Source organism: Drosophila busckii, chromosome 3L (assembly GCF_011750605.1).
Source record: "Drosophila busckii strain San Diego stock center, stock number 13000-0081.31 chromosome 3L, ASM1175060v1, whole genome shotgun sequence".
NCBI lineage: Eukaryota > Metazoa > Arthropoda > Insecta > Diptera > Drosophilidae > Drosophila > Drosophila busckii.
In genome coordinates, this window is record NC_046606.1 from 3,393,045 (window position 1) to 3,943,296 (window position 550,252).

General features: G+C 39.7%; 84 protein-coding genes, 1 long non-coding RNA gene and 1 other non-coding gene across 124 annotated transcripts in view; 40 read left to right on the forward strand and 46 right to left on the reverse strand.

The window, feature by feature from the left end:
• The window catches only part of LOC108599938 (Ig-like and fibronectin type-III domain-containing protein 2), a 41,523-nt gene extending 12,108 nt beyond the window's left edge, over nt 1-29,415 (forward strand). The window contains exons 3-18 of the mRNA XM_017987159.1: nt 17,013-17,106; nt 17,251-17,421; nt 17,480-17,617; nt 17,674-18,793; nt 20,133-20,346; nt 20,415-20,688; nt 21,220-21,447; nt 21,695-22,023; nt 25,716-25,863; nt 25,933-26,068; nt 26,127-26,319; nt 26,386-26,632; nt 26,688-27,357; nt 27,818-28,137; nt 28,221-28,465; nt 28,675-29,415. Of these exons, the coding sequence (XP_017842648.1) occupies nt 17,028-17,106; nt 17,251-17,421; nt 17,480-17,617; nt 17,674-18,793; nt 20,133-20,346; nt 20,415-20,688; nt 21,220-21,447; nt 21,695-22,023; nt 25,716-25,863; nt 25,933-26,068; nt 26,127-26,319; nt 26,386-26,632; nt 26,688-27,357; nt 27,818-28,137; nt 28,221-28,465; nt 28,675-29,046 (4,884 nt within the window). The 5' untranslated portion in view covers nt 17,013-17,027 and the 3' untranslated portion in view covers nt 29,047-29,415. The remainder of the gene's footprint in view (nt 1-17,012; nt 17,107-17,250; nt 17,422-17,479; nt 17,618-17,673; nt 18,794-20,132; nt 20,347-20,414; nt 20,689-21,219; nt 21,448-21,694; nt 22,024-25,715; nt 25,864-25,932; nt 26,069-26,126; nt 26,320-26,385; nt 26,633-26,687; nt 27,358-27,817; nt 28,138-28,220; nt 28,466-28,674) is intronic.
• Nucleotides 29,416-40,161: 10,746 nt separating this feature from the next.
• LOC108599406 lies at nt 40,162-40,794 on the reverse strand. The gene is made up of 3 exons (XM_017986216.1): nt 40,529-40,794; nt 40,285-40,478; nt 40,162-40,228 (listed from the first exon to the last, which is right to left on the reverse strand). Exons 1-2 carry the CDS (start codon nt 40,753-40,755, stop codon nt 40,298-40,300), a joined length of 408 nt encoding a protein of 135 aa, XP_017841705.1. The 5' UTR covers nt 40,756-40,794; the 3' UTR covers nt 40,162-40,228; nt 40,285-40,297.
• A 7,320-nt stretch (nt 40,795-48,114) lies between these two features.
• On the forward strand, nt 48,115-78,069 carry LOC108601098 (echinoderm microtubule-associated protein-like CG42247). The gene is made up of 11 exons (XM_017989013.2): nt 48,115-49,063; nt 67,569-67,763; nt 74,334-74,450; nt 74,587-74,975; nt 75,034-75,183; nt 75,238-75,409; nt 75,479-75,574; nt 75,639-76,037; nt 76,090-76,510; nt 76,580-76,976; nt 77,032-78,069. Exons 1-11 carry the CDS (start codon nt 48,212-48,214, stop codon nt 77,183-77,185), a joined length of 3,342 nt encoding a protein of 1,113 aa, XP_017844502.1. The 5' UTR covers nt 48,115-48,211; the 3' UTR covers nt 77,186-78,069.
• Nucleotides 78,070-80,127: 2,058 nt separating this feature from the next.
• LOC108598085 (BobA) lies at nt 80,128-80,352 on the reverse strand. Its single transcript, XM_017984698.1, has one exon. It carries the CDS (start codon nt 80,350-80,352, stop codon nt 80,128-80,130), a length of 225 nt encoding a protein of 74 aa, XP_017840187.1.
• A 14,968-nt stretch (nt 80,353-95,320) lies between these two features.
• On the forward strand, nt 95,321-96,092 carry LOC108599317 (enhancer of split malpha protein). The gene has a single exon (XM_017986120.1). The coding sequence runs from the start codon at nt 95,408-95,410 to the stop codon at nt 95,903-95,905; it is 498 nt and encodes a 165-aa protein (XP_017841609.1). The 5' UTR covers nt 95,321-95,407; the 3' UTR covers nt 95,906-96,092.
• A 3,947-nt stretch (nt 96,093-100,039) lies between these two features.
• On the forward strand, nt 100,040-100,819 carry LOC108599356 (enhancer of split malpha protein). Its single transcript, XM_017986159.1, has one exon. The coding sequence runs from the start codon at nt 100,108-100,110 to the stop codon at nt 100,579-100,581; it is 474 nt and encodes a 157-aa protein (XP_017841648.1). The 5' UTR covers nt 100,040-100,107; the 3' UTR covers nt 100,582-100,819.
• Nucleotides 100,820-103,416: 2,597 nt separating this feature from the next.
• LOC108598860 (angio-associated migratory cell protein) lies at nt 103,417-104,955 on the forward strand. The gene is made up of 3 exons (XM_017985618.1): nt 103,417-104,328; nt 104,388-104,595; nt 104,653-104,955. The coding sequence occupies exons 1-3, from the start codon at nt 103,473-103,475 to the stop codon at nt 104,864-104,866; spliced, it is 1,278 nt and encodes a 425-aa protein (XP_017841107.1). The 5' UTR covers nt 103,417-103,472; the 3' UTR covers nt 104,867-104,955.
• Nucleotides 104,956-105,384: 429 nt separating this feature from the next.
• LOC108598472 (Y+L amino acid transporter 2) lies at nt 105,385-110,968 on the forward strand. Of its 2 annotated transcripts, XM_017985120.2 has the most exons (5): nt 105,385-105,426; nt 107,731-108,355; nt 109,231-109,449; nt 109,507-110,102; nt 110,165-110,968. In XM_017985120.2, the coding sequence occupies exons 2-5, from the start codon at nt 108,049-108,051 to the stop codon at nt 110,549-110,551; spliced, it is 1,509 nt and encodes a 502-aa protein (XP_017840609.1). In that variant the 5' UTR covers nt 105,385-105,426; nt 107,731-108,048; the 3' UTR covers nt 110,552-110,968. The 2 variants fall into 2 exon arrangements, with proteins under 2 accessions (XP_017840609.1, XP_017840608.1); XM_017985119.2 differs by lacking the exon at nt 105,385-105,426 and having other exon boundaries at nt 107,372-108,355.
• A 219-nt stretch (nt 110,969-111,187) lies between these two features.
• LOC108600737 (zinc transporter ZIP10) lies at nt 111,188-117,020 on the forward strand. The gene is made up of 5 exons (XM_017988482.2): nt 111,188-111,536; nt 113,712-113,991; nt 115,184-115,483; nt 115,542-115,580; nt 115,635-117,020. Exons 1-5 carry the CDS (start codon nt 111,399-111,401, stop codon nt 116,573-116,575), a joined length of 1,698 nt encoding a protein of 565 aa, XP_017843971.1. The 5' UTR covers nt 111,188-111,398; the 3' UTR covers nt 116,576-117,020.
• Nucleotides 116,585-118,425, reverse strand: LOC108600738 (39S ribosomal protein L39, mitochondrial). The gene is made up of 5 exons (XM_017988483.1): nt 118,293-118,425; nt 117,840-118,161; nt 117,674-117,774; nt 117,171-117,613; nt 116,585-117,107 (listed from the first exon to the last, which is right to left on the reverse strand). The coding sequence occupies exons 1-5, from the start codon at nt 118,363-118,365 to the stop codon at nt 117,042-117,044; spliced, it is 1,005 nt and encodes a 334-aa protein (XP_017843972.1). The 5' UTR covers nt 118,366-118,425; the 3' UTR covers nt 116,585-117,041.
• A 3,523-nt stretch (nt 118,426-121,948) lies between these two features.
• LOC108601003 (tribbles) lies at nt 121,949-126,877 on the forward strand. Its single transcript, XM_017988868.2, has 2 exons — nt 121,949-123,288; nt 125,676-126,877. The coding sequence occupies exons 1-2, from the start codon at nt 122,393-122,395 to the stop codon at nt 126,313-126,315; spliced, it is 1,536 nt and encodes a 511-aa protein (XP_017844357.1). The 5' UTR covers nt 121,949-122,392; the 3' UTR covers nt 126,316-126,877.
• Nucleotides 126,878-128,614: 1,737 nt separating this feature from the next.
• On the forward strand, nt 128,615-130,212 carry LOC108599973 (F-box/WD repeat-containing protein 4). The gene is made up of 4 exons (XM_017987242.1): nt 128,615-128,673; nt 128,792-129,005; nt 129,058-129,639; nt 129,702-130,212. Exons 2-4 carry the CDS (start codon nt 128,812-128,814, stop codon nt 130,159-130,161), a joined length of 1,236 nt encoding a protein of 411 aa, XP_017842731.1. The 5' UTR covers nt 128,615-128,673; nt 128,792-128,811; the 3' UTR covers nt 130,162-130,212.
• Nucleotides 130,213-130,233: 21 nt separating this feature from the next.
• Nucleotides 130,234-136,181, reverse strand: LOC108599971 (pantothenate kinase 3). Of its 5 annotated transcripts, none has more exons than XM_017987238.1 (7): nt 135,901-136,181; nt 133,174-133,352; nt 131,969-132,261; nt 131,769-131,894; nt 131,538-131,714; nt 131,342-131,477; nt 130,234-131,283 (listed from the first exon to the last, which is right to left on the reverse strand). In XM_017987238.1, the coding sequence occupies exons 1-7, from the start codon at nt 135,947-135,949 to the stop codon at nt 131,005-131,007; spliced, it is 1,239 nt and encodes a 412-aa protein (XP_017842727.1). In that variant the 5' UTR covers nt 135,950-136,181; the 3' UTR covers nt 130,234-131,004. The 5 variants fall into 5 exon arrangements, with proteins under 5 accessions (XP_017842727.1, XP_017842724.1, XP_017842726.1 ...); XM_017987235.1 differs by lacking the exon at nt 135,901-136,181 and adding an exon at nt 134,904-135,489; XM_017987237.1 differs by lacking the exon at nt 135,901-136,181 and adding an exon at nt 133,765-133,938.
• Nucleotides 136,182-136,356: 175 nt separating this feature from the next.
• LOC108599972 (charged multivesicular body protein 7) lies at nt 136,357-138,191 on the forward strand. The gene is made up of 3 exons (XM_017987241.1): nt 136,357-137,133; nt 137,194-137,620; nt 137,679-138,191. Exons 1-3 carry the CDS (start codon nt 136,666-136,668, stop codon nt 138,119-138,121), a joined length of 1,338 nt encoding a protein of 445 aa, XP_017842730.1. The 5' UTR covers nt 136,357-136,665; the 3' UTR covers nt 138,122-138,191.
• Nucleotides 138,190-143,424, reverse strand: LOC108599969 (rho-related BTB domain-containing protein 1). Of its 3 annotated transcripts, none has more exons than XM_017987234.1 (13): nt 143,199-143,424; nt 141,744-141,972; nt 141,583-141,686; nt 141,325-141,522; nt 140,722-141,255; nt 140,411-140,639; nt 140,234-140,347; nt 140,093-140,179; nt 139,951-140,034; nt 139,639-139,881; nt 139,296-139,566; nt 138,813-139,002; nt 138,190-138,752 (listed from the first exon to the last, which is right to left on the reverse strand). In XM_017987234.1, exons 2-12 carry the CDS (start codon nt 141,930-141,932, stop codon nt 138,836-138,838), a joined length of 2,220 nt encoding a protein of 739 aa, XP_017842723.1. In that variant the 5' UTR covers nt 141,933-141,972; nt 143,199-143,424; the 3' UTR covers nt 138,190-138,752; nt 138,813-138,835. The 3 variants fall into 3 exon arrangements, with proteins under 3 accessions (XP_017842723.1, XP_017842722.1, XP_017842721.1); XM_017987233.1 differs by having other exon boundaries at nt 138,813-138,981; nt 140,411-140,669; XM_017987232.1 differs by having other exon boundaries at nt 140,411-140,669.
• Nucleotides 143,425-143,921: 497 nt separating this feature from the next.
• LOC108600774 (insulin-degrading enzyme) lies at nt 143,922-147,984 on the forward strand. 2 transcript variants are annotated; one of them, XM_017988541.2, is made up of 13 exons: nt 143,922-144,076; nt 144,140-144,268; nt 144,329-144,463; nt 144,553-144,823; nt 144,882-145,110; nt 145,167-145,369; nt 145,428-145,513; nt 145,575-146,034; nt 146,098-146,448; nt 146,504-146,735; nt 146,795-147,294; nt 147,357-147,566; nt 147,630-147,984. In XM_017988541.2, exons 1-13 carry the CDS (start codon nt 143,994-143,996, stop codon nt 147,861-147,863), a joined length of 3,123 nt encoding a protein of 1,040 aa, XP_017844030.1. In that variant the 5' UTR covers nt 143,922-143,993; the 3' UTR covers nt 147,864-147,984. The 2 variants fall into 2 exon arrangements, with proteins under 2 accessions (XP_017844030.1, XP_017844031.1); XM_017988542.1 differs by lacking the exon at nt 143,922-144,076 and having other exon boundaries at nt 144,122-144,268.
• On the reverse strand, nt 147,944-149,316 carry LOC108600775. Of its 2 annotated transcripts, XM_017988544.1 has the most exons (4): nt 149,286-149,316; nt 148,869-149,048; nt 148,357-148,803; nt 147,944-148,293 (listed from the first exon to the last, which is right to left on the reverse strand). In XM_017988544.1, exons 1-4 carry the CDS (start codon nt 149,302-149,304, stop codon nt 147,956-147,958), a joined length of 984 nt encoding a protein of 327 aa, XP_017844033.1. In that variant the 5' UTR covers nt 149,305-149,316; the 3' UTR covers nt 147,944-147,955. The 2 variants fall into 2 exon arrangements, with proteins under 2 accessions (XP_017844033.1, XP_017844032.1); XM_017988543.1 differs by lacking the exon at nt 149,286-149,316 and having other exon boundaries at nt 148,869-149,252.
• Nucleotides 149,317-149,508: 192 nt separating this feature from the next.
• Nucleotides 149,509-152,413, reverse strand: LOC108601063 (protein inturned). The gene has a single exon (XM_017988955.1). It carries the CDS (start codon nt 152,170-152,172, stop codon nt 149,578-149,580), a length of 2,595 nt encoding a protein of 864 aa, XP_017844444.1. The 5' UTR covers nt 152,173-152,413; the 3' UTR covers nt 149,509-149,577.
• Nucleotides 152,414-152,503: 90 nt separating this feature from the next.
• Nucleotides 152,504-153,647, reverse strand: LOC108601064 (protein FRG1 homolog). The gene is made up of 5 exons (XM_017988956.1): nt 153,560-153,647; nt 153,298-153,492; nt 153,040-153,238; nt 152,780-152,979; nt 152,504-152,724 (listed from the first exon to the last, which is right to left on the reverse strand). The coding sequence occupies exons 1-5, from the start codon at nt 153,616-153,618 to the stop codon at nt 152,577-152,579; spliced, it is 801 nt and encodes a 266-aa protein (XP_017844445.1). The 5' UTR covers nt 153,619-153,647; the 3' UTR covers nt 152,504-152,576.
• Nucleotides 153,648-159,407: 5,760 nt separating this feature from the next.
• Nucleotides 159,408-163,951, reverse strand: LOC108600873 (tectonin beta-propeller repeat-containing protein). Its single transcript, XM_017988685.2, has 5 exons — nt 162,817-163,951; nt 161,359-162,761; nt 161,039-161,302; nt 159,699-160,977; nt 159,408-159,636 (listed from the first exon to the last, which is right to left on the reverse strand). Exons 1-5 carry the CDS (start codon nt 163,900-163,902, stop codon nt 159,598-159,600), a joined length of 4,071 nt encoding a protein of 1,356 aa, XP_017844174.1. The 5' UTR covers nt 163,903-163,951; the 3' UTR covers nt 159,408-159,597.
• A 416-nt stretch (nt 163,952-164,367) lies between these two features.
• Nucleotides 164,368-165,088, forward strand: LOC108598921 (glutaredoxin-C4). The gene is made up of 3 exons (XM_017985685.1): nt 164,368-164,669; nt 164,725-164,829; nt 164,892-165,088. Exons 1-3 carry the CDS (start codon nt 164,457-164,459, stop codon nt 164,985-164,987), a joined length of 414 nt encoding a protein of 137 aa, XP_017841174.1. The 5' UTR covers nt 164,368-164,456; the 3' UTR covers nt 164,988-165,088.
• A 21-nt stretch (nt 165,089-165,109) lies between these two features.
• On the forward strand, nt 165,110-165,765 carry LOC108598920 (biogenesis of lysosome-related organelles complex 1 subunit 3). Its single transcript, XM_017985684.2, has 3 exons — nt 165,110-165,274; nt 165,328-165,457; nt 165,519-165,765. The coding sequence occupies exons 1-3, from the start codon at nt 165,206-165,208 to the stop codon at nt 165,758-165,760; spliced, it is 441 nt and encodes a 146-aa protein (XP_017841173.1). The 5' UTR covers nt 165,110-165,205; the 3' UTR covers nt 165,761-165,765.
• Nucleotides 165,766-165,938: 173 nt separating this feature from the next.
• Nucleotides 165,939-171,081, forward strand: LOC108599880 (UDP-glucose:glycoprotein glucosyltransferase). Its single transcript, XM_017987058.2, has 2 exons — nt 165,939-166,362; nt 166,427-171,081. Exons 1-2 carry the CDS (start codon nt 166,140-166,142, stop codon nt 170,854-170,856), a joined length of 4,653 nt encoding a protein of 1,550 aa, XP_017842547.1. The 5' UTR covers nt 165,939-166,139; the 3' UTR covers nt 170,857-171,081.
• Nucleotides 171,082-171,085: 4 nt separating this feature from the next.
• Nucleotides 171,086-182,200, reverse strand: LOC108599881 (long-chain-fatty-acid--CoA ligase 5). 3 transcript variants are annotated; one of them, XM_017987059.1, is made up of 8 exons: nt 181,942-182,200; nt 180,110-180,347; nt 179,889-180,043; nt 174,334-174,507; nt 173,102-174,279; nt 172,813-173,041; nt 172,579-172,752; nt 171,086-172,521 (listed from the first exon to the last, which is right to left on the reverse strand). In XM_017987059.1, exons 2-8 carry the CDS (start codon nt 180,174-180,176, stop codon nt 172,384-172,386), a joined length of 2,115 nt encoding a protein of 704 aa, XP_017842548.1. In that variant the 5' UTR covers nt 180,177-180,347; nt 181,942-182,200; the 3' UTR covers nt 171,086-172,383. The 3 variants fall into 3 exon arrangements, with proteins under 3 accessions (XP_017842548.1, XP_017842549.1, XP_017842550.1); XM_017987060.1 differs by lacking the exons at nt 179,889-180,043; nt 180,110-180,347; nt 181,942-182,200 and adding exons at nt 175,774-175,809; nt 176,011-176,212; nt 177,835-177,915; XM_017987061.2 differs by lacking the exons at nt 179,889-180,043; nt 180,110-180,347; nt 181,942-182,200 and adding exons at nt 176,011-176,212; nt 177,835-177,914.
• A 1,297-nt stretch (nt 182,201-183,497) lies between these two features.
• Nucleotides 183,498-184,448, forward strand: LOC108598086 (ninjurin-2). Its single transcript, XM_017984699.1, has 3 exons — nt 183,498-183,714; nt 183,775-183,929; nt 184,305-184,448. The coding sequence occupies exons 1-3, from the start codon at nt 183,498-183,500 to the stop codon at nt 184,434-184,436; spliced, it is 504 nt and encodes a 167-aa protein (XP_017840188.1). The 3' UTR covers nt 184,437-184,448.
• A 45-nt stretch (nt 184,449-184,493) lies between these two features.
• On the reverse strand, nt 184,494-188,393 carry LOC108598439 (short/branched chain specific acyl-CoA dehydrogenase, mitochondrial). The gene is made up of 4 exons (XM_017985071.2): nt 188,213-188,393; nt 188,018-188,123; nt 185,313-185,791; nt 184,494-185,253 (listed from the first exon to the last, which is right to left on the reverse strand). Exons 1-4 carry the CDS (start codon nt 188,243-188,245, stop codon nt 184,630-184,632), a joined length of 1,242 nt encoding a protein of 413 aa, XP_017840560.1. The 5' UTR covers nt 188,246-188,393; the 3' UTR covers nt 184,494-184,629.
• Nucleotides 188,394-188,622: 229 nt separating this feature from the next.
• Nucleotides 188,623-191,849, reverse strand: LOC108600221 (pre-mRNA-processing factor 6). The gene is made up of 4 exons (XM_017987644.1): nt 191,696-191,849; nt 190,119-191,637; nt 189,107-190,060; nt 188,623-189,048 (listed from the first exon to the last, which is right to left on the reverse strand). The coding sequence occupies exons 1-4, from the start codon at nt 191,791-191,793 to the stop codon at nt 188,824-188,826; spliced, it is 2,796 nt and encodes a 931-aa protein (XP_017843133.1). The 5' UTR covers nt 191,794-191,849; the 3' UTR covers nt 188,623-188,823.
• Nucleotides 191,850-191,965: 116 nt separating this feature from the next.
• Nucleotides 191,966-193,746, forward strand: LOC108600222 (COP9 signalosome complex subunit 1b). The gene is made up of 2 exons (XM_017987645.1): nt 191,966-192,080; nt 192,136-193,746. Exons 1-2 carry the CDS (start codon nt 192,048-192,050, stop codon nt 193,654-193,656), a joined length of 1,554 nt encoding a protein of 517 aa, XP_017843134.1. The 5' UTR covers nt 191,966-192,047; the 3' UTR covers nt 193,657-193,746.
• LOC108600223 (corepressor interacting with RBPJ 1) lies at nt 193,735-195,143 on the reverse strand. The gene is made up of 2 exons (XM_017987646.2): nt 194,892-195,143; nt 193,735-194,831 (listed from the first exon to the last, which is right to left on the reverse strand). Exons 1-2 carry the CDS (start codon nt 194,961-194,963, stop codon nt 193,809-193,811), a joined length of 1,095 nt encoding a protein of 364 aa, XP_017843135.1. The 5' UTR covers nt 194,964-195,143; the 3' UTR covers nt 193,735-193,808.
• Nucleotides 195,144-195,246: 103 nt separating this feature from the next.
• On the forward strand, nt 195,247-196,238 carry LOC108600224 (gametocyte-specific factor 1 homolog). The gene is made up of 2 exons (XM_017987647.1): nt 195,247-195,485; nt 195,546-196,238. Exons 1-2 carry the CDS (start codon nt 195,321-195,323, stop codon nt 195,903-195,905), a joined length of 525 nt encoding a protein of 174 aa, XP_017843136.1. The 5' UTR covers nt 195,247-195,320; the 3' UTR covers nt 195,906-196,238.
• On the reverse strand, nt 196,183-197,104 carry LOC108600225 (60S ribosomal protein L26). The gene is made up of 2 exons (XM_017987648.1): nt 197,015-197,104; nt 196,183-196,767 (listed from the first exon to the last, which is right to left on the reverse strand). Exon 2 carries the CDS (start codon nt 196,747-196,749, stop codon nt 196,300-196,302), a length of 450 nt encoding a protein of 149 aa, XP_017843137.1. The 5' UTR covers nt 196,750-196,767; nt 197,015-197,104; the 3' UTR covers nt 196,183-196,299.
• Nucleotides 197,105-197,578: 474 nt separating this feature from the next.
• Nucleotides 197,579-198,793, forward strand: LOC108599031 (vacuole membrane protein 1). The gene has a single exon (XM_017985812.1). The coding sequence runs from the start codon at nt 197,651-197,653 to the stop codon at nt 198,767-198,769; it is 1,119 nt and encodes a 372-aa protein (XP_017841301.1). The 5' UTR covers nt 197,579-197,650; the 3' UTR covers nt 198,770-198,793.
• A 2,119-nt stretch (nt 198,794-200,912) lies between these two features.
• Nucleotides 200,913-224,760, reverse strand: LOC108600979. Its single transcript, XM_017988841.1, has 8 exons — nt 224,580-224,760; nt 218,196-218,595; nt 206,538-206,761; nt 203,055-203,199; nt 202,854-202,976; nt 202,627-202,785; nt 202,083-202,568; nt 200,913-202,023 (listed from the first exon to the last, which is right to left on the reverse strand). Exons 2-7 carry the CDS (start codon nt 218,431-218,433, stop codon nt 202,324-202,326), a joined length of 1,134 nt encoding a protein of 377 aa, XP_017844330.1. The 5' UTR covers nt 218,434-218,595; nt 224,580-224,760; the 3' UTR covers nt 200,913-202,023; nt 202,083-202,323.
• On the forward strand, nt 221,895-223,045 carry LOC108600980 (guanine nucleotide-binding protein subunit beta-like protein). Its single transcript, XM_017988842.2, has one exon. It carries the CDS (start codon nt 221,954-221,956, stop codon nt 222,905-222,907), a length of 954 nt encoding a protein of 317 aa, XP_017844331.1. The 5' UTR covers nt 221,895-221,953; the 3' UTR covers nt 222,908-223,045.
• A 1,016-nt stretch (nt 224,761-225,776) lies between the features above and the next one.
• Nucleotides 225,777-229,692, reverse strand: LOC108600865 (probable GPI-anchored adhesin-like protein PGA55). 2 transcript variants are annotated; one of them, XM_017988671.2, is made up of 3 exons: nt 229,677-229,692; nt 228,607-229,622; nt 225,777-228,435 (listed from the first exon to the last, which is right to left on the reverse strand). In XM_017988671.2, the coding sequence occupies exons 1-3, from the start codon at nt 229,684-229,686 to the stop codon at nt 225,994-225,996; spliced, it is 3,468 nt and encodes a 1,155-aa protein (XP_017844160.2). In that variant the 5' UTR covers nt 229,687-229,692; the 3' UTR covers nt 225,777-225,993. The 2 variants fall into 2 exon arrangements, with proteins under 2 accessions (XP_017844160.2, XP_017844159.2); XM_017988670.2 differs by having other exon boundaries at nt 225,777-229,622.
• A 2,010-nt stretch (nt 229,693-231,702) lies between these two features.
• On the reverse strand, nt 231,703-232,130 carry LOC108599341 (mitochondrial import inner membrane translocase subunit Tim13). The gene has a single exon (XM_017986144.1). It carries the CDS (start codon nt 232,037-232,039, stop codon nt 231,761-231,763), a length of 279 nt encoding a protein of 92 aa, XP_017841633.1. The 5' UTR covers nt 232,040-232,130; the 3' UTR covers nt 231,703-231,760.
• A 131-nt stretch (nt 232,131-232,261) lies between these two features.
• LOC108599829 (phosphatidylinositol 4-phosphate 3-kinase C2 domain-containing subunit beta) lies at nt 232,262-246,339 on the reverse strand. 3 transcript variants are annotated; one of them, XM_017986936.1, is made up of 15 exons: nt 246,254-246,339; nt 244,282-245,267; nt 244,170-244,222; nt 241,967-242,692; nt 241,175-241,906; nt 240,152-240,722; nt 239,458-240,097; nt 239,160-239,405; nt 238,667-239,103; nt 238,214-238,606; nt 237,951-238,151; nt 233,790-233,986; nt 233,647-233,738; nt 233,430-233,579; nt 232,262-233,365 (listed from the first exon to the last, which is right to left on the reverse strand). In XM_017986936.1, the coding sequence occupies exons 2-15, from the start codon at nt 245,214-245,216 to the stop codon at nt 233,186-233,188; spliced, it is 5,553 nt and encodes a 1,850-aa protein (XP_017842425.1). In that variant the 5' UTR covers nt 245,217-245,267; nt 246,254-246,339; the 3' UTR covers nt 232,262-233,185. The 3 variants fall into 3 exon arrangements, with proteins under 3 accessions (XP_017842425.1, XP_017842427.1, XP_017842426.1); XM_017986938.1 differs by lacking the exon at nt 246,254-246,339 and adding an exon at nt 245,583-245,644; XM_017986937.1 differs by lacking the exon at nt 246,254-246,339 and having other exon boundaries at nt 244,282-245,336.
• LOC108599831 lies at nt 234,177-237,573 on the forward strand. The gene is made up of 4 exons (XM_017986940.1): nt 234,177-234,544; nt 234,606-234,799; nt 235,497-235,575; nt 235,629-237,573. Exons 1-4 carry the CDS (start codon nt 234,517-234,519, stop codon nt 237,317-237,319), a joined length of 1,992 nt encoding a protein of 663 aa, XP_017842429.1. The 5' UTR covers nt 234,177-234,516; the 3' UTR covers nt 237,320-237,573.
• A 404-nt stretch (nt 246,340-246,743) lies between the features above and the next one.
• LOC108599830 (fas-binding factor 1) lies at nt 246,744-249,635 on the reverse strand. The gene is made up of 2 exons (XM_017986939.1): nt 248,279-249,635; nt 246,744-248,224 (listed from the first exon to the last, which is right to left on the reverse strand). Exons 1-2 carry the CDS (start codon nt 249,577-249,579, stop codon nt 246,766-246,768), a joined length of 2,760 nt encoding a protein of 919 aa, XP_017842428.1. The 5' UTR covers nt 249,580-249,635; the 3' UTR covers nt 246,744-246,765.
• A 173-nt stretch (nt 249,636-249,808) lies between these two features.
• Nucleotides 249,809-251,612, reverse strand: LOC108601147. The gene has a single exon (XM_017989076.1). It carries the CDS (start codon nt 251,595-251,597, stop codon nt 249,831-249,833), a length of 1,767 nt encoding a protein of 588 aa, XP_017844565.1. The 5' UTR covers nt 251,598-251,612; the 3' UTR covers nt 249,809-249,830.
• Nucleotides 251,613-251,746: 134 nt separating this feature from the next.
• Nucleotides 251,747-253,425, forward strand: LOC108601148 (spliceosome-associated protein CWC27 homolog). The gene is made up of 4 exons (XM_017989077.1): nt 251,747-252,339; nt 252,397-252,777; nt 252,836-253,045; nt 253,100-253,425. The coding sequence occupies exons 1-4, from the start codon at nt 251,750-251,752 to the stop codon at nt 253,419-253,421; spliced, it is 1,503 nt and encodes a 500-aa protein (XP_017844566.1). The 5' UTR covers nt 251,747-251,749; the 3' UTR covers nt 253,422-253,425.
• Nucleotides 253,426-253,588: 163 nt separating this feature from the next.
• On the forward strand, nt 253,589-256,700 carry LOC108600203 (kinesin-like protein Klp68D). The gene is made up of 3 exons (XM_017987619.1): nt 253,589-253,672; nt 253,840-254,605; nt 254,666-256,700. The coding sequence occupies exons 2-3, from the start codon at nt 253,941-253,943 to the stop codon at nt 256,347-256,349; spliced, it is 2,349 nt and encodes a 782-aa protein (XP_017843108.1). The 5' UTR covers nt 253,589-253,672; nt 253,840-253,940; the 3' UTR covers nt 256,350-256,700.
• Nucleotides 256,701-256,787: 87 nt separating this feature from the next.
• On the reverse strand, nt 256,788-258,433 carry LOC108600204 (2-amino-3-ketobutyrate coenzyme A ligase, mitochondrial). Its single transcript, XM_017987620.1, has 4 exons — nt 258,304-258,433; nt 258,039-258,241; nt 257,116-257,977; nt 256,788-257,058 (listed from the first exon to the last, which is right to left on the reverse strand). Exons 1-4 carry the CDS (start codon nt 258,335-258,337, stop codon nt 256,901-256,903), a joined length of 1,257 nt encoding a protein of 418 aa, XP_017843109.1. The 5' UTR covers nt 258,338-258,433; the 3' UTR covers nt 256,788-256,900.
• Nucleotides 258,434-259,253: 820 nt separating this feature from the next.
• Trnaq-uug lies at nt 259,254-259,325 on the reverse strand. Its single transcript has one exon. It is a non-coding gene; the product is annotated as a tRNA-Gln (tRNA).
• A 478-nt stretch (nt 259,326-259,803) lies between these two features.
• Nucleotides 259,804-272,524, forward strand: LOC108598087 (cubilin homolog). Its single transcript, XM_017984701.2, has 18 exons — nt 259,804-260,526; nt 260,960-261,066; nt 261,122-261,426; nt 261,488-263,074; nt 263,134-263,345; nt 263,434-263,764; nt 264,021-264,201; nt 264,258-265,560; nt 265,613-266,480; nt 266,539-266,696; nt 266,829-268,621; nt 268,680-268,724; nt 268,815-271,065; nt 271,121-271,297; nt 271,357-271,489; nt 271,539-271,699; nt 271,762-272,056; nt 272,116-272,524. The coding sequence occupies exons 1-18, from the start codon at nt 259,969-259,971 to the stop codon at nt 272,328-272,330; spliced, it is 10,680 nt and encodes a 3,559-aa protein (XP_017840190.1). The 5' UTR covers nt 259,804-259,968; the 3' UTR covers nt 272,331-272,524.
• Nucleotides 272,525-272,531: 7 nt separating this feature from the next.
• Nucleotides 272,532-273,059, reverse strand: LOC108600206. Its single transcript, XR_001915182.2, has 3 exons — nt 272,974-273,059; nt 272,803-272,919; nt 272,532-272,733 (listed from the first exon to the last, which is right to left on the reverse strand). It is a non-coding gene; the product is annotated as an uncharacterized LOC108600206 (long non-coding RNA).
• Nucleotides 273,060-273,361: 302 nt separating this feature from the next.
• On the forward strand, nt 273,362-274,592 carry LOC108600205 (cubilin homolog). Its single transcript, XM_017987621.1, has 2 exons — nt 273,362-274,213; nt 274,388-274,592. The coding sequence occupies exons 1-2, from the start codon at nt 273,821-273,823 to the stop codon at nt 274,433-274,435; spliced, it is 441 nt and encodes a 146-aa protein (XP_017843110.1). The 5' UTR covers nt 273,362-273,820; the 3' UTR covers nt 274,436-274,592.
• Nucleotides 274,593-281,113: 6,521 nt separating this feature from the next.
• On the reverse strand, nt 281,114-285,721 carry LOC108599621. The gene is made up of 5 exons (XM_017986580.1): nt 284,772-285,721; nt 283,257-284,104; nt 282,980-283,198; nt 282,133-282,918; nt 281,114-282,069 (listed from the first exon to the last, which is right to left on the reverse strand). Exons 1-5 carry the CDS (start codon nt 284,929-284,931, stop codon nt 281,434-281,436), a joined length of 2,649 nt encoding a protein of 882 aa, XP_017842069.1. The 5' UTR covers nt 284,932-285,721; the 3' UTR covers nt 281,114-281,433.
• Nucleotides 285,722-285,804: 83 nt separating this feature from the next.
• Nucleotides 285,805-303,951, forward strand: LOC108599622 (kelch-like protein diablo). Of its 3 annotated transcripts, XR_001915157.1 has the most exons (7): nt 285,805-286,133; nt 286,469-287,290; nt 287,359-288,050; nt 288,113-288,302; nt 288,366-288,812; nt 290,956-290,958; nt 303,941-303,951. XR_001915157.1 is itself a non-coding variant. In XM_017986582.1 (6 exons), the coding sequence occupies exons 2-6, from the start codon at nt 286,523-286,525 to the stop codon at nt 288,689-288,691; spliced, it is 1,863 nt and encodes a 620-aa protein (XP_017842071.1). In that variant the 5' UTR covers nt 285,806-286,133; nt 286,469-286,522; the 3' UTR covers nt 288,692-289,593. The 3 variants fall into 3 exon arrangements, 2 of the variants coding, with proteins under 2 accessions (XP_017842070.1, XP_017842071.1); XM_017986582.1 differs by lacking the exons at nt 290,956-290,958; nt 303,941-303,951 and having other exon boundaries at nt 285,806-286,133; nt 288,366-288,553; nt 288,667-289,593; XM_017986581.1 differs by lacking the exons at nt 290,956-290,958; nt 303,941-303,951 and having other exon boundaries at nt 288,366-289,593.
• Nucleotides 290,418-291,263, forward strand: LOC108598088 (gastrula zinc finger protein XlCGF7.1-like). Its single transcript, XM_017984702.1, has one exon. The coding sequence runs from the start codon at nt 290,418-290,420 to the stop codon at nt 291,261-291,263; it is 846 nt and encodes a 281-aa protein (XP_017840191.1).
• Nucleotides 291,449-293,378, reverse strand: LOC108598089 (probable ATP-dependent RNA helicase DDX52). Its single transcript, XM_017984703.1, has 3 exons — nt 293,291-293,378; nt 291,858-293,236; nt 291,449-291,797 (listed from the first exon to the last, which is right to left on the reverse strand). Exons 1-3 carry the CDS (start codon nt 293,351-293,353, stop codon nt 291,449-291,451), a joined length of 1,791 nt encoding a protein of 596 aa, XP_017840192.1. The 5' UTR covers nt 293,354-293,378.
• On the reverse strand, nt 293,434-295,004 carry LOC108599626. Its single transcript, XM_017986588.1, has 2 exons — nt 294,493-295,004; nt 293,434-294,440 (listed from the first exon to the last, which is right to left on the reverse strand). The coding sequence occupies exons 1-2, from the start codon at nt 294,844-294,846 to the stop codon at nt 293,550-293,552; spliced, it is 1,245 nt and encodes a 414-aa protein (XP_017842077.1). The 5' UTR covers nt 294,847-295,004; the 3' UTR covers nt 293,434-293,549.
• LOC108599624 (arylsulfatase B) lies at nt 295,047-297,427 on the reverse strand. Of its 2 annotated transcripts, none has more exons than XM_017986583.1 (5): nt 297,258-297,427; nt 297,045-297,204; nt 296,192-296,677; nt 295,237-296,133; nt 295,047-295,176 (listed from the first exon to the last, which is right to left on the reverse strand). In XM_017986583.1, exons 1-5 carry the CDS (start codon nt 297,378-297,380, stop codon nt 295,115-295,117), a joined length of 1,728 nt encoding a protein of 575 aa, XP_017842072.1. In that variant the 5' UTR covers nt 297,381-297,427; the 3' UTR covers nt 295,047-295,114. The 2 variants fall into 2 exon arrangements, with proteins under 2 accessions (XP_017842072.1, XP_017842073.1); XM_017986584.1 differs by having other exon boundaries at nt 297,045-297,187; nt 297,258-297,280.
• Nucleotides 298,269-299,218, forward strand: LOC108599627 (ubiquitin thioesterase otubain-like). Its single transcript, XM_017986589.1, has 3 exons — nt 298,269-298,373; nt 298,432-298,731; nt 298,786-299,218. The coding sequence occupies exons 1-3, from the start codon at nt 298,299-298,301 to the stop codon at nt 299,194-299,196; spliced, it is 786 nt and encodes a 261-aa protein (XP_017842078.1). The 5' UTR covers nt 298,269-298,298; the 3' UTR covers nt 299,197-299,218.
• Nucleotides 299,448-302,985, reverse strand: LOC108599625 (battenin). Of its 2 annotated transcripts, none has more exons than XM_017986586.1 (6): nt 302,970-302,985; nt 300,771-300,997; nt 300,580-300,710; nt 300,356-300,514; nt 299,964-300,297; nt 299,448-299,903 (listed from the first exon to the last, which is right to left on the reverse strand). In XM_017986586.1, exons 2-6 carry the CDS (start codon nt 300,981-300,983, stop codon nt 299,469-299,471), a joined length of 1,272 nt encoding a protein of 423 aa, XP_017842075.1. In that variant the 5' UTR covers nt 300,984-300,997; nt 302,970-302,985; the 3' UTR covers nt 299,448-299,468. The 2 variants fall into 2 exon arrangements, with proteins under 2 accessions (XP_017842075.1, XP_017842074.1); XM_017986585.1 differs by having other exon boundaries at nt 302,821-302,981.
• A 1,713-nt stretch (nt 303,952-305,664) lies between the features above and the next one.
• Nucleotides 305,665-307,952, reverse strand: LOC108598090 (ionotropic receptor 75a). The gene is made up of 5 exons (XM_017984704.1): nt 307,865-307,952; nt 307,612-307,802; nt 306,450-307,544; nt 306,001-306,281; nt 305,665-305,939 (listed from the first exon to the last, which is right to left on the reverse strand). Exons 1-5 carry the CDS (start codon nt 307,950-307,952, stop codon nt 305,726-305,728), a joined length of 1,869 nt encoding a protein of 622 aa, XP_017840193.1. The 3' UTR covers nt 305,665-305,725.
• LOC108598091 (Ir75b) lies at nt 307,721-312,366 on the reverse strand. Its single transcript, XM_017984705.2, has 11 exons — nt 312,199-312,366; nt 311,889-312,025; nt 311,232-311,838; nt 310,711-311,179; nt 310,195-310,358; nt 309,801-310,142; nt 309,607-309,743; nt 308,703-309,315; nt 308,341-308,624; nt 308,071-308,285; nt 307,721-307,802 (listed from the first exon to the last, which is right to left on the reverse strand). Exons 1-10 carry the CDS (start codon nt 312,364-312,366, stop codon nt 308,072-308,074), a joined length of 3,135 nt encoding a protein of 1,044 aa, XP_017840194.2. The 3' UTR covers nt 307,721-307,802; nt 308,071.
• An 889-nt stretch (nt 312,367-313,255) lies between these two features.
• LOC108600809 (ionotropic receptor 75a) lies at nt 313,256-315,585 on the reverse strand. The gene is made up of 6 exons (XM_017988594.1): nt 315,492-315,585; nt 315,133-315,311; nt 314,731-315,078; nt 314,539-314,675; nt 313,882-314,488; nt 313,256-313,832 (listed from the first exon to the last, which is right to left on the reverse strand). The coding sequence occupies exons 1-6, from the start codon at nt 315,583-315,585 to the stop codon at nt 313,329-313,331; spliced, it is 1,869 nt and encodes a 622-aa protein (XP_017844083.1). The 3' UTR covers nt 313,256-313,328.
• Nucleotides 315,586-320,763: 5,178 nt separating this feature from the next.
• Nucleotides 320,764-326,889, forward strand: LOC108600810 (gamma-aminobutyric acid receptor alpha-like). The gene is made up of 5 exons (XM_017988595.1): nt 320,764-321,405; nt 323,035-323,102; nt 323,225-323,528; nt 325,121-325,498; nt 325,563-326,889. Exons 1-5 carry the CDS (start codon nt 320,937-320,939, stop codon nt 326,507-326,509), a joined length of 2,166 nt encoding a protein of 721 aa, XP_017844084.1. The 5' UTR covers nt 320,764-320,936; the 3' UTR covers nt 326,510-326,889.
• A 456-nt stretch (nt 326,890-327,345) lies between these two features.
• LOC108599159 (glycerol-3-phosphate phosphatase) lies at nt 327,346-328,682 on the reverse strand. The gene is made up of 3 exons (XM_017985946.1): nt 328,537-328,682; nt 327,726-328,410; nt 327,346-327,668 (listed from the first exon to the last, which is right to left on the reverse strand). The coding sequence occupies exons 1-3, from the start codon at nt 328,631-328,633 to the stop codon at nt 327,515-327,517; spliced, it is 936 nt and encodes a 311-aa protein (XP_017841435.1). The 5' UTR covers nt 328,634-328,682; the 3' UTR covers nt 327,346-327,514.
• A 143-nt stretch (nt 328,683-328,825) lies between these two features.
• Nucleotides 328,826-330,456, reverse strand: LOC108598856 (glycerol-3-phosphate phosphatase). Its single transcript, XM_017985614.1, has 2 exons — nt 330,199-330,456; nt 328,826-329,827 (listed from the first exon to the last, which is right to left on the reverse strand). Exons 1-2 carry the CDS (start codon nt 330,362-330,364, stop codon nt 328,974-328,976), a joined length of 1,020 nt encoding a protein of 339 aa, XP_017841103.1. The 5' UTR covers nt 330,365-330,456; the 3' UTR covers nt 328,826-328,973.
• A 558-nt stretch (nt 330,457-331,014) lies between these two features.
• Nucleotides 331,015-332,908, reverse strand: LOC108598752 (mediator of RNA polymerase II transcription subunit 19). The gene is made up of 3 exons (XM_017985488.1): nt 332,181-332,908; nt 331,998-332,115; nt 331,015-331,940 (listed from the first exon to the last, which is right to left on the reverse strand). Exons 1-3 carry the CDS (start codon nt 332,616-332,618, stop codon nt 331,534-331,536), a joined length of 963 nt encoding a protein of 320 aa, XP_017840977.1. The 5' UTR covers nt 332,619-332,908; the 3' UTR covers nt 331,015-331,533.
• Nucleotides 332,909-333,271: 363 nt separating this feature from the next.
• On the forward strand, nt 333,272-335,471 carry LOC108601040 (dihydrolipoyl dehydrogenase, mitochondrial). Its single transcript, XM_017988926.1, has 4 exons — nt 333,272-333,438; nt 333,719-334,246; nt 334,304-335,182; nt 335,245-335,471. The coding sequence occupies exons 1-4, from the start codon at nt 333,397-333,399 to the stop codon at nt 335,308-335,310; spliced, it is 1,515 nt and encodes a 504-aa protein (XP_017844415.1). The 5' UTR covers nt 333,272-333,396; the 3' UTR covers nt 335,311-335,471.
• Nucleotides 335,472-335,704: 233 nt separating this feature from the next.
• Nucleotides 335,705-336,483, reverse strand: LOC108598092 (mitochondrial cardiolipin hydrolase). Its single transcript, XM_017984706.1, has one exon. It carries the CDS (start codon nt 336,481-336,483, stop codon nt 335,728-335,730), a length of 756 nt encoding a protein of 251 aa, XP_017840195.1. The 3' UTR covers nt 335,705-335,727.
• A 208-nt stretch (nt 336,484-336,691) lies between these two features.
• LOC108598425 lies at nt 336,692-339,004 on the forward strand. The gene is made up of 3 exons (XM_017985051.1): nt 336,692-337,032; nt 337,097-337,524; nt 337,587-339,004. Exons 1-3 carry the CDS (start codon nt 336,811-336,813, stop codon nt 338,938-338,940), a joined length of 2,004 nt encoding a protein of 667 aa, XP_017840540.1. The 5' UTR covers nt 336,692-336,810; the 3' UTR covers nt 338,941-339,004.
• Nucleotides 339,005-339,273: 269 nt separating this feature from the next.
• Nucleotides 339,274-379,564, forward strand: LOC108599968 (rab11 family-interacting protein 4B). 12 transcript variants are annotated; one of them, XM_017987220.2, is made up of 12 exons: nt 339,274-339,859; nt 351,315-351,467; nt 351,536-351,842; nt 351,907-351,975; nt 353,116-353,160; nt 362,776-362,814; nt 363,502-363,616; nt 377,829-377,963; nt 378,024-378,480; nt 378,543-378,691; nt 378,946-378,984; nt 379,305-379,564. In XM_017987220.2, exons 2-12 carry the CDS (start codon nt 351,329-351,331, stop codon nt 379,431-379,433), a joined length of 1,623 nt encoding a protein of 540 aa, XP_017842709.1. In that variant the 5' UTR covers nt 339,274-339,859; nt 351,315-351,328; the 3' UTR covers nt 379,434-379,564. The 12 variants fall into 12 exon arrangements, with proteins under 12 accessions (XP_017842709.1, XP_017842711.1, XP_017842710.1 ...); XM_017987222.2 differs by having other exon boundaries at nt 351,539-351,842; XM_017987221.2 differs by having other exon boundaries at nt 339,274-339,715.
• A 1,206-nt stretch (nt 379,565-380,770) lies between these two features.
• On the forward strand, nt 380,771-381,844 carry LOC108599056. The gene is made up of 2 exons (XM_017985836.1): nt 380,771-380,847; nt 380,898-381,844. The coding sequence occupies exons 1-2, from the start codon at nt 380,817-380,819 to the stop codon at nt 381,716-381,718; spliced, it is 852 nt and encodes a 283-aa protein (XP_017841325.1). The 5' UTR covers nt 380,771-380,816; the 3' UTR covers nt 381,719-381,844.
• A 4,162-nt stretch (nt 381,845-386,006) lies between these two features.
• LOC108599411 (hrp65 protein) lies at nt 386,007-386,798 on the forward strand. The gene is made up of 2 exons (XM_017986222.2): nt 386,007-386,406; nt 386,468-386,798. Exons 1-2 carry the CDS (start codon nt 386,030-386,032, stop codon nt 386,523-386,525), a joined length of 435 nt encoding a protein of 144 aa, XP_017841711.2. The 5' UTR covers nt 386,007-386,029; the 3' UTR covers nt 386,526-386,798.
• Nucleotides 386,799-387,110: 312 nt separating this feature from the next.
• On the forward strand, nt 387,111-392,212 carry LOC108598482 (calcium channel flower). Of its 2 annotated transcripts, none has more exons than XM_017985137.1 (5): nt 387,111-387,218; nt 387,448-387,571; nt 389,135-389,342; nt 389,404-389,511; nt 389,743-390,001. In XM_017985137.1, the coding sequence occupies exons 1-5, from the start codon at nt 387,216-387,218 to the stop codon at nt 389,876-389,878; spliced, it is 579 nt and encodes a 192-aa protein (XP_017840626.1). In that variant the 5' UTR covers nt 387,111-387,215; the 3' UTR covers nt 389,879-390,001. The 2 variants fall into 2 exon arrangements, with proteins under 2 accessions (XP_017840626.1, XP_017840625.1); XM_017985136.1 differs by lacking the exon at nt 389,743-390,001 and adding an exon at nt 391,565-392,212 and having other exon boundaries at nt 387,112-387,218.
• A 1,014-nt stretch (nt 392,213-393,226) lies between these two features.
• Nucleotides 393,227-393,681, reverse strand: LOC108599222 (transcription elongation factor 1 homolog). The gene is made up of 2 exons (XM_017986017.1): nt 393,433-393,681; nt 393,227-393,378 (listed from the first exon to the last, which is right to left on the reverse strand). Exons 1-2 carry the CDS (start codon nt 393,546-393,548, stop codon nt 393,243-393,245), a joined length of 252 nt encoding a protein of 83 aa, XP_017841506.1. The 5' UTR covers nt 393,549-393,681; the 3' UTR covers nt 393,227-393,242.
• A 2,248-nt stretch (nt 393,682-395,929) lies between these two features.
• LOC108600779 (mediator of RNA polymerase II transcription subunit 15) lies at nt 395,930-414,355 on the reverse strand. The gene is made up of 7 exons (XM_017988548.1): nt 413,961-414,355; nt 411,181-411,426; nt 406,229-406,400; nt 405,921-406,052; nt 397,245-400,723; nt 396,447-397,002; nt 395,930-396,383 (listed from the first exon to the last, which is right to left on the reverse strand). The coding sequence occupies exons 2-7, from the start codon at nt 411,256-411,258 to the stop codon at nt 396,310-396,312; spliced, it is 4,491 nt and encodes a 1,496-aa protein (XP_017844037.1). The 5' UTR covers nt 411,259-411,426; nt 413,961-414,355; the 3' UTR covers nt 395,930-396,309.
• An 11,982-nt stretch (nt 414,356-426,337) lies between these two features.
• LOC108601025 (isocitrate dehydrogenase [NADP] cytoplasmic) lies at nt 426,338-429,829 on the forward strand. Of its 2 annotated transcripts, none has more exons than XM_017988902.2 (2): nt 426,338-426,424; nt 428,334-429,829. In XM_017988902.2, the coding sequence occupies exon 2, from the start codon at nt 428,334-428,336 to the stop codon at nt 429,570-429,572; it is 1,239 nt and encodes a 412-aa protein (XP_017844391.1). In that variant the 5' UTR covers nt 426,338-426,424; the 3' UTR covers nt 429,573-429,829. The 2 variants fall into 2 exon arrangements, with proteins under 2 accessions (XP_017844391.1, XP_017844390.1); XM_017988901.2 differs by lacking the exon at nt 426,338-426,424 and adding an exon at nt 427,894-428,104.
• A 196-nt stretch (nt 429,830-430,025) lies between these two features.
• On the forward strand, nt 430,026-433,523 carry LOC108600267. Of its 2 annotated transcripts, none has more exons than XM_017987723.1 (6): nt 430,026-430,276; nt 430,333-430,663; nt 430,721-431,125; nt 431,448-431,816; nt 431,872-432,522; nt 432,591-433,523. In XM_017987723.1, the coding sequence occupies exons 1-6, from the start codon at nt 430,079-430,081 to the stop codon at nt 433,382-433,384; spliced, it is 2,748 nt and encodes a 915-aa protein (XP_017843212.1). In that variant the 5' UTR covers nt 430,026-430,078; the 3' UTR covers nt 433,385-433,523. The 2 variants fall into 2 exon arrangements, with proteins under 2 accessions (XP_017843212.1, XP_017843213.1); XM_017987724.1 differs by having other exon boundaries at nt 432,577-432,904.
• Nucleotides 433,524-433,575: 52 nt separating this feature from the next.
• Nucleotides 433,576-439,297, reverse strand: LOC108600266 (rab GTPase-activating protein 1-like). Its single transcript, XM_017987722.1, has 8 exons — nt 438,495-439,297; nt 437,793-438,092; nt 437,557-437,740; nt 437,293-437,480; nt 435,960-437,230; nt 435,189-435,908; nt 434,701-435,132; nt 433,576-434,352 (listed from the first exon to the last, which is right to left on the reverse strand). Exons 1-8 carry the CDS (start codon nt 438,757-438,759, stop codon nt 434,179-434,181), a joined length of 3,534 nt encoding a protein of 1,177 aa, XP_017843211.1. The 5' UTR covers nt 438,760-439,297; the 3' UTR covers nt 433,576-434,178.
• A 110-nt stretch (nt 439,298-439,407) lies between these two features.
• On the forward strand, nt 439,408-441,148 carry LOC108600584 (heat shock 70 kDa protein 14-B). Its single transcript, XM_017988258.1, has one exon. It carries the CDS (start codon nt 439,522-439,524, stop codon nt 441,058-441,060), a length of 1,539 nt encoding a protein of 512 aa, XP_017843747.1. The 5' UTR covers nt 439,408-439,521; the 3' UTR covers nt 441,061-441,148.
• A 14-nt stretch (nt 441,149-441,162) lies between these two features.
• On the reverse strand, nt 441,163-445,139 carry LOC108600585 (DNA primase small subunit). Of its 2 annotated transcripts, none has more exons than XM_017988259.1 (3): nt 444,975-445,139; nt 442,380-442,552; nt 441,163-442,322 (listed from the first exon to the last, which is right to left on the reverse strand). In XM_017988259.1, the coding sequence occupies exons 2-3, from the start codon at nt 442,528-442,530 to the stop codon at nt 441,178-441,180; spliced, it is 1,296 nt and encodes a 431-aa protein (XP_017843748.1). In that variant the 5' UTR covers nt 442,531-442,552; nt 444,975-445,139; the 3' UTR covers nt 441,163-441,177. The 2 variants fall into 2 exon arrangements, with proteins under 2 accessions (XP_017843748.1, XP_017843749.1); XM_017988260.1 differs by lacking the exon at nt 444,975-445,139 and adding an exon at nt 442,608-442,628.
• LOC108600587 (UPF0183 protein CG7083) lies at nt 442,779-444,599 on the reverse strand. Of its 2 annotated transcripts, none has more exons than XM_017988261.2 (2): nt 444,438-444,599; nt 442,779-444,369 (listed from the first exon to the last, which is right to left on the reverse strand). In XM_017988261.2, exon 2 carries the CDS (start codon nt 444,362-444,364, stop codon nt 443,072-443,074), a length of 1,293 nt encoding a protein of 430 aa, XP_017843750.1. In that variant the 5' UTR covers nt 444,365-444,369; nt 444,438-444,599; the 3' UTR covers nt 442,779-443,071. The 2 variants fall into 2 exon arrangements, with proteins under 2 accessions (XP_017843750.1, XP_017843751.1); XM_017988262.2 differs by having other exon boundaries at nt 442,779-444,385.
• A 179-nt stretch (nt 445,140-445,318) lies between the features above and the next one.
• Nucleotides 445,319-446,566, reverse strand: LOC108599150 (peroxisome biogenesis factor 2). The gene is made up of 3 exons (XM_017985938.1): nt 446,426-446,566; nt 446,296-446,373; nt 445,319-446,235 (listed from the first exon to the last, which is right to left on the reverse strand). The coding sequence occupies exons 1-3, from the start codon at nt 446,462-446,464 to the stop codon at nt 445,495-445,497; spliced, it is 858 nt and encodes a 285-aa protein (XP_017841427.1). The 5' UTR covers nt 446,465-446,566; the 3' UTR covers nt 445,319-445,494.
• Nucleotides 446,567-447,044: 478 nt separating this feature from the next.
• Nucleotides 447,045-448,684, reverse strand: LOC108599068 (cuticle protein 7). 2 transcript variants are annotated; one of them, XM_017985849.1, is made up of 3 exons: nt 448,584-448,684; nt 447,787-448,026; nt 447,045-447,725 (listed from the first exon to the last, which is right to left on the reverse strand). In XM_017985849.1, exons 1-3 carry the CDS (start codon nt 448,593-448,595, stop codon nt 447,480-447,482), a joined length of 498 nt encoding a protein of 165 aa, XP_017841338.1. In that variant the 5' UTR covers nt 448,596-448,684; the 3' UTR covers nt 447,045-447,479. The 2 variants fall into 2 exon arrangements, with proteins under 2 accessions (XP_017841338.1, XP_017841339.1); XM_017985850.1 differs by lacking the exon at nt 448,584-448,684 and having other exon boundaries at nt 447,787-448,038.
• A 6,505-nt stretch (nt 448,685-455,189) lies between these two features.
• On the reverse strand, nt 455,190-457,304 carry LOC108599028. Its single transcript, XM_017985808.1, has 3 exons — nt 457,183-457,304; nt 456,273-456,414; nt 455,190-456,220 (listed from the first exon to the last, which is right to left on the reverse strand). The coding sequence occupies exons 1-3, from the start codon at nt 457,219-457,221 to the stop codon at nt 455,505-455,507; spliced, it is 897 nt and encodes a 298-aa protein (XP_017841297.1). The 5' UTR covers nt 457,222-457,304; the 3' UTR covers nt 455,190-455,504.
• A 238-nt stretch (nt 457,305-457,542) lies between these two features.
• Nucleotides 457,543-459,703, reverse strand: LOC108598563 (cuticle protein 8). Its single transcript, XM_017985247.1, has 3 exons — nt 459,557-459,703; nt 459,239-459,467; nt 457,543-458,823 (listed from the first exon to the last, which is right to left on the reverse strand). The coding sequence occupies exons 1-3, from the start codon at nt 459,560-459,562 to the stop codon at nt 458,651-458,653; spliced, it is 408 nt and encodes a 135-aa protein (XP_017840736.1). The 5' UTR covers nt 459,563-459,703; the 3' UTR covers nt 457,543-458,650.
• A 3,214-nt stretch (nt 459,704-462,917) lies between these two features.
• LOC108599275 lies at nt 462,918-463,808 on the reverse strand. Its single transcript, XM_017986071.1, has 2 exons — nt 463,367-463,808; nt 462,918-463,292 (listed from the first exon to the last, which is right to left on the reverse strand). Exons 1-2 carry the CDS (start codon nt 463,672-463,674, stop codon nt 462,920-462,922), a joined length of 681 nt encoding a protein of 226 aa, XP_017841560.1. The 5' UTR covers nt 463,675-463,808; the 3' UTR covers nt 462,918-462,919.
• Nucleotides 463,809-469,022: 5,214 nt separating this feature from the next.
• LOC108598802 lies at nt 469,023-471,197 on the forward strand. The gene is made up of 3 exons (XM_017985545.1): nt 469,023-469,532; nt 469,590-470,249; nt 470,307-471,197. The coding sequence occupies exons 1-3, from the start codon at nt 469,107-469,109 to the stop codon at nt 471,099-471,101; spliced, it is 1,881 nt and encodes a 626-aa protein (XP_017841034.1). The 5' UTR covers nt 469,023-469,106; the 3' UTR covers nt 471,102-471,197.
• A 550-nt stretch (nt 471,198-471,747) lies between these two features.
• On the forward strand, nt 471,748-506,579 carry LOC108600769 (probable serine/threonine-protein kinase nek3). The gene is made up of 7 exons (XM_033293624.1): nt 471,748-472,012; nt 482,812-483,213; nt 500,783-500,866; nt 500,928-501,126; nt 502,043-503,112; nt 503,609-504,338; nt 504,373-506,579. The coding sequence occupies exons 1-7, from the start codon at nt 471,992-471,994 to the stop codon at nt 504,882-504,884; spliced, it is 3,018 nt and encodes a 1,005-aa protein (XP_033149515.1). The 5' UTR covers nt 471,748-471,991; the 3' UTR covers nt 504,885-506,579.
• Nucleotides 506,580-506,755: 176 nt separating this feature from the next.
• LOC108598812 (20-hydroxyecdysone protein) lies at nt 506,756-508,433 on the reverse strand. The gene has a single exon (XM_017985557.1). It carries the CDS (start codon nt 508,311-508,313, stop codon nt 506,934-506,936), a length of 1,380 nt encoding a protein of 459 aa, XP_017841046.1. The 5' UTR covers nt 508,314-508,433; the 3' UTR covers nt 506,756-506,933.
• A 3,703-nt stretch (nt 508,434-512,136) lies between these two features.
• LOC108599605 (cyclin-dependent kinase 14) overlaps nt 512,137-550,252 on the forward strand; it is a 101,131-nt gene continuing 63,015 nt past the window's right edge. Inside the window, exon 1 of one of the 4 annotated variants that reach the window (XM_033293413.1) lies at nt 512,137-512,594. In XM_033293413.1, the coding sequence (XP_033149304.1) occupies nt 512,507-512,594 (88 nt within the window). In that variant the 5' untranslated portion in view covers nt 512,137-512,506. Of the gene's footprint in view, nt 512,595-548,472; nt 548,642-550,252 lie in introns of those variants that run through there. The other 3 variants (XM_033293414.1, XM_017986561.2, XM_033293416.1) reach the window with 3 other exon arrangements.

The following is a 550,252-nucleotide window of genomic DNA, read 5'->3' on the forward strand; positions in this document are numbered from 1 at the left end:
GTCGTTAAACTTGGCAACCCAAGTCGTCGCAAGGCTGCAACAAAATTGCAACGCTCTAAACTGTTTTATAGTAGCCACGTTGGCATACTGTACGTATACGTATTCTCCCCCAGTGGGCAGCAAAAGGAAATTACGGATTCAAATTAGCGGCACTCAATCTCAATTTAACTTGCGCCTCGGCACTCAACCGCCTGCTAATGCAACAGCCACGCCCACACGCCGCCCACTTTAACAGTTTTATGCAATTTAATCAACTCAACGCATATAAAAACGCACAAAACTTTTGCAGCCCCGCACACACTTGAATAAAAATCAATGATTTTTCAATTTTCATTTGCCCAACGATTGACTCTGCCTGCCTATTTAGAGCTAATTAAGCTTTATTAAACACAGCCCCGGCCCGAGCCACGCTACAGCAAAAGGCAATTCAACATTTCTGTTCGAGAATTGGCAACAAAATGTTGGCATTACGATTCACAACAACAGCTGCTGCTGCTTATAACTGATTTGCAGTGTGTAAACTTAAACGCAGTTAGTACGTTTGGACCGGTTTTGAGTCAAGGTTGCTGCAGCATTTCTTTCAAGTACGATTTTCAGTTTTCACCCTTTGCTGCGCCAACTGCGCCGAGCATGGAATTCAAACAAGTTTTTTGAAAAACTGGCTAAACGGCCACTTGAGGTAGCACGTTGGCGATTAAAATGATTGAAGTCGAACACACAAAGCTGGAAACAGCTGCTGCTGCTACTGCTGCTGCATTGCTTGGGCCATAATGTTTCACACCTCAGCGAAAATTAGCCCTGAGTTGTCATAAGCTACAGTGGAGCTTACTAATTGTTTGCTGTATCTCGTCAAGCTGCGGCTGCGGCTGCGGCTTTGCACGTGATGTAGAATTCGAAATAGATACAAGGTCAAGCGCATGCAGCAAACCTGTTTGTTGAATGAGACGCACCAAGTTGAGTCGAGTCGAGTCACACACACACACACACACACACACATGCAAGCGTGTGTAAACACTCAATAATTCACTGGTATTGCTTGCGAAACCAAACAAAATGCAAACAGCTGTTTGCCATAGACAAATAGTTCAGTTGAAAAGCTATAAGCTGTAAAATTAAACTAAAAACCATTAAAAGATAAACAAAATTTAATTAGTACAATATTTTAATTTCCTTTTGTTACAGTTTAATAAATTTTTGATTTAATTATAGCCAAGTAAAGTGTATGCGACTAGATAAGGCATGACAACTGTTTCAGCACCTCGAACTCAATTTACATGCACACACAAGCGTAGAGCACACACACACACATGCTTGTGCATGTGTATTTGTGTACACATGTAAACATGGCTGCGCAAATGTTTGTATGTGCGGCAAACAGTGCGTATTAGCAATTTATATGCTTACTTCGTGTCTCCGTTGCCAGTGTCATGCATTTAGCCCAAAGCTGTTTATCTCCAAATGACAGTTTAGCTTCATTTTGCAGGACCAAACAGCGTCTGCACTCAAAGTTGTTGTCGCTGTCGCTGTGTGTGTGTGTGTGCTTGTGTGTGTGTGTGTTTGTCGAGTTGTCTGTGGCTCTGTGGCTTGTTGTGAAACGTTTTAATTCATGCGGGAATTATTTAAATTCCTCATCTTTAATGCTGTTAATAGCTTGCAATCAAGCAATTATTTGTTCGCTCTGGCTGTCCTGCAATGTTAATGCAATTTGTAAGCTACAGCAATGTGAAGTTGAAGCGCTGGGCTGTGCATTTGACAATTGTTGTTGTTGTTGCTTTGGCATAAAATATTTATTAGGCGAATTAGATATGCGTTAGTGTGTGTGTGTAAGTGCTTGTGGTTACGGTTCACAAAGGATAAGCGCACTTTCGATTAGCTGCGCTGTATATAAAACAAGCATACGCCAAGTAAACCTAAAATTTTCAATCAAATGCAATTGCTTGACAGCTTGAGCATAATTTTAATAGCAAGTACACTCAGCAACTAAGTCGTTGCTTCAAGCTGCGCTGTATATAAAACAAGCATGCGCCAAGTAAACCAAAATTTTGATAGAACTGCAATTGTTTGACAGCTTTAGCATAGATTTGATTTGAAGCACACTCAGCATTAAGTTCTAACCAAGTCGTAGCTTCAGCTGCGCTAATTGTTTGCTCATTAATGTGGCAAGTTCTCGCTGGCACTCTAATTGCAGCTACGTTGGCAATTATATGTTTGTTTGATCGCCCAATTGTTGCAAACGAAACCGGTTTTAAATACGTTGCGCTAACCTGTCCACATGACGTATACGCAGCTTGAACTCTTCTTTATATTATTCACAATGTGCGCTTTGTGTTAATTATTTGTGTGACTGTGACTGGCTTTAGTGTCGTCGTGTATTTATTAATAAATATTTTACTTTGAACATTTAATACACTTAGTGGGCAGCAGCTATGCGGCTATGCATATAATTTAAATTCAAGGCTGCATAAAGTATTTCATTTATTTACTTGACAAAAAAAAAAAAGGGTTTGAAGTACAAACTTATTGCTTTGCGTTGCCCGCGTTACGACTTTGATATGCGCTATAAGTGGGTGAGTGTGTGTGTGTGCGTCTGGTGTAAAGTTCAAGGCACATAAATAACTTTTTATTATCAAAAACAGTTACCAAAACTACTTACAATCTAACTTGCCTACATACACACACACACACACACATATGTATTGTATATGTATACGATTATTTTCGTTTAGTTGTTCTAGTTCGGGCGCATAACTTTTCGGCATGCGGAACGCCTAGCAAAGCGAAATGAGAGCACAAAGACGCCCGCCCACAATTCTAACGAAACTGTGGCTACTGCTGCTGCTGGGGTTGCGTATTTGTGGGTGGTGCTGACTGCTTGACTGTACATTTTAACGCCAATGTTAACCACATGTCTGTTTGGCCTGCTGGCATCGAAGTTGGGCATAATCAGTATTTAGGCTTGGGCCGCCGCTCTGGTTTATGTTTCGCTTTATGTTTTTGCTTATGTAAATGCGGCTGTCAGTCTAAGGCTTACTGTATCCTTTATTATTATTTCGACTGACTTGAATTTTTTCAATTATACATAAAAGCACATGTAACAATGAAGTTTTTGGACAGGTTGAAGCAGAGCGTAACTGACGTAGCCAATTTAACTGCTGCTTGCTTCAATTTTGCCACTTGCAAAGCAAATAAAAGTCAGTCTGCTCACTGTTGTGCTTAAACAGCAACATATGTATACACACACACACACACACACACACAGACACGCTTGGCGCCATTGTCTGTGTCGTCCATTGCTCACCTAAGCCAGCAGCGCTGCGGCTATTCGCAGCAGCAGCATCATCAGCTGCGGCTCTGTGTGCTCATTACGGCAACTTGACGTTAATACTTTGGCGCCCCCTAGCGGCAACAACAACAATCATTTACTTATGTGCATGTGCGCGTATTCTGGTATAAACATAATTTTAGCTAATTATGCTCCTCAGCCAAAAACAAATACACACATTTTCAATTTCGGCATTTTCATTTTCCATTTTCCATTTTTTTTTTGAACAACCCTAATTTGTGTAGCTAATTTTTAAAGCTCTACACTGAATTATGCGCGCATCAGCGCTAATTTGAATTAATCATTGTTGTTATTGCAGCCAAGGCGCATAAAAATAAAGCAGCGCATTAATATTAAAATAAACTTTTGATTCGCTAATTAATTCATAGCTCTAATAGTAATAATAATGAATTTTAATACTTTCAAACTGAACTATGAGCATTAAGCTGTTTACTTACAAAATGAATATAAAGCTTATAGCTGCATGAGCAAATTTATTATAATTAAATATCAAAAGCTTATTTATTTAATACGAGGCTGGGGTGGTCGAGACCCTTAAAGTTTTCACTTTAGCTGCAGCATACAAAAGTTATGAGTAGGGTATTCAAATTCAGCAAACAAATATAACAGTAAATATATATATATACCCAACACTAGTTAAGTCCTCACATTCCTAGCCAAAAGCCCCAGTAGCTAAGGCTGCTTCCCCTGAAGCGTAAGTTTTAAATTAAAGCCAACAGTTATATAAATAAATATAACAGTTTATGAGTTTGCTATACAGTCATTAAGTTGATGCTATCAATGTGACTTAAATTAGAAAAACTGTTTATTTATTTATTTATTTAATATCAACTATGATCAGTCGACAATGAAGAAAAAGATTACAAAAAATATTTAAAACAAGCAAACAAGTAGACAAATTAAAGTTGGGCGCCACCAACTTTTAGATACACTTTGACAGCATCGCAGCAAACACACGCATGCACTCATGAACACATACACACAATATTGAAAATTGAAATGTTAATAATTCCTAAATATTTATTATATAATATAAGGCCTTTAACATCTATTTAGTTATTTATACGATCGTTCTGAAATTTTTGCAATCGGTCACTTTGACAGGCAATTTTGTGATTTATTCAGATTTTTAAAAGATTTTTGTACTGCCTTATATATAGTTTTTTTCGATTTGCTGGGAAGGGGGGAGGAAATAAAAAAAAATAAAATAAAAGCGAGTGTGCTGGATATAGGAGCCCAAATTTGTTTCTCGGAGCGTTGTAGTGCTGATCAAGAATATATATGCTTTATGGGGTCTGCCACGCCACCTTCTTACTGTTACATAAATTTGCACAACTTCATGATACCCTTTTTCCATTTTTTACAAAAATGTTAAAGTGTATAATTATATTTAACTTTTAAATTTAAATTTTAAAATTTTTGAGCTCTTAGAGATTTTATGAAGTGACTCTAAATATTTAAAGCTCATCATAGTTATAGCTAATGCTTGTGCAAAAAAATAATCTTTTATATTTAATTGATTTCTCTTTCTTGTTGTTTGTTATTAGAAAAGTTTTGTTTGTGCAAAAATCAATACAAAAGTTTCATAATGCGTGTATGTTGGCCAAGTTATTTGACGGCCAGGCCAACGCAAGGATTCATATAACTGCCTGTCAAAGACGCCAGAGTCACTTAATTTAACACGCACAAACGCGTGAGCGAGCGTTGAATCATGGAGTTCATATAATGCCAGGCGGATGTTGACAATTGCACTGCAAATGAAAGGACATTAATGAAAGAAATTTATAATTGTTTATTTACGGCAGTCAAATAAATTGCACAGGCTGTCAAAAGAGACTTTTGCTTTAAGTGCTTAAGTGTTAAATTTGTGTTAAATGAAACATTTTGAAGTTGCTGCTGGCTGGACTTGAGACTTGTACACGTGTTTGTCTGTTTTATTGTTGCGCAACAAAAAGTGGCATAAAAAGAAAATCAAATAAGCTGCACCGCAACGCGCAAAGTTTTCTAGAGAAAAAGTTAATGTTAAGCAAAGCAGCAGCCAAGCCGCCAAATAAACGTACAAACTGCAAGCCATCAAAAGCCGGAAACTAAAATTTTGTGGCAGAAGTTAAGCCAACGCGCCGACTTTGTCGATTGTGCGTTGCCAGCAGCAGCAGCAACTTTTTTATTTTCTATTTCTTAGCGTGGCTTGGCTTGGCTGCTGCTTTGAATCTGCAGCTGATTTGACTGAGGAGCGCATTGGCACAGTCTAGAAGCCAAAAAGGTAGCAACAGCGCCATGATGTTTGCGCTTTTTCAAATCAGTTGCTTGCTTGTCACTGCTACACTGCGCAAAAAATTATAACAAGCTGTTGTTGAGCACACAAAATGCTGACAAGCAAAGTTGCTGCTGTTTATTTCTCAGTGCATTGCCACGTCGATTGCTTTATTTACACTTTTGTATTTGGCTGTCTTATTATTTAGCTTTCAATGCTGTTTTTTGCTTGTTTTGCCTGCCAGCTTATGCTTATTTAAGCTGCAGCACCATTGTATGTGGCAGCAGCTGTTGGTTAGTCGCGCTGACCAACACTTTTGACTTACGTTGCATGTTTCTTAGAACTTTGTGCTGCACTGCATAAGTTTGTTTATAAATCAACTTTTTTTAAGCAAATAAACTTTACTTTGCTCGCTCTCTATTTGTGCTGCATACAGCGCGTATGCGTAATTTCAGTTGCTTGTACTGCGTGCGTCTGGGATTTGAAGCTTGCAAATTATTGAGCCAAACAAATTGTGAGCTGTCAGTTTGCCACAAATATAAATCTGCATAAATTTGAGTAAACTATTTTGACTAACTATCTATGCTGACGCCTCAAGTCTCAAGTCGGCAGCACATGCCATTGCCTTGGGCGCACTTAAGCCTAACTCGAGTTTTCAGTTTGCTTCCTAGTCTTTGTTTTTGCTGATTAATCATTTTGCAATTATAATTTTGACTCGAGCTGCTGATGAGTTGTGCGTTCTATGCCTATGCGAACAAGTTAAACGAGTTTTTATTAAACATATGTGTGCGTGTGTGTGTGTGTGTATTGTAAAATTGCAGCACATTTATTGTTGACAGTAAATTAATTGCTTTCACTCGTTGCGTATTGCTTTAATGACATTTGCATTAATTTTCGCTTTGTATGCCCTGGGAAAATGAAAACTTTTTTAATTAATAAAAACCCCAAAAGTCGTAAGCGCTTAAAGTATGCCACATATAGCACTGATATGTGTTTGTTTGCGCACAGACATAAGTTAATTAGTATTGCTGATAGGTTTTTGTTTGCGATTTAACATATAAGATAAATTTAAGTTTCAATTGAAATGACCGCAGACCAAATCTGTTGCCAAACAATCAGCAATTTTAATTATTATTGCTGCATGCTCTGATTTCAAAAAACAAATAAAAATTACGCGTTTGTCGTTTGTTTGCTAATTGTGTAATTGCTTAATGTTTAATCTTACACTGCACAACACAACAACAACAACAAAAATAACAATTTAATCTGCTTTAATTAGCATACATTTGTTTTTATGCTTATGGCGTGTTATTTAAACAAATATGAAATGCGCGCGTGTTGCACAGTGTTAATAATACAAAAATTGAAATGGCACAGAGTTTATGTGGCCAAAGGCTTAAAAACGCATTACCAAATGGCATTGCCATATTTTAATAGGTTTTATTACCTGGAAACAAAGCAGCTTTAATTGTATGCTGTTCAAATTACACATGTTGCCTTCTTATTAAAAACAAAATTGCAACATTTATATTTTGTTAATTTAAAATTTAATTTAAACATATAGTGCGCACGCTGTTCATTGATTGATTGATCAGCAGACAGTCATGCCAAAAGGCTAAAAGCGCTCGAATTTCAATATCGACACACACACATAGACACTGTAAACGCTGTAAAACATGGCAAAAGTCAAGTCTGACAATACTGCCATCAAAATCAACAGCGCACTGATAACTGATAACTCTTCATTTTTACCTTTTAATTGATGCGCGCATCAAAATGGCCGCTGAACAAGTCAGCGCACGACAAAAGGCTGCACGACTCATAAACTGAATACACTTTGATGCGCATAACAAATATAAAAGAGTAGCAACAAGTTGAAAGTAAAGTATAAACAAAATTTATGCTGTTATCAACACAGAGGCCTCTGATTTTATGACTAAAAGATTTATTTACTATTAATAATTAACACTAACCCAGACCTGATTGGGTTTTTAGGTTTTTCCCAATCCTTGCAACGAATGTTCCCAATCTATAAGTTTATCAAATATAAAAACAAAAACATAATTTTAAATATTTTTAAATTTAATTTTAAATTTTTTTTGTAATCTTTTTATATTTTATTTAAATAAATAAATAAACAGCAAGACAAGTCAATTGCCCATAGACTTTAAGTGCTAGAAACAAATTGTATAAGCAAGTTGGCTACAGCTAACTTTAGCATGTTTGTATAAAAAATGCCAAAGTGTAGATGCAAGTCAGCTGCAGACAAGTCAAGTTTAGTTCGCAGACACTTTAAGTGCTAGCAACTAAGTGTATAAAAAAGTTGGCTGCAACCAACTTTTGCATATTTGTATAAAATATATAAACGCTAGCTTCAAGTTGTGTTTAATTCTTAAGCAGCAAGACAACTGAACTACTCTGCGACTTTTAGTTCCAAAGACAAAGTGTATAAAAAAGTTGGCTGCATGCAACTTTAGCATGTTGCAAAAGTGTAGCTGCAAGTTGTGCCTAATTTCTAAGCAAACAAGTCAGGCGTAAGTGCTCAGAAACTTTAAGTGCTAGCAACAAAGTGTATAAGCAAGTTGGCTGCTGCCAACTTTCGCTGCTATTTGTATTTGCTTTCATATAGTTGGCATAGTTACTGCTATGAGGCACTGTATGTTGCAATGAGTCGACAGAGTGGGTGCTGGCAGCTTGATAGATTGGCAGTGCCGCCAAAAAGCGTTGAACAGTCGCAATCAGAAAATGCAACTGACAGACAGACAGACAGACGGACGGACGGACAGACAAACAGCGTTGACGCCAACGTTATGAGTGCCAAAAATTGATGCTGGTGGGTGGGTGGCGACTGCAAAGGGCTGTAGTCAGAATCTAACTCTCATATTCACATGCAGTCAGTCACAATTCCATTTATAGTTAGACTAGAGCTGATGTAACGTTTGCCACCTACAAAAATCGTTGACATGTGAAATTTTAATTAAAACATAAATGAAAATAATGCAACAACGCCTTGCTAAGCTTGCCAAAAGTGCAGTCAACCCAACAGCAGCAGCAGCAGCAGCAGCAGCAGCAACATCAACAAAAATGTCAAACGAACACGTCAAAAATATCAAGCGCATAAACGCGCGGGCCGCTGCCATTTGCGCGTCGGAAGTTTGCCAGCGCATGTTAGTTTGTGTGCGTGCGTGTGTGTGTGTGTGTGTGTGCCACAAAGCTTTTAAGTGCTGCGAGCGCCCAACAAGAACAACAGCAATGCTTGTAACAGGCGCTGCTCATTCTCCAGCTACGTCCACTTGCCCATGTGACAGCAACTTTTGCCTGCAACTGCAGCTCATTAGCACCTCCGCATGATGCGCACACACACAAACACACACACACACCTAGAACACGCGGCCTTGTGTGTGTGCTTAGCTGCGTTGCGGTTGACTTGTCTCAATGCTTTCACGCCCACGTACACGCCCCATGCCCTTGCCCCCTTGCGCATTGGTGCGAAAATTTGTTGAAATTAAGTTTAATGATAAGTGCAGCAGCTGCAACTGCCGCGTTGCATGCTACTCAGCATACTCAAGCATCATCAGCAGCTGCAGCTAATAAATGCAAGCAGTTCGATTGCAATTGAAGCCAAAGCAGCTAATTAAAATTTGCTATGAAATTAAGTAAAGCTTCCATTATATTATATATATATTATATTATAGTGCGTTCGTTCATTGTCTTGTGGCCAAAAGTTGCGCAAAGTTAACACCTTAGTCAACCGCTTTGAACTTTGATCTGTGCCACAAATGTTTGCACTCAAAATTTTGTAACTTTGCTAGCCCCAAAAACTTGTATCACTTTTACCACCCACACACACACTCACACACACGTACGTAGACAAAATATTTTCAAGTGATTAAATTGTTAGAGCGGCAGGCGCATTTTCCTAGCAGCAATGTTGATTTTTGATTACTCTCTGCTTGGGCCAACTAATGGCGCAGCTTGTGCTACTAACGTCAACTATTCAAGTAGAACCTAAAAAGTCAACAGTCTCCGGCGTAAATTTAATAGCACTACAGGGTGGCATACCAAGTGGCTAACAGCATTTGTTTTACTTTTGCAAAAGTTACTAAAAAACTTTTTTTCGTTACCTTGCTGGGGTCTTTGGATCTGGCCATTTACGTTGCGTTTGTTTTCGCTTGTCGGGAGACTAGTAAATCTAATTTCTAGCCACACACAAACACACAGAAGCACACACGCATACTGTGGGCATGTAACTGCAACTGCCAGTGGCAACAGCAACTTGCAACTTGAGCGAACTTCGTCAGTGCTGCGTCGACTGCAGACAAACCCCCAACACGTTGCACGTCAGTTGGCTGCCATTTTTGAGCTTACCGACTTTTAAGTTGTTGCCTTGCGCACGAAACTACTGTTAACACATACTATAAGCCGTTAGTCATTTTAGTTCTTCGCGTGTTTGTCTTTGAGTGCTCTCTGGCTATATGTTTTAGCCTGCTTATAAGTTTCGCATGGCACTCGCTCTATCTGAGCTGCGGGTACATTAGTTCCATGGCTGAAGTAGTTGGAAAGCTAAGCTAAGGCCTGTAGTTCATATAAATTTGTTGAGCTGCAAGTTAAATTAGATTTAAAGCAAAGAAAATGTTTAATACAGCAACAACAAATAGCAAAAAGGCAGACAATAAATTAATTTATAATAATATTTTATAGTATTTAATACTTATATGCATATTTGTTTATTAAGCAGCCGCAATGAAGCAACATTAATATCAAAATGTAATTTAATAGCACGTTGTTGTTTTTAAAATTATTTTTATTTTTATTTGCGTTGTAAAATATTCAATTAGTCGCAAAATTCGCAAGCAAGTTTAAAGTTGCATTCTTAATATATAACAATACTTATGCATTTATTTTAGCAGCGTCGTTAGAGCAACATTATTATCAAAATTGCAATTTTATAGCTCGTTAAATATATTTGTTTATTAAGCAGCAGCAAATGTAATTTAATAGCTCGTTGTTGTTTATAAAATATTTTCATTTGCATTGCAGCATTATGAAATATTCAATTAGTAGCAATATTCGCAATCTTTTTTGTATAGAATTTTATGCTGTTGGGATAAGTTAAAATACTCAATGTATAACAAAAATTAAAAGCAATACTCATATGCATATTTATTTATTAAGCAGCAGCAACATTAATATCAAATTGCAGTTTTGTAGCTCGTTAAAATATTTTTATATGCATATTTGTCTATTTAGCTGCAGTATTTGTTTAAGCAGCGTCATTAGCGCAACTTTAATAACAAAAACTATATTTTTATTTCATTGATGTTTTCATTTGCATTGCAGTGTAAACAAATATTCGGTTAGACGCACAAGTGTCTAGCAAGTTATAAGTTTCGCTTTTTTTTTTTTTTGTTGTATAGAATTTTAAGGCTGCTGTGCCCAAACAGTTATACATATAAGTATACAGCCGCTCTAGCGAATGTCTGTACATATGTTTTGCATGAATATGATGCGAAAAATGCTGCTGCTGCCACTCCAAGTGTTCTTGGCAGCGCTAACAATGCAGCCAGCGTCGGAAGTTAGCAAGCAAAGCGGCGGAAATGTAAAGTCAATGCTATTGTTGTTGTTGTTGATATTGTTGTTACTGTTGACATCGCCGACATACACAGTATGTACTACTATGTGTGTGTATTGTGCATAAATTTATTTTTATTTTTTTGCTTTGCACACATTCATTGCACATTGAACATTTTTGTGTGTGAGGCATTGTTGTCACAGTTGTTGGTCCTGTGTGTCTTCTGCTCGCATTTTATCGTTTGTCGGATTTCGTGCATCCTTGTGTTTACATTATTTTGCAGTTGTTGCTGTTGTTGTTGTTATTATTATTATGATTGTGTGTTGGTATTATTGTGCACTTGTGCTTGAAGCGAATTATGAAAAATGCATCAAAGTTTTTACTGCTTTGCCTAGCGAAAAGAGCACAAGCAAAATAAACAAGCAAACAAACACCCACACATGAGCACACCCACGCACACACACATACTAATGCCAAGACATATGCACATGCACTTGCAATTACGTCTGCTGCTCCATTCAGTGAGCAGTGAGCAGTGAGCATTGAGTCTACCTCGCATTTGCAGCCACTGCATTAACTTCGTAGCATAGCTCAGCTTGTTTTGTTTATTATTTTATGTTTTTAATATCAATTTTTATATTGTTGCTTCTTACAGTTGTCTGCATTTGGCAAATATTTGTATTTATTTTAATTTTATTAGTCCACAGGGCGTATACGTTATGCTTTGACTTATTTGTTGCTCAATTTTGTGCTAAGTAAACAAAAATAGCAACAAAAAATATGCAAAGTGCTGCAAAATTATTAAATATTAATTTATAAGTGAAAATTTTAGCATTAGCTGCAAGTTTTTTAATGCAAAGTGCTGCAAAATTATTAAATATTAATTTATAAGTGTAAATTTTCGCATTAGCTGCAAGTTTTTTAATGCAAAGTGCTAGAAAATTATTAAATATTAATTTATAAGTGTAAATTTTCGCATTAGATTAGGCCTTGGACTAGGCTTTTAATTATGATATAATTTTGAGCATTCATTTTGGCTTCAGCACGACCTAAACGCCTAATGGAAGTAACATAAAATAGAAAAAATATATTTAAATGGTCACAGTCATGGCCACTAGGGACTAGTGACCAGGTATTAGTCAACAGAACCGTAGGGAGCAATCAATCGCCTAGAGCTAAAATATAATCTTGGAGTTGACTTGTTGTATACACTTTGACATACTATTGCTAAATTAGTGAGAGCAACTGCAGTGAGAGCGAAAAAATCTCTAAAAGTGCTGTCTACAATTTCATGGAATTGATTAGTTTTAATAAGTGAGCAGCTAAAATTGTTAGGCAATTTGTTAGCCTTGCTAAAAGTTTATTGCTGCCGTTTGCAAAAATGCATAATTATGCGTTTGCAATTGTTTGCAGCATAGAAATTACTATAAATTTATGAAACGTAAACAAACAGCCAGAGCAGCAAAAACTATGTGCGACGACGAGTCCAGCACTGACTGCTGATAAAAAGTTGTAAGGGTTCAAACAGCAGCAACTTTCATCTGGATAAGTTTGGCAGAGACTACACTGGCTTTTAGGCTAAGCAGGCTTCCGGCTGTTGCCTGCTTATCGTCAGCCGCAAAAGTTTCACATCAGCCACACAACTTGTCGCTGTGTGTGTGTGTGTGTTTGGGTTGACCAAAGTTGTCACACAGCATGTGAACAATTTTTTATCATTAGATTTGGCTTGCACACAAGCTAAAGCCGTCAGACAATTTATGGCTGGGGCAAGTTCAAGTGAAATGTGCATAGCGTATATGTGTGTGTGTGTGACATATATAATTATGTTATGTATGTGTGCACACCTTTGAGTTGTTGTTGTTATTTATTTTGCAGCGACTGTTGCTTAAAATTTGCGTGCGCTGTCGTTTTGTTGTTTACTTGCCTACGCTGCTAAGTATGCAATACTTTTACTTTTTAGTGAAAAAATAAGCCGCACCGTCGACCCCAGTGGACCGAGCCAGAGCAGCAAAGCTGCTTAACAACACAAACAACAACATTGGCAGCAAAAGCGTAAAATGTTTGTAGCCTGTGCTATGTCAAAAATATACATTTTACACCTTTACACTGGAGCACAATCTACGGCTGTTCTTAACTACCGCACTGTTGTGCCACAGTCCTTATCTGCTGCTGCTGCAAAGTCAAAACACAAGCAACAACAAGGTAAACATTTTGGGGTAATTAAGAAAAATTACCTTTTTCAAAAACACAAAACAACGAGAGAGAAAAAAATGGTAGCATAGCAAAACAAAAAAAAATATGACAACAAGGACAAGCAGCGTTGGCCATAAAGCAGCCTTACCCAAACACACAAACACACGCACACGCAGACACATACAGATATGGGCAAAGGACAGCCACACAGAGAGTGAGAGAGCGAGAGAGTGAGAGCGAGAGCGAGACGGCGGCTGTCAAGCGGCTGCCATGGCGTGTCGTGCTCGTTGCCATGACTGGGCATCTTTTAGTATTTCAGCATTTTACCACTTAACCATTTTCTTGTGGCTGTGAGTTTTTGGTGTTAACTTTAAATTAGCAGTAAAGTGGAAAGTGTTGTCGGTTGGCTTTTAAAATGTTTTGCGGTGTATTTTATTTATCAGTCAGCCATATCTTCCACTCGCTCGCTCTCGCTCTCGCTCTAAACAAAGACAAACACCTTGGCGTAACTGTCATTTGGCTAACTTGGCAGTTAATGCTTTGTTTTTGCTGCGTTAAGATAATAAAATACATTTCAATTTATGTGAATTTTTGCTAATTAGCAAAACTATTGCTAGTTATGGCAATTAAAATGATTAGACAGCTAATTGAACTAAACGCAAAATTAACTTGCGCAACTAACAATGTTAACTGCATTTGCCTTGAGCAAAGTTCAAGCGTGTGCTGCACCCCAAGGAGACAAGCGGCTGTCTCAACTCAGAGATTCAAGAAAATTTAACGCTCTTTTGGCAGCTGCCTGCACAAGTTGCGCATGTGTCTGTGTGTGTGTGTGTGTGTGGCTAATAAAATCAAATCTGATTACCACAGCTGCGTCTTCAGCTGGATGAAACATAAAGTGGCAGCGCAGCATCGAAGCATGCATATCATATTACTCATACGCCACGTTATACAATTTACTTACAACGTCAACGAGCATAACGTCAGCTACAGCTCTCTATGCTGCTGCTGCTGCTGCGCTCAAATGAAGACAAATAGATGACAGCGACACTAAGGCACGTCTGTGTGAGTGATGGCTTGATGGTGTGCGTGTGCACTCTGGCAGCCAAATGGTAACGGCAACGGTAACAAAGGCAACAGCAACAGCAACAGCAACGGCAAAAACAATTAATTGAGTAGATTCTCTCGCTCGCTTGTCGCGTCGTTCGTACGTGTGCAACATGCGCCAACGTAAGATAAAATGCTTTGCAATGGGCGCTATAATTTAATCAAATTTGTCACTCTTGCAATTGAGCGAGTTACCTCCACTCCACTCCACACCACACCGCAGAGCTCTGGCATGTGTAGAGCGCGTTTGCAATTCTATTGTTTGTCGTGCCGCTTACGCTTGAGGAATTTATGAATGGCTGCGCCAACTGAATTGTCAAGTCTATGGGGAACGCGTTCGCACTTTGCAAATTCAATTTCAAATGCGTTTAGCGCATGGCGATGGCGTCAACCTTTACTGGGCATGCTTTGTTTTCAGCCCTGGCGCTTGCCATTGGACATTGGTCATGACGCTTGTGCAAATAGCAAGTAGCAAGCCTTTGATGCCCTACAAGTGCCCACATTTCCATGACCCACGCACAAACAAGCAGCGTATAGAGTAAACAAATGAATGGGTGGGTGGGTGGTTGGTTTGGGTGCTGCAGGTAACAAACAATTTAGTTTAGCCCAAGCTAATGCGAGCTCAAGGGCATTGCAACCAGCAGTCAAATAAGCTTTGATAGACTCTAACTAAATGTTAGTCAAAATGAATTTAATATTTTGGCAGCGCTATTTTGACATTTTGTTATGACACTTGCATACACACACACACACACATAGCGAACGTGTCAGTGTCAAGCGACTGTTTGCAATGTTAAACATTTTAACAAGGCAAAACACAAGGAAAAAGCAAAACACTTAAAAAAGAGAAACAACTGCGCTGCATATGAGCGGAAAGGTATCAAAATCTATATATAGCAGCTGCATATATATACTATATATATATCTGGGTATGCCTACTAGCTAGCCATGGGGTTGGTTGTGTGCGCCCACATGGCGTATACAATATTTTATTTTCGGAATAACATTGACGTCAACGCGCTGCCACTCAACAGCGCCAGCGTTACCTTGTGCTGTGCTGTGTGTGTGTGTGTGTGTGAGGCCAGGACGCTTCTTTCAAGTGCTTGCTGCGTTACGTCGTCCTGCTGGCTGTTTGCAATGCTTGTTGGCAGTTGGCAGGTGCATCCGGATCCGGAAGCGTGTCAGTCTGTTTGGGCCAAAGGTTTCTGACCGGCAATGATTGCAAAGCGCCCCCCTCCCTGCCGCTCTACCCTACCCCTTTGAGCATTTATGCCATTGCAACATAATCATAACGAAAAGTGCGCTTGTTTGTTGTTGCAGCAGCAACGATTGCAAAATATTGATTGTGTGCGCAAATGCTAGAGAAATTCACTCGTGAAATTTTTCAAAGACTTTTAAGTTTTGTTGACATTTCAATAAATAAAAGTGCTTGTTGACAGGGATTACGAATTGCTGCATAGTTTAATAATAAGCAATTCAAATATCGATAGCTGCACATCACGCTTTAAATCGATCGTAGTTCGATAACAACAACCACAGCTGCTGCATAAATTAAAGGCACTTAAAGCACAATTCAAATATCGATAGCTGCACACTTGGCACGCTTAAGATCGATAATTATACGTTCGATAACAACATCAACAGCTGTTCAATTAGCAACAATTAGAAACAATTCAGTCAAGTTTTGGCAACTTTTGAGCATGAAAAAAAGCTGTTTTTGACTTGGAGGAAAGCTTGAAAAAACGGAATCTTAGTCGAAAAAGGTTAAAAAAAAAGTTAATGGTAAATCAACTTTGCCAAAATAAAAAAATCCAGAATTTTCGCTTTATTCACACATTTTACCCGCAGTTGCACTTCGAAAACAGCCAGATTTGACGGGAAAATAACGAAATTGGCAACAGTTATAGAGTGTGATCGGATCTTAATTATGATGTGAACAGTGTTCACTGAGCACCATCAACGGCGTTACTTCGCACTATTATTTGGGTGTCCACTTGGACCGTAAACTGGTATGGATATCCCACTGTGGGATGGCCCTCATCACAGCAGTAAAGACCAAGTGCCTTGCAAAGCTAAAGAATCTCGACTGGCTCCTTGCTTCAAACAAGCTGCAGATGAACACAAAAGCAATAATAACGCAGACTTGGACCATCCAAGTTTGCGGTACAGCCTCAAAGCAAGAGCTTAACAGACTGTGTCTGGTTCAGTATCAGTTTTGAGTTATCGATCAGAGATCAGGTCAACAGCCAGAGCAGCCAATATGCGAATTAGCTTAAACTGCTCAAACTGCTACAAAATACGAAGACTGCAAAGAATCCACACATTTGATCTACCTGAAAGAAAGATTAAACACACCAATAATGGTTAACCTTCTAGGCTCAAACGTGCCATTCATATCTTTCCATATAGAGTAGCGATCAATATACAACAGAATGAATAATAATGCACACAAAAAATGTTTTAATAAAAGCAACATGAATTTCGCACTAAGAATTGTTTGCTGCTGTTGTTACTTTACAAACTTTATTTATTTGTTATTATTGCAGGCAATACAAGGAATAATGCTTAAGCGGCTCGTGCTTCAAATAGTAACAATATGTTTATTATTATTAACAAGTGTTAATGCCGGTGTGCCAATTGGTAAGTGTAAAGAATTTCAATTGTTTATGCATACTGAGCTTAATAATTTATAGCGCTTAATAATAATAAACTTTAACACGTTTAAATGCACAGCTAGCTCAAAGTGCTTTTTATTTATAAACTGAATTTACTAACTTAATTTAGGAACTGGCGGCCCTTCGCTGATATTTGAGCACAAGGATGCGCTGCTCACATGCGTTGTCTCCGAGAATGCGGCAAACAATACGGTAATATGGAAAAAGGGTGACGAGATACTCACCGCGGGCACAGTGCGCGTCACCAAGGACAATCGCGTGCGTGTGCTGCATGATGAAAGTGAGTACAGCTTGCTGCAGTTGATAAGTAAATGGCTACAAGTTAATACTTCAAACAGATCCGAAGGGACGCAATTTGGAAACGGGCGGCGAAGTGTGGGTGCTGCTAATAAAATCGCTTCGGACTAACGATTCAGGTGCCTATATATGCGAGCTGAACACGGAGCCAGTGCTGCGCAGCATTCACATACTCACAGGTAAGCAGCTCCAAACTAAGCTAGAGCTACACTCACAAATGTCCTTGTGCCTGCAGTCAAGGAGCTGCCGGCGAGCAATGCGGCCGATGCAATTCCTGCCGAGTCGAGCGATGTTTTTCTGCTGCCGCCGCCGCTGAACGCGCAGGACAATCGCAGCTTTTGGCGCACCAGTCAGAGTCCGCCGCTGCTTACGCATGACTTTACCGAGTGCTGTGAGCGCGCCAATGTGAGCAGCCAATGCATGGGCTTTTGCAATGTGCACAACATTTTGGACGGCACTACGGGCGTCGATCCTGAGGCCTGCGAGAAGGACTTTCCCAGCATTGTGCGCTGCATGGCCGATGGACGCAATCATGTGCCCTGCTGTGTAGAGAAGCAAATACCCGATTTGTGCCAGGACATGTGCCGTGGCGAGTACACACCCTTCACCGATAAGCTAAAGACGCGCGTCTCCTGCGTGCAGCATACGCTGAGTGGCCTGCAGTGCATACTCAAGGGCGTGCAGTTGATTCCCAGCATGCCGACGCTTGTGACGAGCGACAATGTGCGCGAGACCAGCGCCAACATTAGCTGGTCGCCACCGCAGCGTCTCGCCGAGCGCGTTACTCACTACACGCTGAACCTAAGCACACTGCATAGCTTCGATGAGGACGAGCTTAGCGGCGAGCTGCAGTCCAAGACAGCCGCCGATGTGCCCGCTGCAGCGCAGGACAAGCTCACGCTCTACACAGTGCCGGCTAATCAAACAAGTTTGCTGCTCGATTCGCTGACGCCGCTCACCATGTACGCCGTACTGGTGACCGCGGTCAATGAATACGGCGCCAGTTTGCCCAGCGAGCGTGTGCGCTTCTTTACGCACACCAGCGCTTCGGTTGCCGAATCCCAGGCGGGCAGCACGGACAAGCAGCTGATGCCGGCGCTGCCCGATATACGCAGCTGCTGTGAATCGAACGGCATGACGCATCGCCTGTGTCTGGACAAGATGTGTGATCCACAGAAAGCCGATCTGGCCACTCTGCCCGACTTTATGGTGTGCGCGCCCTGGTCGAACATCACCTTCACCTGCTTGGCCAACAATATCGATCATACGAGCTGTTGTCGTGCGCGTGGCATACCCTCGGCTTGCTTTCCACTCTGCGCTGGGAAGCTCACCTCACTGGACTTTAGTTTGTTCAAGTAAGTTCGATAAAAGAAACGCACACAGCATGAAAAATTGTTTAAAGTTAATAACACACTCTAAGCTTATTTTATAGCAAGCATTTGTTGTACAAGTTAACACTAGACAAGCGACTATTTTATTAACTAACTTATATAGTGAAGCAATGTCAGATCGATTGGAGTTCGTAGCTGCTACTCATGTTGATAGAGTACGACCACTGGACTTGCCTTTTAGAGATCCAGGCTAAGACATTCCAACCACTGCCCCTTTTTCCTAAATGTAATGTGAATCGTCAAAAATAAAATATATCTCCTAGGCTAAGTTATAACAGAAAATTTAATGATTGTCCCTTAGGGGACAGATTTACTACTAATACTAATACCGTAGGTAGAATGGGAGTAATAAGAAGAAGTAATAAGCAGAAAGCTTAAGCCTGGACTTAGGTTAGTCTAAGTCAGTCGCAGATGTGTAGCCGATTCATGTGCGGGCTTCACTTCTAAGCGCTTCATCGAGCTTTAGCTAGAGACAGCTGCAAGCCTTTGCCGCACATTTTAGTATTGTTTTTATTTATTTATTTTAATTGTAGCCTAGAATTAAATTCTATGGTATAACCAGAGCAACAAAGGCCTTCAGGCTGAATATTGTTTTTAATTTATATAAAATATTTAATGTTGATTAGCCCTTGTCCATTGAGTTTTATTATAAACTTTCAACATATGCATAACTTAATGTATGTATTGGTAAAAGTCCAATATGTTATACTAACTAGTATTTGTAGCTAGTGTAATGTTTATTAAGCTCTAAGTTCAATTGAGCAATTGAGTTTGAACTTTTTTGTTTTTCCTTTAAATTTTACTATGCATTGCTCAAAGTTTAGTAAAATTAGTAAAATTCTAAGCCTGCTTGTTAATTTCATTTTGTATTTGTAGCTAGTGTAATGTGCTTTAAACTCTTTAGTAAAATTCTGAGTTCAATTAGCGACTGAGATTGAAACTTTCAATTGTGCATTGATCAAAGTATTAGTAAAAGTCAAACTTTATTATTAATTTCAAACTTTATACGATAAACGTGAGATATATATGTAGTCGTGAGTTTTAGTGAGTTTTTTATAAAATTATAAAGCTCCAATTTATTCAGATGTGTATTTTGCTGTTAAATTAGTTTTATATTACCCATGTGGCAACTTTACCTAATTATATTTTACTAAATTATACTAAACTATACTATAATACTATAATAGGATATTAGAATAACTAGGTTATAAGCCTAGTTGACAAGTCTTGGGAGTGTTGCCTCTTAAGTCTTCTTCGATAAGTAAAATGCTAAATTTGAACTTTTTTCTTTGTTTCTTTGCAGATGTTTGCGCTTTATGTCCGAATACAGCAGCTGCCTGTTCCAGGCATATGGCGTGTTGGCCGATCCTCCCTCCAAGTTGCGCACTGTGGCCAAAACGAACAGTTTTGTAATTTTGGATTGGAACAAGCCAAAGCGTTTGGCCGACACTGTGACCACATATCACATCAAGTTTCGGCGTCTTGGCGTTGGCGATGACTATTTAACTGTGGAAAAGGTAAGTGGCGCAGGGGGGAGGGGCCAGCTGGCCAGCTGGCTATATGGCTAATTTAATTAACTTTGCAGCGTCAGCCGCCGCTCATACTTGAGGGTCTGGATGCGGACATTTACTACGAGTTCTATGTGGTATCAATTAATGCGTACGGAAAAAGCGAAGCCTCGCCACGTCTCATTACCCGCACACAGCCCGCTGAGCCAACCATAATTACGCCTCCCAAATACAACATGTCCTCGTGTTGCCAGGCATCTGGTTTGCTGCCACAATGCGCGCCACTCTGCTCCTACAACATTCGCCTGTCGGACATCGAGCAGCTCGGCCCAGCATGCCGCGCTCAAATGCGTGAGTAGCACCCACCCACCAACCCCTAGCCACGCCACTAATGACACGCATAGTAAACAGTGACTAATTAGTGTCAGTCTATGTCAGTTCAGCAGCAGCAGCAACTTGTGCTGAATATTTGTTCATTGGCTTTGGCATGCCCATGCCCATGCCCATTCGCTTTTTGTATTGCTCATGTAAATAATTGTAAAGAATTCAGCCAAGTCTTGCCTAGTTGAACAAATTGTATACATAGCATGGATATGGCTATCTGCTGACTTGCGACAAATTGTTGGGAATTACTCAGCACAGCGGATCTGTTGTCATTTCCTTAGCAGATTGGCTACGTCATGGCCCAATGTCAAATTAAAAGCGAGCAATCCAGGACTGCGTATCCATTAGTAAACAAATTATGCGCAGACTGAGACTGAAAATTGATGAGCTTGGCGCACCAATTGAATTGTCAAGCATAAATCAAGGCGCTTTACATTTTCTACGCTTTCCATGCAAATCGCGCGCCTAACAATGCATTTTGCTTTATATTTTTTACAGCGATATTGGCGCGATGTGCGGCCGGCGGACGTGACCACAGCCCCTGCTGTAGCAGACGCGGCGTTATTAACGCCTGCATGCCGCTCTGTCGTGGCGTCATGCCGTTCGCATTGACCACCAAAACGGGCGCAGCAGCAGCGGCGACAGCATCATCATCAACAGTTTTGCCCAGCAATGTGTCGGACTGTTTATCATACGCTGGCAACATACTCCAATGCTTTGAGGAAGGTAACCATGCCAACAATGTTTGTGTGTGTGTGTGTGTGTGTGTCTGCTAATTCAGTTTGCTTAATGGCGTGTCTGTGCGTTGCGTTAAGCATAAGCGTTTGTGTTGCACACAAATGTGCTCTAAATTATTTGGTCAACGATTCGGCTTAGCCCACAAAATGTCAGACAAAACCAATATTGGCCAATTAAACTTGCATTGCAATCGTCTCACTCGCTCTCACTCTCTCTCTCTCTCTCTCTCTGTCAGGCACAACTGACATACCGGGTCCGCCAGAGGATGTGCACGCCACTTCGGTGTCCAGCAGCAGCATCAGCCTTGCCTGGACCTCGCCGCTGAGCATGGAAAGCCATTCGGCTGCCACATCAACCGTAGCCACTGACATGATAACTGGCGATGAACTGGCTGCAGCAGCGGGCATTGTTGCCGGCGATGTTGCAACAGCAACAGCAGCAGCAATCGATGCGCCAACAGCAGCAACACAAGCAGCAAACCCCGATGATGATATTGATTTCATTGTGCAGTATGGCAAAGTCAATAACATGACCATGTACGAGACTGTTGCCAAATTGGAAAATGTGAGTACGACGTTAAAAGAATTATGTCTTGAGAATTCAATATTGAATTATTGCGCCATGGAGAGCTACAAAATTTATTATGCATATGCAAAAAAAAAAAAACATTGCTTAAAAATGTTTTAACATTGGCTAACTTAAGCTGTAAAGCTTTATATTTGTATAAATTTTTAAACAATGAGCAAAGTAAATAATAGAGACAGCAGCTAGTCGAATATCTGTTTCAACTTTATAACAATTAAAATGCTTTACCTAAAGTTGAGCAAAAGTTTTCAATAGACAGCAGCTATTAGTATTGGAATCTATCTACTTAAATAATTTAGAGACTGCTATTGTTATATATATATATGTTATATTAATGATTAGCTAATTATTTGAATTCAGCTTTTATAACAATTAAAATGCTTAACTTAAAGTTGTGCAAGCTTATTTAGGACAGCAGCAAGCAGCTTTTAGTATTAGCAGCTATAAATTTTTAAACAAATTTGAGATATATGTTATATAACTGTTTAGCTAGGTCGTAATATAAAATTCACAACTTAAAGCTGTGCAAAGTTTTGCATAATAGACAAGCAACTATATCAAACTTTTTAATCAGCTGCACAAATTAAGTCGATTGCACTTCGATTTATATTCAAACTGCTTGAGCTGCATGCAAATTTGCTGCAGCTTGCTAACTGAACAATCAGCTGTCTATTTTGCTAGCCAAATTAATAACTGAAAATAAGCAATGAGCTTATTATTTTGCAGTCTTAACTGTTTGCCTGCCAGCTTAACAGCTCAATTAAATTGCAACAATTGCTGTTGCCACCCACACACACGCGTATTGTTAGTTTTTAGTTGGCTAAATATGCATACTTGTTGTTTGGCTGGGCTGGCTGCAGCTTTGTTGCATTTATTGACTCGCTGTTGTCATAGATCAAAGCGCTGCAGCAGCAGCAAGCGGCACCACCTGCGTCGGCTATGTGCACAATGCTAACATCAGCCATCAGCCATGGCCATCAGCGCAGTTATTGGCCTCAAAAAAATTCGCAAATGCTAAAAATCGCTGCGAAAAATACATAACTGCCAAGTGTTTTGTCGCGTGTTGAAGCGCGCAATGTTTTTTTTTTTTCATTTTCAACTGTTTGTTTTGTTTTGTTTTATTTTGCTGCGTTGCATTGCGCCTATGATGCCGCGCACTAGACATCGACACCCATGGAATCGATATTGAAGCGGCCGACACCAGAGCTTTGCTTTTTGTCGACAGCCGCTTCTCTCTTTTTTTTTTCTTTTAACAATTTTTTTGTTTTGCTTAAATACTTGGCGCTCTATGTTTTTTCTCTCTCTCTGTATTTTCCCATGCGCTGGCAGCGAATTGGTTTAAATGCATTGCGCTGCATTGGTTCTGACTTTTCCGCTTCACTCTCTCGCTCTCTCTTTCTCACTCTCACTCTGCTGTATTTACCCATGTAGAAACAATTTGCAATATGTGCAAAATATCTGCAGCTATTTGTGGGTCACGTGAATCCATCGCGGCCTTTTATACATAATTTAAATGTTTTTCCTGAAGTTCGCCATACATATGTGAAAATCTCTATAGGTATTTTATAAGCATTTTCGCTAGCAGAGTGCAACATGCTGTGTTTTTAGACCCGGCACATAGCAAAGGACAAAGCGTCTTTCAAGTTAGTAAAGCGAAATTTAATCTTTATCAGTCTGACGAGCTGAGCTGATAAAGCGACATATATTTTTGACTGTATGAGCGCCTATATTGCAGCAACTGTAAGAGCTAGCGCCACTAAACTTGTTATAATGTATAAACTAGACGAGGAGCTTATTTTAGAAGTTTTTTTTTAGAAGTTTGGCTCACAAATCAAGCAAAACTAAAGCTGCGTTTTTATAAAATTGCTAATAATTATATTTGTTTGTCTCGATAGCATAAAAACACAGAAGCTGCTATAAATTGTTTACAGTATGCACCAAGTCTCATTATAACGACTGTGTCCGTTTTTGAGTATCAAACATTTACTTTAAAATGCAAGCCTATATTCGATTTTGAGCATTTAAATCTTTTAGTTGCACATGTGTGTGTGTGTGTGTGTGTTGTTTTGCAATAAACAAAAGTTTAGTAACAAAAAGTTTCTCAAGAAATTTAAATTGCGTCTGCATAGGCAACATTTTAAAAAAGGCCAAAGATTCTTGGTAATAAATTGTAATTTGGTCAATATCAATAGCACTAAAGCGGATCATTTGGATTCACAGGAATTCATTTGTATATAGTATACACTAAAGGCTGCCAAGCAAGCGAGTTAAATGACTAAAGACTGACACCCAACTGGGTAAGCGATGAGCCTTGGCTATCGACGCGCCTGATTGAATCAGTGCCAATAATTTGGCAATTTCTATGCGACGGCAATTCGCGCAGGCAGGCAGGATGTCTCTAGAAAAGGATGCTGCAGCAGCTTTGTTTTTTAATGGGCGTAATGCTTTGACTCTGACTTTTGCTGGTGGCTTGTAACTTGTTTTTTGGATGATTTTTAGTTGACAACAACATGTGAGTTTTATTTCAGTTTGTTGTCGAAATGTTGGTCATAAAAACTTTTTAATATGCTTGGCTGGCAACAAAATAAAATAAAATAAAAGAAAACAAACAAAAGGGTGGACGCCAGTGTAGCAATTAGTAGAGCGGGCGGACGAGTCATTGAGACTTTAAAGGCGCATCGCATCGCATCGCACGTAGCTGGCAAATGAGCAGCTGGGGAGACCTTGTTTTTATGGCTTAAAATAGACGTAGATGTGACAGTTGCGCTTGTGGGACAGAAATCGACGCAGCGCTATGCTCTTTGAATATTTATTTGTCTAAGCGATTGCAATCATAAGTATCTGGCAGCTCGACCCGTAGCAATGTTGCACGTGTTTGTGGTTCTATTAATTATTCATTGGGGCAAGCTGTGCGTCCCAGCCCTTATCATGTTGATGACTGTGGCACATTTGTGCGCTCGGCTAACGTAATTATTGGTCAAAAGGGCTGCGCAGCAAAGTGAAAAGCTTTGGGCAACGAAAATTTGAGTTAAGTTGTTAATTTTTGAGCATAATAGTAAATTGATTTGATTTGCTGCATTAGTTAAGATTAATTAGTCGCAAGCTCAACAAGTGGCAACAACGTTGAGCAAATTAATAGCTGCCAACATCAACTGCTGCTGATAAATTTTTGCACACACACATGACATTGACTTACATACGAAAATGTCAATGTTGCCGCACACGCTTGACTGGCGAGCTGAGCGGGGCATGCTGCAGTTGAGGCGTGCCACAGAGACAGACAAAAGCTGGCAGCTAGTTTATTACCACAAGATGAGCTCAAATATTTGAGTTTACTAAACCAAAATTGTTGCTCATGCTTAGCCAAAAAGGTCAAACTGCAGTGTTGTTATAATTTAAGCAACTTTATGCTGCTGTCGACTCAATTTGCAATTTACTAGCTCAGTTTACATTAACGAGTTTTAATGTGCATGCAGCTAATGCAATTGCTGGACTGTTCAACAATTTTGGCAATGACCAGCGACTGTTCGTCTGTCTGTCTGTTCGCTGGTGTCATTTTGCGGCTAAATACCACAAATTGCGCTGTGTCCGCAGCAATTACAAAAAGTACTAATCATGTCTCTAACTTTTTGCTTTTAACTTTATTTTTATTTTTGCAATTATACACTTAGGAATTGACCACCAATGAGACCAGCATCGATTTAACAAACTTGGAGTCGAACGCCTTATATCGCATTATGGTTGTGGCGCGTGGAAAATTTGGTACATCGCTGCCGGCGTCGATGCTGCTGCTAAATACAACAGATGCTGCCACAAAAGGTAAACGCGCCATTTGGGGCATTCAATGTCGACTGTTGCTCATGTTGTCATTTTCATTTTCGATTGCAGCGTCACACGCAAGCGACACCTGGGGCGCGCCCTCGCCGCCGCATTCGCTGACTGTGCTCATACATAGCGCCACCTGGATGCAGCTGACCTGGCAGCCGCCGGAGTATGCGCATCCACACGAGCGCATCACATACAGGTGAGTTGCAGTTTCATACACAGTGAATAACCCACCCAAACTATCAAATGCTTTGCAGAGTTTATCACAAGGCAATGAAGGCCAGCGAGTTTACCAAAATCGAAACGAAGCTCGCCTGGCTGCGCATGACGAATCTCAAGCCCAGTTCACAGCATGTGCTCTATGTGGAGGCGGTGGGCGAGCGCGCCAGCTCGCTGCCCTCCGAGACGCTGGTGGCGTGGACAGATCCAGCGCTGCCTGCGTTTGTTGATGTGCGTAGTCTTGGCCAATTGCTAAGCGTAACTGTTTAAGCTGCTGCTTCTTTTATGTATTGACAGCCACCCACTGTGCATCCGGCGGACAATATACCCGAGGGCGGCTCCATGACTATACTCTGCCTCGCTTTGGGCAATCCGGCGCCAACTATATCGCTCTATATTGGCGGCCATTTGGTGCGCCAGGACACTTCGCGACATATGGTTACCGTTATACACAATGTCTCCGCGGATATGGAGCATGTGTCCTGCTATGCAGACAATGGCTACGGCATGCCCATGCAAGCAACGCGGCGCGTCAACATTTGCTGTAAGCTACAAGTTTGCATAGCTGGGCACACTTAACTCTCAAATTTCGCCAACAGATGCGCCCAAGATACAAGCAGCGGGCATTACCGTCGCCTCGCTGGGCGATGAGGTGGAGCTGCGTTGCACTGTGGACTCCAAGCCGGCGCCTAAGACCATTTTCTGGCGCGATCACGATGGCCGCGTGCCTGTGCCCCAGGGCGGCAACTACTATGTGAGCATGTCGAACGTATCCTCGGTGTACACTATGAAGCTGCGCATAAGCAAACTGCTGGCCAACGATGTGGGCGACTATTTTTGCCATGCAGAGAATCCCTTTGGCTCTTCCACTACGCCTGTATCAGTGCGTATACGTAATACGCCCGCGCTCAATCGCAATATAACGCAATGCTGTGCGGCTCAGAACGTTTCGCTGGCCTGTCGCGATGCCTGCAGCTATTACGTGGACTTTGATGCCATTGCCAATCGACCCGAGTGCATTGTGGACTTTGATAAGCTGATGCGTTGCGCTGCCGACGGCTCGGATCATCGCTCGTGCTGCGCGGATGAGCAGGTGCCGCGCAAGTGCCTCAATTGGTGTCGCGGCGAGACTGTGCGCTCCAAGGAGATTTGCAGCCTGCAATATGCGCGCACCATTGTCGGCTGCTTTGAGAAGAATCGTGATCGATTGCCCGGGCCGCCCGAGAATATTGTGGTCAATGTGCTGTCCGACAACGAGGTGAACGTTAAGTAAGTGTGTGCGCCCATCAAATTTAATCTCTTTAACTCGAGAGCCGGAGCCCTAAACACTTTTTCATTGCCTGCGCGCCGGATGTGAACTCATCCATTTTGCCCAACCCCAGAGCCAAACCAAACGAATCCAATACATTCATTATCCCAGCTCAGGCGAACACACACACACACACACACACACACACACACACATGTGTGTGCTCTATCTTTCTCTGTTGCTCTTTGTGCACACTAATAGACCGCAAAATCCATTAAAGCTGAGATTTTTATCTCACTTTAATACACTTAGTCAACGTCAAAGGTTTCGCACACCGAACGTGGCTGTAGTGGAGTCAAGTCGAGTGGGCAGCGCTTCGCATTAAATTTATTAAAATTCCAGACAAGTTTTGCGCCTGCAACAATATTACTACTCATAATATGGCGCCATGCACACGCTCTGAAAACTATTTCATTACAGATGGGATGCTCCAACAAAGAATCCAAATGCTGTCGACGGTTATAGAATATATTACCATGAGGCCGCCGTGCTGCCGCCAACTTCAACGTCAGCCGCCTCCTCAGCCGCCTCTGCAAGTTCGTCGCAAGCAGCCGAAGCTGCTTTGGAGCATAGCCTGGACGCACAGAGTGCGGCGAGCATGAATAATGCAACAAGTAACAATGTGCCGGTTGGCACGCTGGAGATTCAACGCATCGATGTAAAGGACACAACAATAAGCATTAATGGGCTTAAGAAGGACGTGCTGTATGAGCTGGTGGTAAAGGCTGGCAATAGCTACGGTGCGTATACTCAATCGATGCCAGTCGAGTGCTTCATTTGTAGCCCCCCTCTCTCTATCTCTTTCACTCGCTTGTTGTTGCAGGTGCCAGTGTGCTCACCATGCCGATTAGATTCACGCTGGGCGAGCATCATGTTACCTCCGCCACCAGCAGCTACTCGAGCGCCGTTGGCACAATCAGCGGCATTGTGGCCAGTCTGTTGGCCATTCTATTAGCGATAGCAGCTATTGTCTTTTACCGTCGTCATCGCTCCCAGCACGGCAAGGCGCTCAATGGCAATGTGGCCTTTGAGAATCCCACGTATACGCGTGGACTCGAGCAGGTGCAGGTGAGTGTGCGCCCCTAAATATGCTACAAAGCGTGCGTAAGCCAATCTTAAGCACATACACATATGCATATAGTAAGCTATGTCTGTGTGTGTGTAAAGCTGTGTTATGCTTTTGTAATAACTGCAATGTGTTTTTCTTTTTCGCCCCCCCCCCACACGCCCTCTATGGTTGTTTACATAAACTCGTAAATACACACACACGCACACAGCTGCCGACTGTGACATCGGCCATCACAACACAAAATGGCAACAATAACCGGCAGCATGACAGTGGCACAGACGGCGGCCAGAGTCACAGTCAGCGCCAGAGCCACAATCACAATCACAATGGCAATGCAGCCACAATGACGACATCTACGTCGACGACAGCAGCAGCAGCAGCGGCGCCTGACACGGGGACCACAGCAAATGGCAGCAGGCAGCAGCAGCAGCAGCGAAATGGTCGCCGCGTTGTGGCAGATACGTCGCATCATTTTCACAACCCGCTTAGTAATACGCAGTGCAATGAAGTAAATCCCTCAATTTATGAAGAGCTCAAACTTGGCCAAGAAGGTGCTGGATTTAAGAAACTTGTGCCATAAATGACAAACGCCAAACACTAACAACAACAGCCTAGCTAGCAAACACACGTATACAAATGTACATACACACATACACACACATGCATATATACATATATAGTATATATAAAGTATAAACGCTAATGTAGACATGTAATATGTAAACAGCGCGTAGCGCACAACAACAACAACACACACACACACACACACACATACACAAAAGTATACATTTGAAAAAAAAGTTGTCAACTTCACACACTGCAAGCAAATCATTTGTAGTTAAATTGCAATTTGTATTTTGGGTAGCGTAATGAATTAATAAATCTGTAGTATGTAACTGTGATTCAACAATTATGTAAAATAAACTTAATTATTAACAACAATGCTCGCTCGTTGTTTCGCTCAGTGTACCACACACATTACAATATATTAAAGCAGCTGTCAGTCTGTTTGCTGTTTGCTGCTTTGCTGCTTGCGCTCCCCGATTAGCAACCGCCTGTGCGTAATATATGTAGACACTTAACCGTTACAGTCTCTCGGCATTATAATCTACAAGTCTAGGCGTGTGTCTCCGCTGCGCATGCAAATGCCGCTTTTATTAGAATCTATCTCAAAGCAAGTTGCTAGACACGATAAGCTCTAATCCATTATAAACTGATGCTGATACGCCCAGACCAGCTACAGTCTGTGGTAAGTATAACGCTCGAGCAGACTGTGTGGCGCAGATTATTATAATTTACTTATGCAAGTATCTGTGTGTGTGTGTGTGTGTGCTTGTTTGGCTTTTCCAACCTCAATATAAACAACGTGCGCTGCTGCCTCTCATAATTTAAATGAAGATTTCAAGCTTCACTCTATCCATACCAAATGCACCTTGCAGCATTTTTCCTTCTTTCTATGTTGCCAGCGCTTTGGCCTTAATATGCAAGTGAGCAGAGCTCAGGGCAAGCAGCTTTTGGTCTCGCTCATCAAAGTGTGCTTTCCGCTTGGCTGTGCGCTTTTACACTTCCGTTTCCGTTTTCCCAGCTTGCTTGCATAGTGCAATGGATCTGAATAAACGCTGCTTGAATTATGCAATGCGCTTAAGTGGCAGTCCCAGATTTCTTTACATCACCCAACCCACCTCTTTATCATTTTGTGCCCCTTGGCTTTGTTTCGACTTCATACAACATTTTTGTATGTTTACCTCGGTAAAATGCTATTGAAAGCGCCTAGATACGAGCAGTCAACAGATCTTAAGTTTCATGTAAATTATATGAAGCTGCAGCGCCATCTCCTTGCCCCGCATCATCAATCAGTCAGCAGCGTTAAGTCTTTAAGCTACGATATTACGTATACGCACTTCGAATTGTAAGTTAAGCGCAGCTAACGAGTTGTAATTCAAAACTAAGGGAGTTAAATTTAAAATAAAAGACAGTAAGCTTCAAAATCAGTTACATTACATTACATAATTTTTAAATTTAAATTTATATTACATAATTTAAACATAGTTTAATTAATAAATGCAATTCGAAGTTTTGTGTTATAAAATTGTGAAAGCAAAATTTTATTTAAGCAGTTTTTAAAAACGTAGTACTCTAACTAATTCTCTGCATATCTAATATTTAGTTTAGTTGTCAATCGAATCTAATTTGCGAGCTTCCGCTTTAACTTGAATGTTTGTTTATATATTTTAGACCAAACGACATTCGAAGAACAATCAATAGACTTTGAAAACAATAACAGTCATGCTCTGGTTTTTTTTTATTGCCACTAACATAAAATTACCATCGGTGGAACTTGTTTTTTTCTTTCATATTTTATTGCATTTTTGTGCTAAAGCAAAAATGAGTGAACACAAATCAATAAAGAAGTGGGAGAAATATTTTTGGAATTCAATCAGTAAAGTTATGCGTCTGACCCAACTTCTCGGTAAGACAAATATAAAAATCAGAGCGAGGCAGCAGCTCCCATGGGAATGATAAGTCAACCACAAGTATTTTTATTAAATCATTATTACATATGATGATTTCTATATGCCACAAGTTGGCAGCAGTAAAGTTAGTTAGGGATTATAGATACGCAGTAAGCTTAGATATTTAACACAAATACATGCGCACATTCAATCAAATCAATGCACTTGGCAAGTATTTTCCACTTAGCGCGCTCACTAAAAATGTTTGTATGAAAAAATTGAAGTGCACTCAAAAATGTTGAATAAAATATTTGCAATGTGCCCATGTGATTTATGAGAAACTTCATTTATACATATGTGTGTATAAGTGGAATTGCAGCTTTTATTTATCGCCCAAACTAATAAATCTTGTCGCATTGAAATATTGTTTACGTCCTCTTTAGGCTAGAATAAAGCATAAAAAATGCAAATAAAAACAGCAAGTACCCACAAAAATATATATTTATATGTATGTATATGGTGCGCATATAAAATTCATATTAAAATTTTTATACTTCTATTTATTTGTTTCCGCCGGCCAACCAATTAACTTCAATGAACTGCAAATGGCCGAACAATAAAAAATGGAATAATAAATTATAAAACAATAGAGACGCTGCGTGTCAAGGTTCAGTGGGTGAGTGCAGAGCTGAGAGAGAGAGTCAACTTTATTTATATGGCGTTATAAATTTTGCCGCTAGCTAGCGTCGGAATTAATTAATAAACGAATTAGCTCGTTGCGCTTGGCCGCTATTTGTGCTTTATGCGTAGCTTTAGTGAAATTTTTTATCAATTTTTCATCATTCACAACATTAACACACAAAAATCTTTTACTGCCGCGCGCGCTCGCTTTTATGTCTTTTTGTTGGCCATTTCCGGACAACAACTCCACATCGTAATCTACAGGCCTACGAGTTTTAATTTTCGACGCAGGCACAGCCTATTTGTCGCCTATGGCCAAGCCAACGCCAACACCATGCAGCCTCAGCTAGGCACAGCTGAGGCCTTGGCCGCCAGCCAAGTGGAGCAGCAATGGCAGCACAAAGTCTGGGTATAGAAAGCGGACCGCTCAGAGCTAACGGCATTGCGTGAGTTTTGCGTATTACGCACACACACACACACATAGGACTCACACACACACAGCAATATTAATGTAGACACATTTTTGACATGTTATCGTTCGCATAATAACAATTAGCCTCTTACGATGTACTCTATGTAAAACAGACTTTTATATGTCGCATTCGTGTGCGTAATGCGAATATCAATAAATGTTTCATACTGGGCCATATATTTACTCTATTTTGGGTATGTGCTTATCAATTAAATGAAAGCGGAACATGCAGAGCTGGTCAGCATTACGTCGATTTGTGTGGCATACATGGCGTATGAGTTGTCAACAAAACAAAGCTAAAAACAGTTCATTATACTTTCTAATTTCTCTTTTTTCTGCCACATGCATATAACGACAGCTAACGGAAGCAGCTCAGCTCCTTTTTTGCTTTCTCACACATACAGACACACGAATGGACACACACATAGCGAGCGTGAGCGGCATTAATGTGCTTTAATTACATAGAAATGTTAAATTTAGTTAAGCTGGTTAAGAAGTTATGATGCGCACTGTTCGTAGCTGGAGCAGCTGATGATTGTGGGCATGAGCTTAACGCATTTGAGCAGCACAAGGACAACAAGCGGGTCGCAGGCTCGCAAAATATGACACCCGACTTCCGTTTTCCGCACACTGACAATAATGGCTGACAATATGGCGCGGCTTACGCTTAAAAGTGATTGCTATTGCCGTCGGCGCCGCACAGCGACAGCCACGCCCATTACCACACACACAGGCACACACACAGGCAAACACGCACACTTACACATGCTTACACGCATGTAAGTTTGTCTGTGCATGTGCAAAAAAGTTAAGCGAGGCACAAGCTTATAAGACTGGATTTCTGTAATTTAAGGGGACGACTTTTCTTTTTTCTTTTTATTAATTTCCACAAGCCGCTTCTGACCCGCATTGGCGCATTGGCTTTAGGCCCCGAACTATGGCCCCGGCGCTTAAGAGCGTACAAGTTTTTAATTAATATTCATTAAAAGCGTCGCACATACACAAAATTGTTTTAAAGCGATTAAAGCGTTGGTCATGCCGCATTATGCGTCGCCGCTGGTTAATGTCCCGACCCTGTTTAATGCCGACCGCGTCCCTTAACAGCTCTGATAGCAGCTTAATCCGTTAAGTATGTAAGCTTATTAGATGTTGCCAAGCACATGTACGCATATGAATGAATGAACTTGGCCATCGAATTATGCGCCAACAGAATTTCTCACCGCTGCTCTCTTAAAATCTTAATTGAAGCAACTATTTACTACTATGACATAATTAGAGCAAGCGAAAGCTAATGGTGTTTAATTAGTTGAACATTTAAATAAATATTTAAATTGATATAGGAATTATATAATTATTTCACAATTTACATTCCTTAATTAATTCTGAGAATAATTGACTTATAAGAATAAGCGCATACGCTTTAGCATTAAGCAATACATTAAGAATTTATCATTTGGAACATTTTTACATATAAGCAAGCCATGTATATAAACTTAAAAATAATGGTGAGTAGCTTGATTGAATTAATCTTCAGAAAAATGCTCTAAAAATGTGCTAACCAGCCGTGTTCAGAAATCAAATTACAAATTTTCAATTAAAAACTGCAACAGATCACAGTTTGCCCTGGGCATGTGCTCGATTCTACACTTCACAAGGACATAAATTTTCACACTATGGAAGAACAGGGCACTTGTTGTTGTTGTTGTTTGTGTGTTTGGCTTACCTCGACAAAAGCCAAAGCGCCTGGTTTCTCTAAACAACAAGATCGAAACGCTCTCCAAGCAATGGCAGCGACGCAGGCTCCAAGCAGAGCTAACGCGCTCTCTAAGTGACAAGAACGAAGCGCTCTCCAAGCAAAGGCAGCGCTGCGCTCTCCAAGCAAGAAGAACGCAGGCTCCAAGCAGAGGTTGCGCACTCTCTACGTAAGAAGAGCGAAACGCTCTCCAAGCAATGGCAGCGACGCAGGCTCCAAGCAGAGCTAACGCGCTTCTCGAAGTGACAAGAACGGAGAGGCGCTCTCCAGCAAGGCTGCGGACGCAGTCTCTAGCAATAAGAACGAAGGCGCTCTCTAAGCAAAGCCGGCGACGTGCTCTCAGTCAAGAATAACGACGCCTCTAACGAGGCAGCGACGCAGGCTCAAGGAAGAGGCTGACGCGCTCTCTAAGTGAACAATGAACGAAGGTCTCTAAGCAAAGCCGGCGCGTGCTCTCTAAGCAGAAAGAACGAAACGGCAGGCTCCAAGCGAGGTAGCGCGCCTCTCTAAGTGACAAGAACGAAGCGCTCTCCAAGCAAAGGCAGCGCTGCGCTCTCCAAGCAAAGGCAGCGCTGCGCTCTCCAAGCAAAGGCAGCGCTGCGCTCTCCAAGCAATGATCGAATGCGAGGCTCCAATTGCGTAAGAGCGAGAGAGCATGCAGGCTCTTACTCAGCTGAGGCAAATATTAAAAGACTTGACTAAGAACAAGCAATATAAAATAAAATAAAATAAATTTTATAATATTAATTAACAGTATGCTCATACTAAACAGTCTGGCTGTGATTTATTTAGTTAGGCGGTTTAGTGCTAGCAAAGTCCATGACCAACAACAAGTGCGCAATGAATAAAATAAAGTTTGTATGTGTGACTTAGTTGAATTGTTAAATACAAATTGAGAAATATTTGACTCGCTTATATATATATTTTTTATGGAATAAAAAAATGCAGGCTTTGGGTATGGAGCAAAATGCTATCAATTTTATAATTCCTTAAGACAGTTAAAGCCGACTGACCAATCTACTGCCTGTTGGCTATGTACATAATCTCTGCAGTGGTAATAAGATATGCGCAGAGCCTTGACCTTGGCCATAACCGATACGAGCTTGAGAGCTGCTGCGCATATTGCAGCTAACAGTGTTGCAAGCTATTTGGTGCTAGTATAAGCAAAATTGTATTAATATCATTCATTACACAAAAGCTCTTGCTAATTAGGTATAGGTAGGATAAGCTATAATATTGTTGGGGATTTTTGGCAGCGCGGCTCGTTAAATTTCATTTAATTATACTCTACTACTTTATTGAGGATTTGCCTAATTACTAAATATCTTGAGTCTACACTGTTGCCCAGTAAGAATCAAATTTAAGTAGCTATGTATTCTATATACTGTCTCAAGCTCATTAGTTTGTTTAAGTTTAATTACTTTAAACCAACAACTAGCCAACTGCAATCTGCAATCATTGCCGACATTGTCATTTCCTGGAACGGACTTCAGATGCAGTCGCTCTATTGCATTTCAGTTCGTTCTGGTGCGTCGCAAATTATGCTAATCAAAGCGATATTCAGCATGGCTGAGATAATCGGCAAATATGAATATTTCGTGCTCGGTGAAACGAGATTTATTTAATATATAGTATAAACACACTATAATAGCATATTTTATAATGAGGCATGAATGATAATATTTCCCATCGGTTGGGAGCCAGCGCTCATTAGCATGCAATAGTCGCTGTGAAGGACGGCGGCAAATAATTAGTGTTAATTACTGAGTTAATGCAGTCAGCATTGTAATTTAATATGATGGTAAAAGTTGCACTGTGCACAGTGCATTTTGCGTGTTTGTCATCATCAGTGCATGTCAGTGAAGTGAAGTGAAGTGAAGGCATTTTTAATTTTGTAATTTATTTAAATGCACGCAAATATGTTTTAATTATGCCTTTAAGTGATTCCACATTGTTATGCAAACAAGTGTCATACAAACATAATGAATGCCCACATGAAATTCTCTCTAACACTTTTATCTGACAGCTTAATTAAGCAATCAGGCTAGGCTCAGTTCGAGCGACTAAAATATGATGCGAAGCGATAAATTAGCAGCATTAATAGCCAATCACTTGACCTAATAATTCGAAAACAGCACAGACAATGAACATAAAACTAATGATGTTATTATTGCATAAGTTTTCAATAAGCACAGACTCTCGACAATATATTGAATAAAGTGCAGGATAAGCAGCTGTAGCTTAAATTGCAATATTGAAACATTTAACAGATGATGAGCTGGACTAGAGCTAATGCGGAAATTACTAAGCAGTAAATTAAGCAAGCCTGACTCGAAGAAAACCCCTAAACAAGGCAACGACAACAACAACAACAACAACAATTACTATGACAACACACAGAGTAGATTTAATGCTCTAAGTAAATAGCAACTTTAGGCAACTTTAGATGCTTATAAATTAAAAATACGTTTCGTTACAACTTCCAATTTAAGTAGCTGAACAACATTGATCTGGGCTTAATTAGCTTAGAAGTAGAAAATAACTTTTTGACGAGCAAAGTGAAAGTGGCAGAGCTTAAAATTGAATCAATAATTATAAAGCAGCTGCTGTCGTGGGAAATTCTATTAGAGCTTGTAACACATTAAATGAAATGAAGCTCACTCTGCACAAAAGTTACGCACAGGCGAATAAAAATATTAATTAGTCAATTAGACCAAAAAATATGTGTACCAAGTTATGAAGTTAACCTCATTATAAGTAACAACATTATCTGAAGCATACACCCAACTTCAGGCACAACTTGGGCACTATCTGCTGCACAGCTCACATCCATACGTGTGGGTGTGTGTGTGTGCAGCCTTTCAACTTTATTTATTAAAAGTGCTTATTACTTTAACACTTGAGCGCGATTTAACACGATTTTCTCAAGTATTTTCGTACGAAATTCCTCGTGCGCTAGCGCCAGTGTCAAGATCCTGTGTGTGTGTGTGTGCCCTGCGCTCTGTTTCTGTCTATGCAGGTGGATGCGAGTGTCTGTCTGTGTGTGTTTGAAATAGCTCACAACTACTTACTACGACTACTACTAATACTTCTACTACTTAAGTTGAAGCGTCGCAATCGTGACCTGCCCGGCACCCAACCTCACCTCGGGCTGCACTTGTAAGCATTTAGCTCACCCACACCACACCCCACTCCCCCCCCTTACCAAAGCAGTGAGCGAACGAGCAAGTTACACAAACACACACCTAAAGCAGTTTCATCTTTTTCATGTGCACTGAAGCTCGAGCTGCTTCATCATTTTTACTCTTTTGGCGCACACAGTTGTAGCGACGACTGATGCTGCTGCTGCGGCTTATAAGCTGCCGTTAGCTGATGCTGTTGATGCTGTTGCTCGCTTACTCCTCAGTTGCTGCTGCTTGCTTGTAGTTCCGTCTGACTGCTTGGCTCACATTTGTGGGGGCTGAGGCAAGTTTTGGCTTCGGTTTGTCTCTCTGGCCATAATGCTTGTGCAGCCTTGACTGTTGTCAACATGCTCAACCTATTTGTTGGCATTTGCTGGTGTTGTTGACTTTAAGTGTGTTGATTTCATACAATTAACTTTTTGTCTGTTTGAATTGTACAGCGAAAGAGCGAGACAAAGGCCGTCTGTCTGTCTGTCTGTCTGTGCGTGTGTTTCACTTGGCTACGCCATAATTTCCGGCTCGCCTGCCAAACTGTTAGACAATTCTGCGGCGGCGTTTGGCTGCGACCAAGCTCTGTGACATCATTTGACAGTTGTTAGCACAACGTGAGCTTCAAAAATAGCCCGCCCTTATATATCAGCGTTATATATAATCCATGGACGCGCTTACACAAGAGTTCAGTGCATAACAATGCTGCGACTGCGATATCATTTTGCTGTGACTTATGCGCATTAAGCTTTATTTGCTGTGCCTGTGCGCGCCAAGTTGTAATTGAATTTGTATTTTTATTTTCAAGCCAAGCGACACACACATACGCAATACATTAAAAAAGTACACGTAATTCCTGAGTTTTTTCACTCCTGCTGCGTTATGCTGAGAGCAACGCCATTTGTTTTAATTTGCTCGATACATTGGTATGTGTGTGTGTGTGTGTGTGTACAGCGGATTTGTTTAATTTATGTTGAACTTGTATACATTTGGATTTAAACTTTCATGCATGTGCTTGTATGAGCTTAATAAATTTATGCGTATGCGTAATAAAAATTTAACACTAATAAATCAATATTAGATATTGCACTAAATTTATTAATATTAATATTAAACTTGAAGTATCAATTGGCTGGCTATACAATATTAATAGTTGCAGTTTTATTTTAGCTTTACTCAGGCAAAGCCAAGCGATAATGGATAGCGCCATTAGACTTTGCGACTTTGCTGTCATTTGATACAAGTTCCCTTTGAGTTAGCTCGCATGTGCTTTGGCTGCTTAATAAATGTGTTATGGGTGCGCTTAAGTGCTCATTAATTTGAAATGTCAAACTATGTATTCGGTAAATAAGCAGACGGAAGTTGAATGTCTGCGTGGAACGTTTTAACGAAGACAAGCACTAATATAAATGATGACGAGTAGTTGTCGTTACCGTTGCCGTCGCTATGAATCTCTGTGAGATGCCACTGCAGGACCAACAGCAGCAGCAAAAACAGGCTTAAATATTCGGCATGCACAAAACGATGCCAGACAGTCACACACACACACACACACACACACACACATGCATACAATTTATTGTGCACACACACACACACATAGAAAGTCAGCCACTGATATAGAGCAGGTATTTCAATTGAGATGTTTGTGCCTCTCCCAGTTTTCGACTGACGTGCAGAGAAGTTGGAAAATGTTTGCGAAAAGTGATTTAGCTAGCTGATTTTCAGCTTTCGTGGTAACATGTGCTCGAACAGGATACGCCCCAGCTACGCACATTGCTTGGCAGTCAAACAGCAAACAGCAAACAGCAGTTGCTTAACTAAATTTTCAAAATAAAACGAAACGAAAGCCAAAGCCGAAGCCAAAAGATAAACCGCAACAAAGATTTGCGATTTGAGCCGAATAGCAATTTCTGTAAAGCATCAGCAGCTAATTATTTGCATGCCAAGCTTTAGTTTGTGTGTGTGTGTGTGTGTGTGTGTGTGTGTGTGTGTAAGTGGCAGATCAAAGGTTGCCCAAACTAAGACTCAATCGATTGAATCACTTGCGGGCCAATCAAACGTAACGACTTTGCTTTAATTTGTTGCGCTCAAGCAGCAGAGCGAATGTTAACACAAGTGCCTTTAAATTTGCATAGCAGAGCAGAGCAGAGCAAATGGGGGAGACGACATCAGCGGCGACATCAATAGCTTCGCATTGTGGCTGTCACTCTTAAATTTGGACGCTTAAGTAGCTGCTCACAACGCTTTTCAATTTGATTGCCTCGCTCCCTCTGCTTGTTGCATCCTTTAAGCATTTTTCCTTTAATTAAAATTTCAACAAGCTACACACACACAGACACACACGCGCATACACAGTTAGTTGCAAGTAGACAAAGTTAGCGCTTCTCACCCGCATAAATTAACTTTGCGTAGGTGACAACCCATTCCCGGGTTGCCTGGATGCCGGTGTAAACGTAGCTGTAAGTACCTTATCTTAATGCGCAGCATATCTACTACCCTAATGCATATAATAGGCCAGGCCGCTATTTAAAGTCTAACAACCCTTTTTATATGCAAATTGTTGCGCCACGCGTACACGCCCCAACGCCCCCGAGTCTGGCTAGAGAGAGAGAGAGAGACACCGAGTCCTCTGACTGCTGACTGCTGAATGAATACCTGGCCCACGACCCCGACCCCCGCCGTTCCAGCCTGGCTGTCAAGCAGTCAACGTGAGCGCACGACTTGACATTCTCATGTATATGACACACACACATATGCAGGCAGACATAGCTTTGGTGCGCTCTTTTTTAATTTCCCTCATTTAAACATTTTGTGAAAAGGAAAAGCCATGAACGGATATGTATATATATGCGTGTATGTGTATGCGTGTGTGTGTGTGTTAGTTTTCCTTAGGATTTTCCCAACGCTGCGGTTGCTGGCAAACGTGAACTACGAGCATGTTTCAATGCTTTACATGACAGCTACGCTTCACTCTATGCATGTGTGTGTGCGCCTCTTTGTCTGTGTGAAAAATGTTAAAATAATTTGCAATTTAAATAGTTTTAATTAACTTTTACTAATTTGTCGTCGCTCAACTTGCGCAACTTGGCAAACTAATTTTAAAGTGATTTATTATTTAAACGGCTTCATGATTGACAGACACAGCGGCGCCCAAAAGGGGGGTAAGCGCGCGCTAAAGCGCCGCCGGCCCAATTAGCAAGCCCTGGACCGCCTTTGTGCAAGTGCAAAAGCTGTGTAAACGTTCCAAGGACTACGCTTTATACTCGAAGCAATTCAACATAAATACTTTATTGTGCAGCTTATGCTTGGATCGGGCAATCCTTAAAGGGATACAAAATGGAGGAGACACAGCCGCCCGAGCCATAGGCGAACGAATGATTGTAGCGTCGCACCAGAAAGAAACCCACGGCCAGCAGCAGTGCCAATAGACCAAGAAAAAGGCCAAGCAGCACATTCTCACAGCTCCAGTGGCCAAACAAACTGTAAGCAAGTAATGCAGCTAATGACAAATGCGCATTACACATACGCACCGTTGTGTCTTGTTTAGCAAATTGCATTGAGCGGGTTCATTGCAGCACATGTGCGACTGGGGCTGGAGCTGGGGCTTGCACTGCTGCAGCGACTGCGTTGATTCGCGATATATCTTGCGTCGATATCGGCGTATTAAATCGCTTACGTTGCCACACGTGTTGTCCACCAGCGTCTGCAGCGGCGAAGGCTTTACAGAGCAGCCATATCCTTTGCTAGTGCTTGCCATTTTCAACAATTGTTAATGCTTAAAATATGATTATTTACGCCTGGCAGCAAACACTTTAGAGTTTAGAGTATAAAAAGTTTACGCAAACTTGAGGCTAATTTCAAACAAAATGGCTGCTGTCAGCACAATAAACCGCGAGCATTAATTTTCAATAAAAAGCGAATGCGCGCCGCCGAAAGTAATTAACAACAAATTAGAAGAAGGAGCAGCCGATACACTTACAGCTAATTACATTTGTGCTGCTGTGTGGCATTCAAAATGATGGCCAGCCATAAAAATCAACAAACACAAAGACAGAGCCAGAGCCACAGCGCGCGTTGTGTTTACAGCAAAAAAAAGTTGTAAGTTTTTTTCCATTAATGAGCGCGCAGTGGCAGCAAAAAGAAATAAATAAATAACAGTGTGCGGTCTCTCAATTAAATAAATCAAATAAATTAAAAGTGACCAAACATAGTACGGCTGAAAGCCATTTAATTGATTTGCCAATAAATTTCTCCAAGTTTGTGCCAAATGAAAAGTTGACCATACCACAAGGGGCGCCTTCAAAATTACACAGAGAGTCTGTAATTTGTAATTGCCCAATTGCAGTCAGCGAAATAATTGACGCCACAGCAAAGCGTACACACACACACACACACATGCACAATCAATGGCGCTTTGCGTTTTGCAAAGTAGAAGAAGCAGCAAAGTCGAACCACACAATTTTGGGCAAGTGATGCGAGGCTAATGCGCACTAAAGTAGACTATGAAAAAAATACAGCAGGCATTTGGCAGCAGCTGTTGCTGTTGTTGTAGACACTTTTATACCAAAAAAAAAAGTTGGCCGAATGAGCAAACTTTTTGGCTTACAGCAGCAGCAGCAGCAGCAGCTTGGCCCCGCAGCATGTGAGCGGCAATTGCAATCATATTAAAAGCAGTCGCTGAATAAAAGAATTAAAAAAGACAAACGCAAACAATTTATTGCGTTGGTCGAGAGATGCAAATGAATGTGGCGCGAAAAGCCTTTCAAAATGGCAACTGTTTGCCGCTGCAAAACCAAAACACATCATCAGCTCCCCAACTGCTGCTCAGCTGCTGCTGCTGCTGCTATAGAAAAAGCTCAAAACCGTAACACTTTAGCGGCTTTGGCTTTCAACTTCAGCTGAGGCTGACAGCCGAGGACGAGGACGAGGACGAGCACTGGTTAATGGAAAGGGGGCTTGGGGCGTATTTTGTATTTAAAGCGACAGCATGCGGTTGCGTTGAGGCGGCAGGCGGCAGGCGGCACAACCAAATGTTAATTTGGACGCTAAAAACTTTTGGCCATTTGCTTTCTTAGCGAAATGGGTAGCTGGCAGAATCAGCGAGCGAGAACAGTTAAAAGCGAAACTTGAATGCGTTCTAGCTGAAGATATGGCAGAGTGCATTTAAGTTCATTATGCAGCCAGTGCTCGTGTGCTTAATGGCAAAAGTTCTGCTTCATTTATACTTTTGTTTAATTTCCGCTGTTGATCATAATAAAAGAACTCCGAGCATGAATCATCATCAGCATTTGGCCATAATAATTAATGGCGCACACATGCAACAGGGAGCGAGTGAGCAAGAGATGAAGAGCGATAGGAAAACTTAAACAATTCCATTCACACATCCTACTCTACGTTCGGGCAGAGACAATTGAAACTTCTGGCAGCCCAACCGGCGACAAGTCGGTCTCACTCGCATCCGAGGACAACTTTTACTCTGACATGACAACGACCAAATTATCGTTGAGATGTGTGTGTTGGCATGTCCACGAACGAACTCAGCTGAGCACAAGGGCTCACATATCATTCAGGCGAGCGAATGTGGCGCAAGCCTTGAACTGTCGCATGATATAAGCAGTTGGACCAGCTTCGACTGTGGGTGTGGTTTGCTTGCGGTCTTACTTCATTGCCCACCCCACACACACACACACACAGACAGAACGTACGTGTATGCATTCGATCCATTCATTTTGCCACGAGTCGCATTCATTTCGATAAAGCAGCTGGCCCAGTCCCAGCTTCAGCTTAAATGTCCTACAGCTGATGGCAAATGCAACAGCTTCGGTAATTTCTGCGAAAGTGTAACACAGACACTCTGACGCTCTGACTCTGAGTCTGACTGGTTGTTATTGTTGTACAAGTGTTCCAATAGTTGGCCTTTGTTGCGGTCCATTCGCTTGTTTGCAGTCCCACATTGCAGCAATGCTCGTATCATCGTCACAGTTGTCGGGCCAACGGCAGCGCCAACGCCAACGCCATTGCCTTTGCCATTCTTCGATGCTTCTTTCAGCTGCGCCATGGGACTTTGTATTGAAAAGTTTGCTTTTATTCCTGCTGTCTGTGGCATTAACAGTCCATGAGCCAGCAGCAAGGATCCCACATGCTGCTGCTCTGCTTGTGGATACTGCAGGCAAAAACAATGCACTGGCCAAAATCAAAAGCCAATCTTGCACGCTTCATATCAAAATAGTTGTGGGTATATGTTGCCTACGTATACGTAATGTTGCTGCTGCTGCTGCCAAAAACTAAAATGAAATTTTTGTTTTACTTTTTGTAATTGTTACTTGGGCAAACGTCAGGCATTCCATTCAAGCGAGCGAGCGAGCGAACGAGCGAGCGTCTACTGCTGCAGTATTCCTGTTGCGGCCCCGCTTTGTGCGCAGCCATTGTCCTCATTGCCATTGTTTAATGGTCACATCAAAAATGCTTCATTGTTGTCCTTGTGGTTGTAGTTGTCGTTGTCGTTGTCGTTGTCGCTGTCGTTGCAGTCGTTTGGCCACACCCATTGCAGCATATTTTCTATTGCATTTATTTGCCATATCTCAGGCAAGGACACAGTCGCTGCCCACAGAAGTATGCTATGGAAAAATGTAGGCTCGCGGCATTGGACGCTTTAGTGGTTTTTTTTTTTGGTGCTGCACTCATGTTGACTTCTGTGCGCGCACAATGCGCTTCGTCTTTTTTTATATTTAACTGAGCCCAGTACATTAGCTCAAGTAAAAGCAGACAGACCAAGTCAGACACACACACACACATGCATGCATTCAGAGCTTTAGTAGTTGGCACATATATGTATGAGCTCAAAGGATGCTCTGTGTAAATACAATGGTGAGTGGCACAAAGGTGCTGCTGATGCTGCTTTACGGTAGCAGCAAAGTGCATTGAGAGCCCTTATTACGTGCCCAGCCAAGTAAGACGGGTCTGTGTCAAAGATTTCGAACATAAATTCCTGACGCGCATCGTCGTCTTTGTCGTCAGCTTGCAGCTGCTGCTGCCCTTAAATTGCTTACAAGCTTAGGCTGCTGCCTCTTATATTGGCATATCTTTCATTACAATAGTCAACAATGAGCTTTTGTTATTATAAATGCAGCAGCACAGCAGTAGTTAAATATAAAACAAAGAAAAGGGCTTAACACAGTTTTAAATTAGCTAATTTAATTTAAATGAAAGCATAAATAACTTGCAAGCTAACATAGTAAACAATGCAAACGAATTTTTGGAAATATCTAATTTTAAAGGGCTCAGATTTAACTGTTCTATGTCATCAAAGTAATTTGAACAAAAGAATAAACAAACAAAACAATTTTCTGAGAAATAACAATCTTTGTTAAGCTGTAATTCAGCGAATGCAACTGAATTAAACTCTCATTGGCTGATCTAAGCTTAAATTCAAATGCGGAACAATAAATAACACAGCTCCCAAAATATGCTCAACCAAAATTTCCCAAGCTGTCTGCTCACTGAAATAACAGAAAAATATTTAACAGACTCGCTCACTCTCTGAACAGAACACTTCTAAATTGTTTCGCTCTTATTTTCTGTTTATGCTGATCGGTAAGAGAACACACGAAACGCTCTAGTGGCAACAGTTTGAATGGGATATTTTTGCTCGGCGCTCCTTAACTGAGCCTCGGCAACTGAGCAAAACGATTTGCGACAAGAAACTCTCACTGATTGAGCAAAGAGCACGCTGAGTTAAAATCAGGGTTGAAGTGTCTTTTTGATCCCGTTTTCAATTCAATTCAATTTCAATTCAATTTTTGGGACTTTTTGCAAAAAGGCAGCACTTCTTGCGAGCTCTGGTTCTATAACATCAAAGTAATTTCTATACAAATTAATGAGCGATGCTACGAACAAAAGAATAAACAAACAAAACAATTTTCTGAGAATTAACAATCTTTGATACGTACGTAGAATGCAACTGAATTAAACTCTGTTAAATTCAAATGTGTAGCACTAAATACAAATTTTTATATTGTTCAAGTTCGTTGCTTAGATCTTTTTTGCGTTTACATATTTTAAGGCAAATACAAAATACTTGTGCTTGTTATAACTTTTATTGTTGTAAGCTCACTTTTTATTGTTTAAACTTTAAAGTGTCTGCTACGTTCTTTCATTTTTTTCACAAGTAATACTTGGGCCATTGAACCAATTCCATGTTGTAGCTGTTGAGTGCTTAATAGACTGTAAGCAACTGTAAATGTCGAGTTGAGTTATTTAGTTAATGTTTGGGAACAGGACGACAGCAATTAGTTTGTGTAGGGGAATTTAGTTGTTGAAACTTTTTGTAATGGAAACTTTCAATCTTCTATGATGTTTTAATTGTGCCTAGAGCGTGCTATGTATATAAATCACGCACTTGCCGGAAATGACATTAAAATAATACATTAAGTTCACCAAACGTTGCGCCGCGCCCACGCCACGAGTGAGCACGGAAAATGTGATTAATAAAAAAGGTTAGAACATATGGGGCAAAGGCGAAAGCAAATGGCAAAAGAGTTCAGCAGTCGCCGCCACTCGCAATTCAAATCACGTACTTATAATATGATGTAATAAAAACAAATTTCCACAAACGTTTGCCCTAATTGTGCGACGAAAAATAAGCAACCAAGTGTCCCAAGGTGGTGCGGACAGCAGCGCCCAGCGTGACACAGAGCCGAAAATTGTAACTGGAGGTGTGTGGTGCACTCTTTTGGACTAGAAGAAGCAGAAGTTGCATGTATGTGGGAAATACACAAAGCCCTAGGGCCGTGTGGCACGACATGGCAAAAGCTGTTGGTGTCGACTCCCACAATGGCAAAAACAACAAGTACACGATAAGCTAAGCACGGCGACCTTTGTTGCTCGCCTTTTTGTATATTTTTGTCGCAAGTCAACAGTTTAATAATTGCAAATTGGCTGAATATTTAAATATATTTATGCTGATTTAAAATATGATTGAGTTTATAAACGACTCGAATGAACTTTAGCATTATATGCTAAAATATAAGTAAAGTAGAATGAACTAACGTGTTCGTGCTTCTAATGTCGCCAAGTGGGTGGAGCACGGCTGGGGGCAAAGGGCGCGGAGAATGTGGCATGCTGCCAGTTGCTGTTTGGCTGTTGGCGCAATTAGGCAAACGGGTGTGCGGGCGGGCGGGCGGTCGGGCGGCTGTTCGGTGTTAGAGAGAGAGAGAGTTGGCAAAGTTGGCGAGTTGGCCGCCCAAGGAGTCGCGTGGCAGCATTAGCCCATAAGTCAGGCACTTGCAACCAAACCAACACACAATAACAACAATAGCAACGACAAAGCGTAATTCAATGCGCGCCACGACTTGGGCTACTCCCAACGATGACTGGGGAAGTTAACGCCACGAGGCGCGCAGCCCGATTCGGTCGGTCTCTAAGAAAATTGGCTACGCGGACGACTTTAGAGTGGACAGGCACATGAAACACAATTCAAAAACACTTTGACCGGCAAAGTTGCCAGACGGAATTTCTTCAGCATTGTGTGGCGCGCTCTCCGGCCAAAGCACAGCCAAAGTAGCACCAGACGACAGGAGTCCAAAGCGCTGCGTACTTTTGTTTTGCCAACTTTCTTGCGAGATATTTTAATAAACTTTTCGCCGAGTTCATTAAATTCGATTCAAGTAAATGTGTAGCCGCCCGCCAAGCTGCCCAACTTTTGCGTAAAACAATTGCAACTGATTGATAGGCAATTAGTGCAAGTGCCGGACTGGACCGGACCGGAGCTGCAACAAGCAAGAGCAACAACTGTTTGCTGCATTAATAATCCGCATCTCTCTCTCAACGAGCGTAGCCCAGTGCCCAGTGCCCAAAGTGTCATTAACCTAATTGGCGCAAACAAGTGCTGAGGAGCACCGACAACGGACCAAAGCCATAAATACTTACGACGGACACAAGTGGCAGCCCAAGAAGTGCAACGTGTTGCAATAAAAACAATTTACATAAAGCAGGTAAACCAACAAAAAAAAATAGAAACTCCAAAAAAAAGTAGCCAAAGACTTTACTGCGACTAGCGGCCCCACAACTCAACGGACATAACATTCAACATTACGCTAGCGCTAGATTCCAATGCAGTGCAAATAGTTGCATATATATGCTGTATATATATATATATATAGTGTGTGTGTGTGTGTGTGTGCAGGCGGAATGTAGAATAAGCGAGAAGCAGCAACGTCACTTAAAGCTGAGAGCTCAGTGCCTGCAACGGGATTCGGGCAATGCCTTTAGTTTATGTGCATGTGTGTGTGTGTGTGTGTGTGTGTTTGTGCAACATGCAACATATATACTACAAAGCTGGCCACAGGCCGTTTGCCAATGCGCCCGTAGTTTTGGTCAAAGTAAAGTAGAGTAGCCACTTCTAGAGCTGTGCCCCACACACAGCTCACACACACACACACACACACACATACACACATAACAGGGAGCTCTGGCGTATATTTGAAGTGAGCGAGGCAAATAGTACGCGATATTTCGACTCAAGTGGCAACGCTAGAGCATTGAGTTGGGCACTACGCTACAAGATTGGGGCACACAATTCTGTGCTGTGTGGGTGGTAGTGAAACACAAGTGTACTTCTTACAATGTTTCAGTGTTTACGAACAAAGGAACTGCAGACAGCCCATTGAGCTGCGTCTGGAGTGCAGCTGAAGTGCAATCGGTAGTGGACATGACAGGGACATGCCAACACATTGACTGTTGCATCGAGAGCTCCAGTCTCTCTATCTTGCATGTAACATGTGCTTCTTCTTCTTGCAGGCAGCCGTGCTGTGTGAACAGGTGTAACAAAAAATGTAATTTGCTGCCGCCAACCACAGCACAGCACACGATACTGGGAACGACTACGAGCAAGCAAGCCAAAGCGCTAAGTCAAGAGCCGTCGACTTGAGCCGTCGAACCACACCGCTGCCCTAGTGACTTTTGACCACAACAAACGAGACACGCAAGGCGTGTGCCACACACAAGACGCGGCAAGTGGTTTGGGTAGAGTGCAGAGTGTTAAGCTAAGAGAGCGCGCAAGGACAATGTCCAACGAAGAGAACGATTCTTTGGACGACTTGGGCGCTGTTGCGGGCCACGCTGCTGCTGCTGCTGCTGCTGTTACTTCGACTGCTGACGCTGATGTCGACGTAGCTGCTAGTCGAGAGCCACTGCCAGTGCTCGGCGGACAAACAATGGCACAAATTAGTTCGAACTCGCAACTCGAGGGAAACGTTTCACCGACACCAACGCAAACGACGACCCACTTTGATGATAACGATAACCATAGCCAGCAACTGAGCAACGCTATCATCAACGGCAACCACAATCCAGGCCACAGCAGCCCCACCAAGAGTCTCTCGGCACGTGGCAGCCGCAACAACAACTCATCAAGCTTTCAGATTCAATCGCATAATGCACGCTACGATGACGACAACGACGATGATGATGACCTAGCAGCTGCTGAACAACAAGCTAATCAGGTTGCTGCTGCTGCTGCTGCTGCTGCTGCTGGAGGGACTGCTAACGGAGCTGGTGTTGCTGCCAGCCGTGGCGCTGGCAACGTACCCGACTATTGGCAACAGCGCAACGGAGCTGGGTCCGCAGGTGCGGCAGCAGTTGGTGCGGGTGCGGGTGCGGGTGCGGGAGCTCAAAGCGGCCATCAGAGTCGCGCACTCAGTCCCAGCTACTTGGATAACATGAGCGAAAACTCGGAGCAGCCGCCAGTGGTGCCGCTAGTACGTTCCAAGTCGCGTCCGGAGATCTCCAGTGCAGCTGCCTCCAGATATTCGCATCTGTCCTATTGGAAGGCACGTCGTGTGGTCTTCTATCGCAATGGCGATCCGTTCTTTCCGGGCGTGGAGCTGCGCTATCGTCCCGGCCGCGATGTCACCTCGCTGGACAATCTGCTGGACAAGATATCGCCCAAAATGGATTTGCCACGCGGCGCACGCTATGTGTTCTCCATGGACGGCGATCGCAAGTATCATTTGGATGAGCTGGAAGATGGCGCCTTCTATGTGGTCTCCTCGTTCAAGGCCTTCAAGGTGAGTGCCCATAGCCCGATGCGTGCTTAATTGTAATACTTAATTTTAATTTTTTACCACGTTGCATTTTAGAGCACTAAGTGTTGCTTTTCACGTCAACTTTACTGCAAAATCAATAGAAATTTGAATATTTTGGTATAATTCCACAAACATATACAACATAAGTGTGTGTGTGTGTGTGTATACAACTATTTACGCTGCTGTTGGGTTTTTGCGGTCAGCGTTCTACTTTGGCCTGCCAACACCAACTTCCAACTCCTACTCGGGGCTCACTTGGCCTAAAAACTAAAGAAATGTTCACTTTTGTTTTTGTTTTGCTCCGTTTTCTTTTACTCGCAAGCACATTTTTGCATGCGAGGCACTTTCGCTCACTCTCGCGCATGTGTGTGTGTGTGATTTGTTTAACATTCGTGGGAGTTTACAAGTGTTTGCGATTAGCAGCGATTTAACAGCCAGAGCGTGGCTAAAGAGAGTGGCGCTTGGCTTTTTAAGAGCGCGCTAAGCTGTTGCTAATGACAACGATAACAAAGTAATCGATAGAAACGTTACAATTGTTGCGCTTGCAGCAATTCAAGTGCAAGGACGCGTTCATTATGCAGCAGCTAAGACAATAGACAAGACAAACTTGAAAATTGAAATTGAAATTGAATCCAATTGGCTTGAGATGTGCGCGTAGCTGAAATTCTAGCTGAGTACACACACCCGCACACCCCCTCCAGCAGTTCCCAGCATGTCCCAGCGCAACTATTGAAAAAGTTTGCATTTCCCCCTAGATAGGGCGGGGGCGGGGCGCGCTGCTACGCATTGGGAAGTCATGCATCCATAATCGAAAACGACAAAAGCCATGCTCTAACTGGTCCTTGCATGCAGGATATGCCTTTGCTTGTTGGCGCACTTTAATGCACTCTCGAGCCGCGCTGCATTCCAAGACAAAGGCAACGCAAAATCAGCCAAAAGCCACTGCTCGCTACAAACATACATATGTATATGTGTATGTGTGTGTGTGTATTTGTGTGTGTGTGTGTGCTTTGGTGAGGCAGCTGCACACGCCTTTGCCCCGTGGCTGGTAAACAAAAGCGCAGCAAGAGACTCGCAATGAAATCAAAACTTATGACGAAGGCGCCGGCCACGCAGCCAACAGCCGCAGGCGCTGTGCGCTGTGCGCTGTGTGGAGTGCGGAGCGTGAAGCATGCAGCGTGGGCTAACAAAAGGCAACAATGAACAATGCAGGCACAAGCCAGGGCTGGCATAGAAAAAAGCATAGGCAACGCCCTCTTTAGTTCGGTTGCCCAAATAGCGTCAATTTAAAAACTTGTAGCGCTTTACTTAGGCAAATTAAAACGGGAGTGGAATGGGAGTGGGTGGCGCACTGAGCAGCGCTAATAATATAAATTAATCGAGCGCCATTTTTAGTTGGAGCAGCAGGCGCGGCACGCAAACTTTGGATAGCGAGAACTGTTTGCCAAATCATTTATGATAATTTATTCGTCATGTGCAGTGTGCGTGACCGGGAAGCGCGCGCAGCTCGCAGCTCGATTTTGGGTGCAGCAAATTGCAGTCACCTTGTTAGCCCCCAGGAGGAGGGCACAAGGTCAGGGCAAGCAATCTCAATAATTGTTAGCATACATTCGAGCGCTGAATGAAGCCACTAAGCTAAATTCAATCACAGCTGCGCATTTAAAACGAAATAAGGCCAAGACAATTGAGAACGCTGCCATAAATATGCCAAACAGGTGCAGCAAGCCAATTATGAATGACAGCGAGCCAGCCAGATCGCATGTGTAAGCCAAACTGCAGTGCGCTTGGGGTGGGGGGTTATTTAAGGTGTGCGTGTGCAAGACTTGGCGCTGCACCCTAAATAAGAATAGAGAGCGAAAATGGCCAGGCCACAAGAAATTAAGATTTTTGGCGCAGACGTGCGCCGCATGCCAAAAGCGAAACCTCTGCAACGAGCGCGCGAGTGCAGCACGCAAGGTCAGCAGTCGTGCCCAAGAGTTGGGGCAGCAGCAGCAGCGCTGTAATTAACTGCAAACAAGCCCGCACGAGCGGCCTGGGCTGTAGCGTGGCGGGGCTTACGAGATTTGACGTCAATTATATTTTCTTCGTTGTGGCCAAAACAAAAAGCCACAAGAATTATGGCCATCATGCTGCAGTGACATATGAGCGAGATTACAACAACAAACACCAAAGGCGAAGCATCTGCCGCTGCTGCTGCTGTTGATTGCCACGCCCCCAGCCCAACAGAGACGCCGTTTGATGAATTTCGCAGCCATTTACGTGATCCATGCGCCTTTCGTTGCTTCTGCTATGGACGCAAATTGCGCATTCGCCCGCCCAGAATCTCAAACGCGCTACGTTATTAATGTCATAATATGCGTATGACGTCACCTGCATACGTGTAGCAACTATATAATGCATGTGGGCGTGTGGGTGTGTGGGCGTGTAATTTGGCAGACTCCTGCTAATGATTTTGGCATTGTGGCCACCACAATGAAAATGCCATGCGAAGTAAATCAGATTCAATTAGAAATTGTTGCACGTATCTGCTGCAGTGCGATAAATACATAGACATAGAAATTTATATGCTTAACCTACTATAAATTGCGCTTAGACTTGCATTGCAATGAAAATATTTAGCACATAAGCTGCGTGGCTTAATAAGAAATGCTGCAGGTTTGATATTGAAATTCTACAAAAGTAGCCTTAACTATTTCTAAACAACTGCAATGCTGTTCATCAAGTCGCTATAGCAGCCATTGATGCAGCTTTATGACTAAAACTCAATTCGTATTTCAGCAACAAGCAAATCAGCTTGCAATTTATTTTTGCTTATAAAACTTTTTAGTCTCTATCGTAGTCAAAGCTGCACGCCCTTAACGAAAGTTGAACAAACTGTTAGGACAAATTGTCGTTCAGCTTGTCACAGATTAGTGAATGCTGCTTGGCCTGCATTGTTATTGCTGTTGACTTAGATTATGTCGCTCTTGCTGGATGGGACATGTTAATCCAGGCATATAATTGCCAAAGACTGGCCAACATTTAATTAATTTACAGTATCTCAAAATACAGCAAACGAGAATAAGTGTGGAACACAGACTGTTAATGTGTGTATGTGAATGTGACAATATGCATATGAGGCTATGTCTGTGTGCGTGTGTTTCAAGGGCCTTAAGGCGTTCGCAATTATGGGCAAACATAGCAGCATAGACTCAATTTGCCTACGTAGTCAGTAGCTAAGCGCCTATCAATATTACGCATACGCCACATAGCCGGGCGCATTGACTTGGAAATTGTGACCCACATGCAGCTGCTGCTACTGCTGATGCAACAATTAGGGCCATGCCTAGATTTTGACAAGGCATTAATAAATTACTCGCCTGTCACTTATGAGCTCATTTCTTGCTATCGCAAATAGTTGCACATTCTATTGCTTGTGGTGTATGCACAGCCAAACCGCTGACAAAATAACAAAATTATCACCCTTTGTGAAAATATGTTGTAGGTGTTGGAAAAACACATGTGCAACAGCAGCCAGCTAAACGGACAATAGGACACGCGGCGAGCCGCCGACAGCAACCAATAATAACAATTATTAAAAGCAATGGAACACAAATTAAAAATAATAAAACCCACAGCAGCAATCAACAACAAAAGCGTAATAATAACAATTCGTATGCGCACAGTGGGCAACAGTTTCAACTGCTGTGGGAATAAATGTTCAAATATTTATATTTATTATAGGGATTATGTGACTCAACTGAGAGTTAATGCTGCGGCAATTCATATAGCTTTTAATAATCTTAAAATATTTTAAAATGAAACTTCAGTCTAACTCTAAGAATTTCAGAAGCAAAACAATTTTATTTTTTATTTATTTTTATAACTGTAGGCTTAAAGTTAAAACAAGCTTCAGTGGAGGCAGCCTTAGCTACTTATTTATTTATTTATTTTCTTTATTTATTGTGTGTTGCATATGAGAAAATAACTAAATAAATAATTTTAACAACACTTAAATTATTACATAACTTGAGTAAAGATACTTCGCAACTGTCTACTGCCCACACTGGCTGTGTATTCAGTATTCAGCATAATGCGCATTCCAAAATTTATATTTGCTACTTATGTCTGTTGTGGATTCTATCCGATTACAGTCGGTTTTGCGCCCATTGTGGCAGAATCAAAGGGCAACCGCCATACAACATACAACATACATTTAATCGCATACATATATATATATAGATAGATATAAACAGCATAATGGAACTCACCGTGTTCGGTGGGGCAAAAGCACTCTGCGCACCGAAGGCGACAGAGCTGCCGGACATTGCTGTATAAACATGACAATTTAAAACGCATTACAGTGTGGCAATTAATTAAACTGTCATTGGTTGCAAGATTCAGAATTGCTCGCGTGCAAAGAGTCAAAATAAATTGTAAACGCGCAACAGCAACAACAACAATAACAAAACCAACAACCACAAAAACTGTGCGCGTTGCATTAAAAGCGTAGAACAGGATCGAACGGTTCAGTGGCCAGTGGGTGATGCTGTTGGCTGGCAGGCAGCATAAAGCATTGTGTAAATTTATTGAATTGTAAAAAGAACATATATCAGCAATTTTAATTGCAGCAGCGCAACATCAACAGCAACACGGTGAAGAGCGGCGACAACAACAACGAGACGCAGATGCGTTGAATAAATATCAACGGACAATTTAAAACTGCTGCGGATGCAGCTATAAAACTTTATTGACTCGCCGATTGCCCTACATAAAAGCCAACACGGCTTATTGGCGCACACACACACACACACATACACGAGACAGGCAGAGTGATCATTAGCCTGTTAATAAATACACGTTATAAAGACGTTGCCAAGAAATGAAAGCCCCACACATATATAAATGTTGTCTAAACACAAAACAGAGCCAATTTTTACGCGTTGAGGCGAAATATAAAACCAACTTGGCAAACGTTGCAAACTTTGTCCTTTGCAGTTTATGGCAAGCCGCAGAGACCAGAAGCGGCAGTTGCCCATAATAACAGCAAGCACAATGAATGAAAAGAAAAACTTAAACCAGCGCCAAACGACAGTAATTAGAAATTGTCTTTCTTTTTGTCGACGTGCTGCTGATTCTGTTTTGTTTGCCAAGTGAGTGGCCAAAATGGCAACGGCAATGGCAACAGCAACTGAAATAAATGATCACAAATTTTATACAGCGACAAAAGCCAAAAGCACCTAAACTGTTTATCCAATTTAAGCAGCAAAGCGAAATTTGCACAATAAATAAATTATGCACAGGCGCTGCTTCAACCCACTCCCAATGACTACAGCCGACTTGACTCCAGCCCCCATCAGAGTTCAGCACAAGCGGCTGGTGGAACTAAACTGCAGTGCCAACGATGGCACCAACGTCAATGTGCCCAACTTGGCATCATAATTTCATAACTGTAAGCCTGACGTCAGGGGATTTGTTTAAACTATGCAAAACAACTCAATTCAACGGGCGCGGGCGCTGAAAAGTAGGCAAGCATTTTCTTGCCGCCCCAAAGCGCAGAGCAATAAAACACAGACAAAACGCCAAACGGTGTCGCCTCCAGTGGGGGGGAATAGTAGCAGCAAAAGGGGGTAACGGGGGTAAACGTCTTCAGCTTGAATTGATGGCGCTGACTACAAATTCGACTTGTGTGTTGTGTTTCATTGTGCGCTAATGGTGAAAGTTGTCAAGCGGCGGCCCACATTGAGGGCGGGCGCTGGGGTACACTTCCGTTGTTGTTGTTTTTTTTTGCTTTCGTTATTTTTCTACTCAAACAACTTTCGCTCTAAAATGCGAGCCAAAGACAAGGGAACAATTCAGCAGTTTGCAAGCCACTTCAAAGCCATTGTCTACTCCTTAAAAGCCACACAAACACAGCTACGTAGCGTGTTCTAAAATTGGCTGCCAATATATAGATTTTTGTATTGATTTTTTCAAACAGAGCAGGGAATTAAAATATTGCAGATGTGAAGTTTGCTACAAAGTTTTAGTGATATACGACGCTTGCTTATATTTTTTATAACTATCACAAAATCCGTTGCTGTTTAGCCTGTTTGGCCCACAGTGCGACGACGTCCGACAGCCGACATATTGAAAAGTTTTAGAATTTGCAAACAGTTGTGCCGCGCTGTCAACCACAAGCCCCAAGATCGTGAGCTGCCCAAGCTAAGCTAAGCCGAGGCGGCGCAAGTTGGTCACGTTGTGTCGTCAGCGCCATTCCAAGTGTTTGTCGCGTCGCGTCGCGTCGCTTCGTCTAAAACTTATGAGTTTTGAAATGAAAACTAGTACAAACGGAAATGCAATTGAAACGCCGCCATTGTTGGCTGTACGTACGTGTGTGTGTGTGTGTGACAACCGTTGTTGATGGTTAACGTGTCACCATCACCGTCAGCGTCATAGTCAGCGTTAGCGTTAGCGTCTCCTTCAGCCTTAGCCGTGTGTTATGTGTGGTTGGGAGGGGGGGGACTGCGGCTGCGGCTTTCATATAAAGTTTCATTCCAAGCTATTTGAAAATGCCATTAGACCATGTAGCACAAACAGGCGCACTGCTTGTCACTGCCACGCCCCCTAGAAAGCCACTGTGTGTGTGTGTGCATGTGTGTGTGTGTTTGTGGCTGCTACTCCTTTGGCTTGCTTGTTTGTTTGCTTATGTTTATGTATGCGCTGCAATATTTTGCGCCATATTGTCGCGCTGTGGTCGAAAGAGCTCAAAACTTTTCAGCGGACATGGACATAGGCGCCGAGCATGTAGAAAAGGCTAAAACAGTCTAAACTGTGTGACTGTTTGAAGTGCGCGGCGTTCGTTGGTTACGCTTAGCAGATTACGTATACGCATGATACGTGCTACGCTTTCTTCTTGTGCTATTCGCTGCTGTGTTCAAATCTAATTTCCTAGGCACGTGATTTAAGTGCCTGCAAATGATTTTCTCAAGGCGTTGCCCCCTGACCATATGATTTACGAGTGTACTTACGACGCATTGCAAGTGTAGTAGTGTGTGGCAGTGACATTAATTGTATTAGCTGTGATAAATGCTTTTTTATGCGCTCCATATGCTGTCGTGGCGCAATTTATTCAAATTATTAAGCCAACGGCCAAGCAAAACCTTGACGCATAAATCAGTGGCGCCTCGCATTGTCACGTGCTCTAAATTCATTTATATTTGTAGCACTCGAATTGTGCCAAAAATAAGTCAAAAATTTAGGCTAAGTAGCCAAAGCAGCGCATAAAATAATTGCCCAGGCACATGTACGCCGAGTCCAGCACAACGGAGATGACCACTTACCCAGCGAGTCGTGAGCCGCCACCCGAGAAGGCCACATTGCGTGATTTTTGGGCCAAAAAGTCGGCTGTTAACGCCTTTCTGCAAACATCACATGTAAATATGAACAAATTTGTTTCATGCACCCACCAATCGATTGACCTTCAGCTGTTTCAATTGAATTATTATGGGGTCAACGCCAACGCATACATTGCCAAGCTACTGCTACTGCTACTGCTACTGCTACTGAATTTTAATTGCACTGATTAAATGCATAAATGATTCGAGACTTTGCCAACTGCAGCCATAAATTGGCAATGCTTGACTTTTTTGCTTCAGCAGCCTGCAACCAACATTTGAAACTCACACAAACTTCTGGAGCAATAATTTAAACATTTGATATGCAGGCGTAGGTTTTCAAGCAAACATATGTATGTTTATGCTTTGCATATGTGTGCGTATCCTAGAATCGGAATAACATGCAGGGCATATAGAAAATGAGTTGTAGCATTGAATTTGAGCAATCAAAGCGTTTAGCTTGGATTAAGTTGTAAACTTTCTGAGTTATAATTTTTAAGAAATATTTCTTTGCTTTGATTCATATATTTAAGCATAGTACGAAATTGAATTAATATTTTTGTATTTTAATTAAATTTTTTAACTAATTAATATATGCAAAATTAATTAGTTGACGCTACTCAAACATTCTCACTTCATTTCTAAGTATTAATGAATTTTTTTTTAACAGTTGTACAAAATTTAGCACTGAATATAAAGCTGAACTTTTCATATAACTGCGATAAGCAGTACTTATGCGTAATAATTTTAAACTGACTAACTGAGCTTGACTTAACAGCATTGAATTTGAGCAATCAATAAACCTAAAAACTTTCTGAGCTTTCATTTTTAAGATACATTATAATTGTTTGTTTTTGGTTCTTATATTTTAGCATAGTATGAAATATAATTAGTATTAATATATGCAAAATAAATCTCGAACATTCTCACCTTATTTTTAAGTATGAATGCATTTTTGTTGAACAGTTGGCTATTGTACAAAATTTAGCATTGAATATAAAGATGAACTGAGTGCGATAAGCATAACTTTAAATTATTGATAACAAGGCGTACTAATTTTAAATTGACTAATTATTATTTTAAACTGATTTAAATTATTGATAATAATGCGTAATAATTTGAAACTGACTAACTGAGCTTGACATAATATTCAAACTAACTTGCCTAATCATTTTGTATGCCCAAGAACATTTTATTGTATTTAAATTTGAATGGAAAAACTTTGCTGAATCGCAAGTAGCAGCTGCTGTGCTGTTTTATAAATTTCTACTGCTTATATTTTAAAAACTTAGTTTTTTAAACATATTTTATTTGAATATTCTTGGCAGTTATGGACATTTGCATTTCTTGATCAGATTATGTAGAACAAGGACATTTGCACTTTGTTAAACATTGTTGAGCCACATTATGCATGCATACAAAAGTTTTGTGTGTGTGTGTGTGTGGCTAATAAAAATTACAAATTCATCTTGCGGCACAACAAGTCAAAGCTGCAACAGCAGCATATGCAAGCAGGTTGCATGCTGGACGGAAACGGAAGTCAAATAATTCCGACACGTATGTCCACGCCACTTTGCAATGAAACGCACACAAAACGCAGAAAGAAATATGGCTTCGTACTGGAATATTTATGTGGGCATAAGAGCACACGCACACACACACAAACACACACACACATGTACGCAAATATGTGTGCTGTACAATGCAGGGCTGGCAAGCAAAATATTCGAAACTTTGCATACGTATTAAGATTCAGCAGCGTCTAGGGTGAGGATACATCGTTGACTTTAGAGTGTAGTGTGTGGCACATTACGTTTGTAAAATCTGGCACACGAATGCAATAAATCAAGACACACAGCACACACACACATACACAGCACACACACACTCACACTCTCACTCTCTCTCTCAGTCAAATGCAGACATAATTATGTTTATTAGTAATGCAAGCGCATTGCCAACTAAGAACTATGAAAATTATTAGGGTCACAGCTGTAAAATGATATTTCCTTATTAAACCAAGCACCACTACATGCATATGTCCTTGTGTGTGGGCCGCGGCAAGTCACAAATTATTAGTGTTGTCAAATAATGAGGCAAAGAATATCAAATTTGCATGCAGAGTGTGTGGCAAAGACTTTTAGTTATTGCCAAGGGATAACAATGCATAAATTTAATCGCAGTGCCAGCAAAAGGATACTCAATCCTTTACTCTAGGCACACACACACACATATGGAAAGAAAGTAAACTCATAAAACTGTGCTACAGTTTGGTTGGGGGTGCAAATATTTTTGTTGCAAAATGCTGATGATGCACAGCTGAAGCCTCCAAGGAAAGCTACACTGAGCTGCAAGCTTCGCTATTTGTCTGCCCAAGTGCTGCAGCTTAGAAGGCGTGGGCGTGTGCGTGGGCGTAACTCCTACCGCACTATTACAATGGCATAATATATTGGTGTCTAAGCCAGCAAGGACAGTCGCTACAGTTACATACGTGTTTGTATGTGTGTGTTGCCCCTTGTTGTTGCCACTTGCATGTTGACGCGTCGTCTGTCAGACATGATGAAAATAATGGAGCAGAAAACGTCACACTGACTATGCTAAAGACATGCTTATGTATGTAGCGTGTGTGTGTGTGTTAACATGGCCGAAACGTCAACTTGCCATGCCTCAAATGATTTACTAAAGTTGGCATTCCTACGCGTCCTGCAGCACTCATTAACGTGCCAGGAGACGTAGCCTGGGGACACGATATGCAATTAGGCGTAGCCGACCACTCCCACCCAACAACCGCAGTGGGCTACACAAAAATATTTAACACATTCATCAACAATTTGTCAGCATTATGAAAAGAAAGCACAAAACACAGTCTGGCGCTTTTCGTATTGTAGTCTAGGCAATTTGCATAACGTTTATGGCACAAAAGCTTCAATGTCAACGCCGTGAAGAAAAAAGAAGAAGAAGAAAAAAATATAAATATGGCGCCTGTAATTAAATTCAAATCAGTTTGTAAATTTTCGTTACAGTATTTTTTGCATTAATGCCAGCAGATTGTTTTCTTACCCCCAAACAACTCGCAACTCTGAGCTGAGCTGAGCTGCGCTGAGGTGTCAACAAGGCAAAGCAGCCAGCGGCAGTTGTCAATACACAGAAATTTAAGCGGCATTGTTTAAATTTTAATTAAGTTTTCTCTCAGTGTACGCATATTTCAATTATGCAGCTTTGGCATGTGTGCCGTGAATTTTGACAGCCCCCATTTCATTCGTTTAATTGATGTGCTGATGATTAAGTCCTGCAAACGGATTTGTCAATGCCATGAGTCAGCCAACTGTAGTTGATCTCATTTAGTAACAGCAAGTGGTTTCAGCCAAGTTAATATTAATTTGTCACATGCGATTTAAACAACGACTAACGACTGCGCTGACCTCTGGCAGCAGCAACTTAAAATAATAAAAGGGCCACCATTAGCACAAGGCGCTCATGCAGGAAATAATTAAAAATATAAGCCACGCTCTCATTTTATAAATCATAAAAAATTATGCTTTATATGCGTGAGGCAAAGAATCTACAAAAATCATAACCACAAACCAAAGCAAAGCGCTACACAAAGCGTAAGCGGGGGGGGGCAAACATTTCTTAGGTCATAAGAGCACCATAACCACTAAAGGGGTGCCCCAGTCCTGTGGCCGGCGGCAAGTTTCATGCATTCGAATAATTACGAGAAAGCCATAAACCTCGACCTCTTTCTTTTGAGCTGTTGAGTGAGTCGTGGCTACAACCAGCAGCAGCAGCACGACTTTTTATACTGTGCGTTTGTTTTTTTTGTTGGTCAAGTTGTGAGCTTGAAATATTTACACCTAAAACAAATAATAAATGCTGAAATTATTTATACACGCACGCACACACGCACACGAGGCTGTTGCTGACATCGATGTGCCGATGCCCGATGGCCAATGGCCGACGAAATGGCGGCGATAAGTCAACAGCGATGGCTGCCGCTTCCGCACGAATGTTGCATGGATATAAAAATGTATATAGTATATATATGAGGCCTGTGAGCAATAAAGTAGAGAAATGTGAGATTGGCATAACTTGAAATAATAAAAACTATGGCACACACACACACACGCAAACAGGTTATGAATTTACTTGGCCGAATAAAAGCTTTAAAAGCCAAATAATGGCAATAATGGTTAGCATCATACAGCCAGCCAACCCCCACTCGCTTCCTCTCCCTCTCTTCCACTCGCTTTACGCAGTTGTAGCCAAAGAGTTTTTGCTCTTGTTGTATGCAAAACGTGGGCAGTGGCAAAGGAAATTGCGAGTATTATTATGACTTTTATTAATTTTGCCTTGCCTTTTGCCCCTCCCCCCTCCCCACTCTTGACTCTATTGTGCTTTTGTTTCAGCTCCACTTCGTATAAATTTTTTGCGCGCTCAGTACGAGTAGCGTTCGCCGGCTAAACGGCAACGTCTGTGTGTCCAGTTCAAGTTTTTCACTAAACAACTTTGCACGCACCCAGCAGCAGCAACTGAAACTGAAGGCGCAGCAGTCTCTACTTGGCTTGCGTTGTGGCTTTAGATGTTTGATTTATGTGCAAGGAAAAAACTTTAAATTGTGTGCTTTGCAGTAATCATTTTGCCACGGCATAAAATCGGTAAAGTTTTATTAACAAGTTATGGCAGCGTCGTTCGCTCTAAGCTACAAAGGCAAAAGTGTATATCTGTGTGTGTGTGTGACAATAGAAATTGAAAATATGTGCACCAGCCTTGTCTGAGTGTATGTGTGTGTGTGTGTGTCGCTAAGCTGACCAGCTTCATAGTTTTTGTGAGTTATTTGGTCGAGTCTGTGTTGCTTTTATGAGAATATTTTGAATTCCATAAGCGCCAAATATAAAATAGCCACAGCCACGCATACATGCATACAGAGCTATATCTATGTGTGTGTGGCAGCATCATTGCAATCGTTAGGATTTCCAACGTCTGACCATTGTTCAGTTGTTCTTGTTGTTTCATTTTCACTCGTTGATCACTGACATGCTTATTGTTATTGTTATGTTTGTTTATACACATAGAATGCACATCAAATGTATCTGCACCCACACGCACACACACAGACATTACATCAACACATGCATACACTTGCAAAAAACTGAACTACAGTTGCAGTTTTTCAATTGATTTGCATTCTCTTTTGCAATTGCATTTTCATTACTGCGCATTGCCCTTTGCTCATTAATTAAAACATTTTCTTGTGCGCGCATTTATGAAAGAGAAAGAGAATTTTAATTATGATATCAATATCAGATTATTATTTGCAGCTCCGTCTTGATTTCACATAATTAAAACGAAGTCAGTCAAGCGTTTGCATCAGCTGAATAAAAATAAGCCCAAATAAACTAGCCACGCCTTAAAAAAAATATATATATATATATGAAAAATATATTATTTGTAGTTTTGCAAGCTTTATTTGCTTTTGATTTCATTATAAATATATTTACATGCATATGCATAAAGTTTACAAACTAATCGAGTTGCTCGCTAAGCATTTTAAACTTATAAAATATTTAAAGCTCTGAAATATGAAAAATCTAATCACACTGCTCAACACTATTGTGTGGCATTGACTTCATATTTCTCTCAGTGTAGCTGCATATTCCATTGCATACTTGTGTGCTTGTTTATTGTTGTTGTTGTTGTTGTGTTGCTTGGTCGTCGTATTTATTGTCATACGGTTTACAGTCCGGTCGTGTTAGTGACACAATTGATTGGAAAAACATTAACATTGCTCTCATGTTTATGTGTGTGCATGTGTGTGCGTGCGTGTGCGTGTGTTGAAACGTGCACAAAGTTAAGTTGATTGTCATGTCAAATGGACGACAAGTGTTGCCAACTGAATATTAGAAAATGTTATATAAATACAAGTGTGTGCATGTGTTAGGGGATGTCTATGCGTGTGTGTGTTTATCATGAATTCAGTTTGCATTTCAACACGCTTTTCCACAAATGACTTGGAAATCGAACGAACAAAATTGATGACTTTTCAGGTAGCGCACAGCAAATGCCAACAAAATCAATTTCATTCAATTAAAGTCAACGCCAGCAGCTAAGACAATTTATATTCGCCACAGCAGCAAAAGAAACAGGGCAAAAAAAAAGAAAAGCACACACAAAGTACCGCAGGCACTGACAGCTCAATAAATTTCGATTATAAGCACACGAAGCTTGCCAATTTAAAATCTGTGAAGTGAAGTTCAAACCAAAGACTCAATACAAGTCAAGCCAATTAACACACTACGAGCAATTAGGCAATGCGTATGAATAGGCCTAAAAGCATTGAGCTAATTATGCAGCATTAATATTTACTAAGCAATCAAATTGACGCATCAATGCATAATGCAGCGTAGAAATTGCAACAAGCAACAGCTAATTAATAACTATGCACAAGTTGATACAACAAAGAGACTACCCAAGCAATTTCATTCATTCATGAGGGCAGCAACAAAAGAGAATCGAATGTGCTAAAGTACGAGCAAAGGCCATTGGCGTAGGCAGCGATATCAACTAACAAATACTACATGTGTGTCTTAGCTTGTGTGTGTGTGTGTGAATACAAAACACAGTCGACATGGTAATAAATATCCATATAAGCCACTTCAAAGTAAAAAGCAATAAGCTAAACTAGCGCTCAACAACTTACAGCAAAGCACAAGAGCAGCACAGCGGAGTGCCAGAGACCATTCGTTCTGGCCGGTAAATACTTACACACACACACACACACACACACACATACAAGAGTGAGCAACATATTCAGGGCAAAATTGTTTGGTATGCATACCAATACCAATGCGAATAGCAATTCCAAGCCAATATCAATACCAATGCAAAAGCCAAAGGCAAAGAGCGAAAGTGCCAAAGTCGCTGTAACTGTGTTGGTGTGTGTGTGTGCGTGTGGGGAAAACCCAAAAGCACTTTTATACACACATACAAACATAAGTCGCAGCTCGTAAACATAGCCGAAGTGTCGAAACTCTTGGCACAAGTGAAAGTTGTACACAGTTAAGTTTTTAATTGCAATATATGATCGATATACAGCTGGATTAAGTTTATTTTAAGCAGCACAATGGCTGCGCTAAAGCGCCACTTAGCGGCGAGTAGCGGCACTACTGCAGCTAATTACCAACACTAGCGTAAGTTCGACTCGAGCTCGTGTGCGCGGCTTGAGCGTTGGTTTGTGCTGATATCTAAACAATAAATACAGTTACACACACACACATATATGTGTGTAGCAATTTGAATATGCTTTATGTGTGTGTGTGTACGTTTCACGCCATGAGCGTGTATAAATATTAAAGTTTGCTTGTTTGTGCCTGGTCAGTTCACGTTGAATAGCGTAACGTAACGTAACGGCAACGCTACGTAAACTTAAGTCGTGTGTGTGTTTGTGTGTGTGGCATGACAAACGGAATGTGTAGCTTTGGATTTTTGAGTTTCAGCCACTTTGCTGCAGTCGCTAAATGAACGTCAAGGAAACCGAAGCTAAATGCGAGTTAAGCGTCTGCCGGTTACACTAAGCACATGCATTACAGCTATATACGCGTGTGTGTGTGTGTGTGTGTTGCAGTTGCATAAGTGCGCCGAGTCCTAACTGCGCGCGCCAGTCGAGAGCTGGGCAAGCAATCAACTAATTTAAAGTGCTATTAAATTTAAATGCTTTCAATTAACTCACTTGAAAAACGCAGGCAACCGGCAGTCAACGCTTAAACGATATAGAGCGGGCGAGAAAACTACGTTTATTTATTATTAACTTAATGCCTGAGCACTGCTCCTTCAGGCGTTTGCTCTCTCTTTCTAACGTATTGTGCTTGTTGTTGTTGTTGCTGTTGTTATTGTGAAGAAAAACTGCAACTGAATTAAAAGCAAAAGCAAAAAGCCAAGCTGAAGTGCGCAAACAGCCGCACCTTGTACTACCCCCCAACCCCCCTCCCCACTTCAGCAACTCATCAGAGGCTAAAGCCAAACTTTCGCTTAAATGTACATCGACGAGGATAGCGAGGAAAGTTCGCCCTTTGTGATGCTCACATCGCCGACCAAGTCTTGGGTCAGTGTAAACAATGAAACCGCCGCCACTTGCCACACACACACACACACATACATCCATCTATACACCCACACACATCTCTTAATTTCACATTTCTCGTTCTTTTTTTTTTATTCCTTTTCTCATTTGACGTACACACAGTGCAGCAGAAAAAATAAGTTGGCAAAAAGTTTAAATGACTTTTGTTGTTTTTCTAAGTGTTTTTTAATGGTCTACGTGTGCAGGCTGTGCAGCCACTGAGCCACTGAGCCACTGCTGCTGCTCAACGTGACGTATGTGCAATTTTTTGCCGCAATATGTTGCTGGCCCCGCGCCGACTGTCGCACAAGTATTTTGATATTTAATTCAAATTGATCGGCAAATTAAGACAGCTGCTCGCAGTGAGCGAAATAATTTGTTTAAATTTACTGCCGCTCTTTAATACGCAGGCAGTTAAAATTGTAAAATATGCACAACAAAATCTCGTTTTGTTTACAAAACATTTACTTTGCCCCCAACTATGGCGTATTTATTTGTTTACGGCAATATAAAATTTATGGCCATCGGCAATAATAATCACCACGATTACGGTTAGTGCCAGCGTCGTCGTCGACTCATCTTAAATATGCGTAAAATGGCAACGCTTGAGCCTTGACTTGGGCGGGGGTTGGACTCACGTTATGGCTTCAATGAGTTTTCTGCGAGGCTGCACGTCAAACGACGAGCGACTTTGAAGTTACGCCTATGTGCTCTCTGTCCAGGCTAAAAAGCTAAAGCTGACTCCACCAAGTTGCTCAAAGTTTAATTGAGCGCGTAATTTAAGCTTTGGCTAAACGACTAGTTGCTAAGTACCTAGACCCCTTGAGTGCGCCCAGTCAAAGCAGCGCATTTAATACATCGACATGCTTGACATGAGCACACAAAATACATGCAAAACAATTTTTAGGCAAAGGAGTGGCCACTTGGGTTAAATTTTAATCTCGGACAGCTGCAATTTCAAAAGAATTGTCTATTAACAGCTAAACACATCCATGTACTTTATAAATACATAAATCTAGGCTCAGCTTAGGGCTTTCAATCAATGCTCCAAACTTAGCGCCATCCGTCTTGTAATTCAAATGACGAGACAGGCGGTAATTTTGCTGGAACAAGTGCACCCAAGGGCCAACCAAAAATATTAGAGGTTGGGCGCACAAAATTAGCTCATCCATCATTCAAATGTCTTAGTAAAGCAAAAAAAAAAAAATCGATTTTAGGCGCCCCACACTAAGCGCTGGCCTAACAGATTTTTATGCTCTCAAGTAAATAAAATATATAAAATATGTTTAATGAGCTACGCAAATGCAAAATTCTTAGAAATTGTAATTCGATTTATTACACTATTTACAACTGATACAAGTGCAGTGCGCTTCAAAAAATACGTATACGCAATAAATTTGAAGCATTCACTACATACACTAAATAAACAAATTAACACTGTAAATTAATTTAATATAATATGAAAATCAATACTTGCATATTTTTTATTTTTATTTTTAAAATTCTTAGAATTTGTAATTGGATTTATTTCACTACAAGCAACGTTTGCTTCAAAAAATACGTATACGCAATAAATTTGAATCATTTATTTTAATGTGCGTAGTCAACACTAAACAAATAAATTAACACTGTAAAATAAATTAATATAAATTTTTAAAATTCTTAGAAATTGTAATTGGATTTATTTAAAAAATTACGTATACGCAATAAGTGTGAAGCATTTTGTCAGCACTAGTCAGCACTAAATAAATAAATAAACACTGTTGCTCATATTTAATTAAATAATTTAATTATTAAATATGCAACGCAATACTTGCATATTTTTTATTTTAAATAAAGCCAGCGAGCAAAATGAAAACTTAACTTCATTACACGCTGTTGTTACACGAAATTTAACACACACACACATACACACATTCATGTGAGCGTGTGTACATGTGTTTACATGAACGAAAGCCGCCCAAAAACAAAAAAAAAAGGAAACCAAATTAGGTCGCTTTTATTTATCATTATGTGCTCACGGAATTTTTAATTGATTTCATAGTGCATATAATATCGCTGCAAGCACCAAAGGCTATTATGTACACATGTTGTACCACACACACACACAGACACACACACATAGACACGCTGTTTTTTGTGGCAACTGACATAGCAACCAGTGTCAAGCCAATAGAGCAGCCTCATGCCAACTCCTAGTACGAGCCTTTTAGTATTTTGTTGAATTTCAATTAAAAACCTTGATTTTGATTGTAGCCATGTGCACAAAACATTCACACGTACTACATATAAATGTAAATGTAAATGTAGCTGTAGTTCATACTTTTTTGTATTTTGAAATTTACTTTTTGGCTTGGCTGGCAGTTTACAAAACTTGTTTTGCTGAATTGAGTTAAAAGTAAATTTGCATTAATTTTTGCTTGAGTGTTGTTGTTGTTGTTTTTTTAGTCTCAGTGGCACATTGTCGTTGCTTATTTCTCTTCTTTTTTATCATTTGTTTTAAATTATTGTGTATGCGCTTGTGGCCTGCAATCGTAGCGGAAAATTAAATGGAATTGAAAAGCAATTGCTGGCAAACAGAAATTTAAATTTAATTTTCACCTGCAATTCCCAGAGAGCAAACAATTGAGTTAAGTCTTACGCTGGTCAATTCAAATATTGTAAGCAATTTACGTTCATATTTCAACTTTTAACTGCAAGAGAAATTCAATACTTGAGCCACTGCCACAATCGTGTGTCTGTCTGTCTGTGTCTGTGTGTGTGTGGGTCTTGAATATTTGCTGACGATTGTTATCATTTTTGGTGCGTGCTGGAAAGCCATTTAATTAATTCCAGATTTGCGCGAAATTTTCACGAAATTCCTTTCTCTCTCTCCTCACTCATGTAAATATCGTAGCAGCAGCAACGGTTTCGATAGTCAGGTTTCCGCTTTTTATATGTATATAAAAAAAATATATATAAATTACGTATAATACTTTTAACGTTTTTTGTTTGTTTCTTTTCGCGCGTTGCACAGCCCGCCAGCTACGGTAAAAAAAACGGCATGTGGTACGCCTCGCCGGGAAATCAGGGCTGGGGCTCCAAGCCTGCCAGTCGCAAGCCTTCAATAATGGAAGCGGATTTGGGCACATTATCGACCACATCGGGCTCGATAAAACGCAGTGCCGGCCGTGTGATACGCATCATCAATAATTTGGATCATTCGGTGCAGGTAAGTGCAAGAGGCAACCACAGAGCTGCTGCTGCTGCTCCACATGCTCCACATGTGCATAGGTGAATGCATTCGTATGTGCTATATGCTGATATTTATTCTTTTGTATATCTCTCGACCAAAGCGCATCCATCAGCACGAATGGAAAATTGAAAAAACAAACAGTTTGCCAGCTCTGACCAAAGAAACCAACTTTTCAATACACTTAGAGTAGGATACAGCAAAAAAACACAAACATGCACTCAAATAAGCAAACACAGTAGCAAGCTAAAGTTACTAAAGTTTTTTAGCCGATTTGCGCAACGATGAGAAATCTGTTGAAATCTTTATGCGACTTGCAGAGAGAGAGAAAAGGATATTCAAATATTTTGTGTTCTTAGCTCGTACAATATGTGAGATTTTAATAATCTTACAAACAGTTATATTGAAATAATAAATAGACATTTATTCATGATAATCAAATATAAATTTCACAATTTTTCAATATAAATAATATCAAAGTGTATAACAAGCGAAGCTACAAATCAGAATTCATATCTTAATATTTCATAACTATAATATAATGATCATAAATACAGACGAGAAGGACATTTCACAAATCTGACATACCTTCTTGCATTTATTATATCAAAGTGTATAACAAGGGAATCTTCAATTCAGATTTCTTTATATTGATGATCATAATGACAGACGAGAAGGACAGACAGACGCATAATGTACAATCGGCTTTTACAATTCTGACATACCCTCTTGCATTCATTATAAATAATAACAAAGTGTATAACAAGCGAATCTGCAGTTGACGGCATTGCTGAATTATTCGCCTTTCAATTCGTGCTTTGCGCTAATTGCAAATGATTTATCAAATACGTATAGCATTTATGTAATTGGGTTTGACTAATCACCTGGTTATAACCGATTGAGCTCCCTATGCTTTCATCTCTCGATTGGGTCAGTGTATTAACAAAACAATTTATTGCACAGAAAACAAACAGTGCATATGAATTTACAAATACAAATACAGCAACACGCACTCATACATATGCGTCGCCATAATATCGTAAATCGGTCGAATGGCACTGATATTTGAATAAAAGCCAATGCTTTATAAAATTCAGTGGCAGATGTGGCATATGCATAAATGAAATCGTTGAGCAAACAGCACTTTGGCTATTTGGCGTAAGGTTTTTCCGAAAATGTTTTGAATATTTAACAGCTGAAAGTTCAGGTAAACCACCAGCTGCATTTTTCAGCAAGCGCCATATTTATTGTTTTTTATATACGCTTGACTCTTTTTCAATATTTTATTGTCCAGCAGCGAGCCGTTTACATATTTATTTAATTTTGACTGGCATCCGTGCATTGGTGTTGATCTAGGTATTTTTCATTTTCATTTTCATGTGTTCATGTTGCTTTTGTCGTTTTTGTTTACAGCATTTCCATAAAAAATGATTTCAACACATTTAAAGCTTCAGTGAGTGGCAGATTAGTTGAACTTAACTGACTTTGCTGTCATTAAAAGATTTACACATAAATAATTCGCAAATGTAATATAAATTATATGACATAATTTTAATGCGCAAGAGGGTGGAAAGTGAACTTCGATTTATTATTTACAATCAACAACAATCGAAATTAAATTAGTAATCAAGTATTAATATCTCAAAGAATTGTTAACTTTAATCAACTATAATTGAATTTTAACTATTCGATCTTATATTAATTGTTAAGCAAGAGCGCAAGCTTTAGTTTATCAACAAGTCTGAACAATAGAATTGAAAAAGTGCTAAATCAATGATTAAACAGCTGCAAAGTTTAATTGAATTTAATAGGATTTTAATTAAGCTGCTGGCAGCCCTCGCAATCGCAGCTTAATCAACTGCACCAGATCTACTGGGATATACTATGCTATGCACATTAGTATATGTGCACACATATATGTATACAGCGCATCATTAGTGTAGTGGTTGGAATTTTTCAATTTACGGCACTTTTGTTTATGGCTGCTGTGGATTTTTTGATAGCCATTTCGGTTTTTACGCCATGATGAATTTTATTTTAATGGCCACACAATTATTTAAAAACCATAAAAAACTATGAATTACCCAAAGGACATTTATGCAATTATAAATGACATATGAGTAATTTAGACAGTCATTATTTATATAATACGCGGAGTAAAGTGCTTAAACAAAAACAGCAATCAATGCATTCACATTTGACATTCAGAAAGGCTGAGTGGGCGTTGAAGAAGAAGCAGCAGCAACAGTGCAATTAACCTTTGCCTACTTTTTGGGGCCAAAAAGTATTGCCAGGCAATCATATGCAAAATCAATTGTCTGCAATTTGTATTTTATTGTGTGCATGCGATGCCGACACCGACTGAAAAATTGAAGCCACGGCCAATTTGCTGATTTCCGCTGACATACAAAAAAAGGCAAAAAGCACAAGCAAATAGCTCCGCGGGCAAGTGCAAATAGTTCTTGCAAAATCTTTGCGCTTGCCATCTCTTTCGCACTTAGAGTAAAACTAAAAGGCAGCGCAACATTTGCAACTTCTACTATTAGCAATATACGCCCGAAAAAAAAAATATGAATTGGCGTGTAACTTTCACTTTGCTGCAAATATTCGTTGTACGTTGCACGCTTCGACGCCATTGGCAAAGTATTGCTGTTGTTGTTGCAGCAGCAGCAACAGTAACATTTTATGGTAATTTCGCTAAGTGCAACTCAATTTTTTAGCACACTTTGGTGTATACGAGAGAGAGGCACGTGATGTTTTATGAATAAAACTACGTTACATTGTGGGCGACGAACAAAGCTAAAGCTCTTTGCATATGCCATGAGCTAAATTACACTGTAGTGTAGCAGTTGTAGATCTTTCGGCACACACGTGTAAGCTCAGCTTGAGGCTAAGGCCGAGGTCAGCTAGCCGCAGTACACGTGCATTTAATTAGATTGCATTTAATTCATTGAGTGCCAGAACTGGCTTCAATATTCGATTAGTTCGTGTGCTCGATTTGGCGATCGATCAATGGGTCAGCTCGCTGGCTGGCGCTTTGCTATGCAAATTCAAGCAATTTAAGCCAAAGGAAATTGCTGTGCTCGGCTAATAGAGTTGAAGGGCCAGTCAAGGCCAAGGACGACAGCAAAGTTTGCCAAAAACTGCAATTTCATGCGCCCAAAACCAACGTCACAACTTTAGTCTCTGCACTGCGGCTGTTGTTGTTGTCCCTGTTGCTGCTGCTGCTAATGCAAATGGAAGCCACAAGAAATGGCTGTGCATAATGGCAAGCTACTTAGTAGTCGTCCTGGCTGTCTGTGCGCTCTGCTGCTAAATAATATTCGACAAACTAAAGTGCATTGCTGAACATGCAAAGTGCTGATGCACATGCCACATGTGTCAACGATTGACTTTATCGATATGGCAAATAAACAAGTGCACAAGGCATTGAGCAGTCAACAATGACAGGCAGCAGCAGCAACACAATACACACAACACAAGGCACAGTGGAGCTTAAATGAAGGCAAACATAAAAATTGCTGTGCGCTTTGGCAAAAGCTCAACGTCAAACAGGCGGCACCTTGAGTCAGTTTAGCTTGAGTTGAGCGACATTTGTTGGCTGCGTTTGGGGGCAACTCTGTCTGTAGTGAGCAGGACACACACACACATATACACAGCATACCTTGGAGTCTGTGCCGCAACTGAGCTGCGGCCGTTTGTGGCCCTGTGGACAACAGCTGCAGGTCCTTTGTTTCATGCAAGCTGCTCTCATATTTAAGTATTTTATTGGAATTCCTCAGTGCAGTGTGCGCGTGGCCAAAAAGCAGATACACTGACGCAAATATTTTTGGGCTGCAGTTAAGAATGCAATAAGTGCACATGGACATGTCACTCACATAAGCGCGTTAAGTGCTTTAAAAATACTAAAAAAATATAGCACAGATCTTAGCGCAGCAGCTAAAAACAAAAGCACAATTAGTTACTTAATTCGATGGCCTTGCATAAATCACGAAAATATATTTCGGCACAAAATATACAGCACTTTAAAAAAATATACAAGCTGCATATATAAATATTACGTATACGCCATATGTGCACTGCTTGCTTTTGGCAGCTGCTGCTGCTGCAGCACACAAAATTGCACGTAATTGGCTTAACAAATGCCATTTGTTTGGGGTCACGTGATTGGAGCTCGGGCAAACGTAATGTAATTATTTGCGTACATAATTATATTTGTTTTTACTGTAGACGTCAGCAGCCATCTTGAGCGCAGCTGCACACAGCTATCAGTGTGTGCGTGTGTACACAAATTGAAAGCTTACACATACGCAAACACACATGTGCAGTAAGTGGAATTGAGGCATACATAAATTAAGCCAAGTTTGCATAACGATGAGCAGCCAACATGTTTGCCTTGCATATTGTTTGGGCCCAAAACACTGACAAATGCTGTTAAAGTGCACTTGGCATTGCGTTGGCCTGTCAATTAGCCAAAGTTCGTGCCGCACAGCCACAGCCAAAGTAAAGCAATTGGCTTTAGTCAAACGCTCAGGTGTTTGCCATTTGATAAACAATCAGTAAATTGTGATTAATAGCAGCGTGGCCAGCGTCCAGTCTAGCGTCCAGTCCAGCGTTGGGCCCATTAAGTCCAGCTGGCCAAACGTATCTAAATCAAATTGATGACCATAAAATTTGAGAACACAACAGTCGCCAACGCTCTTTGCATATGGCAGTTAGGCTGGGGCAAGTTTCGTGCCTTGGGGCAACAATTTAAAAACCTTTTCCAGATAGCCCCAAATATAAGCATATACGTTACTATTATTTATAGCTAGCCACGCCCACTTACGCTTTCCCTTAGCCCAAGACCTTCGCACAAAGTTAAACAAATTTTCATAACTAATGGCCGCAAGTTATCAAAAAAAAATATAAATCTTGCTCCACTTGAATTCTCAAGCATTGCCAAATATATAGAAAATATATTATTAAAACTTTTTATATGCTGCAAACGCACTTGGCTATTTTCTTAAAAGTTAATATTCAAATTCTTGCTTTTATTTGTGCTGTTTGAATTACACTTGACTTGCAGTTATACCCTGTAGAAATAGTTAAGCGGGTAAATTGATTTTAGTTGAGTGAAAAGTTACTTAAGACATTTGCTGCTAAACTATATTAAATTCATATATATTTCTAAATAATAAAATGCACAAAAAATTTAAAAATTATTTTAAATTAATCAATTTTATAAATAATAAAATGCACAAAAAATGTCAATATTATTTTTAACATAAAATGTAAAAATTATTTTTAACATTTTTACATTTTTTGTGCATCTTATTATTTGTAAAATTTATTTGAGCATTTTCTGCTTTCACTGCTGTAAATAAATAATCAATTTTGTTGTACACTATGCTAAAAATATATAAGCACCCCCTTTTGTATTTCATATAGAGCATAAATTAGTTGCTTGCCCAGCTCAGCCTTAGCCACAAAAACATTTGAAGAGCTCTGAAATTAAAATTGCAAAACTATGTGGGGAAAATAAAAATGCAGTTTTTCAATAAACTTGCGACCAAATTAAATATTAGACTGCAGACGAACAGACAGACAGACAGGCATACATAGAAAGGACTAGGACTAGGAGCAACGCCTTTGCAGCAGGACAAACTAAATACATAAATTAAGCGTTATTCATGCAGACGGCTAAAGTTTTGTGCTGTCCGCAATTGTCGCAAGGATTAAACCAGATAAACTTTATGCCAGCTGCTTTAAGTTGAGAGTGGTGGGCAGGCAGGATGCGTGGCAGGATACGCGTGAATAGCACGCGCTTACGCCCAGAGCTTCAAGGTCGTTAGACGCGCAGCAGCTCAGCAGCTCGAGTGGCGCACTCAAGGGCGCAAAGCTAAAGCGCGTCAGGCAGACAGACAGTCAGACTGGTCAACAAATGCAACAATGCGAATCAAACAGCACGCTGGGAGTGGGTGGGTGGTGAGTGGGGGGAGTACATCCAATTATGAGGGCGCAAATGCTTAAGTGCAACAACAACAACAATAACAAAAATGAAGTATGGCAAGCACAAGTAGCTGGCAAACAATGCTGGCAAAAAGCAGCAGCACCACCCAACCCACCAACTAAGCCAAGCAAAGCCACTAGCTCTAACCTCTGCCGCTGGCAGCAAATAATAATATTAAGCGCTGAAATAAAACGCAAAGTGGGTCACAGCCTCGGCGCATAAAAACTTCTATATGCTTATGTACTACTTATATATTTGATATACACACACACACACACACACGCAACGGTGAGCGTATAATTATAAATATTTGTTGCTCCACTGCTGAAGAGTCATGGCCAAAAGTAACGGAAGTTGCGTGCCACAACTAAATTTTTGTCGCTGCCACAAAATGTTGAAAAGTCAACGCGTCCAACCATTGACTAACAAATGTGTGCGTGTGTGTGTGTGCGATAATAATTCGCGCACTAATTGCTGAGTACATACAAAATGTAGTTACGCGTCATGTGTTTTTTCACCACTCACTTTTACTCACTGAAATGTTCGCTACTTTGCAGTGTCGCGTTCTGCTGAACCTACGCACGTCGCAGCCGTTTGAGGAAGTGCTCGAGGATTTGGGTCAAGTGTTGAAAATTAATGGCGCCAAGAAAATGTACACGGGCACCGGCCAGGAGGTAAAGTGGACCACCCCCCCACCCCCCAATGCCTTTGCAAAATAACTCAATTAATAAAAGACGCACATAAATCAATTGGCAGCTAAGCAAGCAAGGCATTAACATTTATTTTGCCACTTTCTTTTGCATTTGGCAGGTGCGCAGTTTTTCACAGCTGCGCAACGAGTTTGCCGACGTGGACACTTTCTACCTGGCCACGGGCACAGCTTTGATTGCCGGCTCACCCATACGGCGCTCACGCTCGCGCCCCTCGGTGGTGGCAGCCGCGCCCATACTGCCCACGGAGGAGCTGCCGAAGGTGCCGCTGCGTGGCACACGGCCGCGCAGCAAGAGTCGTCCACGAATTCTGTACGCGCCGGAGAGCGAAATACTGCGCCCCAATGGCGAGTACACCATGCTGGACATTATGAAGGAGGAGCCCACTAAGGTTACCATACGTGGACTGCGTCGCACCTTCTATCCGCCAGTGCATCATGCGCCGGCGGACAACTCACCGCCAGACAAAAAGCTGCAGCTCCAATGGGTGTAAGTAGCAGCTCCCCAGCTCCATCAACATCAGCTCTGCTCATCATTTGTTTTGCAGTCACGGCTATCGCGGCATCGATGCTCGTCGCAATCTTTGGGTGCTGCCAACGGGTGAGCTGCTCTACTATGTGGCCGCAGTGGCTGTGCTGTTCGATCGCGATGAGGACGCGCAGCGTCACTACATAGGCCACACCGAGGACATTATGTGGTAAGTTCTATGCCCAAAGCTTGAGTTAGCTTCGCTTAATTATTTCATACACAGCATGGATGTGCATCCGTCACGTGAGCTGGTGGCTTCGGGTCAGAAGGCTGGACGTGATCGCAAGTCGCAGGCGCATGTGCGCATCTGGAGCACCGAATCGCTGCAGACGCTCTACGTGTTTGGCATGGGCGAGCTGGACACGGGCGTTACCGCCGTCGCATTCTCGCAGCTGGTAGAACAAACTCCCTAATGCGCGCGCTCACTTGCACTCACTCACTCTCTCTTTCACTCTCTCTTACAGAATGGCGGCAGTTACATTTTGGCCGTCGACAGCGGACGCGAGAGCATCTTGTCTGTCTGGCAATGGCAGTGGGGTCATCTGCTGGGCAAAGTGGCCGTAAGCATTTAAATACGCATTAAATTTAATTGCACATTGTTTATGTTATACGCTTGGCTTGCAGACACTGCAGGAGGGACTGTCCGGCGCAGCGTTTCATCCGCTGGACGATAATTTAATTATTACGCATGGACGCGGGCATTTGGCCTTCTGGCATCGCCGCAAGGATGGCTTCTTTGAGCGCACGGACATTGTGAAGCAGCCGTCGCGCTCGCATGTGACCAGCGTGCAGTTCGAGCCGGACGGCGATGTCATCACTGCCGACTCGGATGGCTTCATTACCATCTATTCGGTCGATTCGGATGGCGCGTACTTTGTGCGCACGGAGTTCGAGGCGCACAACAAGGGCATTGGCTGCCTCATTATGTTGGGCGAGGGCACGTTGCTCTCTGGCGGCGAGAAGGATCGCAAGATTGCCGCTTGGGATTCGCTGCAGAACTACAAGAAGATTGCGGATACAAAGGTAATGAGGCCACTAGCACTAGAGCTGGAGCTAATCAAATATTGCATTGCAGTTACCGGAAGCTGCTGGCGGCGTTAGAACAATTTATCCGCAGCGACCTGGTCGCAACGATGGCAACATCTATGTGGGCACAACGCGCAACAACATCTTGGAGGGCTCGCTGCAGCGTCGCTTTACACAAGTGGTGTTCGGCCATGGGCGGCAGTTGTGGGGTCTGGCAGCGCATCCGGAGGATGAGCTCTATGCCACGGCTGGGCATGACAAGCATGTGGCGCTCTGGCGCAAAAACAAACTCATTTGGACCATACAGACGGGCTACGAGTGCGTGGCGCTGGCCTTTCATCCGTTTGGCACGGCTCTGGCTGCTGGCAGCACTGAGGGCCACTTGCTGGTCATCAACTGTGACAACGGAGCGGTGATGTTGACGCTGCGCGTCTGCGGCTCACCCCTCAACTGTGTGTCCTACAATCAGGGTAAGTAGTCAGTTAGCCTTGGCCTGTGCCGCTCACGCTCACTCACGTGTTCATCTCTCTTTCGCTCAGTGGGCGACATGATTGCCATGGGCTCGCAGAACGGCAGCATCTATTTGTTCCGCGTATCACGCGATGGCTTCTCCTATAAGAAAGTGAACAAGATACGCGGCTCGCAGCCGCTCACCCATTTGGATTGGAGCATGGACGGCAACTTTGTGCAGACCGTGACCATTGACTTTGATTTGCTATTCTGGGATGCCAAGTCCTTGTCGCCCGAGCGCAGTCCCATTGCCATGAAGGATGTCAAGTGGCTGAGCAACAATTGCACTGTGGGCTTCCTGGTCGCCGGCCAGTGGAGCAATCGCTACTACACCAGCAACAACACCATCGTTGCCACCTGCAGTCGCTCCGCCGCTCATGATATGCTTGCCTCCGGTGATGCCGAAGGCTACTTGCGTTTGTTTAGGTAAGCGCCAGCCACAAATTCAACTAGTCAAAGTACTCATTTAATTCCCCTGCAGATATCCTTGCATCTCGCCGCGCGCCGAGTTCCATGAGAGCAAAGTGTACTCGGGCATGCTCGCCTGCGCGCGCTTCTTGTGCGGAGATCACACACTCATCACCGTGGGCGGCACAGACGCTTCGCTTATGGTGTGGGACATTGTTGAGGAATAGCTGAAATGGCCACCGTGGCGCCCCGCGGCTGCTGCACACAACGAATCGAGCTACGCGGACTATTGGCATCGACGCTTCTCGCAGGTGTCCTCAACGGTGCTGGACAGCGACTCCGTCGACTATCAGTAAACTATCAGTTGAGCAGTCCCGTGTATTGATTGCATTTGAAGTGTGTGCGGCGGCTACGCTTGCAAAATTTTTGGAGCACCATTACAATTGGCCAGCATTCCATTGGTTTTTTATAACAAATTAGATAATTGCACAATTTATAAATCTAAACAAATTTAAGCTAAACAAACGATAACGATAACGACAATTTGATATTGAAATCGCAATTGAAATTTTTTACACACTTGAAGTGAAGTTTAGCAAGAGAAATTCGCAAGCTAGAACCAAGTACAAGTACATAACATAAATAAATTATCCTTTGTCCGCCTATGCGATTTGCATTGCACCAAATTTTGGCTTCCACAAGATGAATCTTCCGTTTGCATTGCGATTCGCATTTGCATTTTGTATTTTGGTTGATAGATACTTCCAGATTTTGTTGAAAACTAACAGACAGACTTAAATGCCACTGGTGGATAACTGTAACCATTTTGTAAACAATATGCATTCAAATCCTCACTACTTTCCATGAAATATACATACATACAAATCTACATAAAATGATTACGAACAAACAAAACAAAACGAAACAAACCAAACATCTTCCAATTACGAGTGCGCTGATCTTTTTCAACTACTGCGGTTAGACACAAAGTAACCGAGACACCCACAGGACACATGAATTACGAAGAAACTAAGTGCACTTATACCCTATACTCATTTACAAAGCGAGTATATAAACAAATTACTTATACATACATACATAAATTACATATATCCAATATGTATTGTTAATGCAATTTTTAATATGTAAGCGTTGAAATAAATAACCCGTTTTAACAAGCCCAACACAATGGCTTTTATTTAAATGAAGCTTTATATTTATAATCATGCTACTCTACAGTCCTCAGTGCTCTTTATGTTTAAATAGAAGTTATTTATTGAAATTACCTATTATTACTCTGACAAGCATCGCTTGCTGCCTTCCTCGCCTTACTCCCATGTAAGTTGCCTGCGCTCTGCTTCGCTCATATGCAAGTTCGCTCTTTGAGTCTTTTGTTTGTATGCGCTCGATCGCTCTGCTCGCTGTGCTGCTACGATGCCACATTAAGCGACAACTAAACAAGAAAGCGCCGATGCTCTCGTTCTGTCGGAGCAGCATAGAGAGCAGAGCGATCGCGCGCATGCAATCAAATGACTGAGAGAGCGAACTTGCAAATGAGCGAAGAGCACGAGCGACTTATATGTGTTGGAGTAAGGCATTTAAGGCGGCAAGCGAGGCCACGTCAGTCGTGAATGGGCGCCAAATAAACAAGAAAGCGGCGACGCTCTCGCTTAGCCAGAGCAGCACAGTGAGCAGAGCGATCGGGCGATTAGTCACAAAGAAAGAAACAGGGAGCGAACTTGCAAATAAGCGAAGAGCAGCAGAGCGCAAGAGACTTACATCTGGGGAGTAAAGCGTACAAGACCACAAGCGAAGCCATGATACAATAATTATATATATATAATAATATATATAATATTATTGTATCATGAACGAAGCTACGTCAGTCGTGCCAAGGCTGTTGGCGGGTAAACAAGCTGCCAGAGTAATTATAGGTAAAACTCAATGAGCGAACTTGCATATGAGCGACTATCATGAGAGCACAAGCAATTGCATTGTGTGGGAGTAAGGCGGCAACAAACGAGGTCACGTCTGTAGTGCATGGGCTGTTGAATAATACGTAAGTCCAATAAATTTACTTATTTACTTCAATATCAAGTTTAATCAATTTAGTCTATAATAACTAAACTAAAAGGCAAAGCGGCTGGCCTTTTTCAAATAGTCCTTTATGGCGCCAAACCCAAACTCGTGTTTTAACATATCGATAACATACAGCATAAGCAACAATGTAGCCATTTTAAAGTGGCAGCACTGCTGACAAATTTCGAAGCGGTTAGCAGCTCCACAAAAAGTAGCGCGGCTTTTAAAAATTGTTTAACATGTTAATGTTATATGCTGTATCATTTAACATTCTTTTTATTTTATAAGTTCAGTATATAAATAATTTCAATGTGTTTATTTTAGTTTTGCTTGCGTAAAAAAAATGTTACTGCATAAATTTAATACTCATATACGTAAATCAATTAAAATCAATTATATAATAAGAGTTGTGCAAGATACTTTATATAGTTTTGGAAATTATTGTTTCCTTAAACTAAAACGTAATTAAAGCTTCATGCAAATCCTTTAATCACAGCTGTTAGCTGTTACTTATTGGTGTATGAAATAAAAACGGTTTAAAGTTATTTGCGTTAAGAAACTGTATATCAATTTAATAATTTTGTATATTTATTATTAGCGTTTGCATTTTGGCATCACCACAATTTATTATTTAACATTAGCATGTACCAAAAATAGGCAGCCAATTGCTCTAATTATGTTACTGAACTATTATTAAAAATAAATAGTTACACTCTTTGAGCAACAATTCCTTATTGCATATCAGATATGTTGCTGAAATTCAAATATAAATAACAAAGCTGAATGTTCTTTTTTTTTGTTTTATCCGTTAGGATATTTTTATATTTAGACAAACAAGCATGGAAGACAATGATTAAACCTAAGTTGTGCTTAAACTAATGGAAGACAATGATTATGTACTTAATAATAAATTGCAAGAGCCACTCTTTACAGTGCTTCGATGTTAAAAGTGCTGTCAGTCTTGTGTTCTCGCCATCACAGATATTAATTAAAGCCGGATAACTGCTTTATCGACCGTGCAATCTGCCGCAGTCACATCACAGTATATTGAAAGCGTTGTTGGGAAACCATCAGTGTGGGAGCTGTGGGCTTACTTGCCCTCCACTTGCTCGTTCAGCCAATTCTGGTATTCCTCCTCCGTCATGCAAGAGTGAGTGGCAGTGATCTCATTGCTCGGATTGTTGCTGGCCTTGGTGTGCTTGAAGATGGCCTTAACCGTTTTCAGCAATTTTCGGAGATTTACAACTGCACCCGTGAACGAAGTCTTTTCGCTCAAAACGACGGCGTTGGTATTGTAAGTGTTTTCGACAACCATTTTGGTTTTTTAAATGTTGAGAATAGTTCTGATCGACTTGAGAACTGAAGATAGAATGATGCCTCTGTGCTGGAATTGCTGCTTTTTATACCATTCCGAGTCGTCCATGTTGCAACCACCCTGCTGCGAGAGAATGTTGCAATCTCTATTGTCTCCTTCGAGCAGGTAAAACCATTTACCTGCCAGTTAGGGGTGGGTTTCGATGCACCCCGAATACATAAGCAAGTAACCGTTGATGGACAGGTCCTGGACAAACAGTTTGGGATTAAGTAATTGACGCATTGCAAACATAATAATTGCATGCAAGGAATATATAGAAAATCCTTTTGCTGCACACTTTTTAAATATAGAAATTATACAAGTATTAAGCTAATATCCTAACAAGTGTAATATTTTTAGGCCATCATAATTAATAAAATTTTAAAATTATACTTGCTAGTGTATTAACTAAACTTAGCAGTGCTCGACATATGTTGTATAAGGAAATAGTTATAAAATATTATATTAAAAAACTAGCTACAATTCTATCGAGATTGTGGGCAGTAGATTAGAAAGTATAAAATTAAAACATTCTTTTATAAGTACATAGCTCATCCTTATACAAAGAATTATATAATATATGCATAATTAGTTTTGTTATTTTTTCGCCAACTATTAATAATTATTCCGTTTCAAAAAACGAGCATGTTAATTTTATATACGCTATCGTTATTCATAATTTAATATGCACAACAAAACACAAAATAAGACAATGTCTAATTTTTATAGACTTTATAGTATGCAGACTATATAAAGCGTTGATTCTATAAGTAAACATATAAATGGTCAACTCATTAATCATATTGTATGATTGAAACAAATTTTCTAATAAAGAATGGTAGATGATTATCGTTTACATTTAAATTATTTTACAATTCAAAATATAATAAAATAATGTTAATAAATAAAAACAGTATTAAATTAGTATATATGCTTCATATACTAAAGATTTTATTTATATAAAGTAATAATTTAATGCAATAATATTTCCCACAGAAATTGTATAATATGTAGCATTGCTCCTTATTGATATTTTTAAGCTAACGAACTGAAGTATGCTTGAAACCTTTTGTTATTGAATTGCACACACTTATTCGTAAGATTATATTATATGTATTTGTCAACGTGCCTTGAATAGTCTTCAAATTAAGCAATTGTGGGTGAAGGCAAATTAGAATTATCGTGAAAATTGCAATTTCGCGGTGTCTTACTGAATGAGTTCTGATTTCCCATGAAATACGCGTAACCAACTCTCAAGTCGTCTTTAAAGGCAAAAACTAAAAGTAATATGAGCGTAAAATGCGAAATAGTTTGTGTAGAGCAGCTGAAACGAAACGACTCTGTATACAATTCAATATCAACGATTTGGAACCAATTGACTCAACGGACATTTATTTCTAAGAAATAAAACTCATACATAATTGTCAAAGAAACACACACAGACAAAAGTCGCAAGGACGGAGTAGGCATCGCCCACGCTAAAAAGAAGAATGCCCAAAGTGTGGACCTCCTTTCTACTTAGGCTACCATTGTGCACGGTTTGAGAGCAGAGAGAGCGTCGCCTTTGTCGACGGGTACGAGCTCGGCCAACTACCAACTGGCTCATATTGTTTCATGTTCCAATTTGCAACGCATGAGCCTACATATTCTTAATTATTGTACAAAGATCACGTATCGATGCTACGCTATGTGTCTGCTGGCGACTTTGTCGCCTGACAAACATAATCAATTTGTTCCAACTGGGTGGCGATGTATTGCTTCCAGTTTTCTATGCCACATTGTTAACGTTTGCCTTTTGCGGTGTCATGTAGCAAAGAAACCAAAGCAAAACTGTACACAGCACAAATCGTAAGGTATTCAAGTTAGAAAACGAAGTTTACGCACTCGTGCCAACTGTGCAAATCGTAATTTAAACGCCTATCTAAATTTGTCCACAAATTCAGCGATTACTATATCATATAGCAAAGATTAGCTGCGCATAATAAAACTAATTAATGTGTAATAAAAATTGAAGATCATAGGATTGTAAAAATTCTAATACACCTAAAAATACGCCCCTTGAAGTTATAGCTAAGGAAAATGTGAGGCGTATATAAATGTTATCAGCGTATTCATTTTTAATAGCAATGAACTATGGTGCATTCAATTTTTTATTATCTGTTGCTAATAAGGCATTAAACGAAATATAAACTGTATTTAGTAGTTGAAGAATTTAAAAAAAATATATAAAAGAAGCCAGTTATAGATTTTTTGGAAGCTGAACAATCAAACTAACATAAATGTTAACAAAAAATGCAAGGCCAACTTAACAAATTTGTAATAAAAATTGATAAGCGTGAAAAGCGTGAAGCTGCGCTGATTAAGCAGCTTCGATCCTAAGTAGGCGACAGCAGTTGAGTTCTGTTGACAGATCAGAGCTGCTGTTAGTAATATCGCCTGATCGCTAACTGCCGTCTATATTCTTTGTCTGCTGCGCTATGCCTTGAAATGTAAGTTTCAGCACTAAGCATACAACAGCTTAGTGGTTTCAGCAAAGCTAAAAACTATGCTATGATATTCAACTTCCTCTTTAATTTTCTCACCCATAAGCGCTTGTTCATAACTGTTTTCATTTGCTTTTGAATAAGTATAAATATGCTAGCACTAAATTTGCCAATGTGATTAAAAAGCGAAATAATTCATAAGTATAACATTTAAATTTCAATAGCCATGCAGATATGTTAATTAAACAAGGTGTGATATATTTAAATTTATAATTAAAGTGTGAATAATCTGTCATGCTAAAGCGATATCAATAGGCTCAATGAAAGCTGTATTCATGTACGTTATAGTATGTTATAAATATAGAAATTCCTTTTGCTGCATTTAATATTTAAATGAAATTCAGAAAAATATATATACAAAAATGTAAATTATTATTGTTAAGACTATGACATATTAAAATTTTTTTATATTATTATTATTTATATTACTAATTTCAGCTACCTAATGATAGTTCACTTGTTTCGATCAATTAATTGATCACTTATTGAATAAATTGAAGCGACTATAATATCAGCGGAAAAATTGAAATTTCTTGCTCAAACACCTGGAACATTGGCAAAACCAAACAAACGACAAAGAACAGAGCAACGAAGTCGACGCATGTGCAACGTGCTGAACTCATAATTGAATTGCAACCAAGTGCAACGAATCAATTTTCTAGCAAAACGCACACCACATAGATCCTATTAGAAAGCCAATCAACCGTTTCAAATGGGATACAGCCGTACACACACACGCACACATACATGCAGACACCCGCACACGGATAGAGTTTAGGGATAGAAAATCCGAGATGCGTGAATAATCGTGTAGATCTAGATGATTTTTAAAATGTAATAAATAATTTGGGAGCATATTTTTGTAAGCACATATGGTGCAGCCAATTAACAAGTAAGTAGCTGTGGTTAGATACCGCCCAGTGCTCGATCATTTTGCTTCGATCTAAGTAAAATCAAAGACTATAGTCATTGGTGAAAGTTAACTAACTTTGTAGGCAGGTTTTAGGGCCAGCGTAGACTTTGCCGGTGGTCCTAGCTGACGGCATTTTAAAAGCAAATCAAAGAGCGTCTAACAGTTGTTTAGCCCATCGCAAGCGGAGGTGCAACACGTAGCCTTAAACTAACGCACAGCCCAAATCACAAAGGTAGGCCAAACTGCTACTTTTCTCACAATGCGCATAGTACGAAAAGAGACACCTCAAAACTATTCTCTTGTCACTTCGGGTACGCCGCCCCGGTACTCTCCTCTGTCGAGCCGACGCATCCGTCACCTGGTGTGATTAGCAACTACAATTTGGGTCGTCGATACGGCAGGATCAAAGCGGAAAATTCATTTGGCTTGGTGGTCTTCGCTTTGGTTCCTTTGATCTCTGCTCACAATTATTGTTTTCATCTATTTTTTGTCCATGCACCAGCACGAAAAGCAACAAATTCAGCAACATTCCATTTAATTTGTAATTGGTATCAGGCTACAAACGAGATGGCCAGATGTGGATAGCGTTGAAGGCGCCTACTTAAACTAAGTATTTGGATAACAAAGTAGTTAGGTGTAAAATTTCATAAACAGTAACTATATCTTTAGAATCGTTATAATTAATGCTTGCAATTATTTTTGAATAACACAGGCATTTTCTTATTCGTTTCCGCTTTGCTAATTATAAAGCATGCACAACATAATAATAAGATAATTATTTAGGGATTGTCCAAATTGCCATAGCTTTAATTTTCGCTAGACAGATCACTAGATATACGTTTATATTCGTATAAGTTATATACGATATATGTATATGTTAAATACATTTAGACTGTAATTCATTGCTTTAACAATAAAACGCTGCAATATCATTTTATTTTGTTAATTTACAAATTATAGTAAAATAGAAATTAAAACTAACTAATAGCCTCCAATAGCCAATAACTAGCAGTAATATAATTATTAAAACAATTTTAACTCAGAATGAGTTAACATTAAGTAAATAAATAAATAGTTAACCAAGCTATCTGTCTGTCTATATACATATCTATAAAACAATAATCTAGCATTTCAATTGTAGAGTAGAGCTGACTGGTAACTATGACGCCAATAACTATAGGGAGTATAAATAAGCATAGAGTGAATAAATAAAATATTTTCCAGACATTGATACAACATTTTTGCAAAATCTCAATTTCTTAAAAACAATCAGTAGAAAATAGGTAACTTGAACAGTAATTACATTTAACAAAACACAACACAAACCATTTGCAATCGTATAGCTGTATCTATAATTAGTACATTCATAGCTGCATGTTCGTTGATAAGATTTTCCACGATTGCAGACGATAGGAGAACAAAGTTCACATATGTGACACATGTGATGGCAGATAAATTCATCTGGTTAACCAATTGGGTTAGAGAATTGTGAACTGTGACATTGGCCCTATCGTGATCAGATACTAACAGTTATTTAAGTGGGATGCCTAATCGCTGCTGCTATCTCTTAGATAAGTGTGGCCAGCAGCAGCCGCGACGCCATGCTAAGCTACTGATGCCCATAGCCTTATCTGAAGTGCAATCTGAATATTAGCTGCTGAGACTGACGGCTTCTCGTCCCTTTGTCACAACTTGTCGCATGGATTAGGCTGAGCGCGATAATGATCAGCGACCAACTTGGATTAATACTTTGTTGTCGACATTCTGCACAAATATTTATAGAGTTTTTGTCTGCTGCTTTGTTTGCTCTACAAGATTCCTGGCTGCTGATAAGGTAAACAGTAGACCTGAGCTCAAATTACAAGCAAATGCTGGCATTTTATTTCAAAAGAAATGCTGACCATTAGCAGTCTCGACATTTGGCAAAGATAAACCCCAGCATTAACGATGCAACTAAAAATATGTAACATGGCGATCTTGCAATTCTTATATACAGTTTTATATGCTGACTGTACTTCGGTTTCCGGTGCGTTGTTTGTTTTAGCCTGCACAATTTCGCACAGCAATTGGTCAAGGCTATTGACAAAATATCACGCTAACTGCTTAGTTCGATTTCGAGTTTGTCTATTGTGATTGAAGCATTTACTCACTCACTTCCTTTCGAGATATTGAATTGGCATGTAAAATGCAACGTATTTGTTAGAAGTCCAGCGGAGCTATGCAAGAGTGCTCATCAATAGTTTAAATGGCCAGATTTCCTTTTGCCCCGGCCACCGCTGGCAGTCACACTCATCTGAAGAGTGTTAGGCCATTGTCGCTGGAGTAGGCATTCCCATTCACTCTGCGGCACAATAGAATTTTGTCTGCACATGCGCAACGAATGTCCATTTTGAGTACATTCAATGACATTCATTCTCAATGCGTTGGTAGTAAAGTTTTGTGTTTTTCTTTCTTTCTGATTTTTGCAACGCTTCTGCTTTAACTACTATTGTCATTGGTCTGCTCTTCGACAATGAGACTTCCCGCATATGGAAACTAACTATAGCCTTCCTCTTTCTAACATTCCATAAATTGTATTACACGCATATGCCCTGCACATGAAGCACACATTACAATCACACATCCGGGGACATTGTTGTTACTTAAAAAAAGCCATTAACTAAATATTTCATATATCCAACATACAAAGCTGCGTATGATGCTCAATAAAACTGCTTGAGACAAAAGTAGTGCCCTCTCATAATTCACTATAAAACTGATAAAAGTCATATGTACACATACATATGTAGATATAAGCGGCTTATCATTTAAATGATAAATAATTTTAATTAAAATTGTCATTATGTAATCAATCATCAAAATAAGTTTAAACATAAAGTAAAACAAATTTTAAGGCTTTAAGTCAGATACTTAGAGTCAAACCGTGGAGGCTGCAATTATATAATTAATAATATTAATAATTGTGCTTAGCCAATTAAATAGGTGTTTTTAATTTAGAAATAGAAACTAACAAGAAAAGCGCTTTAGAATCGACTGTTATTCAGTGAAAGTTAAACATATAAATAGAATACAAATGTTATCCAATTTTATTATTTATTGCATATAATTAATATTTAATTTCTATTAGCCACTATCTAAGCAAATTATAATAATGACGTACAATTTCGTGCCTTAACAACTGTTTTTACTGGCAAATATTCAAAATTGAACATTGTTTATTGGACGCTCCCTTATAAGCGAATGATGCCCACGTTAAGCACACAAATCAAGTATACGCAAATGTGATATACATATGAATGCATTTATATAAATTTTTTTTAATGCCTTTTAAGTGTATCACAGCCATGTGTTATCTCTATAGATGAATTCTCTTAATTCATTCAAATATTTATATATTTAAATATATATTTATAAATATGTATTTAAAGTGAAGACTCCAAAAGATGTTTTAATGCTTACTAGCAATTTACAATGCATTTTTATTTCATATATGCGGATAATAAAAAATGTTCTCAGATTTATAACCCATACCTTTATTAATGCGCACTCTTATTAACAATGCTTAGAAATTAGAAACACGTTAACAATAGTAAACCAACTTATTGACTTTAATTCAACCAAACAAGTCAGACAGTTTGCTTTGAAAATATACAGATGTGATTATTTATAAAAGAAATAGTGTTATTATTTATAAACTCTATACTAATATTAGTATTTACAAATATTCCAATACACACATGGCTGCAATTGAATTCATGCATTTAAAAAATAAATAAATAAAAGCAACCGGCAAATGAGCTCATAGGGATTTTACTTACCTAAGCATATACTCATAGATGACACAGCACCCGAATACACTTACACTCACACAAATCTGCCCTCAGTGGTAAGCCGAGCTAGTGGTAGACCAGGAATATTGTAAGATCCTTCGTGTTGGTTGTTCATGTGTGTTTGTATTGTAGTGAGTTTCTTTATTGTTCCGTTCCAAGGAAGGGGAAGCAAATTCTTACAATAACATATAAGGACCTTTAAGTAACCTTTACATATGAAATTTGTTATCAATGGCACACATCTATCAAGTATTGTGTTCAAACAAAAGTTTCGAAAATTGCTTGCGTTGTTTTTCTTGCTGCCGCCTTAACTCAAAAACGGCATAAATCCGCCTTTGATTTTGCTTAAATATCAAAGCAGCTCACAAAACTGCTTATAATAGATCAATTCGTATGCGTGGATGACTAGAAGAAAAACAAATCCCTAGACTTATTTGCTCATATGTTAATGATCATTATGCTGCTCTAAGTGCATATTTTACTTTCACGCACACATCAATTTTCCAAAGAGAAAAAAATAAGCATTTGCTTCTCATAATTGGGAAAGTATAGAATTTAGATAGTATTAAATATAAATTATGAAATTACATCTTAAAGAATATTACTACTAAATATTAAATCAATTGCACTGCAGCTGTGCATATTTAAATAAAATTGCTACAAAAAATATAATTCAGTTGTGTAAGAGTCAATAAAAAACATTATTTAAGATATATAACTTATTTTTATTTATTTCTGTAAATTTATTCTCGCTTGGATGCCACTATAAAAATAATTTGTTATCAATGCTTGAAATATTTTGTAATTAAAGAATATTGAAACCTTTGATACTATAGAGTTTATTTAAAAATTTAATATACTTCTAGCTTTATTATCAGAATAAAGTTCTTGTGTTGTATTAAATTATAAAATATTAATAAGGTGAGCTAGAAATATAAGAATGTATTTAATTTTAGCGACTTTTAGGCTTTTTGAATTAAGCACAATTTTAAAATATTATAGACTAATTTAGAAGAATTTTATAACGATATAGTGATTATTTAAAAAATAGTTTGAATAGTATTAATTTTGCAATTACTTCTACAAGCTTTCTATAAACTTACAAATTTTTTAAAAAATAAAGAAGTGGCAGCTTAACTTAATGCTTTTGCTATTTTGATCACGCAAACCAAGCGATCTACAGGATTAATTAGTGAATGTTGGTGACTTCAGTGACATGTCTGTTTGGCTGCAGATAAATTATTTAATGTATTTATTTATGTTGTCATACTCAGTTACATTATGTACATGTAGCAATATGTATTTGTGAGTTTCTGGAAAGCGTAGCGGAAAAAGAAACAACGGGGGCAGATAGTAGTTCAGAAAGTCATGCATACAATACAATAGTTGGGCTGGTATATTGTTTTGCTCGCTTTGAAAATATTTGTAAACAGATTTTTTTTCGAAATTGTCAATGTTTTTGGTGCCCTTTGTACATTGGTAGGTTGGAGGTAGGTAGGGCCACTATGGTGAGAGAGACGTCATGGAGATTCACGTGTTGTCACCAGCCACCAACCACCAGGCTTATTAATAGGCAACAACAGCAATGCTGGTAGGAGCTGCAGTAGAATCTGTTGAAACGCGATCCGTTCGTGTCGTACACAGGGGATTACTCTGCTGCTGCCAAAGAAGGCGAGCAGACAAAAGTGTGCCTTTTAACGAGCTCTAATTTGGTGCTGGACCATTTCGAATTTACAGCGTCAAAAAGGTTCACAAACGATTTTTTCTCTTTTTCTGCTGAATAACATTGACTGAGGATACCAAATAATGGCCTACTCAACCATATACGAACCACGACAGGATCAAAAAGAAATCTACTAATGCTACGCATGTTTACACAAAGCCAAACGAACAAAGTCCCTATTTCGTTTTAAATGCCTTTTTGCAGCAGCGATAAAAACACACATAAGCAAAAACCTAACGTGATAATCTTTTAAATTGCCCCTCCAGCGCTGCTTACTGGGATCTCTCTTTAGAAAATTGAAAAACAAGATCTTGTTATTTGCTATTTCATCGACACAATAACTAATTTTGAAGCATTTCTCATTTAATTTTTTATTCTCTTGTGGCATTCAGCCAGTGGCCAACTTGTGGGCATTCATCTATAATTGTATAGTTCTAATTTCTATGCATCTATGTGCGCATGTGTGGAAACAAATTCATATAAAATGCATTGTTAAAGCAACAAATAAGCTGTTATCCTGTATTAGCAACTAAATAAAATGTCAGCTAACAGAGCCAGCAAATTGCTCTATATACTGCAAAATATTTACTTATGTTTATTAATGCTCTAAAAACATTTCTCTTACTACAAGTTAGTACAATTAATATAAAACAAATGCATAATTAATTATCATACAATTTAATTTATTTAGCCGCGTATAATTAGTTTACAACGTGTATTACATTATTAATAATTAATTAATTCGCTCAGCTGCATTTTGTATGCTTATGAAAAGCTAAGGCACATTAATTGCATTTAAGTCTACAATAAAACGACTTAAATGGCAAATGCATAGGCTTTAATATTTATTATAACAAAATATTATATATAACAAAAATATACATATCTATTAAGAAGTAAAGCTAAGATAATACTAACTGCAACCTTGCAATGGATTTGTAGTCAAAAGAATTTATACTTTTATTAATTATGATATATATTTTTTATATATTACTTACATATAAATATTAACCGTATATACCAACAAATATATTTGGAAATTCCAATAGGCATTTTATATTAAATATGATTAATTATTCCTAGCTATATCTTGAAGAGGAAAATTATGTGTTGCTCAACAAGTTATCTCAATTGAGAGAGCAAACGAAACTCATCATATTTCATAGTGATCAATGTTACACATCAATTTTTCAAATGCATAAATGTTATGAGCTCTAAATTCAAGAAAAATTACTTGTAAACAGTTCTAAGCAGTGAGGCAACAAAAAATGCAACTACTCCTAATATTTCAAATGCCCCAATCAATGTACGTGTCATATAATCCTATGTACACACACTACTTATATATCATTACAAATACATGCACATGTGTATATATAAAAATATATACACACAGACGAACGCACACAGCGCCGAAAACTGTCAGAGACTGAACAATGAGAAAACCCAAATCAATAAAACACAGCAGCAAACACCGCAGGGGACATGCTCCGAGCTCAGGATCAGAAATAAATAAAACTCAAAAAGAAGAAGACCCATTGCACACGTGTTCACAAAGGAAAGTGACCGACACGCTAGAAATTTTAAACATAAAATGCCAACGCACAATTTGGTGTAAATTTGTTTCTTTTTTAACCGAAGGCTTGCCTGCTTGGAGATATTGTTGATATCGCCTGGTACTTTCTTTTATAACTATCAAATAAAATTAACAAATCGGCAGCGTAAAAGGAGCAGCTCTGCGTATCCTTGTTAATGGTGCTAGGCAACACTTGACAATTAGGATATCTGAGCTCGGCGACAGATTGAAGAAAAACTGCCTTCGTGCATATCAAATTACGGCATGAAACAGGACTAGGATAACCGAGGTATGGTTTGGTTATGGTGTCCCGACCGCTGTTATATTTGACAACAACATGTTGTGTTTTAATGCTCAAGTGCAAGCCCCAACAACCCCAGACGACAAAGAGCATCACTTTAAAATTAAATGCCACTAAATGGAAACTGAATGGCATTCCAAATCGCATCGGTATACAGTGTCTATCGGTATCTGCGCTCAACCGTTTCAAGTGCAGCGCATTTTTCATTTTGTCAAACTGCAGGCGCAAGTGTTTACCATGCTCTATAATCTTTACTAATCAGCAATGAAAACTATCCCATATGCTTACATATATCTTATCGGTTTGTAAAACGAGACTTACATACTACATGTGCATTTAGAAACAGAAAAGCCGCAGCAAATCGCACTCAAAGTACTTTTAGATTTCAACAATCTCAATGCATGCAAATGAGAGTGCCCGATAAACTAACGAGCATGACAAAGTATACACGATTCCGCTTTTAGGCCTCACATTATGTCAATTGAGTTTTCAGCTGCAGCTTAACTAATTAGAATATTTACTATGCATAAGGTACTCGAACTTCTTAGATTGCCAAGCACATACATACTATACAATCAGAAAAATTGTTAATTATGTTACGCCATTTACTTTTTGTATAAAAAGATTTTGTATTCCTCAGGTGACACTTTGCCATTGGGACAGGTAGACACAACCCCGTAGACGTTTTGTCGATTAGGCAAACCAATCAGCAGGACGCCGGCGCCAGAGCACGTACATAGGTCTTCCTACTTCTTTGACATTCTCAGAACCTCAACGAATTCTTCAGAAATTGCAGTTTGTGTAGCGCGATTTTTTACACTTGCCTCATTTGGGAATTGTCAAACAATAGACACGGTAACTACATAAACGTCAACCTGACTTGCATCCGTACCATAAATGTAATTTATTTTCAAACACCTTCAAGAAATGCACGTGTGTGCAAAGAGATGTATGATTATGCTTCAAGGAATGCTAGCATTCCAGCAAAAAGAAAACATTTCTTAAATAAATTATATGTATTTTAAATTTATTATACTTCAGTCAAATAATTATATGTGACAGGAATCATAGAACGGCGATTTCGTTGATTTTGTGCATAAATTTCTTGCAGTTTGCGTTAAATGCATAACTAACTTTTTGAATTAAACGCATTTGTTGCTGTAGCAAAAAATTATGCACACAAAAATATTAAACTTATAGATTATAACATTTGCAGGATAGTAACTTAGTTTATGTAAAAATTAAAAAATTAAGCAACTTGTTTGTTTTTTAATTTTTTCCTTTCTTAGGTATTAATGCTTTTTATGCCCTTGTGTGTATAATAAATAATTATTTTGATAAACAATACGATTTATTAAAATATGCTTTTAAAGTTTCCGAATAATTATTTATCTTAATCTCTGTAGCTTTAAGAAAGCCCTGAGCACACAAATTTTATTCTGCTTCATTTTGTTGTGGGCACAACATTAATCATTGCTTTAATTTTACGATCAGTTGCTTTACTGTCTATCCGAATCTAATACATATTTATGTATGTATGTTTAAATTAAATAGAATTTATGCAGACTATTTCCCCAAAAAACCGCTGGACAATAGAACTTTAATCCCTTTTCCGGAAGGCTAAAATTACGCTGCATTGGAAATGAATTTTCGGTTACATTGTAATAGTTACGAGTATGCCTCTAACAAATCAAAAAAAAAGGAAAAAAATTTTGTTTGGCCGTTACAATTGTTTATTTTTGGATTTACTGGCACTAGGTCACACACGTGCATGGGTCGGGTCCAAGTCACTGCAGGTAAAAACACCAAACACATAAAAAAGATAAAAGAGGATTTGATGAAACGAACCCTAAAATGACCTAAAACGAATGCAACTCCAGACAGAAGGGATAACTGCCATTAGTTGAATGCCAATGAAAAGATATCGCCACCGAGATGGCTTGATGATGTTGGCAGATAAGCGAAAAAGGAACTCACTTTAAAAACTTGCCCTTTTTTTCTTAAAAAAAAAAAAAATAATAATAAGAGCGTAGGCGTCGTCGCACTGAAATCAGAGAGATCATGTTTGAACATGCTCGTTTTGTGGGATAGCTAAAAATATATTTCGTACATTGAATTGTGGATAAATATGTATAGAAAATACCTTTGAATACTTCAAGTATGTAGCGAAAATTTTATTATTCTTACTTTTATGAGCAGCGGCAACTCCCATTTAAGATTCAGATGAATTTATTTGTGTCCCTGATGCAACTAAAAGTTTAATAAAAAGTGCTTGAGTAATATTGCGAAATTCTTTTGTAATTAAAATTAATTATTATGTAATTAATAGTAGTATAAACCTAAAATGCACTACTCATATGGTTTTATGTTAAGGATAAACACTAATTTAAATGCAAATCAGAAGATATATGTACGACAAATGGATTCATTTCAGATGTAAGACAGGCTTAAATAATCATTAATTGATTAAGTTCCTATTAATTATGCTACATATTGAGCTTAATTAAGTGTTCTTGATAGTTCATCAGCTTCAGTATATTACGCAAATTAAAAAAAATTGTTTGTTTTAAGTAGTTAGACTTGTATTTCCTGGCTATAACAATTTTGTTTTTACTATAATTTTGATATTTTTTTTATATTGTTAACAAATTAATAAATATCATAGCTGCATTTCAAAGACAGTGGAAAATCTTAGTTAGTTTTTCTTCAAACGAAAACATTTTCTTGACAAACCTAATTAGTTTGATTGCACAATATTCCATATAAACGTTGTATTTAATTTATGTATATGATTTTGCTTTAATTATTTTTTAAATAAATTTTAAAAACATGTACAACTTTTGGCTTACAAAAACTTAAAGTAATTTTGAATAATTTTCTAAAATATTTAAAAATAGCTTGCTTGACTTAAAATATTTTTAGATGTGCGTATTCAAATAAACAAGTGAAAAGAATCAGCAAAGGCCTAAGAATCTGACAAAGAATCTTGCATGTTTATGCATGTCTGTGCATGTCGGATAGTCTTGGGTTGTAATAACTCTGCAGGGGTAAGCACGTACTTACCAAAATACGCATAGAGTTGAAAAATATATAAAAAAGCCGTTACAGAATTTGAGCTCATGGTTCGAAGGGTGAAGGTCAAATAACAATTAGGAAGGCTCAAAAAATAATGTGCCGACAAAATTCCAGTAAAATTCAAGATTGAGCATGCATCACCCGCGTCGAAAATTTTTCACGCATCAACAGAGAGCTCCTAAAAACAACAATGACAAACAAATCTTTACAAACAAACGCACACATACATACATACATACATGTATAAAATATTTGTGCAAGGACCTGCCGAACTGACAACGCGGCATATCCCAAGTACACGCTAATATGTATTGACTAACCTTCGCAACTCAAATAAAATCCGGTACACAGGAAAATACGTTACTTTGCCCAGCCTACCTACAGGTTGAATGCGATCCCGAAAAAGGCAGTAAAATATCTCTGCTGTCTCAATGAAATGACAAACAAGTAGAATTTTCCAACTGAGAGATTGCCAGCGAGATAAAAACGGTACGCGTCCCTCGCCCCTGGCCATGCCTCTGTTCCAGCTATTTCGGGATAGTGTGTCGAATTTTAAAAATCCTCTGCACTTAGGGTTCGGATATTTGCAGACAAGTATCGACTTGTCCGCTTGGGTCAGACTTGGAATTTCAGCATTGGGATTTAGGGATTTCAGGCACAGCAGGTAGCCAGAGTTGAGCGAGGGAGCGAATGAGAGAGAGAGAGAGACAAGGGAACAAGAAAGCAAAGTGAAACCTAAAAATGCCAACCAAAAATCCACTTTAAAAATCTGGAGAATGCACAACCAATTGACTCCCTCTCTCTCTCTCACACGCTTGCTCTCTTCGAGTTGCAACCACCTGCCTGCTGGGCGCATTTTGATTGGTTGCGCGATGAGAGCGCATGGAGCGTTGGGAGAGCAACCGCTGCGAGCACTGAGCATATATAAAGGCCGCTCTGCTTGCGAAAGATCAGAACAGTAACAACCAGCAACGTGGCAAGAAGTCTCTTCTGTTGCAACACACACACACACACATCAGTTTTAATTTGTGTACAACAATTTGAAATCGTTCAACATGTCTTTCATTACGCGGGAATACAAGTTCGAGACCAGCATGAGCCTGATGCAGCCAAAATCAGATCAGCATACAATGGCAATGCGGAATCTGAAAAAACTTGTCAAACCACTGCTGCGCCTCATGAAGAAGAAGCAGTTGCTACGCAAAACTCTGGCCGAGGTGCAATCACAGAATGAGATCAACTCATCGCTGGAGGATATGCGCAAAGATCCCATTGTGAGCTGTGACAATCTGGCCAACGAGCAACTGGAGCAGCTACTCTACAACGATCTGCGCCAGTGCCCCAGCAACGCAGCCATGATCGTGCAGCAAGGTCAACAGCAGCGCATCGTGCCCGTTCACTCCAATCAGACCTTCATACCAGTCCACTTCGCTCGCACCAGCAACGGCACCTTCTTCTGGACCTCAGTCGACGCGCCAGCTTGCCGGCAGCAGCAGCAGCAGCAGCAAGAACTGCAGCAACGTGAGCGTCTCGATCGCTGGGTGCAGGCCTAAGCCAGTCTACTTAGAATCGCAGCGCCAGCTACATTGACGTCAGCTTTAATACCAAGTGAATGCTCTATACTCTCTACGGATGCTTCACTTGGCACGATTGTAATCTCAGGGTGATATTAGCATACAGAAAACCGACTAGCATACGACAATTTAGCAATTGTGCTTGTAAATTATTGTGATGCAGTTATAGCTTTCTTCTCTATGGTGTAAGTTTAGTGTACGAAAATCATTGTCTTCCATGTTTGTTTGTTAGGTAAATTTAGTTCATAAGATTCATTGTCTTCCATGTAAAAATTTAGTTTTAAGATAAATAAATATTTAGACCTAGAAAACGAAAAACTTGATGCTGTGTTTACTGATTGCTTACATTTCTTTACAAACAATTTGAGCCGTACTACAAGTATGATGTACATATAAAAAAAATAATTTTATATATGGAAACCATTATGGCAGCATCAATGTAATTTGTTGCATAATTTTGTCATTGCCTTCCTACTATTAATACAGCCTTTATTGATTGATAGATAATCAAATAATATTCAGTTTTTTTTAACTGAACATTTATGCCAAGCATGTCTTATATTCATTTATTAGTCGCCATTTTTAAACACATTTTATGCTGGCTTAACTATAAACTAAGCTTATGGGAACTGAAGAAAAGCATTAAGTTCAAAGCTGACCGCAAGAGTATTTAAGTCATTTACAATATGCATTTTTATTGTTTTTGCATAATTAACTTACAAACTCTTGTAATAAAATTATTTATGCGCTTTGCAGATTTAAAACAGAAAGGTGTTCATTTATTATTTAATATTGTTAACATTTTTAAGGTATATATATTTTGTTGTTAGCCTTAGGTACTATTAAATATCCTAACTTTGTTTAAATTGGTTTGGAAAAACAGCTTTATTATTTGTGTGTATTAAATTTGACAATTCAAATGTTTGAATAACCGTTACGAACTATTTATTTTCTTCGCGCCAAAGGACATTCGGAGCTGTCCACTTAGCAGCAAGGATTGTTTTGATGCAACCCTGAGCCTTGAAAATTTCAAATCTGCTAGCCATTGCATACTTTGTATCTCCGTCTAACAGCAAATATTTTTAATTATTGAATAAATACAATAAGTTTTAATGTATGCGTTAATTAAGTTTGAGATTGTATAGTTGTTTAATTTCACTAAAATATAGGTTTACAATAAATAAGTAAATACAAAAACATGTTAATATTTAAAAGTTTAATATAAAAATTGCTATTAATTGAAATGGCAACAATGGAATGCAATTTGCATATTTTAAATTACCTACGAGTCTTTTGTACTCTACCTACTTTCTAACCTTTCAAGATTGCACAACTTTATGGGGCCCATTAATTATATGGGGCAGGTATAAAAATTAACTTTGACAAAACCATAACGAATCGTAAAACTGAATTGTGGTGCATCATCATAAACGAAATATCGAAATCTTAACTACCTGTCTTCCACGTATTTAACTCAAATACGTTAGTGGCAACATATGTGTGATGAGGGTTGAAGTTCAAGGCTTAATACTCTACACTTTCTGTATTGACAATTAATGTGGAATGACTAATCAAGGCACAAATTCCGTAAAATAAACTCCTCTGCAAATAACCACTCAAATTACAGGACTAGTGTGTGCGAGTGAAAAGGGATAATGGAATTCTTGTTTGCTTGCCGCCACACACAAAATGAAAACAATAAATATTCAACTGAAATTATACTCTCCCACGGTAAACCAAAAGAAACGATTTAATGGTGCCTTGAAAAAGGTACGAGACCGGCACACGTGCAACGAAAGGACCCAAGGGCTACCTGTAAACCCCTTGCAAGGCATTAAATGCGTGACTTGCAATGCCAAAGCAAAGTCGATGCTGCACACCTGCGCGTAGCTGCGATCTGATTGGCTGCCGCCCAGCATCTTCAGCAGGGGATGATCGTAACGGTCAGCAAATATTTGTATAAATGCTCAAAGATATTGTGAGACAAACATCACATCAATCTCAGCCGCAGCAAAGTCCACAACGTGTTACAATGGGCTATGAAGCGCTTCTAAGTACCCCCAACAGCAGTCGATGCATCGTCGCCAAGAGAAACAGCAACAGATCTATCAAAATGTTGCAAAGTGCAATAAAAACAATCTATAGAAATATGCTGGCAACAAAGCTGCACAAAACAGCGCGCAAGGCATTGGCCGAAGAGCAAGAGCAATAATAATTATATATTATAATCAAAGCAGAGCAGCATGTGATAATGATACATATAGCTTTATTAATATTAACTCGTTTGTCTTTCATATAAAATAAAATATACTTTGGCTTAAGCATTTTATAGCTGTTTTTTCTCTTGAATAATTTATTAAGGGTTCTTCGATAGCTTTTCATTTGAGCCTATTGACTCTCTTTCAATCCAAATTCTATAGGTTTGTATGCAAATCAGTAAAAGTCATTAGCATGCGCATTTACAAACTACGCATACATACAAACATACCTGCTAGCAGCTCATCGTATGTGTGTGTATGTTTTATCAAAATAAAAACAAAATCAAGAATTCCATTTCAAAATAACAAATAGAAACAAAAACCTTTCTTAACTACCTGTACCTGCTCCCTTTGATAAAAACCTGTTGTCTCCAGTGAAACCTGTTGCCTTAGGACGACTTTAGTTCTGTTTTCTTCTTACCTCCGTTCTTATGCTGCACAGCAATGAATAAATCTCATATTCCATTAAAACAGGTAAGAGCCATAAACAGGACAATAACAACAACAGCCCCTACCTCAGTCATGAGTTGATTTTTTTAACTCGTTGCTCAAATTACATCACATATCAAATTTTAATAACATGCCCCTATTTATAAATATTGTGCTCAAAATAATAATTGGTACTTAGCTAGGCTTCGCTCGTCTTATATAATACAAAGATATGAATGAAGGTAAACATAATATCATAATATTTATTATTTGTAACAGTTTTTGCAAGATATAATATCCATATACAAAAACTTCAAAAGTTTAAAAACAAGGCGTATGTAAATTGATATCAGCATTAATAGGTTGTCTATAAGGCTTCTTCTTAAATTAGAGAAAGTAACATAAGCTTGTATAAAAACTTAATGCAAAAAACTTACATATAATTTATAAAAAAATTTTCAACAAAAAGAAAATAATACAAAAATAAAAGATTTTGCGTTTGCTATCTTTTTTTAACAGATATTTTCTAATTAGGCTAATCCAAAGTCAAAACTTTTTACATATACATATGTATGTTAAATAAGATTCAAACCCTGGCTGATTACAAGTGGCCATTTTTTAAAGAAGAGATAAGCTTAAGTAATTTTTAAACGAAATGCGGGAGCATATAATGATGAATAGTTGATAAAAAATATCATGCACACTTATCAATTAGCGGTGTAGTACTTAATTACACTGTTAAAAATTCATTAGGGACCAGAAATAAAAAAAATGTAATTGAAAATGTCCTGTCGTGTTGTATCAATTCTTCCTTATTTTATAGCTACTGCGCCTTTAAAGTAAACAAGCAACAGTTTTCGAAATGGAAGACAAATAATTATTTATATGACTAACGATTGATTTAATAGTATTGAAAGAAACCAATTCGAATTTATTTCATCATCAGTAAAACTCTTCTAATATATTCAATAGGATTCTTATCAAGGTACATAAATGCAAAGCAAAATAATTGCGGGACTAAAGAGAAAGCATTTTTCCTTTCAATTGAGCAGTTGTTGGAATTCACAACAGTTGCAAAAATTTTGCAAAGCAAATCAATTCACAATTTTTGCATTTATGCATTTGTATTGAACAAATATTTGGTTCCCACGTGATCCCAACTCTGTAGCTGTAAGGATAATTGTCTTAAAGGACATTCGATTCCCACGCTTCAGCCAAGAAGGAGAGCTCTACCTGTAAGACATGGTTGGCATGAAACGTGTGAAACTCCAGACGCAACCACCTGCCGCTTTTCAGCAACGTGATTGGCTGAGACGCTGCAGCATCTCTCAGAGTTGGCCAGAGTCTCAGCAGCGCTGCCAGAGTCTTAGGGGTGAGTGTATAAATAGGGCAAGCATCTCGGGGAGAGAGTACAGACACAGTTCAACCGTCGCAACGACAGCACACAACATTTTCAAGAAAAATAAACACTTGTCAGACTAAGAAGCGCGTAAAATGGCAGCTATAAATAAACAATTCAACTACAATAAGAAGAAGTTGGCCGTTGGCGCCTACAAATCGAAAGTATCACCAACTCGACGCCTCAAGAATATGCTGAAGCCAATACTGGAGCAGGTCTTCAACTTGAAGGCCAAGCAACCAAAACCAAAACGCAGCTCCTACATCGCCTCAGCGGAGAATCAGGCTGACTTCGATTGGCTTAACAATGATATGGATAACATGGCCAACGAGCATCTTGAGAACCAACTCATTGAGGAGATACGTCAATGCGCCAAGGAAGACGCCATCATTGTTTATAATGAGCAAGGCGAGGGCGAGCTGCGATCCATGTACGAAGAGGATTACTACGTGCCCGTTCACTTTGCACGCACCAACGCTGGCACCTTCTTCTGGACTTCACTGCAAACTCAATCCTCTCAGCCCTATGACATCGAATGGAACTTTCTCGATCGCTGGGCGCAGGCGTAAACAACTAACTAATTGAGCGAATCTGGGTTTCATCTTTAGCAAGTCAGGATATGGGTTCAATACAATGGGCATACTCCACTGGTCTTCAAATCAAAGTTTGGGCACTTCGACTTTGGGCTGATCAACTGGACTGGGCGGCACTCACACTAAGCTACGTGTGGCTTGGCTTTGCTTTTATAAACTTCGCTTTATAAAGGTTAAAGCCAATAACTTTTGAGTAGGAGTAGCAATGTGTTATTTTAAATTCAAGTTAAAATAACACAATTGTGACTTGGGGCTTTCGAGTAGCAAAAAAAAAATACAAGAAATTAAAATTTAAAAAAAAATAATAAATAAAACTAAAAAGAAAAACAACATTTTATTCTTATTTCTATATTGCAAGTGTCACAAGTTTTCAGTTCCCTTTGCATTGCACTTTTAATGTGCCTAGGCCACAAAACAAAGTTTATATTAAGTATACGCATGAAGCTTATATTGAAAACAAGCTTATATCGAATGTTTTTTATATCAAATCGGTGTTTCACAATTACACCTTTGTAGTAGCAACAGCAATCATATTGAAGACTATTAGTAACATTTTACATATGTTAATTGTGCATTTTAATAGAAAAATAAACTTTGAACTATAAATGCTGTTAAAGCTCCGAATGCTTTTAATTTAAATTAAAACTAAATTTAAAAAACCAACATAATGGGAGTTTAAATTGGCTCTAACCTTCCATTCCAATTAGCGACTGCCTCCAAAATAAAAATATACGCATTAAAATAGCTTTTCCTATGAAGACTTTATTTGCATCAACATAGAAAATCTTAAAGTTAATGGAAGACGTTCATAATCTTGTTGAACTCTAAGCTTAGCTTAACAACTGATTAAAGTAAAGTTACTATAACAAAATAACAACAAACATATATACAACTATAAAATTAAATAACGTAAACAATTAATAACAATTAACAATTAACATTGCACATAAAATAACTAAGTGAACGCTGCCAGCCACATATGTACATCATCTAGTTAAGGGTACTCCCCTTTGTGGATGTTGCAAATGTAGCTTTATATCAGCAACTGTTCTGCTAAAGTATATTGCACTTTTATCCCGTCGATTGCCGAAGTTTTCCAAATATCAGCGTGAAGGCACAAACTTCCTTAAAGTCGATGAATGAAAACAACGCGCTTAGAGCGCCTTAAAGCTTCATCCGATTAGCCAAGCTCTTCGGATGTTCGTCACAGTTCCGAGTTGATTCTTGTCATTTGTTGGGCCGTACTATAACGCCCCGCTAATTATGTAGATTAGCTATGATATATAGTTAAGCACCAATAGTTCAGAGCCAATGAATGCCCTGTTGCAAGTTCAAGCTCCGTTGCCATGTTGCCGTCAACGCTTTTCTTTGAGAACTGACTGCCCAGTCGGAGATGCACACATTTATATACGAGTATCAGTGACTGTGACGCGGAAAACTAGCCACTATAAATACAGATAAGCGCTTTACAATGTATTCACATACAAGTTATCTCAAATTGTATATATGTATGTATACATATGCGTGCACATAACACAAAAATTGGTAGCAACGCGACGAGCCGCTCTTATCGTAAAGCCTTTGACCTACGAAATTTTTATCGCGTTTCCCTTTTCTTTGTTTACAGCAGCCATTGCTTAGCGTCTAACAATGATCACTCTAAGGTCAAAGTCAAACTCTTTCGGTTGTTATTTAATCTTTGGGCAGTCAACCAGTAACACCAATACACAAACACATGTATGTATATATGTACATATGTTGATAACAACAAACACTCAAATGCGGGGTTGCTTACAGAACCCGCAGCATCAAATTTATTTCTTCACGCCGTAGCGCGCAGCATCCAAATGCAATCATCGCTTGAAAGAATGTTTAATGACACAGCTGATCTGCCATTCATATCAGTATAAATAGGTATACAATGCATTTATGTCCATAGACACTCATTTTGTATTTATTTATACAATCATTTACATAATAGTCATTTTTGAAACATTTTTGAAACAAGCTACTAGCTTGTTAAAAATTGTTTAAAATCTCTGTCAAACGATGACTACTGCAAAATAATAAATAATAATAAACAAAAATACAATCAGAAAAACAACCGCCTTTCAGTTGCATATATATAAATAATAATAATATATTATATATATATAATAATAAATTAAAATCAGCTTAAGTAATAATAATAATGTTTACTAAGCATACGCATACCCATATAGCATAAGCTTAGTGGTAATACTTTTGTAATGACTAAGAAGTCGCCAACAATGAGCACAAACAGGCTAAGCTTTAACAAAATGTAAACAAACCAAAAGGTCTGTGACTTAGCATCTAAATTCCCAATTTAGTTAAAATAAAAGCAATATGTTAAATTTGCTTTAAAAATCCGTTTATTTTCAGTTTTGAATTCAAATATATAATTTTCCTTATTACTACACTGGTGTTGTATATTTCAGTAGGCCTATTTATTTTATGTACAGACTTACAATTATATTAATTATTATTGTACTTAATACAGGAGGTTTTGACAAGTCGCTCTTATACAATAATAAACTCATTGTTCTCTTGCAATTAGTATTTACTGCATTAAAAATATTTAAAATATTTACTTGTTTTACTTTAAATTAATTTGTGTAGTGCAGCCCTGGCATATTGAAACGAGTTGGCAGCAACAACGCAATATTATCCAACACGGATCTATCGCTCGCACAGCTGCTCAGGCGTTTGAGTCGAACTCATACAATGGATCTCTCACTTTAATAGTATTTGTACCTTGCCTCGCGCTCTAAGCAAAAATCAGCTGTTAGGGTAAACACGTGTAGAACAAATTGTTTAGAAAAAATTGTTTAAGAAATTGCGACACAATGCGCGATAATACACCACCGCATCATCATGACTTTGATGATGGTGATGATGAGATTCTGGAGGAAATCGAACTGAATGGTGATCCGCCACTGGACGATGATGACGAATTGGAAATGGAAGAAGTGACACTGGCGGAATTGGAAGCTCGCCTAGGCATGCTTGAACACGATGATGAACCAGATGAAGAAGAAATCAGAGACCAGGAGCGCATAGCGGCAATCAAAGATGAAGCGACTGTTACATTTAGTACGCACACAGCTCCAGTATTTGCCTGCAGTTTGCACCCGAAGCACAGCTGGGCTGTGACTGGCAGCGAAGATGACCGCGCACTTGTGTGGGATACAAATACCGGCGAGGTGCTTTTTAAGATAACAGACCACAAGGACACAGTTACCGAAGCACACTTTAGTCACGATGGCACCTACTTGGCCACTGGCGACATGTCCGGCGAGCTGCTGGTCTTCAAAGTAAGTGAACAGCAAGACGAGCGACCGATTATGACCAAAGTTTGGGAATACGCGATGTTCGATATGGCCTGGATGTTCTGGCATCGTGGCGCTAATGTCTTGATAGCTGGCAGCGACAGTGGCGAAGTCTATGTGTGGCGCATTCCAAGTGGCGATTGCAAAATATTGGCTGGCCAAGCTTCGCGTTGCGAGAGCGGTGCGCTCACTGGCGATGGCAAGAAGCTGCTAACAGTTTACCTAAATGGCGCAGTTAAGCTTTGGGATCTAAAGACGTGCCAAGTGCTCATGGAGGTGAATGAGCAGCACCCACTGGGCTTCGGCGAAATCACACATGCGGTTGTGGCCTGTGATCGTGAATCACCATTATATTTGTGCGCCGAGGGCAATGGTGAGTTGCACATTTAATCATAAACTATGCACTATGATTAATCAACATTTCATTTAAAGGTAAAATGCTCTTCTGCACCAACAATGGACCAGTAAACAGCATACAATCTGAACATGGTATCGAGTGCGTTGCCTTTGCGCCAGCTTCATCTGACCTGAAACTATTGGCTTGCGCTTCGCTGGAAGGACAGATTTCCATTTGGGACTATGCCAAATACTCACTGCGCACCAGCTGCGAGGTTCCTGTGCCAAATGACGGAGTTCTGTGGTAAGCTTCAGCTCAATATGTTGCAGCCAGCTGCTATATGCATTTTGTTTGTTTCAGTCTTAAGTGGCTCAATGATAACACCATACTTGTGGGCACGTCTCAGGGTAATCTTCATGCGTTTGATGCACGCTCGGGTGCACTTAAGTTTAAACTAACTGGACACCATTATCATTTATATGACTTTGTTTACAAGCCCGAGGAGAGCTTGCTATTAACTGTATCGGAGGACACAACAGCCAAAATATTTAAAGTGCCACCGCTGGGCGATTAAAATTCAAAATACATTCAAATGTATTAATTGTAAATGTGATTAGTGTATGCGTCCTTTTAACATTAAAAGGCTTAACATAGCTAAATGTTAAAACTCAAGAAAACTCTCTCTATATAGAAGATGTTAATACAGTACTGCAGTTTACTCTTTCCAATGAACTAGCTCGTTGCTTGTGGACATGCGTGGAAGAAAGCTGAGAGCCAGCAGCTGATGCAACAGTCAATATTTGCAGGCGGCATGCCACAACAGAATGTTTGTATTTCAGATTGTCATAGTTCCTGTCACACAAACACACTCACACACACACATACATGCATGTCCACAAGACGAAGCTTAAATTTACCCACACAAACACTGGACAATTGTCTAAAATTTTGTTGAATTTTTTTTATTATTTTATTAAAGCTTTTTGTATGTTGTTCTCTCGCTGCAGCTTCTGTGCAACAAACAGAAATCATGTTTAGTTCTAAGCGAGATTTCCAGCCGTGCGTACACGCTTAAGTAAAAGTTCGTTGAGGCCGTGAGATTGATTAAATATATTTACATATATACACACTTGTGTATGTAAATTTGTGAGTCTGTATAAAGTGCCTAAGTGTTGACATTTTAAAAGGAGACGTTCAATTAATAGTAAAGGATGCATAAAACAATTGAAATTATGAAAAGCTACATCAAACTCAAGCATATCTCTATGTAAACTGTAATTTGTGTTAGCTCGTGGCAGGCGAACAAACCTTATTAATGAAAATTGCACATGGAAGTGATCCATCATATTTTGTGATTTCGGTTAGGGATGAGGGCGCAATGCTAAACAACAACAACAACATAACATAAGCAAACACAAATAATAATAAAAGTCAAAAGCATAGTTAATCAACGACAAAAACAACACACCGACTAACTATATATATATATATATATATATATATATATATGTAGTCTATAGCTCTGTGGCATGCGTATGTCTCTTTGGCGACATTCACAATTAGATTACCAGTGCAACAACAAGCAAGCCTCTAATACATTATAGTTGACTATTAGAATGAGCAGACACACTATCATAAAATGTAGGCGCTATGAATCGTTCGTTATTCAACAACATCATCATCATCTGTATGTACATCTGTGTAAATCCACTCAAAGTTCACTGGGAGTACGATCATCCCACAATTGAATTATCACAGTTTGAAATGCCACACACACGCGCCTACGGACCCAACGATTTAGCTATAGGCTCCTCCAGCTAAACATATATACAGAGACGTATGTCATGCTGTGCAAACATTATATACAGAATAAATGTATTTTAGTTGATAATATTACGCTTAAGTGTTTTACAAAAGCCACATTATATTCCAACGAAATAATGAATGAATAAGTTAGTTTAGACAATCTAAGATTCTAAAGTTTCTAAAAAAGATCGCGCCAAAGCCTTCAAAAACAATTTATTAACAAATTTGTGACTGAGCATATGATATGATCCTAACGCTATAGAGAGTCAAGGAGGATTCTAATTGTCTAGTTAAAGTAATGCTCAAAACATTTTATTCAGTTCTTTTGAAATTAATGTATATCCAATAGAAAAAGTATTTCGGTTAAGGAAAGCTACTTGAGAATTAGCAATTATCAGCTACTTATGTTTGTTTAACCGCTGGCTTATCACCAAAATTAAATGCCTTACTTGGGTAAACCAGTTTAAAGTGGCTATAAAAAAAGTAGCACTGCAATAAAGTGGTAATTGACAATTTATAACTCACTTTAATGCATGTGAAAAGTTGATAAACTTTGATTTGCAGATACTAGAAAACATTTGTTTGCTAATAATAATGGCATTTCCAATTAGCGTTCAGTTAATTCTCATATCAAAAGTTGTCACATTTATGTTTCGACTCTCTTTGAAATGGAAGCACAATTAGTTATGGCGTTTGTTGTCTAATTGTATTGCCTATGCAGTCGATCAAGTTCAATGACGCTAAGGTATTTAAGCCGGTTACAAACAATGTATCTAAAAGATACATTCTTATTTTGTTAAGCTTTTAATTTTAATTCACATGTTTGTCTGCATATATAAGCGAAGAGCATGTAATGTTCACTCTTTAGTTGCTGAGCGCGAAACTCCCAACACCTTTATGAAATTTCGTTATCAACATTTCTGCTGAGCAGCAACTTAATGAGCAGCGCTCTCTTAACTTCGGGAGAATGAAAACACGTGCTTTGCTTATATTTTAGCTTCACTAATACATAGTATGAAGAGAGTGCTACTGCGTGTATGTATATATTTACTTTTAGTCATATATGTACATAGGCTTATATGTCTATGCTGCCTTTAGGGAGTGTAAGTCATATAAAAATGATGCAGATGTAGATGATTCTTGCATCATACTGCGACTGTTTGCAAAAAAGAAAAACAAAACGTAGCAAACATGTAAACAGAGTTTGTAAGCAAGAGTAATAAAAAATATGCGTTTTGTTTGAGCTCGCCAGGTAACGGTTAATTAAGGGCGGGCAGGTAATGATTTTTACTTGCAGAGAGCGCGAGCGTAGAGCGTAGAGAGCCGCCAAATCAAACACAGCTGTCGCAGTCGCCGTCGCAGTCGCGGTCTTGAAAAGCAAACGGAAAGCCACGCACAAACTTAGTTTGTAAACGTAGCGCGCCAAGCATAGTCGATCGGCTGGGGCAATCTCGGGCTATCAGTGTTTTTGTGTTTTTTTGCTAGGAAACAAAACCTTTTCAAAGTTTAGCACAAGGGTTGACTGCGGGTCAGCAAAGAGCAGCTGCCTAACGAATGCTTTGAAGTTATTTTTAACACGTGCTCTTTACTTACTTATATGGACATATACAAACACACATGCCCATAAAATAGAGTGTATAAAACCATGTGGTCTAAGTGAAACAAAACAAAAAGCAACAATAAAAAATAAAAGAGTGTTTGAAGCAGCTTTGAGTCCACGCTGGCAATACATACAAACAAAGTGCGCGAGAACTGATAAAAATATAATTCTCACAAGCTTGGAAGTTTGCACTCCAACCGAACTGATAGATCGTCGCAGCAGGAGAGTCATGAGCACTCGCTCTTCACCAAACATAAAGTTAAAAATAGAAGGTCAATTAAAGAATTAATGTCAAGTGGCATCACAAGCACAACTCTCACATCATCTAAAGGATAAACTCCAGCATTACTATGACGCGAATTCAAGCCAGCGACTCGCTCGTTCCACGACAAGTCTTCGATGTGCCGTCGGATGAGAAGCCACGTGCCCGCAAAGCATCCACAGATAGCTCCAGCCAGGGCTCCGGTGTGCAGCTAAAGAAACAAATCGGTCTGATCGATGGCGTTGCCATTATTGTGGGCGTCATCGTTGGCTCCGGCATCTTCGTTAGTCCCAAGGGCGTGCTCAAGTTCTCAGGCTCGATTGGACAGTCGCTGATCGTTTGGGTGCTATGCGGCGTGCTCAGCATGGTGGGTGCTCTTTGCTATGGCGAACTGGGTGAGTAACAATGACAGCCAAGGCTAATGCTGACAACAACTTTTTATCGCACGCACACACACACACGCACACATTAAATTATCTATAAGTTGTGCATGTGTGAATGCAGATGGTTACACCTGTAAATAGTGATAAAAAGACAGACAAGTTGACCTTATTAATATGCATGCTAAAGCTGCGACAGCAAAATTGGATTTTGTTTTAAAATATGTCAGACATGAAACTTTTTGTTAGCAAGTTGTTTTTTAATTATATATATTTTTAATTTATTTAATAGATTACAGAAACGAAACTAAAACAATTTTTGCTCTACTTATTATTTACAATTGTTTCATTTATAATTGTTTTTAATTTATGTATAAACAACATCAGCTTAATACACTTTTAATATCAAAGCACGTTTTAAATGATTTGAGCTCAAAAATGTGAGTTGATTAAACTAAAAGTCTACAAAAGTATTTTGACCAAAGCAATTACTTTAAATCAGACTCAGATACCAATTAAAAATAATATATAACTCTAATATAAAAATAGCAATGCTGATAATAAATTCAAAAGAGTGAAAATAAAGTTTATTATATGTAGAAAAAAGTCACATAATGCTTTTGGCAAAGAAATCCAATCAGAGATTAAGCGCTATATATACGAGAATGCAATGACCTAAAGGTTTTTCAACAGAATAATAATTATTTTGAATTATGGTATACAAATTAATCTCAATTATAAAAATCAAAAGTAGGAAATACACTGTTGCTGATAAGAAAGTAGCAAGCAGTGCAGTCTTACTAGAAATATAAGCTGAACTGCTTGTCGAGACATTTATAGCAAATAGAATTGTGCAACCATAAAATAATGATAATTTTCGATCTTTGCAGGTACAATGATACCAAAGTCTGGCGGAGATTACGCTTATATAGGCGCCGCCTTTGGTCCGTTAATGGCTTTTCTCTATCTCTGGGTGGCGCTGCTGATCCTGGTGCCCACTGGCAATGCCATTACCGCCCTCACCTTTGCACAGTATTTGCTCAAGCCCTTCTGGCCATCGTGCGAGGCACCTGTGGAGGCCGTGCAACTGCTGGCAGCTGCCATGATATGTAAGTGTCACGCCAGATTATCGCCGGTGATGTCAATTAATAATCTTTTGCACACAGGTGTGCTCACGGTCATCAACTGCTACAATGTGAAGTGGGTGACACGAGTAACGGACATATTTACGGGCACCAAGGTGCTGGCTTTGCTTGTGATTGTGGCCGCGGGTGTGTATCACATATTCGATGGCCACACCGAGCACTGGGCGAAACCATTCAGTGGAAGTCTCAAGGAACCCGGCTTCATAGCGTTGGCCTTCTATAACGGCCTATTCTCCTACTCGGGCTGGAACTATCTGAACTTTGTAACTGAGGAGCTCAAGGATCCCTATCGCAATTTGCCACGTGCCATTTGCATATCCATGCCGGTGGTAACGGTCATTTATATGATCACAAACATCGCCTACTTCTCGGTGCTCTCACCCGACGAGATACTCTCATCGGATGCTGTGGCTGTGACCTTTGGCGACAAGATGCTCGGATTTCTTTCATGGATAATGCCATTTGCTGTGGCCTGCTCCACTTTTGGTTCGCTCAATGGTGCGATTTTTGCCTCTTCTCGTCTGTTTTTCGTTGGAGCACGCAATGGTCATCTGCCAGCGGCAATTTCACTGATTAACATCAACTGCTTGACGCCGGTGCCATCGCTGATATTCTTGGTAGGGCACTAAACATAAACACTTGACTATTTGAAATGCTAATTTGTATTTAATTTTTGCAGTGCGCCATTACATTGCTGCTGTTCTTCATAAACGACATATACGTGCTGATCAATTATGTGAGCTATGTGGAGGCGCTCTTCACGCTCATCTCGGTCTCCGGACTGCTCTGGCTGCGATACAAGCAGCCCAATATGGAGCGACCCATACGGGTTAATCTCTTACTGCCGGTCATTTATCTTATTGTCTGCCTGTTTCTGGTCATCGCCTCAGGCTTTCAATCGCCCTTGGAAGTGGGTGTCGGCACCGTCATCATACTCTCTGGCATTCCAGTCTACTATCTAACAATACACAATCCGGTGCAGTGGCTGGCGAACACCTCGCAGAGGATCAACATGTGGTGCTCCAAGTTCTTCATCTGTATGCCAAATCAGGAGAAATTCGATTAGATAACCGCAACATATCGTGGCCCCCAAAAGGCAAACGAGTGCCTTTTTGCATGTGTGAATGAATATAGAAAACGATATATTCTATTTAGTCTAAGACTCAATTATTTTTAACGTTACAACGGGCGCAGGATGGGCAACTAACTAGTTAACTAGTTAGTTAATGCTGACCCGCTCCCAATTTAAGCGCACAATGCAAAAGCCTCTCTTATGTAAATACACGCATAGGTAATTCTAACGAAAGTTTTTTCGAAATTCTTTACCTCCTAGAATTATACAAAGCTCAATTTGCAAAAGACAATTATACAAACACACACAAAATAATCATTTCCATTGTTCCAAAATTTGTTATACAAGCATACACACTTTATTATAAACATAAGTATAGCGTGGTATATACTTACCAAACTAGTTTTAAAAATGTTTAAAAATCGAATAATTTTGTATAAAAATTAAAAACAACAAACAAACAAATTTGTTTTGGGCGCCCAAACAGCGTAAAAGCTTTCAAAAGCTTCGCTGCTTACTGACGAACAGTTAAGTTTGAGGTCTTAACTAGCGAGTAGTCAGCTGAGGGCTTCGGGCGAGTAGCAGCTTCAGCCTCGGCGCGATCAGTACAAAAGCGTTGCGTAGGCGAAACGGTCGTTTAAACTACCGTCGAACGGGATCGGTAAAAGTAGCGCAGCTGACGGCTCGACTTAAGATTAAGGTACGACAGTGAAATGACACTTTAAGAGGTGTAAATTTTTGACTAATAGTTGGCAAAAGTAAAAACCACAACAACAGCAACAATAACTGCTAGTCAAGTCGAGAGTGTGGAAAGTGTAGCTCGTTCGATTAACTCTTTGCAATGGCGCTAAAGCAAATTGCAATTTACCTGCTAGTCGGCTCCATCTGTTGGACACACGTGGAGCCCTCCAAGGAATATAGTCGCTACCTAACGCAGATATTCCAAAAATATGGCACCGGCAACACCATAACCTTTGAGGTAAGTCCCCCAAATTCAAATACTATACAATTAGTAGTAGCCCACACGCTTCAGTGCATATGCGACATTAGTTAGGCTTTAGTAAATAGTAACAATATGCAAAATATTATTGTTTAGTTAAAAAATCAACAAAGAGTTAATAATCTGCAGGAATTGCGATGCGACTCGGGGTCGTAAATCCCATTAAGTAACGACTTGAGCCCAAAATAAACATTATTGTTTAGCAGTAACTAACTAAAGGAATTAGTAATCTTTATGCTCGCCTTAAGATACGCGCCGAGCTGCACGGCACACATATTTACTCAGCCGGAGATCCACAGAGCGTCAGACTCAGGCGTAGTTGCTTGCTGATGATGTTGATGTCGTCTCTTGGCGTTAAGATTGTCATAAATTTAATCAAAATCTTCTACACACTTGTACATTTATCTTGTGCGTAGCACAAACATTATAATATACAGACTACTAGTTGTATGTTTATATAGCTATATGCTATATGAAAAGACGCTCAGCTGAGCTGAATTGGGGACATCAGCACTTACTGAAGACTAAAGAAATCTGCATCTGATCTCAATTTAATGTGACATTATCTCACAATACTACCAGTGTACATAAAAATTAAGCAATCGCCAGATATATGGGATTATCATACAACAGAACATGAATTACTTTACTTACTTTAAATGCAACTGACACAATTAATTGTTTGCATAAATCTTGAATATTTAGTGCTTTATTATAACTATAAAGATGTAATTATATTGCCATACTTGGGATTTTAAGATTGAATCGATGCATTTAAATTGAATGTGGACAACAAATTTTGCACATCTTGCTAAATTAAGCATACGTAAATATTGCACATTAAGTATACGTACATATTTGTATTCAATATTTTTAAAAAGAGAAGCAAAGCTATTAAATGTTTTAATTAACTTTAGAATAATGATTTTATTTATTTATTTATTCAAACGTTATTGATTTGCTAACTTTGACTCATATAAAATAATAATACAAGCCAAGTGCTAATATTATGATCACGGTTAACTCGAATTAAGGCTTATAATTAAATGTCAAAATCAAAAACAAAAATTATAACGCACGTTGTCGCTTAACTCGGCCACGCACCTTATGGCCACCTGTTATTTGTACACGACTATTATTGTCATGGCACAATAAAAGTGAAGCAATTATAAACACATGTGTGTGTGTGTCTTTGTATGTTTAAGTGAGCTGCAAGTCAATGCACATGACATAGCCCAACCCCCCGCATAAATAGATAGAGCCCAGGCAGACCATAAACTATGCATTCGCATTACTCATGCGTAGATGTCGGCGACACTACGCAATACGGCCGTACATTCAAATGTGAAATGTATGTGGGGGGACACTTGTGGCATACTAACTACCATATGCAAAATCTTTGGTTTCCATTCCAAATTCAAAGCCATGCCTAAATTGCGCGACAGACGCGTGTCCGGCGGGTTGAGTGAGATCTTTGTATGCAAAGTTCTTGGCACAGTATTTTGTTGAATGAAAGTAAAACCCCCAATAGCCCAAGGGCTATTTGCCTGCCTGCTTATGCTATTGTTTATCAATTACGATTTCATTGTAATTTGCTGTGATTTCAACAATTGTGTTTGCCCAACTCTGAGTCAATTTTATTGCTTTTTGCTGCGGCGCGTGCTTGCCCAAATGGCCAAAAGACGACGCTTTGCATCTCATTTGCATGACTGCTGCTGATTTGCTATCTTGGCCATGGAATTCCTAGAGTTCAGGCAGTAGCCAGCCAGTCCAGTCGCTAGTCCCAGCTATTGACAGACAGAGCACACGCCCATTAGACAGTAGCTGTCAAGACAATTAGATGCAGCCGCCCACCCCCGCCCAGTCAGTCAATGATTAATATGTACATGGAGTCAAGCAAATATGCATGTATGTAATTATAATTGTTTTGTTCTGTGACAATTGAATCAAGTAATTATCTGTGGGATTTTCGCTAGTTTATACGCTCAGCACGTGATAAACTTTGTTGGCAAAAGCGCCGCTAAACTAAACAATTTATAGCATATTAATATAAACAAATTGTAACTTATTTTTAGCTTGTAATTAAATTGCATGCAAGACCTAAGCGATATCCAATGTCATTAACGTTAAAACTAATGCGATAAATATTCACAGGGCCTGGAGCACTTGATGTACAGCTTGGGACTGGGACAAATTGAATTCGAGCCCTCACACACAATCGATCAGCATCGACCACAAGGCTACAACATTACCAAGCAGCAAGAGAACGAGACAAATGCGACCAATGAAGAGTTGCCCACTGATGCACAACTGCCCATCCAGCCGCCGACGGAGCAGCAGCAGGTCAATAAGACGGATTTGAACAGCGCTGATGCAACTGTCGAGTTTCGGGATATGCACGATCCCAGGCATCGGCATATACGTGAAAGCAGTGGTAAGACACGTAACCAATGTTTTTTATTTCGATGAAAAAGTTTACAACTCGTTCGTCTATTGATAAGAACTTGTTATCTGTCGCGCTTATCAACAGCATGTTCTCACTTTGTCCAAGAATTAGCGTCTGCTTGCTTGCTTTGGACTGAGTCGTAAATATGCCTCCGGAGCAGCTACTTGCCCACACGGCAACGGAAAAGTGCAAGGTGCCCACAACAATGGGCAAATAAAAAGTGCAAATAGAAACTTAAATGGCAATTATAAGCAGCGCTCGGGCTAAATAAATAAATATGCACTTGTGATGCAAACAAACTAAGCACAATATTTGTATCTGTGTGTGTGTGTGTGTAATGTGAGTCAATATAACGAACAGAGGGTTGTAAATTTTAACCAACCAATTCAAAAACCAATTGCTCGTATAATAGAAAAATATTAAGAACTATGCGATTGCAAAAGACTTAAAGCCAAGTCGAAGTGCCAAAGTATCGTAAAGCTTTCCAGTTAAAAATGTATTACCAGACCCGAGAATTAATATAAGCTAAAGTGTTTAATCTATTCCATGATCCTAGCAAGTACCTACTTTGCATTTAAATTGACTAGCCAAACAGAAAGTTTTTAAGAATCTGCGTTATATAAAATATTTGATTTGATCTATTCAATGCCAGACTAGTCCATTCCCTAGCAAGTATCTACTTTGGACAATGCCATTTATAAATAGATTAGATGCCCCTGACACGTGTAGCTTTCAATTGACGGACTAAGTACTTCAAGTACAAGGCCCAACAGATTCAATGAGGCAGCAATGCAAATGATGATCAAACTGCGCTTCCTGCTACTGCAGCCATAGAGCAAAAAACCCACAAATTAGGACTGTCGCTACGTGCTCCAGAGTATATATACTATATAGTATATAGTCTGTTTTGATCGCATCTGGGCTGATGTGTTGATGCACGCGTGTAAATCAGCGTCAACACAACTATCGTAAACAGATCGGGGCGGTGTCAGTCAAGCTAAGTCGCTAATCGTTTTTATGGATGCGGAAATACAAAGAGACTGACTATAACAAATTGTTTACCGTTAATTGCACTGCACACAGCTTTAAAATGAGCCATCAGCGCTTATATTTGTTTAACAAAGCCCATTGTAAGCAGTTTGACTTAAAAACAATTTGCTTCGCCTTCTGTCTCTTGTAGAGTCCTTACATGGAGAACGGCCGCCCGTTCCCGCTTGTTTATCACCCAAGTCGTTGCTCTCGCTGGTGGTGGATCACGATGATTTGCATAGCAATACGCTCTACAACTCGATTGTTAAACAGGAGACGCACAATTCGGAGGAGGAATACAATAAGTTTATCAACAGCGTGCTCATTACGCCAAATGCTTTCATGAAGCTCTGCCCAGCGCTTTTGGCGCAGATCGACAATGGAGTTTGCATGCAGCCAGCGCCAGCGCCATTGATCCGTGATAAGGATAAGAAAACTAGAATTTGGAATGGTAATATAGCTTTACTAACATTTAAACTGCATTAAACAATCTTTGCACTTACCCTTAGCTTGGATCTATGCCAGCATCTGCATGTTTATACTATCAGGTAAGCTTAAGCCACATCTAGACTTGCCATTGATATTAATTACTGCTTTTATAGCTTGCGGCTTGTTGGGCATACTGCTGGTGCCGCTGATGAAAAGCATTGCGTATCAGGAGATTCTTAAGTTTCTGGTTGCCATTGCTGTGGGCACATTGGCTGGCGATGCTTTGATGCACTTGCTGCCACATGCGCTGTTCAAGGAGGAGCAACACGAGGCTGCCATGCAGCTCAAGGAGGAGCATGGCCACAAGCACAGCAATGAGCCGGCGCTGCTCTGCGGCTGCGCATTCTTGGCCGCGCTCTTTATGTACGTGCTGGAGAATGTTATACCGCTGTTTAAGGGCGAGGCTGGCGGACACGGACATAGCCATGGGCATGGCCATAGTCATGCTCACACTCACACTGCAGAGAAGCCAGTTCCTTCAGTGGAGGCACCGCCCAGTCGTGAGCTCAACATGATGTTGCAGGAAACTAAACTGGATGAAAAGAAACCCAATCGTCCGCTTACGCCAGTTGCCTTCATGGTCATCATAGGCGATGGTCTGCACAATCTTACGGATGGCCTGGCTATTGGCGCTGCCTTCGCCAGCGATCCTGTCACAGGCCTCGCTACGGCCTTTGCCGTCTTGTGCCACGAGTTGCCGCACGAACTGGGCGACTTTGCCTTGCTGCTCCAGACGGGCGTCTCCATTCGTCGCGCTGTTTATATGAACATTGTTAGCTCGGTGCTGAGCTTTGTGGGCATGTCCATTGGTCTGCTGCTGGTGGGTATTGGTGATGGCATGACGCAGTGGATCTATGCGGCGACTGCTGGCTCCTTTCTGTACATAGCCTTCGCTGATCTGGTGCCCACAATGAGCGTGGCTCACAATCCGGAACTGGCGCGTGATCCAAAGGGCATAATTATACAGATTTTGGGCATCCTGCTGGGCGGTCTCATCATGTTGGTCATTGCGGTGAATGAGCATGATCTGGAAGGCTTGTTCAAGAGCATTTAGCTGCTACTGCTGTTGTCTTAATGTAACGTCAGGAATCTCAATGTATAACGCAAGACCAAAGTGAATCACGCGATGAAACAACTTCAAGAGTATTATGAGTGTAATTAAAAAAAAAACTAGTTGCATATCTATATTGTACGTCAGACAAAACTCTGATTTGATTTGAGCCTGTATATCTAAAATTAATGGCAAAACTTTGAGCTAATATATCTAATATGGAATCATTGTTAAATGCTCAGATAAGTTGAATCAGCGCGTGCTTCAGTTGATGCATGTAGTATGTATGTATATATGTTTATAAGTTTACCTTAAACGAATTTTAAATTAGTATTAAGCAACACAACTTGCAGCTGCCGGCGATATTAAAGCTTGATCTTTAATTGTTTTTTTGTTTTGTTTGTGGTAACATTTACGCTAGAATTACTTTAAATATTAAAAAACAGCTTTGTTAATGTAAATACTCTATTCAAGACAATTGCATTTGTTGTTGTTGTTGTTCCTCAAAGGGTTCGTTTGGCAGGCGCGCAGAGTTCTGAAAACAGTCAGGTTCATATAAGAAAGACTGTAAAAATTAAAAACAAACTTAGTTACTTACTAGCTTTTGGGAGCGCTGTTCCAGCAAGCCATAGGCAAAATGATTTAGGGTAAAGCCGCTAGGCAGAGCCACACCCTGAATGCGATAAAATGCACTGGCAGCACCTTCACTGGCCACCTTGTGTGCAGCGGATATGGTGCACTTGCCAAGGAAACGTGTAGAGGCCACCATAGGTCCACGCGAGATGTCGATGTGTTCCCCCAAGCGATAGAGCGTGACGCGACCTTGATTCTGTTGCGCTATACTGGGAAGCTGCTCGCTTTTGTAGCGTGAATCTTTGAACATTTCTATCGCCACATCCTTATCCACTTCCAAGCGCTCTATTCTCAAGTCCTGTGCCGACAGCTTCACCATTTCTGCCGATATAGCGCGCATTTCAGCTTTCGTAGGCTCCCAGCTTTGCGTGCCCAACACAATGTCATGCACAAAGCTGCCGGATTTGACTAAAAGAACAAGTAGTTAGCCTTGAGATACATACACAAGTGTTGAATCAAAATAATTACTATTTGGCCCGGGAAAGCTATGCAGTTCCAGCTTCGCCTCATCCTTAAATGTACGTTGCAGCGCAGCGCCCAACATGAAACTGCAGGTGCGCCAAAAGGCTCTGTAACAATAAAACAGAAATTAGATCAATACGTTCTATTAATCACTATCATTACATGCACTTACTTGTTGACCAGATGTGGTTCAGATACATTGAAATTGAGCAACTGCAGAGTACACGATTCCTGCAGTGGTCGATGCATGTCCCAGGGCACGGTGCCATCGATCAAAGCCAAGGCAGCTCTTTTGCAATGACCTTCGCTCAAGTGCTGTGCGCAGTTGTATGGCGTCGATATATGATTGTTCATAACTAGAGTCACATCCTCGGGCAGTCCCAAGTAGCGCACTTCTATCTTTTCTATGCGACCCACAGCTTCCCGCTGGCGTCGCTGTTCCTGACTGAAAAGTTCATTACGGGATCTTAGCGCTGCAGTGGCACTCAGATTGACTGAAAATAAAATAGTTTTAAGTAAATACACGTGAGACTTTTTAATGTTTATGTGACTTTTCGATGCGGCATTACATAAATTAAATGTGCGGCATGCGGTATCGTAGAATCACTTGTTAGTAACTACTTACCTATATTTCGATACTGCTGTAGTTGTCTTAGAGCACCTAGATTTGGTTTTATTAGCTTAGTTACTGCAGACATTATGTTTTTATCACAATAATTACAATTATTTTATGTTTACTTGCAATCAGCGCTGCTAATATAATATATGTCAGATCCAAACAGCAAATATAGCTACTTTTTTAACTATTTTTTGCAGATATCTAGCTATTAGCAGCATGTATGCTTAGTGCTCATAGCTATTCAAAATTTGAACATAGCTAAATCTAACTATTAAATTGCTAAAATAGTAACACTCAATAAATGAATTCAATGAACTTCTTCTGAACTAGTTCCATTGCTCACGCAAAAGTCAGCCCTGGATCATTTATAATGACTGTTATATTTTGAATTTAGCATTTGCGAAATACATACATAGTTTGGCGCGGGGTTTTATTTTGTTTAATAATTGTTTGCTTATAATCTGACTAGATAAATAAACTTACATAATATATTATATGTTTTAAAATAATTCCATATTTAGATCAAATAATTAAATATATTTCCAAAAAGACTAGTGAAGCTTAATATCAATTATTAACACCCGTACAAATGTGCACATGAAATATAATATATTCAGACACACATAGTTAATTTAAAATCAGTTTTGTTTTATAACCACCTGGATTTCTTGTTTTACTACTAAAAACAATCAAACTAAAGTTTATTTTGGCTACGATGAATTCTGTATGAATTACTCATTCTTAAATATTGTGAAATTTATAATCGAGATTTTTTGAAAACAATCTCCCATGATTCATCAGTATCCCCAATTAATTCAAAATAAGTAATTAGCTTTATTATATTTGGAAAAAAATGTGAATAAAGTTTAGATAAAGTGTTATTTATAGTAGATTATAGAAACCCAGCTTTGCTTTTGTATGTATCTACATACGTATGTATGTCTTGAATTCATAGTTTTGCCAAATATGAACTGTATTTCATAAATTTAAATTCATATATATTTGTATATGTCTTATTGTTATTTTAATCTAATATTTATTCTTTTTAAATTTACAGTGCAAAAATAAATTACAAAGTATGTATGATTTAAGAATACATATACACAAGTTGTATGTACTTACATATATGTAAAACTGAGTATGATTTAAATAAATGTTCGTTGTGCAAAAAAATTAAATTTATTTTTAGCTCCGCATTCACCTACTTATGAAATTTAAAAATTCAGAAACTTCAGAATGACTGACGGTATTACTATCATGAGCCACTTTATGGCACATACTAAACAACAGGAAGTCTAAGATACTAATGTAACTCTCATCTTACTAGCTATCACTTTATCATTTCGTGCCACGATGAAAAAGCATTTTGGCAAATTTCACCCGTGCATCTCGAATTCGCAAACGTGGAATGTCACATATTAGCTATCACGAAAAGCTGGATGAGTAGACGAAGAGTTTTGGACACCGCCGAAGCGTCATCGACTACTCGAACAAGTTCTCTTTTGATGACGCAGCGGCGGTGACGCATTCAATGAATGAACACATTTGCACTAAGGCACACATATACATTTACACATAGATACATACATATAAAATACTACGTCTGTTTGTGCTTGCGAGAGCTTATTAGCTTGGCAACAACAAAATCCGTAGCTAGAATTTCTGTCAAAGTCAAAACAAGTTTCCATACGACTTTTTGCTGTGGAGAGCCCAGAGGCATAAGCTGTTGGCGCAATTTCGCAAGCGATATTGTCCGTTGAGTGTAACGTGCTGATTTTTAAATTTAAATTCAAAAATTAACGACAGAATGCGTAAGCTTGTGTATATGTGTGTGTGTGAGCGTGAGCATCTTATACATATATGTATGTACAGCAATGTGAGCGAAAGCACATGCGGAAACTTATAGTACGCAATGATAATGATATCCACAATCATATTGCGTAAATAAACTTGTTTAAATAGAATAGTTTAACTATATGTATTAAAATAATATTTTGTACTTTAGCCAGCATATTTTCATTTTCAGTTTGCTTTTTGAAGGTCCCACTAAATTCAAAATCAAAATCAATGACTACGCGCCTGTACCAATGCCATTGACAAGTTTCGCTTTAGCAAGAGATTCATGTTTTGAAGAAACACAAGGTGGTAGGCTATTCGAAAACGTAACGAAAAAAGAAGAAGCATGCAAACACAAAAATGCGAGGTGTGCAAGGAGTGTTGTAAAATATAAGCATATTACACATACATAAGTACATATGTAATTGCATTTGTATTACATTAACATATGCTATTTGTAAATGATGTATTCCTTAGGTTTATTACCATAAGTTCTTGGAATAGGTAGTAGGGCTCTTCAAACTTTACAAGCACTCCTCGCCCACGAAAAGCAGATGAATTTTTACAGTGGCTGGCATCTGTTTTTGAATGCACGTCAGTTTGTATGTATACTCGGAAATCACCTTGCAACAGCTGCAATATTCGACAACGTACTGAGGATCCTTCACGATTTTAGGGGATGGTGATGCAGACGCTATGTTTGTGAAAATATAAATCTACCTGTAGTAGTAGTGGTAGTGATCGTTACCTGCATATGGGAATGCATGTGTATTTGTTTGATCTGGTGTGCGTGTGCTCTGGCATAATTCGTACGTACGTAGGCCAATGATCTTTCTTTTTCGAGTCGCAGCTGCAACAAAATCATAAACTGCGCATATCGAATAATTATACATGAGCATGCAAACGCATGTACATGTACATACATATGTACATACATATGTATTTATGTATGTTCATATGTATGTGCATACATATTTATGTATTATAGCCATATATTGATAGTTTATCATTTCCTGATTTAGTTAAATTCGCCTAGATTTCAAATTGTGAAGCGACAGTTATGTATCTCCAAGATACATTTAGCATCTGCCCATGCTGGCATTTGTAACACTAATACACAGACACATACTGTACATGTGTGTATAGGGGTTGATCTCTTGTAGCATTCAAAATCAACGTTTCACATTCTTTTGTAAAAGAATAAAATATGTACAGGCTTGCAAGGAAATGTAAACGTTTCAACGCAGTTTGTTTCGAAAAAATAACGTCGCATAAGTAACGCCACATTGGCAAAGTAGCCCTGGCATCAGTTTCAATTCCGACTGTTTCAGTGACGTTCATTTTGTGAAGACAAGGTAGCTACTACATGACCGTGACGTCACAACAAAATTTGACTATAAAACAACTATTGTCTTAACATGTGAATTTCATAATTTTTTTATTATACACTAACACTAAATGCATTAAAACTTATTTAAATAATTTGCAAAGTTTGTCTTATCTTATATAAACAACTTCTAATATATGTTACTTCTGCTGCGAGATAATAATTGCGCTGGTGGTGATTATTTTTCTATGAATGTACTATGTGCATTTAAGCTATAATTTCGTCAAAAACAATAATTTATATATGTATGCAATTTCATGCGTATACGAAATGCAATTCTTGTGACGTCACGCTCTCTTACCTAGTGCTGAACCTCACAATGTCATCTCTATTCACATGTTCCATGAGAGAGTCTCAGAGAGGTCTGCGTATAAATACGGAACAAACGAGTGAAAACGGAACCATTGACATTTCGGAGCGTAAGGCAGACAAACGGGCGCGTTTTGTGTGTGTGAGTGAACTAGAAATCGTTCGATTTGTTTTAAAATCGACAACAATAACAACTAAACGCGAAATAATATTGTTTCTTAAAAATATTTCGCAATATAATTGGCATATTGCATAAGCCGAATAAAGTGTTAAAGTGAATTAAAACATCAGCACAAAATATATCAAAACAAAAAGTAGCTGGCGTCTCACACACACACACACACACATGCACGCATAAATCCACATACGACACATACAAGCATACAAACAACTAAGAGACAATGAAAATGCCAATCGTGAGCTAAAGTCAAATACGGGCTGAGAAAAGCAAAAACTGTGATAATTTTGAGCTGGAAAGCAGTGTACATACAAAAAAAAACAAAAATAGCTACAGTTAAATAAAATTTGAGACAAAGCAACAACACAAATAACAGTGAAATCAGCCGTTTGCAATATGGATAATAGTAATAGCAATAGCAGCGCAGCAGACGCTACAAAAATGGTCACCTATACGGAAAGCAACAGAAACAGCTCAGCCGAGACAGCAGCAGCTGCGAGGGAACGCGATCAGCGCCTGACGCCCGCATTAGTGTTGTTCACTAGTGCGCCCGGCACGCCCACTACTCCCACGATATCGACGCCTACAAAGGAGCTGCAAAATGCAGAGATGCTGCGCAGAATTCGCGAGAAGCTGGTCAATTCGCCAGTCTGTGAACTTCAGACGCTAAGCCTTGCCGAGCCATTGAGCTTGAGCAGCAGCAGTGGCGGCTGTGGAGTTGGTGGCGAACAGCCAGTCAAAGTGATCAAGAACCGTTACCTGATCAGTGCCCAGCCTAGTCACATCTCAGCCGCGGCAGCGGCCAAAACGCCCGCCTCTTATCGCCATCTCATCGATCTGACCTCTTCGAACCTGCAGTGCGTGGACGTCTTTACTGGTGAACAGTTCCTATGCAAGATTATCAACGAGCCGCTGCACAAGGTGCAACGTGCCTACTTCCAACTGCAGCAGGACGAGCAGCTGTGCAAAAGCGTAATCTATGGGCATACGTTAATACGCGGCGTGCACGACCTTGTGCCGCTGTCCAAGAATCGCACCTACATCATCATAGCGCCTGTACATCAAGAAAAGCAACAGCAACATCCGCAGCAGCAGCAGCAGCAGCAGCAGCAGCAACAGAACCGCGTCTATGAGAACCTGCATACGTACATCAGACATGAGAAGCGACTTTGCGAAGCGGAGGCGCGCTCTATTTTCCATCAGATCTGCCAGACAGTGCAGGTGTGCCATCGTAACGGAATTATCTTAAGGGATTTGAAGCTCAAGCGCTTCTATTTTATTGATGAAGCAAGGTTAGTACATCAAAACAATACATCAACATACAACAATGTGTTGCTAATTACGTGGCCTGAAGTGTGTACACATCTGCTCACTCGAATAGACACACACATACAGCTATGCTTTTTGATTTAAATTGCTAATTGTGCATATTTAAATTCTACTTACGTATAAATTTCAGATCTATATACAATATGTAATAAGTTCATGTGCTGATGAAAACTTTCGTAATCAATTGGTGCTGACCTTTCCCCTACACCCGCATAATAACCAAAACACCCATACACAGACCCACACACATACAAACACACACACACAAACGCGCGCTGTGTACTGGTTGCATATCTTTATTTTGCAATTCGATAAAAACTCGTTATGAGCAACAGTTTGTTTTTGTGTATGTGTGTGTGTTTGGTGTTGGTGTTGTTATTGGTGCCACAATTGTTGCTCTTGTTATTGGCCGACGCTGTTGTTGTTGTCGGCTAGTTGTTGGTAACATTGAACATTTAAGAAGTGTTGCAATGAAATAACCAATAGATCAACAGCGGCAACTCAGTTTGAACTCAGTTCAGCTAGGAAAATTGCTCAATCTGATGAAATAGCACATTACATTGCATTAAATAAAGCAAAAATACAAGCATATATGTATGTATATACATATGTATGTATGAATGAGAACATTCTACTGTACTTGCAAAAATGCTGATAATACACAAACAAAATAAATACATAAATGCGTATATGTATACACACATACATTCATTTGTATGATCACATTCAATTGTGATCCACTGATCACAGCGCAATTTCGGTTTTTCATATTTATTTTTTACTGTGTCTCTGACATGAGACATGCTAAGAGATTATTAGTGCCACCTTCTTGCAAAATAATTTAATTTTCTTCTATATGTATGTACTATTTATACACCTATGCACATATGTGTATGTACATACATTTCATATATCTACAGTGCATATCATTGATGTACATATGTTTGTACTTAATCTTGGACTCGTGGCGAGAACTAAATGAATTTTCAGTTTCTTGCTATCATTGCTGTACCTGTTGAATGCGAGAGCGACTGAGACTGAGAGAGTGAGCGAAAACGAGAGAACGATATGTGCTGCTTGCAAATTGTAGTTCTTACAAATAACGCAATAGTTGCTTAATGCTTATGAACTTATTTTCGTATGTGTGTGTCTGTGTGTAGTTTATTTGGTTTCCATTGCCAATGCAATTAGCAAATTTATTGCATAGGCTTTTTCCGTTTTCCGCTTTTAGTAGCTTATAGTAAATTGTATGTAATAATTATCATAGCACTAAGCAATAGAAGTTTTAAACTTGTCTATTTTTATGTATTGTATATATTAACATTATCCATTCGCCTTTAAGGTCAAATTGTGCTTTAGCCCTGACTCTGATCTTCTGTATACTTTTATTATCATACGCATACATATATGCAAGCATATGTATACATACAAATTTATGTACATACATACATATTTAAATATCATTTAAATGAGCAACGCGTATTAGCGTCGTCGACCTCTCTGCTTTGTATGCCTGTATTTTGGAAAACACACACATATGCGACTGCCTTCAAGCGTGTGTGTGTGTGTGTGCGTATATACTTTGTTAATTTTAAACACTCAGTATTGTACTCTAAAAAAAATGAGAGCGATCGTGCGCGCTCTCCAGGTGGCGCAATGTTTGCCTCTCCCAAAAACCCAACAAGGTCGCTTGTTGTAACCACACTGCTGCTGCTGTTGCTGTTGCTGCTCCTCTCTCTTTCGCTCTTGCTCTTGGCTGCTACTATTGTAATTTTTGTTTGATGAGCTACAGGCAGTCGCTTCGCATTTTGGTTGCTCATTTTCTGCTCAGGGTCACCTCGAGGCTTTTAACTTGTACATATGTATGTGTGCAAGTTTGTTTGCTGGCTTGGCGCTCACCTTATTATGTTTGACAGCAGTTGTTGCTGCTCTCCGGCAAGAGAGGCTTAGAGCTAGAGACTAGGCTGGCTCTCTGCTAAGCGGCTAAGCGTAGCTACGCTGCTTAAGTTTTTTTTGCATCAAAATGTAGGCCAATGTCAACATGGTGTCACCGCTCTTGGGTGTTTGGGGTCGCCAGCTTTGTCAGTATGTTGTGTCAATTATACAAACACTCTCGGCTGGCCAAGGCCCGGCTCTGCAAATGCTGCTGGCAGCGCTGCTGGCGCCACCGCCAACGCATTGGCAATCGATTGGTGTGTGTGTGTGTGTGTGTTGCTGTTGCTGTTGCATCAACATTTTTTGGGAGTTGTGCAACAGCAATGATTGCTGCATATTCGTATATTCGTACACGAAACAAATTTATGTAAATGCCTAGTATTAACCATTTTTATTGCTTGTCTTCCGCTTACAGAACCAAATTGCAGTACGAGTCGCTGGAGGGCTCAATGATACTTGATGGCGACGACGATACGCTTAGCGACAAGATCGGCTGCCCGCTGTACACCGCGCCGGAGCTGCTCTGCCCACAGCCCACGTATCAGGGCAAGCCGGCGGACATGTGGTCTCTGGGCGTTATACTCTACACCATGCTTGTGGGACAGTATCCGTTCTACGAGAAGGCCAACTGTAATCTAATCACGGTGATCCGTCATGGCAATGTCCAAATACCCATGACGCTCTCCAAATCGGTGCGCTGGTTAATGCTCTCCCTCTTGCGCAAGAACTACACGGAACGCATGACAGCGTCACATATATTTTTAACACCTTGGCTGCGGGAGCAGCGACCGTTCCACATGTACCTGCCGGTCGATGTGGAGATTGCGGACGACTGGGACGTGGACGGTGATCGGGATGAGATGGAGTGCATTGACGATGTGGAGGAGAGCCAACTGTGCTCGCTGGGCGGCATTAAGCATGAGCATGAGTACGAAGACATTGGCGTGGAGCCACTGGACTACACGCATAGCACGTTGCAAATGGCGCAGGCCAGTAGCTCCAGTAGTGTTGGCTCCAGTCAGACTGATGTCGATGTGGATGAGGACATGGGCTGACCACCGCCAGAGCTGTGCCACTTGGGGCTCGCTCTCTCGTATACGCTGGCGCGTGAGCTTGACACTTACACTTTGAAACGTTTCAAGCTGCTCCGACCTTTCGGGGCCGATCCATGGACTATTGCCTGCTGCTCTACGACGATAGCCGAGGCTAAGGCGGCCGCGTTCACTCGCTCACGTCATCTAAGCAGAGACCTCGATACTCACAAACCCACACACTCACACACGCATGCACGCGCGCGCACACACACCAACAAAAAACACATACACACACAAAAAAGACTTTGTAGCCTCGCTCACTTTACACGTAATGCGTATATAGATAGATATATGTATACAAACTCACTGCCTTCCAATTTATTGTCGAACTCGAAACTTCATACATAAGAATCCGAGACGCCCGAGTCCCGAGTTAATTCAACTGCAACTGCAACTGCAACTGATTCTTCCTAGCGAAACTTATGTACAATACATATGGTATATATAATAATATTTTGCTGTAAATTGTTGATTTTATCAATAGATAGAAAGCATTATTTTCAATGCTTAAGATGGCAACGAATGCAAATTGTTATTTATTATTTAATTTTTTTTTAACGTTCGCCTAATATGAAAAAAAATAGCATAAAAAGTGAAAATGTAACAAGAAAATGAATTAAACTTTGATCTCACTTAAAAAATGTTTATATATCGAAGTGTTTTATTTGATTTTATTAGATTTTAATCGAAATTCTTCTAATTAACTTGGTCACAAAACCGTTGCTGAAAATCATTTGCTACCAAATTTATCAAAGTAACCGCCTGATAAGCGCTATCATATTATGGTTGCTCTTTTTGTTTTCACAATATTTCAATGGCAAATATAGAGCTACAGACTCTGATTATATGCGACAGCGTCATACCATTCTGAAGAATTTTTTATATGATCAAGGTTAGCGCATACCCTAGATTTATGGTAATGATTACTAGAAGAAATTTCAAAATAATTTTTAAATGTAATTAACAGACAGACAGATGTATATGTATTGTTTTCAAATCGAATAAAGTTTCATTTGAATTAGAATGTTTTTAGAATAATCTGTGTACCAGTCAAATTCAGCAAATTATATTTTTTCCATTCAGTACAGGTGTACTAAAGCTAGAAATACTATATTTTAACCACGACGCAATAAAGACAGTTTAGTTTAAAGGCGACGTGACAAGTTCTACGTAGTCTGACTGCGTGCGAGCAGTCACAACATTATGAAATTATTGAGAGAATTTCGTAAACACGTTAAACCTGCGCTAAACAGACCGCCAGTCACTGTGAACAACAACTCTCTGCGTATACGTATACGTAACGTAAATATGGGAGAGCGAAAGTTGTAGCTTCTAGAATATTTTACCTACACTTCAGTACTGTCCGATATATTACAAATTTCTCTTTAAGTGAAATTACTTGAAAGAAATGTAACACATTGTTTTCTTATCACTTATAGCGGCAATAATACTTTAAGTTGTTTTAAAATATAGTATTCGCATAGTATAGTATATAGATTAAAGGTCGCCTTGTTAAAGAACTTATAGAATGCCTCCACGTGGCCTTAATTCAGAGATAAAGGGTACTTTACTTGAAATCAAATTAATTATATGATACCTGTATAATGCGTGTCATCATATCACATCGGAAACATTTCTTATTTTATTACTTTGATATAAACAATGGTATAGTAATGTTTATCAACAAAACCATATTATAGGTGTATCAATAGATATTTCTGGAATTTTTTGGTGGGCTTATTATTAAAAAGTCAACAAACAGCATTTACGTCATGAATTTAGAACTATAACACCTACATAATAATGAAATAGACATAATACATCCTCGACTTATACTTATACGCATTTATAAATTATAGCTAGTTAAAATAAATATTAGTAAACAATCTTATTACATATAGGGCATACAGCAGCCGAGACTGTCAACAACAAAATTTCTATTTATTTCTTTAACTAAATCAGTTTTATTTTGGGAATGTATTTAGGGTAATTATTTTTCTAAGGTATTACACACAGAGTGTGCTAAATAACTTTGTTCACTGCTTGCGGCTGCTTGAAATTCCACTTCCTGACATTTAATTTGCTTGATTGTTGACTGATAGATAAAATCTCGGGCACAGCGAAATAAATGTATAATAATAGCGAAAATAAATGGCATATAAATTAAAAAGGCAATAACGTACTGACTTTTAAAAATTAAATAAAAAAGAAAAGTGCTCTTTGATATTTTTGGCAATGTCTCTCGTGAAAGTATACAGTAATAATGAAATAGAGTATAAGAGTTTAGTATACGCAATTTGAATCAAGCTTTTAACGCGCGTAAGTGAAACGAATATATCTAATCGTTATAGTGAATTAGACTATGTAGCCAACACACTATCATCCAGTTGGCTGTTGGGCCAACAAGAAAAGATTGTTTACATTCGTTTAATTTTAGGAAATCAAACTTGTGCCAAAATGAAACTGAAGCTAATAGATCTTAATATTGACTGCCTATTAGGGATTTTCAAATATTGTACGGAAAAGGATTTGATTGCACTATGTCAGGCAAATAATTACATATGCTCTGTTATTGAGCAACACATTTTTTACGCGCTGACCAAGGATCTGCTGCTATGTGGACACAGAAACAGACCATGCATCGAAGAAAGGTTAGGCACTGTAATATTGAACGCTTATATATTTAAAACATGTGTATTGCAGAAATCGTACGCAGCTTACTTACTTGGAAAGATTACAAATTTCAAGAAATTGGCTCAAAGGTGTTTACGAGGAACGGCCTTACTACCACCACGCACAGATGTTCTCCTCAAGGCTTTGCCTTAGCTCGGACACACTCTACATCACACACGCCCGTTACCTGCGTAAATATAGGCGGGCTGGTCCTGAGGCGTTGCAGCGTCGCTACGATGAGGAGATTAGCACGCCCTCAAAAAGCGACATATCCGACTTTGTAAAGAAAGATAATACCATCTTCGCGGGTCGCGTGTGCGGCACGTGTTTTGTCAGTGATACAGACGGCATTACCGAACAGGCCATGCATAATGCTAAGGAGTATCTATATTGCGTAGATTTCGTTGAGGATACATTTGCTACCAGCACTGATACTTGTTGCAAGCTTTGGAAGCGTTCACGGGAGTTCGGACTAAGTCATTTTGATTTGTTCATGCAGCTGCAACATTCCTTCAAGTCTATGAAAGTTAGCGACGACGGTCAGTGGCTATTTGGCGGTCTCTATACGGATAAAAGGAATCGCAGAGCGCTGCGCGCTGTTCATCTTGAAAGGTAAGCATTTGAAATTTGAATGGTTTTCTTTTAATGTAGCTAAAATAATTTTTGAATTGCAGTGGTGAGGAGATCGTGCTTAACTCAGACACCATATCCATTTACGACCTAAAAATCAAGGACGATCAAGTCTTATTTACTGCCAACTTTGATACGACATTTCGCATGTTTGATCGTCGCTGTGATCGGGATGTATACATTTGGGAAGACCCATTTGATTCATCGCTGTACTGTCTGGAATATGATGGACTCTACGCTGTGCTCTGTGGTGCAAAGCATCACAGTCGCGTCAATCTCTACGATATTCGTGTGCCCGGCAAATACATACAATTGTATTTTCCGGGCAGAACGCGGCAGTACTATAAGAGCTCGCCTGTGTATAGCATTGCCTGTGATAGTCAATATATGTTTGTCGCAACTGATCACAATCTGCGTGTGTTTGACTTTAAGGCCAACTTTGGTGTCCAGCGGGATTACAGTAGTTTCTATGATTACCGCTATGGAACCAATAATTTGTTGTGAAATATACCTAAGAAATTGTTTCCCTATAAATATCTGTTAAATAGCTGACAACTACAAAAAGAAACTAACGTGTTTGTTGTTTATCCAACTTTGAGGATATCAATTATATTTATTTGCGTCTGCCCAGTGGTTTGTGTTTTAATACATGTGTATATTCAAAATTATTTGGATAAACAAATTGCATTTCCATACCTTAAGAAATAATCGACAAGGTAAAATCTTACGTCAAAAGACCACAAACTTATACTAAACAAAGAAGCCTTAATAGATCCATTCAAATATTTAGTAAGCATGGTAAAAAAAAAAACTAGATAGAAGTGCATACTTCCTTTTAAAAATAGTTATACATTAACATATGTTTTGATGGTGCTTGTGCTATTTGGAATATTTGCATTTATCTATACAGCTGCAGATAGTTGGTTGCATAAAAAGATTTTATAATTCATTTGGATTAGAAATTGGATAGATTTTTTGAGAGTAGGTCGATTTCTTCAATAGGTAATACTAACTATTTAGGATTTTTAAAAGGCGGAACTGTTCGTTGAGCAATAAACTCTACATTTGAATCGTGCTAAAATTTGGCATCCTCTGTGTGCTACAAAACACACTTAACGTTAATAAATTTAGCTTAATTTTGTTGCGTTTTTTACAGGCACTTAATCGATTCGTCTTTATCATGTTTGTGCATCTTCTATAAGAGTTTACTTAAGCCAAAGGAGTAGAATTGTATTAAATAGCGAGAAAATGCACCTGATTCACCTATTGTGCCTTCCTAAATCGAGCTGGATCAGCTGTGGATGCACTACCTATATTATACAGTTAATTAGCATGCATAGAATACGACTATCTGGCGGTTTCATCGGAGTTATCCGTTGGTATTTCTGCTGCGCCTTTCGATGTTGAGGACGGCTCGACTTCTGTATGTGCGGGTTGATCCAGATTGTCATTGAGAGCAGCGGCTAGCTCACCATTGAATTGCAGCAGACAGCCCAACGCGCCAAAGTAACCTTCATGCTCCAGAAACAGACCCTTCATGGTGCCATTTGACCAGAATTCCATGGCATATGCCAGCAATTTCATAGATATAGGATTCACGCGCAGAAAGTTACCCACGAACACGACCTAAGTACAAAACAAACATATTTAGTTGTAATACTTAAAAACAATTTAGCTAACTTACTCTGTCTATCTTTTCATTGAGAGCACACATTCTTGCTATTGATCCAATATTATTGGTAATAGTGACAAGTGTGGCATTGGCCAGATCTTCTCGTGTTACCGAAAGGCGTTTGTCGTTTATGTGCATTTGGCCAAAGCTATAAATTAAAAGCAAGTTAAGAACATTTGCAGTAAATCATAAAAATGCTGTGCGTTACCTTGAAGCGACCAAGTCGCCAGGCAAACCAAACCGATTATAGTCGCCGCCATAAATGTCTTTGACCAATTTGTCAACCTTACGGTTGTCACCCTTTGTGGCCAGCTGTATGGCCTCCTCAAATGTGGTGCAGCCTGTAAGCAGACAGCACAAACCCAGGAATGTTCCACCGCCCAAGCTGCAAGTAAACAGTAGTTAACATTTAATAATAATTTGATATAAAGCGACTTACCTGGTACCCGAAATGCGTTTGTAGTTGTCAGGACCATAGACAGCTAGAATGGACACACCTGAGCCCACATTCACCAATATAAAAGGGAATGGCTGCGAGAAGTTAAACGCACGCTTCTCACTCTTGCTGTATATATATAGAGGAGGACAATTTACAATTAGTTAAGTGTGTCGTGGTGATAAGCAGATGAATTGGCTTACAGAATTTCACGTGCATTCTCATAGTAATAGCACTCAGTGCGATTGTGCATATCAGCGAATAGAATGCCCTTGATTAACGTGTCCAGCTCATCGAACTTGGCAAGCTTCATGTTGACTTGATCGCGAAAGTCCTTCTCGAACTTAAATGCACCGCCGCCAGTGGCACAGACAGTCGTCACCAGCTCGGCCATGCCCTTCTGCTTGGCCAGGGACAGAAAGTTGCCCATGTCTGTGGTCTGAAAGCGTATGAAGTGCAGAGATCCGCAGCGCTTTCGTATCTGCACATTGTCCATCTGAAATTAATTGTAGCGCATTAATAAACTGAATATAATGCCAAATGTTGTTACCAAGCACTTGGTTGACATACATAATTGCATAAGAGCACGTGAACAGTAAACAGTCAAGTCAAAGTTTAGAGACAAATTCTTGACCACGAAGTGAGCGCGTAATTAGCGACGTAAATAAGCTTGACAACCATTCAAAATATATATATGTATAAGCGAAAAGCAAAACAAAAAGGCACAGCAGGAAGTCAAAAGTCAATGAATGCTCTATGTAAACTTGACGTAGACGACGACTACGTGCATTCCATATGAAGTCTATTCTATGCGATTAAAGTTCCTCACACCTGATTAACTTTTGGATTTATTTCTGGCTAGCTGAGATAATAAACTTAAATTCTCTATAAGACTGATAGCACGCGCAAGAATATCATTATGGAATTTATAACAAAGTCAGATTTCGAGCAGCGTCTGATCAATCAGAGATAATTCGCATTTAATCTAATGAATGTAGACATGCAAATGTCATATGCGTCATAGGCGCACTCGTAATTTACTTTTAATTCAACGCAACATTTAGATTGCAGCATCTGCAAATAAATCATTCGATTGCCATATGATCGTATACTTAATCTCTCATCTTTTGGCACTATTATAGTACTTAATGAATGCTTCAAAGCCAAGAATTTATATTGCCAATTTACTACCACGTAAATTAACAAGATTAAACATTATTTGGTATACACATGTACGTTAACGTAATCTCCCCCTCCATTGATTACAAGTCAGTAAAATTCCATAATCTGAATGATGCCTAGAAAAGTCAATCAAAATAAAGAAATTTTTGCACTAACAATATTAATAAAAAAAAAAACTATATTCATATAATCGCATATAATCTGATCAAGCTATAAAAGAGTTTACCTGCAAGTGTGTATCGCGATGTCCGGTTTTGCCATACGCTGAGTTTTTGGTTAAATAACGCCGGATGTTGCGCAATATGCCCGCCTCACGGTCCTGCTCATCGGGCGTTATGTCCTTTGGCTCGAAGTAGACCAGTTTTGTGAGTGTGCCACCGATGTCCATGCCAAACCATGGCATCGCTGCAATAATGCATAAAGCAATTAGATATAATTGCAGGCGCTTAATTTAAATAATACCTGCCTAATGGGAGACCCTAGCGTGATTTACCTATTAGATACCTTTCGCAGTGGCATAATCTCAGAGAAAAGATTGGATAACTGTGGTGCACCCGGCGCATTCTAATTTTAGTCGAAAAGCCAAAACAAACTTAATTTTGATTGTCAATCTACACGTGTGGAGCTACATGTTATATAAAATGTTTTTCAGACTTGTTTTGTAAACAAATATGTGTCTATATATTACAAATAATTGCAGTGCCAAAGGCCATGGAGATCTTGAACAAGTTTATTTTAATTGAAATTTTGCATAAGTAAACACTAAGCTTTTCAGTTTTGTAGTTGTCGATTATATACCGATTTTTCAGATACGCACCACTCCTAATAATGAGATCACAGATCGACTTAAAATGCAGTTTTTCCTCAGTCATTGTGTGGGAATCATAAATTCACTTGCTTGCAATTCAAAATGAGCGCTTTAAACTGTCGCAAAAAGCATTTTGTTTAATTTTAACAGAGCGCGAGACGTTGAGGCTTTTTAACGTACAACTGCCGGATTAAGTGTTAGCATTATGACTAAGGTAATGAGGAAATCATTTGGAATCCATGTGCGACAAATGAAGTTAACTGCGAGAGAGTGCGCGAGAGAGCGACGACTGCTTATCTGGCCTTTACACTCCCTGCTTATCGACGACGGTTAAAAAACTGTCTAAAGTGACCGCTGGCCCCTAAAAATTGGTTACACCGCGAGCACGCAGCGTAGTCAACGATCAGTATCTAATCAGCGTTAACTTACACTCTATGCGCAAGTTCTCGTATCAATATCAAATACGTTCCCAGATAGATATAAGTATATATACTTGTGCTTGTATGCATATATGTAGATATATCTTGAAGCGATCCAAAGTAGTTTCTTTGTGCTGTCGTACGCCATTAAATAATGGACTTTGGGACTAGTAAAAAGGGGGTATTAACTTTGTATTTTGTTATGTACTACATGTACTACGTTGTTGTTGCCATGTCAAATCCTCATTAAATAATTTAAACCCAAACAGAAACAGCAGCTAATACGTATTGTATGTTGACATAAATATTACAAGTCATTCATCAACTATGTACTACGTATGGAAATATACATAATTATGTATATATGTTTTCTGAATGAAATAAAAAAAAGAGAGAGAAGCTGAACTGCTCCCTTTTTTGTATATACAATTGTAATGCCAGCTTTGCAGAAATGTTTTTGCATAGCTGCATATGTATGTATGTAAATAATATTACTTTTGTTTTTTTTTTTGTTTTACTTTGCAAATTGGCTTGACACATTTAACACACGAAACAAAAAGCTTTCTTTTTGTGCTTTATTTTCATTGAATTCGCCTCGTCTGTTGTTATCTGCTCCTACGCTCTTATCATTCTTGAACCAAACACAATTTGAGCTTTGCTATAGATCAGATGGTCGACGGCGTTATTTATTTTTATTTTTTTCAACTTTGGATGGCGCGCGGCACTTACACATCAGATCATCTGAGTTCGAACTGCACTCGACGTGCTGAGGTTCTGGGCAAGATTCTTCAACTGCGGCTGTGGCTGGCTCCAAGACTTCATTGTGGTTGCTTAATGTCTTGGCTTTGTTGGCAACTCCAATGGCGGCGCGCCACGAAGCACGCCATGAATTTCTTTTAGTCGAGATCATGGGCAAAGTTGGAGCGGGCGCAACTGATGGCGAAACTGTGGCGTGTGTTGATGTCGTTGTTGATGTTTTTTTCTCGTTATGTAATTTGAATATTTTCAAGTTGAACGAATATTTCGAGTCGCGCGCGGGCACTTTCATTTTGAATGAGTGTGTGTGTGTGAATGCGGTATGTGTAATTAATATCTTAACTTGTTTTGTAAACGCGCCAAGCCGCTGCTGTAGCTTGTGTTTATATGCGCACTATTTGTGCCAATTGAGCTGAGCGCGTATTTACATTGGCGCTTACACCCTAAAACGATCTTGCTTATCGTATTGTTTTCTTATTGGAAAGACAAACGACGCGCGTCGGAGCACGATTACGGACACGGGACGCAATCCGCTTGACCGAACCGCTCTAAGACAGGCATAAAACGTGTTTGAATGAAATTTCATTGTCAGTTCGTTAAAAACGATTTGACGACAGTCTCAAGCCGAGCGCGCTTGCACAAATGTACATAAATATGTACATAATATGTATATATTAGCTTTATTTACATACATTTGTGTATTAATGAGCAGGTAACGTCCAAGCTTAGCTCAGCTCTGGCATTGCGAAAGCGCATTTCAAACATGAAACAACAAACTGAACTTTACAACCAGCACAAGGTAAATACTAACAACAACAAGCCCTTTTAACTGTATGTAAGCTTGAGCCAGCTTGGAACTAAGCTCAGTTTAAATGAACAACTTAGTGGGTGTGTAATGAACAAAAAAAAAAAATACCGCCTGTCAGATCGCTGGCAAAACTAAACACTTTGTTTTCAAATTATTGCTCACCCTTTGCCAAATGCAGTTCGGTGCAAAAATTAAATTCATCATCCTGCATTTTGGAGTGTATTCCAATTGCTGGCCAGCTATACGCAATGAAAGTTATCTGTGATATTCCCCTAGAGTCAAAGACCTGGTGCAGCAGTCTGCTCACTTCAGCGCTTGTTGTCTACGATGGTTTCTGTGTCTGCTTGTGTGACCCGCTTCTTGAGTTGGCATTGGCATTGGTAGAAGAGAACGTAAACTTTACTTTGAATTCGATTGCTATCCAGTTTGCCGCGTTAAGTAAAAGCGTCAGAGACTTTAACAGCCAGTTGTGTATGTTTTACATGCGATCCTTTTTATTCTTAATGAACTTTGCACTTTGCAATTGTAAATTAAAGCAATTACACTCGCACGCTTGTCTTCTTCTTCTTATCTTTAAATCAGAACAGCTGTTTGCTTTGTTTTCTGGACCAGACTAGAGACGAGAGCGACTAAATATCATCACTCAATCACGAGAGCAGTTACTGTGTGGCGGCTGGTCGATTCATAATTTGACAGAAGCGACGCAACAGTGTTTACGACTTCTCGCTCGCACAAACGCGACATTCGCCATAACAAAACAACGCAAAATAACAACAATTATGAAATACCATCGTTTGTAAAGAATTTAGCAAATGCAAAGCTAAAAATAGCGTGAATTGAAAAAAATTTAATGTGTATGTGTATATTTTAAAAGTTTATTGTGAAGTTTTACTAGTTGCTTTGATATAATTGCGAATTTTTTAAAACATGAGTCCCAAAAATGAGGATAGGACACAATTTAAGGAGTTCAACTTCCCGCCCATTTGGGAGGACAAGGCAAAAATGAAAGTGCTGTTGTCCACATTTCATCCGCGTCACTTTGACTGCGATCAATATGACTCCAAGATGATGTTCTGGATAGATCTCATCAAACAGTACTGTTACTACGCTGGGAAGGCCAATATTAGTGTAAGAGAGCTGCAGTTGCAATTTATGCGAGGAGAGCAAATGCCCGCTTGCCTGGACATGGTTGTATCACATATGGATCAGCAGAAACAGATACGTCTGCGGTCTGACTACGAGTATGATCCATTAAACAGCTGGAGTGGTTGGTTTGTCAACAGCTTTGTGAGACGACCCTTATCAAGGAGCTGGCTAAAACTGAAGCATAGCATTATTGCCGAGAATGTAGAAGCACAGTCAATGGTAGAATGGATACATCTGGAAGTTATGCAGGTTTGAAGCGTGATTATTTATAAAGGTAAATTAAATAAAATATTTTCTTCTGGCATACAGGGCATCTGCGATGAAATGGAAAAGAAAGTGCTGTTCAAAAATCGGGGCAAGTTATTGCATTTTGAGGCATTTAAAGCGCTGTGCGAGGCAAGCAGCATGCATGTTCATCCCGAATTCTTGCCACTCTGCCTGCTCACATTACAGACTCGTCGGCAAGTGGTGCTGGATTTCAAGATTGAAAGAAAAACACGCTGTATCCACCTGATAAAAATACCAGCCAGTGAACAGGAGAGTTTGGTGATAACTGAATCAGATCATGCTGTGCATAATCTGCAGGTGACTCAGGGCAACCTGCTAAAGCAGCTAGAGGAACTTGAAGATGAGATTAAATTAAACGATGATAAAGCTCGCCAGTATGTCAAGGAAAACAAGCGACAGCTGGCAAAAACATATCTGCGCAAAAGAAATCTGCTGGAAAAAAGTCATGGTAAGGCGATAATAAAATTTAATTAAATACAAGATTTTTGAATATACTTTATTTACAGAACGACGAAGCCTTGCCTTGAATAATATTGAAACGCTACTAACGAATGTGGACGAGGCTAAGAATACCGGCGTGGTTTTGGATGCTTACAAGATTGGCAGCAAGACCTTGCAGAAGGTGCTTAACGAGTCGGGTCTTAAGTATGACAACGTCGATGAAGTGCTGGCAGATGTGCGTGAAACCTTAGAGCAGCATAGGGAAGTACAAGATGTTTTGTCGACAAGTTCTACAGACGTCGCGGGATGCGATGAGGATGCGCTGGAGAAAGAGCTGCGCGATCTTATTGGTGAAAGTGCTGCAGTGCAGCCTGATATTTCAATCAACAATAATAAGCCAGAGATTGTGATTGATGATGAGCAGCTAATTGCTATGTTAAATGATCTGGAAGTTGAAGAAGGCAGCATCATCTCTCAAGTAAGCCATAAAACACTAGGGTCGGCTTAAGGCAAACAGTAATAGATTTAATTAAAATGCTTTTAAATCTGATTGTTAATAAAAATCAACGAATATCGGGTTTTACTTAAGCTTAATTGTTTAATTGTCCATAATTGCTTTATTCTATAATTCATTTTGTACAAAATACGTTCTTAGGTCAAGAGTTGTTTTGCTTATAAGCTATATGGCTAGACAAATGTTTCCCTAACTTGGAATTCAATATAGATACATTACACACACACATACACACGATAAAAGCATACACATACATATTGTATGATTACAGCATATTGTTAATTATTAACTATTTCTGCATTTAAAGTGCGCACAAAAACAAAAAAAACGAGATACGATCTATAAACAAGTGCATACTACGTATGCACATGTGTATTGTATTGCACTTCGGTTAGGCATAATTGAAGCAGATCATGCGAGTAGCAGCATATTCCCTGTCTCTGTTCCTTCCTCCTTCTCTTCCTCCTGCCCTTGGGCTGGCGTCGTATGTCAGAGGCAGACACGCCACATCGAACTGTTAGCCAACGGCGATTGTTATGTGTGAATTTGGAAAAGAATTAAAATACTTAAAATTGTACAGATGAAACAAATCAGCACCGGCAGAATCACAATAAATCGCAGTGATCTGAAAAGGATTTACGTTTAGTATAAATAATCTGACTCGTTGATTGATTGATTAACTAACCTGCCGTGCCCGAGGGCTGGGTGTCAGAGATTCAGATCGATGTCAGCCTCTAGGTCGATGTGGTTCATTGAATTGGCTGTGCTATTGAAGATTTGATTATCTGTCGTTGTGCCCGTACTTTCACCGTTGTGCCCGATGGCGTTGGCGTCGCCATTACGCTTCGATTTACCTAGCAGCCAGGAAGAGAACACTTTGTCCAAATTGTCTAAGTTAATATTGTGATGATGGTTTGGATTGTATGTATGTAGCGACAGCTAAGCAACTAAGAGAAGCACACTAAATACAAACCGCCCCCAAGAAACTTTTCCATAAACGCTCAAATGGCATCAGGATTCCATTGCGAAAGTTGAAAAGAAGCTACCAATTAGTACTGCTAAGGCACATTAAATCAAATCACTTGGCTCTAAGTCAGTGTCTGTGTGATTGTGTGTGTGTAGATGTGGGTGTATGGATGCGAGAGAGATGCTGGATGCGGACACCTACCTCCTGTGAAGCATAAACAGCCCTCATCGTCGCTGGGCAAATCACGTCGTGGGTTCTTTTGTTTAAGCTCCTTGTTTAACTCGTTGATGCAGCGTTGATAGTAGTCATAGTCCTTCAGATACCAAACTGGCGGCCAGCGATGCTCACGCAAGTACTCCTGATTATCCTGATGCAGCGCTTTAAGGCCCTTAAATGAAAACTTGCAGATGACATTGTAATTCACGCAGAGATACGACATGCACCACTCGGCCAACTGATGCGCATTATGCAGCTGTAAGTTAAACAATTTACAATAACAAAAAGTTAACATGAAAAAAAACAATCATATTAATTTCATATTCACCTTAACTGGCTCTAGCAATCTAAGGCAATGATCTACTGTTTCATTTGTTTCATTCTGGGAGATAATTGTGAGATCCTCGATAACGCGACACTCAATCAAATTAATAAGTCGCGGCAGGCACAAACGGTTGGCCAATTCCAGCAAATTGAGGCATTTAACCGCTGAGATGGGCGGAATTTGATCTGTGTAGAGATAGCACAGCAGCTTATGGAATGTGTAAATCGTTACGCCAGGGAAAACAATCTGAAAACGAAAGTCAATACATTTTCTTTTTATGTATGCTGCAGATGCTTTATGAACTGTTGGTCCTACCACATTGGAGTGTGCCTCCCGAAAGTCGCCCAGCAGCATGGCACGCATAACATCACAGCGACCCACCAGAACAGCTCGATGTGCCTGGAATCAAGATCAATAATTAAGTTCTACAACGGACAAAATTTTGACAGCCACACACCTTCATAAGACCATCGTCCAGCTCAAAGGTTACGTCGCTAAAGCAGCCATCGCCGATGCAATGCCTTTCCATGCTTTCTTTTATGCGCTGTAAACAAATATATATAGTATATATATTAAACTAGTGGCTGCTGCTACTCACAAGGCTAATATGTGGACTTGGCTCATCACTGGGACTGTCCATAACGCTCTGGGGTCTGGAAAGTAACACGGCTAATTGTGGCAGTTCTAATAGTTCGGCAGCTTCTCTAATTTCCTGTAAGTCATATTTATATTATTTTACTCATTTGTCATTAAATTTCAATTTCAATCAGCTCACCTGCAGATTGGTGCAGTCCTTGTCAATGGTGCCTGTGTAAATGAATCTAAGGCATTGATGCAAAGCCTGGGGAGAGATGAGCTTGCTCAGCGTGACAATTGTTTGTACGGAGCTTACGCCGCGCTGTGTTTCCAAATGCACCTGGCGCAGACTCTGTAGCACAGGATGATGCAGCTCCCGATTTAAATCACTGATGCGCTTCGCCTCTACCAGGGGCAGGGCCTGATAGCTGGAGCGCCGTTTAAGGTGTTCCCACATGCTGTTAGAATAGTCAAAAGGTTATTGTCAAAAGCAAAGTGATGTCAAATTACCGTTGTGTGCGTGACTCATAGCGTATAAGATACTCGGTGTCGTCATTGAAGTCGGCTATGGTGGCTTCGCCAAATGTAGAGCTCACCATGCTCGATTCGCTGCTGCTTCTGCCACCCATGTCGCTCATCTCTGTGTTCAGCATGCGTTGAAAGATGCTCGATGCAGCAGCCAGCATAAATCTGTGCACGGCAAACTTGGTGACACCCACGACCAGTATAAGATCGGCATAGGCTTGTGAAAGGAACATGTTGTAAATGTCCTGGCGATAATGACCAACCATAACCGTAACCTCTGGTGGTGGTGGCTTCGGTGGCCGGAAAGGCGCCTGCAGCAACGGCTTCTGTACCTTTTTCAGGTTCGTCATCCAGAAGCGCTGCTGGCGGCGTGCTATTAGCGCCGATCGTATGGCATTCTCAAAGACTTCATTGACGCCAAAGTAGGTGAAGACACTGGTTTCATAGTAGCTCACACCCAGTTCCTTGGCAACGGCACGCGCTTCATCCGGCATTACCAGATCGCTCTTTAAGGCTGCTCTGTAAGAGATATGAACAAGAAATGCTGAAGCCGCAAGTAAATACAAACTTTTGCTGCACAGAGTTTACCTTACAAATGTGCCCTTTTCACCAAAATAGGATAAATAGTTCTCATCGCGGTACATGTATCGCAGATCGTTCTTGCAACCAACAAGCACAACAGGCACATCTGGACAAAAGCGACGTATTTCCGGATACCACATCACCTTGCAGTTGCGCAAGGAAATAGGACTTGCAATGGAAAAGCACAACAGCACCACATCCGATCTGTATATATATCAAAAACGTAAATAAAAATACATAATGGTGACAGCTACGTGTACTTACCTGCCATAGGCAAAGCGTCGATCCTTGTCGTGATCACCGAATGTGTCCCACAGCCTTAACGAAACATTGACGCCATCTACTACCTCCCAAGAGCGTTCCAGCACCTGCAATGTGTATAAGTGTATAAGAAAACCATAATAATCTTAGACTTTCATACACACATCTTTGTATATACGATACTGATCGATTGCCCAGACTGTCGGCACGTGCGTGGAGAGCAGCTGGGACAGCGATACATGTTTGTTGCAAGCTCTGGCGCATATAAGCCGCGTTTTGCCCACTGCGGTGTCTCCTACCAGCACACACTTCACTAACTCCTGATGGGGCTGCTCGTTGTCCATTTTCGGCATTCACCTAGGCGACGTTGTTTCTGCTGCCGGAACAGGAACTCTGCAAGTTAAGGTATTTTTAGCATTTGTTAAATTAATTTGTCTTTGTCTGCATTTAAGTGTTGTGTTTACATATGCTTCTATTAATGTGAAGCGTGGGTAGTGGTGAACAATGTAAGCAGAAGAACACTGACAACAAACCGTTGTATAAATATATTGTGGGAAGCGCGCTCTGTACTCCAATTGAGCTCAATTGAAATTGAAATAAAAATACTTTCAATCAAATTGAAAGCGAAATCGCATTTATTATACCCTGTAAAAAACATTTGCAATACAAAACAAATTATTGCTTGTTTTAAGTATTAGCATAAGCTTGATGCAATGTTAAGCACGTTTTAGGTGAGGCTTATTTAATTTACAGCTCTTAAAACATTTTGTAAACAATCACTGAGAACTTCAGACTACAATTGTGCTATGATTCATAACTTATGATCACTAGAGTTTAGACAACTGGTATTAATTAAAAATCATCAAGAAAATAATGAATCCCTATTGTATATTCACATGCGACTCTATGTGTTTTTATTACACGGTATCTGGAAGTGGCCCGACAAAATTAATTCTCCATCTGCGTTGTTTTCTTCGCTTAACACTTATTTTTGGATACATTGTGGCTTTTATGAATGTGTGCTATATTCATACTTTTTGAATTTAAGAGCTCTCATTCTCAAGTGATTCCATTATATTATATGGTATCTTTTGTCAAATTGTCTTTTTATATATATTATCAATCATTTTACATAGTACATTATTTTGCAGAGTATATAATTGATTTAACTTGTAGAAAACTACTTCACAATATTATTTTCAGCTCCCTTGAAGGGATGACCGGCGGCACCTACTGTAAAGTCCAAAGTAGAGCTTATTGATTTTCTCGTTCCATTATAATGCGGCACCGTCTCGGCTCAATATGAACAATATTTCTTTAAAATCGTTGCATTTTACAAATTCTTTATATTATAATAGTCAGTTTTATTTATAGTTATTAATTGCATGAATTCTAAATTTTAGAGCTCATTCTAGTATGCACTGCTTTTTACCATGTACATAACTCAATGACATTCACTTGCACTTTTAATAATGCGGCTGTGAATTTAAACATATTGTAAGTATGCGTATGTTTTTTTTGGGTAAGTTGGCGCATTGTTTAATAAACAAGTGATTTTATTGATGCATGTGGGAATGGCTAATTAGGTGATAATAAGAGATGCATATGGAAATATATACCTTTTTAGTTGTTTCGCTGTTCGAGTTTTTGCGTGTTTTACTTGTCATACACAGACACACACGCACACATTAAAGGAAAATTCGCAATTTGCAATTTATATTGGCACCAGTAATTAATATGGCACTGACACACACGATCTGCGTCTTTTTACATTTCTTTGTGCTACAAGTGCAGTCTGTTGAGCTTATTAGTTTAATGTCTCTGCATAGTAATATTACCGTATTAATAATTGTTAAATAATAAAATGCAGTTACAACAGTAATCAGTTATCGATTACGATAGTTTCACCAGTGCTAAAAGCCGACACAGCTTTCAGCGCCAGAACTTTGAAAAGTTTAAAAATTGTAAATTATTAAAATAGTAATTTTTATTCATACAAAGGCTTGCAAAACTCTATAATTCAGCAACTCAATTAATGTAATATCCCTTCGAACTTTATCTTTTTTATCTTATTTTGTGTTATAATATTTTTTTTAACAATCCAGTAATAATTAATAAAAAAATTATGTTTTAAGTTTGACTTTATGGAATATAATTCTAAAATGTAATTGTTAAGCGAAAAGCTTAAGATAAGCAGCTCGACTCTAACGGAATATTTCCAATTAAATAATCGATAACGTAATGACATGACAACCCTATGAGCTCAGTTTTGTTTTGCGTATTATTAAGTCATCGTAATTTTTGTTGCAACAGAACAGTTTCAAATTGGTAAAATTTAAAAGTTTAAAGAATTCCGAGATAAATTAATTTTCGGGAGTTTCGTTGGCAGTTTTATTTTTTCGAGGCTGCAGTTGATGATGTTATTGGGACGAACGTGTCTTTTTTCCAACCACAAATCGATTTTTGCCGTGGCCGTAACAGCTGTTCTAAATAGACAGTACGCTTGTGAAATAAATAGTTTGTGTTTAACATAATTAAGCGTTTTGTATTGTTTTGGCAGAGGTGGCAAGCTCTGCACTAACAAATTATTTGGAAATAGATCGATTTCATCTTTTAATAAGCCAAAAATGACTTTAGGCAACGAAAAAACGCTGGCTAAGAAGGCCGTCCAATCCGAGCCTATAATGCGGTAAACAAGTTATATTTTGTAATAACATCAACACAATCTCACTAAAATGCCTTTCCACAGGTTAAACAATATTGAAAAATCGCAGCAGGATGCACGAGATTACCGCGGACTGCAGTTGGAAAATGGTCTTAAAGTGTTACTCATCTCGGATCCAACCACTGACGTTTCGGCTGCTGCATTATCTGTGCAGGTTGGGTATGTTATAAACTACTCTTGCAATTCATTTACTTAGTCTATATGTACATGTTGCAACAGCTATAATATTGTTTCCTTTCAATTTGCAGGCACATGTCCGATCCTGATAATCTGCCGGGATTGGCGCATTTCTGTGAGCACATGCTTTTCCTAGGCACTGAGAAGTATCCGCACGAAAATGGCTACACCACGTACCTGTCACAAAGTGGCGGCAGTAGCAATGCTGTCACTTATCCTCTAATGACCAAGTATCATTTTCACGTCGCCCCAGATAAGCTCGATGGCGCTCTAGATCGTTTTGCTCAGTTTTTCATTGCTCCGCTGTTTACGCCGAGCTCTACTGAACGTGAAATAAATGCTGTAAGTCGGCTAGGAAACCACACATTATCATACCAGACTCAGATAATTGATTTTATAGGTAAACTCTGAGCACGAGAAGAATCTTTCGAGCGACCTTTGGCGCATTAAGCAAGTTCAGCGTCATTTAGCCAAACCTGATCATGCCTACAGCAAATTTGGCAGTGGCAATAAAGCTACACTCTGCGAGATACCCAAGTCCAAGGGCATCGATGTGCGTGATGAACTGTTGAAATTTCACAAAAAGTGGTACTCATCGAACATCATGTGCTTGGCTGTTATAGGCAAAGGTAGTTACTGTTTGTATGTGTGTTGTCTGCATGTGATAATAATATTTTCTACACAGAATCCTTGGACAAATTGGAGGAAATGGTTATAGAAAAGTTTTCCGAGATTGAAAATAAAAACGTTGAAGTGCCAACATGGCCACGACATCCGTATGCAGAGGATCAGTATGCGCAAAAAGTAAAAATTGTTCCCATCAAGGATCTACGCTCATTAACAATAAGTTTCACAACCGACGACTTAACACAATATTACAAATCTGGAGTAAGTATTAATACATTTAAGAGTTCTGGGCGTTTATTGATCTTAAAATCTCTTGCAGCCTGACAATTATTTGACGCATCTGATTGGACACGAGGGCAAGGGCAGCATATTGTCGGAGCTACGCAGGCTTGGCTGGTGCAATGAGTATGTTCGGAAAGAGCAGAAAAAGTGTCTGATTAAATAACACGCACCTATATATTTTCAGTTTAATGGCTGGACATCAGAGTACACACCATGGCTTTGGATTTTTCGATATTGTGGTGGACTTAACCCAGGAGGGCTTAGAGCATGTTGATGATATAGTGCATCTAATATTCCAGTATTTGCAAATGCTGCGAGAAGAGGGTCCTAAGAAATGGATATTTGACGAATGCGTAAAGCTTAACGAAATGCGTTTCCGTTTCAAGGAGAAAGAACAGCCCGAGAACCTGGTCACATCATCAGCATCCTCAATGCAAATATTCCCATTGGAAGAAGTACTTATTGCGCCATATATGAGTAATGAGTGGCGCCCCGACTTAATCAAAAAACTTCTCGATGAGCTGCTGCCTGCAAAGTGTCGAATCTCATTAGTTAGTCAGAGCTATGAGCAGTCAACTGATCGTGAAGAGCCATATTATAGAACAAAATATGGATTGGAGCGTATACCTGCCAAGACGTTGAAGGTTAGTTTAAACAGGTTGCCAGCCAAAAACTTAATTTAATCAACTTTTTTTTAACATTTTAAGGTTTGGGAAAGTTGTTGTGTCAATGAGAATTTAAAGATGCCAGTGGCCAACAGCTTTATACCCACAAACTTTGACATAGCTGATGTGCCCAGCGATGCGCCAAAGCACCCAACAATCATCATGGACACACCAATTCTACGAGTTTGGCACAAGCAGGACAATCAATTTAATAAGCCTAAAGCGTGCATGACCTTTGATATGTCCAATCCCATTGCCTATTTGGATCCATTAAACTGCAATTTAAATCATATGATGATCATGCTGCTGAAAGATCAGCTTAATGAATATCTATACGATGCAGAGCTTGCCAGCCTAAAACTTTCTGTTACCACCAAGCCCTGTGGCATTGATGTAAGTGCAATTAATTTGTCGCTGCTTGATGTATAATTTTATATTTTTATTACAGTTTACCATACGTGGCTTTAATGACAAGCAGGTGGTGCTGCTCGAGAAACTGCTTGATCATTTATTTGACCTTAGCATTGACGAAAAGCGCTTCGATATACTCAAGGAACAATACATACGCTCATTGAAGAACTTTAAAGCAGAGCAGCCCTATCAACATTCCATTTATTATCTGGCTCTGTTGCTTACCGAAAACGCCTGGGCAAATGTGGAACTCTTGGATGCTATGGAACGTGAGTAAAGTATATAAATGAGAAAAGGGTTTTCACTATCTTACACATTTTTACTGCAGTTGTTTCGTATGAGCGTGTGCAAAATTTTGCCAAGGAATTCTTCCAGCGGCTGCACACGGAGTGCTTCATCTTTGGCAACGTGACCAAGCAACAAGCTTCAGACATCGCTGGACGTGTCAACAAACGCTTGGAGGCCACAAATGCCTCCAAATTACCAATCTTAGCCCGCCAGATGCTTAAGAAACGAGAGTACAAACTATTAGCCGGAGATAGTTACTTGTTTGAGAAGGAGAACGAGTATCACAAGAGCTCCTGTATACAGCTATATATGCAATGTGGCGCACAAACAGATCACACAAATATAATGGTGAATTTAGTATCCCAAGTGCTCTCAGAGCCCTGTTATGATTGCCTCAGGACAAAGGAGCAACTGGGCTATATTGTGTTCAGTGGAGTGCGCAAAGTAAACGGCGCTAATGGCATTCGCATTATTGTGCAGTCGGCCAAGCATCCCTCATTTGTTGAAGATCGCATTGAGAACTTCTTACAAACATATATGGTAAATATATTATAGCAGCATCATTTTGTCACTAATTATGTTATAATTTGTGAAACAATTAGCAAGTTATTGAGGACATGCCCCAGGATGAGTTCGAGCGCCACAAGGAGGCCTTAATTGTAAAGAAGTTGGAGAAGCCCAAGACAATATTTCAGCAGTTCAGTATGTTTCATGGCGAAATTTCCATGCAAACTTATCACTTTGATCGTGAAGAGGCCGAAGTTGCAATTCTGCGTAAGATTACAAAGAACGACTTTGTGGACTACTTTAAGGTTTGCTCAAATATAAAAAGCTTAATAAGAAATTACAGCTAACAGCTAATATTTCGATTGCAGAAATTCATTGCAAAGGATGGTGACGAACGACGAGTTTTATCCGTGCATATAGTGTCTACGCTTAAGGATCAAGGTGATGGCGACTCAGCGGAGAAAGAGGAAACTGTAGTTACCCCGATGGAGCGTCATATGCCAATTAGCGATATTGTGGCCTTTAAGTCTTGCAAGGAACTGTACCCAATTGCGGTGCCGTTCCTGGATATCAAGGCCAAGGGAGCACGCAGCAAATTGTAAGAAGCTGCAGTCTGTGGCATACAATGCGGCAATAGCTAATGGTGTGAGTTTTAACGAATTAATTGTATGTATTGCATAAATTGTATAAATTTTCACAAATATAAAATAATTTGTATCAACAGCGAGTTGTGCCTCACATAGTTACTGCCCAGCACTGCGCTGTTTGGTATAGAGAATCCCATATCCAATTTGTTCAGTTCCTGCGAGCTTAGATCTGTGTGTCGATGACCTGCATGCTGATCAAGCAGCGATATCTTGTGCTTCAATGGCAAATGCTCTGCCCATTTCAGTTGCTTATACTGCCCGCCCATGTCCAGTATAATGTTGTTCTCCTTACCATGTCCATGAGCTGGTTGCGCCAATGCGAGCTGCAGCATTATGAGCTCGCGTTGTAAATGCCCAAAAGTGCACTTGAGTTGGAGATTTCTGCCTGTTTATATATTGAGAGTGCATTAGCAATTTGACAATCATATAGTATAGCTTTATTACTCGCCTCTTATGCTGAATACAGGACTCTTGAGGGTTTTCGTCTCAACATCGTCGATATGTTCAGTGACATTTTCTAGCTTCCAATAATAAGTAAATAACTGAAAGTCCTGATCTGCCAGCATGGTATTGTTGAACCTAAATATCTCTTGCTCTCTCTCCAAGGCAGACTCCATGCTCTTTAACTGTGGTGCTCGCTTGGTGGTATCCTCCTCGATACTCTTCAACATTGCTGGACGCTTGGTAGTAGCCTCCTGGATGGGTTTTAAAGCTATCTGCTCAAGTTTCAGCACTTTATTAGCTAAAGGCTTATTTGTTGTAAATTTCTCTAGCTGCGCGTTGTTTATAGAGTTACTACTTGGCGCTGCTTGCAACTTCATAAGCAAATCTTTGATTTCACGCAGCTCACTGTACATTTTCTCCTCTAGATTCCGAAAGGCCAGATTCATTTCATCTTAATTAGACAAACAAATGCATTATGCATTGCATTTCTTTTATTAATTTTGTGTGTCCACCTACCGGATCCACAAACGCCCTTTAGAGTTTTTGTGGTCACTGCTTCCGCGGATGCTTTGACCTCGCCGGCGTTTACAGTGCACACAGCCCTTTGAACCTCACTGGGCAATTTAGAGTTGGCTTCATCATGCTCCGCGGGATTCAGACTGTTGTCAACAATTTCTCCAAGCACAACAGCCGTGACTAAAAGAACACATGTCACATTTATAGACCAATGTGACATCGCCAATAATCGTGGACTTATGTAAATATTATTTAGTTTTATTTTTGAAATATTCTCACGCGTACTAGGGCACTAATGAACACTTTGTGACACCGATTGTTCCGAGTTCTGGGCGACAACTAAAGGACAGGGGGCCGCAATCAGAGATTCTTTAGGGAATTTGTTACCAAATGAATCGTTGACATGTGGTACATAACTGTGAGTATTTATGAGCATAAATATATGACGGAGGGCGTGTGTGAACGATCTGCTAAATATAGTTTCACTATTTTCTTCGCATTCAAGATATGAAATGAAACGCACAAAGAATTTTTAATTTTGTAAATACAAAAAATAAAAAGTTGGAATAATAAAGAAATTATATAAATTATATACATTTGACTAACTAAAATAAAAACGCAGTTAATTTTTAGTTTTTTTTTTACAATTTTTATTAAAAACTCATCATACAAATTCTTATCATACATATGTAGGTGGAAAGTATTGCTGCTAGCCCATTGGGAAAAATGATAATCTAAAGGCCATTTCAATCATATTTTGTGGCACCTCTGGGCGGTGGCATACAAAAACCTCCTTTGCTGGCGACTGAAAAAGTCGCCCGACCACCACAAACTTAACGATCGTTTGATCCGTGTTTGCCACTTCCATTGTTATGCCGTGCTCCTTGACCACGGTTATATCATTGCTACTGTGCCCAGGCGCCACACGGCTACCAGCAGCGTTAGGTGGCTCCAGCAGCTGACGCCGATGATATTTGGAGCGCTCTAGTACCACATGAATGATGTGGCAAGCTCTGCGCATCTCACACAAATAGGGAAAGCGCTCAGCGCTGCCTGTAAACGGGCAGAGCAGTATGCCATTGGCCATGTCCACGTAGACGTAGTGCAATATGGAGTTCCGCCAGCCAGCAGAGATTTTAACGGGCACTACATTGTTGATCTCTTTCCAAAGCGACGTTGTCATCTGGCTCTGACTATCGGCGTTTAAGTTGAGCCCATAATGCAGTGGATGCTGCTCGGCAAAGTTCTCCCAGTCCGAACCGCTGTCCGAATCATCGGCGGGAGTGAGGCGACGGCGCGAGAGCTCATCCTCGCTAGGCGTCTGGCTGTGTATGGAGCTGCCACCTAGTGATGAGCCGTCATTGGCATTGGCAGAATATGAAACGCTCGGCTTTGGCTTAAGAAACGCCTCCAGCTTACTGTTTGATTCCTGCTCGTCGCCGGATTGCTCAAGCTTCTGCTGATCCAGCACCTCGGGACGTTTGTTTGAAAGCGACCAGAACTTGGCCAACGATTCAATGCCGCACTGTATAAGATGATCTAACGTCTCTTGAATCTCCTCAATGTAGAATAGCGAGGGCGGCACTGAGCCAAACGCCTCCATTTCGGGCGCATCCACATACACCTTGAGTATGACAGTTAGGATGAGATGACTGCGCGAGCACACGGTCAGAAAATAACGACCCGTGGCATTGGCCAATACAATCTCCTCCCAAATGTAAAGCTCGCGCACGCGAACATTCGGCGCTGTGCCTATAAAGTCGAATATGCCACGACAACGCAGGAAGAGCTCTATGTTGTGGCGCACATCGGAGGGCAGCAGGCTGGCAAGCAGGAAGCTATCATAGTACAAGGCGCTGCCGTAAATGAAGAACTCGCGATGCGTAGTCAAAGGTTCATCGTTCCAGTTGCGATAGTCCATGGCCTCCATTTCGCTGAGTGCATCGAATATGCGCAATTGAGCCTCCTTAGGCAAGGGTAGACTCTTGGATTCGCTCAGCAAGTGCTCGAACTGTACGTCACCACGAGGATGTGCTAGCAGACGCGAACGTTGAATGCTGCAAAAATGGCGTAGAAACAGGCGAAGTCCGCTGGAAGTGGTGCTATCCTCGCCGGCCGAAAAGTTATCCGGCGTCAGACCAGGCAGCGAGAATCTGATGTAACCAATAAGCTCGTCCGAGCGTAGGCTGCACTCAGCTGCGCTATAGAGGCGCGATGCATAGGCGAACAATACGAGAAACCCATTTAGACGACGATAGTTGACATAGTAGGGCACCTGTTCCCACAGCAGTCGCGATGTCAGCGGCTCAGTGTGCAACTCGTTGAGCACGGACGAGAGCGTGAGAAAACTGCCACGCGCTTTGTACAAAAAGTTCGTGAGCGGCGTCTCTGGATAATAGTAAAGCGAGTCCTTGTGCTGATCATTCTGATAGCACTCCGGCGGCAACAGCAGCAGACCAAATGGCGTTACAGAATCCGTATCCGCGTTGAGCATAGCTGCGGGCAGCAACTGCTCAAACTGCTCCGCAAACATGGCATAGTTCTCAATCTTGCGCACCTGCTGCGCTTGCTCACATTGCGCTTCGGCCTGACCTGACTCTGCGGAGGCCGTGCAGCTAGCCTCGCTACTGCCTTGGAAACGCAGGCATACTTGTGTGGGCTCCAGAAACTGCTGCAGCAACTCATCCACATTGCTGGCGTACAGCTCAATGCCATTGAGAGACTTGAACCAATCGCCTCGCTTAATGTTGTGCTGCATGGCGCTGATGTCGTGCACAAAGCTGTCCACCATTAGACACTCGGGCTGGTCGGGAAACGGCAGCACGCGAAAGCCCAGTATGGACTCTACGGCCGTGGAGCGACGTCCAAAGCGATAGCGATCTGTGGCCGTTATAACCAGCTCCAGTTCTTTGTTGTTCTCAGCGCTTGCGTGCGAGTTTTTAATATCTGAGAAGCGGAAGCCGCTGTCTGTACGCTCGGCTGGCGGATTACCATTGTGCTTGTTGCTGCTATTGCCCTGTTGGCCTCTATCTTTATCTTTCTGCTGCTGCCGTCGCGTTGACTTTTTTCCCAGGCGCAGCGAGCGTCGCAGCAGTTCGCCTCGGCGCTCGGTCACAACCGACTTGGCGCTTGCCACATATTCGGCATAGAATAAACTGCCGTCTTCTGCCACGTACTGCTCCCAATTGACCAGATCGCTGCCATCGCTGAAGGAGCTGTTGAGCGATGAGCTTGATGTGGAGTAAATCTCCGCAGCATCCAAGCGTGCCATACCCGGCAAGGGCAGGCCCTGCGACTTACGCATCTCAATTACACACTCACAAATAAAAACACAATTTGAGCTAGGTAAGCAAGAAAAAAAGGTAAACAGACATCGAGCTGTTTATATATATTTGCTTTTGAGAGCGCTCCGTTCCGTCGCTGTTCCCAAACAAATTGCAACTAAGAGATCAACTCGAGCTGTATCTTTGCCCATTAGCTCAAGCCACAAACCGGTTTTGCGGCAACTCAACAGTCTCACGCTGCTCTGCTAATGTTGGGTGGTTGTTCTTGATGTTGTTGTAAATTCCATTGGACATTGCTCTCTGCTCTTAGCTGCTCTCTTTGGCTGTTAGTCTTTTAAGCATTAAGCAGTATTTTAATTGATTTGTTTGTTGGTTGGCTTGGTTTCTTTATAAACGTTTACAATTACAAAGCTATTTACTATTACTATTTGCAATAACGATCTGCTTTCATTTTACTGCGTCTGTCCAGAAGCGTTTCATGCAGCAATCCCTTAGCCTTGGCCTCTTCAAGCTCCTTAACAGTGTTTTGGCTAATACGCATCTTCTTGTCCTGGAACTTTTGAAACTTTTTGCTAAAATGTTAACCACATTAATTTATATGCTTGATTTTTATTTAAAGCCACTTACACGTAGTTTCGCTCAACTTCACCCAAGTCGCCCTTCTCTTCCTTGGGTTGGTCATCAATCACAACATCTTGGATAGCATTAGTACGCACCAGGCAGATCTCATGTTGCCCTACCTTCTTGCGCAAAGCCACACAAGCGTCATCCTCTGGATCAATGGACATAAAGTGCCCAGTTTCCGACAACAGCGCCATTCGTTTGTCCTGCTTGCCAAATCTTATAGTTGAATATTTGCAATACAAATATGTTGGTTGTAGCTTTACCTCGAATACAGGCTCCCATTGCTCCATACTACCCACAGCTTCAGATCGACCCGTTACCATGCCGTCCTTTTCGATCTTTAAATACTTTCCATAGCCCGATTTAAATGAGACTTTGCGCTCGTTAATGGGAAACGCCGTAAAGATTTCTTCCGGATCGGGTCCATCGCCTTGATTATGTGGAGCGCCCAATGTGAACAATCTGTTCAGATACGGTTATTAGTTATGCTCTTGTAATCAATTTTTATGTGCTTATTATACCCATTATCTAAAGCCTTCAAATAGCAGCGTTCTCCAAACTCAATTGCAACAGTTCCTACAATATTTGCCGCGGTTGTTGCCTTCCACCAACCACCATGCTGAACAGCATCTTCGTCGACAGTAGTCTTACTTTTCTTCGCGGCACCATCTTCTACGTCTTTGTGCTCTTTTTCCTTCTTACGTTTTTTGTTTTTTCTATAAAAACATTAAATGGTCAGTACATTAATGCAAATGCTTGTTAGAAAAATAGATAATCACTAACTTATGTTTTTCCCCCTTTAGCACCAGCTTCTTTATACGCACATTATCGTAGTCAGACATAATTTGTTTTATTTATTTATTATTGTTATGTTTTAGTGATGTAAGAAAGCAACGATGTATCGACTATCATGTTTTTTGATGAGCATCAGAGCTAGACTATCGATATTAATGTAATCGTAATGATGATCGATTACTCGCACTCACGATTTGAAAGTGTCAGTCTCTAATTTCTTATTTAATTATAAAAGCATATTAATAATAACTATTAGTTTAGGTATATTTCTAGATAACTATTGGTCTGTAATTTACTATCTATCTAAAAAACCAAAGGTTGTTTGTACATCAGCAACCAAAAGCTGTTTGTTTTGTACATCAGCAACAATAGGTTGTTTGGCAATGTTCATCAGCAACCTAAGGTTCGATTGTCTATACATCAATAACCAAAGATTGTTAGCAATGTTCATCAGAAATCAAAGGTTCATTGTCTTGTACATCAAATAACTAATGGTTGTTTGTCTTGGTACATCAAGAACGAAAGGTTGTTTTGTTATGTACATCAGTTACCTTAGGATTGTTTGTTTGTACATCAATAACTATTGGTTGTTTGTTTGTACATCACAACCAAATGTTGCTTGATTTTTTTGTACATCAGCACCACATTAGGACCCCAGCTTGTTTATGGTGCCTCTTTCTACTAATTGAACTCGTCATAAGTATGCAGTCCATTTCCTGCAACTGCTTTGATCGGATTGTTTTGCGCGCATTCCAATAATCAAATGTGTTTGCCGCGCATTCCAATAAGTCATTGGTTTGTTGCCGCAGCATCCAAATAATCAATGTTTTGCCGCGCATTCCATTATATCAAATGGTTTTTGCCGCGCGCATTCCAATAATTCAATAGGTTTGGCCGACATTCCAATATATCATTTGGTTGCTGCCGTGCAGCTATATCAATGGTTTTTGGCCGCGCATATTCCCCCCAATAACAAGGTTTTGCCGCGAAAATTCCCAAATAATCAATAGGTGTTGTCTGGTGCAGTCCTAATTATATCAATGGTTTTTGCCAGCGCATTCTCAATATAATTCAATGGTTTGGCCGCGCATTTCCCATATTAATCAAGTTGCCTGCCGTGCAGACCATAATTCAATGTGCTGGGCTGCATGCAATTAATCAATTGGTTATTGCTCAAGCCATTCCAATAATCAATGAGTTTTGCCGCGCATTCCAAAATCAATGGTTCTTGCCGTGCAGATACCAATAACTCATTGGTGCTTGCCGTGCAGCCTATAATCAATTGGTTTTGCCGCGCATTTCCAATAATCAATGGTTTGCCGCGAAGATTCCAAAATCATGTTGCTAGCCCGTGCAGTCCTATAATCTAATGGTTTTGCCGCGCATTTCCCATAATCAATGTTTGCCTCCGAATTCCAATAAGTTCAATGGTGTGCCCGCGCAGACCAATAATCAATGGTTGCTGCCGTGCAGACCAATAATCAATGGTTTCTGCCCGCGCATTCCAATAATCAATGGTTTTGCGCGAATTTCCAAAATCATTGTTGCTGGCCGTGCAGTTCCTATAATCAATGGTTTTGCCGCGCATTCCAATTATCAATGGTTTGGCCGCGCATTCCCAAATGAATCATTGGTTCTGCCAGTAAGTCCATAATCAATGGTTTTTGGCCGCCGCAGTCCTATATATCAATGGTTTTTTGCCGCGATTCCAATAAATCATTGTTTTCCGACAATCCAATAATCATGGTTGCTGCCGTGCAGTCCTATATACAATGTTTTTGCCGTGCATCCCTATATATCGTGGTTTTTGCCCGCATCTCAATAAATCAAATGGTTTTGCCGCGCAATTCCAATAATCAGTGGTTGCTGCCGTGCCAATCCTATAATCATGGTTTTTGCCGCGCTTTCCAATAATCATTGGTTGTTGCCGCCCATTCCTATAATCAATGTTTTGCCGCGCATTCCCAAAAAATCAATAGGTTTGCCGCGCATTCCAATTAATGCAATGGTTTTGCCGCGCATTCAATAATCATTGGTTGTGCCCGCGCATTCTAAAATCAATGTTTGCCCGCGCTTCCTATAATCAAATGGTTTTGCCAAGCGCAGCTCCTATATTCAATGGTTTTGCCGCGCAGTCCTATAATCAATGGTTTTTGCCGCGCATCCCATAAATCAATGGTTTTGCCGAGCATTCCCATAATCTTGATTGCTGCCGTGCAGTCCAATAATCAAAGGTTTTGCCGCGCATTCCAATAATCATGGTAGTGCCAGCGCCATATCCAATATATTCTCTGGCGGCTAGGGGTCTGCTAGTATCTAAGTTTTTTGCTGCGCATTCCAATAAATCAACAGGTTTTGTCTCGGGCGAAGGTTCAATAATCATTGGTTTAGTGTCTTTGCGGTGCAGATATCAATTATCCGGTTTTGCTCGGCGCATTCAATACATAATGTTGGGCATCCACATAAATCAATGGTTGCCGCGACATTCCCTCAAATAATCATTGGGCATACGCGCATTCCCTATAAGGGGCAATATTTGCCGCGCATTCCAATAATCAATGGTTGTTGCGCGGCGCAGTTTCCTATAATAATGGTTTATACGCATCTCATAATGCAACCTCGGTCTTGCCTGCGCATTCCAAATAAACTCAACATGGTTAGCCGCGCATTCCAATATTCAATGGTTTGCGTCGAGAATTTCTTTCATTATTATCATGTTAACTGCCGCCGTCAGCCTTAACTCTCATATGTGTTCGCTGCCGTCGATCAACACATCGTTGTTGTTGCCGTCATTACTTCAAGGTTCATTGTAAAGGAAGAGACCATCGATTATGCATCTTGCAGACCAGTACTGCATCAACTTTGAGAGTCTATTGTTATATTTAATATGTCATCTCATTTATGTATAACAAGCTCAACCTAATGGTATCCTGTATGTTTGACAGTTATATACAACCCTAATAACACATTCAGTATTGATATACAAACAACAAATCTAAGTAACTGATGTACATACAAAACAGTACCTTTCTTCGTGATGTACCATGACAAACACATTAGTTTCGATCGTTAGCACAATCACTTGGTTGCCTTGATTGAAGCCACTTGCTAAAAAATACTTCTTTTTATGTACAATAAACAACCTATTGTGCGACAAACAAACCTTTGATTGTCGTGGCATGACGAACATTTTATGGGTGTGTGGTGAAGATATCGGTTTTGTAGTGGAGGTGTTTTGCTTTAGTAAAATTATTTGCGAAATATGAACCAAAATAGTAAGCAACAAGTAATATTAAGTTAGAGGTGATCGGGCACTTTGATTTAGCCTGTCCACCAGGTTCTTTAAATGGGTGCGTCTGTATTGCGGATGTCATGCACTTGTAGATCTCGTGAGATTCTAAGTATAAGACTGCATTCAAAACTGAAAGTCTAATAGATTGCAAAAACAATAATTTGCCAAAATAATGATGCCGTCTTCATTTCTTACCACTTTCTAACTTTGAGAAGCTAAAAGCATTACGCACTGAAGGATGTTTAGGTTTAATTTACTCATGAGATACTAATTTTAATATTCTATATTTGTGTTCGAATTAATAAAATTGTTTTAAAAAGTTATGGCAAGAGAAACCAATGCTGAAGAGTAACTTTTTGTTTAATTTCAAACTTTGCAAAGCCAAAACTCAGCTAAAAAAATGTTTTATACGTCCTTATAATGGCGTGGAAAGCACAATTAAAATGAGCTTAAAGATGTATGATATAAAAAATATTTGGAGAAGCTATGAACAAAATAGTAAACAAACAAGGCAAATTTTTTGTAAGGCGTAGTTCAGCAAAATAGCGTCCGATTTCAAAGGTTCATGCCTTGTTAGACTTGTTAGATGATTATATTTAAAACTGCATTGAAAATTGTAAAATTTGTAAGTTGTAGAATCTGAAATGAAATGATGCAACTTTGGCATCATAACGCAGTGACACATTCAATTATTGGATTATTTTTATGAAAGTTATGGCTTAAAAAGCAATGCTGCCAACTTGCGTTTGTTTTAAATAAAGATGCATTAACAACAAAACGTAGCATGTTAAAAACAATTGTTAAATTGTACATCCAATATATGTTGTGTTGTACATCAACAACAAAACGTTGACTCACTGATAACATCGTTTACGGTACCTCATACTCCTATGCCATTCCATAATTATCGACATACTAAAAGGATAATAGCTCTGTTTAATTATGTTGGCAGTATAGTAATTGCTTACAAGTGGCGTACATAAAGGTGTACATATTATACACATGTATGTTTCTTGTATAAAACAGATGGAAATGGGTAACAACAAAGTCAGTATCGTATCACCATGGGTAGATCGCTTATCTTACGTTTGCTAGATATTTGTACGGCTATTCTTGGACTTAAGGAGTTTAAATTTGTGCGCCAAAAGCGTAAATTTGAGCAATCAACATTCTTGCATAGATACATCAAATTGTTCCATATATTATATATTTGGCCAACATTCACATTGTTCTCATATTGCTATTTAACTGAAAGGATGAGCGAAAAGTTTAACTTCTATAATATCTTGCTGCATTTAGTTGCAAATGTTTTGTTTATTCGTCATTTAGGTCTAGCTCTAGTGGGTTGGATTATACTAAGTAAAAGCGAAAATATGTGTAAACTCTTAAATCGTTTTTTAAAATCATGCAGCATGCATAAACTTCTATTTGCGCGTAAAGTATACGTACCGTGGGGCAAATTAATAGTTCATCTACTACGCGAATTATTTTTTTTTAGATTTATAATAAATATGTCTGATGGCCTGTTTTATGTGCATCTGATAGATTATATACGCTTAGTGATTGTCAATTTTGTATGTGATGCAGCATTGTTTCTTCACGTAGAGTTTCTTAAGACCCTGGATGAGTATTTGAATCTTCCTGGCTATAAGAAAAAAGTGAAACGTTTGCAATGCCTGCAATATTTCCAACTGTTGTTGGAAATGCGCAGCGAGCTGCAAAAACTTTCTTGGGCATCAAACATTTGCAGAATGGTCACAGAGGTGGCCACCACCACAATGCACTGTTTAATGGTTTTGCTTAGTGAACGTGCAAAAGTTCCTACATATGAATTGATTTTCATGTTTCTGTATTGCCTGGCCATATCAAATACGATCGATATTATTTTCTTGGGAAGATCTGTCGATGAAATGGAGCGTCATATCATGAACCGCTTATATGAGCATCAGCTGCTAAGATCACTGCGAAAATCGAATGATAAGCGGAGCTTGTTTGAAGATATGGTAAGCTTTTGATATTATTATCATTTAATTTTAATAACTTTAAATGTCTACATAGATTGAACAGCAGCATTTAAAGCGTTGTACTGTCAAGGAACGATCTCACACAGTTTTCAATATCTTCTATATAAGACACACACTTTTACTGGAAATCTTACACGTTCTTTTTACAAACATTATGCTACTGACAAGTTTTGCTTACATATACAAATGAAATTCATACATATTGTATAATTGTATATATTTGTTTATTTATATTAAAATTTAATCATGTTTATTATGGATTTATCTTTATTGCTAAAAATGTAATTCATAAATTTGCTTAAAACTCTTTTCTCCTAAAATAGAATGTTATTGATGTTTAAAACTTTAATAAAGTCAAAAAGCAGATTGGTTTTAAATAAGTTTTTTTTATTTAGAGATTTCAACTTGCAAATAATTGAATATCGATTTACAGGCGGGCTTAGCTAAATACATACAAATATGTGTAAATGCAAATAAATTAAATGTAAATATTAGGAATACGTGTTACATAATTATACATATGTATATTGTATTTGAAAGCATCACATACTAAATAGCTGACAATGTAATGGATAGCATCAACTCAAATTAATTATTAATAATTATGAAATGAAAAGGACTCTTTGGCATGCCGCAGCGTGGCTCTCTGTCAACTCAATATACAAATGGCTTGGCTAATGTTTTACATAAAAATACTGTAAGCGGAATGTTTACATGTAACCCTCTACGGATACATTTTGCCATTGGCCCTGAAGGAAAGAAAATGATTATTAAATTGTGGCACACAAAATAAAAAAGGCAGTGCACATACCGCTATGCCCATGTTCCAACCAGCGCCAGCAGGATTCTCGTTAGTAATGCCGCAGCGACGACAAATGATGCCGTTGAGGGAAATAGCCCAGACTTCGCTGCCCACAGATACGGCACGAAATCCGCAGTGGGTATCGGTGTGAGGCGCCACACTGGCAGCATTGGGTAGAAATTGCCAATGCGAGCCTTCCGGAAAGGTGCGTGAGATCTCGCGGCGTACAGCCAAACGCTGTTGGTTATCCAAGGCCCAGATGCCGGCGCGGCCAGCGCTTATCGCCTTGAAGGTGACGCCCGCTGGTGCTTCAACCTGCTGCCAGGCGTCTCCGCTGGAATTGAGCTTGCTTACGCCATAGCGGAAGAAGATCATGCCGTTACGCGCTACTGCCCAGACCTGTCCGCTGGGGGTTACACTGATGCCAATAAGCGGCTGATCGCTAACAATGTGCTCCCAGGTGTCGCCGCGTGGGTTCAACGTGGACACGCCATGTCTAACAAGCACATCACCATTAGAAGCAATTGCCCAAGCTGCCACAGGCATGTCATCCACATTCACAGCGCTGTCCACATCATCATCCAAGACTTGAAGCGCAGCATCGAGTATCTTCGAGTGACTGAGTTCCTGCCAGGGTCCGCTGCTGCTGAGACGACACTTCTTGAACCAGCGTCGACGACGCACACAATCTGTGAGTTTCTTGCGAGCATGATAGGTAGCTGGGAAGTCAATGGCATACTGCCAGCCTTCTTTATCGGCGCCGCCGGGAATGTTATAGTCGATGGCCCAGTCTGAAATCCATTCGCAGTGCGTGGATAGCAATTTGGTATGTTCCTTGCTGCGTTTCTGCCGTCCGCTCGCATCACTCCACATGTGCCGATCCGTGGGCAAACTCTTGGCCGTAAAGCCGCTAATAGGATTCCAGCGCTGGTTCTCATACACGTAGTAGGTGTGCGTATCCGTCATGGGGTTTATCTTGCCGGATCCCTCCAGGCCCTTGAGAAACATGCCACCCCAGCCGCCATTGTATGCCCACGCCGTATTGTCACAGGCAATGCCCCAAACGACATCGACGCCGCTGTTGTAGATGCGCTTTATATGGCCGCCAATTTGGCGCCAGTGCATCTGTTGCATGGAAACAATCAGTGAGGGCGAACGGTACGAGACATTGAACAACTTGACCAGTCCGCTCACATACAAACAGGTAACAGCCGCTGGGTCAGCGCGATATTTATAATTTGCATATGGCTTGTGGTTTATCTCAATCTGATAATACTGCGTCAACGCCCTGCACAAATATTATACGAAATATATCATTAGTTTATACTTGTATAAATTAGCTTAGCTACCTGATTTTGACTGTAAACGTGGCGCCTGGTGCAAAGGCCATTTGGTCATTGCGTTGCTCCTCTAACCACTCCGAGTCCACCATGGAGTTGAGCACAGTGGTTCGCTCGTTAAAACGCGGATTTAAATGCAGCGCAATGACGCGATACTTTTCCACGCGATGCGGCAGCGCCTTGACATTCGAATGGCACTGCAGATCGAAACGTATCTGATCGGCATCATCATAGACACAGCCCATAATCTCCAGCTCGCTGCCAATAGGCATGCTAAATGACAAAGAGTTAAACAATTTTAGCCACATTTATGTTGCTGTAATGCTTACCCATTGTAGAGCTTGTTGTAGTAGGGCGTCTCGCAGGTAGACAAGTCCATGCGCTCCACGTACTGAGCGTGCCCGTCGGTGCAACGCTCCAGCTGCTGCGCCTTCATGTTGGCTGCATCGAAGACAAACACATCGCCCAGTTCGCTGGTGGCCCAGATGGCATTACTGGCCGGCTTGCCCATGAGCATGTTGATTTGGCTGCACACGGAAGACAAATGCGATAGCCAATCCTCCATTTCAGCATCACTGTCAAACTGCAGCTTAACCGGACTGGAGCCGAGAGGCAAGTGGAGAGCGTGTATAGCCAGGCGGGGAGCACCAGGTTCACTGCAGCACTGCACGCATGTAATATCGGAAAGGGTGAACTGTATTTTGGTGGAGGCACCATCGGGGCTGAGCACGCTAAAGGTACCGGAGTCACTGTCATTGTCTGACTCCTTATCCAAGCTGCTGTTGCAGCTACTGCCGCTCACCCACTCCAGCTCAATCAGGCAATCTTCATAGTCACCAGCTGGATGCTGATAACGAGCTTCAGCCGACTTTACCCAGGAGCTTAGCTCAACGGCCTTCTCGAAGTGTCTCGTCTGTTGCATCTTGGCCAATCTCTGCTGCCGATTCTTGAGTTTGTCGAGTATATGGTTGCGCCAGTTGGGATTCGTATCGGTTTTGCCATCGTTGTTCAGATGATCGTTAAACCAGTTGGGTATGTTGTTAGCATCCACATTAACTGCACCAGTTGCCACACAGCTCCACATGACCGCGCACTCTGTCCAGAACTGCGAGCCATTGTGATCGTCTTCGCCCAAAAAAGCATCAGAGCCATGCGCTGACTCCGACTCAAACACAGCTGAATCGCTCTCCGGATGCGCCTCCATGCCCACAACTGAGCCCACACTGCGCACTGGAGACCAGGCACGTGGATTCTTCAGCTGCGTCTCAAACTTACCGGTAATCTCGGCAATATCAGCAGCCGGCGCACTCGATGCATGCGCGGAAGTCTCTCGCAGCACCGTGGACCGTTGCTTGTGGCGCTCGTTCAAGTTTAGACTGCCAATGGTCGGCGGCGAATCGGCGCTGAGTTTCCAACGCTCGTTTTTGAGCCGACTGTTTAGGCCATTATTGGAGGATGAGCTACTGTGCGTAGTGACTGTTTCGATAAGGGCGCATGTTTCCACAACGCCCTTCTCCTTTTCTTTTGAGTACAAATTTGAGAAGCTCTGATGCTTGGAACCAGGCGTGGAACTGCTGCCACCACTTTTGCGCGATACTATGGACAAGGAACTAGAAGAGCGGCTGATTTGCATTGGGCACTGTATCTTAAGCCACTTTTTGCCAGTGGGATCGGCAGCACTAGCGCCGGATCTGTAGTAGATGGCACGGTCGGCAGCTCCAACAGCAAATACCTAAAAGTTTACATTAAGCTAGAATACATATATATATATATATTTTTGTTGTTACCTGATCGTTGGGCGCCACAGAGATCATTGATAGGTTGCCCACCATTTCTACCCAACCTTTTCCAATAGCCGCATCCTCGCTAATACCAGCAGCAGCGCCTTTGATGCCTCGTCGAAACCAGGCGTGATTATCATTGGTAATGCACCAGACGGCGTCTGTGCCTACGGAAACTTGCAAGATGCGTAAGCCACGTGGCGTATCGGTCTGTCCATTTACTGCTACTGGTGTCTTCACATCCAGCCACGCTTCACCAGCCAGATTGTCGCGTGTGACACCTGTGCGCACTATAACACGGCCATTGTAGAGCACAGCCCAAATAAGACCTGTAGGACCGACGCTAATCTGTGCCAGCTCGCTGCCAGTTGGCGTATTAATTGCAGTCCAAGCCAAGCCCTCGGGAGAATATGCCGTAACGCCGCTGCGAAACATAGCACGACCATGTGCGGTTATGGCCCAGACGCAAAGCGTGCCGGCGCGAGCATTGGGCACCTGTGTTCCGCCTATTGCCACATCAATAAAGGGTTCCTGAGTAGGATCCTTGTGCAGCGGCGCTACAGCACACCAACTGTTCAGAGCAGCGTAGCGACGATAGCGTATCCATTTGCGTCTCCGCACATACGAGTTCCACGACTTCTTTGCCGAATAGGTGGCAGGAAAGTCCAAAGCGTACATCCAGCCGTCTTCGGCCAACTGCTGTCCGTCCAACTCGAGATCCAGGTGCCAATCACCGTCCCACTGCCAAGCCATGGAAGGCAGGCGTATTTTGTCCACACTGCGTTCAATGCTGCCATCAACGCTAGAGTACTTGTAGCGATCGGTGGGGAGCAGCGTCTTTGAGAATCCCTCAATAGGTAGCCAGCGCTCGTTCTCATACGACTCCTCCTTAACGCGTATGGGCACGTCCAGGCCATGCACATGCACATACACCTGCCTGTCGCCCCCAATGGCCCACATGTAGTTGGGCACGGCGTTGATTTTTTTGAACTCCAAGCCCAGATAGGGGAATTCTCGCCATCCTGTGGAGCTGGTGGATAGTGTATGCACACGGCCCTCACTGCTGGTGGCAAAGAGAAGACTACTGGGCATTGCACTCTGTTTATATTATACCTCTGCAGTAGCTGCCTGTCTTTGTTTTCCCATTGTTCGGAGTGAGTATAAAAAAAATTGATTTTCCGTTCAAGTAGGGCCGAAGTTGCCACACGTCAATCAGATATGTATCAGCTGATTGTAAACTGCCAACACATCGCATTAACAAGTAAATCAATTATTCCTAATTAGTTTTAATTTTATTCAAGATTTATTAAACAACAAATAAATACTTACTTTTAATTTTAACAATTTATTTGAAATAGGCGGCAATTTAAGTCCATCATGATGCCACATAGTCAAACTAAAACTTATCAGATATTTTGAAAATGCTGTCAGTTAATTTAATTAATACTGATTTTGTATAATGCAGCCTTTCAAATAGATTATACACATAAGGCTTTTTGATTAGTAATGATATCAATTTCATGGTGAGCACTTTCTGCGCCATCTGGCAGCTCTAGCTGCGAGCAACAAGATTATCAGACATTGTTTTTGCTTATTGACATTCACCTCTAATTCTGCCAACTGTAAGTTTAGAGAGCATCCGTTATATGAGCATAGCAAAAACCGTGCTACGTTTGTACTCAAGAAAACCGCGAAAGTTCACCTATCCCCCATTTTTGGATTTTATGGGCAATAGTTTTACAAAGCAAAACGTTGACATGGACAGTGTACAGGCTCAGTTCGTGCGCGACACAATTGCCAATAATAAGGTAGCAATATTCAGCAAAACTACCTGTCCTTACTGCACAATGGCCAAAGAGGTATGTAAACTATAGCTTTTACTTAAGCAATTTGCTTATGCTTTTATATTTGCAGCCATTTCGAAAGCTCAATGTCAATGCCACGATAGTGGAGCTTAACACACGTAAGGATGGCAATGAAATTCAATCTGTTTTGGGGGAAATGACTGGTGCTCGCACTGTAAGAATATCTTTTGCATATGCATTTGTTTTATTATATTTATATATAAACAACTGTTCCAGGTCCCTCGTGTCTTCATTAATGGCAAATTTGTTGGCGGCGGCACGGACATTAAGCAAATGTACGAGATGGGAACGCTACAAAAATATTTCGAATAGTTTGCTCGACTTAAAGAATTGTATATTTTAATTTAAATAGTGCAAATTGTAAAGTTTTAATTTAATAAAGTTTTCCAATTATTTGAGATAAAAGAACGTCATTATATTGTTTTAATGCTGAACGAAAACACAGCGGGTTCGGAACTAGTTTAAAAGTTGCCACAACGTAAACGTAAACAGTATCAGCTGATGTTTACAGTAAAGCTGAAATATTTGTGATGATGGCAGACTTGGTCAGGGGAGAAGCTTCCGAATCTGACGAGGAACAGGATGCGGACAAGCATAATGTAATCCAAATAAGTGTATACTGTTGATTACGCTAATCAATATGCAATTGCAGATTTTTGCAGCTGAAGTTTCTGGCGAAGCGACCGAAGAAGATGAGGACATGGATATCTATGAGAAGTCCAGCAGTGGTGTGAGCGCAACTGCCTCCATGTATCGCAACAATCTACTGCAGCGCAAACTAAGTAATTGTTAAAAACTTTGGCATTTGTTATCTGCTTAAATAATTTGTTTTGTTAACCACAGTTGAAAACAACGTTACAATATGGAGATCACTGAATGCTCTATCACGTGGTTTTGTGATGAATGCATCCAAGCAGCTCCTGACTACGGATCAAATGCTTATCAAGTCTCAGGTGTCCTTGCAGTCAGCTAACACCGCCTTACAACAGGCCCAAAAGAATGCAGCTCTATTGCAAACTAAAGTTGCTTCAGCTTTATCGTGTAGTTTCTTACCTGATATTAAAATAAACCAAGCCAGCAGCTAGCTAAAGAAATAAACAAGCTTATAAATATTTTATACAAATAGTCTGAGGTTTGCTTAGCAACCGCAATTATTTATAAATAAGCGATAAGCGTTTGCTATAATTGAGAGCAGCATTTGTTTAACGGACCTAAGCCTTTGGAACCAGTTCATGTTCCAGAAGACAAGTTGGCAGCACTGTCAGGCCGGCAAACGCCACATCAGTTTTTCGCCTTAAATTAAATTAGTATAAAATAGTCAACGTTAAGCATTAAAAACAAGTGCACAAGCATTCGCGTAGTTGTGCAGAAAAGGCCAAAAATAATATTTGTATGATTTGCGACATGTGCGCGTAACAATCACAGATAAACACACATACAGACACGTACATTTTGTATACCAAGATGCTGTGGCAAAGTACCTTGTGTGTTTTGCTGGCAATTGCAGTAGCGCCAACAAGAGCTGAATCCAGTCAAAGCTATCCCATAACTACGCTAATCAATGCCAAATGGATGCAGACACCGCTGTATTTAGAGATAGCGGAGTATCTGGCAGACGAGCAAGCGGGTTTGTTTTGGGACTATGTCAAAGCGGCAACAGAATTGGACACGCCTCTCAATGAATATGGTAAGCACGGGTATAGTAAACGTTGCTGCCATTAATTGTATTTCAAACTTATAACTCCTTGCAGATACTGAGTCAAAGCAATACAATGCTGCACTAAAATTGGTGCGTGCGCATCTGAGCGAACCACAGCTGCCACTACTGAAGCTCGTGGTGTCCATGCATAGTCTAACGCCGCGCATACAGACGCATTTTCAGTTGGGTGATGAACTGCGTGCCGCAGGTTCTTGCAAGAGCGACATTTATGCTCAAGTGGGAACTGAGTTGGCTTGCAGCTATACTGAACTGTCGAAGAAGCTAAAGCTGCCCAACGCAGCTGACAGTTTAGATGCGAGTGTGGATAGCTATAGCTTCGATCACATCTATCCAGGCAGCGACAACAATACGCGTACTGTGGTGCTCTATGCTGATTTGGGCAGCGCTGGCTTCCGTACGTATCACAAGCTGCTGGAACACGCAGCCAATGCGGGTAAAGTGCGCTACTTGCTGCGCCATCAGCTGGCTAAGCGTAGCGAGAAACCAGTACGCTTGTCCGGCTACGGCGTGGAGTTGCATCTAAAGTCTACAGAGTACAAGAGTCAAGATGATGCGCCCAAGCCCGAGGCAGGCGCTGGCAGCAACACTGACAACGAAGAACAAGCTAACGAAACTGATGTACAGGGCTTAGACTTCAAAGTGCTCAAGGCTAAGCATCCAATGCTCAAGCGTGCATTGGACCAGCTGCGTCAGCGTCTGCTGCAAGGCAACGACGACATTGCGCCCCTCAAGGCCTGGGAGTTTCAAGATCTGGGTCTGCAGGCTGCTGCCGCCATAGCAGAAATCCAAGGCGATGAAGCGCTGCAGCTGCTGCAGTATACAGCTCATAATTTCCCTATGCTGGCGCGCACGCTGTTGGCACACAAAGTAACGGAAGATCTGCGTGCTGAGATCAAGCACAATTCGGAGGCGCTTGGACGCAGCCTGAACGTGGCGCCACCAGATGGCGCTTTGTTTGTGAACGGCTTGTTCTTCGATGCGGACACCATGGATTTGTACAGCTTGGTGGAGACGCTGCGTGCCGAGACACGCGTGCTGGAGAGTCTGCATGCCAACGATGTGCGCGGCAGCTTGGCCAGCGCCCTGCTGGCATTGGACTTGAACAGCGCCAGCAAGCGAGAGTTCGCCATTGATATACGCGATACGGCCGTGCAGTGGATCAACGATATAGAGCAGGATGCGCAGTACAGACGCTGGCCAGCATCTGTGATGGATCTGCTGCGTCCAACGTTTCCAGGCATGCTGCGCAACATACGTAAGAACGTGTTCAACTTGGTGCTAGTGGTCGATCCCTTGCAACCTGAGGCACGTAGTGTCATCAAGCTAGCCGAATCGTTTGTCATACACCAGGCACCCATACGCCTGGGTTTGGTCTTTGATGCACGCGCCCAAGAGGCCAACACTGCAGACGATTACGTGGCTCTGGCCTGCGCCTTTAACTACATCAGCCAGAAGAAGGACGCACGTGCAGCACTCAGTTTCCTCACAGATGTTTACGCTGCTGTGGGCGAGACCAGCGCTGTTACCAAGGCGCACATTGTCAAGCAGCTGGGCAAGGAGTTTAGCTCGCTGAGCAGCAGCAAGATACGCGAGATGCTTGCTGAAGACTCGGACTACGATTATGGCCGCAAGCTGGCTGAAGAGTTTGTGCAGCGCTTGGGCTTTGCCGCCGTACGCCAGCCACAGGCGCTGCTCAATGGTGCACCCATGCCGAGCAACATTGTGGGCAGCGACAGCGACTTTGAGGAGGCCATCTTTACAGAGATTATGAGCCAGACGACGGCGCTGCAGAAGGCTGTTTACCGCGGCGAACTTAGCGACGCCGAGAATATGATGGACTATCTAATGAATCAACCACATGTTATGCCGCGTCTGAATCAGCGCATACTCAGCCAGGAGGATGCCAAGTTTCTGGACATTAACGGCGTTCCCTCCATGCAGCTGGGCAATGCTGCTGCATTGAACAAACTGTCCAATCGCGACATGACCGCCACGCTTATGAACAATCTCCGGTACTTTGGCGGCAAACAGAGCACAGAACGCATTGGAAAAGCCGAACTGCAGTTCCTGACCATCTGGGTGTTTGCCGATCTGGAGACGACTGAGGGTCGTGCACTGCTATTACATGCACTGGACTATGTCAAGGGTGGCCAAAGCGTGCGTGTTGCCTTCATACCCAATACTGAGGGCGCCAGCGACAAGCGCAGTCTGAATCGCCTTGTCTGGGCTGCTATGCAAACCCTGGAGCCTGCGCAGGCAACGGATCAAGTGCTGAAGTGGCTGCGTTTGCAGCCAAGCAAGCGCATTGATGACATACCCAAGCAGCTGGAGGATATACTGGGCAGCACCGAGTTGCATATGAAGATGATGCGCGTCTATGCGCAACGTGTGCTCGGCTTGGCCAAATCCCAGCGTCTCATCATTGGCAATGGCCGCCTCTATGGACCACTGCGCTCGGATGAGAGCTTCGACAGCGCTGACTTTGCGCTGCTGGCGCGCTACAGCGATTTGCAATATGGTGACAAAGTGCGCGAAGTGCTTAAGCAATCAGCCAGCGAGGTGGGCGATAGCTTCACTAGCGATACGCTGCTTAAGCTTTACGCCAGCCTGCTGCCGCGCCAAACCAAGACGCGCTTCAAGCTGCCCACTGATCTGAAGACAGCGCATTCTGTGGTCACGCTGCCCGCCAAGCAGCAGCAGCTGCCACACTTTGACATTGTTGCCGTGCTGGATCCCGCCTCCAGAGCAGCCCAGAAACTAACGCCGTTGCTCATTCTGCTGCGCCAGACGCTCAACTGTCAGCTGCAGCTTTACCTTACACCCGTGCCCCAGCACAGCGACATGCCTGTCAAGAACTTCTATCGCTATGTCATCGAGCCCGAGGTGCAGTTCGAAGCGAGCGGCGTGCGTGCTGAGGGACCGCTGGCCAAGTTCAGCGGCTTGCCCGCCAATCCGTTGCTGACGCAGCAGCTGCAAGTGCCCGAGAACTGGCTGGTGGAGGCAGTGCATGCTGTCTACGATCTGGACAACATTAAGCTGCATGACATTGGCGGACCCGTGCACAGCGAGTTCGATCTGGAGTATTTGCTGCTGGAGGGACACTGCTTTGATGCAGCTAGTGGTGCGCCGCCACGTGGTCTGCAGCTGGTGCTGGGCACCAAGAGCCAGCCTACGCTGGTGGATACCATTGTCATGGCCAATCTGGGCTACTTCCAGTTGAAGGCGAATCCAGGCGCCTGGTCGCTGCGACTGCGCGAGGGCAAATCCAACGATATCTATGCCATCAGCCATGCCGAGGGGCCCAACACGCAGCATCAGCCGCAAACGGATGCAGTGCAGGTGCTCATCACTTCGTTGCGCTCGCATGTGACCAAGCTGCGCGTTTCCAAGCGCCCGGGCATGCAACAAGCCGAGCTGCTCTCGGATGACGCCACACCCGCGCAAGCGGGCATTTGGAACAGCATTACCAGCAGCTTCGGTGGCAGCAGTGGCGGCACTGCTGCTGATGAGGATGCGGAAACCATCAATATCTTCTCGGTGGCATCGGGACATCTGTACGAGCGACTGCTGCGCATTATGATGGTCTCGCTGCTGAAGCACACCAAGTCGCCGGTGAAGTTCTGGTTCCTCAAGAACTACCTGTCGCCACAGTTTACGGACTTTTTGCCGCACATGGCCAAGGAGTATAACTTCCAGTACGAGCTGGTGCAGTACAAGTGGCCGAGATGGTTGCATCAGCAGACCGAGAAGCAGCGCACGATTTGGGGCTACAAGATTCTCTTCTTGGATGTGCTCTTCCCGCTCAACGTGCGCAAGATTATCTTCGTGGATGCGGACGCCATTGTGCGCACTGATATCAAGGAGCTCTACGATCTGGATCTGGGTGGCGCGCCTTATGCCTACACGCCCTTCTGCGACTCGCGCAAGGAGATGGAAGGTTTTAGATTCTGGAAGCAAGGCTATTGGCGCAGTCATCTAATGGGCAGGCGCTATCACATCTCAGCGCTGTATGTGGTGGATTTGAGGCGCTTCCGCAAAATAGCAGCGGGAGATCGACTGCGAGGTCAGTACCAGGCGCTGAGTCAGGATCCCAACAGCTTGTCCAATCTGGATCAGGACTTGCCAAACAATATGATACACCAGGTGGCCATCAAGTCGCTGCCTGACGACTGGCTGTGGTGCCAGACTTGGTGCAGCGACACATCCTTCAAGAGCGCCAAGGTCATTGACTTGTGCAACAATCCGCAGACCAAGGAGGCCAAGCTAACGGCTGCTCAGCGCATTGTGCCCGAGTGGAAGGATTACGATGGCGAGCTGAAGGCGCTAATGTCGCGCATTGAGGATCACGAGAATCACAGCAGCAGCAGCAGTAGCACCCAGAAGGCTGATGATGAAGATGCTGAGGAGACTGTGGTGTTTACAGAGCCGCCGCTGCCGGAGCATGTGCATGGCGAGCTGTGATTTGATGTGCACTGATTTTAGGTAATTTAAGCCAAAAGTCCTTTAACGTATTTGAGCTAAAGAGCAGTAGCAGCAGGAGCAGCAGCAGCAGGAGCAGCAGCAGCAGTTAGAAATTTTAATTAGCAATTAACTAAGCTCGATTTTAAGTTTGCATTCCATGAGCCATGAGCCTCTCCTAGCCAGGACTTGAAGTCTGCTGAAATTAATGATGAAAATAAATGCAAAGTTCTGAATGCAAAGAAACTCTACGTGTTTTTATTAAATTCCAAATCTCTAGCTAAGGCTAAAAATACTTGTGCTCCAGTTTTAGATTTTGATCTGCGCCAAACTTCAAATTCATTTTCCACATCATCTACGTTAAGAAAATGTTTATTGATCTTAATTTTAAGTACTACAGAGCAAATCGAAACATTTTCGCTAAAGCTTCGAAATATTTTTTTTGTATATTAGCTAAAGTAATTGTTGCGAAATTTCTTAAATTGTGAATTGCTTGAAAGCTTTAGTTTTAGCGCAAATGGTTTCGATATTGTTATAAATTTTAATTTTTTTGTAGTAATTGTAAGGCAGACAGTGCAGTCCTAGTAGTACATATGTATGTATGTATGTATCTAGTATATATAACTATGCTCGATTTATGTACCATACTATATGCGGAAATAGCGCTGAGTTTGGTGTTTTTTTTTATACCTTAAATATTTGTTACTTAAAGCGTGTTCTTTGTTACCTAATTGTTTTTATATTTACGTTTTGAATTTTTGCATTCTATTAATTAGTGTTAGCATAGGTAATTTTAAAAAATGTTTCTCATTTATTTAAACTAATGCTGAGTGTAGTATACGAGTGTGTTAGGTTATTAAAGCTTTGTTTTTGTTTAATAATTTCTCATTCAATATGTTTTATCATATATGTTTTCGTTCAGACTACGCAACTCGTGCTAATTTGTTGTTAAACATTGGCTCGCTTGAACTAAACCACAAGGATTAAAGTATATATGTAGCTAAAATATAAGAAAGTTTATTATCATGTTTGGTTTTTATTCTTTAATTAATATTAAACATACTTTGGTTTGCTATTAAAAAGAGCTGCTAGTTCTCGATTAAAGAATATAGAAAAAATGCCGCAGTTAAGAATCTGTTAATGTATCTGTATCTGTAACTTTAGATTAACGTACGTATGTTTTGTTTTGTTTGTATGTTTCATTCGCTGCTTACATGCTAAGAATTGACAGAACTACAAAAAACATTAGATTGCTGTTGTTGTTGTTGTTATTGTTTGTCTCATTGTTAAAGTTCTATAACAATATTTATCACAAATATTGTTTCTTACTTTCGCTTTCAGTTTGATATTCAAAATATGGTATTGTATGGTATATGTAGTCTTTGTTATCATCAGTTGAAATAGGTAGATATATATGTATGTATATATATATATACTTGTATATATAAAGTTAATCGGTTGCTGTTGTTTAATTGAATGCTGTATAATTAATTCGTTGTGTATTGCTCTTGCTGGTTTATAATGTTGGCATTAATCCAAGTGTTTATACATATCCTCCAGTTGTGGCTTGAAGTAGCTCTTCAGCTGCGGCCGCTTGGCCTTGAATGTGGGCGTCAGCAGACCGTTTTGTACCGAAAAAGGATCCGGATGCAAATAGACATCCTTGACCTGCAACAAACAATTGATTAATAAAGTTTAAAAGTGATACTAGAGTTGTTGACGCACCTGCTCAAAGGACTTGAGTCCACTCTGCTTGCCCCAGTTGAGCATATCGTTCATGATCAGCTCCTTGACATTCTTATTATTGCACAGGACGGAGAGAGTGCCGCGTACATTGTTCTCCGTGGCCCATTGCTTCAGTACATCGACATCAGGTACAACAACTGCGATAATGCAGCTCTAAGCAAATGAATTGAATTTTAAGCAATTTAAATAAATATAAATATAATCGACGCTCACCTTTAAGCTTTCGCCATAGACATAGACTTGATTGACATATTGACTTAGCGTATAAATGTTCTCAATCTTCTCGGGCACTATGTACTCGCCCTGGCTCAGCTTGAAGATATGCTTGCGGCGATCGATGATGCGCAGCGTGCCATTGGGCAGCCACATGCCCACATCGCCCGTGTGATGCCAGCCCTCCGAGTCAATGGCCTCCGCCGTCTTCTCCGCATCCTTATAGTAACTGCAAGCGACTGTCATAAGCACACAAGCTCAATTTTCTCATATATATCAAATGACTCACCCATGGAACACATTTGAGCCACGCACACAAACCTCGCCCGTGTTTTGATTGGCAAAGTATTCCATTTCAGGCACATCGACGAGCTTCACAGCATTGCAGCTGACGGGCGGGCCCACATGGTTGGGCACATAGTCGCCTTGCACTGTCAGCGTTATGGCGCCCGTGCACTCTGTCTGGCCATAGCCCTCCAGCACCAGACAGCCCAGCGCACAGCGCATAAAGGTGAGCACATTGCCCGCCAGCGGCGCTGAGCCCACAACCATGAGCCGCAGATTGCCGCCAAAGGCTTGATGCACCTTCTTGAACACCAGCTTATCCCAGCAGCCATTGCGACGCAGCACGCCGCGCGCAATTTCCTTCTCCTTCGCCTTCAGCGCCATGTTGAACAGTCCACGCTTCAGGCCCGAGGCGGAGATGTCGTTCTGTATCTTGTCGTAGACGCGATTCAGCAGACGCGGCACAGCTGGCATAACAGTGGGCTTCAGCATTTTGAGGTCGTTGGTCAGCTCCTTAATGTCGCCCGAGTAGAAGCCCACACAGCCGCCCACATAGTACATTCCATTCTCACAGCAGCGCTCGAACATGTGCGCCAAGGGCAGAAACGAGACCATGACATCGCCTGCTCTGATCCGATGATCGCCCATTTGTAGTATAACCGCACAGACGCCGGCCACCACATTGCCATGGGTGAGCATGACGCCCTTGGGATTGCCTGTGGTGCCCGAGGTGTAGCAGACCGTGCAGAGATCCTCCACTGCGGGCGGCACTTCTGGATGATTGCCCTTGGCGCCCAGTTTCTCCACATCGATGAAGGAGAAGATCTGTACGCCACGACTGCGCGCACGCTCCAGCGTCGTCTGGCGTATGGGCTTGATGGAAACAATGATCTTGAGGCTGCGCGGCGCCTTCTCCAGCAGCATGGCCGCCTTGGCGTCATCCTCCACCACCACAATGGACATTTCCGTTTGACGTATGATAAAGGCACAAGCATCGGGTCCCAGCGTATCGTACAGCGGCACCACCACCAGCGAGAAGGAGTAACACGCCTGCTCGTACAATATCCACTCCGGCCGGTTCTGCGAGTAGATGCCAATCAGCTGCTTGGGCCGCGCACCCAACGCCAGCATGCCAGAGCCAAAGTTCTTGGCACGCAGCAGCGCCTCATCGTAGTTGATCCACTGTGAAGCAAACATTAGTAAGAACAGTATACGGGCATTCGGGCGCCTGCTTACCTGATAGGGCGACGTTAGGGTCTCTCGCCAGCCGAGACATGGTCCGTTGTTGGAGGCATAGGCACCTTCGCGAAACGTTTGATAGAGCGTCCGCACGTTCTCTGTGATGTAGGAGACGAATTTGCCATTCTTTGACTCCTTGTAGAACTTGGAGACATGTATTTGTTCTGGACCCTGCAATCAGTTTTCACACACAGAAGAGAGATTCGTGTGCATGCAAAATGAGTGAAGGATCTGAAGAGTTGGTCAATGGTGTACAAATTGCAATGCGGGACATGATAAAATGGCAAGTTCATAGTTTATGTGGGGATAACAGAGGAATCAAAAGTATACCTAACTGATTTTCACACAACAAAAAAATAATTTTTATGCATTAAATATTTGCTGCTTAACTAACTATAAAACCCACTAAGACTTTTATAAATATGCTAATAACACAATTGTTTAAAGCCCCAAAGCGTTTTAAAAGTAAAATAAATTTACATTTAATGCACTTTTAAAGTCAATTAAGCGTGCTGAAATAATTTTTATGAGTAACAATGCGATGTGGCTAATAAAATATTTGCATTATACTTGACTAAATGACAATCTCTTTGATTTTTCGTAACTAATTGTCAGACAAGTCAAGTAAATACATTTTTGAAAATTTATTTAAATAAATTTAATAATTGTGTAGATTCATTTGCAACAAAGATTTATTTGCTGCAGAAAGTCTAAGCAAATAAATCATTTCCAATATATTATTTTTGTATATTTTGTGCAAAATGCAGCAATTCAACTATATGTAGCTTTAGTTTATTAAAATATTTGTTTATTTACTGTTGGTGCCTTATGTTGGAACTATGGGACATTTTGTTTGGACTCATTAGACATTTGGCATATGTTTTGGGCAGCGCTTGTGATTACTTTGGCAAGTGACGCGATTGCTTTCGTGATGGACATAAATCAATAATCAATTGACTTGATGCTCGAAATCGAATTGGAATGATATATAGTTTGTTTTAGCCAACAAAACATAAACCCATCACTCGGCAGCGCTTAATGGCCATTCATACAAACATATCATACAAGCTTATGTAAGGCTATATAGCGGCTATATATAAATACAATCAAGTGGTAGCTAGACTCAAGTGTGGCAATAGCGCACTTCCTTTATGGCAAACAGCTGTGAAGAAAATTCGGTTATGGCAAAGTGTGCTGAGGCATGAAACACAGAGAAAAAAGTGAATAATAAAATATGGATATTTGTGTATGAAACTAAGTGCTGGGCTGGGCTGGGCATGGAATAGTTAGTTGGGGTGGTGCTTATTCGAAATCGATTTTGTTACCAAAATAGATTATCGCAGATATTTTTGAATTCAATTTTAATTGGCATAATATGGAAATTGCGTATGAATTTGGGTTTTGGCTGACGCAGAAACTATTCCTCCTACCCCTTACCCTATGCTGTGTGTCTTGTAGAGGATCGTATTTAATCTAGCATACATTAAAGTAATGGCACATAGATGAATTCAAGGGGAAATCAAAAAGAGAAAAGCAAAAAGAGTTTGCTGATTAGTTAGGTCCGTCAACTCCAAAATAAGCATGATGAGGTCTTAGCCTTAACTTAAACTATTTAGTTTGGGATTGGAAACCAGTGTTGGGCGCTTGCTCCAATTCCAATTCCGTTTTGTTTACCTTCAGCACATCGCTCTGACTGTTTAGCTCAATGGGCACGCGTATTGTTGTAGTTTGACCGCAACAGGACATTTTGTTTTATAATTGTTTAATTTTGTTTATAATGCACAGTTATACTATGGAAAGTATTCAATTCGTATACGTGTCTCTTTTATTATTTAGCAGACGTGGTCGCTTTTAATATGCACATTTTCCAAAATAGCTGCAAAACGAAACGATTTTCACAAAATATTTCGCGTCGCTCGCCGCTTAATTATAAATGTTCAACTTTTATTTTTATATAATTTTGAAACGCAGGTATGCACATAATCCGCTGGTCTCTATAATTAAAACAAATCTGCTGTTCTGGCCCTTTGCGGAAACTACTTAGCCCCAAGCTCATCAAAGCTATAAAAATATATAAAAGTTTATATTTATGGCGCCGCCTGACAATTTACATTTGGCAAGTGGCAAGTGTAGCCAATTCAATTTTGTTTATAATTATTCAATATTGTCAGCTGCAAAGCATCTGTAGCAACCACCCGCCCCACCCACTTTCGAGTGGGTCGATAGAAACAAGGCGGCCGACTTGGGTTGTCGTTGGCCTGCCCCAAATGTCTAAAAATATGCGCGTTCTCTTCTGTTGTTATCTACGGCCGCGAGTGGTCGCCAAACATGCAGAGCGAAAAAACAAAATAATAAATAAAATGAAAGAAGCGCGCAACACAAATACACACATGCTAAATTTTAATAGGCAGTCAGATAATTTGCAAAATACACGACTCTCAGACAGGCGAGAAATATTGTTTTAGCCAACGTAGTGAGCCTCAGTGCGCCTGAGTCATGGGGAAAGGCGTTGAAGACTATAAACGAGTAATTGAATTTTTGAATTAGCGCATTTGCAGGCGATCGTTAAATTGCTCATCAAAGTTGCCCAAGCATAAGCCAATCAAATCAATTATTCATAATAATTAACCCACAGAATTGTTTTCGAAAATTGTCAGCTGCACTTTTGGCATTTTAATTTAACAAAAGTGTTTTGTATGTAATATTTTTGCCTGACATTTGTGTTTAGAAATGATTGAAGAGTGGCTAAGAACAAAGTCAAAATATAATTACAAATTGCTGTTTGCTTTTAACATTACAAAATTACTTGAAATGTTGGCTATAATAAAAATATATAATATTATGACTTTTTCTATTTGATTTGCTCAAAACAAACGCACATGGCACTAATTTTGAAACTTAGGACGCGCCTCCTAAAACTTTCGACTATCTAGTGGTTGGCAATCTGTATTGCTCTACTATATAGTCGCTTCCAATCGATATATAGCCATTGTTAATTCAATGCCCAGCTGTATATTTATTTTTATGCCGCGTTCATATATCAAAACGAATTAGTGCCCAAATATTTTAATGCTAAAATGTATGTGTTTGCCTTCACTATTACTCAAAGATTTTAATTGTGTTTTTATTTTGCTTGGGCTCTTATGGCACCACCAGTGTTGGTAGCTGGCCTAGGCGCAACCAAAATGATCTTGAACTTGGGCGTCGGGTTTACGCACCCACCAGGGCAGGGCAACTTTGACACTTTGGCAAATGGGCATCAAAAACTTTTTAAATATTTTATGTCATGTTTTGAATTTGCTAGCGTTTAAATTAAAATTTTAGTCCCGTGTTTTACGTAATGATTAAACGCTCGTTTTTGTCAATTTGTTTGCAAATTGTCTAGCGACTCGTGCGTTGTTTTTTGTTTTTTTTTGTTTAGTATATGCCGAGCTATTATTTATAAAAAATACGCGTCTTTCTAGCGATATATATATGCATATATATGACGATATATACGTGTTGTTGTAGGCTGGCGAAATTTATTTATTTATTTATTGTTGTTGAGGACACGAAACAGACACGCAGATCTTAACGACACGATGCTGAGTTTCGAACTGAGCAGCCTGTGCCGTGGCTAAAAATGATTTTGGCAAAAGAATTTTGGTATGTTTCTGGCTTACTGAGAGAGCATCCAAAGCACCGAGCAGCGAGCACAGAGCGAGCGCATTTAGAACAGGAGCTGCTGCTAGATGGGAGGCGAACGGGTGAACAAGACGGCCAAGGAATTTCATTCGTTTTTAATTTTTATATTAAACGGTTTTTCGCATTCAAAAACACACATATGTATAAAAATATATATTCGTATATATGTGTTTCGTATAGTTTTGATCAAGTTGTCTGTTCGATTGCACGGTCCGCTGTTGTTGTTTTGAATTTTCTTTTGTTATGTGCACGAGATTGGCAATCACAGGGCTGGTCTATGTTATAGACCGGGCATGTGACGTCGTCATTTGAATTGGGGGCGTATAGTTGGAGCCAAGGCGGCACTACCAATGCCCTTTGATCTAGCTAAAAATATGATTTATTAGCAAAGACATTTTGGCCACACGTGCTACAATTTATTGATGTTCAGCTCAATGTTTTATTTGTAGTTCGCAGCCATGTTAAAAACAATTTTAATGGCTCTACTATATATGTATTAATGCATTTAATTAGTTAAAGCGTATACAGTAGTCGCTTGTAGCCAAGTGCAGCTGTTTAATTTCACAATTTGCGTTTTTATTGAACTAGCTCAAGCCAAGTATATTAGCCAGGTTGCTACTTGGCGCTTAAATTATTATAGAAATATTTCAAATATTTTTACTTTTCGCCGCACGTGTCATAATAATAAAACTTATAAACAAAAAACACGCAATATTCAACAATTTGCTCTGCATCTCTCATCAATAAAATATTTTCATTCAGCAAATTTATGTTTTAGAAAGAAAAACAAACACAACTATTAGGCATTGCCTGCAGATTCAGCATTTCATTAAGCAGCAGCATTTATATTTTTAAATTCATTCGACATTTTAAATAATAGATCAGCAGACAGCAGTCCCGTGCCAAATGTGAATGTTGTACATAAAACTGTGGCAGACAGATTGTCCCTGTACTGTCACTTGGATATGTCTATGCTAAGCGTATTTCCCGAATTTGATATTACAAATAATGCAATTTATTTGCATGTCCGCATATTTCTCTTGCACATCATTTATTGAGTAACAATTGAATATTCGTTGGCTAGTGAATATTTGCGTTAGTATTTTTGTTTGTTTATAGCCAAAGTAAACGAAAGAAAAGTGCAAACTAGCGGCGGCCAACAAATGTCGGCAGTGTCAATAAATGCGAAATGCCAAAACGAAATTTGTACACAACAATTTGCATACATTAAATTATTATCGATTCTAAGCAACAATTGAGCTAAATCTAATTAGTCAGATTGTAATTTACAAATGCTGAGCATAACATTTTCTATAAAGCTTATATAGGGTATGGCCAGTCCTCGCCAATTGAGCCATGGCAAGATTTATGATGCGCCCGTCCCAAGCGTTTGATAAATTATCAGCATGTTGCACATTTTGGCAACAATTGTAGCTGGGGACTGTCAATTAGAGCGTGGGATATGCATAGTTTGTCCCACGGTAGCGGTCACGTCACTAGCCAGCAAGAACTATACGTAATAGCAATCAAATGGCCAAAACCAAACCACAAACCATACGCCAAAGCGAAAGCCAAGTGAAAAATCATGTGACGACAAAAGAAAAGAAACAGAATCACAATGCGGTGAGACATGTGCACATCAAAGGCAGCCCAACAAATTCTGTTTTACCTCAAAATAGTATGAGAAACCAAAATTAAATAAATAAATAAACGAAGTAAAAAAAAAAACGCTAGACAAGCGAATCGACAAATTGATGATGTAATGACTAAAGGGGCAAGTGTAATAAGTATATTTATATCGCAATTATAGTTGCTAGCCGCTTGCAATCTGTAGGGGGTGGGGGTGGTTGGGTCAATTTGTTGCTTACCTCCAGCAATGGGGATTGATTTTCCAGAGGCACTAACGGTTTTTCCGGTATTGGTCGCGTTACAAAGTAGTAGGCTAGACTGGCCGCCACACTGGTCAAGGTCACCGTGCCCAGCGTTCCGCCAAAGTAACTGAGATATCCATCAATCTCATCCCCTGTGCAAATGCATTTGTATTAATTATTGTATTTAATATTTCTCATACTCATACGTGTGTACTTACAGAAATATGAAAAATTGCTGACTATCAGGTGATTGATATAGGCTAAAACCGATTTTTCAGGTGTCATACTGTAACGTTTGCCGTTATGCTTTAGTTAATTGTTATTAATTATTAATTATTATTATTATTATTATTGTTGGTTATTGTATGCGGCCTTGGCTCTGTATGTTGTTCTTAGGCTAAAGCTACCTGAGTGAGCGTTACGAGTTTATGTAGATTACTGATTGAAAAAGTTTGCCTGCAATAAAAATTAAATTGTTAATAAACATAATGATTATGATACATGAAGCATATCTAAAAATTATCGACTATAATTTTAATTTAAACTGTGGTCAACATAGGCAATTTAACGCTCAGTTAGCTTAGCTTTTATGCAATGTACATAATTATGTTTCAGGGCAAGTTAATAACAATAAATAGAAATTAGCTTTATCTCTGTATATAGTATTGTGTATATGTTGAATATATTAACTATCCAAACAGCGCATCCTTGCAAGAGTTCACTCGTAATCTTCACGCTGTCTAGCGGTCACTCTTCATTTTAATCTCAAGTTTAATGCAGACTCTCTTTTGTTCATACCGAAGTCCAGAGATAAGTTAATTATAACTGTTATCTAATACACTTTATATACATATATACTTGCACTTGTTTGTACATCTGTATTTAGTCTTTATCAGCCTCTGTTTTGACTTCTTAACACTTAAAAAAAACAAAAACAACGCCACAATTAATAGAGAGCACAAAAATATATGCATTGGCGCTCCAGATATTCTTTGTAATTTACTCTACATTGGGGTATTCACATTTTGTTACAAACTAAATATATAAACAAATAATTTTATGTTTATGTAACTTATTTAATTTAGTTTGACTCGCTCTAAGCCGTTTTTGAAACTCTAATAAACAAAACTGCTGCATTGACATTTTGTCGGCTTAAATGTAACAATGCCAATTAAACCAAATCTCAATCAATAATTACATGAAATATGTGTGTATAAACTTGTTTACCAAATGACTTGCACTTTTGCCAACTACTACTACGACTACTATTAATAGACATAACAAGTGTGCTCAGCATGCAAAGTAATTTGCTATCTTATAAACAAAGCTCTATAAACACATACTACATATGTATGTATATGCATGTATTTATTTAGGCATGAAGCTTTCTCAAAAAGAGCGTTATAATCTGAGCAAGAAAGTATTTATGGCTGCCCCTTTTAGTGCTTCCTTCCTTTCCATTTGCAATGTGCAGCAAAAGTCGTTTAAATATCGAATGGCTTCAAGTCCGAAAGGCAATTCGCTTTAAAAAAAAAGCAGAGCTGATAAGCTTGCACACAAGCGCACAAACAAATGCGTGTGTGTGTGTGTGTGTGTGTTTGTGTGTTTGTGCAAATGAAGAGGACAAAGCAGAGTTTATCAGTCTTGAAACTTTGTACTCATCATAATGAGATTATGCAGCTGGGTAGAAGGAGGCCATAGACCTATAGACCTGTTTGGGAAATCCGTCTAGACGTGTTGGGAATTATGCAATGCCTTAAATTAAAGGCTCTATTGATTGCCAGTGAAGTTTTTTGTCAGCTCAAACCGTCAAAGTTGCTCCACGGTGCCAGGCCAGAAGACAAAGAGCGCAACAAAGGCAAACAAGCAGCCAAGAAGAGCGCGAGCGGAGAGAACTAAGAGTGGCGTGCTGTGAGGTCAAGGCGGTTTTATAATGCCTACGGTCTCTTGTTTGTTGCCGTTTTTCGGCGACTGCATTTTGGTTTGGGGGCATTGATTTTTCACGTCACACACGTGCGCCACCAGCGTACTCACAATTGAAGAGACTTACCACAGTTGAAACTCTCAGGATTGATTATCAGTGGTGTTCGCTATGAAGCGTCGTGGCACATTTCATGTTTTGATTTTGATTTGATGTCTGCTCGTCGTGGCTTTAAACCGATATCCATAAATAAACGCTTAGAAAATCAATGAAATTAACGCTTTTCACGTACCCGGCGAGCACTGTTAGACAAGACGACGACGCGTCGCGGGGAGGAATGCGAGAGAGGGAAACCAGAGAATGCAAATACGAACCGAAAAGGCTGCGGCAGCTAAACGCGTCGAGCGACTAAACTGAACTGAACTGAGATACGAGCCGAGTCCCAAGCCCAACCGTTCACACACACAGACAGACACGCATACACACCAAAGTCAGTTGGCTGCTTGAGCGCTGAGGGGGGGCCCTATGCCAGCGCCAACAGTGACGACTACAACAACGGCATGAATGAAGCCGGGAGAGCGCCAACGGCGAATCGGGAGAGTAACATGCTGCGAGAGCCACGGCAGTCAAAACAAATGCTTTCAAGTTGATTGTAACTGCCCGAAAAAGCGGCTAAAAGGCAAACAGACTGGAGCACGTGTCGCTTTAGCCGGGACTGCAGTTGGAAAGAGCATTACATACGTATAACAGAAAGAGAATCAGCGAGAGCCCGTACATGAGAGGGAGTTGCAAATACGCTCTTTGAGTAATTCAAGCTGTTTGTTTATATATGTGTGTGTGTGTGTGTGTGGGTACGTGTGTGCATTGTGTCTGCGGGTGTGTGTGTATTTGTTAGTGTGGGAAGGAGAAAAGGCAACTGTCGCTTTTGGGGGTGCTAGCTTGTATTTGTATGTACGTGTGTGTGTATATTGTGGTTTGGGTAGCCTTTCGTGACGCACTTGCTGCAGTACGCGGAGCGAGGGTAGCTCCATATATTGCATAATAACAACAACTATTCTTGTAATACCTATAACAAAAAACTTACTATCTATATGAAAGCTAACCCCTAAGTTTAGTTTACTTTTTTTTGTATTTGTATCGCAATTTTATAGTTTCACCCTCGTATTGCTTGAGCTAGAATATGTATAAGTTTATGTTTGTTAACTTTGAAACGCGTGTCCTTTTCGACAGCTGCTTTTGTCCTTTTAGTGACACATTATAGAGCTGGTGGCCTGATTTAAAAACTTACACATGCTCATACAACATTCATTGCCGTAATTATTGGTTTAGATTGCAACCGTTAAGCAGCGGCGAACTTGAAGTCTTAAGAGCCAACTGCAACGACTAATGTTATATGCTAAAGCACAAGTATCTTTTAGATACTTTTATGGGCAATCTATGTCAGCTTACACTTAACCTGATTGTTTTGTTCGCAAACAGAAGCTAAACAGCTTGGCCTGCAGCCATTTATGCCGCACAGTGGGGTCAGTGTCACAGTAGTAGTTTCTTTATCAGTGGGCTGCTGACCACAAACCACCACAGCGTTGAATGTTTAATAATTGTTTACAAATGGCACAGCTGTGTTTTTGGCATTTAGTAGCATACAGTAGTTAATATAAACACAACGCATAGCTGTATTTGTTTAAATGAGCAGCTCCAAAGAGATTGCACTGGAGCTGGACGATCCACCCAGCACGGATGGAAGTTTCACCAGCACTCTGACTGGACAGTGCTGTCAAGCTGGAAAAGAGAATGAATTAGATGAAGAAGCAAAGGTCCAAACGGATGAGGCCAAGGGCCAGAAGAGTCCAAGCGAACTATCCGCTGTTAATAGCTATGCCACCAATAAAAACATAGCTGAGGGTAAATACAATTGCAGCTTCAATTATTCAAAATGGTTCTATTTATCATATTTGATTTAAGGTCTTATGGACATAGCTCTACTATCGGCAAATGCAAATCAATTACGTTTTCTTATTACCTACAATCACGAAGCTTCCACATTCTACTACAGTCTGACTCTGGTTATACTTTCGCTGGTGCTGCAACTTTTTGTGGGCATTGCATTGATCTTTAAGGTATGATGATTATCTTTGCTGCCACGCAGAATAATTTTAAATAAGCCTGAGCAACAACTAAAGCTTAAAAAACAGTTAAAGTAACATTAATTATGAAAATAATAGCGCCATCATCACAAATTGTATTGAAAACAATAAGAATATTTTCTTTAAAAAACAACTGCGTACGATAGATGGCGCACCTTCGAGCAAATTGAATACTACCAAAAGTATGCTTTAAATTATTTGAAAAGATACAGAGCAATTTGATTTTCTGTTTCTTTCGGACGAAATATGACTGCTTTATGCTTGTAAATCTGATGCATTTAACCTCAAGACCTTAACATCTCGCCCACATATATTTAAGTGAATAATTTAATTCTATTTTATTCGCAGCGTCGTCTCAAGCGCTGCCACACTCGCCGCTATGTGAGAACCAACGAGCTGCTAGTAACGGGCGTCTTCCTTATCACTGTGATCAATGTGCTACTCGCTGCCTTCACCACAACCGATGGACATAAGAACTGATACATGTAGAATTTAAAATCAATTGTATTTTATACAAAATGACATAACAATAAAGTAATTCATATAAATGCGATTGCAACGATCTATGTATCGTTGACAACAAAAAGAAACTGTTAAATGCACTTGACGTATCTGACGTACGATATCTCAGATTTGTGTATAGACCTAAGGTCAACTAAGGACTATGTTTAGCTTAGCCCGAGAACTCATTCTTAATGCACTTGGCAATGGTGCTCAGTTGCATGTTGGTGGTGCCCTCGTAGATGGCGCCGATCTTGGCGTCACGATAGAATTTCTCCTGTGGGAAGTCGCGGGTGAAGCCAACGCCGCCCATCCAGTCAATGCACTTGGTGGCAGTGCGCTGAGCCACCTCAGAGGCAAAGAACTTGGCCATGGCCGCCTCCTTCTGGAAGGGCATGCCAGCCTCTTGCATGCGGGCTGCGTTGTAGGTGAGCAGACGAGCAGCCTCAATCTCTGTGGCAATTGTGGCAATCTGGTGCTGCATGGACTGGAAGTTGTAGATGGCATCACCGAACTGCTTGCGCTCCAGCAGATACGGAATGGTGACGTCAAAGGTGCCCTGGGCAAGACCAACCATCTGAGCGCCAATACCAATGCGACCCTCGTTCAGGAATCCTGCTGCATACTTGTAGCCATGGCCGAAGGTACCCAGAATGTTCTCCTCGGGCACGCGCACATTGTCGAAGGTGATCATGCATGTACCAGAGGCGCGGATGCCCAGCTTATCCTCAGGCTTGTTCACAATCAGACCGGGAGTATCGCGATCAACAATGAAGGTGGTAATGCCACGATATTTCTGCAAAAGTAAACGTAAATAGAGCAAACATCATTGCTAATAGATTAAGATAAACTTACATCTTCGGGCTTGGCGTTGGCGAACACCAGGAAAACACCAGCCACATCGGAGTTGGAGATCCACATCTTGGTGCCATTGATCACATAGTGAGAGCCATCCTTCTTGGCAACGGTCTTGAGGGAGAACGCATCGGAGCCTGCACCGGGTTCAGTCAGAGCAAAGCTGCCGGCGTATTCTTGCGCCAATTTGGGCAAATATTTGGCCTTCTGCTCGGCGTTGCCAAACTTGATCATCAGCGAGTTGACCAGCGTGTTGTGAATGTCGACAAAGGCAGCCACAGCTGGATCGACCTTGGACAGTTCCTCCACAACGATAATGTTGGTCAAAAAGTTGCAACCGCTGCCGCCCAGCTCAGTGTCAATCTCAATGCCCATCAGGCCGTTCTCGAACACAGCCTTAACAACAGAGGGATCAAACTTGTGCTCAAGGTCCATTTTCTTGACCAGTGGCAGGATTTGATCCTGGGCCAGTTTGGCGACTGCAAAGAGCACAAAATTCAAAACAATACGTTAAAACTTGAAAGCTTTCAATAAAGTTTGTGATGCGCTGATCGTTTGAATAAGCTTTTAATAAGCTTTCTGGATTGCTTTAAAAGTATTTAAACAAACTGGTCTTCTAACCGCCTATGCTTGACTATATCCATGTGTGTGTGTGTGTGTGTTTATACATGTATGGCAGCTTTTTTATCAACGATTCTGCTTGTTTCTCTCTTTCTGTGTTGTGCTCTGAGTATCTAAATAAATATTACATACATACACATTTTCTTTTTATTGATATTTTTTGCGTTTTTCTTAACAAGTTGTTATGCCGACACACGCGCAGTTCGCCCACCTTAGCTGACACGCCCCCTGCCTGTTATGTGTTTGTGGTCTATTCTCTTTTTGCACATTGTAAATTGCGCTGGCTGTGGGGCTGGCATGGGAAAACTTGAATAATAGATTGCATTGATAAGTCTTTTGCTGCTCGAAGCCTTGACAATACCTTGGTCATGTACGCAGGCACAGCTGTTATCCTGGCCTTCAGCAGTTTAAATTGTGCCAATTAACTATAATTGGTTAAGCATATTAAACGCAACTGTACTTGAAAAGAATCATTTCGCTTTTTAGTATATGAAAATTGCATCTAAGCAAGACAGACACAACACGTTTTAGTTGAGCGCATTTGTTTGTCAATTGTTACGTAACATTTATCCGTGCATTGCTTTTGCCCTTTGGACTACTCTCGTATGGAAAATTTTTATTTATTCATATTTTTTTTTTTTTTACAAAATGTCAACTCTCCAACTAAGAAACAGCGGTAAAGGTAGTCAAAGTAAACCACTCCACTGGCTCAACTCTCTAGGAGAGGTACGCAACCAAGTGCCCAGCTCACCCGTTGCCCGCGCGCCACTAGAACAGTGAACACATTGGGCGGGGGCGTGACACAGCTGCATTATTTCCTCTATCACAAGTGTAACGCTGTAAAGTTCGTAAAACTTAAAACTAAACAGCTGACTGACTCGTGAAAATAAACCATGTAAATTCATTTAGTTTTAATTCCTTTTTCCATACAAGATCGCTTGCCATTCCATTGAGCACGCGAATCCAAAAGCAGCATTGAAAGCTTTAAATTTAACGCGGCCTTTTAGTGCTCAGCGCCATCGACGCTCAGACAGAGTCGTTAGCAAAAGCAGCAACCAAAGATACTGCGGACAAAGCTATTTTTAGACCACGTGTGTTCCCGCACCCACCCTTCCAAATGCCTAAGATTGCTTGCGCATGTATGTGTGCGTGCCTGTATATTTGTTCACATGCTGAGTTTGTTTTCAATTCAAGTTGTAATTGAAAAACCAGTGTAAATTCTATGCTAATTGCTTTAAAATTAGTTTTATTAAAAATAAACGCTTAAGAATTTGCCACGTAGGCAGGCTGATAAAAATAAATGTCAAACTATTTTTATCAGTATATAACAAGCGCTATTAAACACGCGGCTGTGGTCTAGTCACGCCCATTTTTTTCAAAGGATACATTTTACTAAAAGTATTTCATATAAACAAGTTGACCTTGACAAAGAGCTGGAGTCTGCAACCATAAATTATATAACGTTGTTGATTTGTAGAAGAAAATTTAAATGCCATAAAAAGAGCAAACAGTGCAATAAAATAAGCAATTGTACACATGTTTGCACATACATTTGTATATTGCTAGATATTAAATAATAATAATAAGTTGGTATAAGCAAACAAGAATCCAAGCCCTTAAGGATGTTTGCATTTTAATAATAAAATAATAAAAATAAAATGAAATTTGCTGGCCTAAACTGTACGCTACACCCGATTTTTCCATTACTGAAAATATGCTTATCTGGCATATACACGAGCTGCTCTTCCCTTCCCTTCTGCCTAGCAGTCTGTCCATCAAACAAATACAAATGTACAGTTTGTTTTATCAGCACACATACATATGTGTGTAAAATGCATTAGCTTTGCTAACCAAAATAGCACTAAATAGATTTATAATAATAAATGTTTGCGAGCATAGGTCGAATATTATTGCCGACTGTAATAACAAAAAACAACATGCGGCGTTAAAAAATTACGTAACAAAAATTTCAGAGACCGGAGATCACACACGCGTATATGATAAAAAAATAAATATTTAAAATCTAGGCGTAGTTAACGTGGCAGTGTCGCTATGGGATGGGTATTGCATTTATAAGGACTCACCTGTCTCCTTCATCATCATCTCATCGTCGGTAAGACAGGTCAGTGGTGGGGGCAGGCCAGTAGCCGAGGACATGGCGGCGCTTTGCTGACGTGCTGCATTGGCGAGCTAAAAGAAAACAATTTAAGCAATAAAAAAATTAATAAGCAATTTGAAATTAGTTTAAAGCTATTATGCTTTAAAATGCTTCAACTCACCAGACGCATGGGCAACTTCTTTAGGCTGTTCATGATTCTGCTTGTATGTATTGGTATGTGTGCAAATAGTATAAATTAAATCAATCAACAAGCAACCTGACTACTTGAAATGAAACGATATTAACGCTTCTCTTCCCACGCACAACAGCAACAGTTGGCAGTACACACGCGACTAGATTCAAAATTCAATTCTGATCAGAGCGATCTGCACACTTGTGGCTCATTCTCCGAACTAGTTCGCTTTTCACCAGTGTGCGCTGGTTCTCGACGAGTCAGCTGTTGTGCATTTCACTTAAAGTATGCTTTAATAATTTTACTTAGTACAATGGCTTACCATTCTTTGTGTAAAATAATATTCGATAATATAATAATATACATATATATATAATATAAACATTGAATTTTTGCGTACCATTTTAATTTTCGTTTTAGTAGAACACATTTCTCCTAACTTATTAAAATTGTTTTACATTGTTTGTACAATCTGTTTATCGTAACACTGAATTTGCTACAAATTTACAAATGAATAAATGTGTAATTAATTTTTATGTGCTTAATATTCTAATTCAGTTGAAACATATTTTTTGTATACAGTAGAAATAGGAGTCAGTTTAAATTGGTATTGACAGTACTTTGACTACGGCGCGCAATACATCTGGCGTTTTAAACTGCCAGTTTTTAATAGATTTGCTAACGCTGCACCAGGCTTCACCATGAGTGGGCTCTGCAGAAATACAACGGTCGATTACTTCCTGTTGTTGCTGCTCCGTGCCATGTAGCAATTCAAATTTATAGAAATACGCCCAGGCATCACCTAAGTCCGGATCAATTTTTACCTGTGAAAGCATTTGTTATTAATAAATAATGACTTTAAAGTTATATACTAATGCTTACCGTTCGATTGAACCAGTCTCTGCACTTGGAGAACTTATGCTCCGACCAGAAGAGCTTTGAAACAGCCAACAGCACGTGAGGATCATGTTCGCATTTCTTGAGTGCATCCACAGATTTGGTCTTACGCTGTGGCTTCGTTTCCATAAATATGGCTTCTGCCCATAGCTCGCCCGAATTGGGACATTCCTGCAGAGCTCGCGCCATCATGGTGCTGGCAATTTCCTTGAGTCCCGCACGCAGCTCTACGCGTATAGCTTCCAGCCATAGCACAGCGACCTTGGGATTACGCAGCCTGCCTCGTTCTAATATAGAACGAGCTTTGGTGAGAACGCCCTTGCGTTCCTCCAGGTTGGCCGACAAAATCCATAAGGGTATAGAGGTTGGACATTTTTTTAGAGCCAGCGTGTAGGTGGCTGCCGCATCGTCAGTTCGTCGCTGTTGCTCCTCAATCTGCCCCTTCATCATCCAGAGCTTGGGAAAATCTGGAAACACTTCAACAGCCTCAGCAAGCAGACGCAGCGCCTCATCAAAGCGTTCCAATGCCCATTCCAAGCGCGCTGACTTCATCATAACACGTGGCGTAGGCGCAGAGCCACGCGCCTTGGCCAAAAGACGACGCGCACGCTCATATTCAGAGTTTTCTGACTCCAACTTGACTGCAGCCAACCAAATATCCTCAGAGTTTGGATTAGCCTGAAACGCCAGCGATAATATGCCACGAGCAGCCGGCACATCACCTGCCATCCACTTGGACTTGGCGCCCATCAGCCATAGAATCTCCGATTTGGGACAATGAGCCACAGCGCGCTGTAGCAACGCTTCCAAAGACTCGCGTGTTCCATGATTCTTTTCAAAGTAAGCTGCACGCAGCCAAATGCTCTTCTTCGAGGGAAACATCTGCAATGCATGCGCATAGACTGCTCTAGCGCACTCGAATGCGTTCTCCTTGGCGCACTAAAATATATTTTTGAGTTAGGGATTTAAGATGATAAGCAGGAAATTAAATACTCACAAATTCAGCATCATCAATCCACGTTTGCTTGCGATCTTCCTCCTCCACGCTAATGCCTATGACAGCCTTAACGATGGATTGACAGCAATGAACAGCGCCTGATTTCTCCGCCTCAATGGCCTCTTGGAACCAGTGGTCGCGGTTGATCTCTACACCATTCGCTGTAAGCGAGGTTAGCGAGCGATCAACAATTTTCTCCACCATGTGTATGTTGCCATTGGCTTCCTCCAGCTTGGCAGCTGTTGTCCAAATCTGGCGATCTGTGGGTATATTTTCACGAGCCTTATTTAGCACTTTGCGAGCATTCTCGTAAGTTTCAAGACGCGCCAGCGCAAGCCAGAGTTCCACGCTGGTATTGCAGCACTCCACAGCACGCGAGAGCAGTATGCGGGCATCATCTGGATTCTCTAGTTCCACGGCAGCCTTCCACAAACGCACAGAGTTGGGTATGTGCTCCAGAGCTTTACGAAAAACGCGTCGCTTCGCTTTAGTTTCCGTCTCAAGATCAGCGGCCTTTATCCAAATACGCACCGACGTGGGTATGTGGCGGGCGGCCTGCGCTATTACAGCCTTGGCCGTGTCTGGTGGTTGCAGGCGAGCAGCCTCCAGCCAAAGGTCTTCAGACTGAGGATTAATCTCGCAGCCACGCATTATTAGATTGCGTGCCATTTGTACCTTACCAGTGACTTCTTCCAGTCGTGCAGATGCCACCCAAGCAGGAGGATGGTTAGGATTGGTTTCTCTTACGCTTTTTAGTAGTAGACGCGCCTTTTTAATGTCATTAATGTCTCCGCCATAGGTTGGAATCATGCTTTGCAAGTCCGTCAAATAGCCTTTCGGATCTACCACTGTCTGACCTGTCACAGAGTCGGATACCTGCGACAGCTTCACGTTCATGAGTGTATTTCTTGCTTGGCCAATCTTACGCAAGTCAAGATCGCCGGTAGGCGTTAACATGCCGGGCGTTGCCACGCCAGGCACCATTGACGCCAAGCCTGAACTGGCATCCAGCGACGAAGCTGTCTCACCTCCCAGATTACGCGACAGCACGCTGTCCGGCAGCGGCGTAAATTTCTCGGCTCGCGGATTGCGTTGCTTACGGTTGCGACTGTCACCAACTTCTGGTATTGTTGACCATTCCTCGCTGGTTACAGTAGCCAACGAACGTTTTAGATCGCTGAACTGCTGCTGTATTTTGGGGCGCTCCTGGCGATAGCGTTCTAAGTCTTCACGCAGACGACGATCTCTGTATTCTTTGCGCTTTTCATCCATGCGCTTCTCAATAGAATCGTATATGGCATCAGCTTCTTCATCGTCCTTGTCGTATGGATCTTTGGAGAATAGAGAACCGCTGTATCCACTAAACTCGTCATAATTGGAGTCATTCAAGTCCTCATCCTCCTCCTCCTCTTCATCTTTCTTTTTGCGTTTGGTAGCTGGCGGCGCGTGTCGATCATCTGACACATCGTTGGCATCACGCGCTGGACCAATATCCGATCGAGTGGTAAAGCCAGTGGCGCTGCATTAACAATACAATTAGAAAAGTATAACAAGTAGTAAGGGGGAAAAATATTTACCCACGTCCAACGCCGGCTACGTATCCCAGCGGCGCTGGTACTCCCAGAAAGTGTTTCTTATTGCGGTTGGCTATAACCGCTGCTGTTATGTTGGACATTTTTACAAGTTTAATGAATCGTTGTTTACTTTTATAATAAAATCTACTTTAATAAACAAAACGTTTTCTGCGCCTTTCGCTTGCTCTTCAAATATTGCAATTCACAAGGAAATTAAATCGGCAGATGTGGTGGCTTGATGATAAGTTTTTGATATTTATCGATAGGGGGTAGAATAAGCACTAGTGAAAGACAAGCAAAGTTTAATAATTTTTAATTTTCATAGAAAGTGGGCTTGCTATCAAACCGGTGCAAGATGCCTATGTTGCCCATGCCACCGCTAATGCAGGTCAGTCAATGTTTAAGCAGTAATGAGTGCTTATTTTGATATAAACCAAATTTAGAATGCCGTCGAGCCTATGCAAGTGGATGCTCCGCCGAATGAAGACAATGAAAACAATGAAGAGCAACAAATTGTGGTGGAGAATCCAGCTATTGATCTGGAGGTCTATGCTAATCAATACACAGGCATTGCCCGTCTGGATCGCCTAATTTATGTAGCGGACGTTTGTCCAGGTTTGGCACTGGAATCGCTCAAGATGGCCATAACTTACGTGCAGTCCACATATAACGTAAAGGTCTATCAAATGCTGCACAAGCGTCTAAGCGATATACAGATTGTCAATGGAGCAGGAAACTTGGCTGCTGGTGAGCAAGCGGCCCCTGCCGCAGCTGCACTTCCAGATATTGCTGCTCAACCTGCGGCAGTTGCAGCAGCAGCGGCACAGGGCAACGGTACCGGAGAGAAAGACCCGTTTGCTTATGATGCTGCGTGGGTTGACGCCAAAATGAAAAAGGCAGCACTCAAGCTGGAGAAGCTCGATTCGGATTTAAAGAATTACAAATCGAACTCCATCAAAGAGAGCATCAGGCGTGGACATGATGACTTGGCGGACCATTATTTAAGTTGTGGAGATCTGACCAATGCTCTCAAGTGTTATTCCCGTGCCCGTGACTATTGCACGAGTGGCAAGCATGTGGTTAACATGTGCCTTAATGTTATTAAGGTATCCATATACTTGAAGAACTGGGCTCATGTGTTGAGCTATATATCCAAGGCGGAGAGCACACCAGACTTTTCCGATGGACCCAAGGAGGCCAATGCACAGGTACACACAAGATTAGAATGTGCTGCCGGCTTGGCCGAGCTGCAGCAAAAGAAGTACAAGGTGGCTGCCAAGCATTTCCTGGCTGCAAACTTTGATCATTGCGATTTCCCCGAGATTATCTCCTCCAGCAATGTAGCTGTGTATGGCGGACTCTGCGCGCTGGCCACTTTTGATCGACAGGAACTGAAGCGTTTGGTCATTGCCTCTGCTTCATTCAAACTGTTTTTGGAGCTGGAGCCGCAGTTGCGTGATATCATATTTAAGTTTTACGAAAGTAAGTACGCTAGCTGTCTCAGGCTGCTGGATGAGATTCGCGATAACCTACTGGTAGACATGTACATAGCTCCACATGTGACCACACTATACACCAAGATACGCAATCGTGCACTGATTCAGTACTTCAGCCCTTACATGTCTGCGGACATGCATAAAATGGCCACCGCCTTCAACTCGACAGTGGGCGATCTGGAAAACGAGGTAATGCAACTCATACTGGACGGCCAGATCCAGGCGCGTATTGATTCGCACAACAAGATACTGTATGCCAAGGAGGCAGATCAACGCAACAGCACATTCGAGCGTGCCCTACTCATGGGCAAACAGTACCAGCGCCACACTCGCATGCTCATCCTGCGTGCGGCCATGCTGAAGAGCCACATTCACGTGAAGAGCGTCTCCCGCGAAGGTGGCAACCACGGTGCTGAATTATGCGTCTCTGCTGGCTCCAGCACATCTACACAATTGGCTCGCATTTAATAAAGAACACATTTTAAACTTTCGATGTAAACCATAAACATTATAGCGAAGCTAACTCATTAAATAAAAAACCACAGATCCTTATAAAAATGTGTAGAAATTTTATGGGTGGGCACTTCTGATGGCGCAGTATAAAAAGTGTGCGTAAAGAATTAGCGTCTATCATGGTCTCTGCGGTCACGGTCTCGGCGGTGTTCATTGCTGCGAGAGCGCTTATTCCTGTGATTATCCCTGCTGCGGGAACGCTCATTTCTCCGGTTATCTCTGCTGCGTGAGGGACGTCGCTCCCTGGTACGTTCCTCAGATCGGTGATTGCTCTTCAGACGTTTGCGTCGCTCAGCCGAATCACTGTCAGAGCTCGAGTCTGTTGACGAACTTGAGGATGAAGACGAGCTCTCACTGTCGCTTTTTGAAGACTTCTTGTGCTTGCGTTTTTTTTCAGTCTTTTGATCCTTTTTAGATTTTTTTTTACTTCTCCTTGGATCTTTCTTCTTAGTGACGCCCTTGCGCTTCATACGCTCAATCTTTTCGAGTTTTTTAAGCAATTTTAGCTTTTGTTTTTTGCTAAGCGACTTAAGAAACATCAACTCTGGATTTTGTTCTTTAGCAGCACGCGTTGTCTCGTCCTCATCATCACTGGGCACTAGCTGATGCCGTTGCTGCACGTCCTTGATGCTCTGAAGCTCCAGTGCCGAACGCTTCATCATAAGACCGTCCTCCTTCATTTGCTCCTCAAGCACATTCTTAGACATCATATCGTTTGCCTCCGACTCGGAATGCAGCTTGCGCGCCTCACTCATCGATATGCTATACATTGTGCACTCTTTGTCCGTGTTGATGTGTCCCCATTTGTGGCACTTGAGACAACGCACATTCCGCACTTGAATGCCAAAAGGCTGATCCCTGATTTCGGTATCGCCCTTGCAGTATGACTCACGAGGTGCATTGTATTTGCGTTGCCATTCAAACTTGTACTCCGGCTCGTTGTCGTCCTTTTCGCGTTCCTTGCGTACACCTGGTGGCGGCTCATACATAAAATTTACGCTCAGCTTATCTTTGCTGTCCTTGCTGAGCATAGCTTTGTTTTCATGCAGATTCTGTTCTTTCTCATATTGTGTGCGTAATTCTTCTTGTTTCTTTTTGTACGCCTCTGCTTGCTGCTCTGCCATCCATACCTAAATAGTATTACCAATTTCGTTAATTACCCAAACGTTTGTGCTCTAATCAAAACTTACCCGCTTTAGATTATCCCTCGAGGCGGGGTGGAAGAATTTCTTACACATATAGTTATTAAATCCTTTGCCCATATTGTCGAGTTTTTATCTTAAATATGCGTAGTATTAAAACTTAAAAATATTTTCACAATTCGTTGTTGTCGTCTGTTTCCCTTAGCAGCAGTGTGACCAGAACATCAATGCAATAATGTTTACAAATTACTGGTTATCGAAATCGTATATCGTTTTAGCCCAAAAAGATCTTCGAGATTTTGAAAAATCGGGAGAGCTTATTAAAATCTATTTAATTAAATTCTGTTGCCCGTTTGGATTCAGCTACGTCTTTCGAAAATTTCATATTCTATTTTCGATTAACGCGTCGTGTAAACAAAGCTTTGCCTCGTCTTCGTTTATCTGCTTGAAGTTAGAGTAATCTCAAAAACTACTGTGATGGATAATGAAATGGTTTCCTGTCCATATAACAAGGCACACAAAATGCTTCGCAAACGACTACAGCAGCATATAATTAAGTGCAAGGAGCATTACAAGGACGAAAAAGAGCTAATGGTTTGTCCATTTAACAAGGCGCATCTTGTTACGGAATTGGAATTTCATGTAAGTCATGTGGAAAATAAAAAATACGAATGATCTTTGACCTAAAACTTATACACCCAGCAACACACAAAAACTTGTGCTGATCGTAGCATCATTGAGCACTATCAGCTCAGTGCACCTGCAGAGCTGGATGATCAAACTAAACACGATACAATTGAAGCTGACGAGAACTGGGATGATGTAGATGTACCCGACTACAATCCGCAAGCTTATGCCTCTTCGGCTAATATAGTGCGCGAGCCAAATGGAATGTTCCCTTCACAGCGTAAGGCCTTTGTCAAAGAAGAACGCAAACGTCTACTAGGTGACCAATGCGACATCGAAGAGGAAAGACCAACCAAATCAGCTAAGACACCAAAGTCGCCGTCGTCAACTCCGCGATCAGCACCATATAAAATTCCACATCAAACACGAAAATAGATGTAGATTTTTGTTGTCGTAGTCGTATATATTGCATTAATCCGGTTGACGAGGACAATGTAATGCACTGAGATTCTCAATTTTTTTTAAAGATTGGAAATCAAGTCTGAATTTATGTATATATCTTTGATATATCGGCAGAATTTTAAATCCTCACTTATATTATATAGCTTTTTAACAAACCAAAAATTTAAAAGTTGTATTTTACAAATTTGAGAAAATGCACTTTCTTTATTAAAAAAAAACATTTTCCCACTCCACACATTGTTTTTTTTTCTTATTATTGACACTAAAGCATTACAGTAAAAACGGTAAACAGTGACGTTGGTCATTGAATGTTGTTGTTGCTACTGCTCTTACGGCGGCTGCACATGTTACTGTTGATTGTAAGCTTTTATGCGGTCTCCATGGGCTGAGCAGCCGTCTCCTCGGTGTACTTGCCCTTGTCCTTGCCCAAAGCGGCCAGGCGTCCCTTGCTGCGGCGCTCCAGGATAGCCTTGCGATCCTTATCAAGCTTCAGCTTAACGATCAGGACCTTGCTGGGGTGGATGCCAACATACACATTTGTGCCGTTCGCGTTCTCACGCTGGATCTTCTCAACGTAGACGACGAACTTCTTGCGGTAGGACTGGACAACTTTGCCAACCTGGTTGCCCTTGTAGTGGCCGCGGATAACCTGGACCTCATCGTCGCGACGAATGGGCATGGAGCGCACGTTGTACTTCTGGCGCAGTTCCTTGCTCAGGGGCGCAGACATGAGCCGGCGACGAATGTGAGAAGGGGCCTGGAAGTGACGCTTGCGGTTCTTCCTGCGCGACGATGACACGAACTTGTTCTGTTTCATTTTGATTGGCTGTGCTGGCTGCAAAAGACAGAAGACAGTTAGTAAAATTCAGATTCAAAGTATTTGTTGTTGCATTCGCTCATTGTTTTGTTTATTGTTGATGGAGCTTTAATTTGCCAAGATTTCGAAGTGCCAGCACAAAACACAAATAAATGTCACTTAATTTTTCTAAATCACAAATTGTGGCACTTAATTTCATGGCTCTTATTCAAAATAACACAAAGATGGCTGAGCAAATGCAAAATTATATGAAACGCAATCTTACACCAAACTACCGTCGGAAAAACAACGAAAAGAAAGAAATTTGACAGCTGGGCGGAACTAGAGGTGGAGAAACATCGAGTAAAACATCGATATTTACAAATTATCGGAGCTATCTATGTTTGCAGCACTGGTGAAGAGTGTTGCAACATTTCAAAAACAGATTCAGCTAGCGCCACCTATTGTCGATCATAGCAAAACGTGAACGTAAACAAACGACAGCTGATCTGCAAAAGTTTGAGATGTCTCTCAAGCCAATTACTCAAGTCCATTTGCTTTTCCGAGACTCATTTTCTACTCACTCTCATTGCCTACTCACAACTAATACCTACTTATAGTCACTTCTTGCATCGATTCTTGCAAATTAACCTCCAAAAATAATTTAAATGATTTAAAACCTAGTGTCAGAACAGCTAACCAGCAAGAGTTAGGGACACATTGCACTCTCAAAGAGCCTCTTAAGCCTCTTTTAATATAACGGTTATAAAAACTTCAAATTGATTACGAGAAAAATTATCCGCTGTTTCCTTAATCAACTAAATGAATTACTTTACGACTTTGACTTACACTTTAAAGTTGAGCTAGGTAAAAATTAATAAATCATTTTGATTACATTTTCATTCAGTGATATGAGAACAGAATGCCTTCAGCTGATGCAGTTCAGAGCGATGCAGGAAAATCACTAGTGCTATGGCAACAGCCTTGGCAGACCTTGAAGTTTAGCAGCTTGGAGGCGTTCACTTTAATGCAACATTATTGCAAAATCCTGTTAGATCAGCGTATTTTGGGGGTGCTGCTGCTGATGTCTATTGTCTACAATTTACCTGGTCCACATGCAGATCTAATGGAATTGGGCCGCAAGATTTTCGTATTTGTCATTTACTGGCTGGGACTGGGCGTGCTGTCGTCGGTGGGCTTTGGTACTGGAGTGCACACCTTTCTGCTGTACTTGGGTCCACACAGCGCAGCCGTTACACTTGCTGCCTATGAATGTCAAACGCTGGACTTCCCTGAGCCACCGTATCCGGATGAAAAAATCTGTCCCAATGAGCCGTATATGCCACAGGTGCCAAGCGTTTGGTCCATACTGGCCAAGGTGCGTGTTGAGACTTTGATATGGGGTGTGGGTACGGCTTTGGGGGAGCTGCCGACTTACTTTATGGCCAAGACGACACGCTTATCCAACAGCTGCCCAAACAAAAATGTGCAAAGTGCAGAGTCACGGCTAATGAAACGTGGCAAGTTGCTGCTGGAGCGCATGGTGCTGCGCGTTGGATTTTTCGGCATACTCTTGTGCGCCAGCATACCCAATCCGTTCTTTGACTTGACCGGCGTTGCTTGCGGGCATTTCTTGGTGCCTTTCTGGAAGTTCTTTATAGCTACGCTGATTGGCAAAGCGTTAATCAAGTCCAGCTTACAACAGTTGATTGTAGTGTTGGTCTTTAGCGAGCACTTGGTTAACTTGCTTGTGGAGCTGACGGGCCAAGTGCCTTGGATGGGCGCCAGCTTGCAGAAATCTATGCAGCAGTTGTTGACCTCCTCCAGGCAGCGTATGCATCATCAGCAGGAGCAGAATTCGTTTAATATTTTGGCCCTGATCGCGCTCATGTTTGAGCTGATTGCCTTGATGATTGTTTGTTACTTTATGGTGTCTCTGGTGAACGCCTTGGCGCAGAAACATGCCAGGCGCCTGCAGCAGCAGCAATCACTGGAGGTGGAGACGCAGGCAGGCGATAAAAAATTGGTGCAGGAAACCTAGCAGTTTATATTTAAAACAAAACAATCGAGACTTGAAATTTGTTGTATTCTTTATTTTATAATCTTTAGTTCTGTTTTGCATTTGAGTTATTTGTTTGTTGTTGTGGTTGTTTGTTCAATGCCATCATATTTTATATATATATACATATATATATACTATATGAATATCCATTGTACATTATTACATTCAACAGCGAATTTAACACAAAGCCAAGCATTCCATATACCTTCTGATATTTCGGTTTGTAATTTTCATATATTAATATATTTTTGCGTTTACAGCACACGAACTTTAGCTTTGATTTTTGATTTCAAATAAATATTGTGTGTGATTAGTTTCTCGCAAACAATTGGTAGAAACTCTCAATTATATATGTATGTATGTTATGTTCGGCTTTAATCAAAGTTAATAGAATCGAATTCCATAATCTTTGGTTTAATCTACCTAAGTAGAGGGCGTTAAAAAATGCTAACACAATTGTTTGCATGCAATCGTGTATTAATTAATCCTTTCTGAGCTAAAACCATATGCACACACATACACACACACACACACTCACACACAGGCCTACAGCTACTACTGCTAAATTTCTGCTAACATTTGCACTACATATATCTGCAGTACTCATACCATATCTATACCACACACAAAGTGTATTACCATTCAAGGTGTGCCCGCTTTTTAGCCTGCTTAGTACTCAGATTTAGTTGAACTAGTCGATTGGGTCGGCATTTCCTAACAGTCGGCATTCCTGCATACAAACTTCAATAATAATAATATTAAATGCATATGTTCTATAATTATGTATGTGCTATATGCATATGACAATGATTATTTTAAGTTACAACAATGTTACATTTGTTCTCTGTCAATTGTTAATTTAAAAACACTCTTGCAATTCTAGACTGTAAATTAACTTCTGGGGGGCAAAGTAAATTAAAAAGCTTTACTTTAAAGTTTTTCTTTTGCCTTCTTTTGTTTAATACTTAACATTTACATACAAATATACGTAAGTTTTGACTATTTGCAGCAAAGTCTTTTCAAGATATTGAAATTGATAGATAGAGAGAGAGAGAAAGAGATAGTGAGAGAGTTGAGAAATAGTTAGAGATCATAAAAAATATATTCGTATTAATCAGTTTGAATATAGAAATTTAAAACATTTTGCAAACTGCCAATTTCATAGCTCGGGAATTATCAAATCTTCTTTCCCCTCATTTATTATTGCATTTAGATACATTAACGGTCTTCATGTTGCGCTCAATTTTCGCTAATTTAATTTAAGTGTACTTGTATTTGTATTTGTATATTTTAGCTACATTCATATACGACAGGATCGTTCTAACCGATATATCTTTTAGTCATTATTATTATTTTTAATTTTTAGTTAATATTCCTGTATTGCATAAATTACTTCCTGCGTATAAATCAATTTATATTTATTAATTTATCATAATTGTCTTTTAAATAATTTCGATTAATTAGTTGTTGCTTTTGGTTTTCTTTGTAGTTTGTTTATTATTTAGTTTTCATTACTTTTTTCTCTAAAATTTGACGCCTAATACAATTTGCTTATAATTTGGATAAAAATTCAGTTTATCATAATGCCATCTGTCTATAATTTGTGTTAAATATTTGTTTAATTACCCATATTTGTATTTTATTTATATATAAGTATTTGATGCATTACATTTTGCCAAGTAAACTAGAGAAAATTTATTTAATTTATTGGATTTTCTTTTCACTGAAAAGTTGTAACTTATTAAAGCTTGAAGAGAGCGAAAACTTATGAGAATTTAAATGTCTGGCTAATTTTACTAAGAAACTTCTTAAAATTGTTAGAAGAACATAAACATTTTTAATTGCTAATAATTTTACGATTGCAGCTAAGTTGTTGGTTATCAATTTTTGTGTAGGTACAATTATTCTAATACAAATCTCTCATTAAAGAAATGAAATGAAATAAAACTATTTATATTCAACTGGCGTATTTCGTATTTTTCTTTAGTTAATTTATATTGAAAGACAAATCGTAAGCAGCTGAAATTGTTTGGTTTTTGTTATTATTCATTATAGTATTATATTTTTATTGTTTAATACGGTAAATTGTAATATTTACTTTAAAAAAATATTAACGGCGGGAAGTACTACAATCTTTTTGAAGCATTTTTTTTTGTGTTTTGTTATTTTTAAATTGTTTCCGTTTAGTTTTAACTCTGTATGTGTTTCGTTTTAGTTTTAATATGAGTATGCAAAATTGCAGAAAATTGTTCATTACATTTAAAGTTTATTTGTATTTATTCTTTTGGTTGATTGCAGAATATCGAATGCATCTCTCCATTTGGTTAGTAAGTACCATATTTACGTCAAAAACAGTTAAATTTGTTAGTCAAAAAGCAAAAACATGTTTTGTATTGTCCTTAATGTCTCAGAAATTTGTCATCGTATCTAATGAGAAGTGAGTGAGAAGTGCTGTGGACGATGAAATGAGTTCTATCTCGTTCTAGGATAGTTCACACAATGGACAATGACAATGAGAACTGTGAGAATGATTCATTAAAGTTGTGTTGCATTTAGTTACAATATTGTCTACTACCTTATATACATCCCTTGTTTATGTTGTTCTTGCTTGTGTCCATGGGTTTTATATATATTAGAATTCAGTATAAGTTCTGGAAGTTTGAGCTTTAATACTTGATGCGGTTTACATATCGTCGTTGTTATATGTATAGGTATGTCTGCTTCAAAAAAATACTTCATATAAATGCCATCGATTGTTTGTTTCATTTCTGATGCTTCGATTTGTGGTTCCGTTACTTTAGTTAAACAAATTATGGAAATTAGATTTAAGAAATGCATTGAACTTAATTGCAAGGACTTTGGTATTGCTGCTGGCTCTTATGGCTGGACTAGGCTAGACAATCCCACTTGGGATACCTATGAACTAACTGAGTGTCGTATTAACTGTTAACTGGGTAATCGGAATCGGATTTGGATTCGGATGCGGATTCAGAATTCACTTCTGGCTGTTTAGCTAATTGCATTAATTGTAAATTAATTGTTAATTATTTCATATATATAAAAGTATGTACAGCTGCATTGGATATCCGACAAGGTGGGCGCCCAAAGATTGGCGCACACCTTGGCCAACGCTGTCGAGATGCTGACTGGGTACAAGTAGATCTCTTAAATATACACCCTGCGCGGTGATGTCCACAATATTTGTTGGTTGTTACACATATAGTCAAACAGTCCTGCAAATGGTCAAACTTTAATCAATCGAACTACATTTATATTTCACATTGCTGCTTACTTCATTTAATGCTCTGCAAATGTCCATAAAATCACTTAATTAAGTGCAGATTATTGTGCTCAAGTCAATTGTTCTTGTTCTTTCTTTCGTAGTTGGTTGGTTGGTTGGTTCGGTGGCTCGTCTTAAACGAACCACTCGTCCTTCTGGGCAGCGCTGCCAGCATTGTTGGCATTCTGATGATTGCCAGCAATGGAGATGTTCGTCTGGCTGAGGCCGGCCGAGTTTTGCGAAAGATCTTGACCTAATTGACGGAATTTGCCAAGCACCAAATGGGACGGACTTTGGTGGCCATCTTCAAGTAGTTGTGTGGAATGCGGTGGTACCCGGATGGTCCCGCAGGGTGATGCCAGTTTCCCGACACTGGCGGCAGTTGTGTGTGCTCCCGCGTCAGCGTGCCGCCGACGCCGATGCCCATGCCCATGCCCACGCCATGGTAGTGCAGATGCTTCGACGAGCCATTCGTCTCCGCATTGTGATGCACTTGCACTGTTAAATAGTTGAAATTCAAATTAAATGGCTTTGCTTTGCTTTGCGAGCTACTCACGCTGGAGATTGGTGTTCTGGTTGGCGGCATTCTCATCCTGGCGTCGACACACGCAGATTGCAATGGCCACAATGATGGCGCTGAGCACCAGCAGCACTCCGACCACCACCAGCACGAACCAGGTCATGTCCAGGCCCAGCACAGTGCTCGATGTTTCACCTGCAACAAGCGCAAGAGTCGATTAGAGCGTCATGTCTGCAGCACTATTTTTCCAACTGATTACTCACTCTGGCAGAGGTTCTGCACGGACTCGTCCGAGTTGTCGCCACAGTGATTGACGCCATCGCACAGCAGATCGGGATCAATGCAGAACTCGCGTGTCGCGCACGTAAAGTCCTTGCAAGTGTGCTCTGCACGCAAATGAAATACATTAGAATTAATGAAGCAGTCAGCCAGCCAGGCAACGAACTCTCGCTGCCGCTACTCACTTGGATCCTTCACCGATGTTATGACCAGCTTGAAACCGTTCGCATCTGTGCCCCAGCCGTCGGTCACGTACTTCAGAGTCACGAAATTCGTGCGCGTCAAAATCGCATTGACAGTGTTCTTGGTGTTGCGACAGGAGATGTCAATCTGCAAACAAATTCAATTCGATTATTAACACATTTCAATCAAGTATAAGAATATTAGATTTAAAGTTGTACATCAAGTTTTGATAATAAAGAATCCAGAGACTAATATAAACTAATAAATATGTATAAATATCAACCCCAAAACATTTTGTTTGCTTTAATTAATTCTAAACTGAACTTACGCACTCACTTTCACAACGTGTTCACTCGCGAACAGTCCGACCTCAACTGCTAGCCCTACACACTTTGATCTCAGAGCAGTGAGAGCGCAAGCACCTCAGAGAGCGTGAGCGACAGCAGCATCGTTCGTGTGAAACTTTCCGATCGACTGCGCAGTTATGGCGGTGCTAGAGCTTCGCTGCATCTTTGCTAAGAGAGCATCTCTGCTCACCGTATGCAAAACGAAAGGAGCGAGAGAGCGAGCAAGCAGCAAAAAGGCAAAAGAAGCATAAGAAACCCAAGTGCAAAATCCGTTACCTTATATTATTCTACCATGCGCCAACTGGCGTCTTTCGTTGCGCTCCATCGACTGCGCTGCTGAGCGAGAGCGTCGCTGCATCTTTGCTTAGAGAGCGCTCGCTCGATGAGCTTGGGTTTTGTATCGACTGAAGAGCATGAGAGCAAAAACTTTTGTTCTCACAGAATTGAACAGAGAAATGACTTGTATATCGTTGAAACTCAAGAGTTTTCCAATTTTCAGTTTCAAGCATTTATGTATGTCTATTTTAATCAGACAGGACAATCAAACCAGACTCGCATATGATCAACAATTGCGTTTAATTACAATTATATATGCGCTGTCATATTTTCTTTAGTCTTAATTATTGGCAGCTCTTAGCGTCGCTAACTGCAGTCTTGCCTAAGGTTATAAACTGATATTTATATTTTATCTTTATTAAAAATTCTTGTACTAAAAAAGAACTTTGTTGACCTCAAGCTTGAGTGTTATTGCTGAAGTTGCTTGAATTGACTTGCTGCTCCCACAAAGTGTAAAATGATGATGTTTCTGCCCCATTCGCTGCTGCTGCTGCTGTGAGCACGTAAATTCTTAATGCTGCTGCCTGGAAAGTGGGCGTGTCTGCAGCCAAGGTTCATCAAAGTTTTCTACGTACGCCGCAACGTTCGTGCCGCTCGTTTACACATGGCGTATGCGTGTCATCGTTGAGTTGAGGCCTTTGCTGTGGCTGCGGCCGCCGTCACCGTCGCCGCCACCGCCGCCTTGGGGTGATGCTTTGCCTTGTGCCGTTGGCAGTTAGCAGTTGGCCGGCATCTTCGACGTGCAACGCTTTGTGGCATATTTTAATTTTGTTGCAAGCCCCAAAAACGCAAACTTTCGACTACATTTTGTGTGTGTGTGTATGTGTTGCAGGCGTTTTAGGCAAAGCGCGCGCACTCCGCTCATTGCCAACAAGCCCCGCTGCTTTGAGAGTGGCTCAAACACACACACACACACTAACACACACACATGCAGACAAGGCGAGTGCAGCAGCAAAAATTGTAATTTTACATTTTTGCACACAGCTCTCTGCTTGCCACGCTGTGACAACTTCTTTTGTCGCAAAGTATTTACATACGCTACCCCCACCCCGCACACTCGTCGCTTGTATTTGGAAAATGTTATTAGTTTTTTGGCTGCTTCGGTTTTCCATAGAGCTGTCTATGTCTCTGTCTGTGTGTGTGTGTGTGCTTGAGCGCTTTGCTGTGGCCTTTGTGGCATGCAAATGAACTGCAAGGCTGCTGCCACTAAGTCGCATTGCAAATTCATAAATCTTGCCGCATTGCTCATACGCCACGTACAACAAGCGGCAATTGCCAGCACAAAAAGCAGAAAGCTGCTTACGTTCACTTTCAAGCTGACAGGTTGCAAGCAATTCACTCGACTAATGTTTAAACAATTTCAATACAACAATAGCCAAGTGTGAAAAGTAAAAAGCGTAAGCTAAAAGCTTTATAAGCTCCTTATGTTTGTCGAAAATTCTAATTAAAGTTAAAATTATAAAAATGCCAAGCTACGATTTTATCTTTTAAAATATTTGCCTGCCAACTTTTAATAACAATCTCAACTTGCAAGACAAGAGTAATCTTTGAGTCTCTCTCTCTCTCTTTTAGTCATAAAAAGCGTGAGTTATGTCTTGTTTGTATTCTCAATGGCTGCATTTGTATTTTTTGTTGCGTTTTTACTGCATGTGGCACATAAAAAGGATTCGGGCGTGTGCCTTGCATTTGCGGCCACTTGCCTTGGCTTACATTTTTGCACATCCACCCAGAGTTGCTGCCACGCCCCTAGCTACAGCACATTAAATAATATAATGCAGTCAGCCCAGTCGAGCGCATGAAAAATGAAAATTGTTGCTGATAAAATCCGAGCGCGCCTATCAGCAAACACAGTCGGCAGTTGGCAGTTGCTGGCACCACCGCATTGCAACCGCAGAAGCTGGGCGCGACAAGCCTACAACGTCTCCACCCAACCTGCAATACGCCCACAACAGCAGCCAACACCCACAGACCGACTGAACGACCGACCGACCGACCGACCGACATATTCTTACGCCGTTGTCAACATTGCAAATGTCGCAGTGGCAAAATTATGCCTTCATTTTGTTTGTCTGTATGCGTGTGTGTGCTTGTGTGAGTGTGTGTGTCTGAACATAACGGAAACCCCGCAGGGATTGAACTTAAAATGTCAGAGGCATCAACGTGATCTGATTGTGTATGTGGATCATAAGGCTGCGACACAAATTGCGATGCCTTTTGCTATTTGCCTTTGATGATTTCCCTTCACTTTACACCCCCAACCCCACACCTCTAACCCTAACTCTGCTGCTGCCATCAGCGCGCCACACACACAAAGTGATTGCCCCAAACTTTTGCAATTGCAAACAAATAAACAAATAAATAAACAAGTTTACTGCCATTTACATTTGCCAATACGAAGGTTATGACGAGTTGAACTTTGCAAAAATTTGCTTCGGGTTTGCTTTTTTTTGATGCATATACAGTAGAAACTGCATATAAATAACATAAGCAACATATCAACTTCTGTATTAGCAGCTTCTTTATTTCCAAAATTTTTATAACAGCCGCTCTATTATTTTTGATTGCAACTTTTATTCTACCTTACAAATTTGCAAATTAAGCAGAGTATTTATTTATCAATGTATCAATTCCTCATTAATATTGCAATTCTCAAATGTAAGCTCATCTAATTTATATTTTATACAACTTAGAACTCGCAATTGATTAATCTTCAAACATTTTTCAAATGAGAACTTTTCTTTAATAAAATAGTTGCAGCTGCGTTGCTTATATAGAATGTATACTGTAGTGTTTGTAACTCACCTTGGGCGTTGATACGGCATGCGCTCCATCGTAGACAAGCAAATGATCATTGCAGTCCAGCTGGAGCATGTCGAAGCGCAGCATGAAGCGCTGCAGGATCGAGTGCGTCTGGAAGGTGATCACGCAGTCCAAGTTGCGCTCGTTCTGCGACCAGAGCACAGCGCCGTCGATCTTGCGATAAAGTTGCTGCAGAAAATGATTCTTGCATAGCGATTGCATATAATCTGCGAAAAGGAAAAGCAAAATTAATATATTTATAAATAAGTTTTAGTCTATGTGTGTGCGGAAGTCACTTGCTGCTCCAGTTCCGGCTGTGCTGGGGCTTTAACTTCCTTAGACTTAATGGCACTGATTTCCAGCAGGTCGAGGCCGGGAACGAGGCAGCAGCAGCATCTCGTGCGCCCGGAAAATGTGCACTTAAATTTTAATGGCAGAATGAAAAATTCATTTACGCTTCGCTTCACGTATTATGCGCACATGTTTCCTACCCATGCATTTACTTCAAGCTCAAGCACGCAGCCCAAGTTCATTTTCATGCAGAAAAAGAGACTCCAAAGAGCGAGAGAGAGAGAGAGAGCATGTGCATTTAAATGGACTTTGGAATTGCTTAAAGCACACGTAGAGTTCGTTGGGAGGGGGCGCGGCGGAGGCATAAATTACATTATTCTAAATCGCTTGCAATTAGTTTTAATAAGCAAACTATTGCGCCTAAGTGGCAAATACATTAACATGAAACGAGCAGCGACAGCTAGCCAATGTCCAATGGGCCGACTGCCGACTGCATGCAAATTAGCTCCAGCTCCAGCTCCAGCTACTCCCACAATTGTCGCATAGAAGCCAAAAGCGTGCCAGCTACAGCTTTTTTTTTTGCGAGTTTTTAATGAAACGCACACACACGCATACAGTTTTGTGTGTGGGTGTGTGTGTGTGTGTGTGTGGGTGGCTGCTGTGCCTTGTTGGGTGTTGGTGTCTAACGTGCGCCTGATTTCAGGCAATTTCCTGCTTAGCAACCGCTTCCGCTTTCGCCGTCGCACTAATTCAATTTCGCTTCAATAAAGCGCAACACGAAGGCGAAACCCAAAGAGCAGCTGTGCAAAAAGATGGCAACGCAGCAAGCGCCCCACATGGGGCGTGGCACATTGGTTGCGCCCTAGAGTCAAGGAATTTAGTGCAAATTCGTTTTACGCCTTCACTATACAAATACACACACACACACAGTCATGTGTGCTGCTCTCTCTTTCTCTTTAATGCGCTCACTGTCGCGTTGCCAACTTCAAAATTGAATTCACAATTGAATTGAATTGCCAACAGCAGTAGCGACAGCAACAACAAGAGCAACAACATTGGCGACGCGTCGTCGTCGTCGGCCTTTTGTTTTATTTCCACCCTCGTCAGTGCTGTCCCCCCACACACACACACACACTCCCACCAAAAGTACTGCCCCACGCTGTGCACAGCAGACAGTTTTGCGTGTTTTATATGTAATTGGCAATTTTGTTACACATTTCACTTTGATCTTGGGCCGCCGTCAAGCGGAATAGTCTGCCAGGTGAGTCAGGACTAACCAGTGGAGCTGGCTGCCAAAGGCTTTTGGCAAATAATTCACGGCGAGCCCGTGAACAAAATGAAAAGCAACAAACATTCTTTATTTTTTCGCAGTTGTTGTTGCTGGTTGCGGTTCGTTGGTTTTTACTTTTTTTCCCCATCAAGTTGGTAGCACAAAGTAGACAAACTTTATTTACAGAGTATTGCAGAGCTGCGCTTTAAAAATTGCTTAGTCAGCACACTCATTAGTAATCAAATACATATATTATTTTAATTTAATTTGTGAACTATTTGATTAATCTTAAACATTAATTTATTGCGATTTTATTTTAAATAAACTGCAATAGTCAACAAAATTATCAAAAATAAACACAATTAAAAAATACAAACAATGCGAATAGTTTTCTAGTGTTTGTAACATTTCCTTATAACATGTAAATATTTAGCAAACTTAAACTTGGGGATTGGCGTCTTATTGATTTTTATACACAATCAATTATTATGTGCAATAATTCTTGGATTTCCCAATCTTAAATAATACGTAGGCTTTTCTTTTCTTAATCAATTATAATTTGTATATTTCTCATTTAGAGCTTAAGCCATCATGTCGTTTAGCTTGAATTCTTGCCAATTAACAGCTCTCTGGCTTTAAGGAGTTAAAGTGCATGGCTGCTCCAGTAACCCTCGGGGCTGCAGTAAACTCAAATCAGAGGTGGCACTACTTAGAGCAGAGATTGTGCCCCATGACAGGCAAATGGAATGCACATTGACAGCAATAAATGGACTGGCAAAAGCGGGTGACTGCCTGGCGGGGGGTGTAATGTGACACACAAGTATCTATGTATGTATGTATGTGTGTGTGTGTGTGTGTTTGTTTGTCTGTCCGACTGTCTGCATTTGCATATGAAAACAGAGACAGTGAAAAATAGAATTTCTGCACAATTTGACACAGACGCTGAGCTCTCTGAGAGACTTTCACACTACATAAATACATATATAGATATAGATATAGTATATGCATATAGATTTATAATGTATATAAAGTGTGGGTGGGTGGTTGGCGCCCACAGAGACAATTGCAAAATATCAATTACGTTGCAGAGGCAAAGTGCTTGGATGCTTCAATCATTGCTTGCTTGCCACTGCCACTGCCACTGCCACATAATGCTGAAGATTACGCTGCAGCTGTGGCACACTCTCGCTCGCTCGCTCGCTCTGCTGGGGAATACGAGTAGCTGAAGTGCAAACAGTTTCTACATTGCCCAACCAAGCAGGCATAAGCCTCCCAGCCACGCTCTCGCTCGCTCTTGCTCTAGCTCTAGCTCATGTGACAGCTCTGAGCGACGCTGCATAAACAGCAAAAGTATTGCTTGATATATGTATTTTCTATAAATTAGGGCATGCTATTTGCAAGAGCGAGTAAAAAGTACGCGAGCTGCCAAAGCCTAATGCAGACAACATGCCCGAGATTACGCCTTAGCTAATGTGACTCATAAAGGTAAACACCACTCGCTCTCTCACACACTCTCTCTCTCTCTCTCTCTCTCTGTCGCTCAACTTTCATTTTCTCTGGTTGACCTGTGCATTAGGCACAAAGCCCAGGCTCAGGCTTTACGACCGCTACACAGCGTACTTCAATTTCCATTGCCACATTGGTATAAACAAATCCGTAATGTACAACAAGCAAACCACCCAAGCGACCCATCGACCGCCCAACCGACCGTGCATGTTGGTCATTTGAATCGCCACCGCTAAGCTTAAGCTCCATAATGGCCAACAAATCCAATAGAGCCGCCCTGGCTCTGTATCGACTAAACCGAAAATTTCAATTTTTTTCTGCTGCCTCTTGCTTTTGTTTGACTGGGGCGGGGGCGGGGACGGGGGTCTGTATTAAGTGCTCAGCTAGCATTAAAATGAGTTCAAGAGCATTGCGTTTGGTGTGGTGGCTTAATGGGCAGCTTAGTTAGTCGAAATGCCATTAGTTAGCTTGAAGGCAGGCATTTGCCAAAAAGGCTTAAAATTAGCATAATTAATTTCCAAGGACTTAAGACGTTTACAATGCTTTATATGCCTCGATTATTAATCGCGCGGCGGCACTTTCACAGATTTAGCATTTGATAAGCAGCAGCCGCCTTTGTGCGCAGCCCGCATCGATTTAACGAGCTAATGAAGCTATCACTAATGTCCTAAGCGTCCTTTAAGTGCCTGCAGCAGCGCAGCTTCAATTGCAATTTAAAAAGCGTAGACCAAACCGCGCCACCTAATGTATCCGGCGTGTTGGCTGCCCAACCGGAAGTATTTGCTGTCCTTTAATGCGTTTACTTAAACTCAAATAACCAAACCCAACCCAACCCCACCCCAAACCCCAAGTGCAATTTGCTTGTAGTTTGCAGTGCCAACAACAGTGACAGCTAAAGGAATGCGCCAAAGGAATTCCATTGCTGCATATTTGACGCTGCTTCAACTGCCAAGACAGAGAGCGAGAGCGAGAGCGAGAGCGCGAATGAGCGCTGGAGTGTGGGATTTTGTGGAAAGTAGTTTGACTAGTGGAAAATTATGTTTACCTTGCCAGCAAGACGCAGCAACGTCTTATGTGCAGCTTAGCAACGTCTTCGTTCTTCTCTCTTTTTCTCTTCTTTTTTTTACATTCGCTCCCTAGGTGGCGCCACACATAGGTACACATTACTATACGAGCATGTACTGACAGCATGGGCGGACCAGCAGCTGCTGCTTGGCACATAACTCAGCATCCATCTGTAGCTGGGAGCTGTAGGCGAAGTACGTCGACACTAAAAGCTCCGGCGGGATTACTTTTGCGCTATCAAATATTGAAATACATTTGCTGCAAGTACTACATGTGTCTAGCATGAAGAAACAGATGCCCTAAGTAGCTCAAGATGGACAAAGCTGGGGCCACAGCTTAAGCTGCTGGCATCAAGTGTAGTCCGGTTAGCAGTGGCTTTGCATTCAAATAGTTTGTGCTTGAGCTTCGAAACCCCAAATGGATGTACTACCATTCCGAACATTAAAATGCAAATGCAATGTAAATATTTTAAACTAATTTTCAGTGATTATGCAAAACCGCAAATAAATCTGCAGCAAGGGCTGTCCAAAGCCAAAAACCGAAAACCAAACTCAAGCCTCAGACAATAGTGCTGGGCTCTCTCTCTCTCTAGTGGCAAACAGAACAACAACAACAACAAAAGCTGTTTGGGGCAGTAAAAGTTTTGGCTTGAACTACGCTTGGGTTATTGTGATTTTGCCCCAGCGGATGTGGCAGCTGCCAGGTGCTTGCAACAATATAATTTCGCTGGCTCGTTTGTCAAACTAATGGCTGGAATTTGAGCAATTTAAGTAACAAAGGTTAAACAATGAATTTGCAGCGAGCGCCAATATTGAATTTTGCTGCTGCCCCAGGTCCAAATCGCATACACTTGGCTAAGCCCGGCAGCTTGGAATTTCGATTGCTTTTGCCAGCTGCTGCTGCCCACGGCCACGCCCATACACCCACACGCATACGCATACGCTCCATTAGCGGCGCTTCCAAAAATCTAGCAAGGCGTCTGATGTATATGAAATATGCACAAACACTTTATATAGCGTACACTGAGCAACAAAGTTGAGTTGCAGTTGCTAAAATTGCAAAGATGCTACTAAAATGTAGTCTACTTATAAGGGCAATCATTAGTATGTCGTATGTAGTCTACTTTTAAGGGCAAGCATTAGTATGGCTGCAAATTTAGTAAACTTGCTTGAAAGTTTTATTTTCTTGCAGTGTATTTGTATAAAAAGCAAGTAAATGCCTTTGCTTGAATGGCCTTTTGGGCGCGTTAGAGCATAACGCCTTGCCCTACGCACGCCATAATGAGCAGGCACGCCCACTTTTTGCCACTCAGCAGCGGAAGTAGGTTGTCAATTTAATTGAGTCCTCGGGCCAAGTTAGTTGCTGTTGCCGCTTTAATTGAATTGTGGCTCGACACGACTGAGACTAGCAATCATTTTTTTTGCACAAAAAAAGAGAAGCCGCAATATATTTGTTGATGTGAAATGTGAAACTAAATTAAGTTGCAGCCACGCATCATTAAACTGTGAAGCAATTGCAACTGATGTGGCACAATCAGAAACCAGTCGAGCAGCTCACAAAGATAAAGTGTCAAACTAATGATAGCACAAGTCCAAGTTGAGCCCAAATGGCCGATAAGTTTCAATGTCTCTTGGCTGGCTGCAGACAAAACTCAAGCAAATTGTCGACTGTCAAACTGTGCGAAAGAGTCCAAAGCAAAGCAACTTTTGAACAAAGTATCAAAATGCTGACTGTGCTTTGAAGCTTTGATATGAATTTAATGCTGAATTGCTTTAAATATTAACTCTTATTCATTTAAATGCTTTCTGCTGCTATTCGATTTGATCATTAATCAAAATTGATTTCAATTTCTTACTGGCTAGACTTGATGCTGCCCAATTTTTTCCTTCACACTTTTCTTTATGCAATTTTCTTCATTTCACACTGTCACTTTCATTGCTTACGCCTTTTGCGTCTGCCCTGGGGCATCATTAGAAATGTCACTTGGGCAATTAGCGCCGCTCTTTGTCTTTCATTGCGCCGCATTTTTGCACACACACTTTGATTCCCAGTTGGAAGGTTGAAGGGCTGCTCGACACTTGTGCCTTGGCTATTTGCTTCTTTAATTGACAGTGGGCAGACGACAAGGCTGGGCTTGAAACTTTTGCAATGCAAGAAATTGGCTCAAACTTTTGACAGCTGCTGCTGCTGATAAATGGAAACTGCGAACTCTTGAGAGCGACTATTTAAACTATTTGCAACATTTCGTTGCAGATGAAGGTTTGACAGCGTTTGCAGTTTTGTCAATCGAGTGCTGGAATTTCAATTAGTTTAAATTACAAACAATTATGATAAATGTGTCGGAAGTAGCTTGAAAAGAAATTTGAAAAAGTTGCTCCAAGTATTGATTAATTGCTCTCAAGTCAGTTGTTCGCTTTCTGTTTTGCCTTCGGGTGCTGCACATTCTTCATTAAATTTTCAACATATTTCGCTAATTGTTTATTTAATAAAAATTTGTTTGCATGCTCGAAATAAGAAACAGCTTAAGCAGTATAACTCAAGCTGAAACAAAACAAAAACAAAATAGTTGGTTGTTTTTTTTCTGTTTTTGTTTTTGTTGCGTTGAAAAGTTTTACTTTGCCGCTAGTTTATTACGCTATTGTTGGTGATGTTGTTGTTGTTGTTTTTATTATTGTTGTTTACTGTTGTGCCAGAGAGCAGAGGCGTGCAGGCGGGGATAGGCTTAGGTGCAGGGGCGTAGCTGGCAGATAATTTTGCTGCCTTTGTTTTGTAAGCGCGCAAATTTTCTTTTTATTTGCTCGGCAATGTCTAACTAGAGCACGCACACACACACACACACACACATAGATAGAGCGAAAAAGAGGAGAAGTGGCGCACACTAAGATACAGAGAGATAGCCTGGCCAAAAGCATAATACAAAGCCCATCAGAGCCAAACACGAAAGAGGTTTGGGACAACGAATTTCTGTTGAATAGAATAAAATTTTCTTTGCATTTGATTACAAAAGGGATTCACGCGCCTAACTGAAGGCACAAAAGGACTTACACACACACACAGCCACACACAACAAGCTTTTAAAATAAACTGTTAAGCAACTGAAGTTCAAAACAATTAAGCGTCTATCTATTTTAATTATATGAGCAGCGTATTTAAATTGCATTTTATTGCACACAATTGAATTCATCACAAATAGCAATAAAACATATCGATGCCAACTAATAATAGCTTACAGCTCAAATTGCAACCACAATCGACATTGGTCAAATATTTTATTTGCTTAAATATTTCATGAAAATCATGAACAAGTTTGTGCAATTTATTGCAACTGTTTGGGTCAATCGTTTGTCGAGAGAGCGAGAGCGAGAGCGAGAACGAGAGTTTGGCAAATGACAGCAATTACCAATTGGCGTTCGCTTTAAACATAACTTGTGGCAATTTAATATAACGCAAACCATTTAAAATCTGCTACACATACGTTCGTTGCTGCAAATCTTTTCTATAAAATTAAAATTTATTGCATACGCAAAAGCCAGCGCAGTGTCCACCCACCCAAGTAAGGACTACGTGCCACAGCCGCAGCCGCAGCTCTTTGTTCTTGTATAAATTTTGAAATATGCCCCGCAGTGGCAACTGGTGCCCCCCCCCCCCCCTGCTCCACTCCACTGATGGCTTTATCTCATCTCATGGCCACACAGTGCCAAGACCCAAATCCATCCATTCATATTTATGGCAAACAAAAACCAAAAGTTTTATGCCATTTCTTCTTGCCTGTCGACAGTTGTTTTTCTCACAATTTTATTGGCAGTTGGCCATCATCAGCGTCTGGGGGAGATTGCCAAAAGAATAACGAAAAGCATGAAAGCAGTGACAAGTGTAGCAGCCAACTTGACTATAAAATGGACCGCTGGATAAAATGGTCAACGAAATCGAACAAACGTTGTTTCAGTTATAGAACTCCGGAAAAACGAATTTCAATTCAATAAATTAAATAAAGTGCAATTCAATTAATTCAGATCTGTGTTATTTAAAAACTGTGATTGCAATAAATGTAGCAACTAACTAATGGTTAAGTTTAATTTTGAAGTTAGAGCTCTTATTGAATTGAAGCTGAAGTTGCTTACCATAAATTACGCATACGCCGCTTTTCACTTTTGCAGGGTATACAAAAAGCGATAAAAAACTGAAGTCATCGCCAACAACGTGACCCATTTTTCAAATTTGTATAATGCTACTATTATTGTTATACAATTGCTAGATATATAGAAGGATACTGATGTCATATTCTTCAATACAAAATTCGCAGAGCGAGTGTAAAGCAAACTTGAGAATGTTAATTTTGTAAATGAAAATTTATGGCGCAGAAGACAGCTCAGTGGGTGGAATTAGAGCACAATCATGTGCTAAGCATGTTGCAAATGAAAGGATTATTATCATGATTATTATTATTAGGAACATGCCCAACGATAACCAGGCGTATAATTCGTGAGCTGGGACTCGCAGTAATTTGAAGTGAGCACATAAAGTAATTATGAAAACCACTTGCAAATACGAAAGACACACACGAACACACGAGAGTTGACTTCTGTCGTTTACTTTGGCTACATGTTTACCCATGTAAGTGAGTGTTTTGGCAATGTGGGGGTGATGGTGGGTGGGCCAACAAGTTTGCCTCGAGTCGCAGCTCGTGCGAGTCATTACAAGTTACGCTAATCAAGTTGAACGTGCAGCTGGCGTAGGCGCTGTTGAGTGAGTGGCAACTTTTTGGCTGGTCGTGGGCGTGGGCGTGGCAGCGTGGAGCCGGATGGCTGGCAGACCGCCATGCTCTGGGCTGGGAAGAGACAAGCGAGCAGCGAGTGTTTGAGACAGGAAATGACAATTCAAATTAAAGACAGACGCACCAAAAATTGAATAAGTTGCGAGTCAGGGGAACGCTTAGAGGTGTGCTGAGCATACTTGTGTGTGTGTGTGTGTGTGTGTGTGTGAGTGCGGGTCCATGCTGCTGCTGCTACGTTCGCATTGCCACTTAACATGAAATTAATTATGAAACTTTTGTGCAAAATTTTGTTCAACGAGTTGTGAAGCCGACAGCGCTGCCAGCAGCAAGGACGAGCGCCTTTGGCCACCATGCGCTGGCCGCCCCTTTGGGTGGCAGCAACAACAACAACAACAACAACAACAAGAACAGAAGCAGCAGCATAAAGTAGAGGAAAAAAGTTTTAACGCGGCTTTGCAATGAGCATGGGAAAATTAAGTACACGCCACGTGGGCCACAAGTCTGCAAAGGACAGCCGACAACTGTAAATTATGCATGCGTTTGTGTGTGTGTATATCTCTCTCTCTCTGTGTGTGTGTGTGTGTGTGTGTGTGTAACCACAGTCATGGTAGGTATAACTGTTGCAGTTGCTGCTGCTGCTGTTGCCCCCGGAAATGAGCAAGAAAAAAGCAACATAACCAACATCCTAACCGCATGCCCTCGCAGTCATCGTTTGCTTTCCCCGTTTGCAGCACAAATCTGAGTTCATCAGCCAAACCCAACTGCGTTTTGTGGGCTGCAATTAGGCGCAGCAGCAGCAGCAGCAGCAGCAACAGCCACCGGAAACAAGCCCCAAAAAGTCTGAAACGTCAACGGCGACGCCAACGTCGCTGCCAAGCCATAAGCATGTAAGTTGTTTTACTTCACAGAATTTTAATTATGATTTAATGTTAAAATACGGAAGTAATTTGTGGCAACACAACTTTTGACGTCGCCGCAACAAATTTCCTTTTATTGCAGTTGAGCTTTGCTAAAAACAAATAAAATGTGTGTCGACAGCTGCCAGCCGCAGAGCTATTTATATTTTATCTTATTATATCAACTAAGCATGAAAAATAAATTAAATACGTATAAAGAGTATTATTAGTTATAATAAAACACTAATGAATTGTTTTTAATTGAAGGTAATGAATATGTATAAAAACAGCCTGAAGGCATTTGTTGCTCTGGCTATACCAATTTAATTCTAGGCTACAATTAAAATAAATAAAATGTATAAAAATTACTTTAAATGCTCAGCCCAAAGACTTGTCATTGGTTAGCGAAAGCATCGAGAACATCTCTTAAGCACTAACTTGGCCAAATTATGGTAGCTCACTATATTGATATTAAATAAATTGGAATTAGTTATTATTATTCTAGCAGCTCGCTCACTGCTTGTTGAATCGTCAACAGTCCAAGCACAACTGAGCGGCCTCGCTTGCCGCCTACCTGCCCAGTCTCCCACTCATGAGCGCTGCTGCTCGCTGCTTGAGTCTTTCGTTCTTAAGCGATCGATCGCTCTGCGCTCTTGGCTGCTGCGACAAAACGAGAGCGTCGCTGTTTTGTTGCTGAGAGAGCGCTCAATGTGCAGCGTACCATGAGTGGGTGGGATGGGTGGTTGGTATGCAGATAGAAACTGAGACTAAGAATATGTTTGAAAACAATTTACAGCATTAATGTTTATCTTGAATATTGTATTTGAATCAATAAATAAATTGCACTTATTTAAGTAATAACTTAATTGTTACTTTTATAAAAGAACATTTCAATAAAATATTACTTAAGCGTCAAATGTTATATACAAATCATACAAAAGGCAAAATATATAAACTGCGCTAATACAGAAAAAAATAACAAATATTTATAACCTACAACTAAGATGTTTAAATTTTAAAATCTACAGCTCTTTGTCAAAATTATTTATTGAAGCGTGTGCCTTTTTATAAGAAGAAAGGCACTAAACAAGATTTTTATTGCAACTTTGATTAAAATGTGTTGAGCTATTGCTGAGCTTACAAACAAAATCACCCACACACACACACACACACACACACACACTCACACTCATATATGTGTATAGGCATGTCCTTGCGGTCTGTTTAGTATGCAAGTGGCTTGCTCATCATAAAATTGTATTTATATGTTGTTTATTCTTCACATAAACAATCTTGTGTATGTGTGTGTGTGTGTGTGTGTCTGTTTATTTAACATTTTATGCTGCAAATTTTATTGTTCGGCCCGTAAAATCACACAACCGCATAAATGTGTGTAAATATTTTGATACAAAGCAAATAGTAGCCAAAGCCAAAAGGCAACAAGGAATTAAGAAAATAAAACAAAATATCAAAATGGACAAATTGAAGGCATTTGCTTTTTGACGACTTGCCGATTTGACTTTTCGGTGTCTATTTGCTTAAGAGTAAACCGAAACATTGTAAATTTAAATTGAATTATGAAATTATTTCAGCTGCTCTGCAGCCCAGCAGCAAATAAATAAATATCAGCCAAAAGTTTTTGTGTGTGTGTGAAAACTTTTGTTTTTGGCAACGACATTGTATGCTGCCCCTCCCCCAGCTGCCACCGCTCCAGAGCTGCACAGAGCGACAAATTGTTATCAAATTCAACTAGACAAATGCCAAAGGGCAGCTGCAAAAAGTTGAACATGAAACTTCGATTTATGACAAATATGTATTTTATATAGCATTGTATGTTTGCTGGGGAATGGAGAACTTACAGTGTTTGCTCTTCTCGGCGGCCACTTGACGCTGCGGCGTCGCTGCCAGAATGGCAAAAAGCATCAGCAACATTAGCAGCCATTTGGGCATGACCGATGCCGTGTGCCGGGTCTGGGTCTGGGTCAGCTTAGGGGCTGAAGTGCTGCTGCGGGCTGCTAGACAAAGTTCAGCAGCGTGTGCTCCGCCAGCTGCTGCCGCTGGTGGCCCCGGGCCACATGATGTTGGCATCAGCAGCATTTTGTGCGCGTTGTTTCAAATTTGACAAAAATCGCGAGCTCGCTGCACTTTGCTATCCAAGGAATGCGCTTTTGTTTGCTGCGTTTGCGCTGTTTGTTTGTTTGTCATGGCAAATGTCACTGTTTTGTAATTAAACGCATTTATTTGTGAGTTTTCCGCTGCCTGCAAAAGAAAGAAATGAACTTTAATTGAAGGCCGAGTGAAATTTAATTATTAAAGCTTAGTATAGGGTTTTTAAGTCATAAATTATGACATTGATGCATAAATTTTGTGGCTACTTGGCGTATGCGCAATGCACCAGTTATTGCGTATACGCCGCAGTGGCACAAAGAGCAGCTGAAGAAAAATAATAACTTTCAACTGCAATAAGATTCAAAACGTTGATTTTAAAAGTGGCCAACCCACGCCCCCGCCCCCCACTACGCCCCCTTTTACTGTTGCGTGTGCGCGCGCCTTTGTGCCATCTAGTTTATCACATTAAAAGTCAACGGCAGCTGGTCCGCTCTTGAGGTTGGCTGCCCAGCTGACCCCGTGGGCCCTGGCCATGCTCCACATAAAAGAAAAATAATAATGAGAAGCCAGCAGCAGAAGCAGCAAAAGCAAAAGCAGCAACAGCAAAGGCAGCAGGCAATAGCAAATTATTTATCACACATATTTTGTTGTGCTTTATTTGCAGTCGCTCTCGCTCTAGTGCTCGCTCTCGCTCTCACTCTATCTCTGTCGCAAGCATTTGAAGATTGGACTTGGCTCTGTGTGTGTCACATACAGGCAGCAGCAGTGTTTGTTATCCTTGCAGCGTTCCAATTTCGTCTTTAATTAAATTTGATTATAGTTTTTTTCTGCTCTCTCTCTCCTCTCTCTCTCTCTGGCTTGCTTTTGGTTTACGGTTTAAGTTTAAAGGCCAGTGCTCTATTCCTTTTTGAAGTCATTACGCAATTTAGACGCTCGGTTCGGTTTATTGTTTGTATTGATAACTTTTAAGCTAATTGCGCTGTCTGCATAATTTATAAACATAATTGAAACTAAAAACCAACTGCTAATTACACGAAGAAAAAAAGTTTAACGACTACATAGCTCCACTATATACATATTGGAAGCGTAATTAGTCTATGTAAATTTTGTGTATATTGTTGCTATAGCTGTTGTTGCTGCTTTGCTGGCAGCCATGGCAACCAGTTGGGCTGGCCAGTCAGCCATAACGCCAAATGCCAATGGAATTTATTTGAATTTAAAGCAGCTTTCATGCTTTATGGCAAATGAAAAGAAAATCGTTTTACTTATTTCTTGTCATATTAGCACAGCAAATAATAGAGCCCAGTGCCAGTGGCTGTAAAGCGAAACGAGTCGATTTCGCGTAAAATGTAATTCTTGTTGTGGCTACAAACTACGCCAGAGGGAGCGGCCTGGGGGTGTAGAGAAGCCGCATAAATTACTAACACCGGCTACATATCAACAGTGGCAGTGGGTGGGAGCTCCAAAAACAGCAGCAGCAGCAACAACAACAACAGCAACTATAACAACTACAATAGCAAAGTTAGTAAAGCGGCTTTAGACAACAAACAAAACCAACTGACAAGCGTACATAAAAGGATATACATGTGTGTGTGTGTGTGCCTGTGTGTGTGAGTGCGTAACATGGCGTACTAAATGGCCAACACAATGAAAGAGTAAAAAAAGCAGAAAATTTTAGACGCCATACAATTAATGGCACTGTGGGGTTTCATCGCCAAATCGCTTTGGAGTTTTACTACTCTGCTTACAATATATGTGTGTCTGGCTGGCTGTCTATGTGTGTATCTGTGTGTGGACAAAAGTATCGCTTGTATCGGTTTATTCGTTTAGTTGATTGTTATTATTTATGTAACGCTGCCAAAAGCCATTAGACAGCAAAACAAATAGCTAGGCTATTGTCTATGCACTTTAAAGGTCATCAGTTCAAATAGGAATTATTTATAAGGCATAAGAAGAGCATACTTAGTTGTATATTTATAGCAAGGGCAACTATATTTAAGTAAGCATGAACTAGATTTTAAAAATGAATGAGAGCGAGAGAAATTCAACACACTAACTAAGCAAATTGAATAAAAATCATAGCTTATATAATTTTATTTATGAGTGTAGCTATCTATTCAATCGTTCGAAAGCAAAAACTAACTAAATAAATCAACTTTAACTGTGTGTGTGTGAGCTTCAAACAATTAAGCACATAAACTATGAATTCAATTTGCTAAGCCGTTGCACCATTAATCTAAATCTTAAGCTGATTGCAAAAGCGTAAAAGCATAACAAGGACATGGCGACAATGTGTGAGTGCGACTGTGTGTGTGTGTGTGTGAGCCACATGACTAATCAACGGTCTGCTAAGCAAAGCCATGACGATCAAGTACTAAAAGCCACATGGCAAAGCAACAAAGTGAATACAGCTGTGTATAACATAAATGTATATGTGTATGTGTGTGTGTGTGTGGGTGTGCATGCATTCCACAAATTTCCATTAACAACAGTACATTAAATCCGCCAGCTTTTGTTTAACAAAAAAAGTCAACAAAAAAATATGCGAAGGCAACACACACACACACAGACACACGCAGCCATACACACACATACATATGTATGTATATTAACTGCTGGTCTGTTATAAACAAAAGAAATAACAGCAAAGTGTTTTATGTACGTTTGCAACACTTCAGCGATACCGACACCAACACCAGGGCTATGATGATGACGCCGACGCCGCCGACACCGTAAGCACCCGCATGCCTGACGCCCTCAACAATTCGCCGGTAAATGCAAAAAAGGACTACAGCTACATGTGTGTGTGTCTCAATTTGCGTCCCGCTCTTGCTATGCCCCGCCAGCCAGTCTGGCCAAACCGTCTTTGGGGCATGTCCATTTCTCTGCTGAATGCTACAGCCAACAGCGCTGGCAACAACAAGAATCACATTGCTGTTGGCGCCACCTACACACACACACACAGACATACACACACATACGCAAACGCATACACAGACAGCCCTTCGTGTTTCATTGCCGTTTGAGTAATTTTTCAGGCGAGTCGTCGAAACGCCGCATTGTTTTGGCCAGCGCCGTGTTCGTTGCTCCACACACACACACAGACACACACACACACACAGACACACACACACATACAGCTACATATACGCACTTATGCATGTGCATTTTAAAGTATTTTTTACTGGTTTGCGCTTTATACCTACAGTTCGTCTTTGTCTGTAGGCAAAGCTTTTGCCGCTCCACGTCATTTTTCATTTGACGTCATCGTCCTGGAAGTAACATTGTTAACGCCTATGGCGACCACAGACACACACACACACACACACACGACTGTTCATAATGTGTTACAATCGCCCAATGCTTTTAAATATTTGATAGATGACCTTTAAACAATGGACACGTTGGAATCGTTTGGCTTTTGCTTTTGTTTTCATCAAGTCAGCTTTTGGTCTTTAACAAATCGTACATATAGCTTGGCAATTCCAATAGTATCTATAGCCTAAATATGCCCGAGACAATTCAACTAGCTGGCGTGCTTATTGGTCACAGCGGCTGGGTAACGCAAGTGGCGCCGCATCCTTATGATCCTGAACTGTTAATCAGCGCATCGCGCGATAAGACAATCATTGTATGGCGTCTAACGCGTGAGACTTTAACTAGCTATGGTTATCCGCTGAAACGCAACTACGGCCACTCGCATTTCATAAGCGACGTGGTGCTCTCTATGGATGGTAACTTTGCCTTGTCTGGCTCCTGGGATCGCACCATACGGCTATGGGATCTGACTACTGGCGCTACGACGCAGCGCTTCGAGGGTCATAGCAAGGATGTGCTATCGGTAGCCTTCTCGCCGGACAACCGCCAAATAGTGTCGGGCTCGCGTGATCGCAGCATCAAACTGTGGAACACGCTGGCCGATTGCAAGTACACCATAACGGAGGATTGCCACACCGATTGGGTGTCCTGTGTGCGCTTCTCACCCAAACATACAAACCCTATAGTCGTCTCCTGCGGCTGGGATCGCACGGTCAAGGTGTGGGATCTGACGCACTGCAAGCTGCGCAGCAATCATCATGGCCACAACGGCTATCTAACCACAGTGGCTGTCTCGCCGGATGGATCGCTCTGCACTTCTGGCGGCAAGGATGCCAAGGTGCTGTTCTGGGACTTGAGCAATGGACGCAATCTGTATCCGCTTGATCATCATGCTGCAGTCAATGCCATGTCCTTTTCGCCGAATCGCTATTGGCTTGCTGTAGCCTGCGGCGCCTCGATAGTCGTCTGGGATCTGGCCTCCAAGAAGGCTGTCTTCGAGCTTTGGCTTGACGATGTGGCTGCCAGCGCAAAGGGCGATTTGCCCCACTGCCTTTGCTTAAGCTGGTCCACAGATGGACAAGCTCTCTTTGCTGGCTACTCAGATAAAAAGCTGCGCATCTGGCAGGTGCTAACGGGCCAATAGAACTTAAGACTTATGCTGCGCCGCCACCATTAAATATAAAAGCTGATTTGTTTATTCTATGATAAAGGTACAAGTTGAAATGTTTACAACCCTTGCCAATTGGCATGGTGGGCTGTCTTGGATGCTCTGTCAATATTTGATTAAAAGCCTTCACCCATGCCCACAAGCACAATCACAATCCCTTTCGCTCTACTTCATTTCATGCTATTCTCAGCACTTATGACGCACATTTGCTTGAGCACCGAAAGCGCTAAATCATGAGATTCTGATTCTGTTTGCGATAGGATTCCAGACAGCGATGACAAGCCAACCACAGCCCGACAGCACGACAGTCGCAGCCATAGCCATAGCCAAGTGTATGTGTCTTGTTGGAGAAATGGCTTAGTGGTGCAGAAGTTGACAGTTGCGAACCTAGCGAGTGACAAGCGAGGCCAATAGCAATGGCAATCCAATCCAATCCCAAGACGTATAAATAGATACGACTGACGCAAAACAGAAGCTGAATACTAAAGTCCAAGCATTCGATTTGGCTGCAGACAGATTAATAGCAAGAGCAAAGACATTGGGACTGGGCTGTCGACAGACCGCATATCGGCCACACAATTTTTATGTTTAGCTTGGCTATGTTGGCAGTTTTCTCATTTGTGCGCAACGCAGCAGAAAATCTGATGGACGAGCTGGGGGAGCAGTGCTGGCAAAAGGGTCGAGGTCATGTTAATGATTAATATTGCCAACAGATTAAACGACTTGTGCCTATCGCATGCAGAGCCAACTAATTTTACACTTCACAACCAGCTCATTAAAGTGAAGCCTCTTTGCACCTGCTATGCCCATTAACAGTTTCAATGTGTGTGTCTATACCTGAAACGAAACTAAACACAATAGGAATGGACATAAAAAAAAACGCAACACACATCCTGACCCTGGCTACCAAAAGCTTACACACACACATACACATATTCGTTTAGCATATACTACTTATTTACATATGTACAGAGCTTGACACTACTTTTACACATTACTATATATAGTATACTCACACAGACGCACATGTGCGTGTATATACTAATGCATGTAGATACGTGAAGGACTTTTAAAATCGACCACTACGGCCCAAAGCGCACAGTGTACGGTGCAAGCGAGATAGCAACAGTAACAGCGCTTCGGCAACGTTGTTGCTCTCTCGCAGAGCAGCAGGCCTACGCTAGAGAGCATTTTGGGGGCTGTGAGCAACCAAATAGTAGTATACTCGCGGGCGTAAAATGTGTAAAACTCAGCTCTCTGATGAATGAGTACCGCTACTCGCACACACGCAAACACATGCTTACACACATACTATACTGATACTGCTATAACAGCAGCAGCAGCAGCAGCAGCGGCAACAACAACAGCAACCCCCAAAAACCGACAAAGCACTTGCTGCCTACTCGCTACTTTTTGTCTTGCTTTTACAACACTTTTTATGCGCGTTTTGTTGTTGCTATTTATGTATTTGCTGCAGTTGTTATTGCCGTTCCATGAAAGACTCTAAACTCTAAAGAGTTCTTCTCTTTTCTGCTTATTGAACACTTTTCACTTATTTATCAGGGTATTATCAGCTCGTTTTTGCAACGATTATTCTTCTTGTTAACGCCCGCCATCTGTTTTATGTGTGTTTTTTTTTCATACTTACATTTTGCCAAAGTTGCAACTATTGTGCTCAAAAGCTATATCGAGGTTTTAGAGCGGCTTATTTATTTAAATGGAAACGTATCAACGTATCGCATTGCACATACACTCGGGCACCCAATTTTTGAGACGTTCCGTTTACACGTTTGTTTCAATTCACTTTTAAATTACTTTTGTTTTTGCTATCCTTAAAAATGTACTGCTTTACAGAAAATGTAATTGGTATGTTTTTTTCTGATGACAGTGTGAGCTGCGGTTAAGTATATTCGCATGTATCATCCAAAAGTTTATGCTACTGGTCTGTAAATTAACAGTGGTTACAGTTTGAGCTGCAGCAGTTTTTAACTGTTTTAATTTTGTTGTTTTTCAAATTGCTTAAAAACTAGTATACGCATCAAGTTGTAAGCTATATATAAGCTATGTAGGGTTAACTGGCTTTAAAAAGCTTACTTAAAGAACATAAACGTTAAAACTGTTGGAATTGGTTTCACTTAATCAGCCACTGTGTTTATTATTCCCATTGATGCTTTTTGCACTTGCGGATTAAATAATTCGAGTCCGAAATAGCACATTTAATTAACTTCACTGCTCGAAGCTAGAGTTTTCTTTTAAGTTTATATTAAATCTGCCGCTTGACAATAAAACGAACCGTGACCATTGGCTGCTTTCCAACAAAAGCCGGCGTTATCGCGACTAACATACCCAACAACCCCAACAAACGCCAGTTAGTCGCACCCTTAGAGACTTACTTATACATATGCATATAATTTGGCTCTCTTTTTCTCTACTGCGCTCACCAACGAAACAGCAGAATTCAAAGCACTAACATTTATAAATATGTTTTACTGTACTTACATTTTTTGGCGCCGATTCCTCAAATTGCATAAAGTTGTCTGATAACCAAATGGCTCCATAACAACATGACAAATAGAGGTTGGTTAACATTAAAGTATTTATAAAAAAGAAATGTTAATGTTAAATAAAGTACACACATACATCCAGGCGTATGTATGTATATGTTTACCAGCTACGGGAGGGCATTTCCGCAATGGGGTTGGAAATGAAGAGCTGTTAATGAGCTTTCATCACATTCTTTTATCACTCGGCATGTGTAATTTGACACTTAGGCATAAATAAGTTAAATGAAAAGAAACAGTCATTGTCACAACATTTTTTTAAATCATTCGCTTTTATTAGCAAATGTAGAAATATAGGAAAATAGTTTGGCAGATAATTGTATGTATCTAGTATATAGAATTTAAGCCCTGTGTATATCAAACATCGTAAACAAAATTATCGCTTATTTTTGATTAAATATACGCCACTAATAAATAAGTTCATATAACCCTACACCATGTTAAATTTTAATTTGTATATAACCAATATCGGATTAAAACTGTATAATTAATTTTCCGCTCTTAATTGTTGCAGTTGACAAAGCGCTTTTGGTCACAGACTTGTCGACCTATGTCGAACCATTTACCGGGCTCACAATAATGAGTAACAGGTTTACCTTCCATGCAAACATAGAACTTGTTACATCGTTTAGAGTCCCGCAACTTGCTGCCATTATCCATGCGGCTGCAGTCAGTTATTATTGAGACGGAAATTCCGCCAAGCTGCCTAGACTCTACGTTCAGCGAGCAATCAACCTGACTGGGAAAATTACAGAACTTCTTTCTTATATCGATGTAAAGACCATTTGGGCACTGTCGAGGAATAGCACGACCATTGACACATACATAGAATTTGCCGCATGAGCTTGCATCTCTAATATATGCACCATTTCCCCACAAGCTACAGTCCGGTGTTAGGTCCTTATTAACTGGGGCCACGCTTACAGATGCAGAGGAAGCTGTTTTCGATGTGTAGGTTAAAGTCTTATCATTTGAGCAGTCTACCAAACTTGGGAAATTGCACACCCTCTTCTTTTGATCAAAATAAAGACGACCCGGACATAGTTTAGGCACAGGAATTCCATTTGAGCATATGTAGAACTTTCCACAATTTTGTGAATCCCTGAAGATAGCTCCATTTGGTAATTGACTGCATTCGTTACTTCCCTCTATTGCCGTTGATGATATTTTAATGTTTGAGCTGGATTTCTGTTCAATATCTAGATTGATGTTAACTGACTTGATGGATTTGTCAAAAGATGGTGATAAAGTTGAAGCAGACACATTAGAGCTTACACTAGCTGCATTGTTGTTTTTGTTAGAGCTGTTGTGCAGTGATTTTATATTCACAGAATCATCCAACTTAATTGGCTTTGGCATGTTACTTGCGGTATTCAAATTCTTGCCTACACTTGCATTCAAGTCATCAGTTAATGCACTATTGGTTTCAACGTCATCTTCTTGGCAGTCTACAAGCCTAGGAAAATTGCATACCTTTTTCTTGATATCAAAATACAGATTTGTTGGACACTGTCTGGCTATAGACCGGCCATTGGCACATACATAAAACTTGCTGCAAGACTTGGCATCCCTCACATAAGCGCCATTTGGTAACGAGCTGCAAGCTGAGTGCTCAGATAGCTCAATGAGTTCTTTGGCAAGTGGTTTAACATTTTTCAATTCGTTTTTGCCATTGGTAAAATTGGATATTTGTGTGGGCTTAGTTTTGGTTGGAATAGAATACGCAATGCCCAACCATTTTAAGGCTTTAATTACTTCTGATGCTATTGAGTGGTCTTCAGAGTTGGTACTTGGCTGCGCTGATATTTCATCTACCGTCTCAGTAAGCCGATGTTCAATAGATTCATTCAACGACTCACTTGAAGATGTAGCAGATATAGCAACTGTAGCAGTTGTTGAAAAATCAGTTGAACTTATTAATGCCTCAGTACTTAAAGCATCATCATTTAATTTTCCAACTGCACCTATATCATCCATCAGAGTCAGGCTTTCCTTTGAACTACAATCTACAAGATGGGGCAAATTGCAAACCTTATTTTTTATGTCAAAGTACAACGATTTTGGACAAGACCTTGAAATTGCTCGTCCATTTGCACAAACATAAAATTTACCACATGAGCTTGGGTCTCTTAAGTACGCGCCATTGGTCAAAAAGTTACAATAGGACTTTACAGGCATAATATATGTTTGCACAGAAGGATTGAGCCCAGCATTGAGTTTTGGCGGCATAACGAAGGCTAAGGCTGATGTTAAAATTGAGTTTGCAGAATTACCAATGAGCTTATTTTTATCAAGACGATTTTGAAGATGCATTGGCTTAATAGATGGGCTGTCTGAAATTGAACTTACTGTGGAACTATCCCATATTGATTCTGTTACATCTGACGAGGATGATGATATTTCAGAACTCGAGCTTTCTGATGATTCAGTTTCCTCTGATGTGGAACTTTCCGTGCTTACGCTGGAGGAATCCGTGGAATCTGTTGGGTCAGATGTTTCTGAATAACTTTCCGAGCTTGAGCTTGAGCTTTCCGTAGAACTATCCCAAGAAGCTTCTGTTACCTCTGACGAGGATGATAATATTTCAGAACTCGAGCTTTCAGTTGATTCAGTTTCCTCTGATGTGGAACTTTCCGTGCTTACGCTGGAGGAATCCGTGGAATCTGTTGGGTCAGATGTTGATGAATAGCTATCCGAACTTGAAGTATCTTCTATTAGCTCTGACGAGGATGATGATATTTCAGAACTCGAACTCCAGCTTTCTGTTGATTCAGTTTCTTCTGATGTGGAGCTTTCCGAGATTGCACTTGAGGAATCCGTGGAATCTGAATAGCTTTCCGAGCTTGAACTTGAACTTTCCGTAGAACTATCCCAAGTAGCTTCTGTTACCTCTGACGATGATATTTCAGAACTCGAGCTCCAGCTTTCTGTTGATTCAGTTTCCTCTGATGTGGAACTTTCCGAGCTTGCACTAGAGGAATCCGTGGAATCTGAATAGCTTTCCGAGCTTGAAATTGAAGTTTCCGTAGAGCTATCCCAAGTAGCTTCTGTTACCTCTGACGAGGATGATGATATTTCAGAACTCGAGCTCCAGCTTTCTGTTGATTCAGTTTCCTCTGATGTGGAACTTTCCGAGCTTGCACTGGAGGAATCCGTGGAATCTGTTAGGTCAGATGTAGATGAATAACTTTCCGAGCTTGAACTTGAGCTTTCTGTGGAACTATCCCACAACAATTCTCTTATATCTGATGAGGATGATGAGATTTCAGAACTCGAGCTCCAGCTTTCTGTTGATTCACTTTCATCTGATGATGATGTGGAACTTTCCGAAGAAGAATCCGTGGATTCTGTTGGGTCAGATGTAGATGAATAACTTTCCGAGCTTGAACTTGAGCTTTCCGTAGAACTATCCCAAGTAACTTCATTTACTTCTGACGACGATGCTGATATTTCAGAAGTCGAGCTCCAGCTTGCTGTAGAATCAGTTTCTTGTGATGCAGGTGATGAACTTTCAGAACTTGAAATTAAGCTTTCTGTAGAACTTTCCCATATCGATCCTGTTACCTCTGACGAGGATGTTGATATTTTAGAACTCGAGCTCCAGTTTTCTGTTGATTCAGATTCCTCTGATGTGGGTGAAGAACTGTCAGGGCCAGTTGTTTGAGTTATTGCTGAATTTGATGATATATCCGAGTTTAAATTTTCAGTGGAGGCTAATAAAATTCGTGTAGTTGAATCATCTTTTGGGTTGCTATCTTTTAGGTTGTTGAAGGTTGAATTATTAAGCGGTGGCGTAGGTGGTGACCTATTCCATAGAAATCCAAAGAAATTGAATATAATGGGGCGGTCCAATGATATATTTTGTGTAATATTTAATACGTTTTTAGTACCGCTGAAAGATTTAGCGAGATCGGTGCTTGGGTGCTTATCCAGTGCACAGTTTTGGCTTTGTACATTGAAATAGTATCCCTCGGTGCAGATGCTTCGATATTTACCAAGTATGCCTAGGCAGACGAAGTATGCATGTGGATTATCTGGATCAACAGCCTTATATCCAAAATCCTGTCCGGAGCATACATCCCAGGCGAATGCCTGCGGAATGGTCATGAGACCAATCCACAGGAAGTTCACTAAAAAACAAAGTGTTAGCACTTATATAATGAGAATCGTCAGCTACAACTCACCCAATATCATTTCAAAATGTCATCCGGTAAAATACGCCATGCTACAAACCAATAGTTGCTTATATACCCTACCCATAATGCTAACCAAAACAATTTACTGAAAGGCTTTCTTAATTTACATTACATGAGCAGTACGTTGTATATGAAAAACACATGTATGCAGTTTGACAAGCGTTTGTATATAGTTAGGCGACAAGGTTTTTATTTTAAATAAATTACATTGCAAGCTACCTAACAAATAAGAGTATAGAAAACATGTAGAACATATGTTTTTTTATTATATAACAATGATGTTCACATAAGTATCTTTCGAATGTTTCAGATAATTTCTCTGCCAGCTAAGAACCTGGACAACTTGAACTTATCACAAGTTGTCGTCTGTGTGCCTCTGACGTTGGCTATGATAGTGTAATTACCTTGGATTTCTGCTCTGCGGTTGCTTAAGTGCGTGTGCCTAAAACAAAACAGATTTACCATGTCACCTGCTCAGTGCAAGCTCTCCCGCGCCCCCCACACATTTGAGGTGGGTGGTACGTTTTGGTTCGGACCGATTAGTTGATGAGATAAGGTTTCGGTGGCTCTACTTATCATATTCTTGCAATGATTACTCAAAACGGGCGCGCTCTATGGTGTTTGATACTATTATTAGTGTGGTAGAGAGCTTTTGCTTGGGAAAGCACCCACCTTCGGTATATGTAGGCCTTTTAGTTCGTGTTCTTATCGTAACTTGTGTGGCTTCGAATGTACCTAGTTGAGGAAAAATTCATTGTTGGATTTTGTTACCTCTGGTATTCGAGCCAATAAGTTCAGCCACCAATTCTCATTTTATCTTTTACATTTTTTATTATTTTTGATTTTTATTTTTCATTTTTTTAATTTTTGCACTAATTTTTGGCAACTTAACAGGTCATTTGCACTTGCTAAATAACGCTCAAAGCCCATGTAGCACCGATAGCAACATACCAGATAGCAGTGCCGGCAAATGCTGATTCATTATAAAAATAATTCACTTTAATACGACCGTTTAAATTTAAATCAAGCCATATTCGATCATGCATTGATATACGCAAAGCTTGCAATGATTAAATTGATAGTTCATAAAACGGTTTGAAATGTAAAGCTTTTTCAACAAACAATGTGGTCAAATATAGCTGATATATAAAAAAATCTTATATATGAAATATCTTTAAGCGACTAACTTAACTAAATAGATTGTTACGCTTAAAAGAAAATCACACAAGCCTCAAAGGTGTGTTTCATATTTGTTCGCTGTTATGCAATTTTATTGTTTACATACACACATACAAAATACTTGATATAGCTATACTTATTTATATATTACACACATACAAAATACTTGATATAGTTATACTTATTTATCTTAAGTATAACTATATCAAGTATTTTGATATATATCAAGTATTTTGCATAACAGCGAACAAATAGCAATTGCTTTGGAAGTTGCGAAATTTGCATAGTACACTAAATGGTGCAATGGATTGAAGTGGTCTCGAAACTAAATGCACAACGCTGTATTAGGCGTCTTGACCAATGCGAAAGGCAATTGGATTCATCCGTTAGCTAACGAGACCATTCCAAACACGATAGCGATCGCAATATTTGTCATTAATAAGCTTTTTAGCCAGCGCATATTCCATCCTCACCTCCCCTGCAACGGCTCAGTGGGAGGGAAAATGGAGGAGGAGGGGCACTGCAGCTATTGCACAATGCATTTGTTAAGCATGTAGCGTAAATTCGCTGCAATAATTGCCAAGAGCAATTGGATTAGAAAATGGATTAAAAATATAAATGCATGTAGATTTGCATATAGAAATTAAAATTATTTGCAAAGTAATCTATGCAAATATCCAAAATTAAAATCATCTACTAAGCGTACGGAACTTATAAATTAAGTTCGCCAATATGAACCAGATTGAGCCACACTAAATGCTTATCAGCGCTTATCTGTGCGCTGCACTGATAAACAGCTCATATTCTCTACGATTAAAATCAAATCTTTTGCTAAAGGGGGGAACAGATAAAGACAATTTGTATTGCAACTTAATTTTCCAGATCAAATTAAATTAGTTGATGGCATCTAAATTCTGCATTGCCTTGGTCTGTTCGCGTTGAAGACGATTGCCGTAGGCGCGTGAGACTAGATTCCAGGTGTCCATAAAACGATCCATGCACTGTGTAATGCACCGTTGCTCGGTGCCATCCAAACTCCGTCCTGGCTTGTTGATGCATTTCTTGAAACACTTCTCTGTCATCTTGGAGAGCATCTCCTGCGCGTTGGCCACTGCGATTTGCTGCTTCACCTGAGTGATCAGTTCGCCTTTCTCCACTTTCGACTCGCTCATAGTTAACTCTTTCGATCAGTAACTGGAAATTTCCAATTTCTTCCAAAAACAAATACTTTGCAGTTAAAGTTTTGTTTATAATACAATATATGCAAATGTAGTGGCACACTACGTTCAAAATGTTAAATCAAAATATGGTTTCAGTTAATTTTATTATATTTATTTGATACAAATTGTTTGTAATTAGCGAATTATTGTTCTGATTAGAAAAATATATAAAAATATTTGATTTAAAGTTAGTCTGTCCCTACATTTTCAGAGTTCGTCAATAAGTCACATGGTGTATAAAAATAAAAACTTTTAGTTTTTCATTTTCAATTCGTATGCAACAGCTTATAGTTGTTTATGTTGAGGCGTGACCCAGTGAATACAGCACAAGTCAAGTTATTACATGGTATGTATTTAGGTAATATATATCATAATTCTTTGGATTGCAACTATTACGAACTGTCTGTTAAGTTTGTCGGACACAAACTGCATTTTGGCAGTAGGAATTTTAGTTATAGGAATCTCAACTCTTTCATGCTCTCTTTATGACAAAAGAGACGAAGAGTGCATTTTAAATTGGATTTAATGTGCGCTTGATATGTGTGCTTAGTAATTGTTTATCCGCGGATTTACTTATTGTGCTTTGATCTAAGCACAGACATGAGTTTATTTGATTTTGATTATGATGCGACATAATTTCGAATTCAATTTAACAGACTATAATACTGCATGTGAATAATTTTGCTAAAAGCGCCCTTTGGGCGCTTTGCTTTAGTCGAGAAACTTTAAGGTTCACCCTGAATGCATAAGAATTTGCTTTTGTTTACTGTTCTATACGTATGTAATTTCATCTGATAAAAATTTGTGCAATAAACTGCCTTGTCTAGGTAAAATATGTGCAATAGTATGTTTATGTACAAATGGATACACTGCTAGCAAATGTCAATTAAATTAGATTTGTAAGTAAAATATAATAGTGTAAATAATATAATTAATATAAATTTGTATGGAATGTACAATCACTTTGAGTATGTAAGTATTATTGCGTTGAAAAGACAGGCACTTGACATATACATATAAGTAGGTATTTTTTAGAGTATGCAAGTATTGCGCTGGACCCACATCGGATTGTCATATACTTCATACTGAACATACAGTTCAATTCCTAGGCACCGAGCCCAAGCGATACCAATCGCACAGCTCCTGCCGCAGGTCATACTTGGAGAGATCCAGTTCAAAGCCGCCGAGCAGTTCGTTCTCCTGCAGCGTATCATGTGACCAGACAGTAACCTGCAGCCTGCGCTGCTGCACAATATCCAACGGTATGCGGTACTCCAACTGTAAACAAACAAGAAAGGAATGTGAGTGGGTATCAGTGCCAAGCTATATATTGGTTGCTTACTGTTTCCATGAAGCTGGGCACACAGGTCTTGCGTACAACTTTGGTCTTGCGTTTGGTAACTTTGGTTGGATCCGGCTTTAGGTAGCACTTAACATATGTGTTTGGCTCCTGACCGCCCTGCAGCATGGGCAGCCCTTTGGCGTGGTGTATCTGCAATAAGTTAAATGCTCCACATTAATAAAGCTGCTTGACATAGATGAAAGTTTGTTATAATTACCATCACAGTTAGCACGCCGCGTTGATATTGCAGCGATAAGCGTATCTGGCCAATGTCATTGGGATTCTCTCGCGACGGCTGCCGTTTTATCTCTACAAGCAAATAAACAAATCAATAGCTGAAGACTTTGGCAAGCTGCTTACCTTTTATCTTGGGCATCTCCAGCTTGGCCTCCTGTTGATCACGCAGCAGCGGATGGAAGAAGGTGTAAACCAAGTCAGAGTGCGCGATCTCCTCAGCGGCATCGAACAGCGACTTGAGAAAACGTTGTATCAAAGGTAGACGCTTCTCGGCCACAGATTTAATATTGGATCTGCCCACATGCACACCCGCTGGCAGACTGCAAATAATGAATTACAAATTTCATTTTGATACACTTGCTGACGAATTCATTTGTGCACATTCCGTTTGTTTATCAGCTGTCCTGAGGTTACAACTCTAATGCGAATGATAAATCATCGAATTGCCGTTTCAATGCCAAATGGGTGAGCCAAACAGAGAGAAGTGGGTGAAAGAAGAGAGCGCGCGCTCGCTCATTGAGTAAACGCTGCTGGGAGCGGCGTCGTGCTATAGACACCGATAAGCGGTAACAACGACAGCTACAACGACAACGACAACGACAACGACGACGACAGAGTTGAGAGACGTCGACGTCAATCAGTTAACAAGCGAGCGGCATTGTGCACAGTAAGCGCTCTTAACGGCCAGTTGTGGGGAGTCTACAGCGGCGGGCGATCGATTAACGACGACGTGGTGCTGAAGCAAAGACACCAACAAAACGCACCAGCCAAAAAACAAAAAAATAACACATCCATAAAAAATTTGCTGGTGTACAACTGCGAAATGCTAAGCAAAAAGTGATTTTAAGCCATGGCTCAACTCAAGCAAGTGGGCCAAGGTAAGTTGGAAACACTGCCCAAAACACATTCCCAACTGTCGACTCATCCTTTCTGCTTTAGGTCAGCTAGCTGCCTTGGGCCCGGTGTTTGCCTCATTGCTGATGCTGATGGGTCTGGTCTTTGCACTGCTTGGCATCAAATTCTGGGGCTTCCGACGACGTCTCACCTTCGATCGTGGCAATCAGTCCTCCAACAGACGCTCGGCGCAGCAGCAGGCAGCGATGCCGCCACGTTATGCCGCCTACGAGTCTCAGGTGTGTATTATGCAAAGTGAACTGCGCGGCCAGCCAAATAATAAAGGTTAATAATATCTGTGATATCGATATAAGCAGCAGTGACTGTTTCTCTTGTCTGATAAGGCAAAAACAAATACACACACGCAGCGAATACAAATACAACAACGCGACAACTGTAATATTAGCAGAGGCACATGCACATGCTCTCTGTGTATGTGTGTGTGATTTTTTTTGTCGTCGCTCAGTGCTAAGCCAACTCGCAAGATATTAGAGATGGTCGCGTGAGCAGGTCTCGCAATTAATTCAAACTTGAACAAGTTTTACGCTGCTGATTAGAAAAAATTAACTAATCTTGATGCTTGAATTGCTCTTTGTTGAATACTTAACTCAACATATAAATGAATAATTAATTAGCTAATTAAATAATCAAGATAAGCTTCAAAACAAAACCAGAGCTCGCTCATCTCCAGCACTCTCTCAGCTATCACGCTCTTTTAAGCACACACACACACATGCACACGTGTTTATATCAACAAGTGTGCAGGTGCTAGGTGAGTGTTCTGCTTTCGTGACGCATGTGCAAGTTGCCTGCCATACTTTGTTGTTGTTCTTAAGACAGATAATGCAATTATTGTTGCTGTTGTTGTTGCTGCTCAGTCAGCTGTTAGTTAGAATGCCTGATACTCGAATTTAATTTAAACAAATGCATTTGCAGGTAAATGGCACCGATCATGCAGTTCAAGGCGTATTTCGTCAGCGAAATTTGGAGGAATTTGAAAGTGCACCAAGTGCAGGTAAGTCACGTATTACAAATGGATTACAAAATCTATGAGCGAACTGCTTGCAGGCAACAAATATTTAACGGGCAGTGTGCCGAATCTGCGACTAGCCGAACTGCCGCCTTTGGAGAGCAGCAGCTCTGTGGCGTTTCGAGCGCAGCCGCAGTCCATGCGACGCTCTCGTCACAAGGTGCACAGCGCTAACTTCGATTACTATGGAGAGCCACCCACGCGCCAGCCTCCAGTACCACCAGTGCAGACTTTGCCTGCACCAGTGGCCGAAACTGAACCAAACTCAAAGCTGGACATGCCCAACTTTGATCATTTTGCTGAGAAGTACGAGCTGGTGAGCGCCCAGCCAGCTGTTGAGCAGCTGAAGGCGCCGAAGAGCAACGTTGGCAACTATCTCAAGTACGAGCAGGTGGACGATGTGCCAGAGATACTAACACCAGATGATGAGCATGCTGGCGCAGCCATTTCAGTGGCTGCTGTAGTGCATCAAGCGACGCCAGTCACACCAGTCACGCCCATTGAGCAGCCCTTGCCCCTGGAGCACACGGACTCGGCATTTGTGGTTGAGATTATAGCCGGCACACCTGACACCATCGAACGCGTAGATTCACCTATAGGGCATCAACTGTTTGCTGATTTGGAGCTAACGCAGCATGAGACACAACCGGAGTTTCGACGCACGCGCTCCTCCTACGAGATGAACGAGGCTGACATACTGGATATACAGACAGACTTTTCGGACGTGCCGCTGCCTGGCAGTCCACCAGGCTTTGGCAAAAGCATTGACGATGACTGGGAGAACTTTGAGGATCTGCACACGGTTGTAGAACTGCCGGAGCCCAACTGGCTGGCTCATCCGCAAGCAGAGCAGCTAAGCTCTGTGGAAACTACACTAAGCGAAGCTAATCTGCAGTTGGAGCATGTGGTGCAACAACAATCATTGTTCCAGCAACTGGAACTCATAGAACCACAAGACGTAACAATTGCTACAGAGCCAGAGCCTCCGCCGTATTCCGCTGAACGACCGCAACTGCCGGACTATGAGTCACTTATGCAGCTCGACAGCTTCCAGGGAAAACGTAACTTGCCCAAGTATGCGGATGTAGTCAGTCAGGATCCTGCCAACAGCGCAAGATTTGTAAGCAGCATTGAAGATCTGCTCGAAGAGCTGCGCGTAAGCGAAGTCACGCCACCAGCAGAGCAAGTGCGCACCTTTGAGCAACTCTACGAAGAGCTGGAGCCTACGAACTCGCCATTGCCCGCTCGACGTCCTCCACAGCCTACGCCGCGTATAACAAAACCAACCACACTCAATGTGCGCGGCAATGCGCCACCTTTGACTTGCTACACGCCCGAGGAGCTGGGCAGCTCCAGTGCAAGCTCTGAGGCAGAAGCGGAAGTGGAGACGCTAGTCGTGGCAGCACCACAGCCTGCGAAGCGCGCAGGACGCACTTTGAAAGTGCGCTTCGATGTGGAGAACTTGCGCTACTATCAGTCGGCGGAGGTGCCAAGCTCGAATGAGTCCGAGGAGGAGGATTTTGAGTCAGCCAGCGAGCTTAGCCCGCAGTCACCCAGGAACCTCGACTTAGCAATGCCCCGACTGTTTGCCACGCAGATCTCGCAAGAAGACAGCGATGAGGAAACATTTGGACGCGCCATACGCCAGCATCGCACCATGACAGACGCACTGCCTTCAATTCTACAACTGGAGCATCCCACACTTATCCACAAAGACACGGAGGCCTAGCTCTGGCGACTATAGCGCTTCAATTCCTTAGCATATAGTAGAGACAGTATTCTACATGTACATCCTAAATCTTCTATATATGTATGTGTATGTGCATTACCAGAATAAATATATATATATATGTATGTATGTAAAAAGTGTAAAGTAGATATTTGCCATATAATGTTGATTATGTTTAACTGTACGACCAAATATATACGCTATCATTTGTAAATAAAGAAAAACTATGTATAAACGCAATAAAAAGTAAAATAAATCAATCAAACTTATATTCGAGGTGTTTTCAATGGTGCTGGCGATGAGGGCTAAAGAGCTGTTCTTGTAGACATCTCTTTTACTATATGGATCGAAAAGGTTTATAGGAAGTTTGATTAAGTCTGCCAAACCCTAAATGTGCTAATAAAATTGGATTTCATTCAGAGCTTCCCAGCTGTGGCAATTTTGTTAGGCAAGTGATCACTGATTAGTAGAAAAGCTTTGTGTTTTAAGTATTTCATTACAAATCTCTGGGTCACTGCTAGGAAAATATTCAGACTGCCCGACTCAACCTGAGTTATGATAATCCAACCATTAATAATCCATAATCCACATTTTTAAAATCCCTTCAATTATTAAAACATTTGAAACTCACCTGTTCAATTTGACGAGGGGAAAGTGGATGCATAGTTTTTGATGGAACTCAGTAAACTCGCGATACGATCTGAACAAATGCGTAGGATCCGGCTGGCCATGACGTGTGACCTGCAGTATATACATGTAATACTTCTCCATGCTGTAGTGCTTCTGGAATCGCACCACCTTGACGATCTTCAAGCGGCCATCCTGCTGCATGCTGTGGGCACATAGAAGCGTTGTAAATATTGCGTATACACAGATCGTGCTCTGTTTACTCACGTGTACTTGCGAGGCACAAACGAGAGCAGTTCACCCGTGCCCTCGTCGTTGTTGAAACGCATTTGGGCCAGATTGTGCAAAAAGAAATTGAATTGTGTGAACCAGCTTTTGAGCGAGGACTGTATCATCTTGGCGAATGTGGCCGCTGCCTCAGGATTGGATTGCGAGGGCAAAAGAGCGCGACGCACGTAAGTGACAGCGTTGGAGTTGACGCCCGGCATGCCAGCCGTGGCCATGTGGGCCAGCGTATGCAGCAGAAGATCCGCGTTCTTGCGCACAATGTTGAAGGCGCGACAGCAAAGATCCACAAAGTAGTGAAAGTCCGTGGAGGGCTTGTCCCCGCCATTAATAACATAAGCCATGTCAGAGGTAAGCACAAACGGCGTGCGATCTCTGCAAGCAAGGACAATTAATATATAAAGTGAAGCCAACGCTCAAGTGACAAACGCTCACCTCTTGAAGTTGCCAAACATTTGTGCATCGCCCAGAAATTTGCCAAAGTCAATGTGGAATAGATGACCCGAGGTCTTCAGCATAATGTTGTCATTGTGGCGATCGCAGATGCCCAGCACATAGGTGGCCACGCTATACCCTGCACAGGAGAGCGTAAAGTTGCGTACAGCGCTCTGATACTCCAGCGGACTGGGATTCTGCTTGCCGAGCCATTCTGCAATGGGACGATCCTTGAAGGAGCCAGTCAAGCCACACTCGACTTGAATTTTGCGCAGAGTTTCCGCCTCGTTGACGAGCTCAATCATGCCGCTCTTGTAGCCAGTGGGCACGCAGTTAAAGGTAACCATCTTAAGATCCAGACGCTCTGCCAGCCACATTTTATTCATAATACGTATAAGTTGTATGGTCAGCATATCCTGCTGCAAGTCGTCGCCGCACTGTGGATGAAACAACAATGAACCAGCTGTGAAGTGAGCATTGAGCTTGAGCTCACCTTGAAGATGGCCGGCAGTGGCTCGGCATCGGGTCCAACGAATGTAATCTTCAGTGGCAGCGTGTTGGAGTTGAAGTAGCTGCAATTGCGCACATTGACGCCAGTTACTTCCAGCTCTGGGCCTAGCGGCAAGCAAGTGGGCTCATCCAACAGATCCTGATGCACTTGATCCATGCCCGCAGCCAAACTCTTCTGGCGCATAGACTCCTTGGCTTCCTTAACCGACTCGGCTATCTTGGTCAAGTTCTGCAAAGAGTTTAGTTCAGTTTAATTGCCTTTATATGCATTGATGCCTCACCTGACACATGCGATGCTGGTACATGAAGCGCTTCAGCATCTTCTCGCCACAGATGGCCATGAGGGCACGCAGCATCATCTTGTTGCGTCTGTAGTAGCGTGCTTGAGTGACCTGCGACTCGTCGCACTCCTGATCCACCAGCGCGGCGCCAATGGAGTTGAGCGGATCGTCGGGCAAACTGTGCACCAGCAGCCAGTACATGTGATGCGCAAAGCGTGGCGACTCCAAGCACTTGGAGAGCAAAAAACGCGCCAATGCGGATGCTTCATAGGTATCGTGCTTTAAAGATTGCACTAGCTGCGGCAAAAAGTCCACCAGATGATCGTTGGGCATCTGTGATATCCATTCGACAGCTTTCTCACGCACTTTGGCATCCGGGTAGCGTGGCAGCAGCAGCTCCAGCGCTTGGAGCGGCGACAGTGGCGCCCATGAGTGCAGCAGCGAGTGCAGATCAATAAGATTGGCATAGTCCCAGCTGTGGGCGGCATGCAACACCTTCGGCAGCGCATTGGGATAGTGCTGCAGATAGAGACGCTTCTCCCAGAACACTTCGCGACGCTCCGAGGCACCCGAATAGCCCAGCTCGGCTGTATCCAGTAGTTCCTCCTGCAGATTGGCGTCCAGCGAGGCAAAATCGTAGCTGTAAAGCAAGCAAAGTGAGGCTAAGCTTCACAAGAAAGCTGCGAATACTTACAAGGGAGCTGGCTTTGGCGCCTCCTGATGCTCTGGAAACTCGATGCGGCCACCGTAGGGCGGCACTTCGATGCTCAGTACTGGGCAGAAGTCAGGATGTGGATGACAACCACGCGCCGGCGCCGGTCCCAGCATCTTATCTGTTGTTGGTGGCCATACGGACAATAAATAAGGACCACAAATCATGCTGCGCTTAAAGTCGAAAAGCTGTATCGAGCACCAGCCCAGCTCGGTGGTCACCTGTCGTCGCTCTCCATTCGTATCCACATTCGGCTCGTTCTCACTGGCCGCCTGCTTGCCGTAGAGCACAAACGTAATGCGCGCCTCACGTGGCAACGTGCAAATGGGATGCTGATCAAAGGTTAGCCAGGCACTGAAGTTAAGGCGTGCAAAGAGTCCACCGCTTGTATCGTTGGAGCAGCTGAGCACATTCGGTGTAGACAGCAGACGCGTGCCGTAAACGAGCTGCACGCAGAGCGAGTAGTCCTCATACTTCCAATGTGGTGGTGGCCTATGCAGACAGTTGATGCTCACCACAAACGGCTTGGACACGCACGAGATGGGAATGGGTGCTAAAAAATAGAATTTAATTAAAACAATTGTTTATCAATTGCAATAGATGAATAGATTTTGCTCGTTTGCTTATTCTCTGATTAAATCGAATATATTTATATTTATGTATTTTAATTATAGAGCCACTTAAGTCAACAAACTATATTATAAAAAACCACAATATTATACTAAAATAGCCTAATGCTCCAAGTCGTAAAAAAGTTAATTAATCAATATTCGATTATAGCTAATTTATTGTTTAATGTTTTTAAAAGTAGCTGATAAGCCACATGGTGAAATTTATATGACTAAGGCAAGAGTAAACCCTCGTTAAGCGAAGTAAGAAGCGCAGGCAATGCTCATTTACTAAAATGCTTAGTCCTTGGAGAGGATTCTTTAAATCAATTGGACGGACAATTTGTATAGCTTGATTGACTCTACTTGTTATGCATTTATATTTAGACATACTCACTTGTAGCGTACTCTGTGTTCTTAACCGAAAACGCCACACGGAATACATTGGCGTAGAGCTCGATGAGCTCCTGGACTGCGTCGCGCAGATGATTGCACTTGAGCTTGATCTGCTCGAGCATGGAGCGTGGACGCAGCGTCACCTGCGCATACTCGCCGTAGTCGCTAACTATCTCCGGATTGTTGGCACCCGCTAGCGGCGCATATTTGGTCTGTGCTTCCTCGCAGATGCGCTTCAGCTCGGCAATGCAGCGCGCTATCTCCAGCGTATCAATGGAGCCCAGCAGCGCGCAAATGGCTTTAACTGCCTGCACTACGCCGGAGCAGCTGACGACGCTGCGGCCCGTGGGCACACCATCTGCAGCGGACTCAAGCTTGTCGATCTCCATCTCGAGTGTTTCGATGAGTATCATCATATTGTCGTAGGTCACAATGGGCACCACTTCATTGGGCAGCAGCTGCTCGGGCAGCAGAGCGGCATCGTGCTCATCATCTTGGACAGTGCGTGCAATGGCTTGCATATTGGCCACGCTGCGCAGGCACAGGCCCAGATGCACATCCTTCTCCAGCTGGAAGCTGTTGTGCACACACTCCAGCTGGCTCAGCTTCGAGGTGGGCGCCAGCCACTCCAGCAGACCAATGGGTTTCACTACATAGTCCGTAACAGTGCCACGCACCTGACCTTCCAGCGAGGCCAACGCCTGAGCCACCACCTGCGCCACCACAGAGTCAACTAAAAGCAAGCAGGCGTATTAAAAGTAATTCCAAGGTAATTACTCAATTCGCTACTTACTGTCACAAGTGAAGGTAACGGGTGTACCGTAGCCCTTGAACTGCTCACCGGCCAAGGAGCTGGAGAGCGCATGCTGCTGCAAAGTGTTTACGGCCGGATGCACAATCACCTTGATGCTGGTGTCCATCAGATAGTGGTAGTTGAACTCGGCGGCCACCACGTGACCCACATTGGTGGCGCTGTCCTCATGTTGATAACTTGAGCGCAGCTGGCGCACCATATGATAAAACTCAAGCAGCTCAGCGTCATCCGTGCGCTGCTCGCTGATCAATTCGTAGAGGCGTGTGCAGGTTTTCCGTCGATCCAGCGTGACGCTCGCCGGAATGCTGTTGGTATAGCTGTCTGTAAAAGGCGCTGGCGGCTGCGATCTGGACGTGGACTGGGCAGCTAACTCACACGACTGTTGATTGCGCGGCGGCAGCGGCGGCGGAGGCGATACCGAGCCCAAGTTTGAGATGCTGACGGCTGTTTCAGCTGCTTCTGCTGCTGTTGCTGGTGGAGTGGGGCAGGATTTCTGTGCTGCCTGTTGGGTGAAATAGTCCTGGCGCCAGCCAATAGAGCTGACGCTGACGTTGCCGCTGTTGGCATTGACATTGTTCTTGTCCCACCTGTTGACTGCCTCATACATCGGATCCGAGTACTGGGTGCCGTTGTCGCCGCTGTAGAGAAAGTCAAACGGATCGTACTCCGCGTAGTACGAGGTGCAGTCCGAGGCGCCATCATTGCCTGCAACAACAAGTAGCGAATGCATCGTTAATCAGCGTGCTTACTTCGATCAATCGTACAACGATTATTATCGCACGCCGTTATGCAAATGCCATCGAGAGAGAACGCTCGAGCGCGGCCGAGCAGAGCAGCAGATGAGCCAAAAATAAAATCGTCGCCTCCCTCGTTCCCAAAACAAAAACACACACAATGTCTCCCACAAAGAGCGACAGAGAGTGAGAGAGCTCATTTCGCAAGAATATGCTAACAAATCCGTTTTGTCTATCGTCGCCCCATCGCACCTCAGCACCCCGTCTGCTAATGGGACCAATTGGCACAGCCATCAGTGGTCGACCGCCCACGCAGCAGCAGCTGTTGTCACGACCTTCCTCGGCGATTCTCAGTGCCACAATAAACAATAAACATAGATTTATTTATGGATTAACCACACTGACTGGAGAGAAAACTAAATGATGGAATTAGTGCTTGAGGCTTAGTTTAATTTAGTATACAAAATTGAATTATGTTTTCGAAATTCTTTTTAAATCTGCACGCACACACACACATACATATGTTAAATATTAAATGCTGCCAATATGCTACTCACATATTAAAATATTTTTAATTGCAATTTGTTGTAAGGACTCGAATACCATAGCGTTAAGCGTTGAATGTTTAATAAAACAACAGAACATGTACAATTGGTTGAATATAGACATAATTTATTATTGGTCTCAATTGTTATACAGGTTTCGATTTAACATATGTATGTGTATATATTTATATGTAATTTATATGTGGTGTATATAGCAGCGAATCACAATTAGTTTTTCTCAATTTTCAAAATAATACTCAAAGCAAATAAAACAATTTTCAAAATCGATTTGCATTCTTCTCTTGTTGTTGTTATTTTCAAACAAGCAAATACTTTAGTTTCATGTTTATAAAAGATTTATGATTTATGGATAAAGTGATCAGTGCGGATGTGGAAGGCACGCTTTAAGGATCTTGGGACGTTTGGACAATAAGTTGCACAAATTCGTAAGTTTTACTTTGATACAACTAGGTGATGTTATTTATATATGTATGTGTATGTATATATGTTTGTGTATATTTGTTAACCACACCACAAAAAAACCTGCGCCCACTTTTTGCCTTTAGCCTGGGGTGCTGGTGACGTAATTCTTAATTTTAAGTGTCGCCTGTTTTGTGTAGAAATTGTTGGTTTGGTAGTAGTTGTTATTGTAGTGTTGATAGTTAAAGTAGTTTTAAAAATGTTTTACTTTTGCGACACTGCAATATAGAGAAACAGAAAGTATTCAGTTTAAATAAGACTCAAAGATACCCTACATTGGCAAATGTCTTCCATATAAAGTCAATCTACATTTAGTGCAATTAACTAATTCACAAATAATGATGGCTTTAAATAGTTTGCAAAGCAGACAGACTCTCTAACTAAAACCGACTTAGAATGCTCTGTAGTTGCCGCTAAGCTTACCGGTATTCTCGTTGAGCAACGGATCAAATGCCTCCAGAACGCTCACACGGGAGCTGCAAGAGAAAAAGTCATTGTATTATTTGCTTTCATTTAATTTTAATGTTATGCATACTAATCGTCCTGATTTAGATCAATTAAATCATTGCCAGTGCGCTGGGTAACCACAGCTGGTCCAACTGAGGGGCAGCTACCTACGGGCGGCGTGTGACGACGTGGCACAGTGAAGCCTGCCACGCTTGGAGCTGGTGTGGTTGCACCGGAATGTACATTGGCCTGACTACTGGCAGCGGGACTGCTGTGTGGCCTGGCAAAATCGACGTGAGTGCTGCCGCCGTTGCTGGCCGCAGTGAAGCCGTAGCCAAAGCTATGCGCGGGATACTGAGGTGGCATATAAGCCGCCGAGCCGGGCACGACGGGTGTAGCGTATGGGGGATAGTAAACAAAACCTGCTGGACGCACTGGAGCAACGGGCTGTAGGGCCAACTGATTGGGCATGCTGTAAAGCCGCTGCAGCTCTTCCGGATTCAGTGGACGCTGCTGTGGCTGCTGTGGTATCGCCTGATAAGGCACTAGCTGCATGCCGGCAGCAGCTGGCATCGTTCCATAGGGGGGCGGTGCGTAATGCAAGGGCAAAGGGGTTGCTGCAGCAACAGGTCCTACTGGAACCAGCGCTGATTGTGGATTACTTGTCTGCATGCGATGCAAGTCCTCTATGAGTCGCTCAAAGGGGCTGCTGCTTTCTGGTGGTGGTGGCTCCTTGCTAGTGGGACTGGCGAAGCAAATTAAATCGCTCTCCTTGTTGCCATTGCCTGTCTGCGCTGGGGGCGTTCGGGAGCGCTCCACATGGTGCAGTGGTGCAGCAGCGGACTGATGGACGTCCGAGTAACGACGCTGATTGGAGCTGTAAGCGTAATCTTGATAGTTGGTGCCATATTTCTTATTTCGCCTGTAGTCATCGAGCGCTTGCTGCTCCAAGCTCAACGCCGTCGCCTTGGCTAAATCATCCTGGAACTGCCTGTCGTAGTCGATGGGTGCTTGGTTCGACATTTTCCTCTGTCTGTTTTACGCTCTCCACTCACAATCGTCGACCAGAGCCAACTGCAAACAGTCAAAGCGCACACAAAAGCATTAAGTTATTTGAAAATTTTGTTTTTTGTTTATTGTCAATTGAAGTTGTTGTTGTATTTTGTGCTTTTTGCCGCTTATCTATGCCGTGGCGATAACACAATGTATGATAAAAGTGATTACGCTTTGTTAACCGATTGCGAGTCAGCACCACGAGCAACAAGTTCAATGCAGCAAAGTGTTAAAAACATTTTCGAGTGATTATATTAAACGCATTTTAGTTTACAGTTAATCAACATTTTATTGCATTATTCTAAGCATTTGTTAACGCAGCTAATGCACCCTTACATGAAAGATTAACACATTGACGACACAGTTTTCAAGCTTGACAGCCTTGGAACACTTTGAGTTGTCTCTTATCACACTCTGCCAAAGCTTTCGTATGCCTTCTAATAAACATACTTGTTGCTAGCATTCCAAGCTGCTGAAAAAAAAAACAACTTTCTCACGATTCGCAATCGAGAGGAACAGCTGTTTAGCATACAAGCAAGTATACGTGTGTGGTGCGAGCACAGAATAGATAAGAAAACATAAACCGGCAATGCGAACGAAATGAAAATGAAAGGTAGCAAAGGTTAAGTCAAATCAATAAGTCATAGTATATAGACAAGCACACACTCTATATGTACATATATGTGTGTGTGTGTGTGTGTGTATTTAAATTAGCATACTAGCATACATACCGCATATGTATGTTTTTAACATTTATGCGTGTGTGGCACAAAAGAAGCACAGCAATGCAAATATTTTGAAACGCTGCTTTTACATAATATAAATATTTTTTTCTCCTCGGCTTACGCTTCCAAATGTGTATATATGTATGTATATGCGTATATGTACATCAATATGCATAAAAGATACACACGTATGCTTGTAAGCTTAGTATATAAAACGCTGGCAGCACACATACAAATACATTTGCAGAAATTAGGGCTCACTTTCGCTTCAAGCTTGCTTACCTGATTTGATCGGCGTCTTTCTTTCTTAATTGCCCAATGGTGCCTTTGATTACGACCCCGCCGTACTCAGATTGCATATGTTAAATATATTACAGTTTTCATTTGATTTCGCTTCTTCTTCCTCACAGCTGCTTGCAGTTTGCCTTTGCTTTGTTTATAAATTGCATACACATTCAACATAAACACATATATTACACAAAAGAACTCAACGTAATACTTGTACAAAAACAAAATACATTGACGAAACACGGTTTATTATTATTAATTACGACATTTTATTTACAGCAATTGGTAAACAACACCTAATGGTGTAATAAGATCGATGTTTAAAAAATGACTTCCACTATCGATAATTTTCAGTGTGGTTAAATTTGCACATGTAAATAGTAAGATATCGATAATATCGGCACTTTTTATACCTTTTCACCAAGCTGTCCGTTAATTTAAAAAAGGCAAGTTGGGTGAACAATGTACGCAATTTAAAGTTCCATAAGTTTATTGTACTTGTTGGATCATTTAATACTAAATTGAGACAAAACTAAGTCTTCAATTTCTAAAGCGTTGCCATTATCTAGAGCCAATTTTTTAGAGTCGTCATCAAGTCCAGCTGTTGGCCAATAGTCCAGGTCATTGCTCGAAGTTAAGTTGTACATTCTGCGATAGGAAGCTTCGATGTTCTCGTCCAGCAGGCGATCCACAATGTCACTGCCCGGCAATATAGGCTGACGGTCAGTTTCATTCACTGGCTGGGAAGAGGCTTGATGTTGAGTCACTACATTACTTGCGTCTTGGACTTGCCCAGTCATGCGTTGCAAAAATTCGGCATTCTCGGCGCCCATTTTACAGAGGGCGCACCTACTTTGGCCAATCTTCTTTTTATACTTGTGCATAGCAATGCGATCTTGGGCAAGCAACATGCGCTCCTGTGACAGCTGGGCCTCCTTTTCGGCCAGTTCGTTTGCACGCTTTCCTAGAAGCTGCAGCTTAGCCTGTAGCAGCTGCTCAGCTTCGCGTGCTTTCTGCTCCGCCATCTGAGAACGACTGATACCAACACGATAGGTACTAAGGGACTGCGCCAACTCGTCCTCCTTCACATGGAGCGCGTTCTCTTTGTCCGTGAGAGCGCGTTTGCGTTTCTCCAGCTCTCGTTGCTGCTTGTGACAGCGCTCTCGTTCCTCGTCCGCTCGTTGAATAGCCTCACGCGCCACTTGCATCTGTGCCTCCAGCTCTAAGCGTTCCTTATCATAGTCCCCCTGTGTGTGCAGCTTACGCTGCATTTCTAATTTCTGCTGATCCACCAGTAGACGTGAGCGTTCTTGTTGCACTTCGAGCATTAGACGCTCTGTATCGGCCAGTTGCAAATTCTTGAGTTCTTCAATGCGTTTCTCATCGCGTTCCATGTTAGCACGGTGATACTGTTTCTCCTGCTCGAAGGCCTTCTTCTCTGCTTCAATGCTGGACATGCGTTGACGCAACTGCCAGTTTTCTTCGGCCGAGTCTTTAGACAAGCGACTCAACTGTAGCTCTAGCGTGCTCACCAGTTCCATTAGGCGTCGCTTCTCGTCATCTGCACCCTGCTCATCTATTAGCAAGCGACGCTCTGCATCCTCCAAGCGTCGTTCGCGTGCTACCAGCTGCTGCTCACGTTCCTTGGTGCTATTCATACCTTCACGCAATTGTTGCAAGTCGCTTGAGGCAAGGCGCAATGTTTCCAAATAGCTGCCATGATCCTGCATAGTCGCCTGCTCCAACATCTTGGTCTGCCGCAGACGATCCAAGTCTGACTCATGTGAGCTGCGCAACAGACGAAGATCATCTTCGTGATCTTGTTTCAAGCTGGAAATTTTCAACTCGTAGTCAGTTTTTAGTTGCTCCAACTTATCTGTGTAGTGTGCCTTCATATCTGTATTCTCTAACTTCAAGCGGTCCTCCACTGCAGCTAAGTGCTGCTCTAACACTTTTAGCTGCTTTCTGAAACAAAAAAGTATGTGAGTATAATATCGCAATTAAGCCCCCGCTACTTACTTATAAGAGCTCTCGATCATCTCAATTTCCTGCTCGTAATTAACTTTCATGTTCGCTACAAGCTCCTCCAGGCGCTGTTTCTCTAGCAGGTTGCGCTTCACATCTAACTGAAGCTCCAACAGATGCTCCTGCAATCCATCCTTCACAGGCTCTGCCTGCTGGGGCTTGGGAGCTATAGTATCCACAATCAGTAGCTCTGTTGAACCACATTCGTCTTTGCCCCTTGCTGGCTGACTCATCATGAGTTGCAAATGCATATTTATGCGTTCCTGTTGCATTTTTATGTGTTCCTCCATCTGTTGCTGTCGCTGCAGCTGTTGCTGCAATAGAGTCTGAAACTTTTGATCCTGTAGGTCCTGCTTGCGCTGCATATCCACCAAGGCACGCTCCTGGCTTTTCATTTGAGCAGCAATCACTAACTGCGCCTCCTGTTGTTGTAGGGCACTGTAATTGTGGCTGCTCTCCATTTGCAAAGTGTTGAGCATGAGTATTTTCTGAGCTGTGGTATCCGCAGACGGCTCTGCGACGTAATTCGCGTCCGGCATACGCTCACTTGGTGCCTTTGGGGTAGCTGATTGCGGCTGCTCCTTAACTGGCTGCGGACTATGTGGCGTGGCAGGACGTTCTAGCTCTAACTCAGCTGCAGCTGGTGCTGGACCTGTCTCTGCAGCAAGACCTAATCCAAGCCAGTCGGCTGTGCTGCGCTTCTTTGACACGGGCGTGGACATGCCGGACACCGTGGCATTTGTGTCTTTGTCTTTTCCAAAGAGACCCAAAGGATCCGCATTAAAATTGGCTGAACTTCGTCTACCCGCGCCTGCTGATGTCTTAGGACGAGCCTGTGAATTATCCGTTGTAGTGTCAGTGGATTGGCGGGACATGGAGGGCTTGGCTGTAGATGGCCTCTTGGTAGCCTCATTACCGTTCACAATGTCATCAAATATATTACGTTTAGTGTCAGCAGCACCCAGCAAATCGTCCAGGAGACTTTTTCTGGCAGCGCCACCACTTTTGGGACGTTTGGGATCAAATCCCAGATCATCATCATCAGCATCGTCCATGGATAGTGAAGGCTTCTGTTTGACAATGCGCGGTGTACTCGCTGCCATTGGCTTGGTGCTTGGCTGTGGAGTCTGCACGTCGGCCTCAGTTTCCTCTTTTATGCCAAAAAGGTCTTCGAGCTTACCTTTGGGCTTGTTTGTCTTGGGCAACTTCTTTGTACCGGGAGTCTCGAAAAAGCTGTCGTTGTCTAAGCTATTATCGCTGAGTAAGTCAGCGAGTGGATCGTCGCTAAAATTCATTTTAATAAACTTTCAACGACACATATTCTGGATTTGCTAAATTTGATGTAAATTACAGGAACTGTCAAACGTTGCTTAGTAACGGAACTTGGTATTTTTAGTGCATTAATTCACACTCGGTGTGTACACACTGCGACACTTTGTTTTTACAAAGTGTGTATACACTGCTCTATTTGAATTTGAAAAACAAACACGATTTAAACAAAAATGATTTAAATTAACTCATTTATTTAATTATTACACGGTAGGACCTAGTTCATAGAATTGATCGGCAGCTCCAGTTGCGATATTCCTGTGCACTCAAAGCACCGTGCAATGAGATGATTGACACAACGATGTTCCAAGCATTGTTGGCAACGGGAACGAACCTTTGATTCTCGCTTTGTGAGAGTGCAGGGCCTGCAACGTCGCCGTCCACCCAAAGCCACGTTATGTGGCAATGCAACATGGCTCAAGCTTGTGGCGCCCACATTTTGGGAAAGCCTTGCCGCGCTAGAAGCCTCGCTTAGCAGACGTTGACTGGACAAACCTAAAATCTCACATATTTGCAAACGTATTGCGAGCGTTGTGGAACGTCGCTGGAGGCGTCGTTGTAGCAGCTGCTGCATAAGAAAAAGTCCCAACTGCCGCTGAAAGTCTCGTTGCTCCATGTTAGCATCACCTTTACTTGAAAGCCGTAAAAGTATCCACGCATTCACCGAAGCTACGTTTAACATAAAATAGAAAAGATCAAGGAACTGTCCAGCACTCGTCCGGCTAGACAAACTCTGTGGTAAAGCCTTGTCTGTGCTATATCTGTAGCAGAGATCATAAAACTGTGCGCATACTTGTTTGGTGTGCTGTTGAATCTGTAGAGAGTTCGCTACTGTACTTAAACCACAGGAAAGCAGTGTAAAGTCTGATTGTTGTATTAGACGCTTGCCTCCACAATGAAGCATGCCAGTACCAGACCTATATTTCGGATAATCCGCTGCTTGAGGTGTACAAATGCTGCTCAGCTGACAGTTCAGCAACTGCTCACAAATACTTAAGCTGGCGAAGCTCTTGCCAAGCGTAATATTCCGTCCTGTAGTTTTATAATCGCAGATGAGATGCATTAATTTTTTGGTTTGTGGTATTTCCCGACTGTTGTCCAGCGCATTAGTCATGTACATAGTCTTGGCGTCGCAACAGAGTGTTAGATGCGTGTGCTCCTCATGTTGACTGGGGGGCAGCTCATCCACACATAGCCAACCGCTAGCACCATAATAGGAGCGGCAATTTATCAACAGCTTCTGCCACAGACGCTGCTGCACATTGCAACTATTCTCCGGAAGCTTACTCAGGCACTGGGTTATGAATTCAAAGCGTACCAGGGTCATAGAAGCACGAAAGACGGCATTGCCGAGCTCTAAAGTCCAGAGCTCCTCCAATGGACCATTGTACTGGGCATTGCGAAACACACCGCATAGATAGGTTAAGCCTAACCAGGCGCGTAGCTCGGTCAGATCTACAGGCCGGTTTTTGCTACGGTGCTGGCGCTGGTGTTCGTTTACCAGGCCCAAGAGTAGACGCATCATTTCATCGTCAAACAACAGTATCCAGCACTCAATAGCATTGCTAGCGTTACGCGCTGGTCCCTTGCCGCAGGCCTGTTGTGTCGGCAGTAACAGCTCTTCATTTGCAGCAGTCTGAGCATTACGTTCTAAACTCCAGCTAACTCCATTTCTAGAGGTGTAGCTGCCACTATTGCTTGAAGGGCGTCCTCGTTTTCCGCGCATTTTAGCAGGTCTAAGCAACGCCTCCGATAGTTGCTCCTCACTAAGCAGTATATCTTCATCCTTAAACAGCCAGGGAAAGTTTGACACGACATCTGCTGTTTCCTGCAGTGGATCCGAATAAGCATGTAGATCGTCATCAGCTTGTGCTGTGCTCTTAAGTTCCATGTCCTGTACTTCCTCCAGCTCGTTTTCACTGCTTTTTATGTTTGACAACAGCTGCTCGTCTAGCACACAGTCAATTTCATTAGATTCGTTCATTGTTCACTTTAGCATTGTTTATATACCCATGATTTGTTTACATTTAAGCGATAGATTTTCGATTAGCATTACAGTAAAGTTATCGTTTCTTTGCGCATCGTTGACGCAGTGGGCAACCAGTAAAAGGTAAACAATTTGTAAATTGGTTAAGAATGAGTAACATTTACATTCAGGAGCCCCCAACCTCGGGCAAAGTGCTGCTTAAGACTTCTGTAGGCGACATAGACATTGAACTTTGGACCAGAGAGTGCCCAAAAGCATGTCGCAACTTCATTCAGCTCTGCATGGAGGGCTACTACAATGGCACAACATTTCACCGACTGGTCAAGGGCTTCATTGTCCAAGGAGGAGATCCGAATGGCGATGGCACTGGCGGGGAATCCATTTACGGGCATCCTTTTAAAGATGAATTCCATTCACGATTACGTTATTCACGACGCGGCTTGGTGGGCATGGCAAATTCTGGAAAAGATGATAATGCATCGCAGTTCTTCTTTACCTTTGCGCCAACGCCTGAGTTGGAAAATAAGAACACGCTATTTGGCAAAGTAACAGGCGATACGGTTTACAACATGCTAAAGCTAGAGGAGGGCATTGTCGATCATCAAGAGCGACCAATGTATTCACATCGCATTATATCTGCGGAGGTGCTTAGCAATCCGTTTAATGACATTGTGCCTCGTGCATTGACAAAAGCAGATACAAAGCCGAAAAAGAGCAAAAAACAAAAGGAAGGAGTCAAGTAAGTATACATTTAAGTTTTACTTCCGTTTTTTCATTGCTTTATTTTTCTAACCAGAAATTTCGGATTACTTTCCTTTGGCGAAGAGGCCGAGGGGGACGAAGAAGAAACAACCATATTCGTTAAAAAAAATGCTGGCAAAGCCAAGTCTTTGCATGATGTAGCAGATGATCCTAAACTAAGTAAGGAAGCAATCAAAGTGCCCAAATTAGAACGCGCAATAAGCGAGGAACAACTCTCTGATGATTGTAATGAACCTACACCAAAACTAACAACTAATCCCACCGATATTAAAAACAAACTCGCTAGTGCAACCAGCAAGAAAATAGAGAAACCCATCAAACATAAAGTGGTTAAAAGCGACCCGGAAGAGGACGACGAAAAAGACATTCTGCTGACTCAAGAGCAGGAACAAAATCAAAAGAATTTGAAAGAAAAGTATGTTGATAGATTTGTCTTATTATCTAATAATTTACTCAATCTTAACTTATTGAAGATCAAAAATACGTGAAGAGATTGCGAGTCTAAAGCGGCAGTATCAAACGGATAAGATGACCAAGGATAAGTTCCTAGAAAAAGAAGCTGAGAAAAACTCAAAAAGTACTGATATTAAAGGAGCAAGTGATAATCAATATATACACGACTTTATACAGTCTAAGGAACTCTACACTACCAAGTCCAAAAGTACACTAAAAGGGCAAAATAGGTAAGTGATAAAATTCTTACAGAATATGAAATGTTATAATCAATTTTCTTTTAGGGAGGACTTTACCTTGAGCATATTATCTAAGTTTAAATCAAAGCTTGGTAACTTCAAAAATAAATCTAGTTCTGAGACCACTAAAGAGGAGCCCTCTAATTTGGACGAAGCTGAACTTGAAAAGGAAATCGCCAGCGACGATTGGCTTGCTCACAACTTAAATTTTAATAACGATGTACCTGTACTGGCCAAAGATGCTTCCACAAAAGGTGACGACTGGTATGATGCCTACGATCCACGAAATCCTCTCAACAAACGAAAACGCGGTGCTGATAAAAGCCACAAATCCAGCAGCTCTAAATCGTCGAAGCGAAATAATTGAATAAACTACATTATGATTTTGATACCCGATAGTCTTTTACATTATATATATTTGATAGTTTTAAATATATAACACAATTGGCGGTACCTTTTTAGTTCTGTGTGCTACCCATAAGGAACTTGTTTTAATATCTTTCTATTAATCGACCAACCACCACAATTGTGTATGATGACACTCACTTGTTTGGCTGTTATTACTGGAAACAAAAAAAACGAACTCAAGGTGAAGTAGCAATTTGGCTTAAAATTCAGGTAATTGCTTTAAAGTATTTCCTTCAAATTAAGTGAAAATCTAATTAGAAACATTGCGTCATATGTATAAATAATAAGCAGACAATAAGAGTTCTTATAGAAGAATTATTTTGCGTCACCGAAAGATTATTGATTTTATTGGACATTTGTTTTCATTGTCGTCACAGCTACCCAGACACTTTACTGCACTGTGCGCGGGGGCAGGGGCAAGGTAAGGCTGTTTTAGTCACCAACTCCAAAAGAGAAAAGAAAAAAAACAGTAGCCACAATGAGTGCGAAAAGTAGACGCCCTGGTACAGCCAATAGCCAAACTCCCAACGAGTGTGTGCAGGTGGTGGTGCGATGCAGGCCGCTAAGCAATCGCGAGATCTCAGAGGGTTCTCCGGAAGTGGTTAACGTATATCCCAATCGCGGAGTGGTGGAGTTGCAAAACCTTGTGGACGCTAATAAAGAGCAACGCAAGATATTCACCTATGATGCGGCTTATGATGCGACTGCATGCCAGACTACAATCTATCATGAAGTCGTATTTCCACTGGTAAGCTCTGTGCTAGAGGGCTTTAATGGCTGCATATTCGCCTATGGCCAAACAGGCACGGGCAAAACGTTCACAATGGAAGGAGCGCGGGGCAATGATAAATTGATGGGCATTATACCCCGCACCTTTGAGCAAATTTGGCTGCACATCAATCGCACGGAGAACTTTCAGTTTCTGGTTGATGTGTCCTACTTGGAGATCTACATGGAAGAACTGCGCGATCTACTGAAGCCCAACTCTAAGCATCTAGAGGTACGTGAACGCGGCTCTGGTGTCTATGTGCCCAACTTGCATGCTATCAACTGCAAAAGCGTCGACGATATGATGAACATTATGAAGGTGGGCAACAAAAACCGCACCGTGGGCTTCACCAACATGAACGAGCACAGCTCGCGGTAAGTTTGTCGCTTTATTAAATGTGAAAATTAGCATTATTATTACTATTTAACTTGTAGCTCGCACGCCATATTCATGATCAAGATTGAGATGTGCGACACTGAGACAAACACCATCAAGGTAGGAAAGCTAAATCTCATAGATTTAGCAGGCAGTGAACGTCAGTCGAAGACAGGTGCCTCAGCGGAACGACTGAAGGAAGCAAGCAAAATTAACTTGGCATTGTCCTCTCTCGGTAATGTTATCTCTGCGCTTGCGGAAAGGTCGCCACATGTGCCGTATCGTGACTCAAAGCTGACACGCCTGCTGCAGGACTCACTGGGCGGCAACTCCAAGACAATAATGATTGCAAACATCGGCCCCTCCAACTACAACTACAATGAGACGCTGACAACGTTGCGATATGCGCAGCGTGCTAAAAACATACAGAACCAGCCGATTAAGAACGAAGATCCACAGGACGCTAAGCTCAAGGAATACCAGGAGGAGATCGAGCGACTTAAACGTCTTATTGCTCCGCAACAACAACAGCGCAGCGAAAAGCTGGCGGCAGCAGCTAAAAAGCGTGTTAAGAAACCCAAACGTGAACCTGTGCCAGCTGGTTTGACGCAGGAACAGCAACAGCAGGCTGAAGAGGAGCGAGGCGACAGCGAGATAGAGCAGTCCGAGCCCGAATCCGATAAAGAGAACGAGGCGGAAGTGGCCAAATCCAATGAGCAGCTAGAGCGTGAGCGCGTCGAGAATGCCAAGCTAGCCGCCAAACTAGCCGAACTGGAGGGTCAACTGGTGCGTGGCGGTAAGAACCTATTGGATACCTACAGTGAACGGCAAATAGAGCTGGAGAAGAAGTTGGTGGAGATAGCAGAGCGCAAGAAGCGTGAAATTGAAATACAGCAACAGCTGGAGCTACAAGAGGAAACGACGCTGGAGATACGCGAACGCAACGTATCCTTGGAGCAAGAGGTTGAGCTAAAGAAGCGCAAGTTGTCCAAATGCTACGCCAAGTATCTAGCGCTGCAGCAGGAGCTAAATGATTGCAAACACGACCACAATCAGGATCTGCGCGAGCTAGAGATGGCACAGAATGAGCTAGTCAAGGAGCTAAAGCGCCAGCTGCTCATTATTGACAACTTTGTGCCCATCGAGGTGAAACAACGTCTATACACGCAAGCCAAGTACGATGAGGAGCAGGAAGAATGGAAGTTTGCCTCGCTACCGCTCCCATTGCCCAACGCCGATGGCAAATTTAGCAGCAAGCGACCCGTCTCGCATCCACAGCGTCGCCGGCCAACATCCGAGCATGCGCTGCAGGAGGCCAAGTCTCATTCGGCCAGCGCGCTGCGCTTCAAGAGCGAAAACATTGTCAGCTACGAGTTGGAAATGCCCTGTCGCACCACGCAGGAGTACCGCACGCCCAAGGTATCCGCCTCATTGCAGGCTGTGCTAGCTCAGGCTATGCAAACTGGCGATGACATCGACATTGTTGATTCCCACACAAATTCGCTGCGTCATCGCCTGGAGAACATTATCAACGGCAATGCGAATGCTGGCTCCGGCACAGCTGCTGCAGGCAATGCCCCAGCCGCTCCAGCTGCGGTTAACGGCGTGCGTAATGTCAAGTCCAGTCGCATTGGCCAGCCTGGATCCGCCCTCGACTCCAATCGCCGCCCACCCACAGGTCGTGTGCAGCCCAAGAAGCCAGCTTCCGCGTATCCCAAGGCCCGTGGACTGGTTAACAAGTAGTCCACTACAACTACACACACACACACACACACACACACTAACACACATACACTAACCAAAGCTCTCATAGTCACAGTCACATGTCACATGCACATGTAAAATCTAAGACAGGAATCACAGTCGAATCTATATTTTAAACTAGCATCTTAAGTTAAGCACAGTTCGCAGACTCCTTAGCCCAATCTACACACACTAAGCGCTTTTTTAAAAAGTATTTATGCATTTTGTTATTTAGTTAAGCTACCTACAGTCTTATTTGTTATTGTTTGCTTTAATTCTCTTTACTTAATTTTTCCAGTTTAATGTCAGTCAGTTAATTCTTGTGCAATTTAAGCTTAAGTTAGACGCTTTTTAATTGTTCATTATTATTATTATTATTTTTAGTACAAGCAGTTCAGTTGAACATATAAATCAAAATAAAGCAACTCAAAACGAATATTCCTTGCATTTCAATTCACCAATTACTTTTATAAATGTCAACAATTCGATTTATAGTTAATAAATGCAGCAGGCCACAATACTTGAACACTTCTTGGAACTCTTGTCACACATTACTTGATAACCTTGAGAGAGCGTCCGACCTCAATGAAAGCAGCAATGGCATGATCAATTTCAGCCTCCGTATGAGCAGCGGAGATCTGAACTCGTATGCGTGCTTTGCCCTCTGGCACCACCGGGTAACTGAAGCCAATTACATAAATGCCACGAGCTAGAATCAAACATATATATAAATGAATTAAACAAATGTAAGTCACTTGGAGCTCACTCAGCATTTCATCGGCAAAGGTTGAGGCTAAGCGCGCATCGCCCAGCATGACGGGACAGATGGGATGATTTTCGCCGGCAATGGTGAAGCCAGCCTTGGTCATAGCCTCGCGGAATCGCTGTGTATTGCTCTGCACGCGTTGGGTTAGTTCACTGGAGCTGAGCAGCATATCCATGACCTTTAGGCCCACGCCGACTACAGCGGGTGGCAGCGTATTGGAGAATAGATATGGCCGCGATTTCTGGCGCAGGAAGGAGATGAGCTCGGCGGGACCGGTTGTGTAACCACCTGAGGCACCACCCAAAGCCTTGCCCAGCGTAGAGTTGATAATATCCACCTCGCCCATAACATTGTCATACTCCTCCGTGCCGCGACCCGTGGCGCCAAAGAAGCCCGTCGCATGGCATTCATCCACAAAGACCAGCGCGTTGTACTTCTTGGCCAGCTCGACAATGCGTGCCAGCGGCGCTATATTGCCGTCCATGGAGAACACACCATCGGTGGCAATCAGTTTGAGGCGTGCGTCCGTAGAACGCAGCTGCTGCTCCAGATCAGCCAAGTTGCGATGCTTATAACGTTGCTTCTTGGCCTTGCAGAGGCGTATGCCATCAATAATGGACGCGTGGTTCAGTTCGTCCGAGAACACCGCATCCTCGGGCGTTAGTATGGCTTCAAAAATACCCGCATTGGCATCAAAACAGGATGCATAGAGTATGGTATCCTCGCGTCCATGGAACTGTGCTATCTTTTGTTCCAATTTCTTATGAATGTCCTGCGTGCCGCAGATGAATCGCACTGAGCTGAGTCCAGCACCATATTCCGACAATAGCTGCTGACTGTACTTCACTATCTCCGGATTGTTCTGATTCACAAAAAAAAAAAGTTAAGCAAGTGTAAAGTAAATTACTTTTTAATTAACTTACTGCCAGTCCTAAATAGTTGTTGGCACAAAAGTTGAGTATTTTCTTATCGCTGCCCTGCACCGTTATTTGCGTGCTCTGCGAGGATGTTATGATGCGCTCCGCCTTAAAGGTGCCCGCCTCCTTGATGCCGCTCAACTGGTTGCCGAGCACTTCGCGCAGCTGGGACTGTGCTGCGGCGCTGTACTGACGCACTTGATCCACAGCTGTTGCAAGTAAAAGTTTTAAATAAATTGCTCTTGCATAATGTCAATTACTCAAAACCCACCGCTGCGCGACAATATCTTTGAAAAAACTGACATTATGTGGCGTATACTTAATATGGCGTATGCTCAATTTATAGAAAAACGACAAGCACACAAGTTGCCGCTCACTCAACGTCTTGCTTGGAACTGCGAACGCCACACGCGCTAACAGCCGATCCAACCAGCCCCTGAAAAATTATAACAAATCATAACAACAACTAGTTTGTTGGCGACCATTTGTTGTTTTCCCGATTTATAAATACATAGTGCATATAGCTATGTACATAAGCATATGTATGGAATTGTGAGCGTGCGTACAACATTCATTTGTTGCTAAATTGATTTAATTTACTTTCATTTTCGTTGTCATGGCTGCTGCTGTTGCCGGCACTTAAATCTAATTTTTTCAAAAAATGCACTTGAAAAAATTATTGTGTATAAATACATTATTCAGTGAAAATTTGGATTCTAAAAGCTATAATTAATATAACGCACTTCCTTTTGATTTAATTTTAAATTAATTAATCAATTCGAATACATGATTAAGCAATTTAAATAACAATTCTAACGCCTACCGCACTGATATATCCAAATCACTAGAGTATTATTAATGCAGATTACACTCAAGGTCACTGTCAGTTGGTTTTTATGTTTAGCACAGATTAAACAAATATTTCCACAGGCCATAGCAAATTAGTTCAGTTCGATTTTATATTAATATTGAACTCTATTGATAAACATGGCTGAGTTCAGTATTAAACTAAGCTGATAAGAAAGATTTGCATTCAAATCGTAATGCACGTGTTTACAATAAAATCAAACAGTAATAATTAATTGCTCCCTAACAACAATTATAGCAAAAAAAAAATAATGACTACGTATGTACATGTTATTGTTATTAATAAAAATATAAATGGAAACATAACTATTTAAATGAAAAATTTAATAAAATAAAATAAAATTTCGTATTGACAGGTTCTACCGAGATTTGAACTCGGATCGCTGGATTCAAAGTCCAGAGTGCTAACCATTACACCATAGAACCGCACAGCTGAGCGTTGAATTTCTACCAAACAGTTCACACACACACACACACATTCGAAAGATCTTTTTGATAAATGTGAGTATGCGTGTCTTTGGGGGTGTGTTATCGTTCTTTAATAATGGGAAATATTTGACAAATATTTTAGCTAATACAGAAAACTAACTGTAAGTGTTAAATTGTTGCACTAATGCTTTTTTATTTTCCTAATGTTTGAGTAAAGCAACTGTAAGTGAAATGTGCCAAGACACATAACTGAACGCCAGCCGAATATTTTATTTTTATATAAAATTTCCCAACTTTTTAGCTAATGTGTATAAGCGCATACATATGTATGTTTGGCACTAATATGTTTAACAAAACAAGCTGTTTAATCTGACTAGATATCGTTTTGGATATAACATATTGCGAGCATTGAAAGATAAATCGTGCTTAGCGGTTTCAAATAATTTTATCAGCTGCTTGTACTTACCAGCCGCTCTGGAAACGCCCCCACTGGAGATCCCTATATAAATGGAGGCAAACAGTGGTGCAGCTTTTAGTTTGTACATTTTAAATAAACGTTTCGGTTCGGGATTATAGTTTAACAACAAAATCAAGTGTCCATTTATAAACTGTGTGCGCAAAAAATGCAAATATCTTAAGGATGTGTGTGATAAACAGCATTGTTGCAACTTGTTGTCTGTTGTTGGTTTCTGTAGTGAATTTGCCGCCAATAGTTGATGCTGAAGATGCGGCACAAGCATTACTACATGCAAAGGATGATGGCACTCTATACTTTGAGTCAGCCGCTGATCAGAATATAACATTTCGCCTAATGGGCGAGGCTTCCACGCTACTGATGAATGACACCAATCTAGTCTCATTATTGCAACGCCGCCAGCATTCGTTCGCTCGCGCAGCGTTCTCCGTTCTCCTCGGACGGCCGCTGCTGTCGCTGGATGCACTCAAGGAACAATTTCGTGGCGTTCGACGCGATCTTCAGCGCTTGACCCGAAGGTTTAGCATTATGTCCAATGGCACTCGCCGCACACAACGTGAGCTACGACGGGCTCTTCAACGCGTTCAGACTCTGAATGAGGCGCTGAACATTTTAGAAAGCAAAGCATCAGTGGATGACTGCAAGTCGAATCCTTGCAAGAATGGTGGCAGCTGCTACGATGCCTTCAGAGGCTTCCAATGCTTCTGTACCGCGAGCTGGCAAGTGAGTTATGCAAAGGGTGGGCGTCTCTCATAGATCTCCATAAAAATGTAATTATGGGGCGTTCACTATGTTATCTTTTGCACAAAACTGTATTGACAATAATTATTTTTGATGTTGGAATTTGTTTTTAAACTTAAAACGATATAGCAAAAATATTTAAGAGCTTCTTACATTTCTAGCTATAGCCTTTAGCTATAAATGCGATCAGTCATAAAAAGAATCGAAAAAAATGTTATCGTGAAATTAATCAAAGAAAATGGACGCCAGCCAAAATCAATTGGAAAAAATATAAAAAGCGCTGAGGCAAAATGTCTTTTCGGTACTACGACGATTGCAGGAATCCTACAATTTACTAGTTCTGTAAATGAATATTATTTTAGTACTATATTTTGAAAGCTAGCTTTGCTTAAGCCATGTTTATATTATTTTGAAGGGACCCACTTGCGAGGTTGATGTTAACGAATGCTTCGATCTGCCTATCAGTGACTTGGGCTACTGCATGAATGGAGCAGAGTGCATAAATGAGCCCGGCAGCTATCGGTGAGTGGCACATTAATCTTTGGCGGATTGCCAATAACTTTCACCAATGATGCAGCTGCAATTGCCGGAATGGTTTTACCGGCAGCCATTGTCGACTGCGCCAGAACACCTGTCTGTCCAATCAGTCCGCGGAATTGTGTGGCCCGCACGGCACCTGCCTGCCCGCCAGCAGTGCTGCAGGCTATGTTTGTATCTGCGATCAGGGCTGGACATGGGCGGACGTAAATGCGACGGCCGCCAGTGCAAGTCCGTGCACGCGAGACTTTAACGAGTGTGCGCCTGAGATTGATCCTTGCCACAGCGAATGCATCAACTTACCGGGCAGCTTTCACTGTGCGGCCTGTCCGCCAGGCTATACTGGTAATTACGGCGTTAAAATAACTTCTCCATTGTCCCTACTTATGCACGAGGTCTTTGCCAGGTGACGGCAAGCATTGCCAGGACATTGATGAGTGCCGTATTCAGACGCACGGTTGCAGCACGGCACCCACTGTGGCGTGCATTAATACGGAGGGCTCTTACCGCTGCGGCCGCTGTCCGCCGGGTTGGCAGGGCAATGGACGCACCTGCACTGAGGCCAAGTCCAACTCCTGCAATGGCGAACAAATCTGTGACCCGCGAGCCAACTGCGAGTACATCTCGGGCACAGTGGTGTGCACCTGTCCGGCTGGCTTCTATGGTCACGGCTATGGACCGTCTGGCTGCACCGAAGATCATGATGCACAGCCCTGCGACAATCATCGCTGCGAAAATAACGGCATTTGTGCCGTTGTGGGCTTGGGCACCAGCTGCATCTGTCAGCCTGGCTACACTGGACCACTCTGCCGCGACTCGGACGCCTGTCATCCGAATCCCTGCCAGAACGGTGGTACCTGTCGCCTGCTACTCGGCAACCAATACCAGTGCATTTGTCCTGCCGGCTTTACCGGCACCTCCTGCTCCCAGGTGCGCAGCTACTGCGGCGCCGTGCTCCGCAATCAGACGGGCAGCATAGAGTACCCGCCAAATAGCGCCAGCTCGGGCTACGAGGCTAGTGAACGTTGCGCCTTCGTCATACGAACACGTCGAGGTTACGTACTGAATGTCACATTTGGCCTGTTCGATTTGCAGGATAGTCCAGATTGCAGCTCGGATTTTCTGCAGCTGCACGATGGCAGCACATTGATGGCGCGCCAGATTGGACGCTTCTGTGGTCACCGCCTGCCGTTAGGCAATGGCAGCGTCGTGACCACGCAGGATCAGCTCTTCCTGTGGTTCCAGTCCGACAATGCCACGCATGCGCAGGGCTTCAATCTAAGCTGGACCTCGCAGCCGTTGGTCTGCGGCGCAGAGTTGACTCTAAGCGATCGGCAGTTTGGGGTCTTGCGCTCACCCGGCTATCCCGGCAAGGCGGCACAAAGCATTGACTGCCGCTGGCGACTGTCGTCGCCTTATAGCACGCGTCTTCAGCTGCACTTTTATGACATCACGCTTGGCAGCACGTCAGGCAATTGCACTGCTGCGGACATGCTGACCGTGCTCGATGCGGATAGCAAATTGTACACTACCTGCATATCTGATCAGCCGGAGCCGCTCTATAGCTCCTCCAACAGGCTGACAATTGACTTTCATACGAATGCCGGGCGCGCAGATAGCGCGTTTCAGCTTTACTATCAAGTGGTAGCCGGCAATCCCGGCTGTGGCGGCGTCTTCACTGACGCTGAGGGCATCATCAGTGGCAACATAAATGGCCCCGTCTGCTTATATCTCATTGAACAGCCCGCTGGTATGCAAGTTGAGTTGCGCTTCCAACGCATCAAGCTAATGTCCGAGTCCTGCGCGCTGCAGAAGCTTGAGATATTTGATGGAAGCAGCGATGAGCAACCGCTGCTGAAGCGCTTCTGCGGACAGCCAGAGGAAACCGAATTGCTGCCAATCACCTCCACTGGCAATTCTATACTCATTCGTTATGAGTTCAAATTGGAAGGCTTCGGCAGTGGCCTGAGATATGAGCTGAGCTACAAGAGACGTAAGTTGAAATGAAAGCAGCCAATAAATTAATTTGAATTATATTGTAATCTCTTATAGTTTGCATTGCTAATCTTACATATCCTTCTGGCGTTATAACAACTCCCAACTATCCAAATGGCTACTTGGAGAATACCACATGCAGTTTTATCATTATTACTCGACCGAATACCAAAGTTCGTATTAACATAACTGATCTATCTATGGACACCACGGCTGCAGATCAGACTCAAAATGGTATCTATGATGAAAGTCTGGCAACCTATTTGGATGTAAGTGAACTTTTTGATTATAAGAAACTCGCCAAAGAGTATAAAGCATAATTTTAATTTTTCAAACTATTACCTTTTATTCATATAGGTTCATCTCTCTCGCAATGTGAGCGAAAAGCGGCGATTTTTTAAAAATATGACCAACATGTTGCTTGTATCAACCGATAATTTGGCACGCGTTGATTTTCACGGCGCCAGGAATCGCAATAGAGCACGTGGCTTACGTATGGAGTATACATTCATCTCTAGCCAATGTGGCGGTACAATGATTGCTCCAAAACAATCATTCCGACTTATAACTCAGTCACGCGAGTGTCGGTGGGTCATTGAAGCGCCAGGTCCTAAGGAATTCTCCATAAATATCGTCGCTTTAAGCGTAATGACGAATAATACGATTAACGTCTATGACAATAGCACGGGTAGCGAGGGAATATTACTCCACAGGTAACAAAATTTTGTGATGCATATGAGCAACTTTTTATACTAATTGTCATGCATAGTTATACTAACGAAAACGAAGTAACTGGTATGAGCGATTCAAGCCTGTTGACAATAACGCTGAATCAATATTCGACTTCAGTGGGAATCTTGCATGTAGCAATTAAGTATGAGCCATATACAAAAGGTAAATAATCAAAAAATTCCGAACATTACTAATATATAATTTGTATGTAGGCTGTGGTGGATTCTCTTCAGCTCGCTATGGCGTAATTAAATCACCCAATTGGCCCAGACGCTATGGCGCATCTGAGAACTGTACATGGATAATAAACGCACCGTTGGGACAACAAATTGAGCTGGTGGTGCATAACTTTACTTTGGAATCAGACTGCACTGCTGATTATTTGGAAATAAGGTAATGTTAAATCTAATAATAAATTTGTAATAATTTCTTAAAATTCTGTTGCATAGAAATGGCAACGGCGAGAGTTCTCCACTAATTGGTCGCTATTGTGGTCGAAAGATTCCATCACGTATACCGTCCTTTGGCAATGCTTTGCACGTGCGCTTCCTTTCGGATATGGATACAGAACTAGCTGGGTTCTATTTGCACTGGCAGACTGTGGCCACTGGCTGCGGTGGCATTCTCAACTCTCCAGTAGGTGCTATACACTCACCACACTACCTGGGATCCAATCGTGGTGCTGTATCCTGCGACTGGCAGATCACTGTGGCTCAGGGCTCGACCATTCAACTGCAGCTGAACGCTCACGATGACAACTTGTGCAATGGCCAAGTCACGCTATATGATGGCCCCAACACAGGCAGTGCTCGCCTGCCCTTGAACTGCAGCAGCGAAGGACCCAGTGAGCTGATGCTACGCTCTAGCGGGAATTGCGTGCTAGTGCGCTATGATGTGGACAATGAGTCGCCCGATGGCGTTAGCTTTGTGCTAAACTATACCGCCAATTGCAAAGTGCGACTGGAGCAGCTAAGCGGCGCCATTGAAACGCCTAATTTTCCGGAGAACTATCCACCCAACACAAACTGCGAGTGGGATATACGCGCCGTCACTGGTGGCAGTCACCTGCGCTTGGCCTTCTCACATCTGAGCATGGAACTTTCTGCATTGACAGATCAATGTGAATTTGACTCTCTCATACTCAGTGACTATCGCGATGAGCAGTTGCTAAGCGAGACGCGTCTTTGCACTGCCAAGGACCAGACTATCGACAGCAAGGGCAACCGGCTACTGTTGCGTTTTTCTAGCGATTCGACTTTCCAAGAGCAGGGATTCCATGCGGAGTATCAGCGTATCGGCTGCGGTTCAGAGCTGCTGGGACCAGGCGGTTACTTTACATCGCCAGGCGCTCCGTTCGGCCTGAATCTAGACTGTGATTGGCATATCATTGTGCCCGAGGGCTATCAGGTGCGTCTCGTCATTCCCGAGCTGCACATTGAGACCAATCAACGTGACTGCAATCAGAATATGCTTACCGTACTTGGCGGCGGCAACTCCTCCGCCATTCTATACCGCAGCTGTCATGTGGAGAGCTCCACACAAATATTGACAGCACCTGCCAACGAGCTGCATATTCGCTTCCGCACCGACGCCAATCCGGGACGCAAGTACTTTAGAGCCACCTATATGCAGGTACCGGCCACTTGTGGCGGACGAATTATCGGCAGCAACGGAATTATCACTTCGCCCAACTATCATGATGGCAATAATGATGCTTACGCATCTGATGTGGAGTGCGTTTGGACTATTGATGTAAGTTGGAAACTACTTGAAAGCTTTAAAGTAGTAGTAAACTATCTTTTAGATATCTCCGGGCTATGCATATAGAATAAGAGCCGAGGCATTTAACCTAACTTCTTCTCCCAACTGCTCGGAAGCTAGCTTGAATTTTACGCTAATACGTAAGGACGGAGTATCTGGTAGGCTTGATCTGGCACGATGTGGGGCAGAGCTATTACCTCAGATAAACTTTTCTCAAAATCTGCGAATTGACTTTAAGGCGAAGGCGGGCAGCTATGGCAAATTCGCTTTGCGTTACCAGCAGAGCTGCGGCGGTCCGCTGTATGAAGATGAGGGCTATATGCGAGCGCGGTTGGATGAGGTCTGTAGGTGGTATTTTACGGGAAAGCAGAACGGTAAAATCATCCTAAACATTTACCAATTGGAGTGCTCAAATGCCCGCCAACGCAGTGGACTGCATATATCGAATGGAGTTAATATGGTTCCGTACTCTAGCATATGCGAGGATCATCCGACTACTCTGGTGATTCCCACCAACAATGCAGTTGTGATAGCCAGAGGTATCGCTTTCTCAGCGCAGTACAGCACATTGGAAAACTCCTGTGGCGGTGAGATACGCTCGGTGCGCGGCCTGCTAAGCTCTCCCAATTACCCGGACACTTATCCGTCGAATGTCGAGTGTATTTGGCAAATAGTGCCGCCAGCGGGTAACGGTATTGAAATGAGCTTGCAGCTATTGGATATAAGTCCATCGGAGCACTGCAATGGAGATTTCCTAGAAGTGCGTGCCGGACTGCAAGGCGCGCTGCTTGGACTCTACTGCGGCAATAAGCTGCCCGAACAATCTTTGTACACAAGGTCCAGCGCCTGGATCAAGTTCCGTAGCCTGCCCGGTAGTAGTGGCAAGGGCTTTAAGCTGCACTGGAGCTATTGTAATATATAATATAATTTAATTTAAGCTACTTAGACTAACGTTATTATGTTCATTAGTGCATGAAAACGAATTTACGAACGAGACAAGTGGCATCATCGAGGCACCACCAACGCTAGCCGTAAAGAACGCTGATGAACCATACAGTTGGCGTATTCTCTCGACGCGTGGTACGCGAGTCGTGCTAGAGCTCAAGGAGTACTACTCGGGCTTGCTGGTAAGCTTTGGAATAAAACTAGTATAAGCTAAAAATTAGAATTATAAAATATGTTATTTGTGCAGCAGTAATTTGTAATTAGTTATAGTTCTTGCAAATCATACTTGGCATTAAAATTGGCTATGCTTTCAGCTGTACGATGGCTTCGATGATACAGCACAGCGCATACGCATAGAAGCATCGCCTTGGCAGTTCATATCGAGCAGCAACGTGCTCTACCTGAAGACACGAAACGAGGAGTTCTATCACTTCCTGCTCCACTGGCACACCATCGACGAGTCTGGCTCGTTGAATGCGCAGAGCAGTGAATGCAACCAGACGCTGATTGTGCGTGCGAACCAAGTGGTAGAGATTAAATCTCCAGGCTATCCGCATGGCTATAGCAACAATTTGCGCTGTGAGTGGACCTTGAAGGCGGAGGATCCAACGCGGCACGTTTATGTGGAACTGGAGGATGTGAATCTGGAGCAGATGATATCCTGCATGGCGGATCACTTAAGTGTCTTCAGCTCCACAAATCTGGTCAACTGGCAGCTGCAGCAATCGGATATTTGTCAACTGCCCACAGAAGAGTCCAAGCGTAAAATAAACGGCACGCCCTATTTGCAGTTGCGAATGGAGACGGATTCATCAGTAAATGGCACTGGTTTCAAAGCCTTTGCCCATAGCCGCTGCGGAGCCAACATGACAGGTGCAGTGGGCACCATTGTGGGCAAGCCGTTTATGTGGGCCAGGCTCACTAACAGCGGCGGCAGCTGCGAATATCACATCGAGGTGCGTCCGGGACGTGTTATTGATATACAAATCGAATACAATGGCCCAGCTGCCGTCAGCAATTGTCATGTCTATGGTATTATCCATGATGGCATCGATGGGCAGTCGCCACTGATGGAGAATGGCAAGTTCTGCAATCAAGTGGGCTTCGCCACCAGAAGCTATCGAACCAGCGGACCACATGCCTTCATCCGGTACACTGTCAATGGCTTGGGGCTAGATACGCTGGATGCATTCTGGAATCTTACGTATCGCGAGTACCGCACTTGTGACATGGAGGTGCGTCTAACGGATGTGGCCAGCAGCTACAACATAAGCACGCCTGGTTATCCGTATTATCCGCATCCACACTCCGACTGCACGTGGCTGGTGATGGCGCCGGCTGGCGAGACAATCCTCGCCAGTTTTGTGGATGACTTTGCAATGAGCACTGCCCACTGTGATGACGAGTATGTGGAGCTATTTGATGGCTCCACTATGATATCGCGTCGCCTCCTCAAGACCTGCCGCCGGCCCTCCACCGTGCGCAGCTCCTCCAACCTGCTGCTGGTGCATTACCAAACCGAGCTCGCCGAGCCTCATGCAGGCTTCAAGCTGAATGTTTCGCTGAGTCGCTGTGGCGGGCTCTTCACCGATCGCCAGGGCACCATCAAGTCCGAACATTATCCTGCCCTAGGCGGCTATCCCAAGGCAGCCACATGCGAGTATATTATCAGGCAAGCCGGCGATAGAAACATCAAGCTCAACTTTAGCGATCTGCATCTGCCCTTTGACAACTCGCAAGCCAATCCCGAGTCGTTGGATCGTATTGAAATCTTGGACTTGAGCAATCTGGGCATGCTGCTCATAACACTCTATGGCAATGAGAGCATGCCCCACACCTTGAACTTTGACACCAAAGAACTTATGCTGCGCTTCATCACAAAGCAGGCGAATAATAAATATCGCGGTTTCATGCTGCAGTACTCAACTGTCGGATCGGTGTGTTATCGCGATATAAATGCCGTATCCGGCATACTGGAGTCGGAAGCAGGGTCCGGGTTACCTCTATTGCGACGTACCTGTGAGTGGAAAATAACAGTGCCCAAGGGTCAGCGTGTGCGCCTGGAGCTGCTCAATGCGGCAGACTTTCGTGGCACGATGCCCATGCCGTGAGTATAATCTTTGAATGCCATCTTTGGAAACTCAATCAATTTTTTTTTAATGTAGCATCAGCCCGCGACTTCGCTTTGGGTCTTCATACTGGGTTCGAAGGTGGGTTTTGTATCAAGCCGTGGTATATCTCAAGTTTCTCAACCACCCTTTCCAGCTTAACTAATTGAAATATTTTGCATTACTCCACAGAATGATGAATCGGGGCTTAGTGCTCTACAACAATGTGGAAAAGACGTCCATAATTAATGAAATAGCGCTGTCCAGTTACAATGGCAGCGGCACCTTCATGTCCACGGATAACTTTATGCTGGTGCGGATTGGGAACAATCTAAGGATTGGATTACGCGCGCGCTTCAGCTCCCGGGAGCCATCGCTCTGTCCGCCAGATATTGGCGCACACAGCTCGGGCACGCTGACCAATCAGGAACTGTTGCCGCTCAGCCAACATTACTGCACAATTCGCTTCAGTGTGCAGCCGGGCGAGACGCTGCGCTTCAAACTGGTGGCGTATGAGCAGCAGCCAACGATAGCTAGCTATGCGAAATTTACAGACGACCAGTGGAGCAGACGCCTGAAGATGTCCAGCGACGGCAGCCTCGCTGTAGTGAGCACAGTGGGCAGCATTACGCTGATGCGTGAGCAATCGGATAATGGCAGCACGCCACATTTTCGTGCCACATACGAGCGGCATGCATGTGGTGGGCAACTGGAACTGGCGGAGGGCAGTAAGATTGAGTTGGCGCAGCTGCGCGAGGACTCTGGCGAGTTGGAGTGCCTCTGGTTGTTGCGCAGAAGCAGCGACTATCTGCTGGAGGGCAACGCCAGCTTCAGCGACAGCTGCGAGCGTGAATATCTCAGCCTGCGCAGCGTTAACTCCGAGCATGAGCTATGGCGCCTCTGCCGCGACAATTTGCCACTCAATCTGACGCGGCTGCAGAGCTCACAGTACCGGCTGCTCTATCATGCGACGGACTACAAGGCAAGCGGCAGTCAGTTCCAGCTGCAGTTCACTCGCGCGCAAGCTCTCGCCGGACTGGGCAGCATTGTTGTGGTGCGGGATGCGCCAACGCCGCCGGTGCTGGTGGATGCGCGTAGCTATAGAGATAACATGGAGCTGTCGTGGGAGTTCCGCAGCAATGCACAGACTACCATGCGCCTGAAGTTCCTCGACAGATTCTTCATTGAGATGTCGCCAAACTGCAGCAACGATCAGCTGGAGGTGCTGCAGCTACAAAGTGTTGGCGTCTGGCAGCCACTGGCCACCTACTGTGGACGCGAACTGCCTGCGCCGCTGCTGGTGCAAGCCCTAAAAATGCGCGTCGTTTTTCGCACCAATGCCAATGTAACCGCTGACGGATTCAAGTTTGTAGTGGAGCCCATCTGTGATATTCGACTAGAGGCTAAGGCCGAACTGCAACATGAGTTCAGAATCCATAGATTCCACAGAGATACTAACAACTGCAGCCTGGAGTTTTACACTCCCTCACAGCAACAGCTGCTGGTGAGCATTGATAACGACATTCCCTGCACCTTGGCATACTTTGAGCAGCACGGCGGAGAGCTGCAGCAGCCTGTACGCCACTGCGCGCCCTTTCGACTGCACGGCTATCACAGTCTGAAGCTGCGTGTGGTATTTCTGAAAAGACCGCAGATAGCCCAGCTGGATTACCAGCTGCTTGGGTGTGGCGGCAACTACAGCGCGCCGTTTTCTCTACAGCCGCCGCACTCGATGTCAGGAGACGCAATAAACTGCATATGGCGGGTACAGGCGCCGCCCCAGCATGCCATCTATCTGAGCTTCAAGCGCTTCCAACTGGTCGAGAGCATGCACTGCGACTTTGCGCACCTAAGCGTCTACAAGGGCTTCGTGGAGAGCGTGCCACAGCGTGTGGCGCGCTTGTGTCGCAATCTCACGGACACCATTGTCATGGTGGATAACAATCAGGCGCTGATACACGCCAATCTGCCCAGCTATGGGGACGGACTGGGCTTCTTGGCCAGCGTCAAGTTCACGCCCAATTGCAATGAACGCCTGGTGCTGGGCGAGGGCAACGAGCGCATGAGCCTAACGCGTCACTTTTCTCGTCGCGGCGTCAACGGAAGCAGCAGTGAGCAGCTGCTTTGCTATTTCCGCGCCAGCGGCACGCCTGGACAACGTTTGTCCGTCTGGCTCAAGACTTTGAGTCTCAACCAGCGGCTCTGTCGCACGTGCAGCGCTCTGGAGCTTATCGATGGCTTTGACAGCAACAGCGCCAGCTTGGGCAGATACTACGGCGTGGTTGGCAATGGCAGCAGATTCTTTAGCACTGGTTCTGATGTGCTAATCAAGCTGACCAGTGAACTGACTCTGCCGCTGTCCAGCGACATTGAATTTGAGATTGTTATCGAACTGGCGCCCACAGTGTGTGGCCAGCTTGACTATGATTTGCGCCTCAATGATGTGAGTACCATTCAAAAATGACTTCAGAGTCTTTACTAATCGTTTGCTTCTATAGACTGTTAAGCTGTCACTGCACTCAGGCAATATATCCAGCAGCTACGGTAGTGTTCACTGTACCTGGCATATTAAGTCAGACCAACAGCTGGAGCTGCAGCTGGTCTCGCTTCAATTGCAGTCTGTTTCACAAGTAACGGGCAAGTGCATTGATTATTTGCAGCTCAGTGTGCCTTTCGTAAGTTTTAATTCAAACACATTACATGTCCTTGTTGCTGATGCTTATCTACTCTGCAGGAAAGCGCCAAATATTTCTGTGGTCGCTCGAACAGCACTGTTCTCTATTTAAGCAATGATTTCGATTTGACGTTCCACACTCAGGACCAGGAGTCAAGCTTTGACTTTGATATAATCATTAGGCAAAAGACAAGTAAGTCGCAAGCTCGATCTGATAGTCTGATAGTAATTTATATTTTTAGCTTGCAATCGCACCCATAACGCTCTGAGCGGCTTGATTGACTACAACATCAAGGACCTAGGCTACTGTTATCAGGACCTGCTTGTACCGCAAGACTATTTCCTAACTCTGCACATTTACTATTTGAGCTTTAATGCAGCTGAAAACAATATTACTTTCAATGTAAGTGTAAGCTTCACTTAAACGTCTACAGCAACTATAAATTAGCTTGACTACAATTACAGCTGACGGATCTAATGACAAACAGCACCATTCGCAGCATAAGATCGGAGCCACAATTTCAAATGGATATAGACGTATATGCCAAGACGAATGCTCTGCGCCTTTTGGGTCGAGGAGCGCATATGTTGCGGCTTTTCTATTATGCAACACCTCGTCAACTGCGCCATGGCTGTGGCGGCAATATAAACACGCTTGAAGGTCGCCTGATGAACCCGAACTACAACAATCGTAATTATTCGGAATGCATTTGGCATCTAATTTCACCAGCTGGCAACAACTTTCAGTTTGCTTTGAGTGGTGGGTCTTGAATAAAGCTAAAGCGTGACAGCATTTTAAACGCTTGTAACTATTTTTAGAATTTAACATGGGCTCTGACGTTAATTGTCCACTGGACTATGTCAAGTTTTACGAAGTCGAGCCTGACAATAGCGAAAAGTTGAGAAATTCCTTCTGCGGCCAACACGAGTTTCAAGTCGTCCGTATAAATGCGCATCACATAAAGATTGTGGCCAAGAAGTCACCCAACTTTGATGGAACTGGTTTTCATATAGACTTCAGTCCCAGTGGCTAGGAAGATACCTAATCAATGGCCCGACTTTTGTAAATACTACAAATAAATTTAATAATAACGTTAATAACTCCTAGAATGTAAAACTAGAACCTTTTTGTTACATTTTCTTCATGCTTGATTTTGAAAATTGTGGAATAAATGGTTTTTTTCATACCATTCATCCCAATATTCCATAAATAAAAAGTCGTGTAACACTAGACCATTCATACATAAGTACATCGATATATGTACATATGCATATTTTTATTTTCAGTTAGTGAGCTCCTTACATTCCTTGTTTTTCTTTTTTACACAACTGTAAACCGTCCAATTTGGCAAAGTAATTTTACATTTAAGACATTTTGGACAGTGAGGACAGTCGGGACAATCGGGACAATCAGGACAATCTGGACATTGTGGGCATCTGCACAGTTATCAATTTGTCAACAATTAAATAACAGCATAAGCAATAGTATAAGTAAAATACACATACCTGTTATCATTATTTTGCTGGACTTGAATCGTATTATTATTGTATATACGATTTTCATTAAAATTCCCTTTCCTGAGTTTCGTTGTTGTTCGTTTTGTCGTAGTTGTCGTTGTGTGTCTAAATATATTTACATAGTTTTCTAAGCTCAACAAATTCTTCAATGCAACTTACACTACTCTTTGCGATTCAACTTCCCAGATATATGCCAAGAGCAAGAGAAATAATAATGTAGTAACGACTTTCATTTTCAATTAAATGACTGGAATTGACTCGAACTTTCTTATAACGCTAAACTATATATTGTCGCTAGCTTTAACTTGATTTCAATGTTCTGCTTTAATAAAAGGAACAAATTGAAATTTTACGATTATTGAAGGCTGCAATTTAATACATATTTAATAAATGCTGACACGTGGCTATATATACAACGCAAAATTTGGCTAACATAATTTTCAATTGGCTCGAATACAGTATTCGGTTTTCTTTAATTCTGTTAGCAGTATCTGTATCTTATTATCATATTTCATGATTTGCTTTCGTATCCATTTTTATTTAGCATTCAAATTTAGATTTTAATTTTCATTGTCGGCAATATATTTAGTTCAAATAACACATCAAATTGATTGCGGAGGGCAGTAAGATTGAGTTGGCGCAGCTGCGCGAGGACTCTGGCGAGTTGGAGTGCCTCTGGTTGTTGCGCAGAAGCAGCGACTATCTGCTGGAGGGCAACGCCAGCTTCAGCGACAGCTGCGAGCGTGAATATCTCAGCCTGCGCAGCGTTAACTCCGAGCATGAGCTATGGCGCCTCTGCCGCGACAATTTGCCACTCAATCTGACGCGGCTGCAGAGCTCACAGTACCGGCTGCTCTATCATGCGACGGACTACAAGGCAAGCGGCAGTCAGTTCCAGCTGCAGTTCACTCGCGCGCAAGCTCTCGCCGGACTGGGCAGCATTGTTGTGGTGCGGGATGCGCCAACGCCGCCGGTGCTGGTGGATGCGCGTAGCTATAGAGATAACATGGAGCTGTCGTGGGAGTTCCGCAGCAATGCACAGACTACCATGCGCCTGAAGTTCCTCGACAGATTCTTCATTGAGATGTCGCCAAACTGCAGCAACGATCAGCTGGAGGTGCTGCAGCTACAAAGTGTTGGCGTCTGGCAGCCACTGGCCACCTACTGTGGACGCGAACTGCCTGCGCCATTGCTGGTGCAAGCCCTAAAAATGCGCGTCGTTTTTCGCACCAATGCTAATGTAACCGCTGACGGATTCAAGTTTGTAGTGGAGCCCATCTGTGATATTCGACTAGAGGCTAAGGCCGAACTGCAACATGAGTTCAGAATCCATAGATTCCACAGAGATACTAACAACTGCAGCCTGGAGTTTTACACTCCCTCACAGCAACAGCTGCTGGTGAGCATTGATAACGACATTCCCTGCACCTTGGCATACTTTGAGCAGCACGGCGGAGAGCTGCAGCAGCCTGTACGCCACTGCGCGCCCTTTCGACTGCACGGCTATCACAGTCTGAAGCTGCGTGTGGTATTTCTGAAACATCAATATACATATGCATATTTTTATTTTCAGTTAGTGAGCTATTTACATTCCTTGTTTTTCTTTTTTACACAACTGTAAACCGCCCAATTTGGCAAAGTAATATTACATTGAATACATTTTGGACAGTGAGGACAGTCGGGACAATCGGGACAATCAGGACAATCGGGACATTGTGGGCAACTGCACAGTTATCAATTTGTCAACAATTAAATAACAGCATAAGCAAATAGTATAAGTAAAATACACATACCTGTTTTCATTTTTTAGCAGGAATTGAATCGTATTATTATTGCGTATACGATTTTCATTAATCATTCCTCTCCTGAGTTTCGTTGTTGTTCGTTTATGCGATTCAACTTCCAAGATATATGCCAAGAGCAAGAGAAATAATATTGTAATAACGACTTTCATTTTCAATTAAATGAATGGAATTGACTCGAACTTTCTTATAACGCTAAATTATATATTGTCGCTAGCTTAACTTGATTTCAATGTTCTGCTTTAATAAAAGGAACAAATTGAAATTTTACGATTATTGAAGGCTGCAATTTAATACATATTTAATAAATGCTGATACGCGGCTATATATACAACACAAAATTTGGCTAACATAATTTTCAATTGGCTCGAATACAGTATTCGGTTTTGTTTAATTCTGTTAGCAGTATCTGTATTTTATTATCATATTTCATGATTTGCTTTCGTATCCATTTTTATTTAGCATTCAAATTTAGATTTTAATTTTCATTGTCGACAATATATTTAGTTCAAATAACACATCAAATTGATTGCATTTGGATTATAATGCACTTCTCAAAGATCTTCACAAGATCTGTTTATCAGATTGACACAACTAGATATTTTCCAATGTAGCAAAGTGACGTTACATCTGGTACACACACACATGGGGCATGGATTACATGCAAAACAAGTGACACATGCTGGGCAAGCTGGGCAACTGTACAATTCATTTATTATTATTCCGATAAAAAGGTACTTATAATTAAAATTCACTTACCTGTTTTTATTAGAATACCCAAGCTTAAGAATGTTGGTATTATTAAGTATATTTGCATTGTCATTCGATTGGGCACGCCTACTTTTACGCATACTTCTATGCATACTTCTAGGCAGACCAAACGTATTAAACTTTTTGCAAGCTTCAACTTGCAATATATTTGCCAAAAGCCAGATGCATGATATTGCGATTAGGACATTCATTTTAGAAATAATAATTTGAATTGACGAACTCTTAAAAGTAATTTGCATAGCGCCCCTATTTACGGCTATATTTAATTGTTCTAGTTTAATATAAGGAACAAAAGGAAATTTGCACGGCTGAAAGCTGTGTAGTTTAGAAGTTTTTTAAGTGCATAGCCAGTTTATCCGATATTAGCATAATTCAAATTTAGATTTTAATTTTCATTGTCGACAATATATTTAGTTCAAATAACACATCAAATTGATTGCATTTGGATTATAATGCACTTCTCAAAGATCTTCACAAGATCTGTTTATCAGATTGACACAACTAGATATTTTCCAATTTGGCAAAGTGATATTACATCTGGTACACACTGGACACATGGGGCATGGATGACATGCAAGACAAGTGATACATGCTGGGCAAGCTGGGCAACTGTACAATTAATTTATTATTATTCCGATAAAAAGGTACTTATAATTAAAATTCACTTACCTGTTTTTATTAGAATACCCAAGCTTAAGAATGTTGGTATTATTAAGTATATTTACATTGTCATTTAAGTGGTGACGCCTACTTTTACGCATACTTCTACTCAGACCAAACCTATCAAGCTTTTTGCAAGCTTCAACTTGCAAGATATTTGCCAAAAGCCAGATGCATAATATTGCGATTAGGACTTTCATTTTAGATATAATAATTTGAATTGACGTACTCTTAAAAGTAATTTGCATAGCGCCCCTATTTACGGCTATATTTAATTGTTCTAGTTTAATATAAGGAACAAAAGGAAATTTGCACGGCTGAAAGCTGTGTAGTTTAGAAGTTTTTTAAGTGCATAGCCAGTTTATCCGATATTAGCATAATTCAAATTTAGATTTTAATTTTCATTGTCGACAATATATTTAGTTCAAATAACACATCAAATTGATTGCATTTGGATTATAATGCACTTCTCAAAGATCTTCACAAGATCTGTTTATCAGATTGACACAACTAGATATCTTCCAATTTGGCAAAGTGATATGACATGAGGAACACTGTGGACACATGGCGCATGGATGACATGCAAAACAAGCGGCACATGCTGGGCAAGCTGGGCAACTGTACAATTCATTTATTATTATTCCGATAAAAAGGTACTTATAATTAAAATTCACTCACCTGTTTTTATTAGAATACCCAAGCCTAATAAGGTTGGTATTATTAATTATATTTGTATTGTCATTCAAATAAGTACGCATACTTCTACGCATACTTCTAGGCAGACCAAACGTATTAAACTTTTTGCAAGCTTCAGCTTGCAATATATTTGGCAAAAGCCAGATGCATAATATTGCGATTAGGACTTTCATTTTAGAAATAATAATTTGAATTGACGTACTCTTAAAAGTAATTTGCATAGCGCCCCTATTTACGGCTTTACTTAATTGTTCTAGTTTAATAAAGGGAACAAAAGGAAATTTCACAGCTGAAAGCTGTATAATTTAAAAGTTGTTTATGTGCATAACCAGTTTATCCGATATTAGCATAATCACTGTACTTATTACGAATATATGTTATAGAATTTTTAACTATTATTAAGAACTAGGCATTTTATATATATAAAAGTATATAAAAGTATGTCTTAGCCATAAAAGAAAAACTAGCTTGGATACAAGAATCCGGGCTTATAGACGGGTTAGGAAAGCCATAAAAAGAACTTCAAAAAAAATAATCAATAAACTGGATTGTGGCCGTAACCAGCTGCATAACTTCTTAGATGATAAAAAAAATAAAGTAAGAATTCTGTAAACAAATGCAGTGATACAAAAATATAAAATGTATGCCAAGTCCGATTAACTTATTATAATAAACACAAAAAGCCACTAAATTAAATCGGCTACGGACCTAGCCTATTGCTAAACTATCCAATAAAATACCGTTTAGTCACATGTGTATTTTTTATTTCAACTCTCAACTATCATCACAAGCCGTGTTACGCTGTCTTACACAGAAATATGCACCCCAACCTGGCACATCGACCTCGCATGGCTCACACATATTACATGAAGGACATTTTGGACATCGCGGACATTTAGGACATCGCGGACATTTTGGACATCTTCATAGGTATTTATTTGTCACATAAGCAAAGTTACAGTATTAATCAATTGAGAAACACATACCTGTTTTTGTTCTTGCCCTTAACTTCAATCGTATTATTAGATACTACTACATTAGTATTCTCGTTGTCAGTTATCGTAAGGTCTCTTCTTGTTGGTGTGCATGCATCAGCCTTCCATAGGCTTGCCAAAAGCAAGATAAAAATGAATGAATGTGAAAGTCTTAACAGTATCATTATAATTTTACCAATGGTACAAAAGCCTCTTTTAAAGGTAACCTGAACAACGCGATTAGCTTCAGATAACTCGAAACGTTCTCCCTTAGGCAATGGTAGAAATTTAAATTTTACGGTTATCAAAAGGTAATATGAAATTGAAAAATATTATTGCTGTATAAACAAATTGCCTCTCGAGTAAAGTTAATAAAAAAAAAAAACTAATTATCGAGTTACGTATTTTGCATAATTGTTACACTTTGGATATTTATATTTTTTTCTATTATTCAGCCCATTATGTTTGTATACATATATACAAATAGGAAAAATATAATTATGTATAATAATAATATCAATAGGAGTAACTAAGATTATTTGGCGGCACGCAAAGATGTATAATTATGTAATCATAATCATAATAATATAGTATTGTTTGGCAGTAAAGAAAATGTATTATTATTTAAAAGTAATATGAATAGTATTATGTATAACAATGACGTAAAGTAATATATCGACTGACAAGCTAAGAGAGTTTAAATTTTTTGTAAACAAAAGATTAAATGGTAGTTACTGCAACAAATAAACAATTGATTGTTGGTTCTTTAAAATGAACGGCCGTGCAATATAAACTATTTCTTTAAGTATTTAGTGCAAACAAAATATTTGTACTGTGCTTATTAGCAATTAATTATAAATGAAATATTGTAAATATAGATGACTAAAGATAATTGCAACTAGCATAGTATCCAGATGGACTGCGAACAGTTGACTGTTGGTCTAGTCCAGCGGGGAAGCCTATTGCAGTAAGCACCGGGCACCGGATTACGTTGATGATGATGATCTTGTCCTCATTCTGCCCAATAACATTTTGTGCTATAAATTAAATAGAAAAATGTTAGAAATGTTTTTTTAAATATAAATATAAGATTCTTTTTGACTCATTCTGTTCCAGACGCAATGCATCGAATGGGTGTGACAGCCTGGACAGCATTCGATATATTTGTGTAGCTTGCTGTATCCTCTTCAGGTCTGCATATTGTTGATTATTGTTATTACTTAAGGTTTCTGTAATTATGTGTATAAGACTTCTTATATTCGTGTAGCTGAAAACTTGTAGACATTTTAAATATAACACAAGTGGTTTCGGTTTCAGGGGCTCAAAATGAATCAATCAAATATAGATTTTTATTTCCAGATTTTAGAGAAAATATATAATGTACGTATATTGTCTTGAGGTTGAGAAGAATACAATGGAATCTATTTTAATTTATAGTGTTATATTGATTTTGGGATTTTTGGTTCGTTTATCGTTTAAAAGTCTACACAATTACAATTTTGATATACATTTTTGTTTTTTTTTTCTTTTTTTGGACGTCGTCTCACAGTTCAAAACATTATGAAATGCATAGTAATGGTTCGAGTCTCTGCACTTGGGCGGCACATGTACATACGAAGTTAAAGGACTTGGGTCTGCGGCAAGTTTAGTTACGAGTTGACGCGTACTCTTTTAAAATGTTGTGCCCAAGACTCAAAATGTACTTAGAAATAGATTTGATGTGTTTTAATTTGATGTGTTGCTGCTGTAGTTAAAAGTTAATTTTTTGTAAAACGAGAACGTACATTGATTTCTATATAATATTGAAAGTATCTGTTTTTTTTTTTAGTTGCACATATTGGTAATTCAACATTAATTTGTTTCTATTGCGTTTTTAATACAATTTGCACTTTGATTAACAACAAATATATTTGCAAGTTACAATAATTATTTGGGATGAGTTGCCTGTTCTATTGATTATTGTTGTAGTTGTTGCAGTTAATGTTTACTGCTGTTTGTTGTTTGTGGCCACAAACAAATGCACAAAGAAATTGTAGAAAATGACTGATATAAGATAAAAGAGAATAGAAAATTAAATCATGACACTAAAACTTTATAAACTATATTGTTATTAATTTCATTGCACATTTGTCTGCTGCTCTGAACAGTTTACATGCATTGACTGTTCTTTTTTCAAATATAATGTTTTAATAATGAAATAGGAAATGAATATATGACTGCGTAAAATACAAAAATTAATATGGCTTTTCGAAAAGCTTTAAAAGTCAATGGTAAAATGCTTTAAAATTAAAAATTATTTTTCGATTCATTCAACGGTTCACCAATGTATTTGCTAAAGGCCAGTTTAAAGTTTAAAGCTTGGCGTTGTTGTTGGCATTTCGATCTTCAAGTTTAAAAATATTGCGATTGCATAATTAATTAAATTCGTTAAATTGTTGCAGCGTCACGAAAGGTTCTCACAGTTTTCATATTACTTTTATTTCTTATGGATATGCCTACTTTGGCTATTACCCCTTCCTGGATAAATGTTTGCTCTCTTTTTTTAAGCGCATTTTAGCTTAGGTTGTGTAATTTTTTGTGAGTTCGGGGCAATGGACAAGTTTTACGATTGTTGCATTGCTTGAATAATATATTAAAATTTCTTATAAAACTTGTTTGCATCATTTTTGTTTTGGTTTCTTTTAACAGTAATAGTAGTAGCTAGCCGTTTTGTTAAGATCACAATTGTGCTAAGAAATACTATATCACAATTAAATATTTACATTCATTATTATTAAGCATTCTCTTCGCGACTCCATACACTATATCAATATCAATTATATCATATGCTTTACATCTTAAAGAGTGGTTGGGTGGTGGGAACTGGGCAGCATTAGTGACCCTGTGAATTCCATGCAGTTGACTGCATTTTAGTTGTGCTTCCCTTATTGCCACAATAGTTAGTTATCATTAAATTGTTTTGTTCATATAAAAGGTTTATTGTTTTGAGGCACAATAAACGAATCTATATATACAACAAACTATTTCAAAAGTATAGAGTACAGAATTCCAAAAGCAGAAACGTTATGCTTGCATACGTTCAGCTCTATACATATCCTTGCTTCGATTCATTTCACTTCTTTTTTACTTTTACGTTAACTATTAAGTTTAATCTAAAAATACACAATGCACACGGCTGGGCTTGGAACTCGAATTAAAAAGATTTTAAGTTTCGCTCACTTTTTGGCTTACACGAGAAATAAAAATATGAAACTAAACCAAAATACCAAACAAATGTGTAATTTACAAGTACTAAAAAAAAATAATACAAATGCTATCTTTCTAAACTTTGCTATGCTTTCTGCTGCTCTTGCTGTTGCGTTTTTGTTTTTTACAGTTTGATTTTGATTTTGTAAAAATTATATATATAAAATTTTGGTTACGTGCGCTTGAGCGGAAGACTCACGTGTTATATGCTTATATCATAGCTTTCCTTTTTTTCATTTTTAGTTTGTATGAAAATTGTTATTTAAATACAAAATCCTTATACAATCATTGCCTGCCTATATACAAAATTTTGCACAATTCTTATACATGTCGACAACAGAGCGCCAGATCTTCAATCAAAATGCTTTCTATAAACTGGCCTTTAGCTTACAATGCGAAAAAACAGAGTATTTTAAATTTCAGAACTTATTGGGAAGAGAAATCTTTTCTTAAATGTTGCTTTCAATGATTTAGCAAAACACATTTGCAATAAAATTTTTGGTGAATGAAAAATTCGTCCACGAATTAATGTTGGGCGTAAAATTTAATGGCCCTTGTTGTTGCAACTGTTGCTGGTGTTGTTGCTCCTCTTGCTGTTGCTGTGAAGTGAGCGGCTGTTGAGACTGTGCGCGTTTTAATATGCGCAGATTGGTGCCCGATGACATGCGCTGTAGTTGTTTTGATAATTGGGCGTCTGGAGTCATGCTGCTCCTGTGGTTATTGTTGTTAGTGCCTGTTGTTGTTGCTGGCGTATTCAAGGTAACTGAAGCTGGCCGTGGACGTTGTTTTTGTTGCTCCGGATTACCTGTATTTTGTGCAGCCGCTGATGCTGCTTTGAGCATGGCAATTAAATCCATGCCAGTTGTTTTTGTTTGTTGTTGTTGCTGCTGCTGCTGTTGTTGTTGTTGTTGTTGTTGTTGATGTTGTTGTTGCTGCTGTTGCTGCTGTGCTTTGGGTCTGGTTAAGATGCTTTTTACAACCATTTGATTGCTTTGCTTATCACTTTGCGATTTTGCGCGTGATCGTTGCTGCTGCTTTTGAGCCTTAGCCGCCGCCTTCTGCTGCTGTTGCTTCTCCTTGCGTATCAAATCAAAAGAGCTGACAATCTGAAATTTTGAATTTTTCGCATTGAATAGGTTTGTAATTGTCGTTGCAGCTATTGTTGTTACCTTCTCATTGCTTGCCACTTGCTGCTGCTCATCGTTTTGGCTTTGGCTGTGAAACAATTGACGCTTGCTAGTTGCTGCAACCACATTTGTTGTTGGTGTTGGCGTCGTCTCTGTTATGGAGGCAATCGCTATTGTTGCTGTATTGCTGCCTGCAGCCAGCAACGCATTCATCAGCCTAATGCCGTTCATGTTGTTGTTGTTGCTATTACGCTTGCCATTGCTATTGCTAATGTTGCTTGCAGTGAGAGCCACAGCATTAGTACCAGCGCCCTTGCCATTGAGATTATTCAATTTAACACCATCCAAATCCCCCATTGACTTGTGCCGCTGGCGACGAATTGCTGCACGTGTTTCCTTCTTGATGCAGCTGCTTATTAGAACTAGGGGCGATGCTTCTGCATTTATGTGGTTGCCATTGTTGTTATTAGTCTTTGGACTCTGCTGTCCCGAGACCTTACGTCGACGTACCACTGGCCGCTCAATGCCGTTGCGTCGCTCGTTAACCCAATGCTTTAAACGCTTCACGAACGGTATGATCATGAAAAAGGAATTTGAGTTCTTGCCCAGTTTGGCTTTCGAAATAGCATCGTTCTTGTTGATCGGCAATGCATCAATGCAAAACCATTCACAGCTTCTAATCTCGTTGCGTGTGCGTGGCGCAAAATGCGTATTTAATGGTACATTACGCACTATATACAAGCGTGTAAGCTGATAATTAATCTGAGCCTCAATATAATCATCAGCATCAATGAGGTGCGTTATATCAAAGCCAGTCTCCTCATATACCTATGCAAATACAAAAAGTTTCATTTGCGTCAAAGTTTAGTCACTCGATGTGTTTACTTACTTCTCTGGTAGCACAATGTGCGGGGTCTTCGGTTTCGTTGATTTTACCCTTGGGAAAGCCCCAAGAGTTGCGAGCAAAGTATGATTGCACCAGCAAACACTGATTGAGATCCTCCGATACAAGTATGGCGCCATATGTGGGCACTGACGATTTATAACTCTTCCACTCTGTCAAGATTTGATCCACAGTGCCAAAATGCTTGTTCAAAAAGGGAATGTGCTGCACAAGGATTCGAAATTATTTAAACGGCGTTATTAACTTGCTATAAACAACTTACCTGAAATATCTGCATGGCAAATTGCTTGATGCCAACAATGGGCAGCTTGCGTTTTTGTTTTAGTTGTTGCGGCGTTACTTGATCTCCATCTTCGGGCGCACAGAAAAAGTCCAAGTAGAACCAATGGGCCAGCTCAATTTGGAAACAAATGCGTATTAAATTGTTGAGCTCGATGTCCGGCACATTGATGATAAAACGACTTGCCAGATCGTCGAGTATATCGGACGGAATTTTCGATTTCTCTGGCAATTTAATGCTGGACGCCTTAATAGTGTCTACTGTTGCTACTGCTGCTGCTGTTGTTGTTGCTGAGAGCGCCTTTGTCGTATCTTCGATGGAGGAATAGGAGCTGCCATAGCTATTGGCCGTCGATGAGTTGGTCGATGTGCTTGAATTGGTCGATGATATGGATGAGTTAAGACGTTGTTTTTGTGCGCTATTTGCATATTGTTGTTGATAGTGCTGTTGTTGTAGTTGCTGCTGCTGTGGCTGGTGTTGCTGCTGCAGCTTTTGTACTGTAATCTTATCAATGGCAATGGGCGCGCTGCAGCTTGTAGGCGTGGCATCATTATTAAATGCTGCTGTCGTTGTTGCTGTTGTAAATACCGCGCCTGTTTTTAGTAATTGATTTAATACATCTTTTTCAGCTTCGTTATCAATGATTAGCATTGATTGTTGTTGTTTTATTGCTGCTGCTGTTGTCGCTTTCAGCTTAGCTGCTGACATTTGTTGATAAGACAACGCACTATCATTGCTCTGGCCATTATTAATGTTGTTGATGTTGCTGTTATTGTTTATATTAAGCACCTTGCTCAGCGTCAGCGATGCGAGTAACGTCAAATTGTCGACTTTAAGAATAAATATAGAAATAAATTATTATTAAATATATACAAATTATATATGTGAACACAAAATTTTATAAAACTATTATTTACACATCCCATTACCCTACAAAAAGTAAAGCAAACGACCTTCAAGTGCTTCTTTTCAGCTTTTAAAGGCTGCTGTATACATATGTATGTATATTCTTTTTTTTTTTTTTAATAATAATACCAGCTGAGACAATGATCCATCAGTGCGCAACAATAACAAATACTATTTACACACACACAATTTGTTGTTGCTACAGCTATTATTTTTATAATTTTTTTTTGGCCTCGACAAATTGGCCGTGTGGGTTGGAAAGGGGGCAGCTGTGTGGGCCTCAGTTCAGCGACCTCACGTTGAGACTTGCAGGCGACTGCATTGAAACAACAACTACGCGTGTGGAAAACTACTGAAACAGAGATAAAAATATAGCAAAAACAATACATAAGCGCTGCTGAGCGTGTGTGTTTAGAAAGAGTAGGCAGATGAAGAGAGGCAGAGGGAGAGGGAGAGAAGTCGAGGTGATTGCTGAATTGTTCGTGCAATTGCCAAGAGCTTTTATTACAACATTTGTGCATGCTTAGCTTTTATTATTGTTGAACTTATCGTTTAAATAGTTTAGTTTGTTTGCGTATTCGCTTTATTTACCGTTATCATTTTGATTATTGTTGTTTTTTGTTGTTGTAGTTACTACTGCTGCTGCTGCAGTGGAGCGCCTCTGTCGTTGCTTCTGCTGTGACGTCGACGACGTGGATACAACGGCGGCAGTTGCGACAACGGCGTTATTAAGTAATGGGGCAATTTCCATAATATTTCGAATATTTCGTTTTTAAATGTGTTATTTTTTTTAATTATTATTATTATTATTAGGTATTATACTTTCACAGTTATTGTTGAAAAATGTTAAAATTTTGTTATGTTTTCGTGATCCACGCTTATTTCATGCTCAGTCTTCCTGGTCGCTTATATACTCTTGCTTTTTGTCACGTAGGTTTACAATACCGTGGATCGCGTTTTTGTTGTTCTTGCTTTAGCTGTAAATATGGCCGCCAGTTGATGAAAACTGCCGTTGCTCGCTTTTGTCGCACAAATTTCAATTTCCAATGTAATTGTTGTACTCGATGGTTTTTTTTGTTGTTAAAATTAGAGTTATATGCATATCTTTCGCTTGTATTTTTGTAACCAACATTATTTGATTTTCTGTTGTTGTAAGCCATCCACAACCGTGTCTCCGCTACTCTCCACTCGACATGCGTACGCACACGAATCAAACTTGTTTTTTTCTCACGTATGTATGTATGTACTTTCTAAAAAAAAAATTGAGGCTGCCTATTTGTATGTGCGAGTATGTGTGTGTGTGTGCGTGTGTGTTTTTGCGTCACTTGTTTTATTTGGTTCGAAATGGCTGTGCTCGCTTTTATTCTTATGCATTCGTAACATGTAATTATTTATTGAAACGTTGCACTTAAATTTAACAATTTTCTTGCACTATTTTATAGCTTTTTTCACTCTTGGAAAAAATTTTTCCTCGTCGCACTTTAGTTACTTGATATCGGATATCGAGCGGAAGTTATCTAATATCGGTTTCGTCCGGTTCGTCCGATGTAGAGTTCGTGGGACATCGGCTGCTAGTCGATAATAAATAGCCAGGGCTGCAAATTGACATATAATAACGAGAAGCTTCTGATGAAAATATTGTGAAAAATTGTGTTTAGTGTGAAAAAATGTGCTAAGACTATATTAAATAATGAATTTACATAAATAATTCAAGTGTATGGTGACACACACTACAAAATACATTAAATACAGTGTTTCTGCTTCGATTTTTAACATCAGAGGACAAAGTAACTTCAGCTGCATGGCAACATATTTTGCGTTGAAATAAGTGCAAGCAAATATTTGGCACAAATGTCATATTAGGCAAGCAGCAAAATTGCATTTTCGAACATTTCCACCTGCACCTGGTTTCCGTGGACGTGCTTTGGATCCGTGGATAACAGAGACGCAAAGGTATTAAGATTAAGACCACATAACTAGAGATGGGACCGTGACCATGAGTGGATCACGCCCTAATACAAAATAGATATTTGTTTAAACACGTTAAAATGAGAACATATAATTTTATGTAAGTTAGAGATTTCTCGTAAATTTTGTAACATGGATTATTGATGTGTGATCCGATTTTACCTATTGTCTGCCAGTCACGCACACATCTCAATATTTATGGCAATTGTGTGAGTCTGTGGGCGAGAGTCGCAATAGCAACTGAAGGCGTTAAGTTACCTTTTTTGCTCACTTGCTTTTTATACGTACGTTCTTCTCTTTTTTCGCCCTTGTCGCTCTAGATAGACGCCGTGTGGGGTTGGGCATCCGCCCCGCTGCGCTTAGCGGCGAATAGAATGGGCGATCCTCTACTGCCAGGCTCCACCGGGCTAGCAAGTGGCGCAATTGGCACCACTGCTGGTTCCGGGACGTCAGTCACAGGAATTGCCAGCAACGGCAACAGCGGCGCTGACCGACCACCATCGCCAGCACGACTTACCCATACATCTGAAAAACATCCAAAGGTAACACTTACTGAGCTTAACATGTTGCGCCGGCACCGCGAACTTTGTGACGTAGTGCTTAATGTAGGCGGACGCAAGATTTTTGCCCATCGCGTCATACTTAGTGCATGCAGCTCCTATTTCTGTGCCATGTTCACTGGCGAGCTAGAGGAGTCGCGCCAAACGGAGGTAACCATACGCGACATTGACGAGAACGCCATGGAGCTACTGATTGATTTTTGCTACACCGCCCACATTATTGTGGAGGAGTCCAATGTGCAGACATTACTACCAGCCGCCTGCCTGTTGCAGCTGGTCGAGATTCAGGACATCTGCTGTGAGTTTCTCAAGCGTCAACTCGATCCAACAAACTGTCTAGGCATACGCGCCTTCGCCGATACACACTCCTGCCGCGAGCTTTTGCGCATTGCCGACAAGTTCACTCAGCACAACTTCCAAGAGGTCATGGAGAGCGAGGAGTTTTTACTGCTGCCCGTTGGCCAACTGGTAGACATTATATGCAGCGATGAGCTTAATGTACGCAGCGAGGAGCAGGTCTTCAATGCAGTCATGTCCTGGCTTAAATACAATGTTGCCGAACGGCGACAGCACTTGGCTCAGGTTTGTTGCTTTTATATTTAATACAAGTCCGAAAAAAGATTAACACCATTTTGAATTGTGATTTGCAGGTGCTACAACATGTGCGCTTGCCACTGCTCTCGCCCAAGTTTTTGGTGGGCACTGTGGGCTCCGATCTCCTGGTGCGCTCAGACGAGGCCTGTCGCGATCTAGTCGATGAGGCCAAGAACTATTTGCTACTTCCACAAGAGCGTCCCTTGATGCAAGGTCCACGCACCCGTCCACGAAAACCCACGCGACGCGGAGAAGTGCTCTTTGCCGTAGGTGGCTGGTGCTCTGGCGATGCCATTGCATCTGTCGAGCGCTTTGATCCGCAGACAAACGACTGGAAGATGGTGGCCCCCATGAGCAAGCGTCGCTGCGGCGTTGGCGTTGCCGTTTTGAATGACCTACTTTACGCAGTTGGTGGCCATGATGGCCAAAGCTATTTAAACAGCATTGAGCGTTATGATCCGCAGACAAATCAATGGTCTTGCGATGTGGCACCTACAACCTCATGCCGCACCAGCGTCGGTGTGGCCGTGCTTGATGGCTTCTTGTATGCAGTAGGAGGTCAGGATGGCGTGCAATGTCTAAATCATGTAGAGCGCTATGATCCCAAGGAGAACAAATGGTCCAAGGTGGCACCGATGACCACTCGCCGTTTGGGCGTCGCAGTTGCCGTTCTCAACGGCCATCTTTATGCCATTGGCGGGTCCGATGGGCAATGCCCACTTAACACCGTCGAACGCTACGATCCAAGGTAAGTTCTGCCATAGTTTGATGCTTCTGACTCACTTTAAATGTTTTGTAAATTCATTCCAGACAAAACAAATGGGTTGCTGTTAATCCCATGTCCACGCGCCGCAAGCATTTGGGCTGTGCCGTTTTTAATAATTTCATTTATGCCGTTGGTGGCCGCGACGACTGTATGGAGCTGTCCTCCGCCGAGCGCTACAATCCTATCACCAACACTTGGAGCCCCATTGTGGCAATGACCTCACGGCGCAGCGGCGTAATTAGACACTGAGCGTTGCATTCTAAAAGTTATTAAAATAATATTTATTGTTTCTTGCAGGTTGGCCTGGCCGTAGTTAATGGTCAGCTGTACGCCGTGGGTGGCTTTGATGGCTCGGCTTATTTGAAGACTATTGAGGTGTACGATCCGGAGACTAATCAATGGCGCCTCTGCGGCTGCATGAACTATCGCCGCTTGGGCGGTGGCGTTGGCGTTATGCGTGCCCCGCAGACTGAGAATTATATGTGGTGCGACAAAAATTTTAGACAGACTAATTCCTAAGTTAATGCTTCGAATATAATGGCATTTTCCTCTGTATTCATCTTGTACACACCATACACCACGAACACACAATATATAGGATACGCAAGGACTCGGTTGTCTGATGGGGAGCGAAGCCGTCAGCGCTGCCATCGCTAAGGTTGCCGCTGCCGCATTTCTACTGATTTATCCGTTAGACCACTAGCAGAACTCAAGCAACAAATCGAAGCCAAATTTTTTCCAGCGGTTCAAAGTTGAAAAATCAATATAAAACAAATTTGTATTATTAATTGTTAATTGTTTTATTTGGTAGCCCATAGAAAAAAATGTTCGTTGTGTCACGCGCTTTTAACATATATGCATAGAGTTAGTTAATATCCGATAAATATACTTATATATCTTTAACAAATATATTTATATAAACATATGCATATGCTAAACATGTACTGTAATATCTCATAAGCGACTAACGAAAACACTAAATATTCGCTGTAAAAAAACTGTTAAAATTTCATGGAAATTTCTGACATGCCTTTTCTCAAAAAAAAAAGAAGAAGAAAAAAAACACTTAATGTGAAATTCTCGAAAAAGATCAAATACAATTAAAATATTTAAACTAGATGTGCTAATTAATTCAATACAACTAGAAAATAGTCATTAGTGAATAAGTGCTAAAACTTAAAGTGAAATTTATAAACCATAAATATTGCTTAAAATGATTTATTTAGACTAACCAGCAATGCTGAATCTCATTACAAAGCTCGAAGAACAGCTTATAATACAGCTTCAATGAATCAATAAAGAAAATTAAATTCATAACTGTTAGGTCTAAGTAAAATTTACAAATATTATATGTAAGATCAAATGTTGTGGAGTTAAAAGATTTTTCCCTGCCTATGAAACCCTCTCGAAATTGAAATTTCTGCAAGAACATAACATTTAGAAAGTTAATAGGCGTTTGTGCATTATTCTATTTATTATTTGTTGATTTATTAACGCATCTATATATTTATACATGTTTCATTATTTATTCCTCATTTATATCAACAATTTTTAAATCACTGCATATTAATACATAATCGAAATGTTGTTAACCTAAAGCAAATGATACAAAGTCTTTGCTTCAATATAAATTATAAGAATAGCATTTAACTTAAAAAAAAAAACAAAAAACATTACTTGTATGTTTAGACTTGAATAAGGAGCAACAAAATATACACACACATTTTAATTATATGACTAATGTAACTGTGTGCACATTTGAGGATTAAACTAATGAATAAAATCGTATTCACAATAAAAGCATACATACTATGTGTAAGAAAATATACATATGCATAATAAAAATATCAAAACTGGATACAAAATATGACTTTTACTTGTCACCATATAAATCGATGCTATTTCATGAAGCTAAAATCATCATTGCTCAAAAATTCAAAACTGCGCGCACCTTACATTACGATATACTCCCATCTCTGGAAAAACTATCGATAAACGGAAGCCGAACAGTTTTATCTTTTCTTGACAGTATTTTTGTCAATATACATACATACATATAAATAATTGGATCAAACATCTATGCAAGCGAGCGAAATGGCTCAACTATGTCGCCTGTGCCTTGCTCAAACGACCATTCAACTGGATATTTTCACGAAAAGAATTGAGTTTTGCGAAGAAACTTATGCCGAAATAATGAACAAGTTTCTGGAACACAAAGTGGGCGCAGATGACCAGTTGCCGAAAACAATATGCGAGCCGTGTTCAGCAGAAGTACTTCAAGTATATCGCTTTAAAAGCAAATGCGAGCGAAGCTACAAACTACTAATAGAACAGCTACAAAGTACTAAAATGGAACTCTTGGAGGAGGATGCCAATGCGGTTTGCGACTCGCTGCTTGAGGAGGATTGGGATATACTTAAAAAAGTGTGTAATGGCACAGCCATTAAATGCGAACCTAAAGAACAGCAGGAAGAAAGCAACCATTTTGAGTCAAGTCTGGACTTCTCCACGGTGGAGGAGTCCTGTACATTGAGACGCTATCCGGTGCGTCTGTCTCGCAGTAAAAGGAATGAGCAATCAACTCAGGCGAGTCAAATCACTACTCAGTCCTCGCAAAATAAGACTCAATCTATGAAGAGTCTCTTTCATTGCTCGGATTGCTCAGGATTTTTTAATAGCAATCACAATCTGCAGGCACATAAACCCTTGTGCAAGCGCAAACGTTCTTACGCATGTCATCTTTGCTGCAAGTACTTTACCCAAAGCCATCATCTAAGAGATCACTTACTTGTGCACGCCGGCGAGCGCCCACACAAGTGCGCCCACTGCCCTAGATCTTTTATTCAGAAGTCGAATCTGCAAGCCCATATACATATACATACGGGAGAGAGTCCATACAAGTGTAACGATTGTGAAAAGACCTATGCCCGAAACTATGATCTCAAAGTTCATATGCATGTTCATCAAGTAAAGCGTCCTTATCCGTGCAGTCTCTGCTCAAAGGGTTTCCTTCGACGCAGAGATCTTGTGAGACATATACGCGTTCACACCGGCGATCAACCGTATAAATGTACCCAGTGCCCGATGACTTTTTCCAGAAAGGATCAACTCAACATCCATATATCAACATATCACACTAATGAGAACAGTAAATCGCCGCCGGTGCGTAGAACGAGATTGAGGGCAAAGAATTGAGGTTCATTGAAATAAATCAGTATTAACAAATTTTATATCAATTCTTATAATAAACTTAGCTTCTTTTTTCAAAAATTAAGTTATTTAGCCGGAATCATTCATAATAAACTTAGCAAGTTAAGAATTCGTTATTTAATGTTGTTTTATTTGTTATTAAATATTTAATAGAATTTGAAAAACTACTATCATTTATTTTTATTTTTGGCACCCTTGGGCTTCGTTTTACCAGCGGCTTGACCATTCATTTGCTTTTTAATATTTGTCAGCTTTTTCAATTTACTATCAATAGTCAAGTCTTTACTTGGCTGACTTTTCTTGTTTTTCTGTTTGAGGACCTTTTCTGTTTTCTCTGCCTTGGAAAGTTTTGTGTTTTTTATAAGTGGCGTTGGCAGTTCAGGTCGCAGCTTGGTTGATATATCCTCACGATCCAACGGCTTTTTGGCTCGCATTTTGGCCTCCGATTTCCGAACTTTTTTCATTTGTAGCATGTATTCCGGCACGACCCCACCAGAGTTTTGGATGATTTGAGCGATGCTAACAAAATAAGAAAATTTTATTATCTGTATTCATTAATGGGCTTAGAGCATTGTATACCTTCTTAGATTGGCTGTGTCGTCCTGCGTAAAGAAGGTAATAGCACGGCCTGCTCGACCTGCACGTCCAGTGCGTCCTATGCGATGTATATACGAAATAGTAGTGGGCGGAAAATCGTAGTTGATGACTAGATTAACACCCTTGAAGTCCATGCCGCGTCCCATGAGCTCCGTGCAGATAAGCACCCAGATGTGACCCTCGCGAAAGGCACGTACACAGTTGTCTCGTTGATGCTGCGTGCGCTCTGCATGTATAACGTCTACATTGATGCCGTCATATAGCAGCTCTTCGAATAGCTGCTTGGCACGATCTTTGCTTTGCACAAACACCAACACCGGTGGTTGTAGTCCCTGTCGCACTAGCTCTCGAATTGCCAGCAATTTGCCACTCTCCGTGCCCACAAATAACAGCTCCTGCTGCACTGTGTCCGTAGCGCTGTTCTGCACGCCAATCGTAACGCGCACCAAATTCTTAAGATGACGCAACGCCCACTTGGCCACTGGCACTGTGTAGGTGGCACTAAAGAAGGCTACTCGATTCTGTGGATTTGTGCAGGCCGCATATATATCATCGAGTTGCTCCTTAAAGTTGTTCTGACCCTCCTCCATGAGACGATCTGCTTCATCCAACACGAACCACTCGACACACTTTAAGTCCAGCAGTGGCGGCTGCTGCTGCAACAGAAAACGCACTCGATTTGGTGTAGATATCAGTATATCATACTTTTGCTTGCACTCGGGTCCATATTGCTGACGCGCCTCGCTCACTTTGCTTATGAAGTGCGTGCGCAATCCCGTTGACTTGGTCAGCTCCATACATTCGCGATATATTTGCTGCGCTAGCTCACGCGTCGGCGCCAGCACCAGGGCCCGCAGTCCTGACGTCTTGTGGATGCGCAGTCCATTGATGATAGGCGTAAGGAAAGCTAGAGTTTTACCCGACCCGGTAGGAGCGCAGGCCATGAGTGCGCGATTTTTGAGCAGAATGGGTAGTGCCTGCATTTGAATAGGTGTCGGTTGTGGAAAACCACGGGACAACAGATTTTCCTGCAAACGCGGCAGCAGCTTGTAGTCTGGCTTATTTAGCTCATCAAAGGTAGTTATGGGAGCTGGCACATCCTTTCCTAATACAGTTATATTGTGCTGCTTACGCAGCGCATTAACATGTTCAGTCCGTTGCGCCTGCTCCACCTGCTCAGCTGACAATTGTTTTTTGGCCTTTTTACGTTTTGACTCATTTGTCTTCACACCAGTAGGATCAGACAGCAATCGGAATTCACTGGCAGGTTGGTTTTCCTCCTCTTTTTTAGGTAATCTAGCTAGATTGGTCTGCGGCGTTTCTTCCTTTATTATATTTTGTGTTTTGGGTATTGGTGCCGACTGTAATGTAGATTTGTTTAATTAAATGTGCTTCATTGTTATGCAGACACATACTTCACGCTTTCTGGTAAATCGCACGCCGGCCGTTAATTGTTTAAAAATATCAAAGGTGTCCATTTTATTTATAAGCTATTTATTTATATTTTTATATTTATATGAAATTAAAGTTGTTCACACGTGCATTTGTTTGGTTTTTGTGGCAGAGTTGCCACCACGCCCAACTGAAAGCACGTCGATTAAAAATTATCGATGGGAATGTATTTAAAATTAGGTGCGTATTTTAAAAAGTTAAGTAAGTGTAATTCATATTAGATTAATCGTCATGTTCGCTGTTAACTACCGCATCCAGTAGCTCGACGCGTCTTCTTAATCCTTTTACATCTTTTTCACTTCCCTTATGAACAGAAACTGTGCCGCCCCAGCTAAATGTATGTTGTCCAATATCCAAATAGTCGTCCTGATTTTCAATGCACAGATTATGCATGGCACAGATGCTCTCCACAATGAGGCGCACCTCGTTCAAATCACGCGCTTCCAAAGCATAGAGTGTATTAAAGCGTCTTGACAAAGTGTCCAGCACATTGTCGGCTAGCTGATAGGCCGGCTCTAGCAGGCTATTGAAAATGGCATCCTTCCGAAAGCACTCTGCCTCGATGGGTCGTATTAAGTATGACTTTAATGGAAAGCTATTGCTGCCAATGAGATAGCTACCAGCTGGCATAGTGCGCGGATTAAGAGCGAGTGTTTGACCAATGGGCGACTCCTCAAATGTGTAGTCCTGCTCCAGTTCCACATAGCAGTCGATAATTTTGTGCTCTGCATTGCAAATCAGCTGCATCACAACTGCCACTTCAGCATGCTCACACTCCAGGAAGACTTCGATACGCTTCAGCGCAATTATACCAAATAGTTCTTTGAAACAGCTGAGCTTCGCCAAATTTTGGAACCCGATCAAGGTTTGCTGTTGCGCTTGTATCGAGTTGGGCCACTTAATAAAGCTCTCATAGTGGTCTGAGACAATATGCCAAAAGCTGCGCACAACCTGCTGGCACACAGACCAGGGAAACTGAAATTTGCGTGCTATTTCTTCAAAATGCTCATCCGTGCACAATTTCCACAAAGCCAGCGAGACGGTCGTCTGTGGGGTGGGCGATCCAGGCAGAGCGTTTCTTTTTAAAATTTCCTCCAGAGCTTGGTGTATTTTCTGCAAGACAAAAGTTATCGATTGCTTTTTTCATTGTGTACACTTTACTTGCCAAAAATGAAAGTTTGCGCATATGCAAAAAGGATTCAAACTGTGTGTCCACATAGCGATGCAATAGATTGAGCTCGGCATATTTCCATTCTAGTTTTGGTGCTTTGACAGGAGGCATAGATTTTTGTGGCTCCTGCGCTGCAGCAGTGTTCTCGCCGCTCCTCTTCTTGCGCTTTTGTTTTGTCTTTCGCTGGGACATCATCATTGCAAAGATTTCTGCTTCATCATCATCACTGACATCAAGCAGTGGAAATTTGCTGCCAGTGTCGCTCTTGCTGTTTCTAGATTGTTGATCAATTAGTAAGTCCTTGCTAATAATGGTGGCTATATTTGCCAAGACGGCACGCTCTTCCATGATGGCTGCTGTACTGTCTGTGTCTATCTTTCCACCCTCTTTTTAACACAACTTCCACCCCTCAGCAAACTTGCATTCACATCAGCTGATTTTGTAAAGTGCCGATTTGTTGCACTTTGATTTTACACACTTCAACTTTATTTATATTCTTAACAGTTATTGATTAAAATATAGATATATTTAAGTTTAAGTTAATTGACAATTAGAGCAGCATTATAGGCGGCCAAATTATCGAGTAATCGAAGTTGTTTTGCTATTGTAATCGCATTTAAAATTGACCGCCCCAAATAGATTCGCAGGGGTTTCCATTATAATCGCATACGAGCGGCACTGCAAATATATAACGTTCATTTTTTTGAATAATATAAAATGAAATACAATATTTTTTACCTGACTCCTGCTTTATCACATCGAAGGTCTCCCAAGCGCACTGATGCAGGCTGGGATCTGAATAAGGGGCACTTGGTTGATTGGCAGGAGTCCAGGCGCTTTTCCTCAACTGCTGTACGCGCTGTCGCAGAGCAAGTAAAATCTCCGAGTGCCGCGACGAATAAACTAAATTGTTGCTTTCACATGGATCTACGCTGATGTCAAAGAGGCACTCCTCTATAAGAGCATTGCAACCACGCTGCATGTCTCCACAGCGCACCGTAGCTGATTTTAACTGTGTCTGTATTCTTGCCTGTGTCAAACGTTGAAGATCGTAGTGTGCTAGGGCTTTAGAGACGGGTGAGTTACGTAGCTCGACGGTATAGCGACGATGGCGGGGATCAACTTCATCAAGCTCGCGATAAGTGAGCACCTGATCGTACTGACCCGCCGATGTGGTGCCGTTAACATATTTCCATTGGCCTAACGATAAAGAACTAACGCTCCAAATGTCATCCAGACTATGCAGGATCTCACGTGGCACATGGGGGGCATCCTTGGCCCCCGCCAGCTGTGGCCACAAGTTAATGCCATCCAGTTGCAAAGATTCCGAAAGCTCTATGCCTGCTGCATGTGCCAATGTAGGCAAAAAGTCTCCCACGTAAAAAGGCTGTGTAAACAGCTGGCCACGTGCCTGCAGCAACGGACTCCAAATTGCGCCGGCTACACGCACCCCGCCTTCCCAAGGCGAATTCTTTTGGCCACGCAGAGGCCAGTTGGAGCCGCTGTTGGCAAACATGCCCGCTGAAGGAGCACCATTGTCCGAGTAGAAAATCACAATGCTATTTTCTAGCTGCTCAGCCTTGGCCAATGCGCTAATGATGCGTCCCACGCTGTGATCCAGCCGGGAAACCATTGCTAAATTAAAATGGCTTATTAAATTCATGGCTTAGTCATTGTGTACATTTCAGTTAACCTGCATATTTTCGTCGATTTGGATTCTTAATGTGTTGGAACTTGCCCAATTCCTCTTCTAACGCTTGCAGCGGCTCATCCGCATTGGCAGTGTGCGGCGCCAAGTGACTGAGTACCAAGAACAGTGGCTGTTGCTTCTCCGACTTTTCGTTAATCACACGCTCCGCCTCATTGGTCAGCAAATCGGTCATATAAACGCCACGCTCTGCACACTCTAACTCTAGGTTGCGTCGGAAATCATAGCCCATGCTGTAATTCTTTGGCATTTTTGAGCGCCGCTGATAATAGTCAATGAATCCACCCCAATAGCCATAGTGATAGTCAAAACCACGTTGCGTAGGCGTGTACTCCGACCGTGCGAAGCCCAAATGCCATTTCCCTATTAAATTGGTAGAGTAGCCGGCATCTCTAAATATTTTCGGCATAAGCGTGACATTCAGCGGCAGTCCCCAGGGTTCCTCATTGCTAATTACAAAGTGCTGGGTGCCTGAGAAGATTGTATAATAATAATTTTTAAATTTTAATAGGTCAATGAACTAAACTTAATTTAATACAAACACTGCAATAAAAAGCTGAGCAAATATATTGACGCATTTCCGCGTAAGTAAAAAACGAGAGAGTTTTTTTTCCTGATTTAATTCTGGTTTGGCGCTAACTCAAAAATGTAAATCATTATATCTTTATGATTGTGGGGAATATCGTAATAATATTATTATCTGGTTGATACGATGTGTGACTAACTAACTTTAAATTAACTTTACGTCAATATCTTTACACGAAACTTTCATGCAAATGCGTCGCTATAGTTAATTAAAATTCATAGATTTATTTGTATATGCATGCTGTTGACTTACCTGTGTGTATGGGGTATTTGCCGCTCAGTAGCGAGCTACGGGAGGGTGTACACATAGCAGGTGCATAGAGTCGGTCCAGCAGGCGTCCATGAAAGGCCAATGCATCAATGTTTGGTGTCAAGATCTCGCGTCCACCACGAAAGCTTACATCATCAAAGCCCTATTGTGAAAATATAATATGCTACAGTTATTTCGAAACCGCTCCGTACTTACCATATCATCTGCCATTATAATTATTATATTGGGCAACTTGTTGCTAGTACTATTTGTTGTACTTGCTGTTCCATTTGCCACATGTAGTAAAAGTAAAAGTGTTGATAAGATGACGATGCGCATTTTGGCAAAATAAAATTAATTTGTAGACACCACTCAAGAAAACAACACAACGTTCCTCACAACGTAGCAGCTGCAAAGCGACTGATAAAAACATTTGTAAATAAAAACAAACTTGCTGGCTGCGCTGCGCTCAACAATTAGCAGCTAAAGCTGAACTTAGATTTAGGCGATTGTCGTTGGCACTGTAGTTACGTAGCCGCTTGTAGTCTGTGGCTTGTGGCAATAACTGCACTTAACATAAGCAACCCAAATTTGTTGAGCATTGATTGGCGCCGTTTGTTCAAAACAAAGTTAAATAAAACTAGTTGTGCATTTAAATTGAAAACTTGTGGCGCTCTTTTAGGTCGTGCAGTCGATTGATACATATTTGGCTTATCGATTCTTTTTGAATTCAATACATTTTAAAATAACGGATAAATGCTAAAGTCGTGTGTACGCTGAAAGCTTGAAAGCGAGCTTATCTCAGCAAAGTATCGAACCTGGTTGTGAATAAAAGCTTAAACATTTATGTAAATGAGTATCAGCATTAACTTTAGTATAGTTTTTAGACTGCACGCCAGAATAATTAAAACAGCAACAATTGCTATAATAAGTTTATACATTATATATGATCAGTCTATTTGCTGGTGTGCTGTGTTGCTTATTAATATTTGTTGTATAATTATACCAAACCGCTAACTACAAGTTGTAAAAAACTAGTTTTTATGGTATGGTTCTTGATCTTACAGACTTACTGTTTAGCAATGTCTTTGCAGAGAGCTATGTATGTATTATTTGGCAATATTCAAATTGGTTATAGTTTTTTGATTTATGCTAGTTCTATCCGACATTATTGAAACCCTTTGTCTTTTAAATGACTTTAGTGAGTGACATATTTGTCACATTAGAATAAGTAATTTATTTTTATATAAGGCTAAAATGGATTCTGTGGACTCCACTGATGCCAATCGCGACGATTTAATTTTAAAGCAGCAACGCGAAATCGAAAAGGAGGTAAGAGTTGATTAATTTAATATTCAAATGAGTAAATTATTGTTAATGCTGGTGGCAGATTATAGACTCGACTCCCTTGGTGAGTGAGCAAATGCCAGTTACTTGCTTGACTTCAGAATATAACGGAGATGCGGTGTTTACCGCAAAAATACAGGATTTATCAGGAAAATATAAGTTCATACGACGCACGCGCCCAGATGGCAATTGCTTCTTCAGAGCTTTTGCATATGCGTATTTGGAGTATCTAGTCACACATAGCGCTGCCTATGAATCGTTTTTTAAATTGGCCGAGGCTTCCAAGGACAAGTTGATAACGCTGGGCTTTCCCAGCTTTACTCTAGAGGACTTTCATGGAACTGTCAGTAAATTTGCAACTACCATTAATTAATAACTTAGCTAAATGTTTTGCTAGTTCATGGATGTTGTAAGACGCGTGAGTCCAAGCAATACCGGTGGCAGTGATAAGGTTAAAAATGATTTGCATGTAGTGTTCAATGAGCAGGGCTATTCCGATTATGTTATTGTGTATTTGCGACTGATAACCTCAGGTAAACTTCAAGAGGATGCCGAGTTTTATCAACATTTTATTGAAGGTGATCTCTCCATTGAGGATTTCCGTCACCAAGAAGTTGAGCCCATGTTTAAGGAATCCGATCATATACATATCATAGCCTTATGTGCCGCCTTAGGTGTGGGAGTGCGCGTGGAGTATCTGGACAGAGGCGAAGGTACAGTGAATGCGCACGACTTTCCGGAGGGCGCCGATCCTATGGTTTATCTTATTTACAGACCCGGACATTATGATATACTGTATCCCAAGTGAAATTTCAAATTATGCTTGCGAATTAGAATGTAATTATATATAAAAAAATCGGTTTGTGCATTGCATTGCAAGCTAATTACAAAATTTTAAAAGTTACATGTATGGCTTAAAAGTAATTCAACGGCTTAAATACGCTAAGTTAACAGACGAACTAGCTACAGTCATATACATTGATAATACTACAAAATACAAGCACACACTCTTATTACACATTAGCTATATATTATACAGTTTAAAGGCATAATTCAACCCACTGTGGGTGTTACTGCTGCTCACCAGACGACACTTCGCACCGCAGCGGGCAGTCCGCAGATGGCATTGTGCACGGGTATGGCCAGGAAGCCGGCGAGCGCAATGCCATAAGAGTCCGACTGCACCACCATAGACATGGCGAACTGCTGCCGTCCCGCAGGTATCTCTTTGGACATGCGATAGAATGTGTTCACATAGGCGCCGCCGCCCAGCAGACCCTCCCACAGCACTATGACAAAGACAAGCCAAATGGTGGGCGTGTAGAACCAGATGACTTCGGTCAGGAAGTACGCCACATTGATGAATTGGAATACAGACATTAGCCAGATCTTGTTTAGCTGGAAGATGTTCACAGACGAACGTGATATGAACACGCCGATCTGATAGTCCACATTGAGCCAGCGATATTGCGCAGCCTTGTCCAGGAAGATGTTTTCAAAGTAAACCAGTTCAAACTATAAGAAAGTTAATGTGGCATTAGTTGTTTACCAAATGAACACGACTCTGAGTCATACCAAGCCCTGATTGATGAAGTACTCAAAGAAGTAGACCAGGCATAGAGGTAGCATGTACTTGAACAAATGCTTAATGTAGGACATCTTCTCCTTGAAGCCAACCAGCGGCTTGTCGTCTCTAATGAGCTCCTCAGTCGACTCCACAGCAGTGACAGGCAACACTTGCGGCCGACGCAGCAGCAGCCAGAAGGAGAAAGCTTCAATGGCGGGAAAGATCAGCATGATGAGCATTGTATCACGTGGACTGACATTCAACGAGCGCAACGTGGCATAGCTCAAGGAGCCAATGACACCAGCACCGCCTGTGCCCGATGACCAAGTGGATATGACATTTCTATAGATAAAATAATTAAGTTTGCTGCAAGGCAAAGACTGATTGTAACACAACTCACTTGTTAAAGCGCGACGAATAGGCCAGAAAGGTGGTCTCGCCTATACCACTGCTAGCTGAGGTAATGATCACTCCCAGCAGCGCCATCCACTCCGCATTGGCAAAGCCCACCAACAGAAATCCTGCCGCTGAGCAAGCCACAGCGATGGCTATGCGCACGCTAAAGTCAGAAAATGTAAATAAATATAAATATAAGCTATTATATAAGCTATGAACATTACTTACTTCACCCAGAATGGGAAAAATGGCATCAGTATCTTGACAAACAGCGAGGGCAACACATCCGCCAGCAATATAGCGCCAGTTGATACCAAATGACATTCTCGTCCACTGTCCACATCTTCATTAAACTCTGGCTGTGAATTAAGTATACGCCCTCTATATTGTATGGCTTCATATTTAATATGATTACTTACCTCATCGTTGAACTGCGCTATTATATCATGCGCTGCACTTAACATAACCACGTAACCATAATTATTGCACAAACCCAAGATCCAGTAGGCTGTCAGATCTCGCCATAAGCTGCGATCATGGCGTATGCTGTGTGTAGCACCCGTTGGAGTAACTACTACTTGTGGATTATGTTCGCTGTCCGCCTCAGCTTCCTGCTGCTTGCTGGACGTCATTGTGCTTTAAAGTTCTGTTCAAGTTTAAAATATAAATTAAAACGAGCAATAATAATCTTTACGCTGTTTATATTTTTGGCTATTTGCCAATAATTGTGTTAATTTTAGATTATTTATGATTTATTGTACATTTTCACTACGATTATGTTCCAAAAACAATTACATTGATTCTAATCGTAATTATTCATCTACATTATAGACCAATTATCATACAATTATTTGGCTAAAACGCTCATTATTTATTTGCTCAGTTGCGCGTACCTTTTATTAACTTAATTTTTGATAACTGTTGTTGCTATATAAATTTGTTAGGCTAGACATGTTCGCTGGCGATCTTGATATTGAAAACAATTTCATTGAGCAAGTTCAGCGGAACTGAACTGCAAGTGCTCAAAACGTGTTTCAAATAAATATTCAAGTGATAAAAATATGGCTAAGACTCACAACAAAAGCTGTCTGCTAATATTTGTTTATGCCGTCTGAACAATATTTATTTTATAGCATGAGAAATGCTTTTGACTTTTTATACTTATTAACCTGGCCCAAAAGCTTAGCTCATTGCCACGCACGTCATCAAAGCCAACAATTAGAGAATATTTTTTATTGTGTTAATAAAATATAAAATATTGCATATGGCTACAGGCTGTTTACTTGTATCAACATATACTTTAGTATATAAGTTATTTTGTTGTTTTTTATTGACGCTCTGCCATGCTCGATTGCATAGAAGAGGGAAATAAACTAGCACCGGATATAGCTTATACACCTAACTACAATATATACTATAATCGCTTTTTGGCATTAATTTGGCTTGAGCAAAGTACAACAATTTTATTGTTTATTTGCGATTTGCGATTACCAAAAACTTGTGACTTGCTGCCGTTTCAACAAGATTTTCTACAGAGTGTAAACTGTCGCCCATTGGATCTGCTTTATCTAATTAAATCATTTAGACGCTGCGACACGCTCACTTGCAGTATACCCCAACCATTTGACCTTGTCAATGTTTTAGATTAGCTAAGTAAATGCCCGCCCGTAACCCACGTGTATAGTATAAAAAAATTAGATAAATAAAAAAGTAAAATGCAATAAATTATCAATTGAAATTGCACTAGTGTCACTTGGGATTTACATTCTAACTGTTTGCAATCTGACTCATTAAGCTGTTCACTCTCCCACAGCCGTGTTGTTGACCTACTTGCTGTAAGACTATCCAGCATAAAGCATAAGAATATATATATTTATATGGCAACCTGACGCTCGACCAACTATTCAAAATGCATTTTGAAATCTAAGTTATTGGCATGCGGTAAATTGAGCTTATGATTTCAACATTTGCCTTGGCTTTAAATTTATGACGCAGCTCAATTTATTTTTTTTTTTTTTCACACCAATTTATGTTGCAAGCTCGACAAATGCAAATAGGAAGTTTGTTTCGACAGTTTTGAAAGAAGATATTGTAGTATAAATACAAATCAGCATTATCGAGGTCAGAGGCATAGAATTGAATGAGCTCAGATTCGCAATTTAACCGGTTAACATTTCGAATATTTGAACTATTTTATGTTATATAGGTCTGCTTAGGAATTTTAAACTCGTTTGTGAACTACTTTAACTAATCAGTACAATAGTACATATATTGCTTATTGTTATTTATATATTTTTAGCAAAACTTTTTAAAATACTAATACATTTTTGTCTTAAGACTTTTGTTTTGTTGAAAATTTAATTTGATTTATTTATTTTGTGTAGTGTTTCAAAATACCTTTTCAGGTTTATTTGTATTTTTCACAATTTATAGTTTTGAGCACTTTTTATTCACATAAGCCTTACCCACCCTTGTATATCTTTTCGTAGATCCTTTTTATATATTTCACTTTTTTATTGTGTCTCACATAGAACGGCAAACCCTACCGCTCGCCAAGTCTTAAAGCGATTTGCGCGTTTTCAAGTTCTACGGACGACTGAATCTGAACAAACCCCCACCTGTTTGAGAACCACTAGCGACGACGCCAACGGTATCAGCGACAATAACAGAACGGCGAGCGATGAGCGTCAAAGACCCCTAGCGCTAACAAATCACGCGAATTGCCGAGTAAAAGCAACAACAAGTGCCAAAGTGCCGATCAAGCAGGTAATTAAGCATATAGCCAATAAAATTGTATAAATTAATATATATATAGTATATACGATAACCGCTTAGCGAATCGCTAGCTGTGAATTGCAACTTTCGAGAGAGGGGGCGAGCTGCCCAAGCGGTCGGTTGGGAATATCTCACGTTTTTGTATTTGTTTGTTTTTGTAGCTGAGCCGACTGCATTTTAAAATATATATTATAGCTTATGTACTGCTAAACGCATTGTTGTTGATTGATTGTTAAAGCGTTAAAATACAGTTAAATCGATTGCTGTTGCACGTGTCGTATGCGCGATTTGTTAAGCCGTTAATACAATAGCCTAGAAAGATAAGAAAGCGCTGTTGCCCGACAACTCTCATTTTCAATGTCAACTCAACTCATCTTCAGCCTTGAATATAAAAAAATACAATACAATTTAATCTGTTCTGTGAAATGTCAAAAATAAACTCAACACACAGACTCGTTAAAGTTCATTGGCTTAAATGAAATGAAATGAAAGCTGAGTTAAATATAGCACTCACTCAAGAGAAATACAAGTGCGCGACTTAAAATATGTTTGCTCAATCACCTTAGTTATAGCACGCTTTAAATTTAAGCACTTAAACGTCTGTCAACGTTTTGGTTTAATGCGTGCCAGCATTGAAAATAAACTGAATGTGCTTAGTTCTAGCTAAAACACTTAGGGCTTAATTGACATTATTATCCTTATCAGAGCGATTCGCGGACATAGATTACAAGACGGTTGCAGAGCAATAACAAACCGATAAGATGTCTGTATGTTTGTCTATAAAACACGAGCTGTATAAATCTCAAGATATCAGTCGGAACAGCGAATGGCAACAGTGCTCACAGTTTATGGGCCAATGAAAGTTTTGCCATAAATACCGTAATACTCGTTAGCTATGAAAATGAACTCATGCTAAAAGTATGCCTATAATCATAGTAAAGTGTATTAATCTTTAATATACATGTATTAATGCTAACTACAGTTTTCTACTTTAAATTTAGCAATACCGCGCGCTTATCACGTACATAAACCAAAATCAATTTGAAGCCGCAACCGTGTATGCAACAAGAAATAAGTGTGAAGCATGCAACGTTTAGAGTAGTACACAGTCAACGTACTCAGTAATATTAACTTTATATTTGTATATATTAAGTAGCCGGTAGCTATTTAAAAGAGTCATGAGCATCAGCACCAAATTCATTCTCTTGTGCATGCTTCATACTAGCAGCAATTAATAAATTAAAATTGTGTAGTAGATATTCCAATTTCGTATTTTATGACAATTACTTATTTATCTTTTTCATTATTGGGCGATCCCCAAAGCTTGGCATTGCTTTTAAAAAGTGCAGTACAAATTTAGCTTCAGCATTTTCATTGCATACCCGTAAGGCGCACTTCCATACATATATTAATGGCGATATTATTTATTTTGCATGCCGCTTGAGTAAACTAAATTTGTAATCATACATCATTTTGACCGTTGAGTACACCCGATTCAGCCTACCCATATCTAGGGCGTTTAACCAGCAACATTGCCAAGGGTATGCGCACTTGAGCAAAAGTGCAGACAAATTTAGGAGCGAAAAAAATGTGCAAAACATGTTATTGACAAATTGGAAAACGACATTGCGACATCCAACATGCGGTAGTGAGAGCGTGTTGAAGAGGAAATTGTTGTGGGAAGCTCTGCGGGTAGTTCGATAAAAACAAGTAAATGTAGTAAATAATTTTACAATCAACTGTCAATTGAGCGTCCAAAGTGAAAGAAATTGGAGTAGCAGCTAGCTGCCAGTTTGAGCTGGCTATACCATGTTAACACGACTGTAATTTATCAAATATAATGGAGCATGAGCATGTGGGCTGCATATATGACAAATCTAATTGCGCCACAAGCTAAGAAGTTGAGAGCTTAGGCTTCATTTGTTATGCTATTTATTATTATGGACATCTTTAATAAATTGCATTACATTCTAAAATGCTTTCAATTGACTTACGCTATTTCGAGCGCAGCAAAACAAGTTTGATTAAACACGGAAATGTTACACAGCTCTCTGATTGTGCAACAAAGTTTGATGAATTGCCGCCTTTGGCAATTTGAGTTCATAATGTCAACACGCCACAACAAGTTGGATACACGATATGATTGATTAATTTTGCCGCAGACAAGAGCGCCATGAAATTACAAATAATTGCTTTTGTTAAGGCTTTGTGCACTTAAAGCAAAATACGCTATCTTTAAAGATTAAGTTATTATTGTTATCTCTGCTTGACCAAAGTTGCAGTTTGGTCACTTTTTTTTGTCTTTGGGGCATTAAAATGCAAATGGCAGTGGCGAGGGCATGGAAATTATAAACCAAATATGTAGGTAGAAAAGTTTTAAATGCAAATAGTGAAACTGAAAAACGTGCTGCACTCAGCGTGGCTTTCGTACCGAAAACAGGAAGCGGCAGGACGTCGAGTCTCGCATAATTCCATAGTCGACAACGGGGCTAAAAGTTAAACCAAAGTGTTTTTGCCTTTACTTTTTTATTCATTTAATATTTTGCATAAGCGCTTTAAGCAGGCGGTGCAACTTGACAACAGTTTTTGTGGCATGAATTCAATGCGCCGGCTGCACGTAGCGCCGCCAGCCTAGCTCCAACAACAGCAGCAACAACACGCATACATAGCTACAGAGCAGCATAAAAAACAAGGGCGCCACATATTCCATGCCCACGGTAATCACAAAATTCTGCGAGTAACAATGCAGCTTCATGCGCGCCCATTGGCTGCGATGCTTGCGATAAACTCCGGTCTCCAGCACACGTAGCAATCTGCCAAAATGCAAAACTAATGAATGCACTTGGAATTGAGGATTTATTCGGGGCTAATTACTTTAGGCGCACCATCTCCTTGTAGCTGGAATTACGATGCAAGTGCGTATAGAGCAAGAGCTCGGGGCGAAAGAGTATCTCATTGAGATCGCAAATCTGCTGCTGGGTATAATATTGCTCCACGTAGGCATAGCCGGAGGATGACTCAAAGACAAACACGTAGCCGGGATTATCGCGTACGCGCAGTAGTCCCTGCTCGGCGGGCAACCAAAGCTGCGGATTCTTTGACTGAGTTTCGATTTTCCGCTTGCTAAAGTAGTGGATTTCCGGTCGCAGCGAATACTAGACAAATTCAAAAGATATTTCTAACAACCACCATAGCTATTATCTTTCAATTACTCTAATTATTAAATTCTTTTTGAAAAATTGACAAATCAAATAATGCAAACAAATTATGGACAATTAATTGAGAAAAAAAAAATCATAACTATTAAAATGAAACTGACTCACATTTAAATAGCTTTTGGTGAAGGACAAAGGCTCCAGTCCCACGGTCAGCGAACTCTCCGCTAATTGTTGCACAGTCTTGATGTTGGACTTGACAGGCGAGCTCAGCAGCGAGGACACCACCACGGACGTGTAGTAGTTGTACATAATGAAGCTAATCAAGAACAGAGCAAAATAGGCTAGGCGACCACCTGCTGAATGCGGCGTCAGTGAGGAGCTTTGTATGCAAGCGGCTCCGAAGCTAATCAAACAGGTGTTCAGCAGCGAGGGCACGTACTGCAGACGCCAGCGACGCCGCATGCTCTTGCACTCCATGTAGAAGGCAAGCCAGAGCAGCGCTGCAATGGCCAGCAGGACGCCGCCAAAGAGATACCAAACCAGAGAGCTGAAAGGCTGCAGAAAGACATCGCCTCGTATGCCGGCGTTGTGGGGTGTGCGGAATAGGCAAACGGAACGAAAGTACCCCGTCTCAATGAGTGCCGATAGATGACGCAGTCGACCCTCAGTGGCCAGACACGGTGCTGAGCCAATATCCGCCTGCTTACTGACTACAGCGCCTACCGAGCCATCAGTTACATCATCGGTGCTCCAGCGATCCGTAAAGATGAACTTCATGCGGCACTGCAGTAAGTCTTGAAGCAGCAGACACAGCTGGAATCCAAAACGCGCAATGGCATCCACATGCGTGCCATTCGTCTGGCTTAGAAACTGCAGCAGCATCTCTCGAGACCAGCTCAGTGGTCGTTGGGTCACTACTGTAGCCACGCGCATCTCCACATCGGTCAATTGCTCCCGCTGTCGATACTTGGAACGCAAGTGCAATGTGCTCAGATAGCGGCTCAGGCTGCAATTGAATCGATTACACTGCAGCTCATAGTGTGGCGTTATGTTGAGCTTGCCGCCAATATGATTACCATTGCTATAGACATCATATAGTCTATAGCTCATAGCCTCTTCATGCTTCTCTTGCTCAACATAGCTCACATCAGCGTCCACAGATATGTTGAGAGATTTGAAGAACTCGTAAAAGTCGAAATCGCTTCTGCTGTCATGCAATAGCCAATGATAGTGCTGATTATAAAGCTGCTCTACACTCGCCTGTAAGTTAACAAAAGAAGTTAAAAAATTTATATTTCTGTTCAATACTTATTCTTACTAATATTACCTGTTTTAACATGTGTTTAGCTCCCTCGCAATGCAAATCAACATAAATTCCCAATGTAGGCTGGAAATGATCCAAATAACGAAACTCCAAGTCATGCCATAGAGTAAAATTGCTCAAGAAAACAAACTGATGGTAGACGAGGGGCTGATGTGGATGATGTGGGTTATTAATATGATGGGCAAATTGCAGAGCTGTAATTAAACAAGTGTAAATTAATTTAATAATAATTACTTGCAGCTGAGACTTGGCTCACTTTCATTTCTTAACCAGCAATGAAAGAATAAAATGAAGCCAATGCGCGACTGTTGCAAATTGAACAACAGAAAGTTGGCCAAATGCATTTTGTTTTAGACTTTGAGCACCAAGCGGTCTCTTTTATAGTTGTGCTTGGGCATCATTTGACTGTCAGCTTGTCCATCAATTTGTTTGTTTAAATTGCATAATTGCCTATGAAATTACCTCAATGATGAGCCTGCTTACGCCTGTGCCATAGTAACTCCAAGCCCAACACAAGCAGACAGCCCATGTAGGCGCAGAAGAGCAGCAGGAATAAAGGACCCGCCGAGTCCATGCCCACTGCTGCCACCACATTGCTTTGATAACAATGCAGCTTGGTGCGCACCCAGTAGCGATAATGCTTGAAGTGTACACCAGTTTCCAGCAGGCGTAGCTCACTGCAACAAAATGTCTGAGCTGTATCAATTTTTCTAATGTCAGTGGATAACTTACTTCAGCTTGAACAGCTCTGCAAAGCTGGACGTCTTCAGCACCAGCGTCTGGGCACTTGTCTCTTCCCGCAGCAGAATCTCATTCAGCTCGCATATCTCATGTGGCAAGTAATGTTTTCTCACAAATACATAAGCAGTCGCTGCCTCCGCTATATACACAAATCCGGGCACATTACGCACCAATATCACACCCTTCTCTGTGGGCAGCCACATGCGCTTGGGATCGCGTTTGCTATTCACGATCTTGTTGAGATATAAACTTCGCACATCTGGCATGTCGGAAGTCTGGAAAAGAGTAGAGTATATAATTTATTATATTTAGTTTACAGCTAAAAACTTGCAGCCATTTTCAAATATTCTTACCTCTACATATATCTTTGTATAGGGCGTGGGCTCCACTGACACCTCTAAGTTGCTATCCGCCAACTGTTGTATACTTTTAATATTCGATTTGGGCGGTGTGCCCAGGAGCGTCGATACCACCACCGATGTATAATAATTGTACATCAGGAAGCAGGTCAACATCAAAGCGTAGAATACCATGCGACCGCCTGTGGAGCGTGGCAATAGCCAGGCACCCTGTATGCAGGCAGCCCCAAAGGAGATCAGGCAGCTGGTCAGCAGCGAGGCCTTCATGTCACCACTGCTGCTGAGCTTCTTGCGTTCCAAGCGAAAGGTAAGCCAAAGCAAGCAGCCGCTGAGCAGCAGCACGGCAGCAAACATAAACCAAACAGTCCAGCTAAAAGGCTGCAGAAATTCCGTAGCACGCAGCTCAGCGCCGGCGGAATGAGGATTACGAAACATGCAGACAGAGCGAAAGGAGCAGTACCAGGTTAAAGGCTTGAAGTACTTGGCACGACCACTGGTATAGAGAAAAGCGGAGCCAGCTACGTCAACGGTGCCATTGAGCAGGTCAGCGATGAGCCCACCCGTAAGCTCAGAGCTTGTCCAGCGATCGCGAAAGATGTAGGAAAAGCTGCAAGAAAAGAGCACAATTGAGAAATATTGAATAAAGTTAATTGACAGCAGAACAGCTTTAGATTAATTTATTTGCATTATAATAACATAAAGCTTGTAACAGGCTAACCAACACTGAAACCTATCGAGTAGCTGGATGATCATCACTAATAGCTATCGAGCAGATCACGATAAACCAAATGTATCGCTCTTATAAATCAAAGCCTTACGCACATACAGTCGTGTAATAGATTAAGCTTCGAGAGTGATTTAATAAACTTTAACATTATCAAAGCAAAGCCCAACTTACTTGCAATCAAGCATTGTCATTAATTCTTGCCGCGTTTGGTAGCCGAATCTGCCGTAAGTGTCCAAATGTATGTTGTCTATGCTGCCAAGAAACTCCTTAATATCATGCTCTGGTGCATCCATAGGTAAGGCATTAATCTGTTAATAAATTAAGCAAGCTGTAAATTATTTCAAAGACAATATAAATTGCTTTACCACTGCGCTCAGTTTCAACGTCAAGCCCGTGAGAAGTTTACGCTGTTGTAATCGCGTGGTCTTGTGTAATTCACTCAAATAGCGTTTGACTTGACATTGCTGGTCGTTGCATTCAATTTGCTGATCAATTGTTATATTGAGCTTGGCGCCCAAGTGCTTGGCCTTGTTATACAGATCATAGAGCATAAAGCTGCTTTGGTTTAAATTGGGTTTGACATAAGTCAGCTCTGTGTTTAATTGAAGCGACGCATCTGCAAAGCGTTCTCTAAGTTGTGTAGCATTAAGATAACGATCGTATATAAGCCAGTGATAGTGATCATTATATAGCTGCTGCATATTTGCCTAAAATATAAATTTATAAGCCAAGTAAAGTTTAAACTTAAAACGAACTTACCAAATGCAATAACTCGTCACTTTTATTACAATTTAGATCCAAGAAGACAGCTAATTTATCTAGCTTGGCATTAATCAAGTGCTCTTCCAAGTGCTCAGCATTGAGATTTATATATTGAATGTAAAGATTTTGCTTATTAACTAAATGTGCAAGTTCCTGCAGAGCTGAAAAGGTTTAAAACTATAATTAAATATAAAGTTATTAAATAAACTCACCAGCTGGTTGCCAACAATGCAATATGAGCACATTATTCAATTTGACAATATGCACAAAATAATGTATAATAAATTGAAAAATATACATTTTGTTTGCTTGCAAATTTTCAAGTGCACAGCAAATCAAAGTAGCATATCCTTTTATATAAACTCATGCTTATAAATTTTATATATGCATAACCATCAATATAAAAAGACATCTCAGCTGTCAAGCTTGTACTTCAATAAATGAATTTTTAAACAATTTGTCACTCACCTAGGTTATTTTATTTTGCTAGTCGCCTTTCTCTTGCTCTCAAACGAGACCAGCTCAGCTCGATTATGAGCACTAGCAGTGATGCAAAGAAGGATATTAATAATGCTATAAACAAAGGCGCAGCATATTCCATGCCCACGCTGATGACATAATTATTAGAATAACAAGGCGATTTGCTTTTGCTATAGAGTCGTCGAAACTTTTTCAATATTCCCGTTTCCAGCATGCGCAACTGAGTTTGTTTTAATAATTCCTTGTAGGTAGAGTTTATGTGTATAAGAGCATAGACAGAGCTCTCAGGACGAAATGGTATTTCATTGAGTTCGCATATTTCATGCGGCATGAAGTACTTGTCCACAAAAGTATAAGCTATGGTGCCCTCGGAGATGAATACATAGCCCTGCTTATCACGCACTTTGAGCATACCCTCTTCAGCTGAGAACCAGATGCGCATTGGATCATGCTGCTCCACCTTGCGACGTCGCAGATTGTAAACATCCTCCCGACCTGCAGTCTGTAGAATAAATAAGCAGCTAATGCGCAATTAAACTTTGCTTACAACTTACTTTCAAATAAACTCTATTGAAAGGTATGTCCTCCAGTCCCACATCCAAAGAACTGTCCGCCAGCTGCTGTATGCTTTTAATATTTGAACGCACTGGTGAGTTCAACAGACTCGATACAACAATTGATGTATAATAGTTGTACATGAGAAACGATATAAGCATAACTGCCACAAAGCCCAAGCGTCCGCCCGTTGAATTTGGCACCAGATGTGAGCCTTGTATGCAAGCAGCGCCGAAGCTTATCAAGCAACTGGTCAACACAGATGGCTGATAGTCCAAATAGTACTGTGTCCAACGACATTCCACGCGAAACGTACACCAAAGCAGCACACCAGAGCACACAAGGATGCCGGCAAAAGTCAGCCAAACACTTAGCTTAAAGGGCTCCAGAAAGACGCCAGCTTCAATGCCCGCATTATGAGGCGTACGAAATATGCAAACAGAGCGAAACTGACTCAGCTCCATGATGGGAAATAAATGCGAAATGCGTCCAGCTGAGATGACAAATGGTGTGCTCGATAGCTCTGTAGCTTCGCTTATCAAATCGCCCAAGGCGCCACCTGTTATATCACCCAAGCTCCACTGATCTCGCCAAATGTACTGCATTCTGCAAACAAAAATATAATACATGCAAATAGTTAATACATTTTAAGCTACCTAAAGTTTAAGCATTCCTGCATTAGCAGATTCAAGCGATAACCCATTCTGGAAAGCCAATCCATATGCAGCTGCTCCTGGCTATTCAAGAAGCTCATAAGCTTGTCCTCGTTTGAATTTATGGGCATAGTAGTTACCTGTAGATAATATAAAGTGTAGCTTGCAGTTTTGTGGCAGCTCAATCAATAAATACCAAGCTAGCTTGTCTGAAAGTAATGCCAGTTAAATCGTTGCGTTGTTGTAATCTTGTTCTCTTGTATAAATCACTCAGATAATGCTGCCGCACACAAAAGCTTTCATTACAGTAAACACTCTGATCGATGGTTATGTTTAGTTTACCACCCAAATGACTGCCCTTGTTGTAAACATCATAGAGTATAAATACGCTGTCATTATGCAACTTTGCTGGCTTTATATAAGTAACATCCGCATTAATACTCAGATTGGCGTTTTCAAATTGTTGCACCAACTGCGACATGTTGCCAGTTTCATCGTATAGTAACCAGTGGAAATTGTCGGTAAATAAACGCTCCAGACTTGACTAATGAGAAGATGTAATGAAGCAAAGTAAGAGCTGGAATATTAACTGTTACCTGTTTGGTTATTAACGCACTTTGCTCACAGTTCATATCTAAAAATATGACAAGCTTGCTATCCAAATAGTTTACTTCTAAATTTAAAAAAGTCTCATGCGACTGATTGACACTTATAAATTGCGAAAACATATTGTTGTGACCAAAAAGTTGCGACATGAACAGCAAAGCTAAAAGAAACATAAACAGTTTAATTTATGTGTGGCTTAGAAAATATTGAAACACACTTGCTGGACTCCAACAATGAAATATGAGCACATTGCTTAGATTTATTTGCAGCAAATTGTAGCTTATGAATTGAAATAATGCCAAAACTGACATGTTTAAGTTTATCTATCTGACAGTGACGACTTGCAACAGATTTTAGACTTATATAGAAATCAAGTATGCAAGTTATTTGGGTTAGTTTGGTGTGCAAACAATATTTAAATGAAATCAACATGCAAAGACGCTTAATAGTTTCCCCAAAAAAATGTAATTGAAGCCATAATTTACAACAAAGTTTTATTAAAGTTTGGTAATGGACATAGTACGGTAAGGGATTATTTTAAATTGCAGCTTTATAACTTTTGTTTAGTTACTAGAATCTATTGATTTGCAGTAGTAATTAAGCAATTTGTGTTGCTATAGCGCAAGAAAGAAAAAAGTAAAAAGTTTATAGGACTTAATTGAGTCATAGTGTAGCTTCTATTTGCAGTAAACTTGAGTTGCATAACTGTGCATAAATATCTAACATGCAAGGACGTTTATAGTTGTCAGGATAATGACTAAGCTTACTGACAGTCACTGATGGACTTGTCATGAGACTAATTGGGCTATTATATTTCGGAATATAATATGCTTAAGTTCATTCTACACTCTGTAGTTGACGCCTACCCAATCGGGCCCAAACAATCTCGATGACAAAAATCAATATGGCTGCTATATAAGCTGTAAGCAGAGCTATAAAAAGTGGCGCTGCATACTCCATGCCCACATTGATGACATAATTATTGGAGAAGCAGTGCAGCTTGGACTTGCTGTAGAAGAGTCTGTGCTTGGAGGTAATGCCAGACTCCAGCATGCGCACCATGGCCTGCTTGAGCAGCTCCCGATATGTGGAGTTTATATGTATCATAGCATAGAGTGCGCTCTCTGGACGAAAACTAATTTCATTTAGTTCGCATATCTCATGTGGCAAATAATATTTCTCCACAAAAGTATAGAGAAAGGTCGTCTCCGAGACAAACACATAGCCGGGCTGATCACGAACACGCAGCACGCCTTCCTTGCCTGTTAGCCAAATGCTTTTGGGGTCATGCTTCTCCACTTTTTGCCGCACCAAGCTGCGTATATCCGCTCGTGGTGAACTCTGCAAAGAGTAGCTTGCTATACTTGCTAAAATTTAGGGACACACTCACATCCAAGTACACTCTGGTGAAGCCAATGTCTTCAAAGCCCACATCGAGTGAGCTATCCGCCAGCTGCTGCATCGTCTTGATATTTGAACGCACCGGCGAGCCCAACAGCGTGGAGACCACAATCGATGTATAATAGTTGTACATTAGAAACGAGGTTAGCATCAGCGCTATGAACGCCAAGCGTCCGCCGGACGAGTGTGGTATCAAGTAGGAGCCTTGTATGCAAGCAGCGCCAAAGGTAATCAGGCAACTCGTCAGTATCGATGGCATGTACTGCAGACAGTGCTGCGTCCAGCGATGCTCGAGCCGAAATATAAGCCAGAGCAGCAGGCTGGAGAACAGCAGCAGGCAGCCAAAGGTTAGCCACACACTTGGCTTAAAGGGCGCCAGAAACACGCCCATCTGTATGCCCGCATTGTGAGGCGTGCGAAATATGCAAATCGAACGAAACTGTGTTACATCGGTCAATGGGAATATATAAGTCAAGCGTGCTGGTGAAATAACGAAAGGCGTTGAAGATATTTCGGCAGCTTCCGTAACCAACTCGCCCATAGCACCACCTATATAATCGTTAATGCTCCACTGATCCATCCAATGGAATTTAACACTAGCGGCAATAGTTTAGCATTTAAATAACTAAAATAATTAACGACTTACTTAAATTTGAACAGCTCCTGTAGATGCACATTCGATTTATAAAGCATGCGCGACATAAAGTCCCAATGCGGTTCATTTTCGCTTTCCAAAAACTCCAGCAGCTTGTCCTCACTTGAGTTGATGGGCACTTTGCTTACCTGCAATTAATATTTTATATATAAACTTGGCTTGCAATTGTAGCTTCAATATTACCACAGCTGCATGCCTAAAGGTAATGCCGCTCAAATCGCTGCGCTGTTGCAATCTTGTTCTCTTGTATAAATCACTCAAATAATGCTGCCGCACACAAGAGCTTTCATTACAGTAAACACTCTGATCGATGGTTATGTTTAGTTTACCACCCAAATGACTGCCCTTGTTGTAAACATCATAGAGTATAAAAACGCTGTCATTATGCAACTTTGCTGGCTTAATATAAGTAACATCCGCATTAATGCTCAGATTTGCGTTTTCAAATTGTTGCACCAACTGCGTCATGTTGCCAGTTTCATCGTATAGTGACCATTGGAAATAATGCGTAAAGATCCGTTGTCGACTTGACTAACAATAAATAAAGACTGGCTAGTTATACAGTTTTATATTTGTTAAACATACTTGATTAGTTATAAACGCGCTGTGTGCACAGTTCATGTCCAAAAAGACACCCAGCTTGGTCAGCTCGCTATCCAAATATTCTTTGTGAAAATTAGCTAGACTCTCATGGGACTGGTTCAGATAAATAAATTGCGAGAATATGGAATTATGCGAAAATAGCTGGGCCAATGGATAAAGCGCTGTAATACAGTGAGAAATAAATTTTAAAAGTCTAATATTTTTCTAATAAAAATTAATAAATACAATTTATATATATACATGCAAGTTACGTATACGTAATTTTCTTCAGAGTTTTTAATGTTCCATTTAACCTTAATACTATATATATAATTGTAATTTAAAATTTTTTACATATTCACCTGTGAGCTTCCAGCAATGAAATATTATGACATTTTGTAAATTAATTTGCAATAAATTGTACACAATGAGATTGAACAATGCCAAATTTGCCATCTTGAACTCAACTGTTTAATGCTGAAAAGACAAACTAACCTTTTATAGTAAAATTTTGTACATTAATATGTTCAATTTTGTCGTTAGCCCAAAAATTTAGCTGTCAGCCGAAAATTGTAATTGGTCTGTCAAACTTTTGACTTAGGCAGTGACATGCCCCTCAAAAGTTTGCGCTGCATTCAACAGGTGAATCATAATAAATAAGTAAGCGAACAGCTGTCGGAGCTCTGAGATGCGCCTGCGCAGAAGCTCAGACGTAAACAGATTCGGTCTTGGTCGCATTTATGAATGGCAGCTACCCACAACTCAGTGTTAATGGAATCTGCCATGATTTAGATCCCACTTTCGCTTGCTGGGGGAGGCGGCTTGGGGTTTCACTGATTGTGCGCCCTTTGCATGCCCATGAATGTACTGCCTCCAGCTCTGTGTGCGCGCGTATTTGTATGTGTGAGTGTATGTGTGCGCTTTATGCTGTCGGCATATCCTCTGCTCATGTTGCCTGCTGCACAATTGAATCTTGGCCAAGCGTTGGGGCTTAAATGTCGTTTCAGTTTGCGTTGCGCGCTTGGCGCGTCTCGACGTGATTTCTTCTGATCCCGAAAAAATAATTAAATATACAGTTATATTTGTGTAACCGCCAAACGCGCATTAATCTTATCTGTCGATTTGTTTGCTGTAATTTTGAATGGCATTTGGCCGGCGGCATTCCAAAAATTATTTTGTAGGTGATTAGAAGTGAACAAAGTTAATGACAATTTAATTGACGCATATTCTTGAACTATATAAATAATAGTGCAGTGTATAAAGTGTGTTCTAACAATTTAATAAATAACGCAAATATTTAAAAAGTCAACATAACGTGGCGTATGCGTAATTTTAAGCTGTACGTTTTTCATTTAGAATTTTTAAAAAATTAGTTTATAACTTTTAATTAAATTTAAATTTAAATTGCTAGCTGCGCTGAATTTAATTGTTAACAAAGAATTATTTACTGTGTTTTATGGCGTATACGTAATATTTATTAACAACGAACCTTAAAGAAATGCATGCTGTGTAGGCTTGAAACTTTTGATTGTCAGAATAATTAACGTGAAATATTAATAATTTATTATCAATTAAATTAAGTATATTTGGCTTTTGTTATAATTCAAACACATTGAACGAATTAAACGCCACTTCGTATGTCTAAAATATAATTACTGCTAATGTCAATCGCTTTGTTGTATTTTATCTAAACAAACGCTTCATTATCTACATTGAAAGCGCAATTAAAATGTCCAAATCAACATCGATAGTCAACCAAATAAACCAAATGCTAATTTAAAATTGCAGACACTCAAACATACAACATTGACAAGTGCATAATTATAAAAAATATATTTGTATTATGGCATATGTATATGCTGTATTATTTAGAACGCATTAAAAATCAATTGAGAGTGCGGTTGACCCGCATTGAGAATTAAATATTCAATAAAGCCGCAGCGCGAATGACAATTAGAACTCAATAAAAAAAAATACAGTAAAGTGCGTAAATTAAGTGAAATTAAGGCAGACTATTAATAGTTCATTCGAGACTCGTAAATTGGATGCAGCAGCGATTTCGGTTAACCAGGCTTACTAGTTAATCCAAGTAATATTAACTGTATTTTTTTGCTCAACAAAATAATATGCAAATTGTGTTGGTTGGCGCAAGCGATTTAAGTGGACTTACTTCAGTTCAATTTATTGTTGGACTTAAATTTAGTTTATAAATTTAATCTATTCTTAAACCTGCACTTAAGCTTTCACTTTGAATTTTTTGCTGCAGACAGCGGTGTAGAATTTTCATATTTCACAAGTGCTTAGTTTTTTCCACGAAATTCTCTTTTTCATTTTTTGGCAGACGCCGTTATCACATTACAACGCATCCTTCAAATAGGCAAATGCAAAGCAGCAGGACTACAAAAAAATAACAACAACTACAGCTACGACTGTTGGGCATCGCACTCTTGAGATTTACATTGTAAAGTGATGCGTTTAGGCACACACCCTATAATGAAAGAAAAAAAACTTTTAAACATTCATGCATGTAAGCGAGGGCGTGAGTAACAAAAGTCTAACAAAAACTACATTTAAATTAATTGAATTTCAACATCGGAAAGGGAAAAGCCAAACCAAACATACGACTTGTACTAAGCTAAATCATATTTATTAATAAAATACCAATCGACATTTTATCATCACTGTAGTCCACTTAACATTTTGTTATACAAAAACTATTTAGTTATTATTTAAAAGAGTATATCCACATCGATATGCCATACAGCCATTGACTTCTGGCTTTTATACTACTGCGGTCTTAGCTCCCCAGTCTGTTCGATTTGGCCAAGCGCTTTGCCTTATTGCTCTTATTGAATTGGTTCGGGGATTTGTCAGTTGACCTAACAAGTCAGCTTGGGGCACTCCATCAAGTTTACTTAAGCGTCGACTTTGCTGCACTTTATAAACTGCATTGCATTTTGTGTATCATTATATGACAACTGTGTGTGTAGACCACCCCCATGCCCGTCGTGCCATGCATAGATAGTTTGATTTTTTTTTAAGCGTTGCATTTGCTTTCATTAAATTTGCAAGTTACTTGAAATGATTTTTGTTTACTTTGGCTTTGGGAATACGTTTTAGGCATCAAAATAATATATGAAGCACTCATTGAGTGAAATCAAACAAATGTAAAACTGCTGACTTAGTTGTTGAGCGATTGTGTTAGTTAAAAAATAAATTCAATTATAGAAAGCGCACAAAGTCTTAAATTAAATTAAGCATCAACTGCAGCACAAAAGTTCATCATACGCCGCATAAGCCGCATAAAAAACTAAATTTTGGCTTGCATTTAATTAAATTGCGTCCTTCATTTAAGGCTACTTAGCTTAACTGGAAAACTTGTGGTAACTGTTTTCTACTCTTGACAATGCAATTTCACACGCAGCCTAAAAAATGAAGCTTATATAAAAATAAATGTGGGCTGGCAGTTTGAAATGCACAATTCATTTGTAAACGACTGAGGCGCACAAAAAGCAACCAAATAATGCCAGAGCAGACTATATGGGTCCATAGAAACCACCTGCTGCAGCCACAGGGCCACAGAAGCGAAAAAGCAAGTTAAATGCTTAGCAAAATTATTGACTAGGCAAGTCGCACTCTAAACAAACTAAGTAGGCATATTTGAAATTAAATATAGGCTGCTAATTAAATATAGCACAAGCGCTTAAGCATAAGCACAAGTAATTAAATACAGCCACTAGCATTATTTGTTTGTAACAACTATAATTAGTTGAGTAATTAACTTGTTATGTGTGCTATTTAAAATTTTATTTTAAATGCAAGCAAGCCCACCCAATACCCTAGACTAAAGCATGCAGCGTCTGCTAACAATGCAAGCTGGCGAACCCCAAAAAAAAGGCGACATATTGTATAGAGAGCAGAGCAAGAGCGGAAGCAGCCAGCGAGCTGAGGCAGGGGCAGCCTTCAAAATTGAGTGCATTTAGACGACGTTGATGAGAAAATGCGTTGAACGTGCTCAAGTTGTGCTCTACGCTTGTGGGTCCGGGTCCGCCCTTAACCCGTTCGCCAGCTAACAAAGGCACAAAGTGTTTGGGGTTTAAGCCAAAAAACACAAAAAAAGAAAACGTTAGAAATTAGAAGTAAAGCATATGATGCCTGCTTTGGATTCCCGTTTGTTTGTTTTAATAACAAGCGTAAAAGAAAATAAAAAACAAAAGGCTTGAATTTTATTAAAGTGGAGAGTCTCAGATTAGGTTTCAGAATTTATGATCTGCTGCTCAATATGTTATGTGGGCCAATTACAGAAAGCTTTGGGTTACAAATAAGTTAACAGCTTTAGACAGCTAGTTAAATAAATAAATTTAGTTTAAAAGGCTTAAAGAAATTCATATCGAAAATAGCAATTTGCTTGGCATTGCTCAACTTGTATATTATATTTGTATTTGAGGCTTATATATTATAAAAAATAAACTTAATCTTATCAATTCTGTTAATCACAGCAACATAAACAATGGCAAAAAGTCTTTCAATAAACAACAATGCAAGCAAGTGTGCATTTTCTTAATTTTGCATCAGCCTAAGCCTGGGATAAACCAACTGTGCCTAATGCAAATTTCCGAACAACAGCTTTCGGTCACATGCATAATTAGCAAAGACCAGTCTCCAATCAAGTGGCAAGTAGCATTGACTAAGCCTAGACGTGGCCACACTAATGCTATCGCCCGCTCGTCTTGAAGGCAAGGCAAAATGCAAGTGGCCATAGAGAAAGAGAGTGTGCCTCACACTTGGTATTGTGTGTGGCTATCGATGCTACTACCTGATGGCCCAGACATATGCTGGCCATGCGAAAAATTGGGTTAGTGGGTGAGACATAATGGGTCGCATTGTTTTATGCATAATTAGAATGATGAGTAGTGGTTGCCTTGGATGCGCTCATCAGTGCGCGCTCTGGCAGTTGATTTTTCATTAGCGTCCTGTAATGCAGCCCGCCTGGTTGGCCCCAGCGCATATTTATTTGATTAAATAACTTTGCATCAATTAAGCTGTAACTTACAATTTGTTACCGGCAGCTGCTGACAACTTGCATTTATTAAAAAGCAAAAAAAATTATAATACTCCAGCGCTGATGACTTGAGAGTGGGCACGTGCCCAGGTTACATTAATTTGCTGCGGTTCCCAGGCGTATAGTTTATAAAATGACGCATACGCAACGTATATTACGCATACGCCGCGTGTTGAGCAGCAAAGCTCAAGTGAAAGCAGTGAACTGGTTTTATTAAAAATTAATAGTTGTGCTTGCAGCACTTGCATCAAGTTTTTGCTCTGCTCTGTGGCCAATTGAGAATGCCAAAAGCAGGCGCAGAGTTTAAACAATTAAAATCATAAAACTCATCAGATGTGCCCGGCAAAGCGTAGCAAACTGTACAAAGACAAAAAGTGAAGTTTGAAGAGAGAAGATAAACGGAACTAATGCGAGCGGAGCCGAGCCAAGTGGATGGAGCTTCAAGAAATTAAGACTAAGCGCTTTAGCCATAGCCAATGGGAATGGCCGACAGAGTGGCCAGTGTTGGGTGCAACTTCCGGTGCATAAATGAAAATAAATACGCAACGCAAAGGCTAAACGTAAACGAGAACTGTCAGCAGCAGCAGGAGTTGTGACCAAAGTAGTTGCTGGCACAGGAGCAAGTGAGCAACTGGACTGCGGCCAGTTGGAGCGACAAATGTTTGCCAAACGGATGTGTAGATTAGGCCAGAACACTCGTCCGTCAGTCGACTAAACAATAGCAGACACAACAATAACAATAACAATGGCCAGAACCTTTTGCAATATGTGCAGAAGAAGAGCAACAACAACAACAACAACAGCAACAGCAGCAGCAATAACAGCTGCAACCAGCACAGCATCCGGCAATGCGTCGGCTGACCTCACCAACATACACTGTGGCAACAGCAGCAGGAGCAGGCTGATGTGGCTGTGGCTGTGGCAAGGACAACGCTTAAACTTGCGCATATTTAAACTTTTGATTAGCTACTGCGTCCTAATGTGCAGCATTTATCCAAATGCCTGGCAAGTGTCCATTGGCCATCGGGTCATGGCCGGCAGTATTAAAGGCCGCGGCGATACCCATAGAGTCGATGAGTTTGGCATTCCAGCCGGCATCTCTGGCTCACTCACACGCTCCTGGCTAACGCAGAGCAATAATCATGCAAATATATCCGAGCTGCTAGACAATTTATTGCGTGGCTATGATAATAGCATTCGGCCGGATTTTGGTGGTAAGCACTTGTTAAACTATTTGATTAAATTGTATTTAGCAAGCATGAGAAGAGTGAAGATTAGTTATGAAAATAGTAAATGAAAAAAGTTTCTAATAAAATTGAATGGTTTTGTTTTCTAATTAGTTTTATTTTTTACTTTTTACAGTTTTCAAAGCTTATGAACTATAATTAGATTATAATTCTAATTCGATTTTGTTGCCTAGTGTAATTTAATTTTGTATTACAAATATTTCAGCATCTATCACTTCTAAATATGTTTCTTCAATGCTAGAAATTTGACTTACCTTGTCTGGAAGTCTTCCCGCAGTTAGCTAACGCTTCCGTTTCCGTTGCTGCTTGCCCCTGCCCCTGCTGTTTATGCTTTGGTGTTTACCCTTTGCCAAATTCCTGTAATCAGCATGCGAATTATATAAACATATACAGACGGAAGCATTTAATGAAGCGGAAATCGCTGGCAGCAGCTTCTAAAGCGTCAATAATAACGCTGCTGATGAGGTTACTGCTTACTCCCCTTCAAATAGTTAGTGTCAGTCAGATGCGACAAATATTTGCCAAAGAATTTTATGACGTTTTTCCTGTTTGTTTGTCGCTATGCAAATTGATAAGCTTTTCAATTTTCCAAATGGTGCGCCATAATAAAAAAAATGTGGCTGCTTTAAAAGCCTCGTTGGCACTCAATGAGGCTTAATGCGTCTTTGGTAAGCCTAAAAAGTTTTCAGTTTACGCAACTTAAGCCCAAATTATTACATTGTTTTAAAACACTTCATTAAGAAGTGAGCTGTGGCAGCGACACTAAAACTGCCTCACGTTGCAGGATATAAGGACTCGAGTGTGTGTGTGGCTGGCAGGATGCATAACGCATGTTTGCCAAGCTCAGCGCCAAAGTCATTAAAAACTGTTCGCATAGGCAAAAAAAACAACAATGCACACACACACAAAAAAGAAAAAGAAAATGAAAAACTGCATATTAGCGCAAAATACATGGCAACGTGGCAAGCTGATAGATGATACGCCTATATATCCTTACAGCCACGCCCACATACATACTAATGTGCATATATAATCAGTAGAGCGTGGGTTGGGGCAGGCTGTGGCTGTGGCATGAGACGGTCTGCCAAGCGGCTTAAGTGTCATTGTTGTGTACAGCGCCAACATTTAAATTCCGTTTCACTTGTTCATATATTCATAGGCTAAATGATTGAATGGCAGACACAGGGAATTATCTCCCTTTCGTTTATATCGACAGCTGGAAAGTGACCTTCAGTTAATTTAAATTGTAGAGCAGCAGCTAATTTAACGAACAATTTAGAAAGCATTTAAATTTATTGAAAAGTTTTTATTTGCTCAAAATTATCTGTGCTTAGATTTCAGAATTAACCTTTAATTACTTTTTGGATTTAGCTATTTTATCAAAAGACTTATGTTAAGTTAGCAAGACTAAATTAGAGTTTGCTTATAATTTTTAATTCAGCATTTAAAATGAGTTTCCTAGCTTACTTATAACAGCAGTTCCAAGATCTTAATAAATTAAATAATATTCTCCTCTCCATATCCATAATTTAATTGGAGCTGTTAGACCAATAAGCTCACTTTGAGAATTAATCTCAATTCTTTTATTGTCTTCAGGTCCGCCTGCCACAATTGAAGTCGACATAATGGTGCGTAGCATGGGTCCTATATCGGAGGTGGATATGGTAAGCTAAGAGTTTATTTAACGAAAATCACAGCTGCTAACTTTAAAGTCAAATTGAAGTCATTGGTCAAGTCGCACATTCAATTCGGCATATATTTAACTTATGCTCTCTGCCAATTGCAGACCTACTCAATGGATTGTTACTTTCGCCAATCCTGGGTGGATAAACGTCTCGCCTTCGAGGGCGCCCAGGATACGCTGGCGTTGTCAGTCTCAATGTTGGCGCGCATTTGGAAGCCGGATACGTATTTTTACAATGGCAAACAGAGCTACTTGCACACAATAACGACCCCGAATAAGTTTGTGCGCATTTATCAGAACGGACGTGTGTTATACTCAAGTCGACTGACGATTAAGGCCGGCTGCCCCATGAATCTCGCTGATTTTCCCATGGATATACAGAAGTGTCCACTGAAATTTGGCTCATGTAAGTGTAAAAATGAAAATGTGCATGCTAATCGACTCCTACGGGCATTGGGGTCAGACTAAAGGGTGTGGGGGGGTCGTGTGCTGGCATAATTTATGCATAATTGACGCTCAGAGCACTTTGATGTGATTTGCTCGCTGTCAGTTTTAATAAATGGCATGTCCTCCATGGCGACCACTTGTTGGAAGGACAACGCTGCATACATATATGCTTTCATGTATTTACATATGTCTTTGTGTGCATCTGTGTGTGTGTTTGTTTGTTCAATTAATGTCATGACATTGCACAGAGGAATTGTTAAGTGAAACGGCTTTGAATGAAGCAGGCTTAAGCCTAAGCGAATGCAGCTCATTAACGCTCAGAACGCAAAGAATTGATTATAGTAACACTTAGAGAAAGTCTAACTAAGCTAAGCTTAAATTTAAATCAAAAATGTCGCCTAGTTCCATTTACTGTTGCTGACATTTCAATTAAGCTTTGCTCTGTTCTATCTCATCTCTCACTATGACGTTGATGCATCACTCAGACAAACGCCAGCAACAAAAAATTGTTGTCCAAATTGTTGTACATAAGGCAGTTACATTATTTGCGAGTCCTTATCTCGCTGGCTAAATTAACAGGCAGCACCTGGGTGAGCACCTGCTCGTATTATTGCTTCCGATGTGCTCTGAATAATGTTGCATGCAAGTCAAGAATTCAATTACCCCGCGCTGCCTACCGCCCAGCCCCCTTGGCTGTTATTGCCTGCCACTTAATGTTGACAATTTCCCATTTGATGCGTCGTCGAGTTTGTGCAAAATATTGCCAAACTCAGCGAATGTCAGAAGGTAAACCAATCCGCTTTTCCATACATGTTGCTCGGTTTGGCAACTTGTGCAACGAGGCGACAACAACAAAATAAAATAAATAAAATACTAAACTGTACGTGTGCGGATAGTAAACATTTAAGCCAACACACAAGTGACAATTGCTGTGCAGCAAATGCAAGAAAGTGAAATATGAAAAAGATTCCTATGACAAATGTGAAGTTCCACTGACAAAGCAAATCAATTCTTAACAAACTAAAATCTCTTAAAGCCAATTTAGTTAAGCTTTTTAAATTTTAAGCAGCAACATTAAAGCATAACTGTTAAAAAAAAGATTAGTTATTATAATCAATCAGTTGCTTTCATACTAAAAAATGTAAATATGCAAGCCAAATGTAACTTATAAAGCGAAATTGTTTATAAACACGTAACAATTACTAAATGTTAAAAGCTTTAAATTTATAAAGGGAAGTAGGCTAAATTATTTAATACGCTGGCTTTAGTCAGAGCTGATATCTGAAAAGTTTTAATCTTATTCAATTTATAAATTGATAATAGTTTTATTTAATAGTTAAGAATTTGTAATTCAATTGTTAACATTTTTTAGACACTTGTTATACTTCCAAATCGATTTATGGAGATAAAGTTAGATTAGCACTAGCTTACGCTTGTCTGACAATCTCAGTTAATTGCCCAAGTTTGGGTAATAACAAATCTCACACATATGTACATACAAATTTTGTCTCTCGCCCATAATGGTTCCAATTTTGTGTCACGTTTGCACAGTTGGTTACACCACATCGGATGTCATTTATCGCTGGAACAAAGAGCGTCCTGCAGTTGCCATTGCGGAGGACATGAAATTGTCACAATTCGATTTGGTCGATTGTCCGGCGGGTAATTTAACGGACATTGTTTACAAGGCAGCCGCACCCATGCCCGAGCATTATAACAACAAGGACACACCGTCCAGCAAGCAGCAGCTGAACAGCAACAAAGCGATGACAACTTTCGCCGGACCTGGTGCCAAAAATCAACATGTACGTGGCACTGGCTTAAAGCTGGACAAAGGTGCCTTTGGTTCGGGCAAGGGAGTAGCTGGCAGTGGCGGCGGATTGGTAACCAATTTGGCTGGCAGCATAACGCTGGAGACACATCATCCTTGTAGGCATTCAGTGGCTAATCTAAAGTTAATTGAAAGCGACTAATCAAAGATTGCTCTTTACAGCGGAGTACTCCATGCTAATGGTCAACTTTCATCTGCAGCGTCACATGGGCAACTTTTTGATACAGGTCTATGGTCCTTGCTGCCTGCTAGTGGTGCTCAGCTGGGTATCCTTCTGGCTGAATCGTGAGGCGACTGCAGATCGCGTTTCGCTTGGCATTACCACAGTGCTGACCATGACATTCTTGGGCCTGGAGGCACGCACCGATCTGCCAAAGGTGTCCTATCCCACCGCGCTGGACTTTTTTGTGTTTCTATCCTTTGGCTTCATCTTTGCCACCATACTACAGTTTGCTGTGGTCCACTACTTTACCAAATATGGCTCGGGCGAGTGCTATTTCATCATTGAGGAGCTCGACACCGACTCGGCAGAGTCTGAAACGGACGTGGATGCCAGCGGACCGTCGGATTTTCGCGGCAGCAGCGAGTCCAAGATCTATGAAGTCATACCGCTATCCATGTGTGCCATCAATATGCCACACTCCGGCATGGGCATGTTGCGCTCCAGACGCAGCACGCGCAATCGTCGCCATGGCCTAACAGGATTCAGTTTTTGGCGCTGCTTGGATTGGTTTGGCAATCGCCGGCAGCGCCAGCCACGCAAAGCTGCGCTCTCCGATGAGGAGGATGATGAGCAAACCCAGCTGCGCACCGATGAAATGCCCTGCACCTCAGCAGCTGCGGCGGCGGCGGCGGCAGCAGCAGCAGCAGCTTCAACTGCGCAGAGCGCGACGCCAAGCGGACGGCGTCGCATGTCCTTTTATAGACGCGAGGAGATGGAGGCGCGACGTAAGGGCAAACGTACGCCGCAATACAATTCGGTGTCCAAAATAGATCGCGCCTCGAGAATTGTGTTTCCATTGTTGTTCTTCCTGATTAATGTGTTCTACTGGTACGGTTACCTGTCCAGGAGCTCGCGCATACTGGCGAATGCGCCAACGAGCACCTGATGTTACCTTTTAGCAATTTAGACACAGTCCTTAAAGAAATCAAGGAGACACACAAAGCGTTAACTATGAAGAGCAGCGACCGAGGCAGCAAAATGAAATAGGAAGAGGATTGACTGGGGGTGGCAAAGTATCCATATGTTGATAATTAAATGGCTTCAATTATTTGCTCTTTATCTGATTTGCTTACTAACAACTATGAACGCTTTTTGGGATTTCTTTACGCGCTAAATTGCTAAATATTCACTGCTAAATTTACATATCAAGGACTACAAATTTCGAGGATATTCTTATCCAACCAATTTCAGCGCAATTTCAATTGTGAAATTGTTTTGAAATTGGCATACGAAACTTTCAAACTATATAATTTGTACATAAGTTGCTTGAGCTTTTATACACTAAGTTCTATAACTACTATAAATGCTTATGCGCTACTTTTAATAAGTTATTAACTATAGCAATTAAATCGTTGTGTTTATCTAAAGAGCTTTTTAAAGGATCATCACAATTGCAAACAAAATGTTAAGAATTTGCCGTCGCGTTTAATATGCTGGCAAGTAGTTAATAATAAATAGCTAAACTAAATATATTAATGTTGACAAAAACTAACAATAAGATATAAGAAATAACTTTTAAAAGATGTGTTCAATTTTCTTTCAAAATAGCAAACAAATATAAAGACATACTATATGTAAAATGAAAAATAAACAGCGATTGTTAATGCACGTTTTAACTATAAGAATACTTAGTGATAAGTAAATAATATATTTTTAATAAACTTTGCTTGCCAGCATATTAAGGAAAATGCATGCAACTAAATATACTATGTGTGTATTTTTAACAAACTCTAATAAATCAATTGATACTACAACTAATGCGCATTTCAATCAGCAAATTTTGTTATCTGTTATCATAGTCATATATGATATACGTATGATAAAAGCCGACGAATTATTATGTTGATTTAGCCCATTTATGTCTTCAGCGTTTATTGTTTATGCAAGTTGCTTAAATATATGGCAAGAGATTGCCCAATCGGGGCAGATAAACATCTGGCATGGGCAGCTGCTTGCCGCACAGCGTTTCCAACTGATAATTGCCTGTGCCAACCAAAAGCGATTGCATGTTGCAGTTTCTAGCAAAGGCGACATCAACTTTGGGGCTACAAAACAAAATAGTTAACAAAGCTGGCCAGCAATTCAACTAGACACACACTTACCAGTCCCCAATCATTAGCGTGCGTTCAGGCTGCAGAGCAGCTGCGTCAATCAGTGATTGTATTACGAGCGGATTTGGTTTGCCCATTTCTGTCGCCTCGCGCTGCGCACAGGTTTCAATGGCGGACACAAAGGCACCAGTGCCGGGCATGGCGAATTTGGGATACCTATGCACCTCATCCTTATTGGTGGCCAAAAAGGCGCAGCTCTCATTGCTGCTGAGAATGTGACAGGCACGCGCTACCTTACAGTAGCTAAAGTGCTCATCCCAGCCGACAACAACGGCGCCCACATGCTCTGCGGCTGCGGGCTGTGTAAGCTCACGTTGAACGAACTGCTGCCAGGTGTCGTCTGGCTGCAGTTGATCCGCCTCGCCCGCTCCAAAGCTCTCGATGCCGGCTGCTTTTAGCTCTCTTGCTATGGCCGTATTGCCAATCACAAAAACCTTCTTTGTGCTGTCAAATGTCGCGCATTGCTTGAGATAATCCACAATTGTTTGCGTGGGCGAAATGATGTGCTCCTCGCTGGGCAGCTCAAAGCCCAAATTTTGGGCACGCTGCCAAAGTTCGTGTCGCGTCTTCAGTCCATTGTTTGTAATTAAATACACTTGTTTTCCGGCACGCAGTTGCAAGGCATTCATTACAGCGACAACACCTTCAATTGCCGTTTCATGCTGCCAGAGCGTACCTGGAGGCAAGCAGTTTGAAATTAGCGCGTTAGTTCCCATCGATCATGTTATCGATAGCAAACGATCAGTTAGATGGCAGCTCTGCGCTCTTTGCTCTGACTCTCAATTTGTTTTTAAATGCTCACCATCGCAATCACTAATTACTGTGTCAAAGCTATCCAGCCAGCTTTTCACCTGCTCAGGCGGCACGTCCAGCAAATTGACCCCACTGGCTTTAAACATTGTATTCAAATCACGCTCAGAATATAACTGCGGCCGTTTACGCGTAAGTTTCCAGCACAACTGTGCACCTCATCATGATTGCGCTAAAAATCGCGCTCCCTCTTTCTCTTTCTCGCTTGCACCTGCTTGAGCGTGAGGCGCTACACAAGCTATGCGGCATTTAAGTAAAGATAAGCATTTTGTAAAATGTTTAGTAACTTTATTCGAAACTTTGCTAGTTAGTTAGTACATAATGTACTAGATTTTATTACACTTTTTGTAGTTAAATTCTTTTGTTTTCTTTTTTAAATTAGTAGCGTCCCTGAGTAGTAACAGTTAAATAACACAAAAAGCCAATAGATTAATAGCTACCACCAGTTATGCTTTCAATTATTGAGGGCAATAGATCCCCCAGTTTAGGCAGGTACACGTCCGGTATTAATTTTTTGTCCTCTGGATTTGCGCTACGCTTCCACTCCTCTACATCGCTCAGCTGGTGTATACCAGAGCCGACCAGCAGGGTCTGAAAGCCGCAGTTATAGCCAAGCAATATATCGGTATTGGCTCGATCGCCGATCATTAATGTTCTTGCCGGATTAATTTTCTTATTTCTAATTAATGACTCGCATATGGCCGGATTTGGTTTTCCAATTACAATTGGTTCACGCTCTGCACACGTTTCGATAGCTTTAACGAAGCTACCGCTTCCGGGCACAATCAGATTTGGCATGGGAAAGCGTTCATCTGTATTGGTTGCAATAAACAAACACTCTGGATTGCTTAGATACGAGGCGGCTTTTGTCATTTTGGGAAAGCTAAAATGCTCATCAAACCCAACAACCACAGCGCCAATGTCCGTTTCCAGCTTTAAATGCTTATCCATGAAATCTCCCAAGGAGCTGATCATGGGATCCGGTCCAACCTCTGTATGTGGAATGCCCACAGAGTCCAATTCCTTTGCAATGCCTTGAGAGCCAATGATATACACGCGTTTCTTGAAATCCGATCTCTTCAGGTAGGCAGCAGTTGCATGGGCAGTGGATATAATCCCATCCTCAGTGATGTGGAAGCCCAATTGGACACCCTTTTGTAGTAGTTCTGAGCGTGTTTTCGTTGAATTGTTTGTGCAAAAATAAATGCTTTTGCCAATGGACTTCAATTGGTTTATAGTGTCGACGGCGCCTTCAATAGCATTGCCATATACCCAGAGAACTCCTAAAATGCAATACAACAGAATAAATTTTATGAGCAAATTGATTCAATTACATATGTATGTATAGATACATACATATGTATGTATACACATAATTTTGTATTTCACAACTTTGCAGAACCGCGCTTCATTCAGATTAATTTGTAGCGGCTTTTAAAGGTCATGCTGGTCGCCTCTTTGACATTGTACATTGACATTCAAATTTTACACGTTTACTGATTCACACGCACACATGTAACTCACAAATGTTTTAATTATTTATATTTATTGCTAGTTATGCAATTCTCAGGCAGCAGTGCAAAATAGTATTAACAAAATCCTCGCTTGTAGGAAGCTACATTTTTAACGTCTGATTCAGGTTCAGGCTGCTTACCATCGCAGTCAGTTACAACGGTATCGAATCCCTTTATCCACGCCCTCATCCCAGCAGCTGAAAGCCCCAGCAAGTTTGTACACGATTGTTTATACATTATGTTGGTGGGCAACTCGTGGTTGTATTCTTCAATCAAGCTATTCGAAACGTGCTCTGCAGTTGACATCTTGTTTCTGTGGCTATCTATTAATTACAACATTTTCACAGATAATTTATTTATGTATATCTAATAGTTGTGCGAGCTTTTGCAAGTCTGGCAGCTCTGTTGAAAATTTGTCCAGCGAATACACAATGACAACAACAGCTGACCACAAGCGAAAAAAAGCTGTGAAACATTAATCGTTATCGGTGTCGTTAACAGTTTAATTTTAAATCAATTTTGTGTATCTTCTTGGCATAGCATATATAGCTGACATATTAAAGTATCTCATATATATATATATTTCCGAAATGTGCCTTTTAAAAATAATTTGTACCAGATGAGAAATCATTTTTTTACTTGAAATAAATATGATAATATTGATTTTCAAACAATTATATCGGAAAAAATAACCGAATAGCTTGATATCGAAGTTTAATGAACAGCCCTTATGTTATTTCTTATTTGAAATCTTAGCGCTGACTTGTGAAATTATCAACTGATAAAGATATCAATATTTAAAGATAATGAATTCAACGTGCAATGAAACTTTTGTTTATAGATTATATCAAACACATTTAACTATTCGGTCCACGTAATTGAATTGAAACAATATTATAAAAAAAGGTAATGAGCTTTAGTTATACATTTTTGCTTTTTATTATTGTAATAGGCGCTTATATTTATATTTAATAACTTATAGTATATTTTTTGTTTTGTTGAATCTCAGCTTATATTCAGTTTTTTACATGCTGGAAGAACAAACCATTGCAAACGAAAAATACTGTAGCTACACTAGATTGTAAGCAAATTATTTTGTATGATCATAACTACTATAGATGTACAAACAAATGTATGGATGTTATTAGGCGTAAAAGTTAGGGTAGGCGTGCTGGAATTTAGGTCGAAAAATGTTGGGATTTGTACCATAATTTGCATTAAATAAATCTCATTAAGCTAGCAATGTATAAACGAACGAAAAGTTTGCTAATTATAGTTTAAATTATTTTACATTAATCATAATTATTAATTAAGCACTAGACATGAAAATTTATCGAGAAATTGCATTTAGAGTGTTCCTTTTGGACACCTTGATTGTTTTTTTTTTTGTTTGTGTATGTGTGGGCTATGGAACTGAGAGCGTGTGTATGTGTGAGAGAGGTAATGAGACAAGTCTATTAACTAATGGATTTCGCCTAAAACTGTGACATCAATAAGCTGCCTGGGCCGCCAGTTCCACTGCCAGCACCACTGCCGCTGGTCCCCAATACGGAGCCCAGTAGCGCTCCACTTGGCATTTGTTGTTGCTGCTGCATTGGCAGCTGTTGTTGCATTTGCATAGATGCGGGAAAACTGTTCATGCCCATGCCTGAATTCAGGCTGGCACTGACGCCAACGCTGCCCGTCGACATAGGCGTGGCACCCATAACTGGCCCGCCCATGCCTCCAACAGCAGTACTGCCACCAAGCGCAGTCCCGGGCTCTGGACTTTGATTCTTCTTTTTGCGCTTTTTCTCCTTTTTGCGTTTCTTTCGCTCTTTATCATCCTCGTGACGTTTCTGTTTTTTGTGCTTCTTTTCGTAGGTCTCTAGGCCAGCCGAATCTAAAAGAATATGTATAAAAGCTGTATCCTGATTTTGTCAATCTCACATGCACTTACCCAGCAACGTCGATTCCGTACCCCCAGGTGTAATGCCATCTTTGTGTTTGTGCTTTTTATGCTTGTTTTTGTGTTTTCGCGCAGGTGTTGCATATGTAGTGCGATACTGTTCCGGCAGCTGAAAACCAATTCGAATTAAATTAATTAATTATTGTATAGATAAAAGCTAGTATGTAGACTCACCGGTCCTGGATGCAAACGAAAGCCAACCAGTTGCATGGCGGTTAGTGGCAGCAGTTCCTTGCCGCCAATGGGGGGCTTCTCGATGACGCTGCGCAACGTACTGTTCTCGACGGGGTGCAAGGTGAGGTCATTGATGCCGGGTATGTTGGGCAGAAAGGACGCCAGCGACTCTTTGAACTTTTTTTCCTTGAATTTTGTAAGTGTGTGATGCAGGCCATGTTCTGTCATGAGATCCTTATCACCTGTGAGGTCCGCCTTGGCGGGTGGCTCTTTCATTGAATAGAAGGGGCCCGTGTGTATAATCGTAGGCGTCTTGCCCAGCGATATTGTTGTCTTAAGGGTCCCTGATGAGTCCTGGCGCGCCACCACAGGCGAACGTCCACCGTGTGGTGAGGATCTGGGTGAATCCATCATAATATTGCCATAATTGTTATTCATTTTAAGGCAGCGGGTCAGGAGCAGGGACACCGATATAGGCACACGCACGTACGCACACAATAATAAATCAGAAGCAAAAACAACTACAACAAGGCCAGACAGCGCAGCAACTTTCGCAACTCTCTACCAGAGGCTGCCGCATATACAAAACGCGAGCAATATGCGCCCAGCTTGTTATTGCGGCCGCTCGACACTTTTATGTATTTTTAAACGATTATTTTGCACTTTTATTGCCTTTTTTGCCACCTAATTCGCGTACAAAACCCTCGCCATCTTGTTGTGTGCGCGTACAAGTGTGACCAAATGCTGGTAGTGCTGGCCATTTTAGCAATATAATAGCTAGACTTGGCTATTTTGATATTTCAAAGCAAAAAATAGTTCTGAATCGATATTGGCTAGATATTTAGCTATTTTAATATTGGATTTGAATATACAAACGACGGTACGAATGTTTTATTAAGGTAATCCATTCTATTTTTAAAATTTTAAAATAAGTTGCCAATTTTACTAAGCCGCTGTTTTTAATTGATTTAGCTATTTTAATGCATGAAACTCTAACAATTGGTATCTGCTAGAATCCGATTGAAGTAGCTAAATTCACGATTGCAAACTCTGCACTCATCGGTCTGCAGTTGCTATCGATAAATTGGCCGTCACCTGTGCACCTTTGCGGAATTTCGTGTATTTTTCGTTTTAGCTTCGAAACAAGCATCAAAAATTGTGTGTTTTTTTATTTACATACAAGATTAATTGCTAGTTATTAACCAACCAAACAGCAATGCAGTCGACATTACGCAGAGCTGTGACAACTGTGGCCAAGGTACATCATCATCGTCGAGAATCTCGCCTAGGGGGGGTTATGCAATTCTAACCTAAATAGGTCACAGTTTTGGCATTAAATGCAATTTACCGTCACCATGACGTCAAAAAAGTGTGTGGCCGGGTGTCAAGGTCGATCGTTTATTATCAGCTGACTAAGCTGCCAGTTTATCAAAAAATTAATAACTGTGCTAAGTGTCGTGAGATTAGCGTAAACGTAAACACAACAAAAACAATGATATCGATTCTTTTTCCTCCCTCTCTCTCTCATTCTCTTGCAGACACAACTGCGCACAAATGCAGCAATTTTGGGAGCATTGAATGCTCGCTCCTATTCGAGCACTCATGAAGCCGACATTGTGGTCATTGGCTCTGGGCCCGGCGGCTATGTGGCCGCTATTAAAGCGGCCCAGATGGGCATGAAGACCGTCAGTGTGGAAAAAGAGGCAACGTTGGGTGGCACTTGCTTGAATGTGGGCTGCATACCCTCGAAGGCGCTGCTTAACAACTCCCACTACTATCACATGGCCCACTCGGGTGACTTGGCCAATCGTGGTGTCATTTGCGGCAGCGTTTCACTTGACCTGGAGAAGCTCATGGGACAGAAGACAAATGCTGTTAAGGCGCTGACTGGTGGAATTGCTATGCTCTTCAAGAAGAACAAAGTTACACAACTGACAGGTTTCGGCTCCATTGTCAGTCCCAACGAGGTGCAAGTGAAAAAGGCGGACGGCACCACCGAGACGGTTAAGACCAAGAATATATTGATTGCTACCGGCTCCGAAGTGACTCCCTTCCCAGGCATTACAGTAAGTCCACAATCTATGATTGCAAGTGACAATTCTAAAAGCTTAACTATTCTGCAGATTGATGAGGAGGTCATTGTGAGCAGCACGGGTGCTCTGAAGCTGGCCAAAGTGCCAAAGCACATGGTTGTGATTGGCGCTGGCGTCATCGGCTTGGAGCTGGGTTCAGTTTGGTCCCGATTGGGTGCAGAGGTGACCGCTATTGAGTTTATGGATACCATTGGCGGCGTGGGCATTGACACTGAGGTCTCCAAGACCTTCCAAAAGGTGCTCACCAAGCAGGGCCTCAAGTTCAAGCTAGGAACCAAAGTAATGGCCGCTTCTCGCAGCGGCGACAACGTATCCGTTTCTGTGGAGAACGCCAAATCCGGAGAAAAGGAAGAAATCCAGTGCGATGCCTTGCTTGTCAGCGTAGGACGTCGCCCCTACACGGAGGGCTTGGGCCTGGAGGCCGTGGGCATTGTTAAGGATGATCGCGGTCGCATTCCTGTCAATGCCACCTTCCAGACAGTAGTGCCCAACATTTACGCCATTGGCGATTGCATTCACGGCCCCATGTTGGCTCACAAGGCAGAAGATGAGGGTTTGATCACCATCGAGGGCATCAACGGTGGACATGTGCATATTGACTACAACTGCGTGCCCAGCGTTGTCTACACGCATCCCGAGGTTGCGTGGGTGGGCAAATCGGAGGAGATGCTTAAGCAAGAAGGTGTGGCCTATAAGGTTGGTAAGTTCCCCTTCATGGCGAACTCGCGTGCCAAGACCAACAACGAGACCGATGGCTTCGTAAAAGTGCTTGCCGATCAGGCTACAGACCGCGTGCTGGGCACGCATATCATTGGTCCAGCTGCCGGCGAACTCATCAACGAAGCCGTTCTTGCCATGGAGTATGGCGCTTCTGCGGAAGACATCGCCCGCGTCTGCCATGCCCATCCTGTAAGTTGACAGTTGATTTGATTCAAACAGTCTAAAGAACTGCTTTCTTTATTACTTTATAGACATGCTCGGAGGCATTGCGCGAAGCTAACGTGGCAGCCGCTTTCGGTAAGCCTATCAACTTTTAACTCGATTCCACTGTTGACCATCTAGCTGCCTGTTGACTCCGCACTTGCAACACTATTTCGATCGATGCGAGCTTTCCGAGTGTTTGAAATTCTCATATGTGCAACTGTAACGAAACATCTCCGATGAATATATAAATTGCAATACAATGCAACTATGTAAATTGCCTGTTTGTCTTAGAAATAAAATCTTGTTTAAAATTTGAATTGGTCGCGCAACCTTTACTTTACAGTCGATAGGCACATTTCACTTGCAAGTATCGATATATTAAGAGTCGGCGGTGAACAGAGACGGCAACAATATACCGTTCCTTTAAGATTTAAATATGGCGCGGAAAGAACATTTCAAATGAATTATTTCAAAATGTATATCATTTATTGTTTAGATCACTGCTGCTCTTACTTGAAATACCTTGACATTTAAGCAAACATTTTCATATCTTCAACTGGCTCTAAGGAAATTGTAAATGCTTTCCACATGCGATTAAATTCTGCCTGAAGTTCCTTGATCATCACGTTGTTTGTGGTGATGACGATATTCTCCCAGTTGCCGCCGAATCCCCTTATTGTCCAATTAGCTGAGCCATTAATTATGCAACTGTTGCAGAGATTTGGTTTAGTGCGTCTTCCCCGCTCCAGGCATATTTCTTCAACACGCAATTCCTCGTCAATGATGCAGAATTTGTGATGCATGAGACTCAAACTTTTAGGTCCGCGCATCATAGCGCCTAAGTTTATTAGCATCCAAATGCTGGTCCCAGCCTTAAATGCTCTCGAATTCTCACAAATTATGCGTAGCTGGACACCACGTGCCATGGCTTGTTTCAAAGCCTCAAATAATTCAGTCGAGTTAAACGTAAACATGGCCATATCAATGCAGTACTGCGCCTTATCAATAGTTTCAATTATGCGATTAATGCTGTTCTGCGAACAATTCACATTTTTGCATTTAAGTGGAGCACTTTTATTTACATTTTTGTGATGCTGAAAAATGCATTCATATCCGTTTTCGTTGAACATCAACACATCGAAGACTTCTTTTCGCGGTATAAATGTTCTTATATATTTGTAGGCGAACCAAATTACTTCTGATACCGCAACTGTGCTGGCGGCGATACAGCAGGTATACGTTATGGGATAATGACTAAGCCATGCATGCACGTCAAAAATAAACATGGTTAATTTATTTTAAAACAGGCGGTACATTTAATCTTATAAAGTTAGCTTATTCAAATGAACTGCTTAAATATAATAAGCTGTTTGAACTCAATTGAGCTACTTCCTTGACATATGAACCGTTCAATTGAACGAATGAACAAGCGAAACATATGTGCATTGATATTTCGATTTCTTTACAACATCTGATACGAAGCACAACTGTTATTTTAATGTCTGTCAAAATTTAAGAACCAGCAAATACGTATTTTGTTTTTTAAGTTCTGTAACACTTCATTATTTTCTATTTTCAATACTACCACGAGTACCAAATTCGAAAGACTTGCAATGTTTCGTGTTGGTAAATTCAATGCACAGGTTGTTCGGCGAATAGCGACACAGAAGCGCTTCATGTCCTTGGCCAAGCGATTAATAAATTCCCATCAGACGCTGCAGTCAAATACAAACACTCATCAGGGGCGCTTGGCCGGCAACCAGTCGGCCACACATCAAATATCCTACGGCGGCAAGCCGGCAAAGAAAACACATGGCAGTGATCATGAGAATGCCGTAAGTTTTTTAGGAGGGGGACCACTGTCTGTTGTGATGTAATAGCTATTGATTTTGTTCGCAGCACAAGATGCGCTGGCCGCGCAAGGTGTTCAGCGGCATACAGCCCACCGGCTCAATGCATCTGGGTAATTATTTGGGCGCAGTGCGTAAGTGGATTGAATTGCAAACAGCCCGGGATGATGTGACTTTGTGTATTGTGGACATGCATTCAATAACCATGCCACACAATCCGCCTGTGTTGCGAGAAAACATCTTCACCATGGCTGCAACGCTGTTAGCCTGCGGCGTTGATCCCTCCCAAAGCACGCTCTTTGTGCAGTCCGCCGTAATGGAGCATAGTGAATTCAATTGGATACTCAGCTCACTGTGCACCATGCCCAGGCTGGCACAATTGCCGCAATTTAAGGAAAAATCTCGCACGCTGCGTGATGTTCCGCTTGGACTCTATGTATATCCAGTACTGCAGGCAGCTGACATTATGCTTTACAAGTACGGTCTAAAGCTAATACAAATTAACGAATTGTTATTTAATATCATTTTCCATACCATAGATCTACTCATGTGCCTGTTGGCGTTGATCAACTGCAGCATATTCAGCTGGCGCAGCATTTAGCGCGTACTTTTAACACACGCTACGGTGAAATGTTTCCAGTCTGCAATCCTATGATTGAAGAGAACGAAGCCTCTAGGATCTTGTCGCTACGTGATACTTCGAAAAAGATGTCCAAGTCTGATTTGAATCCCAAGGGCACTATCAATCTGTGCGATAATCCGGATCAAATTGCTGAGAAGATCAAGAAGGCACTCACGGACTTTACATCGGACATTTCGTTCAGTCCAAGCATGCGACCCGGAGTTAGCAATCTGGTCAATATACACGCCCAAGTTACGGGCCAAACCATTAAACAGGTGGTGAGTGAGGCAAACACTTTGGATACTGCGAAGTATAAGGAACGCGTGTCGGAGGCAGTCATTGAGCATCTGCGCCCCATCCGCGAAAAGATTCAACAGCACTTGGCCAATCGTAACGAACTTATTTATATGCTGGAGATGGGCGCGGACAAGGCACGCCAAACTGCCCAGCAAACTATGAGCGAGGTGCGGCAGCGCCTGGGTCTTGGTACCAACGTCAATATGCCAGCGTGTGTACATTTGCCACCACCGTTGCCTGAACACAACAGGCTAACGGCCGCTCAGCGTCTTTCCAAAGGCGTACTAATGCCCGATGTAAATGCCCACACACAACCGCATTTTGATCAACGCACTGAACCGGGCAACGCTGCATTAGCCGTTGGTGGCAACGCCGGGGAGTCTACTACCAGCGAAATGTCCCAGCCCCGTCTCTTGCGTCGACCTGTTGTCCCCTTGCAGACGATGCGTGTAGAGAAGTTCCGCAACAAAGGACCACCGCGGCATGTATTCAAGATGGATAGCTACAATACGCCTAATATTGGATTCCGGGCTCCAACCACGTCCAGTGGAAAAATGGATTTCCGTGATCGTCACTCAACGGCCTCGGCAGCTAACTTTGGGTTTAGCATTGCGCCCGATGCTAGCATGGTGAACAGCATTTCGGGTTTCAAGTACAGCCAGCATTCGAGTCCCAGCGCGGTAGCATCCATTACTAGTCAGGTAAATGCGGCTACCAAACAGCAGGAACTGGTGAGCAGCTTGGCCAACAGTGCGTACTATAAAGCAGCAGCCACTGCTTTCAACAATACGAATCCTAATGTGATCAATATGGCGGCTGGTGCAGTCTCTGCAAGTAATCGTAGCAATTCAACAACAAGTGGCAATACTGCGTCGCCGGCTATAGAAGAGGAGGAAGCTGTTGTAGAAGAGCAAGAAGATGAAGAAGAATTGAATGCTGCGGCTCCGTCAGAGTCAACAAAAGTTGAAAATTAAATGTTAGTTGTAGACAGTACATATATATATTTATTAAATCGTCTGTAAATATATTGTTAAAGTTCAACGAGGAATGTTATTAGCAAAAGTATTAGCAAGAACTGTGTCTTTACTTCAGTCTGTTATTGCGAAATGTGAGCTGTGCGCCATAATTATGTAGTTTGCGCTATGACATTTATGTATATCGATAGACTGGCTCGATTTTTCGCTCGCACAATTGCTTAGGCTGGAGAACGTTTGAGTCGAACTCGAACCCATTTCTCCCGCTCAAACAGCGTTCGAGCCTCGAACTTCGCGCGAACATAACAAATAGAAGAAACATTTTTTAAACTTCAAGCGGTCCGGACGTGTTTTTCGTCGCTGTTTGTGTTACCCATGTTTTATACTTGTGTTTGTGTGAAAATCACTGTTTAAGCCTAAAAACAACGTATGCAAATGCGTTGCCAACGTTACGCACGCGTAGAAATATAAAACCCAAGTGCTAGTTAAATGAAAAGAAAGAAAAAATAGAAAATAAAACCGCAAAGTGTGAAACAGCGAATGACGAGCCGCGTCTAGTGAAAGTGCAGCAAACACACACACACGCACAACAAAATTAACAACTATTACACAGTTGACTATTTATTCAGTTTTTGCCAGTATATACAAACAAAATTAAATAACTAGCAGCAGCTACTTCATCGGCATAGCTACCTGTTGTTGATTAAGTTCAGTGGACGCAGCAGCCGCTCGCGCAAACAAAAATTCTAACTGTTGCTTTGCTGTGTATACGCGAGTGAGTTTATGTGGGTGTGTGTGTGTGTGTGTGTATATAAAGTGCATTTACAATTTTAGTTAGCTCTGCTACAACTAACGGTACAACAACATATATACATACATACATTCGTATATAAATATTTTGCGCAAAAGTTTTTAACAGGTGCGTTTTTCTTTTGGCATTTTAACTGTTTTAAATATTTTGATAAATGATTTATGGGCATGTGTGTGCTCTCATTAGTATTGCTCTTAATTAGTCAGAATCTAGCAATGTGTGACTGTAAAACCTTTTGTTTGAGCTTTCAATTTGCTAATTAAGCTTAATGAAATTACAAATTACGGTTAACAAAGTCAACAACTAAAGCGAATTCAATGAAATGTGACATACTATTTACTAATATGTGCAAGTTGCATGAAAAGGCGGCTCTTTGATATTTTAAGCAAAGTTTTATTAACCCGTTTTTGTGTTTTATATTACGACTTAACCGGTTTGTCACACGGTTTAGTTCATTAGGTCTTAATCTACATATTGCATAATATTGTCTTTTAGCAAATGTATTAACTAGCATTTTATTGTATAATGCAAAGCGCAATATTCAAGTTCATTGATTCTCAAACTGTAAGCGCGACTTAGTTCGTTGTCTAATTAAAATCAAACAATTCATGACACACTTTTATGAATTTGTATTATTAAAACAAATTCATAAATGTCTATATTATAATATTTGGCTCTACGCTTTTTACAAACATGAAATTTTCATTTCCAAAGCTAGACGAATTAAAAAATATACAGCCTCAAAATATATTTTTATATAATAGATATATTGTTTTTATAAGCTTAAAGTTAGCAGGTCTTAGCTTCACTCTTTTATTTTTTTGTCGTAGCTGTCATTAACTAAATACGTATAGCTATCGTTTTAGTAAAAGCGTACAGACATTTATTGGTTTTTGTTTTAGCGAATTTCGCAGTCTTGCCATTTTTATTGTTGTTGCTGGCTGTAGTTTACGCTGTTTGTTTTAACCATATTGTACCAGTTGCCGCCATCGCCAACATCGACAGCAGCAGTGTATATGTTTCTATATTGTTTTTTTTTTTGTTAATTTACTTGCTCGGCGCTTGGTTTGGTTTTGTCATTTCTTGCAAGGAAGCTTTATTACTGCTCCTAATCTTTGTTATGCTACTCAAACTATAATTGTTAGTTTGTGAGCAAGCGGGGGAGGGGGAGCAACTGATTCGGCGAGGTGTTTTCCGGTTCATTATGAGCAGCAGCAGCAGCTGCCTTGGCTTAGTTTGAAGTGCAGCAGGAAACAAGTGAGCACACTCTCTCTCTCTCTCTCTCTCTCTCTGCTCTAGCTCTGCTCTGCTCTGCTTCCTTAAGTAATGCGAAACCCACTTGAGAGAGCCTGCAGCTGCTTAGCTCCTCTCTTAGCTCAAATGCTCAGCTGCTTCTATGATCGGTTCTTCTGCTTGTTACATCATATTTTGTTTTTTTTTTTTTTTTAGTTATCTCTGCTGTTTTTCCTTATTGTAATCTGATAGTTTAGCATTTGGCCCAAGCCTAAGCGCTCTTAATTTACAGCTGCCTGTCTCACTTCAATTCCCTTCGCTCTTCAAGCAACGGCACTTTGCGCTGTTTGCACTTTGCCTACTTCGCTTAACAAAAACAACACTGAAAGAGAAAAAACCAATGAAACTAAAGCTAGAAGCAGCCAACTTTAATATACACTTTGCTTAGAAATGTTATCTCATATAATAAGTTAACAATTAAAGCCACGCGCCAACAACTTTTTATTTTACATGACTCAAAATATTACAGAAAAATTTGGAATTTTTAATTTTAATTTTTTACGAGTCACTCATTAATAGTGCACTATTATATCGAGACTTTTCTTTTTGTGGCTCAGTCTTCTTCTGCCATATTTGCTGTTTCATAAATAAAATTAAATAATAAATACATTTTTTATTACAAATAATTAATCTTACCCTTTTCTTCTTTCTATGTGAATTAACGTATTATTATTATTTATGTCTTTATGATTATTAGTGTTGTGATTCTCATTTTTATCGTTATTAATATTTACATTGTTATTATTATTAGTATTTATATTTGAATTGGAAATTTGATTATTATTCACAATATTATTATTAGCAATGACTTTATCACCAGAACTTTCATCACTTTCATCACTTTCAAGACTTTCAAGAGATTCTTTCGGTATTTTACTATTACTATTACCACTATGAGAATGGGAATGGGAATGGGAAGAAGTTAGTGAACCGCTAGAACTAGAACTGGTACTATTTTTCTTATGGTTTTTGTTATCGTTGATATTATTATTTTTGTTGCTATTATTATTCACGTTGCTATTATGATTAGTATTGCTATTATGGATATTGTTGTTAATCACAACTTTTGGTCTTCGTGTTGGTCTTAATGTTGTTTGGGGGGGGTTCTCGTGTTTGCTGGAACACGCGTCAACCTGGGACAAATATGCCAGGAGCACAATAAGCAATAGTGGAGCTAAGAAGCTATTCATCTTCACTAGAATAATGCAAGTGGGTAGAAATCCAGTTTTAAATGTAAACTGGATAATGCTGTTAGTCTCAGATAATTATAAACCAAATACAATTTTACTTCACGCTTATAAAGATAAAAAAGTAAAACGCAAATATGAATTTTTAATAAGCGTGCAGCAGAACTTCGGCGCGACCAGCTATAAAATACACTTTGGCTACGCGTGGAAACTCTAAGCTCTAACTGCGCATAGTATAAAAATATGTTCCTAATAAAGTTAATAAAAATATGAATAACTTTAGAGTTGTATATATTGACGTCATAGGTCGGAAATGTTAAAGTCTAATGCAGCGTGAAATAAATAAATGTCTGTATACGCTTCATTTCATTTTGATAGTGAGATTTACAAAATGTAATTTTATTGTTTTGACCATAATCGACAAATATGTTCACAGAACTATTTTTAGTTTTATCCTTCGCTTATGTGATCTAGAAACAGATATTTAATAGTTACAATATAGTCTAGTAGTTATATATGAAATAAACGTACCTTGGACGAACTTTTTTATTATTAAGAATAGATCTGGATCTACAAATATTTAATTATTAGATATAGTATAGATATACATATATATGAAATATATATACATACCTTAGGAAGTCTATCATAGATTTATCATCCTTATCGTTACTGTAGTAAAGGATTATGTGATTAAGATCACCGTTTTCATTCACATTTGCATTATTATTTGTATTTTTATTGTAACTTTGAATATTGTTTTTAACGTATCCTTCAATTTGCCAGACAAGTGTCAAAAGCAAAAAGAATAATAGTGCTCCTAAGATATTCATTCTCATTGTAATGAGTTAAAATGAAAAAAGCTTCTTTTGAACGGTAACTGGAAAATGATGTTAGTTTCGGATAGCTTCGAATGCTCTATGGCATTAAATTGTATTAAATACAAATGTTACGATTCTTGCAGCAATAAATTTACAAATACTGTTACGCTATCTCTTTCACTTTCACGTAAGACAAAAAGCAAAAAAAGAATTTAATTACTTTTTTTTTATTGACATCGTTTTCCATTTTAATCTTGCCCTAATATAAACAATAATAAGATTTAGAAGAACTTGTATATTTTTTGCAGGATAGCGATACGAAAATATTATTATTAATTATTCACTCAATTTTAATGATTATTTTGTGCTTTCGTCTGTTGCCAATTGCTCGTCCATTGAGAAGAGATCTATGAACAGAAAATAAATTTAAATTTGCACGTTTCAGAATTAAACCTTATGAAACACACTTACCTCAAGTTGCCTGTGAAGTCTACAGTTATTTTATTGGTGCTACCATTTAAATTCGTATTTTTATTCTCATTATCATTATCATTTTGACTCTGCAACTTATTCCAGACCCAGCTTTGTCCGTCAACTTGGTAAACAATTGTCAGCAGTAAGAAAAATAATAGTGCAGATAGGTCACTCATTTTCACTGTTATGATTTAAGCGAGTAAAAATCTTATTATAAATGTTAACATAACTAATTCTTTTAGTTTCAGTACTCAAATGAAATACATTTAAATTTCATGTAGCTATTTAGATTAAAATTCTTCATGCAGTAAAGGGACGCACTTAGTTTGACTTGCTGCTGTACCAAAGCTTTGCACAACTTTGGCATGCCCTCTTACCGTTTTTGAATTGGAAAAGTGTATGAAAAATTGTTCATTGTTTAGCTTAGGGCCTTGGCACAGTTATGCGGCTTTTGGCCACGCATATTTTTAACTTGTTTCTGTCTTTTCCTTCTTCTGTTCTGCATTTGCATTCGCATTTGCAGTTTTGGGTTTTCTTATAGGGCTTGACCTGAAGCAATTAACTAACAGTTTCAAATGCACTGGTGCTTATAAACGCTTAAGTAAAATATTAAAAAATTTTAATAAATAAAATGTTAATTAGAAACGTTTGAACTTCAGCACGCTTGGGTTTCAAGGCAAACGAGTTGCAAAGATTATTTTTATTTATTTTCGTTGCTTGCTTATAAACAAAGCAATGCGAGAGCTTGTGCCAATTGTTTGTGGTTTTAAAAACAAAACAACAACAAAAAGTTAAAGCAGTCGAGCAAGTTAATAAGCTAAAAGCATTGACAGTGTATTGGCTGCTTGCCACAGTTTGCTGCAACTAAAATAGGTCACAAATTGTTGCTGCCACCTGCAAGCAGAAAAACGATTTCATTGACAAATCAACAACTGTTTATAATTAGTCAGGCCAGAAGTAGTCTTCAGTGCTTTGAAGCTGAAGTAAATAATTATATAAAAACTCCAAAACACATACACACACACACACACACAGACACAAGTACTTAAAAGCAATGCGCTTTACTCACTTTGAACAGGTGTCGTCGACTTTGTTGTTGTTGTTTATATTATGCTCACACATACACGCAAAGAATGAAATGCATACAAATAAATGTGTGTGTGTGTGTGCTGTCATGTGTGCCGCATACTTTGCTGTTCTTTGACTTGTAATGTATCTGTATCTGTAAGATACGCGCATGTGGCAGACATTGTGGCCAACACACTTCCGCATCTCCTTAGCGTCCACAATAGGCAGAGGCAATTTATAAATGGATTGCAAATGCTGAGATCATACTTAGACGTAACTCAATATAATTCCAGCAATTAATAAAATAATATTAAATTAATAAGCAAGATTGGCAACTTTGTTTACTTTCCATTTTAGTTCTTGTTAGCCTTTTGATCATGTTTAAGTAACTTTTACACAATTTATTGAATTAATCAGTTGATATTATCTTTGCTTAAGTTAGTGGAAATCTACGTTTAAGTGTAAACTGAATATTGCTGTTGGCTACAGATAATTGTAAACCAAATTCATTTTTACTTCACGATGAATAAGTAAAACGCAAATATAAATTTTTGCAGCAATAAATTTACTTTGAGAAGAGCCCAAAAAAAAAAAAAACAAGAATTTTATTGCTTTGAGAGCAACATAAGCAAAGTTTTGTTTTTATTGACATCGTTTTCCATTCTGATCGTGCATTATAAAGCATAATAAGATTTAGAATAAATTGTTGATTTTATTTCTAGTGTGTATAACAGATTATTTAATTTAAGCTTGCGAACTGCAGAGCTGCAAGCATTTTGGCAGTATCCAAATGTAATGAAACATAAAAAGAAAAATATAAAAAATTTGCCTTTGGGGCACTCTGGGCTTCTTTCATTATTCATTCAGTAAAGCCGTCAGCCAAGTTGTAGACAGTTTATACAATTTTCTTTGGCTTCCGCCTAGCAGTACGCCCCAAGAATTTTAAAACCTGATGTCGAAAGTGCGAGCGCAAGAGCGAGAGAGCAGAGAGAAGACTACAAATTAGCAGCAACTGCCAACGTGGCATGCAACCTCTTGCCAACTTAGCAGACGATCAGAAAATAGAGCGGGCGACAGTTTGAAGACACTGCAGACAGCTCTGGAGCTCTATAAAAATAAAATATGTCAAAGCAATGCAAATGGGATTTTCTTTTAGCGGGCGACTGTCTTAATTGATATCTTGTATTTAAATTTAGGGATTCACGCTTGATTTAACAATTTGTCAAAACAATTTGTTTATTTTCTAATTTTCTCGCATGCATTTCTCTCTCTCTCTCTCTCTCTCTCTCTCTCTCTCTCTTTCTATTGTGCATTGACCCAATTTTTCGCTTTCGAGTGTCGCAATGTGTATTGAATATGTTTCTGTTGTCTTTTGTTATTGCATAATTAATCAATTTTGGGGGCGTTTCTACTACAATATTGTGGGTGTATGCGCTGATAGCGAATAAAAAAATCCCATTCATTTATTTATAATTTTTAAGCACTTTGCTTGCTTGTAATCTCAAGTATTTCTCTTTGTTTATTTCGTTTTGTGTATTTAGTTGTGCATCACGTAGTTGGCTTAAAATGCATTAAACTTAAATTCGAAATTCATGTCTTGAAGCTCAAAACACGTTTTGTTTAAAACAGCAAAAGCGACAGCTGCATAAATATAAAACAAATGGCATCTCAAGCTTAATAGTTAACAATAAAATAAAAATGTTAAACTTGTAACAATTTGGCTTGACAATAATGCTGCAAATTTTGTGTTTGTGTTTATTAAAAATAAAATAATATATATTAAATTGTATAAAATTATTAAGCATAACATTACTGACTGAATTATTGAATAAGCTAATTCAGTTAATATTTAATATTTGATCTGCATAGATAGATAAAGAATGAAGCAGACCTTGACCAATTTTCTTTGTTAATGCAACAACTCAAACGATCTCATATCGCTTTAATTGCAGTCAATATGCAAAGCATTAGCCATATGTTATGGATCAACCAAAGGCATAGCCATATATATATATATAGCACTAAATATATGTGCATTTGTATGTGTGTGTGTGTGTTTAATTATAGCAGCAGCTGCTTGTGTGTGGGCGTTTGCTATTTATCTAATAAATGCGAGCCAAATGGGCGTCTACTGACCAGAGCGACTCGCAGCTGATCAGACCCCCACCCACTCATGCGGCGTTGACTTTGAATTTGTGAGTCATAAACTTGAACTTGTGGACAGTGTGCGCTCAGCTCAACGAGCAATAAAATTGGAGCAACAATTTTGAAACGCATCAATTTACTAATCAAGTCAACTGCTGAGCGATTTGTTATTGTTGTTATTACGTGTGATGATGACGACAACGACAGTGGCAAACAGCTGTAAAGTGAAGTGGAAAGTGTGTGAAAATGTAGTGACTGTCAAACTGTTGACAAATGAAATACATTTTTGCAGCCTTTTCTTACTTGAGTTTAAACAACTGCAACTAACTTAGTTGCTTAAAATGAACAGCCAAGTAGTTGTAACTTGTCAGCTGCTTTGGCATTTTAATGAGACTTTATTCTATGCTCAAGCACATGCCAGCGGTAATGCTCTCCCCTCTCCTCTCTCCGCTTACCCTTACTACATGTAATTCGCTGGCATTATGAAACCGCACGAACTCAATGTTTTGTCTGTTTCCAACAATAACAACGAGCCCAGTTTGGTCATGTAATTCAAGTGGTCACAAGCAGCAGCAGCAGCAGCGGCAACATATGTGGCACGCATCTTTAGCCAAGACTTTGTAGCATATGCTAGAGATAGAGACAGAGCTAGAGACTGTTTGTATCTTGTCTGCCTAGCTGTGCCTAATTCAAGCGAAGCAGCTATACGAGCGAGACGCTGAAAATTCCTTTGAAATACTCAATTAAAATGCATAAAATTTCATATGGAACCTTTTGCACAAGTGCGCTACCTGCTTCGGAAATTGAAACTCAAATGCATTGCAACATATGCTGAGATAATAAACTATCTATAGATAAATAATATAGATTTCATACAAACAGATTGTTCGCTCGTTGATCAAATATCGAAATATATTTTTACATGTTCATTGTGAATAGTTAAAAAATAACTTAAACTGTTTGTTTGTATAATTTATGCATACAATTATTTCAGTAATCATTTTTATTTGATTTGATTTGATTGTTCAGTTTATTACTTTTAATAATTTTTTATTTAAACTTATAAAAACGCAGTTGATTATTTTTCATTATAAAAACATTGCTTCCATTTTTATATCATCTTTATATTATAAAATGGCTAGACACTAATATAAAATAAATACATAAATTTAGCTTAGTATTATTATTATGAATTAATTCAAGCAGCAATTTTTATTATTACTTTGCTGCAATTTTCGTTTCGCTTTAATTAATAAATGTAAATGAAATATCTTACTGAGTTATTTAGCTGCTTGTTATTTTGTAAGCTTGTTTTTTATTAATGCAACGCTTCAATTAATATTAAATTTGAATAATTTTCTGCCACATTCATTTATTCAAAACCTGTCTAAAACACTTGCCAACGCTAATCACGTCTATTCCCAAGTCTTGCTTGCGTTTTCTACATTTTTAGCTGCAACTCGCTTGTTCTCTTTGTTCGATTCAAAATGCGAAAAGAAGAAGATAAAAAACTGTTCACACAGCTCTGTTTTTTTATTTTTTTTATTACAACCTGTATCAGGTGACTGCTGATGTCGAAGTAAATGCAAACAAAGGAAATATGCTGCTCATGGGAAATACAATTTATAATTATAAACTTAAACAGCGATGCGCATGAAAAATGCATTAAAAAAGCGCAACGAGAAAAACTCTGAGAAGATTTTCAACTCTCGCAAGCTTTTGTAACTGTGCTCTGAGCAACGGTGTTGCATATTGTTGTTGTTGCTGTTGTTGCACAGGTTGCACTAACAGCAATTTGAATTTTGTGGCCAAAGCAGATGGCGGTAAATTGGATTGGCATTATAAAGCTGACACAGTTACATTCGAAATAATAAAAAATACATTCAAAATAAATCAAATAATGAAGCAGCTTTAGTAAATCTTGTTAGATTTTTATTGAGTTCATTTGTTTATTAACAAAACAAGTGTGCAATAATAAATATTGCAAAAATAAAAATGATTTAATAAGCATAAGCTGCAAATTAGACGAATTAAGTAATATAAAACTTTTCAAAAATATTTTCCAAACATTTTATTTGACTTAAATTTTAAGCATTTTACATTATTTGTATTATATTATTTTTATTAACAAAACAGTCTATTTTTTGTTAAATTTAACTGTAGCTCGTTTGCAATAATAAATATAGAAAATATACGAATTATTTTTATAAAGCTTATAAGCAAAATTAAAGAAATAAATTAATCTAAGTCATTTAAAAAATATTTTATGAAACATTTTACTTATTATTATTATTTTTACTACAAAAAACAGGCATTGCTAATTTGTTATAATAAATCTAGTAAAAGTAAAAATTTGTTTAATAAGCTTAAAGTCAAACTTAAATAAATTCAGAACACTAAAACTTTGCAAAAATATTTTATTTAAGTTATTTAAGCAAAAGTTGAAGCAGACATTTATTATCATTATACTACAGTTTATAACCTTAATTTGAAATTTCTCTTGTACTAAATACAATTATTGCAGTGCAAGTTACCAGGCAATCCAATTTCCCATTTCCCTCTTACACTATCCGATGACAAACCTGACGCTGCTCACTTTCATAAAAAAAAAAAACAGCAAACCTCAAGAGTTTGACAAGCCATTGAAGCGAAATGCCAAACTCACACGCCCTGCTTTCATGACTTTCCCCGCCACCCACCTCCCACTTTGATTATGCAAAGCCATAGAGCAAATTGCATAAGTTTCTCGCCAACTACTTTTTTATTTTGTACCCACATTATGTTCATCGATTTTTCACTGCAGTTGCTGGACAGACGTTTCAATAGCTTCAGAGTTCATTGCACCCACAGGTTGCTTCTTCTTCTGCTGCTGCTGCTGCTATTTTTGGGTTGTGGCCAAAAGCTTTGACTCTTGCCAAGTTTGTTATTATTATGATTAGTTATTTGCTGCTTTGCGCTTGAGCTACAGCCAGATATGTAATAATATTATAGCTCGTATAATTGTCAGACAATCAATACTTAATCACAGGTTTTTAAACATGCTTAGCTCATTACGAATAATATGCAATTGTTGCTATTTTAAATGAATAATAGTCATGCAATAGAGTTCAAGCGCAGTTGGAAAGTTTTATTATAAACAATAATTAGTGCTACAATTTAAATGAATCATAAAGTTCATGTTAACTGTCGCAGCAAATTTATTATGCCAAAAATAAAGCCGCTTGACCCACTTCTAAGTACCTGAGCACCCAAACTGTAACGACCCTGACATTTCAATCAATCAACACGCCAATAGTTCTATCTACCAATAGTTCACTCTAGGCCTATTTTATGGATTTTATTTCCAAGCAGCTCACGTCGCTTTCTAAAGCGTGTAACCCAAAAAATTGTGCCCAACTTGCGACAACAACAACAGCAACAATTATAAGGCAATTACGCACGCTTAGCGGTAACAACAAATGAGTCTCTCTAGAAATGTCAGCTGACCGACCATTAACTGAAAGTCTACAACTAATTCTAGGGGAAACTCTAATTCTGCAGTGGGGTTTTCTTTTTTTGGTGAAATGGCCACAACAAACCTCGACACAATTTACTTTTGTACTTGTTACGTTGCTCACTTCTTTGTTATTGTTTTATTTTGTCGCTGACCACTTCCGTTTTGTATTTTGTTGCTCTCTTCGCTTCGTGCTATGGTCTACTAGTTGCATTAATGTTTACCTATGCGTAATGCACCTGTTGCCTTTTCTTCAATTTCTTAATGACAGTTCATTAGCTTAGAATCAGCAAAAGGTAGCATAGCAATAATTTAAATTAGATATGAGCCGTAGATTTGTTTATTGTGAAACGCTGCTGATAAACTAAATTTTTATATTAAATCAAACTAAAATTTTATATTAAATTGAGCACTAATTTTGTTAAGACTACTCTACAAATCTATAATTCAAATAAAAACATTTTATTAAATGCTTTTAATATAATAATTAATTACAACTCAATGCTGTGACAATAATTATTATTTAATCAGCTGATGTTTTGTTAACCCACATTATTGAAATATTTCTATAGAATTTGTATATTGTTAAATATTTGCTGAGGTTAAGCGCCTTGCATTAAATTTTAATTATTATTGAATATATTCACTAAGGTTCAGCGGCTTTCATAAAATGTTTATTCATATACATCCAAATATTTTGAATACAAATCTTTTGTAAGCGAATTCAATAAACTGAATTTGTTTGCATGAGCAACAAATTATGATTAAATGGATATGCGCATAATTTTGTTATCTTGCTCGTAAAAGTCCAAACTTTATGCTCAATAAATTTGATTTATGCGATTTTTTAATAATTTTGTATTTTTATGTTTAAAAATGTTGTTGTTGTATTTAGCACGCCGCAATTTATAGAAAATTAAATTTATTTAAGTGCCATGCTTATTGCAACTAAATTTCAATTGATCTGTTAGCAATAAAAAGTTGAAATTCAATTAAAAGCGCATGCAAAAGTCATTGAAAATTAAAATGTAGCAATTGCATGTTCGGAAACTCAAGTAAAACTTTGTATTTTTCTTTTGCAGCTTTGTGGTAAGAAATGGCGCCCATGCCACGCATTCAATTGCCCAACAGCAGCAGCAATACGTCCATCAAGGCCAGCACAAATAATTTTCTCTATGCCGAAACAATTTCCGGCGACAGCAGTCCGACGCCCAGCAGTCCGCCCTCGAGCACAGGTAAGTGGGTGCACAAGCATTTTAAAGAGAAATTGTTGTAAACTCTTTTCTTTTTGTTTAATTTGCAGCAGGCGTTGCCAAATCGCAGTGCTCCTCGCTGTCCGATGGCGAATCCTTTGAGGGCTATGGCGAGAATGAATATTGCGCACAGCGACGCGAGGCGGGCAATCCGCAGGGCAACAGCACAAGCAACAACACCAACAACAATAATGGGAACAACAACATTCACAATATAAGCAGCGGCATCAGCTCCTCAACGCACAATCACAACCACAACCACAGTGTTCACTCGAATGATGGCAACAATAATTTGAATGACAGCGCTGGCATTGAGCTTGAGCTGGCGCCCCATGTGGTCTCATCTTCGCCCAAGGAGTAAGTGCCTGCTCTATATATAAAAACAAATTGTTTGCTTATTATTTTTTATTGCATTTTGCAGTGACGAGGAGCTCAACATTATGCCGCGCGACAATTGGAGCAGACGCAGTCTGCGACGCACGCCCACAAGGTAAACCGCAAACACAGCTGGAAACACGTCTAGACTAAGCCAAACTCAATTAGCCAATTAGTTATGTACTCTGCTCGCATAATCAACTCAAACTTTGACGTAATGTCCGAAGATGCACAACGTACAAGCTCCGATCGCTGTAAAACAATTTGAATATTTAACCTTTTCTTTTGTATACACACACACACACACACACACGCTAGTGCTGAATAACCAGTTTTTATTTTCTATGTTGTTTAAGCCGTGATTCATGCCCATATCCATACCCCAGTCACAGTCTCATGCTGTCTCTTTCTAACTGCCGCTTGCGGTTTGTTGTAGTCGCTGCGCCTCTCTATTTCCGCTTGTGCCAAAACTCACCACACGCACACGCTGTAAGCTGTAGCGATCATGTGCAGCTGTGGTGAGTTGCATTGACGAGTTTCACCAGAGCTAAGAGCACAGCGCTGCGCTCTTAAATTTTACAGTGTGCACACACTGCAATGATTAGAGTTTAATAATTTGTTTATTTTTAAATGAGCTATTAATGCTAAAAGATATTGTAAAATTCATTTAGTTTCACTCAAAGCAAAAAATCTTGTATGCAATATAAACATATTAGAGAAATTGTTGTAGAAATATGTTAAATCAGCCTTTTAAGTTTTTAATTGGTTTTTCAAACTTAACTGTCTTGCTACTATATTTAAACCAAATGTTAATATTTTAAAAGCAGTTGTTATTGAATAATCTTTAAGTAAAATTGTGCAGAGTATGGCAATATTTATGTTCAACTCAAAGAATTAAATCTTAAATTCAATATAAATGTATGCGGAACTAGCTGCAGTATATATTTATAGTGCTATTGTTATAAAACTATTTTAAATTACATACACATGACCAGTTAGCTATATTTAAAATTAGATTTAAACTTAGAAAGTTTTTCGTTGGCTCATCGAACTTCAAACTTCCCTATATCTAAAGTTAATGTAAAGTACAGTACTGAAAAGCACTTGTTACCGCTCTATAGTTAATTTAAACAATTTGCTTGCAATATTTGCCCAAGCAATAACAGTTTTAGTTTTAGTTCATGTTCATTCAATAATTATTGAGGCTACATTTTAATAATTGGCTTTAATCTGATATATATACATTCTCTTGCAGCAATCCCGATAGTTTATCCCAGCGTCGTTGGGGCTCCATGAGACAGTAAGCAACAAAAATTTATTCACAATCTATTTGGGTTGCTTTGGTTATCACTTCATATAAACCTTAACCCATTTTGCTTGCACATCTGGTTTTGGTTTTTATTTAATTTAGTATAAGAACTGTATGATTTATATATTTGTTTAGCTTAGCCAGCAATGCATTAGTTTTATCTTTTAGCTTATCATTTATTTTATTGTTAGCTAGAGCAAATGAATTTCAATTGCTGAACTTGTTGTCAATTGGCTTTTGTGTGTTTTCAAGTACCCAAAGCTGCTTTCTAACAAATTTATGCGCTTGTTTGTTTTGTCATCACATTTGGTACAAGCAAAATAATTATACAAGCAAGACAATTAATGTTCATGACCCAATTGAGTAAGACTAAAGATTAATAGCTATAGATTAGGCAGTTAGTCGAGCTATTTAATTCCTGCAGAATAATGTCGTTTATGTTGGCCAGGCTTACAATTTCTGCTGAGCATTCTCAGTTTAGTTTTTCTTTAATTTTGTGGCAATAATTGTTGTTGCTTCCTGTTTTGTTGCCTTGCCTGCATTGAAGTCGCAAGTGAAGTTGCTCATCCGCTTTGTGTGTTCAAGTGAAAAGGTTGAAGGTAGACCGAAGACCAAGCCTCAAGTTTGTATCTTCTGCGGGGTCTCTTCGCTTGGCTTACACAAGTTTTTGCCAACGTTTTTGCACTTCGCTTGGGGTTGTCATGTCTTTGGAATGCGAGAGCGAGCGAGTTATAGAGACACAGGCATTGAAACGAGTTTTACTTGCGGCAATTTTGTCGGAGACGCTGCTGAAGTTTGATCTCACAACTGAATTTGGGCCGCAATTTTGTCAAGCTACGGTTGACAAATGACCCAAAAAGCGTCAAAAAGAAACTCAATAATCAAAAATCAGCTTAATCAACTTAATCAACTTACTAAGCAGTTCTAACAGCTGTTGGTCTTGGCTGCTTAACCTTAGGCCTAACCTTCATGCTAACGTCTCATAAATTGCTGCCTGATTGCCACTTGTCTTAGCCCTTTGGGCTACACACTTATTCCCAGGGCGGCAGATAAACAACATTAATTTATCATGCCAACTCTTGCCATTGTTTTTGCCCTCGAGTCTGGGAAAATTAAGATTTCTGTTGCATTCAACAAAGTCAAGTGCATTTCAAATTGCAGCTATGCAAATAATACTGAAAAAAAAAAGTTAACTAGAGTCTGTGAATTTTATAAAGCATTAACTTGTTTATAGAAATTGTGTTGAGGTAGCTGCAAGTTGACGGCATTTAGTGTTAATTGCCAGGCTTAAAACTTATTTTAGTTAAATGCTGCACGTTTTTACAGTTACTGGCAACGATTTAGCAGCGATTTGGCAACAATCTTTGCATTTTTTTATTGGCAGCTTTTGCAGCTGAAGCTGGCCAAATCACTTTGGCTGCACTGCATTGTTTACCTAGGCCAAGACAACTGCCAACATGTTGCAAGCCAACATGCCACTAAATGTTTTACAGAAATGTGCAAATAATTTGGCATTGTAATTATAATAACTTTTAAATAAAAGTATTGAAATAAGACTTTCAAATCTTGTTAAATTTAAATACTTTAGTAGTATAAAAGTTACAAGAAAACTAGCAACTAAATCTTTTTAAATAATAAATCCAGTTCTGTTCTTTTAAACATATTGTAAATCTTTTTGAGATATATTTCGATAGTCATAAAAATCTGCAGATTTTTCGTCTTAAGTCTCTAAAACCAAATCGTCTTAAGATATATGTACGTCTTACCTCCAAAAGAGAATTTGATGCTGCTCAAACCAAGTCGAAGCTGATTTTGAGTTGCTTTGAGAATTATTTTAAATTCTGTGGCTTAACTGGTAAAACAAAAACTATTGCTACTTAAAGTTTTTAATGCAAATAATTGTGCATTATTTTTATGCATGTTTATTTTATTGCTTTATATATTTCTACTGCAGTTTTAAAGTAACATTTTGTTAGTTTTTCATTTCAAAAAATTGCTTTTAATTTTAAAATAATATTCAAATCTTATACATTTTTAATCTGCAAACTAAAACAGTCTGGCAACGCTTTTGCTTATGCAGTTGCTCAAACAAATAGTTTCGACGCTCTCTCTCATTGTTTGTTCTGATTTGCTTTGCGCTCTTTCGCTCTCTTTCGCTCTCTCTGGCTGTTGCGTCGAACCTGTTTGTTAGCCGCCTTTAGATTTGGCCCAAACACTTGCGTTTGCGTTGATTTTTAGTTCGAATTTAGCTGCAAGCGCGTGTGGTTCGCATTTTAAAGATCGACGCTTGTTTTTGTTTGTAGTTCATTATTCGAAACGCAGCTGCAGCGTCAGCGTCAGCGTCACTTAGACGGTTCCGCTGTGGCATTATAAGAAAATCTACACCGAATTCCGTCGCATTAAAAACATTAAAACAAAAAGTATGTGAAAGTCGGTGCAAAATGATGAGTGCAAAAACTCTAAATAAACATAAAACAAATGCCAACATGTTTTGTTATGTTATGTGTGCGGCTAAAACAAAAAATTATTTTGGCCATAAATTTTTGGCTTGGCATGTGGAATAGAAAACGTTTTTAAGTGAAATATTTTAGGGCTGTGTTTTATTTTTTAATTATTGTAATTGTTAGTTCAAGCTTACAGCTGTGTTAATTTACGGCGGTTACGCCTTAATGACTGCAACTAGCGTCAGCAACTGATGAATTGAATGAACACACACACACACATGCATAGGGAGAGAGTGAGACACAGCAATGTGTACACGCCCTTTTGTTGCACTCAGTGCTGCATCAATCAAATTGAAATTCATAGACTAAACACCTTCATTTGCCTACACTAGTTAACAAGGCACAAGCAAATGATTTACATTTGCAGTTTAATGTTTTGTGAGCTGCTGCAATTAAATTTATAAATTTTTCAACAATTTTAAGCTACAATAATTCTCCAGTTCAATTCTTTGTTACCTGCATTAATCAAATGCAACAACTAAGCAATTTAATTTGTCTACACTAGTCAACAAACTGCAGTTCTTAACATTCTAAGCAGCTAACAAAGCTTTGCAGCTCAATACTTTGTGAAGTGGCAGCAATGAAATTTGCATCTTCTTGCCTACACTAGTCAACAAAGTGCAGCTATTTGAATTTTAAACTAAACATTCCTGCTCATTGCTTTGTGGACTCAAATGCATTACACTATGCTACAAGCTGCAGTTGCTTACAATTCTCTTGTTGTTTGGCTGCATCAATCAATCAAAATCAAAGCGTTTTATAGCCTTAATTACATTTAAAGCAGCCATAAAAGTCGGTTAACAGCTGATCCCCAGAGCAGCAGTGGGGCATGTGGCATGTGGCACGGCTTGGATTAGTTCGAATTTCGCTTTCATAGTTAGTACGTCGGCATTTAACGACGTTATCAGAGCTAAGAAATAATGAAATGAAAAGCGCGTGTCTGCAATATATTAAAAACTATAAAAAATCAAAGCCAGACCAGACAAAAAGCAATTATTATTATTGTTTTTATCTTCTGCTTTTGCTATTTCAAACAAAAAAAAAAAAAAATAGATTTGCAATGAAAAGTGAAGTGTTGAGTTTTGTTGCGAAAGTGTGTCTAATTTTCCAAACGTATCTATGTGTGTCTTTCTGTGTGTGTGTGCGAAAATCGAATTCCGCTTTGTGCTGCTTCTGTGCAATTACAAATTGTTGGTTTTTATTACTTTTAGGCTTTAAGCACAAACAACAAATTTCACAGTAATTTTGTTAAAAATGACAAACAAATCTAAACAAGCAGCGCTTTAAATTTATCTTATCGTAACAACAAACTGCAGCCTCAATGACAAACGCAATGCGGCCATTGGCCAGTTGATAAGCAAATGAGCTAACAAAGCTATCACAATAATAAATATAAACTTGCAACAGCCAAAGTTAAAACCCTAACTCTATGGATGATGAATATTTTGAATATTTTCCCTATGATCGCAGTCATTTAAGAAAAACGTGCGTATTTCTATAAAAAAGTTTCACATGTTTGTTGCTTTAATGTTGTTGCACTTAATTGTCGCGTTAAGCACATAAATTTATTCTTAAGAAAGCAATTTGCACACACACACACACGCCCACACAAACACACACGCCCACAACCACAGTAAACACACTTTCGCTTGCTTGCTTCAAATCCCAAAGCCAAAAAAAAGTGACTAAGCTTTTTTACACACAAACACATTTATATTTCATATATATACATGTTAGAGTTGTAGTCATATGTTTATAACAATTACTTTGCTTTTTACCGCTATAAATCAAGATATTTGCAGCTTGACCTGCCCATGTAACTTGTCAATTCATTTCGAGTTTCGATTTCGATTTCTTGTTTGTTGAGCCATGACAATGTCTGTTTGCTGTCTACTACGATATAATAATCAATTTTCGCACTAAATAGCTTTAAAACAGTGAGAGCGTGTTAAATGTGATTGATTTATCAACTGTTGGATTTTGTTTATAAAAAACGGTTTATAGATTTTCAAATTTGCATGCGTCATTCATACATTTTGTATTTGTTATTTTAATATAGCCTTTGCTATATTTGTTTGCTTATTGTTTTATATTTGTGTATTTAAAACTACAATTCATTCTATTTTTATAAAAGAAACTGACTAAATGGTGTTAATATTAATATTAAAGTTTCCTAAGAGTATCTCGACGACAAGCAGTAGAAATTATCACTTGGTTCTTGGATTTATTCTTTTCGATCTGAGCAAATTGTTTACCATTGAACAAGAATTGATACTTCATTAATTTATGCTGAGTTTTATTGTAAAATTAGATAGCTAGCAGTAAAATAATTACTAACTAGTAATATTTAAAGCGAATTATTATTCGATTGCTGCGATGTAGCTGTAGAAAAAGCATCTATGACTCTATAAATTAAATTATTGCTCACTAAAAACAGATATTGGCAAAAAGAAAAAAAATATTCTAAGTTGTGTCTCAGTAATTTGGCTTGCGAGAGCTTAAAGATAAAATCTTTAGCGCTAGTTTCAGCGTAGAAAATATAAGCAAAACATTGTGGATAGAATAGCAACGTAAATGCTACAAACTGTAGCAAAGCTTTGTGGCATTTGTGGCAGCTTGTCAAGTGTGTCAAATGCGCATATTCACAATTTGTTGTTAATTAAAATTGTTTTTGCCTCAGCTGACGCAAAGTTTGAGCTTCACCCTCCACCTTCAGAATTACCTGTTGCTTGTTAGCTGAACAAATCAGTTAAGGCACCAGACAGACAGTCGAAGCGAAGAGCAGTAAACGCTGAAAACAGCGCAAACTTATAAAAATTAAATAATCAGCTGAAAAATGCGAGTTTCTTGAACTCTTTGTCTGCTTAACATGCAAAGTTTGCTTGGCGTTTATTTATGCATTTATCTCTGCTTAACGAAAAGCCCCCAAGTCATGTCAAAGTCAATCAATCCAGGCAGCAAGTTATGCAAAGACTGAAGCAGTGACCCACTTAAATTCTATTCATATTTTTATTTTATTTTTATTTTGCACCTCGACATATGCAAATGGCAAATAACATTGTCGAACAGAATTTGTTAATAATGCAACGCTTCAATGGTCAAGTGCCTGTGCTGTTAACTGTTACTTTTAACTGTTGTTGCTGTTATTGTTGCAATGCCAATTACCAAAAGGATGGGCTATGGTTAACACACCTTTCAACTTGGCGCATTCAGACGCAACTGCTGGTGGCTCATTAAGTGCCTTGGGAAACTTGTCTAACTATTTTTATTTTATTTTATGCTGTTATTGCCAACTTTAATGCGCTCAGTACCGTTTTATTACGCTTTGTTTTAATTGAAGTTTAGTTGATTCTATTGTTAGTTAACTACGAAAGTCACTTTGAATGCAAAGAGAAAGAAACAGCGAAATATGCTCCCATAATAAAATATAAACTTTTATCATTAAAACTATATAATACTTACACTTATAATACAAAAATAATTGAATTTATTAGCAATGTTTATTAAAATTGAACCAGAGCAGGGCTTGCACTAAAAGTGAATTAGTTAGTTATGGAAAGCTTTGCTTGCTTTTGCCTCTTTCTTCAAGTCACCTAGATCACGCCACCTAGGCTGTTTAGTCAAAGCGACCCCTTCCGTTATCTTTTAGTGCCTGCGTAAGATAAAGCGTGCATGCTCTCTCGCTCTTTTGCCTACGCTCAGCTTCGATCGACTGCACTGCTTACAGAGCGCGGCTCGCACTTTCGTTCTTGTGCGCTCTATCGACTGAACGAAATCGTTGCTTAGAGAGCGCTAAATGCATCGTCCAATGCTGTAAACTTAAATCACGCCACCTTTGGGTACCTACGAGAGCTTCAATCTGCATGCTGTTTCGTTCTTTTTCCCACGCTAAAGCGCTAAGGACAGCGACGCCCACGATAAGCTTCGTTGTATGCGTGAGCTTCGGCCCTAGCTAGCCGACAGCTTAGCTCGGTTGAGTTGAGTTGATAACTAGAGCTGTAGCTGTTCTTATCTTATCTTGTGATCGCTGCAGACTTTTTTCATTTTCCTTCTTCTGCTGTTCTTATGCAAATGCGAGTGAAACCAAATGTTTTGCTTTGCGCAAGTTAAAAACAAAGTATATATAATTATAACATTTATTAAGATATAAGTTAAAACTTGAAATTAGATCAACTTTTTTCTCTTAAACCAGCTTGTTATAAATCTATTTGATCTGGCCATTGAACTCAATTTCATAACAAAACAGATAAATATTATACGCATTGCTGCCTTTAGTCGCTACTTATGTCATAGTTTTGTTTATCAATTGTTAAATAGATTATATAAAAGTGCTGTAAATTCAAACAATCGAAATTCAATTCACATGTTCTCTCTTCCATTCCCAAACCTCTCCTCTGCTAACTGATGTTTAGTCTTTGCCCACAACACGCGGAAAATTCTCAACTGTTAACCAAGCGTAACGCAATGAGCGTATGTAGCAAAAGAGACAGAGAGGGATATAGATAGGGTAAGGAAGAGAGGGGAGTGGCAGTGAGCGTGCGCCCGAAAGAATTTTATTTTTGTTTTGCTGGGAAACTGGCTGCGTGGCTTGCATAAGGGAGAGGGTCATCATTCAACAGGTGTGTGTGAGCCTAGGTAACAACTTAGTTCTTTAGCAAACATTGAAACAGTTTGCTCGCCTGACCATAGACCATTTGTCGTGAGTTTGTTTCCTTGAGCTCTTTTATTTTCTGTCGAAACTGTCATTCAGCTCTATATTTAACAACTATACAAAGTTTGTAACACTCAAGTGTTATTTACTGAGAGATAGTCGTAAGTTTATATTGAGTTGAATATATCTCAATTAAATATAAAATACTTAAACGATACAAACCTTTTTCCGATCGAACCTCGCACTCATTTTTACTGTTTGAATTTCTAAAATGTGCCAGGGAAAAGGTTTGACTAATAACTAACTTGATTAAAATTTTAAATGCTTAGCATTCCTATTATATATATTTTTGTAGTTTTACTTTTTAAAGAAGCTTAATTATCCAAATAATAGAAGTAAATAATACCTTTGGCCTTTAAATATATTTGTTGGATTTGGTTTAGCTTTCAGTATTATTACTTAAGCTCTCTCTTCAGCTTGCAAACACTTGCGTATTCCTTCGGCATTTAAAACAGTTGTCGTTTTTATTTTTAGTTTTTAATAAAGAACATTAACCTTACCCAAGTCAAAGCAGAGAAAAGTAGAAAGGAAGTGGAAGTTTATAAATGTTTAAAAGTGTTAAAATTGCTTTAAAATTGTTATTGCAAAAAATAATAACCAAAATAACCGCAGCCACAATTTCCGGCTTGTGCACATAAATGGAAATATACAAAAAATAAATATAGGTAACAGATAAAAGTTTGAATATGTATAAGGTTAGCTGCTTAGGTGTTGGCTCTGCATTAATTTCAATTCGATTTGACAACAAATAATAATTATATAACAACTGCGACCTTAGCCGTATAGTATTTAAACAACAAATTCAAACAGATTTTTTATTTCAACTGTTTTTTGTGTGCACGAGTTGATTACATGTCATTACCTTGATCGTTTTTATAATTAACTGACTGTGTTTTTTAACGAATTGTGTGTGAAATAGAAATGAAAAGTTGTTTGGGGCTAAATTTACATAGACAGCACTTTGGTATGAGTTTTCTATTTGCAACACATACGTTGTGGCACTTTGTTAGCCTGCAACACATTGTGGCAGCTGCTGCCACATTTGGCATCAATTTCAGTTGCGATTTAATGACAATTTCAGTTTGCAGCCAAATTCAAACCACAAACTACACTGCACACTATTTAAAAACTGAAGCTATAGAGCATCAAGCTATTCGTATATAGAGCTAAATAAATTTAAAGTTTTTGCTTTTAGTTTTCATTGAAAATTACAGCGGCAAGTTGCGCAACTTTGTGGCATACATTAAAATTTTTTTGCTTTGGAAAATCTGTCGAATTGGCATATAAAATAATTGAGCTTGCACTTTTTATATTTATGAGCACGCAATTTGTTGCCTTAAAAATTATTTATTTATGTTGTTTTGCTAATTTGCATTAGTTGAGTTTTTGTGGTTTGCTAAAAATAAGTAATAAACTAGATGAGACAGTTTTGTTTTTTGTCTTATACTTTTATCTAGCGCAACTGCAAAGTGGGTTAATGAGTTCAGTTTGGGGCTGCAGTCAAGACTAAGGCAAAAAAGTCTCCCATAAAAAAGTTAGACATGAAAACATGCATACCTATGTACATTACATAGTAAGTATGTATGTGTGTAACTTGTGCATTTGTTGTTTATTTTGATTTTGCTTTGCCAACATTTTAAATTTATTTATTTCAATTAGCAACAGTCTAGCTAAAAGCAACTGCGTCAGCCTTGTATATTTTAATTTAAATAAAACAAAACACAATTGGTTAACAAGCAAGTCAAATGGAAATTTTATGCACATTTATCCATGAATTATTTAATTAATAAATTAGCGCCAACACCAACTTTAATATTTCCTTCTCAAATTTAAAGCTTTTTAAATGCAAAATTTTATAATTCCCCAACCATTTCAACTAATTACGCTCCACACACTTTTCTTAAATTTTCTCTTTATTTTCCATTACAACTAAAACACAATTTTTCTTTTTTTTTGATGTCGCAATTATTTTGACTTTGACGTTTGCTTGCTTCAGTTTCTTTTGTTGGCCTGCATTGTCTTTTTGCTTTTTTAGCTGCGGGCTCTGTTGTTTTTATTTATTTTTACCTGTTTTTCTCTTTTGGCATTTGTTGTGTTTCTTTCTATGGGCGTCAATCATTTGCGTGGGTGGCCATTGTTTTCATTTTCGTTTTCGTTTGCGTTTTGTTTACTTATTGCATTTCTTTATTTACATTTACATATCACGTGTTCAGTCATCACACAAAATGCCTTTGGCCGCTTTTTTAAAATCGCAAATTCAGTGTCAATAACTTAAGTTGTTTCAATTAAAAGAATTTCAATTGACAGGCTCAAGGGTTTTGGGATTTAAATGTCAAAGTTTCGTGTTAAATTATTTTGTATTGATTATATTTGTATTTTTTCTCATTGCAGTTCCGGTCGCAGACAAATAACATCCAATGCCTTAGCCAGGTAAGTGCCATAGACTTGAATTATAATTAAACTATATTTGTGTTATAATAACAAGCAGCCAGCATTTTGATAGACTTTGATTAAATGCATGTATTTTTCTGTATCGCTGCAGCAAAGCTTATAATTAATTTAAATCTTTCAATTGCTCTTCTACGATTAAATCAACAGTCTATTAAGTATATAAATAGACATTGGTCCATCTATGCACAGACATTGGTCTAGCGCGTATAAATAATGAGAAATATCCACATAATAATAATGCTACTCAGATTTTGCTATAATTAAATTAAAAATAAATAGAATTAATGATTTCATTTCAAAAAATGTTAATGTTAAAACAGCGGGGAAAGTGCGCGCTGTTAAAAAGTGCGCCATCTATGGTTAGCACGCTGTAACTGTTAACTCAGTGTTAGCTGAAAGCGAGTGCACAAACCCAAATGGCTTGGAACTCGGCTGTTCACTTGCATTGCTAAACAGAAGGATGGTACTCGGCTTTGCACTTGCATTGTTAAACCGCTAGATGGCTACTGAGCAACTTTACTGTATTTAAATTTAAAGCATATAGAAAATTAAGTTAAACATATTAAAGGTCTTTAACAATATCGATAAGTTATGTTATTTAAATTAGTTTAAAATTAATGGCAAGTTTTTATTAATGCCGAATTAATGATTTTTTGTATTTTTTAGCCAACTATACAGATCATCGAGCTTCAACTCCTCAGGCCGTAGTTCCAACTGTGATACAACTGAAGACATGTATAGCGATATTAGTCTGGAGAATCGTCATGATTACGACTATAGGGTGAGTTATTGATACATTATAAGTCTGTAAGTTAAGCTACTTTAAGAAAAGCTGTAAACCAGAAAAATTCATGAAAGTTTTAAGCTCTTCAAAGAAACTCTTTCCACTATCGATTTCAAAGTTTGGGTTTTTTATTTGTTGCTGAGCATTTTGTCGCAATGCGATTTTTCTGGCACAAAAATGTTAAATCCGTTCCAGCAAACAAATGAATTTTGCAAGCTCACAAAAATCTCTTGACAACGATGAGGCGCAAATTTTTGCACTTGACCAGCCAGCCAAATGACAAAATATGCGATTGCATGATTCTCGGCTATTGACAGATTGTGGCCAAAGCTATTTGGCAGCTAATTTGGTCATTCATTAACGCCAAATTCCAATTTGGCTGTGACTGTGACTTTTCACTTTACTGTCGCTGTCGCTTTTGTTGTTGCTGCTACATGCGGCATGCTGAACATAAAAACGTGTTTTTCCCTCAAACGTTGATTGTTTTAACCGTAGTCAGGTGAAACTTTATTTGGCGTGGGTTCAGTTCGCACTGCTTAATGCTGCTGCCCCATGTTGCTGCCACCGCTCGTTATATAAATTGCAACAACTAGTAGAGACTAGAGTGAGTGCACTAGCGCCTCAAGGTCATTGAAATTGCCCGACGAGCGAGACTTTTGAACACTTTCTGCGAATTTCAGTCTCAGTCGCTTCGATTTGGTCAATTGCCAATTTAGTGGCAACAACTGGACAGCAGCAGCAGCAGCAGAAGCAGCAGCAGCCACACAGTTTGGGCCAAGTGCCAATAAGGTCGTCGATTTATAATGATGCGCTTTTCATTTTCATGCATTAGCTGCAGCTTTTCCTCTTCCTCATCATGCGCTCAGCTTTTGTTATAACGAGCAATCAATGCAGATTAGTAGACCCTAAGGAAATGAAATCAACTTGGTTATAGTTTTCTAATCAATTTGCATAAAAATCAATAACGATGCATTAATTTTAATTTGGAAATTCTCGGGGCTTAGCTGTCAATTTAATTCCAAAAGCAATCAAATTAATTTTTAATGCGACTTTCATTGCTCAAGGGTCTGTTGCATGTTCGGTAGCTACGGAATTCTATTGTTGTTCAAATTATTGAATTTAATTGTAAAGCGACAGCTGTAAATTGTTGCCAAGTAAATAAAAGGAGTTTAACACAACAAGTTTGCTGGCTGCGGTGAATGGAAAATGAAAGGTGAAGCGACAACGCAGGAAAAAACAAAAAGCTGCGCGCATGAATTAAAAAAATGCAATGCAACGGCAAAGGCAAAGAAATTTTTAACAAAAATATCACGTACATTGCATTTGGAAGACCTTTGATGATTCTTTTATGCAACAGGCGCGAAATGAAAACAGGAAACGGAAGTAGGAAGGGCAAGGGGCTCAGGCTCTAAGCGCGAATGCGAAATGGCTGCCATTGTCTAAAGCTTGGCTTGGCATACAAACTACTGAAAGTTGAAAGAGAATCAAGGGCAGAGAGTGAGAGAGAGAGAGAGAGAGAGAGAGAGTGCTTAATTGATAGGGAAATGCGATATAACAATTGACAGGCTGTAATTAAAGAAAACAAAGTCAATTATAATTGCAATGAAATGGGAGCACAGCAATGTGAAAAGTCAAGAGAAAGAACTAGGGCTAGAGTAAAAGTTCAAATATGCCAACTCACTAACTTAATGCAGGGCAGACAGCTGCGAAACTTTTAATATTGCAGAATAGTTAGTTGATAAAAATGTTAGAAAGAGAGAAAAGTGCTTATTTATTTTAATTAATATTAAGCATCGATTGCATACTACAATTTCAATTAACATTATAAATACAGTAAACTTTTTATATGAGCAACAAACAACATTCTATTCTATGCATCTTTTTTATTATAAAATTCGCTATGCAAGCCTGAAAGTTTTCACTTTAATTATCATTATTGTATTTCAAATTATAAACCAAAATTTCAAACTGAAACTAAGCAACTTTATTCATTTACTTTTGACATTTCTTGCGAATTTTCCAAAGACTCTGCAGCCTTACAAATCTGTAACTGAAGCTTATTCTATTAGCTCAGATTTTAGTTAGTTTAAGTTGCTTATTTAAGTGTTTGTTTATTGATTTACGGTCTGTTAGCTATGTTAGCTCAACAGCTGCTGGCAGAACATGTTGCAACTGCAAATAAACAATTTGTCTCTCTGTCTGTCTGTCTGTGGCAACTTTAGTTGACAAACGAAAAATGCTGCTAGCGATATTCCACTCAAATGTCTTGAGTCTGGCAAGAGATCGCTGACAATTGAACAAATTGCAATTGCTATTGTTTTTGTTTTTGCTTTTTTACTTTACATACTCGAATGCCTACAGTTATAATTGCATAAGTGCGTCTCAACACACACACACACACAGAGACACACACATGTGTGTGAGAGTTGACACACTTTGTAAACTGCAGACGTGCCTGGGAAGCTTTGGGTGGGTGTAGATCAGCCAGATACTTAAGATATGCAACGTCATGCTGGCAATTTGGGCGAAACTTATGCAACAAACTGTTGTAAACTCACTTGTTTAGCTTCTTCCGCATTTGATTAGAAAGAGAGAGACCCTCACAGTCTAAACCCAACTGACCTTAGCTAATTAAAGGTAAACAACACACCTGTCTGGGATTCTTTGCTTTTCACTTTGGGCAGCAAACAGAGCATTGACAATTAGCCCAAAGCAAGCAGAGAAAATCCAAAAATGAAAAACAACAAAGCAAGAGACAGCAGAAACCTTTTTGATCGCACACTGGGCACTGGGCCAAGGTGTGAAAAGTGTGAAAAGCTTCGCACGCTCTGAGTTAGAGAGAGAGAGACAGCATAAATTCCCATAAGATCGAAACAGTTGCTGCTACTTCTTCTTCTTCACAAATTGCTTTAAGCCCAACCGCATATCGATTTAACAATTTTCTAGCCACCCAACCACCCACAGCTGAGGCCACAGTGCATACGAAAATTCGTCGCACAACATAAAAAGCATAAGAAACAAATGTCAGAGACTTTAACAAATCGATTTTTAACCCAAATGTATAACGTTGACCCACTAAAGCGAGAAACCCACGCGTGCGCTTAAGCCGCAGCGAATCATTTTCGTGTGTGTGCCACAAAACGTTGCAATTATCATAATTAATGCACAACAACATTGGGCAACTGAAAATATATTGACGAAACGTTTGGCTTAAGCGTAAAATAATTGTTAGCTGACAAGAAAGTAAATCAATCGCATTTCGAGCAGCGATGATTAATAGTTGGAAATAACTAAAGATAGTAGTTAATGTAGTTAAATATAGAGTGTGCATAATAATTTTATCAGACAAAAGTCTTTGTCACAATTGCTAAATAATTACTGCTCATATATAGTGAATTAAATTTATTATTGTACTTTAATAAATTTGCATTGTTTGACTTGATATTATAAAAAATTACACTGTCGTACTGATTTTAAGTTAAACATAATAACTTAATTTTAATGTGCGTATAAACAATAGTTTATGCTTTCCTTGTTTAATTTTTGTTTCTTATTCTTATTTTTATATATAGTTATTTAATTATTGAATGCTAAGCTATAAAAATAATTCGAATATTTTTTGACAGCGCATTTGAGTTAGCAAAAGTAACTAAAACTTTTTGTCAAGCAGCATAAAATTGTAAATTTTTGCATTTAAAATGAATTTAAAGGAAAGCAAAGCAATTACTCTTAACTTATATTTGGCATCAGTTTAATAAATTCGTTAGCTTTAGAGCTGAATAAAATATTCAGACTGTTAGCTAAAACTATTTTATTCTTAACTACCAACCAACTAGATGAACCATAAACTGTACTAAATGTGTCTTTAACTTATTTGAAACAACAATGCAGACTTCCCTTCACACAAATGAACCGGAATTCAAGCATTTCTATTGCACATTATCATTTCCTTTTGATTCTTAACCCCAATTCCAAATGCAGTTACATTTCCAACATTTAATAGCCAAGCAATTTAACATTTTTTCTGCTTTTTTTCATTTATTTGCAGGTAAGCTACAAAACATTTTGTTTAACTAAGTTTGCTGCTGCTGGGTAAGTAAGTGCCAGACAATGAGTTCAACACCTGCAGACCAGACACCCCCACAAAAGTTGAGCAAGTCACACCCAAAGAAGAACTCATTGCCTATCTGTGCCAAATAATCAAATCGAGAATTGTTTATAAAGTGTGGCTGGGGCGTTGCTTGCTCATTCGAGGGCGTGGTTAGTTCAACTAACGCCCGCTGTTGCTGTTGGCTTACATCATATTTGGCTTTTAGGCTTTTCGCAAGGTTGTCCAAGGCAAACCGGCGTTACATTAATAGCGGCGGCAGCAGCTGCGACTTGCACTTGTCCGCACCAACTCTTTGGCCATAATAATTTAATACATTTAATGAGACAGTTAGTAACTGCCTGGGCGCGCATAGCCAAGTTAACAATTACGGCCTACGTGCGAATGAATTTACGCTGAACCTTAACATTTGGCTGCGATTACGTTTTAAGGAAGTGGCCCAAAGAGTGAGTTTTCAAATTGAAATTATAATTGTAACAATTGCAGTTATAATAGTTAGTGCTGTGTTAACTCTTAGACTCTATTGAATTACTATATTTAAATGAAAATGAATCAAGTATAGAATACTCTTTGATTAAATTTTCTTTATTTATTTGCTGCACTTGCATTTGCTGCTAACTCAAAAGCCACAACTCTTTTTATTTTTATATTTGCATTAAATAGCAACTAACGCAGCTTGAACCCAGCAGCAGCAACCTTAGCAACTTTTTCTCGATTATAAATAGCCCGAAGTGCAATACACACAAGTACTTATGTTTATATTTATATTGTTTGCATTTCGTGTGGTTTTGTACACATTTTTAGTTCTGCTTGGTTGCTGTGACAACAAAGAATGTTTGATTAACTAGTTGTTTATGCTTGCCTAGGCAACGCGACTTAACTTAGCAACGCGCCTAAATCTAATTGAACATTTTGTTTCACTTTTGCCTTGTGCCTAGAAATTTCTCTTGCTTGCAACTCTTATCAACGCAAACTGCGCTGCCCGTTTGCTTAGTCGCGCATTAGTCTTTGTGTATTTTCGGCTGCCATAACAAGCTGCGCAATAGCGGGCAGCGACTGCGACGTCGCGGCAGCCAACAAGTTACCTTAGCCTAGGCCCCGCAGTAAGCGCCAACGTCGCTGCGTCGCTGCGACGCCAGACTGCTATGCTTATGCTTTGGGGCGCTCTCTTTGCTCAGATTGCATTTAACTCTTGCCGCGTGCACAACGTATGGAACGGCGGCGGTCATAACGAAAAACAAAACGGCATAAAAACAATACAAGCAGCGCTGCCTCGCTTTGGCTATGGCCGGGGGAGTCACACCGCTCTCTCTGCTGCGCGCTCTCACCACCACCACTATCGCTCTCTCTCGCGTGCGTTTACTATTATTTTTTCCGCGAGTGTAGCAGCAGCTGCAGAGCTTAGTGTTCAAAATTTGTGTGTGTGGTGGGTGCTAAATAATTTGCAATAGTTTTTCATTTACGTGTAGCAACTAAAATGTGCCAAGTGTAAATTAAATTTTCTCTTTAAAATAAAGACATACGAGCCTTTATCGATTGCCGATTTGCTTTTATGTCTTTATCAGTTACGTCCGTCAGGTGTTTTGAGTGTGTGGCGCGGCTCATTAAACGATTATTTAATACGAAACCCGAGACGTGCAATAACCAACGCTAATTACAGCCGCGTCTGTTGTAAAAGGCCCTACTACTACTAATGTGTCTCGCTCGATCTATTGACTTAAGCACGATCACTGAGCCGACAAATCGAAAAAGTTACTATGGGCATATGGCTTGATTGATTTCAAATTGAAGTTTTGTGGTTTGACTAAAGAGCAGCTGCAATAAACTAATTGAAATAGGATATTTATACAAAAATATGCAAGTCAACAAACTTGTTAACACTAAACTTTATTAGAGTGTGAACGATCAGCTAAAACGGCACTTTAGCTTACGGCACATTATGGAAAACGGAAAACGTGCCTATAATAAAAACCATATAAAATAAATCAAGAATCATCAGGCACACACACACACAAAGAATTTCAAGTTCATTTCAAGTAGTTTTTCCGTTTCTTTTCAATTTACTTCAGTGCTGCGCGCATTTTCCATGCCGTTAAATTTTTGTTGGAAATTTTCATTAGCTAGTCAATTAGTAGTCTTGGCATTATAACGGCACAAGAACCGGAACGCGGCAGCCAAAACATAAAGCCAATAAGCAAACTAAAACTTGACGAAATGCGGGAAAATCTGAAGCTCCCCTCTATAGAGAATGACATCAACGCAATGACACGCACCAAGCCAAAGGCAGTGAGGTAGCTTTGAAAAAGGAAACGCGTGACCAGCACACCCACCCGCATGCGTCTGTCCAGCCCTCGCTCAATTTGATTTGTAATGAACTCTTGTGTGGTTCGTGTCCATGCTTAATATTCACTTACGCTTTTATTATGCCGGGTGGGGTTCGTTGGATTGGTGGGGGGTGATGAGTACGACAACAAATTCCTCACAATTATGCGTGCTCGTTGACTTTAGAGGGAGTGTGTAGCGAGGGTGGATTATAAAGTTCTTTGCTGTCTATGCAGCTGCCTTGATTTGTAATTCAAACTGCCCTCGTAAATCAAACATATGTGAGCCATGGCCTCCCATCTCTCTATCGTCGCTTTCTTCGCCTCTCCCTCGCCCAATTTCAATGGCGCACATATGGCAAATTGTTGATTGAAATGCCAGCGCTGAGTTCCTCAGAGGATGAGCGTAGATCATCAGTTTCTCTCTCTCTCTCTCGTTCACTCTCTTTGTTTATATTCTCTCGCTCACGCGCTCTTATCATCTGTTCTCTCAGTTTATGTTTGCTATATAGTTTACTTATGCCCGTGAATTTTTCGCAGTCAGTTCGCCTTTTGCTTTTCGCGTGTTGTAGTCGAAATCTTTTCGGGTTTGTTTATTTATTTATTTTTGGCGTGCACACGTAATAACGTTAATTTCAATTTAAACAAATACAAATATCTATTGATATTAATTTAATGTGTGCGCGCAACAACAAAGAAAAAAGCGGTTCCCTGCCCGAATCTTTTAATCTTGGAAAAAATTTGAATTGTGCAGCCAATTGACATGCAAATTAAAATTCCACAAAATGAAAATGCAAAAATCTACACGAATATTGTTTTTGCTGTTTGTTTTTTGAGTGCAGCAGAGCGCTCCAATTGTTATAAAGCAAAGAAAAAATTTGCATTTAATGAGCAAAGCTCCCTCAGCACCCCCCCAATCCCCAACCAACGCCCAGTTCTTCTCTTTATGCAGTCGATTGTATGGAAATTGTGTTGTGGAAATCATTTTTTAAATGAGCTAATCATTATAGCAGAAGTCAAGTCACAAACGGAATGAAGAAAGTTAACAAAAGCGAGTGTTCAATTGTTAAAGTTGCTGTTTGTTTAATAAAGTTCTGCAGGCAAATTATATACAATCAATTACAAAATTGTAGCTAATTAATGCTATGAACGTCAAGCGCTTATCAAAGCCCACACACACTACTGTGTGCACTGCTTAACGTGAACCTTCGGCTTGTCTGGCTATAAACTGATAAGCAGCCAGTTACAGTTTGTTTGTCATGGCCAGAGCGTAATTAGAAACTTGCTCTGGTCTCTGGCTATTTATTAAATGGCACAAAGCCAAGCTTTGGACTTACATTTGAGTTGGCCGCTTGGCTGCTTAGATTCTGAGCTACTAATTGTCTTTTGAGACGGCAGCAAATAATTTCACGCTCTGTTGGCTCTGCTCACTTAAAGTCCATTATATAAGTCTAAGCATTTAACAATTGCTTACAATGTTTACTACACAGTTTGAAAATTGTGTTTTGGCTTGAGAAATTATGCAAAAGGCAAGGTGAGAAGATCACTGTGACAGCAAACAGCTGTTGTCTGTCCAAGAAATGAGGTTAACATGTTGTTTTAGTTGTTGCTGCTTCTGCCGCTGGTTGGCCAAGTTCTGAAAGGGCTGACGCCGAGTGGGCGTCAGACAAAGGCAAAGGCAAAGGCGCTTAGCAAACTGGCACAATTGCTGAATAAAATTGCATATCGCCGGCTATTTGGAGTGGAAATTGTTAAACTTGTGTCCGCCAGTGTTAAATTGCTTAGCCAGAGGTGTTGCCACAGCTCAAACATGTGGCAATCAAATTGAGCCCTGGGCCAAGAAGCAAAGCCACAAGACTAGCACAAATAAATAGATTAAAGTTGAGATTAATTATGTTGAATGCAATTTGCACACTTTAATTAAATTTTAAATAGCTAAACTCACTAACTAAAAACAATCAATGCATTTAATTTTGCTTATGGCTATGCAGCTGCATTTATTAAATTTATTATTTAGTTGCTTATCGGTCATCGGCTATATTATTTACTTAGTATTTGGTCTGTCAGATTGTTGTTGTTGCTTTATCCCGATGCTGCGATAGTTCAGACAGTCCTTGATCTAAATTTCTACGAGGTCAACGCTTCAGTTTGTTTCGCTTAGTTATGTGGTACATCTGACTTGTGGACTTGATTATTAATAACGACTAAAAATAAATTATACTCTATGTATAATGCGCTTCCAAACTAAATAACTAACATATATAATGTTTTGTTAGTACTTGAAGCTTTGTTCAAATATATCTTATGATTGAATTAGTTCCCACGTTCATTTTGCTCTGAGCTGCTCAATTCATCTTATTTTGAACTCCTTTTTTATTGCATCTGCCACAATTGCAATTAAATATCGCGCATACGCCAGCGCTGCCAAAGCTCAACTCATGTTTATAAATGATCAGCCATAGATGTGTTGATTTGTTTTAAAAACCAGCAGCCGTCGTCAGGTTTTTGTTGATAGACTGTCACTAATTTTTGTAGTTGATGTTTAAAACCAAAGAAAAAAACTGTAAACAAGTTAACCAATCAATTGCTAAGAGTGGTGAAAGTTGTTGTTGCAGTCGATTGACAAAAAAGTGCATAAATCAATTAAAATTGTGGCTAAACTAGCGTGTGGTTTTTATAAAAATGTATAAACAATTTGATTTGAGTTGATAAACTTTGAGTAAGGCAGTAAAATAATAAATATTTTGTGTATATGCAGAATATTAAATTTAATATTTTACGATATTTCGTAGACCAGTCTCTATTATAAATTTGCTGTTTGAGCTCTTTTCTTGCAAAAACAAAATAAATGAAAATTTATTATGTCAGCCACTTAAATTCGTTTGACATGCACAATTGTGTGCGAGTCTTCAACTCTTCTTAGCGCTGTTCTTAATTTTGCTGCTTGTGATTCATGCAATTTATTATAAACAATTTAAGAGGCGGTCGCTCGCTCGGTCGGTCGGTCGGCATTTGAAAATCTTCAGACTCATCATAAGCAGCATGACACATTTGGATTGAGCAGAAGAAGCATTGAATCATCTCAGCTGAGAAAATCTATTGCTAAATTAAATCTTAAAACTACAGCTGCCCCACTCGGGGGCATGTTATGCAAGCGAAGCAAGCATAGAAGAATTGCAGCATTGCCTGCCATGCTCCACTAAACAGTCGTAGATTCTTCTACTTCGTCTTCTCCTGCTTGTGTTTATGTTTGAGTTTCTGTTTGTGTTTCTGTTTGCGTTTGGGCTTAGTTATGTTTTTTTCTGCTGTTTTATCTGCACGAAGTTCATCAATTCAAGTTGGAGGAATTAAAGCAAACTCAGTCGTGTAGAAAGAGGCGTGACAAGGCAACGAAGAGCGAAGAGAGAAGAGCGAAGAGAGAGGTGCAGCTCATTCTTCTTTTGTTTGTTTGCAAGCGCATTTCCTGCTTGAAATAAGAAGCAGCAAGAAAATTCTTTATGTATATGCATGCCCTGATGCCATTTGCAATTTTCCTTTGTTTAATCATTTCATATTCCTGTGTGGTCAATACCCCCCCTCCTAGCCCCTGCAGCTCTAAGATTTGCATCTCAGTTCTGCTCTCTTCTGCGGCTCTTTAATATGTTTTAAATTACAGCGTTAGCGCTAAATTAAAATGGGCCGCAACTAAAACTTAATTCTTTGTTGCACGTTGCAGTTGAAAGAACTCAAAGAGCTTTTGCCATTTGTGTCAAATTTTAATATTTAAATGTTTAATTATAGTGCCTAAAAATGCATAGAAAAGTGCCTAATAAACTATAAAAGAGATAAAACTGAAGTATGTGCCTTAAATAAATAATAAAAAAAAAAAGCTAAAGTGTCTTCCAAAAAGAAAAACCAACACCAGTGTTTTACCCAGTGCCACGCCCGCTGCATTATAAACAAAAACAAACTTAAAACTTAAAACTACAAAATCATGAATAGTCAACCTGCCAGCCAGCCCGATAGCATTGACTTAGCCTATGATATGTGGGCGGGTCAGTTCGAATTCGTCGGACCCACAGCCAATAATACAGCAACAATTAATCACAAAAACAATACGCTGAATAATAATAACAGCATTAAATTCGGCAGCGATCGCAGCGCTAGTCAGAAGCTTTCGTCAGCGGAAAGTTTGGAGGATTTGAATTTGAATTTCAACACAAGCAGCACACAGAATCCTCTAAGCAACGCCTACAATCTCGGACTGGGCGTGGGCGAGTATCAGCTGTTTGGCAAGCAGCCCATACTGATTGATCAGGAAACCTTTCTGAGTCTTAATCCGGCGGATTTTGAGGATATTGTGCCATCCGATTCGGAGCCCAGCTCTTTGGTCTTCATCGAGAACAAACTCGAAGCAAACAACAATAATAATAACAACAACAACAACAACAATTGCTTGGAAGCGAATAATAATAAAATTTACAATTTGGAAACATTGACAAGCAAATTCAATAATAAAACCAACAACACAAATACAAACGGTTTCAAATTAGAGAACCTAAAGAACTTCAAGAACAAACTGCTCTGTGATTTTGAGGATAACGCTGGCAACTCGGCCACAGCCCCCAACGGCAACAACAACAACAAAATGAGCGGCGCTCTCAGTGCCGAGATATGCGATAATCTCAACGAGCAAGTAAGCAAACCCCCTGTTCGAAACACCACCCCACCCCACCCCACCCCACCCTAATACAATTTCCAGCAAGGGTTGCCTCCCATTTGTTTAGTTGAGGCTTGCATGTCAGCTCAGCTGACATAATGCATTAGTTAGTTAGTGGCAATTTAGTATGAATTGGTGTAATGAGTGCATGTCAATAATGTCAATTCCTTATATATAAGCGTGGCTACTGGGTCAGTTGCTTCAGTTCGTGGCGGTCTCTCGTGTTGTGCTCTACTCCATTCCAAATTCGCTTCGAATTTGTTGCAATTTCATTATTGATTTCTATATGAAATTCTAGCAAGCGGCTGCTGCGATTCGAAATGCTAGAAACAAGTGATGTAAGTGTTAAAACTGGCCACAACCGACAATTTGAGACTCGGTACATGATGTAAAGAATTCAGTTAAAATTAAAGCAGCAGATGTACGCAGCGCATTGCAAGAAGCATTAAAGTTGGACGCAAGCAACTCTTTGATACACTTTGACTTCTAATTTATATAAAAACGTCAGAGTGTATACAAATTTATTGGCTTGAGTTGGAGAAAAAGATTAGAAAATTCAATCAAATTGAATTAAAAGAGCATACTACATATTTTAGTACAGGTTCTAAAATATTGCAAAAGTACAGAAATGCTCTAAAACCGCCAAGAACAATTATTTTATATTAAATAAATTTTAAAGTATATTATACATTTTAGCACATGTTCTAAAAAGTTACCAGATTTTAGTACATGTTCTAAAAGTTTTAAAACAACTAAAAAATGACTTTATGCTCAATCAACATTGTTTACAAATACTCTTGACATATTTACCAAATTCAAGAAAATTTTTTAAATAAATTGAGCTATGGCTATTTTGAAACTAAAATAGTTTTGTTGTGAGAGAATTGCAAACATCTGCCAGCAATACGGCAAAAGAAAATAAATTATAAACACGCTTGCAAATGCGTCAAATGAGATCAGCTGCCAAAAAAAAAAAAAGAAAGAGAAAAAAATAAAAATAATAATAATGATAAACACGTATGAGAAAAAGTAAAAATACGCTAGAGCTGAAGCTGATGTGATGAATGAATGAACGTGAACTTTAGTTAAATGGATGATTAGTGAAAATGTGTCATTGAAAGTAACAGAGATGGGAAGTGGAAGTGAAGAGAGAAAGAAAGAGAAATGAGAACAGTAGCGTACTAAAAGTTTCTAAAACGAAAAACGAAATTATCAATTAGTCAGCCAGAGCTAAGGCGATTGCGCTAGTTATGGCCGCATGTGGGGACGACTAATTGGAGCTGATGCAATTTTACAGTTTGAGAGGCCAATTGAGAGCGACTGCTCATTAGGCTGACAACAAATGCGCAGTGCAGCGAAATGTGATTAATCAAAAGCTGAACCGAAATCTCTGCCTGCTGGAGGTCGCTGGAAGTCGACGGCGACGGCGACTAGCGATAGCCCACAACGGATGCCCAAGCAGCTGAACTAGTCCATTTGTTTATATATAAGACTGATATGCATATTGTAAGTGTGAATGGGCGCAGACTTTGATAAATGTAACAAATGGGCGCAGCGGAAAGTGTTGCAAGTACTTTGCTAACACTTCTCTTCATTTGAGGTCAAAGCTAATGCGTCGATAATAAGCATCGATTGCAATTTATGAGCTGTTAATAAATATAATGATTAGGCAAAGGTGTTGCGAATCAAATCTGACAAGATGTTTATATAATAATTAATATGCAATGAGCAGCTGTTTATGCTTCTGTCTCTTAACTTGTTGCCACTTTTCTTTAATAAAAAACGCAGAACTTAGCCCATTTATTTGAAGCCAACAAGTTGCTCGCTCTCTTTTGCTCTTTAAGCTTTGGCAATGACACTTGCTGCTTACAAAATGTTTATTTTCTTTTCTTTTTTAGTTCGCTTGTACTTTTTTTGTTTACTTTGGTCAACGCGCCTTTTTCGTAGAATTTTGTAGACATTTAAATTAAATTCTAGTTTGTTGCCTGCTTAATATTTTTTAGTTTTTTTTTTTTGGCATGGTTCATTGTACACATATGTGTGTATGGCTCTAGTAGAGCGCAGCACCGCACCCCCCACCCTATGCCCTGTCGCTCATATAGACTTTGGCTAGTTTTTATGAAAAATTTTGGGTCCCCTCAGTTTTCTTAATTCAGTTGTCAGTCTGCCGCGCAACGTGTCGCTCTCTCTCACGCTCGATATTATATAGCGGCTATATTTGTCTATGAGCTGTGTTAGTTCAAATTGAGTGCCCAGTTTGTTGATTTTATTTGTTCGCTTGCTGTGTTGATGTAAAATGCATTTAATTAAATTTAATTGGTGCCCAGCCACCCACTAATGTGGCACATACAATTGAACTCTTCAATTGACATTTAGTAAAGCGCTTAACAACACTGTTTATTAATTAAGCAGCTGCTCAACACTCCCGAAAGACATGCCCTGCATATTTCAATGTAAAGCAAAACAATTCTTATCTGCAGCACCAGCGCACACAGCTGATGTGTGATTTCTTATATATATATGCATATATACATGTGATTCTTACACTGCACAACAGTTGTGGGCAAACTGAAATTAGTTGTATATGCAAATGCAACGCCAACAGCTTTAAGATTTGGCATACCAATGGGCGTATGCTTAATATTTATATGCTATGGGCTAGGCCAGCAGCGCTTGACAGCAGCAAATTGATCTGAAGTGAGTGATTCAAAGTGCAGCTGTGTTGGCTAGTGTAATTAGCCATAGTCAGCCTACTGAGTGGCACATTAAACAAATAAAACAGTCGCTTGAGGCAACTAAATGAGCAAAGACGACAACGCGTTGAACTGAATTTATTTTCTTCAAGAGAGCGAGAGAGCGTAGAGCGTTGAGTGAGAGAGCGAGCGTGGCAAGCAGATAATGCATATAGCGATATATGCAAATGTATCTGAAGAATTCCATGGCTGATGTGCAGTTGGTGAACGAGCTGCTAATCGATGTGCGGCATATGAAAACTGATTGCGTTAGTAGCAGGCAGCGCAAGCAAATCCAAATGCCAGTCAATACTTAAACTAATCATTCAAATCGTTACATTTCTTACAGTTGGAGCTGCTGCAGCGCAAGGTGGACGATCTGTCGGATACACAGAACATAGCCGAGGATCGCACCACGCGCACCAAGACCGAATATGCTGTGCTCCAAGCGCGCTATCACATGCTCGAGGAGCAGTACCGAGAGGTGAGTCAGCCAATTTGATTTATATTCATGTATTAAATGTGTCTTTGTGTGTGTGTGCAGTCGGAGCTGCGTGCGGAGGAGCGCCTGGCGGAGGAGCAGAAGCGCCATCGCGAGATCTTGGCGCGCGTGGAGCGCGAAGCGTCGCTGCAGAACGAGAACTGCCAGATGAAGATCAAAGCCACCGAAATCGAGGCGAATGCACTGCGCGATGAGGCGCAACGGTTGCGTGTCTTGTGCGATAAGCAGGCCAACGATTTGCATCGCACCGAGGAGCAGCTGGAGCTGGCACGCGATCAGATTGCATCACTGCAGCAGGAGTACGATGAACAGGCGCAAGCGCTGCGTCGCCACGAGCAGGAGAAGAAGTCCGCCGAGGAGCTGATGCTCGAGCTCAGCCGCGAGCTGCAGCGTCTGCGCGAGGAGAATGGGGCGCGTGCCATGCCCACCACATCACCGGAGAGTATAAGACTGGAGGAGCTGCACCAAGAGCTCGAGGAGATGCGCCAAAAGAATCGCAGTAAGCATGCAATATAAACAATTTGATATATTTACTAATTTGTGTGTTATGTTCGCGAGCAGCACTTGGGGAGCAGAACGAGGAGCTGCAGGCCACCGTGCTGGAGAACCAGGCCACCATGCTGACCAATGGTGTGGAACAGGGTCGCCATTTGCTAAGCGGCACGCTCAATAATCTCGCCCAGGAGCTGGAGGAAATGTCACAAGCTCAGGTGTGTGTAAGCCGCCGCCGCCGCAGCATCAAAGCTTTCGCTTTCCTAGTATATATAGAATATACCACCCCACCCCACGCATATCCATGTACATTCGACACGCCCACTTTGTCGCACAGTTAAACACGCCGCCCACGGCACAGTCGTCTAGAATTTAGAATGAGCTCGCTCTGCTTTGTCTCTTTGCCCACGCTTCAGTGCTTTGTGCTTGTCTTACTTATATCATAATTATTATTATATTTATTGTATTACAGGATTCTGTGGATTCAGCCACATTAGCATCCTTAAGCCAGGTAATGCTTATACACCAAAACGAAAACAAAATTCACTAAAACTCAAATGCACTTACACACACTTACAAACGGTTTGGGCGCCACTGTGCATGCTGTGTGCTGCAGTTTGACAGCCACTGCTTCAAAGTTAACTGGTTGCGGTTTTATAAGTTTTCCAATTGTGTTCTCTATTCACATAGTCTAAGCCTAATCGGAACATTCAGTTGTACATAAGACACTCAATTGCCATTCATGCCTGTTTATGTTTATGTGTTTTCATTAATTTATAATATATTCATATGTATATTATGTACACGATATTAAACTATTTGCACTTGCAGCTGCAGCAGGCCTTCCAGGAAAAGGAGGATGAGAATGTGCGTCTCAAGCATTACATCGATACCATCTTACTCAACATCGTGGAGAACTATCCGCAGTTGCTCGAAGTGAAGCCAATGGAACGCAAATGAATGAACAAACTCCAATTGGGCCTCTTTGTGTCCGAACCACCTACAATTAACTAAATTACTAAATGTACTAATGTTAAAGTAACTGCTACGTTTAAGCGAACCCCCATAATAATATTTATGTATGTGTAACACTTAAGTCATAATTTATTTTATAACAAATTTATGGTAACTTTTAAACTGAACAACAAAACAAAATAAATTAATTGAATAATGTACTATATGTAAAATTAGTTGAATGCATATGCTTCAGCTAATTGCTGTGTGTGTAAAAATTGAACGTTTGTAAAATAGCAATTCAAGTGAGAAATTATTAATGTCGAAAATTCTGTTTGTTTCTAGTTAACTGTTGAGTCCTAAAGATATTATCTATAAAAATGTGTTAGCTACTAAGACTACTCTTATACACTTTTTAAATGAAACAATATTTATGAACAACAAACCGTTTGTAATACAACTTTATATATGTATGTATAATGGAACTTGAGAAGGCATAGAGCAGGCAACTATTTTGATTTACAAATATATTACAAAAGCATATAGTTTAGTGATATGGCAACAGTAAAGCGAATAGGAAGAAGTCTGTAATTTCTAATTTGTTTTTTATTCATCAGCAGCTTATTGTTAGTCTGCTGCCTACTTATTATATAAATATCCAAACAGAACCTATCAAAAATTTGCGTTTATGGTATGGACAATCCGCAGGATATATGGTTGGAGCTTTAGTTGGTATTGTACAGAAATTATCTTATAAACAGAAACATATGCAGATAATACTTAGACACATACATACATATACCATATTACTTTAATGTATACCTTATCAATGGACGTAATGTGCAAAAGCTTAGGGATCGTTAACAATATGTTATTGTAGTTAACCAGCCACACAACGCGATCCCTGTGTATACAAGAACTCAAGTGGTCAACTCAATTTTATATCTACTATATGTATATCGAAATGCAAGCAATGAGCGAAACTCTAATGATCAAAATATTTGCTGCCTTTAACTGTTTTTAGTTCTATGCGTGTATAGAAACAAGTCCGTTTATAACTTAAATCTACGTAGTATGTAATTGCTTAACATTAAAGTTTTAACGTAATTTACACTAAGAAATTATGCTAAACCAATAAAATTTATTTTGCAAAAAACAGCCTGCCTTAATGCTAATGAGCTACAGTTAAAAATTTATAATATGCACACAAAACGTAACGTAAAAATAACATTTGGATTTATTGAGGAAAGAGCCAGAACCGGTTCTTGAGCTGTTGCTTGGGCTGTATGCAACCGGTTGATGATGCTGATCATTGTCCCAGACGCTATAAAAGCGTTAATCAAACTCATTTCAGGACACACAAGTCTTTAGACCGTTGCCAGTTGGAGGATGTACAAATTTAGCTTTTTATTGGCCACAGGTAAAATCGGTGATTTCCAAACGCATCGTAACTGATTTCTTTTCTTTCAGTGCTGCTGAGCTGCGCAGAGTTGGGCACAGCGCAGGTGAAGCCAAGTGCAGAGATCGGTCGGGTCACGGTCCAAGTACCGTTGCTGTCCAATGGAAAGCCCGTTATGTCCAATGCCAATGATCAAGTGGAGGTGGCTGATGTGCAAGAGATAAAGCCGGACAAAGTTGTCCCGCCGCTGGCCCAGGTACCACCGAAAGTACAAGAGTCTTCGTTATCAAAGGTGCGTCGGATGCGAGCTATAGCTATGAGTCCCGTCTTGCCCAATCATGGAATTCGCAATCCGGTAGCTTTAAAGTCGCGTAAGGCCAGATCTGCTTGGTCTACGGCTAAGCCTCATTCTGGGCGTCCCAAGCCGTGGTATGCTTCAGCTTTGTACCCCAAATCATGGTCCTGGCGCCCCAAATCTTGGTATGCTCCTGCCTGGTGGCACCCTCGACCAATGCTCCCCAAGCTGCGTAAAATGCGATCAGTTGTAACCACAATGACTACCAATGTGCCGCCAGCAAGCTCGACCGTTCACTCGGTGCGTCCTAAATCCGCGAAGAACTGTTATAATATGCTAGTAACTGGCATGCTGGCCACCACGATTATGCCCATGCCACCAACACCCGTCGAGAATTGTGATGAGCTCTGCACCAAGTTCGAGCTGAATCCCATATGCGCCTACAACGGTATCTGCATACATGAGTTTCCGAACCAGTGCGTTATGGACACATTCAACTGCAAACATCGCGATCTGTCCTTCCGTGCCGTAGATGAGGACGTCTGTAATATGTCCCTGTGCGCTCGTCGCTGCACAGAAGAGGATCTCAAGGTGTAAAATTTTGGGCATGTTTTATTTTGAAATTTTTAAGCCATACATATAACTGATTATGAATGTAGAACATTTTCTACTCTATGCGTCCTTTAAATGATAATAAATTGCACAATTATTCGTGAAAAGAGATATTACTATCCAACTATCCTTGTTTATCAAGAGTATATATATATATATATATACTCTATGCTCCCTGTTGTGCCTCAAGCAGACCGAATTTGTTTTTAAGCTTTGCATTTACGACTAATACTAAGTACTAAGTACTCTGCGTTTATTTTGAGCAGCACGAGTGTTAAATTTCACAGTTTCTAATGTTTCTGCTAATCGAACTGTAAAAATCCATTAAAATCAATTTTTACCATGAAGCTTTTTACTTTATCGACGTTACGTCAAGAACCGAAACTCAAAATAAATGCGGCTAATTTTGCTCTTTGACTGGAGCAAAGTGAAAATATTTAATATTTATGCAACATAAATATATATATATATATATATATATATATAACTATTACATTTTACAGTAAAAATGTAAGAACTTACAATTTCACATTTGTTTTCAGAACACTTGCAAACAGCGAACAACAAGCAAAGCGCAGGCCAACTTTTCACTTTAAATGCGTGATTCAATATTTTCAGATATACTTGAGTTGTGGTTGAGTTGAGTTAGAACTTCATTGTAAATCAATCCATTTAAAAAATATAAAGTTATCAATGTCAAAGTTTTTGTAATGATACATTTCATTACAAAAACTTTGTCATTTCAGCATTGTTCATAGGCAAGAAAAGCGCATAGAATTGACGCCTAAAAATATAATTTGTACATGTGTGCTAGATGCTTGTTAAATTTCACAGATTCATTCTGATTCAGTTCCCTATAAGCTGTGAAGATTCAATGTATTCCACTTTAATTAAATGTGAAACAATTGCAATTTTCTGCAGCTAACTGCCTTGTTAAGGTTATACAGCCAATAATTTTATTAAACGGAATTGGTTTGCATTTTTGAATCATTTGAGTGAAAATGAACATCTTAACAGCATTTATTTTCATCTTGCTCTTGTCAAGTGTCTGGCACGTTAAAGCTAAACAAATAAAAATTAATATACTATAAACTATGCAAGCGAACAAACAATATCGTGAAACAGAAACGCTTCGCGCCTTTTTTGTTTATTCCTGCGGCGCTTGGTGCACTTTCAGCTCTGGGGGGCGGGGCGGCCGGCGGTGAAGGTGGCAAAGGCGGTGAAGGTGGCAAAGGCGGTGAGGCTTCGAGTTCATCATCATCTAACTCCAAATAATGATAATAATAATATGAATCAACTTGGGCCAAAATAATTGGGAGTTTTAATAACAATCAAGCGAACAGTTTTAATAATCATGCAACAAATATTTGTGATTAGACGGTATGTACTTCATATAATTCTTACATTTTACAGTGAATATATACTTACAATTTCACATTTGTTTTTAGAACACTTGCAAAGAGAGGGCAACAAGCAAAGCGCAGGTCAACTATTCATTTTAAATGAGTGATTCTCAATCTTCAGAATAAATAGTTTTGTGGGCTCAAGTGCTAAAGTTAAAATTTCATTGTAAATCAATCCAATTAAAAAATATAAAGTTATCAATGTCAAAGTTTTTGTAATGATACATTTCATTACAAAGTTTTCATTTCAGCCATGTCATTAGCAGAAAAAGGCATAGAATGACGCTAAAATATAAATTTGTACATATGTTGCTATATGCTTCTTAATTTCAATATCATTTGATTCAGATCATATTAGCTGTGAAGACTCCTGTATTCCACTTTAATTATGATGGAAAAATTCCCGAATTTTTGCAGCTAACTCTCTTCGTAAGGTATCAGCCAATAATTTTATTAAGACGGAATTGGTTTCATTTTTGAATCATTGAGTGAAATGAACATTCTTAACAGCATTTATTTTCATCTTGCTCTTGTCAAGTGTCTGGCACGTTAAAGCTAAACAAATAAAAATTAATATTACTATAGAACCAGAAAAAAGTGAAACAAACAATATCGTGAAACAGAAACGCTTCGCGCCTTTTTTGTTTATTCCTGCGGCGCTTGGTGCACTTTCAGCTCTGGGGGGCGGGGCGGCCGGCGGTGAAGGTGGCAAAGGCGGTGAAGGTGGCAAAGGCGGTGAGCAGAGTTCATCAGTCAGCCTAACTCAAAAAATGATAAATGTAATATAATCAATTAGCCAAAATAATTGGGGTTTTTCAATAAATCAAGCAAACCGTTATTTAATAATCATGCAACAAGATTGTGATTGGACGGTTAGTACTTTCATATCAATTCTTACATTTTACAGTGAATATATACTTACAATTTCATATTTGTTTTCAGAACACTTGCAAAGAGAGGGCAACAAGCAAAGCGCAGGTCAACTATTCATTTTAAATGAGTGATTCTCAATCTTCAGAATAAATAGTTTTGTGGGCTCAAGTGCTAAAGTTAAAACTTCATTGTAAATCAATCCAATTGAAATATAAAGTTATCAATGTCAAAGTTTTTATAATTAGATGTATTCAGCATTCTTCATAGGTAGGAAGGGTATTCAATAGCATCTGCATCTGAGTGCTCCATTTGAAAGTGTTTACTTTTAAACCTTAAAATGCTTTGAATCACGCAATCCGAAATGGTAGTTCTTTTATATAAGAGTAAATTTGTGTTAAATCTACCATAGTTCCCATTTGTATTGCAAAGAAAAGCTCATAGAATTGACAAAAATATAATTTGTACATGTGAGCTGCATGCTTGTTAAATTTCACAGATTCAGTCCCTATAACTGTTAAGATTCAATTTATTCCACTTATTACAGAAATTTTGTCCAGCTAACTGCATTGTCAAGGTTATACAACCAATAATTTTATTAAACGGAATTGGTTTGCATTTTTGAATCATTTGAGTGAAAATGAACATCTTAACAGCATTTATTTTCAGCTCTTGTCAAGTGTTTGGCGCGAAAAGCTAAACAAATAAAAATCAAAATTACTATAGAACCAGAAAAAAGTGAAAAAATAAACTTCGTCAAACAGCAACGCTTTTTTGGCGGTGCCCAAGGTGGTGCCGGCGGCGAAGGCGGTAAGGGTGGCGAGGGCGGAAGTGCTTCGAGCTCATCATCAGCTAACTCCAATAATGATAATAGTAATTTAAATAAATTGTTACAAATGATGTTTAATAATAATGACAATAAAGCGAACAGTTTTAATAATCATGCAACAAATATTGTGATTGGACGGTATGTACTTCATAGATTTATTACATTTTACAGTGAATATATACTTACAATTTCATATTTGTTTTCAGACCAAAGCGCAGGTCAACTATCCACTTCAAATGAGTGATTCTAAATGCTAAAGTTTAAAATTCATTGTAAATCAATCGAAGTGAAATATAAAGTTGTCAATGTCAAATTTTGTGTAATGGAATATAGTCAGCATCATAGGTGGGGAGAGCATTCAACAGCATCTGCATCTGAGTGTTTCATTTTAAAGCGTATACTTTTAAATTTTAATATGATATCTTAGTCTGTGAAAAGTCAAATGTATAGTGCATGTTCATTAATATGCATTTTGCTCTTAAGAAGCTTATCAGATTTTGCAATCAAAATGCCAGTGCTTATAAGCTTATAAAATTAACGCCGAAAATATAATTCGTACACGTGTAGTAGTGCGCAGCCACGTATCGCAGTACTACTAAATAAACAGAGACTAAAAGTAGGCAGACGTAGAAACTAGCTACTTTACTGGCTGGTGCCAGCGCCCGAAGCCAAGACATAAAAAGAAAGCGTTCGGGAACTGGAGAGCTATCTTGCTTTTCACGAGTGGACCTCAACCAAGTCGGCTGAGCGTTATTCAAAAAGGAACAATTGCTAAAAGTCAAAAGTTTAATTTGAAGAGCATAAAGTATCAAAAAAAAGTAGGTAAAAGTACTCTTCATACATTTTTGTGACTCTCTTAGTCAAAAGTCGCTCTTAGCAAAACTTTGGCTTTGCCTGAAAAAAAATGTTATTTTTCTCTCTCTATCACATTAAATTAAACTTAATCTGAATAATTGCAAATTTTAATTTCAATTTAACATAAAAATTAAATAGCAGTAGTAGATTGCATAATACAGTGTGCTGCATGCTTGTTCAATTTCACAGATTCATCGGATTCAGTCCCTATAACTGTTAAGATTCAATTTATTCCACTTATTACTGAAATTTTCTCCAGCTAACTGCATTGTCAAGGTTATACAACCAATAATTTTATTGAACGGAATTGGTTTGCATTTTTGAATCATTTGAGTGAAAATGAACATCTTAACAGCATTTATTTTCATCTTGCTCTTGTCAAGTGTTTGGCACGTTGAAGCTAAACAAATAAAAATCAAAATTACTCTAGGACCAGAAAGAAGTGAAACAAACAATGTCGTACGCAGGAAAGGCTGGATTGGTCCTGTGATGCAAATGGCTTCTGGTCTGCTAGGCGGTATGGGGGGCGGTGCCCAAGGTGGTGCCGGCGGCGAAGGCGGTAAGGGTGGCGAGGGCGGAAGCGCTTCAAGCTCATCATCAGCTAACTCCAAAGATGATAATAATAATATGAATAAATTGAACCAAAATAATTGGAGTAATAATGTCAATAACGCCTTCAGTATTAATAACCATGCAACAAATATTAGGATTAATCGGTATGTACTTCATATAATTCTTACATTTTACGGTAAATATGTACTTACAATTTATTTTCAGACCACTTGCAAACAAATGGCAACAAGCAAAGCGCAGGTCAAGTATTCGCTTTAAATGAGTGATTCTAAAACTTCAGAGTAACTAACGTTGCGCGCTCAAGTTCTAAAGTTAGAACTGTTTTGTAAATCATCAAAATGAAATATAAAGTTTTAAATGTCAGTCTTTCTAATGAAATGTATTCCGCATTGCTCACAGGCAAGCTCATAGAATTGACGCCACAAATAATAATTTGTACGTATGTGCTTGTTAATTTTCACAGATTCATCTGATTCAGTCTCTAAACCTGTGAAGATTCAATGTATTCCTTTTATTATTGTGAAACAATTGTAATTTTCTGCAGCTAACTGCTATGCTAAGTTTATTTTAATTTTAATTATTAATTTTATTTGAGCATAGCATAGTGTTTGCTGTGAAAATAAAATTAATAAACATTAAGTTAATTAAATATTATATTATAAAATATTAATGTATATTTTTTTGGTCATAGTAGTATTGTAATTCCTATTCAACTGTTGTTCTCATTTCAAATATTCGCGGTATTTTTTGCCTACCATCGATATATCGATATTAAATCTAGAACATTTTGCAGCACTATCGCAGTGCATGCCTTACAGCACTAGTAATTTGTCGCATTTCATTGCTTTACAGCACTAGTAATTTCTCGAATTGAATTTTGCATAATATTTGTTAAAGTTAGACTTGTGTTGTTAGATTTGTGTAGCTTAAGGTTAAATATTTGCCAAACAAAATGGTACGTAAGGGTGGGAGCGTCGTGAATTATATCAAATATTTGTTAATATATATGGTTTACCTGTTTATGTTCACGGCAATGATTTTTGGTGACGTTCAATATGTGCATGTGTGTCAGTTCTTTATGTGCGTGTGACGAACCACTGAAATAAAAGGCCGCGTCATTAAATTGCATCCAATAATTTCGATTTTTTACTAAATTATGTCAATTACAATGTTTTTATGCGCAGTCGTTTGTGGAAAAATTAACGGGACTTATGGCACGTCCAAATCAACAAGACCCAGCTGGCGGTCCAGAGGCACCCTGGTATCTCAAATATGGCAGCCGAGTGCTTGGCATCGTGGCCGCCTTTTGTAAGTTACAATCAACCAATAAGTAAACATTTTAGTGTAAAATTCATATGAATATTAAAGTGTAGCTACATATTTGCATCGATTTTTTCTATGCGCTGCCCTTGTCTGTGTGTGTGCGTGTGTGTGTATAATTTTGTTGATGCGTTGTTTATCTGTCGCGTGTGCTCGCTCGCCCCCCATTCGCCCACAACACGCATACTCACACGCTCTTTGAGCGGACATTGATAAAGGCAAACCATGAGCGACAAAAGGATACAGAAATGTTTGCCAATCTGTGCGGCGTGTGTGTGTGTATGTATGTATGTATTGTGTGTTGGAGGCGTTGCTGTCTGCTTGTTGCCTTTAAGTGTATTTTATAGTTTCTTCAATGCATTTCAACCGACAATTTCGCATGCTTCCACTACAGGCGTATATTTTTATCAGTTCAATTGATGTTCTCTTTATGTACTTGTATGTACGTCTGTATGTATGCATATATACACACATACCCTTCTCTCGCTCTCTTTCTCTTAGTGTCAGTCTGTGCTTTGTTTTCTCAGTTGTCATGACATTGAACCTGCCTACCAAACGTTTCCTTTGTACATTTCAATGTGTTTTATTATATGTACATTTGCATAAATAAAATGGGTAAACATGCTAGAAATTTGCTTTAAAGATCGCAAACTTAGCTCTTATCTTAAAAGATAAACTTATGTAGTGTCTTTAACTAAAATCATTGTATTACAATCAACAAGCAATTGTAACGGCAGAATTTTAAAAAATCTTACACTAATGGGGCTTCCATAAACAGGTTTTATTAAGACAGAAGTAGAATAATTTAATCACAGCCTTATAATAAAATAACTATACACTACTACTTAAGCTGATGAACTCTGCTCTAGACCGCAATAACCTCAAAAAGTGAGGCATCATTACTCATAAACTGGATTATCGCATAAAATACCCTAGAAAAATTATCTTATGAACGTGATTAGATAATGGAAAACATCCAAAAATTAAAACAATTACTTTTATGTTTATCTCTCGAGCCAAATTGTTATCACCGCACCAATATTTAAATTGTACTTACTGGGATAAGTCAACTTAAAGCTCTAATTTAATTTACATATATACATATGTCTGTTAATTCTATCAATAGTAAATTTAGTTTTTGCTGTAGATCAGCGTGAACAGCTCATGTTGTTTTTGCTTCTAATTCAACTACCAATGCTCCAATTTAAACAAGTGTTTTTTCTGGCTTGTCACGCTTCTATGGTCTGCATCGTATATTTAATTTATTTTATTTTCTCCCGTTTTGCTTATTTCAAACAAAAGAATGGAGCCCAACCAAATGAGTGACTCGCGATGATTAGATAGTGAAAAGTTGGTAGATAATGGGTCCAAATATTGGAGGCGTTTGGTAAATTGTAATTTAAAATCTACTCTTGTTTATTTTGTATTTTAATCAACTGAAACCGCCCCTTGTATTAGTGTTGATGAATGTTTTCAATATATTTATATATGTACATGATTTTTAATTGCGATATATATTGTAAAACTTACTTTTTCTCTTTTAAATTCCAGTTGCCATACTCTTTGGTCTGTGGAATGTGCTGTCGATCATTGGTTTGAGCGTGTCTTGCCTCGTCGCTGGCATAATACAGATGATAGCAGGATTTGTGGTAATGGCCCTGGAGGCGCCTTGCTGCTTCGTGTGCATTGAGCAGGTGGGCTCTGTGGCGGATAAGGTCGACTCCAAGCCAATGTATTTCCGAGCGGGTCTCTACTGCGCGTGAGTATCACTGCATAGTTTGAATGAACTGAATAATGAATTTCATTGCTTTTGCTTGCAGTATGGCAGTGCCTCCAATATTCATGTGCTTCGGACTGGCTAGTCTCTTTGGCAGTGGTCTGATTTTTGCCACAGGCGCTGTCTATGGCATGATGGCGTTAGGCAAGAAGTGAGTATTGTCGATGGATCAATGCAGATATTGATTAAGTCAAGCAGTTAGTTGGCTAGTTTAACTGTTAGTTCGTGAGGCGCTGAGAACGCGGTCAACAGGCAAATGCTAATCATAAATCTATATTCTCTTTATTCCTTGTTGTGCTTACGCTTGCAATAACTAAACCATAACTACAAATACTCACACACAAACACACACACACCTATGTAAATATTGTAATGATAAAAGAGCGTCGCGAGAGGACATGGCTGCTGCGGCCACATCGCCCACCCAAATGGGCGGCCAGGTGGGTGGCCAAATGCAAATGGGCGGCGATCAACATATCACACTCATGGAAGATCCAGATGTCTGGCGTCCAACATAAATGCGTTAATTAGATGCATAAACTGCCAAAACGAAAACAACAAAACAAAATAATAAACTACAACATCACACACACACACAGAACATACCTAATTGGAGAAAATGACAACAAGAAAAAAAAAAACAGCTACATAAATTACTAAAGAGCCTCAAAGCAATTAAACTAATATTTTACTGCGCATAGTTTTTAGTGTTCGTTCCAATAACAAGCATTGATAATTCGATTAACAAATAATGTTCTAATGCATCTAGTTGCAACCAATTCAGAGTATTTAGCATAACTGTTTAACAAAACACCCCACCAATGAGAAACACAAGAAAAAACAAGAAATGTTACAATTGCATTTGAGAACAATTTGTTTTTAGCGTTAATTTTCTTGTAATTCGCATGCAGTTGCATTTCCATTTAAAAATATCGTTGAAAATTGCAGTTAAATATATAAATATATTTATATATAAATACATAAATAAATAAATGCATATATTTTTAGTGTAAAACTATTTAAATATAAAGCAATTAAAAACAGCTCAATAAATTAAAGCAGCTTCCACACACAAATTACCTGGCAATAGTAATAAAGTCAAAGATAAATTGAGCTATAGAGCAATTTATACAAAAATGGTGAGATAAATTAAATAAATAAATGAGCACCATATAAAATTGAAAACGAGGCAACAAACTTATTATTGTATTCAAAAAATGTATTATGAAAAAACATTCCAATTAGTTGAAGCGTTAATATTTATTCAGAATATACATTATTATTTATTCTACTTTAATTATGTTTTTTATGAAAGATTTAAGTTCATAGTTAATCAGTAAACATTTAAAATGCTACCAAGTTAGGTTATCTATTAAAATATTAGTTAATTATATACGAACGCAACACTAAAAATTAATTAATGTAAAATATAGTGTTCATATCAATTAAATTAACTGCCCCTATATCACACACACACACACAATCAGACATACACATACACTATAAAATGTATAACGTATTAATTCAACTATGCTAAACCAATGAATTGTACATGATAAGTGCAGTACCAGTAACGGATCCAGAACAGTCCAGTCAAATACAATAATATAAATATGCTACACCAACTAAGCAACAACTACTTCAACAGCAACAAGTACGCAACAAAAGGCAATTGCAATAATTTATTATTCAATCTATTCAGTAGCTCAAATGATAAACGTTTCATGTAGATAAGCTTAACTTCTTTTGGTTTTCTTTTAGTAAAGTAAATTAAAGCTTTGATTAGTTTATATTTTGAATTTCCATTCGTGTTACCCAAACATGTATCTATTAGATTTTAACTTTGTCTTTTGCACAATTCTTTAGTATATAGTTTTGCTTATAATTTTCTAGTCTAATTGTAAGAGCCAATATATTTGTAGATTATCTATTCTTTTTGATGAAAATGAAACGATTGTGATCTCTACCTATAAATTAATAATTAATTGGCATATAAATTGTACAATATCTGTTTTTATAATTACTGCATTCGATTATATCTATGTAGGCTCGAAGAGCACCAGTTAATTTATTTCACACACATTTCTTAGTTGTCGCTATCTGTAAGCTTGAGTTTTCGAAATTATATTTGTACTTCTTTGTATACTTATAGCATTTGCTTTATACATATATCTTACTAATTCGTTTCACACATTTATATATAGAGCCAGCATTGAGGATATGCGTGCCGCGGCGGGCACTACGACGGGATACGGCGGAAATTCATCCACAACCAATGATCGGGCCGGCATTGTCAATAATGCGCAGCCATTCTCCTTTACCGGCGCTGTGGGCACCGACAGCAATGTGTGATGTATATAGAACCCGTATCAAAGCCGTACGCTTGGATCTTTTGATCGGCTGAGGTGTGCGATGAGAAAATAAGACTCGCATCGCAACGCAACGCATAAAAGGCAACTTAAAAATATTATAACTACAGCAGCAATTCAACTGGAGCTATTATACATGTGCAATTTACTGTTGGCGACCAATTTCATCCAGTCCCTTGGGCATGAAAAGATCTCTCTCACTAATTTGGCGTCGAGCAAACAACAAAGTCTTACGGCCCTGCCGCTGTTAACCTCAAAAAAGGTTTTTGAAAATATAAAAAATATAAAATAACTAAATGAAACAAGATAAATACTATTAAATATTAAATATACATACATATGTTTGTGTCAATTGTGTTTGCCGATTTCGGTTCTAATTGTTGCCTGTCTATCATTCCAATTTGGTTAACACAAAGCATAAAAACTATTTAACATGTTGCTAATCAATTTAAAGTGAACATAAATAAATTATTGTGCGATGTTAAATTTAATTTTAGTCATAGTTTAAATATACCTAAAATATATTTAAATGCATCATAAAGAACACTAAATATATATAGTAATATAAATTAAAATTATGTATGTAAACCATATTAAAATTGAATTATACATACTTTAAATTATGTTAAATAAAATTAATTATACATAAACGATTTGTTTCATATAAATTTATTTACTACTTTACTTTAAGCATAAATTGTTAACTTTAAAACATTTAAAACTTGTACATAAAATTTATATTCTTAAGCAATTTCCTCTTCTTCGACAGCTTCCTCTGGTTCTGCAGTGTCCTCTTCACCAATATCATCGCCTTCTTCAACGTCTGCATTCTCAGTCTCTGCTGAAGACTCTTCTTCTGCTTCGTCACCGTTTTCAGCGACCTCTTCATTTTCGTTTTCCTCGGCCAGCTGCTCATTGGAGCCCTCCCAGCGGAAACGACGATCACTGATTACCTCCGAGTTGGCCGCAATAACCACGGCAAAAAACGCTATATAAATATAGAGTTTATTTCTATATTAAACATAAGTTTATATAATTTTAAACCTACCGAAAGTCATGATAAGAAATTTGTTTGAAAGCATGTTGTACTGTAATAGAAGACGTTTCAATAGACTTGGATGCTGACTGAAGTCTTATGCAAACCTTTTATAGTTAAAATTTTGTGTCATAATTTTGGCTTCGTTTAGCAAAGCAATTGTTTAAATATTTGCTCTTCCGACGAATTAGCGCAAAGCTTTTTAAGTTATTTAAATAGTTTTGACTAAACTCAGAAACCAGAGCACAGCTTTAGTGAGACAACGCATATGTTTTAGAATTAAGGTCATTAGAGACAATTATATTTTAATATAAATTAATAGATAATGAAATCAAGGTGAAAGCGCAGCCTTGACTGATTGTTAAATAAGGTATATTATATTCAATTAGCTTTAAATATCAATTCGAAAAATGTATTTTATTTTGCAAAAATATTTTAAAGTTTAATATTTTAGTGATATGCCATATTACGTTTATTCTATTTATTGTTTTCGTCGCATGCGTCAATCCAATCATTATAAACATCTATGGGCTCTGACAAGGAGATAATGGTGGTTTGAAAGAATTCGTGGCATATTTGACAAGCTATGCGTCCAAGTTTTCTCGACATATCTCTATGCAATTAAAATTAGGATTCATTGACAGTTTGTTATGAGAAAATTTCTTACAGCACAACATCGCAGGAACGTTCATGATTACAAAATGGACATTTGAAATGCTTTTCCAGGTTCTGTATAAGTTTACGCCTTGGCGGTGGCTTGCGTTTTGACTTACGGCGACCCATTTCTCAAATATTAATTAGAATGCTTTTCACTAAAATTATTGGCCAACGTCTACAGGCTAATAAATTCAAGTGGACTGCAACTCCTGATTTTAAACACAAGGCCAACTATGTTAGAAGAGCAACATGTTTTCAAAATGACAGACGACGAGCTTGACGTATACTTAGCAGGTTTGTTGCTCAAGTCTTTTTTGTTTACATATATTGTATTTGTCCTTTTTTAGCTCTTGTTTCTCAGTGATGCTTCCTATTGGCCACCTTGTTCGCTTGCCGAGGCTGAAAATCTTTAAGTTTATGGATATATATGATGACCCCATACTTTTTTGATGGCAACCCATAGGGTCTCGTCCTGTGAGTGCCGGAAACCAAAAATATTGCAAATGATCCTGATCCGGCCGAGCTACGGCCACTCTTCTATAGAGGATTGCCAGTGCTTGGCAGCCCTTGGTGATATGCAACAGTATTATTACATATGCATAAAATGTTGCATGCTTTCAAGATGAACAATTAGCAAAGACAGCAACCTGACAAGCCCTGCACAAAATCATTGCAGACAACATTTTTTTTTTTATTTTATTAAACCAGTACATCAAAAGCGTACTATAACAGCACAATTATTTAATGAATTGGAGCCTAACAGTATAGGGATGCCCTATGCAGTATAGGATGAACCTAGCAGGAAGGAGCAGGAGCTAAAAAACGATAAAATTTGGCCATATAAAATGTAAACAACAAAGACTTAAGCAACGAACTTGCTCAAACATTTTTTTGGTACGTTTCTTGATAGCCTAGTATGCAGTTCGAATGCTTGGATGCCCAGGATCACAAAAATGCTTGTCCTTTTGAAATAGGAAGGATATCTGAAAAGCAGGACCCAGCCAAAAACAAGAAGTCAATTGTTTTCGTTGTATAAAATGTATTATTTATTCTTAATCAGTTTTCTTTATACTTGTATTATTTAACCGCTAAGCCTTAAAGCTAAATGATAAACATTATATACATACATTTTCATATTATAAATAAGAAGATACATAACAAATCAAATGAATTCAATCTTCAAAGTGACATTTTAAATTATTAAGAATAAGCAAACTTATGGCTACGTATAATACAATTATAATTATATATATATATATCAGCATCTCGTTAAGCAGGACTAGCAGTTCTTGTTGTTGATGTTGCCACTGATATCTGATGTTGTAGTCCTAAGAGACGTATCCGGATGTCTCAAGTATCTATCCAGGACGTAGACTCGATTGTAGTATGTTATGTATGTTATTTGATTTATAAATAATGTGTGTATAATAAAGTTATTGGCAAAAAACCAAAGCGGCCAACTTGATTTTGTTACAAATAGAGTTACATCAGTAACAAAAGGTTGTTACATCAAGAACAAAAGGTTGCGTTGTACATTAGCAATCACAACGATTGTTGACAACAAGCTATCTTTGGTTGCTGATGTACAAAACAAACAACCTTTGGTTGCTGATGTACAAAATAAGCAACCAAGACAATTTTTTGTGAAAAAATATCGCACTTCGATAAGCGGTAATGCAGCGAAATTGCATCCGATGCATTGTTAGACTCGTGAGGAGCATTAGAATAAAACTGCATTCAAACTTTGGAAGTCAACGATTCGAAATTTTTGGCAAAAAACGTGATGTAACCCTGTAAATTTTGCCCAAAAATGATGCCGTCTTTCATTTCTTATCAATTTCTAACTTTGAGAAGCTATTTCTCAGCCAAAAAAAATCGCAAAGAAGTGGTTTTTAGGATTAATTTACTCATGAGATACGAAATAAACATATGTTGTGTTCGATTGATAAAAAATTGTTCTTGAAATAGTTATGCAAGAAAACCAATGTGAAAGAGTAACTTTTGTTTAATTTCAAACTTTGCAAAGCCATAACTCAGCTAAAAAAAATCCGATCCAAATGCTCTATACGTATATATGTTGGCGTGGAAAGCACAATTAAAATGTGCCCAATTTAAAAAAAATACACATGTTCTTAATTGTTTTCACATTGTTTTATTTTTAAAAATACGTTTTTATAATATTTATTTTTTGTTATAATAATTTTCAATCATGCAAAATTTATGATTCCGTTGCAATGTTTTTGACTTGTAGAAAATCTGCGCTAAGCACACTGTATATGATTAATATAGTGTGGCATATAGTGTAGTTATACAATTTGAAAATCATTTTATATAGTCAATTTGTTTTACATTTATTACTTATTTACAAACAAATTAAACGATAAGAAATGCATTTGTTGCTAGCAGAAAACTTGTTTGCTTGTTTGTCGTTTTAAATTTAAATAAATTAGATAATTTCATAAAACTAAGCTAAGTTCGTTCTTTTTGTTATATAATTTGTTGTGTGTTTTGATTGTTAGCAAAGTGTGTGTGTGTAAAGTGGAAATAAATAAATAGTGTAAATGGGTGTGTGTGTGTGGCAATGAGCGGAATAAATAGTTTGGTGTGTGGCATGAGGGGATGAGTGGGTGTGTGGGTGTGGGTTTGTGGGAGTGAGCAAAGGGCGCACAATTGTCAGCATCGCTGGCTCAAAGGCAAAGACAAAGCTACGCCTTGCTAGCAAGGTGGCAATTGGGCGTGGCAAAGGCGCGCTCCACACACATGTAAAAAACAAAATGACAAAAATAATAAATAAATAAATAAATAGTATAGAAATTCAACTTAAATGGCTAAAAAAAAGGGAAAGAAATTAAAGGGTGTGTGGGTTAAAGTTGGTCAAAGTGTTGCTTCACCAAAGTGGCATGGGGCGGTGTCTTGCCATGTAGTTGGGCAGACTGGCAGCAGCTGTGGGGGCGGGGCAACCTGCAAAGAGCAACAAACAATTAAAATTGAAACGCAGCTGCATTGTGGAGGCAGCGAACTTACGGCAGACAGCGCAGGTTTGCTCATCGGTGCCATCGCCGCAGCCATCGCGTCCGGAGCAAACAATTGCCGTAGAGCGGCAAAGGCCATTGCTGCAGCGATGCGGGCAGTAGGCCTCGGGCTGATGATTGCCCAGCAGTCCACCCGCTTCAATCAGACGCATAAACAGATTGGGCAGTGCACGCGAGCCACAAAGATGCGGCGGCTCATCGCTGCCATCCTTGCAGGACACTATAGCATTGCAGTACTCATACTCGGGCAGGCACTCGCCGCTCTTGCAGCGGAATGTGTGCGCCGGACAACCGCCATTGGCATCGCCACGCAGCTGTGGCTGACCATCGCAGCCGAGCTCATCCTCGCCATGCGGGCACTGCTTGCGTCCATCGCAGAGCGCAGCGCGCGATATGCAGCGGCCACTGCGCTCGCAGCGGAAAGACTCCGCCGGGCAGCTCTGATTGAGACGCGTATTATGCATGCACTCCTCATCGGAGCCATCGTTGCAGTCGGCGCGTCCATCGCAGACAAAGAACCAGGAGATGCAAACGCCGCTCGAGCGACACTGCAACAAAATAAAAGGCAATACGTATTAATATAATTATACGAATATTAATAATTAATAACATTACGCAACCAGAGCTTAACTTTGATTTAATAATAATTAATTCAACGCTTTTGTCTTTTGATTTGAATGAAAAGTTATTAAATAAGCAACAATGTGCAAAATGTATCAAAACAAACAATTATTGTAACAAAGATAAATTGAAAATAAAAGAGAATAATTTAATCAAAGTTTGTACACACCTGGAAGGTGCCCGCACTGCAGCCCGTGCGTTCTGCACCACATTGTGGCTCTGCTTGTGAATCGCTGCTGGCGGCGGCGCAGTCGCAAACGCCACGTTGATTGCAAACGGTATGAGGATCGGCCAGTTGGCATTGTCTGTCGCTGGCACAGGCCAAGCCCAAGGAGATGGCCTCCAAGCCCAAGTCGACGCGCTTGCGCAGCTCCGAGCCGGGCTTAACAACAGGCAGCGGTTGCTCTGGTTCTGGTGTGGCCTCCTCAATGCTCAGCAGCGGCTGCAGTGTGGTCACTACTGGCGCCGCAGGTTCCATCAATGTAACGCGACTGGCCAAGCCCAGCATAGTTTGTGTGGTCAGCTCAACGACGGGATTGGCAGTGGCCTGCTCTTGCTCCAAATGATTGTTCTGCTGCAGCTGCTCTGGCTGCATGGTGCTCTCAACTATAAGACTGTCGGATTCCAGCTCCTGCAGGCGTATGGGACTGGCATGATCGCCGCTCAGATCGAATGGCAGCTCCTCGGGCGACAGCGTGCGTTCCGCTTCGGTTTGTGCTTCCGCTTCCGTTGTGCTTACTTCATCCAGCGACGGATAGAATGTGACCAGCTCCTCCTCCTCCTGTGCGCTAACAGTGCTTGACTCTGGCTCGGCCAGCTGCTCAGCAGTTTCAGCTGCCTCGGCAAACAAATCAGGCAAAGCTGACAGCTCTGTTTGCTGCTCTGACACTTCCGCTTGAGCTTGCTGCTGTTGCTGCTGCTGCTCATCTGCCTGCTCCATGGGTCTAGTCTGCGCTGGCTGCTCACCGAACGGCACGGGCGGCACAGTGCTGTCGCCTTCGAGCATCAAATCGTTGAGTATGCCTTGAATGCTTTCGCTTTCCTTAAAGTCCTGCTGCTCCTCGCTGACAATGGACACCTCGGCGGGCAGCTCAGTGGCGGCGCTGCTTAGCTCGGCTTCTGTAACTTTCTCTGCGCTTTGCTCCACATTGAGCTCCGGCTCTATGACAACTGGCTCGGCACCTTGTATGATATTATCATTCTCATTTTTCTGCACTTCCTCTTGAGCACTTTCACTTGGCGCATTTATGGCTTCCGTTGGCTCGGCGTCGGCGTCGGCATCGGATTCGGGCTCAGGCTCAAGCTCGAGTTCGGATTCCAGCGGTGTTGCTTCAGTTTCCTGCTGCTCAGTCTCAGTCTTAATTGCTTCAGTTGGCGTTGCAGCTGTCTCCGCCTCAATCTCTTGCAACAGCTCATCATTAGCCTGCTGCTCTTGCTGTTCCTCCGCTGCCAGCTCAGCCTGTTCTTCAATTGCTGGCAACACTTCGGGCGTCTTAATTGCATTTGCATTGGAAATTTCTGACTGTGACTCTGACTCTGTTGTTGCCTCGGCTTCATCCTCAGCTGTAGCTGCTGCTGTTGTTGTCTCTGCCTCTTGCTCTGTTGCAACTTCCAGTTCGGCTGGCTGCTGCTGCTGCTCTGTGGTTAGCTCTTGTGGCGCCAATTCATCATCATTTGTTGTGTTGTGTGTCAATTCTTCCGCCTGCGTTTCGTCTGCATTTGCCAGCTCGACAACTTGTTCCACAGCTTTGATTTCTTCCTCTGCCTCTGACTCTGTTGCTGCTTCCTCTTCAGCTGCAGCTTCTGTTGTTGCCTGCGCTGCTGCTGCTGCTGCTTCTTCTTCTTCATTGTCTTCGACAACCTGTTGTTGCTGTTCATCTTCTTGTGGTTCTTCCACCTTCACCAGCTGCTGCTGCTGCTCTTCCTCAGCCTGCTCCTCTTGCTTTAATTGATTGCCTTCATTTAAATCATCTTCGCCACTTGTCGGCTTGATGTCGGCGCTTTGTTCTGTCACCAGCTCCAGCTCCACTTGCTCTGTTGTTGGCTCTGTCTCAATTTCAGTTACATTCTCTGGTTCTTTAGTTGTCGCTGTCTCCATTTCAGTGGCTTCAGTTTCTGCTGGCAGCTCAACTTCTGCTTCGGGCTCTTTCTCCACATTTTGGCTTTCGCTATTCTCCAATTGTGTGGGCGCTGCTGTTGTTAACTGCTCCTCCTCCTCCGCCTCCTCCTCCTCAGCTTGAGCAGGCAGCTCTGTCTGCTCTTCAGCTTGTGCCAGCTCAGTCTCAGTTTCCAGCTCATGATCACCCGATTGCTCCTCAGCCAGCTCATCTTGCTCCATCGCTGGCGCTGCTGTTGCTTCAGCTTCGACTTCAGTTGCTTCAGTCACACTTTCGGTTTCAGTTGCAATTGCCTCAGCAGTTGCTGCTGCTGCTTCTGCTGCTGCGCTATGCACGGGTATCAAATCATCATCAGCGGTTGTTAGCTCCTGCTCCTTGGATGCAGTCTGCTCCTCCTCTTGATAGCTTGGCGCATTAGTCTCGCTCTCTTGCGCTTCCTCCTGCTCACTGAGCAGCTGAATGGGCGCTGTGGTTGTTGTGGCAACAACTTCAACATCCACTGGCTCTGGCTCCTCTTGTGGCTGCTGCAGCGTCTCCACTTGCTCGCTGGGCGTTTCATAATCAAATTTCATGCTATCATCGGTGGCAATCTCTTGTGCGCCCGAGCCAGCCTCCAGTTCCTCCTCTACAGCAATTGCTGCTGCTGTTGTTGTTGCTGTTTCTTTCTCTTGCTCTTGCTCTTGCTCTAACGCTGGCACTGGCTCTTGCTCAGGCACTGGCTCTTGCTCTTGCTCTTGCTCTGGTACTGTCTCTGCTTGTTGCTCTGTTTGTGTTTCCAGCTCTGCTTCCGGTTTGGCATCAGTTTCCTCAGCATATTCCTCGTCTATTTTGTAGGGATAATCGTAGGCGGGCACTGCTTCGGTTTCCGGCTCCACCAGCTCAGTGGTAACATCAGCTGGAGTCAGCAGCTGCTGTGTTGCTGTTGTAGATGGCTCTGATTCCAACTCTTGTTGCACTACTGCTGGCTCCGTGGGATTCGCTGCTACTAGCTCAGGCTTTGTTTCTGCTGCTGCCGTCTGCTGTTGCTCTACTTGCTGCTGCTGCTGCTGCTGTTCTTCTTCTTTATGTTGCTGCTGCGTCAGTTCGGTTTCCTCATGCGCCATATCAATGGGCTCCAGCTTTTCACCATTATCCAGCTCTGGCTTTAGCTTAACTGTCTCAGTATCGTCTTCCTCCAATGTTTGCTCCTCCACGCTGGCGGGCAGCTCATCCTCCAGCAGCAAAGGCGCCACAGTGCTGCTTGTTGTAGTTGTGGGTGCAGCTGTTGTCGTCGTTGTCGTTGTCGTCATCGTAGTTCTTGTTGTAGGCGCTGCTGTTGTTGTTGTCGTCGTGGAAATCTTTTTCACAGGCTCTGCAGCTTCGCTTGTCGCTTCATCAGCCGCTGGCGCTACACAAAGTCCGCCCACCATTTTGGCTGGCGCCGTGCACTGACAGCGTCCAAACAAATTTGGTATGAGGAAGTCGCAATGGGTGCGTGTGTCAAACATTTGACAGTGGGCGTGGCTATAGCAAACAGCGCCAGGATGTGCAGCTGCAAAGAGAGAAAGAGAGAGAGCAACAGAGACTTGTAGTAGTTGCTATAAAAAAATAAATTCGCATGCTCCGCTTAGAGTTTATTAAACTAACCGTAAATCGTATACCCCAGAGCGCATATTAAAAACCCATCATCATCATCAAACTGCAGCAGCAGCAACTGCAAACAGCAACAGCAACAACAACAACAACAACAACGAGCTGTGCATTAACCCGCCTTCGACATGCCTAATAACCGTCAATATAGAATCAAAACTGCACAAATGCTGAGGCTGCTGCTGCTGCTGCTGCTGTTGATGACGTCGCCAATGCTTTGGTTGCTGCTGCTGCTGCTGCTGCTGCTGGTTTCCCCAGTTTCCCGTTTAAAAACATTCGCTCATCAGCATTCCAGCAGCCCAAGCTGCAGCTAAAGCGCATGCACCCCGGCACCGCCCGATATGGTGCGACTAACTGGCTCTGAATCTCAGCACAGCTCACACACACACACACACACACACATAGAGACACTGCTGCTGCTGCTGCTGCAGCGTTGACCCACTTTCCGTGCTGAGTTGACTGCAGGCGCTCAACTTGTTTTCACTTGTTTCGTTTTGGCCAACTTGGCAACCTGGCAACTTGGTTACTCTAGCGGCATTGCCATGACCATTTTGCCACAGCAGCAGCACCACCACCTGCAACTGCAACTGCAACAGCAGCTACAAACTGGCAGCCAGGCAGTCTTCTTACTTAGGCTGGCGTTAACATTGCCCTTAGGGCGTTGTCTGCTTTAGCCAAGTCTATAAACTTGGCTACTCCCAGGCAGCCGCAACTGCTCCCATTTAGATGCCGCCACTCATGTTGTTAAAATAGCTGTGATTTAAGCTGTGTGGCATGCAACTTGCCAGTTGGCTTTAACAATTTCCCAAGTTATTTTTATTATTATGGGCAAAGTAGTTTTACTGGCATTTCCTATCTAATGCTTAAGCATAGCAAACGTTTAAATTAATTAATTAAAATAAATAAATAGCTAAGAAAATAATAGAAAATATTTGTGCTAAGCGCTTAATTCGCTTAAATAAATTCAACAAATTATTTTAATAAATTAAATGCAACAAGCAGCAGCATAACAAAAATGTTTACTATTGTTACTAAAATTGTTTGTAAACCTCTACAAAAAATTTAATTTAATTAATGCGTCTTTAGACTTTAAGTTTTAGCTAGAACTAAATTCATTTGATTGCTTTGCTTTGCTGTAAACTTAACTTAGCTTATGCTCTAGCGTTACTATTAATGCCAAAAATATCTGAACAACTCAATTAAGCATAAATTCTTGCAAGCTGCAAATCTTTTTTTTGGCAGCTAAGCGAACTCAGTTCAAGTGCGCAAAAATAATTTACAGCACTTGAGGGAACTTGCAGTCATTTTGGTAAAGAAGTTTGCAACGTTTTGCGGCATTTGCACAAAGGAATTTTTGGTATTTTGTTGTTGTTGTTTTTTTTTTGGCTGGCTAACCGGTTCGTCAAGTCGCTTTAAAAGGCGCATAGGCTACATGGCGTATACTTAACGAATGCGCCACTGACACTGACACTGCACTGAGCACACACAGCAGCCTCTTGTGACTTTGACTCTGACTTTGGCCCATTCCAAATGCAACAGTTTGACACCAATATATAGAGAGAGACAGACAGCGAGTGTGCGAGAGAGAGAGAGAGAGAGTGACAGTGGCGTTGCTCTTTCACTTTTATGTGCCTAGACAGCAGTTTGACCCCCCTGCTTAGAGCAAACGCCGCTGCTGATCAATAGAGCTGCGCTCCCTCTCTCTCTCTATCTCTCACTCTCTTGCGTTCTCTTTCTGGCCTACCGGTGTGACAGGTTGGTAAACGTAACCCACTTCGATTACGCTGGCGCGTGTGAAAATGCTGCGAGCTTGGGGCATGCAACAGTTGCAAGCTTGCAAGCTTCAGTTGCAGCTCATTCAAAAATCAACATACAATGCCACAATGAAAACTATGTCAAAACAGTAGCTAAGTAGTCGCTCTCCCTCCCTCCCTCTCTCTCTCTCTCTCTCCTCAAATTATAAAAATTCTATTTCATTTGCGTGTACCTCGCTTTGCTTTGCTTCCAACTGCTTGCCCCACAATTATAAATTTTTCTCTTTTATTATTATAGCATTGCCGCCAGTTATTGTTATTGTTATTGTTATTGCTTGCGGAAGCGACCATTCAAAATTGTTCCACATTATTTTTGCATATTTGCCAAAATACATTTTCCCCCCAAATTAACACAGTTTAAAAACAAAAACCAAAAAGAAAAAAAAACGTTTGTAGCTATTTTTGTCGGTCAAACGTTTTAAAACGAAATGCTATAATTTTTTGTTGTGGTTTCTTTTGTTATTTTTGCTTTGACATGGAAAGTGTTTTGGGTTTTTTGTTGTGTCGAGTTAAGTGCTCAAGTCAATTCTTTGATTAATGTTTGAGTTTTGAGAAAAAGTGAGAGGAGTTGGCAGAATATTTGGAGAGTTGTTAATAAAGTAGAAAAGAAATGCAAGCAGCATAGTTCGATTTTTAGCTTTTTAATTGCATATTTTATTTTTTTCATAATTCTAGAGTTTTTATTATTTTGAATACTTAAGCTAAGCTTGTAGCATTATCTATAAAGTTGAGCGTATTGAAATCTTAATTTAAACTTTAAGCATTTATTAAACAATTTCTTGCAGTGATCTTTTAATATTAGAAAGAATTTTGATTGAGTTTCAAACCATTTCTTAAAATTTATAGAATTCTTTAGAAAGAATTTTATTTCAATATTACACAGCATTTCGCTCGTTCATAGAATTCTTTAACTAAACTGGCAGCCTGAACTTTGCACGCTTTTCAAATAGAAATTTCTGCATTTTATTTTACTCGAGCAAACATTGTCACTTAAGTAAGTGTCGCGTCTTTATCTTTAGCGCTCAACTTAGCATGCAAATGCACGTTTCGTCAGATTGCCATCTAGAATTTCTTGCTGCTTTATTTGCCAAGCAACAAAGCATTAAAGAGAGAAAGAGAGAGAGAGAGCGAGTTGGCAAAATACATTTTTTTTTTGAATGCTTGACTGCAACTGCAAATGTCTGAAGACTCAAGACGCAGAACTCAGACAGTTCTGTCTATATGTTTGGCATACTTTTTCGGACTTGTGGAGACTGTAGACATTGTCATATGTGCATAACTCATAAAGTGTGTGTGTGTGTGTTTGTGTGTGTGTAACTGTTAACTTGGCTCGTTAAAATGGCAGGCGAAAATCCCGAAATGGGCTTGGGCTTAACATTGGGTTAAGGTGCATGGGAAACTGGAACAAGTGGCCTGGCGACAATAGCGAAAGCCTTCCCAAAAATACAAAACTGGCACAGCCAGCGACAAAGCCAAAGCAGCCACTTGCTTAACTTGACCCAAAGCCAAAGCCAGAGCGAGCTATAGTCGAGTCGAGCTATATAACAAGTGAATGTTTGTCAACTGCCGCAGCGCTTGGCAGTTGGACTGGCTGCTGCTGCTTTACCAATTGCAAGTTCTTTGGCGTTGTTGCTAATTGGACTTTCTTGTGTTGTGCTTTCCACATAATCAGTGCAATTTAATTACAAAAGGCAACAGCCAACAGCCAACAAGTTGCAGCAACATGCGCTGCTCGCACAATTAGGCATGTAAAGCAGTTGCAGATACAAATCAAAAGCCAAAGCAAAAGGATTTTACTTTAAAGCGCTTGCCACAGTTGCTGCTGTTGCTGCTGCTGCTGTTGTTGCTGCTGCAGCAGTTTTTGGTGAAAGGTTCTCGCTTTGCTTGATTTTTATTTTATTTTCTTACATTTTATTTATTGTGGCTGTGTAGCTTTCTTTAGCTTTGGCATTGTTGCTTTATTTTTTTTGGTGAAAGTATCTCATAAATGCAAGCGCTGCTGTTCGTTGCTGCTGCTGCTGCTGCTTGCAGCGCCAACTGTTTTGCCTGACCTGACCACATGTCATTAAAATTATTTTAATTAAATATTAAAGCACTGGCAAATGTCAGCTGCACTGTCTAGGCTATGCCACGCCCACTAGGCGTGCTTGCATTTAAATGCGCTATAATTATGTCGCCAGCAGCAGCAGCAGCAGCCATAGAATGCAACAGGTGAATGGCAAAGACACGAACTGTAGTAGCCACGTCCAAGTCGCAAGTCCCAAGTCAATGTCTTTGGCTTTTTGTCGTCGTCGTGTCTCACACACAGACAGACAGATACAAGCGCTAGCCAACTGTTAAGCAGCAGGGCAAACAAATGTACCGCAAGCTGCAGCAGCTGCTGCTAATGCTGCTAGCAACATTCTAATCAGATTAGCGCCAACTGGCGACAACGTAAGCAAACATTTGTTACAAAAAATTTTCAGCCATTGACAAAAGAAAGAAAATTATTTTTGTAAGCATTTTTTCTTAAACAAAGTATTGCTTATTAATTTTTAAAATATCAAAATTTGATTGAAAAATTTAATTTGAGCGTTTTCTTACTTGAAATATATTTTAGTATGTCTTTTAATATTTATGTTAATTTAAACAAAGTATTGCTTGTTACTTTTCAATTGTTTATTAATTTTTAAAATATTTATTTAGACAAAATACGATTTTTAAATTTAATTTGAGTAAGCCACTTAATATATATTAGAGAATATATATTTATAAAATTTGATAGGATTTTTCAAATATTTATTTGAGTGCTTAATTGCAGTTAAATCTGCTTTAAGACCTTAAGTCTGTTTGGCCAACAGCTTCAAGCTATTGCTGCTGCAATTTTCTTTGCATGTGCGTGAAAATTGCTTGCATTTTAGACTAGCACTTTTCAATTTCCTAGAAAATTAACCAATTATGCGTCTAATTAGTGACACGATTGTCTTGTTAGGCAGTCGCAGTCGCAGCGCTGTGCTGTTTGCTATTGTTATTGTTATGATTGTTTGTTATGGCCATGTTAATGGCTTGTGTCAAGCGGGCGAGCAAAGAACGCAAAAATAAAATTCTTATAGAAGTGCTAACGAACGTTAAACAATCAACGGCAATGAGTAAAGAGCGTAAGAGCGAGACAGCGCTAGTTTGCGTGCAATCTAAGTTGCATTCTTTGGGTTGCATTGCACTTTGGCTTGCAGCTTATACTAATGATGTAATTATAATCGATAGTGCAATTAGGGCCATAAATGCTATAAAGCTACTGCTACTTACGTCCCAGACATGTGTGCTTGCGGAATTGCAAGAATCCCTCGACGCAGCGACAGGCGCCGTCCAAGCAACTGCTGTTGGCCACTTTCATCGAGCACTGCTCGCTCAGCTGACAGTCTCCACCCAATAGTTGTGCTGCAAACAAAGTTGAGTAGAACTTTAAGTTATGCATGTGTGTCTATGTGTGTGTGTGTGTGACTAACGGTGCATGCAAACAAAACTTTAGCCGTATCTGTTTGTTTGAATGACCACGCGCAGTCAAGTGTTAAACCCAAGTGGGTTACTCAAAGATTGGGAGAAGAAAAACTTACACGACAAACAACGCTTGGCATCCAGTTGAACAAAGTAGGGCGCACACTCACAGTAGCCCTGGGCCGAGCAGCTGCTGCCCTTGATAAAATCTGTACAGTCCATATCATGCTGGCACTTGTCGCCCAGCTCCAGTGCATCCGCGCTGCTTAAAAGCGTCGATACCAAGCAAATCTGTAAGAGAAGAACAAGAAAAAAATTAACTTATAATGCATAGAAATATTTTAATATATTGAAGGCAGCATAAGCAGTAGAAATATCAAACAAGTAACAAAGATTCGTTGAGCTTCAGCTATTATTTAAGCTCAAATGGTTTTAGTTTAAGCCATGACTTTACTTATTAAATATTAATGTGAATAATGAACAACTAAGGCTTGAAGATAATATTTATAATATTTTAGCTTTTGAGCTGCTGCTTAGAGCCTTCGCTGCCATTAAAGTATATTTAATTTAAATTCAAACAACAATGCATCTTAAGCATTTATTTAAGCTCAAATGCTTTAAGTCGAAGCCTTGAATTTACTTATTAAATATTAATAATTATAATAAACAACTAAAGCCTGGTGAATGCTAACAAATAAATTTTAGCACTTGAGCTGCTGCTTCGAGCCTTCGCTGCCATTAAAATATATTTAATTTAAATTCAAACTACTATTTTAATTCTTAAGTAATAAATTTCTTTCTCTAGCGCCAACTACTGTTACTATCTCAACAAGTTAACTAAACCCAACGCTTTGTATTACGTCAAGAGTAAATAACTGACCTATAAAGCAATTCAATTGGCAAATTGAATCACAGCGTAACTAAAGCTCAAGCTGCTTGCCAAGCTCAAATCGCATATAATTTATGGAGGTCAAATTGCCTGCACAGCATGAAGTCCAAGCACCCCAGCTCCAGCTACAGCTCCACGTTCATGTCCATGTCATGGTCAACTTGGCCGTTCTTACATAATTGCAGATGATATAAGAATTAGCATCTAAACATTGCGCAGGCAGCGAAGCAACAAATCTGCGCAGCGCATGCACAAGAAATTTAGTTTGTGTTTTTTTGCTTAGCTAATTGTTTAAGCACATGAGTTTGCCGTTAGCCAAAAGTTAGCCGCAGCAGCTTAGGCTTGCTATAATTAATTTGTGTACTCCAAAAAAAAACAAAATCGCAACGAGCGATGCAAGATTAAAGCAACAAGCTACCTTTTTTTTCTTTATGAATGAATGAATGAAAAGCAAGCGCAACAAGTACTAAGCATGTGTGAGTGTGTGTGTGTGTGTGTTTTCGGTTTGTAACTGACAGTTATAGATGCTACAATAGATACAAGCCAAAGTTGTAAAACAAAATTAACAGTTGCCTGCACACAGCACAGCACACACGCCCCAAAACTCTTGCCACGCCATGGCAGCCAACTTTGAGTTTCGGAAACGAACCGCACTCGAGAGCCGCAGCCTATAATTAAAAAAAAATAATACGACGAACGCCAAGTCAAAGCCAAGGGTAACTAGCTTAGATGCTTGCCACGGGTTCTACATACGAGTGCTTAAGTTAGATGTGCACTGAGAGAAATGCAGAGACTGAGAAAAGTTAAGCAGCAGTAGCTATTAAAATTTTTTATTTTACTAAATTTTATAAAGAGTTCAATGCAAATTTAAGCACATTTAAATATATAATTTGAATATTTGGCATTTAACTAATATTAACCCTAACACCAGCCTGCAAAATGTTTGTCATTTAACATTGCCAATACATAAATTTATCAACATCAAAAAACAAAAACAATTTAAAATAATTTTAATATAAATTTTAATAAATAAATCGACTGGTCCATAGTTGACATAAAAAATAAATAAATGTTTTATAAATATTAAAGTAAACTAAGAAAATAAATACTCAGATATAGTTATAAAACTTATGCTTTAATTTAAGTCTTTAAGCTTTTTTATTGAATGTACATATATCAAATTTCAGCAGCTGCCAATTGTATACTGTACTTTATATAATTTTATTGTTTTATTTTTAATTGAGATTTAGAATTAATTCTGTATTACAATTATGTAGCCAGTGTAACTGAGGCCTTCAGGCTATTATATAATTTCAATTTACAACTTTGTCTGCATTTCTCGCAGTGTCTATCTAATTCTCAATCTAAGCTAGTACAATGCACTCTAGCGCGGCGGCGTTAAGCGCCACACGCCATTAATTATGCCAACTGCTAAGCAGCGAACCCTTAAGCCTCAGCTACAGCCTCAACTTGAACAACAGCAACAAGTTATATAATTTGCTTTGCATACGATATCAAGCCCGGCATTTGATTTGTGTAATTTGGCATTCAATTTGGCCACTAAAAAATTTGTTGCGGCATTAAATGCAATGACAGCATTAAATTGTAACAGATACGGCTAAGCAAATGCTTGTCAAGGCTTTAAACAGCACACGCAACTTCAAACTTGTGGCCTGTTGTTGTTTAACAACTTTTTGCCATTGCTATACAGTTAGCTTGTTTGTTTGTTGTGGCAATAGCCGTGGCAAAATGCAACTTTGTGGCAAATGACATTGCCAGGCATTTGTTTATGCTTGCAAGATTTATGATAATATTGTTTAGTAACATTCCTTGGCAAGACACATGCTAAGTATAAATAAGTATGTGTGCTAAAGCTGATAAGCAAAGCATCTTAAGTTCTACACTTTGCCACAAGTGTCTATATTAATGAGTGAGAGATGTGAGTCTAAAGATAGTTGCGAGTTTAATTAATGAAAGAGTTTGCGCTATGCGAAAAGTTCGTTGATACATGTTAAAAAAATTTAATAAAAATAGAAATGTGCTAGAAATTATTTGTGAGTTGTTAGCATTTAGTTTAGACAAAGCAAAAAGTTTCTCAGCACAAAATTTATTAAAAAAGCAAACAAAGGCGCGCTGAAATTTTTATTATAATAAATTTGACTGTCATGGTAAATTTACTTAGGGTAGAATTCAAATATAGAGTAAACTTTTCTATCAAAAACAAATTTAGTTACATTTCAATTAAAGCTTAGAGCAAACTTAGCCAACTTCCTTATTGCCAATTGAACTGCGAATTCAAACTGCTGCGCATAAATTGCTATAAATTGAGTTCGAAATCGGCTGCTATAGCTAATTTGAAGTTAGTTACCGCAGCAAATATCTCAAAATTGTAGTTGCTTAATGTGAGACAACTAAAAGCACAGTTAGATTTTGGCCCCTATGCACACACACACACACACACAACAACAAAAAGAAAAGAACACTTAAGAACCACAGATACTACTTATTTTCAATTGAATTTTTCTATGCGCTGAAGCCGCAAAAGAACACAAATGTCAGCTAAGAGAGTGAGAGAGAGGAAAACCGCAGCGACTGCGCTTTGGCATCAATATAAAAAATGTCAATAAAAGTTGTTTAATTATTGCTGGCAGAGAATGTGATTATTTATAGTTGTTGACCCATTAGCTCTGCGCGCGTGTGTGTGTGTGTGTGTGTGTGGATACAAATCTCTATTTTGACCTATTAAGCAGCCAAAGTTACTTTTACTTGCGCCACAGACAAAATGGCCGAAACGCCTGCTCATTTGTAAACGCAACTTGCAACTGTAATTCATCTTGCAACTTGCAACGCTGCGGCTGCGCAACTGTCTGTGCCCGGCTTGATTTATATTTTGTTTATGGCAACTTTGCTATTTTTACAATTCTTATGCTGTGCTAATGAAGCGCAGACCTGCGCAACCTCCAACGGAACTGCTGCCTACTCGTAATTTAGCATCGTAAAAAAAATGCAACGAAATTCTGGCAGAGAAAAAAAGCAAATCATTTTTCGTGTTTTACAAATTACTTTCGTACTTTGTTCATTTTTTTTTCTCTCTTTTTTTAATGATCGTTTGCGGCGCCAGACAGTCTGCTGACCTTTGGCCAGCAGTTGCAGCATACAAGGTTGCAAGGTGAAGCAAAGAGCTGCAGCGCACTGCAGGTGTAGCAAGCAATGCCTGAGAGCGACATGGGAATAAACAAATACAGAAATTGTTATAAACAAGCAGCCAACATAAAATTGAAATACATGCAACGAATTATTTGCAGCCATAAAAAAAGTCACTGCCACTAAAGTTTGCGTTTAAATATCAAATGATTTTTATGGCGCTGCCTTTTTTTTCTCAGCGTGTAACGTTGTTCACTTGATATGAGCTTGCAAATTAAGCATAAATAACTATTTTTTACTTTAGTGCAGCACTCACTTTTTAACACTCACTAAAACTAAAGTATCAAAGCTTAAATTACTGCCACTGCCCACACCCCACACCCCACTGCTCACTCGCTGTCTAGCACTTTAGATTATTTTTCTTTTGATGGCGCATAATAAATACAAAGGCTGCTTGCATCTATTTATTTTAATGATGGCTAGTTTGGCTTTTGCATTAAAAGCCGCTTCATCAACATTTTATATGCACGATAATTTCCAAGTTTATGATGTTGGCTGCATTAACATAAAAAGAAAAAAAAACTACTGCAAATGTTTTTCTCATCCCTAGCGTTTTAGAGAAATGTTCAAACTCCCACCTACTTTTTATTAGATTAATTTGCCTACATTACTCAGACTCCCCGCTAAGGCCAATAACAATAACAAACAGCTAGAAGCGCAGAGCATAGACAACAGCCAACAAGCTCATCGACGCCTATACATCTATCAAGCGCTAGAGTTTGACCCAATGGCCGACTTCACAGCTCAAGCCATAAAGCTTGGCTAACAACTTGGCCCAGACCCACACGCTAAGCTTTATAAAGTTGCACTCAAGCCACAAGTTGACAATAATAATTTTGGCAATTTTTCATTTCTGGAGCAATTTACATTGGCAACGCTCCCAATAAAAATGTAACTCAAATATAAAAATTGCAAATCGTCTATAATATATATATATATGTATATCTTTGTTTATTTGTTTGTTGTGTCTGAACTTACCGCTAAAAGCCGCTTAACCGTATTTGCAGTTTGCTTTCTCGTCGCAGCCGACGACGTTGCTGTTGGCGTCGCTGCCATTGCTGCGTTTCGTTTGTTGCTGCTGTTGTTGTGCTGCTCGTTGTTGCTGCTGCTACTTTAGGTTCTTTTGTTGTTTGGCTCTTTAGAGCGCTTTCGTTTCCAAGAACTTTAGATTTTTATTCAAGCAAGTTCAAAAAAAGCGTTCGGTACTTGTTCTTGTTGTTGTTGCTATATTTATATGTATATTTTATTATTATTATTATTGCTGTTGTTGTTGTTGCTGTTGCGTGTCTGGCAACCTTTGAACTTGTGCTAAGGTCAAAGCGGAAACAAAATGCTGAAAGTCTTTGCTCCAAAAAGGCAAAAATAAAGCACGAAGAAATAATAAAAATAATAATAATAGTGATAAGCGCACATATGCCGGCCGGCATTGCACGTTCGCGCTCCACTTTACAAGCAGCAAACCAAAAAAATACAAAAGACTTAGGCAACGAACTTGAGCTTAACACTTGACTGCCCAACAGAAATATTTTTGGACAACACTCAAGATTTATGTATGTGTGTAAAACAAGTAGCCAAGCGTACTTTAGTGACATAATTAATAAGCCTTTCCCTTCAATTTTCACCTGCCTAGCTACCTTTTTTTTATTTCTTTGTTGCTATTTTCACTTGCTATGAACTTTGACTGGAATTTTCGTTGGGTTGCTTGCTGTTATAAAATCTACTTTTATTGCAATATACATATGCATGAGTGTGTGTGTGTGCGCCTGAGAATGTCTGCGCCCAATACCGTTATGCCCGCGCTCGTATGTCGCTAAGCGCGCATTTCAAATGTATTTTTTTTAATCTTTTAGTTTCGTTTTTTTGGTTATTTCGCTTTGGCTTGGGCTGCTGCTTAGTTCGCTTGTGTGTGTGTGTGCATATTTTTATAACTTAATAAAAAAAAAGTTATAGGCGTTGCCTGCTTCGAGAGTTCCGTTTAAAGTGGGCTGCAACTTTAAGCACCAAAACTAGCCGCTGGGCCACTGCACATTAAAAATTAGTAAGCAGCATTTGGGGCCGCAGCCATGGATTGCTCTCGTATATAGCATGGAGAGTATGAAGTGTATGGGCTGGGATGGGTGGCCTATTAAAGTGCAGTCTATGCTAATGCCTCGCAGCGCCTCGCAGCAGACGCCGTGGTTAGCCGCACTGGCCATAACCTATTGACCAATAATGCGATCGTAAATTATAGACCAAAGCACTGAGCAAAAATTGCCTGACTAGCAAAAAGAAAGGTGCAAAAGTTGAAAGTTTAAGATTAATTATTTGTTTGAATTGCTAAGTTAGAAATGTAGAGCACGCAAATAAAAAGTTTGAAGTTTTTAAGAAATAAATTAAGTCAAGCAAAAAGCTGCAACAATGTTAAGTAATAACAAAATATGAAAGTTTGTACTTTAAGCTCATTAGTTGATTGTTGAATATTAAGCAAATAAATATTTTAAAAGCACTTTGCTAACTATTAAAATTTTCTCTAATTTTTTTTAGCTCTACTACTACAGCATTTCGCTTAGTGTAGTCACGTAGCTTGTCTTGCTGCCTCTTGGCATTATTTTGTTCTACTCCTTGAGCCACATGCAGCAAAAAAAAAAATTATTATTATTTGTATTTGCGGTCAAAGTGCAAACGAGTGGGCGTTAATCGTCTGTGGGCGTGCTTCAAGCGCTGCACCCCCCTCCACGCTTCGACAGTATTTCAATCAAGAGCAGCGCTTGGCTTGATTGGGTTTCTGTAGTTGTGCGCTGTGGTGTGCAGGTGGCTGACCCAGTGCAGGATGCAAGGATGCTGTTGCATAATTTATGTGTCTGCCACGCACAATGCAACAGCAGCTTGCAACTGCAACGAAATGTGGCTTAAAGTGTTGCAAGCGTGCAACCGCAAAACTGCAAATGGAGTTGCGAGTTCTATTTTGTTGCTGCTGCTGCTGCTGCTGCTGCTGCGGTTTATGCTTGATCGCACTTTGGTCTATCGGTCGCTGGGTCGTCAGCAATGCAGCAGCAGCAGCAAAGACATAAAACACACACACACACATACAGCGAGCGAGAGACACATACACATGCATTTAGAAAATAGCTGCAGCGCGATTTTTGCACCGTTATGCGCCCAATATGGCGTCAAAGTGTTAGAAAGAGATATTTAAGCGCACGAAGCATAGCAGCGAGGCAGAAAGAGAGCGCAAGAGACACGCGCGCTTAAACACATGTGGCTGCTGCATCTGCATTTTTCGCTGCCCCCAAAACTAGCCATGAGGCAGCAGCAACAGGCAACAGGCAGCAGCAGGCAGTGTCTTCATCTGACTATCCTACAGCTTGTCCCCCCCTTAACACTGCAGCACACCCCCCACTATACAATTCTTTCTGTTGCTGTCTTCACTTGACTGCGCGTTTCATGTTTGTTTGTTTGTTTGCCTTTTCAAGTGTGTGTGTGTGTGTGTGTGTGTTTAGAATGCGCAAAGACAGAAATTACAGTCGCCGCTGGCCGCGCCTTGCACTTGGACACGACACACACACACACTGACACTTGAGGCAGCCTCCTTTGCAACAGCAACAGCAACAACAACAACAACAACAATAAGCAGCCAAAGTTTGCATAAATTCTTCAGCTGCAAGCGCTTAATTTGCAGGATCTTCGCTTTCAATTAATCCTTAGCAGCAAGTTTATTTTTTTTTTTTTGACACACGCGTCGCGCACTTTTTTACTTTTTTTTATTTTAAAATTTTTACCATGCAATTAATTATAAATTTTAAAAAACACTTCAACACACGCCTTCGTCTTCAATTTTCACGCAGTGTGTGTGTTTTTTTTTTTCAACTGCGAGCTACTTGTTATTATTTTCTTTCTTTCTTTTTTTTTTTGAGCACACGTCCGCACGTCTCGTTGGTCAGCAACGAACTGAAGAGGAGCACGCCAACAACGGACTTAAGAACTAAGACAGTCCAAGCCAAAAGCCATGCGGCGAAGAAGTTACCAAAGCCAGAGCCGAAGTCGCTGCCGCTGCTGCAGCGCAGTCAGCTTAAAAGCTCTCGCTGTGCTGTGCAAAGTCAAAGTCAAGGCAATGTAACAAGACAGCAGCGCAGCGCGACTGCGCGCAGTTCGGAGAGCGCGCGCGAAGCTTTGCTTAGTCGTTAGCGTCGTCGGCGCTGACTGCATGCAGCGCTGCTTGCGCCAGCGCAGACACGACAAGTGCCGAGGCGATGTAGCTGCTGCGATTGTTGTTGTGTTTTTTGAATACACTGCAAGTGCAAACTAATGCAAAGTGCAAAACCTTATGCTTAATTTATACAAAAGTTAACTTTTGAGTTGTGTTTATAGTTTTAAGCAGATAAATGATAAAATCAATAAAAAAAAAGCAATATCTACTTGTTGACTGTCTGACTTTCAATTGGCAATGCCAGCAGTGAAATTAATTGGCAACACTGATTTATCGATAATATTTTAAGCTGTGCTAATAGGCTTTGCAATTTTGACCACTGTGCAGAGTATTTAGCAGTTGAGCAACACTTGCTCTTACTGTTGTTGTTGTCATTTTCTTGCACTATGTTAATGTAAATGCTGTTGTTGTTGTTGTTATCTGCTTTGCATGTGTGTGTGTGCTTTATTTGTTTCTTTAATTATGAGTGTCAGTTGGCGACAGTTGCCAAGCAGAGATTTTATCTTCACACACACATACACACATGCACACACAGCATTTGCTTACACCTACACACGCCTTGCAGCTGAGCTGAGCGTTGAGCTGTTTTTGCTTTTTTCACTTTTTGCTTAGCATTAACCGTTTGCCCGAAAGCTTTAAACTCTTCTTGCCTACTAAGTAGTTAGAGTTGCGCGCCGAGTTTAAGTAGTAGATAGTGCAGTAGTATAGTATAATAAAGTAGTAGAACAATTTGCTGCTCCGAAAATAAACAAAACAAGCTGGCACTGGGCAGCGCAAAACACAAACGCCTCTAATTGAATAATGCCTTTTAGTCTGCCTCTTGCATCTCTTTCGCTCGCTGACCGTTTGTCAGTTTTGTAGGCTCTTTAAAAAAATTTAAAATTATAATTTAATGGCATTAAATTGGTCGCTTGGGGTGTAATTTTCGCATTTGAGTTCGTTTGCGAGCACTCAGCAGCAGTCCGAGCAGGCACAAGAAAGAAATTGGCGTAAAAACACGTCTTAGATACCAGAGGCCCACCACCCCAGCATGGGTGGGCACTATAATATCAATTAGCAGCCCCACTCTAGGCTATATTCATTTTATAACTATATTTAAATTTAAACTACTAAATTATGCTGTTTCTAAATTTCTAACTAACAAAAGCTGTTATTTTCTTTTTGACTGCCCACGCGAGCTGACAGACAAACTTATCAAGCAACCCACGTTCACACATGTCTTCGCTGATGCGAAGCTTAAAGATCTTTTTATATTGTGCCAAGTGGGCACTTGAAAGCGTTGATCTTTTCTCATTTTCGTTTTCTTTCTGCTTACGAAATACAATAAAAAAAAAAAAATTGCTTCGATTTTGGTGAATTTTTCTCAAAAATAACCAACAGCGGAGACAGAACTTAATTTGAAGATTTATTTCGAGCACCGGAAGGCACACACACACACACACACGAATGCACACGCACACAGATATAATCTTATATATAAATCGATATAACATAATTGACGCTGATTGTGTTTGATAAAAAATAAAGAAAAGAAACAATTCATCAAAGGGGGAAATGATCTTCAGTTTTATTATATGCAGAGGGCACTGTCCCTATATCGTATGCTCAATTTAAATATACATACAGTATGTCGATAATGATTGCTTACACAAGCTAAACCTGGCTTTTGGCCTATAATACCTTGGCTTCCGCAAATTAAGGTTTTTTGGCTAACAGAAATTATGGTTTTGCATATTGAGCTATAATTATATGGTAGCTGCATATATAACTTGATAATTATGCAAGATTTTTAGAATTTGAATGCGATTTAGTTATGAATTGAATTATGAGTTGGGCGTGGCATTAAAGTTCAGCTTAAGATTGAGTTTCTTTGACTATTTCTCAACTTAAAAGTCGCTAGTTTTAAACTTATTTAGCTTAAATTACAATGTAATTTTCTCAATCAATTCATAACATAAATCATAAAAACTATTCTCTTACTGACTGCAACTCTTACTACAACTATCTATCTCACTCTCTACATACCTTCACCCATAGAAATGTTGCACTTAATGAGCTTCTGTAAAGCAATTTTGCTTTAAATACCAGAAAATTGTTACTAAAGCTTTTGAAGAAAAAATAACTAAGTTAGACAAATATGAATACACACTTTGCTGCTGCCCCCTGCCTCCTCTCATGTGTGGCAGCAACATCATCACATTGTCGGCACTATTAACAATGAAAAGCAAAAGTAAATCGAAATCAAAGTCGAATGCAATGGAGAAATGCTCGTGGCCCCCTCTAGCATTGAACGTAGCTCTGAACAATTGAAAATTGTGTTTCAGTTTTTTTTTTCTATTTCTTTTTTTTTTTGTATTTTGTTTTCATTGGCGTACAACACGTGCCGGGTGTGGAGTGCCGGCCAAGAGCGTACAACCTGTCGCTGTGGCAGTTGTGGAGCGTTGAAGCTGCCACCGGCTGTGCCACCGTTAGCTCATATCACACAGCAACATACACACGCCTGCCCTGCCCCACAAACACATAATACTGAACTGGAGAGACAGGTAGACTGATAGAGCTCAATACACTTGAAGAAAATATTGACTTTAAATATCTAAAAAAATTTATAAAAATATAAGTATAGTTGTATATAGTTTATAGCTGCTTTGTTGCTCACTCTTATATTTGAAGTACTCACTCTTATATTTTTATAGAAATAGAATTATAGTTCCTTCGTTCAAAGTGGGAATTAAAGTTTAAGCAACTGCAATGCATTTTCATTGGTAGAGCTCAGCACATTTGATGAAAATATTGCCTTCAATTTATAAAAATTAATCTATTAGCTTCAAGCCGTAGCCTTAGTATTTATAGAATTATTTAATTTAAAATTATTATAAGATTATTATATTTGTATACAATTAGAATTAATTGCAGTTGCTCGCTTTTTTATTTGAAGCAACTGCAGCGCATTTTTGTTAAGTGCATTGAGATCTTAAACTTTCATTTATACAATTGTCTTCAAACTGTGCAGCGATTGCCACCGTAGCAGCCTCCAACTGTTGCTGCTGCTGCTGCTGCTCCGAAATGAAAGTCGGAACAAAATGGATTTGCTTTTGGAAATACATTTGTGTGTAGTAGTCGCTGCTGCCGCTTCATTCGTTTTGGGCCACAAGCGTCAGGCATTTGCTTTATTGCAGTTTTCATATGCTTCTGTGCTAAAGGAAAGGCCACGCCACGCCAAACTCGAGGCCCAATATCTCTTTAAATCTAAATGGCAACGAAACCAACAACAACAACAACAACGTTAACAACTTTCGCCGCGGCCGGCAAGTTAAAGTGCCTCCAACTCCTGACTGACCTTCCAAAAAAAAAACAGAAACAGAAAACCAAAAACCCACAGCAACCCAAAAATATTCTTGCTGCAGCCCTTTTGGCCAAGTGCTGGGTCATTGGCCAAAAAAAAAAAAGGAACAGCGTCAAACTGGTTATTATAATTTTCGGTTTCGCAGAATCCGCACGCAACCATTAGTTGGCCTCAATTCTTGCCGTCTCTGTCTCGCTTGCACACTCTGTTGACCAGGGGGAAAAATCTTGGCCATGCCACATGCAGCAGCAGCAGCAGCGGCAGCAGCATTCATGGCATTCAGCTTCGTGACAAATATGAATATTTCGAGACTTTATGAAAACGAAGCAAAATGCAACACAGCAAACAGCAGAAGACAGCGGCAGCTTCAACTTGCAACTTGCAACGCGGAAGTATTTAACGTGTTTGTTTGTCCATGCCAATTCTATGCTGCCGCTGCAGCTTGCAACTTGCTGCTTTGTGGCAAGCAACGTTTCGTTTCGTTTCGTTTCGTTTGGTGAAAAGTGTTTTGTATGCAAATCATTGAAATTACATATTATGGCCAGTTGGCAGTTGCTGCTCGTAAGTAGCAGTTGGCCAAAAAACTCAACAAAGAGCCATTGAATTGTGGCCCAAAAGTCTGCACATGTGTGTGCACTCAATGCTGGGTGGGGCAGCTCTCAACTCTCCCTGCCGCAGCCTCGGTCGCTGCTTCTTCTTCTTCTTCGCACAGTAGCCGCATTCAAGGCGGCTGCAGCTCAAAGCCAATGCCAAAATGAAATGCTTGGGCACAACCGACAGCTCATAAATTCATTACAAAACTGTTGCCAGCCAGCCAGCCAAATGTTCAAATGCAGTTCAATTTGGCTTATATGGTCGAGCATAAAGCATAAGAATAAGCTAAGCTAAAAGATCGTTGCCCATGCGTTAAAGTTAAGGAACATATTCTAATGATAATATAAATATGCTGCACAGTTAGAAAAAAGTTAATAAAAAGTCTAGAAAAAAAAAAGGAAAACAGCTTTAGAAAAAGATTTAAACAAATATTTGTACTCTAGAGTGTTTTTCAATACAAAAAAAAATGTTGAAATAATTCTAATAAAATATGTTGCAGTTTGCACAATTTAGAATTCTAATTTGTAATTTTATATAGATATAAAATGCAATAAGCTAAAGTATATGCTAAGTAGCAAACAATTAATAAATATATTCTATAACAGCTTTTAATAAATTTTGTTTAACTCTGAGGCAAAACTCAAATAGACTTAACCTTTTTGCCTGCCCTGGCAGCTTTCCCTGGCCAACTTTTATACGAATTCAATAAGTTTAATTGAAATTTCGCTAAATTCTCTCTAATGCACGCCCCCTTTTATTTCTTTGCCAAAATGTCAAATTTCATCGAAGTACAAAAAGTGTAAAACAAAAAAAAAGAAGCAAAGCAAAGTCTGCATGACAGGCGTAAAGTTTTGGTTAAACCCTTTACAGCTTTGGAGCTCGCTGTGTGTGTGTGTGTGTGTGGAGGATGACTTTTAACTTGAGAGTGTGTGGTTTGGTTGGCTGGGTGAAAATCAAAAGAAAAGAAATTTAATTATAGTTTAATGGCAGCACGCAAATAGTCGACAAATAGTCAATGGTGAGCATTACTGAGTTGCTACGAATTGAGCTAAAAATCTTCCGCCTCTCTGGCGACTGTCGTTGAAAGTAAAAATGTTTTCAATTGATTTGCTACTGCTGCTGCTGCTGTTGTTGTTACTTTTTTTTGTTTATTATTGCGGACACATTTAGCAAAATGCCAACATCATTTGACTATCATTGGCAAAGGAGAAATGCTTGGACATCAACTGTTGCTGCTGCTGTTGTTGTTGGCCAACACTTTCTTTGGCGCTTACGCAGCATGAGATTCAGATCTCTTCGCTGGGCAAACGGGCCACATGCCCCTGCCACACAAAATTTCCAGGCGCGCTTGCCACACTCAACTGGCGCTTCTAGCATACAAAATACACAATCGCTGGGATTTAAGTTTTTTATTTTTGTTTTTTGAAAGCTCATCTTGAGCTTGAGGTCACTGCGGAGCAGCAAGCAAAGGCAAACGTCGTTTTTCGTATATATAAAAATCCACATACAGAATTTGCAACAATGTTGCAAGGCAGCTTAATCAGCTGTTGAATGCTCTACAGTGGAACAGAAATTTAATGATCACAATAGCAAAAAAAGCAACAATAAGTAATAACAAATAAATCACTAATACAATTTAAGCATTTGTAAGCAATGTTGAAAAATAAAAGCTAAGATAAGCATTAAACAAAACTTTTAAAATAAAATTTAAGCTAACTACAAATAAAGTTAAGCTTCAAAATGCTGCTTTTAACTTTATTAGAAGTAGCTTTAAAAATAATATGCGTATATTTATGCATAAATATTTAAAAAATAACTAAACAAACTTTTATTTAAACTTAGCTTGGTCTTGAGTGAATAAATTATAATGAATATGTTACTTTACTTATATTTTTCAAAGTATTTTTTAATAATACTATAGAGACTAGTAATTTAAAAAGCATAAATAAGTAATGCCAAATACAAAAATAATTAAACTTAATAAATTCTGCAAGCAAAAAGCTAAGCTAAGCCTTAAGCAAATATTTAAAATAAGTTTGAAGCTTGAAAATTCTACTTTTAAGTTTGATAAAAATATTTTAAAATATTATATGCGATTATAAATGAATTTATATAAATTAAGCATAAGCTTAAGTGAATAAATTATAAATTACTTGTTTCGCTTTAGTGTTATTTTCTTTTTAATTAAAATTGGTAGACAAATGCATATGCCCACACTAAACTTGAAAGCAACGTAACGTAAAAATTAAACGCACCATTACTTTAGCTAGTTAACAAAACATTTCTCGCCTTTTTGGTTACTTTTATTTTGGCCCCTGAGGCTGCACAAGTCGCTACAAGAGAGACAACTGGACATAGAGCTTGCTTGTCTATTGAAGACTCAACGCGTAATGATGTGCTAATGATCTGCAACAAACGTGTCTGTGTTGCTGTCTCGCTCTCTATGTGTGTGTGTTGCCTGTATGGCAATTAATCTTCTAAAGGTTTGTTGCGCCTCGTGTCGAACTTACAATACATACAATTTATATAGCAAGTATGCTTAATTGATAGCGAAAATATGTTTGTACTTTCACTTGCTTTGTTTGGCAGGCAACGCTATAATTATTAAAAAATTAAATAATATGTATTCTTAGGCGTAACTAAGTCTGTTTCAAATATTAGCTCATAGCATTGTTGACAACTTTCTTGCATGCATAACTTTTACTCACATAATCCTTCTAAAAAAATTTAAAAACAAATTAACATATAGAGCGAAGCTTATGCAAATGGCCACGAGACAGACATAGCTATGCATATGAATGGTCATCAGTAGGCAAATCTGTTTAAATGATCAATTAAAATTACGTATACGTAATTTGTATGCTGGGCTCTTAACGTTGTTGTGGCTATGAATGAGTTTACATGTTTTCACTTTTAATACACACGCAGACGCACAAATGATAGTGAAACCATATACACGGTCACAGTCCCAGCAGCAGCAGCAGCAGCAGCAGAAGCAAAACGAAACATTACAGTTTGAGTTTTAACTTTGCCATAATTTGGACTCTCTAACTGTTGGCATTTTTATTTTTTGGCATTTAATGATCATTGTGTACATTCACCGTGCTCATCTAGTTCGTAAGTATAAAAAGCCTTTCATGGCTTGGCTGGTTCTGCTTCATTTTGTTTAATGACAATGAAAGATATATATGTATACACATGCACACACACACAGCTACACATTTGTATCTTTTACATTTTTGCTTTCGTTTATGAACTTTCACGTATGTATGTGGCTCTGTTCAAATTGTAGAAAATTACATTGAAAGTGCCGCAGGGCCAAAAAGTTTTTTTTTGAACACGTCGGAAGTTCAAGCGGGGAGCTGCGTGTCGTGTCGAGAAGATTTAAGCGCTTAAATGTGTTTTACAAAATTACCTAATTTCGGTTACGAAACAAATCAATTAAATGCGTGTCAGTCCAAACCAAGACCACAGTTATGTTTGTAACACACTTCTTAGCTCGAGCCTACATTTCACTTTGACGAACTGACCTCAAAAGAATTTACGATGCAACCAAAATGAAGTCATAAAAAATTTGGCGAAAAGCAAAAATACAAATCCAATGGCCAATTTTCAATAGATTTATGAGCTAGAGATCACAGCATTGATGGCCACAGTTTATGGGTTTGGGAAATGACTGCAAAGCCTTCAGCAAAAGCGCTGCTCGTTATTATAAATAATATCCGCTTGGCAAGCTTATTGAAATAAAAACGCAAGTTTCTCATGCTAAAAGTTAAATTCATTAACAAAAGAAGCATTAAGAATTTTAAGCTGAGAAAAATTGGGCTTATCTCAAAAAGTTTGTTAACAACAATTTACATTTTGCAGCAGCTTTATAAAGATCCAATGCCGTCTCTTCTGGGAACGCATATTAAATGCAATAAATTTTGTTAACTGTCAGTCTATATGCTTTATAAATTCAAAGGAAATTAGCATATAGATAGCTGCAGCAAATAGAATTAATATTTGGCTATTGGCCATATACAGCTGACAAAACAATAGAAACGCGCAAAGCTGCAATTGCAATTGCATAAAGGGGGCGGGCGGGTGGCGTGCGCTTGCTACCTGTTGGCCAAAGTCTGCGCATGTGAAAGCCGCCAACATGGACAGCAATTTGGCCGTATGGCAAACTGTGAGCGCATTAATGATTTTCAACTTGGCTTTTGTTGCCAACAGAGATGCGTGCGCCAAGTGCTTGGGCAGAGGGGGGTGCAGCTGCTTGCAGGGTACTGTGTCTTGTTTTAATACATTGACCCAGTAGACATTTGGTATGCAACAAAGTCAGTTGGCAACAATTAAAATCAGCTGCACAGTGGGCTGCAACAAACAAATAAATTATGCTAACCCAAAAACGAATAAAATTGCTTTGCAGCTACAACTCTTAAGCATCTATAAATTATTTATTTTTTTTATTATTAGCCTTAGGCCCACTGTGCCTGCTGGCTGCTGTTTTGTTGCACTTCATTAGTATAAAACGAATGCAAATCTCGTTGCTGTGTTTGGCTTTCGTTTTTTTATTTTTTTTTTTTGCAGTTGCTGCGACTAGCTTTGAGTTTTTTTTTTTTTGTTTTTTGGAAAGCCATTGGCAGCTGCTCGTGTTATTGGCAAAGTTTCCTTGACAACGCCTTTCACTGTGCGCTGCTCCAGTTGATGATGAACTTGTCACAAGTCAAAAGGGCAATCGATTCAATCAATCTATGGCAAACTCTCTGGAAACATCTGTAGACAGCCAAATCTATCGCATGAGCTTAACATAAATTTGCATAAGCACTAAAGCCCAAGCATAACTGTAAACACAATCAAATGCGACTTTTATATTATTAGAAACAAGCGCTTAATAAATTACTAAGCTAGCGGCAGGCTGAACGACTTTGAAATACGCTTACAAGTTAACAGATTATAGAAATTTAATTGCAGTGAATTAAAAAGAAATATTAGACTTGTAAGCGGTATACGTAATTTACGTATACGCAATGCAAATTTTTGTTATGCGCTTGAGTTTTTAAAAATTGTAGAATATTCTATAAACTAAACTATATTAACTTTTTATGCCAAATGCTTGTTAGCACTAAAAACTTGAGCGTAGTATAACAAAATCTATAAAAAGGGTATACAAATTGCTTTCAAGGCTTATTTTAGCTTATCAGTTATTATACTATATAAAGTCTCTATATACTCTTTTTTTTATTTCCAGCTGTCTACTCTAGAGTGTTTATTTTATTTATGTTTTGTTATGGCTTAAGCTTGAGCTGTCGAACGACATTTGCATTTGATGCAGTCCAAGATATTTGGTGAAATGAATAATAGAGTATGCGAGATCTATGCCAGTGTCACATGCCGGAGCCGGAGCGGCAAGTTGATCAGCAAATGCGATTAAAATATCAAGTGTAAGCGACACCGAACAGAGAGTATTGAAAGAATGCGACGTGCCACAAAGATAAAGAGATGCGACGCTAAAGCGACGACGACGACGCATTGAAAGGCAAGGCTAACTGACTGACTGACTGACTGACTAACTGAGTGAATGACTGAGCGTCAGACAAAAGCCGCTGACGCCGGCACTTTGACGAACACAAAATTGACTTTCTCCATTCCCAATATAATTAATAGTAATATTTTGTTTTCTTATAGACAAGCTGAGAGCTCTGCACGTCCACAGAATTGTAACGCGACGGCGGCGGCTGCTGCGGCTCAGGAAGTAATTTATTATTGCAGGCATGTGCATCCAAAAAAAAAACTTTAACTCACATAGCGCATAATTCATTAGTTAAAAATTTGCAGCGCTCTATGGGGCGTATGTGTAACAAGTGAAAAGTTTAAATAATTGCACTGTGTGTGGGCAAGCCCTGCTACAAACAACAACAACCACAACAACAAAATATTTCTAAAACTATGTAAGAAGTCACACAACAAAAGACAAAAATGTATGAGTAATGCCGCAGAGCAAACGCATTATTTATGCAAATTGTTTAAAAGAAACAAACACCAGCTACAGCTTCTGAGTCTGAAAGACTTTCAAAAAATAAAAACAAATACAAACTATTTTTAAACAATATTTGTGTGCTACTGTGAGACTTTTACTTTTTTTTTTGTTTTGGACTGTCGCCAAAGCGCTGAAAATTGGAATAAGTTTAGTTTAAAGCTTCGAAAGTGTTATTTTAAATAACAACAACAACAAAATGAACGAACTAAATATTGACAGACAGTTGTGGGTGAACCTGTCTCAATGGAAATATGTTGCTGCCACAACGAGTTGCATTCTTCATTTTATTTTCACTTTAACGACAAGATTTTTTTTTTCTTAAATGCAAAACTGATGGCCTAAAATATAGGGAAGTTATGGCTGTTTTAAACCTACTTTTAAAGTAGGTAAATGCATTTTTAGTGTTGAGTTATTTAATTATTTAAATTATATGGCTTTGATGTACTATTTTTATAGCTAACATGGTTAAAAAATATAAAAATAATTTCATCGATTTATGTTTTAAAGCTAAGCTGCTGGCTTAATTGATCTTTTACACAAATTTCCTGCTTTCTCGCTTTAGAGATAGCGAGACCGAGACCCTAGACATATCATAAGCATATGCAGCTGCACTTGCTGTCTGCAACTTTTTCTTTTTGCCATGACTTTAAGCTCTATTTTTTATAATCGTTTTTGTGTTTTTTTTTTTACATAACAATCGAATTAACAAATCGCGTTAAATGCTTAGACATACAAGGCACGCACTTTGCACTACTTATAACTAGTTGTTGTTGTTGCTGTTGCTGTTGGCGCATTTGACGTTCATTGACATGTGTGTAGCTAATGGTTGGAGCTGTATCAAAAGCTTGTCAAATTGTCACCACGGCCCGCAGACCGGCGTCTGAAAATTTCGCTGGCACGCGCTCTAAGTACTGCTCACAACTTGAATTTCTTATTATACATTTGGGTTTTTGAAAAGCGAAATGAAACGTAAATGTTATTTAATGCGTTTTCGTGCATAGCTCTGTTTAAAGCCTGTTATAATTAGATTGCATAACATCTTGTTTTATTTATACATATGCTTTTGTTTGGCGATTATCTAATTGTACAAAAGAAAGCGGCATATAGCCAATTAGACTACTTTGTCTATCTTTCTTTTGCTTTCTTTGAATTGACGGCTGGCCTTTGCTTTAATCGCATTTGCATAATCTCGCTTCGAGAATTTATTTGCATTTGATAACAAGATTAACATACACATGCATGTTTTTATGCTATTATCACACTTTCGCACATAAACATATAAAATAAACATTTTATTTCCAATATGCTGTGGAATGACTTAAAATATTATTAAATTTCACTTTTGTCGGCAACATAAATATCAAACGCAATCTTTGCAGATAAAGTTAATAGCTAAATTTATAATTTTAACACTTAAAGCTTCAATTTATATAATCTGGCAATAGATCCTAATCGCATATACTTAATTAAAGATTGATGACAATATATTACTCTGGTTAACAGTTTGTTTATCACATTATGTTCATCAAAATAAAGAAAACTTTTGTTTTACTAAATTATGAGCACAAAACTTATCCAATTAAAGAAATTCAAATATCACTGGTCAGAGATTTAAATGTTATTTTATCTATACCCATATGGCTTGTTGTCATTATTCAAATTTTAGCGCCTTCGTATTCGTGCAGAATACCCAAGACCCAAACCATGTTTGTCCAGCCCTATTATTGTTGCTAGTTCATTTAACAGGGAGCATTCGCTTGTTCATAAACGATTAGATTATTGTTAAGTCTAAAGTTTTCAAAAGTTTTACTATTTTAGTATAAAAACTAATTATTTAATTTAAAAATATGAAGATTTTGCATCCCGCAATTCTAAAAAGATCACCTTCGAAAGAGTCAGATCTCACGGAGAAAAAGCTAATCCGACAGCACTGGCTGTGCTATCCAAATACGCGTCTCCAATCAGAAAAAAATAAAATTTAGTATAATTTTGGATTCCATTGGGAGTGGTTGTGTTCTTTAAATATAATTCTCAGTGTTTCTTTTTGTGCCGGCTATACAATATATAAATCTTAAAGGTGAGCAGAATATTAATTTCAACAAATACAGTTGTGCTAGCGATCACATCTGGACATTTTGCTCATGAAAACTAATATCTACCCACACTAATACAATCAGCCGCCCACTTTTAACGCTGACTTGCAATTTATGCAACTAGAAATAAAATTCGCTTAAAACCTCTGCTATCTCTAGGGGGGCAAAGGCAAATGTAAATATAGCACTGTTTAGTAAATGGAGGTGTATGTTTTAATGAATAATTCGTGCTTATTTGAGCTTTGAATAACCTTTAGTTAGGCTACTTGAATTAGGCACACAATTTAATGTTGAACTTTCCCCAGCAAACAACATACACGTATGCATATGTGTGTGTGTGTGTGTGTGAAACACTTGCTCATTTTATATGCATTTGTTTTGTTGTTTTTCAGCCGGCACAGCCGGTTTTCTTTAAGATAAAAGAGAATAAGAGCGCACAGAAGAGCGGAATTTACAAGTTAATATTTGCTTTACCTTGATTTTATGTTGATAGTGTTAAAATTCTTAGATTTTTCTAGCAAATACTTAAGTTTATCAACAACATTGAAATTACTTTGACTTTGGCAAAGCTTATCAGTGCTGCTGATAGTATATAAAGCAAGCTTTACCGTTGTTTTTCTGTTGTAAATACTTTAAGAGAAAGCTTCAGTAGTTTTGGCAACCATTTTGTAGGCGTGTCTTCCAATATGGTGTGATTTTTCCATCACGCCATTTGGCATGCTAATATCTATCTTTATAATTAACGTATTCTTAAACGACATCAAGCACAGCTTAATCAATTTGCTCAAGCTAAAAATAAAGCCAGCTCACAATTGACTTATCAATTAACCAATATAATCTAATAAATTGCATAATAAACTTTTGCAATCTGTGACAATTTCAATTAAATAATTTAAGCTGATTAGAATCTCAGCTGTGAATAGACCGATTGGCGCCATTTGGTCAAAGTTTAAAAGGTGCCAACAATCGATAACAAACAATTTTAAAGTGCGCAGCACTGTTTACTCTTTTTATCGTGTTTTTGTACTTGATGATACTCGCAAGTGCTTAAGCTTAATTTTGCAAGGTAAAGTAAATTGTTGTTGCGCGTCAATGAACTTGACTGAGTATTAATTAAATATTATAATTTCAACGAGCGGGCTGTGGAAAAATTGCGCACTGATAAGAGTTAGCGCGTGCGGCGAGCGTAAAGCGTTTAAAAGAGAGCCCAAAAGCCACAATATAAAATTGATTGACCGGCATATGCGATAACGATTACAACGCTGACTGTGTTTTTTTATTCTACGCTTGTTTACAATTTGTTTGCAATATTTAGTTTAAATAAGCATATAAAAGAGAGTGAGAGAGAATCTGAGCAAATCTTATCTTTGCTTTACTTAGTGTAGTTTTTAATACGCGATTACGACGATTGCGCAACTAAATTGTTTATTGAGTTGCAGTCTAACGGTGCGCCCAGTAGACAGTTTACAGTTATCACTTGGTGTAACAACGTGTTAGAAAATAGCAAATACGTATTATAATAAATCAATACTCATTGATAAAATAGAAAATAGGCCAAAATGTTTGCATTACGACGCACTCTAAATATAATCAACCGATCTCAATTGGACAAACAGCTGTTTATGCGTGCCGCCTTTGAAGCTAACTTTGCAAGCAGCGCGGCGGTATGTGTTCAGATTTTGGGATCAAAGTTCACTTTGAAAACAATCTGTGAATTTATTTGAAATTTGGTAACGCAGTAAAGTTAAATAAATTGTCAAAAAAAAACTCATATTTCAAAATGGAATCAAATTTTAGCGAGGTGAACCATTAATAACCGCCCATTATTACGTCTTCACTTATACCAAGCCTAACTATTAATCACAGATAACATATCCTATTTGTAATCCACAGATGGCTCAGAAAATACGCGCTGGACCCGTTGTCGATGTGCTGGGTGATGAGATGACCCGCATCATTTGGCAGTCAATCAAGGATAAGCTTATTCTGCCTTTCCTGGACATTGAGCTGCACACTTATGATCTGGGCATTGAGCATCGCGACAAAACCGAAGATCAGGTGACCATCGACTGCGCCGAAGCTATTAAGAAGTACAATGTGGGCATCAAGTGCGCCACAATTACGCCCGATGAGAAGCGGGTTGAAGAGTTCAACCTGAAGAAGATGTGGAAGTCTCCCAATGGCACCATTCGTAATATACTCGGCGGCACGGTGTTCCGTGAGGCTATCATCTGCAAGAATGTGCCACGTTTGGTCACAGGCTGGCAGAAACCCATTGTCATTGGACGTCACGCCCATGCCGATCAGTACAAGGCTGTGGACTATGTGGTGCCCGGACCTGGCAAGCTTACGATGACCTGGAAGGGCAATGATGGCCAAGTCATTGAGGAAGTTATTAATGACTTCAAGGGTCCAGGCGTGGCCCTAGGCATGTTCAACACAGACGATTCCATTGTGGACTTTGCACATGCTTCGTTCAAGTATGCGCTGGACCGCAAACTGCCGCTGTACATGAGCACCAAGAACACAATTCTCAAGAAGTACGATGGTCGCTTTAAGGATATCTTTGAGGATTTGTACAACAAACAGTACAAGAAGGAGTATGAGGCTGCTGGTATCTGGTACGAGCATCGCTTGATCGACGATATGGTAGCCTATGCCATGAAGTCTGAGGGCGGCTTCTGCTGGGCCTGCAAGAACTACGATGGTGATGTGCAATCTGATTCTGTTGCTCAGGGCTACGGCTCACTGGGTCTGATGACCTCAGTGCTGCTCTGCCCCGATGGCAAGACTGTGGAGGCTGAAGCTGCTCACGGCACAGTGACACGTCATTTCCGCTTCTATCAGCAGGGCAAGGAGACCTCCACCAACCCGATTGCTTCGATCTTTGCCTGGACACGTGGTCTGCTGCATCGCGCCAAGCTGGACAACAACAAGCCACTGGAGAAGTTCGCCAATACGCTGGAGCAGGTGTGCATTGACACCATTGAGAGCGGTGCAATGACCAAGGATTTGGCCATTTGCATTAAGGGCAGCATTAATGCTGTTGAGCGCAAGGACTATCAGGAGACCTTCGAGTTCATGGAGACACTCGCCAAGAATCTGAAGATTGCTCTGAACAAAAGCCAATGACTGACCGACCTCAAAGAGGCGCAGTCAGCACATCTCTAAATAATTTACATGTCCATGTGCTTGTGCATAGTTTAGAAAGCTAATCATTGTGTATGTCATTGCTCTTTCGGTTTGTAGTCGTCGTCGTTGTCTTTTTTTAATGTTTAATTGTCTCTGAGAGACTGCTAAAGCTACCCTTAATCTTTCAACTATACTTTGTAAACGGAAAGAAAATCTTTTAAATAAATGTATTTTTATACCGCCAAAGAAAATGTTTTGTGAAAAAGCTCAGCTCTCGAAATACATTTGCTTTGTGTATTGATATGACGTGAGGTCTTTAACCTGGGCAAGCAAATATTAAATAGACAAAAAAAAAACAATGCTTGCGTCTATTATATGGGGCCACTTGCGAGGCTTCCGACTGCTGGGACTTGCACAGCTTATTGGATTTGCAGCGCGCAGTCTTGAGTCAACGCTCGTGTGTGGAAGAACGCAAGTGAAGCGGCATAGATAAAGCAAAGTGTGGCATGTTAGTCCAAGCCTTGGGCTATGGCTACTGCCTGGCATACTTGCTGGCGCTAATAAGCTGGCCAGGCGCGGCCTATCCCGCCAGCAGCTACAGAGATTTGGATATATGCAATCACTGGAATGGCAGAAGACACTTTCTGGAGCTGGGTGAACGTGGCGAGCTGCATGCCAGAAATGTGAGCACCACAGCATATCGCGTAAGTAGCGAAATTTTTATAGCAAGTGCAGCTAAAGCAAAGTTTGCAACAACTAGAGCACACCACTGAGTCAGCAGGGCGACTCTTTGGCAGCTGATGTTTGGTATCAGTGCAATCTGGAGCTGGTCACCTGTGCCGAGTGTGTCATACGTGTTACCTTTCTGCATGCCAACTTCAGCAAGAGCTGCAGCAACACCGGCGGCAAGTCTATACTTTGCCCTTGCGAGCATATACAATTTAGCGAACCACCCTACGATACAACCATATCGGGTCAGGAGTTTTGTGGCGATGGTAAAGTCTTTCGCAGCAAGACGCGCACTTTGCAATTGAAGTTCTTCTATCGAGCGACCAATGCACATGTCTTCTCGCTGCAGTACTTCTCAGAACGTAAGTTCCAATTGCCTAACAGTTTTAAAAACCGCTGAAATTCGTATTCACCTCCAGGCAACGTTAAAATTGTTAGCGGCTCACCGCGTCAAATGATTGTGGGCACTGGCAATGCTAAATATCAGCCACAAGTTATATCGACGCCCTATTTTCCCATGAACTATCCACGTGACTATGGCATCGAGCATATATTGACCTGCGAAGCGGACAACTGTCAAGTGCGTCTAGACTTTACCGATTTTCAACTGGGACTTGCCTCTACGCTGGAAATCTTCGACTCGAATGGACAAATGCTCGACTCCTATACAGGCGAACACTTTCGTCCGCCCATAACCGTAAGCAGTGGCAAATCCTTGCTGCTGCAATTTCGCGGCAATGCTGCCACAGGCGTAGGATTTCGCGCCGAGGTGAGCTTTGTCTCGGCCAAGCAGCTAAAGGACGAGCGACTGGTGCCCTACACTGGTAAGCGCGCCAATGGGGCTGGGGGTGGCACTTGAAGGTCTGCAATTGTCATATTGATTTTGGTTGTATAAATGTTTCAATGTCAATGGTAATATGAGATGCAAAGCTAAACAGCGAGACACTTTGGCATAGTTCACTTGGCGTCAATCAATATTGTTGGGCTAGCAGTGTCATAAGAGCTGTAATTATAGCTAAGCTAACGATGGGCAAAGCAAGGAATAGAAAACTAAGCGATGCCAAGTAAATTTCTAACTTAATTTAATGATTTGCAGAACTTTTGATATGTTGATTTAGAATTTAATCGCGCACTTACTCCTCTTAGATTGCGGTGGCATGGTTACCGGTCCTGGTGGTGCTATCACTATGATGAACATGATAGAGAATGCCACCGATGTGCGTTTGTTCGACTGCATTTGGATTATACGGCCTGGCAATAATTATATGATGATGAAGACACACATTTCACTGCGAGTTGAAGATTTCTATGGCATGGCCGCGCGTTCCGAGCTGAGCATTAAGCAAGGCACCACCTCAGAGGGCCTGGAGATCGAGCATGTCATGTGGCCCAACAACGGACTCAGCAAGGAGAGTCACATTGCACCCATACTAACGGGTTATTATATAAGATTACGCGGTGTCTTTGGCATGCCATCCAAGCTGGCCATTGTCTACAGTGTCTTTAACTATTTGAGTAAGTTACTCTTGCAGTTGCTGCCAATCTCTAACCATTTTGTGCGCCCTTGCAGATTGCTATATAGGCTCCGAATTTCTGTGCAGCAATAATCATTGCATCTCCATACGGCTGCACTGCGATGGTTTTGATCACTGCGGCGATGGCAGCGATGAGCCGGATTCCTGCGAGGAGGATTGGGCGCATCTGCATCACGATCGTCGCTGGTATAATCACAAGCCAAACTATTATTTTCCGAAAATCGATCAGTATCCGGATTTGAAAACCGCCACGGGTATTTTTATTATAAGCACCTTGGGCATCTTTGGCGTGCTCTCCGGCTGGATGATCATACTCTATCGCATGGGTGTGCGCGCCAGACATCAGCGTGAGCTGCAGAGTCATTTGCAGACCATAAGCGAGCTGCTGGACCGTCAGGAGGAGGAACGCACGCCAGATGAGCCGCCCAGCTATGAAGCGCCGCCGGATTATGAGGAGGTTATCAAAGTGGGCATGCAGCAGGAGCTGCGTGAGCCCAAGCGGCAGCGTCGACTTGGTCGCTTGGTTTGCCAACGTGCGCCCAGCAGCTGCACCTTGCAATCCACAGTGGAGCAGGACACCACAGGTGCAGCAGCAGAGGAGCAGCCTAGCACTTCGGCAGCAGCGCTGCGCAATGGTGGTGAGGAAACGCTTGCAACACGTTTGCTTATGGCCAGCGCCATTTGTGGTAAGTTTGGTGTAACCCCTGCTCCTGCTTTGACTTTGCTAATTGACTCGACAGAATCACATTTGCAGGCGCTGCAGGCGCGTCTGGCACGACAGCGACGTCAGCAGCAGCAGCCGGCGGGGGCGGCGCAGCCTTGGGGCTTTCAGCGGGCACGTCATCGGTATCCGCTGGGCGTGAACTATCCACAGGGGGTGGCTGCGCTGGCGGCGGGACGAGTACGACGCCAAACAGCGCGGCGGACGACTGCACCGACGCCTTTCGCGACCATTCACTCAATATATCGCTCACTCTAGGTATGCCCAGCTCCAACGCAAGCCAGAGCCTGGCCAGCAATTGCACTGAGCATACGTATTTGAAGCGCGCTCGGCGTCCACTGGCGCCCAGACTGCGTCACACTTTCTCCTCACCCGAAGCGTTTTGTGCGCCTGAGCTGCAGCTGCCCTATCCCGATTTCCTTAGCTATGGCACCAATTTGCCGCATGAGCGCAGCAGCAGCAACTTTGGCTCCGAACTCTCCAGAGATCCCTCCAACTATAGCATGGGCAAGCGTGCGCGCATTACGCCCACTGAATCTCCCACCTTAACAGACTCTGACGCTCCCACGCTGCAATCGCAGCTTACGCTCTCCCAGCAACAGCTGCTCAGCGCTTATAGCGACAGCGAAGCCGAGGAGCAGCAAGTCTCGTGCTTTGGTAGGCGTCTGCGTCGCAGTCGCTCCTTTAACAGCGGCGGCGGCAGCGCAGCCAGACGTCGTCAGCAGCATCAACGCAGCTCATCCGCAGATCTGCTGATTTATCCCTCACTGCAGCGACGTCTGGATCACGCTGGCGAGGGTCAGCTGCAACGTTTGTTTTTTATCTGAACTGTAAATGGTAACGAATAGTATTATACTCCATACGCCTGGTGTGATTCTGTCTGGGATCTGGCTACTCTCTTATATTATATATACTTATCTAGTCTAAAAACTCTTAATCAAAACTAAATAAAATAATTTACACAATTTGTTGCGATACATATGTTTATTTATTTACGATTATATGTAAGCTATATAATTAGCGTGTTATGCAGTGCATGCCAAACTGTAGCAATTTTACTTCTTTGGGGTGCCAAACAATATATTTTTGGATAAATATAAATTTAAAGCACAGGTTTAGCTGCTTCAAATAAAAGTAAACCCTCTCTATTCTAAGCAGTTCTAATAAGCTCGAGCCTAGGGCCTGTGTATACTAATTTTTTAGGGTAGTTGTCTCTCTACTTTGAATGGTTTAGAACCAAGTTTATAAGCCAATATCGGATTGAAACCGATTTGCAGTTGTTCAACATATAAGAATTAACTAAAACTATCAAAATTGTGCATACTGCACAAACTAAAAAATATACAAGTTGCTTTATAGTTGAACAAGCATAAAATTCATTTTGTTAATAGACTTAAACTATAGCCTCTGAACTTAGCCTTAAGTAAAATAAATATTAGAAATGCGAGCTCTAACTTATAGTGAAATATTTCAAATTATATGTTTTAAACAAATGCAGCTAAACCTGTATTTTAAACTAGGATAATACTACGTTTCCATTTTGACTAAATTTTTGAATATGCATGTGTTTGTTGTTTAATAATATATGCAGTTATGTTTTTCAGTATATAGTTATTTAAATCTAAGGCTGCTGCTGCTGCAGCTGCTGTTTGAGATTCTCGGCCAGTTTGCCAGTTTCCAGTGGGCCAACTATGTTGCGTAAGCTATCAATGCTATTGCGCATCTTGGTGGCCTGAAATTTGGGGGGTAACTTGGGTGAGCCGCCAACGGAGGCAAATGCAAAGGTTTTGTACTCCTGTTGCAGCATTAAGTTGTTGGAAAATATGTTTAATTATATTGTAGTATTTATTTGCAAACGACAAAAATGAAAAGTTAAAAAAAAAACAACAAATAAAACTTCAACTTAAGGTATGCGTATGCGTATATATAAGCTATATAGTTATATAGGGTGATAAATTCTTCAGATGCGTATGTATATAAATAAACTTCGAGTTAACAGCAAAACTTAATAACAAAAAACATAGTTTAATTATATAAAAGAAAGGAAACTTAAAACTGGCGACGCTCCAGCGCTCGTCATGTCATGTTGAGTGGGTTGGGAGTTTGGGGATGGCGGGTTGAAGTAATTGCAACTTCAATTTACCTGATTGGCGCTGGGCGAATTCGCCTCACTGACTGCAGACGGCCCTTGGCCCATATATGACTGGAATGTGGCCGTGGCATGTTCGCCACGTTGCGAGCCACTGCGCGTGGAAACTTTTTCCTGCAGCGAATTGAACGTTTTGGACAGCCAGGGCTGCCAGCTATTGCGATTGGTATGCAGCTCGCTGAGCGTATTGCTCAGCTGGTGATTTAGATCCTGATTCTTGCACTCGGCTTCCACCTGTGCCAGCTTGGCTTGTGCTAACTCCAGCTCCAGCTCACGTATGCGCTGCCCAGCAACATTAATGGGATCCAATGGGCCCAAGGCGGCCTCCTGTGTTGAACGCGATGGCAACGAATGACGCTGTGCAGCATGCGGCTCCACCTTGTTATCGATTTGTTGCAAGCACTGCGTGCATTTGGAAACCGTGTTCTGTAAAATAAAATACATTAAGCAAATAAGTTGCATAAATAATTAATGCAACTCACCATCACCTTGCCCAGCGTTTCATTAAGCGTATTCATATCCTGCTCTTGACGCTGTATTATCTGCTTGTATTCCTGTATAATGCCTGTATGTTTCTTTTCTTTCTCCACAGCGCGCTCATTGGCCACTGCCAGCTGCTGTGTCAGCGACTCAATCTCTGCCTGCAGCTTGCGTCGCTCTTCGCCAAAGCGACTCTCATATATTTGCGCCTCCTTCTCCAAGCGCTCCTTGTGCTGTTTCTTCAGCAGAAACTCTTCTTCATACTGCTTCAACTTTTTTATCTTACGCTCGCATGTTTGCTTCATTACCTTGCGCGCCTGACTGGAGCTGCGACACTTTTTGGGCAGCGTTACTCTAAAATATTTGAGTATGCCTTCGAAATCAAGCTGACGCAAGTCCGCTTCACATATCGACAGCAAAGTCACTGCCACCTGAAACAGCACAGCCAAGCCGTCTAGCAGAAACACATCCAGCACATGGAATACAAAGCAAAGCGGAAAACGCGCTGTGTAGAGTGTAAGGAACCACTGCGAGGCATACATATGAGTTTCAATGCCACAGGCGGTAAAATGTTCATGCAGCTTGGGCAGCTGATCCTTAATGAGACGCTCCAGCTGATACAGACGTAGATAGAGCACTTCAAAGCCTGCTTTATAGAGATCACGCAGTCCATAGTCGTACATCAGCGATACCAGCACACAAAATGCATCCTCCTCGGGCATCTATAAAAAAAACTTAAGCATAACGCGCAGCTTTTAAATTTCAACACTTACATGCAACAGCAAGCTGGCAGCTATGAAACTCAAGCCTTGGCAATAGCCCACTTCGCTATCATAAACTGCATACGCTTTGGACACTTTGAACAGCGCATCCTGTCCAGAGCCGCCACTCTCCTTGAAACATTTGTGCGCTGGAAAAGTGCGATGTATATCACGCTGTATAACCGTCTCGCATTTAGTTTCCTTGGTTATCAGCGTCTTGTACATGTCATGCATTTCCAGTTTGCCCTCCACATTGGCCAGCTTTTGCCAGATTTTCTCACGCAGCGCTTCGGGCACGCCCAGACGCACTAGTGGCGCCAGATTCTTGGGACGCTTCTCGCTATCCCACTCGCGCAGTATAGGATCCCATTCGTCCAGCGTATCCTGCGAGCAATCCTTTGAAACTTCTCCAGTGCCGCTGAGCAGCGGTTCATCGCCATCGCTGCTATAGTCAGTAGGGCAATCATCCTCTATGGAGGCTATGGACGAACTGCGCACAATGCGCGATAGATTATTCATGCCCAGCTTTAGCAACGAAGCTGAGCCTTGCTGCACTGGCGCTGGCTCATTTATCTCCTCCGAGGGATCAATGCTGTTCACCTTCCAGTTGAGCTCATCGGTGCGCTTGAGATGTAAATAGAAGCGCAAGGTCATGGGACGCTTGGACATAAAATGATCCATGATGCGCATTTCACTGGCAGACTGTATGGTCACTGGTGTTTCTATGACGAATCTAACGGGCTCCTGTATGCCACGCATTACAATATCCACAGCCACAGTCAGATTTGTTTTGGACGTTTCTAAATTCAGCTGCTCGAAAGCTTTTTCCTGCGATTTCCATTCAGCGCGTATGGCATAGGCATTGAGACAACTGCTGCTGGCATCCGCCTCCTGTCCAGCGCTTGTGACATAACCCATGTTGAGCATGTCTATGAGATGCATATCCTTTTGCACTACAAGCTTGCCGGGCGCCACCAGCACGCCAAAGCAACGCTCTATATACAAAGGCTGCAGCACATTCGAGGCTGTTTGCTTAACCGTAATGCAGACTTCCTTGTCCGTATTAGCGCGCAGCTTGAAGCAGCCGCGATCACGTGGCACGGCTGCATAAGAGTTCTTTGCCACCTTCTCTCTGATCTCCAGCGAAACTATAAACTCATAGCCTGCTGCATTCAAGGGATTGCCGCTTACATCGGATGTAACAGAGTTGACCATATCTACAGCGGAGGTCAAGCTGCAACTCATGCTGGGCGCATAAGTTTGAAAAGCCTTTTGAAAGCAGGCTGCAATTAAATTAAAAGTATTTGTCATGCCTGCAGCTTTCTTTTGCAAGTTTACGACTCACCGCTCACTTGATTCACCGCCTCAGGTATGTGGCAACGAAATACATGGCATTGGAATAATGCATCACCATGCAGCCAAGTAAAGGCAAAGCAGCCATTCTCAGCTGTGTCCACAGGTCCGCGATAATATAGTATTATGCTTGAGATTTCATAGGTAGCGATAATCGTGTTGCTTTCTGCATCATGCAAACTGTGAAGTAATTAAAAAGTATTACAAATTGCTAATCAACAAATTTAAATGTCAGTGTGTTATATATAAAACGTACACCACAAGACCATCGGAGCAATTGGGTATGCTGACTGTAATCTTAAGTCCCACAGACTTGGAACCGCTGTTAAGTTCGCTCATAATGCGATACACATCTGTTTCAGATTTGGGTGCATTAATATTGGCGGCACCCAAATAGGTAACGCCAGCAAAGATAGTGCAGCCCTGATCGATTTCTGAAACTAATTAAGAGCTTAGTTGAGCGTATAATGAGATACTGGGCTTATAACTTACCCTCCTCATCAGTAGTGTCGCCCTTTTCTGGTTTCATCGCATCCTGTTTCTCTTCAATGCAAGCAGGACTTGCATCTATGCAATCATAGAAAACCGATTGACCCACACGATTATGCTCCGAGCTGGACTCTGCCTCAGACTCGGCTTTGGGTGAGAAGAGCGAGCATTTGAGACGCATATCGCCGTCACCAGAGCCGCCGTCGTTGAGAGTTTTACGTGCTGGCAAGGGCAGCGTAAGAGATTTCAATTGTTGTTGCTGTTGTTGTTGTTGAGGCTGCTGACGCGTCTTCTCGTTGACAGCTGCAAATTGTAATTGAATTGGAATTATGGATATTTTACGCTTTTATTTATGCTCTTTGCAACACTTTTTGTTTATTTTGTTATTTGTTATTGTTGTAGTCATGACAGCAATTGGTATGCTAAGCCCGACAGCTTGACTAGATAAGATTGCGCTTGCGACTTAATGGGCATTCGTGGAGAGTTTGCTTCTTACACTCGCTCCACACAATTTAGAACGCTCTATGCGTGTGTGTGTGTGTGTGCACAGCTGCTGTTGCGGCACAACTGTGCGCTCGCTTGCATATCTTGACTTACAGTGACAACTAAGTATTGGCACATATTTAAATTAGAATTGTAATTCACTGTTTCTACATTAGTGTATGTCTACTGTAGTTTGTATTTTAAAATTTGTTTATTACTCACCACGCTCCAGCTGTAGGTCGCGCAATGCATCCGTCATTTCATGCTGTATATCGCTCAGATTGCGATTGTGTGTGTCCAGTGTGGGGGAACGATCGCCTGCACCGCCATCAACTGGCGTTGCGCCTGGCATTAGACTTGTCGTTGCAGCAGTTGATGGCTCCACTTGCTCCAGCGGTGTCGCCACATTGCTATCCGTAACAATTTCATACTCTCCACTTGTCGTTATGGAGGACTCCGAGGACTTGGTGCTCAGATTATCATCCATTTTCACACTTTTACTTCGAAACTTTCGTTTTCGTTTATCTGTATGCTGTGCTTAGTTATTTCTTTGCCTATTTTCTTTGCGCTGGTAAATTGCGCATTTTCTTGCTATTTTAAATCAAGTTCAATTGAGTTTGATTAAATTTTGTATGCTACTTTTTCAATGCAGCTCCATTGTTTGGCTTTTTTTATATGTATGTTTGCCTTTAATCGATGACGAATCGTTAGCTCTATTTGTGGCTTACGGTTTGGGGGGCGTCTTGTACGCTAGGGCGTCACATATATGTATGTCTTTGTGTTTGTGTGTGTTTGTTTGCTTGACACAATAACTACACAGTTTATAGAGTGGGGGTGGGTATGGGTCAATAGTTTGACTTCTTTATGGATTTTTCAGCTTCTTTACAACAAGCGCTTTAGACGCACGCATTTCAAGTTATTAACGATATGTTGATGTTTAACTATGCTTATGTGCAGTTGTTTAACACTTTCGCACTTGTTAACTAAATAAATTTGCAAATTTTTTCAGCAACAAATTTGCTTGCTCGCTTTGTTTACATATTTTTGTGACGGAATTCGCAACACTGTTGAGGTATCGATGTCGGTTGTGTAATGAGTACTTATCGATAGCGGTTGGCGTAGCATTATACAACACTTACTTTTAGCGCGCTGACTGCAACAAAAAACGTGCGCGTGTTTTGCTTGATAAAAAATTAGTAATTTTCCAAATTTCCGTAAACTGTTTTAACTATTTCCCAGCTCCTACAAGATGTGGCCACGTTTTGGCATTAAAATTGGCAACAGCACGCTATGCATAGCTTATGTAAAGGCCGATGGCAAGGTTGAAGTTATAGCCAACAAGCAAGGCGATCGAGTCTCTCAGGCCTGCGTACACTGGGATGGCGATTCGGAGATTGAATGCGGTCTAACAGCCAAACAAAAGATGGCCACACGCCCCAAGCAGGCAGTTGCGCACAGTTTTCAGCTGCTGCAGCCCGAGGAGGACTTGACTGAGGACAAATTGACAAGCGCGCTAAAGGATGTGCCCTGCGACTATGACAAGGAATCGTTTGTGTTTCGCCTGGAGCATACCATACCTTCAGACAAAGAGGATCAGGACGATAAGATTGTCAGCAAAGAGTTGAGTGCCGTTGAGGTTACTATGCAGCTGCTGCGCGCGGAACTGGAGCTGGCGCGCCAATTTCACAATGATGCTGACAAATCGCCCATCGCAGTGCTATCCATACCTAGCTACTATCCTGCCGCTGCCTACAAGCTATTGTCCGATGCCGCTAGCGATGCTGGCTTCCATGTGGCGCAATTGATAGTTGAACCCACGGCTGGACTGCTTTGTTATGGTCTAGGCGAGCAACAACAGGAGAAGCGTCAGCATGTGCTCTCTATAAAGTGTGGCGGACTCTACAGCGACTTTGCCTTGTATGCTGTGGAGCATGGCTACTTCATTGAGCTGGCTACGTTTGGACCCTTTGCCATAGGTGGACGCCAAATCACCGAGGCGCTGGTGCAGTTCATCTGTGACGAGTTCAAGCGCAAGTATAAACTAGATCCGCTGGAATCCCGACGCTCCTTGGCCAAAATACGCACTGCAGCGGCCAACTGCAAACATACATTAACCACAATGCCCTCGACGCAGTTGTATATCGACTCACTGATGGATGGCGTTGATTTCAATGTCCAAATGTCACGCGCACGTTTTGAGAGTCTTATACAGCCCGTCATCAATAACTTAATGCAGCAGCTGGGCGAGTGCTTGGAGCGCGCACAGCAGGAACGTCCAGAGCTAAAGACCATTGATCACATAGTGCTGCTGGGTGCCACTATGCAAATTCCCAAGCTACAAGCGGCGGTAGCAGCACGTTTCCCAGATGCCAAGCTGCACAACAGTCAGTCCACGGATGAGGTGGTTGCCATTGGCTGTGCGCGTCAAGCTGTCTATCTGCTAGATCCTCAACAGGCTCAGCTGGATAAATCAGATGACTGCATGCTCGTGCAGGATGATTTGTACATCTGGCATGGCAATGACGAGTCCAATGCCCAGCTGGTGCTAAGCAAGGGCAGCATATTGCCCGCCAAAATAAAAGTATCGCTGCCGCAGTCGGGCGAAGGTGATGCCGTTGAATCCTTGGGCTGCTTCAAGCTGCGCACTGGCACTAGCGAGATTTCCGCTCAGCTGCCAGAGACTGCGGCACCCACCACACAGGATGGCCTCTTCCAGCTGGAGGTGGAAGTGGATTGGGATAATAAGGATGGCAATATTGTGCCACTAGTACGTCTTAGTTGCATATGAGATGATTACAAATGTAGTCTATTTATTTGTTGGTAGCCTAATACGTATTGTAAACGAGCGATTAAACTCAATTTTAAATGCGAACAAATGTAGCCAAGTGTATTCTTAATTTAGTTGCTAAAATTCCATGCTCTCTGTTTTAAAAGTACGCTCTAGCTTACGCAGAAACTCTTCAAAGACCACGACACCCTTAAACATGCTGGTCTTCTTGTGATCCTTGATGCGACTCTTATCCTCTGGCTTTTCTATATAGCTCTTGGTCTTATCATCATAGGCATTGATTTCCTGCAGCAGTTGCGTTATATTAGGCACTGTGGTGGGATCAAACTTGGCCACAGCATTGGCGCTAAAGGGCACGCACACTTTGCCTGTGGCAGGATGTATACAAAACGGTGCCTTGAGCAAATGATTGAAGCCCTTGGTTACATGTATGTCCAGACGTGGATAGAGCAGGCAAAGCTGCACTTCTTCTACAATATGTTTAAGCTTACGACTCCAGACATTGGCAGCGCTGGTGCGCATGGAATTGGCAAAGCGCACAAAACTCTCCCAGATTAGCTTGGAATGAGCACCATCTTCATGTGATTTCTTTAGATAGGCGTCCATTTCATGCCTTGCAGACTCATCGCTTATTAGAGCTAAAAGCTTGCCAACACCCTTGGGTGTGCCAAAGAGATTTTGATCCTCCAATATAATCTCCTCAAACATGGGCTCCACAAGCTTCAAGGCACGCTTGACACTATGATGTGGTTTGTCGCCTATGTTGACCTTTGCTGTATTGTTGCTATAGCTAGTAATGTTCAGATATTCCGCCACTGCACCACGTGCTCTGGCATCCAAAGTACGTGCTGTATAGTCACAGACCCAGCCGTGCACACCACGACGTCCAGAGAACACCCAGAAGATGTGCTCAAAGCCAAAGTCCTCTCTAAGCGCTGCATCCAGCACACGCACTGCCAGCACCATAAATTTCCAGCACTTTATGCAAATGCCTGCGCCGGAGCAACAGTTGCGTATATCATCATAGTCTGTAGCATCTATATCAAAGACTAGTTCGCGCTGTATAGGAACCAACGAGGTAGGCACGGCACGCATGTTTCTAGGCCTTGAAGACATCACCGGACCTATGTCTATCTTAAAGGGATTACGCACGCATATATCCTTTTCGAACTCCGCTTGGGTATCATAGGATTGATAGCGTATGTAGATATCATCATGTAGCGTATAGGAAATCTCACGATTGAAAAATATTTGCTTGTCCACTGTAAAATTGTAAATTTAGTGAATGCTGCTTCTTCAAATTTAAATTGAGTTCTTACCGTTGCCATAGCTTAGCCAACGATAGAAGGGCTCATGTGGAAAAAGTCTTCTATAGTAGACAGGCAGCATATCCGGCAGTATCGCAGGATCATAGGTAGACACCTTTTGCTCATTTGGAGTTGTCTCCTGTGTTGTTTCTTGTTCTGGCATGACTTAGTGCTTATAGTAAAAACTGCAAAGATATAATTTCAAGTTAGTCAAGTTACAAACCTAGCAAAGCACAGCACCATTTAAAGCCAATATTTTTAAGTTACAATTTTTCTTTTAATAAAAAATGCTTGCAAATTTTCTCGTCGAAACCTTATTGCTATATATTTATTAAATATATATAATTTTTTTGTTTTGTTTTTCAATTGGGTTTTTTGGTTTTTTTGTTTGTTTCTTTTTTAAAGAGAAATACACGTTTTGAGCTTAAAATATTTAGATATTTTAACGACAATTACAATTAAAAAATTTACGTGGCTAAATTGTCAATTGAGTGGGTGAACTTTAACACAATGAATGGAATATAAGATAGTATCGCTTTCGAAATCATATATATGATGTATATACGTATGAGTGTCTGATCAATTTGCTTAGCAGCTAGAATATTACTATATAATAATGTAACTACTAATTATATTAAGCTAGGTTAGATCATCATTTTGTTGTTGTTTGTTTTCTTTAAAAAGTGTCTGAGTGTTGCGGAGGCTTAGGCGACTGTGAGTCGAATGTCCTGCATTTTGTGCTGCTCCCAGGACTGTGGTGGCTGTCTGGGCGGTGCGGTATTATAAAGCGTAACCGATGCTATATGATTGTTGGGCATAACCTCGAAGATGAGATCCTGGTAACCATAACAGAAGGTTGAACCAAAGGGATTCGCAGTGTTGGTGGAGCTGGCACGATGCAGCACCACAGGACGCTCCGAGGTGACCAGTGAGCCGCTAATCTCATTCCACTTGGTATAGGCAGTTACGTTAACATGATCCTGTTTGCTATCACATTCGCTGGCATGATCCGTTTCTAGCTGAAATTGGAATTCGCAGCGATGGTACATATTGAAATTAAAGTGTCCCGGATAATTGGTGTGCAGTATAAACTTCTTGCAGGTCTGTGTGCGTGCATCGAACAAAACATCCAAGCCAAGCGTAAAATAGTTAAAGAATATATCGCTGCGTTTGCTTTGCACCTGGCGATTAACACTCGAGCTGTGTATTTTCATTTTGTCCTCGCTCTTGAAGAAAATTCGATTGGGTGCGCCTAGATTTGTGGCGACATCCTCGCAGCTGTCGCCAAAGAGCAGCTCACGTGTGAAGCACTGACGACGCGGCTCCAAGGCACGACCCGAACCCTCGGTGAAGAGTTTCAGCTTGAGTCCCTCGGTATGACCATAGCTGCTTCGAATCACAGTTGCTGATTCCAAATACAATTGTCGATAATAGCAGGGCAGCGGCAGTGAAGGTGCACGATTCTCTGTGCAATTGCTGCCCGCATAGAGCGACATTTTGGATACCACAGGAGAAGCGCCGTTCAAAAATACCAGAGAGCTCATGCCATGTCCATAGCCCGGATGCAGTTTACTGTCCACGGGAAAATAGAAGCTAAGTCCACGAAAATGCAAGGCAAACAATTGCTTGGCAGCATCATATACGCCAGGATGTGTGGCGCCGAACGAATGTTCAATTTGTTCTATGCTTGGCAGCACTTCAGGTGAGTTAAAGTAAACGCCACCATATTTCAGCTTCACCAGCTTCATATTGAACACTTCGATGGTCTTTAGGCGTTGCACAACTGGATCAAATATCAAACGTAGCCCGTCCTGCGGCAGATTGATTATAATGTCCACGCCCAGCGGATCGGTGTCGGAATAGAGCACCTGCACACCTTTTATGATGCCCACCTGGGATTGTATTATCGCTATGGCCTGTGAGAAGTGCATGCCCAGCACAAACTCCCAGGCTTCACAGCCCAGCGAGATTTCGGGCAGTATCTCCAGGTCCAGCATATTTTCTATAAGAAAATTCACCTAAATTTAGTTGTTACTAATTTGCATTTGTTATTTTGCCAGCTTTACTGACCTTGATATGTGCAATCAGCTGAGCCTCACGAAAATAAACGTAATTTCGTCTTTTTTTTTTATTTGTTTTTGTTGTTATTGTTTGCTCAAAGTTCTTTTCGCCACAGCAGGTTCTTATTTCTTTCAAATTGAGATTGATTGATTTTATTTTTTATTTATTTCGTTTTGTTTATTTAGATTATATTATTGAAAATAAACTCTATTATGTTTCGTTTTTTCTAATACACAACTTCGAACAAAGAGAAAAAAAGCAAATGCGCAGCAGAAATACAAATGTAATGTAATAACAAAACCAGAATGTTGCCAGATCAGTCGAACAGCTGATTTGCGAAATTTCTAAACACACCCAAAAGGTCAACAAAACATTGAATGTAAGCTTGAAACTACTAAATTTACGTGCTTATTATAAAAAACTTACTTATTAATTATAATTATGCTAAATATAAGCAATTAAATTTAATTTGTTTTGGCAGGCGACAATAATAGTGCTGCCACCACAAATGTGGCGGTAGGCAACTAAACAACATTTCCCGCTTACCTTAGTTGTGTTAATTTTGGAATGATTTCAGCGCACCACCAAGCTTTTCACACTTTAGAACGTTTATTATTTCACGCAGGTTACTTTTTATGTATTTAATTTAACAATATATCACTAAACTTCTATATAATTGTCGGCGGCCAACGCGCTGCGTTTTTACAACTTTTCACAATGTGACCAAATTGCTGATGTATCTCCCGCCAATAATGGTTATCGATTTAACAGTCTATCGTATCGCGCGCGGTAAGATCCGTTATATTTGTGCTAAAAGATTTTATTGCTAAAAGTTGTACAAAATACAATATTTATTGTATCGCGCGCGACCAAGATCCGTTATAGTTCTGTTAAAAGGTTTTATTGCTAAAAGTTGTACAAAATACAATACTTAAACACGTAATACGCATATATTACGCGCGGGGGCCTAAGATCCGTTATACATGTGTATCGCGCGGGGCTAAGATCTGTTACATTTATGTGAACAAGTGTTTTTTTTGCTAAAAGTTATAAAAAAATACTATGCTTAAACACTCAATACGCCTTGTTCAGGACAAGTGGCGCCACATTTGGTGCACCCAAAGTTCGCGTCTGTTAGTAAATTCGCACTTAAACAGTAATAACAGTAAATATGACCGCAGCCCATATGATGGGGCAAAGTGGGGCGCTCCCCGCAGTACGTGCAGGTGCTGTTGGTGGTCAGTTGGACTGCGACAAGTTCTTTGCTGACGCTTTCACGTCGCCGACTTTGCGTAGAGTCACCGTAGACTACAGATTTCAGCAATCTGTTGATTTTGCGGAAATTGATGATGGGCAGCAAAAGGCCCAGGATTTCCATGAAGCCACCCCACAGCAGCTCACGTGTCAGGTACTTGTAGCCTATATCCCGACGCTGGTTATTTCTCAAACTAATATAATCCAATCCCAACAGAAAGTCAAGAAGCGCGGGCTTGCGTCCAGTCTTCAGAAAGCGAAAATAGTTGAGCACATTTAAAACCAATGCGCTGTGCTCAACCCAAGTAATGGCCTGGCTGAACCACTCGACGCGTTGTGTTAAACGACGCTCCTCCCAGCTTTTTATATAGCCAGGGAGCACTGTGAGTGCAAAATGCAAAGCCAAACGAGAGACTGTTAACTTTTCTGCATCGTAGGAGAGCACGAGTAACTGTTGACCAAATGTGGAGCAGCGTTTGCCCACAGAGCCTAGCCAAATGGCGGATTGTATGAGTAAGTCCAATTCTGGTTGTATTTTTAGAAATAAGACGGGCTGTGTAAAATGAAATAGGTTTAGCCAATTGTTAACACTTGTTGTTGTTGCTGTACTCACTGATATGGCTTGCAGATTCTCAAGTAGATTATCGCGTATCATGCGTGTTATATCTTTATTTAGATAAATGGCATCTATCTGTAATTGAGTTATGTTATAGGTTGCTTTATATGTATAATTTACAATTTACCTGATTGACGCGCGGCACATATTTATTTTTTTCCAACATTTTTGTTTACCATTTGTACTCTGCCCTAGCGTTATCAGCAAACAGTGTGTACACACTGCGCTAAAGATGAACAGCTGAGCGGCAGTTAACAGCTGTACACTTAACAGCCGCAGCTTAACATCTAAGAAATGAGCAGCTATTAACATAGCAGCGCTGTTAAAAAGTAACCAATATTTAAATACAAACTGTGCCATACTCCTTGCAATGATTTTGTTAATTATTATCTTTAAAAAAATTTGAATCCTAATACTTTTTCTATATATAATAATATACAATGACAGGCAATGCGCCTTTAGCTGTTGCTTTGTTAGCTAGTTAGGATAATTAAGCTGTCCACTATTTGGTCATTTAGGAAGCGTTACGATTGAAATTACATAATTTCAATTCACACAAACGCACAACTTGTTTGCAAGGCGGAAAATGTGCACAATTTTTAACTATTAATGGCTACAAATGTCTTATACGACGCGTAAGCCAAACCAGTTGGTACACAAGTCAAAACCATAAAAGCGATGCCAAATGGCAAGTTCAATGGTTGCAATAATTAAACGCTTATTTTTTTGATTTTATAAAAAGTACATAATTCACATATTTCTTTATTACACAATTTACAATTTACAGTTTGATAAATTCGTCTGAGTGAATGAACTAGCGTATGAGAGAGTACAGTTGTGTTGTGTCTGTGTGTGTGTGTGTGGTGACTAAGAAAAAAACAGTTAGTTGGAAGAGTACAGTTAAGAAAAGTATTTGCTATCACAGAAATAAAATACAATACAATAAACAAAATGTTACAATGAGTATTATGAAGTAATATATGTATGTATATGTATGTAATACATGTGCCCTAATTACGAGATATGAAGCTGATTACTTTACATTGTGAAAACGAATGATGAGGCTGCCGCTGCATGCGAATTTGGCTAATTCTAGTGAACAGTTTAATTGTTTTAAAACATAATTATGGTCTGGCATTAGTTGCTTGTTGGTTTTAACAGAAAGTTATTGTTTTGCTTGTTTAGTAATGATGCTCGTGATGATCGTGTATTTCCTCGTGATGATGCACTGGCGCAGTCTTGTGCACGACAGCATTGAAACCGTTATGCTTATCGGCAGTGTAGTCCACGGTGCGTATGGAACCATCGGGCTCCACCAGCGAGTATTGTCCCTTAACGGTATCGCCGTCGCGTGTCTCGTGCTGTGACTTTACGTCACCAGTGTGAAAATCATTGACGCCATATTTGAAAGCATACTTGGGAGGTGCCTAACGGGACACGCAAGACATAATTTAAATATACATATGTTATAAACTTACTGCTACTTACATAGTAATCCACATGCTCATCGTGGTGAGCATGCTCATCGACCTCGTAGTGAGGTGAGATTTCATGTCCATGCTCCTCGCCCAATGAAATGCGCTCAAGCTGATGATGCTGCTCGTGTCCGTACTCGTGTATGGGCTCGTGGTGCGACACATGCTCATAGCCATCATGACTCTGCTCGTAGTAGTGATGGTCCACCGGATAGGCCAAGCTCAGGCATAAAGCCGATGCAAAAATCAGATACTGTAATTGCATAATTGAGCGTCAGCGTCAGTTGCTTTGCCTAATTGTTTTGTTAACATGCTGAGTTAACAGCAATTAGCGTAAGTTCAACAAGTGCAGCAGTTTGGGGTGTGGGTGGGAGTGTGCTTGGCTTAAAACCACTTTTTTCTGTTGTTTTTTTAATGAAGTGTTAGTTGTGGTTTTTTTTTTGGCTACTGCTTTTTATGGCTCACTGACTTAACCAACGCTTTTTGCTTTGAGTGTGGTCAGTATTTAATTAAATGGCCAGTGGTCTTGCACAACTTTTGAGGAAAAGGTTTAAATACTACTGTTTTTAAAAAAGCAATTGTTGAACAATAAGCGCTAATGAACCTATAAACAAATATAAAATTGCTAAAATAGCGCAAATTCTAAAATTTGTAGCAATATTTTCGCTTGCTTAGTTTATTGCTTGCAGGATTTTATCACAACACTTGATCCTTTGTCATAATCACTTAAAACACTTGCAATTTGTCTTTATAGGATCGACACTTTTATGCTTTATCCTTGTGTAACTGCATCCTTTTTGTCTTGCTCACCTTAAAGGCCATTTTAATATATTTTGTCGATCACCAAATTTTTGTTTTTTGTTTTAGTTTTTTTTATTGTTAGCGACGTTCCACGAGCTGCACGCAACGACTTTTCACAACTGAATAATATGGTTGCAACGTGAACGCGTTGCTTTTATATAGTTAGGAAGAAAGTCCAACTAAGCGACGCCACTGCGCTGCTGCTGCCGCCGTCGACTGCAGCGCTGGCGTCTGCAGTGAGCGGCGGCGAGTGCAATGAAGATTTGGTAAAAATGTAAAACAGTTTAGGCCAAGTGGAGTTAGTTAAGCTAGGATTAGGCGCTTGGCTTAGTGAGTCATGATGTCTTGGCTTAGTTTATGCATAATAATTTTTTTTGTTTTTTTTTTTTTTGGTAGTTGCGGTCCATTGCATATTTCTCTATTATTAAAGGCACTTTTGCAAAACGTCTGCGGTAAACGCAATTTGACCCAAATATTTGCATCTTAAGCCAAAGCTTTGGCATGAATTTGATTTGCATTGTGGCCAAGACTCGTTATCGTTTAACTTTAACTGTCTATAAAAAAAGAGCAAACAAAAAGTAACTTTTGTAATATTTAAGTGTCTCTCGGCTTAGCTTAAATTTTTCATTGCTTTAAATCAAAGTTAAGTGCAACAACAGCACATTGAGAAATTGAGACCAATTATTTTGCGTCAATTTTCAATTGAACGATTTTTTGGAACGTTGTTTTTATTTTTATTTTATTTTGTGGCTGTCTAATTAGCCAACGAAGCGTAGACGTGTGTGTAGGTTTTGGTTAGAAGCTTCAATTAGCTGTAACATATTTAGGGTCTTTAAAGCCATTTGGCAATTGCTTTAATGGTCTGCAATAAGCGGCTATTGCTACAGCCTTGAAAGGCTTGAATAATGCGACAGTAAATTGAGTTTACGCTGAGATAAATTTCAAATGGATATTAAAACGCTGCATAAAGTTAGTTTGGTTAATTAAATTTAAAGCAATATATATTTTTAATAGCAAAGCATGCTTACAGTTTATTTGTTTAACTAAAAAATTTTAACTATGCTCAGATTTCATAACAAAATAAACCGCTGCTTTAAAATTTTAACATTCTCACAACACTTTCAATATTTTCATTGCACTTCGAACTGCCTTTTTGTGAAGCTGTGAAGCAGCTTGTGGCTGCTCTATTTTGTCTGCCATGTTTGCCAATCACTATTGAATTTATTTTCATTGCATTTGGCAACATCATCCACTTGACGTATGGCAAACACTTTTGTTGTCTACACAGGTTGATGTACGCTTAAATGCAGTCACATATTTGTTTTAATTGCTTTATTTAAAGTCGACAACTACAACTACGACAAGCTAAATAAGCAAAAAGCGCAACAACAACAGAAATAAATATTTTTGTTTAGTTTTTTGTTGATGTTGATTACCAAAAAGCAAGCAAGAAATATGGCAAATCAAATCAAATGCTGCATTATGGACTCTCTTACACTCTAAGTGTGTGTGTGTGTGTTTGTGTGTGTGTAACAGGTGGAAAATATAACGCAAGTCGGGGCTACGAACTGTAGCATGTCTCTTTAGTACGAACTGTATCTGAAATGCATTTTGCAATTTGGCGAAGCGACGCAAATTGAACGCAATGTTGATACAATTTTACACTCAACTCGGTTTTCTATGCATTTTCTTTTTTTTTTTGAAAATGCTTTGGCAAGTGTGCAACGACTAAATGTATGCCCTGTAGCTAAACGTGCTGGAATTTGACTTAATATAAGCCTAGCAGCTTTCTGGACTGACTAAAGCAATTGCATAAAAGCTTAGACTGCTGATTAATTTGATTATAAAGCTAAGCAAACGCTTCTAAAGCTTATTTTAATTTCTATACTTTTAGTAATAGATTTTGCAAAGTTTGTTGCCATTTTAAATAATTTATTGAAGCTTTAAGCAGTTTTTGAACATTGCTATAGCTAGAATAAATGTATTACTAAAACATCTATTTTAACTTTTTTTTAATATTAATAATTAACACTAACTAAAAGATTTATTTTTAATAATTAACACTAACCCAGACCTGATTGGGTTTTCCCAATCCTTGCAACGAATGTTGGGTCTGTTTAACACTCCCAATCAATAGTTTATCAAATCTAAAAACAAAAACATAATTTTAAATAATTTTTAAATTTAATTTTAAATATATTTTGTAATCCTTTTCTTTTATTGTCGACTGTCCATAGTTGGCATTAAATAAATAAAAGCAAATTTGATTAAAGGCATTAAATAATCAATTCTTAAAGGCTGCCAGTTGAAGTTAAATTTTAAATTTTTTTCTAACATAATTTTTAATTAAATTTTAAAGTTGTTTATATTTAATTGAAAGCTTATATACCCCCCTTGCTGAGCTTTAGTGCCGCGCACAACAATAACAGCGAATTTTTTGGCTGATTTTACAGTCTATGCTAAAGTTGTCGTCATCATTGCAATTGCAGCTCACACACATGCACACACACATATTTTCTACATTTTGTTGATGCATTGAAGCTTAACTGTTGTTGCTAGTTGGCCCCAACAGCAGCAGCAGCAGCAGCAGCAGCAGGTGTTAATTTTGAGTGCGCTCGCTTTTTAGTTTTGTTTTGTAGTTACTTTTTTTTTCTTTTGGCCACTCAATCAATTTCCATGCATGAAAAAAAAGTGAAAAGTCAAAAATGCAAGTCAACGAATTTTTTGTTTTTTGATTTGCGCTGTTTTGTGGGCTTGTGGCAAGTAGCACAGCTGGCGTTGCAATTACCTAGTAACTCATATTTACTGTTTGGACATTTAGTACATGCATTAAGTGCTGCCGCTGCTGTGCATAAGCAATCACGTTGCAAGTTTGCCTGTTGCAAAGTTACAGGTTGCAAGCTTGCCCCGCTGGCTATTGCCTGTTGCTCTGGCATTTGACTGCAACAACCAACAGCAGCAGCAGCAGCAACAACTTTTTTTGTGTCTCATTGTTTCATATTTATTGGACTTGCTGGGCGCCTAACGAGCGTGCATCTTTGCCTAAAGTTGTCGTGGGAATTGTTGTTGTTGTTGCTGTTGTTGCTGTTGTAATGTTTATCCTTTTATGCAGCACGCTTGCGCAACAGCAACCACCATTGTTGCTGCTGCTGCTGCAGTTGCACGTAATTGAAAATTACATTTCGAGTGCTTAGGCTTGAAAGCCGCTGGTTTCATGGCATAATTTTATTAGCTGCAATTTATATTCATTTATTTGAAGGCAAAAGCCAACCACAGGCAACTATTGCTAATGAGTCTGCGTTAGCGCAAATCGTTTGTAGCAACAACAACAACAACAAAAGCTACAAGAGCACATTGAACTTAACAAACAAACAAACGCAGCAAGTGCGTTGATTTGCTTAAGTTTGCAGCAAACATGTTATAAGGCGCTGGCAAGTCAACGCTGCGTATGCGTGTTATGTAGAGAGGCAAAGCAAAGTTAATTAGCTAGCAGCGTATTGATATTTAATAAATACTAAAAGGCAACAGTAAATGTATTTAAATTAAATAAACAAGAGCTGCTTCTAAACTTTTAGTATAATTTCAATAGAAGTTTTTAACACTTTAAATAGAGACTGTAATAATTATGTTTATTAAAAATTAGGCAAATTATTTTTAAAAATTTTATTTCAGCTTTAAACTTTATATTAATAATTATACTTCAAGTTTTATATAAAAGTAAGACCACAATTTTTATTTTTGAATTTTTTAAGCAGATTTAATAGCATTTTTGAATTATGGTAAATAAAACTCTGAGCGTCACTCAATATTTGATAAATGAACATGCAAAGTTATGTAAAATTGTATAAGGCTTAGGCTTAGGCTTTGGCTCAAATTTAATGTTAGTTTGCTACATTAAAAAAATCTATATAACACTTATGTGAGCCACAAGTAATTAGTTTTCATAAGTCTGGCAGTCTGGCAACAATAGACATACTAAGCTGCTTTGGTTTATAAACAAATAAATATACAGTTAGCTAGAGGGAGATAGCGCGAGTGAAAGATACAGCGGCTGTCATCGATTGTTGTTTGGCTTGGCAGCTTGTGTCGTGTGCAGAGTTGACATAATAAATAGCTGCTGAAATTAATTAAATGCAAATTGCGCGAATCACATAATCGCAATATACGGAAAAATATAGACAGCCAGCCGACTGCAGCAGACTTTTCATTCAATTGCAGCCAGCCACATGCACTAATTATAAACACCTTAGACTTTTCACACATTTGAGGAAATGCAAGAGCGTTAGACATGCTTGTTTAATTAGTTGAGAAAATTGCAGTCAGATCAATTCGATTTCCTACTATGACTGACTTGGCTTAAAGTAGGTTAAATGCTTTTACCTTAATTTGCTGGCCAGCTGGTTAGGATTTTTGTTTTGATTTGAGCTTGTCTTTTTTTTTTGGTTTTTCCTGCCGAACAATTAACAACTTTTCAAGCGCGCTTCAACCGGATATTATGAAATTGACCAGTTTTGGCCAAGTCAAGCCAAGCCAGGCCAGGCTTGGCTCAAATTTATGCAACCGGTGCACAGGCGGCTGCTAATCAAGTTGTCAGCCATGTCGTTTTGGCTATAACATTTTCCACTCAATAACGCGTGATCTATGCGTGCAGGGACAATATTTAATTTATTTTTTGTTTTTTACAGCTCAATTCAATGTTAAGTTGAAGTGCAGTCAGCTGTGCGTATACGTAATATGCGCTCACTGCGCTCTCTTTTTTGGCGATTGCATTAGTTTGAGTTTCATTTAGTGATTACCTCAGCCACAGTCGCTGCAATTAGTTAATGACCAAATATGTATGCCACAAAGCCCAGCAGCAAGTAGCGTAGCAACAATTTAATTAACATACAATAAAACACTTGAATGCATATGAAAGTTGGCAACAATGCAACTGGCGCCGCCGCCACGCCCCCCCTGGTTTGGCCATAATCAAAAGCGTTATGTACGCCAACTCTGATTTAATTGGCGAAATGCTTTTGCTTTTTTACTTAGTCTGTCTGCTGTGCATTGAATAAACTTAGAGCAATTATGATTGAAAGTTACGTTTACCTGATTGATGAGGTCTGTGTGTGTGTGTGTTGAAAGACAAAGTAAATTAATTGTCAAACAGCAAATAGTCTGCTTAAGTTGCAAAAGTTACCAAAGATTATTTAAGTTGTCAATAGGTAAAAAGTTTGCTATGCATCTTTTTTTTAAGCTGCAATTAAAGCAGCAATCGTAAAAAAGATTTATGATGCAGATATCAAATTTTTTTATAGACTTTAGTCTGTTAGTATTTAAAATAATTATTAAATATTTAATTTTCACATTAAACTAAGCAAAGATAATTAATATGCGAGCATTGATTTGTTTTTTATAAAAAACACTACCATAATTTATAATATAATTTATTTTATAATTTAAAATAATTATTAAATATCAAATTTTCACTTTAAACTAAGCAAAGATAATTAATTTTTATATGTGAGCATTGATATGTTTTTAATAAAAAACACTAACATAATTTATATTTTTAAATATAATAAAAACTTCAGCCCCTGATTTAAGGCTTTACAGAAATTTTATAGCATTTATAGTTGCTTAATTAAATCTCTGAGCTCTTTTAAATTAATTTAATTCACAAATTGCTTATTTATAATTTGGTATTGGTATAGCAATTCTTTTATAGCAATAACTCACACCACCTACACCAACTCATGTCTATTTTAATTACATATATTAAATATTTATTAAAAACATTTATTGCATATTTTCCTTGTTAATGCACAGTTGTGCACAAAAGTGAATGCACGCTTGCCAATGCTCGATATGCAGAAAAATTTGTATGTTGCACAATCTAAAATCAATCCATAGACATGCAGTCGTCGTCGTCGTCGTCGTCGACGTCGTGCGTGCCACAAATTAAAGCCGCAGCTTAAATATGCATGAGGCAGCTAAAACTAAGTGTGAAAAAAAACCCCGTAGATCATCAAAATGCATTATTCGTTTGCAATTTCCTTCCGTTTTGGCCAAACGCATTTTTTTGAAAAATATTTTACTTTGTATTCGATTTTCAATTGAACTTGCTGTGAGGCTTCCTGCTATAAAAAAAAATAAAAAATTAAAATATGAGCAGCAGCTGTAAATTTGAGAGTCGCCTAGCTAGCTGAGACCTGTTTCACACACACACACACATACAGACGCACTTCAAAGGCGGCTAAGATTAGCAAAATATATGAGCTCCAATTTGCGCCTGGCAAACCCGGAAGATATGCCAAATATGCCAGCTGCTCTAGTAAGACAACAAAAATATATAAAAATAAATAAAGTCATTTGTTTTACGTGCTTTGCTTTATTAGGGAGTGTAGTTGAATATTAAAGCAGGGATGTGAGGCTAAAAATTTAAATATTTAAAATATTTTTTATGCTATACTTTACATTAAATATTATTTAATATTGTTTAACATTATCAATTGAGTTTAAACTATGACTACAGATTATATTCTATATATTCAATAGTCTTTGGTTTAAATAAAAATATTTTTGCTTATAATAAAATATAGAAACTTCTTCGATATGAAACTAATATTTTTTGCTATTATTAACTATAGAAACTTTTTTCGATATGAAACTATAAGATTTTATTTGGTTTATTTTAAAGTTAACTCTCGCCTTATATTAATTCAAAGCACTTTAGTTTATTTATTGCCTTGTCTAGTGCTTACAACTTTATCTATTTTTTGTTGTTAGTGTATTCAAAGTGTTTCATGTTGCTGTCTGCAATTATTGTTTGCTTTTATAGTAATTTTTATGTGCATTCTTCTAGCTGCTTATGCAAAGCGTGCGGCAGCGCAAATTATTCAAGCTCAATGAAAAGTGAAAGAAGTTTGCGGCAACAGCTTACCTAACTACTTATGTTGTGGGCGTTAGTGGGTTAAGGAATTCACGACGATTTGCTTGAATGATTTGCTGATACCAATTGGCGCTCGCATTGCTGCTCAAAGGTTTGGGTGTGGCTAAAGTGCTGCTGAGTTTTGCTAGCGGCAAAGCCTTTTCATCATTAGGCGCTGGCGCTTTTTTAATTAGCTGCTCCACTGGCAGTTCAAATGGCACTATGGGCAGCTCCTTGGGCAGCAAATTCTGCAAGCTTTGCAAACTTGCATTGCCTTGCAGCTGCGTCTTGCCATTAACTATATCTAGAACTGCTGGCTGCACATCCTGCGCTACATTTATATGATTCAAGTCCAATCCAAGCTGCTGCTTTAGCTGCTCGGCAAGCTCATGCTCTACAGCATCTACGCTTACATTCAAATGCTGCTTAGCATCCCAGCTTACATTCTGCGCTGGCTGTCGAACATGCTGCTCTCTGAATAAATCAGGTCGCTTGGTAGGCCAATGCGGCGTTGCTTCCAAGTTTCCCTCCTCGCCCGCTGCAAAGGTTTGTGTCTGCGCTAAATAGCCGCTCGCTTCATCAGCTCTATAGCGCGTCACTTGCACAAGTCCATCGGGACGCACATAGCCATAGCTGCCCTCCAAACTGCCATTTAGATAACGCCGCTCATCTCTGAACTGCACATTGCCTGTTGCCTTATCCTGCAGCTCATAGCCAAAGGCATAAGTATGCGGTCCTGCAAATTTCATGCATTCAACTTAATTCAACAAACTTTATGTTAAGCTTACCATAAGGCTCATGCAGAAAATAGTTGCTCCACTTGTTGCTGTCGCTGGCATTAGCAGCTGCTGTCTGTGTGTATGCTGCGGTTTTTGGAGGCACTGCCTTGGCCCACGCGGCGTATACTTTTGCGGTGAGCAGCAGCAGCAGCTGTAAGCAAAGTTTGTGTAAAGTTACTTAGCATACTTTGAGGCTATTTAGCAGCAGCAAAGCTTTAAGCGCAGCTGCTTTATTTAATACCCCAACACTTTAAATTAAATAGTTGAATAATTCTAAATAAATATTTATCTAAATAAATATTCAATTAATTAATAAATAATTCAACATAAAAAATTAATCAATCTAAAGTATAAAACTTTTATATTACTAGCAGCTTGCTCTATAATTTTTGTTGTATTATTTTCGCTTTTGTGTTTTGTTTTGTATATTTAAATCTTTGTTCTCTTTATTTTAAACAAATTCACTATTCACTTGAGTAGCAACTTAAGCGTAGTTTCTTTTCTTTTACTTAGTTCATTTGGATTTTAATCAACAAGTTAGTTTTTATATTTAGAATTTGAGCCATTCAGGCTTCAAAATAGATGACAAAAATATTTTGCTTCTGTACTTTTGCTATTAAACACAAACTAAAGTCTGCAAATGCTTTTAAAATTTGCTTAAGTTTGCTTTTCATTTCATTTATTATAAATACTTGCTTGTAGTTATAATATTTGACATTTACCAAAACATATTTTAGAAGAATAGAAGTGTGTTAAAAATATTGTTTAAATAATTAAATCGTAAAAAGGTTCTCTTCATTTAGAAGTTATGGCCCAAAACATATTTTCAGCCTTTGCTTGCTTTAGTTGAAATTATTTTAAATTCCATTTCTATTCTTTATATAAAACTCTCTGCTTACATTATAATCTACGCACTTACAGGCAGCCAGAATCTTAAAGCGCTTAACAAATTATTCATTTTGAATATTAATAAGCAATTGAATCACATTTGTTGTTGACTTTGTCACAATTTTTTTTTACTTCCGCGCACATTCATTGACAATTGCAAACTAAAGAAGCGCAAAGCTGAATTAAGCTTGAGCAGCTCACAAGTAAACCATAAACAATTAGAAAGACATTGCTAGCGCGCTAAATAATTTGTTTATGTTTATAGAGCGTCGTTAGATTCAGCAAACTTGTACAAATTGAAGAACAACACTGAAAAGCAAGTAATATATTAATATTAATGAAATACTTGAGCGTTTTTTTTTTAACATGATTTTTTATTAATTTTTTTTTGTGATTTTCTTTTTCAATTAATACATTTTTATAATTTGATAATATCGTTTGTTGTGCGGTTCGTTTCACAGAATATTTATCAACAATAGAAACACTCGTGAGCGTGAGAGACAATGTGAGAGTTTGTTTTGTGTTTTGCTACAGAGACAACATTGGATAGTTATTAATGTTTGTTTGTTTTTTTTTTGTGCTTTTCGTACAACATTTTTTGTTTATGTTTATATATATAAAGTATGATATTATAATTAAGCGGCATAAATTGTTTATAAATACAATACACACGAATTGTGAATGAATACTAAATGCAAACATGAAACTAGATACAAGAGAGTTTAATGTCAGACTGAGTGAGTGGTTGAGTGGTTGAGTGTGTGTGTGTGTGTGTGTGTTGGTGTTTGAGGAGACAGCAATAGAGCATAAGAGTGAGCGAGATAGTGCGCGAGGGTAGAGACGCGCGCATAAAGAGGTAAAGATGAGTTGAGTTGAGTTGTGTGAATGAGAGCTGCTGATAATATGTTCGAAATACAAAAGAGCGTAACAAAGTTGAGCGCGTCCTGCTAAGTAACTTGGCTGCTTTTGTTGCCAGCAGCAAAAATGGCACAAATAAATTGCTAACACGTCTGTAGCTTTGCTTGCTGCTGCACATGAGTTGGCATGCGTTTGAATGGATAGTTATAGTTATAAATATATAATACAAAAGTTGAGCTTGATAGTTAAATAAGTAAAAGTGTAGTAGAGTTGATAGGCCGCATGCCTGCAGCTTCATCACTTGGCTTAGCTGCAACTTGTTACCAAAACATTATTATCATACATTATCAACATTATCAACATCAGATCAAGTTATATGCGTTTTTGTTTTCGTATTTCCTTCGTCCTTGCCATGCCAGATCAGCCGGTTTTCATTTTTTAACTTATAGTTTCGTACTATAAAAAACATCTTATCTATTAGAATTTTTACTTACATACAAAAATTGAATTTTCTTGCATTTTCACTTTCTATGAGCTTAGCTTGTCTTGTTCTTTTTTTGTTTTCATCAACTGTTTTGTGTTTGTTTTGTATGGAGAGCACCAAAGGGTGATGACTCGGCTACTGCGTAGAGCGCGCGTGTTTAGTAGTGATGCAACAGTGGGGCATGTGCCAGCACTGGGGCATGCACGACGGGCGCATGGGCAATGATCTTGGGCGCGGTCTTGTGTACAACGGCGTTGAAGCCATGATGATCATCGGCTGTGTAGTCAACGGTGCGCACTGAACCATCGGGCTCGACCAGCGAGTATTGGCCTGTGTTAAAAATTGGTATTGCTCAAATTAGTATACACTTTGCTAGTTAAAATGTGCTAAAGTAAGCTCTAAAGATTGTTTGCATATTTATAGTTGAGCTGCTGCTTGCTCAAGTTCGTTGCCTAAGTCTTTTGATTTTAAAAAAGCATAAACAATGTGTTGAGTTTAGTGCATTTTAAAGCATAATTATGAAATAATTAGCACATCAAATTGAGTTTGCTGCTTTGCTGTTCAAGTTCGTTGCCTAAGTTCTTTGTTTTCAGACGTAAACAATTCAGAAATTCAGCTTAGCATTTAGGCTTAGAAAATATGTTGAAGTTTGCGCTCTTTTTGGAATTTTGAGCAACTTTATCAACAAGCAAATTATTGCTGCTATGTATTTTGTTTTGCTTGGAATGGATATTTGAATATTTACCCTTCACAACATCCCCATCACGCTCCTCGGCCTGAGACTTGATGTCACCGGTATGGGGATCCTTGATGCCATAGTTGAAGGAGTATTTGGGATAGGCCACAGGCTCAGCATGCACAGCATGGGCAAGCACTGGAGCATGATGCACCGACAACAGCGACGGACCATAGTGACCCAACTCAATGGGCACAGCCTGAGCAGCGGCGAACAGCAGAGCGATGGCAACAAAGTACTGCAAAAGGCAAAGCATAAGTTCTTTGCTGCATGGAAACACTTTTCTATTTTGTGGTTGTAGTTGTTGTTATTGTTGGTGTTATATACCTTCATATTTGTATTGAGCACAGAACGCGACGCGAGCTATGAGAGAGGACGAAGGATTCGTGTGTTGAGACTAAAGCTGAACTGGCACTAGAAGGCACACGGCTAGACTAATGAACGCTGTTTGGTAAAGCACGAAATCGTAAGCTGAACTGATGTTTGTAGCGATGACCAAAAGTATTTATATACGCGAGCAGCAGCAGCAGCAGCAACAGCGACGGCAGCAGCAGCAACAAGTTGAGTTGCAGCTGCAGCAAGTTAAGAGAGGCAAGCGTGGCACAGCGAGCGGGAGGTAGGTTTAGAGTCTCAGAGCTAGGCAGACCACGCATATGCCGGCTTAGGTTGTTGTTGTTGTTGTTGTTGCTGTTGGGTGCGGCATTTTGCTTGAGTTTTGAGCAGGCGTTGAGTGACTTTTTGTTTATTTATTTTCAACTCTAATTTTTGTATTTTTTTCGGCTGTATTAACAGTTAAGGACGCAGCAATTGAAAGTGACACTTTACCGCTTTGGTTGTTGTTGTTATTGCTGCTGCTGCTGCTGCTGTAATTATTGATTGAATGTTGGTAATTACGTCGCAGCTCTCACACTCTGCGTATATTATTTACCATAAATGTGACAGTCAACGGGGCGGCTTTATAATTACACCAACACTTGCAGCAGCAACAGCAACAACAACAACACAGCTTGACGCAATTTGTTGCACGACAGAACTTTTTGGGCTTTTGGCATGCAGTTGTTGCCACATATGCTTTAAATTGTTGTTGCTACGCATAGCAAATGTTGTGAACTCAAAATTAAACATATTTTTATAGCGAGCAATTTAAATTGCTGAGCTTGAGCGTTGAAAGTTTGCAGATATTCGTGGTTAGTTCAACTTTAGGCAGATTTATTGTTGTACTTTTTGTGTTAAATATTCTCTAAAATTTTTACTTAATTTAGATTAAATTAATTGGTCTTTAAAAAGTACTACAACTTTATTTAACGAATTTCAACATACAACATCTAATATTTAAATTAAATATTTAAATTTTAATTAAAATTTTTACGCCTAACAAATTCTTGTATAAACTTTTATGACAGTTGCTTAATGATTTGAATATTTAAGACAGTTGTCTAAAAATTTGAATATCTTGTATAAACTTCTATGACATTTGTCTAATAATTTGAATATATAAGTGTAACTAACTGATACTGAATCGTGCTTATTGCAGCTTTCGATAGTTATAAAACCCAATTCTCATATAAATTTATCTGTACGTTCATCAGTCTATGCCGCTCTGAGGGCGTTATAAATTGTATATTTAGCTTAAATGCCCAACATGTCACATTTGCTACACGTTCAACTTAAATTTGCTTTATTGTTGCACCGCCCCCATGCGGACAATGCAGCTTATTGTGGCAGCAACGCGAGCCCAAGCAATATGTTCTGGCATGACATACAAAAAAAAAAAATAAAATATGATCATATCTTAGCCTGGGAACACAACAAAACGCGGCTGTGTGCAAAAAAAAGAAAAGACAAAATCGCAAACAGAATCGACTTACATAAAATTGAGTTTAAAAACGGCGACAATGTTTGAAACAATTGTGGGGCCACGTAGCACAAAATGCAAACATTTGTGGCAACAACGTAGCTTGGCTTGCAACTAGCGCTGGGGCAAACAAGTTGGCCACGTCACGATCGCGATCGCACTTTGACAGTGCCACAAACGTTTGTTGTTGTTGTTGTTGCTTGTGGCGCGTACAGTTGGTTAGTTGGTCAGTGCAACATGCAACAAGCCGATTGCGTAACATATAACCAAACAGTTTTAGAGTCACTGTGCTTGTTTGTGTGTGGGCGAGCTGCGTTAATTGCTTGCAGCACCTGCCAGCGCCAACTATCAACGCATGCCACAGCGTTGCAGCCACGCCATAGATCAAACGTTTAGCAATTGCCTTCAAATCTGCGCAGAAACTAGAACACGACTTTAATCTTGATTTATGCGCTGCATGCAAAATATATATGTATACAATATATATATATATTCTTAGACATTTAAACGCACTTTGATTTTTGATTTTCAATTGCTTTGCGACATTGATATATGTTGACTTCACTTTAGAAAGGCCTTAGGCTTGTGCATTTGTAATCAATACGGCGTATGCGTAACTTTTGCCAGTTGCATCCGGCAATTAGCTGAGCAGCTTATTAAGCCAGCGGAAGCTACTCTACATTACATTTCCACATTGGTAATGCGAGACCTTAGCTGTAAGCAAATGCTATATTACGTATACGCAGTGTGTGCGTTGAGCATGAGGCAATGTTTGCTTTATTTTATTAGTAACAATTGCTGTATTTAGAGCACAGCATGAGCGTAAAATTGCATTTCAAAAATATTGCTAGAATATTAATTAAATAATTATTATTTGCTACATAATTTTTATTAATTTATTTTAAGAATTCCAAAGGCTTTCTTTTTCACATTCTAAGCTGCAAACAAGAATTAAAACTTCAAATTTTAATAAAAGTTTTGAATCATAGGCCCTACGATTTCAAAATACATGCAACTTTTAAAGTTCAGCAATATCTTATCTCATTTAAAGCTGCCGGCAATTCAGACCTTAGGCCTAAACTTTACAAATCTAACGAATTTTATATAAAACAAGCAAACATTTTGTTATCCAAGCTGCCTGAAAATTGTTGCTGTGGCTTATGGCAACGCATCTCTGGCTAATTAAAACATTTTCATTGGACATTCTTGCACGTCAGCGTCCAAACGCATGCGCTGCACACAGCAACGTTTGAAGCTGCGGGGTCTGTTATTCTAAGCGTCACGCCATAAATCTTCAAATGGCGGCAATACGCTGGGGATGCTATTAATGCAACAAGAGAGCGGGAGCGGGAGCGGGAGCGGGAGACTTGTCAATTAGTTAGCACACAAAAATGCCAAAGAGCGCTGCCAACCCAATTTTAGCTCAATTTTTAAGATAACTAAGTAGCTGCAAATGGTCAATGCGCGGCGCTCTCGCTCTTGCTCTCTCTCTCTCTCTCTCTACACGAGACAAGCGTCAGGCATTACAGCATCAGCTGAAAACCTGACGTCGTTTGATCCACTTTCGTTTGCCGTTTCGCACATTTAATGCGATTTTGCGCATTTGCGCGTATGAATTAAGCGTGTGATGAAATTGGCAGCAGCAGCAGCTGCAAGTGGAGCACTTGGCTGGCTTTGGCAATTGCCAATTGGCTGCGCCTGATTGAAGCCAATCGAACGCAACATGCAACGCACACGCTTCGCTGCAAGTTTTGAGTTTGAGTTACGCAAAGCAAATTACAAACTAATAAATTGAAACGAAAGATTTATTATAAATTTATCACAAGCATAACAAGTTAATATTCTTCTGCTGCTTCTTCGCTGCTTTGGGACTGCTGCTTGGCATCCTCATAGCCCTCCTCGCTGCTGCCTTCATATTCTTCTGCCTCCTCATCGCCGCCGCCTTCTTCATGCTCAGCGTCGTCCTCAGTCTCTTGCTGCGGCTCATGCACTTTATATGGCGCTGGCACCTGCTCCTCTTCCTCTTCTTCCTCATCGTCTGCCACTTCATTGTGCTCCACTTGCTGCTCCACAGCCGCAGCGCCTGCATCTGTCGCGCCATGTCCATGCAAACTCGCCACACCATTTGTAATCACCTCCGCTTGAAAGCCATGCGCATCATCCGCTGTATACTTGACCACACGCAGCGTGCCATCGGGATCCACCACACTAACCATAAGTGTTGTTTTTTTTTTTTTTGGCATTAATTGTTGTTAAAACATTTGGCTTATGTATCGCTTTACCTGTAAACGCCGCGCACTTCGTCGCCGGAGCGCGTCTCTTTGCGATTTTGCAGCACGCGCGTTTTGCCATCTTCGACGCCATAGGCAAAGCTATACTCGGGTCGTGCCACATAATCTGCACCATACTCAGGCACTGTCACCAGTCGCTCCGGCCCCACCACCGGCCCCTCAAAACGCGTATACGAGTAACCCACTGCGCTGCAGCCAACGACGCTGCTCAGCAGCAGCATTAGCCACAAATTCAAGACGCGTGCCATTGTAATACGGAAGCACAAACAACTTGCCACAAGCTGACGACGCGTCTTCATATGCGAGCTGTCTGTCTGTCAGTCTGTCTGATTTATTGATTGAATTTCACTGTTTTTAATTGCAAACTTTTCGTTTTATTTATTTGCTGCGCATTTGTGCACAACTCTCGTGTTATTTTTGCATTTGGACTAAGCGTCAAAACTTGCACTTTTGTCGTATTTATAGCCCACACACAGCCTCTGGCGAAAGGTCTACACCACACAATTCAGCATTGTTTTTAACACATTTCCGCAAATTATGCGCTTCACTGAGCAATTGGCAGGCAACTGTAACGCCGTCGAACACAAGTGCAAGAGCCGCAGCAGCAAGAGTTCAGTTGAGCGCAAGAGTGAATATAAAGAAATTATAAAGAAAATCTGCTCTGATAGATTGAATCATCAAATATGCCGCAGCGTCTTTTATTTTTAAATTGAAGACTAGTTTCAATGCTAAACAATTTCTTATAAGAAGTGCTTTGATTTTAAGTTTTGGGCAGAAGAATAAATATTCAAATAAATTTTATTATTCGTAGCATAAAATAAAAAGCCCTAATGAGTAATATTTTTATTGTAAAATTTAAGAAATTACTAACAAGAAATTATTTGTATGCCCACTGTTTACAACTGATCAAAGCGCTTAAACTAATAATATAAAATTCACTTATTAAATTCTTTCAAAAGCAGCAGCGAGCAAATTAGAAGCTGCATATCCAAAATTTCCAAACTGCAGTTGGTTATCGCCGACAGTTTAAGACGCTGTATATAGATAATGTCCTTGCTCAGTCCTAAATATTAATACAGACTGATAAACTTGACTATACATCCAGTCCAAATCATTGCAATTGCTTCTACTATGATTGTGAATCTTTTTTAACTAAACTATTAAACCAGTCGCACATTTTTAGATGTCTCAATCATTTTTTCATTGAATTTTTATACATAAACTGCTACACACCCACTTGCTGCCCTACCCGCCATCAAAGCTGTTGAAATGCTGAAATACATCATTTTCAACATATTTTATTTTATGTTGAAGTTGTTTTTATCGCGGCGTGACTTGCTCGCTGATTGAACAATTAATAGCATTGAGTGTTGCTGTTAAGACATAAGCAACAATTTTAGAAGATGCATAAAAATCGCTTTAAGTGCGTTCAGCTGATTATTAAATGGCTGCTTAAGCGATTTGCTCATGATAAGCCAAAGCGCAACTAAAAATATTGAAAACAAAACTTGACTGCAGCAAACGCAGCTGCAAATTTTTATATGACGCTTTGACCTTTATACTCTGGCGAGGGTTCCGCCAAAAGAAATATGGCTATTATTTTGACTACTTCTAATTTATAAGCGACTCGCATTGTTGTCTGTCGAGTGTGGTGGTTGTTGTTGCTGCCACATTGGCTGTTTTGTTGCATGAAAAATGCATATATCATTGGCCTCTGGTACTTGCTGGCTGTTTGTTTGGGCACATAGCGCGCACACACAGTAGCCCAAGCGTACCAGACAGCTGGCCAGACCAGCAAACAGACTCAACAGCGTTTGAGGCTGCTGTGAGCTGAGCCTCTGAGCTTGAGACTCTTGAGAGGCGGGTAACGGCATCGTGGGAAAACTTGTTGTTGCTCGCTGTGGCGCTTAATTACCCATTACACAAATGCAACTTGGTAGCTAGTGTATGGTTTTAGCCATAACCTAACCTAAGCTTAAACTGCAGTTAGCAGTTGTGGCGAAGAGAGCATTAGCGATGGGTTGGCCAGCAAAATTATAAACTAGACAATTTATTTAGGAATTTTAAAGATATGGATAATTATTTCTTAAATATTTATATATTTATTATTGATTATATCGATTAAAATAATTTTTAATAAATTTTGTGTGCATATATTTTTAATATTTTGAGCTCTTTTGCTAATTTGGAGATTGCATTAGCTTTTATTGCATTAAATTGTTATCGATTATATCGATAAAAAGTAATTTCGGTACATATATTTATTTAATTTTTTTACTTAATTAAAACATAAATATGATAGCTCATCTCTATCGAGAACGTGTTGGCAGCTAACAGCGAAAATTGTGTTGTTTGTTTTTTATGAGAAATGCTATTTTTGGCTTGGGCTATTAACGCGAATGTATATGACGTCGTAATTGTAATTAAGACGCAATTCGCAATTCGTTGGCCAGGTTCGTTGCCTAAGTCATTCGTATTGCCCTTTAGCGGCGCACGCGGCACGCAATAGCCGCTGCCAACCCAATGAGCCAATGCATTATGACAAAAGACAAACGTCGCTTGCCTGTTTGACTGTTGCCAGTTGATGCATGTTGCAATGCAAATCGTTGTCATTGCTGTTGTTGTTGTTGCCAATGAGGGACAACACGGCAATCAAAGTCTATTAAAAGCAAAACTAAGCCACATGCCACAAAATCATGTTGCGCGCCAGACGACAGTCCAAGCTAAAATAGAAAAAAAAGCCTAAATAGTGCAAAAGTTGCCTAGGGGTCGAGCAGGCGGTGAGGGGCGCAGCGAGCAGCGTGTGTTGAGTTAAAATCTGTCGAGCAGATTTCTGGCTTTTGAGATAAATTGCATCTTATGCTTCAGCGCTGGTCAAGTTAGTGTTTCTACTTTTTTTTTTTGCTGCTTTTACGATTATGTAAGCGCCTCTAACAATCGTTCCCAGCTACGGTTCCAGTTGCAGTTGCGCGCGCTCTAACACTTTAGCCCCCTCACGCTTTTTCTTAGGCAATGCTTTAGCCAGTGGCACTGGCGCTGGTTTGATTTCGTTTTTTATTTGCGCTCGCTCTACAGATTGCAACACACACGCGTTGCACATTTAATGAAAATGAAATTAAGTAAAAGTGCAGCAAACTGTTCTGCGCCATGGCCATGTCACTGCCACAGCGCAGTCAATAAATTCTATAGCCATATCTATAACTGTCTATAAAACAAAAAACTTGTTACAATGTGCGAAAATCAATGCAAAAATGCGTGGCATACAACGCACGCAACGGCCTCAAGTGCAGTAGTCGAGGTGCCAATTAAAGCTGCAACAACAGCAACAACAAAACTGAAACAGATCGTTGCCTTTTTTTTGTGGTCTTTAATTCTTGTTTGTTTATGCACCTTTGACATGCAAGCTGGTCAAGCTGCATGTTCGTTTGCCACGTTGCACGTTGCATGCGGCATAGTTTACACGAAGCTCTGCAGCAAACGTTGCAGTTGCAGTTGCATTGCGAAATTTGTCGCCTGACAAAAAGTTTGGCAAATGTTATAAATTAAATTTACAATTTTGGTGCTCATTAAATGTTTTGGTTTTTTTTGTTGTTGCATTGACCAAAACTAGAACATCGCTTTGGGAAATCGACAAAAATGCTTTTAATTGTTTATATAGTTTTTTTATGTTTGCAACTGTTGTTGAAATTTTCACGCGCTTTGTCACAAATTGAATAATGTCTCAATTGTACAGCAACAACAAAAGCAACAGCAACAATGCCAAACAAACAATTTAACATTGTTTGCAGTTGTTTAGTAAGTTGTTTTGGCTTTAATAAAATATAACTGTAATGCGCTTGTATAAGCGTATTATTATTATTTAACTAAGCAAAGCTGGCTAGACAGCAAGCTAAGTGTGCACTGTAAAAAAATCTATAAAATTAATTTTTATTACATTTTTATGCAAACGAAAATTGAGTTTCAAGCAACTTAAATAATTTTATACACTGCGCAAAATTATAATACAAATGCAGTAGCCTATATTATTTGTCGTTTTAATAATAATAGTTTTAAAAAATTATTTTTGTCGTACTTAATTTTTGTCATATATTTCTTCGAGTGTATTAGCATATCCTGCCAGCTGTGGCGAGACAAAGTGAAAGGCAATATACACACAACGCCCACTTGCCTACAAAAAATATACAAATGTTTCGAGTGTATATATATAGCTCAATCTAGACTTGATTTTTATATAAGTGTAGACATTTTTTATTTGATTTTTTTGTGACTAATTTGCTTGCTGAAGAAGTCAAAAACTAAAAATTAGAGCAAGTTACTAAAGCGCACAAGCAACTAACACTAAAAGCTTAAACCGGTAGCTAGCCGCACTACTGACCAACATATGCCACATGCAACATGCAGCAACAACAACCGGCTGTGAGCTTAAAGATCGATAGATATATGGGTCAGTGGAGGCGACGCTATATTGCGCACGTTTCACAGCGAATAATCTATGCAAGGCAACTGCAATTTTAATTGCCAATCATCAATGCATATTGATTCGCATTGTATAAGTGCGAAAGCCAAAATCAATTTGATTTACTTGAATTGATTGCAAGATTTTTAAATTAAATTTACGCTCTCACTCTCTTGCTCTCTTCACTACTCCACAAATGTCAACATTTATTTAAGAATTTTTCATTTGTGGCCACACCTTGCGGCGCTCCAAGCACCCGTAAGCCTCTCAATTCTATCACCCACAACAAATGCAAATTCTATATACGTATACCAATCAATTTGAATGTTCAATAACTTAATTAAACGCAAATCGAGGTTAAATTTGCATTTACATTGCATTTTCGCCGCAAGGGCGCAGAGAAAAAATGCGTGCAATTAAAAAATAATTACTGCTGAGCTACAATTAAAGTTGATTAAACCGCACTAAAAGCCGCAGTTAATTGACATTTAAGTCAATTCATTAACTAAGAGTTTATTATGGTCTGCGGGGGCTCAAACTTTGAAAAAATATATTTTTTTTTGGGCACAGCTGCCTTTTTATTTGTACGTATATAAAAAAAAATTGCCTGCAAACATTGCTAATTGCATTGACTGCCGTGCTGCACCAGTTCTCCATGTCTTTGCAGTTTTCACATGCTCGACTTTAGTTTATCTACTATTTTTCCTAAAAAAAATCAAAATTTACATACTGTGTTTGCGGCGCCACAATTCTCAGGCTTCATTTGTTTTGTGTATTTTTTTGGTAACTTGTTGTTAGCGGCAATTAATGTTAGTTGCTAGCTGTTTGCATAAATCAGCCTAATTGTTATATTTAAATTCTAAATTTGGACTTCTTGGCGCACGCTTGTCGTGCATATGGTGACCCGACATGGTCAGGCATCAATGGCTAAGAAACATTCCCTTATGTGTTATTTGGCATGTAGATTATGCATGGACTTTTATTTATGTGACAGCTAACAGGTGGCCTAACACTGCAACAGGTATTTTTAGTGAATTTCAATTAAATCTTATGGCAATTAAGCAGTCGCTATGCAGCAACGTTGTATTTCAAACTGCGCGCGTAGCTAACAAGCATCGATAACAAAACTATCATTTCGATAGCAACAAGTAGGCTGATATGGCAGCACTGTTCAACAATTGAGCAGCATCGAATCTCTCGCTCACACTTATTACAGCGGCGCTGCTCGCACAAAATGCTCTTGCTGTTATTATTTGGTGGTGCAAAAAACAAACAATGGAAGTCGAAATTATAGAAAAGTCGCTTAATAACCCGGTAATTATGGAAACCAGCAAGGATGATAATAACAATACCGATGATGATGACAAATCTACAATTGTGGCACCCATTGCGGTTGCTGCGCGTTCGAAGCAGCTGCTTAAAACAAATCTGCGTGTGTTGTTATCAAATTTGTATATGAAAAGCGCGGGACGTTTGCCGGGCGCCGCTGTACCCCGTTGTCTATACAATACGAGTCTCTGCGTGAGCAATCATCGATGTGCCATGCTGCCCAATGCGCCGGATATATCAGTGGCACAGGATTTAACAACCAATTTACATAGTCAGCAATACGATACGTATTTGCAAATGCTGGAGATGCTGGCGCTACAAACGGTCTACCCCGGCGAGGGTGTATTTGAGCGTCTGCTGGATATGGTGATGGTGAGTGGCAACTGGCATGAGCAGTAACAAATTTGAAGCTTACCTTTGCCTTGGCAGATACTTTCAACCAAATCTATGACTATGGAGGAGTTGCGTCAGCGCTATGAGCAAGTGCTGCGTATTTACTACTTGTTGCTGGATGCATTTCCGCCCTGCTGGACCACATTGCGTCCCTACTATTTGCATTTTCTGGGTATTAATACTAGCACAGACGTTAGCGTGGAAAAGACGCCACAAAAGTTGCAAGTGTTTCTAGACGTGTTGGAGGATTGCTTGGCTAAATGCTCAGAGCAAGAGCTAACGCAGTATACAAGTAGCCTAGAGGCGCTTCAATTTGACTATGACAATGAGAAGCCACATAAAGTATCAGATGGTGACGTTTTTCTTGGCGATGTGGAGGATTTTGATTGGGAGAGCGACAAGCAATGGATAGATGATGTTAAGAAAATGTCAAATGGCGTGCAGTTGGCAAGAGTTTTCAACGGCTTGGACATGCTATGCTCGGTGCTGGAGCGTGAGTTTCTTTCTTGGCTGGACCATAATCGCTTGCAACAGGCAGAAGCGGATATATTCCAAGAGGAAACAAAACCGTTTGTGCTTATTGTCTTTGGTATTAAGTCGAATTTGCGGCTAACAGCCATTACTAAGCAGCTATTGCGTTTGTATAGTCGTGCCGTAGCCAAGGACTTGCATCAGGAACGGCTCAACGTGCTGCATGTGAGTAGCTGAGTGGATTAAGCCAAGTGCTGCTTTTTATTAATTAACTTTTTATAGCGCTATATCTCGCTGCTCATGGAGGCCAGCAACACTGCAGAGCTTCAGTATGTGGACAATGCTGTCGTTTATCCCAGCTTGGGAACTCAGACGCAACGTTTGATTGTGGAATTCTTAAAGATTTTCAAGGCAGAGAATCCTTCGAATATTAACAGCTATGTTAAGCAGCTATCGCAGCTGCAACAGCCCTATGTGCGCTTCACCTTTGCGGATCAGTTTCTGCAGCTATTCTACTTCTCCAGTGCACCGTTTAATCCTGCCAAGATCAGTGAGGAATTCAAAGCCAAGCAATGGCTAAAATATAAGCCCAAAAATGAGCAGGAGCAAGCTGAGTTGGAGCAGCTTTCACGCGAAGATTATCTACGTGTACTGCTTAACGCCTTGCAGGATTACTGCAAGTGGCTGAATCTCAAAACCTGCTGGAACTATATAAAAACCAAAAAGCCTATCCAACCGTTGCAGACTACAACCAGCAGTCCGCTAGCAACTCCAGTGGGCGCTGTAACTGGCAATGTGGGCAAAGTCTTTGAGCTGGATGAGATGCAAAAGGAATCGCATACCTGGAAGCAGCGCATGAATTTGAAAGTGATTGTTAGCAAGCCCAAGGTTAGTCTGCCTGTGGCCAGAATCAGCGTTACCAAAATAGCAGAGGTATATGGCACAGATCTTAGGCAGTTAAGATACTTGCGACGCGTTCTGTTAGTGGCTAAACGTTTTATAGATGTTACGGAATGGTTAAGTTTTTTGGACGATTTTCTAGGCGAAGATACGCCGCCAGCTTCATCAGAAGCATAAGGCTGGCAATGATCTACATATGCATTTAAAGTTTAGTTTTTTATATTAAGTTAAAAGACCAGTGTATAAAGATGGAATTTATGTATTTATTTAAGTTAAGCAAATATATATGTAAGCATAAAAATACACTTGTTTTAATTTCCAAATATATTTTCATTTCAAATTTAAATTTATTTTACAGAGAACGCGCTTTATCATATCTCAAAAGCTGTGCTGTTAATGCTCAACAAAATAGCGAGTATCATCTACAATCATTTTGTGGAGGCATGCTTCATTGTAATGTTAACTGAACTGAAAATGTTGAGCGCTGAGCAAACGAAGGCGAAGATGATATTTGTTGCTCAATTATATCGAGCCCATAAAGATTAAAATTAGTAATGGCGCAAACAATTTCAGCAGGAAACAATTTCGAATTAAAATGCGCGCTCGCTATAAGCGCAATAATCAAAATGTTTTCGCCGCCGCACGTTGGAACATCGCCGCAAGTCTTAACAGTAACAGTTTGCTGTAATGTTAAAACTGAGTAGCAGCTCAGTTTTTTTCTGTTATTTACTTCCTTGTTCAGACAAAAATATCCTGCATTCAATTGCGAAATTTCATTCGGTTACATATGAACGCAAAGGACGCAATATTGGGCAAATAAATATCGAACAGCAAACAACAAAAAAAGTAAATGCCTTACGGTCGCGACAAAACTATGCGTTTAATCTTAAACGTCTGCTCATAAAGCCGAAAGGATGTGCAAAAGATGTAGTGAAAAAAGTGTAAAGTAAAACACAACAACAATAGCAGCGACTAAACGTTGTGTGCACTGTGCTGAGCGCTGAGCAAAAAGCTAACAAATTAGTTGAATTAAAGTAATAACAAAAGCCACAAAAGAAAGCAGCAAAATGTCGACAGTTATGGAACAGGTGAGCCTTGCAAAATTTCATTAAATATATTTAAGATTTTTGCGATTGATTATAATAATAAGAATTGCCGACGCTGCGTAACATTCAGTGTCAGTGTCTACCAGGCGGCTGATTGTCTATAAGTTTGTTTGTGTGTGCGTGTGTGTGCGTGTGTTTGCGTTTGTGTAGGTGTAGTCTGCTTACTCGCGCGCGTTCTCGCTCTCTGTCGCGCTCTCTTTCTCTCTCTTGCTGCTGCCCTTTTGTATGCATATGTATGTGTATTGGCATGTGCTTGACTGTTTTGCATTGCCATGCCAACGGGCATCGAGACATTTGATGGGTTCCAACTTCCTGCTTTGGCCTACGCGATTTTGACAGTAAAATTCGATTAATTTCTAATCTGTACAAATCAGAGTGACAACTGCCAGACAAGCTCCATATAAAATAGCAACAAATTCAAAATAGCTTTGCAGAATTGAATTGAATATACAGCTAGAAACGCAATGTGGCATGCAAATAACGTTTGCATGCTCATCAAACCCCTTCTAAAGTGAACTTCACTCAAGCGTGTGTCTGTCTGTGTGTGCGAATTGACATTTTGTCCAACTTGTGTTGCTACTTGAAAGTGCCACAAGTATGTATGGCGCCTTAAAGTAGGCTTTAATAATTGTACAACTTGCCATTTGCAGCAAAGTTGGCGCTCAAGTTTTTTAATTGGTTTTCTGTTGATTTTTATTATGTTTAATATATATACGAATTGCGTAGTCTGGCGCGTATATTTTGCGGCATTTCCTTATACTCTGCAACTTTTTGCAGCATGTAGCTCGAGTCATTACGTTTTATAGACTTTATAAGAAGTTTCATGCAGTTTGACTAAAAACTTTTCGCTGCCATGTACTGTCAGGTGTATGTAAAGTAAGCAAAAGAGATAGTGAGCTGCAGTTTTGTAAAAGAAAAACACATTTTGAAGCGTTTATGTCTGTGTTGACTTAAGGAAAAGCATTTATTGTTCTTGCTTAAAATATGTGCGCTTATTTTGAGTTTGTTTGTCATGTTGCCACAGTTGGCGCACAGGCTAAGTAGCATTATGCGTCAACTTGAGACATTTACATACTTTTACATTTTATATTAAAAAAATATAAAAGCAATTGTAATGAGCAGTGCCTGCCTAGTAGGTCATTGAAAAGGTCAACGGCTAATGGCCTGACAAGAGCTTAGCGAGTATGCCATAAAATCTTTATAAAAATAGACAAAAGATGCGAAACATTAAAGCTAGAATTTTACTAAAAAATGTAGCACAAACACAAAACAAACAAAGCTGTACTTTGAACTTCATAGCATAGCCAACAATTTGTAGGAGTGTAGCAAGCTAACTAACTACGACAGTCATGCACACCTTTAGTTGTTTGCGATTACGTGCAAGGTTTCCTGACTTTTTGTGCAACATTTTTAGCCCAAGCATAAATTACAACTTCAGTAAGGTTACCTAGCCTAGCTGCTATCTGTCTCGGCTTCGCACCTTGCACTCTCTCTCTATGCTGGCCTAAAGTCACGCTTCCCCTAACGCTGTCAGTGTCGCCGGCTGTGCCTTACATAATGTTAATGATGCTGCTGTTTGCTTGTTTCGCTGCCTCTAACCGTAGCTCATTTCATGGCAAAGAAACAAAGCAGGACAAAAACAAAAGTCATGCAACAAAATGCATAAGCAGCAGCAGCAGCAGCACGTGCAATGGTGTGACCTGCTGCATCCTCAGCTAAATGGTTTTGTTGTTGTTGGTTTTCCCATGTTTTTATGCATATTATTTCAATTTGGCGGCATAATAAAGTGCTTCCGTTGTGAGGATCGCAGGGCGTATGCGTAATATGCATTTGCCAGCTGCATCCCCAAGGATAACGCCTTTGGCTTCGTTATGCTTATTTGTTCTAATGCATAAAACACACACTGTCATTGACTGCAATGCATAAAGCTGCCCCTGAGACAAAGCTACACTGTAAGAAAACAAGTTTCTTGCTACAGCTGCTGCTGGGGTTCAGGGACTCAGCCTCCAAAAGTTCTCATGTTTGACCAGTGACCCTCAAACTCGCAGCTGCTTCAGCTTCAGTTCGTTTCGAATGACTTTACTCTTAGCAACAATTTTGGCGGCGCCGACGGCTGCTGCTGCTGCTGCTCTTAGTGCTGGCCAAGGTCAGAACTTTACTGTTTTGATTTAATTTATTGTTGCATACATTTGTGCGCTCATAAAATGCCTAAACCGTCACGCACACACATACATAAAGCTGCTGCTGCTTCTTCTTACTCGCCTTGCCTGCTTGCTAGCAAAGACAATATTTTCTCTGACTGCTGCTGTTTATCTACGTCTTTGTTGCTGCCTTTTTATATACAGCTCCGGCAGTGTGTGTGTGTGTGTGTGTGTCTTTTGATTGCTTTTTCTCCACACTGCCACGCCCCCACAGTCAGAGACATAAGGTGACTCAATGTCTTGCTCATTTCCTACGTTTCAAACTGAAACTATATGCCAACAACACAGACGCTATAACTTTATAAGCAGCACACCAGAGTGTCGCAGTCGCTGTCGCTGTCTCTGTATGTGTGTGTGTGTGTGTGGTTAAGACCCTGACCATGCCTTTGTGGTCAACAGGGCAGGAATGGGGCTGACTTTAAATGACTTTTTCCTATGCGCAAAAATTTGCTTTGGTCTCTGGTACGTTTTTTTTTATACGTCTAAAAAAGAGAAATGAAAATTGCTTCATGCAATTATTTTACAATCTTTATATTTGCTCTTTGTTCGCATTGGCTCTTTGGTTACACAATTTTTGCCAAAGAAACTTGTAATTACCAAAAGTTAACAAATTTTGTTTTGAATGCTCTCGCTTATGAAATGTTTGTAAATTTCTTTGGATTCAAAGGCACTAAAGATTGGGCACAAGTTTGGCTACGAAAAACTTGTAAACTTGATTAACCAAATGCTACAAAAGCTTTTCTTTTCAACAAACTATGCTTTTGTTTGTTTAGAGCAAAGCAATTATAGGCAAATGTGTGCAGGCTTATGGGAATGAAAATTCGATTTTATACAGTAATTGGAATTTGCATTTTATATTGCTAAAGTAGGGAGCTGTTAGAAAAATTGGGTGTGCATTGAAAAATATTAAGACGTTTGGCTACGTGACCAACTGAGCAGAGAACTTCACTCAATCGATCACCGCCATCTTCGTTTAGCGCTAACAGAAGGCGTGCGTGCTTGCGCTCTCGCTCTTTCGTTAAGCTGCAATGTAAAATGAGCTGCGCTGTTAAGTGAGCTGAGCTGTTAAAGTTAGCCTATCTGTTAAAGTGAGCTGCGCTCTGTCTGTCGCTAAGCTGTGCTGTGAATGTTAGACTACCTGTTAAAGTGAGCTACGCTGTTACAGTGAGTCTGTTAAGTGAGCTGCGTCCTCGCTCTCTAGCTAAGCTACGATGTAAAATGAGCAGCGCTATCGCTTTCGCTAAGCAGCGCAGTTAGCTGTGCTCTCGCTAACCTGTGCTGTCAACCTTGCAGTGTAAAGTGAACTGCGCTGTTAAATAAAACACTCACAGCAAGGCTCTCAGCTGATGTTAAGCCAGCGCTCATTGCAATGAGAATGTAAATATTTACTCCTTGAGTAAGATCATTTGCTGCTTTGCATATGCTGGGGGGTGAGTTTAGTCGTCAGCGTGTAAACATTAGCTGATTAGCAATCGCTGTATATTTTCAAATACTGCACTTGCTTACCTTAGTTAATTTTATTGAATCAAGACTGTGTTTTCTTATGCTCTTTAGCTGTTTACACATACATATTATTGATTATATTATAAATCTTTGGCACTGCACTTGAATTTTGTTTTTCTCGGCACCCACACACACACCCACACATAAGTAAACAAACAAACATACATACCTTTAAGCCCTTATAACAAGCTACAGCTTGTTGTCTGTCTGTCTGTCTGTCTGTTTGTCTGACTGTCGTTCTGCCTGTTTCTGATAGGCGTATTTATTATACGCACACACACTCTCAAGCGCAAGCTCAAGCGTTATTTAATGAAGCTTAGGGGGGCACACACAAGCTTAAGTATACAATGGAGCATACTTCGCATATATAAATTATATATGCCCATTAATTGTTAATGCTTTATAAATACGATATTATTGGCAATTATTTATAAGCAACGAATTCAATTACAAATTAATTTTTAAGCAACCTTAGATTTTCTTTTCCGCGCTTGAGCACCTAAATTTATTTAAATAACGCTCTAACTGAATTGATTGCAGTATGAACAAAGCAATTGACTTGCGTTCTTTTTTTTTCATATAATGCGCACACATATGTATTGTGAAAATCATATGGCATGCTTGGTATTTTTTCTTGCTGCCTTTTTTCTTCGCATTTTGCTTATTTTATTACTTTTACTTTTTACGATTTATTTGCTGAAATTGCTTATTTCCCTTATGCGCGCAGGACACACACAAACAAAAAAAATGAAGAGAAGACAGGCACAAGTAAAAGGAAATTGGCGTATTGTTTTGTTTTTGCCACTGCCACTGCCACTGCTACTGTTGCTTCAGCTTTATTGTCTGCCTCTCATTCCTTTTCGCTCTATCTCGCTCTGCTGCCAATGGCATAACGCGCTTGGCTCTGTGGCAAATTCAATCAACGTTTTGGCTCTTAATCGATTCTTTATAGTTCTATTCTTTCGACTTTGCTGTCTGTGGCACAAGTTTTATCAGTTTCCTTCATTGCTCTGACGCCATATGCACAATAGTTGGTAGTTGGCTTTATTCTTTTTATTAATCATACGCCATGTTGCATGCGCTGACTGCTCTCCACACTGCTGAATGCACACAAAAATTTTCCAAGCCTCTGCACACACATGTGCAAGGCAAAGAGAAATGGCTCTGGGGTTAATCGGAATTATCCAGCATAGTTTGCATAAAAATATATTTTTTCGCTTGGCTTTAAAATTTCATTAAGCAGCCAAGCAAAGTATTAAAATAAATTGAAAGCTAAAAGCTGCAAACTAAAATTTAAATTATAATTAAACTGCAAGTGCTTTCAAGCTTAAAAGTTTAATAAGCTAAATTAATATGCTTCGAACTTTTACTTTTAATATTCTCAATTTATTTTGACATAATGGCAGCTCTCGAACTCTTAAAAACAAATTTACATTGTTGACACATAGAATTAAAAATATAACTGACTTGTTGACCTCAGCCGAACTCTTGCTAAAGTTATGCCAAAAAGAAATTTGCTATGCAGCTGCTGCTCATTCTGCATATAAATGAAAGTTTGTTTTAAATTTGCAATATATGCTCGACAGCTCAACTGCCGCAAAAGCCAAAGCCAATCAATAAAAAGAAATTTCATTTTAGTCAGCAGCCACCCGAATATAAAAAAGTAAATATAAGTGCTGGGCTAAAAAAAAAACTTGATCTAAATTGCAAATTTCGTCAAGTTGCGTAATTGGAAAATACATAAACGGCTGTGGGCTCAGACTACTTAACGTTATGATTCAGTCAGTCAGGACTCCCACCCAAATGCACGACGCTTGGCTTTCATCTCTAACGGTTAACGTGCGCCATTTTAGTTATGCAGCATGGGCAGCAAATTAAATGAAAATGCCGCTAAAAATAGCAGACGAATGTGTCGCATTCTCTATCACACACACACACACACGCACACAGAGTCACGCATACACATGCAGACAGGTTTATAACGCTGCTGCCTTTGCTATTTCCTTCTCTAATGCAATTACAGTAGAGCGCTCTGCGAAAATGCCTCAATTTACAGCAAAAATGGCTGTCATCGATTTCCGCTTTTATGTTATACGATATACATGCATGTGTGTTTGCTTGTGTGTGTGTGTGTATTAACGATATGATTTTGAATGCGTTTCGATTTACACTTTCAGTTTACTTCAGTTCTTTTTATGTATTTGACATTTTGTGTTACGCGCTCAAATTGTCATCAAAATATGCATAAATTTTATATGTGTATGTGTGTGGTGTGTGTGTGTGTGGTCTGCCGCGCTGACAACAGTTACAACATCGGTAACTGCCACATGAAGTTCAATATTTGCTTGCGTTAAACTGTAGATGTATTAACATAATGTGTCAGCGCAAAAAGCACACCAATACACACACACACACATACAGTCGGGTAACATATTTTTGCCTTTTAGAGCGATTCATTTTATCATAATGCACAGTGGTAATAGTTTGGGTTATGTGGGGGCAGCTATAAAATTTAATATATGTATCAGTCTATAAAAAAAAAGACTAGTAGCGCAGATTATGCAAAATAATAATAATAAACTTTACTAATAGTGATTTCTCAATTTATTTTTATTAATAATCATAAATGTTTGGCGTTTTATGCAAAGTTTTCAATTATTTATTATTATTTTTATAGCAAAAGGCTTTGCATGTCAGCTCTATAATTTCATTACTTAAAAATTAAATAATAAATTATTGTTTTGAACTTGTTGCATAAAATATTTAATGAATTTCTGTATTTATTATTTTATTTGAAAAATAATTTGTTAGCTCTTTGTTAAAATTTGTATAACAAAATGCTTTGAATGTCAGTTTTATTATTTCCTTCTTTTAATTTTAAAAATTATTAATCAATTCTCAAAAAATAAATAATAAAGCATAAAATATTTAATGAATAATTTGTTAAATCTATGTCTACTATAGATTCATAAATTTATTCGACTACAATTGCTTTTGCTTTTAGCAACTTGTTGGGTTCGCTAGTTTTCAATTTATCTTTGGCTCATCATCAATTTGTCTTGCCATGCATAAACTTTGCACCACTGTGCAAACAAAAACAGCTTTAAGTATGCGCTTGTGGTCGCTGAAAAATATGATGACTGCTCTGTTGGCTGCTACAGCTACAGCTCCAGCTAAGGACCAACGGCTATGGAACATTTTGCCAAATGACAGCAGCTAGAGCAGCGCTTCCTTTTGAGCGGCTGCACATCAGCTGTCAAGCTATGGCACAGGCGCTTCCGCCGCTTAAGCGAACACACACACACACACACATACAGTTAGAGAGTGAGACTATGGCACGTCACGTATGTTTGTGCCCAAGCATTCGCATAAACATTCCGTCGCCATGCGCTGATGTTTCTCCATTTTGTATTTTCTTGCCTTCAATTGCCTGCTAGTGTGTGTGTGTGTTTGTGTGTGTGTGTAGAGTCTCCATTTCCATTCTGCACTCACATTACTTTGGCATTGACAGCCGCGCGTCGTTTTGTGTTAAATGTCAGCGGCGGCGGCTCTCTCCCATGAATTGGGTCCCGCTTTGGGTTCACTCACAGAGCAATTGACCTTCCATTCATCAAACTAAGCGTCAAGCTTGCGCTTATTGTTTACAAAGCATTTGTGCGCTTCAGTGCCGGCCCCATGTTTACAATATTCATTTATTGATTACGCACAAGTTTCGGTTACTAAAATAACACAAAAGCTAAAACCAAAAGTATTTTTGGGAGTCTGTTCTACGCCCGACCACCCGCCCGCCCGCTCTGCTGTAATTATCCAGTCAAATGAGGTTGAAAAAACAGTTGAAGCTGAAGCGTATCCCTTTCTTTCTTTTGCTAGTTAATGATGAGTGCCTAACAATTTAGCATATGGCGACAACTTCCTGTTAAGCCTTCCATCCACTTCAAATAACTGTAAATAAGCAGGTTTTGTTGCTGTCATCAGGGAGCGTTGAAAAATGTTCGTCAAGTCGTCGTCGTCGTCGCACACAAATGAACGTAGAGCAAAATATTTGTGTAATGAAAGGACTTGAGCAAAATATAATAAATAATGACAGGCACCCACAGGCATGAGAACCACCCATACTCAACCCAACCCAACCCACTCATTTGTTGTTATTTCTTTACGTAAGCATGCTGACAATTACAAAAATCTTGCGTTGTTCATTTTAAAAAATGTTCTGTGTCTTGTTTGTTTTTCGCTGGAAAATGAGCGCTGAAAACAAAAACGCTTTTCACTTGCATTTAAGCGTGTAAAGCATTTGCGCTTCGTTTCTTAGTTTTCATCATCAATTAAGGCGCAAACTGTAAGATCCTTGAGTCGCTCTCTGTCATTAACTAATTGAGCTGGAAAGCATAAAAGGCTGGGAAATTAGTAAAGAATTAGCGCAAGATGAAAATTAAATGCGATTGAAAGATGAATTTGATTTGTATAAAGCTTTTATATTTTAAAGCAAAAGAAAATTATGATTATGATGAAATTAACATAGCTCTGTTAAGAGCATTTCAAGAGCTGCTTTATGTTAAGTCGCTTACATAGCACTGTTGAGTGTATAAAATGCGAGCTAAATTCTGTTAGCTTTAGCGTAACATAGCTCTGTTAATAGAATTTCAAGTGCTACTGTATGTTGAGCTCTGTTGAGTGTATAAAATTCGAGCTAAATTCTGTTAACTTTAGCCTAACATATCTATGTAAGCTAACTAACAAGTCTGTTAAGTATTTGTTAAAGCTGAATTTGTTAATAAGCTAACGCAATAATTCTCATAACATAATAAAGAAAAATGCTCGCTTAATTTTTTAATAATACACAACAGCAGCAAAGCTTTTGAATAATAATTATAACATGATACTCGGCCCATTACATTAATTGTCTGTCATATTATAATCATTTGCAATATAATATTGTTATAAATTGAACTTTTTTTGTGGCGAGTACATGGAAATAAAATATTCCCTGCAAATTGCTAGATAATTATTTATTTTATATTTGATTGCAACCCATTCCCAAAACACACGCAGCTATTTACAACAAACGAGCAGCTGCAAGTAATTTAAATTCATATAGAACAAATATCAGGCACGTCATCTAAAAGTTTTTGCATATTTCAGATTCAAAATATGTATGAATTGTTGTGTTGTGGCTTATGAAAACACAAACAATCAAAGGCATTTAATAAACAACAAAAGCTTTTTGTTAATTCTAACAAAATACAATTACTAAATTATTAAAAAGCCCACAACAAACAAAACAAATAAAATGCTGACAACGGGCAAACTAAAACATAACAATTATTTTATATTAAATGTTAGACAAAAACAAACTTTACAAGCAGCAAGCAGCAGGCCTTGTGGCATGTGGCAAGTGTGGCAGAAAATGCTTTGCGCAATTATTTTAAGATGTTGCTCGCTTCAGGGGCCAATTTTAAATGTTTAACCTAAATTAATTAATTGCTCTTACTGTTGCTATTAAATTTTGCCACGCCCAGTCAGCCAAACTACTATAAATTCAATATACTTATACTTATATGTGTGTTAACATAAGAAGGGTAGACAAAATACTAGAAATGCTCAACATTTAAACGCTGACTGAACTCTCAATGTGTGAGAGAGTGAGTGTGAGCCAAGAGAGTGTTGTAGGCCAAGTCAGCAGCGAAGCCAAAGCAACTTTTGCCAGCTCGAAAATCCTTTTTTAATTAAATTTTCTGTACATTTTGCAGTTTTTAGGTTTGAGAAGACAACGACAGCGACCTCTTTGCCTCTCATACATATATGACAAGCAAGTCCTTTGACACACACACACACACACACGCATTAGTGTTGAGACGTTTGGCTGTAACCAAAGGCAAAGTTTTAGCTGACGACATTTTCGGTTGCGCTGCTCATACAAATAATTTATATATAGTAAATTTTGTTTGTTTGTTTTGTTTGTTGTTTTGCTCGTCAAGTTAATCCAATTACATGTAGAAACTGCTAGTTGGCTACATATGCGCTGAATTTTGCGCAGTTGCATGCAATGCTCTTAGCCTAAGTCTGAAGAAAAGTTTACTAATTGAAACTGATGCCGCTGCGGCTGCAGCAAAATTCATTAATGTAAGCATAAAATTATAAAAAAGGAAAATTTTGTTATAAGTTATAGATTAAGCTGACGTCTTGGCATTGACAGTGTCAATGACCTAAGCAGATTAGAGATTGATGAGAACAGCAACTAATAAGTTGAAGCATTAAATTTAGCTAATTAGCTTACTAACTTGTAACGCTAACATTTTTAAAGACTATAATAAATCACAGCTGATTAACATATACAAACGTTTATATATAAAATTCTGTGAGTAATTGTGACATTACAGTAATGCATTCGTCATTTAAAATTTAAAACTTTAGGTACGCCCACATGAACTCGCATTAAATCACAAATTAACATAGAGAGCAGCAAGCATTAAACACAAAAGTCAGCAGCAAAGAGTTGTGAACACTCTCTCTCTCTCTTTCATATACTGATCGCGCGCTTTCTCTCTTTATTAGCTGCTGTCTATAAATGCTTATCAGCTGCTGCGCTGCAGCGTAGATTGAGACTGTTCAACTAGCTTAAGACGCTTGAGTTAGTTAACATTTGTAGCTCATTACCGCAGTCGTCTTAACTTCGATCGCTTGTCTTATCTGTTGCAGCAGATGCTGTCTGTATGCTTAGATTACATTGAGCTATATACAAAGCCAAAGAGCTTACGTTATCAGCGCTCACCCTCTCTGTAACATTTATAAACATGACATGCATTTTTTTTTATTTAATAATAGCTGAGGGTGCACGCATGTTTTAAATTCAAAAACAGTTTCTGCTTTAACTACGCTCTCTTATATACTCTTTGCTCTCGACGCTCTTTTTATCGCTGTCTCATTTCGCCTGCTGCGTACTGAATTTAGTAGCATTTTTGTCGTTGTTACTGCGTGACACTTTGCGTCCGGTATGTGCGCGCTCGGAAGCAAAATTAATTACACACATATTTTATACAATTTATTATATTTTTTTCCATTCTGCATCATCAATTGCAGGCGGCCAGCGAAGCGCACACAGCGGGCGCTCTGACAGCAGCAACCACAAAAGCAACAGCAGCTGCAGCTGCAACAGCCAGCAGCCTTACAGAAATTGAGCAACTGCAGCAGGCGCTGCTTGAGCGACAAACACAACTGTACGCCTTGGAGTCTGCTTGTCTACGCGAAACGGAGCGTCAAGTTGAGCTCGAGGATAGCGTCATTGCGTGGCAGGATAAATACGATCGTTTATACGAGTCGCACAAGCGCGTGCAAAAAGTTAATCAAAGTTTGGAGGATAAAATGCTGAAGCTTGTGGATCGCAATACGAACGAGCGTGCGCAGCTAACGAGCGATGTGGCAACGCTGAGCGTAAGACTGGCGCAGGCCAATTTCAATATTGCCAAACTACAGCGGGAAATCGTGAGTAGAATCTTTCGTTAAATATTATAGAGAATTAATAGAAGACAGCAGACAGCACTTGCTATATCTTATATTATTCTTTTAATTGTAAAGCAATTTCCATCATAAGGAATCCTTTTACTTCTTTTCTGGCTTAATAGAAAACTCTTTAAAAAACTTCCCTCTGGCATAAAAGAGACTCAAAGTTGTACTATTGCAGCATTTGGGTTCTTGAATTCTCTTTTCTTTTTCCAATACATTAATGTGCCGCAGTAATTCAAACTGCATTTATTTCAAATTCTCTCCTAGCTGAATTGATTTTCAGCTTTAGAACAAACCTCCATTCTTTGGCATCAAAAGGTTTTCATAGAAAGAGAAATGCAATTGATATTGATTGATTCTAGCAGCATTAAAGTCTTTATCAGCACTTTGCTTCTTCACGTTCTTCTTCTGTTCACCTTTGGAACAAATCTCCATTCTTTTGCTTCAAAAGACTTTGCTGCCTTATTTTCAGCTTTAGAACAAATCTCCATTCATTGATAAAGCGTTATTTTAATTCTTAAAATTGTTCTAAAGTTACTCTTAGCAGCATTAGAGTCTTCCACACATGAAATCCATCAGCACTTTGCTGCTTTATTTTCATCTTAGAGCAAAGCAGCATTCTTTAGTCTTCAAAGGTGATTTGCTTGAATTGATTAGCCAATATTTTGCCAACAGATCTGCTGCTATTTTTCCAAACAATGTCTAATCAGCTGTAACATTAACAACTTGCTTTAGCTAGTCTAAAAGCTTGCACCACACTAAATCCACACACTGGCAACTAACTAAGTAAGCTCATTCTTTAGCCTTAGTTTGCACTTAGCGCTGCGTGCTTAACACACGCTACGCCGGTTGCAAGCTGCTCTCACGCACTGCAATTTGACAGCTTTAAGTGTGTGTGCGTGTGTGTGTGTGCCGCAACGAAATTGTGGTACAGCTTTGTCAATTAGTTGGGGGTGCTGGCAAAAAGCTGTCAACGCAGCCAAAATGAAATGCCAACTTGAGCTGCAACAGCAAAATTGCTAACCAACTAATTGGGGGTGGCCAAGTTTGAAGAGTGCGCTGCGCTGTTTGTTAACTTTAAGCTGGCTGGCTGGCAAAAAAAAAAAAATAAAAACAAATGCCAAGGCGTGCAAGCGTTAAAAACTAGAAACTTTTACAATTATGTGCAGTTTTTTTGTTTAAGCGCGTAAAGTTTTCAATTAAAGCGCAACAGTAAAACGCCATTGGCCAAAATGTGCAACAAGGAAACCTTTTAAGGCACTTGGCGACTGTTTGTGCAACAATTAGCGACTGCACTGGGCTAAGCTAGCTAGTTGGCCAAAAGTAGTCAATGCCAAGGTAAAATTGCAAGTGCGTCTTGAGCACTTTTGCGCTTTTATTAACTCCAATCCTTTGGCAGCCTCAAGTGTTTGTACAAATTAATACTTAAAAAGCAATTTGAGCTTTTCAAAAAAAAATACGACAAGTGGCAAGCAATTGCTTTGTTTTCTATTTACAACAAAGCAATACAGTTTATAACAAAGGGTAGCTTAGTCGATGCTATTAAAAATATATAAATAAACTCAAGTTGAAAGCTATTTAAAGTCGCTTTGCTTTTGTTTTGGCCGCTAAACCAACTTCAAAAATCAATTTGACTTTGGCTATTTTTTGGCTCCCCTCTTTTTGGAATATTTACGTTGTAAGCGCTTTTTGTTGATTGCACTACGCTTTTGTTGTCTACGTACGTATTTGGTAACTGGCGACAATGTCAATAACCTTTTTGTCGTTTTTTGTTTTTTTTTTTGCTTCAACATTTTGTGGGGGGTTGGGGTGCAGAATATTTTCCGGCAGCACTTGGTCGCATGTAAAATCAGCACTTGGTCATGGACTGTCGCTGCGTCACGTGCCTTGGCAATCATGCTGTCTCTCTCTCTCTCTCTTTCTTCTTCTCTATCTACTGCTGCTGCATCCTGGGCACCACCTTGGCCATGGTTCGTTAATCTGCCAGTGGCTTTTTGCATGATAGCTTGGCATTTCCGTTGCAAAACACTTAGCCGTATAACGTACTCGGTTTGCCGTATTGTATGCCATAAAGCGTCATGTCGCTCTCGGTCTCTTTCACTCTACGTTACGTATGAGCTGCGAGCGCTACGTGGCTTTGTGCTCTGTGCGGTGCGGGGGGAACGTTTGTGCCCTGTAATCACTTGCCATCCTTGAATTGTTGTTGCTTTTGTATGCTATTGTTTACTGCTTTGGTGCGACAACAACAACGTGCACAATATTCGAAAAACAGCAATAAGTATTTAAGGCTTAGAAGCATAGCGAGACGAAGATACTCTGTAGATTTTAGTTTACTTCATGCAAGTTGTTTTGAAATATAGAAAAAAATATATTAGCATAACATATTTAATATTAATGTTATGTTAAAGTTTTCTTGAAGCTTTGAGTCTATTAATTTGAACTTAACATAATTTTTTTGAGACTATTTTGCACTATTTTTGAGGTTATGTTGCATATATATAAATTTTCCAGCATATTTAATCAATTTTTACTTTAGTTAACAAACTCCTAATGATATAATATAAATTTAACGATTTAAAATAACAATTATTTGAGGCTATGTTGCAATATTTTTGAGGTTATGTTGTCATATTTCTAAATTTTCAAGCTAAAAACATATTAAGTAACTGCCTGCTTCATATTAACTCCAAGTTTTTCTTTCTGTAAACGAGCTTTACATGATTTAATTTGTATTTTGAAAATAATTTTTGAGCTTATGTTGCAAACTTTTGAGTTTATGTTGCATTTTCGATCGAATTTAATTTCAGTCAACAAACTTATCATGAATTAATTTGAGTTTTAAATATTTTTTGAGCTTATATTGATTAAGACTTTGAGGTTATGTTGATTGCTTTTGAGTTTATGTTACATTTTCAATTGAATTGTATTACAGTCAATAAGCTTATCATGAAATAATTTGAGCCTAAAATATTCTTTGAGTTTATGTTGCATACTTTTGAGTTTAATCGACCATACTGAAGAGTTTACACTCATTATATTGCGTTTAAATGCTGTAGTAGCCCTTTCTCTTAAAGTTTTGCTACTACCAGTATGATATATCCTGCATATCCTTGCATATTTAAAATCCCATGTTTGTATAGAGTATAACAAATGCATTTTACATTGCACTCGTTATGCTACATTCTCTGGCGTGTTCGAAATACTTGAACCAAACCAGACCAAACAGAAGCAACAGAAAAAAAAACAACAAAAAAATAATATCCCTAACGGCAGCGCCATTGTAATTCCCACTTGCATTAAATGTCGAGTAATTGTAAATACGTTGCGACTCAGGGGCGTAAAGCTGCTGCCACGCTGCGAGGCTGCAATTGGAGCAGATAAAATGCAAGCGAGGCTGCCATAAAAGCTGCAGCAGTCTTATTGTTTTTTACTTTTCGTAGCAGGTAGGATGGATGGTTGGATGGATGGATAGATGGATGAATGCCAGCTTGGCAGCTGTTTTTCAGTTATTTTTCTCGAAGCTGAAAAAAAAAGTGTGTGTAATTAATGCTTTGTGCCTGTTAGTTATCAGACTTGCCGCTGCTGCTGCTGCTCACTTTTCTTGACTTGAGCTACTGCCATTTGAAATGCGTGTGCAAACTTTTGGGACCGTTGTCTGTGCAACGGTGCGTATAAGTGATTGCATTGTAGCGCTCTGGCTTTGCCGCAAGACTCAAACTCAACTCAACTCAACTCGAGTGTAGCAAGTCTGCGTCGTTTGGCTACGCAAAACTTTGGCACAGCTCAGTGTGCTTAATTTCTTAAAAGTTATTTACATATTTGCCTGATGTGGCAAACGAGGCTTAGTTTGTTGCTGCTGCTTGTTGACTGATGGCATTAGGGCAGTCGTGAGCTCGGTCTGACTGCTAATGGAGCAGCTTAGCTTAGGTGTTCATATAGAGCTGACAATAGAATAAACAAAATTTTGTAGCTAAGCTGTGTGAAAAGTAAAGAGTCTAAGCTAAGTTTAGTTTGTATTTTAAAGCTCTGCAGTCAGTTTTCAATTAAAATTTTATTGTGCTAAAAGCATTTTTGCTTTTTCTAATGCTGGCTGCATGCAACGCGCTTTTAATTGAACTGCACAATACATTGGCATTGCTTCCGGTTGCATGTCGAACCAGCCACTCCAAAAAAGCAAAAACAATAGCCCATAGTTTGCACAAAAAGTTGAGAAAACATTTCCGGTTTCATATTACAGCAATAACAGTGCGGAAAATCAAAACTGAAATCGTTGATGCTCGCAACTGATAGCAAACAAAAATGTAAAGCGCTGGGCTCGGCAAAAAAAAAAAAAAGAAGAGCATTATACAAATTACCCAAAAAACAACAAAAGGTAGCGCAAAAAAAGGTAAACGAGGTAAATAAAACCAAGGCAACCGTATACGACCTGACGTATGTAGATTCGACCAAACTTCTGGTCTATAAATGTCTATCCTATACGTATACAATTTGCATATCGCCAAATGGCGTGTGAGTAAGAGTAGCAAGAAGCAAAAAAATGGCAGCAGAAGTGGGCAGAAAGCGAGTGTGAGCGAAAATGGCTAATAAAAAACAACGATAGACAACGAGCCATTGTTGCTGTAGCTTCATATTTTTTCATGCCAAGCTTTGTTTTAAGTTTCAGCAGGATGTGCAGACTATTTGATTGAACTTTTAACATGCTAAAAGTGAAGCTATGTTCAGCTAACTTTTAAGCTTAAATAAATAAAATGCTTTTTAATTTAGTAAAGAGTTGACTACTTTTCAAACATATCGATAACTAAAGTTAGAGCTACTCTAGAGCTCGATAGATGAGCAGATTGTAACGTATGAGCATAAAATAAAATAATTTAATTACATGCTATAACTTTTGTGCTTAAATAAAATACATTTTACTTTGGTAAAGAGTTTACTACTTCTTAAACATATCGATAACTAAAGTTTAAGCAACTTTAAAGCTCGATAGATGATGACGTAACGTATGAGCATAAATAAAATAATTTAATTACAGCAGCAAGAGTTAATTCATTGCTTGCACAATTGTGCAGCGCATTCTAAACTAATTTTATTTTTAATAACTACAAAGAATTGCTAAGGCTCTATTAGCGCTAAAAGTGAGGTTATGTTCAGCTTCAGGCTGAAATACAAATTGTGTGCAGTTCTGCAGAAATATCAAATTCTTTAAGTTTATCAAAATTAAAAACATAAATTTAAATACTTTTAAATTTAATTTTAAATATTTTATGTAATCTTTTTCTTTTATAGTGGACTATTCATAGTTGTCATTAAATAAATAAAAAATAGCTAAGCAACTCAAACATTGCAGCTCTAATTTATTTTATTTGCTATTTAAAATGCCATTTAAAACTGCTTTACGTGCTCAAAGGTCGCTTAGTTAAGTTTATTATTTTGAGCTACTCTTTTTTTTATTATAGCACAAACTCTAACCATAATTATGGCAGCTCGTTGCCAATCACAGCTCACTCTAAATGCCTTTTAAGCACATTTGAAGCTCTTTTAACACAATTTGCTATTAAATTTGCTAGCATGCTTAAAGATTCGTCATTACCCTGCGCCAAATGACGATTTAAGTGGCAGACTGTTGCTTTACTTTTTTTAGACGCTCACATGGCTTACGCTCTTGCTCGCTCGCACTCGCTCTCTCTCACTCTCTTGACGTCTTTTTTGTACAGCGGCATGGCGCGGCATTTTATTTTACGCCTAACAGATCGATATTTTAAGCATTTTAATGTCTGCGCCAAGCGCAAAATGTTGGCGCCAGACCAAAAGACTTTGACCATTTGGGAACTGAACAAGGTGGTGCTGCTGGGGTGGTGGTGGCTAAAGGTGGTTGTAGTCCATGTGCAGGCGCGCTTCCGTATCCGTGTGTTTTACTCCTTTTGGGCATTTGCTTGTTGTGTATGCCTTGCGGTTAGTTTAATGTGTTTTCAACCCTCAGCAAATAGCTGGCAACATGTGCAGCTCATATTTTTGCGCAATTAGGGCTAATTTACTGTATCAATCGGGCAAGCAGGCTTGGCTTATTTCTTTATAGAGTGTAGGTTATAGATAGAGCGTTGGCAAGTCTGTTTGCTGGGCATTTAGGCTATGCACAGCGGCAGGTTAAGTGCGGGTCAAGTGGGTTGACTGCAAAAAGGTGGAGCAGCAAATTAATGGCAGCAGCACTTTACATAAATGTTGCCAATGCTAGAGCCTAATAAGCAAACTTCTTTGATTGCTTAGCTTAAGCTCAACATATAATAGTAGATGCTGCTGCTGTGTATAGTTTTTTTTCTTTTGCGTTACAACTGGCACTTAACCCAAATGGCATTGCCAAATACTCAGCATGGACACTTGGACGCAGTGTGAAACTTGAAGTTAGATTGATTTATGTAAATGATTTGCCACACTTTTTGCATTACATAATAAATAGCGCAAACTAACGGAAACTTCAAGGCAAGCCCCAGAGCAAACTAATAAAAAAAAAATATAAGAACGAGCGCTGTGCTGTGTGCGCTAGCAAATAAAACAAAGTCAAAGACAAAGTAAAGGCGATTGTGTTAGGGATAAGGCATAACGAACAGCCCTGTCCGTGACTGACGTTGAAATTTCTTTTGCTTGCTTTCGTCTCAAGCTTAGAGCCAAGGCTAAGCAGGCGGCGGCAGCGGCAGCAGCAGCGGCAGATGAATGATATATAGCCGATTTGCGTGGCCTGGCGTGCTACTAAAGCAATTCAATGTGCATATATCACACAAGTGCAAAGATAGCTTTGAATACAACATGCGAAAAGTTGTTACATGCAAAATATTACGCATACGCCGCGTTAAGCTTGACAAATGGCCGCAGCCAAACTGCAGCACGTATGCAAAGCACTGGCATACATAAGGAGAGTTGTTGTGAGGGGGGTGTGGCATGTTTGTATTTGTGGTGCAACGTTTGACACTTGGGTTAAGCTGCTGTGCAGCTAAACAAACTAGCAAAGTTTGCTGAACCTTAGAAAAAAGGAAAATGCTGCAGTTAAAATTTATGAATCAACAGCAATTTATATTGAATACGAATTAAATATCAAGCGACATATAGCAGAATTCTTGACAAAAGTTAGAGCTTGATTTGCGTACAAAAATTTGCTGACAAACTTTCTTTTCAAATTTGATTATTTATATTAATTTTAATAGCTTGAAATCATTTTTGTAACAATGCTTAATGCTTTATATTTTTAAATAAGGAATTTGCTTTGATTTAATATTTTTAAAATTTAAAAAAAGCAAAAACGCTGGTTTGCAATTTCATTAAAATTTTTTTAAGCGACACAGCAACAATTTAAAAGTTGCTGCAATTGCTTGCAATATCGTTTTGCGGTTGCTGCGGCCAGCAAAATTAAAAAGCTGTCGGGCTAATAGCACGCTGCAATAAACTCATTTTAACTACGATCCACTGTTGTTTAAGCTCGACTATAAAGTTGCCTGCAGCTTACAGCAAACGCTGCTTAAATTGCAAAAATTTTAACAGGCACACACACATTTGATGTTTCATGTTGCAAGCTGCATACATGCCACTAATGCACACACACACACACAACTGCATACATATTTTGTATATTTTTGAAACTCTGCTGCATTTGTTTGGTTTTTCAGGCTCGAACGTCACGTGCAAAAATCCAAAAAGTTCGCTTTGATATTTGTGTTTTGTGTATTTTGTAAATATGTTGTTGCAATTTGTGCATGTGGCATGCGCTCGACTGTTGCTGCCTGGCCGAGTACATTGCTCAATTGCATTTAACTGTCAACAACTGGCCAGCAGCAACGTGTGTGGGGCAAATGGCTTAAATGCATGCAAGCAATTTTTTCATTTCTATGCGGAATTTTGAGCAATGCAAATAATTCAATATACACAATTATAGTAAACACATAATTGTTTTTTGTTAAGCACACATAATGCCACAACTGTGACTATTATAAGTTTAAATGAATTAGCAAATTGCAAGCAATATTGGCTTTGCTAGCAGCTTAAAAGTAAATATTGAATAAATATTAACAAAAGTATGCCAATGGCTTTTGGTGAGCTTTTGGCAAATAATTGCGCATAAATTGCAATGAATTTAATTTGAAATATATTTTAGTGAGCTATCAATTGTCGCAGTCTAAAAGCTGCACATTTATTTAATTTAAACAACAATGCATCAATAATTATTTAATCGACAAAATTGTTTGCAATTAAAGGCTTTTGCTTCAATGTTAAGCTGCGATTCGATTTCAAAATAAACAATATAAATTAATCGCTACTTGCGACTACTGATCAATAAAATCAATAATTGAAAGCCTGCATCACATTTATTTGTCAATAATTATTTAATCGACTGTTGATCAAATTAAAGCTGCTCACAAATTATTTGCAATTTTGCTTCAATGTTAAGCTGCGATTCGATTTGAAAATAAACCATATAAATTAATCGATACTATCGACTACTGATCGATAAAATCAAATATTGAAAGCCTGCATCACATTCTGCAACACTTTGATTGAAAAATTCTGATTAACTCTATGATTCAACTCTTAGTTCAAGCTTACTATGGATAACATAGTAACATAATTTAAATTTTAAGCACATTTTATTAAATAGTGTTAAGCACTTAAGCAGCAGCTTTGGAGTTATGCTTTGGCTGCGAGTTATATAAAGTTTTTGAAAGCCACAGAACAAACTAAGAACTAAAGCCATATGCTGCAGCTTCCGATGCACTTCATCAACAGGCGGGCAGGCAGGCAGGCAGGCTAACTTTCAACTTTTGCAATATAGCACTAGTTGGCAGATTTTATTTGGCAGCCATAGCATTGCCGTTTGGCCTTGGCAACTCTTTGATATTTATGTGAATTCACTAAAACATTTATTTACAAGGCAACAAATTTATTGACATGCCCAGTGGAGAACACCTAGACGCTGCGACCTTCAATGTGCCAAGTGAGGCACGTGCAACGGATTGCTGCTGCTGCTGCTGCTGCTGCTGCTGCTGTGGCCATAAAACTTCGAGGCACAAGGCTTAACTTTGTTGTTTAGTGTAAAAGCCTTAAAGCTTGTTTGTTGCGCTCTCAAGCGTAGCCGCCGCCACCGCCGCCGCTGCATGTCTGTTGTTGCAACTTTTACTTTGTGCGCATTATCACTTTGCTGCAACAACAACAAAATATAAGTTTCGATCACACACACATGGACATGCATAAAAATAGTTTAGCTTGCACTTTAAGCACTTTGCAAAACACACATTTGCAACACCTTTAGTGTGGCAAGTTGTACATATATGTTGCTGTTAGCTTTTAGTGGCAGCGCACAAGTTTTCAAAGTTGTGTATAAAATTTTTGTGCTGCCCGCAGATAAGAATCAATTTAAATCCGCCGCCGCAGCTATAAATCAATAAGTGCGCTTAATCCTGCAAAATTATGCGCGCTTAGTTAACGTTATTTAACGCTGATTAATTACAAATGCATTTACATAAATTATAAGCTACAAGCTTAAGCCTTTTAACGCCACAGCAACGTTAATTGCACACACTTCGACTCAAACTGTGGCAATTTTTCTTTGCATTGACACGCAAAATAAATGAAGCTTATCAAACGCACACACACACACACACATACACAACTTGTACATTGCGTATACGCAACGCTTGTAATTAGTGCTAAAGTAATCGCTTGATTTTCGTGCTGACACGTGAATGTGAAACGCCCCCGTTTTAACCTCAGCACATACAAATCATAAATTTGTTGCTTTGGAATTGTTGCATTGTTTTTGACATTTGAAGTGGGCGTAGTTTGTTAGCTGGGCGTGGGTGGGTGGCTACAGATTGGCGCCAACTGTGCTGCATGATTCATCGTCATTTGCGTGTGGCACGTTCTCGTTTGGCTTACGCAACAATGTTGCCCATGCTTGTGTCCTTGCTGTGATTGAAACGCATTTTATACAAAATATGCTGTTTGATTTTTTTTTATCGATCCGTACGTGTTAATTTCTTTGTCAGTCCCAGGCCATTGTCTAGCACTTTGATGACCTGCTGTCAGCCATGCAAATGTATTATACTTTTTAATTAAAAAGAAATACCCGACGCACACCAAGGCACAAATTAGTTTTCATATATGTGTGTGTGCGTCTTTTATTACTCATTTATCTGGCTGTTGTTGCAGTATCTGCGGCTGCTGGATTAAGTCATCGTTTCATTTAAATTTTTAACGTTCATTCGGTCAACATGAGACTCACATGAGACTTTAAGTTTGTGTGGCTGCCACACGACCCACAAAAGTGCTTGCTGCTTGCCACCCCCTATGTTTGATATGTAATTTTTTTTTCCTTCGCAGGTGCTCATTAAAAATAATTACATCTGCTTTAGGGCGCGCGGCTAAGAAAATGCCAAATGGCAAAAAGGCAACGATGCTGACAGCTGAAGAAATTGCTGCTGCACTTTATTATTTATTTTTGCGCTTTGTTCGCCTCAAAACAATTTTTTCAAGCTGCTCCATTTTATTTTCTATTTACAAATTGCAAACAGCGTACGCTCGAATTTAAGGACATGTCTCTAAATGTAGCGCTTAGGGAATTCAGCTGAAGTGGAAAAACGAATCAGAAGTGTGTGAATTTAATAATACTTAGTGCTAACTTATGCTTAATTCACATTTGTTTAACGCATCTGGGGGCATAAGCTTCAATTAGAGGGTCTGAATTTGCTGGCAACAGTAGCGCTAATTTTATAATAACTTTAATTTGAGCAAGCGAATTTTTTTAGAATTATGTAGAATTTATTTTGGTGCAGAGTTTAGTTTCTATGTCCCAAAATTATTCATAAAAACTGCTCAACTTCTATAACTTGTACAAATCTTGAGGTAAATGCAATGAAACTTGTACAGAACTATGAACTATATTTGCCTTTATGATTATAACCTTACTTTTAATAATTTTTATGATAACTCTTGGAACAATGCTTTAAGTCTTTATTGATTTTAAGCAAACTTTAGTCTGATATTGACTAATATTTTTTACATGAATGCCAGACCAACTAAAGCGTTGTCGATTTTTCAATCCAAATTTTTCCAATCGCTGATAACTGCTTCAACTTCAATTAGCCGTCTCTGCCTTAACATAAAACATTTATACAAAAAAGTTCAAAGCGCCTGCTAAGTTAAAAGCTTTGCCGAGGCCAAATCTACAACAAAATAAACATAAATAAATCAAAGAGGAAGGAGAAAGGAGAAAGCGACGCATGTGTGTTCTCATAGTTGTTGGGGTGGACTTGCATACAGAGATTTGGAACTAAACTTTTGAAATCGAGCCGCCCTCATACGCATTACCAAGTGCTGAGAATGAGAGAGAGAGTGAGAGAGAGAAAGAGAGAAAGAAAAAGAACAACTATATTTATGAGCATTTTCATGATTGAACGACTTGCGCCAACAATTTCAATGCTGTTTGGTAGCCCAAGTGGTTGCTGCTGCTGCTGCTGCTCTCTAATACAAATGTGCGTATAAACAAGGACACTCTGACTGTCTGTCGTCCTCTCTATGTATTGTGTAGTGTGTGTGTGATGAATAAATGATGCGCCTTAGAACTTTCAATGAATTTGTTTTAGTTTTGCAGCGACAACAACCGACAGCTGAATACGCTATAGCAACTGAATTAATTGGCACTGTCACCCTCGTTGACCATTATGCAAATCCAATCAATAAAAACTAAATGAGCTAATACATAATAATTGCATATTTATTCTTTAGTCTTTAAAGAGCATTGCTGGCTGGCACACAATTTTTGTTGCAGCAACTGTCACGTTTCAACTCAAGACTTTGCCCCTTTTTTGGCTGCTTGACTTATGACCAACAATGTGACCATGTGTCGCATTTCGTATTTGTTGCTGCCGCTGCTGCTGCTGCTGTTGAGTTATAAAAATGTAAATTTTACATTTTCTACGCACAAGCGCACATTAGCCAAAGCGTAGCGCCTTAGGCTCCAAATATTACTAAATCTATACAGACAGCTGTGGGTGGTTAAATTTTATTTGCTTTTAGCATTAGATAATGCCCTCAGCTTCTTGCTCTGTAGTTGACAACAGCATGAATGCGAATGTGTGTGTGTGTGTGTGTGTGAAACTGTTGGCTACTCTGTTGATTTAAAAGCTGAAACTAGCAATTTGATCGGCTGGGGCCTGAAGCGAGCATTGAATATTCATTTCATGCCTTCTAAAGAGAAATTCGTGCTCAGCTCTACTGCATAGCATGGATTTGTTTTAGAGCAACATTTAATAATAAACTAGTTAAGTTAAAAGAGCTTGCAGCATAGTTATGAAATATATTTTAATAAACCTTATAATAATTAAACAGCTCAAGCTATCAGACAATCGATAGTAGCGATTGTTAAATTGTAAGCTCAACTTTTGCTGCCTTTTATATATAATAAACTTTTCTATAATTTAGTGACTCAAGCATATATATATCCATCTATATATATATATATCGATAGTATCGCTTGCTATTTACCAACAATTTTGTTACCCTATCTTTTGAGTCTTTAAACTTTGATATAATTAATATAAAATATGTTCTAATAAGTTCAACTTAATTTAAAAGCTAAAGCTATGAAATCATCGCTTTGCTTATCGATTGTTAAATTTTTACTCTTACTATTGCTACTTTTGCGCCTTTAAGCTGCATTGTCCTTTTCTAAATTTGTTATTTTATGTTTGAACTCAACTACATCGAAAGCAAACTACTTTTAACACTTGGCTCAATGCTCAATGCTATTTAAAAGGATATTCCTGTTGCGTGCGAATTGTGCGCTGGCTGCTGACACACTTAAGTGTGCTTTAGTCCTGTAAATAGAACGTTTGTGTGCTTTAATGCAGTGCCAACTGTTTGACTTTGGACCCAAGCCCAATCCACAAAAGTTTCGCAGCAATGTTTACGCTTATGCTAATTTTTGCTAAGGACAGCGTTAGCTTTAGCTCTGGACCAAAATTAGCACAACATGTGCTAGTTATTTATTATTATAAAGCTGACTTAACTGTTTGTGCTTCGGTCTCTGCTGCTGCACTTGAGCTTAAGTGTATTAATCAGCGTTTGCATTTAAATAATAATGCACTAAGCACAACAACAACAAGAACAACAACAATGCTATTAAATGACTGCCTTGGGTGTCTTGCTAGGGGGTGGGGCGTGCATTAAATGTCCTGCGCATAAATGACATGCAGATTCACTTTACTTAGTTGCTGGGCTGCTGCTGCTGCTGCTGCGTTTGCAAAAGCTTTTGAGCAACTAATTAGATTCACCCAGCCAGCCAGCCTGCCCAGCCCTGCTACCTGCATGTTGCATGCAGCACGTTGCACGCTTCAAGTTTAACTTCATTTACTATGCAATTCTCTTGAATTTGTTGTTTGTCGTTGCTAAAATTAATTTTCTCATGATTTAGTTGGCATTTGTGGCTTGTGGCCATGTTGGCTGCGGTTGGCTGAGCTTTAAACGGGACATTGGGCATGCATAGAACCTTTAATTAGCACGCATAAATATTACGCATACGTCATGTGTGCGCGCTGCTATGGGAAAAAGGGCAAACGCAAGCATATTGTGCATGCAAAACTTGTTAAATATATTTCTATAGAATTATGTGCATAAGTACGTTAGTGGGGCATGCCACACACAAATTATATATGCAGCGCTGTCGCATTGCATTAACTTTCAATGGCCATAACATGACGTTATTGAATCAAAAGAATTATAGCTAAAAGATAAAAAATGTATTTATAGCATTTTTTAAAATTTAATCAAATAAAGCGCAACGCAGTTTTTGCTGTTGCAAACTAAGTGAACTGCTTAATCCCTTGAATATGCAACAGTCCATCAAGTGAACAGCAAAAAAGAAATGCAAAGCGTTGCGCGCTGAAATTCATGAACTTGCTAACGTAAAGACGTAAATCCGTTAGAAAAAATCGCGTTATTCACACTCTATATAAGCCTAGCCTGGCATGTCAACGTTTCTATTAGCAAAGCACTAACCGCAAGCAGCGTTGCAACCCTCACTCTCTCTCTCTCTCAGTTGCTGTTGCTTTAGCTGTTTGCTGCTGTTGCCTTGCGGTCAGTTTGGTTGTCGGTACGGTCAGCAAACAAGCGTGAAATTGTCCGACTGAAGAACGCGCAATGTTGAAAAAAAGGAAACCAAAACTGAATGAGTGCAGAGGCACAAAAGGCAATCAAACTTGCGGCCACACAGCTGTGCCCCCGCATGTGGCAAGCAACACACACACATGCACACTTGCAGCTGCTGCATGTTTGGCCACTGGCTGTGCAATTAATGTACATTGATGATGTTTGATTAGGAAAGTCTTTCAAAATGCATTGGGTGTCGTTGCGGGTCAATCATTGACAGCTGCAGGGGATTTTGGTATTCAAATTAAATGCATACAATTAGCTATTCACGCGCTAATGATTCAATTATCCTTATTACTTTTGCCACACACACATGCAACATACAATGTTGCAACATTTAGTATATGCATATAGTATATATAGCTACCCCACTTTGGGCTGCCTGGCTGGCATGCTTGCTTGTTTTAATTAAAACTGAAAACGTATCGCTGCTCAATTGCAGCACGTTTTTAAATTTAGCTCAACAAGGACACATGCAGGCCAGTCCAGCCCGCTAGCCACTTTATTAAAGCGTGTAAAGTTGGAAAATTTATTTGCATCATGCAGCCGAGCGAACGAACGAACGAACGAAACGAAGCAACGTTTCATGTTATTGAGTTTGAATGGGGATTGATGAATGCGGCGTGCTTGCCACACGCTCAAATTGCATGCCTCTGCCTGCGAGTCTATAAATATGCCACTGCAACGCTATTTGTGTGGCGCTGAAAGCTTTAATTTATGTAAAGGTGAGCAGTTTGCTATTGCAATGAGTTGGGCTTGAAAGTGCTAGTTAAATTTTGAAGGCTCAATCGATTGAGCTTTGCTGCAGTACAGTAAGCATTAATAGATAAATCCATTAGAATAGCCTAGTGTCCAGCTACAACTTATCGATATGTTTTATTTAATGGCAGCACTTAAACTTCAATGTTACTTACATAAATTGAAATGAGCTAGAGCTGAAAACTTTAATTTATGTAATTGCTATTGAAATGAGTATCGCTTGCAATTTTACAGCTCGATCGATTGATCTCTTCACAGTAAGCATTGATCGAAGCGTTGAGTGTCAGCTCTAAGTTATCGATATATGCTTTATTTAATAGCAGGCTTTGAACTTCAATATTGTTCTTTATATAAATTAAAATGAGCTACATATGAATAAAAGTTTGCTATTGAAATGAGTTGGGCTTGAAGTTCTAGTTAAGTTTTGAAGCTCGATCGTTTGATCTCTTTACAGAAAGAATTGCTCAAATCGTTGAGTTCCAGCTCTAAATTATCGATATATGTGCATTTAACGCTGTGCCTTAAACTTCAACGTTATGCAACACATAAATTTAAATGAGCTAGTGACTGCAATTTCATAGTCTCAAGCTATACTTAAACTTTGCTTAGCCATGACCCTTAACTTACATTCATATTGCTGTTAGTTAACCTTTAACATTTGCCTGCTTGGCTCTGCTGTAAATAAATCATTTAGTATCATTTATTAACACTTAGCTTGGCGTTTTGTAATTATGAATTGCTTTCTCAACTCGGCCTGTCAGTCAGCTTGAGCCAATTTAGAGCTCACGCTATTCAACCTGCCACATGCCAACTGTAATTTGTATCTGCAACTGCAACTGGCACTTTGGGCGCTCGAGTTTATTTCATTTTACGCTACAGCGAGGCGCGCCCCACAATATTTTTTATTTTTTTTCAGCTTGCTGCTATTAAAAATGAATCGCTGCTAGCAACGCATCGAGAGTGCACATATAATAAAAATGCCAGTAAGCAGCAACAGCAACAGCTACAGCTCCAGTCATGACAGCGGCTTGAAAAAATTGGGCAAGTGCAAAAAAGCAGAAAATAAAAATAAAAATGGGGAGGTAAATGGGAGTTATGCGCTCATTGCAAGTGGCGGCATTTTGCAGCTTTGCACGCTGCGGCGCGAAAATGCAGCGACAAACCGAAAGCGAGAAAAAATTGTTGCTGCAAAATAAGAAAAGCTACAAATTTGATGTGCTCTAGCGTGTAAGTGTTGGTAAATGCGGTGCGAAATGGCTCCAGCGCCTTTTCGCTGTTGGGAGTTGTTTTATATTCCTTTTTGTTGTTACTGCACGCACATAGCACGAAGTGCATATAAAAACAACAACAACAACAACAACAACATTTGCGATATAGTATAAACATATGTAGGTCAGCAATGGCGCTTTCGATGCTGTTGCTAAAATATCCTGGCGTAAAATGCAGAAATAATGGGGTAGGTTAGTTGAGAATTGAATAAGGAATTTTATAGTTGTGTGCAGAAGTTTAAGACAATTCAATTTGAACTAAAATTGATTTGTTACTGTTGCGGTTTTATATGGAGTATATAGATCGAGAAACACTTAATCTTTGACTTTGATTAAGTTGCTGCAAAAAAGTTAACAACCAAATTTATATTAATGATCAAATTAAAAAGTATTATCGATTCATGAACAATTTAGACGCATTTTCCAACAGTCTCCAGGGCAAAAGCTTGAAAAAATGACTTACTCTCCAATACTGTGTTTAACTAAGTTGATCCAAGGAATTAGCATTTTTATAATAGGAGCTAAATAACATAATTCAAATTTATATTAATGATCAAATTAAAAAGTATTATCATCAATTTATTAATCTTAATTCACAGCATGAAAAGTTTTGAATCGATATTCACTTAGTTGCTATCGATTGTGCTTCATTATATGCATTTTCCAACACTCTCCAGAGTTACTCTTCAATATTGTGTAACGTCCTTGCAATTTGTTGTACCGCAAACTGTTTGCTTGGTATTTTCATAGTCGTAGTATCGTTAGCCATTTTTGGTTTGGTAATTGTGTAACCAGCTGGCTGTTGCATTGTTGCCTTGTTTAACAAGTTCGAGTGCGAGTGCATTTGTTAAATTTAAGCACCAGCTAAAGTTTTATATGCAAGTGTTTGGCTGTGTGTGTGTGCGCGCTATAGAAAACAGAACAAATGGAGAAAATAACTTCTGGCTACTGCCGCTGACACCAAAAATACAAAAGCAACAAACAAAAAAAAAAAAAAAAAAGGGGGGGGCACGACTAACCCGCTATTGGGTGTTCAGTAACTGGGTTTGGGGGGTAAAGTTTGTTTAACAATGTGTAAAAAGCAGCTCAGGCAAAATGTTAGGAAGAGGGAAATGTGCAGAGCTTTGGAGCGAAAGGGGACAGCAGCAAAAAAAAAGAGACGAAGAAAGCAAAAGCAAACAACATATTTGACATTTGCATACGAAAAGTGTCAAAAGGAGCAAGGCATTAAATAAACTACACACACACACACACACATGCTATATAGTTTGCTTATCTTTGTTGTAGTCAGCTTTGTTCTCAAACTTAACTTCGCTCTTCTCTCTTCTCTTTTGTAGGAACGTTACAAGGCTGACATAAGTCTGGCCATACAATTGCTGCAATGCAAACCGGACAGCTTCGTGCCACAAAAGGTGTCCTCGGTGAGTTGCATGCTACACACAGCACTGCATGTTGCATATGCTTAACTCCCTTTTTTTCTAGCTACCCATTGAGATCCAATCAAAAGTTTCCTCATATATGCGTCTGGAGACCAATTCGCATTCGGACTCGGAATGCAGTAATAGCGGCGTGGGCGTGGCCACAACAGCTTCCTATAAAGTGCTTCCGGTCTCGGACTCGCCACCGCCAGCGGCCTGCCCCTTTCCACCCACTGCCATGGTTTACTCCATGCGTGGCCTCGGTAAGTGTTAGTAGACCATGTTGATTTCTTTTTTTTTGCAATTTTCATTTCATTTTTATTTAATTAGTAATTTAACGCAGCGCTGCATTTAATAAACATTAAAATTGTTGCGTTGTAAACTTGTTTGTTTTCACACATTACAATTAGCATGCTTTTAATTAAAATATTTGTTGCTTCATTTATATTTAATTTTAATTACAATTTAACTGCACAATTTTGCTTTTAGTTTGCGCAACTTTTGGTTTGTATGTTTAACGTTTTTACAGTTTTAGTTTTATTAATAGTTGTGTGCTTAGTTTTAAGGCAATATTTAGCTTAATTAATTATATTTAATTGTTCGCCTGCGGGGCAGAATTAACTAACTAGCTAACTAACAAGTAGTTTTGAAATATTGTGGGCGAAATGTATGTCGCTTAGAATTTTACAAGGCTAAGTTTTTAGCTTTAGCTAAACTTTTTTCACTTAAAGTAATAAAACTCTAACAAAACTTTGCAAGGCTTCATTTATTATTGCTATATAATTATGAAAACTACAAAGTTTAGCAACTACAATTTGTCATTTATTCAAAATTCACTGCAGAGTCTAATTAGAAAACAGTGGCATAGTTAGAAAAAATTTACAAAGGGCTATAGAATATTTTGTTTGAATTTAGCATATGAAATTTAACATTGAAATTTAACATAGACAGAAAAGAAATTAGGAGCGAGTGGTAGCTATATTTTGTATAAAATTAAATTTAAAAGTTTTGTAATTTCTTCGAAGCTTTTTAAATCTTTTTTATTAAAGATCCAAAACTCACACTGGCTACGCCGCTGTTAAATGCAAATATTGCCTTAAAATCTGCGCATTAAATTAAATCTAACTTTAAGCTTATATAAAACTCTTAAACTAATCGACTCAATATCTACCCAAACAGATGCTAGCAATGGCAACAACAACAACACACAACCAGCAACAGCAGCTCACAACAACAACAGCAAAGATCTGGTTAACAACAATAACAACAACATTGCCAAGGCCAACAACAAATGCAACAACAATCAAACGCAATCGAAGCTAGCAACAGATTCGGATATGATTTCGCCTACAGTAATGGCCAAATTTCTGGAGGATGAGCTCAAGGCGAATGAGGTCAAGCATTGCGACACGTGCCAGTGCAGCAAACAGGATCTAACCGTGCTGGCGGATGTTTCACGTTCCTACACGGTGTCCACACAGACGCCGCATACGTTGGGCGCCAATGCGGCGCTGAATGAATCGCTGAGCACGCAGCTTTGCCTGCGCTGCCACAGCAATCTCAACTCGCCATCGCGCACCAATAGTCCGTATCTGATGAAGCTGGTCAAGTCGAGTGATTCGGTTATATCAGAAACAAAGAGCTCAGTGTCCGATTTGAATGACATGGACAAGCTGTTTACGCCAGCCAAAAAGGATGATTTGATGGTGAATCCCATACTAGGACATCATCGTCTATGCGAGCGCACAGCGGGGCAGGATTATGCGGGCAAGCTTACAGCTTCTACGCTTATGTATCCCACAACGCATTTGGGCGCCTATGCAGCGGAGAAATATTTGCTGGAGACCAGTCGCCAAGGCTATCAGCGTCGCTTCTTGGACGGCGGCGGCACAGCGCTGCAATTGCTCAACAAATATGAAGCAGCGCCCACAACGGCAGCGTCAGCTGCACAGTCTGGAGAAGAGCTGGAGGAGGATGTTAGCAAACCTTTGCTAGCGGGCATATCACAAGCAAATTTGCTAGAAGTAGAGCCAGCAGCTACAGTAACTACCAAGCTAGAGGATGTTATAGAGCCAGCGCCACCAAGCCAAGTGAAGCTTAGTCAAACGCCCAGCACCAGCGCTGCGGCTGCTCAGCTCAAGTCAACAAATTCAGGCAGCGTGCAGAGTCTTTGGAGCAACAAGACGAGCAGCTGCGAAGGTGCTAAAATGTTTGAGACATTCAATCGAAATCTCATTAAGACTATTAAGGTAATAAGACAAGTTGAAGACAATGATTAAAAGCTATGGGTAAATGAGTTTTTTATAACAAGCGTATAAGGATCAGGAAAAAAAGCTGTTTCTGGCTGGAAGCAAGTGATAAAAAAGCTAAATCCGAGAAAGCAAAAAGCTTGAGTGAATAAATTTGAAAATTGCAGAGAAAGTAAAGTCAGCGATCTTTTTTTTTCAAAATTTTCCCGCATTCACACTTTAAAAAAATCTAGATTTGACGGGAAAAAAGCGGAAATGGCACTACTTATTAAGGATATTGCCACAGAATTTTTAAGCCAACTAAAGCTTTAGCTTCAAAGAATTTTTACTATGTGCTAAAATTCCTCAAGTAGCTGCGCCTAAACTAATTATAAAATGTTAAGCAAATGAGCTTAGGTTATATAGTTATAATAACCCGATTTTCTATAGCTTTTATTCATAGCGCTTACTTTTCACTTTAACCTGAACTTTGTGCTAACATTTTGTTGTCTTGCAGGCTGAGAATCCAAAATATCGTGGACCTCGTCTCTGCGCCATGCGCATACAACAGAATGGCCAAAGCAATGTGCTGCTGGACAATCTGGAGTCTGTGGAGACGCATGTGCCTGTTATCTACAAGCGACGCGAGCGACTGCTGGATGAAGAGCTAAGCGATGGCAAGGATATTATAACCTCGAAGGAAAGCAATGCAGCAGCTGCTGTGGATGCTTGGCAAGCCAGCGCAGCGCCTAATGAAGCACTGCAGCCAGTGCTAGAGCCGCAGGTAGAGCAAAAAGAGACTGAAAATCAAGCACAAGTGGAAGAGCTCAATGAAGCCGCTGGAGCGGGAGCAGCAGCTGCTGCTGCTGCTGCTGCTGCTAGTTCGCCCAAGCATTCGGTTAACTCCAGTTCTATAAGTGATGCCATAGACTATCAGGAGAGCGTGCTGCTGCGCAGACAGCAGCTGAATCGCGTAGCCGAGTGGGTGCAGCATAATACGCAGCAGCTGGAGCAGCGTGCCTTGACTAGCGATTCGAATTCAGGCACAGAGCGACAGTCAAGCTACTCAACGCTCGATCGCATGGATTCCATATCGATAGAGAAGCTAAGCATGGACTCGGGCTATAAGACTACGCCACAGCAGCTGCCCAATGGCTATGCAGGCGATGCAGGCAAATCTACAGAGGATTCGCTTTCACCTAAGACAGACAACACAAGCAACAGCAGTCCGGAGCAGCCGCCGGCCAGTTCGCACCAAAGTCAAAACGCAGCTAAAAAAAGCAGAGCTCTGCACCACTTACTATAGACGCACTACACGCTCGGGACTGCCAGTAGCCTACACCACCACCACAACAACAACTGCTGCCACTTCAACTGCTGCTGCTGCTGCTGCTGCTACTGCTGCTGACTCCACCAGCTCGGGCTCGCCTGCGCTGCTGTGCCCCGAACAGCCCACGTGTGATATACTCAACTACAAATACTATCCCAATGATACGGACAAGACGCGCTCGGTGCAAGCGGAGCTGCATACAACTACACAGCATGTGGACATTGCCCAAATGGAATACAATGTCAAGCAGTTTCTGCTCAAACAGAACGAATGGTCTATGCGTGGCGAAGCTGCAGCTGCAGCTGCTGGGCCGGCGGCGTCGTCAAGACTGCTGCGTCATACGCGTCTACATGGACCCGGCGTTGGCGAGCGTGTGCGCATGGCAACGCCTGGCGGCGCTGTGGCTGCCACGCCCAGCGCCAATGCCTTGCAGCAACATCACAGAACTGAAACGAATTTATAAGCTGGCTTTGCTCCTAGAAAACTGAAACGTATGCTAGTCGCTGCTCCAAATGCTTCTAAGAACTATTTATATATATAAAGAAATATAACGCATAAGTGTACAATGTGTATTATCCATAGCCTATAACTAGCCTAATATTCTAAAATCAGCTAAGCATAAGCATTGGTGCGGCGTTGGTTCTAACTTTTCATTTTCGCAGTCTTCCTGCTCAATTTTCTTTAAATCTTTGCGTCTTCCTTCTCTTGCTCACCAGCGCCTTGAAGCCCCCCCAGCCAGCTTAAGCTCTATGCAATTTTTGCATTACCTTTTGGTCTATGCATATTAAAATCTCCCATTAATTATATATACACACGTACATACGCATATATCTGCCTAGGCTATATTAATATACAAAGCAAATGCTTACAATTTATATACATTGTATTTGATAAGTGCGGTATATATTTTCTAGATTCCAATTGTGCAATATTAGTTATTGATTAGCATGAAAAAACTGAAAACAAATTTTTATTTTTATAAAATGCGACCAAAAAAGCAAAACCAAAGAATATAAGTAACTAATTTCTGCATAACATTTAGTTGGAAAAGAACCTGCCTATAGCAAAAGTCAAACGATATAGCTTCTATAACTAAACTATATACAAGTACTGTACCTTCTTAGTAACAATTTGCAGCAACTGTACTCAAATCCTGCCCATTAGATGACCTTCATCACATACACACACATACATACAATACATATACATATACATATATATATAGAGAGCAATAATGTATAATCCGCTAAAGCAACAAGTAAGTGAAATACTCTTTGCTATATATAAAACGTATCTGAACAGACATATGAGATGTATTAACCCACGTAATATACATATATATTTACACTAACATATATCATGCAAAATCATCATAAACGGCTTCAAATTAATCCCCCTATAAACTCTCTCCGTCTCTCTCTATATACAACAGTTTCTATTTCAATTCTGCCCACATATAAATCAAAATTCTATTTACTCGTCTATTTACACACACACTAATACACACACTCACATACTTATACACTTACTATAAAATGCTTTAATCTTGTTATGTTTGGCCTAATATAAACAATTTAATTAGTTAACAAATTTCCACACAAAGACATATATACTCGTCATATTTATATTCAAATCTATGTATATGATTATGTGTCTATTAATGCACCTATCATAATAATACTAAAATCAAATCAAAGACTTGATAATTATACATATATACATGTATTATCTACGAAAGACACAATCAAAAGCAACAAGCATTATATATCATTGTAGTCCCCCCCCAAACCCCGAACCAATTTGCTCTGCTGCCCTAAGAACCAAGCGCTGCTCAAAACACATTTGACAACACTGCCCCCAAATCCTTGTCTCCCTCTCCCTAACACACACTTAAACATAAGTAGCATATTTTTTCCAAGGCAGCTTGAACATGAAATGCAATTTCAAATTAATATAATAAATGCCAACTTGGCATAAATGTAATTTTAGTTTATTAAAATTTTTTCAAGCAGCTGCATTAGTTAGCTTTTAAGCATTTTCCATAGTCTTCATTTTGAGTAAGCCTTCTTATAAGTGTAAATTGTTTGCGTCTAGGTTGAAATGTAACAATTTTGAGCTATCGAACCACCTTAATGTATAACAAAAATAAACAATTGACAAACAGTTAAATAAATATAAAATAATTTTTTGAATACAACGTGTTTGATCTGCAAAGCTTTAAGTTCGATCGATAACAAGTTAACAGCTGTTAAGTGAGCAGCCGCTCGATAGTTTTGATATCGCTAGAGCAAAGTAAAGGCGATGCGTTTGTTTGTTTTTTGTTTATAAGTTTTTATTAAATATTAAATTCCTGCGAAAATGAAATAAATAGGTTTGAGGCATGCACTTAACGAACTAAGCAAACACTTCTTATGTGTGTGTGTGTGTGTTTAACTCTCTCATTTCGTTTTTTAGGCGACGAAAGAATGGCGATGAAATGGCTTTATCAGTCTGAGATGCATATTATAATAATTTAGAGAGCAACTGCGTCAACGGGAGCAGCAACTGGCTCTGGCTGCAACTCGGGCGACTTGAGCACCACAGGCTCTGGCTCGGATTCGGCAGCGCTGGCATCATCGTTGACCACAATCACCTCGTTGGAGGGCACAGCTTCTTCGAAGGAGTCATCAATGGCCTCGTTGCTGTTGCGCACCTCGTTGTCCGCCTCAGCTTGCTGCTCCTCAATAGCTTGTTCCGCGGACTCAATTTTATCATCGACTGCAGGCTTGGCGGGCGCGTCAGTAGCAGGCGCTGGAGCTGGATTGTTCTGAGGACGATTGCCGCCTAGGAAATTGATAATACCCTGAATTGGACCTGGCTGTTGCTGAGCGGGTGCAGCAGCTGTAGCATTGTTGTTGCCACCGAAGACATTGTTGACAAACGACTGAATGGGACCTGGTGGGCGTGGCGTAGTGGGCTGAGCCTGCTGCTGGCCAGTCAAGCCGGAGAGCGTGTTCTGGAACTGAGTGCCCAGATTATTGGCAAACTGCTGTATGCCCTGGAAAGCTTGAGTGGTGGTGTTGACCACAGATTGCGCAGCGTTCTGAACGGCGTTCTGAGCGGAAGTGATGGCGGCGCCGGGATTCAAGAAACCGGGAATGGTAGGAGCAGGTGTAGCTGGCTGATCGGCCTGCGCTTGTTGCTGCTGCTGACCATTGAACTGATTCAGGAACTGGCCAATGGGTGAGTTTTGTATCAATTGCTGCACAAAGTTTTGCTGTGTGCTCGACTGTTGAGTGGGCGTGGCCTGAGTAGCTTGACGCACTTGTGGTTGCACCTCAGCTGGGGCGGCGACTTCAACGGGAACGACAGCAGGCACAATTTGCTCGGGTTGGGATTCTACTTGGACGGGCTCTTCAGCTGGCAGGGATTTCAAGATGGGTTGAGCTGCAGGTTCCTCAATTTTGGGCTCAGGCTGTGCCACAATCTCAGGAGCAGCAGCAATTGGAATGGGAGCAGGTGCGGCTGCTGCTTCTACAGCTGGAGCGGGAGCGCCGGCGGCTTCGACAGCTGGAGCGGCTGCTTTGACTTCTGGAATCTCTGCTGCCTTCTCTTCTGCAACTGCAGCTGGTGCTGCCTTTTCTTCTGCCACTGGAGCGGGTGCTGCCTTCTCTGCTGGCTTTGGCTCTTCGGGCTTAAGCTGCTCTGTGGCTGGCTGCTCAATGGGCTGTTCCTTCTCTTGCTCTTTCACCGCTTCCTTGATCAGCGGCAATGCCACTGGCTGCTGCTCCTCCAGCTTTTGCTCGCTCTCCTGCACAATGGTCACAGGTATGTCGGCCTGTCTGGGCTGCAGCACTCTGGCATTGGTAGTGGCCAGAGCCAGGCACAGCAGCAACAATCCCAGCAGCTTCATTTTATGCAAAACACTTGGAACGACTCACGCACGAACTCTCAACACACAAAAGCGATTTAATTTATTTATTTCTTTACACTTGAAGCTTTCTTGGCTGTCAGCTAGCGTCGCACGCTCGCAACTGTTTGAAAATTTCTTTGGCATTGGCGCATTTATACACTCGGCCTCTTGGGCGGCGTCGGTGTTGACGTCGACAGCGACGCAACGTTGCGTTGCTGCTGTCGCCGCTGCTGTTGCTGCTGCTGCTTGGCTTAAGACAATACCTAAGCGTTGTCGCTGCTGCTGCTTCATCTTCTGCGTTGCTGCACTTGGCCAATTCTTTTGCTAAATGTCATTGAACTGCATCTGGGCATGGGCATGGACACTGGACACGCACTTCATTTGAAGGTTCTTTTGCACAGTGGTTCTTAAGCAATTTAATTATATGCATAATGATCGATCATCAAGCGTGTGTATGCATAAATATTTTCCAGTTTCTTCGCTGATAATTAAAGATCTTAAGGGGAGCTATAAAATGTATTTTTATAGTGGTTATAAAAATGGAAGCCAGTTCTAATGTAGGTTATGAGTTGAGGTTTACGCTGTGGCTTTGGCTGCTGCGACTTTTATAGAGCACCAGAGATTTGGCGAAATTCTGAGAAAGATTTTTACGATTTTGGTTTGAAGTGTTAACCAAGATACGAATATTACAGATTATCTCTTAGTAAAGTTTAAAGAACAGTTCAGCATATTTCATAATTTTCTATAACCTTTCTTTAATTTATTTTTTACCTGCAACATAAAAAAAACATCTGCTCTACCTAATCATATATCCAAATTACTCAAAGGTGCTCTATGAGTTTAAAACCTTTTCTGGGAATTGCAGTAATTAAATAATGTTTTAAAAATAATTTAGCTAATTTTCATACTTAACTAACGATAAAATTCAATTGCTGCTTTCTTTAGCTTGCGCCACTGTGCAGCTAAATTTAATCGATCGGTCGATTGGCTGCAGATCTCATGCCATATATTTTCCAGCAAAGTCAAGCCCAAGCCCAAGTCAGGCAAACATGCAGACTACACCCTACCCAATCTCCCCCTTTGGGCCAAGAGCTAACAACATTAAGTTTACAAGAACTTGTCTGGCCGTGTCTGGGGCCCTCGTTTGTTTTTCACTCTCATTCCCTTGATGCATTTTGATCAGCAGCAGATTCAGATTTTTCTTGTTTCAAGTGGGCGCGTCTTTACAAGAAAGTCAAGACATGCGGCTACGGCTTTGTGGCTGCAACATTAACTTTGGACTTGCAGCCGCTTTGGGCCTCTTTGGCTGCTGCTTGGGCTTTGATTCTTTGGCCAGGGCGAGAAAACAAGTTTCGAAACCAGCTCGCAGTTTATTTTTAGACCCAATTAGCTTTGGCTGCTGCAGAGCCTACGAAAGACAACAAAGACGCCAAAGCCAGCTGCATTTACAGCCCTAATTATTGATTAGAAATGCAAGTGGGGTCTAAGCCTCTCACAGTTTTGTGGGCGTGCTCTAGCGTTCTTCTATGCAAATGAGAGAAATAGAAATAGAAAACTAAGTAAATGGGTCAACAACGAAAAATAATATCCATGAAAATTGTGTGCGCTGCAGGAAAAGCTAAGCGTACAGCTTGAACTTGACTTTATTTTACTTGCTTGCCAATTTTTTTTTTATGGCTTGTAATTTTGTTTTAATGCTTGTGGCAAAAACTTGTTTGTGTGTTGGCCCTTTAAAGAGCCAAGTTTAGTCAAGCGTGGCAAGAGTTACAGAGACAACAAGAGAGATATATACACACACATTAAAGTTATATATAGTGCCTGGTTAAAGGACATTGACTTTAGCTTTGATTTTTTATAGACGCGCAACTTTATGTTTTGCTAACCTGTCTTTTAATTGCAGTTTGTCGCTTAAGTCTTTCATTATTTTAGCTCAACTTCAACTCGGAATTGTTTTTGTTTTGTTTAATGCGTAAAACTTTATTATGCAATAGCTATTTGCTGTTATCACATCAATTGAATTTTCAGCTAGCGTCTGACGTATTAGCATATTTACACACACACACACACGCTCACACACTTACGTACTTACAGCTATTTAAAGTAAAGTAATTCGCTCGCCCCAAAATTAACACCTCGCTCACATACTACAGGTGGGCAGATGGGCGTCTGGCATGGGCGTGGCAACAATAACAACACACAGTGGCAACTTTCACTTGACAATTGCGCGGTATTGGCATAATAAACAACAACAGCAGCAACAATAACAACAACAGCTAAAATTTGGGTAATGGGAGAAGGCGTTGACAGATCTTGGCATAAATTAACACGCTTAAGCTGTAATATTTGCTATTGTCGCAATTTATATGTGTCATATATATAACAGCAAATTTGTTGTCAAGGTCAACATAATTGCCAAGACAATAGAAAACATTGCGGAAGTTATAGAAAAATTATGTACTATAAATGGTGCATAACTTAAATAATTAGTATATATGCGTTTTATAAAGTTTACTTATTTGTTTCCGATTCTTTAACACATTTCATTGCAATGGGCAGTCCTAATTCTCGCTTTACTTGAAAAACAAGAAATTCTAATTGTTATTTGAAATAACAATTCAAACGCGCAACGCTCACAATTTTTCGCACATATGGCAGCCTTAAAAGCAAGACTATGTGCTTTGCAGCACTGATAGCTGCAATCATAATTTTGTGGTGGTCGGTCGAGCTCAGCGCTTCAATTTGAATGTCCAAACGCGGCTGCAACCCTATCATATGCGTTATTCAAATACATTTGCACTGTGCTATGTAAAATATAAGAATATATTACTAAAACAGAAATAAGCAGCTTTATTGTGATAATATACTTTCCAGCGCAAATGCTGACTTGCATTTTCATATTCGCCACTTCTTATTAGCACCGGTCGCAGCCGCACTGCTCGCACGAAATCATTGTAGATTATACTCGCTAGAACGTTTGAGTCGAACTCGAACTTCGTCTTACTCACTCGCACTTATAGAAGTCATTCCGCTCGCATTGTTCGAAACTGCAGATGATACTCGCTTATATATTGCGCGTAGAGATGGTCAGGCCGATGTAACAGACATCTTGTTTATGTCATTACCTAAAGTATTATTTTTTGTTGTACTTTACCAATCTGTAAGGAATGTATATGTTATATCGTTTATTGTTTTTTAGGACTGTACCCCCATGAAAAAGTTCCCGTTGGAATAGACGTGCATGAGACCCGCAGATTTTTTAATGAGCCCCAAGAGACACGAAGTCTGAACAAGCACGTGTCCATCTCTAGTTGCGATATTTCCTTTTCCCTCGCACCGATTGCCGCACTGCTCACACGATTTCGAAGTAAACAACAACGCCGCGCACACGTTCTTGTTAAAAATTGAAGAAATTTATTGTTAAAAACGTGTTAAATGTGTGAAAAATGTGTGCAACGCATGCGGGTGTGAATAGAAAACAAAAGAAAGCAATAGTTGCTTGAATAACGCGAATTTGACAACAAGCAAGTTGCTAGCGCTGCCAACAGCATAACAACAACAATAACAAGAAGAGGAAGAGTTGAAAGACATGAAGAGCCAGCTACAAATAATTAATTATAATTATAATATTTAATTGGGCGCCATCGCGGCGCCTTATAAAACAAAAAATTTTGAGCAACAAAAGGCCGCGCTGCCTGCAGCTCTATCGCGCTCTCGCTTGCTCGCACATGTCAGCAGCAGCAGCAGCTACAACAATAACAACAGTTAGCGTGCATGGTTTATTTTACTATTTTTAATTTTAAATGTGCGGGAGTCATTGTCGTCTTTGCCGTCAGCGCGTTAAGTGATAAACAAAGCATAAAATAAAAATACAAATAATCAATTAAATGCATATAAAAATAATGAAGCCCTAGGCTGTTGCGTTTGGCTATTCGACAAAAGAAATTATTATCTCTGCTGCCCGCGTGTGTTAGTGTTTGTGTTTATTTCTGTGTGTGTGCGTGCGTGCGGGTGTTTGTAGCCTTTGTTTGTGCTCGTTTCCTATTCTCTCGCTCTTTATGTCGGTGTCAAGCTTCGCTTATCAGCGGCGGCGCTATAAGCTCAAGCTAGCTGCAGTCTACAAACAACAGTAATAATAGTAAAGCTCAAGCTACAATAACAACAACCACAACAACAACAATTAGGCAACGTGACTAATGCACTGCACAAACGCAGCGTCGACGTCAGCTTCCTCTGCCAACACTACACCAACAATGGCTACAACTACAACTACAGCTAAAGATGGTGAGTACACACACACAACAAATACATATACACTTAGACTGACCCACAAAATTTGGTATAAAAAAAACAGACGAAAAATTATAAAGTAAAACGCTTGCTGGCAGTAAAGTTCAAGGCGAAAGCGACTGCACAGTTTGGCAAGCGCTGTGTAGTGCTGGCTAAACTGTAAAGTGCATGTGCTAGCCGAATGCTAAGTAAAGGAAGAGAGCGAAAGACAAAGCAGAGTAAATATTTAGCAAAGATAATGTAAGACATACAGGTTGTTTGACTACAGTAGTAAAACGCTAAACGCAAAGTGCTTACAATATATTAAATTATATCTATTTAAACTAACTTTTAGCTAAAAATATAAAGAGACTAGCGAAGCTGACGCAACTTTTTTGCCAAACGGATGTGAAATTTGATCATTAAAAAGCTTATTTATTGTACCCTAGCATTGTTATTAATTAAAGCAAGCAAAACACACGCACGTGTGTGTGTTTGGCCAAAAGAATTTGCGAGTGTAAGAAATTAATGATTAACAGTCTGTCGATTGGCAGGCCGGCCGGCCGGTCGGTCTAAACATAAAAAACAACAACAATAAATGGCATATCGGCAGCATAAAAGACTTTATAGATTACAAACAATAATTAAGCAGCAAAAAAACCTAAACATGGATATATACTTTTTATATACAAACAGCTGTATGTACGAATTTAATTGGCACTCAGTGTGCTGCAAGGTGTGTGTAGAACAGCGGGCAAGGGGGGGACAACAGAAGGTCGCAGCGCAGTGCTTCAACGGCTTTTGATGAAGGTCAAAAGCATTTTCGACGTTGTCATCACCTTCTGAACCCGCTCGGATTTATTGATTTTACATGCTGCATAAAAAAAAATACAAAAATATATAGACACATAAGAAATTGCACATAGATAGCTGTGCATGTATTTAGAATGTTAGCTACAGTGACTAGCTATGCTAAAAGCATATGCGCTATATCTTTAGTCGCTTTAATAAAAATAATAGCAAGCTTAAAGATTAAAAATCAGCTGCTTAACAGCTGTTTAATTAAAAAACACATGTTTTAGCCTTAAAGCGTATCAGCTAGTCGGTTAAGTCAAAGTACGGCTTAGCGCTTTATGCTTTTTGGTCTTTGCGACCGTCAACGCGACTTTTGTCGGGCCACTTGAACTGTTTGCTGGGCTTTGGCTTAAGCCAAAAGGCCAGCTGAAAAATAAAACCTGTTTCTAGCAACTTAAAAGCTGCAGAACTAAAGCTACAAGTATAAAAAAATGTGCCAACTAAATAAATTTAAATGTTAGCGTTAATTTGCCAAACATTCTTTAATGTATATAATTAATGGCATTTGCAATTTATTAATCATTTTTGATAGCTATTTATCGTGTTGATTTTTATTTTGCAACTATTTGATTGTCGCTGTTATCAGCTAGACATTGATAAGTTTTAGAATTTTGAAGTGCAGCCAATTTGTGAATCACTTGATAAAGTGAAAGAAAATAAAAATATATATATACAAAATTTCAATGGAAAGCCAACTCATTGTGCAGATTACTGAATGAGTGAGCTGCCTGAATTATTTAGCTTTGTTAGAGAATTTTTACTAGAGCTGCCAAAAAATGTTGCTAAATGGTTTTCTTATTTATTTTTATTTATATAGCTTATATATTTGAGGTTTTCCTACAGAATGTTTACTATAGCTAAAAGATGTGTTCAAAATGGAATTTACTTTTATATTTTGAGTACTACATACTTCATTAAAATTAAAAATAGTCTGCTCTTTATAAAGAATGGAGTGTAGATTTATTTTTTAAGAATTTTTACTCAGCCTGTAAAATGCGCATAAAATGTTATAAATGAAATTAAAGCTAATATTATATATAGTTTCCTTATCATGAAGATTGTACTGTAGGTTTTTATTAAAGAATTTTTACTAAAACTGTAAAATGATATAAATGAAACTTAGTTTTTTTTTTACTTTAGCTGTCGCTAATATTATAAATAGTTTGCTTATCGTTGAGCTTGTACTGTAGGTTTTTATTTTGAACTAAATGAAATTTAGTTTTTTGCTCTTTAGGCACAACTTGAATTATATGCATATATATCGAAATTGTATTTTAGCATTTTTTAAATAATTTTTACTAGAGCTCTGTTTAATATTCTTTATCACTACGACTTGCATATATAGCAATGAATACAGTTTGTAGTTCTCTTATCTTTAAACACTTCAAATGCCATTTACACATTCTCACATTTGTTTTCATTTATTTTTCATGCATGTTTTGTTGGCATTTCTTCTATTTATCTCGCTCACTAAAAACGTAATTGTTGCGTGGCTCAAATCGCTGCTGCTATCAGCCATTAACTCCCCCCACTCATGCATATTTACATTATATTATTGTATCTTCTATGTACTCACTTTTGTTGTTGTTGTTGTTATTTTTTATCAGTTGTGATTTCATGCTTATCAGGCCAGCAGCAAATGCAACTTTAACCGAAAGCAAATACAGAATGTTCAATAAAAACGTTTGTATAGCATTTAATATATTTTCTCTTGTTGCCATTTTCAATTAGTGCACAACAGGCAAAAAGTCAACAAATAAAAAGCTGTACAATATATAAAATGTAATAACATAAAATAATTAACTTTATTAAAAGCTTGTAACGTAATTGCAATTGTTGCATAAAAAATATGACGCTGTGAAAAATGCAATTAGTGGCGCTGTGACGTGCTACAAAAATATGGCGCTAATTTTGCATAAAAAATGTAAAATCATAAAAAAAATATGCACATTGACAATCAAGCGGCGGCGCCACATTTTTCAAATGTTGCACATAGCCATAGACAAATGTGCAGCAGTTAGTCATGTTGCATGTCCAAGCATCAGCAGCAGCAGCCGTGGCAAGCGTCAGGTGCAGTCGCTGACTGGGCTTAGTACTTTTTGATTTGCAGCTTTTGTGCTGAATTGCTTGCCTTTGTACTTTACACTCGCTAGCGCTCTATCTATAGTAAAAGTTACACTTTGTTGCTTAAAGTTGCTTAAAGGTAGCTGCAAGCTGCTTGGAGATTATGTAACAAAGATAAGCAGCAGCAGCTGCAACTGGCAGCCATAGCAATGATTAAAATTATATAGAATTTAACTAAATAAATATTAACATAGTTTAACAAAGTGTATGTCATAGTTGTATGCTATTCAGTGCTGCTCTTACTGCTTGTTTGGCAGTCATAAAATGCTTGAAATGATTGAAATCTGCATAAAGTGCATTTCATAGTCTTGCATGCCTTTGGCTGGCCGCACTAACTGCTTGTTTTTCATATAAATTCAACGAGTATTTCCTTGTGAATAGCTCACACACACACACACACACACACACACACATATATATTTAACAACTGTTGCCACAGTTCGCAGTTTGCAGCTTTGCAATTGCAATTTGGAGTTTGGGGTGCGTTCTCTATCGTCGTCTGCGCTTATGCCACATTTATTGAAACTCGAGTCTTGCACGATTGCATTTCAAATAATAAACGCTTGACTAGCCGCAAATGCGAACGTTTCTGAGGTACTTGACTCTGGCTCTGGACTCTCAAACGTTTGCCGCGCCCCAATGTAAATGATCACCAAAAGTTGCAAATGTTTTCAAGTGCATTAAATTAAGCGCAACTAAATCAACTGCACAAACTCCATAAACGTCAAATGCACACATTGTTAAATTAATAAATAATTTGCTAATGATATACGACATTTATATAATAATAATTTGAATAGCAGAAATTTTTAGTAAAACAAAATGAATTGAAGTTATAAATGCAGAAAGTAAAAAGTAAAAAAATGATGCTACTTATTGATAATGTTGCTACCGAATTTATACAACTAAAAATGTAGCAAAAGCCTAAAATACACATATGGTTCAATTATTAAGCAATGCTTAAACAAAAACTGCATTAAGTATACGCAGTGTTTGCTGCAAAAACTTTTGAGCAGTTTACAATTAATTTTTGTAGCTTTGAAAATTGAAAAAAAAAAAAATGCAGAAAATATTTGAGTATAATAAAAAATTATAAATATAATATTAAAATTATATTATATAAGCAAATATTTTTTTAATTCTGTCAAACATTAGCAGCTTAGTTTAAGCTTAGATAATATAACAGTATCAAATTTTGCTGCATTTAAAATTATTTAATAAAACAGTATCAAATTATATTTCGCTGAATTCAAAATTATTTATAAGGCTTTAAGCTTTGTAGCTGCCTTAGCAATTTTAGCCGCAGGCAATTGAAATTAAAATTGTTTTAATCACTTTGCTAGCAACTCAGCAAATGTAACTCTATACCAATTTGCCTATTAGCCCATTCTCCTTAGCTTATGTTTTTTTTATTGCTGGCAGCCTTCTGTTTACACTTCATCCATGGCTATTAAGCACTTTGATAGTCAATCTACCTGCTCTGCCTGCTCAGCCACCCACAGCAGACTAATTTGTTTAACATGCCAACATTGCATTTTTAGTCGAGTGTGAAGAGCTGGTGGGGGGGTAGCTGTTACTATTATAGTAACTGTCTTGTCTGGTTTTGCACTTTGGCACTTCCGCGCTAATTTGCTTAAAGTAATTTGCATTCTGCAAACGCCATTTGAGGCGTGTGAAATTTAAAAAGAAAATAAAGCGAGCGGCAAACTGCAAATAAAGATAAAAGTAATGTTATTTAATTAGGCAAAAAAAAACATAGAGCAATGTAAATAATTTCCGTGTGGTATTTTAATTTTTTTATTGTCGTTTTTACAACAAATGCGTGCATGAAACAAATTTGTTTAATAACCACAGCAATTTACATATTTTTTTTTTTTTGCTTGCAATTGATTTAATTTAAATAATAAATGTACTGCATGCGCTTTAAACTAAATTTGTTTATTTTTTATAATGCTTTAATACACTAATGCGTTTATTTATTTATATATTTTATGCGGTTTAATTACTGTTAATTAAGCGCATAAACTGTTGCCACGCCTTTAATGTGTATTCTGGCATTTTTTTTATGTTGCATGCTGCATTAGCAAATTTTTTCGATTTTGGACACACACCTGCATTAAAATCCACACTTCAGCTACAAAAATTCCAATTGCTCGCGGCTCTTGTCATTAGTGTGCACTTTCCAGTCGAATAGCATTGAATGTGCTGTGACGTAGCCGCCCTGTTGGCTATTTTTGGTTAGCAAATTGCCTCAGCGATTCGTTGGCCATTTATCTTGGTTTTTGTTTTTTTTAATATTTCAATTTTAATTGTGCGCTCGGCTCGTTTTTGCTGTCAACGTATTTCGCACATCACACAAAAATGGACAACGCCAAAAAACTGCCAATGGATTGCAGTTTGTGGCCTGCAATTTGTTTGCTTTTGTCTATTTGCATGCTGAGCCGCTCGCTCGCTCGCTCGGCTCTGACGCACAACTGCCAAATGGTTATTGAGCTCGACCGCTGTTGGCTGCTCCAAAAGTCAATTCAATTCAATCCATTATATTAACAGTTTTTGGTATTTGTTTGCAGCTTTATTGCGCACCAGCGTCGGCGTCAGCGTCAGCGGCAAAGCCACAGCCAAAGCCTTGTTCATGTTTAGTTTTGGTTTTAATCTACTTTTCCCTTGCCCGATTGTTTGGCGTGGCGTATACGCAATATTCGTGTAGATTTTACAGGTGCAAAGGCAGCTCAAACTAATTAAAGTTGCATTTGGCAGCTACGTGCGTCAGTGCATTGCATTGTAGTTGCACAGTGGTGCAAAAGTAATTGTAATGCCAGACAATTTCGATTTGAATTAAATAAAAGTTATAGATATAAATAAACTTGTTCTAAGTTTTAATTTGTGTGGCAGAAATATTTCAAAGTGCTCTGTTGCTTAAATAAATATTTTAAAATTTAATTCATTTAAATTATCAGTACTACTATTTCTACTACTACTTGTACTTCTTTTACTACTACTAGTACTACTTCTATTTCGCTTACTACTACTTCTTATACTAATACTAGTACTACTTCTTCTACTACTACTTGTACTACTTATACTTCTTCTACTACTACTTCTTCCTCTCCTTCTACTACTAATTGTGCTACTTCTACTACTACTTCTTTTTTTACTACTACTTCTTTTTTTACTACTACTTCCTCCTCTCCTTCTACTACTAATTGTGCTACTTCTACTACTACTTCTTTTTTACTACTACTTCTTATTCTACTACTACTTCTTCTACTACTACTTTTTCTACTAATTCTACTTCTTATTCTACTACTACTTTTTCTACTAATTCTACTTCTTATTCTACTACTACTTTTTCTACTAATTCTACTTCTTATTCTACTACTACTACTTCTTCTACTACTACTTGTACTACTTCTGCTACTACTTCTACTACATCTTTTTTTTACTACTTTTACTACATCTACTACTACTACTTTTTTTCAACAACTACTTTTTCTACTACTACTTGTACTCCTTCTTCTACTACTAATAAGCAACATATGAAAATGTATGTTTTAAAGATAATAAATCTTCAATTCGCACATTTCTCTTTACTTTGCTCCAAATTCTTGCAATGCAACAATGTCTGCTACTTAATGGCAAACCAAGATTATAGATAACTCTCGCTGTTTGATTGTAATTTATTATATCTAGAGTTCATAAATCTAAGCACACAGTGCACACACAGTGGCAGCTGAGAGTAAATTGCGTGGCAGCTGTGTGGCAACCGCAGTGGCAAGCACGCATCAAATCGAAACAAATTTGCACGCTGCTCTCTCGCTAACAAATGCACCGCAAATTGTAACGCCAAGCTGGACAATCAAACAGCGAGAGAGAGAGAGAGAGAGCGCGCATTATATTAAGCATTCGAGACAGTTGGACATGCCGCTGGATTGCTGCCACAGCATGCAGAGCAATGTGGCAGAAGTGACCGCTCAGACTCTCGCTCTTCCTCTTGCTCTGCGTGGGCGTTGTGACGCGCCTCGCACGTTAATTTAATGCAATTTGTAAATATTTAATGTGCATTAATTAAATGCAAATGCAAATTGCGAATGGCGTATTACGAATTGTTTGTGGCAGTCACATTTAAGTGTCTTGCCACAGACTTGTGGCACGCCCCACGCCACGCCCCCACACTGCTGCTGCTTCTTCTTATGCATAAGCGCATACAATTTTCATTTAATTTTATTGCCAGTTGCAGAAATGAAGCGGCAAAAAGAAAATACAAATTGTAAAAAACTCAAATTTGCGCTGCCTTTATTTTATTTTCAATTTTACATGTGTGTGCGTGTGTGTGCTTGTGTGTGTGAGAAAGCTGCCACATACGCCTACGCGCCAGCAGTCGCAGCTGTATGATGTCCTTGGGCTCAGGTGCTCTCGTCCTTTTCTGTAGCCTTTACTTTTTGCTCAATGTGCGTAAAAAATTTTTATGAGTATTGCAGTTGTTGCTACGCCTGCTTGGCCACGCCTCTTACATTTTGCCAGCATTTTTTTTTATGAATTTAATTTTTGTTGTTGTTGTTGTGTGTACCTTTTCTTGTTTGTTTTGTTCTGTTTGCTGTAGGCTGCTGCTTTCACTGCTGCTGCTTCTTCTTTTATGCGTATTTGCTTTTGTAGTTTTTTTTTTTTTTTTTTGTAGTTGAAAATTTTGGAAACTACGCTTGATTGCGTACGCCTGCCTAGCCGCCCTCTCTCTGTTTGTTCTTGTTATTGTTTGCGCTTTACATGAATATTTGGTTTGTAGCTTATTTTTAGCATTTCATAGAAAAAAAATAGAGCTTTGCTTTTGTGTAAGCAGAAACAAAATATAATTCTAAGCCGTTGCGCTAGTTCCGAACTAAAGCTTTTGTGTTGTGGGTATTATGCGCTCAAATGTGGGGCATATAGCTGCAGCAGAGACTAGAGTGTGGAGAGCTGCTAAGAGATTAATTATCGATAGTATCGATTACATTAACGCTTAGACAACAAATTAAGCAGATAATATTTTGTTTATAGATGCATAAATTAAAACTAGTGAATGCACAAAGAAAAGGACGCTTTTTAAATTATCGATAGCATCGATAACAATTTAAAAGCATTTACAATTATCAAAGATATGCACTAGCATCGTTAGTATATATGTTAGCGTTAGCTTAAAATGAACAAGCTACAAATATATATTATATTAGCAATATATTATATTATCGATAACAATTAAGATGCATAAATATGCCCAAATGCTATTTTAGAATATTATATAGCTGTAAATATATATATTATAGACTATTATATTATATATTGAATATTGTATAGCTGCAAATATATTATATTAAATTTATAACAGCATTTTAATTGATAGTATCGATTAGAATTGAATACATATGTACCATTTTTATTATATGTATATCTTTTATATTTTATAGACCTGTATTTTATCAACATAATAATAATTCACAGAATTTTTAGCAAAACATTTGCAGTATGTCTTGCTCTTTAGCTGCTTTTTGTTATGTGAGAACGTGAAAAATTGTTGCTGTGTTTTGCTATTGTTCGTAGCTGGCTCTTCCAGCTGTCATTTGTTGCCTACGTAATTTGTTTCGCTGCCTGCCCCTAGCCCACCCCCAACACACACACACACACACACATGTATTTAGGCTCTTCATAGTCTTTGCGTAGGCAGTCGCCTCTTTGCTTTGAGCTAAATATTCGCTTAGACATATTTCACATATTTCTGTTTTATTATTAGCCACAAGTTGTTTTATTTTTAGTTGGAAAAAATAGCTGCTATTTTTTATATATAGCCAAAGCTGCAAGCTTGCTGTCAATTAAAAATAATAAAGTTGCAAAGCTAATTAATTTTTAGCTTTAACTTTTTAATTAGCGGAAGTGCAAACTTGCAAATTGTTGTTAACTTGCAACAAATGCTTGTCAACTTGCCAATACTTAAGCCAATTTTTTAACGTAACATTTTGAAACTTTTTGGCAGCGTCGCTTTTTATTAGCCTTGTTTTATTTACTTTTTTTATTTATGTATGTGCTGGACACGCGCGCTCTCAAACAAATTGACAGCGCAGCTTAATATGAAACGATTTCATTTCATTTTATGCTGCGTTACGTTTGTTTGTTGTTTGGCTCTCTAATTTTCGCTCGGACTCTCGACTCGACGCTGACTGGCGGCTATAAATTTGCCGAGTGCCGCTAATTGGCAGTCTCATGAGTGCGCTCAATTAATTTTTGCCGTCAATTGACGCACACACGTCGGCGTAGGCCGCTGCGGCAGCACAGGTGGCGTATACTTGATAATTGTTGACACTTGCCAACGGGCATGGCAATTAAATTGAAATCATGGCATAGCCGAGAACGTGTGACAAGCATACGACTCTATCAAGTCAAACACCCACTCCACCCCCCTCGTTGTGTTGATAGCTAAGGTTACTTTTGAAAATTGAGACATTGACTGCGGGCGCAATATTGATTTCACTTTCAGTTACACAGCGAGCAGCAATTTCTTATAAAGTCAGTAACTGCTTTAAGCTCACTTAATATTTATACGCGCTGCTTAAAAAGTCGTAAGCAGCTGCAGTAAGTCGCATCCAACTGTCAATAGCAGTTGAGTTTTATTTTTTGTGCATTTATATTTAAAAACTGCTGTCAATTGTAGCTATTTTTTTATTATATTATATTTAAAAAAAATATTATTTGACATGCAGCAGCTAAAAGTGCAAGCAATGAGACTTAAGCGTCATCAAACTGTCAATAGAAGTTAAGTTTTATTTTTTGTAAAATTATATGAAATAATAGCGAAAAGCTGCTATTTTTTATTATATATATAAAAATAAAATCAGACTTAAGCTACATCAAACTGTCAATAGCAGTTAGTTCTAACTAAAGCTATCAAAATTTATTGAGAAAAGAAACTGTCAATTGAAATTATTTGCTTACTTAAGTTTGCTGATCAAATTATATTTAAAAAAAATGTGAGCGACATGTTTGGACTGCTTTCTCTATAATAAAAAATATGTAGACAGTTATGCGAAAGCAAACAGTATGTATGTTATAATCTTTGTTTAGAATGCTTGTTTCGACTGTATAAAGAAAGCAAATATCTTTGTTTTTATATAAAAGCTGCAGGCTTTAACTGAGCTAAGTGTACGACTAGCTAATATATAATTTATTGTATGCAAAGTGTCAGCTGCGTAACTAGTTCATTGACACACCCCAATGGGGCAGCTTGTAAGCAATTATATTAGCAGCTCCACCTATTGGCTGTGTTTGGCGATTTAGCGGCAATTGCATAAGCCAGTTATTAATGGTTTTTTACTTTACGCCTTGCTTTGCTATCAAGCACTTTGTCGCCAACGTCAGTCGTGTGATGTGGCGACTGTCTGACAAATGTGGAGCACACACACACACACACACACACACACACACAGGTGATGGCTGGCTACAGTTACAGGTGGTGGCAAGTGTTTGCGTCCAAGTTCATTTACGTCATGGTCAGCAGGAGCTGTTGCCTCTGTCTTTGGAGAGCAGCCGCATGACAGCGGCAATTGCCAGCAAATCCAACAAAAGTAGCAGCATAAATTGTTGTCATGTCATGTTGTTCAAACTTGCGCGTTGTTGTTGTTGTTTTTAGGCAATTTGTTAATGAGTTTTAGCCCCAGCTCAATTCTCCAAGCTGTCGCTTTAGTTTTTGTACCGATTGAGTTGAGTGAGTGGAGTTCATTGAGTTCCAATGAACTTTGGCACAGCGCCCGAAAAAGCGTCAAGCTAAAGGCAATTCAGTGAGCACAATGCATTGACGCCGGCCTAAATAGCTCACTTGCCTAACAGCCAGTGGCTGTCAAACTGTACACAACAAACAAACCCAATTGTGGTTTAGTTTTTTTTCTCTCATTTTTGCCAACTCTCAATGCAGTTTCAGTTGCACACAGGCAACAATTGTGGCGTAAAAGCGTAAAATGACTGCAACAAATTGTGGCAAAGCAAATGTTGAAAGAGTGTGTGGGGGGGTTAGCTCGAGTTCAGGTGACTGCCATAGAAATTGTCAACAGCCATGACGCTGTGCCTCAGAGTTCAGACACTGAGCTCAGCTCTAAGCTGCGCGCCTATTTCTAATGAAAAGCATAAAGTTGTGAGGCAAGTTGACAAAATACTGCAAGAAATTTAAGTAAAAATAATGTTATGCAGTTAGAAAAATGTAGCAGAATTTTTAAAAATATTACTTAATGCACTAATTACTTGATTATAAATTAAAATTTATAATATAAATAAATATTTTCAATTTCAAATAAAGCAATACTTTAAATGTGAAAATAATGTATTAAATTCCTTATAATGAAATTCTTTAATATAAATATGCCTTATATAAAATTCTTTTATATAAAGTAGTTTAATATTAATACATAAAAAAAATATATTCACTACGAATGAAGAAATTCTTCAAATGAAAAAATTCCTTATTATACAAATCTTTTATATAATATACCTTTATATATTATTCCTTTATATTTTATTTTTTATATATATTATTTTCCTATTATTCAAATCTTTAATATAAAGTACCGTAATATATAATTCCTTAATACAGAATTCTTTTATATAAAGTTCTTCAGTCAAAATAAAGTTCATAAATATAAATAAATAAATATAAATTTCAATATAGTTTACTTTCTAACTAAAAATGCTTGAAATGAATAAAATATAAAATTAAAAATACGTTTTTAATATAGAGCAATTTCTTATTGAAATTTGCTTAAAATATAAAATTTTTTAATATAAATTTGCTTTATAAAATATTCTTTTAATATGGAATACTTTTAGCTGCAAGTGTCAGTTCAATTTATAATTCGCTTGAACAACTCTAAGCATATGAAATGTAATTTCAACTGACAAATGATTGACAATAAATTATTTGCAGTGTAGTTTGTCGCTTCGTTTGGCTTTTGACGTTGGGTCTGCACTCAGGATGTTGCCGCTTGCATTTAGTGCTCTTGAGCCTTGAGCAATGTGCTGCACGCTGGCTTACAATGCCACACACACACACACAAACACACACATGCATATATGCATGTGGCAAGCGAATAGCTTCACGCGTTTGGGTCTGTGCCTGGGTCCAGTGTCAGTGTCAGCGAGCCCAAGCAGCAGCTTTTTGGGCGACTTACCTTGCGCTCGCTCTCGCTCTCGCTCTTTGGGGGCTCTCAGCGCTCTCATGTGCGCTTTTGTGTTTATTGTGTGTGCGAAGTGCAAGGACCTTACCTCGAGCTCGAGCTCCAGCTCGTAGGAACAAAGCCTGTGAGCTGCTCTTTCGTTAGTTTTGTTAACTTGAAAGTTGTGGAGCTGTGGCAATCAAAGGCTGCTTTTTGTTTTTATTTTATGGCCAGAGCCAGAGCCTTTGTGCCTGCATTTGCATTGTGTTAATTGAATTAGTTGAACTATATATTGTATAGACTATAAAACTGTAAAGTTTTTGCAATTTTTTTCTTTTGCTGATTTAATTATTATTTGCCTTTGAGTCTTGTGTTATTTAAATTGAGTTGCTAAACAACTCACGTTGTTATTTTGATTGGATTCTGCACTCGCTTGCGAAATTATGCAAACCATCTTTGATTTTGATGCTGACTTCTCTCTCTCGGACTTTTGCTGGATTTTTGTGTGATTTAATTTATGCATGCCAAGTGCCATTCGAGGTGAAAGGCAAGCAGAACTCTGGGCGTCAATTTATGCATATTTCAGGCTGTGGCAAACATTCTAACTAACAAATATTTTATGAAATACCAGCAGCCAGCAGCAGCAGTTAGTTGAAATTTAATGAAGCATGACATACTATAAGCTGCTTTAGTTTTTGGTCATTGAACTGTAGCTTTGATTAAGCCAAAGAGAGAGAGAGAGAGAGAGAGACGCAGTAAACAGTTAACAGTTTGCTCATGTGTGCGTAGGTAGATAAAAATTTAAATTTAAGAAAAAGACAAAGGTAAAGGCAATATTTGTATGCAAACTAAAATTTTAATAAAAATTTATATTCAAGTAAAAACAATTTGTAATTCAAATGTTGCCATTTGATTTAAAACCAATGCTAAATACGCTTTTATTGGCTTTAATTAATTTCAAGCATATTAAAATAAATTATTTTTATTCATTTAGCTAAAGATATCAAATTTACTATCAAAAGTGATGTCTCTATGTAAACAAAACCACAGCGAAAAATAAATAAATAAAGACGTTGGTCTTTTACAAAATAAAGTTATATTCAGTATTAAATATTTTTTCATACTAAATTTCAATTGCTGCATTGTAGCTGCCTTATTTATTAATGCCTTATCAATTTAAGTAACATTAAAATATTTTTTAAAATTTATTTAAATGCTATTTAGCTAACTTTACATTTTGCTTTATTCAAAAGTACTTAAAGTACTTTATATTTGTTAATATGCTTTTGCTTCATTTAGCTAAATATATCAAATTTACTATCAAAAGTTATGTCTCTATGTAAACAGAAATAATGTTATATTCAATATTAAAATTTTTAGCTGGTCATAGTCAGCGTAGCTGTAGTTTTCATACTAAATTTCAACAATTTAAACAACATAAATATTTTTAAAATTTATTTAAATGCTAGTAACTTCACTTTACATTTTGCTTTATTTTAAATTACTTTATATAAAATATTTTTCAAATTTATTTAAATGCTATTTACTTAACTATACATTTAGCTTTATTCAAACTTATTTAAAGTACTTTTGATTTGCTAATGCAGCTTTATATATATATATAAGCCCAAACAGCATGCGCGACTTTTTATTTATTGCACAACATGCAAATGCTTATTTATTTTTTAAGCTGCTCAGCTGAAGATTCACAATATATGCAACATATATTTACATGCCATTATGCATTAAACGCTTTTCAGCTAAGCTGCAATGTTCAATTTCCAAAAATACAAATCAAGCAAGCAACAAAAAATAATCAAAGGAGTCGTCTGTGTTGTATTTTATTTTTTATTTATTTTTTTGTGGTTATAAATGCTGCAGACGAACTGTGCGCAGCAGACGACGCATCTGCTTAGCATATCAATGTGGGGATATATATTTGCATTTAAAGCTACTACACAGCCATTAGAGTGGGGGGTGGGGGTGGGGGCATGGCAGCAAAGTCTTAGGTGTTGCCGTATGTGTTATTTATGCGTCTGTTTTGCGCTAATTCCGCACACCGAAAACTCCAAGTGGCTTATGCTTGCCACACACACTGGACAGCGCTGTAGATAGACAGCTGAGCGGGGGGTGGGGGTGGGGGAGGTAAGACTGACAGCTTGTCTGCTGCTTGGACAGGCAACAGCTTTAAGTTGGCTTATCAGAAATTCTAATTGTCGCCACGACAGCAGCAAACAAAATAAAAATACAAGTAAAATATATATAAATTGAATTACATATTTTATGCAAACAGCGCAGACAGGAAATGTACCTTGGATACCCCAGCCCGCTCCTCGCTTAACTTGTTTACACGAAAAGTTTACGTCCATCAGCGTCAAGCCAAGGACACCCCACGGTGTCAGCTACAAATCGCTTGGACAAAGTGTCGCCAGCCACAAAAGTAAAACACACACACACATGCACACACATACACACTCAGGCTAAAGGGTTAAAGCAGTGTCAGGAGTCGCTCAGCTTGGCTCCGTCTGGTCTATGTTGCACTCTCTTTGTATTTGTAGCATATTTATTAAATAGTTTTGCACAAAATCCTCTTTGTGTAGTGTGTCGACCATATCAATTAGCCAAGCGGCACTCACACTGACCCAAAGTGTTTGCTCTTAACGTGGCATATAACATGACTTTTTAGGGATTTGCACACTTGCATGTTTTTGCACTTGGCCAAAAGCACTTTTCGGTCTGGCAGTTTACATTTGCCTTGGCTTGGCTTTTGGCTAAGCTGATTAAGCTAGAGTTGGCTGCTTAGCTTAGTACCTTAGATGAAAGTTAAGTACTTTATTTGCTTGAGCTGAACAATTAAAAAGCAACAATAAAAAATCCATATTTAATAACAATTTGAATTTGATGTATTAAAAGCTTAAATTAGACAAACAAATTCATTTTTACTTATGCAGTATTTTTATAAATATTTTTTAAAATTAATAAATTAAAAATACAATTTAAAGCACAATATTTTACTTATTTCTTTTTTGTTTATAATAAATATGCATTTTTATTTGACTTATATTAGTATCTTAAATTAGGCTGAGGAATTCGTTTTTCTAATTATTCATATTTAATTTTAATTGGAATTTTATACATTAAAAGCTTAAATTAGACAACTAAATTCATTTTTTTCTTGCAAAGTATTTTTATAAATATTTTTAAAAAATTAAAAAAAATGAAGAGCTTAATATTTAACTCATTTGTTAGTTTTTTTTAAATTTTTATATAAATGATTTATATTATTAGCTTAAATAAGGCTGAGAAATTCGTTTTTCTTTTAAGCTAACTAATTTTTTGTTAATAATTAAAGAAATTACAATACAACTTAAGCTTTTTCTTTAGTTTTTTGCATTGATTTGATTTTGTTTGAATTCATTTTGCTTGCATAAATATTTAAATGTTTTACTTGAAGGTTATTCAAGTTTATACAGCTCTAATTTGTTTATAATTTAACATTTACGGCTGCGCGCGCTTGTAGACAAATTTAATGCTCACAACACAATTGTTTATGTGGCCATTAAAATTCAACTAAAACCGTAGACAATTTAAGCAGACCCTCAACTAAGTTTAACAGCCCAAAATGAACTTGAAGCAAGGCTATAAAAGCTTTAAACTTGAATAACATATACATTAAATAAATGTATAGGGTATGCGCATGCGACTTTTGTTACGCGTTACTCATACGCTGCGTGTGTCCACTGTCTAACATACTTACTTGACGCTCTCGCATGTGCTTGATATTATTATTATTATTCTTACGAGCTATTTTCACGGATTTCCCTCGCTTTTGCTTTTCACACGCAAAGTTCGCCGCTCCCCCCTCCGCAGCCGACAAGTTGCCAACAAGTCAACTCAACTTGTATATATAGCAGTAGCATATATACTTTTGAGTTGAAAAGTGCTATCTGCTATTTGGCTGGCAATATTTTCTTGGATTTGGGCCAAACAGTGTGTGAAAATAGAAAATTTTGCTTAGCATTGGAATGTGGCATGTTCTTAGCTATGCTACCCCTAGCTGTGCTGCCTGCTTCTTCTTCTTCTTCTGCCTCAAGTTGTTTTTGTTGTCATTTGTATTTTGTTTGTTTTCGTTTTGGTGTTTGCTGGCATTTTGCACTTTTGTATTTTTAAACATTTGTGTGCGGCAACTTAAAGTTTGATAGCTTGCAATTTGTGGCATGCCACACCGCGCTCTCAGCTCAGCATGTTGCAAAAGCGGAAGCCCTGCAGCCAATGCAGGCAAATATTGACTTTTTATTTCTCGTTCGCTCGCCCATTCGCCGTGTGGGCGTGGCACATTGTTGCCAATCTGCAATCAAATGTTTGCATTTGTTTTTTTTTTTATTTTTTGCTGCCGCTTGTTGAAAGTTTGCGCCATTAGTCGAGGCCACTTGCTAAAGTTTTGGTTCCCATCTGATATGACCCATATATATATACACATATATAAAATTTATATATATAGCGTTACGTATATATTTCATGTGCTTTGTGTGCTTGGCTCGGCAAATGCTCGCTCAATTGAATTTAATCGGATTAAAGCAAATAGCGACAGCTTTTAATAGTCGCGCCCAATTGAATTAAACTGTGAATCGAATACTAAATTAAATGGTCAGAGCCCCCAAAACGCTCCCCGCTGTCTTTTGTTGATACGCGAAACTTTTAATTCGACAAAGTTTTATCTCTGTATGCTAACAACTTGTTACGGTAATTAAATATTCCAGGAATTAAAAGATTTCGTTCGCTGCCTAAAAAGTTTTGGCAAATCATTTTTAATTACACAAATTGCCAGGCAAGCTAAAATAAAACAAAAATGAGTGGCATATCGTAAATGCCAATGTCGTAAATTTGAATATCATAAATCAAAATGTTAAGCAATTAAATAGCTTAGTGTTGCTTATAGGGTTGTATAATTTTAACGTTACTTTAGCGAATATCGTAAGAGTGTTACGGTAAAGCTGGCAGGAATTTAAAGTTTTAGTGTTTAAAATTATTATAAATTATTATTGCTAGTCGACAGAACTTAAATTGTGTTGCAAATATCGTAAATTTGAATATCGTAAATTCAAATATCGTAAATAAAATATATGCTAAACTAATAAGCAAATATTTTACAAATATAACGTTAATATAGCGAATATCGTAAATTAGTAAATTCAAGCAGTTTAACATACTTTGACATATAAAACTGCAAGCCAAGTTAACAAGCCAAAAGCTGACACAAAGGCACTTTAAACTTTAAGCTTTAACCTGCTCTCAGCCTCGTTAAGACCACAATTGAGTTTTTTTCATAATTAGTTTCATTTTTGCAGCTGTCACAGAATTTGCCTTTTTTGGTTGAAAGGCTAGCGAGAAAAGGAAGTGGGCGGCCGTCCACAATTTTAATTGAATAAAGTGCACTTTTGCCTTTGCTGCTAGCACAACTTACAGCTACCCCCACTCCCCTACACTTGACACACTCTTTTTGTCAAACAACTTGTCACAGTTGCTCATTGTGTGTGTGTGTGTGTGGGGGAGAAGGTCAGTCAGTCTGTCAGGCTGAGAGGCTCATAAAAATGCGCCAATAACCCAGTGCACTTTATAACCTACGAACTCGACTCGAAGGCAGGCGACTTGCTGCTGCTGCTCATTAGCCGCAGCAAGAACATGCAACATAAAAAGCCTAGAGAGGCTGCTGAGCTGAGCGTCTCAAGCATTCATTTTTGTTAATTTATTGCCAGAGACAAGTTGAGAGTAGGGTGGCGGCTGTGGCGAGGAGCTGGGGGCAACCACTAGCACGTAGCAAGTGGCAATGCTTAAAACTTTTTGCTACGTGACTTCAGCAGTGGAGCGTATGCCGCACACACGAGGAGCAACATTTAGCTCAATACGTGGCTCAATATGCGCGCACGCACTTGGGGCAAGGAGTAGAAGTGGGGGAGTGAAGGGGTGTGTCTGCTACAGCTGCTGGAGCTGCTGGCGTCTGCCTAATTTTCTGCAGCCCTTAAGACAGACAGACAAAAAAAAAATCAGGTCATGTTCGCTTTCGCCTCAAAGTAATGGAATTTGTAATGCGTTGGCACTGCTAAAAAAAATTACAGCGCTCTAGCGTTTGTGTGTGTGTGTGTGGCGTCTCCCTTTGCTGCAAATTAACTCACCTTGCCAGCCCACTTCACTGCCGTTCAATGACTTAAGCATCTTTGCCTAGCATTCAACTTGTAAGCTGCTCTGACTCTTTTTGCGTGCGCCTTACACTCGTTTCGCTTGTTTGCCATTATTAACAATCACTTTATTCTCTTTTGCTTTCTTTGCTGCTGCTGCTGCTGCTTCTGCTTCGCTGCAAATGTATTCAATTAGTTAACTGAGAAAAATTATATCATTAGGCTATAGAAGCTGCTGCTGCGGCACCATTGTGGAGTTGTGGACTTAGCCTGCTGCCTGCCACGCCATTCAAGTTTATTAAAATTAATAATTGCCACGCCAAGTCCTTGACTTGCCTTCAAACATGTTACGCTGCCTCTAAGCCTTGGGGGGCTTACTCACCTGTTGTTGTTGCCCATTGTAATAATGAAGTTGAAGCAGCAAGTTGCGCTTGATTTCGTAGCTGCTGTAGCAGCTATTATTAATTTATATTTAAGCAGGTCATAGTTGTAATGCGCATGTAAATTTATGTGCGAAATATAAGTAGGCTGCAGCTTTAAAGGCTTCAAGCTCTCAAACTATAGCAAAGTTGTAACAAATTTTGATATAAAAAGTGCAGGCTAAGATTTTACTTTACTGCTTTGAAGCCTGACAACAGCAGAACAATTTAAAGCAATAAGAGTGCAAAAATGTGTAATCACAAACTTAAAAAAAAAATCTGTAGAAAATGTGAATATGATTAGAATATATAATTGAGATTGTGTAAAGACTTGCAATTTTTATAAAATGATGCTGCGTTTTTAAATAAAGTGATGTAGATAGATTGAAAAGTTAGTATAGAAAATAGCTGCCAATTTTTATAAGTGGATGCCAACATATGTTAATTATAGTTAATAACAAATGGCAGCTAAGGTTTGAAAGTTTAGCTGAAACAATCCTTAGGCAATTTAGAGCTACAAGAGTGAAAAAATGTGTGTAAAAAAAATTGTTTAAAAATATTTTTAGTATTTAAGTTAGAAAATTGAGGAGGTTATAAGACTTGCTATGCAATTTTTTTACAATTTAATTTCATTAAATAGTTTGAAAAGTTGCCTGAACAGCTTAATGGTTTAAAACTTAGCTAAGCGACACTTATAATTTTTATGCACTTTGACTACACATATGTAAAATAATGGAGTTGATACTATTAGTAGCTAAGGAATTGTTTAAAAATGCAGCAGATATTAGTATTAGTTAGCACTTTAGCTATAGTATTAAAACTATAGCTAAGCAATTGCTTAAATTTGTGCAACTCTTGTCTTGATGTAATTGAATTAAATAGTTTGGCATTTTGTGTGAATAGCTTAACGGTTTGAAACTTAGCTAAGCGACGCTAATAATTTGTAGCAATTTAAATATATTGAAACTATAGCTAAGCAATTGCATAAAATTCAACTAAGCTACGAATTTCTCTGTCCCAGCTGTCTGCTCAACTATTCAATCTAGCAATATGCCATATTATACATTCAAACAACATATCAATGCGCAATTACTTGCCTTCAATAAACAAACATAACACAAAGCAAGTGGCTGTCAAAGCAAGAGAACAATTTGTTATTAGTTCATGTGCGGCGTATTTCAATTCTCCAGTGAGCAGAGCTGGTTGGGGAATATTCAAATATGCGCAGGTGTTGTGAGTTATGATTGAAAGTGAGACGACGAAATGGTAAATCAGACGATCTATTACAGCAATTTGCAGTTATTAATCAAGGCAATGTGCACTCAACTGCAACTGGCTTGTCCATCAAATATGCAACAGCAGCAGCAGTAGCAAGAACAACAACTTGCAACAACATTGCGGCAGGCAAGTGTTGAAGATTTACGACCTACTTTCATATGCATGACAGCTGTGCAACAGACAGACAGACAGATAGACAGAGCAACTGACTTGACTGACTAACTGACTGACTGACTGAGTAATCAGTAAGCAGCTATAGCTTTAGCTTGTGTATCCTTTGCCGCCCACCAAATTGCATGTGTCATAATAAAGCAAGTTGCAGCCTCATTTGACACTTTGTCTAACTACAGCAGGCACACGCTACAGCGCACCAACAGGTAAACTTTCAGCCAGACGCTGATTGAAGTTGCAGCCAACCGCAGACAAAACTTTGCGCCAAGCCCAAGACGTTGATGGAACGTCTGTGTGTGAATTTAATCCTTCAACTTGTAGCCAAGTGTAGTGGGGGCTACATATGCTTGATATAAATCTCAAGAGCTGCCTTGCCATGCACAACATGAAGCCACTAATTGAAGTGAAAGAAACCCAAGGCAGACTCCAGTTGAAGTTAGATGAGCAGCTTTAAAGCCCAAGCCCAAGCCCAAGCCCAAGCCCAACGTCAGTTGATAAGGCAACACAGACTCTTTATAGCTGCGTGTGTGTGTGTGTGTTTGTCTTGGCTTTCAGTTTTAATTAACATGTGGCATGCAACAGAATGAAAGCAGCAAGAGTTGCAGCTTGCACTCAATCAACGTAGCATGCAACGCACACACACACACACAGACAAACAAAAAAGAAGCAACAGCAACTTACTAATTGAGGTTAACAAGCCTTGTATGCTGATACCCACTACGATCTGCTCCAAATAACTCGAGTGCCATCTTCTCAGCACTTCGCTCTCTCTCTCTCATCTCTTAGCCACAACCTTGACTAAATGTTGCCAAAGCCAACACTTTAAGCTTGAGCCAACAAATTTTTGAAAAGTTTGTTGTGGCTATTTTATTATTCTAGCTCATTAGCTGCGCATTTGTTTAAGCTGATTAGTTCAACATATTATTTGTTGTAAGTTTTTGCAATAGGGCAAAGCTAAGTGCTTAACCCATTGAGAGCCAACGCATAGTTGCAACCACTTGGCTTTAAATGTGGCAAAAGTGAGAGAAAAAATTTATGGATGCTTGTAGAAGTTTGAGAGCTAAAAAGCCATACAGAAAAAATTATAGTTAGAAAAAAGTTGAAGTAAATTAATGCTAAAACAAGCAATTCAGATAAAAGAAATATATTTAAATATTTTTTAAAAATAGCAACAAGTATATATTTGTATTTTACCTTAAGCAAATAGTTATAATAATTAGGAGACTGTTGCTTATGATTAAAAATCAAAAATAAATCAAACATATTTCTAACTAAACAAATAAAAAGCTTAAATAGATATAAAATAAATTTTAATTCATATTATTAATTAATTTTTAAAATAAATTTTAAAATAAATTTTTATTCATATTTTCTTTTATACCAAATTAATTAATGTTAACTATCTATGGTCATGGCTATTTATCAAAAATATTTCTTATATAAACATATAAAAAAAACCTTAAAATTTAAAATAAATTATAATTCATATTTTCTTTTATACCACATTAAATAAATTTTACTAGCTATGCTAATTTATAAATATGAGTAAAGCATTAATTATGTACTTTTTGCTTATGAATTGATTTTAAGTCAATTGCTCTTTATTATAAATATTTTACCCTAAATCATATTAAATGTATTTTGAATTTTGCTATAAATTTGAATTTATATTTAAGCTGCACTTTTCAACGACTATTGGGGTTAAGTCTGATTCCATTTCGAATGCAAACGGATGTCAGTGAGGCCGTCGCGATGCTGTGTGAGGCGTTGACTGCGACAGCTGAAGGCAACCTTGACATTAGCCTTGCCGCAGGGGCACAAGGGGCAGTCATATACATAAAGCCGCAACGACTGACGGACTGACAACTGGCAAACAGGCCAACTGACTGACTGGAATCTGGTCTAAGCGGCTGACTGACTCCATTGTTGGCTGCTCTGGGGGGGCACGTAAATAAAATGCCGTTGACAAAGCGACAGGCAGAGAGTGAAGAGAGTGCAGAGAGCGAGATTGAGATTGAATGCGGCAGACAAAAGGCGGCAACACTGCAACATGCCGCACACACAATGTTGGGGCACACACAATTCACAATTATGATATGCAAATTTGCCAGCAAAATATATTTGCTCAGCAGCATAAATTTATGTAGACAACTGATGTGCTGTATATATCTATTTTATTATTATGTTCATGCTTCACTGCAGCTTGCAACTGCAACTTGTCATTCAATAATTGCATTCAAGCTTGAAATTTATCGACGTTTTGCTATTGCGCCTCAATTTGCAGTATAAACAATAATAATTGTTTGTCAGCTGACAAAATAAAACTGCAAGCTGCAAATTGCTGCAACTTTTTTGCTAATTGGCCTTGCCACAAAATGCTGCTAACGAGCAAGAGCGTAGAAAGAATCGAAGCTGCAAGTTCATGTGTCCGTTAAGCTGCTGCAAATTAATTAGAATGCCAAACAGTGCGATGTTGCATCAACGATTTTCAATGTTTGGCACACAAAGTTAAGCTGTCAATTATCTGCTTTCATTTATTTATTTTTGCTGCTGCTGATTAATGCATTAAGCACAAATTATAGAATTAATGCAAGCTTAAAAATAATAAGTTGCTTTTAAGCAATTTTTGAATTGATGTTGAATGCATTAAGTTAAAATGTTTAATATTTTCTATTAAGCAAGCTTATAAATAAAAATTTGTTTTTAAACAATTTTTGAATTCATGTTGAATTTATTTATTGCAATTTATTATTGAATTCAAAGCTATTTGCAATTTGATGTTAAGCTAAAAATTAACGAATTAATGCATTTATTTATTGAATAACTAAACAACATGTCACCTTAGAATTTAAAATACATTTTCTGCATAAATAAAATATGCAATGTATAATAATGATTTTATTTGATTTGATTTTTATTTAAGCATCAAAGTATGCAGCTTAGTTTTTAACAATTATGTAAATATTATTTTAAAATTTATTTATTTATTTATTTAAAATTTTTTTCATTTAGTTATTTTAATTGTAACTTATAATTAATTCTATATAACAATAATATAGCCAAAGCAACTGAGGCCTGCATGGTTAATTTGAAATAAAATGTATTAAGAAATAAAATTTTTTTTTGGCTAAAAATCATTTTCTTAAGATAGTGCTTATTTATGTATTTAAGATTTATGCTTAACTGGCAAGTTATTAAACTTTCTCTTAGGCTTTAGCACTTAGAGTTTATTTGAATGTTTTTGTTTATTTTTTTGAATTTATTAACACTTATAAATTTAAATATTTATTATATATTAAATATTGCAATTAATAGCTTTAACTTATTATAAACAAAATATGTTAAAAATTTTAATATTTTCTTTATCTTTGCAGGTAAGTTAAACAATTGAAATTTACAACGTCAGCAGCTAAGCAGTTAACATATGTCTGGGTAAGCCCCCAAACCCCCAAAACAGTCATTGTGACAATATTCTTTTTGGTCATAATTTTTTCAAGGACATGGCCATTTTCAGTTATGTGTGAGTGCATGAATAACGGCATCAAAACAGCCATAAAGTTGCCACCCAGCCCACCCACTTCACATATAAACATGACATAAGCCAAAGCATAACCAGAGCCTGAGGCTAGAGCCAGCAGTCAACAAACCCATTAAACACCATTTATAGGAGTTTTAGTTGCCACACACACACACACACAAAGAAAGAGATAGATAGAGAGTGTGTGAGTGTGTGAGAGCGAGTTGCTGTAACTGTGGTTTGGATTTTGCTGTTGCAAAACTTTCATTATGGCATTTTATTGTCCTAGCGCGCTTGTTATTGCTTTTGTTGTTGTTGTTTTTAGCCATGGGATTGAAATGGCAGCTTTGTTGGCCATTCACAGTAGCAGCAGCAGTAACATCAGTGGCCATTGGCAATGTCAAAAACGTCGCTGTCAACGAGCCATAAGCATGAGCTATACATATAGCAGTAGCTATAGCTATGTGTGTGTGTGTGTGTGTGTGTGTGTGTCGCGTAGGCGGCCAACTGTGTGTGCAGCCCTGTCCAAAAACAATAACAAAACTTTTTTTCTCGCCTTATTTTGCTTTCCTTTTTTGCCCTTCAACGTTGGCAAATGTTGATAATTATTATTATTAGTTTTATTATGTAACTTTACAGTTTTTTGTGCATTTCTTTTTCGTCGCTGTCTCTGTTGTTTGCTTTGTGCAGCAAATTATAAAGTTTTGTTTGTTGTTGTAACGAGCAAATGATTTGTTCGCTAATTAGTTAACTTATTTCTGTAAAGCGCACTGACGAGTTGCTTAAACTTTTGCCCCACAATCAGTTTGCAGGCAACAATTGATGGCACTTTTGTAAACATGTTGGCAACATTTGATTAATTAAGGCCAAGAGCAGTCTGAAGTTTTTGTAGTGCAAGCGACAAGAAGTAAAACATATGAAACTGAAGCATAAAGTGACAGCAGTTGCATATTAAAGTATTAGGCGTATTTTAAATATATAAAATTGCTGAAAATATTTGAAAATAATAAACAGAATTTCTTTAAACATTTTTCTTAGAAGAGCAAGCAAGAGATTCTACTCTAAAGTTCTTTCAGTATTTTTTATTAAATCTATAATATTTCTAAAACTACTGAAATACTTTTTTAAGCTTGTCACATCAAATTTAAATATTCTTTCAATATTGTCATCTTTTTTCGAATTCAGTAAATCATAAATTAAAGCTTCATATTTGCTTTTATTGAAACTTTTAAGCAGTTAAATCTTAAATTACAATATATATATCCAATTTTAATATTCTTTCAATACTGCAATTTGTTTTCGAATTCAGTAGCTCATAAACTAAAGTTCTTTCTTTTTATTGAAACTTATAAGCAGCTCAAAATTTTAGTTTAATAATTAAAACTGCAGTTTATATTTAAAATATATTTCTGCGCTTGCAATTAAGCCTTAAACTCTCTCAAACTATTACAAATATTATTTAGTTGACATCTTAAAACTCTTAAAATACTTTTTTAAACATTTTTTTTAGCTTGTCATATAAAAATTTAAATATTCTTTCAATACTATAATTTGTTTTCGGATTCAGCAGCTCATAAACTAAAGTTCCTTATTTAGTTTTACTAAAACTTATAAGCAGTTGAATCTTAACTTACAATATTTTGCTAACAATTTTGTTAAGCTAGTCATATCAAATTTAAATATTCTTGCTATATTCTCATTTTTTTTCGCTACTCATAAACTAAAGTTCCTTTATTGCTTTTATTGAAACTTATAAGCAGTTTAAAACTTTAATTTAATTACTTGAGCTGCAGTTTATATTTAAAATTTATTTCTGTTTTTGCAATTAAACCTCAAACTCTCAAACTATTGCAAATTTTATTTATTTGTCATTTTTTCAATTTTATAATTTTTTTTATGCAGCTTTTCCCAATTTAAAGTTTCTGCTTTGTTTTTAGTTTAGCTTCTACTCGTTTATTTATTCTTTAGCTGTTGTGTTAATTGAATTAGTTGGCTAGACAATTTGAAAAACTTGCAGCACTCAACTGAGTTTCTCTATCTCAATTTGCTTTTGAGCTGCATTCGATGCAATCATTTTCTTCAACCTCAATAACGCACTAGTCGGCTGCGCTATATATTTCTTATTAATGCACTGCAGTTGTTAATTAACAAAACTATCTATATATGGTATATATATAGTCTGTAGACTTGCTACGCATTTAGTTTGTTTTGTCTTTGCCGCTGTTTGTTACTTCGTGCCGCTGGCAAAGTGCAAGTTATTTATTTTATAATTATCAACCATATTTGTTCGAAATACCAATATACACCTTAACCCTCTAGTGCCTCACATGACATTGCAAATTGCGACAGCTCAATTATGTCAGAAATTTACGGTTGCGCTGCCCCATAAATGGCAAAGAGAGTAAAGCAAGAAGTTGCTGAGCTCTGAACGGCAAGAAAATTAAAAGGCAATGGCAATTGAGAGCACACAAAAGGGTTAAATGGCTTAAACGCTCACGCCAGTGCGGCCAATAAAAAAACGTGAGTAATGTGAATTGAGCTAAGAGGGCGGTGCGGGGCGGGGGCGAGCAATAAATTGAATGTGTACACATAAGAAAAGAAAACAATGCAAGAGCGAGTAAAAATAATTGAAAGTAACGTTGCAGTTGGCAACTGACCAATGTCAATGCAAGCTACTGGCGCTGGCAAATCTCAGCGGTGGTCAAACGTGGCGTATGAGTGACGCGAATTTATGTAAGCTGTCCAACTTTGCAACTTGCCACACGTTCTAATCAGTGAAATTGCCAGCACACAAACAATGTTAGAACCAGTTTGGGCGACTTGGGGCGCGCCTCTCTATGCGCTTCGCAAAAAGCGAAAAACAAGTTGTTCACCTTCAGCGTCCTTCTGCGGCTGTTGGGCTGGAAAAACCAGTTGGCTATGCCAAGGCGTGGCAGCAACTGCAGCAATTACAATTCAATTAATGCGCTTAGTGCAATTTTTTACAGTGTAGTAAACACGTGATAAGCGCAAAGTGTAAGAGAGAGAGAGAGAAGAATGCAAGTTAAGTCCAAGTATAGAGCTGCATTTAATCGCCGCTTCAGAAAGTTAAACGACCGCGCAAGTTGCTGCTGCCAAGAGAGAGAGAGAGTGAGAGAGAGAGTGGGAGGGAGTGTGGGCTGTGGGTTGGAGACTCTCGTAATCAGCTCATGTGTGAGCGCCTTAAGTCAACGACGACGACGACGACGACGTCATCGTCCCTTAACTTCCCACTTGGCATGCATCCTTATAGCTGCGTGTATCGCCTTCTGTTCTTCGCTGCTTTATATTGCAAACGCGGGTGTCGTTTTTCAGGCGGGCGTGGCACTTGTGGGCGGCTTGTGGTTGCTGCCATTTATTTTGTTTTAATGCGACTGCTGAATGGCAGCAGCGGCGGCGGCGGCGGCGGCAGCAACTTGCCTCACAATTGAACAATGCGCTCGTTTTAAATTGCAGTTTTCATTTAATTAAACCAAAACCAAAGCCAAGCGCGCACAGGCCAAGCAAATGAGCCAAAGCCGCTAAATGCCGCACATTTTGTGGCATGCAGATTTAGCATGTGGCACAGCAGCAAACAGAATGTCTTGGCTGTTGAATATGTTGCTGAAAGATTTTGCAGACAAGAGAGCAGCAGAATTTCTTAACTATAAAGTTGAGAACAATTTATGTTGATTGTAGCCTTTATAATTTTTATAATAATTATATTAATACAATTTTTGCAAGCATAAAATATTAATAAGTAATTTAACTTTAAGTTGCACACAATTTATAATTATTATTTTTGGAATCATATAATATAAAAATAAAATAATTAAACTTCAATTGCTTATACTCACAGCTGCTGACAATTTATATTGATTGCTATATTGTTAAATTCAAAATAATTGCATATATTAAATTTTCATATTTGTTTTTAAACATAAAATATCGCATAATAATTGAACTTAAAGTCCAAACTCCTTCAATCATTTAGCTCGCTTTATAAATTATAATAAATAGAAATTTCTATATTGTTAAATTCAAAATAATTGCATATATTATTTTTGTTTTTAAATTACCAAGGTTTTTTTAAACAAAATTTTGCATAATAATTAAACTTTAATTCCAAACTCCTTCAATAATTTAATTTGCTTTATAAACAAAAATGTTAGCTGATATTGCTTTTTATTTATAGTTTATATAAATTTTATTATTACTATTTAAATCCTGTTGCCTAATTTTGATGCAATTTATGTTTAATGCGCATAAAAAATCCAAAGCTTATGATAAGCTGCTCTATTTTGACTTAAAACGACTTTATATTGTTTTGAGATTTCCCCAGAATTCAGTTTGAATTTTATCAATTTGAATAAAATTGTTTTACTCTATAGCTTCGAGCTCATTATTTAGTCTCTCTCTCTTAAGCCTAAGTTTGCACCACATGACTCAATTAACAGGCAAACCACAAACTTCAGCTCAGCAGCTCAAAATCCAATCAAATGAATTCCACACACACACACAGAAACAAACATTTTGAAATCCCTTTAGGCTGCTCCACACTCTACTTCATTAATCACACACAATGTGCTGTGGGGCAACTGAAATTCTTAGAAATTCTTTTGTATATATGCCATAAATTTTTAATGTGCAAAGGGGAAATACAGTGAACTGAGTGAACTAAATGCCCAAGCAGCCAAACTGAGATAACTGCAAAGGCAAGAACAATAAACAGAAATTTGCAGCTAATAAATTTCATAACTACAAAAGTTACAAACCAAGTAGCGTATAAATTAATAAAAAGCAAACAAATGATAATACAAACAAATTATGATAATAAACTTTTTATTGTAAGTTAAGCTTAATAAAAAATATTTAAACATTTAATAGCTGCTTAATAGAGTAGCAAGCTGCGCTTGTTTTCAAGACCTCGAGGGTATCGCCACAAAAATGCATTCAAGCATATATAAATAAATGTTTGTCTGCCTCAGACAGAGAAAAACAGTTGCAGGTCCTTTCCAGGCAAGGAGCCACAAAAAAGATTTGTGGGCACTGCTGCTTGTTTGTTTGGTTTGGTGCGTGGCTGCATTTTTATGAGCTAACAGCAATATAAATAAATGAATAAAGTTACAGCAGTTCATTTTATAACAAACTAGCTGTAAATTTGTTTACTTTCATTTGACTAATTATGCAAAAATTGTTACAGCAGCCCAAAAGTTTGCAGCTTTAAGCAATTAAAACGCTTGAGACACACTTTGCACTTTGGGCAGTTCCGTTTCCGCTTTGTCGCTATTTATGCAAATTGTTAAATGCACAAAATTTAAATTCCAAATTGAATTTCACACACACACACACACACATGTTGCACTTATGGTTGCCCCCTTGAATAGCCAGAACTAAATGTTTATATTTGTTTGAATTGCTACACATTCTCACGATGTGTGTGCTGCGGCTGATTTGATGACTCAACAGTTGAGCTGCGAGTGAGGGGCGAGGGGGTCTTCTTCTTTTTGCATTTTATGTTCTGTTTTTATCGCCGGCTGTTGAATTCTTCTTCAATGCACTCAATGCTGCAAATTGAATGAAACTGAAACCGGAAGCTGCTCGCTGCTCTCTCTCTCTAAACGCTCATTGAAATTTGTGAGTGGGCTGCTGTTGATTGCGCTGCAAGCGTGAGAAGCGTTTGGGGGGGGTTCGGGTAGTGCTAACAGCGGTTCATGGTCATTTAGTGCTAGTTGAGGAGCAGCTGGAGTAAGCTGCAGGGCATTAAAGTTCCATGTGGAGTAGCTGAAGCAAAAGCTAAATAAATTGCACAATGGACTTCAAAGTAGTGCCACAGACTAGTTTCTATTTCTTGAAAAGCAGCTACATATGTTGAGCAACTTTATGTAGCAGGCAACATATGGACAGCAAATATTAAAAACAAGTGGTCTGCAGTATAAATAACTATAAGTAACTATGGTATGGTAAGCAATAGAAATTTTTAAAAAATTTTAAATTAATTTAAACTAGTTTCTATAGCTTTAAAAAAAGCGTAGCAGTTACATATGTTGAGCAACTTTATATAGAGGCAACAATATTAACTGCATATAAAATTATTATTATGATTTTTAGCATTGATAAGCAATAAGAAATTATAAAAAAATTTGAAATTATTTTATTTATTTATAAAAGACTAACTTATAATGCTAAAATTATTTCAAAGTAATTCAGCCTTGTTTCTATAGCTTTAAGCAGCTATTATATTGGGTATTATTAAAAACACTTTTAAATAAATAATAGTACAAAAATATGTAATTTAGTTCCGATTTTTAAACTTGATCAAACTGGAAAACAATTTATGCAACTGAAACGTATTGAATATTTATGCAGAATTTTAGTTGCAGACTATGCGAGCTAGAGCTACCAAATTTGTTATGTAGCTGCTGCTACAAATTGTCAATGACTTACGCTAAAGCAACCTATAGTAGCTCACAACAGTCTATGCAAACTCAGCTCTACGTAATGCTACAGCGCTAAAAATTATCACACAGCATTGCTATGCATATAATCAACTTAAATTTGCCGCAAATCCGCTTCAAGTTTAATAATAATACCCAAAAAATAAACTACCTCTTACTCTCAGCTGATTACACACGATTTCAATTAAAATTTTGCATTTAACTATTTTACAAATTGCTTTAACAAGCTTACAATATCATGCGTAAAATCTAATTAGTTGTTTGGCTGCGGCTGTGCCCCCAATGCTTGTCAAACTGTAATGCAACCACAAACACTACAACGACGTATAGAGCATGCCAGACATACATATATAGATTTGAGTGCATGAATTATGAATGCGGTTTGAGGCGCACACCACACCAAAAAAAAATACCCATGAGCATGTTGGCAAACATTAGCGTTTGATTGTGGGTGGGGGGTGGGTGGGTAAATTCACACTGGTCAAGTTTTAATGCGAAGCTGAGCGCGCTTAATCCACATCATTAGCAAAAATTGAACAAACATGTGAGTGGCCAAAGGTAGGGAAAGGGCGGAAGTGAGCAGCAGTCGAAAGTTTCATTAGTGCGACGCTTGAAGGGCTTAAACGAGGCATGTGGCATGTGAGTCAATTACACGTTCATATTGCAATGTGTCTCTGTGTGTGTGCCCCAATTTCCAATTTATTTGTTGTTTTATGCAGTTGTTTGGGTTCTTTATTGATTTTATGAGCGCAACAAATTTTTTTACTCTGTTCCAACTTTGATTACGAGCTGCCAGTTTCATAAACTTGCCAAGTGTGCGCATGTATTATTTAAATGCTTTTAGCTGTGTGCGTGTGTGTGTGTGTGCAAGGGAAATTTTTGGGTGCCTTGGTCATCACTTCAAAAGTCAATTAACTTGGGCAACGCCAACTCCCATTGTGTGTGTCAATATGCGTGTGTGTGTGTGTGTGTGTGTGTGTGTGCCACGCCTCTGGGCAAGCATACTTGACTGAATTTCATTTTGTCTCCGCTCTAATCCATTTCGATTTGCAATATATTCATTTTGTTTATACACATTTCGTATGCAGAGCGGTTAGACATGCAAAAAAAGAAATATTGGGTATATGGCTTTGAATAAATGTGTAAACTGTTGCATACGCTATAAAAAGTAGCATAAATATATATATATTTATATAAAAGATTGAACTTTTTCATAGTATTTTATTTCAATAAACTTTTGAATACAATTATCATTGGATATATTTTATTTTGAGCATACCCACTATGTCTTTACCTGCTTTGCCTTTTTTTTTTTTGGAAGGCAGCTACTCTTAAGTGGGCGTGGCACACACACGTCGTTTTCCATTAAATTTGCCAGGCAGATAAACGAAAAATGTCGAGGCAAAAGTTTTTCCTTTCATGCCCAAAGGCTCACGTGAGATTTGCCTGGCGACTTAACGTCAAGGTGTGTGTGGGGTACACACGTCTGCATATTTAAATACACCTACACACACATAACGAGTGTACCAAGTGGCGTATGCGTAATATGCCCAAAGGACTTGAGTCCGCTTTGACGTTGCACATTTTGTAGATAAAAAGCAAAAGTTAAAACAAATTCGCACGCAATTTTCACTCACTGTGCGGTCAATGGAGCTGCACCCCACCGCCCCACACCACGCACATTGCGTGTCTGAGACATTTACATATAAACAATTGTTGTTGTTGTTGTTGTTGTTGCTGTGGCAACTCCGCACCTGAGCCTCTGAGCCTAAACAAATGCAACACTTTGTTTTAACAGCGGCGCAGGGCAATGCCTACCAAATTTATTTGTTTACCTACACTCGACTCTCGGATATATACAGACTTTATATATAGTGTTGACTATATTTACACGCAGCCCATTTTTATGTTTGTGGGAGCGCAGCCAGGTGCGCGGTTTGGTCGCTGCGGGGTATACAAAAAAAAAAATATTGTGTGACGTAAAAATTGAAAGAAAACTTTACGCAGCGCATTGAAAAACAGTTAAACTTAAAGTTTGTAAAGGTCAAGCAAAGGGTATAAACTGCAAAATAAAATTAATGATTTTGTGGTTAAAATGTTAAGTCAGGCTGTTGTTTTTGATTAAATGATAAATGATTTTAGCTACGGCTTATATAAAGTTGTTGGGCCATATACTTTGCTCTAAATTGTCTAACCGCAATAAATAAAAACATAAATTTCCGTTGCATTTATTTCATTTCGTAGCATTTTATTAGCGTGTGTGTTGTACCCTAACCTAGGCTCATATGCTTGCCATATTTACTTGCTCTTTAGTACTATATACAGCCTCCATATCATTTTATTGCCGCTAGCACAATCAAATGCCCATTGACCAGCTCCCCCAAAAAATAAACACAACAGCAGCAGCTTTTGCCCTAATCAAATGTTTTTTGTTTTTGCCAAAATACGTTTGCTACAGTTACAGTTATTCCTGTGTGTGCTGCTGCAGCACCTGGGAGCAGAGTTAACTGTAAACTGTGCACGTTTTGCTGCTGCCTGCCTGCTGTAGTCAGTGCTCTTTGTTGTTGTTTGTATTCCCAGCCTTTTAATAACTGAACAAGCCGCTCATTAATAATTTAAAATAGAGCAAAAATATGCGCGCTCTTCTTTTACTCTTTGTTGTTGTTGTTGTTGTTTGAGCTCCCCAACATACTACAGCGCGGCTTTGGCCCAGTGGCGACGCGTGCTTATGGTGAATTTCTTGGCTTCACCACGGCGTGCATATTTGTGTGTGCAAAGAGTAAAGAGCACAACACGCTTACTCTCTTGTATTGCATTGTAGCGCGCGCTCTCTTTGCATTGGCATTCGTTTGGTTTGCATTCCTTTACCAAAACGCACACACACATGCATAGTGTGGGCAGACAATTTCTTGCTGCTCCCACGCATGCTGCTGCGCTGCTACAACAACGTGATGATTCATATACGCTAACTGCGCTGCCAATTGACGCTGCCGCTGTTGCTTTTATTATTGTTGCAGTCTTTCATTAAATTATTGTGCCAACACTTCCTCAACACAACAAAAGCAACAACAATGTGAGCGCGCTGTGTCAGCTTTTTTTATATTATTATACAAGTTAGAGTTTATATGATTTTTGACTGCAGTTCGCTGCTTTGTGACGTAAGTAAGCAGAAGCTGCGCAGCTGTTTAAACACACACATGAACAGAACAAACGCATTGCCGGCTGCGCTACTGAATGAAATAGTACGCAATGAATTCACCGCACAGTGGTTTAGATTAACAAATACTGACAATTTAATTGTTAGTGTAAATTAGTATAGCAAGCTTAACTTTAAATATAGCAAGCCTTAAACGCTGCCGCTGCATAAACAGCTATTTCAACTCCACATTACGCTACCATTTGCTCCACTGTGCAGCGACGCTGTCGAGTCAATGCAAGTGCAAGCTGTGCACAGTTTCTGTTTTCTGTTCAAATTTGAACGTTAGACGTGTCTGACGCGTTTTATGCGCTGCTGCTCTTCTTGCTTCGCTGTATTACGTATCGTTTCGTGTTGTGACGTTAGCCGCGCGCGCTCCTCGCTCGCCAGCTCGTTACGCTCTCTTGTGTATGTGCTGCTGCAGTGCATTTAGAACTGTAACTACGTGTTGTCGTCATTGTTACGCTGGCTGCTGCTGCTGCTGCTGCTGCTGCTGTCTCTTGTTGCTGTTGTTATTGTGCTACGTCACACGCTTTTGTGTTACGTGCTGTGGCCCAAGCCAAGCGCTTCCGTTGGCATTTTTTTCTTTTTGCCGCAGCATCATAAATCAACACTAAATAACAACAGCAACAATAAGCATATTTAATAATTTTTTTTTCATTGCTCACTTTTTTGTTGCGGCCTTATACTTTTTGCTTGCCGTTTCGTTTCATTCTTTATTTGTTTAATTTATTTGCTTTGTGTGCGCGCTCGCGTGTGTTTGTGTGAGTTTTTTATTTGTGCAGCCGGCCACAAGCACCAATTTCCAATTAGAAAACTACGCCAAAATAAAAAAAAAAAAACGTAAAGTCTAAGCTGACTGCGCTGCTCACAAACTGCGCTGCGCTTTTTTATGTGCGACTCCCACAATGATCACAAAACTAAAAGCTAACGGTGCTTGATTACCGTTGTTTGCGCACACAGTGGTCAAGCTAGAAATTTACTTTAATTATTTAGCTGCTGCTGCTGCATTTCTTGCTAATTAGAGAGCTCTATCTAAATTTGCTTAGCAAATAATGTCAGAGCTTAACGCTCATTAATAATTCCGCGAATTTATTATCTCAAATCTGACACAAGCTTGCAAAATGTGCACATTATTTTCTAAAGGCGCGCTGACCTACTTTACGAGCTAAATTTACATACATAATATACTAAAAACTAAAACTTCATTTATCTTATCTCATTTGCGCTGCTGCCACTGCCAAAAAAAGAGTAGAATATACTAAGAAACTGAGTAGCAAAAGTGATTGTCAGCTGACTTGGTTTAGTTTGTAAATTTTGCATGCATCAGCAGTCGCCGCCGACGCTTGTGTGACGCACATTGGGCTATGACTTGCATACAGTGGCTGTCAAACTGTGCTGCTTAACGTGGGCGCGCACTAACGACCAGTACTTGTTAGCTTATCAATTGAGTGGCGCTGCTGCTGCTTCAACGTGCCTTTGACCCAGAAGAAGAGTGAGAGAGAGCGCACACACACACTATCTCGCTCTAGCTGCAGCAACTATGTAACTTACACGACCTACTCACCTATCATGTAATCAACATTGCGTAAATGTAATAAACTCAAGCCGCCGAAAAAAAAACATACAAATGTTGCTGAGATGCTAAGCCCGGGCGTTAAGAGTGCGCTTACAGCAAGAGAGAGCGAGAGAAAGAGTTTGCTTTGGCTGCGCTCTTAAATTAACAGCCGGTTTGTTTCGTTTTGTGCTTACGTTAAGCTCGCTCTTTGCTTACGCTGTCTCTCTTGTGCGCTCGCTCTCTTTGAGCTGTAGCAGTCACCCACGACCCACCCTCAAATCAGATGGCGCCCTTGCGCTACTTTTCTATACGCGCTTGCCTAACGTAACGTAGCGTTGCCCTAACGTAACGTAAGCATAGCGTACTATCTTGTTGACCTCATTTCGTGTGCGAAACTCAAAGCGTCAGGTTGTGACGGCGGCAGCAACAACGACGAGACTCTAAAACCGGCTACGCTACAACTCACAAAAAAATCTCGTAAACGTAAAAAAATATCAAACAAACAAGCAAACAAATAACAAAAAAGTGTTTTTTAAGTGCGTTTCAGCTGAAATGCTGCTGCAAGTGTTTTGAACTTTTAACCTTTTGAGTTATTATTTAAAACGAAAATTTCTGTTGTGTGTGAAGTTTTTTGATTTTGGTGCTTGCTTAATAAATTGATGAGCTGCCAAGCTAAAGATTAAACAGCCCTTAACAACAACCACAGCGACAACAACCACCCTCGAAACAAAACTTTTTTGTTTGTCCTTTTTTAATGATTTATACTTTGTTGTTGTTGTTGTTGCTTTGTCGTGCTGTTTTGCTTGTTGTCTATGGTCCGTAGCTCTCAATACTTTATTGTTGTTGTGTCTGCAGATAAAAATTTGACCTCGTTTGCTAGCCAGACAAGGAATATATATGTACAAATATTATCAGTGCAAAAAATAACTTGCAATAAATACAAAAATAAAAATGTTGCCATATAATAAATAAAAAACAGCAATTAAGAAGAAATTCTTAAAAAAACGTTGCAGTTAATCTAGCTGCTTGCCATAAATATTGCAAAAAGAATTTTTCTTCGTCTATAAGTGAGAGCTATAAGCTTAAACGGCCTCAAAATTGCCGAATTAATAAATCAACCCACAAAACTCAACAACAACAATTTTGCTGGTAAGCCTAAGCAATATTTATTTATTTTTTGTTAGGTAATATTTTGTTTTTTTAATCAAGTGTGTGTGCATATAAACTTTGCTCAATTTGTTTGCACTCACGACTGATTTATGCACAAAAGGTATAAAATTCTTTAAGTAAACAATCATTAGACTGTTTGTTTGTTAAGTTTGCGTTTTATATAAAATTCTATTTAATAAAATCGTTTTTTTATTGCCAAGCAATTTGAAATTTGATTGGATTTTGTTGCTTATAAACAAACAAATAATTATAAACAGCGCAATAAGTGGAAAAAACTATTTGTGCAATTTTATATGAATTTGTTTTTAATAAGCAAAGTAGTTCAGGGCTTTTGTAAATATTTTAGGTCTATTATTACAACAGAATGAACTATTAGCTTTGTTTATAACTTTGGTATTTACAGCTACGTGTACCTTAACGAAGCTTAAAATATTTTGATATCAAAGTTAACTTGCAGCAACATTTTGCTCATATTTGTTTTTGCTTAAATTTATCTGCTCTGTGGCAAATAAATGCAGTCAGGCAAATAAATAAATATTTTACAAGCCTATTTGAAATGCAGTGTAAATATAAAAGTCCAAAAATATGAAAAGCAGACTGACCCAAAGTAAACTTTATTTAAATGAAGCGCAAATATTTTGACGGCAATAAATAAAAACAAAAGTGTGCGAGAGAGAAGCACAAAAGCATAAACTAGCATTTAATTGAAAAAATGCGTTAAAATAAAAATATGAAAATAAAATTTTCTGCTTGAATGGACAATAAGCCGGCGGCAGCGACAGTTAAACTGATAAATATTCCAAACTGATGGGCGCGCGGCTCTCTCAACTGGAACGAGAGAGAGAGAGAGAGAGAGCCAAGCACTCACTCGACTTTTTTAATGACATGTTGTTGTTGTTGCTCTGCGCTCTGTGCTGCAATTGATATTAATTCAAGTTGAATTGAACTTTTTATTAGCGCATTGACCCCAACAAGCAAAAGAGTGGGGTGAATACTTTTGAACTTGAGTGTGTGACTGGAGACAACAGGAAATCTACGCATAATTCGCAGTTAAATCATTTGTTTAATCAGCCTACATGTTTGCATTTGATAAGCGACGAGACGAGATGAAGTGGAATGGAATGGAGAAAAACCATTTGCGTTATCAGTTCAGGCAGCAAACAACCGTAATCAGAACTCATTACAGCCAAAGTGTAGTAAATGTTAAATTGAATGCTGTGTGTGTGAGAGGGTTGCTCGAAGAGTAATGGCAATGCAACTGAGATTGTCTTAAAATGCAAGAGAAGTCAAAAATAATTAGCTAGCACTTCAGATATTAATAGATTACATTATTTAAAATATTATTTGGATTTTTTTTAAATAATTCTAAAAAACTTTAGACTAAATTTCATAAAAAATCAAAGAATTTGACAGCAGAATTAATAAATTAATTCATTTAATAAATTAATATTGTTTGCCATTTATAAATTATGGCTGACAATAATATTTTTGCTGTATAAAATATTTAGAATTTTTTTTAATGATTTTCAAAGATCTTTAAACTAAATTTCATAAAAAATTAAAGACTTTGTCAACAGAAATTATTTTATA

Bases quoted from the DNA above. Each gene is read 5' to 3' on its own strand.
- LOC108599356 (XM_017986159.1), top strand. From the start codon at position 100,108: ATGGCAGCTATAAATAAACAATTCAACTACAATAAGAAGAAGTTGGCC.
- LOC108599625 (XM_017986586.1), bottom strand. From the start codon at position 300,983: ATGACGTCCAGCAAGCAGCAGGAAGCTGAGGCGGACAGCGAACATAAT. The intron at 300,711-300,770 runs GTAAGTAATCAT...CTTAATTCACAG, and splicing joins TAGCGCAGTTCAACGATGAG to CCAGAGTTTAATGAAGATGT. The intron at 300,298-300,355 runs GTGAGTTGTGTT...TTTTATCTATAG, and splicing joins TATTCGTCGCGCTTTAACAA to AAATGTCATATCCACTTGGT.
- LOC108599969 (XM_017987232.1), bottom strand. From the start codon at position 141,932: ATGCCGAAAATGGACAACGAGCAGCCCCATCAGGAGTTAGTGAAGTGT. The intron at 141,256-141,324 runs GTAAACTCTGTG...TATCTCTTACAG, and splicing joins GAAAAGGGCACATTTGTAAG to AGCAGCCTTAAAGAGCGATC. The intron at 139,003-139,295 runs GTAGGTGTCCGC...ATTTGGACAAAG, and splicing joins CTGTTTATGCTTCACAGGAG to TGTTCTCTTCCTGGCTGCTA.
- LOC108598088 (XM_017984702.1), top strand. From the start codon at position 290,418: ATGGAACTCTTGGAGGAGGATGCCAATGCGGTTTGCGACTCGCTGCTT.
- LOC108598920 (XM_017985684.2), top strand. From the start codon at position 165,206: ATGATGGCAGACTTGGTCAGGGGAGAAGCTTCCGAATCTGACGAGGAA. The intron at 165,275-165,327 runs GTAATCCAAATA...ATGCAATTGCAG, and splicing joins AGGATGCGGACAAGCATAAT to ATTTTTGCAGCTGAAGTTTC. The intron at 165,458-165,518 runs GTAATTGTTAAA...TGTTAACCACAG, and splicing joins TCTACTGCAGCGCAAACTAA to TTGAAAACAACGTTACAATA.
- LOC108601040 (XM_017988926.1), top strand. From the start codon at position 333,397: ATGCAGTCGACATTACGCAGAGCTGTGACAACTGTGGCCAAG. The intron at 333,439-333,718 runs GTACATCATCAT...ATTCTCTTGCAG, and splicing joins CTGTGACAACTGTGGCCAAG to ACACAACTGCGCACAAATGC. The intron at 334,247-334,303 runs GTAAGTCCACAA...ACTATTCTGCAG, and splicing joins CTCCCTTCCCAGGCATTACA to ATTGATGAGGAGGTCATTGT.
- LOC108599626 (XM_017986588.1), bottom strand. From the start codon at position 294,846: ATGGAAGAGCGTGCCGTCTTGGCAAATATAGCCACCATTATTAGCAAG. The intron at 294,441-294,492 runs GCAAGTAAAGTG...TTTGTCTTGCAG, and splicing joins TGCGCAAACTTTCATTTTTG to AAAATACACCAAGCTCTGGA.
- LOC108601147 (XM_017989076.1), bottom strand. From the start codon at position 251,597: ATGAACGAATCTAATGAAATTGACTGTGTGCTAGACGAGCAGCTGTTG.
- LOC108599056 (XM_017985836.1), top strand. From the start codon at position 380,817: ATGTACAAATTTAGCTTTTTATTGGCCACAG. The intron at 380,848-380,897 runs GTAAAATCGGTG...CTTTTCTTTCAG, and splicing joins TAGCTTTTTATTGGCCACAG to TGCTGCTGAGCTGCGCAGAG.
- LOC108601148 (XM_017989077.1), top strand. From the start codon at position 251,750: ATGAGTAACATTTACATTCAGGAGCCCCCAACCTCGGGCAAAGTGCTG. The intron at 252,340-252,396 runs GTAAGTATACAT...TTTTCTAACCAG, and splicing joins AAACAAAAGGAAGGAGTCAA to AAATTTCGGATTACTTTCCT. The intron at 252,778-252,835 runs GTATGTTGATAG...AACTTATTGAAG, and splicing joins CAAAAGAATTTGAAAGAAAA to ATCAAAAATACGTGAAGAGA.
- LOC108598092 (XM_017984706.1), bottom strand. From the start codon at position 336,483: ATGTTTATTTTTGACGTGCATGCATGGCTTAGTCATTATCCCATAACG.
- LOC108600585 (XM_017988259.1), bottom strand. From the start codon at position 442,530: ATGCCAGAACAAGAAACAACACAGGAGACAACTCCAAATGAGCAAAAG. The intron at 442,323-442,379 runs GTAAGAACTCAA...ACAATTTTACAG, and splicing joins TTGGCTAAGCTATGGCAACG to TGGACAAGCAAATATTTTTC.
- LOC108600775 (XM_017988543.1), bottom strand. From the start codon at position 149,088: ATGTCACATTGGTCTATAAATGTGACATGTGTTCTTTTAGTCACGGCT. The intron at 148,804-148,868 runs GTAGGTGGACAC...TGTCTAATTAAG, and splicing joins AAAGGGCGTTTGTGGATCCG to ATGAAATGAATCTGGCCTTT. The intron at 148,294-148,356 runs GCGAGTAATAAA...ATATATAAACAG, and splicing joins TCCTGTATTCAGCATAAGAG to GCAGAAATCTCCAACTCAAG.
- LOC108600587 (XM_017988261.2), bottom strand. From the start codon at position 444,364: ATGCTGGACCTGGAGATACTGCCCGAAATCTCGCTGGGCTGTGAAGCC.
- LOC108599411 (XM_017986222.2), top strand. From the start codon at position 386,030: ATGAACATCTTAACAGCATTTATTTTCATCTTGCTCTTGTCAAGTGTT. The intron at 386,407-386,467 runs GTATGTACTTCA...ATTTATTTTCAG, and splicing joins ACAAATATTAGGATTAATCG to ACCACTTGCAAACAAATGGC.
- LOC108598563 (XM_017985247.1), bottom strand. The intron at 458,824-459,238 runs GTAAATATTCAA...TTTTTAACACAG, and splicing joins TGATGGGGATGTTGTGAAGG to GCCAATACTCGCTGGTCGAG.
- LOC108598089 (XM_017984703.1), bottom strand. From the start codon at position 293,353: ATGGACACCTTTGATATTTTTAAACAATTAACGGCCGGCGTGCGATTT. The intron at 293,237-293,290 runs GTATGTGTCTGC...TCTACATTACAG, and splicing joins GATTTACCAGAAAGCGTGAA to TCGGCACCAATACCCAAAAC. The intron at 291,798-291,857 runs GTATACAATGCT...TTATTTTGTTAG, and splicing joins GACACAGCCAATCTAAGAAG to CATCGCTCAAATCATCCAAA.
- LOC108599622 (XM_017986581.1), top strand. From the start codon at position 286,523: ATGGGCGATCCTCTACTGCCAGGCTCCACCGGGCTAGCAAGTGGCGCA. The intron at 287,291-287,358 runs GTTTGTTGCTTT...TGTGATTTGCAG, and splicing joins GGCGACAGCACTTGGCTCAG to GTGCTACAACATGTGCGCTT. The intron at 288,303-288,365 runs GTAATTAGACAC...TGTTTCTTGCAG, and splicing joins TGACCTCACGGCGCAGCGGC to GTTGGCCTGGCCGTAGTTAA.
- LOC108600584 (XM_017988258.1), top strand. From the start codon at position 439,522: ATGTGGCCACGTTTTGGCATTAAAATTGGCAACAGCACGCTATGCATA.
- LOC108599031 (XM_017985812.1), top strand. From the start codon at position 197,651: ATGCCTTCAGCTGATGCAGTTCAGAGCGATGCAGGAAAATCACTAGTG.
- LOC108598752 (XM_017985488.1), bottom strand. From the start codon at position 332,618: ATGAATAACAATTATGGCAATATTATGATGGATTCACCCAGATCCTCA. The intron at 332,116-332,180 runs GTGAGTCTACAT...ATTGGTTTTCAG, and splicing joins TTCGTTTGCATCCAGGACCG to CTGCCGGAACAGTATCGCAC. The intron at 331,941-331,997 runs GTAAGTGCATGT...ATATTCTTTTAG, and splicing joins TACGGAATCGACGTTGCTGG to ATTCGGCTGGCCTAGAGACC.
- LOC108600204 (XM_017987620.1), bottom strand. From the start codon at position 258,337: ATGTCAGTTTTTTCAAAGATATTGTCGCGCAGCG. The intron at 258,242-258,303 runs GTGGGTTTTGAG...TACTTGCAACAG, and splicing joins AAAGATATTGTCGCGCAGCG to CTGTGGATCAAGTGCGTCAG. The intron at 257,978-258,038 runs GTAAGTTAATTA...TTTGTGAATCAG, and splicing joins ACAACTATTTAGGACTGGCA to AACAATCCGGAGATAGTGAA.
- LOC108598812 (XM_017985557.1), bottom strand. From the start codon at position 508,313: ATGAAGCTGCTGGGATTGTTGCTGCTGTGCCTGGCTCTGGCCACTACC.
- LOC108598091 (XM_017984705.2), bottom strand. From the start codon at position 312,366: ATGTCGCAGTTGGTGCAACAATTTGAAAACGCCAATCTGAGTATTAAT. The intron at 308,625-308,702 runs GTAAGAATATTT...ACTCTTTTCCAG, and splicing joins ATACAAAGATATATGTAGAG to ACTTCCGACATGCCAGATGT. The intron at 308,286-308,340 runs GTAAGTTATCCA...ATTTTGTTGCAG, and splicing joins GCAGAGCTGTTCAAGCTGAA to TGAGCTACGCCTGCTGGAAA.
- LOC108599028 (XM_017985808.1), bottom strand. From the start codon at position 457,221: ATGAATAATTTGTTAAGCGCTTTAAGATTCTGGCTGCCT. The intron at 456,415-457,182 runs GTAAGTGCGTAG...CTTTGCTTACAG, and splicing joins CTTTAAGATTCTGGCTGCCT to CTGCTGCTGCTGCTCACCGC. The intron at 456,221-456,272 runs GTAAGCTTAACA...TGAAATTTGCAG, and splicing joins TTTTCTGCATGAGCCTTATG to GACCGCATACTTATGCCTTT.
- LOC108601063 (XM_017988955.1), bottom strand. From the start codon at position 152,172: ATGCGTAAGTCGCAGGGCCTGCCCTTGCCGGGTATGGCACGCTTGGAT.
- LOC108599406 (XM_017986216.1), bottom strand. From the start codon at position 40,755: ATGGCAAGCACTAGCAAAGGATATGGCTGCTCTGTAAAGCCTTCGCCG. The intron at 40,479-40,528 runs GTGCGTATGTGT...ACTTGCTTACAG, and splicing joins TTGCTAAACAAGACACAACG to TTTGTTTGGCCACTGGAGCT.
- LOC108599341 (XM_017986144.1), bottom strand. From the start codon at position 232,039: ATGAGCGAGTCGAAAGTGGAGAAAGGCGAACTGATCACTCAGGTGAAG.
- LOC108598439 (XM_017985071.2), bottom strand. From the start codon at position 188,245: ATGAACAGCCTAAAGAAGTTGCCCATGCGTCTG. The intron at 188,124-188,212 runs GTGAGTTGAAGC...GTTTTCTTTTAG, and splicing joins AGAAGTTGCCCATGCGTCTG to CTCGCCAATGCAGCACGTCA. The intron at 185,792-188,017 runs GTGAGTCCTTAT...TGCTCTTTGCAG, and splicing joins GATGATGATGAAGGAGACAG to TCGCCAAACTGGCCCAGGAT.
- LOC108601098 (XM_017989013.2), top strand. From the start codon at position 48,212: ATGGCACAAATTAGTTCGAACTCGCAACTCGAGGGAAACGTTTCACCG. The intron at 76,038-76,089 runs GTAATGAGGCCA...ATTGCATTGCAG, and splicing joins AGAAGATTGCGGATACAAAG to TTACCGGAAGCTGCTGGCGG. The intron at 76,511-76,579 runs GTAAGTAGTCAG...TCTTTCGCTCAG, and splicing joins CTGTGTGTCCTACAATCAGG to TGGGCGACATGATTGCCATG.
- LOC108598425 (XM_017985051.1), top strand. From the start codon at position 336,811: ATGTTTCGTGTTGGTAAATTCAATGCACAGGTTGTTCGGCGAATAGCG. The intron at 337,033-337,096 runs GTAAGTTTTTTA...TTTTGTTCGCAG, and splicing joins GCAGTGATCATGAGAATGCC to CACAAGATGCGCTGGCCGCG. The intron at 337,525-337,586 runs GTACGGTCTAAA...TCCATACCATAG, and splicing joins GCTGACATTATGCTTTACAA to ATCTACTCATGTGCCTGTTG.
- LOC108600774 (XM_017988541.2), top strand. From the start codon at position 143,994: ATGATGTTATTGGGACGAACGTGTCTTTTTTCCAACCACAAATCGATT. The intron at 144,824-144,881 runs GTAAGTCGGCTA...TTGATTTTATAG, and splicing joins CTGAACGTGAAATAAATGCT to GTAAACTCTGAGCACGAGAA. The intron at 145,370-145,427 runs GTAAGTATTAAT...AATCTCTTGCAG, and splicing joins CACAATATTACAAATCTGGA to CCTGACAATTATTTGACGCA.
- LOC108600980 (XM_017988842.2), top strand. From the start codon at position 221,954: ATGCCCGAGACAATTCAACTAGCTGGCGTGCTTATTGGTCACAGCGGC.
- LOC108600873 (XM_017988685.2), bottom strand. From the start codon at position 163,902: ATGCCCAGTAGTCTTCTCTTTGCCACCAGCAGTGAGGGCCGTGTGCAT. The intron at 161,303-161,358 runs GTAAGCATTACA...TTTGTCATTTAG, and splicing joins TACAACAAGCTCTACAATGG to CATGCCTATTGGCAGCGAGC. The intron at 160,978-161,038 runs GTAGCTAAGCTA...ATATTTGTGCAG, and splicing joins ACGTTTACAGTCAAAATCAG to GGCGTTGACGCAGTATTATC.
- LOC108599068 (XM_017985849.1), bottom strand. The intron at 447,726-447,786 runs GTAAGTAGCAGT...GTGTCCCGTTAG, and splicing joins ATGAGCATGTGGATTACTAT to GCACCTCCCAAGTATGCTTT.
- LOC108598087 (XM_017984701.2), top strand. From the start codon at position 259,969: ATGTGTGTGATAAACAGCATTGTTGCAACTTGTTGTCTGTTGTTGGTT. The intron at 263,346-263,433 runs GTAAGTGAACTT...TTATTCATATAG, and splicing joins GTCTGGCAACCTATTTGGAT to GTTCATCTCTCTCGCAATGT. The intron at 271,490-271,538 runs GTAAGTCGCAAG...TTATATTTTTAG, and splicing joins AATCATTAGGCAAAAGACAA to CTTGCAATCGCACCCATAAC.
- LOC108599222 (XM_017986017.1), bottom strand. From the start codon at position 393,548: ATGGGTCGCCGTAAGTCAAAACGCAAGCCACCGCCAAGGCGTAAACTT. The intron at 393,379-393,432 runs GTAAGAAATTTT...TTAATTGCATAG, and splicing joins CGTTCCTGCGATGTTGTGCT to AGATATGTCGAGAAAACTTG.
- LOC108598802 (XM_017985545.1), top strand. From the start codon at position 469,107: ATGGAAGTCGAAATTATAGAAAAGTCGCTTAATAACCCGGTAATTATG. The intron at 469,533-469,589 runs GTGAGTGGCAAC...TTGCCTTGGCAG, and splicing joins GTCTGCTGGATATGGTGATG to ATACTTTCAACCAAATCTAT. The intron at 470,250-470,306 runs GTGAGTAGCTGA...AACTTTTTATAG, and splicing joins AACGGCTCAACGTGCTGCAT to CGCTATATCTCGCTGCTCAT.
- LOC108600769 (XM_033293624.1), top strand. From the start codon at position 471,992: ATGTCGACAGTTATGGAACAG. The intron at 501,127-502,042 runs GTAAGTGTTAGT...CTACCCAAACAG, and splicing joins TTACTCCATGCGTGGCCTCG to ATGCTAGCAATGGCAACAAC. The intron at 503,113-503,608 runs GTAATAAGACAA...GTTGTCTTGCAG, and splicing joins ATCTCATTAAGACTATTAAG to GCTGAGAATCCAAAATATCG.
- LOC108599275 (XM_017986071.1), bottom strand. From the start codon at position 463,674: ATGAAGACGCGTCGTCAGCTTGTGGCAAGTTGTTTGTGCTTCCGTATT. The intron at 463,293-463,366 runs GTAAAGCGATAC...ACTTATGGTTAG, and splicing joins GAAGTGCGCGGCGTTTACAG to TGTGGTGGATCCCGATGGCA.
- LOC108599881 (XM_017987059.1), bottom strand. From the start codon at position 180,176: ATGACACCTGAAAAATCGGTTTTAGCCTATATCAATCACCTGATAGTC. The intron at 174,508-179,888 runs GTAAGCAACAAA...AACTGATTGCAG, and splicing joins ATCAATCCCCATTGCTGGAG to GGTCCAGAACAAATACATGT. The intron at 172,753-172,812 runs GTGAGCGTCGAT...TCATTTGCTTAG, and splicing joins TCTATGGCGAAAGCTTAAAG to AGCTGCATTATCGCAGTTGT.
- LOC108600223 (XM_017987646.2), bottom strand. From the start codon at position 194,963: ATGGGCAAAGGATTTAATAACTATATGTGTAAGAAATTCTTCCACCCC. The intron at 194,832-194,891 runs GTAAGTTTTGAT...AATACTATTTAG, and splicing joins CGAGGGATAATCTAAAGCGG to GTATGGATGGCAGAGCAGCA.
- LOC108600809 (XM_017988594.1), bottom strand. From the start codon at position 315,585: ATGGCAAATTTGGCATTGTTCAATCTCATTGTGTACAATTTATTGCAA. The intron at 315,312-315,491 runs GTGAATATGTAA...ACTGTATTACAG, and splicing joins TCATTGCTGGAAGCTCACAG to CGCTTTATCCATTGGCCCAG. The intron at 314,489-314,538 runs GTAAGTCGTTAA...TATTGCCGCTAG, and splicing joins CAGGAGCTGTTCAAATTTAA to TGTTAAATTCCATTGGATGG.
- LOC108599150 (XM_017985938.1), bottom strand. From the start codon at position 446,464: ATGTTGGAAAAAAATAAATATGTGCCGCGCGTCAATCAG. The intron at 446,374-446,425 runs GTAAATTGTAAA...ACTCAATTACAG, and splicing joins ATGTGCCGCGCGTCAATCAG to ATAGATGCCATTTATCTAAA. The intron at 446,236-446,295 runs GTGAGTACAGCA...CATTTTACACAG, and splicing joins AGAATCTGCAAGCCATATCA to CCCGTCTTATTTCTAAAAAT.
- LOC108599972 (XM_017987241.1), top strand. From the start codon at position 136,666: ATGAGTCCCAAAAATGAGGATAGGACACAATTTAAGGAGTTCAACTTC. The intron at 137,134-137,193 runs GTTTGAAGCGTG...TCTGGCATACAG, and splicing joins TACATCTGGAAGTTATGCAG to GGCATCTGCGATGAAATGGA. The intron at 137,621-137,678 runs GTAAGGCGATAA...CTTTATTTACAG, and splicing joins TCTGCTGGAAAAAAGTCATG to AACGACGAAGCCTTGCCTTG.
- LOC108600267 (XM_017987723.1), top strand. From the start codon at position 430,079: ATGTTAGTCCAAGCCTTGGGCTATGGCTACTGCCTGGCATACTTGCTG. The intron at 430,277-430,332 runs GTAAGTAGCGAA...TGCAACAACTAG, and splicing joins TGAGCACCACAGCATATCGC to AGCACACCACTGAGTCAGCA. The intron at 430,664-430,720 runs GTAAGTTCCAAT...ATTCACCTCCAG, and splicing joins GCTGCAGTACTTCTCAGAAC to GCAACGTTAAAATTGTTAGC.
- LOC108599968 (XM_017987220.2), top strand. From the start codon at position 351,329: ATGGCGCCCATGCCACGCATTCAATTGCCCAACAGCAGCAGCAATACG. The intron at 351,468-351,535 runs GTAAGTGGGTGC...TTTAATTTGCAG, and splicing joins CAGTCCGCCCTCGAGCACAG to CAGGCGTTGCCAAATCGCAG. The intron at 353,161-362,775 runs GTAAGCAACAAA...TTCTCATTGCAG, and splicing joins CGTTGGGGCTCCATGAGACA to TTCCGGTCGCAGACAAATAA.
- LOC108600221 (XM_017987644.1), bottom strand. From the start codon at position 191,793: ATGTCCAACATAACAGCAGCGGTTATAGCCAACCGCAATAAGAAACAC. The intron at 191,638-191,695 runs GTAAATATTTTT...TTGTTAATGCAG, and splicing joins GTAGCCGGCGTTGGACGTGG to CGCCACTGGCTTTACCACTC. The intron at 189,049-189,106 runs GTAAGCATTAGT...ATGCTTTCACAG, and splicing joins GAGACTGGTTCAATCGAACG to GTAAAAATTGATCCGGACTT.
- LOC108599159 (XM_017985946.1), bottom strand. From the start codon at position 328,633: ATGTTTAAAGCCAGTGGGGTCAATTTGCTGGACGTGCCGCCTGAGCAG. The intron at 328,411-328,536 runs GTGAGCATTTAA...GCTTGCCTCCAG, and splicing joins AGTAATTAGTGATTGCGATG to GTACGCTCTGGCAGCATGAA. The intron at 327,669-327,725 runs GTAAGTGTGTGT...TTTGTTTTGTAG, and splicing joins ACGCTAATGATTGGGGACTG to CCCCAAAGTTGATGTCGCCT.
- LOC108598482 (XM_017985136.1), top strand. The intron at 389,343-389,403 runs GTGAGTATCACT...TTTTGCTTGCAG, and splicing joins CGAGCGGGTCTCTACTGCGC to TATGGCAGTGCCTCCAATAT. The intron at 389,512-391,564 runs GTGAGTATTGTC...ATTTATATATAG, and splicing joins ATGATGGCGTTAGGCAAGAA to AGCCAGCATTGAGGATATGC.
- LOC108599973 (XM_017987242.1), top strand. From the start codon at position 128,812: ATGAAACTGAAGCTAATAGATCTTAATATTGACTGCCTATTAGGGATT. The intron at 129,006-129,057 runs GTTAGGCACTGT...TGTGTATTGCAG, and splicing joins AGACCATGCATCGAAGAAAG to AAATCGTACGCAGCTTACTT. The intron at 129,640-129,701 runs GTAAGCATTTGA...TTTGAATTGCAG, and splicing joins CGCGCTGTTCATCTTGAAAG to TGGTGAGGAGATCGTGCTTA.
- LOC108599831 (XM_017986940.1), top strand. From the start codon at position 234,517: ATGGCTCAACTCAAGCAAGTGGGCCAAG. The intron at 234,545-234,605 runs GTAAGTTGGAAA...TTTCTGCTTTAG, and splicing joins ACTCAAGCAAGTGGGCCAAG to GTCAGCTAGCTGCCTTGGGC. The intron at 235,576-235,628 runs GTAAGTCACGTA...AACTGCTTGCAG, and splicing joins TGAAAGTGCACCAAGTGCAG to GCAACAAATATTTAACGGGC.
- LOC108600979 (XM_017988841.1), bottom strand. From the start codon at position 218,433: ATGCTGCTGATGCCAACATCATGTGGCCCGGGGCCACCAGCGGCAGCA. The intron at 206,762-218,195 runs GTAAGTTCTCCA...TCCTTTTCGCAG, and splicing joins CGCCGAGAAGAGCAAACACT to ATTATATGCAATCGCTATGC. The intron at 202,977-203,054 runs GTGAGTAGCGGC...ATTTGCGTGCAG, and splicing joins AACATCGGTGAAGGATCCAA to AGCACACTTGCAAGGACTTT.
- LOC108599829 (XM_017986936.1), bottom strand. From the start codon at position 245,216: ATGTCGAACCAAGCACCCATCGACTACGACAGGCAGTTCCAGGATGAT. The intron at 242,693-244,169 runs GTAAGCTTAGCG...TTGTTGTTGCAG, and splicing joins GTTGCTCAACGAGAATACCG to GCAATGATGGCGCCTCGGAC. The intron at 233,366-233,429 runs GTAAGCAACCAA...GTTTGTTTACAG, and splicing joins TGCCCAGCTTCATGGAAACA to TTGGAGTACCGCATACCGTT.
- LOC108599317 (XM_017986120.1), top strand. From the start codon at position 95,408: ATGTCTTTCATTACGCGGGAATACAAGTTCGAGACCAGCATGAGCCTG.
- LOC108600737 (XM_017988482.2), top strand. From the start codon at position 111,399: ATGGCGCTAAAGCAAATTGCAATTTACCTGCTAGTCGGCTCCATCTGT. The intron at 111,537-113,711 runs GTAAGTCCCCCA...AAATATTCACAG, and splicing joins GCAACACCATAACCTTTGAG to GGCCTGGAGCACTTGATGTA. The intron at 113,992-115,183 runs GTAAGACACGTA...TGTCTCTTGTAG, and splicing joins GCATATACGTGAAAGCAGTG to AGTCCTTACATGGAGAACGG.
- LOC108598086 (XM_017984699.1), top strand. From the start codon at position 183,498: ATGAGCAGCTCCAAAGAGATTGCACTGGAGCTGGACGATCCACCCAGC. The intron at 183,715-183,774 runs GTAAATACAATT...ATTTGATTTAAG, and splicing joins CAATAAAAACATAGCTGAGG to GTCTTATGGACATAGCTCTA. The intron at 183,930-184,304 runs GTATGATGATTA...TTTTATTCGCAG, and splicing joins GCATTGCATTGATCTTTAAG to CGTCGTCTCAAGCGCTGCCA.
- LOC108599624 (XM_017986583.1), bottom strand. From the start codon at position 297,380: ATGCGCATCGTCATCTTATCAACACTTTTACTTTTACTACATGTGGCA. The intron at 296,678-297,044 runs GTAAGTCAACAG...CAATCTTCTCAG, and splicing joins CAAATACCCCATACACACAG to GCACCCAGCACTTTGTAATT. The intron at 296,134-296,191 runs GTTAACTGAAAT...ATTTTAATTTAG, and splicing joins AAATCGACGAAAATATGCAG to CAATGGTTTCCCGGCTGGAT.
- LOC108600205 (XM_017987621.1), top strand. From the start codon at position 273,821: ATGGAGCTGTCGTGGGAGTTCCGCAGCAATGCACAGACTACCATGCGC. The intron at 274,214-274,387 runs GTGAGCATTGAT...TTTTATTTTCAG, and splicing joins CCTCACAGCAACAGCTGCTG to TTAGTGAGCTATTTACATTC.
- LOC108600224 (XM_017987647.1), top strand. From the start codon at position 195,321: ATGGATAATGAAATGGTTTCCTGTCCATATAACAAGGCACACAAAATG. The intron at 195,486-195,545 runs GTAAGTCATGTG...TTATACACCCAG, and splicing joins TTACGGAATTGGAATTTCAT to CAACACACAAAAACTTGTGC.
- LOC108600222 (XM_017987645.1), top strand. From the start codon at position 192,048: ATGCCTATGTTGCCCATGCCACCGCTAATGCAG. The intron at 192,081-192,135 runs GTCAGTCAATGT...AACCAAATTTAG, and splicing joins CCATGCCACCGCTAATGCAG to AATGCCGTCGAGCCTATGCA.
- LOC108600225 (XM_017987648.1), bottom strand. From the start codon at position 196,749: ATGAAACAGAACAAGTTCGTGTCATCGTCGCGCAGGAAGAACCGCAAG.
- LOC108600779 (XM_017988548.1), bottom strand. From the start codon at position 411,258: ATGGCAGCGACGCCAACAGCAACGTCGTCGGCTGCGACGAGAAAGCAA. The intron at 406,401-411,180 runs GTAAGTTCAGAC...CTTCTCTTACAG, and splicing joins CGGTTAAGCGGCTTTTAGCG to ATTTGCTTGGTATCGACGCT. The intron at 400,724-405,920 runs GTAAGTAGCAGT...CTCTCTTTGCAG, and splicing joins CAAGCACACATGTCTGGGAC to CTGCACATCCTGGCGCTGTT.
- LOC108598860 (XM_017985618.1), top strand. From the start codon at position 103,473: ATGCGCGATAATACACCACCGCATCATCATGACTTTGATGATGGTGAT. The intron at 104,329-104,387 runs GTGAGTTGCACA...TTTCATTTAAAG, and splicing joins TTTGTGCGCCGAGGGCAATG to GTAAAATGCTCTTCTGCACC. The intron at 104,596-104,652 runs GTAAGCTTCAGC...TGTTTGTTTCAG, and splicing joins CCAAATGACGGAGTTCTGTG to TCTTAAGTGGCTCAATGATA.
- LOC108599880 (XM_017987058.2), top strand. From the start codon at position 166,140: ATGCTGTGGCAAAGTACCTTGTGTGTTTTGCTGGCAATTGCAGTAGCG. The intron at 166,363-166,426 runs GTAAGCACGGGT...AACTCCTTGCAG, and splicing joins CACGCCTCTCAATGAATATG to ATACTGAGTCAAAGCAATAC.
- LOC108601064 (XM_017988956.1), bottom strand. From the start codon at position 153,618: ATGTCTGACTACGATAATGTGCGTATAAAGAAGCTGGTGCTAAAGGGG. The intron at 152,980-153,039 runs GTAAAGCTACAA...TTTGGCAAGCAG, and splicing joins AATGGGAGCCTGTATTCGAG to GACAAACGAATGGCGCTGTT. The intron at 152,725-152,779 runs GTAAGTGGCTTT...TTAACATTTTAG, and splicing joins GAAGTTGAGCGAAACTACGT to CAAAAAGTTTCAAAAGTTCC.
- LOC108600203 (XM_017987619.1), top strand. From the start codon at position 253,941: ATGAGTGCGAAAAGTAGACGCCCTGGTACAGCCAATAGCCAAACTCCC. The intron at 254,606-254,665 runs GTAAGTTTGTCG...TTTAACTTGTAG, and splicing joins ATGAACGAGCACAGCTCGCG to CTCGCACGCCATATTCATGA.
- LOC108598856 (XM_017985614.1), bottom strand. From the start codon at position 330,364: ATGTCAACTGCAGAGCACGTTTCGAATAGCTTGATTGAAGAATACAAC. The intron at 329,828-330,198 runs GTAAGCAGCCTG...ATTGCATTTTAG, and splicing joins CGTTGTAACTGACTGCGATG to GAGTTCTCTGGGTATATGGC.
- LOC108600738 (XM_017988483.1), bottom strand. From the start codon at position 118,365: ATGTCTGCAGTAACTAAGCTAATAAAACCAAATCTAGGTGCTCTAAGA. The intron at 117,614-117,673 runs GTAATTATTTTG...TTGTTCTTTTAG, and splicing joins TAGCTTTCCCGGGCCAAATA to TCAAATCCGGCAGCTTTGTG. The intron at 117,108-117,170 runs GTAAGTAACTAA...GACTGTTTTCAG, and splicing joins AACAGCGCTCCCAAAAGCTA to AACTCTGCGCGCCTGCCAAA.
- LOC108599627 (XM_017986589.1), top strand. From the start codon at position 298,299: ATGGATTCTGTGGACTCCACTGATGCCAATCGCGACGATTTAATTTTA. The intron at 298,374-298,431 runs GTAAGAGTTGAT...TGCTGGTGGCAG, and splicing joins AACGCGAAATCGAAAAGGAG to ATTATAGACTCGACTCCCTT. The intron at 298,732-298,785 runs GTCAGTAAATTT...ATGTTTTGCTAG, and splicing joins TAGAGGACTTTCATGGAACT to TTCATGGATGTTGTAAGACG.
- LOC108599971 (XM_017987235.1), bottom strand. From the start codon at position 135,222: ATGAAAGTGCCCGCGCGCGACTCGAAATATTCGTTCAACTTGAAAATA. The intron at 132,262-133,173 runs GTAAACTCTTTT...AATTAATTTCAG, and splicing joins ATCGCGATACACACTTGCAG to ATGGACAATGTGCAGATACG. The intron at 131,478-131,537 runs GTAACGCACAGC...TTTAATTTATAG, and splicing joins GGCGACTTGGTCGCTTCAAG to CTTTGGCCAAATGCACATAA.
- LOC108600810 (XM_017988595.1), top strand. From the start codon at position 320,937: ATGGCCAGAACCTTTTGCAATATGTGCAGAAGAAGAGCAACAACAACA. The intron at 321,406-323,034 runs GTAAGCACTTGT...TATTGTCTTCAG, and splicing joins CATTCGGCCGGATTTTGGTG to GTCCGCCTGCCACAATTGAA. The intron at 325,499-325,562 runs GTAGGCATTCAG...TGCTCTTTACAG, and splicing joins GCTGGAGACACATCATCCTT to CGGAGTACTCCATGCTAATG.
- LOC108600266 (XM_017987722.1), bottom strand. From the start codon at position 438,759: ATGGATGATAATCTGAGCACCAAGTCCTCGGAGTCCTCCATAACGACA. The intron at 438,093-438,494 runs GTGAGTAATAAA...TACAATTTGCAG, and splicing joins CGACCTACAGCTGGAGCGTG to CTGTCAACGAGAAGACGCGT. The intron at 435,909-435,959 runs GTAAGTGTTGAA...TTTTTTTTATAG, and splicing joins CTGCCAGCTTGCTGTTGCAT to ATGCCCGAGGAGGATGCATT.
- LOC108598472 (XM_017985120.2), top strand. From the start codon at position 108,049: ATGACGCGAATTCAAGCCAGCGACTCGCTCGTTCCACGACAAGTCTTC. The intron at 108,356-109,230 runs GTGAGTAACAAT...CGATCTTTGCAG, and splicing joins TCTTTGCTATGGCGAACTGG to GTACAATGATACCAAAGTCT. The intron at 110,103-110,164 runs GTAGGGCACTAA...TAATTTTTGCAG, and splicing joins TGCCATCGCTGATATTCTTG to TGCGCCATTACATTGCTGCT.
- LOC108598090 (XM_017984704.1), bottom strand. From the start codon at position 307,952: ATGCATTTGGCCAACTTTCTGTTGTTCAATTTGCAACAGTCGCGCATT. The intron at 307,545-307,611 runs GTAATATTAGTA...GTTAACTTACAG, and splicing joins CTAAACACATGTTAAAACAG to GCGAGTGTAGAGCAGCTTTA. The intron at 306,282-306,449 runs GTGAGTCAGTTT...GAATTTGTCTAG, and splicing joins TCACCAAAAGCTATTTAAAT to TATTCGCTGCGACCGGAAAT.
- LOC108598085 (XM_017984698.1), bottom strand. From the start codon at position 80,352: ATGGTTGTCGAAAACACTTACAATACCAACGCCGTCGTTTTGAGCGAA.
- LOC108601003 (XM_017988868.2), top strand. From the start codon at position 122,393: ATGGATAATAGTAATAGCAATAGCAGCGCAGCAGACGCTACAAAAATG. The intron at 123,289-125,675 runs GTTAGTACATCA...TTCCGCTTACAG, and splicing joins TATTTTATTGATGAAGCAAG to AACCAAATTGCAGTACGAGT.
- LOC108599621 (XM_017986580.1), bottom strand. From the start codon at position 284,931: ATGGAAATTGCCCCATTACTTAATAACGCCGTTGTCGCAACTGCCGCC. The intron at 283,199-283,256 runs GTAAGTTGTTTA...ATCCTTGTGCAG, and splicing joins TTGCCATGCAGATATTTCAG to CACATTCCCTTTTTGAACAA. The intron at 282,919-282,979 runs GTAAGTAAACAC...GTATTTGCATAG, and splicing joins CACATTGTGCTACCAGAGAA to GTATATGAGGAGACTGGCTT.
- LOC108599830 (XM_017986939.1), bottom strand. From the start codon at position 249,579: ATGAATTTTAGCGACGATCCACTCGCTGACTTACTCAGCGATAATAGC. The intron at 248,225-248,278 runs GTAAGTAGCGGG...TTTTTGTTTCAG, and splicing joins ATGATCGAGAGCTCTTATAA to AAAGCAGCTAAAAGTGTTAG.
- LOC108601025 (XM_017988901.2), top strand. From the start codon at position 428,000: ATGTTTGCATTACGACGCACTCTAAATATAATCAACCGATCTCAATTG. The intron at 428,105-428,333 runs GTATGTGTTCAG...TGTAATCCACAG, and splicing joins ACTTTGCAAGCAGCGCGGCG to ATGGCTCAGAAAATACGCGC.
- LOC108598921 (XM_017985685.1), top strand. From the start codon at position 164,457: ATGAGCATAGCAAAAACCGTGCTACGTTTGTACTCAAGAAAACCGCGA. The intron at 164,670-164,724 runs GTATGTAAACTA...TTATATTTGCAG, and splicing joins ACTGCACAATGGCCAAAGAG to CCATTTCGAAAGCTCAATGT. The intron at 164,830-164,891 runs GTAAGAATATCT...CAACTGTTCCAG, and splicing joins AAATGACTGGTGCTCGCACT to GTCCCTCGTGTCTTCATTAA.